This window comes from Triticum urartu, chromosome 6A (genome assembly GCF_056163025.1).
Source record: "Triticum urartu cultivar PI428250 chromosome 6A, HENAU_Tu73, whole genome shotgun sequence".
Taxonomy (NCBI): domain Eukaryota; kingdom Viridiplantae; phylum Streptophyta; class Magnoliopsida; order Poales; family Poaceae; genus Triticum; species Triticum urartu.
In genome coordinates, this window is record NC_141878.1 from 119999425 (window position 1) to 120576140 (window position 576716).

Here is a 576716-nt window from a genome sequence, read left to right on the forward strand (position 1 = left end):
AGAGGGACGACATGGCTAGCGGTGGCACCACAGCCGGACACGGGAGGCAGGAGCAGGCGGCACGCCCGACGCTTGTTTGGGCGGCTGGAGCAAGAAGACCAGAGGTTGAAGAAGAACTACGGCCATTGGATGGACATCGTACGGTCACTTGCGCTAGAACCGTTCATATTGACTAAGTTGACAAAGCCCTCCGTCCCCGTCAACTTAGTAGGCCCACAAGTCAGCCTCCCACTATGCTGGGTCCCAGCTAGCATGGGGAGTATTCATTTTTTTGTGCGTAATAAGGAGGCACTTCCTTGCGTGCGAAGATATAGCTGGTGGGTACGACCTATCAGTGGGAGGATTTTTTTTCCGCGAAATACAGAGGCCCTTCCGGTGGGTCCCAGATGTCAGGTGGAGGAATCATTATTTTGCGCGTAATAAGGAGGCATTTCCTTGTGTGCGGACGTGGACCCAGCTGTTAGCCTCTCCACGTACAGTTCATGTCCGATGGATGTCGTTCATTGACCACGCCACGCCGAGAGCACCAGGGTGGTGGATGACGGCGAGGCCTAGGAAGGGGACGATGCAGAGCCGGGGAAGACGCGGCAGTGGATGCCCACATGGGGAGGAGTATGAGGGTTCACTAGTTTGGCTGCGGTGTGAGGCTGCCGTCGCCGCAGAATAACAATGGGTGGGGATGAGTAGAGGGATGGCCTGGCTAGCAGTGGGAGTAGTAGGGGGCGGAGAGGCCTCTATGGCAGCACGGCCGACCACGAGAGGCAGGAGCAGGCGGCACAACCGGTGCTGCTTTGGGCGGCTGGAGCAAGAAGACCATAGGTTGAAGAAGCACGACGGCCGTTGGATGGACATCGTATGGTCACTGCAGCTAGAATCGTTTATAATGACTAAGTTGACAAAACCCTTGGTACGCGTCAACTTAGTAGGCCCACAGGCCAGCCTCCGAAATGGTGCGCCCCAGATGTCAGGGGGAGGAATCATTTTTTGGGCGGCTGAAGCTAGAATATCCGAGATTGAAGTAGAAGCACGACATCCGTTGGATGGACATCCAACGGCCACTGCTGCTAGAACCGTGTGTTGATTATAAGTTAACAAAGCCTTGCATACGTGTCAACTTTCTTTTTTAGGGGACGCATCAACTTAGTAGGCCCACAATTGTGTGGCGGAGAACTTATAGCCCATTTTCGATTTGTAAGAATGTACAATCCATTTTTGAATTCTAATGGAATTTACTACAGCCCATTTACAATATGTTAAAAGTACAACCCATTTTCTAGCAAGGACAATGATTAATAATTTCAACCAACAGTTCAAAACAGAATTCAAAAAAAAATTCCCACATTTTGTTGGGATCCGAAATATTTTTATCTCGAAATTTTCTAGTCAGATTAAATAAAATTTCAATATAAATTTGTATTACGTAAAAATTCAACGAAACATTGCGCACGCAACAATTAATGAAATTAAAATTTTCAAAATCCAAAAATAATATTTTATAAACTAATTACGTGTTTGGTGCAATTTTTATAGTTACTGCCCAGTTTTTATAATTACATCCTATTTAATATTTATTAAAGCCCATTTTCCTGTTAAGCCTAATGCATCCCTCTTAGGAAAGATTTGTAGCCCAGCGGGGCGGAGAATAACAAGTTGACCTTGCCTGGATATTCTTCAAAAAAACGTATAGCTAGGCTAGCCATTTTCATCTTGTAAAAAATTAATATCTGGGCTGGATATCTGGCCTGGGCTAGACGGGCCACAACCCGCCCAGTTAATACCCTGCTCTCCTCTGAACAACAATGAAAATATCGCTCAAGAAAAACTCTGCAGTGCTCACACCTCAAAAACACAAATACTGCTCGAACTGCTTGGTCCTAGCTGTCGGCTGCTCCTTGTGCAATTCTCTCGTTTATTGACTACATAGGTTGATAATGGTGTGGGACCGTGATGTCAGGAAACCAGGAGGAAGCAAAAAAAAAATAGTTGTACATAATAAGGAGGCACTTGCGTACGTACGGCTATGGCCCTAGTGGGTCCCTACTGTCATCCAGTCAAAATAAAGTCATCTCCTGAACCCTCATGTTCGTTGACCATGTTGACAATGCTTGGCGCCACGGCGAGCGCAACAACTCGAAGGACAACGGAGAGGGCCTCGCGGGCCCTACGGATGGTCTGATACAGCGTCCGCTGCTCATTCAGGAAGCCAGGATCATCGGACACCTATGAGCACCTTTGAGAGACCGAGACGGCATGAAACTGTAAGGCCGCGTTTGGGAGCTCTGGTTTATTTCACACCTGTATTAAGATATAAGTGTAATTTACTCATCATCGGAAACAACGCGTAAAATACAGGCGTAATGAAACCGAGGGCCCGAGGTCTTTAAGTAAAACCGGTGGGTTACACGTGTAATTTGAGAGACCAGTGTATATTTTACTAGTCGAAATCGACCAACCAAGTGCTTCACCCGAGACCATCTACTTTTATTTACAAGCGTCAGTTTTGCACGCGGTTTTGGTTGGAAAACGACGATCCAATCACGGCCTAAGATGATTAGTTGGTCAGAAGATCATATGGTTTCACCTCTAACCTACCCGAGTTGCCGTATAGGCTATGAATGAAATATAAGACAATGAACTTCTTAAGCACAGAAACAACAGAAGAGGATGATCTTCTTAACATGAAAATCACGGGCATTAGATCAACATGCAAAACAATATGAAGCATTATTCTCAGGAGGCATGGTGAACAGCTCGTGATGCCGCATGCCACAACATTCCAAGCTCAACTTTGCAATCAAACTCACAAGGCCTGGCATTACATAGAAAACATTCAGAACAAACTCTTAAAATACCTTACATAAGTCAACATTCATGTGACTATGCTTCTCAGTAGAGTAAATATTTACTTCTGAACTGAAGACAGGAATATGAAAAACCGATCGACGTTGCTCACAGCAAAGGGCGTCCCACTCAAAAATATCAAATGCATGTCTTCTGGCTAACATCAATGAGAAAAAATTGACAAGGTTTTCCAATTCCAATATATTAAACTAATGTCTTCTTGCTAACACCAATGATTAAACTTTGACGAGCTTTTCCCATTCAAAATATGTAATGCCTATGATTGTGGAACGGGCAAGGTTTGTCATCAGTTTGTCATCTGATAGTGAGGTGGCTCAAGGTGACGACAAATGATTAGAGAACCATTCAATGTATTGTGCATGATGAAGTATTATGGAGGACACGAACCATATGAACACTTCCGGACACACCATATCAAGTAAAGTACGATTACGACGTTCGGACACACCATTACGCTGTGGTTTTCCGGGTGGCGTGAGTTGCGAAACTATTCCGCATTGTTTCAAATGTAGACCAAACTCGTAACTCAAATATTCTCCTCCACGATCAGATCGTAGAAACTTTATTTTCTTGTTACGATGATTTTCAACTTCACTCTGAAATTCTTTGAACTTTTCAAATATTTTAGACTTATGTTTCATTAAGTAGATATACCCATATCTGCTTAAATCATCTGTGAAGGTGAGAAAATAACGATATCCGCCACGAGCTTCAACATTCATTGGACCACATACATCTGTATGTATGATTTCCAACAAATCTGTTGCTCTCTCCATAGTACCGGAGAACGGTGTTTTAGTCATCTTTCCCATGAGGCACGGTTCGCAAGTACCAAGTGATTCATAATCAAGTGATTCCAAAAGTCCATCAGTATGGAGTTTGTTCATGCGTTTTATACCGATATGACCTAAACGGCAGTGCCACAAATAAGTTGCACTATCATTATCAACTCTACATCTTTTGGTTTCAACATTATGAATATGTGTATCACTACTATCAAGATTCATCAAAAATAGACCATTCTTCAAGGGTACATGACCATAAAAGATATTACTCATATAAATAGAACAACCATTGTTCTCTGATTTAAATGAATAACCGTCTCGCATTAAACCAGATCCAGATATAATGTTCATGCTCAACGCTGGCACCAAAAAATTATTATTTAGGTCTAATACTAATCCCGATGGTAGATGTAGAGGTAGCGTGCCGACCGCGATCACATCGACTTTGGAACCATTTCCCACGCGCATTGTCACCTCGTGCTTCGCCAATGTTCGCTTAATCCGTAGTCCCTGTTTCGAGTTGCAAATATTAGCAACAGAACCAGTATCAAATACCTAGGTGCTACTGCGAGCTCTAGTAAGGTACACATCAATAACATGTATATCACATATACCTTTGTTCACCTTGACATCCTTTTTATCCGCCAAATACTTCGGGTAGTTCCGCTTCCAGTGACCAGTCTGCTTGCAGTAGAAGCACTCAGTTTCAGGCTTAGGTCCAGATTTGGGTTTCTTCTCTTGAGCAGCAACTTGCTTGCTGTTCTTCTTGAAGTTCCCCTTCTTCTTCCCTTTGCCCTTTTTCTTGAAACTAGTGGTTTTGTTAACCATCAACACTTGATGCTCCTTCTTGATTTCTACCTCCGCAGCTTTCAGCATTGCGAAGAGCTCGGGAATAGTCTTATTCATCCCTTGCATATTATAGTTCATCACGAAGCTCTTGTAGCTAGGTGGCAGTGATTGGAGAATTCTGTCAATGACGCAATCATCTGGAAGATTAACTCCCAATTGAATCAAGTGATTATTATACCCAGACATTTTGAGTATATGCTCACTGACAGAACTGTTCTCCTCCATCTTGCAGCTATAGAACTTATTGGAGACTTCATATCTCTCAATCCGGGCATTTGCTTGAAATATTAACTTCAACTCCTGGAACATCTCATATGCTCCATGACGTTCAAAACGTCGTTGAAGTCCCGATTCTAAGCCGTAAAGCATGGCACACTGAACTATCGAGTAGTCATCAGCTTTGCTCTGCCAGACGTTCATAACATCTGGTGTTGCTCCAGCAGCAGGCCTGGCACCTAGCGGTGCTTCCAGGACATAATTATTTTGTGCAGCAATGAGGATAATCCTCAAGTTACGGACCTAGTCCGTGTAATTGCTACCATCATCTTTCAACTTTGCTTTCTCAAGGAACGCATTAAAATTCAACGGAACAACAACACGGGCCATCTATCTACAATCAAACATAAACAAGCAAGATACTATCAGGTACTAAGTTCATGATAAATTTAAGTTCAATTAATCATATTACTAAAGAACTCCCACTTAGATAGACATCCCTCTAATCCTCTAAGTGATTACGTGATCCAAATCAACTAAACCATGTCCGATCATCACGTGAGATGGAGTAGTTTCATTGGTGAACATCACTATGTTGATCATATCTACTATATGATTCACGCTTGACCTTTCGGTCTCCGTGTTCCGAGGCCATGTCTGTATATGCTTGGCTCGTCAAGTATAACCTGAGTATTCCGCGTGTGCAACTGTTTTGCACCCGTTGTATTTGAACGTAGAGCCTATCACACCCGATCATCACGTGGTGTCTCAGCACGAAGAACTTTTGCAATGGTGCATACTCAGGGAGAACACTTCTTGATAATTAGTGAGAGATCATCTTAAAATGCTACCGTCAAACAAAGAAAGATAAGATGCATAAAAGATAAGCATCACATGCAATCAATATAAGTGATATGATATGGCCATCATCATCTTGTGCTTGTGATCTCCATCTTTGAAGCACCTTCATGATCACCATCGTCACCGGCGCGACACCTTGATCACCATCGTAGCATCGTTGTCGTCTCGCCAATCTTATGCTTCCACGACTATCACTACCGCTTAGTGATAAAGTAAAGCATTACAGCGCAATTGCATTGCATACAATAAAGCGACAACCATATGGCTCCTGCCAGTTGCCGATAACTTGGTTACAAAACATGATCATCTCATACAATAAAATTTAGCATCATGTATTGACCATATCACATCACAACATGCCCTGCAAAAACAAGTTAGACGTCCTCTACTTTGTTGTTGCAGGTTTTACGTGGCTGCTACGGGCTTAAGTAAGAACCAATCTTACCTACGCATCAAAACCACAACGATAGTTTGTCAAGTTGGTGCTGTTTTAACCTTCGCAAGGACCGGGCGTAGCCACACTCGGTTCAACTAAATTGGAGAAACTGATACCCGCTAGCCACCTTTGTGCAAAGCACGTCGGGAGAACCGGTCTCGCGTAAGCGTACGCGTAATGTCGGTCCGGGCCGCTTCATCAAACAATACCGCCGAACCAAAGTATGACATGCTGGTAAGCAGTATGACTTATATCGCCCACAACTCACTTGTGTTCTACTCGTGCATATAACATCAACACATAAAACCTAGGCTCGGATGCCACTGTTGGGGAATGTAGTAATTTCAAAAAAATTCCTACGCACACGCAAGATCATGGTGATGCATAGCAACGAGAGGGGAGAGTGTGATCTACGTACCCTTGTAGACCGACAGCGGAAGCGTTAGCACAACGCGGTTGATGTAGTCGTACGTCTTCACGGCCCGACCGATCAAGCACCGAAACTACGGCACCTCCGAGTTTTAGCACACGTTCAGCTTGATGACGATCCCCGGACTCCGATCCAGCAAAGTTTCGGGGAAGAGTTCCGTCAGCACGACGGCGTGGTGACGATCTTGATGTTCTACCGTCGCAGGGCTTCGCCTAAGCACCGCTACAATTTTATCGAGGATTATGGTGGAAGGGGGCACCGCACACGGCTAAGAAAACGATCACATGGATCAACTTGTGTGTCTAGGGGTGCCCCCTGCCCCCGTATTTAAAGGAGCAAGGGGAGGAGGCCGGCCGGCCCTAGGGCGCGCCAAGGAGGAGGAGTCCTCCTCCTAGTAGGAGTAGGACTCCCCTCTTTCCTACTCCTACTAGGAGGGGGTAAGGAAGGGGGAGAGGGAGAAGGAAAGGGGGGCGCCACCCCCTCTCCTAGTCCAATTCGGACCAGAGGGGGAGGGGGCATGCGGCCCACCCTGGCCGTCCCTCTCTCTGTCCACTAGGGCCCATGAGGCCCATTACTTCTCCCGGGGGCGTTCCGGTAACCCTCCGGCACTCCGGTTTTCTCCGAAATCATCTGGAACACTTCCGGTATCCGAATATAGCCGTCCAATATATCAATCTTTATGCCTCGACCATTTCGAGACTCCTCGTCATGTCCGTTATCACATCCGGGACTCTGAACTAACTTTGGTACATCAAAACTCATAAACTCATAATATAACTGTCATCGAAACCTTAAGCGTGCGGACCCTACGGGTTCGAGAACAATGTAGACATGACCGAGACATGTCTCCGGTCAATAACCAATAGCGGAACCAGGATGCTCATATTGGCTCCCACATATTCTACAATGATCTTTATCGGTCAGACCGCATAACAACATACGTTGTTCCCCTTGTGATCGGTATGTTACTTGCCCGAGATTCGATCGTCGGTATCTCAATACCTAGTTCAATCTCGTTACCGGCAAGTCCCTTTACTCGTTTCTTAATACATCATCTCGCAACTAACTCATTAGTTGCAATGCTTGCAAGGCTTATGTGATGTGCATTACCGAGAGGGCCCAGAGATACCTTCCGACAATCGGAGTGACAAAACCTAATCTCGAAATACGCCAACCCAACATTTACCTTTGGAGACACCTGTAGAGCTCCTTTATAATCACCCAGTTACGTTGTGACGTTTGGTAGCACACAAAGTGTTCCTCTGGCAAACGGGAGTTGCATAATCTCAAAGTTATAGGAACATGTATAAGTCATGAAGAAAGCAATAGCAACATACTAAACGATCGGGTGCTAAGCTAATGGAATGGGTCATGTCAATCACATCATTCTCCTAATAATGTGATCCCATTAATCAAATGACAACACATGCCAATGGTTAGGAAACATAACCATCTTTGATTAACGAGCTAGTCAAGTAGAGGCATACTAGTGACCTTTAGTTTGTCTATGTATTCACACAAGTATTATGTTTCCGGATAATACAATTCTAGCATGAATAATAAACATTTATCATGATATAAGGAAATAAAATAATAACATTATTATTGCCTCTAGGGCATATTTCCTTCAAAAGGCGGGGCGAACCTCGCGAGGCTCTCGTGACGTGAGCCATGACGATCGACACGAGGCGGGCGCCAGCACCCGCAGCGTCCTTGTTTCCTCTTTGGTGCTAAGGAGGCAACTGTAGGCGTGGAGTATCGAGGCATCAGGCAAAGGTTTCCATATCGGTGCAACAAAACCAAGACCAGAAGGACGACAGGATGGAGGTCACCATGGAGCCCAGGACGGCGTCAGCGCCAGAACCTTTGGCAGGCGAAGACCACCTTTTGTCAGGATAGCTTGTACTAGTTGTCCCCTTTCAAATTGGCCGCCATTGTTGGCTCCCTTCCCGCTCAATGTTTGGGAAGAGGACCAGGGCCTATATAAGTAGGACTAGCCACCACCAAAGAGGAGGGATCTGATCTGATAAAAGGTTAACCCTTAGCCCACCAAGCACAAGAACACCTCAACCTCAGGAGGCTGTTCTTCCCCTTGTACTGTTCATCATCAGCCCAAGAGGCAATCCAACACCACCGCACTAGAGTAGGGTATTACACCACATCGGTGGCCCGAACCAGTATAAACCTTATGTTTTGTGTTGCGAGTGCGTCGAGTTCGTCCGTGAGACCTTAGCGAGCTAGGGCGTAGATCGGAAGGAGGGAAAGAACTTCGCGCGCACCCAGAGTTCGAACCTCAAGGGTTTGCCGGAACCCGTGATCCGACATTTGACGCGTCGGGTAGGGGTGCGCCGAAGCTTCCCTTCCATTGATCGGCGCTCTATCGCTCCATCGCTCCATCATCTCTATGGAGGACGCTCGCCGCGCTCGAGCTGAGTGCCGGGCTGCCCTTACTGCCCGCGTTGCTCAGGCGGATCCCGTCGGCGAGCCACCTCGTTGTTCCCCGTCGCCTGCCGCCAACGCCGCCACCGGCCCGACGGGGAACGAACAGCAAGCGTCCTCGCTGCACCCATCGGTGCGTCAGGATGGCCGCACCGCCACCCCATCGCTGACCCTGGCTGGTTCCTTGTCCCACACACATCGCACTCCCATGGACGCATAGGCCGCGCTCCTCATGGCGAACGAGCTCCTGTGCTACCGCCCGATCGATGAACTCTACAAGGACCAGCTCGGCCGCATCGCCGAGCTCGTCCGCGCCGCAGGGGGCTCCCCGACGCCATCCCCCTCTCTGCCTCGCCCTCCTCCAGTCACATGCGACGTAGCTCGTGGAGCGCCTCCACCACCTCTGACCCAAGACGGTGCCTTGGCGCCAAGGCGCGGGGCCCCACGGCGCGATCCACCACGCCCGGTGCCCGCGCGCGAAGAGAGAAGCTGCCAAGAGATTCCTCGGCTGCGAGAAGCTGCACCTGCGCTCCCTGTGCCGCCTTGCCAAGCCCGCGTGCTACCCGCGGTAGCGGCGTGCAGACCTCATCAAGTCCAAGCTCCACCTCCGAGATGGGCCCCAACGACCATGGCCGGCTGCCGCTCCTTCACCCCGAGCTGCGTAGTATCGCTTGGCCAGGCAAGTTCAAGACGGATCTACCTCCTCGCTACGACGGCACCCCCGACCCCACGGAGTTCCTGCATGTAATGCCCTCGATGTGGCTATATCTCCCACGTGTTGAAGCACGACTTAGAGGCATAACCGCATTGAAAGCAATGTCGCAAGTGAGGTAATCTTCACACAACCCATGTAATATATAAGGGACAGAGATACATAGTTGGCTTACACTCTCCACTTCACACAATTACATGAATAAATCATTACATCATCCAAATACAATCAAGGCCCGACTACGGAGCCAAAATAAAAGAAGACTACCCCAAATACTACACAGATCCCCGATCGACCCCAACTGGGCTCCACTACTGATCAACTAGAACGAAGCAACACAAAGGACAAGATCTTCATCGAGCTCCTCCTTGAGCTTGGTTGCGTCATCTGCACGGTATCATCGGCACCTGCAAACTGGTTTTGGAAGTATCTGTGAGTCACGGGGACTCAGCAATCTCACACCCACGTGATCAATACTATTTAAGCTTATGGGTAAGGTAAAGGTATGAGGTGGAGCTGCAGTAAGCAACTAGCTTATATGGTGGCTAACAAACGCAAATGAGAGCGAGAAGGGAAGGAAAAGCACGGTCGAGAAACTATGATCAAGAAGTGATCCTAGAACGACCTACATCAAGCATAACTCCAACACCGTGTTCACTTCCTGGACTCCGCCGGAAAGTGGCCATCACGGTTACACACGCAGTTGATGCATTTTAATTAAGGTCAACTTCAGGTTTTCAACAACCGGATATTAACAAATTCCCATCTGCCCATAACCGCGGGCACGGCTTTCGAAAGTTCAAATCCCTGCAGGGGTGTCCCAACTTAGCCCATCACAAGCTCTCACGGTCAACGAAGGATATTCCTTCTAGCGGGAAGATCCGATCAGACTCAGAATCCCGGTTACAAGACATTTCGACAATGGTAAAACAAGACCAGCAAAGCCACCTAGATGTGCCGACAAATACCGATAGGAGCTGCACATTTCTCGTTCTCAGGGCACACCGGATGAGCCAGACGTCGGGTAAGCCAGCCCAGAGTTGCCCCTGGTAGCCTCGGACATCGCTCGGTTGGACCAACACTCAGAGGAGCACTGGCCCGGGGGGGTTAAAATAAGATGACCCTTGAGTCTGCAGAACCCAAGGGAAAGAAAAGGCTAGGTGGCGAATGGTAAAACCAATGTTGGGCATTACTGGAGGAGTTTTATTCAAGGCGAACTGTCAAGGGGTTCCCATTATTACCCAACCGCGTAAGGAACGCAAAATCCGGGAACATAACACCGATATGACGGAAACTAGGGCGGCAAGAGTGGAACAAAACACCAGGCATAAGGCCGAGCCTTCCACCCTTTACCAAGTATATATATGCATTAATTAGATAAGAGATATTGTGATATCCCAACAAGTAAACATGTTCCAACAAGGAACAACATCTCCATGTTCCAACAAGGAACAAACTTCAATCTTCACCTGCAACTAACAACGCTATAAGAGGGGCTGAGCAAAGCTGTAACATAGCCAAACAACGGTTTGCTAGGACAAGGTGGGTTAGAGGCTTGGTTCAACAATATGGAAGGCATGATAAGCAAGTGGTGGGTATTGCAGCATAGGCATAGCAAAAGAGTGAGCAACTAGCAAGCAAAGATAGAAGTGATTTCGAGGGTATGGTCATCTTGCCTGAAATCCCGCAAGGAAGAAGAACGAGTCCATGAAGAAGATAAACGGACGTAGACGAACGGGTCCTCACAAATGCGACGTTACCGGAACCAACCCGAAGAAGCAACACCGGAAAAGAAGCACACAACATAGTAAACAACCAACACATGAACATGGTATGATATGCGGGATGCGGTATGCGATGCATATGCATGATTTGCAAAGGAATGATTGAACCTGGCCTCAACATGGAAATCCAAGAGTGCCACTGGAAAGGGGAGATAATTTCGGTTGAAATCGATATAAAGATCACCGGAATCGGATGCACGGTTTGGAAATGGCAAGCAAAACAAATATGGCACCGGTCTGCGATAAGCAGCAAGTAGCCATCTAAATGCATCAAGACAAACATGCTACAGCACTCAAACATGGCAACAAAATACATGGCAGGGATCCATTCATGATTCTTGAAAAAAGATGAAGACTGAGCTACGGCCAATTCATCCATTAACGGGTTCAAACATTCATGGCAAAAGTGCAATTGGTAAACAGGTTTCAGACTTAGTGAAATTAACACTTGTGTGGAATTTCAGATCAGGTAGCACACTTTGGAGCATGAAAACTATATGCTACATGAACTTAAAATGACAAAGAAAGGCATGGCATGGAGATACTCAAAGAGATTAACAAAAGTCCCTTAGTGACCTTGAGCCAAAAGGGATCAGAAAATACAATTGTAAGCATGTGAACATGGCAAAAACATAATCAGATCTCAGACTTTGTGAAAAACTGGAGCATGCAAATCAGATATCAAGTAGGCATGTTTACGAGCTCGATGCACTCACTATAGAGCCAGGCATGACAATCTAAGCATAGACCCGTCAAGAATACAGATTATACAAGCTATACATGGCAAGAACAACAACATAGCATGCACAGATCAACAACAACATCCTCGGCAAAATCGCTAACAAGTAGACAAGCTGCCCAGATTCACAAAATAGCAAAAGTAGAGCTCGATTGACTCAAGCTAGGGTGCTCCATAAATGCAAACAAAGACATGGATGGATAGAGCACCCCAATATTAACAAATCATGCTTACTAATCATCCTCAAAAGAGGCACGGATCACTAGGAAACAACATGAACATATGGCATATTGATAAAAACAGATCAAGGACTTAGTGGAATTGCTAAGTCCCTGAAATCAGCATTAACGAATGCACCACTTTGCAAGCTTGTGCTAGCCACCACACATATCACAAAAATACATGGATGGCACCTCTGTAAAGATGGCAAAGCATATAACAAAACACATGTAGAGCTCAGGGGCATATCATGCACACAATAATCATGGCAAAAATGACAAATAGCTATTTGATGTAGCAGATCTGACAATTAACTCAAATAGCACTCTTCCAACAACATTTCGAGCATCAAGATGAACTCAAAGTAAAATGATGCAATGAGATGAAACATTTTGATATGCTACATGCCCAAAACGGAGCTGCGGATGCAAAGTTACGATGCGATGAAGATGGGCATATGAAACATGGAAATCTCAGGGACTTTGTGAAATTTAAACCTCCGCGAAAAGTCAACGCGGGACGGAGGGATCTGGGACGGAGCGGATCGGGACGCGGCCGCACGTTTGGATCGGGCACCTGGTGGATCTCGTCCACCTCCGACGTGAGCTCACCGGAGCTGGCCAGAGGGACGCCGGAGACGGAGAAGGAGGCACGGGGGCTCGCCGGAGTTGCCCCGGGCGGCGGATCCGGTGACCCCAAGGCGGCGGAGACGGGCGGTGGTGAGGTCGCGTGGTGGAGGCGGCGGCCGGCGAGCGCAGCGGCGAGCAGCGGCGTCGGGCGCGGCCCGACGATGAGGTCCGGTGCGGCCTGGGCGCGCAAGAGCGGCGGCGGGCGCCTCTGGGCCCGGGCGGGCCTGACTCGGGCCCCACGGGACGCGGCTGAGGAGAGAGAGGCGCGGGCGAGGTGGCGGCGTCCGATTGGGTGAGGGCGATGGCGGCGGTGACGTGGCGGCTCACCATTGGTTGAGGCGATGTGGCGGCGGGGCGGCGGACATGTCCGGCGCAGTGGGGTTTTTGTTCTGGCGCGAGAATTTCGGAGGAGACCACATATTTATAGGTGGAGGGAGCTAGGAGAGTCCAAATGAGGTGCAGTTTTCGGCCACGCGATCGTGATCGAACGCTCTAGATGATGGAGGAGGTTTAGGTGGGTTTTGGGCCACTTTGGAGGGGTGTTGGGCTGCAACACACACGAGGCCTTCTCGGTCCCTTGGTTAACCGTTGGAGCATCGAACGAAGTCCAAATGGTACGAAACTTGACAGGCGGTCTACCGGTAGTAAACCAAGGCCGCTTGGCAAGTCTCGGTCCAATCTGGAAATGTTTAATCCCCACACCCGAAAGAAAGGTAGAAATGACCACCGGAGGAGATAGGAGCGTCGGAATGCAAAACGGACAACGGGGAAAATGCTCGGATGCATGAGACGAACATTTATGCAAATGAAATGCACATGATGACATGATATGCAATGCATGACACGCAAGCAAATGACAAGGCAACAACAGCGAATAACTGGAGGACACCTGGCACATCAGTCTCGGGGCGTTACACTGCAGCTCTACGAGCTGAGCATCGAAGCGGCCAACAACGACGAGAAAGTCATGGAGAATTGGTTTCCTATGGCTCTCAAGGATGGTGCCCGCTCCTGGCTCCTAAACCTGTCGCAAGGCTCAATCTCCTCCTGGGACGAGATGCGTGACCGCTTCATCACCAACTTCTAGGGCACTCGCGACCGCCCGCCGGTCGCGGGTGACCTGCGCCGCATCAAGCAACAACTGGGAGAGACCCTCCAGAAGTACATCCAGCGCTTCAACAACACTCGCCTCAAGATCCCAAGGTTACGGACAAGGCCATCATCTCTGCGTTCTCTGACAGCGTCCGCGACATCAAGGTGAGGGAGGAGCTCGCTATTCACGAGGAGTTGTGCACATCTCAGGAGCTGTTCAACCTGGCGACCAAGTGCGCAAGGGCTGAGGAGGAGCGCCTTTCCCTCCTCGAGCTGCCAGCTGCGGGTGCAGAGGAGAAGAAGGCCAAGGCCAAGGACGTGAAGCGCAAGGAAGCAGCCGTGCTCGCAGCGGAGCCGAACACCAAGCGAGGCAGAGACCAGTCCGAGTTGTCCAAGAATAGACGACCATTCTGCGCCTTCCACAACCTGAACACCCACAACACCAGTGACTGTCAAGAACTCAGAGCCATTCACGAAGGACGCTTCGGTCGGCGCCCCGAGCGCAGCGACCGAGGCTACGACCGAGGAGGAGGACGTGGAGGTGGACGCTGGGACGACCGTGGTCCGCGCCAGGAGTGGCGTGACAGGCCTCGTGAGGACCTCTGGCAGGATCATCCTCGCGAGGGTGCCTGGAGGGACCAGCCTCGTGAGGATCGCCCTCAGGGCAACGCCGGTCTTCCCCCGCTGCCGCCACCACCAAGAAGGAATGACAACCACCATCAAGACAAGGGGTTGGGTGCTTCCAGGAGCCGCGCGCAATCGCCTGCATCTTGGGCGGCGCGCAGGCCCTAGCCTCGCAGCGTAGCTTCAAACATTTCGCTCGTGAGGTGAATGCAGTCCTCCCCAAGCTCGAGGCCACGCACCCGCTCAGGTGGTCCCAGTGCGCCATCACCTTCAGCTCGACAGATCAGCTCAAGTGCGCAGCCACCGCTGGCGCCCTCCCGATGCTTTGTTCACCAGTCATCGGCAACGTGCAAGTTACCAAGACCCTCATCGACGGCGATGCATGGCTCAATGTCTTGTCCGTCGACATGTTCGACAACCTCCAAGTGCCATATGAGCAGCTTCAGCCTACCAAGCCTTTCTCGGGAGTGACCGATGGTTCCACCACACCAATAGGGCAGGTCTGCCTCCCTGTCACCTTTGGGGAATGCAAGAACTGCCACACCGAGCTCATCGACTTTGACGTCACGCACATCCGTCTGCCATACAACGCCATCCTCGGATATCCAGCCCTGGCCAAGTTCATGGCGGTGACACACCACAGTTACAATGTCCTGAAGATGCCAGGAAGTGGCGGAATCATCACGGTCCCGTGCTGCCAGGACCCCAATTCCAAGTCACATCGATCTAGCCGGTAACACCTCATATCACTTTGCGGCCTCACGCACGGTATTCCCACGGGTGTCGCCTTACCATGGCCCGGGACCGTTTGCACCTTTTGGCTCACGTATATGATAGTGTCGCTAGCATCCATCTGACAGAGAACCCGGGCCGACATGACTAGTTGTGAACCCAAAGTGGCACTAACTTACGGGAACAGGCATACATGAATCAACATCGAGCATGTTGGTTAGCAGCGTGCGAATCTGGGCTGTAGCACTGGGCTAACAGGACTCCGGGAACCCGGGCTGTAGCAGGCTAGGCAGGACTTTGGATGTCACCGTGTGACATTTCCCCGAAGGGACAGACACAGGAACGAAGTGAATCACATGCCGGCCAGTCAAGTGTTCCGGAGCAGTAGTGCTGGGCTAGCAGGACTCCGGTGAACCGGGCTGTAGCGGACTACTATGGCTCATGGAAGCACAAGACTACATTTCCCCATAAGAGAGGCTACCAAGGATAAACAACTTGGTTGTCGGATCCCACACATACCAAGCATTTCAATCATACACACAATATGCTCAATATGTGCAATACAACATGGCATCACAACAAGACTCTACGACTCAAAGTATTTATTCATTAGGCTCCGAGGAGCGAGATATTACAAACATGGGTATCATGACCCAACATTCAGAGCATACAAGCAACAAGCACATGCGGAAGCTTAACTTGTCTAAGTACAGACAACTACAAATGAAGAAGGCTCAGAAGCCTGACTATCTACAAGACCCTCCCAAGGGTACAAGATCGTAGTTGAGGTAACAAGCTAAACGTCGAAGTCCAAGTGGAACTACTAGCGAGACTAAAGTCTCTCTACAAAACATAAAATAAGCAAACGTGAGTACAAATGTACCCAGCAAGACTTACATCAGAACTATCTACATATGCATCGGTATCAAGAAAGGGGTGGTGGAGTTAACTGCAGCAAGCCAGCTTTGACTCGGTGGCTAACCTGAACTACGACTGCAAGTAACTCTTTTGAGGTGGCGCACACGAGTCCACAAATTCACCATAGCAATACACCACTATGGATCCGCTCCCGTCTCCCTGCGAGAACGCCATCCATAGCACTCACACTTATCTTGCACATTTTAGAGTATCCGCTTTCACTTAACTATGAAATATGCAAGGGGTCCAAGTTTCTATATCTGAGGAATCCGGCTATTCAAATAGATAATGATAACCCTGCAGGGGTGTACTTCTTCACACACGCTCTCGCCACTTACCACCATGTACACGTCATGTATCTCGGCAACCTTCAAGCGGAAGCCTGGCGAGGGAGTCGGCCTCGACCTGACTAACCAACAAGTCTCTAGTCTAGGTTTATCGCTTATTCGGGTTCCATCAGCAAGGAGATCCGTCCAGGGTGTTGCTCACTGTGAGTGCATCTAGTGCCTCATAATGATTTTGGTGTATTGAAGAATTATATGTGAAGGGACTAATGAGTTTGTGAGTGTACACAGGTCTATAAGTCTATGAGGAGTTTGATATTTACAGGAAAAGTCGACCCCTAAAAATGAATATCTTCGACTGAAGATTTTGGTATTTCTGAAGACTTTCATGAAGACTTTGAAAGTGAAGAAATTGGTGTTTCCATGAAGACTTGATATTCATGCGAGGAATATGAAGCTTGAAGACTTTCATTTTCATAGTTTTGTTTTTCTCTTTCTTGAGTCATAGGAAACACCGTACTGTTAAAGGGGGTCGAGGAAATACCAAGGAAAAATTTCCATGTGATGCTCAACTCAAAATCCTACACCTACCAATCCATTCGAGTGAAGCCATTGGAAATCTCATACAGTTCAGTCAATTTCTTCAGTGACAGAGACGAAGTTCTTCTGGTCTCTGAGGAATTTGTCCTGACTGAGGAGTTAGGAATTCGCCAGTGTGGATTGCCTACACAGTGAGGAACATGATAGCCCTGAGGATTTTGCTACTCAAAATTTCGACCGTTGCTGTGCTATGCGCCAACTGTCCCAAAATATCTATCCACCTAACGGTCATATCATTGAAGGGCATTTATGTCTTATCATGTCGGGCTGCTCCCTAGGCTATAAATAGCCGCCCCTACAACCACTAGCTGGTTGGCTGCTCCGAGAGAAACTGACACTTGTCATTTGAGAGCAAGCCATCCTCTGAGGACTTTGAGCGAAAATCATCAAGTGAGGAAAAACCAAAAACCCAAAACCCAAACACCTACAAACCCCAAGTGATTGAGCATCACTGAAGAGATTGATCCTGAGTGGATCCGACGCTTGTTACCTTTGAAGACTGTGCTTCTTCCAGACGGTTAGGCGTCATGGTCTAGAGCATCCAACAGGAATTGTGGATCGCCGTGTGACCAAGTTTGTGAAGGTTTGGAAGTCGCCTGAAGACTTGCCACGAGTGATTGGACGAGGTCTGTGTGACCTTAGTTCAAGGAGAATATGGTGAGGACTGGGCGTCCTGAGCTGCGTGTTCAGGAATGGGTGTCCGGGACTGTGTGTCCTCGAGTTTAAATACTCAGCCGCTCCAACCAGACGTACAACTGAGACAGCAGTTGGAACTGGTCTACCAAATCATTGTCTTCACCAAGCTTACTGGTTCCATTTCCTCAACTCTTTCATTTCCTCATAACTGTGTTGTGTGTTTGTTCATATCTGTGTTTGAAGACTTTGACTGAAGACTTTCTCAATTTTCTCAGTTCAATTTCTTCAGTCTGTTTGTCTTCATCCTGTGTTATCTTGTGATTACGCTTCCTGTACTCTGTGCCTGTCTTCATTTCACCATGATGACTATGCTTGTATTCTGTTATGTTTACTTTTGAGTACTTATTCCGCTGCTAGTAGTTCTTTGCTAAGGAATTTCCTCACCGGCAAATTCCTCAGTGAAGAATTTCATAAAAATCGCATATTCACCCCCTCTAGTCGATATAACGCACTTTCAATTGGTATCAGAGCAAGGTACTCCCTTGTTCTGTGTGATTTTGGTTTAACCGCCTGGAGTTTTAGTTATGTCGACCGCAGGTATGATCAAGGTCTCTGCTGGGTGTCCTACCTTCGATGGGACAGACTACCCCTACTGTAAGAATAAGATGCGAATGCATCTTGAAGCAATTGATAACGATCTCTAGTATGTTGTGGAAAATGGTGTTCCCTCAGTCACACCTTCTCTGAATGCTGCCGATGTGAAGAGATTCAAGAAACTCGACTCTCAAGCGAAGAATATAATATGTGGCCATCTGAGCAAAGGACAGTATGGCAGAGTGAGTGCTTTGGAAACAGCGAAGCTTATCTGGGACAGGTTGTCCAAAGTGAATGAAGGAGTCTCAACTCAGCGTGACTCTCGAGTTGATGTTCTTCGCAATCTCTTCAACCGCTTCAAAAGACTCGACAATGAAAATGTTCAACAAACCTTCGATCGCCTCACTAACATCTCAAATGAGCTTTAAGCACTTGTGCCACTGACATCACCGACCATGAGGTGGTGAAGAAATTGCTGAGATTGCTTGATTCCTCATTTGACACTCTGGCATTGATGATACAAGAACGTGCTAATTACAAGTCACTTGATCCCGCTGATATTCTCGAGAGGCTAAATACTCATGAGTTCCAACTTGCTGAAAAGAGAGATCTCTATGGTTCAAGCTATGGCAGAACACGTGCACTGAAGGCCAAGGCAGTATCTGAGTCCGAAGATGAAGACTCTGGTAGCAGCCTTGGTGATCCTGAAGAACTGAGCCATGATCTGGCTCTGCTCGTGAAGAAGTTCCAAAAGTTCTAAAGACATGGTCGCCTTGGAAGATCCTCAAGGAGCAATGATTCCTCATCCAGTGACTACAAGAAGAGGCTCTGTCACAAATGCAAGAAACCTGGACATTTCATTCAAGATTGACCTCAGTGGGAAAAGGAATCAAAGAAGAAGAAATACAAGGATTACAGTTCTAATGATGCGAAGAAAAAGAAGAAATCCACAAAATCCTCATCATCAAAATCCTCAAAGCCTTCATATCACAAGAAGAGCATCTCCAAGAAGGCCAGGGCATTCATTGGCAAGGAAATGGACTCTGAGGCTGAATTTGAAGAAAATGAGGAAGAGGAGTCATCTGAGGAGTCCGAATCCGGAGTGGCGAGCCTTGCTCTCGCTACTGCATTCGTGAGCAAGTCTATCTTCAACACTGAAGAAAATGACCTCACCAACAAGGCTGATGAAGACGATGATGACTACGCTCCCACCTATTTCTTCATGGCAAAGGGTGCCAAGGTACTCAAATACACCTCCTCTGAATCAAGTGAGAATGAATCTGATGAAAACCTTAAACCCAGCTATTCTAAACTTGCTAATATTGCTATAAAACAACAAAGGGCTTTAGAAAAGGTTCAAAACATGCTAAATAAAAGTTATGATATGTTGGGTGAAGAAATGGATCGCACTGAAACTTTGACTGAAAATCTTCAGAGATTTCAGTCCAAGCTTGACAAACTTCAAAGTCATCATAACACTCTCTTATCGGATCATGAGAAGCTTTCTTATGAATTTCTTCAAAGAAAGCAAGACCTTGAGAAGCTAAGAGTGAGTTATGAAGATCTTCAGAAGGAGCGTGATTCATTACTTGCTCAACAAATCGGCGCTTCTCAGGAAGAATTTGTTCCTCCATGCTTGAAGTGCATTGAACGTGAATCCGCTAATTCTTCACCTGAATGTTCAAATGCTGCTAATGTTTCAAATTCTTCACATGCCTCTGCTATCACTAATTCCTCATCTGAGGACATTGCTAGTATCACTGACGATGCAGGGCTGAAGGAATTGTACACGACAGGCATGTACAAAAGCCTCAAAGGGCATCAGGCTCTTTGTGATGTGCTTAAAAAGCAGATCCTCAACAGGAACCCTAGGAAAGAGGGTATCGCCTTTGAGAGGAAACTCAATGCTGATGGTACATATTGGAAGCCTGAGCAGTACCCCAAAACTACATGGGTTGCTGCAAAGGGACCTCTAGTTGATCCATCTAACTTATCTGGATTTGCATGTGAATCTCCTCATTCCGATGATGAGTCAATTGACTCCAACTATAAGCTATTCAAAAATCAGAATGGTGAAGTATTTGCTAGATATGTTGGCACTAACTGCAGGAACGGCTCCCTATGAAGAAAATCTGGGTTCCCAAAAGATGCCTTGAAAATCTTCAGGTGAATGTCATCATGACGCCACCTGTGAAGAGGAACCCTAGATCAAATTCTTCATATGGACCAAATTCCTCATATGGAGCAGAGTCCTCATATGAACATCATCGTGCTAACCGTCTGTTTCGCAGGGAAGATCTAAGGATTATGGATATGTGCATTATTCTTCAAATCATTATGTCCATAAGTCCTCGAAGAATTTCTCTGCATACTCTTATGCTTACTCTAACCCCTCTTATGTGAGACGAAATGGACTGGCTTCTATGCCATCCTTTTCGTATGGAGTTCGCAGAATGATGAACTCTTTGCCACCCCTTCAGATGTGGGTGGTGAAGAAAAAGAACTAGTCTCTTCTGGAGGGTCAGGTCTCCAGACGCACGTAATCGTCTAAAGAATTTGCTGGAGACCTGAGCATGCCTGATAGGATGCAGGCTAATCATGAAGAAATGAACTTTCATTTCTCACGTCCTCATATTGCTTTATCAGTTCTTTTACTTGATGAAATTGATCTGATGAATTGATGTCATATTCTTCACTGATGAAGTATATGAGTTTGTAAGCTGCACTAATTCATCTGCAGGATGATCAACCCAAAGCCACTGAGTGGGTCCTTGATAGTGGATGTACAAACCACATGACTAGCGACAATAATCTATTGATGGATGCTCCATTATCTCCGTCGCATCTGAAGCATATCATTTTTGCTGACAAAGGCAAAAGTCAGGTATTGGGTCTAGGTAAGGTTGTGATTACAAAGGATCGACACATGGACAAAGTCATGCTTGTTGAGTCCTTAGGATACAACCTTATGTCTGTCTCAATGCTTTGCGATCGTGATATGGTTGTTGTCTTTGGCAAGTACCATTGTGTTGTGGTTATGGAAGCTGACAATTCCAAAGTCTTCGAAGGCTTTAGGAGAGGAGATCTATATATTGTTGATTTCTCTACAGGACCACAACCAGCCGTGTGCTTACTTGCAAAAGCTTCAGAAGGCTGGCTCTGGCATCGACGACTTGGTCATGCAGGCATGAGGAATTTGCACACGCTTGCGAAGAAGAAGCATGTAATTGGCATCGAGAATGTCAAATTCCTCAAGGATCACCTATGCAGAGCCTGTGAAGCTGGTAAGATGACGAAGGCCAAGCATCCAGCAAAGACTATCATGACCACCACTCACCCGTTTGAATTGCTTCACATGGATCTCTTTGGTCCTAATCATTATTCTACTATTTCAAATGAAGCATCTCAATATGGTTTTGTTATTGTTGATGATTATTCTCGCTATACATGGGTACACCTTGTTACTTACAAACATGAAGTGCAGGAAGTCTTCAAACGATTTTCCTCGAGGGCTTCAACCAACTTCGGTGTGAAGATCAAGCACATCAGAAGTGACAATGGCACTGAGTTCAAGAATTCTGGTCTCGATGACCATCTTGATGAACTTGGTATTACTCATGAGTTATCTGCTCCCTACACTCCTCAGCAGAATGGCGTCGTGGAGCGCAAGAACAAGACTCTTGCTGAGATGGCTTGCACTATGCTTGATGAATACAAAACGCCTCGTCGTTTCTGGACTGAGGCAATTGATACTGCGTGCCACATCATCAACAGAGTATATCTTCACAAATTCTTCAAAAAGACTGCCTATGAACTCCTCACTGATAAGAAACCCAATGTAAGTTATTTCAAAGTCTTCGGTGCTAAATGTTGGATTAGAGATCCTCATCACAACTCAAAATTTGCACCGAAAGCACATGAAGGTTTTATGCTTGGTTACGGAAAGGACTCACACACCTACAGAGTCTTCAACAACGTTCTTCACAAAGTTGTTGAAACTGTAGATGTGCGGTTCGATGAAACTAATGGCTCGCAAAGAGAGCACCTACCTACTGTGATAGATGAACCAGCACCTGAGGAAACTATCAAGTTCAAGGCTACTGAGGATGTCATTCCTACTGAAGAATCTGCTGAAGAATTCATTCCAGAACATGAAGAACGTCAAGCTAATGCACTTGAAGAAAATGCTGATGAAAATGGTGCTGAAGAAAACGCTGATCAAACTCTTCAACGACAACCAGCTCATCCTCGCATTGCAAAAGAAGTGCAAGTTGAAAAGATCATCAATGACATCGAAGCGCCAGGTCCTCTCACACGCTCAAAAGCTTCACATTTGTCTAACTTTTGTGGGTTATATGCTTTTGTCTCTATTTCAGAGCCCACTAAGGTAGATGAAGCATTTCTGGAGCCTGAGTGGATTCAGGCCATGCAAGAAGAATTACATCAGTTCGAGCTCAACAATGTCTGGGAACTGGTCAAACGTCCAGATCCTCGCAAGCACAATATCATCGGCACAAAGTGGATCTACCGCAACAAGCAAGATGAAAATGGCCTTGTGGTGAGGAATAAGGCATGACTTGTAGCTCAAGGCTACACACAGGTTGAAGGACTTGATTTCGATGAAACTTTTGCACCTGTTGCTAGAGTTTAGGCTATTCGCATATTACTTGCTTATGCTAACCATCATGATATCACTTTATATCAAATGGATGTGAAAAGTGCATTCCTCAATGGTAAGATTGAGGAAGAAGTATATGTTGCTCAACCCCCAGGTTTTGAAGATCCAAAGAATCCTGACAATGTCTTCAGACTCAACAAGGCCCTCTATGGCCTCAAGCAGGCCCCACGGGCTTGGTATGATACCTTGAAGGAACTCCTCATGAAGAAAGGCTTCAAACCCGGTTCACTCGACCCTACTCTTTTCACTAAATCTTATGATGGTGAATTGTTTGTGTGCCAAATATATGTTGATGATATTATCTTTGGCTGTACTGACCAACGTTATAGTGATGACTTTGCCTATATGATGAGTGAAGAATATCAAATGTCTAGGATGGGAGAGTTGAAATTCTTCTTAGGTCTTCAAATTCGTCAACAACACAATGGCATATTCATCTCTCAGGAGAAATACCTCAAGGATGTACTGAGGAAATTCGGCATGCAAGATTGCAAAGGCATCAAAATTCCTATGCCCACAAATGGCCATCTGTGCATTGATGAAAATGGTATTGACTTCGATCATAAGGTATACCGCTCCATGATAGGTTCCTTATTGTACTTATGTGCATCTAGGCCAGATATAATGCTTAGTGTTTGCATGTGTGCCCGATTTCAAGCTACACCGAAGGAATCACACCATAAGGCTATGAAGCATATTCTTCGATATCTAGATCACACACCAACACTTGGATTATGGTACCCCAAGGGCTCAGTTTTTGATCTTGTTGGATATCCTGACTCTGACTATGCTGGTGATCGTGTGGATCGCAAGTCAACATCTGGTACATGTCATTTCCTCGGACGATCTTTGGTCTGTTGGTCCTCGAAGAAACAAAACTGCGTATCAGTATCTACTGTTGAAGCTGAGTACATTGCTGTTGGTTCTTGCTATGCCCAATTGCTATGGATGAAGCAAACTCTCAAGGACTACGGCGTCAACATGAAGAATGTGCTGTTGGGGAACGTAGTAATTTCAAAAAATTTCCTATGCACACGCAAGATCATGGTGATGCATAGCAACAAGAGGGGAGAGTGTTGTCCACGTACCCTCGTAGACCGAAAGCGGAAGCGTTATAACAACGTGGTTGATGTAGTCATACGTCTTCACGGCCCGACCGATCAAGCACCGAAACTACGGTACCTCCGAGTTCTAGCACACGTTCAGCTCAATGACGATCCCCGGACTCCGATCTAGCAAAGTGTCGGGGAAGAGTTCCGTCAGCACGACGGCGTGGTGACGATCTTGATGTTCTACCGTCGCAGGGCTTCGCCTAAGCACCGCTACAATATTATCGAGGATTATGGTGGAGGGGGGCACCGCACACGGCAAAGAGATCTCAAGGATCAATTGTTGTTCCTAGAGGTGCCCCCCTGCCCCCGTATATAAAGGAGAAAGGGGGAGGGGCGGCCGACCATGATGAGGCGTGCCAGGGAGGAGTCCTACTCCTACCGGGAGCAGGACTCCCTCCTTTTCCTTGTCCAAGTAGGAGAGGGGGAAGGAAGGGAGAGAGGAGATGAAGGAAAGGTGGGCGCCGCCCCTCCCTCCTTGTCCAATTCGGACTAGGGGGAGAGGGGGCGCGCGGCCTGCCCTGGCCGCCCCTCCTCTTCTCCACTTTGGGCCCATGAGGCCCATTAACCCCCCGGGGGGTTCCGATAACCCCCCGGTACTCTGGTTTTATCCGAAACTTCCCCGGAACACTTCCGGTGTCCGAATATAGCTGTCCAATATATCAATCTTTATGTCTCGACCATTTCGAGACTCCTCATTATGTCCGTCATCAAATCCGGGAGTCCGAACTAACTTCGGTATATCAAAACTAATAAACTCATAATATAACTGTCATCGAAACCTTAAGCGTGCGGACCCTACGAAGATCTTTTATCGGTCAGACCGCATAACAACATACGTTGTTCCCTTTGTCATCGGTATGTTACTTGCCCGAGATTCGATTGTCGGTATCTCAATACCTAGTTCAATCTCGTTGCCGGCAAGTCTCTTTACTCGTTTCGTAATACATCATCTCGCAACTAAGTCATTAGTTGCAATGCTTGCAAGGCTTATGTGATGTGCATTACCGAGAGGGCCCAGAGATACCTCTCCGACAATCGGAGTGACAAAACCTAATCTCGAAATACGCCAACCCAACATTTACCTTTGGAGACACCTGTAGAGCACCTTTATAATCACCCAGTTACGTTGTGACATTTGGTAGCACACAAAGTGTTCCTCCGGCAAACGGGAGTTGCATAATCTCATAGTCATAGGAACATGTATAAGTCATGAAGAAAGCAATAGCAACATACTAAACGATCGGGTGCTAAGCTAATGGAATGGGTCATGTCAATCACATCATTCTCCTAATAATGTGATCCCGTTAATCAAATGACAACACATGTCTATGGTTAGGAAACATAACCATCTTTGATTAATGAGCTAGTCAAGTCGAGGCATACTAGTGACGTTTAGTTTGTCTATGTATTCACACAAGTATTATGTTTCCGGATAATACAATTCTAGCATGAATAATAAACATTTATCATGATATAAGGAAATAAAATAATAACATTATTATTGCCTCTAGGGCATATTCCTTCAGTCTCCCACTTGCACTAGAGTCAATAATCTAGATTACATGGTAATGATTCTAACACCCATGGAGCTTTGGTGCTGATCATGTTTTGTTCGTGGAAGAGGTTTAGTCAATGGGTCTACAACATTCAGATCCGTATGTGTCTTGCAAATCTCTATGTCTCCCACCTGGACTAGATCCCGGATGGAATTGAAGCATCTCTTGATGTTCTTGGTTCTCTTGTGAAATCTGGATTCGTTTGCCAAGGCAATTGCAGCAGTATTGTCACAAAAGATTTTCATTGGACCCGATGCACTAGGTATGACACCTAGATCGGATATGAACTCCTTCATCCAGACTCCTTCGTTTGCTGCTTCCGAAGCAGCTATGTACTCTGCTTCACATGTAGATCCCGCCTCAACGCTCTGTTTAGAACTGCACCAACTGATAGCTCCACCGTTTAATGTAAACACGTATCCGGTTTGCGTCCGGATCAGTGTCAAAGCTTGCATCAACGTAACCATTTACGATGAGCTCTTTGTCACCTCCATATATGAGAAACATATCCTTATTCCTTTTCAGGTATTTCAGGATGTTCTTGACTGCTGTCCAGTGATCCACTCCTGGATTACTTTGGTACCTCCCTGCTAGACTTATAGCAAGACACACATCAGGTCTGGTACACAGCATTGCATACATGATAGAGCCTATGGCTGAAGCATAGGGAACATCTTTCATTTTCTCTCTATCTTCTGCATTGGTCGGGCATTGAGTCTTACTCAATTTCACACCTTGTAACACAGGCAAGAATCCTTTCTTTGATTGATCCATTTTGAATTTCTTCAAAATTTTGTCAAGGTATGTGCTTTGTGAAAGTCCAATTAAGCATCTTGATCTATCTCTATAGATCTTAATGCCCAATACGTAAGCAGCTTCACCGAGGTCTTTCATTGAATAACTCTTATTCAAGTATCCCTTTATGCTATCCAGAAATTCTATATCATTTCCGATTAGCAATATGTCATCTACATATAATATCAGAAATGCTACAGAGCTCCCACTCACTTTCTTGTAAATATAGGCTTCTCCAAAAGTCTGTACAAAACCAAATGCTTTGATCACACTATCAAAGTATTTATTCCAACTCCGAGAGGCTTGCACCAGTCCATAAATGGATCGCTAGAGCTTGCACACTTTGTTAGCTCCCTTTGGATCGACAAAACCTTTTGGCTGCGTCATATACAACTCTTCTTCCAGAAATCCATTCAGGAATGCAGTTTTGACATCCATCTGCCAAAATTCATGATCATAAAATGCGGCAATTGCTAACATGATTCGGATAGACTTAAGCATCACTACGGGTGAGAAGGTCTCATCGTAGTCAATCCCTTGAACTTGTCGAAAACGTTTTGCGACAAGTCGAGCTTTGTAGACAGTAACATTACCGTCAGCGTCAATCTTTTTCTTGAAGATCCATTTATTCTCAATTGCTTGCCGATCATTGGACAAGTCAACCAAAGTCCATACTTTGTTCTCATACATGGATCCCATCTCAGATTTCATGGCTTCAAGCCATTTTGCGGAATCTGGGCTCACCATCGCTTCTTCATAGTTCGTAGGTTCATCATGATCTAGTAGCATGACTTCCAGAACAGGATTACCGTACCACTCTGGTGCGGATCTTACTCTGGTTGATCTACGAGGTTCGGTAGTAACTTTTTCTGAAGTTTCATGATCATTATCATTATCTTCCTCACTAATTGGTGTAGGTGTCACAGAAACCGATTTCTGCGATTTACTACTTTCCAATAAGGGAGCATGTACAGTTACCTCATCAAGTTCTACTTTCCTCCCACTCACTTCTTTCGAGAGAAACTCCTTCTCTAGAAAGGATCCATTCTTAGCGACAAATGTCCTGCCTTCGGATCTGTGATAGAAGGTGTACCCAACAGTTTCCTTTGGGTATCCTATGAAGACACATTTCTCCGATTTGGGTTCGAGCTTATCAGGTTGAAGTTTTTTCACATAAGCATCGCAGCCCCAAACTTTCAGAAACGACAACTTTGGTTTCTTGCCAAACCACAGTTCATAAGGTGTCGTCTCGACGGATTTTGATGGTGCCCTATTTAACGTGAATGCGGCCGTCTCTAAAGCATAACCCCAAAACGACAGCGGTAAATCTGTAAGAGACATCATAGATCACACCATATCAAGTAAAGTACGATTACGACGTTCGGACACACCATTACGCTGTGGTTTTCTGGGTGGCGTGAGTTGCGAAACTATTCCGCATTGTTTCAAATGTAGACCAAACTCGTAACTCAAATATTCTCCTCCACGATCAGATCGTAGAAACTTTATTTTCTTGTTACGATGATTTTCAACTTCACTCTGAAATTCTTTGAAATTTTCAAATATTTTAGACTTATGTTTCATTAAGTAGATATACCCATATCTGCTTAAATCATCTGTGAAGGTGAGAAAATAACGATATCCGCCACGAGCTTCAACATTCATTGGACCACATACATCTGTATGTATGATTTCCAACAAATCTGTTGCTCTCTCCATAGTACCGGAGAACGGTGTTTTAGTCATCTTTCCCATGAGGCACGGTTCGCAAGTACCAAGTGATTCATAATCAAGTGATTCCAAAAGTCCATCAGTATGGAGTTTGTTCATGCGTTTTATACCGATATGACCTAAACGGCAGTGCCACAAATAAGTTGCACTATCATTATCAACTCTACATCTTTTGGTTTCAACATTATGAATATGTGTATCACTACTATCAAGATTCATCAAAAATAGACCATTCTTCAAGGGTACATGACCATAAAAGATATTACTCATATAAATAGAACAACCATTGTTCTCTGATTTAAATGAATAACCGTCTCGCATTAAACCAGATCCAGATATAATGTTCATGCTCAACGCTGGCACCAAAAAATTATTATTTAGGTCTAATACTAATCCCGATGGTAGATGTAGAGGTAGCGTGCCGACCGCGATCACATCGACTTTGGAACCATTTCCCACGCGCATTGTCACCTCGTGCTTCGCCAATGTTCGCTTAATCCGTAGTCCCTGTTTCGAGTTGCAAATATTAGCAACAGAACCAGTATCAAATACCTAGGTGCTACTGCGAGCTCTAGTAAGGTACACATCAATAACATGTATATCACATATACCTTTGTTCACCTTGACATCCTTTTTATCCGCCAAATACTTCGGGTAGTTCCGCTTCCAGTGACCAGTCTGCTTGCAGTAGAAGCACTCAGTTTCAGGCTTAGGTCCAGATTTGGGTTTCTTCTCTTGAGCAGCAACTTGCTTGCTGTTCTTCTTGAAGTTCCCCTTCTTCTTCCCTTTGCCCTTTTTCTTGAAACTAGTGGTTTTGTTAACCATCAACACTTGATGCTCCTTCTTGATTTCTACCTCCGCAGCTTTCAGCATTGCGAAGAGCTCGGGAATAGTCTTATTCATCCCTTGCATATTATAGTTCATCACGAAGCTCTTGTAGCTAGGTGGCAGTGATTGGAGAATTCTGTCAATGACGCAATCATCTGGAAGATTAACTCCCAATTGAATCAAGTGATTATTATACCCAGACATTTTGAGTATATGCTCACTGACAGAACTGTTCTCCTCCATCTTGCAGCTATAGAACTTATTGGAGACTTCATATCTCTCAATCCGGGCATTTGCTTGAAATATTAACTTCAACTCCTGGAACATCTCATATGCTCCATGACATTCAAAACGTCGTTGAAGTCCCGATTCTAAGCCATAAAGCATGGCACACTGAACTATCGAGTAGTCATCAGCTTTGCTCTGCCAGACGTTCATAACATCTGGTGTTGCTCTAGCAGTAGGCCTGGCACCCAGCGGTGCTTCCAGGACGTAATTCTTCTGTGCATCAATGAGGATAATCCTCAAGTTACGGACCCAATCCGTGTAATTGCTACCATCATCTTTCAACTTTGCTTTCTCAAGGAACGCATTAAAATTCAACGGAACAACAGCACAGGCCATCTATCTACAATCAAACATAAACAAGCAAGATACTATCAGGTACTAAGTTCATGATAAATTTAAGTTCAACAAATCATATTGCTTAAGAACTCCCACTTAGAAAGACATCCCTCTAATCTTCTAAATGATTACGTGATCCAAATCAACTAAACCATAACCGATCATCACATGAAATGGAGTAGTTTTCAATGGTGAACATTGCTATGTTGATCATATCTACTATATGATTCACGCTCGACCTTTCGGTCTCAGTGTTCCAAGGCCATATCTACATATGCTAGGCTCGTCAAGTTTAACCTGAGTATTCTGCGTGTGAAAAACTGGCTTGCACCCGTTGTAGATGGACATAGAGCTTCTCACACCCGATCATCACGTGGTGTCTGGGCACGACGAACTTTGGCAACGGTGCATACTCAGGGAGAACACTACTTGATAATTAGTGAGAGATCATCTTATAATGCTACCGTCAATCAAAGCAAGATAAGATGCATAAAAGATAAACATCACATGCAATCAATATAAGTGATATGATATGGCCATCATCTTCTTGTACTTGTGTTCTCCATCTCCAAAGTACCGTTATGATCACCATTGTTACTGGCGCGACACCTTGATCACCATCATAGCGTCGTTGTCGTCTCGCCAATCTTATGCTTCCACGACTATCGCTACCACTTAGTGATAAAGTAAAGCATTACAGCGCAGTTGCATTGCATACAATAAAGAGAGAACCATATGGCTCCTGCCAGTTGCCGATAACTCGGTTACAAAACATGATCATCTCATACAATAAAATTTAGCATCATGTCTTGACCATATCACATCACAAACATGCCCTGCAAAAACAAGTTAGACGTCCTCTACTTTGTTGTTGCAAGTTTTACGTGGCTGCTACGGGCTTAAGCAAGAACCAATCTTACCTACGCATCAAAACCACAACGATAGTTTGTCAAGTTGGTGCTGTTTTAACCTTCGCAAGGACCGGGCGTAGCCATACTCAGTTAAACTAAAGTTGGAGAAACTGACACCCGCCAGCCACCTGTGTGCAAAGCACGTCGGTAGAACCAGTCTCGCGTAAGCGTACGCATAATGTCGGTCCGGGCCGCTTCATCCAACAATACCGCCGAACCAAAGTATGACATGCTGGTAAGCAGTATGACTTATATCACCCACAACTCACTTGTGTTCTACTCGTGGATATAACATCAACACATAAAACCTAGGCTCGGATGCCACTGTTGGTGAACGTAGTAATTTCAAAAAAATTCCTACGCACACGCAAGATCATGGTGATGCATAGCAACGAGAGGGGAGAGTGTTGTCCACGTACCCTTGTAGACCGAAAGCGGAAGCATTATAACAACACAGTTGATGTAGTCGAACGTCTTCACGGCCCGACCGATCAAGCACCGAAACTACGGTACCTCCGAGTTCTAGCACACGTTCAGCTCGATGACGATCCCCGGACTCCGATCCATCAAAGTGTCGGGGAAGAGTTCCGTCAGCACGACGGCGTGGTGACGATCTTGATGTTCTACCGTCGCAGGGCTTCGCCTAAGCACCGCTACAATATTATCGAGGATTATGGTGGAGGGGGCACCGCACACGGCTAAGAGATCTCAAGGATCAATTGTTGTTCCTAGAGGTGACCCCTGCCCCCGTATATAAAGTAGCAAGGGGGAGGGGCGGCTGGCCATGATGAGGCGCGCCAGGGAGGAGTCCTACTCCTACTGGGAGAAGGACTCCCTCCTTTTCCTTGTCCAAGTAGGAGAGGGGGAAGGAAGGGAGAGAGGAGATGAAGGAAAGGGGGGCGCGGCCCCTCCCTCCTTGTCCAATTCGGACTAGGGGGAGAGGGGGCGCGCGGCCTGCCCTGGCCGCCCCTCCTCTTCTCCACTTTAGGCCCATGCGGACCATTAACCCCCCGGGGGGTTCCGGTAACCCCCCGGTACTCCGGTTTTATCCGAAACTTCCCCGAAACACTTCCGGTGTCCGAATATAGCCGTCCAATATATCAATCTTTATGTCTCAACCATTTCGAGACTCCTCATTATGTCCGTCATCAAATCCGGGAGTCCGAACTAACTTCGGTACATCAAAACTAATAAACTCATAATATAACTGTCATCGAAACCTTAAGCATGCGGACCCTACGGGTTCGAGAATAATGTAGATATGACCGAGACACATCTCCGGTCAATAACCAATAGCGGAACATGGATGCTCATATTGGCTCCCGCATATTCTACGGAGATCTTTTATCGGTCAGACCGCATAACAACATACGTTGTTCCCTTTTTCATCGGTATGTTACTTGCCCGAGATTCGATCATCGGTATCTCAATACCTAGTTCAATCTCGTTGCCGATAAGTCTCTTTACTCGTTCCGTAATACATCATCTCGCAACTAACTCATTAGTTGCATTGCTTGCAAGGCTTAGGTGATGTGCATTACCGAGAGGGCCCAGAGATACCTCTTCGACAATCGGAGTGACAAATCCTAATCTCGAAATATGCCAACCCAACATGTACCTTTGGAGACACCTGTAGAGCACCTTTATAATCACCCAGTTACGTTGTGACGTTTGGTAGCACACAAAGTGTTCCTCCGGAAAACGGGAGTTGCATAATCTCATAGTCATAGGAACATGTATAAGTTATGAAGAAAGCAATAGCAACATACTAAACGATCGGGTGCTAAGGTAATAGAATGGGTCATGTCAATCACATCATTCTCCTAATAACGTGATCCCGTTAATCAAATGACAACACATGTCTATGGTTAGGAAACATAACCATCTTTGATTAAAGAGCTAGTCAAGTAGAGGCATACTAGTGACGTTTAGTTTGTTTATGTATTCACACAAGTATTATGTTTCCAGATAATACAATTCTAGCATGAATAATAAACATTTATCATGATATAAGGAAATAAAATAATAACATTATTATTGCCTCTAGGGCATATTTCCTTCATGTGCCTCTCTTCTGTGACAATGAGAGTGCCATCAAGATTGCTGACAACCCAGTTCAGCACTCGAAGACAAAGCACATTCAGATTCGTCATCATTTTCTTCATGATCATGTGTTGAAGGGCGACATTTCTATTGAGCATGTGAAGACTAAAGAACAGCTAGCCGATATCTTCACAAAGCCCTTGGATGAGAAGAGATTTAGCAAGTTGCGGTGTGAGCTAAATATCCTAGAATCTTCGAATGTTCTTTGAAAAGGACACTCATCCTAACACTTATGCGAAATTGATGACTTAGATGTGCAACACATGAAGAAACATTTTTCTTCAATCAATGAAGAATAACACTCTTAGTGTGAAGAAATTAACGAAGAATTTGATTCTCAGAACCCTACGATAATTGTACGCGGTGTCTGAAATCATCATTCTTATACGGTGGGTTACGCCACCACCAAAAGTTGAAATTCCTCAATTATTCATATTCTTCAACTTTGCATAGTCTTCACTGGTTCCGTCATTTTTCTTCATTGGCTATTTATATATATGAGTTTATGTCCTCTACATCATTCACTTATTGCTATTTCTTCAAGTTGGTTTTCTGCTAAGTGAATGTGATCGGACCCTTCCCCTCTATGCTTTACTCAACCCAATCTGTTCACAAATTCTTCATGTGCGTTCTATTTGAAACTCATTCAAAATCTTCACTATGTCCTAGTCAGCTGAAGAAATTGCGAATGGAACTTTAAAACCTATCTTATCGAAATTTTCGGCTTTGCCGCTCAAACCGTTCCGCATCCCACGATACACTTATCCACTCACCCAAGATCTAACACGATCTGCACCTCTCACTATGTGGGTGACACATGTCATGCGAATGATAAGGGTCAGGGGCACGTTCGTCCAATTTCTTCGGGCGAGCAGTTTTTCACCATGGCTATAAATACCCCTCCTTCCCTTCCTCACTTCTTTTACTCCGCTCGAACTCTCTCTCCAGCTCGAGCTTCTCAAACCCTAGCGCCGCCGCTACTTCATCGCCGCTGGTGAGGAAGAGCTTCACTGCCCCGACCTCGTCGCTGACGTACTCGCGCCGACCGCGGAAATCTTCACTCCGCCGCCGCCGTAGCCGTCTTCCTCCGCCAAGTTAGGGCGTGGAAGATCTGCACAGACGAACTTCACATCTCCTCACTCCAGTTCGTCATGTTCTTCGTCCAGGGTAATTAAAATTTACTTTTACTACCCTCGTTGATTCGAATGATTATCTACAAAATCTTCAAAAGTGTTTTTCTTCATATCTTCACACACTGAACACCTCACAAGTCATCTGTTCTTGATTCGTTTCTCTAAGCATCATTTTTCTTCAAGATTCCTCAATTGTGTGGATCTTCGATCTATACAACTCTAGAACCTAAGACAAAGAATGCTTAGTGAAAATCTTCAAGACTCATCTGGTCAAATTCCTCAAACTTGTTCTTTTTGAAAAACCTTCTGAGAACGCATATGACCTCTCCAAATTCCTCGCAACTATACTCTGTTCACAGGTACACATGTCAGCTGCTGAATCACTAGGTTCTCATCAACTTAACTCATTTGCAGCGTTCCTGGAAGAAAAGTTGCATACTTCTTCAGAGAATTCGATTGTTCAAATTCCTCAACTGAAGAAAATGGCTGATGGTAAAAGGCCATAGAAGGGAGGAAAGAGGCCTGAGGTAAATACAACGTTTGAAATCCCTGATGACATATATGCTGGGTACTGCACACCTACTGAGGAAACCAAGAATGAGCGCAAAGTGCGCAAACAGAGGATAGAGAGGAGATGGGCAAGAGAATGGAGGGACTACAGATATGTCACTCCTATGTACATGAAGAAATTCTCACTCAATCCTCCATGCCCAAGAGCTCCATTGGCACCTAGCCAAATAGCAGATCCCACCAGCCTCAAGCGCGGTGAGGACTATCCTGATGAATGGGCCAAGCGCCAAACCAAGTTGGCTAAGCAAGCCAGAGAAGCAGTGAGGACATTCAATGAAGACTCTGCCGCTGCTGCTGCCTCTGCTGTCAAGCCAAAGAAGGCTATGTCTAAGAAGCCTGCACGCAGGCCAAGTTCCTCAGCAATGCCCTCACGGCCAGAATCATCAAAGCCCTCACGACCAATTCCTCATGCTGCTCCTGTTCCTCCAAAGTCCTCAGCTCCTCCCCCAAAGCCTTCAGCTATTCTGACCAAATCCTCAGCACCTGTGCATCTCGCTTCGTGCCAAAGGACTGCCGGCATCTCCATTACCTCAGGTGTCTCAGCTAGTTCCTCAGCTGCACCAAGTTCCTCATCTAGTCCCTCACTGCTGAAGACAAAGGCCACTGCTGGACGAGGTCCTCGCCCAAGTCCTCAAAAGAAGCAAGTCGCTTTCCAAGTGCCGTCTGATGAAGACGAAGCTGATGATGATGAACATGCAGAAATCATCAGAGACAGGCAAGTCAGGGCCGCTAGAGCCAAAGGATTAGAAGTGCCACTGCTTTTGGATCCCAAGCTGATACTCGACTACATTAATGATTGGCACAAGGACCCCAACACTCCCTTGCCTGACTTCAAGCTGACTCCTGGCCAGAGTCACATGCTAAGCCACTTCATTCAAGAAGAAAAGTGGAAATTTGAGAAGGCCAGTCAGATCAAGAAAGCACAGTACAAGAAAGAGCGCTATCTGAAGAAAAACATTATCTCTATGACAACTGAAGAACTTGTCACTATTCAGAATGAGATTAAGAAACTCAGTGATAACTTTGACGCATATCGCTCTAATTGGCTTGGAGCCAAGGTTCGTTTTGTGAAACTTGCGAATAACTTCACTTCCAATGTTGCAGCCCCAACGCAACAGGAAATTCCTCAGGCTGAAGCATCTGCTCAGCCTACTGAAGAACATGCCAGCACCGTTGATGATACTTAGGCTGCTGAAGATAATGTGAGTTCTAGGGCTGATGACTGCATTCCAGCCGCTGAAGAAATTGCCAGGGCACCCACTAGTGGTGTGCCTGAAGAAACTGAAGAACTCAGGGCAACTGCATCAGTTGTGCCTGAAGAAAGTCAACCAGATTCCTCAGCTGCTCCTGCACCAACTTCAACTCCAATCCTTCCATCTGCATCAGATGTGAAGAAGACCAAGGCTGCAGAGTGTGCTGCAATGAAGAAAAGGAAAGCATCAGCTGCTTCAGATTCTTCAGCTCCGAAAAAAATGAAGCCTATGACAAGTTCGTTTGCAAATCCGATTGATGCTGTTACCATCTCAACCAGGCCCTCAAAGGACCTTGTTCCTTTTGATGAAGAATATGTGATACCTAGCGGATCGAATGAAGAAACTCCTTCTGCTGCTTCGTCTGAACCGTTGGATGAAGAAATTGAAGTGGATGCAATCCCTTCAACACCTATCATCTCCTCGCCTATGCCTCAGTTCACAGCTGAAGAGGCCGGCATTAAAGAAATGGAAGATGAAGATGTGGACATTGGCTGCTCCACACCCGTAATCAGTGATGAATTCTGGGAAAGTCAGCATCCAAACTCTCCAATGTTCACCCCTCTACAGCAAATTCCTCAGTGCATTTCTGCCGTGTTTCGTGCCAGTCCTCACGTGGATATGGAATCTCTGCCGTGTTTCATGCTAGTCCTCAGTGTTCTTCATGACGCTAGACTTCTCAACTTTTGCTCTGACATCTGCGATTGGATGAAGAACTGATTCTTCAATTCTATGCAACGCTGCACATCACCGGGGATGCTGAAGATGTGAATTCATGGGTGCTGGACTGGATGTCTGAAAACACTCACTACACTGCACTAGCCTCTGAATTGCTTCGTGCTCTACCACTCAGTCCTCCCCTTGAAGAAGCTTACTGCATCTACAGTGAACCTGAGCTCACACATCATTACATGCAGGTGCTGATGAAGCCTTTGAAACCAGGTCAGGCACCACGAACCAAATTCCTCGTGAAGGAATTGCTGTACGTGCCCAGAACTGTCTATCGTATTCTTACGAGGACAATCAGTCCCATCAAAGGCCATGACCCATCTGATGAGGAAATTGTTGGCATCATGAAGAATCTGGTATTCAACATCATTCATGGCATTCCTGTCAATTATCACGATTTCTTCATGAGGACTATGGCCAATGTTGCACTGTCTCCATTTGAGCTGAAGCCTTATGCACCTTGGATTATGAGATTCCTCAGGACAAGGTCTTCACTCAACTACAAAGATGATTTCCAGAATCACCTCAGCTATTTGCCCCCAATTGAAGTCCTCAAGCAGACATATTTCTCAGTTGATGGAAAGGGCAAGGCACCAGCTGTAATTGATGAAGGCATTCATCCATTGGATGGTCAGTTTTGCAAAGCTGCATCTTATTCCACCAATGATGACTCTGCCACACATGACTCCGCCAATGCACCTAAGTCCACTCCTCAAGCCACTGCTTCGCTCGTGATGACTGACCGTGAACTTCTGCCTAGTCTTCACCAGAAGGTGGATCGAAATCACAAATGGGTTAAGCGTCAGTTTGGTTCACTTCTTCACAACATGACTGCCACACACAATGCAGTGAAGAAAAACCACTACTACCTCAATCAAGTCTTCGGTCGCACCTGGGCAATCCTGTCACATCTATATGGTGAAGAAGATCTGAAGAACATGGGTCTCAAAGTAGATTTTGACTGGTCTGCACCTCCACTGAAGAAATTCAAGAAGCTCCAAGTTCCTTCTCTGGTGGCCAGCTCATTTTCTTCATCGCGCGACACTGATGAACAAGAAGATTTGGACGACACTGCGGCAGGCCCTACATCAACAAACGACCCCAACAACGCTGGCGCTCCATCATCAACATGATTATCTTCAGGGGCGTTAGTCCTCATTTTCGATCCTTTTGGTCATTCGATGACAAAGGGGGAGAAATATGAGTTAGTCTTCAAGCGGTCTACTATATGGGCGTTTTTTATTTGCTAAGTTACAACTCACGTTCTTCTGAAACTTTATTGGATCGAGTTGTAATCTTAAACCCGATGGTGCTCTGATACTTTTGATGCACTGTGCTCTGATACTTTTGATGCACTATTCTGCATGCTTATTCCTCGTTAATATTATTGCACGCATACTGAATTTCATCAGGCACGATATTTCATCATGCATTTCAAATTCTTCATATTATATGTTAAATGCGTGTATGAATTACAAGATATAGGGGGAGATCCCCGTGATTCAACTCTTCAAGTGTGCATTGCTTCAAAGGCAAATTCCTCACTATGCACATCTTCAGGGGGAGTTCTTCTATATCTTGCAATCAAATTCCCCAATATTAGTAGTTACACTTCATATGCTTATCCCCGTTGAAAACTTAACTTATATTGTCATCAATCACCAAAAAGGGTGAGATTGTAAGTGCATCTAGTGCCTCTTAGTGATTTTGGTGTATTGAAGACTTATAGGTTAAGGGACTAATGCGTTTGTGAGTGTACACAGGTCTATAAGTCTATGAGGAGTTTGATATTTACAGGAAAAGTCGACCCCTAAAAATGAATATCTTCGACTGAAGATTTTGGTATTTCTGAAGACTTTCATGAAGACTTTGAAAGTGAAGAAATTGGTGTGTCCATGAAGACTTGATATTCATGCGAGGAATATGAAGCTTGAAGACTTTCGTTTTCATAATTTTGTTTTTCTCTTTCTTGAGTCATAGGAAACACCGTACTGTTAAAGGAGGTCCAGGAAATACTAAGGAAAAATTTCCATGTGATGCTCAACTCAAAATCCTACACCTACCAATCCCTTCGAGTGAAGCCATTGGAAATCTCATACAGTTCAATCAATTTCTTCAGTGACAGAGACGAAGTTCTTCTGGTCTCCGAGGAATTTGTCCTGACTGAGGAGTTAGGAATTCGCCAGTGCAGATTGCCTACACAGTGAGGAACATGATAGCCCTGAGGATTTTGCTACTCAAAATTCCGACCGTTGCTGTGCTATGCGCCAGCTGTCCCAAAATATCTATCCACCTAACAGTCATATCATTGAAGGGCATTTATGTCTTATCATGTCGGGCTACTCCCTAGGCTATAAATAGCCGCCCCCTACAACCACTAGCTGGTTGGCTGCTCCGAGAGAAACTGACACTTGTCATTTGAGAGCAACCCATCCTCTGAGGACTTTGAGCGAAAATCATCAAGTGAGGAAAAACCAAAAACCCAAAACCCAAACACCTACAAACCCCAAGTGATTGAGCATCACTGAAGAGGTTGATCCTGAGTGGATCCGACGCTTGTTACCTTTGAAGACTGTGCTTCTTCCAAACGGTTAGGCGTCATGGTCTAGAGCATCCAAGGAATTGTGGATCGCCGTGTGACCAAGTTTGTGAAGGTTTGGAAGTCGCCTGAAGACTTACCACGAGTGATTGGACGAGGTCTGTGTGACCTTAGTTCAAGGAGAATATGGTGAGGACTGGGCGTCCTGAGCTGCGTGTTCAGGAATGGGTGTCCGGGACTGTGTGTCCTCGAGTTTAAATACTCAGCCGCTCCAACCAGACGTACAACTGAGACAGCAGTTGGAACTGGTCTACTAAATCATTGTCTTCACCAAGCTTACGGGTTCCATTTCCTCAACTCTTTCATTTCCTCATAACTGTGTTGTGTGTTTGTTCATATCTGTGTTTGAAGACTTTGACTGAAGACTTTCTCAATTTTCTCAGTTCAATTTCTTCAGTCTATTTGTCTTCATCCTGTGTTATCCTGTGATTACGCTTCCTGTACTCTGTGCCTGTCTTCATTTCACCATGATGACTATGCTTGTATTCTGTTATGTTTAGTTTTGAGTACTTATTCCGCTGCTAGTAGTTCTTCGCTAAGGAATTTCCTCACCGGCAAATTCCTCAGTGAAGAATTTCATAAAAATCGCCTGTTCACCCCCCCTCTAGTCGATATAACGCACTTTCACTCACGGCCCCAAACGATGTGAGCAGGGTTCCCAAGCCCACCATCCGGGTGCCACTTGGTACACTGTGCCATTGTGCCTAGTCTGTCCCAAGCCCACTTGTACCGAGTGCCACTTGGTAGACCACTAACACTACCTACAAACACCAGAAACTAGTTGCAACTCCTGGACAGAGATCGAGTTGATTAATAAGTCGAGAGGGTTCGAGTTATCGGAACCCAATGTGTGGTAGTAACTGTTCATGGATCACAAACACAGAACTCAGTTCCTGAGGACGGCTGCAATGAGACAACCCACCATGTACTCCTACATGGCCTCTCACCGCTACCTTTACCAAATCGTGTTCACACACTTAGCTCACACATAGTAGGACATGTTCATCACCATTCCAATTCAATCCCGATGAATCAGACCTGACTCAACTCTAAGCAGTAGCAGGCATGACAAACAAGCATGAATGAGTAGGCACACCAGGGCTCAAACAACTCCTAGTCATGCTAGTGGGTTTCATCTATTTACTGTGGCAATGACAGGTCATGCAGAGGAAAGGGGTTCAACTACCGCAACATGTAACAGTTGAATCGGTGTTGTCCTAATGCAGTAAAAGAGAGCAGGAGCGAGCGAGTGGGATGGTATCAGAATGAACAAGGGGATTTTGCTTGCCTGGCACTTCTGAAGATGATATAACTCTTCATCGGTGTCATCGAACTCATCGTCGAAACGAACGTCTACCGAGAGGGAACAACCACCGGCAAACACAAAAGGAACCGCAATCAATGCAATGCACATACATATGAATGATATGTCATATTAAGGTACTGAATTGACCTAGTGCAACAGTTAGTCATATTCATTGAAGTGGTTTTCAAACCTATAGCAAACTCCAACTCCAAAACCAATTACCATTTATTCCATAATCATGAATTGTCCTATTCAGTGAGGTTAACTTGTTCAAACATGTATGAAAATACCATATTCAGATTCTTTGGATTTTTCTGATAATTTTTCATATATAAAAATTTTCATTTGGAGTTATGGTTGAATTTCTATGAATTTTAGAAGTTCTCAACATTTCTGGAATTTCCTGGATTTATCTCTAAATAAAAAATCCAGTTAACTGCATTATGGCGTCATCACTTCATCAACATGGCGTCAGCAGGTCAACCGAGTCAAATCTGACGTGCGGGTCCTACATGTTAGCGTAACAGTGGCAAATTGGGCTTAATTATTTCCTAACCAAAACATTAGTGGGACTGGGACCAACTGTCAGTGGCTCAGTGGTGTGGTTAGGGCTAATTAAGCATGCCACGTCGGCATGGCCGGGGTTGACCGCTGGCGACCATTGACCACGGCGGAGGCTTGCCGGAAACACTTCTCCGGCAATATTTCGATGCACCGAGGGCACCAGGAGATGCCCCTTTCTCGCCCCCATCCAACGGACCAAGCTAGAGGGCGTGGGGTGGCCGGAATCTCGCCGGCGTTGAGGTTTGGCGGCGGCAGAGCCACGGGCGTTGATGAGAACGACGCCACAGAGCATGGGAGGAGGAACTGTGGTGGTGTTCGTCTCCTGGGAGGGTGTGGAGCTCGTTGGCGGGCCCAGATGCGGGTTGCAGCAGCTCTAGCTGCGGCGGCGCCATGGCCAGCGGTCGCGAGCTCAGGAGCTTGCGGAAACGGCGACTAGAGGACATGCGAGGCCGGGGTGAGAGAGGGGTTTCGTTCGCGAGCTCACCACGGTTCGGGTGGAGTCGAAGAAGAGGCCGGGGAAGCGCTGTGGCCGGCAAATCAACGACAGCAGGGACGAAGCAGAGGCGGTGATGGGAACGATGGGGGCGACGTTCTGCTGCTCCCTGCCTTGCGTGCGTCGACGAGAGAGGGTAGCGCGGGACGGTGTGGGAAGGCGTGTCTCTTGGGGACAACGGCGGCCACGTGAGCGAAGCACGGCGACGACGGGCTCCTCTCGGTGAGCATAGAAACGAGAGGGGGAGGGGCTAGAGCGAGGGAGAAGTGAGAGGGGGGCTCGGCGTCTCCAGGAACGGGGTCAGGGAGGAGGACGAGCCTCCAGCGCGAAGCAGGAGGTGGCCAGGGCAGCGCCGGCGCTCGCCACACACCTGTTTGTCCTCCTGGCAGAGGAGGAAGAAGACACGCGAGCCCCTGGTGGGTTGGGCCAGCAGTGCCAGGCCAGGTGGCTGCACGGTTGTTGGGCCACAGGTAACACAGGTAGTCTCTCTCTCTCTCTTTTATTTCTGTTTTCTATTTTCTGCTGTTGTTTTTGATTTAGTAAAAATACTAAACCACTTGGTCAATTTCTGAAAATAATTGTGGGCACTTGTGAAATTATTTCCAACAACCCTCATTTAGTTTCAGAATTATTTGAGCATTTAAAATATTTATAGCATTTAAATGATCAAATTCAAATACTTTATGATCTAATTCAAAAATCCAGGAATGACCTATAATTATGTCCATCATTTTTGGTTGAGGTTTTCACCTTTATCATAAATCACGAACATTTCCTAAGGGCATTCTGGGTCATTGAAAAATATTTTATTTGAACCTATTTGAATTTCATTTGGTGCTAGGGTTTACCAATCCCCATTTCAAATTTAATTGAAAATAAACATGATGCATGGATGCTTTAAGGCAACTAATGGCAAGCAAAATCTAGGGCTGTGACAACTCACCCCCACTAAAACAAGAATCTCGTCCCGAGATTCAAGACGTGAGGTAAGAAGACAGAGGGGACACAAAGCTAACACCATCTTCTCGATCCAATTGCTCTTCTCGAAGATGTTGATTCATTGCATCATATTGATCTTGACATCTTTGCTTTGAGAACTTCATCCAACATGGCGACAAGAGAGCAAGACAACCTCACAAGAGTGGATACAAGATCAACTCACGGAATGAGACGTAAGAACACCTCTTGAGTTGAGACACAAAGCACATATCAGAATCAATGAAAAGAAGCAGATGACAAGGGTTCAATTTGGTAGGCAACAATCCCACGATGGAGTAGGATGGTGTATGGTTTCAAGGTAGCGAGGAGATTGATTGCCATGATTCCACAACGGGGCACCTTAGGGGAGGTGACTCGTAAAATTATTACCTTAAGTGGCAAAAAGAATTACTTTTGATACAAAGATCATTGAAACTCTTTATACCAGCCTGAGGTAATCACAATCGATCGTTGGAAGGGGTTCGAAAGAATGGCATACTCCGACTAGGATGGATGATGTGGACTACCTTGTTGAAGACAACGCAATGGATGATTTTTAGCTTATCATCGGAAATGGATGGGATCCGTGGTAGGATGGCACAATAGCGGTGCAAGCTGGGAACAAAATGCAAATGTTGGGAATGATTTTGGTAACTGGGGAAGAACTCAACAGTCAAGAGTGTTTCCAACGTTCCAATGGTTATATTGTCATCGAAGAAACTGAGAGCACAAGGATCCCTAAGGAACAACTCCTAGAATAAATTGCACTAAATCCTCATGGAGAATATGGTCAAATAGCTCAATCAAGTTACTATAATGATAGACCTTCCGGCTAGGTGTGTCGGTGAGAACATCAGCCTTGTCGGGACCTACATCATAGATCTGGGAAAAGTTCCAACCATCATATCTGCCTGAGATTCAGATCTGGTTGGTAACATGATATTCCAGACTCGTCAAGTCTAGAAAGAAAATGAAAATTTGCAACACAAATCGACGAGATGATGTTGCGAGATTCCCGGGAAATGAACTATGGTAGCATGCTCCAAAACATGAGTTGGTTCTGCTAAACACATGTGAACACGCTGTCCCAGACAAGCATGACCACATAGTAGTCTTACAATGAAACACTACCGAGTTCAGGTTGGGAACCATCATCGAGGATAACGAAGTCCTAACATAAGTCATGATTCTTAACAAGGAACTTCTTCTTCTTGAACAAATCAATCAATGGCTTTGTGTGCTAGGGATACATACAGAATGAAGATGATCAGTCTATCAAACCATAGAATACTTCGCACATGCATGACTAACTTGGGATGATTCCAGAGGAAGCAACATTGACTTTCTCGAATTCACGACGGCAACTTGCATCAAATGCTCATGAATTGGAGGAACTCACTTCTTTCATCCAAACATATACTTCATGAGCGGAACACGAAGGCAATGCTTACAAAGTTTCCAACACTAGCTCAATGTTCAACATGAATCATGGAGGATACAAGATGCTACTGATGGTCTCAACAACAACTCATTAGAATTTCCATATTACTGGAATTCTACCATTATGTGAACAATGTGATAGTATTGGTCAGACCAAAAGATTAGATGGTGTATGCTCGAGGGATTAACCACGAGTAAGACAACATTACGATTATCGTTGGTTCTGATTTGATTTGACAACAGCCCATACGCAAATCAGAGTTTGGATAAGACAATGGCACCGATAATTCATCAAGAGGATCAGTCGATGAAGATATCATCTTTCTTTAACAAACACACAAACACAAGGATATCCCTTTGGAGATGAACTAAGCGGAACAAGCTTTCATCTTCCAACTCTCCAAGTTGTTGTCTTGCTCAACCAACTAGCTCAGGGATACCCAACACAGATTCTTGGAGAATGGGTGGTTTGGAGGAAAACCAACATGATCACGAACTCAGCATAGCGGTCAGGTGACAACCTGGTAATACTTCCGAGAAGATATTCAGAACATCACGAACCACCGATATGTTACTAAGCTCGAGAACAATCTTGCTTTCGAGGCAAGATGTTATGATCAAAAGAGCGAGGGATTGACACAATCCTAACTCATTGATCGAAGAGTGCACCAGAAATAAGGACTAGGTAGCACGATCAATCTTAGGGTGATGATTCAACAACCAACACGCTAAGAATGAGATTATTGTCCATTATCTACCAAGCAACAGGGTTGCTAGGAGTATTGATTTCGCACATCACAGTACACTTGTCAGCACTCCGGTTACAATAACACGGAACCGAGGAATGAACAATGATGGCAAGAAGTATTACTGCGTCAAGAATTCACAAGGGGTGGTGCAATTCTCATGACATTCTTGACATAGGACGGTAATACTTCACGGTAGAACAGAATCAAAGGCTGGGTTGGCATTTGATTTGCGGATTACAACTGCTTTGACCCAATCCTGGAGATGGATAAGGTACTGGAGTTTGTTTCTCCTAGTCATTCTGGAATAGAATGGCTTGACGGACCACAAGAATAATAGGCATCGATGAACACAAATGCACACATACTCTTGGCTATCAACAGATAGAAGATGGTCGGGATACAACTGAAGAGGAACAACTCGAGGAACATATAATTTTCTGAGTTGTGGATGCATAGATTAGTATGTCGAGCAAAGCTCAACATTTCTTCCGGACAACCCATGCAGAAAGGTAGGATTGGCAGATTCACAATACAGAATGGAGAACTCATCAAGAGCACTCTGGTTGTGATCTTTTGGTTCAAAGAACTTCTGCCATCAGCGGTTCATAGTGTTTGGAAGAAGGAACTACCACGGACCTCGAGGACTAATGCAAAGGTTACTAATATCCTAAAGGAACTAGCAACACTATCGACATGAGGTAAGTAGGGTGAATCTCGGGTTCAAAACCCAAGAGTAGAATGCCTACTACTAAATGGAATCACGGGATGCTTTCGAGAATGGTGGCCAGAATCATCACACCGGGACACAAAACATGGCTAGATTACTAGGTGACTCCCTAAAACACCTAGGGTCATAATAATAGCTCCAACATATACGCCGAGGCAACGGAGTACCTCACAGACCGTGTAGTGTGCTTAATCTGGCCCAAAAGGACATCGGGAACGGAAAGAAAGGGTTTGCAAATGCATTAGACTATGTAGAGACCTGGGATGACTCGGACATCATAACGGCTGTAAATGCTCGAAAAGATTTGAGACATCCTGCAAAAATGGTGGCATAACCACTCAACATCACAATATCAAGGTTCTGAGGCCAGTTATGAACATATGGAAGTAGTAGGAATTGAACTGAGGCTTGAACTCAACAATCCTAGGCAACTACGGTTTAGTAACACGTCATACTGAGAGATAGAAGAGAAGCCTAGTTCTTAACCCCCTAGAAAACATAAGATGACTCAGATCAGAAGGTTATGAGGATAAGGAGTAAAAAGAGCCTTACGTTCCCATCCACAATCAATTCCCTTATATAACTAAAGCATTTCTAGACACGACTTCGACCAGCTTGGCTTGGTAATCCTACAGGCAGTCAGGCTCTGATACCAAAGGTGTTAGGACCCCGGTTCCAAGTCACATCGATCTAGCCGGTAACACCTCATATCACTTTGCGGCCTCACGCATGGTATTCCCACGAGTGTCGCCTTACCATGGACCGGGACGGTTTGCGCCTTTTGGCTCACGTATATGATAGTGTCGCTAGCATCCATATGACAAAGAACCCGGGCCGACATGACTAGTCGTGAACCCAAAGTGGCACTAACTTACGGGAACAGGCATACATGAATCAACATCGAGCATGTCGGTCAGCAGCGTGTGAATCCGGGATGTAGCACTGGGCTAACAGGACTCCAGGAACCCAGGCTGTAGCAGGCTAGGCAGGACTCCGGATGTCACCGCGTGACATTTCCCCGAAGGGACAGACACATGAACGAAGTGAATCACATGCCGGCCAATCAAGTGTTCCGGAGCAGTAGTGCTGGGCTAGCAGGACTCCGGTGAACCGGGCTGTAGCGGACTACTATGGTTCATGGAAGCACAAGACTACATTTCCCCATAAGAGAGGCTACCAAGGATAAACAACTAGGTTGTCGGATCCCACACATACCAAGCATTTCAATCATACACACAATATGCTCAATATGTGCAATACAACATGGCATCACAACAAGACTCTACGACTCAAAGTATTTATTCATTAGGCTCCGAGGAGCGAGATATTACAAACATGGGTCTCATGACCCAACATTCAGAGCATACAAGCAACAAGCACATGCGGAAGCTTAACTTGTCTAAGTACAGGCAACTACAAATGAAGAAGGCTCAGAAGCCTGACTATCTATAAGACCCTCCCAAGGGTACAAGATCGTAGCTGAGGTAACAAGCTAAACGTCGAAGTCCAAGCGGAACTACTAGCGAGACTGAAGTCTCTCTGCAAAACATAAAATAAGCAAACGTGAGTACAAATGTACCCAGCAAGACTTACATCAGAATTATCTACATATGCATCGGTATCAAGAAAGGGGTGGTGGAGTTAACTGCAGCAAGCTATCTTTGACTCGGTGGCTAACCTGAACTATGACTGCAAGTAAATCTTTTGAGGTGGCGCACACGAGTCCACAAATTCACCATACCAATACACCACTATGGATCCGCTCCCGTCTCCCTGCGAGAACGCCATCCATAGCACTCACACTTATCTTGCACATTTTAGAGTATCCACTTTCACTTGTCTATGAACTATGCAAGGGGTCCAAGTTTCCATATCCAAGGAATCCGGCTATTCAAATAGATAATGATAACCCTGCAGGGGTGTACTTCTTCACACACGCCCTCGCCACTTACGACCATGTACACGTCATGTATCTCGGCAACCTTCATGCGGAAGCCTGGCGAGGGAGTCGGCCACGACCTGACTAACCAACAAGTCTCTAGTCCAGGTTTATCGCCTATTCAGGTTCCATCCGCAAGGAGATCCGGCCGGGGTGTCGCCCACGGCCCCAAACTATAATCATGGCAAAAATGACAAATAGCTATTTGATGTAGCAGATCTGACAATTAACTCAAATAGCACTCTTCCAACAACATTTCGAGCATCAAGATGAACTCAAAGTAAAATGATGCAATGAGATGAAACATTTTGATATGCTACATGCCCAAAATGGAGCTGCGGATGCAAAGTTACGATGCGATGAAGATGGGCATATGAAACATGGAAATCTCGGGGACTTTGTGAAATTTAAACCTCCACGAAAAGTCAACGCGGGACGGAGGGATCTGGGACGGAGCGGATCGGGACGCGGCCGCACGTTTGGATCGGGCACCCGGTGGATCTCGTCCACCCCCGACGTGAACTCACCGGAGCTGGCCGGAGGGACGCCGGAGATGAAGAAGGAGGCGCGGGGGCTCGCTGGAGTTGCCCCGGGCGGCGGATCCGGCGACCCCAAGGCAGCCGAGACGGGCGGTGGTGAGGTCGCGTGGTGGAGGCGGCGGCCGACGGCGAGCGCAGCGGCGAGCAGCGGCGTCGGGCGCGGCCCAGCGATGAGGTCCGGTGCGGCCTGGGCGCGCAAGAGCGGCAGCGGGTGCCTCTGGGCCCGGGCGGGCCTGACTCGGGTCCCACAGGCCGCAGCGGAGGAGAGAGAGGCGCGGGCGAGGTGGCGGCGTCTGATTGGGTGAGGGCGGTGGCGGCGGTGACGTGGCGGCTCACCATTGGTTGAGGCGACGTGGCGGCGGACATGTCCGGCGCAGTGGGGGTTTTGTTCTGGCGCGAGGAGGACGAAGCTACGGTTAGATCTGCGTGAGAATTTCGGAGGAGACCACATATTTATAGGTGGAGGGAGCTAGGAGAGTCCAAATGAGGTGCGGTTTTCGGCCACGCGATCGTGATCGAACGCTCTAGATGATGGAGGAGGTTTAGGTGGGTTTGGGCCACTTTGGAGGGGTGTTGGGCTGCAACACACACGAGGCCTTTTCGGTCCCTCGGTTAACCGTTGGAGCATCGAACGAAGTCCAAATGGTACGAAACTTGACAGGCGGTCTACCGATATTAAACCAAGGCCGCTTGGCAAGTCTCGGTCCAATCTGGAAATGTTTAATCCCACACCCGAAAGAAAGGTAGAAATGACCACCGGAGGAGATAGGAGCGTCGGAATGCAAAACGGACAACAGGGAAAATGCTCGGATGCATGAGACAAACATGTATGCAAATGAAATGCACATGATGACATGATATGCAATGCAAGACACGCAAGCAAATGACAAGGCAACAACATCGAATAACTGGAGGACACCTGGTACATCGGTCTCGGGGTGTTACACTGCAGCTCTATGAGCTGAGCATCGAAGCGGCCAACAACGACGAGAAAGTCATGGAGAACTGGTTTCCTATGGCTCTCAAGGATGGTGCCCGCTCCTGGCTCCTAAACCTGCCGCAAGGCTCAATCTCCTCCTGGGATGAGATGCGCGACCGCTTCATCGCCAACTTCCAGGGCACTCGCGACCGCCCGCCGGCCGTGGGTGACCTGCGCCGCATCAAGCAACAACTGGGAGAGACCCTCCAGAAGTACATCCAGCGCTTCAACAACACTCGCCTCAAGATCCCAAGGTTACGGACAAGGCCATCATCTCTGCGTTCTCTGACGGCGTCCGCGACATCAAGATGAGGGAGGAGCTCGCTATTCACGAGGAGTTGTGCACATCTCAGGAGCTGTTCAACCTGGCGACCAAGTGCGCAAGGGCTGAGGAGGGGCGCCTTTACCTCCTCGAGCTGCCAGGTGCGGGTGCAGAGGAGAAGAAGGCCAAGGCCAAGGACATGAAGTGCAAGGAAGCAGCCATTCTCGCAGCGGAGCCGGACACCAAGCGAGGCAGAGACCAGTCCGAGTTGTCCAAGAACAGCCGACCATTCTGCGCCTTCCACAACCTGAACACCCACAACACCAGTGACTGTCAAGAACTCAGAGCCATTCACGAAGGACGCTTCGGTCGGCGCCCCGAGCGCAGCGACCGAGGCTACGACCGAGGAGGAGGACGTGGAGGTGGACGCTGGGATGACCATGGTCCGCGCCAGGAGTGGCGCGACAGGCCTCGTGAGGACCTCTGGCAGGATCATCCTCGCGAGGGTGCCTGGAGGGACCAGCCTCGTGAGGATCGCCCTCAGGGCAACGCTGGTCTTCCTCCGCTGCCGCCACCACCATGAAGGAATGACGACCACCATCAAGACAAGGGGCTGGGTGCTTCCAGGAGCCGCGCGCAATCGCCTGCATCTTGGGCGGCGCGCAGGCCCCAGCCTCGCAGCATAGCTTCAAACATTTCGCTCGTGAGGTGAATGCAGTCCTCCCCAAGCTCGAGGCCACGCGCCCGCTCAGGTGGTCCCAGTGCGCCATCACCTTCAGCTCGGCAGATCAGCTCAAGTGCGCAGCCACCGCTGGCGCCCTCTCGATGCTTTGTTCACCAGTCATCAGCAACGTGCAAGTTACCAAGACCCTCATCGACGGCGATGCATGGCTCAATGTCTTGTCCGTCGACATGTTCGACATCCTCCAAGTGCCATATGAGCAGCTTCAGCCTACCAAGCCTTTCTCGGGAGTGACCGATGGTTCCACCACACCGATAGGGCAGGTCCGCCTCCCTGTCACCTTTGGGGAACGCAAGAACTACCACACCGAGCTCATCGACTTTGACATCGCGCACATCCGTCTGCCATACAACGCCATCCTCGGATATCCAGCCCTGGCCAAGTTCATGGCGGTGACACACCACAGTTACAATGTCCTGAAGATGCCAGGAAGTGGCGGAATCATCACGGTCCCGTGCTGCCAGGACCCCAATTCCAAGTCACATCGATCTAGCCGGTAACACCTCATATCACTTTGCGGCCTCACGCACGGTATTCCCACGGGTGTCGCCTTACCATGGCCCGGGACCGTTTGCACCTTTTGGCTCACGTATATGATAGTGTCGCTAGCATCCATCTGACAGAGAACCCGGGCCGACATGACTAGTCGTGAACCCAAAGTGGCACTAACTTACGGGAACATGCATACATGAATCAACATCGAGCATGTTGGTTAGCAGCGTGCGAATCCGGGCTGTAGCACTGGGCTAACAGGACTCCGGGAACCCGGGCTGTAGCAGGCTAGGCAGGACTCCGGATGTCACCGCATGACATTTCCCCGAAGGGACAGACACAGGAACGAAGTGAATCACATGCCGGCCAGTCAAGTGTTCCGGAGCAGTAGTGCTGGGCTAGCAGGACTCTGGTGAACCGGGCTGTAGCGGACTACTATGGCTCATGGAAGCACAAGGCTACATTTCCCCATAAGAGAGGCTACCAAGGCTAAACAACTAGGTTGTCGGATCCCACACATACCAAGCATTTCAATCATACACACAATATGCTCAATATGTGCAATACAACATGGCATCACAACAAGACTCTACGACTCAAAGTATTTATTCATTAGGTTCCGAGGAGCGAGATATTACAAACATGGGTCTCATGACCCAACATTCAAAGCATACAAGCAACAAGCACATGCAGAAGCTTAACTTGTCTGAGTACAGACAACTACAAATGAAGAAGGCTCAGAAGCCTGACTATCTACAAGACCCTCCCAAGGGTACAACCTCGTAGCTGAGGTAACAAGCTAAACATCGAAGTCCAAGCAGAACTACTAGCGAGACTGAAGTCTCTCTGCAAAACATAAAATAAGCAAACGTGAGTACAAATGTACCCAAAAAGACTTACATCAGAACTATCTACATATGTATCGGTATCAACAAAGGGGTGGTGGAGTTAACTGCAGCAAGCCAGCTTTGACTCGGTGGCTAACCTGAACTACGACTGCAAGTAACTCTTTTGAGGTGGCGCACATGAGTCCACAAATTCACCATACCAATACACCACTATGGATCCGCTCCCGTCTCCCTGCGAGAACGCCATCCATAGCACTCACACTTATCTTGTGCATTTTAGAGTATCCACTTTCACTTGTCTATGAACTATGCAAGGGGTCCAAGTTTCCATATCCGAGGAATCCGGCTATTCGAATAGATAATGATAACCCTACAGGGGTGTACTTCTTCACACACGCTCTCGCCACTTACCACCATGTACACGTCGTGTATCGACAACCTTCAAGCGGAAGCCTGGCGAGGGAGTCGGCCATGACCTAACTAACCAACAAGTCTCTAGTCCAGGTTTATCGCCTATTCAGGTTCCATCCACAAGGAGATCCGGCAGGGTTCCCAAGCCCACCATCCGGGTGCCATTTGGTACACCGTGCCACTGTGCCTAGTCTGTCCCAAGCCCACTTGTACCGAGTGCCACTTGGTAGACTACTAACACTACCTACAAACACCAGAAACTAGTTGCAACTCCTGGACAGAGATCGAGTTGATTAATAAGTCGAGGGGGGTCGAGTTACCGGAACCCAATGTGTGGTAGTAACTGGTCATGGATCACAAACACAGAACTCAGTTCCTGAAGACAGCTGCAATGAGACAACCCACCATGTACTCCTACATGGCCTCTCACCGCTACCTTTACCAAATCATGTTCACACAGTTAGCTCACACATAGTAGGACATGTTCATCACCATTCCAATTCAATCCCGATGAATCAGACCTGACTCAACTCTAAGCAATAGCAGGCATGACAAACAAGCATGAATGAGTAGGCACACCAGGGCTCAAACAACTCCTACTCATGCTAGTGTGTTTCATCTATTTACTGTGGCAATGACATGTCATGCAGAGGAAAGGGGTTCAACTACCGCAACATGTAACAGTTGAATCGGTGTTGTCCTAATGTAGTAAAGAGAGTAGGAGCGAGCGAGTGGGATTGTATCAGAATGAACAAGGGGGTTTTGCTTGCCTGGCACTTCTGAAGATGATATAACTCTTCATCGGTGTCATCGAACTCATCGTCGAAACGAATGTCTACCGAGAGGGAACAACAATCGGCAAACACAAAAGGAACCGCAATCAATGCAATGCACATACATATGAATGATATGTCATATTAAGGTACTGAATTGACCTAGTGCAATAGTTAGTCATATTCATTGAAGTGGAATTCAAACCTATAGCAAACTCCAACTCCAAAACCAATTACCATTTATTCCATAATCATGAATTGTCCTATTCAGTGAGGTTAACTTGTTCAAACATGTATGAAAATACCATATTCAGATTCTTTGGATTTTTCTGATAATTTTTCATATATAAAACTTTTCATTTGGAGTTACGGTTGAATTTCTATGAATTTTAGAAGTTTTCAACATTTCTGGAATTTCCTTGATTTATCTCTAAATAAAAAATCCAGTTAACTGCATTATGACGTCATCACTGCATCAGCATGGCATCAGCAGGTCAACCGAGTCAAATCTGACATGCGGGTCCTACATGTCAGCGTAACAGTGGCTAATTGGGCTTAATTATTTCCTAACCAAAACATTAGTGGGACTAGGACCCACTGTCAGTGGCTCAGTGGTGCGGTTAGGGCTAATTAAGCATGCCACGTTGGCACGGCCGGGGTTGACCGCCGGCGACCATTGACCACGGCGGAGGCTCGCCGGAAACACTGCTCCGGCAATATTTCGATGCACCGAGGGCACCAGGAGATGCCCCTTTCTCGCCCCCATCCAACGGACCAAGCTAGAGGGCGCGGGGTGGCCGGAATCTCGCCGACGTTGAGGTTTGGCGGCGGCAGAGCCACAGGCGTTGATGAGAACGACGCCACAGAGCATGGGAGGAGGAACTGTGGTGGTGTTCGTCTCCTGGGAGGGTGCGGAGCTCGTTGGCGGGCCCGGACACGGGTTGCAGCAGCTCTAGCCGCGGCGGCGCCATGGCCAGCGGTGGCGAGCTCGGGAGCTTGTGGAAATGGTGACTAGAGGACGTGTGAGGCCGGGGTGAGAGAGGGGTTTCGTTCGCGAGCTCACCACGGTTCAAGTGGAGTCGAAGAAGAGGCCGGGGAAGCGCTGTGGTCGGCAAATCGACGACGGAGGGGACGAAGCAGAGGCGGCGATGGGAATGATGGGGGCGACGTTCTGCTGCTCCCTGCATTGCTTGCGTTGGCGAGAGAGGGTAGCGCGGGACGGTGTGGGAAGGCAGTGGCTCTTGGGGACGACGGCGGCCACGTGAGCGAAGCAAGGCGGCGACGGGCTCCTCTCGGTGAGCACGAAAACGAGAGGGGGAGTGGCTAGAGCGAGGGAGAAGTGAGAGGGGGGCTTGGGCGTCTCCAGGCACGGGGTCAGGGAGGAGGACGAGCCTCCAGCACGAAGCAGTAGGTGGCCAGGGCAGCGTCGGCGCTCGCCACGCACCTGTTTGTCCTCCTGGCAGAGGAGGACGAAGACACGCGAGCCCCTGGTGGCCTGGGCCAGCAGTGCCAGGCCAGGTGGCTGCACGGTTGTTGGGCCGTAGGTAACACAGGTAGTCTCTCTCTCTCTCTCTCTTATTTCTGTTTTCTATTTTCTGCTGTTGTTTTTGATTTAGTAAAAATACTAAACCACTTGGTAAATTTCTGAAAATAATTGTGGGCACTTGTGAAATTATTTCCAACAGCCCTCATTTAGTTTCAGAATTATTTGAGCATTTAAAATATTTATAGCATTTAAATGCTCAAATTCAAATACTTTATGATTTAATTCAAAAATCCAAGAATGACCTATAATTATGTTCATCATTTTTGGCAGAGGTTTTCACCTTTATCATAAATCGCGAACATTTCCAAAGGGCATTCTGGGTCATTGAAAAATATTTTATTTGAACCTATTTGAATTTCATTTGGTGCTAGGGTTTACCAATCCCCATTTCAAATTTAATTGAAAATAAACATGATGCATGGATGCTTTAAGGCAACTAATGGAAAGCAAAATCTAGGGCTGTGACATGTGCGAAGAGAGGGATGTGGTGTGCTCCCTCGAGCGCGCCTTCCAAGCTGCCGCAATCGACGACCCTGACAACAAGAGCGAGGATCCTCCCGAGGCCATCCCCAAGAAGAAGAAGCAGCTGCGCCGTACCAGACCTCAGGAGGGTGTCGTCGTGGCTGGAACCTCGTCAGGATCAGCGCCCGCTCCAGGGGCGCCTCCCTCTGTCGCATGGGAAGACGCGCCCAGCGCCCTCCTTGGGCAGGGCTCGGGGGCTGTCTTCTGGAGGTCCTCAGACCTTGCCAACATCATGAGGGAGGCGCTCAAGCACCACTTGGAGGCATGCTTCGCGGCACGTTTCCCTCAGGAGAACACAGGGCAAGGAGCGCCCACCGCTCAGGAGTTCATCACCAAGACCACTCAGGAACTGCAAGACGCAAGGGCCATGTGCGGCGACCGACGCTCACGAGGTGCAGCTCCCCATCCAGGCAAGGATGTCGGGCTGCGCATCTGCGTCGACGTACCAGGGCTCAACAGGGCTGCATGTCAGGAGTTTTTTTGGCTTTCGCGCGTGGGCCTTTGCGAGGGTCCACCACACAGCTATGTTCGCATGCCCTTCGGCTTGTCGAGCATGTCGTCAGCCTATCAGCGCAACCTGCAGCGTGTCCTGGCGGCTCAGGAGGCCAGGCACCATGTCGTCCTGACATGGATGGAGCCGGTCCTCAGGGAACCACCTGAGCCCCCAGAGCCTCCCGAGGCTCAGGGCCCCGGTGGCTCGTGAGGAACGACCCCTTCGCCGCGTGCCTTCAGCTGCACCAACTCTCCTTCGTCGACAGAACCAGGTGACATTTTCCAAGTTCGTTTAGCTGGGAGCGCCCCTCGGGCTGCATTATTCCTAGGCCGCGTGGGTCTGTCCCTGTGGCATGTATCTCTTTTGCTTATGTCTTTAGTTTACCCTGTTGGGGGCGCCCCTCGGGCTGCATCATCCCCAATCCGCTCGGGCCTGACCCGGTGGCTTGTATCTTTCTGCATTTACCCAAGCTGATTTGCCTTCCATGCTTAACCTACCTATGGCTATCACTTATTGTTTCCCACTATGGGGGCCGCGCGCCGGCACCCTTCTTCAGGGCCCCTTTTGCATTGTCTGACCATCTCGCAGGACCAAGGCAATAAACAAGGGCCGAGACCAGGCGCAACCCGCCTTGAGGCAGGCCTTGTGAGCCCCGTGCTGGCTCACGAGTTCCCAGGCACACCTCGCTAAACCCTACCATGCCAGCCACGTGTCAAGGTGGGGCTGTACACGCCCCGGGGGCTCTCCGCAGTAGGGAGTCCCCTCGCCCGCTCCAGAAGCAAACCAGTGGTCCGGCCCCCTTATTCGCGTCAACTTGCAGGGGCTCCCTGAGGATCATGGGGGGCGGTACCACAGACTATCCTTCTTCTCTCATGTGATTCGCTTGCGCGTTAAAAGGGGGGCTCCTGAGCATAGCGTCTTAGGAGCTCTTATTGGCTCTCCAGCCCTCACCCCCTGGCCTTGACCACGGCATCGCAACCTGGCATACCAGCGGCGGTTGAGCTCGCTCGAGGGCCGGGACCTGAGGACACAAAGCACCAAGAAGAGCATGGAGGGGAGGGGGAAACCCGCACGGGCCTGGCATGGCTACGCTACAGCGACCAATGCGCGAGCCCGGGCGTGCATCGAGGAGTAGACTCTAGACAAACCAGATAAGTTCACACACAGAACCCACCTATCGCCACAACACGAGACCTTCGTAGCGGCTCCGTTGCGGCAACGTCACCTCCCTTTCTTGCCTCTTCACGGTTGCTTGGGCGCTAATGGGGACCTCCTGAGCATCGCGCCTCGGGAGCTCTTATCGGACTTCAGGCCGCTCACCTCCTGGCCTTGACCACGACATCATGACCTGGCATACCAACGACGGCTGCAGCCAGCCTGGGGACCGGGACCTGTCAGCGTAGAGCACCAAGCCATCACGAGGATAGAAAGGGGAGACCGAGCCGAAGCGGGCCTTACTCCTTCCACTGCCCTGCTGTGGCGATACTCTCTTCCTTTCCCATTCTAAGGCAGCCGCTTGAGCGCTAAAGGGGACCTGCTGAGCATCGCGCCTCAGGAGCTCTTAATGGACCTCGGGCCGCTCACCTCCTGGCCTTGACCACGGCATCGCGACCTGGCATACCAGCGACGGCTGCAGCCTGCCTAGGGACCGGGACCTGTTAGCGTAGAGCATCAAGCCGCCGCAGGATTGGAAAGGGGAGGTCGAGCCTCGACAGGATATGCGCCCACGCAATTCCATAACAAGGACCATATATACGCAAAAGACATTACAGACCCTTTACACGCCCCCACGGGGTACTTCATGATTCTTCGGAGGGAACCAGAACGAGAACTAAGAGGAATCCTATCTACACCCTCCCGTGGCGGATGCCATCATCAATAGTGGGCCACGGGAGGCCGGCGCCGACCCCATCCAGATCAGCGGCAGCTGGACGCCGCGGCCCTGCTCCGAGCTCGGCGGGATCTTGGCGGCATGTAGCTGTCGTCGCTCGTCTTTGGAGACTTCAAGGGCTCAGGAGAGTCACCGGACCACCACGAGTCGCCGCTGTCGCTGGAGGAGCTGCAGGCAAGACCAGTGGAGGGCCCCGCGCCCGCCGCAACGTCGTCCTAGTGACCTCCTTCAGGGCAGCACTCTAGGCAGCGGCCTTCCTCATCGAAGACCTTGAAGAACAACACGGAGGCGCCGTCGTACTCGAAGTGGATCACGAGGGCGCCCTCCACACGGCAGACCCGGGCAATCTCACCCCAGCCTCGGGTCATGAAGATCTTCCCGGAGGCGACGGGTCCAATCCCCGCTCCGGTTGCTAGGGCGTTGCAGTCAGCATGCTGCAGCCAAAGTTCGCTAACACCCCTCGGCGGCACCTCGGCAGCGAAGAATGGTGGGAGGCGCATCCAGGTGCTTGGTGGCATCGCCGCCCACAGCACGAATTCACGCGACGAGTCCACAACATGGACCCTTGGGGCGACGGCATGTGTCCCCGTGGCGAGGTGACCATGGCCGTGGCGCGGGCGGCACCGCTCATCGCTCCGCCCTCCCGATCCCTCGGCTCGGGTGTACAAGGGTAGTGGATACCCTGGAGGAGGCCGCTCGCACCAGGGCCTCGTCACCACCTGCATCGCTGCTTCGTCGCGATGGTGAACCGACCTCTACTTAGACGAAAGCAGCTCTGGATCATTGCGGGGGGCCTTTACTTTCTCTTCGGCGGAGAACCTTCGGATGGGTGCCATTGCTGCAAGCGATGGAGCAAGGAGGAAGAAGCAAGTGAACCAAGAAGAGATGGGCAATGGGGGCTCCGCCCCCTCCCCATTTATAGCGGAAGAAGGCCAACCGACGCCTCCCACGATCACATGTAATGATGATTTTCCTAGCATGTCGTAGGGACTTGTCAAATCGAGCAATTGCCGAGGCAGCGTGGGGAAGCGGAGATGCCCACGACCAATCAACTACCACGCGGCAACCGAGGCCGCATGCTTTTGGGGCCCCTGGTGCTCCGCGCTTGATTATTTGGCCTGGCCTCGAAGCCAATCCCGAGCGCGTCTTGGGCCCGGGGGCTACTGTCGGCGTTCTGGGAATGGGGGTCCCCAGACTTGCCTGCCTATGGCCCATGGCGTGGCTGTGCTGGCAGGTCTGTACGGCCCATCATCATCAACAAGGCATTCAAGACCCTTGTGAGGGGCCAAGCCTCGCGAGGCGGATGATAACCCACAAGTATAGGGGAGCGCAACAGTTTTCGAGGGTAGAGTATTCAACCCAAATTTATTGATTCGACACAAGGGGAGCCAATGAATATTCAAGTATTAGCAGTCGAGTTGTCAATTCAACCACACCTGGAAACTTAATATCTGCAACAAAGTATTTAGTAGCAAAGTAATATGATAGTAGTGGTAACGGTAGCAAAAGGGTAAGTGTAGCAAAAGTAATGTTTTTGGTATTTTGTAGTGATTGTAACAATAGCAACGGAAAAGTAAATAAGCGAAGAACAATATATGGAAAGCTTGCAGGCAATGGATCGGTGATAGAGAATTATGCCGGATGTGGTTCATCATGTAACAGTCATAACCTAGGGTGACACAGAACTAGCTCCAATTCATCAATGTAATGTAGGCATGTATTCCAAATATAGTCATACGTGCTTATGGAAAAGAACTTGCATGACATCTTTTGTCCTACCCTCCCGTGGCAGCGGGGTCCTAGCGGAAACTAAGGGATATTAAGTCCTCCTTTTAATAGAGTACCGAACCAAAGCATTAACACATAGTGAATACATGAACTCCTCAAACTACGGTCATCACCGGAAGTGGTCCAGATTATTGTCACTTTGGGGTTGCCGGATCATAACACATAGTAGGTGACTATAGACTTGCAAGATAGGATCAAGAACTCTCATATATTCATGAAAACATAATAGGTTCAGATCTGAAATCATGGCACTTGGGCCCTAGTGACAAGCATTAAGCATAGCAAAGTCATAGCAACATCAATCTCAGAACATAGTGGATACTAGGGATCAAACCCTAAAAAACTAACTCGATTACATGATAAATCTCATCCAACCCATCACCGTCCATCAAGCCTACGATGGAATGACTCACGCACGGTGGTGAGCATCATGAAATTGGTGATGGAGGATGGTTGATGATGACGATGGTGACGGATTCCCCTCTCCGGAGCCCCGAACGGACTCCAGGTCAGCCCTCCCGAGAGAGTTTAGGGCTTGGCGGCGGCTCCGTATCATAAAACATGATGAATCTTTCTCTCTGATTTTTCTCTCTCTGAACACGAATATATAGAGTTGGAGTTGAGGTCGGAGGAGCTCCAGGAGCCCACGAGGTAGGGGGCGTGCCCAGGGTGGCAGGCGCGCCCCCCACGCTTGTGGCTAGGGTGTGGGCCCTCTGGTCTTGATCTGTTGCCAGTATTTTTTATTATTTCCAAAAATAGTCTCTGTGAAGTTTCAGGTCATTCCGAGAACTTCTGTTTCTACACATAAATAACACCATGGCAATTCTGCTGAAAATAACGTCAGTCCGGGTTAGTTCCATTCAAATCATGCAAGTTAGAGTCCAAAACAAGGGCAAAAGTGCTTGGAAAAGTAGATACGACAAAGACGTATCAACTCCCCCAAGCTTAAACGTTTGCTTGTCCTCAAGCAATTCAGTTGACAAACTGAAAGTGCTAAATAAAAACTTTTACAAACTCTGTTTGCTCTTGTTGTTGTAAATATGTAAAGCCAGCATTCAAGTTTTCAGCAAAGATTATGAACAAACCATATTCACAATAACTCTTAGGTCTCATGTTTACTCATATCAATGGCATAATCAACTAGTGAGCAATAATAATAAATCTCGAATGACAACACTTTCTCAAAACAATCATAATATGACATAACAAGATGGTATCTCGCTAGCCCTTTCTGAGACCGCAAAACATAAATGCAGAGCACCTTTAAAGATCAAGGACTGACTATACATTGTAATTCATGGTAAAAGACATCCAGTCAAGTCATACTCAATGTAAACTAACAGTAATGAATGCAAATGACATAGGTGCTCCCCAACTAGTGCTTTTTAATAAGAGGATGACGACTCAACATAAAAGTAAATAGATAGGCCCTTCGCAGAGGGAAGCAGGGATTTGTAGAGGTGCCAGAGCTTGGTTTTGAAATAGAAATGAATAATACTTTGAGCGGTATACTTTCATTGTCAACATAACAACCAAGAGATGGCGATATCTTCCATCCTACACACATTATAGGCGGTTCCCAAACAGAATGGTAAAGTTTATACTCCCCTCCACCAACAAGCATCAATCCATGGCTTGCTTGAAACAACGAGTGCCTCCAACTAAAAAGAGTCCCAGGGGGAGTTTTGTTTGCAATTATTTTGATTTGATTTGCATAAAGCATGGGACTGGGCATCCCGGTTACCAACCACTTTCTCACGAGTGAGGAGCGGAGTCCACTCCTCTTGAAAATAACCTGCCTAACATGGAAGATACAGACAGCCCTAGTTGATACATGAGCTATTCGAGCATACAAAACATGATATTTATTTGAAGGTTTAGAGTTTGGCACATACAAATTTACTTGGAAAGGTAGGTAGATACCGCATATAGGAAGGTATAGTGGACTCATATGGCATAACTTTGGGGTTTATGGAGTTGGATGCACAAGCAGTATTCCCGCTTAGTACAAGTGAAGGCTAGAAAAAGACTGGGAAGTGACCAGCTAGAGAGCGACAACAGTCATGAACATGCATTAAAATTAATCACCACCGAATGCAAGCATGAGTAGGATATAATGCACCATGAACATAAATATCGTAGAGGCTATGTTGATTTTGTTTCAACTACATGTGTGAATATGTGCCAAGTCAAGCCACTCGAATCGTTCAAAAGAGGATACCACCCTATCATACCACATCACAACCATTTTAATAGCATGTTGGCACACAAGGTAAACCATTATAAGCTCCTAGCTAATTAAGCATGGCATAAGCAACTATAATCTCTAATTGTCATTGCAAACATGTTTATTCATAATAGGCTGAATCAGGAATGATGAACTAATCATATTTACAAAAACAAGAGAGGTTGAGTTCATACCAGCTTTTCTCATCACAATAAGTTAATCATATAATCATCATTATTGCCTTTCACTTGCATGACCGAACGATGTGGATAATAATAATAGTGCACGTGCATTGGACTAGGATGGAATCTGCAAGCATTCAATAAACAAGAGAAGACAAGGCAATATGGGCTCTTTTGTCAGATCAACAATAATGCATATAAGAGCCACTTCAACAATTTAATCATGATCTTCTCCTATCGACCCCCAAAGAAAAGAAAAGAAATAAAACTATATACACGGGAAAGCTCCCAACAAGCAAAAGAAGAACAAGAGATCTTTTTGGGTTTTCTTTTTAATTACTACTACAAGCATGGAAAGTAAACTAATTAAAAGCTACAACTATTTTTTTGTTTTTCTTAAGGTTTATCAAACACACAAGAAGAAAGCATAAAAAGAGAAAATAAACTAACATGGATGATACAATGAAAAAGTATGAGCACCGACAACTAGCAATGAGTGTGTGAACATGAATGTAATGTCGGTGGGAAATACGTACTCCCCCAAGCTTAGGCTTTTGGCCTAAGTTGGTATAATGCCATGGATGGCCTGGCGGATATCCAAAGTTGTAGTTGGGGTCATACTGAGATGCAACAGTCATTGCATCATGGGCTGCAGCTTGGACGCGAGCTATCTCAGCCATCCTCTTATACTCTTCTACCTCCTCTCTGGTTGTAAAATATATCCCTTTTGCCTGAAAATCAAAGAAAGTAGAAGTAGGGAGAGCGACGTGATAGGTGCGTCGTCTGTCAAAGATTAGTCGGTACTAGAGGAACTGATCGTTCCTCTCAACAAACTGATGACGAACCATAGCCTCATAATCCAAATAAGCAGGAGGCAACTCAATATCATCCTCACATATCGTTATACCAAGAAAATTAGCTATGCGGGTTGCATAAATTCCACCAAAGAAATCTCCATTAAATCTATTAAGATGCAACCTATGTGCAACAATGGCTCCCAAATTATAAGATTTATCTCCTAACATAGCACTCCTAAGAATACTGAGGTCAGGGACACACATGTGACATGCTTCATCTTTACCGTTAATACATCTACCTATGAAGAGAGCAAAATAATGTATAGCAGGAAAGTGAATGCTCCCTATGGTAGCTTGTGCTATATCTCTAGATTCCCCCACAATTATACTAGCAAGAAAATCTCTAAATTCAGATTTGCGAGGTTCACTAGCACCACCCCATTGTGGAAGTTTGCAAGCAGTGGTAAAGTCCTCTAAGTCCATAGTGTAAGAATTTTCATAAAGATCAAACAAGACAGTTTGAGAATTATGTGAAGATGAAAATTCAAACCTCCTCACAAAGGAACTAGTGAGATAATGGTACTGACGGCATTTTTCTGCCTCGAAGCTCACAAGATCAGCATTACGCAAATATGCGTTAAATTTTCCTTAATTCCTGCTCGATCCATGAAGTCCTCTGAAGGCCATTCACAAGGCCGCACTGGAGCGTCCCTTGGTGGCTCATCATCAGCATTACGCATTGCAAGCCTGGGTCCTTGTTTCCTTGAAGAACCACCTTGGTACATTTTCTTAAACATATTTCTTCCGTTGAAAAAATTCTGAAATTTTTAGTAACTTCAAATAAAAGTGAACCAAACTCAACAAAATTGATAGCAACTACTCCTACAAGTGCCTAGAGCCTATATCATGCATCAAAACTACTTGGAACCACATAAATTTGACATGAAAGCTCAAGAATAGGGTCACCTAAGCAGCAAAAATATGCACTGAATAAATCACTAGAACAAAAACTAATTGGACCATTGGAGGAGTCACATACCAAGGAACAATCCCCCAAAGCAGTTTTGTGAGAGGTGCTTTGAGCAAGGAGATCGAAAATCGCAGCAAAATGAGCTAGAACTCGTGCTTGAGCTGGATAATGGTGTTTTTGGGAGGAAGAAGGAGTGTGTGGGTGCAGGAATAAGTGGAGGAGGGCCACCGTGGGCCCACGAGGCAGGGGGCGTGCCCAGGGGGGTAGGGCGTGCCCTCCACCCTCGTGGCTAGGTGGATGCCCCCTACTGTGTTCTCAGTGCCAAATATTCTCAAATATTCCAGAAAAATCATATTTAAATTTCAGGGCATTTGGAGAACTTTTATTTTCGGGGTATTTTTATATTGCACGGACAATTCAGATAACAGACAGAAAATACTATTTTTACTTTATTTAATATAAATAACAGAAAGTAAAAGGAGGGTACAGAGAGTTGTGTTTTCTAAATTCATCCATCTCATGATCATCAAAAGGAATCCAATAACAAGGTTGATCAAGTCTTGTTAACAAACTCATTCCGAATAACATGGAACCGGAGAATTCTCGAATAACACTAGGTTACCTCAACGGGAATATGCACATCCCCAACAATAAGAATATCATATTTCTTCTTGACAGTAGGAAGAGGAAATTCAAAACCTCCAAAAATAATCGATGGAATTTTTCCAATAGAGTTGATACTATGAACTGGAGGCTGTTTCCTCGGAAAGTGTACTGTGTGCCCATTACCATTAACATGAAAAGTGACATTGCCTTTAGTGCAATCAATAATAACCCCTGCAGTATTCAAAAAGGGTCTTCCAAGAATAATAGACATACCATCGTCCTCGGGAATATCAAGAATAACAAAGTTCGTTAAAACAGTAACGTTTGCAACTACAACAGACACATCCTCACAAATACCGACAGGTATAGCAGTTGATTTATCAGCCATTTGCAAAGATATTTCAGTAGGTGTCAACTTATTCAAATCAAGTCTACGATATAAAGAGAGAGACATAACACTAACACCGGCTCCAAGATCACATAAAGCAGTTTTAACATAGTTTCTTTTAATGGAGCATTGTATAGTAGGTACTCCTGGATCTCCAAGTTTCTTAGGTATTCCACCCTTAAAAGTATAATTAGCAAGCATGGTGGAAATTTCAGCTTCCGGTATCTTTCTTTTATTTGTAACAATATCTTTCATATACTTAGCATAAGGATTCATTTTGAGCATATCAGTTAATCGCATACATAGAAAGATAGGTCTAATCATTTCAGCAAAGCGCTCAAAATCCTCATCATCCTTTTTCTTGGATGGTTTGGGAGGAAAAGGCATGGGTTTTGAACCCATGGTTCTCTTTCTTTACCGTGTTTCCTAGCAACAAAGTCTCTCTTATCGTAACGTTGATTCTTTGATTGTGGGTTATCAAGATCAATAGCAGGTTCAATTTCTATATCATTATCATTGCTAGGTTGAGCATCATCATGAACATTATCATTAACATTAGTTTCACGTTCATTACCAGATTGTGTTTCAGCATCAGAAATAGAAATATCATTTGGATTCTCAGGTGTTTCAGCAATAGGTTCACTAGAAGCATGCAAAGTCCTATCATTTTTCTTTTTCTTCCTTTTAGAAGGACTAGGTGCATCTATATTATTTCTCTGAGAGTCTTGCTCAATTCTCTTAGGGTGGCCTTCAGGATACAAAGGTTCCCGAGTCATTTTACCTGTTCTAGTAGCCATTCTAACAACATAGTCCTTATTCTTACTATTCAATTCATTGAGCAAATCATTTTGAGCTTTAAGTACTTGTTCTACTTGAGTGATAACCATAGAAGCATGTTTACTTATAAGTTTAAGTTCACCTTTGACATTGGCCATATAAGAAAAAAGTCCATTTTACTACCCTAAAGAAAATGACTGGTTCACATAACCCCCTGATCATTTTTTTCTGCTCTTTTAACCCCCTAATCTATCCAATACCGTTCAGAAATCATCCTGGGTGGGTTTGCTCGGGTGGTTTGCTGACGTGGATGTGGTCAAAGCGGTATTTGACCTCTGGTGGGTCCTCTTGTTAGGTGAGATGTGTCATTGACGGGTGGGACCCACAAGGGTCGTTTGAATTGGCGTTTTCATGCTATAAGGAGGGAGAGGGCGGCGGCGGCGCTCGCCGATGAGGCGATGAGCTTCAGAGCTTGGCAGTGCTATGTGGCTCAATGAAGTCGGCGGGGATGCTAGGATGCTTGGGAGGGCTCGTTGACCGGGGTGCTGCTGCACACGGATTAAGGTGGGGTCGTTGGCAATGACAGCCTCATCTCCGACGACGGCGGCTGCGGGACGAGCTCGTTCTCCTCTGTGTGGGCCTGCAACTTGCGCAAACGGCCATGCAATCAGCCGGAGAATACCGAGTGCAAGCCAGGTATGTGAGGAATCGAAGCTTGGTTCACCACACACTTCGGCAGGCTCAGTGCGACGGCGGTAGAGTACTGGGTCGATGCAGGGGAAGGATACCTTCCGGCTCGATTCCTCGCATGGTGACTCAATTAGAGTGGAGGTGAGAGGGATAGAAGGCTTAGAAGGGAAGGGTTTGGGGCGGCGCGGCTAGCTTGGTGGGCGGCGTTGCAGGTCCGAGAACACAGGGAATAACAGGCGGAGGGATGAGACGACGAAGCTGGCTGCTAGCACGGGCAACTTGTTCGAGGCCACTTGCAGGCTGTGGGACGACGCGGGAGCGCGGAACCCACCCGTGCGAGAGAAAGATCGACGACCAGAGCGCACCGCCGCTGGCGACCTTTGTCGTCTGCGCGGCCGGGGGCCACACCGAGATTTGAGGCCTTATCCATGAGTTTCTATACATTCAAATATGTCTTTCCGCTGAACTAAGTGGACATGTATGGCTCGGATCAACCACTCCCGAGTCTTCTTCCCTGCCGTCGGTGCCCGACCGACGCGCTGTGATCTCCTCGTATGGCGAGTCTCAGGCTTCTTCCTTGGCCTCCTAGCATCCCTATGGTACTACTGAAGATGCACACGTCCTCCTCATCGAGCCTTGTGACCCCGAGCAACCATCCTCGCAAGCTCCGGACTCCGTCGCCGTTGCCCTCGTCCATGGTGTCGCAGCCGAGCCTCTTTGGCCTCACTGACCTCTCTATTGAGCTTTTGCCGAGCCTCTGGTGCTGCAACACCTATTTCCCCTCTCCCTCGTGTTCTCCATCCTTCCCGCAGCCAGCGCCGCCGCTGTGCTCCGACGCAAGCTCTCTCCAGCACCAACTCCCACGGGTTAAATACCGCTTTGACCAAGTCCAGCTCAGCAAACCACTTGAGTAAACCTGCCAAGGATGATTACTGAACGGTATTGCATAGATGAGGGGGGTTAAAGGATCAGAAAAAATAATCAGGGGGTTATGTGAACCAGCCATTTTCTTCAGGGTAGTAAAATGGACTTTTTTCGCCATATAATCACCGAAGTGTTCAAGCATATCAGCACTGCGTTTTAATTCTCTACCAAAATAAGCATTGAAGTCTTCTTGCTTAACCATAAATTTATCAAACTCATCTAAGCATGGGCTAGCAAACTTAGTAAGTGGGATTTCAGCTTTATCATATCTATACAGAGAATTTACCTTTACTACCTGTGTCGGGTTATCAAGACCATGTGTTTCTTCAATAGGTGATGGATCAAAACCATATATTTCTTCAACATGCGGTAAATTAAGACCATGTATTTCTTCAATAGGAGGTAAATTCTTAACATCTTCAGCTTTAATACCCTTTTCTTTCATGGATTTCTTTGCCTCTTGCATATCTTCAGGACTGAGAAATAGAACACCCCTTTCTTCGGAGTTGGTTTAGGAATAGGCTCAGGAGTTGGCTCAGGAAGTGTCCAATTATTTTCATTTGTCAACATATTATTAAATAGAATTTCAGCTTCATCCGGTGTTCTTTCCCTAAAAACAGAACCATCACAACTATCCAGGTAATCTCTGGAAGCATCGGTTAGTCCATTATAAAAGATATCAAGTATTTCATTTTTCTTAAGAGGGTGATCAGACAAAGCATTAAGTAATTGGAGAAGCCTCCCCCAAGCTTGTGGAGACTCTCTTCTTCAATTTGCAAAAAATTATATATATCCCTTAAGGCAGCTTGTTTCTTATGAGCAGGGAAATATTTAGCAGAGAAGTAATAAATCATATCCTGGGGACTATGCACACAACCAGGATCAAGAGAATTAAACCATATATTAGGATCACCCTTTAATGAGAACGGAAATATTTTAAGAATATAAAAGTAGCGAGTTCTCTCATCATTAGTGAACATGGTGGCTATATCATTTAATTTAGTAAGATGTGCCACAACAGTTTCAGATTCATACCCATAAAAAGGATCATATTCAAGGAAAGTAATTATATCAGGATCAATAGAGAATTCATAATCCTTATCAGTAACAAAGATAGGTGAAGTAGCATAATCATGATCATATTTCATTCTAGCATTCAGAGTTTTTTGTTTAAGCTTAGCTAATAATTTCTTAAGATCACTTCTATCATTGCAAGCAAGAAAGTCTCTTTTAGTTTCTTCATCCATAACATATCCCTCAGGCACGACAGGTAATTCATATTTATTAGGAGAGCCTTCATAATCACTTTCATCAGTATTATCAATTTCAATAATTTCATTCTCTCTAGCCCTAGCAAGTTGTTCATCAAGAAATTCACCAAGTGGCACAGTTGTATCAAGCATAGAAGTAGTTTCATCATAAGTATCATGCAGAGCAGAAGTGGCATCATCAATAATATGTGACATATCAGAATCAATAGCAGAAGCAGGTTTAGGTGTCGCAAGCTTGCTCAAAATAGAAGGTGAATCAAGTGCAGAGCTAGATGGCAGTTCCTTACCTCCCCTCGTAGTTGAGGGATAAATCTTGGTTTTTGGATCTCTCAAGTTCTTCATAATGATAAGTAGATATTAATCCCAAGTGACTCAAAGAATAGAGCTATGCTCCACGGCAACGGCGCCAGAAAATAGTCTTGATAACCCACAAGTATAGGGGATCGCAACAGTTTTCGAGGGTAGAGTATTCAACCCAAATTTATTGATTTGACACAAGGGGAGCCAAAGAATATTCTCAAGTATTAGCAGCTGAGTTGTCAATTCAACCACACCTGGAAACTTAATATCCACGGCAAAGTATTTAGTAGCAAAGTAATATGATAGTAGTGGTAACGGTAGCAAAAGGGTAAGTGTAGCAAAAGGAATGTTTTTGGTATTTTGTAGTGATTGTAACAATAGCAACGGAAAAGTAAATAAGCGAAGAACAATATATGGTAAGCTCGTAGACAATCGATCGGTGATAGAGAATTATGCCGGATGTGGTTCATCATGTAACAGTCATAACCTAGGGTGACACAGAACTAGCTCCAATTCATCAATGTAATGTAGGCATGTATTCCGAATATAATCATACGTGCTTATGGAAAAGAACATGCATTACATCTTTTGTCCTACCCTCCCATGGCAGCAGGGTCCTAGCGGAAACTAAGGGATATTAAGGCCTCCTTTTAATAGAGTACCAGACCAAAGCGTTAACACATAGTGAATACATGAACTCCTCAAACTACGGTCATCACTGGAAGTGGTCCCGATTATTGTCACTTTGGGGTTGCCGGATCATAACACATAGTAGGTGACTATAGACTTGCAAGATAGGATCAAGAACTCTTATATATTCATGAAAACATAATAGGTTCAGATCTGAAATCATGGCACTCGGGCCCTAGTGACAAGCATTAAGCATAGCAAAGTCATAGCAACATCAATCTCAGAACATAGTGGATACTAGGGATCAAACCCTAACAAAACTAACTCGACTACATGCTAAATCTCATCCAACCCATCACCGTCTAGCAAGCCTACGATGGAATTACTCACGCACGGCGGTGAGCATCATGAAATTGGTGATGGAGGATGGTTGATGATGACGATGGCGACGGATTCCCCTCTTCGGAGCCCCGAACGGACTCCAGATCAGCCCTTCCGAGAGAGTTTAGGGCATGGTGGCGGCTCCGTATCGTAAAACGCGATGAATCTTTCTCTCTGATTTTTTCTCTCCGAACACGAATATATAGAGTTAGAGTTGGGGTCGGACGAGCTCTAGGGGGGCACGAGGTAGGGGGGCGCGCCCAGGGGGGCAGGCGCCCCCCCCCCCATGCTCGTGGCTAGGGTGTGGGCCCCCTGGTCTTGATCTTTTGCCAGTATTTTTTATTATTTCCAAAAATACTCTCCGTGAAGTTTCAGGTCATTCCGAGAACTTTTGTTTCTGCACATAAATAACACCATGGCAATTCTGCTAAAAACAGACTACTAGGAAAACGACTATAGATGAAATGGTCACTAATGGCGCACCACATGTGTGGTGCGCCATTAGAATATAGCAATGGCGCACCACATACAGGTACGCCATTAGTAATATATTACTAATGGCGCACCTGGTGTGCGGTGCGCCATTAGAAGTTTTGAAAAAAACAAAATTTGTTACTAATGGCGCACGGTGGGTGTGGTGCGCCATTAATAGTTTTTAACTAGTAATGGCGCAGTGTCCACTGGTGCTTGTGAAGAGAGCAACCCAAGCAAGCAGGCTTGTAGCTTAGGCTCCTGCTAGTGTATATATAGTGGTTTCCTTTTTCTCCCCATTTCAACCATTTTATATTGCGTACGTGTCATTGAAGAGTGAAATGATGGTTGCTTCTTCCGACTAACTTACTGTGTGATTTGACTGCTCCTTAGTGGCCCCTACACGTACTCCCCCTACGTGTATGACCATTCCTGAGTCTCACTTGTACTTATCTCTATTTTCTTGCATGACACGTAGACAGGATGCGCATAGAGGAATTTTACTGCATGTTGTTACGTAGTACTGTACTACTAGTACCTACTCCCTCCTTCTGGTTCACTACTGGTACTCCCTCCTTTTGGTTCACTACTGGTACTCCCTCCGTCCTGGCTTATTGGTCCCCTTTGTACTCAATTAATGGGCTCGTTTTCCTCAAGAAATTGTCTTTACCAACGTATTAATATTAGGAATGCATGCGTGAACAACGAATGATTAAACCTTGCATGCAACGTTTTGACAAAGCATTGACTTATGAACATGTGAATGTGAGGGACTACAACCTCGTGCATGCATGCAATAGTCACACGTACACATGGACGCAAAAACGCGCGCGACGCCCTAATGCATGCATGTCCGAGCACACGACGGAACACACACGGTCACGCTCAAGTGCTCAACCTACACGTGCATGCACCCACATACTCAGCCAGAGTGAGCTAGTGACCGTATAAACATCAGAATATATAGAGAGCGCAATGAGCGTATTATGAAGTCCAATAATCGTATTTTTACAAATATACAGTGACAAATAGTGTATTTATCTCCTTTGAAATTAAGCCATATTAACCGGAAAGGAGGCAGTATGGACTAGCATTACTTTGCTGTGTCCCGTCAACTTACCGAACAAGGAGGAGCTTGTAGGACGGGAGAAGCTTGCGCGCGGTGGCTCGCAGGACAAGGAGAAACTTTTGACTAATGCAAGCTCTTCCTCGCTCAGGTGGTGGATGTGCAACAGTTAATTCAGTGTCAGATTGCCAGAAGCATACACTATACTAGTACTATTATTTTTCGACTTCCCGAAGAGGCGAACAGCCAAGAGCAAAGTTTACTAGTACTAGTACTACTACTATAGAGGTATGTACTATACTACTAGGAACCGGATGGAGGAGCGTCTGCACCCTTATTATATTTTAAAAATGTGATAAAGCAATCTTCAACACATTTGGTTCTCTTTGAGGGTTCTCGCATGTGATAATGGAAGTTGATTGCATGGAACACTCGCCACAATTCTCGCTTAATTCTGGCTCATATCCTATTACAAATAGGAGCGCTCGGTAATATTTCCTCTCTTTTTGTTATTCAGCATGTAAACAGGCCAGCAAACCTTGCGGCACATCTTTGTGCGAACCGTGCTTGGTGCACTTTGAATGTGGCCGAGAGCTGCCTTGATGAAACACCTCACTTCCTTCTTTTTTGTGGGGTACCTCACTTCCTAGTGACCATTCTCTTGGCTGATCGTCTAAGAATGCTTATATATGAATAAAGCTCTCCCATTTACCCGCAAAATAGATTAAGCCATATTAACCGGAAAGGAGGGAGTATGGACTATCACTACTTTTTGGTGTGTCCCGTCAACTCGCAGAACGAGGAGAAGCTTGCAGGACAAGGTGAAGCTCGCATATGCCTTTTGACTAATGCAACCTACCCTCGCCCAGGTGGTGGACATGCATTAGTTCATTCGGTGTTAGATTGCTAGAGGCATACACTATAGTACCCAACATGCGGAGTAACATCATTGTTCGACTTCATGAAGAGGCGAAGAGCCAAGCGCAAGGTTTAGTAGTACGAGTAGTAGTACTACTAGAACCACATGCTGGAGCGTCTGTACTCTTATTTTATTTTAATCTCTGATAAAGTACACATTTATTCGGGATAAGGGCGGAAAACGGCAGGCCAATAGTATAGTATTCAAAAACATCAAACATGTAATGATGATATCGATCAACCATGCTTGAATATATCTTGGCCTCCATGCGAGCCCGTCTGTGTGTTCTCGATCCTCGTCTCTCTCAAGGAACGACGGGTAGACCATTTTGCCGTCAATTGAGATCGATTTTCTCACACTCCGGTCCCACATGTCAGTGATATGCCACGAGGAGGTGCGTTGACCGACTGGCCATACGCGTACTTGGTTTTGCACCTTCATACTACTCCTCCCCCCGTCACAGTTTACAGGGCACGCTTCATTCTGATGCATTTCTCTCAATGCATTTCCACCACCAGAGAGACTTTAGACGCGTTTAGTTTAATGCTCAATTAATTAGGGGTGTGATAACCGCAATCAAGGCCGCAATTTTCTCTCGACGTACTACTGAGTGGAGTAAGTGCATGCATGTGTGTACCCGGGGTGGAAGCACTGCATGCATGTGTGTACGCATTATTTCCTCTAGTAATATACGCCGTGCTATAACTACCAATGCTATTTTTAGGCCGATCGCTAGTCTCCTTGGTCCGAGAGATTTTTTTATTTTTTGAAGCACGCTCTATAAATAGTGACGGAAGGAGTAGTATGAGCGGATTGAAAGAAGAGCGTATTGATGGTTGCTTCTTCCGAGCAACTTACAGTGGGAAAGGTGGGGCTTATGATTTGACTGCTCATTACTCACTATTAATGCGGCGCAACGACCGGGCTGAGTCGCCCATGCGGTTGTGCACTACTCCCTCGGTTCTTAAATATACTCCGGAGTATTTGTCTTTCTAGAGATTTCAACGAGTGACTACATACGAAGCAAAATGAGTGAATCTGCACTCTAAAATATGCCCATTTGAAATTTGTAAAAAGACAAATATTTAGGAATGGAGGAGTATAATTTATGCATGGCACATGGACCCGGATGCTGAAGAGGCTTCTGGCAATGCTATCAAGCTTCCAGCATTTTGTTTACATAATTGACGTACTATACAAATAATTTTCCAGCGACATGAAATTGTATAATGCTCTGAGCTTTTAGCTTTTGTTTCGTGTGTCTTGCCATCGATGCTCTTTCGGAAACAATAAAAAACTAACTTCCTTGCTAATGCATCTCAATGATTAGCAGATCAGAGCTAATATTTACATCACAATCGAAGACAAAGTTGTGAGAAGGTGTTAAATTAAAATTGATCCATGCTTTCATTGGCAGCAACGTCCCCCCCAGCTCTGTCTAAATCAACAAGGCATGTTGGGAAAAAAGCAGCTGTCTGGAGCATGCAACATTCCGATCATTTTGTGCAGTTCCACTAAAATAGAGTTGAGCGTCCCTATTCCAAAGATATTAAGTGTGATTACGATAATAGAGGACTGCTGATGAAACAATAAACACACAAATAGAAGCCGGTCACCTTTGCATTCTATCTTAAGACTAACTAGTTGGAGAAGATTAAGCAAATAGTTGGAGAAGATTAGGATCGGAGTTGGATGAGGAGGATAGAGAAAAACCAATCTCCCTTTGTGCAGTCGCACTGAAATGTAGAGACGTTGCCCGTGTGACATTTTAGTACAACTGCACAAAACACTCTTAAGAAAAAAGTGATTTGTGCAGTTCACCAAAAGGTCGCAATAGCAACGAGGTGAAATGGATAACCCTATTTGCAAAAAGATGTAGAAAGGAAACAATTACTGGCCAATAACAGTTGATGACACATACGACGACAAAAAAGAAGCACATTCCTTGTCCTAAGGGAAGATAAAAACACGATTGTGTTTGTCTAGAACGGTGTGAGGACGATATTGCAATATGGAAAGTATGCCGAACGAGCTACGTTTTGGGCAAAGAACTATGGAAGATCCACATGCAGCGACGTGGGAAGACGGGTAGTGGATCAAGGCCAGAGGGGATACTCGGGGGTGGTCGGGATGTAGCTAGGTGAGCGGTAGCAGGCGGGGTCTGCCCATACTGCGGCAGCGAGTAGGTGGCGTAGGCCCTATCGTGCCGGAGCTTGGTCAGAGAGAACGGCGGGTACCGCAGATCGGGACGTGCTGCCTCGGCGCCGTCGAACGAAGAAACGATGCACATCCTCGCTTTCCACCAGCGGACATGATGCGGCCGGATCAGTGAACAACAATGGGAGAGAGAGAGGCCACTGCCTCCTTGTGTGAGATACTCTGAAGAGAGACAAGCCCAGGCACGCAGGCTCCATTGTATGGTGTGGAGTGGACTACCTTTTTCTCCATAAAAATTGTTTTATATTCCGTGTACGTGCCATTGAGCGATATAACTTTATTTAAAAATAACGCGCCAATGCATCAAGTCAAACTTTGTTTAGTGCACGCGTGGTACACGGCCTCCGTAGGTAAACAACTGCTACACGCGTTCAAATTAGCATGTGGGCTGCCATTTTTGTACATAAATGAGCTCCACCGTGTACCCGCGCGGGTGTGGCTGGGCACAAAGCGTGAGTACGTGCACCTATTCTCTTCGTGTACGTAGAACACCTATGTGGGGTTGTGTGAGAGAGATACAAACGTAGAGAGATATAGTGTGTGGGTTCGTGAGTGTTTTTTTGGGGGGGGAGGGTCAATCAAAAAATGTAAGATATGCAATGTGTGTGAAATAGTCCTGGATATATCATATATATAGAGGGGGTGATCCATGAGAAGAGAGTGGAGGTATCATCGGCTTGAGGTATCCATAGAATCAAAGAGAGGGATGATGTGCGTGTGTGCGTGCGCGATCGATAAAGAGTGCCATCGAATTTGTGTGTGCCCACGTCAAAAATATAGAGTGACTGGCCTACTGGAACGTGAGAGGGGACATGTGCAGTTTATCTCTGTGGCATGGATACCTACCTACAGCGCTCGACTATCGGTGTGTGGTGGTGGTGGTGGGGGGGGGGGAGGCCTAATTAATTATAGAGGTACAATGGCTGGTATATGTGTGGAGGAGGAGAGAGGCCTACCTTATGTATTAAGGGAGATCGATCGGCATCCATGCATATGTGTAGGAGAGGAATAAGGTTGGGAGAGAGACAGAGCTAGAGTGTTGGAGGGGGTGGTAGTGGAGTTGCTTCTAACAAATGGTGGGAGTTTGGGAGAGGCTTGCTAGACAAACGGAGGGCACGCCTGCAATATCAATAAGACAGGGGATGGCTGCCCTGTCTGTGCACGTGCGTGCGAGAGACGGGTCAGGAGGCATGCACGAATGATGAGGGGGGACGATATGGCTGTGGTAAGAAGACATAACTACATAGGAATATCAATCGTCCTTTGTCAGAGAAAGGAGAGACATAACTTGTGAGGTACGTCGATCGATAGGTGGGGGGAAAATAGTTAAAGTCGACCTAGGTATATGTAGGGAGATCGATCGGTATACATGCATGTATGTGTTAGAAGCAAATAAGGCCCGGGGAGAAGGATAGAGAGAGAGAGGGATGCATCTAGGAGGTGGTGCAAGAGGCATACTATATCAAGGGGGAAGGAGTGTGCGAGTACGAGATCGATGAAAAGAGTGGTGGGAGTGAGGCATGGACAGTGAGAAGAGAAGAGGGGAAGCTTGTGTTTGTGGTAGGCACACCAGGCTAGAGAGGCATATCGATCGATGTGTGCTGTAAAGAAGGAGCTGGGGGGCCAACACACACCGTGGGCCAACACACACAAGTGAAAAGACAAATTTGTGCGATGGAGCTAGAGAATGCTGAGGGAGGGTGAGAGGGATGCGAGCGTGTGCATGCACGAGAGAAAGTTAGTGCTAGCTACAAAGATAAGAGGATTGTGTGGGTGTAAAAGACGAATAGAGATCATGATTCATTATAAAAAGTGAATTCAGATATTTGAAGTATTTATCATAGTGTTTTAAACCGACGCATGCGTGAATATATATAACGGTGATACATAAGGTGTGGTTATGAACATGTTATACTACATATAATATATTTTATCTCTACTCTTATAAAAATAGAGTTGTTGATGATGGTGTGCCCGCCATCCTGCAATATAGGCCGTCCAATTTATATCTGATGGATAGGAAGGGAACTATGGCAATTTTGAAAAAAGATACCCACACTGTCGTGGGTTTGTCACGGTAGATGTCCTCGTGAAAGGACTTAGTCGTGGATCCATCGCTACGGGTTAGCTTAAAAGGGTTAAACCGGACAAGGGGACACGAGGAGTTTTATATTAGTTCGGCCCCTTCGATGAAGGTAAAAGCGTACGTCTAGTTGTGATTGGTATTGCTAGGGTTTCGATGACCAGGGAGCGAATCCGCTTTTTCTGGCTCTCGAGTTGTTGTCTGTTGTCCTCAAACCGCGGCCGGGTCGTCCGTTTATATACATAGGTTGACACCCGCCGGTTTGCAGAGTCCCGAGGCCGGATCATAGATGTGTCTGGCTCGGTCTCTATTCCTCTAACTTACAATACAAGTTACATGACAAAGTCGATTTACATCTACAGGCTTTAACCCGCCTTTGGGCCTTGGGCCTTCGTAAAGCGCCACCATCTTCACATCTTCATGGAGCTAACCCAACCACTCCTAGCCTGTTTACCTCTAGTAATCATATCCCCAACATTAGGCCCCAGATTGATTTGAACTTGTTCATGTCAATCTTCAATACTTAGAAAAATTGTTGCCCTGTCACCTTTATATAAATCTGGTAAACAGCCGTGACGTCTGAAGGAAATATGCCCTAGAGGCAATAATGAAGTTATTATTTATTTCCTTATTTCATGATAAATGTTTATTATTCATGGTAGAATTGTATTAACCGGAAACATAATACATGTGTGAATACATAGACGAACAGAGTGTCACTAGTATGCCTCTACTTGACTAGCTCATTGATCAAAGATGGTTAAGTTTCCTAACCATATACATGAGTTGTCATTTGATTAACGGGATCACATCATTAGGAGAATGATGTGATTGACTTGACCCATTCCGTTAGCTTAGCACTTGATCATTTAGTTTGTTGCTATTGCTTTCTTCATGACTTATACATGTTCCTATGACTATGAGATTATGCAACTCCCGTTTACCGGAGGAACACTTTGTGGGTCACCAAACGTCACAACGTAACTAGGTGATTATAAAGGTGCTCTACAGGTGTCTCCAAAGGTACTTCTTGGGTTGGCGTATTTCAAGATTAGGATTTGTCACTCCGATTGTCGGAGAGGTATCTCTGGGCCCACTTGGTAATGCACATCACTATAAGCCTTGCAAGCATTGCAACTAATGAGTTAGTTGCGGGATGATGTATTACGGAACGAGTAAAGAGACTTGCCGGTAACGAGATTGAACTAGGTATTGAGATACCGACGATCGAATCTCGGGCAAGTAACATACCGATGACAAAGGGAACAACGTATGTTGTTATGCGGTCTGACCGATAAAGATCTTCGTAGAATATGTAGGAGCCAATATGGGCATCCAGGTCCCGCTATTGGTTATTGACCAGAGAGGTGTCTCGGTCATGTCTACATAGTTCTCGAACCCGTAAGGTTCGCATGCTTAACGTTCATTGACGATATAGTACTATATGAGTTATGTATGTTGATGACCGAATGTTGTTCGGAGTCCGAGATGAGATCACGGACATGACGAGGAACTCCGGAATGGTCCGGAGATAAAGTTTGATATATGGGATAGTAGTGTTTGATCTCCGGAAGGGTTCCGGAATTCACCGGAAGGGGTTCCGGATGTTTCCCGAAATGTTTGGGCATGAGAACACTTTATCTGGGCCAAAGGGGAAAGCCCACGAGGCTTTTGGAAAGTGCAAAAGGAAGTTTTGCGGAGGCCAAAGGCTAGACGCCAGGAACCCTGGCGTCTAGGGGGTAGACGCCGGGAACCCTGGCGTCTAGCCCTGGAGTCCGAGAAGGACTCTTGCCTTTCGGGTGAAACCGACTTTGAGGAGGCTTTTACTCCAAGTTTTGACCCCAGGGCTCAACACATAAATAGAGGGGTGGGGCTAGCACCAAGGACACATCAAGAAACACCAAGCCGTGTGCCGACAACCCCGTCCCCTCTAGTTTATCCTCCGTCATAGTTTTCGTAGTGCTTAGGCGAAGCCCTGCGGAGATTGTTCTTCACCAACACCGTCACCACGCCGTCGTGCTGCTGGAACTCATCTACTACTTCGCCCCTCTTGCTAGATCGAGAAGGCGAGGACGTCACCGAGCCGAACGTGTGCAGAACTCGGAGGTGCCGTGCTTTCGGTACTTGGATCGGTCGGACGTGAAGATTTACGACTACATCAACCGCGTTGATATAACGCTTCCGCAAATGGTCTACGAGGGTACGTAGACAACACTCTCCCCTCTCGTTGCTATGCATCACCATGATCTTGCGTGTGCGTAGGATTTTTTTTGAAATTACTACGTTCCCCAACAGTGGCATCCGAGCCTAGGTTTTATGCGTTGATGTTGTGGACGAGTAGAACACAAGGGAGTTGCGGGCGATATAAGTCATACTGCTTACCAGCATGTCATACTTTGGTTCGGTGATATAGTTAGATGAAGCGGCCCGAACCGACATTATGCGTATGCTTATGCGAGACTGGTTCTACCGACGTGCTTTGCACACAGGTGGCTGGCGGGTGTCAGTTTCTCCAACTTTAGTTGAACCTAGTGTGGCTACGCCCGGTCCTTGCGAAGGTTAAAACAGCACCAACTTGACAAACTATCATTGTGGTTTTGATGCGTAGGTAAGAACGGTTCTTACTTAAGCCCGTAGCAGCCACGTAAAACTTGCAACAACAAAGTAGAGGACGTCTAACTTGTTTTTGCAGGGCATGTTGTGATGTGATATGGTCAAGACATTATGCTAAATTTTATTGTATGAGATGATCATGTTTTGTAACCGAGTTATCGGCAACTGGCAGGAGCCATATGGTTGTCGCTTTATTGTATGCAATGCAATTGCGCTGTGATGCTTTACTTTATCACTAAGCGGTAGCGATAGTCGTGGAAGAATAATATTGGCGAGACAACAGCGCTGCTATGATGGAGATCAATGTGTCGCGCCGGTGACGATGGTGATCATGACGGTGCTTCGGAGATGGAGATCACAAGCACAAGATGATGATGGCCATATCATATCACTTATATTGATTACATGTGATGTTTATCATTTATGCATCTTATCTTGCTTTGATTGACGGTAGCATTATAAGATGATCTCTCACTAAATTTCAAGATAAAAGTGTTCTCCCTAAGTATGCACCGTTGCCAAAGTTCGTCGTGCCCAGACATCACGTGATGATCGGGTGTGATAAGCTCTACGTCCATCTACAACGGGTGCAAGCCAGTTTTTGCACACGCAAAATACTCAGGTTAAACTTGACGAGCCTAGCATATGCAGATATGGCCTCGGAACACTGAGACTGAAAGGTCGAGCGTGAATCATATAGTAGATATGATCAACATATTGATGTTCACCATTGAAAGCTACTCCATTTCACGTGATGATCGGTTATGGTTTAGTTGATTTGGATCATGTGATCACTTAGAAGATTAGTGGGATGTCTTTCTAAGTGGGAGTTCTTAAGTAATATGATTAATTGAACTTAAATTTACCATGGACTTAGTACCTGATAGTATTTTGCTTGTCTATGTTGATTGTAGATAGATGGCCCGTGTTGTTGTTTCGTTGAATTTTAATGCGTTCCTTGCGAAAGCAAAGTTGAAAGATGATGGTAGCAATTGCACGGACTAGGTCAGTAACTTGAGGATTATCCTCATTGCTGCACAGAAGAATTACGTCCTGGAAGCACCGCTAAGTGCCAAGCCTGCTGCAGGAGCAACACCAGATGTTATGAACGTCTGGCAGAGCAAAGCTGATGACTACTCGATAGTTCAGTGTGCCATGCTTTACGGCTTAGAACCGGGTCTTCAACGACGTTTTGAACGTCATGGAGCATATGAAATGTTTCAGGAGTTGAAGTTAATATTTCAAGCAAATGCCCGGATTGAGAGACATGAAGTCTCCAATAAGTTCTATAGCTGCAAGATGGAGGAGAATAGTTCTGTCAGTGAACATATACTCAAAATGTCTGGGTATCATAATCACTTGACTCAACTGGGAGTTAATCTTCCTGTTGATAGTGTCATTGATAGAGTTCTTCAATCACTGCCACCAAGCTACAAGAGCTTCGTGATGAACTATAACATGCAAGGGATGGATAAGACGATTCCCGAGCTCTTCGCAATGCTAAAGGCTGCGGAGGTAGAAATCAAGAAGGAGCATCAAGTGGTGATGGTCAATAAGACCGCCAGTTTCAAGAAAAAGGGCAAAGGGAAGAAGAAGGGGAACTTCAAGAAGAACAGCAAACAAGTTGCTGCTCAGGAGAAGAAACCCAAATCTGGACCTAAGCCTGAAACTGAGTGCTTCTACTGCAAGCAGACTGGACACTGGAAGCGGAACTGCCCCAAGTATTTGGCGGATAAGAAGGATGGCAAGGAGAACAAAGGTATATATGATATACATGTTATTGATGTGTACCTTACTAGAGCTCGCAGTAGCACCTGGGTATTTGATACTGGTTCTGTTGCCAATATTTGCAACTCGAAACAGGGACTACGGATTAAGCGAACACTGGCAAAGGACAAGGTGACGATGCGCGTGGGAAATCGTTCCAAAGTCGATGTGACCGCGGTCGGCACGCTACCTCTACATCTACCTTCGGGATTAGTTTTAGACCTAAATAATTGTTATTTGGTGCCAGCGTTGAGCATGAACATTATATCTGGATCTTGTTTGATGCGAGACGGTTATTCATTTAAATCAGAGAATAATGGTTGTTCTATTTATATGAGTAATATATTTCATGGTCATGCACCCTTGAAGAGTGGTCTATTTTTGATGAATCTCGATAGTAGTGATACACATATTCAAAATGTTGAAGCCAAAAGATACAGAGTTGATAATGATAGTGCAACTTATTTGTGGCACTGCCGTTTAGGTCATATCGGTGTAAAGCGCATGAAGAAACTCCATACTGATGGACTTTTGGAATCACTTGATTATGAATCACTTCGTACTTGCGAACCATGCCTCATGGGCAAGATGACCAAAACGCCGTTCTCCGGTACTATGGAGAGAGCAACAGATTTGTTGGAAATCAAACATACAGATGTATGTGGTCCGATGAATGTTGAGGCTCATGGCGGATATTGTTATTTTCTCACCTTCACAGATGATTTAAGCAGATATGGGTATATCTACTTAATGGAACATAAATCTGAAACATTTGAAAAGTTCAAAAAATTTCAGAGTGAAATTGAAAATCATCGTAACAAGAAAATAAAATTTCTACGATCTGATCATGGAGGAGAATATTTGAGTTACGAGTATGGTATACATTTGAAACAAAGCGGAATAGTTTCGCAACTCACGCCACCCGGAACACCACAGCGTAATGGTGTGTCCGAACATCGTAATCATACCTTACTAGATATGGTGCGATCTATGATGTCTCTTACTGATTTACCGCTATCGTTTTGGGGTTATGCTTTAGAGACGGCCGCATTCACGTTAAATAGGGCACCATCGAAATCCATTGAGACGACGCCTTATGAAATGTGGTTTGGCAAGAAACCAAAGTTGTCATTTCTTAAAGTTTGGGGCTGTGATGCTTATGTGAAAAAGCTTCAACCTGATAAGCTCGAACCCAAATCGGAGAAATGTGTCTTCATAGGATACCCAAAGGAGACTGTTGGGTACACCTTCTATCATAGATCCGAAGGAAAGACATTCGTTGCCAAGAATGGATCCTTTCTAGAGAAGGTGTTTCTCTCGAAAGAAGTGAGTGGGAGGAAAGTAGAACTTGATGAGGTAACTGTACCTGCTCCCTTATTGGAAAGTAGTTCATCACAGAAACCGGTTTCTGTGACACCTACACCAATTAGTGAGGAAGTTAATGATGATGATCATGGAACTTTAGATCAAGTTATTACTGAACCTTGTAGATCAACCAGAGTAAGATCCGCACCAGAGTGGTACGGTAATCCTGTTTTGGAAGTCATGCTACTAGATCATGATGAACCTACGAACTATGAAGAAGCGATGGTGAGCCCAGATTCCGCAAAATGGCTAGAAGCCATGAAATCTGAGATGGGATCCATGTATGAGAACAAAGTGTGGACTTTGGTTGACTTGCCCGTTGATCGGCAAGCAATTGAGAATAAATGGATCTTCAAGAAGAAGACCGACGCTGATGGTAATGTTACTGTCTACAAAGCTCGACTTGTTGCAAAAGGTTTTCGACAAGTTCAAGGGATTGACTACGATGAGATCTTCTCACCCGTAGCGATGCTTAAGTCTGTTCGAATCATGTTAGTGATTGCCGCATTTCATGATTATGAAATTTGGCAGATGGATGTCAAAACTGCATTCCTGAATGGATTTCTGGAAGAAGAGTTGTATATGATGCAACCAGAAGGTTTTGTCGATCCAAAGGGAGCTAACAAAGTGTGCAAGCTCCAGCGATCCATTTATGGACTGGTGCAAGCCTCTTGGAGTTGGAATAAATGCTTTGATAGTGTGATCAAAGCATTTGGTTTTGTACAGACTTTTGGAGAAGCCTGTATTTACAAGAAAGTGAGTGGGAGCTCTGTAGCATTTCTGATATTATATGTGGATGACATATTACTAATTGGAAATGATATAGAATTTCTGGATAGCATAAAGGGATACTTGAATAAAAGTTTTTCTATGAAAGACCTCGGTGAAGTTGCTTACATATTGGGCATCAAGATCTATAGAGATAGATCAAGACGCTTATTGGACTTTCACAAAGCACATACCTTGACAAAGTTTTGAAAAGGTTCAAAATGGATCAAGCAAAGAAAGTGTTCTTGCCTGTGTTACAAGGTGTGAAGTTGAGTAAGACTCAATGCCCGACCACTGCAGAAGATAGAGAGAAGATGAAAGATGTTCCCTATGCTTCAGCCATAGGCTCTATCTGTTGGGGAATGTAGCAATAATTCAAAATTTTCCTACGTGTCACCAAGATCAATCTATGAAGTCATCTAGCAACGAGGGAGGAGTGGATCTACATACCCTTGTAGATCGCGTGCGGAAGCGTTCAAGAGAACGGGGTTGATGGAGTCGTACTCGTCGTGATTCAAATCACCGATGATCCTAGCGTCGAACGGACGGCACCTCCGCGTTCAACACACATATGGAACGGAGACGTCTCCCACGCCTTGATCCAGCAAGGAGGAGGGAGAGGTTGATGGAGATCCAGCAGCACGACGGCGTGGTGGAAGTAGCGGGATTCCAACAGGGCTTCGCTAAGCGCTGCGGGAGGAGGGAGATGTGTCACGGGAGGGAGAGGGAGGCGCCAGGCCTTAGGTATGGTTGCTCCTCCTTTTCCCCACTATATATAGGGCAAAGGGAGAGGGGGGAGGCGCAGCCCTTGCCCCTTCCTCCAAGGAAGGGTGCGGCCAAGGGGGGGAGGAGTCCATCCTCCCCAAGGCACCTTGGAGGTGCCTTCCCCCTTTAGGACTCTCCCTTTTTTTCTCTTCTCTTGGCGCATTGGCCTCTTGGGGCTGGTGCCCTTGGCCCATATAGGCCAAGGTGCACCCCCTTCAGCCCATGTGACCCCTCGGGGCAGGTGGCCCCACCCGGTGGACCCCCAGGACCCTTCCGGTGGTCCCGGTACAATACCGGTGACCCCGAAACTTGTCCTGATGGCCGAAATAGCACTTCCTATATATAATTATTTACCTCCGGACCATTCCGGAACTCCTCGTGACGTCCGGGATCTCATCCGGGACTCCGAACAACTTTTGGGTTACCGCATACTAATATCTCTATAACCCTAGCGTCACCGAACCTTAAGTGTGTAGACCCTACGGGTTCGGGAGACATGCAGACATGACCGAGATGACTCTCCGGTCAATAACCAACAGCGGGATCTGGATACCCATGTTGGCTCCCACATGTTCCACGATGATCTCATCGGATGAACCACGATGTCAAGGACTTAATCAATCCCGTATACAATTCCCTTTGTCTAGCGGTACGATACTTGCCCGAGATTCGATCGTCGGTATCCCGATACCTTGTTCAATCTCATTACCGGCAAGTCTCTTTACTCGTTTCGTAACACATCATCCCGCGATCAACTCCTTGATCACATTGTGCACATTATGATGATGTCCTACCGAGTGGGCCTAGAGATACCTCTCCGTTTACACGGAGTGACAAATCCCAGTCTCGATTCGTGCCAACCCAACAGACACTTTCGGAGATACTGTAATGTACCTTTATAGCCACCCAGTTACGTTGTGACGTTTGGTACACCCAAAGAATTCCTACAGTATCCGGGAGTTGCACAATCTCATGGTCTAAGGAAATGATACTTGACATTAGAAAAGCTTTAGCATACGAACTACACGATCTAGTGCTATGCTTAGGATTGGGTCTTGTCCATCACATCATTCTCCTAATGATGTGATCCCGTTATCAATGACATCCAATGTCCATGGTTAGGAAACCGTAACCATCTATTGATCAACAAGCTAGTCAACTAGAGGCTTACTAGGGACATGGTGTTGTCTATGTATCCACACATGTATTTGAGTTTCCTATCAATACAATTCTAGCATGGATAATAAACGATTATCATGAACAAGGAAATATAATAATAATCAATTTATTATTGCCTCTAGGGCATATTTCCAACAGTCTCCCACTTGCACTAGAGTCAATAATCTAGTTCACATCGCCATGTGATTAACACTCACAGGTCACGTCGCCATGTAACCAACATCCAAAGAGTTTATAGAGTCAATAATCTAGTTCACATCACTATGTGATTAACACTCAATGAGTTCTGGGTTTGATCATGTTGCTTGTGAGAGAGGTTTTAGTCAACGGGCCTGAACCTTTCAGATCCGTGTGTGCTTTACAAATCTTTATTTCATCTCCTAGATGCAGCTACCACGCTCTATTTGGAGCCATTTCAAATAACTGTTCTACTTGGAGTTATTCTAAATTGTTGCTCCATTATACGTATCCGGTATCTCTACTCAGAGCTATCCGGATAGGTGTTAAGCTTGCATCGTCGTAACTCTTTACGTCGAACTCTTCATCACCTCCATAACCGAGAAAATTCCTTAGTCCACTAGTTACTAAGGATAACTTTGACCGCTGTACTGTGATCCATTCTTGGATCACTCTTGTACCCCTTGACTGACTCATGGCAAGGCACACTTCAGGTGCGGTACACAGCATAGCATACTGTAGAGCCTATGTCTTAAGCATAGGGGACGACCTTCGTCCTTTCTCTCTATTCTGCCGGGGTCGAGCTTTAAGTCTTAACTTCATACCTTACAACTCAGCCAAGAACTCCTTCTTTGACTGATCCATCTTAAACACCTTCAAGATCATGTCAAGGTATGTGCTCATTTGAAAGTACCATTAAGCGTTTTGATCTATCCTTATAGTTCTTGATGCTCAATGTTCAAGTAGCTTAATCCAGGCTTTCCATTGAAAAACACTTTCCAAATAACCCTATATGCTTTCCAGAAATTCTACGTCATTTCTGATCAACAATATGTCAACAACATATATTTATCAGAAATTCTATAGTGCTCCCACTCACTTCTTTGGAAATACAAGTTTCTCACAAACTTTGTATACACCCAAAATCTTTGATCATCTCATCAAAGCATACATTCCAACTCCGATATGCTTACTCCAGTCCTTAGAAGGATTGCTGCAGCTTTGCATACTTATTAGCATCTTTCAGGATTGACAAAACCTTCCGGTTGTATCACATACAACCTTTCCTCAAGAAAATCGTCGAGGAAACAATGGTTTTTGACATCCTATCTGCAAGATTTCATAAATAATGCAGTAATCGCTAATATAATTCCAACAGACTCTTAGCATCGCTACGAGTGAGAAAGTCTCATCATAGTCAACTCCTTGAACTTGTCGAAAACCACCTTAATGACAAGTCGAGCTTTCTTAATGGTGACACTTACCATCATTGTCTGTCTTCCTTTTAAAATCCATATGTACCTAACAGCCTTACGACCATCAAGTGGTTCTTCCAAAGTCTACACTTTGTTTTCATACATGGATCCTCTCTCGGATTTTATGGCCTCGAGCCATTCATCGGAATCCGGGCCCACCATCGCTTCTCCATAGCTCGTAGGTTCATTGTTGTCTAGCAACATGACTTCCAAGACAGGATTACGTACCACTCTGAAGTAGTACGCATCCTTGTCATCCCACGAGGTTTGGTAGTGACTTGATTTGAAGTTTCATGATCACTATCATAAGCTTCCACTTCAATTGGTGTAGGTGCCACAGGAACAACTTCCTGTGTCCTGCCACACACTAGTCGAAGAGACGGTTCAATAACCTTATCAAGTCTCCACCATCCTCCCACTCAATTCTTTTGAGAGAAACTTTTCCTCGAGAAAGGACCCGATTCTAGAAACAATCCTTTATTGCTTTCGAATCTGAGACAGGAGGTATACCCAACTGTTTTGGGTGTCCTATGAAGATGCATTTATCCGCTTTGGGTTCGAGCTTATCAGCCTGAAACTTTTTCACATAAGCATCGCAGCCCCAAACTTTAAGAAATGACAGCTTAGGTTTCTCTAAACCATAGTTCATACGGTGTCATCTCATTGGAATTACGTGGTGCCCTATTTAAAGTGAATGTGGTTGTCTCTAATGCCTAACCCATAAACTATCATGGTAATTCGATAAGAGACATCATGGTATGCATCATATCCAATAGGGTGCAGTTATGATGTTCGGACACACCATCACACTATGGTGTTCCAGGCTGTATTTTGTGAAACAATTTCCACAATGTCTTAATTCTGTGCCAAACTCGTAATTCAGATATTCATCTCTATGATCATATCATAGATATTCTATCCTCTTGTCACGACGATCTTTCAACTTCACCCTGAAATTACTTGAACCTTTCAATAATTCAGACTCGTGATTCATCAAGTAAATATACTCAACATCTACTCAAATCATCTGTGAAGTAAGAACATAACGATATCCACTACATGCCTCAGCACTCATTGGACTGCACACATCAAAATGTATTACTTCCAACAAGTTGCTTTCTAGTTCCATTTTACTGAAAACGAGGCTTTCAGTCATCTTGCCCATGTGGTATGATTTGCATGTCTCAAGTGATTCAAAATCAAGTGAGTCCAAACGGTCCATTTGCATGGCGTTTCTTCATGCATATACACCAATAGACATGGTTCGCATGCCTCAAACTTTTCAAAAACGAGTGAGCCCAAAGATCCATCAACATGGAGCTTCTTCATGCGTTTTATACCGATATGACTTAAGTGGCAGTGCCACAAGTAGGTGGTACTATCATTACTATCTTTTGGCATGAACATGTGTATCACTACGATCGAGATTCAATAAACCATTCATTACAGGTGTAAGACCATTGAAGGTATTATTCAAATAAACAGAGTAACCATTATTCTCCTTAAATGAATAACCGTATTGCGATAGACATAATCCAATCATGTCTATGCTCAACGCAAACACCAAATAACAATTATTTAGGTTTAACACCAATCTCGATGGTAGAGGGAGCGTGCGATGCTTGATCATATCAACATTGGAAATACTTCCAACACATATCGTCAGCTCACCTTTAGCTAGTCTCCGTTTATTCCGTAGCCTTTTGTTTCGAGTTACTAACACTTAGCAACCGAACCGGTATCTAATACCGTGGTGCTACTAGGAGTACTAGTAAAGTACACATCAACACAATGTATATCCAATATACTTCTATCGACCTTGCCAGCCTTCTCATCTACCAAGCATCTAGGGTAATCCCGCTCGAGTGGCTGTTCCCCTTATTACAGAAGCACTTAGTCTTGGGTTTGGGTTCAACCTTGGGTTTCTTCACTAGAGCAGCAACTGAATTGCCGTTTCATGAAGTATCCCTTTGTTCCCTTGCCCTTCTTGAAACTAGTGGTTTCACCAACCATCAACAATTGATGCTCCTTCTTGATTTCTACTTTCGTGGTGTCAAACATCGCGAATATCTCAAGGATCATCATATATGTCCCTGATATATTATAGTTCATCACGAAGCTCAAGCAGCTTGGTGGTAATGACTTCGAAGAACCATCACTATTTCATCTGGAAGATCAACTCCCACTCGATTCAAGCGATTGTTGTACTCAGATAATCTGAGCACAAGTTCAACTATTGAGCTTTTCTCCCTTAGTTTGCAGGCTAAGAAAATCGTCGGAGGTCTTATACCTCTTGATGTGGGCACGAGCCTGAAATCCCAATTTCAGCCCTCAAAACATCTCATATGTTTCGCGACGTTTCAAAAACATCTTTGGTGCCTCAATTCTAAACCATTTAGCATTACGCACTGAACTATCATGTAGTCATCAAAACGTGTATGTCAAATGTTCGCAACATCCACAGACGAGGTTCGAGGTTTAGCACACTGAGCGGTGCATTAAGGACATAAGCCTTCTATGAAGAAATGAGGACAATCCTCAGTTTACGGACCTAGTCCGCATAATTGCTACTATCAACTTTCAACTAAATTTTCTCTAGGAACATATCTAAACAGTAGAACTGAAGCGCGAGCTACGACATAATTTGCAAAACCTTTTGACTATGTTCAGGATAAACAAGTTCATCTTATGAACTCCCACTCAGATAGACATCCCTCTAGTCATCTAAGTGATTACATGATCCGAGTCAACTAGGCCGTGTCCGATCATCACGTGAGACGGACTAGTCAACATCGGTGAACATCTTCATGTTGATCGTATCTACCATACGACTCATGCTCGTCCTTTCGGTCTTCTGTGTTCCGAGGCCATGTCTGTACACATGCTAGGCTCGTCAAGTCAACCTAAGTGTTTGCATGTGTAAATCTGTCTTACACCCGTTGTATGTGAACGTTGGAATCAAACACCCGATCATCACGTGGTGCTTTGAAACAACGAACTATCACAATGGTGCACAGTTAGGGGGAACACCTTCTTGAAATTTTAATGAGGGATCATCTTATTTACTACCGTTGTTCTAAGCAAACAAGATGTATAAACATGATAAACATCACATGCAATCAAATAGTGACATGATATGGCCAATATCATATTGCTCCTTTTGATCTCCATCTTCGGGGCTCCATGATCATCATCGTCACCGGCATGACACCATGATCTCCATCATCATGATCTCCATCATCGTGTCTTCTTGAAGTTGTCACGTCATCTATTACTTCTACTACTACAGCTAACGGTTAGCAATAAAGTAAAGTAATTACATGACGTTTATGTTGACACGCAGGTCATAAATAAATAAAGACAACTCCTATGGCTCCTGCCGGTTGTCATACTCATCGACATGCAAGTCGTGATTCCTATTACAAGAACATGATCAATCTCATACATCACATCCTTTGGCCATATCACATCACATAGCATACCCTGCAAAAACAATTTAGACGTCCTCTAATTGTTGTTTGCATGTTTTACGTGGCTGCTATGGGTTTCTAGCAAGAACGTTTCTTACCTACGCAAAACCACAACGTGATATGCCAATTGCTATTTACCCTTCATAAGGACCCTTTTCATCGAATCCGATCCGACTAAAGTGGGAGAGACAGACACCCGCTAGCCACCTTATGCAACTAGTGCATGTCAGTCGGTGGAACCTGTCTCACGTAAGAGTACGTGTAAGGTCGGTCCGGACCGCTTCATCCCACGATGCCGCCGAATCAAGATAAGACTAGTAACGGCAAGCATATTGAACAAAATCAACGCCCACAACTACTTTGCGTTCTACTCGTGCATAGAAACTACGCATAGACCTAGCTCATGATGCCACTGTTGGGGAACGTAGCAATAATTCAAAATTTTCCTACGTGTCACCAAGATCAATCTATGAAGTCATCTAGCAATGAGGGAGGAGTGGATCTACATACCCTTGTAGATCGCGCGCGGAAGCGTTCAAGAGAACGGGGTTGATGGAGTCGTACTCGTCGTGATTCAAATCACCGATGATCCTAGCGCCGAACGGACGGCACCTCCGCGTTCAACACACGTACGGAACGGAGACGTCTCCCACGACTTGATCCAGCAAGGAGGAGGGAGAGGTTGATGGAGATCCAGCAGCACGACGGCGTGGTGGAAGTAGCGGGATTCCAACAGGGCTTCGCTAAGCGCTGCGGGAGGAGGGAGATGTGTCACGGGAGGGATAGGGAGGCGCCAGGCCTTAGGTATGGTTGCTCCTCCTTTTCCCCACTATATATAGGGCCAAGGGAGAGGGGGGATGCGCAGCCCTTGCCCCTTCCTCCAAGGAAGGGTGCGGCCAAGGGGGGGAGGAGTCCATCCTCCACCTCGGAGGTGCCTTCCCCCTTTAGGACTCTCCCTTTTTTTCTCTTCTCTTGGCGCATGGGCCTCTTGGGGCTGGTGCCCTTGGCCCATATAGGCCAAGGCGCACCCCCTTCAGCCCATGTGACCCCCCGGGGCAGGTGGCCCCACCCGGTGGACCCCCGGGACCCTTCCGGTGGTCCCGGTACAATACCGGTGACCCCAAAACTTGTCCCGATGGCCGAAATAGCACTTCCTATATATAATTCTTTACCTCCGGACCATTCCGGAACTCCTCGTGACGTCCGGGATCTCATCCGGGACTCCGAACAACTTTCTGGTTACCGCATACTAATATCTCTATAACCCTAGCGTCACCGAACCTTAAGTGTGTAGACCCTACGGGTTCGGGAGACATGCAGACATGACCAAGATGACTCTCCGGTCAATAACCAACAGCGGGATCTGGATACCCATGTTGGCTCCCACATGTTCCACGATGATCTCATCGGATGAACCACAATGTCAAGGACTTAATCAATCCCGTATACAATTCCCTTTGTCTAGCGGTACGATACTTGCCCGAGATTCGATCGTCGGTATCCCGATACCTTGTTCAATCTCGTTACCGGCAAGTCTCTTTACTCATTTTGTAACACATCATCCCACGATCAACTCCTTGATCACATTGTGCACATTATGATGATGTCCTACCGAGTGGGCCCAGAGATACCTCTCCGTTTACACGGAGTGACAAATCCCAGTCTCGATTCGTGCCAACCCAACAGACACTTTCGGAGATACTGTAATGTACCTTTATAGCCACCCAGTTACGTTGTGACGTTTGGTACACCCAAAGCATTCCTACGGTATCTGGGAGTTGCACAATCTCATGGTCTAAGGAAATGATACTTGACATTAGAAAAGCTTTAGCATACGAACTACACGATCTAGTGCTATGCTTAGGATTGGGTCTTGTCCATCACATCATTCTCCTAATGATGTGATCCCGTTATCAATGACATCCAATGTCCATGGTTAGGAAACCGTAACCATCTATTGATCAACGAGGTAGTCAACTAGAGGCTTACTAGGGACATGGTGTTGTCTATGTATCCACACATGTATCTGAGTTTCCTATCAATACAATTCTAGCATGGATAATAAACGATTATCATGAATAAGGAAATATAATAATAATCAATTTATTATTGCCTCTAGGGCATATTTCCAACACAATCATGTATGCAATGCTGTGTACCAGACCTGATGTATGCCTTGCTATAAGTCTAGCAGGGAGGTACCAAATTAATCCAGGAGTGGATCACTGGACAGCGGTCAAGAACATCCTGAAATACCTAAAAAGGACTAAGGATATGTTTCTCGTTTATGGAGGTGACAAAGAGCTCATCGTAAATGGTTACGTTGACGCAAGCTTTGACACTGATCCGGACGATTCTAAATCACAAACCGGATACGTGTTTATATTAAACGGTGGAGCTGTCAGTTGGTGCAGTTCTAAACAAAGCGTCGTGGAGGGATCTACGTGTGAAGCGGAGTACATAGCTGCTTCGGAAGCAGCAAATGAAGGAGTCTGGATGAAGGAGTTCATATCCGATCTAGGTGTCATACCTAGTGCATCGGGTCCAATGAAAATCTTTTGTGACAATACTGGAGCAATTGCCTTGGCAAAGGAATCCAGATTTCACAAGAGAACCAAGCACATCAAGAGACGCTTCAATTCCATCTGGAATTTAGTCCAGGTGGGAGACATAGAAATTTGCAAGATACATACGGATCTAAATGTTGCAGACCCGTTGACTAAGCCTCTTCCACGAGCAAAACATGATCAGCACCAAGGCTCCATGGGTGTTAGAATCATTACTGTGTAATCTAGATTATTGAATCTAGTGTAAGTGGGACACTGAAGGAAATATGCCCTAGAGGCAATAATAAAGTTATTATTTATTTCCTTATTTCAAGATAAATGTTTATTATTCATGCTAGAATTGTATTAACCGAAAACGTAATACATGTGTGAATACATAGACAAACAGAGTGTCACTAGTATGCATCTACTTGACTAGCTCGTTGATCAAAGATGGTTAAGTTTCCTAACCATATACATGTGTTGTCATTTGATTAACGAGATCACATCATTAGGAGAATGATGTGATTGACTTGACCCATTCCATTAGCTTAGCACTTGATCGTTTAGTTTGTTGCTATTGCTTTCTTCATGACTTATACATGTTCCTATGACTATGAGATTATGCAACTCCTGTTTACCGGAGGAACACTTTGTGTGTCACCAAACGTCACAACATAACTGGGTGATTATAAAGGTGCTCTACAGGTTTCTCCAAAGGTACTTCTTGGGTTGGCGTATTTCGAGATTAGGATTTGTCACTCCGATTGTCAGAGAGGTATTTCTGGGCCCACTCGGTAATGCACATCACTATAAGCCTTGCAAGCATTGCAACTAATGAGTTAGTTGCGGGATGATGTATTACGAAATGAGTAAAGAGACTTGCCGGTAACGAGATTGAACTAGGTATTGAGATACCGACGATCGAATCTCGGGCAAGTAACATACCGATGACAAAGGGAACAACGTATGTTGTTATGCGGTCTGACCGATAAAGATCTTCGTAGAATATGTAAGAGCCAATATGGGCATCCAGGTCCCGCTATTGGTTATTGACCAGAGAGGTGTCTCGGTCATGTTTACATAGTTCTCGAACCCGTAGGGTCCGCACGCTTAACGTTCGTTGACGATATAGTACTATATGAGTTATGTATGTTGATGACCGAATGTTGTTCGGAGTCCGAGATGAGATCACGGACATGACGAGGAACTCCGGAATGGTCCGGAGATAAAGTTTGATATATGGGATAGTAGTGTTTGATCTCCGGAAGAGTTCCGGAATTCACCGGAAGGGGTTCCGGATGTTTCCCGAAATGTTTGGGCATGAGAACACTTTATCTGGGCCAAAGGGGAAAGCCCACGAGGCTTTTGGAAAGTGCAAAAGGAAGTTTTGTGGAGACCAGAGGCTAGACGCCAGGAACCCTGGCGTCTAGGGGGTAGACGCCGGGAACCCTAGCGTCTAGCCCTGGAGTCTGAGAAGGAGTCTTGCCTTTCGGGTGAAACCGACTTTGAGGAGGCTTTTACTCCAAGTTTCGACCCCAGGGCTCAACATATAAATATAGGGGTAGGGCTAGCACCAAGGACACATCAAGAAACACCAAGCCGTGTGCCGGCAACCCCGTCCCCTCTAGTTTATCCTCCGTCGTAGTTTTCGTAGTGCTTAGGCGAAGCCCTGCGGAGATTGTTCTTCACCAACACCGTCACCATGCCGTCGTGCTGCCGGAACTCATATACTACTTCACCCCTCTTGCTGGATCGAGAAGGCAAGGACGTCACCGAGCCGAACGTGTGCAGAACTCGGAGGTGCCGTGCTTTCGGTACTTGGATCGGTCGGATGTGAAGACGTACGACCACATCAACCGCGTTGATATGACGCTTCCGGGAACGGTCTATGAGGGTACGTAGACAACACTCTCCCCTCTCGTTGCTATGCATCACCATGATCTTGCGTGTGCGTAGGAATTTTTTTGAAATTACTACGTTCCCCAACAATGTCATCCTTTAGATCCGTAGTAAACCGCCCTGATGTCATCTATTCGTTGAAGCCGAAGATTCACTTCATTAATGAATATCCAACTACCGAGGCGACATCCTGATTAACTATCCATTTTTGAGCTCCTCGATTCCCGCACTTGTCGTCTATCACTTTGCCTTATAAATAGGACCACGAGCCCTTCTCCTTTTCCCCTTCGCCTCCTTCACTTCTTCTTCCTCCTTGCGACATCTCTGCCCTGAGCGCCGCCACCGTCACTGAGCTTCGCCTCTGTCTCTCCGCCGGCCACTGCATCAACCTGGTTGCATCAGAGAACCGCGGCATACCTCCACTGCCTCGACAGCCACTGTATGTCCCTTCCTTTCTCCGCTGTAGATCTATCTAGGGTTTCCTTGTTCATCGAAGTTCTTCGAGACTCCGGCATTGTTCTTCCCCTGTTTCTTCTTAGTCCATGGATAAAACTTCAAACCTGATGTACTCCACGTAACGGCTTATCTTCTGTTACCAAAACAAACCTTTATGCGTATAAAACACTGATCCGGTCCCTTGTAAACTGCGTCGAGATCAACCTTTTAGGTCTAAATCCTTTTATTTTCCTGTCTTACGGTAGATCCAAAATTTCACTACAACCTTATGAAATCTGTTTTTACCTTACTTAGTCATTCTTGCCTTAGATCTGTACCCTTTTTTACCACATAGGCGGTTTACCTTTGCAAAAGCAATCTATCATATACCATTAGCCCTCTGGTGAACCGGACAAGACTTTTACCTCCGTCATTGTACTCCAGTTTAACAGTATGTGCATTCCTTTGTTTTGATATTGCCTTGTCCCTCATTATAGTACCGGCCTCCGGTTTACACAATTTACATACTTGTATGTCTTTGTTCCATCGTATCATATGTATCACCATGAATGATTTGTAAACCGGAATTTCCTTTCAGCTTTTCGTTTGCAATGGCCAAACAGTTTTATGCTTGCAACTGGGCTCCTTCCCGGGTTACCGAAGAACAACTTAACGGAATGGTCATGATTTGTACCTTGCCCAAAAAGAATGAGATCCGGTGGCGAGTTCCAGGAACAGAGAATCCCCTACCCCTAAGCAGGGTGAGGTAGTGGTATTTGTTGACCATATAGGCCGTGGTTTCAAACCGCCTGGGTCAAAGTTTTTCCGGGATGTGCTTTCTAGTTTCCAGCTCCATCCTCAAGACATTGGACCCAACTCGGTGTCTAATATATGCAATTTCCAAGTCTTTTGTGAGGTGTATTTACAAGAAGAACCAACTGCTGAGTTATTCCAGGATTTTTTCCATCTGAACCGGTGCACTGAATTTGTAGACGGGCCCAATACTGAACTTGGTGGCATCTCTATTCAAAAAAGGAAAGAGGTTGAATTCCCTCATGCCAAGCTGCACAGTCACCCCAAATATTGGAACCAAACATGGTTCTATTGTAAAGATACTTCCCCTGAAGACAAGAATCCTCTACCGGGTTTCCGTGCCCACCGGCTTTCCAACACTCATCCACTACCGCAACATTTAAGTGCTACGGAACAGGCCTCATATGCCCCTCAACTCGCCAAGCTCCGAGATTTTATGGCCAATGGTTTATCAGGCGTCGACTTTGTGCGTTGCTGGATATCCTCGAGCATCTTGCTTTAATGTGTGAGTATACTGGTGAATTAGAAGACCCCCAACGCCACATCAGCATTGAATTAACCGATGAAGAAGCCACTGAAGGTGTCAAGAAGATTTTGAATGAATCAGAATATGTCTGCTGCCAAACCGGCTTGAACCCCTTCTACACAAAAAACAAACCACCTGCTGTAAGTACTGTCCTTCCTTTTTATCTTCGATATCTTTTTAAACTGTTCAACCTGTGAATATCCTTCTGCTTGTTTGTAAACAGGTTGATGATCCATTCTGGAAGAAGAAACCTGTAGAGAAACGGCAAAGCCATCCCGTCCCAAAACAAAAGCCGTCAAGAGAACCTCAAAGCGGAAGGCAGCTGAACGCATCAGCATGGAACTTGATGAAGACGCAGTTGAACCGGAAGCTGAGGTAGAACTTGATTCACTTGGCTCCCTTTTCATGCATCTCATTAACAATGATACTCATCAGGAGGACATGGAGGGCAGCCAGGCTGATGATGTAGAGGTAATTACCCTTTCCTCTGGTTCAGACTCTATGCCAACACAAAAATCCCGTCAAACGGTCCGGAAAGTAAGCTTTTCTCATCCTCTTGCTTACTTGGATCCAACATTTATTTTGAAGACGCAGCAGCACGAGGCTCGCCGGACAACCCGACACAGCGGCCAACAGGTTACTTCAGCCGGTTTAACTGACACCCCGGTTCGGAAGCGCCGATCTAAGGTCTCCCCCACTTCTGACAATTCTTATCCCAAGGCAGGTTATTTCTGACAATCTCTTAATCCGTCCGATTCAAATTATCAGGTGACACCTCCCTCATCCTCTGGCGAGTCAACAGCGACCCAACTTCCTCCTCTCAAAACCGTAGCTGGGTAAGTACTTGAACTCCTTCTTTTGATGTTGTTCATACCTTGTAGTGTGCTTTAACTTTCACATCTATTGCTAATTTAGGGCCAAAGCTAGACCCAACAAAAAGGCTCGGGTGAACAATCCGCCCGAAGACCAGGTGGGTCATGAACCAGAGCAAACAGCTAAACCGGAACAGACAGCTGAACCAGAGGGTCCAAATCCAGAAGTCATGTTTGACGAACCACCCCCTCAAAATTTGAATATTGATAATCAACCAGAAGCTGACACCGTTGTACCTGACAGTGAACCGGTAGATCCAATCCGGGCTGATGACAGGTCTTCCAGTCCGGTGAGAGCCACTGACACTCCACCATCACCCGTACAAACTACTGGAGGCCAAGGAGATGATGTTATCATTACCGGTATGGGCCACAGCTCTCCTGGCCATCCTGTAGTCTTGGCCAAACATAGATCCAAGGAAGAGCGTGCTTCCATGGAGAAGGGTAAATGGAGCACTGATTTGTCAAGCTATGCCCATCTCAGCGTTGAAGAACTCCACTCCGGTTTTTTAAACCATCTACACTCAAACCGTGATTATGAAGCCGGTTTGGTGAACCTGATGAAGGAACGCTACACTACAAAAAAATACACTTCCGTGATGATACATGTTTGTCACAGTAGGTCTCTTTTTTTGTCATGCATGTACATCCATGACAAATTTATGACAGAATCAAGATAGTCATACCTGTGCTGTCGTAGAAGTATTCCATGACATTACCAAAATTATCATCACGGAAGTGTCCACTTCCATGACGATAAATTGCGCGTCACAGAAGTGCTTTCGTCAAGGGTGACCGACACGTGGCATCCACCGTAACGGAACGCAATTAAGCTATCGGGTCGGGTTTTGGATCCGATAACCCGTTAACAGCCCCGACCAATGGGGATTTTCCACGTGTAAAATCATCATTGGCTAGAGGAAACACGTGTCGGCTCATCGTCGGGACAGATGTCATCCACTCACTGGATAGAAGGCGCCTATGATACGTCGACACTGGCACGGCCCAACAAGTTTAAATGGGCCGACCCAACTAAAGGCCCATGAGATTTTGCGGACCATAATGGGCCGGCCTAGCTAAAGGCCCATGAGATTTTGCGGACCATAATGGGCTGGCCCAGCTAATGGCCCACAAGATTTTGCGGGCCATAATGGGCCGGCCTAGGTAAAGGCCCACAAGATTTTTCTGTGCCATAATGGGCCGTCCCAGGTAAAGGCCTACATGATTCTTGCGGGTCATAATAGGCCGGCCTAGCTAAAGGCCCACGAGATTTCGCCGACATTAATGGGCCGGCCCAGCTGTAGGCCCACAAGATTTTGAGGACCCTAGTAGGCCGGCCCATTAACTGGTTGCCGTGTTTTGGGCCAAATGCCGGCCCATATTTGATCCGGTCCATTAATGGCCTGCCACGCTCCGGGCCTAATAGTGGCCCATATGAGATCCGGCCCATTAAAAGCCTACCATGTTCTGGGCCAAATTACGGCCCAGATCAGGTCCGGCCCTTTAAGAGGCTTTGGGCTCAATTATGGCCCATATCAGATTCGGCCCATCAACTGGACACTATGCTTTTGGGCCCACTTGCTAAAGGCCAGCTTAGTAATTCGGCCGGATATTAGTTTTGGCCTGTTAAGGGCCCGTTTAACATTTTGGCCCTATATTAATTTCGGCCTGTTAAAATCCCGTCATATAGTTGGGCCTAACTACGGCCCGGTTTGCATCCGGCCTGCTCGCAGCCGGTATCTGATTGGGCCAAACAAGGACCCAGACAATTTTGGCCTGTTAAAAGCCCGTGATTTGATTCACACAATCATGGGCCGGGGTTCATTTCGGGCTGCTGCATAACTAGTAGGAATTAAGAACAAACCTACTCTATACAATAAAGAAATTACAGCATAGTAACTAAGAATAAACCTACACTACACAATAAAGGATTTAAGGTATATTACATCCACTAGGCATCAAAGTTCGCCACCAGTGATCATAAAGCGCAACGAAGAAGCAGATTACAAAAACTGGGCACCATTGCAGCGTAACAAAATAATACTGAACCGAGACCACTTCCAAGACAGTTCAAGAAAGGTTAGCCTTGCGGGGGAACTACTGCGCAAGCTGCTGAGCAAGGCTGTGAGACCGGCCTAGCATGTCAGTCATAGCTTCTAGGTGTAGCTGTTTAGCGATGAGGTTCTCATTGGTGTTCTCCGCAATCTTTCTTAGAGATAGGACTTCAAGTCGAAGTTGAGTTGCAGAATGCCTTTCTGCTAGAACTTGGGACTGAGGAAGTTGAACTGATTCAGACAACGAATTTGGTGAGCTTGTCTGACTGTTAGTCTCAAAACTTGAACACTGCATCAAGACAAGACTTTGGGGTTGTCTCGCTATCTTCAAGATGTTTTGCCTTCTTTGCTGCAATATATGTTGGGTTTGTCTCACAACCTTCAGCAGACTTGTGCATGCCATCAGTGTAACGCCTTCGATGCGACTATATCTCCCACGTGTCGAAGCACGACTTAGAGGCATAACCGCATTGGAAGCAATGTCGTAAGTGAGGTAATCTTCACACAACCCATGTAATACATAAGGGAAAGGATACATAGTTGGCTTACAATCGCCACTTCACACAATACATGAATAAAGCATTACATCATCCAAATACAATCAAGGTCCGACTACGGAACCAAAATAAAAGAAGAACCCCAAATGCGACACGGTCCCTGATCGACCCCAACTGGGCTCCACTACTGATCAACTAGAACGAAACAACACAAAGGACAAGATCTTCATCGAGCTCCTCCTGAGCTTGGTTGCGTCATCTGCATGGACTCATCGGCACCTGCAAGCTGGATTTGGAAGTATCTGTGAGCCACGGGGACTCAGCAATCTCGCACGCTCGCGATCAAGACTATTTAAGCTTATGGGTAAGGTAAAAGGTATAAGGTGGAGCTGTAGCAAGCGACTAGCATATATGGTGACTAACATACGCAAAAGAGAGCGAGAAGAGAAGGCAAAAGCACGATCGAGAAACTATAATCAAGAAGCGATCCTAGAACAACCTACGTCAAGCATAACTCCATCACCGTGTTCACTTCCTGGACTCCGCCGAGAAGAGACCATCACGGTTACACACGCGGTTGATGCATTTTAATTAAGGTCAACTACAGGTTTTCTACAACCGGACGTTAACAAATTCCCATCTACCCATAACCGCGTGCACGGCTTTCGAAAGTTCAAATCCCTGCAGGGGAGTCCCAACTTAGCCCATGACAAGCTCTCACGGTCAACGAAGGATATACCTTCTCCCAAGACATTCCGATCAGACTCGGTATCCCGGTTCTACAAGACATTTCGACAAGTTAAAACAAATCCAGCAACACCGCCCGAATGTGCCGAAAAATCCCAATAGGAGCTGCACATATCTCGTTCTCAGGGCACACTCAGATGAGACTAGCTATGAGTAAAACCAAACCTCAAGTTGCCCTGAGGTGGCCCCGCAGGCAGCTCATTTCGGACCAACACTTAGAGAAGCACTGGCCCGGGGGGGGGGTGTTAAAATAAAGATGACCCTTGAGTCTACAGAACCCAAGGGAAGGTGGTAGGTTGTTAGTGCAAATGGTAAAACCAAGGTTGGGCATTGCTGGAGGAGTTTTATTCAAGGCGAACTGTCAAGGGGTTCCCATTATTACCCAACCGCGTAAGGAACGCAAAATCTGGGAACATAACACCGATATGGCGGAAACTAGGGCGGCAAGAGTGGAACAAAACACCAGGCATAAGGCCGAGCCTTCCACCCTTTACCAAGTATATAGATGCATTAATTAAATAAGATATATTGTGATATCCCAACAAGTAAACATGTTCCAACAAGGAACAACATCTCCATGTTCCAACAAGGAACAAACTTCAATCTTCACCTGCAACTAACAACGCTATAAGAGGGGCTGAGCAAAGCGGTAACATAGCAAAACAACGGTTTGCTAGGACAAGGTGGGTTAGAGGCTTGGTTCAACAATATGGGAGGCATGATAAGCAAGTGTTAGGTATCGCAGCATAGGCATAGCAAAAGAGCGAGCATCTAGCAAGCAAAGATAGAAGTGATTTCGAGGGTATGGTCATCTTGCCTGAGATCTCGCAAGGAAGAAGAACGAGTCCATGAAGGAGACAAACGGACGTAGACGAACGGGTCCTCACAAACGCGATGTTATCGGAACCAACCCGAAGAAGCAAACACCGGAAAGAAGCACACAACATAGTAAACAACCAACACATGAACATGGTATGATATGCGGGATGCGGTATGTGATGCATATGCATGATTTGACAAGGAATGATTGAACCTGGCCTCAACTTGGAAATCCAAGAATGCCACTTGAAAAGTGATATGATTTTGGTTGAAATCGATATAAAGATCGCCGGAATCGGATGCACGGTTTGGAAATGGCAAGCAAAACAAATATGGCACCGGTCTGCGATAAACAGCAAATAGCCACCTAAATGCATCAAGATAATTATGCTACAGCACTCAAACATGGCAACAAAATGCATGGCAGGGATCCATTCATGGGGCTTAACAAAATATGAACATTGAGCTACGGCCAATTCATCCATTAATAGGTTCAAACAAGCATGGCAAAAGTGCAAACGGTAAACAGATTTCAGACTTAGTGAAATTAACACTAGTCTGCAATTTCAGATCAGGTAGCACACTTTGGAGCATGAAAACTATATGCTACAGGGCCTGAACCTGGCAAAGCAAAGCATCGCATGGGGCTACTCAAAGAGCTTAACAAAAGTCCCTTAGTGACCTTGAGCCAAAAGGGATCAGAAAATACAATTACAAGCATGTGAACATGGCAAAAACATAATCAGATCACGGACTTAGTGAAAAACTGGAGCATGCAAAATCAGATATCAAGTAGGCATGTTTACGAGCTCGGTGCACTCACTACAGAGCAAGTCATGACAATATAAGCATACACCCATCAACAATACACATTATATAAGCTAGACATGGCAAGAGCAATAACATAGCATGCACGGATCAACAACAACATCCTCGACAAAATCGCTAACAAGTAGACAATCTGCCAGGATTCATGAAATAGCAAAAGTAGAGCTTGATTGCCTCAAGCTAGGGTGCTCCATAAATGCAAACAAAGACATGGATGGATAGAGAACCACAATATTAACAAATCATCCTTACTGATCATCCTCAAAAGAGCCACGGATCATTAGGAAACAACAAGAACATATGGCATATTGATAAAAACAGATCAAGGACTTGGTGGAATTGCTAAGTCCCTGAAATCAGCATTAACGAATGCACTATTTACAAGCTTGTGCTAGTCACGACACACATCACAAAAATACATGGTTGACACCTCTGGAAAGATGGCAAAGCATATAACAAAACACATGTAGAGCTCAAGAGCATATCATGCACACAATAATCATGGCAAAAATGACAAATAGCTATTTGGTGCAGCAGATCTGACAATTAACTCAAATAGCTCTCTTCCAACAGCACTTCGGGCATCAAGATGAGCTCAAAAGGAAATGATGCAATGAGATGGAATGATGCACTCTCTGAGACGAACATTTTGATATGCTACACGTATGAATCGGAACTACAGATGCAAAGTTACAACATGATGAACATGGGCATTTGAAACATGGAAATCTCGGGGACTTGGTGAAATATAGACCTCTCCCAGATCTAGGGTTGGCACGGAATCCGAGGCGCGGACGGAGTTCGCCGAAGCACGACCGGAGACAGCGACGACGGTGGCCGAAAGACGCGAGATCTCGCCAGAGATGGCGGAACCGGGCCGGATCTCGCCGGATCCGGCCGGATCCCGGCGCGGGGCGGCGGCCTGGGAACGCGGGAGGCGGTCGGCGGGGTCGGTGAGCGGCGCGGCGCCCGTCGCCGGTGATGGCCGGAGTTGGATGGCGGCGGTGGCGCGCTCCGGCCGGGCAGCACGGCGACCGGTTGACGACGACGGGGCTGCGGGGATCGAGTGCGGCACGGGGAGGCGAGAGCCTCGGGTGGCGGCGGCGCGTCAGGCTGGGGGGGCCAGACCTGGGCCTCCCGGGCCCGCGCGGGAGAGGTAGCGCGTCAGGCCAGGTGGCGGCGCGGGGTTGGATGAGGGAGCCGCGGCGAGCCCCCATTGTACGGAGGGACGTGGCGGCGGCGGTGGCGGGTTTGTTCGGCCGGGTCCGGACATGTCCGGCGCGGCGCGAGGGAAATAGAATTAGGGTTTGACGATGAATTTCGGAGGGGATCACATATATATAGGTAGAGGGAGCTAGGAGAATCCAAATGAGGTGCGGTTTTCGGCCGCGCGATCGTGATCGAACGACCGAGATGATGGAACAGGTTTAGGTGGGTTTTGGGCCAAATTGGAGGGGTGTTGGGCTGCAACACACACGAGGTCTTCTCGGTCCCTCGGTTAACCGTTGGAGCATCAAACGAAGTCCAAATGGTATGAAACTTGACTGGCGGTCTACCGGTAGTAAACCAAGGCCGCTACCGGAAATGTTCAACCCCCACACACGAAAGAAAGGTAGAAATGACCACCGGAGGAGATAGGAGCGCCGGAATGCAAAACGGACAATGGGAAAAATGCTCAGATGCATGAGATGAACATGTATGCAAAAGAAATGCACATGATGACATGATATGCAATGCATGACACGCAAGAAATGACAAGGCAACAACAACGAATAACTGGAAGACACCTGGCACATCGGTCTCGAGGCGTTACAATCAGGCATGTCACCCTGAAACAAAGTAGAGAGATGACATGTTTTGCACGTGTATAAACAAAGATGATAACTGTTCTGTCAATTCTATCCAATTTCAAATTAGAAAATAAAGAGTATGTTCAAAATATCAATAGCATAATTTGGCATTGTTCATAATGCGGGGAGCTTCACCACACTACTGGATTACCATGTCAACATAACAAGCATAGATGAAGGGCAAAGAAAATCATTGTATCTATTTTGGATAATGTGCATGGCATGTTGTTCATATCATCAGCCACATCAGTAAGATAAAATAGGAGATGACAAGGTGCAAATGTGGGTTGCTTCACCACACACTGGTTTATAGATCCACAAAAACAAGCATACATATAGGGAGTATTAAGTAATGTGCATGGTATGAATAAGGAATTTGGTTTTACAAGTAAAACTGATAACTTACGGTTCTTACGAACATGCATTTTGGTAGAAATAGCAAACTAAGCAGCAGTAAACGATAGGGAGTATGAGAAAATTAAACAGCAGTTGAGGATAAAGGCTTTAGAAGGACTGACTTACATTAACAGTTAACACTGGCTATATAATGCCCTTCTCCATGGCAAGAGAAGGATAACTCAAGAATTTCAGCACAGAATCTTCTTCATAAGCATTGCCTGTACTCTACATTTTGTAGAGAGTAATTATAGATATGATAATACTGGAAGGGATAGAGGATAATGAAGATAAGATGCAGATTGATGCTACATAATCAACTACCAATCCCTGGAAGTACAAGCGTTACAGGACAAAATGTACTGACAAGAGCAATGGGCTACACTTCTGCACTGGCATTGTCTGTGTATTCTACTTGTTGGTAAGATTAAATATAGATTTGATCTTTTTTAGTAAATGGTGGGCGAGGGAGATAAGATGCAGAATGCTACAAAATGAACCAATCCCTCTTCCCATAATACAAGAGTGTTTTGAACACTAGTGTACTGTACAAAATGTTCTTATATTATGGGACGGAGGGAGTAGCTGTTAATGTAAGTACAGTGATAGACCACGTCCAGTCCTTACAAGAGGACTGCAGAGCTAAACCTCTTCAAAAGCATTGGGTTGATTCTAAATTTATGTAAGAGTCCATACGGATCTTATAATGTCCACCAAATGGACGATTACGAGGCTAACATGTGCAGTGATGCTACATAATCAAACAGCTATGAAAGTAAGTATGGTCATACAGGGCAAGAGGTACTCACAAGAGCAAAGCAGTGTGCTGTATAGTTGCGATATTCTGTGGTCCCTTGAGAACGAATGTTCTTCTGCTAACCGTTTTCGTACAAGTGAGACATTAAGGAAAATGCAGAAATGTAGTTCAAATTGTGATGTGATATCATAGACAGTACCTTACGCTGCAGCCGAGACCAATGTGTAACAAGATTATTCCAGTCACCATCGGATAAATGTAGCACCGGAGACTTTACAGAAATTTCATTCAGAGGCTTGCCATCGAAGTGCGCTTGCCTCAGGTAGGAACGATACTTCATCAACGAGTGTTTGAAAAGCGCAACCAACCCTTGCTCGTCATCACAATCCAGTTTGCGCCTCGCCTATTTAAAAGAATGAAATCTTGTGTCTTCTGTCAGCAGAAACATATGCAGTAATGACCATGAATAACATTAGTGCATTACTTACGCGTAAGTTGCGGAGGAAGACTGGAAATTGTTCTGTGTCTGCGGTATAATCTTTCCATGAAGGAAAGATGCGCACAAAGTTCCTGACAACAACATAAGCTTCATCTTCTAAACTGGGAAGAAATGGAACATGGGTCATATTTGCTGCAATTGGGGCTCTCTCTGGTTCGAAAAGGGATTTGGCAACTGGATTTGGTGTACTCTTTGCTGGAATGGGGGTTTTGCGTCGTACAGCTGGTGCTATGTCAACTGGCATAATCATACTGTTTGCTGCAGTTGGGGTCTGCTGAGTTGGCGCATCAGAAATGACCAGTGTAGTAGGGCTAGAGTCTGCTAGAGTTGGGGTATTTTGTAGGTCAGGTGATATTGCAACTACACCTAATGGGCTATTTGATTTATCAGGTACCACTACCTTTTCAAAATACTTTGCTTGTGCTCCTCCATGATCAGCAATCGCCCTCTTCCTTTTGAACGTCTGATACACAAGAACAGCATTTGAATGGATAAATATGGTATGATGACAGATGGAATATGTACTGAAAATGGATAGGCAGGGCGTATTCACATACACGATGTGTAAACTAAGCTAATGGCAGTTCAACAAAGTAGAAGCAATGCAAAGCATCAGTTGCAAGATATGTGCGAGCAATGTAACCTTGGAAAGTTAGATCAAGTACCTTGATGGGTGAATAAGATAGGGCATCTTCCTCTGACTCCTCCACTAGGGAGCTATATTGACTTAGGTCTCCCTCAAGCTAAGAATCACTGTTAGGATCATATTCCGAGCATGAATCTGTAGGTGGAGAGTGTTTGCATTGCATTGCATCCAGACTTGATTTCAGTCCCTTAATGCCAAGTTTGACAGCCATGGCATTGTTCTGCTTTATTATTTTCATGCGCGCAAGCTCATAATCATTATGATGCTATTCAGAATCTGAGATTCATGAAAACATAAAAAGTAGTCAGATTATCTATGGAATGCACTGCGGTTTCAACTCGGAGAGTGTCTCCCTATGAACCCCTGCATATGCAAAGGTCACCTCCCCAACCGTGCTGACCAGACCACACACAGAGATACACACCCGAGCGGCGAACATGCATTTTCGAAACTAATTTAGGAACATTTAGCTGACCAATTAAACAACTCTGTTTTAATAATATCAGATTCGTATTTGAACAACTAATCTTGTTTAGCTTGATGGGTGGAGCAGTGTTATTATGACACGCATGTATTCTGATCGTATAGTGATCATAAAAGGGGAAACTCTAAGCATATATTTTTTAGCAAAAGAGGGTTTTCCCTCTGATTTCTATTAAAGAAACCACCACGGAACCAACATGATCAATTAAACCGTATTATGGCTGTGCCATGGTAGATTTGAAGCTGCAAACCAGAGAAATGATATTTAGCATCCATTGTTTGCTTCGAACTAAGAACTAAATTCTGAGAGCTGAAAAGAAAGTAGAGTAACCAAGTTAAGATCTATTTTCTGGTTGATATCAAAAAGTTGAGGAGATATGAAGTACCACCTCTCTTGCGGCGCCGTGTAGGCATCGGGGGTGCGATGGCTGTCGGTGGCGTTGAAGTAGATCTGCGACGGTAGACGGGTGCATCGGGGGATAAGTCCCGTTACCGTGGAAGAGAAGGTCGTGTGAGCGGCCCCGGCAAAGAGGACGACGGCACCGATGAAGCGAGAGGACGCGATGCAAGGCTATTGGTCCATCGCCGTGGATGAGAAACGTCCATCTCTAGCAGTGGACGACGCAGTCTTGCTAGGTGCTCCGGCATGGTGGTGGACGGTGGCGATGGATGTGGTGGAGGACGGCGGCGATGGATGGGGTGGCGGACGGAGGCTAGTGTGGGAATGGGGTGTTCTAGCACGGACGGTGTATGAATAGGAAAATGGAGGGAGAGGTACGGGGAACCATGTTTTTGGGACGCGCCTGTCTGAATATGGGAAAGTTACGAACTTATCCCCCATTTCAAATTTGGACGTCTCGTCGGTTGGGGATAGGACGGTAATCTCGCATCTCCCAAATATTTGCCGGTAACTATTTCGGGCAAGGAGAGGGTGTTTTGCTGCCCACGGTTGGCGCCGCCGGTGTATGAACGGGGCTGACAGGTAGGGCGGTTGTGTCACGTCTGATGGAAGTTACACATCTGCCCCTATTAAAAATATTAGCCTACATCTATTTCGGAAGAGGAGAGGGTGTTTTACCGCCCACCGTGTATGAATGGGGAATGGAGGGAGAAACAGAGGTCTTTTGGACGAGCTTGAATCAAATGAGTTTTGCCGCCCATGTTTGACGCCCACTGTGTCGGAATGGGCTCAGAGGCGGTCGCGTCACGTCTAATTGAAGTTACTAACCTACCCCTATTTAGAGCAGTGGAAATCGGGCCGATGGATTGTCCATGTAATGGGTAGACAGTAATTTCCATCTCCCAAACACTTGGCTTCGGGCAGCCGATATGGGAGTGGACATTTTGCTGTTTCTTTCGAATTTTGGGACAATAAGCATGCATGTTTACCCTGGCAACAAAATTCGAATCCATTTTGTATTCCTATATGAATCTTTATAAATCATTCTATGTGTTTTTATATATCTTCAAAAGGACAACAAAGATGTATTCCACTGTCATATATGAATATGGTTTACAAATGCCGATACTCAAATTCAGAAACTAGAATCCAGTTTAAGGTGAATTCGAATATTTGGAACACTTCATGTCCAACTCAAATGTCACACGCAGTATAATGTGTACTCCCATTTAGATATGTACACAAGCGATGTATGAAGATTCAAATACCGAGTCAATCAACCAAGAATGTACGAAACTAACAGACATATAAACACTTATAGAGTATATGGATCAATAATATCAACTAACATACATAAGCCAGGCCGCTGTACTTTTTTTTGGCTACAACAGCATCCTTTTTTAGCCAGCATCTTGTCCCTTTCCGATGCGTGCCACTTATGGTCCATCTATACTACTATTGTTGAATGCACATTCAGCCCGATCGGCATATTTGTAGGTCTGGCACATCAATCCAAATGAAATGTCTCCGAGTCTTATCAATTAATACAGACTTGTGCTCAAATAAAATTACAAAAAAAACAATTATTACATGATCTCTAAAAGAAATGGTTTCATTGATTACATGAACAGACAACAGAAAGGTTATTCAACTATGGAAAGAACATTTCACCTATGATTTACCAAGTAGGAATTTAATTTCCTTTTTCCTTCAGGACCTTAACAATCTGGTCAGTCTCAGCTTGCTTCGTTTTCAAATCCACCAAATATTTAATGGTTGTCTTGAGTACTGCTTGTGATTGTGCTGTTTGCTTCCTCAACATGTCAACTTCATCTCTAAGTGCAGAAGCAGAATCTCTTTCTAGCACTAGTTTAGCCTCTAGAGCATCATCAGTTGGCAATTCATAATGCACGATTGGGCCGGTGCCACTGCTGTGGGATGATGCAACGTCCATGGGGACCTCGCTCTTTGATCTTTGGCTAACCTATTTTGCCATTAAAGTTCCGATTGGATTCAGAAAAGTTGAAGTTAGCAAAACATCTCAACTGGGATTTATAATAGCAAACCAGTTAAACAAACAAGGAATCAAAGAGTTTCAATTGGATACTGAAAAGTAGTTATTAACATCATTGTAACCCACTGTTGCAGCAGCAAAGCAGTTAAACAAACAAGTAGATATTTAAGTTAAGGCAAACAGGTAATTCTTAACAGTAAGTATCAAACACATAGATAGGCGCAGCCTACAATATGATTAACAGGTTGTGCCATTATGTAATCAGTAGCAAACTAAATTAAGCCAAGCAACATAATTGAATTTTTTTGCAATAAGTGGCTAACTAAAATTCCGAGAAGTAGGTAACTGAACTTACGCTAGTTCTTTGTACAGGCACACTGCAACTTCTTTTTCGCTTACAAGGTTGTACGAAGGAGTCCATGGCATCAATTGCTTGGATACGCAGTCCCAATACTTCTTTCTTCCCACACTACATGGGTAAGTCGAATGGTTAATCTGGTAAGATGGTGCGTCCTTGATATGTTATATGAGGACGTGTAGTCAGACTAGTTGTAGCCAAACACATCACACTAGCTTTTACTGTATATTTCATGCGATTACTTTTGGCATATCGAGATATAAGCAATCTACAATAGGATGAAAAGACTGGCATCCTTCACATTATTGGCGAACTCAGTTCATAGAAACAAGCAATTCAACCATTATGTGGGTAAATCAAAAGCGCCACTAGAATATTTTTCACTATCCAATCATACACGCAAAAAGGGGTGACACCACCATAGGGGCTGGTATGGGCGGCCACCTCAGGTGGCTGGAAAGTGTGCACCTAGTTTGAGTTGTCCAGGTTGGCCCATGCTAGTTTTGTTCGTCCCAACGCATGAGCAGGCAATGTAAAAAATGAAGAAAAATGTTTCAATTTGGATGGGCCAATAACATAAGTGCAAGGCAGACCCTATAGCAGGCTCGCGGCCCAAACGAGCGCCTCCCATATCGATCGACAGCAGGAAAAATCCCAATTCATTCGCTCCAGCCTCCAGTCTGGTTCGCTCCTAACCTAGCCGCCGCTGGACAGACCGACCCAGCACTTCCTCGTGCCCTTGTTGGAGGGCGGTCACCGGGCTTCAAGCGAACAGAAGGATAAGAAGATGAAGGTCCAACCCTGGGTGTAGCCTGCGTGGGAGGCAGCGGCGGCATCACGGGCATGGCATCGAGCTTGCGCAAATGGACAGTCGCAGCTTGCAAGAGTAGCATGTGTAACGAGAAGGTACATCACATCCCTGATTATATCTAATTCAACTCTTCAATTTCTGGCCAATAGTTAAACCTGACGGTGTTGTAAAACTGCTTGTATGTAGGGAATCTATGAGAAAATGAAACCAGTTTCTACTTATTTTATAACTCCCCCAATCAATACTGAACTAACTGAATCTGATGTATCTAATCAAGTTTCCGGTGCAAACATACAAGCTCATGTTGTTCTTGAGCCTGAAGTGCCTAATGAATAGACAGCTAATGAAGGATTTGATGCAAACATTTTACATGCTCCTGGTGATGAACATATAATGTCTAATGAGGGATCTAATGCAAGCATTTTGCAAGCTCACTGAAGGATTTAGTGTCTAATGATGATCTACTATCTTGAGAGGGATAGAGATTTGCAGGCATTGATGACAAGGAAATTATAGTGCATTTTCATAGCTTGAGGAAACGTCGAGGCCATCTACCAGAAATTCCCCGTATCATGAAAACATAGCATAAATACTTTTCTAATCTGTTGTTTGAAACTATTGGCATACTTGTGCAGGATAGATATATTGATATGCAGTTTGCGCACTGGTTATACATGCAATTACACTTCGATATTTTCAGCCAGAGAACGAATAATTCAAGCAGGTACAGACCATGTTTGTAGTCCTTGTACACCATGTTGCATTTTGTGTTTTTTGGTGCTTGCATCATTTAATGTTTATAATCTGAACTACTTTGGATTATTAGCTGGTTTTCAAAGTGCATGTAGCTTCACATTTCTCAAGTTATGTTGATTTCCGGAGTGCAAGTGCCTTCGTATTTTTTAAGTTAAATGTTCTCCCCTGGTAACTTCAATTCATGGATCAGCCACTACACACAAATCATACATGAATGCCAGTATGAATTAAATGAAATGCGGGGACTTACGCTAGCTCATTGTATAGGCTCACTGTAGCTCTGCTTGCGCTTGGGATGTTCCATGTACAAGTCCATGTTACCACTTGCTTGGATGTGCAGGCCTTGTGCTCCTTGCATCCCCCTCTGCATTTTTGACACGACGAATGGTTGATCAAATAAGAGGAATCGACCTTGATGTTGTACCGGAGGACAGATACTTACAAGGTTATACGGGTGTGCAGGATGTGTACCAGATCCTGTAGAGCCATCATGCTTCGCTAAAATATGGATTTGCTTGTTTTGGATGATATCTCCAGAAGAAATAAGAGTTAAGGTCAGAGTTGCATAGGCGTGTAAGCTAAGAGAGCAGTGAAAGGATATCCAAACATCGTCGGAACAGTGCACAAGGGAGTGATGTGTGGATACCTAGTTCGGGCCGGTGTTTGGGCATGCTCGCTAGCTAGAGTGCGGGTCACTTCAAAGCCGTTGAGGGTGATGCGCTTGCGTTGGCTGGCCGCGCACGGATGCAGATCTTGAGTGGCAGCGGAGCGCTATGATGCGGTGGACGAGACTGTTGGTGAATACCCAACGGCCTCGGGGGGCGGAGGTGCGACGATGTGCTCGGTGAAGTAGCCCCGGTGAGTTGGGAGACGGCGTCAGTGAAGCGCACCTGATGCGGTGGAACTCGGTGTCTATGAGGCACGTCGGTTGTGGCGGCCGACGTTGTCGGTGGACCACCCAGTGTGGTGGATGAGGGCGTAGATGAGGTAGCTCCAGTGCGGTGGTGAAGCATGACCGTCGTCTTCGTCGTCGTCCGGCACAGAGGTGGGAACGGTGGGGAAAGAGACGAGACGAGGGGCGATTCGAGGGTTGGCGGCGAATTAGGGATTTGAGCAATCTGGGCGCGGAAGGGGACGGTGGAGAAGAGAAATTTTGCAGGGCTGGAATTGGGGCCGCTAGATATTTCAATCCGAAACGTGGAAGCGCGAACCTATATTGTCATCGTCCTTTTTTTGGGGGGGGGGGGTGGGGTGGGTGGCTGGGTGCTACGCGTCCGTCCGACACAGCGACCACCCCGACAGGACTATGCTTCGGTGCCTTAAGGCATCTGCCTTTGTGTCCATGACATATGGGCCCAACAGGTGGCTGGCCCACATGTCAGTGACCCAAAGGCAGTTGCCTTTAAGGCACCGAAGCAGCGTCCACCCCGACACGACCCTGGTTTGCCTAGTGCACCTACATTTGAGAATGCAAACGAATCTTCTTTCATTTGCAAATGAATCTGTATGTATTACCATGCCCGTGTTTTCCTTGCAATAATTAGTCATTCCAAATGAGATACTCCATCCGTTCACTTTTGTTAGTCGTTTCAGACAACTTACAATGAACTGTTTTGCACATTGTCTGAAATGTCTTCAAGGTCTTATAAAAGTGAACAGAGGGAGTACTATAAATTAATTAATGAGGAGTTATTTGAAAAAAAATCGAAACGGTACCCACGCTAACGTGGATTAGAGTGTGTGTCACATAATTAGTTATTTGAATTAGAGTATGTGTCACGTAGTTAGTTATTTGAATTAGAGTGTGTGTCACGTAGCGATCTCCAATTCTAACGTGGATTTCGCATTTCACCGTATCCACGGTACTTTTTTAATACAAATTCATATGTATATGATGAACACCATGGTAGTGAGAAAACTTTTGGATGGATTCAAACAAATAACCTACAAAATAGCACAACAAACTGAGTCAATGTCAACTTTTCGAAACTTAGTATGGCACGAATTCGAAATAATTACCCGTATGCCTAGTCCTCAGTTCAAATCTTACAATGTACACCGAATTGAAACATCAATATTAAGTCTCGTACTATGTAGATTCAAATGTTCTTTTTAGCCCCCCCCCCCCGCACGAACGCTACATACTTCCTGTATCGGACAATCTTCCTCTCCTAACCACCTTAGGAAGTTATCGGTTTCCAACACACATTCATTCTTTCTCTCCATGTTTCGATCTCTAAGTCTCTCAACTACACAACCCCTTTTTCCACTCTATTACCAAATGTATTTACCTCACACACCCGCCATTGCACCCCATGCTGAGCTCTCTCTCCCCTCTCCCTCTCACCCTCTCGCGCTAAATACATGCATTGCCTATCTAGCCCCCAAGCTCTCGTGCATGCGCATGCATGCACGCTGTATATCTAGGTCACTCCCTCCAGACTGTCTCACTCTTTCTTCTGCACGGCAGGCCACACTCGCTCAATCTCGCTCTCTTTATCTGAGTCTCATTTAACCTCGTTTTCTTTCACACACAAATGATATATCTCCCTGTTTGGGCCTCGATCGACACACTCTATACTCTCTCATGCAGATTGTCTATCTAGGTCAGTCCATCCAAGCCGCCACCACTCTTTTGACCTCATGGTGGGCCACGCTCACTCAATCTCTCTCTCTCTCTTCGTATGTCTCGATTGACCTCGCTCTTTCTCAGACAAAAACGATATATCACCATGTTGAGCCCAATTCGACCTATTCACATTATATACTCTCTCATGCACATCATCTATCTAGGTCACTCTCTCCAACCCGTCTCACTCTTTCGATCGCACGAAGACCCTATGTGATCGGTTGACCTTGCTTCCTCCCACGCACAAAATATATATACACGTCTGTGACTGGATCATCTCTCAAGCTCTATCTTACAGCCCTCACCCTTGCCAAAAAGCTCAATCGAACAATATCTCTCCAGAGCATATATATTTGTTTAATGAATGTCGGACCACAGTCACTTTGTCTCTCTATCTATTTGTCTCTTGATTGACCTCACTTTCTCACACCGTATATTCCACGCATTGAAGCTACTACCTCTCCATCCCTCGCAAAGCCGGAGCTATTTACATTGCGAGGGGCACTCCAACCTTGGATTAATTTGTGTAGTCATTTATTCCGGTCGGTTTAGATTATATTTTCGTAGCATTCGGCCCACAACTACTCCAATCACCGTAGCGGGTAATTAAGCTACGGGGAGCACCTAATATGAGCACCAGGGAGCGATTGGATCGAAGATGCAGCGGCACACACGAGGCCTGAATGTTTTATTTGCAAAAAACCTTTGGAGAGTTTGGAAATTGTGCATAATTACAAAGACTACTCCCAAGCCATTGGATCTCACTTCCAACGGTGTAAAAACTCGTATCACCATAGTATCTAAGCTACGGGGTGGATGTGATATTCTATGTCGCTGTCATTTTTGTTCGTAAACTTGCAAAATACGTGTAACTCGTGCCGTTACTTGTCTAACCGCGCTAAGTGTTTGTTCAAATAAACCATCCTACACTGAAATATCGGAACAACACACGGGGGTCCCACTTGTCATTAATAAAATTTGGACCTAAAACTAACAAATCTGAAAGACGAGATTCAAACTAGCAACCTGGACTACGAAGCGTAAGTCGATAGCCTGAAAAACCAAATAGTTGTTGGCTTTGTCCCATAACTTGATTTTATACAGTACTTGCGTTGAGTAGAGTAGAGGGAGTGCTTCGTCAACACGTGCATGCCCGTTATCTCACTTACTGGTGGGTCCCAGGTCTGCGATCTCAATCTCTCTTCTCTCCATCGTCTAACCATTGCACGGGCACACACGAAGAGCGGCGCTAGCTTGCCGTGGTGTTATTAGAACTAAAAAAAACTTGGAAAATAGAATAATCTCCTAGAACAAGAGACGTTGTGGCTGGTCGAGACGGAGCTAACCACATCTATCCTCCGTGCCACGTTTGCATGATGAAGCTGTGTGGCTAGTGGGGTGTTTTCAACCGACTGGCTGGGTCCCGAGGTCGAACCATAGGTACTATGTCTAATACAGTATATTTTTACACGCACATTTTTCCTCCATGCCGAGACGTGGCACACCCTACCGCACAGTTTCGGAGTCCTCCCGGGTGGTGCACGCATATATTCTTCCTAACGTGGGACGCCCTACCAAGCGTTTTTTGGGTCCTCCCCGGTCGTAGCGCCGAAGCAAGTAAATGAGTCATCAAATCACGAAAGACCACCTTTCCCGCCGAGTACATCAGTGAAGCACGGTGGCTAGCTAGTTGGGCTAGTTCGACCGATTAGCTAGGCCGACCCCACATTTGTTTTTTCACCCCTTTTTTATATACTTGCTCGCAGGTAAATTTAAATATCCACCGTGGCGTTGCTCTGGTGTTTGGGTGCAGCAGGATTTTTAATTTTTTGATTGACAGTGTAAGTGCATCTAGTGCCACCCCTAGTTGGTTTTGGAGTATTGACGACAAACCTAGTTGAGGGACTAATGTGTTTGTGAGAATTGCAGGATAACACAGGTAGAAGTCCCTCATTGATTTGGTTTTACAACCAGAGATGACCCCTAAAACTTTATGAAGACATTGAAGTCAAAGGTGGTATATGAAGATATTCACATTGAAGACTATGACAAGAGAAGACACGATATGAAGCCTATGGAGCTCGAAGACTTAGATCTTTCGTAGTTCTTTTTATTTTGTGTTGAGTCATAGGAACCACCGTACTGTTTAGTGGGGTCCAAGAGAACCAGTCAGAATGACTGAAGTGATGCCTAAACCAAAAACCTATGTCTTCGAGTGAAGACTATGAGAGCGAATCTTGTCCAGAGTCGGACAAGTCAGCTTTGCTTGTAGCCCAAGTAAAGTTGCCATGTGAGTTTGAAATCTGACCGTTGAGACACGTGTCAGTTCCTTAGTGACCCAGGGTCATTTCGGACAAATCAGGTCGGGTTGCCAAGTGGCTATAAATAGCCCACCCCCTACAACCATAAACGGTTGGCTGCTCAGATTGAAAGTAAGGCTTTTGTCGTTTGAGAGCAACCCACCTCGAAGCCTTTGAGAGAGAATTCCCTGCGAGGATAAAGCCCTAACCACCAGAGCCAGAGAAAATTGGGCATCACTTAAGTCTTCTTGTCTGTGTGATCTAAAGACTTATTACACTTGAGGACTGTGCATCCTCCAGCCGGTTAGGCGCCGCGTTCTGAGGATCCAAGAGACATTGTGGATTGCCGGTGAACGAAGTCTGTGATGGTTTGGGAGTCTACCTTGAAGACTTACCAGAGTGATTGGGCAAAGTTTGTGTGACCTTAGCTCAAGGAGAATACGGTGAGGACTGGGTGTCCTGAGCTGCGTGTTCAGGAATGGGTGTCCGGGACTGTGTGTCCTAAGGTTTAAATACCTAGCCGCTCCAACCAGACGTACAGTTGTCACAGCAACTGGAACTAGTCCAACAAATCATTGTCTTCAACGAGTCACTGGTTTCATCTTCACTTCACTTTACTTACTGTTACTCCTTGTGAAGTCATTGTATGTTTGCTCTATCATTTGTCTTCACTGAGTGACTGCGTGTTCTGTTTGGCTTCACAATATCTTCCTACCTGATCCTTACTACCTAGCTGCTATTAGTCTTTGTGCTTTCACTTCATTGAATACTTGACTATGGTTTGCCTAGTGTAGCCTAGCTTCCGCTGCATGGTAATAGGTTTAATTTTATTGTTTTTCTTCAAAACTTCCATGTTCTGAAGAATTTCAAAAAATCGCCTATTCACCCCCCCTCTAGTCGATATAACGCACTTTCAATTGGTATCAGAGCAAGGTGCTCCCTTGTTCTATGTGATTCGGTTTAACCACCTGGAGTTTTAGCTATGTCGACTGCAGGGATAATTAAAGTCTCCGCTACGTGCCCCGTCTTCGATGGAACTGAATATCCCTACTGGAAGAATAAGATGCGTATGCATCTTGAAGCCATTGACGTCGACCTATGGTATGTTGTCGAGAACGGCGTTCCCAAGGCTGGAGAAGGTGTCACTGCTGCTGATGTCAAGAAATTCGTTCAACTGGACTCTATTGCCAAGAATATCATCTGTGGTCATCTGACCAAAGGACAGTATGGCCGTGTGAGTGCTTTGAAGACATCCAAGCTGGTCTGGGACTGGCTTTCCAAGGTCAATGAAGGCATCTCAACCCAGAGAGATCAGAGAATCAGTGTCCTTCGCAACCTCTTCAACCACTTCAAGCGAAATGACAATGAGAATGTCTAGCACACATTTGACCGACTCACTGACATCACAAATGAGCTTCAAGCCCTCGGCGCCACTGAGATTACCAAACACGAAGTCGTCAAGACGCTGCTGAGATCACTTGATAGTTCATTTGACATCCTGGCCCTGATGATTCAAGAACGTCCTGATTTCAAGACACTCGATCCGTATGACATACTTGAGAGGCTCAACACACATGAGTTTCAGCTTTCGGAGAAAAGAGAGATCTACGGTCCAAACTATGGGCGAACTCGTGCCTTGAAGGCAAAAGCTGTCTCCTCATCTGAAGAAGAATCTGAAAGCAGTTCTGATGACCCTGAAGACATTGGAAGGGAACTTGCTATGCTTGTCAAGAAGTTCCAAAAATTCACCAAGAAGAAAGGCTTCAGAAAGTCTTCCCGATCAAGTTCAAGGAATGATGAAGCTCCTGCTCATGACTACAAGAAGAAAACATGTCACAAGTGCAAGAAACTTGGCCACTTCATCTCTGAGTGTCCACAGTGGGACAATGAGAACAAAAAGAAGAAGAAGAGCAAGGAATATGACTCTGACGACAAGAAGAAGAAGAAGAAATACTCAAAGTCTTCTTCCAAGTCTTCTTCAAAGTCTTCATCACACAAGAAGAGCTCATCTGGCAAGGCACGTGCGTTTGTTGGCAAGGAAATGGATTCAGAGGAGGAGTCTGCTTCTGAGGAGGTGGAGGTGGAGTCTGAGGAGGAATCCGACTCAGGCGTCGCAAGTCTGGCTACAGCATACGTTGCCAAGTCCATCTTCAACACTGAAGACAATGACTTCATCACCGACACCGATGCAAATGACAAGGACTACTCCGCTTCTACCTACTGCTTCATGGCACGCGGTGCCAAGGTAAACACACGCACTACTCACTATCAAACATCTAGTGACGATGACTCTGATTGTGGTTCAAAACCTAGCTACAAAACACTTGCTAAAATTGCAACTGAACAACAGAAAGCTATGGAACATATTCAAAAACTGTTAGACAGAAGCGATGATCTGTTAGGTGCTGAAATGACTCGATCTGAATCCTTAATTGAAGACATAAAAAATCTTCACGTTAAGTATCAGGAACTTGAAAGTCGTCATGAAACTCTCTCAACAACTCATGAAAAGCTTTCCTATGATTATCTTCAAAGGAAGCAAGGTCTTGAGAAATTGAGAGCGGTTCATGAAGATCTTCAAATGGAAAACGAGTCACTTCGCGCCAAACAGATCAGTCCCGCTCAGGAAGGATTTGAACCACCATGTCTTAAATGCATTGAGCGTGATGATGCTACTTCTGTTGCTGAATGCTCTACTGCTACTGCTGTTGCAATATCTTCAACTGTTCATGCGGTAACTAACCCCTCTGCTGAGGATACCACCGCTATTGCTGATGAGAATGCTAGGTTAAAGACACTGCTTGAAACAGGGATGTACAAAAGTCTTAAATGGCATCAGACGCTATGTGATGTCCTGAAAAAGCAGATTCTGAACCGAAACCCTAGGAAAGAGGGTGTAGGGTTCATAAGGAAAATGAATGCAGATGGCTCTTACTGGAAACCTGAGTAGTACCCCAAAACCATGTGGGTTGCTGCAAAGGAACCTTCAGCAGATCCATCCAATCTATCTGGCTTCACTTGTGCTAACCCCATTATCATTGATGAATCCTTTGATGCAAACTATATACTGTTTAAGAATCAGAATAGTGAAGTGTTTGCCAGGTACATTGGTACTAACTACAGGAATGGACCGCCTATGAAGAAGATCTGGGTTCCGAAAAGGTGTCTAGAGAGTCTTCCTGTGAATGTCATCATGACACCTCACGTGAAGAAGATAAACCTCAGACCAAAGGCTTCATACGGTCCAAAGGCTTCATACAGACAGAGGACTCACCTGAGTCGCACTAACACAAATGTTTTGCAGGAAAATCATACTCAGGCATATGAATATGAGAGCGGTTCATCAAACCACCATGTTCATAAGACTAAGAACTATTCTGCTTATTCTTATGAGTACTATTGTCCACCTGCAAGACTGTTTGCTAAGGCTTCAAAGCCAAAATTCTCAGATGCTGCACTTAGACTTATTGCTTCTAAGCCACCCTTGAAGATGTGGGTGGTTAAGAAGGCTTAACTCTCTTTTGCAGGGAAAGGTCTCCAGCAGAAAACCAAAATCGTCTGACGCTATTGCTGGGGACCTTAAACATCTTGTAGGGCGCAAGATCAAATGCCCAAATGGTCTTACTATGTACTTCGTACCTGAATCGCCTGCTACTCTCCCTATTAGTCCTAACCTGGATCTAAGCTTTCATAACCCACTGGTTCGTCAAATGTTTTTGCTTCACAATGCTCTTGGTGAAGCCTATCCCCCTAACTGCACTGTAGGGTACGACACCAGTGTCTTCAGAATGGATTATTGACAATGGGTGTACAAATCACATGACTGGCAAAAGAAGTCTTCTTATGGACTCAACCTTACGTCCATCCGACAAGAGCCACATCACATTTGCTGACACTGGTAAAAGTAAGGTATTGGGTCTAGGTAGAGTTGCAATCTCAAGGGATCAACACATGGATAAAGTCATGCTTGTTGAATCCCTTGGCTTCAACTTAATGTCTGTCTCAATGCTTTGTGATTTGAACATGATCGTAATATTTGGAAAATATCGTTGCCTTGTACTAATGGAATCTGACAAGTCTATAGTGTTTGAAGGGTATCAAAAAGATGATTTGTACGTGGTAGATTTCTCGGCAGGGCCACAGCTTGCAGTATGTCTTCTAGCAAAGGCTTCAGAATGCTGGCTCTGGCATCGGAGGCTTGGACATGCTGGCATGAGGAACCTCCACACCTTTGCGAAGAAGAAGCATGTCATAGGCATCGAGGGCATCAAGTTCAAGAAAGACCACTTATGCGGTGCCTGTGAAGCAGGGAAGATGACGAGGGCCAAACATCCCTCGAAGACAATCATGACTACCACTCAACCTTTCGAACTACTTCACATGGATCTTTTCGGTCCCACTCATTACTCAACTCTAACTACTACTTCTTGCCTCTATGGCTTCGTTATTGTTGATGATTATTCTAGATATACTTGGGTGCACATAATCCTTTACAAGACTGAAGTGCAGGATGTCTTCAGACGCTTCGCCAATCGAGCTATGAACAATTTTGGCGCCAAGATAAAGCACATCAGAAGTGATAATGGCACTGAATTCAAGAACACTGGCCTTGATACATATCTTGATACCTTGGGCATCACACATGAATTCTCAGCCCCGTACACGCCACAGCAGAATGGCGTCGTCGAACGCAAGAACAGGACACTAATTGAGATGGCCAGAACGATGCTAGATGAATACAAGACCCCAAGAAAATTCTGGCCCGATGCCATTGATACTGCATGCCATACAATCAATCGTGTTTATCTTCACAAGCTACTGAACAAGACATCTTATGAGCTCCTTACTGGCAAAAAGCCAAATGTCAGTTACTTCAGAGTATTTGGCGCAAGGTGCTGGATCAAGGACCCACATCACACCTCAAAATTTGCACCAAAAGAACATGAGGGTTTTATGCTTGGATATGGAAAGGATTCGCACTCCTACAGAGTCTTCAATCTCTTTCATTACAAAGTGGTTGAAACAGTGGATGTGCGGTTCGATGAGACCAACGGTTCACAAAGAGAGCAGCTGCCAAGTGTACTAGATGAAGTTCCATCCAGTGAATCAATCAAGCTAATGGGAACTGGAGAAATTATACCTTCTGAAGCTCATCCTGAAGAAGAACTTATCATTTCAGCACCTGATCAACATGAAGACAATGCTCAGCCTGAAGACATTCCTTCCAACAACGACAATGAACAGCAAGAGCAAAGTCTTCGCCCCATACATCCTCGCGTTGCCAATGAAGTGCAAATTGAAAGAATAATTGATAGCATCAACGCACCTGGTCCACTCACTCGTTCAAGGGCAACTTAGCTAGCAAATTTCAATGGGCACTTCGCATTCATCTCAATATCAGAACCCAAGAAAGTTGAAGAAGCCTTCATGGAACCTGAATGGATTCAAGCTATGCAAGAAGAGCTTCAACAGTTTGAGCTGAATAGTGTATGGGAACTGGTTAAGCGTCCTGATCCACGGAAGCACAATATAATAGGCACCAAATGGATATACCGCAACAAGCAAGATGAGCATGGTCAAGTTGTCAGAAACAAAGCTCGTCTCATTGCTCAAGGATATACTCAAGTGGAAGGCATTGACTTCGATGAAACATTTGCTCCTGTGGCTAGACTTGAAGCCATACGCATACTGCTGGCCTATGCAAATCATCATAACATACTTCTATATCAAATGGATGTGAAGAGTGCCTTTCTCAATGGCAAGATTGAAGAAGAAGTGTATGTTGCACAACCGCCTGGCTTTGAAAATCCAAAACATCCTGACATGGTATACAAGCTCAACAAGGCACTGTATGGCCTCAAACAAGCCCCTAGGGCCTGGTATGACACACTCAAATACTTCCTGAAGAGCAAAGGCTTCATACCTGGTTCCCTGGATCCCACTCTTTTCACGAAGACATATGATGGTGAACTGTTTGTGTGCCAAATATATGTGGATGACATTATCTTCGGCTGCACCAATCAGAAGTACAGTGAAGAGTTTGGATATATGATGCAAGAGCAATATCAGATGTCCATGATGGGGGAGCTGAAGTTCTTCCTTGGTCTTCAAATACAACAACAACGCAATGGCATCTTCATATCTCAAGAGAAGTATCTCAAAGATTGCCTGAAGAAGTTCGGTATGCAAGACTGCAAAGGCTTCACAACACCAATGCCAGCCAAACATCATCTGGGTCCTGACGACAATGGTAAAGAGTTCGATCAAAAGGTATACCGCTCCATGATTGGTTCTTTACTTTATCTATGTGCATCTAGGCCAGATATTATGCTTAGTGTTTGCATGTGTGCTCGATTTCAAGCGGCACCAAAGGAGTCGCATCACTTAGCTGTGAAGCGAATTCTTCGATATTTGGCTCACACCCCAACTCTAGGATTATGGTATCCAAAGGGCTCAGAGTTTGATCTGGTTGGATTCTCGGATGCTGATTATGCTGGTGACAAAGTTGATCGCAAGTCTACATCAGGCACATGTCACTTTCTGGGATGATCACTTGTATGTTGGTCTTCAAAGAAGCAAAACTGTGTATCTCTCTCCACTTCTGAATCTGAATACATTGCTGCTGGATCTTGCTGCGCTCAGCTTCTGTGGACGAAGCAAACACTCAAGGACTATAGCATTCATCTGAAGCAAGTGCCACTTTACTGCGGCAACGAAAGCGCCATCAAGATTGCTAACAACCCAGTTCAGCACTCGAAGACAAAGCACATTGAAATTCGTCATCACTTTCTCAGAGATCATGTTGTGAAGGAAGACATTGATATCATACACGTCAACACTGAAGAGCTATTGGCAGATATCTTCACCAAGCCCTTGGATGAGAAGAGGTTTTGCAAGTTACGGTGTGAGCTAAATATCCTGGAATCCTCAAATGTCCTATGATCAGGCACACATCCTAACCCTTATGCATATTGATGACTTAGATGTGCAACACACGAAGTAAAGTATATCTTCAATCAATGAAGACATACATTCTAAGTGTGAATACATTAATGTGGAATTTGACTTCGGAGCACCACGATAATTGTGCGCCGTGTCTGGGTCTAATACTTCCTATACGGTAGGTAACGCCACCACCAAACGTTCTATTTTGAAGTGTTTCACTCATGGCATTACCATTGCAATGTCTTCACATTTGGTTTGGCTTTGAACTCAACATATTTTCATGATTATCTTCACTATGTTGATTATAGATACATATATATATATATATATATATATATATGCTAGTGTTCTGTCCTCTACAGCATTCACTTATAGCTATGTCTTCGTGTTGAATCTTTTGAACTAAGTGAATGTGATCGGACCCCAACTTCTCTATGCTTTCTATCTCGAACTCTATCTCTCCAAGTCATATGCATTCTATTGAAACTGTCGAATGTCTTCTCTACGTCCTTGTCAACAGAAGATACAGAGACAACCATTAAGTCCGTTTTCAATGCTCATTCCTCCACATGAAATCCGGAGAAGTAGGAACGACCGCCCGACAATCCAGGCGTGCGTGGGACGTGAAACAAACCCCAAAATTCAGCATACTGGCCACGTGTTCCTCAGATGCGAATCGCCAGGGGCACCTGTGTAATAGCACAGTGCCGCCCCTGTGCCTATAAGTACACACTCACAGCGGTCATTATCTCTTCTTCCACCCTCGCACGAACCCTAGCACCACCGCTAGCTCTCGATGACGCCGGCGACGAAGCGCTTCGCTGCCGCAACCTCTCCGACGCCGTCTTCACGCCGACCGCGGACATCATCCTCTCCACCGTCGCCGTAGGTCTCCTCCGTCGCCAAGTTAGGGCACGGAAGAGTGAACTGCTCGGCCTCATCTCCCACTCCGTCTAGCAGTTCTCAGTGTGGTAAATAAAACTCCCTTTTTACAGCACCGTTGATCCTATTGATCTGTCACTTTCTACCACAAGCAGTTTCTATTCACACAAGCTAGATCTCTCTCATACTGCATCTCATAACATGCCTAGTATATTCACTTGTGCTTCACAAAGTAGTTAGATTCCTCACTTGTACTGATCTGTGGATTCGTACAAATCTGGAACCAACTTCTTATCTATGAGTGAATGTCTTCGCACGATGAGGTCAATGTCTTCTAAACTGATTTATCTTCAAAATCTTCTGAGAATGCATATGACCTCTTCCCCTTCCCTCGCACCTTAATGCTGTGACAGGTACATGTCCGTGGGAGAATCCTTTGGTTCTCATAGTCTGCATTCATTTGCAGAATTCTTACAGCATCACATCAATTCTCCCGAAGCCAGTTCCTGTTGGTCCAGCAAGAGAAAGCCTTTGAAGCCGTTGAACGTCTTGAAGCCTTTCAAGTTAAAGTTTATGGCTTCAGAGAAAGCAGCAAGGAAGGGGGGCAGACAACGTCGTGGCGGAACATCCAGAGATCTGCCTGATGAACTCGCAGAAATGTATAAGACAGGTCCTGAAGAGGATTATAGTCAGCGCAAGACCCGAATCCAATGGATTCGACGCTATTGGGCAGAACAATGGTTCAAATACCGCTTCACAACCCAAGAGTATGCTGAGAAAAGTGCCATCAAAAGACCGTGGGGAGACATCTTATACAAGAATCTTCTACCCAGGTCCAGAGATGAAGCTATTGCCCAAAGCTTCTATCCATGCAAGGTTCGTGGGCCACAGCCTGATGATGCACATCCGTCGTCACTACTCTAGTGTCGTGACGACAATCTGTTCAAGCGCAACTTCCAGTTTGCCCAAAACTCAGCAAAGCAGAACAAGAAGAAATTTGGGTTAGACTTCAACCCTGGTCCCTCAGCACCAAGGGCAGATGGCACACGAGAAGCAAAACCCAATGTCATCGGTCCTTATGCCAACCTTGAAGGCCTCATCACCCGCATCTTAGTTCAAGGGACCGCAGTGAATGAGCCTCCAGCTGACTCTGAATCAGAAGAAGCTCCTGCAGTGCTGAAGCCAAAGAAGATGAAGAAGTCTAAAGCTTCAAAGCCTGCCTCTTCACCGAAAATCTCAATGGCGAAGCCACTTGCAACTGCACCTCCTGAAGACAGTGTGCAGTCTGAAGATTTATCACGCGTCTCCAAGCCCCAGAAGGCCAAGATGCCTCTGTCTCACACTGGCAAAGAGCTAACAGCTGCTGCCATTCTGCGCAACGACGACGTTGATCTGTCAAGTGATGAAGATCTTGCAGATGACGCTCTTGAGAAACTCATCAAGAGCAAAGAAGAAGCAGAAATCTTCAATGATCTGCCTCTCTTTGATGTCACCATCATCCACAACTTCATTGACGAGTGGTTTGACATGCCAAACATCAGCTTTGAAGATCTGCAGCTACCCATTGGCCTCAGTGTCGCCTTCCAAGGCGCCATTGCTTCAGAACTTGCTATTGCCCAGCGCATTGTTGAACTGAAGCAGAAGATTGACTATGAAAAGGCTCAGTTCAAGAAGCATATGGCCAAGCTCAGCGTGCAAGAAGTGAAGAACTTCAAGACAATGATGCACGAGCTCAAGGAAGCCTTTGTGAAGAAGCATGCAGAAGCTCAGGGTTCGCGTGAGCGCATGAAGACTCTGGCTGACAGATGTGTGCAAGCCTATAATGAGGCTGAGAAGCGCAAAGCACTTGGGCGTCCTGGAATTGACCCCAGGATGGCCGCAAAGAAGAAGAAGAAGCCTGCTACGGCTGAATCTGATGCACCAAGGCAAGAAGCAGTTCCGATTGTCTTCCCAATAAGAATGACTGGCTCGAAGCCAAAGAGCCGATCAACAGCTTCAGAGCTCAAGAAGACAAGAACTGTTGAGGCTGAAGCCAGGAAGAGGAAACACTCTAAAGACTCTCCTACTGCCCCCACCAAGAAAAAGCGAAAAACCAAGAAAGCTCGGGCTGCTCCCACAGAGCCCTTGAGAGTTGAACCCATTTCTATGGTTCACCCTGATGCAGAACGTCAACTGACGGTTCATGAGCCTGCTTCCACAGAGGCTCCTGAAGCTGAAGACATTCCAGCAGCTGATCCCATCGCTGCTGAAGACATTGGTCATCATGACAATGTAGAAGATGATGCAGCCCTTCCTCAGTTAGAAAACAGCGAACTCATCAGCATTGGTCGTCCACTGACGCCAATTGCACAGGATGCTTCATGGGCGGATCGCCCTCAAGAGGAAGAAGACTATGAGGCCCAGCCCACTCCAACTCCACAGGCATCGTCTGCATTCCGCAGGCTTCGCAAAGGTCCAAGGCCTCAAGTCTATGCTGAAGACATTCCGGCTGCATCAGCCGCAGAAGAAGAAGTACCACAAGATCCCATTCCCTTGCTCCACCAAGAAGCAGTTCTCCAGGAGAACGTGCCTGTGACCGACCCTCCAGCTAGTCAAGTGGAGGATGAAAATCTTGAGGCTGCCACAACAAACACCGAAGCTAATGTGGAGCCCTCCCCAGCAAAAGCTTCAGAAGATAGCAAAGCCACTAATCCCGCCACTTCTGTTCCTGAGTCTGCTGCCGGTCCCCAACTCAACTATCATGTTGAGCACAGGCCTCAGGTCCAGAAGCCAATCCCAAGACTGCCAAGGTTTCCAGGTCCTGCATCAGCACCTGGCTCCTTCAACATCAATGGCTTCAGGGCAGACAACACGTTCTTCAATAGCTCCAGGAACCCCTACTCAAGGGAACGAATATCATCTGATCGGTTCTGGAGCTATCCTCAGCGAAGCTATTACTCTTGCATTCTTTACAACCAAGGTCGCATCTTCCCACACAAGCGCCTTGACATTGAAGCTATAGCTGGTCTGCCCTGTCTAGAAGAAGCGTTGGATTGCTTCAAGCAAGTGGGTCTGCTGCAATTTGTAACTGCTGAAGAGCATTGGAATGAAGAGCTGCTGCTACAATTCTATGCCACACTTCACATCAAAGGATACAACAGAGATCCGAAGACTTGGGTCTTGGAGTGGATGACTGGCAACGTTCATCATGAAGCCAATGCATTTGACATCATTGAGCTCACTGGCTTGCCCACTCCTGGCGATCTCTTCGAGCAAGGCTGTCAGCTGCATGCTGAAGCTATTGAGAGCATCTTTCAGCGGCCAAAACCTAATATGAGTCCAATGTTCAGCATGATGAAGCCATTGCCTCAAGATGCTGCGTGTCCCACAGAGTTCTTCGTTGAAGACCTAGAGTACGTGCCCAGAACCATCTATCACATCATTAGGCGAACTCTCTGGTCTATCAAAGGGCACTCTCCAAATGCCAAGCTTCAGGGTGCAATGAAGACTTTGGTCTTCTATATACTTAATGGCAAATGCTTCAATGCACAGGACTTCTTCATACGCCAACTTGCTGCATCAGGCATTGATCTGTTTGGTTTGAAATTCTACGCCCCTTGGGTCATGCGGCTGATCAAGCTACACTCCGCCATCTCGTATCAGCCCTCAGCCCGCAACCATCGGATCTTCTTGCCTGACGTGGACATGTCTACTGAAGCCATATATTCTGAGCCTGCCAAGCAACCTCTAAGTCTTCAGAATGCAGAACATCAGAGTTATACACAGAACGTTGAAGGCGTTGAAGCAGTTTCTCGGGTGTATCCTTTGGCTGGCACTACACGTGCACCACACCCTGCTTCAACTTAAGCCACTGACAGTGCCACTGCTTCAAGACCCAAGAAGCGCACTCGTGTTCTCAACGACCGAGAGCTTCTTGTGGCCCTACATCAGAAACAAGATAGGCATCATGACTGGCTGAAGCGTTAGATGAAAAGGCTCTTGGTGGATGTTAATCGCACTCGAAATCTTGCCACCAAGAATGCTTTCGTTACCCATGAAACCTGTCGCCGCACATGGAAAGGGCTAACGATGATGCTTTCTGAAGCGGATCTTCAAGAGGATGGCTTCACTGAGAGATTCAAGTTTGACTCCACACCTCCTCGAAGGGCTGTGCTGCTAGGAACTCCATCCCTTGAAGACTCTGAGTTCTCTTCCTCTGCTGCCACAGTGACTGCCAGAATTATTGAGGAAGAAGACGATGCTACTTCACCGCCATATCCTTCAGCACCTCCAAGCTCTTCTGCACCGCCAAACAACACCAACAACCCTGCTACTTCACCTGCTCCTCAAGGGAACGAGTAGAGGCTCTATGTCTTCAAACCTTTTTGGTCATTACTGACAAAAGGGGGAGAAGCATATGAGATTGATAGTCTTCAAGCGGGTTCATATGGGCAGGTGCCTTATATTTTTCTTCGTGCGTACAACTCTCGTTTTTTGCTACATTTGGTTCTTATGAGTTGTAACACTTAAACTAGATGGTCGTCTGGTACTTATTTGCCACCTTGTTTTGCAAAGATAAATTCCGCATGTGCGACGATAAATTCCGCACTTAGCTCATTCTATAGACGTCCATTTTCCATTATGCATATCATTATCTTCATATACTTTCACATGCATAGTGGATTGTCATCATAAGTTGAAGTGGATCTCCACAAGTACAACCTGCCATGTGCATTTGCATTCCAAAAGCAAATTAACTTATATGCACATCTTCAGGGGGAGCCCTTGCAACTTATGAAGACAATTCCTTATTCTTTACAATTTCACAGATTATATTCCCCGTTGAAAACTTCAACTAGTTTGTCATCAATCACCAAAAAGGGGGAGATTGTAAGTGCATCTAGTGTCACCCCTAGTTGGTTTTGGAGTATTGACGACAAACCTAGTTGAGGGACTAATGTGTTTGTGAGAATTGCAGGATAACACAGGTAGAAGTCCCTCATTAATTCGGTTTTACTACCAGAGATGACCCCTAAAACTTTATGAAGACATTGAAGTTAAAGATGGTATATGAAGATATTCACATTGAAGACTATGACAAGAGACGATATGAAGCCTATGGAGCTTGAAGACTTAGATCTTTCGTAGTTCTTTTTATTTTGTGTTGAGTCATAGGAACCACCGTACTATTTAGTGGGGTCCAAGAGAACCAGTCAAAATGACTGAAGTGATGCCTAAACCAAAAACCTATGTCTTCGAGTGAAGACTATGAGAGCGAATCTTGTCCAGAGTCGGACAGGTCAGCTTTGCTTGTAGCCCAAGTAAAGTTGCCGTGTGAGTTTGAAATCTGACCGTTGGGACACGTGTCAGTTCCTTAGTGACCCAGGGTCATTTCGGACAAATCAGGTCGGGTTGCCAAGTGGCTATAAATAGCCCACCCCCTACAACCATAAACGGTTGGCTGCTCAGATTGAAAGTACGGCTTTTGTCATTTGAGAGCAACCCACCTCGAAGCCTTTGAGAGAGAATTCCCTGCGAGGATAAAGCCCTAACCACCAGAGCCAGAGAAAATTGGCCATCACATAAGTCTTCTTGTCTGTGTGATCTGAAGACTTATTACACTTGAGGACTGTGCATCCTCCAGCCGGTTAGGCGTCGCGTTCTGAGGATCCAAGAGACATTGTGGATTGCCGCACGAAGTCTGTGAAGGTTTGGGAGTCTACCTTGAAGACTTACCAGAGTGATTGGGCGAGGTCTATGTGACCTTAGCTCAAGGAGAACACGGTGAGGACTGGGTGTCCTGAGCTGCGTGTTCAAGACTGGGTGTCCGGGACTGTGTGTCCTAAGGTTTAAATACCTAGCTGCTCCAACCAGACGTACAGTTGTCACAGCAACTGGAACTGGTCCAACAAATCATTGTCTTCAACGAGTCACTGGTTTCATCTTCACTTCACTTTACTTACTATTACTCCTTGTGAAGTCATTGTATGTTTGCTCTATCATTTGTCTTCACTGAGTGACTGCGTGTTCTGTTTTGCTTCACAATATCTTCCTACCTGATCCTTACTACCTAGCTGCTATTAGTCTTTGTGCTTTCACTTCATTGAATACTTGACTATGGTTTGCCTAGTGTAGCCTAGCTTCCGCTGCATGGTAATAGGTTTAATTTTATCGTTTGTCTTCAAAACTTCCATGTTCTGAAGACTTTCAAAAAATCGCCTATTCACCCCCCCTCTAGTCGATATAACGCACTTTCAAACAGGAGGAGGCGCCACAGGATTTTTAATTTTTTGATTGATGGGAGCAGGCGCGGCAGCAATTAGTCACGATGACTCCGCCTGTACCCACTGCTCCCTGATGTGAGAAGTCGTCAACTAGTGTTTTACCGTGGTGAAAACGAAAAGATTCCCTGCTCCTTCGGCCTTCCCGTAGATTGCATTGCCTTTCAACCGTTTCGCCCCCTTTGCTTCCTCTCCCCATTGCTTCTACCTAGTGCCATGGCGGCGCAGCAGATCACGGAGTCCGAGGTGAGGCTCCTGACACAGGAGATCCATGCCAAGGATGCGGAGCTCAGGGCCAAGGACGTGGAGCTCCATGAGCTCAAGGAGGAGAGGAGTGCCATGCTCCTTTGTTATGTGCGGTAGTTCACGGAGCTTCAAAAGCGGCAGGTGTCCACCACAAAGATGCTCGAGGCGTCGGCGGCGTTGCTGCAGAAAGCGGGAGATACGATAGGCCGTCAGGGGAGCCGGTTGGAGCGTGAGCGGGCCGATCGTGATGAGGTCCAGGATCGCCTCAGCCACTTGGTGAACCAAGTTGCCACACACGTGTTGCGGCTGCACGATGCCTACCGTCGTGCCAGCGCGACGATGCCGGCCATCGGGATAAACCCGTTCGACCACCCGGTCGACTTCAACAAGCTGCGGCTTCCTGACCTGGTCTCCTTCTTCACCTATATCTCCGAGGAGCTGAGCCGTCTCCGCATGATGGTGGGGGCTGAGCTGGACAAGGAGGGGTTGCGGGCTGCCATCACCGTTGCCGGGCGAATCCTTTCAGGGCTCCGTCACCGGAATCCATTCGTGCCATTGGACGCCGTCTTTGACGAGCTGGCTCCCGTCGACCGGGAGCGGGCTCTGCGGGCGGTTGCACCCTGCATCACCAATGTCGTGCGCCTCGAGAAGCAGAGGGGCTTCGGTGGTGTTTAGGCGCCCTCTGCATGGGCATGTCTATGTCTCGGCGCAACATGACCGTTGGATCAAACTCAGACGGTGCAGATCAGTCACTGTAGCACAAAGCGTGTGGGTGTGTTTGGTTGCATTCTCATCTCAATATAGTTGTTTCCTCTTCGTGTATTTTTGTCAACCTACTAGTGTGGACTCATGCACCCTTCATGCACTCTGCCAAACACCTAAAAGTGGGTCGGGAAGGGAACTTTTGCCCCCATCCCGTGCACCCTTCATAAACCCTGCCTAACACTACTCATGCTTCATATGGTTCATGTTTCGTGGAGTACTGTAGCACCGTACTCTCCGTGCGCTGTGGACCTAGTTCTGTTAACATTGATCTCACCGTCCATTCTCGACCGGACAGTCGAAAAAGCGGTACTATGTTACATATAGGAGTAGTTGACATGCGCACAACATCATTTGTTATCATCATATCTTACTACACTAGCAACAAGATTGTGTAGTACTGACGTATGAACCACTGCACATGCCTAGTAGTAGGAGCACTGTGTATGTTCAAGTGGCTATCGTGTTTCGCACTCCTCCGTCGTAAGAGTGGAAACGCTTGCTGTAATCATTTTTTTCTTCTGAAAAACAGTGGACACGCTCTACCGTGCGGATCCTCCTCCAGCCATGCACTAAATTACTCACTTTCGCCGACGCGTGGGACAACCAACATCGGGGTCCACCAGCCATGCAATAAATTACGCCGTAGTAGAGTGACAGTAGACTACCCCGATCGAAGCGCCGCAGTAATGCCCAATGAGCCATCAAATCACAAAACCCCCTCCTTTCCAGCAGTAAGTTGGACGGACGAAGCAACCATCATTTCACTCTTCTCTCTCAGCTTCCTCTCTACCCAACCCTCGCTTCTGCCTCATCTTGTTCCTCATTTCTTCAAGAAAAGCCCGACCTGCTTCTGCCATTGTTCTTCTCTCCCAAAGAAGGAAAGGTGAGCGCATCAATGGTGTTGATTCTGGCCAAGGCCCGGTCTTGCAACCCCGAGACTGATCCTATAACTCCCTCTCTTTTCTTCTTTTGGGTTTGTGATTATGGTTTCTTTTCTTTTATTTCTATTTGACGGTTTCTTGATGGACACTAGAGCACCGGCCGAAGTGATGTCTATGGCTCCGGCCAGAACCATCGAGGCTCATGGTACGAAGAAGCGCAAGCACCCCACCGAGACTACCGCAGACAAGCTCAAAGCCATCGCCCTGTCCAAGCCCCCCTCTCCGAGATCCCTCATTAAGCAAGTCTAGGTAATATCTCTTCTTGACGATCTTTTTCTCGATCTTGATCGTGTTTTTTCATCTAACACACGGTACTAGTACTAGTAGTACAACTTTCTGGGTGATCTTGCATGTGATTTTTGTGTGCCAAATGACGGTTCTAAATTCCTCTTTTGACCAAAACATGCGAGAGGTTGACACTGATTTCTTATAGATTACTTTCAACTACTCCCTCTGTCCCAAATTTCTTGTCTTAGATTTGTCTAGATACGGATGTATATAATACTAAAATGTGACTTGATACATCTGTATCTAGACAAATCTAAGACAAGAATTTTGGAACGGAGGGAGTACTTTATGAAGATCAATGCTACCTTTTAAGAGGGTATATTTGCCTCAGTAACTTGTGTTATGGATATTGCATGTAATCCTTCTGCTCTCATGCCTTTGTAGACATGTTCTAGTGTCTTTGTTCACTCATTTCTGTGCGTATATGTAGTCATATATGGAGTATAATATCGAAAATCATCTTATATTTCTGAACGGAGGTAGTAATAAAATATGGTTTCTGTTTGAATTAGAACTAGGTCTGCGGTGGAGATGAAGTTCTCAAAGTCATGCCGTGTGAACTGGAAGGCCTGATGATGAGTTCTACTGCTGAACTATCCAGCTGTTGTGTCCTTCTCGCCACGTGTCCTGAACTAGTGTTTTACTGTAGCATTGTTGTCAGGTGTGTTCTCGAGGCTGTACTTGACCACAACAATTTCCTGGCTGTGCCTTCGATTATGAAGGGTGTGGTTCTTGTAAAGCTTCCCAACAAATGTGATGCGGCCTGTCTTCATCATCATGTTTATGAGTGGAAAGACCACTCTGTTAGGTTCTCCAAGGTTGACAAGATGGTGATGGTGCATGTAGACATCTCACATGAAGGCCATGGCCTAGTCAGTTATGCGGGGTTCATCCCGTAGGTCGGTGGCAAAAAATAGTCTGCAGAGTTTAGTTAGTGCAACTTTGCTTGACTGTAGTAAGTACTATTGTTCAGTACTTGATTTGTGTTTGTGAACCCTGTATTGTTTATTAGTACTGCCGCTTTTGGTGTGTGGTCAGTCTTGAGAACGGTCTATGTTAATGTCTGTCCACTCAATTCAGTCTGTATATTTTGAAGTATCCATATCATATTTTTTGTGAGGACGGTCTATCAATTATGGTAACACTCCAATATTTGTATGCATTGCAGGGTTTATCGCATCCACCAGGATTTCCAGCCCCATGGATGTTCAGTCCATACGATTTGTCACGACCTTTGGACTGTCCTGCTTGTGGGAGTAGGTGGGGCCCCTGCATGCCACGCGTAGTTGGACGATCAATCTTCTGTTTAGTACTTCAACATAGTGATTTCCTGGTAAGGATTCACTCGTGTCACATCAAGTAAATCTTATTTATTTACTGTCTAAATCTTATTGATTTAATGTCATGTTTTCTTTCTTTTCCTACAATTTTACGATGCAGGTTTTGCCATGTGACGTTCATCACAGAATAAACCATTTGGTTTGCTCTACGATGGCTATTTTTGCAGGTTTCACTTCTTATGTCGTGTCAGTAACGAAGGCACTGTCCATCACTTATATTACTAGAACAAATTGGATCAGTCTGTTGTCTGAGTACAAGCTGAATCCCTATGATGAACTGCAGTTTGGTTTAACAAAAACGCCACAATTAGTCCTTCTCGCGTTTAAAAGAAATGAAGAAAAAAACTGGATCACGGTCACGGATCCTAGTCAAGTTAGAAAGCTAATCATAGCAGACTAGACACGGTCGTCGTTGTCTCGCATAGATCGAGCACCGACAGTTGCTCTAGCACTGACAGCGGCAGCAGCTCAGTCTGATCCAGCTGAGGATTGGGCACCAACCGCGTCAGCGGATCAGTCTGATCTACCGGAGGATCGGGCATCGACACCGGCACCTGCTCCGACACCGGCACTAGCTCTACAAGGAGCACCATCTCCGGCAGCAGCAGCGGCCTCGGCACCTGCACCAACACTTGCACTTGCATCTGCTTCGGCCCATGCAGTTGCACCGGCAACAGACTGGGCTGCAGTTCGCACTTCATATACCAAAGTCCTTACAAAAACCGACATGTCCACCTTCTTGGTAAGCATTGGCCGCCCAAGTGCTTCGTTCTTTTTTCTTTCCATGTTGTTTCACATGATTCACTGTGTTGATCTAACTGTTTGGGTATGTCTTCTTGTTTGCAAACAGAGAATTCCTAGAGCAACGAGGGAGTCGTTCAACAATCCGGGCGACCGCGGCCAAGTTTCTCTTACCATGCGCAACCTTGGTGTGAATGAACCTGCTCAATATATCATAAGTACAAAGGATGGTCGCATGATGATTGATGCTAAAGGATGGTCAAGGTTCAAATCTAAATCATATCTTGCGGTAGGGGATGATGTCAAAATCGAACTTTCTCGGCAAGCAGAGCTGGTCCAAATCAACTTTGAAATTCTTCAATAGCAGCACGCAACTGCCTAACTGATCTATCCTCCGAGAGATTTTGATGTAATAATCTGGCATGGTGAAACAAGTGTCCTATGTGTATAAGTAGTACGATAGTATTATTTATCACATGGTATATCATTGATAGAATTGCAACTCTGATTGCTGGTTAGGAACTATCGTTTGATTTCATTCCAACAGCCGCCGTGCTTTATTCAATTTTGTGTATTCTCCTTGCGACAGCATCTAAAACCAGCACCGTACCGATCGCTTGCAATATGAAAAGCGCTGAGGTAGAACACATGGGCCCCCAAACATGCAGGGTCGGCCTGCGTCCCAAAGTCCAGAACCTGGTTTCGAGAAGCACTAGCTCAGTGCAGAAGTGGCGTCCTCCTCCTGATGTGGGCTGGGCGAAGATGAATGTTGATGTTGCGTTATCTCGCAATGGTGAAAGGGGATCCTTGGTAGTTGTGAGCAGGGATCATACATGCTTCTTCCTTGGAGCATCGGCACTGGTGTGCGAAAGTGTTACTGATCCAGAGATCCTAGAGGCAATGGCATGTTGCGAGGGGCTATCTCTGGCTCTTGACTTAAACCTGCAACAAGTTCAGATTCGCACCGATTTTTCAGCAACAGTCAAGCATATCGGAGAGGCATACTTGGGGCCCAGCAAAGTTATTATGGACGAGATCAAGACGAAGAAGAATATGTTCCAAACCATGGAGATCATACATGAAAAACGTGAGTGTAATGTTGAAGCGCATGTGCTCGCAAAAGCTGCTACTTCTTTGCCCCGTGGACGCCATCTTTGGCTCACAGGAACCCCCGAAATTATTTGTATACCTATGACTATTAATCTTCAATAAAGCAGCTTTTATCCCTCAAGAAAAATCTGAGTATTATGTTCTCAGCTGAACCCCCATAATGCCCGTGTGTTGCAGAGGGAGTATATTTCTCGGCAAGGTGAGCCTGTGATATAAAAGATTTGTATATTTCTTTACAGAGGGAGTATCCCTCTGTCAAAATATATATTTATGTGTAACTAGTTACTCCTGTCTTTCTACTTCCTTTCGCTGATATGTGGGGCAACCGACAACGGGGTCCACGTGCCATATGCAAAAATTAGAGTGCACAACTTCACGGTAGACACACCCCGGTCGTAGCGCCGCAGTAATGCCCAATGAGCCGTCAAATCACAAACCCCCCTTTCCAGCCTTAGTAGTAAGCTGGACGGATGAAGTGGCAATATTTCACTGGGCCTGAATCCCCTTCTCCCTCGTCTGCTTGTTTAGAGAAAACCCCCTCTCGGCGATTGCATAGGGTTATCTCATCGAGAACCAGGTACGAATTCTTCATCCATCCCCGATAAACCCAAGTCCCTTGGTCGCAGGTAATCCTAGGATGGCAGCCGCCGCTGTTGAAGCATTTTTGTTCCTACTGAATCTAGTGTGTTTCATTTGAAGTGTCCAAAGTGCGAGTACCCTACAGGTTTCTACGCCCTCGGCGAGACGCCACACTTGTTCCTTCTCATCCTAACACAGCATTTTGAAACGCGCACAGTATGTTCCTAGAATCCTCTTTTCTATCTGGGAGGGTGGTGTTTTTTTGAACATGATGTGTTCTCATATTATTTTTCCTGCAGTGTATTATTTGCTCTGCCAAAACACATGTACTCAAGATGCTCGGCCTTGCCATAACTGTATACACTAGTTTAATGGTCACAGTGAAGACAAGCCATGGATATAAGTTCCGAGTTGGGTTCATGAACCAAGAACATCGCTGGTTTTTTTATGGCCGAACTTGGATAAACTTTCTCAAGTGTTACGGACTGAAAGTTGGCGCACGAATGTTGATGGAAATAGCAGAACCTGGTCTCATCTTCACTGCGATCTTCCACCCCGACGTCGTTCCAATTGTTCATCCATGTTAGTTTTGTATCTGGTTGTTGCTTGTTGCCTCGATTACTTCTTAATCCTCCTATTTTGTCTAACTAATCACAATTTAACTTTAGAAGTAGCAACGAATCTCTCACGAAGATGCTACTTCTAACTAATATTTTCTTATAGTTGGTGGCACGTGTAGGTTTTTTCAGAGTTAAGCAGTCTGCTCATTTGTTACTCTGTAATAACTCGGCTATTACTAATGGCACTGAAGTTGACTGGATCGACATCCACAAGTTCCTACACTTTATTGATCGTCTTGAGGTCCTTGTGGGGCGTTTCAATGGTGGAAGGCCATGTGGGATATGTGTGCCACTGCTGCACTCGTTGAACAGGTCCAACTGTGTCAAGAAACTTATGGTACGAGCTGTTTTCTGTTATATATGTTGTTCATAAATTATTGCTTATACACAGTTTTACAGCTGTGATCTTCTTGAAACAGGAACTGCCGAGTTCTATTGTTCCTATACAGATGCCTGACCATGGTCGGGTCAGACTTGCGCTTGGTCACAACATGATGTTTATGTCGACCTACTCAATTCCCCTTGGAGGTGAAAAGATACTTATTCATGGGTGGTCTCAAATAATGAAGGCCCGTCCATCTTGGAGAATAGGACAGAAGATTATGTTCATGCTTTTCCATGGCTCTAAAGCGAATATCCTGTTTATTGACCACATCGCGAGATGAAGCCGCTTTCAGAAGGTTGTGGATGCGAGGGGTGGCGCCTGGGCCTTGTCCTGGGGCTTGGTGGCCTCACCCTTGGTTAACTGTAGGCAAAGTAGCACTGTTCAAGGCATGCTTTGTATGGTTGAACCTATATAAGTACTCATACTGCTTTCAGCTTTGGTTGTTAAGTGCCCCTGTTGGTTTCAGTTAAGGTTGTTAAGTACTCCTGCTGCTTTTACGGTCTGTCGTGTTTCTTCAGTTCTGTCTTCCTCTAGCCGCCAAAACCAAACCAGCGCCGGCGGGGCCGCCTGCTTCCGCCTCCCACGGCTGGCTGCGCCTCAGCGCACGCATCGCCACCCCACCGTCTCCTAAATCGTTAACGCCGACGTCCTCCGCGCGCTTTGGTGCGCTCGCCGCGGCACCGCCCTCTCGCGTTGTCAACATGGTCAACAACCAACAGGAATCGGCAGAAGTACGTGGAGAGGATGACAGTAAGGGCCCACCATGTCAGCATATGGAAAAATAAAATGCTTTCTCCTAGTGTTTTCCTGACATTTGGGACCCACGACATTGTGAGCGTATATAGTCAATTGACAAGAGAAGAGCACATGATCGGCTGACACCTGGGACGTAGCTACTCGAGCAGTATTTTTTTATTTGGTATTGTTGAGACGGAGCAGGGTTTGAACTGGGCTGTGGCCCATCTAGCCCAGGCTTATATTTTATGTTCACCATGTGACCAGCCCAGCTATTTTTTCTTTGTGAAAATGAGCCCAGTTTATTTTTTCTGAAGAATACCCAATCCAGGCGTACTTATTTTTCTACGCCCTGATGGGCTGCAACTCTTTCAAGATGCCTTCAAATCTTGAAAGTAATATGAAATGGGTTGTAAATATAAAAACAGATGACAAATTGGCAAATACCTTATAATTTCTGAATTTTATTACATTTTAGATTCCTATTTCACTGGGCATTAACCTAATTTAAATATATCTTCAAAGTACTTTAAATCTAGCTGGACATTTTGGTATTAAAAATAGTTTGGAACCCACAGAAATATGTGAAATTGGCCCTGGCCAACCAAAAAAACGTCTGCAATAAATTGCATAAGAAGTTGCCATGAGCTATATATAAATTATTAAAAAAAGAGGGAGTGGTCTGACTTGTGGGCCTGTTTAGTTGACGCATATGCAAGATTTTTTTAGTTATTATATACGTCAACAAATGATTCTAGCAGACGTAACCGTTGAATGTCAATCCAACGGCCGTTGTGTTTCTTCAATCTCTGATCTTTTTGCTCCAGCTGCCAAAGCAGCGCCGGTGGGACCGCCTACTCCCGCCTCCCGTGGCCGGCTGTGCTGCCGCGCAGGCCTCAGCGCCCCCTACTACTCCCACCGCTGGCCAGGGCATCCCTCTATTCACCCGCACCCCCTGTTATTCTACGGCGACGGCAGCCTCACACAGCAGCCGAACCGGTGAACGCTCGTACTCTTCTCCGTGTGGGCCTCCACTGCCGCGTCTTCCCCGGCTCCGCGTCGTCCCCTTCCTAGGCCTCGCCGTCGTCCACCGCCGTGGTGCTCTCGGCGCGGCATGGTCAATGTGGTCAACGACCAACTTCCATCGGAAGAGTACTGTGTGTGGAGACGCTGACAGCTGGGTCCACGGCCGCAGCAAGGAAGTGCCTCCTTATTACGCGCAAAATAATTATTCCTCCACCTGACAGCAGGGAGCCACCGGACGGGCCACCAGTATTTTGCGAAAAAAATCGTTTCCCCCAGACTGTTGGGACCCACCGGACGAGCCACCGTATTTCGCGAGAAAACGTTCCCCCCGCTGTCAGCTCGGACCCACCGGAAGTGCCTCCTTATTACGCACAAAAAAATGAATACTCCCCCGGCTAGCTGGGACCCACCTTGGTGGGAGGCTGACTTGTGGGCCTACTAAGTTGACGGGGACGAAGGGCTTTGTTAACTTAGTCAATATGAACGATTCTAGGTCCAGTGACCGTACGATGTCCATCCAACGGCCGTAGTGCTTCTTCAACCTCTGGTCTTCTTGCTCCAGCTGCCCAAAGCAGCGCCGGTCGTGCCGCATGCTCCTGCCTCCCGTGGCCGGCTGTGCTGCCGCGGAGGACTCACCGCCCCCTACTATTCCCACTGCTGGCCAGGCCCTGCGGTGACGACAGCCTCACACCGCAGCCGAACCAGTGAACCCACGTACTCCTCTCCGCGCGGGCTTCCACTGCCACGTCTTCCCCAGCTCCGCGTCGTCCCCTTCCTAGGCCTCAACGCCGTCCACCGCCGTGGTGCTCTCGGCGCGGCGTGGTCAATGTGGTCAACGACCGACTTCCATCGGAAGAGTACTGTGCGTGGAGATGCTGACAGCTGGGTCCACGGCCGCAGCAAGGAAGTGCCTCCTTATTACGCGCAAAATAATTATTCCTCCACCTGACAGCGGGGACCCACCGGACGGGCCACCAGTATTTTGCGAATAAATCATTTCCCCCTGACTGTTGGGACCCACCGGACGGGCTACCGTATTTTGCGAAAAAAACGTTCCCCCCGCTGTCAGCTCGGACCCACCGGAAGTGCCTCCTTATTACGCACAAAAAAATGAATTCTCCCCGGGCTAGCTAGGACCCACCTTGGTGGGAGGCTGACTTGTGGGCCTACTAAGTTGACGGGGACGAAGGGCTTTGTCAACTTAGTCAATATGAACGATTCTAGCTCGAGTGAACGTACGATGTCCATCCAACGGCCATAGTGCTTCTTCAACCTCTGGTCTTCTTGCTCCAGCCGCCCAAAGCAGCGCCGGTCGTGCCGCATGCTCCTGCCTCCTGTGGCCGGCTGTGCTGCCACGGAGGCCTCACCGTCCCCTACTATTCCCACCGCTAGCCAGGCCCTGCGGCGACGGTAGCCTCACACCGCACTCGAACCGGTGAACCCTCGTACTCCTCTCCGCGCGGGCTTCCACTGCCGCGTCTTCCCCGGCTCCGCGTCGTCCCCTTCCAAGGCCTTGCCGTTGTCCACCGCCGTGGTGCTCTCGGCGCGGCGTGGTCAATGTGGTCAACGATCGACTTCCATCGGAAGAGTACTGTGCGTGGAGATGCTGACAGCTGGGTCCATGGCCGCAGCAAGGAAGTGCCTCCTTATTACGCGCAAAATTATTATTCCTCCACCTGACAGCGGGGACCCACCGGACGGGCCACCATATTTTGTGAGAAAACGTTTGCCCCTGACTGCTGGGACCCACCATCTACATCTTCGCACGCAAGGAAGTGCCTGACAGTCGGGACCCACCTGATCAAAGCATACGTAGCATTGTCATTCTGGTCGTGAACGTGTACGTACATATATACTGGTTGATGTAGAGGTGCGCACGTGTCGTAATAGAGGCGCGCACGTAGCATGTACACGTACGTACAGCGGCCAGGGTGCAAGAAAGAAAATACGGCCACGTATGTGTACACATGGGCAGGGTCTTGAACGCCTACTCACGCATACGTACGGCCAGGGCTCGTATACATGGCTGGGTCGGAACGGAGAAACAGCGTCGTCGTCGTGTTCATGGGGAGGCAACAGAATGCGTCGTGTTCATGGGGAGGCAACGGAATGCGTTGTGTTCATCGGGAGGGCTTGGACGGAACATGCGATGGAAACGAGGCCTGGCGTACTGCAAAACGGAGGAAACGACCTTGTGTTCGACCGGCCACGTTCGAAGCGGGATCCTGTTGATCGGGAGGGGTCTGGCGTACTGCAAACGGAGGAAACGGACCTGCTACGGTCGAAACGGGGGTCCTGTTCATCTGGAGGGGTGTGGCGTACCGCAAAACTGACGAAACGGACCTCCTACGGTCGAAACGGGGGTCCTGTTCATTGGGAGGGGTGTGGCGTACCGCAAAACGGGACTCCACGGGATACTGTTCATCTCCACCGTCTACCCCCTCCAGCCTCCACGAGCTACTGTTCATCCACCGTCGACCTCCTCCAGCCTGCACCTGCGACTGTTCATCCACGGGCTCCTGTTCGTCCAGCCTCCACCGACCGCTACTCGACCGGCTACTGTTCAACCACCCCTCCACGGGCTACTGTTCATCCTGCCCTCCAGCCCCAACCGGCTCGATCTATCGGGGTCCTGTTCATCCAGAAGCAACACCACGGGGTCCTGTTCATCCACCCCCACCAGGAACTGTTCATCCAGAGGTAGCATCGATCGACTTCAGTTAGCAGTAGTAGCGAAGGAATCGCTCGATCGGTTTCAGTTAACAGCCATCAATCGATCGCTCGGGTTTAGTAACGCGCAGCCTGCAGTGCAATCGCTCGGGTTCAGTTAGACCCCAACGCCTCGCTCGGGTTCAGTTAGAGCCAACGCCTCGCACACACGCGCGTACATGTACGAGAGAAACGCGCATCGCTCGGCCCCCGACCTCCCACCGTAAGCGGGAGCTCCCCGAAATTTTCCTCGCCCTCGCTTCTACCACGGTTTTTTCCGCCATAGACGGCCCAAAGAATGTCATGCAACTGCGTCTCTGGCCCGCCCAGGACAAAAAGCCCATTTTCTGTCATGATTTTTTGTCATAGAAGTAGGAGCCCACCACATCTATGATGATACCGGGTTTTTTCACAATTATCATCATAGAAGTGTCATATGTTTGATAGAAATTTTTTTCGTTCGGCCCAAAATGTCACGGATGTGTCTTTTTTTTATAGTGCTATGAGGTATTTTCATCACCTTTTATTTCTTGATTCCAAAGTCTAAACATCAGCCCAAGTAGCCCCCAAGGGCCGGTTTATGATGTCAATCATAAACTGGGACTTTGTAATATCTTAAACCTTGCATGCTGATCTTTAATGTGTCAAGTCCTTAGTAAAAACAAAACCGATACTTCATCATTGTATTCATGCAGTTTTCATCGGTGTAGCCCCCAAGGGCCGGTTTAGCTTTGCGAGGTAAACCGGGTCTTGAATCAATGCGCCAGTTTTGAACAGATGTACATTAGCCCCCAAGTGTTAAGGATAATGCTTGCATTGTACTTGAGACTTGTGAAAGATTTGTTGATAACAGAGCAAATAGGCATTAGCCCCCAAGTACAAAGTGCATAACTTGTTATACGCTTGGTACATAGAAAATACATATCCGTTGTTGATATATCTTCGCTGTTGCAGGTCGAGCTGAGTAAGAGGGATGCTCAAACCGCTGATCTTCAAGAGAACGTAAAGTATCAACAAGCAGAAGCTTCCAAAGCCAAAGAGGAGATGACCAATGCCCTAGAAACTATGGAGAAGTTGAAAGAAACCTTCAACAAGGAGCATGCTGACTGGGAAACAGAAAAGGCTGGTTTGACCAGGAAAGCCGAGGACACAGAAGCAGCCTTGAAGCTAGTGGTAGACGGCCTAACCGGCTTGAAGCGGCAGATTGATGCCATGACGTCCGCTGTGTTTGGTAAGTACCTCCTTATGCCGTTTGTCTAATTCATAAGATCTTATTATTGACCGGTTTACTAATACTAAACCGTGACAGGCACCCGCATTGCTCATCTGGGCTCTGACATGCGGATGAAGCTTAAAGCGGCGTACACCGTAATGGAACAAATATATTCTGGATCCCAGCGTGCTATTTGCACTGCATCATATAACAAGCTGGCGCCATCATTGATAAAGGAAACACTTGAGAAGCTGGCCATGCTACCTGCCCGGATCACCAAACCGAAGAGAGCAGCCGCAAGATCAGGAGCGCTGACCGCGCTAATCCGGGCCAGGGCATGGATTCCGAATCTTGAACCGGTAGACATCATCAAAGGATATCCTAGCGTGAAGGAAGACGGCTCAGACTTCAATAATGACAATCTGTGAAGGTTGACAAAGGAGATGCAGCCAATAGCAAGCAAACTGGCGGAGGACACAAATTTATCTCACTTCCAACCAGTTTACGATGCTGAGGGAAAGAGACAGCCCGCTGTGATACATGAAGTTGAAGAGCTTGTGCCTCCAATGCGTAAGCATACTTACGCTCTTGACATTGACCCCTCCAGCCTTATCCATGAAGAGGCCGTGTTTCAAGCTTTAACCAGAATCGATTGGTCAACGGTTGATTTCCAGCGTCTGGGAAGGGATGAAGAAGAGGTGACTGCACAAGATGACCCTCAATCGTCAAGCCGTCCTGATGAAGCATCCTAAACCAGCGACCGGTTTATCAGCTACAGTCTGCCACTACTTGAAACAATTACTCAATTTGGGCCGTTTTGAAGCTCCTTGTAATACGATAGCAAAAACACCTTTATCTGCCCTACCATCGAGCATGCTTGTGTTGCTTGATATTTTGAAAACTTGTTCCACTTTTGGGATCTATTTATGCATAGTCCATTATACTTTGTGTTCCTGCATATAAGAACTTGAAAGTGTCCTAGTGGTTTACCACTAGACGGGTCATGATGCCCAAAAGATATACATAACTTGGATGAATAACCAAGATTTATATTAACCAGATAAAATAATATTTGTGACATACCTCATTGGCTGACCAACTGCTTGTATGATAAAGGTCAAAAAACACCAATCCGGAGTGTTGTCAACTCCTTGCCCTCTTGCCGGTTCATATAGAAACCATATTGGGCTATAATAGCCGCATAATGCTGGTGACATCTAGTCAAAAACCAGACCGGAAGAATATACTAATGATTTAAAACTAATCATGGACTGACAACTAAGCGTTGAAAGTCATGCCGGGTTGTAAGGAACACCGGTTTATCAGAAAATATTCATAAATCCCTTATCATAAAAAACAGCAAAGACAAGAAATATGCAAAGCTTTTCATGGGCTGCCAGGCCCTAAATCGAGGCTTTTCATGGGCTGCCAGGCCGCTGAGTTAAACCATTTTGAAAAGCCTTTTAAGATGGACCTCAATCTTTAACCAATCACCATTTTAACTTTGACAAGTTTAGGGTCCATGGGATTAACTTGCCAAACGTTCGATGGGTCATACCAGGTTTACCTGGACGGAGTGGCTTACTTAAAGAGGTAGGATAACCCGGGGTTTTAGGTGAATACACCTAGCTTCCAGGCCTGGCTTGATAGCCTATTACAAGGGTGCAAGCTCGTTGTTCTTTGAGAAGCAAGGAGCCCCCTGGTAATATTTGAGATGTGCTCAGTGGTTACCTATGCTTGAGCTGTGCTTAATGCAACAGACTCTCTTTGGCTCCACATAATTTCCTTTTGGCTTAAAGCCTATCAAGAGGTGTAGCTATGGTGTGAAGACAACCAAGCCCCCTAGTGATATCCCTTTTTGGTTTTAAACCGATCAAGAGGTGTAGCTATGGTTCGGATACGACCAAGCCCCCTAGTGATTTTCTTTATATCCGCGTGGCCATAGGGGCCGGTTTAACAAAAACTCCGCTTTGTCAGTAGAATCTCCTGTCGGCTCACACATGATGTAAAAAGAATAGAGACCCCGCTTTATCCGAGGCTCCGGTTTATTATGTAATATATACATTGTCATAAATATGTACATAAGAAGAGCATGTAGCTCAAGTATAGTAAGGCCGAAGAAGAGCTATATTCCACGGCCGCTTGGTCTCCTCCTCCGATTTACGTGAGTCCTTGTGCTCTCGAACATCAATGAGGTAGTATGACCCGTTGTGCAGATTCTTGCTGACCACAAAAGGTCCTTCCCAAGGTGGGGATAACTTGTGCATATTAGTCTAATCCTGGATGAGCCGGAGCACCAGATCGCCCTCTTGAAAAGTTCTGGTCTTAACCCGATGGCTGTGATAACGTCGGAGATCTTGTTGATAAATCACCGATCGTGCTGCTGCGAGATCACGCTCCTCAACTAACAGGTCCAATGAGTCCTGACGTGCCTTCTCATTATCAGCTTCGACATAAGCTTCCACACGGGGCGAGTCGTGACGGATGTCACTAGGAATAACCACCTCTGCTCCATAAACCATGAAGAAAGGCATGTAACCCGTAGATCTATTAGGTGTGGTATTGATGCTCCATATTTGCAACTAAGGCATCCCCTTGATCATGTTGATGTTCCATGGAAAGCATGGGCATCTTCCTAGTACTACATATAATATATAGAACATTGATTATAATTTGGGCTAATGTGTGGCTTTTGCAGCTCAGGGCTAAATACTTGTCATAATGTAGGGGGCGGGGCACTATACCTAGTGTGATAAACACGGTGTACGTATGGAACATGGTTTAGATTATGACTATATAGTTAGTAAATCAAATGTACTATTATTTGGAATCAACATCAAGTGTATTCAAAAAATTGAATTCGAGTTCATATAGTACACATATTTCATATCTATCTCTATAGTAATCATGTGGTGTGTTGTTAATGTAATACACGAATGATGGTTGAAGTTGGTAACAATCTTGATTGTAGATTCTTATTGAAATGGAGAAATGAATTCAAATTCAGTTCGAATTGCAGTGGTAGTATAAACATTTGGAATGCACTAAAATGTTGGTATGAGTAGGTTACATGCATCATACAGCCAGCGAAAAATTTTAATTGGACATAACATGGATTCATACTCCCTACTTCCATCTATATAGGGCCTAATGCATTTTTAAGAACGCCTTTGACTATTGACAAGATTAATAGTACATGATATGCACAATGTGAAAATTATATCATTGAAAGCCCCTTTCACACACGAATTTAACAGTGCGCTTTGTGTAAGTTGCATGTCATATATTATTGCCCTAATATTTCGTCAAAGTTAGCCTCAAAAAACGCATTAGACCCTATATAGATGGAAGGAGGGAGTAGCTTTGAATAGCATTTGTATAGTAAAACGGGACAAGACTCTCTCTTTGTGTGGTTTGAATAGTTTTTATTTTTTCGTTTTTTTCGTTGACGGAAATGTGAATTAATTTGGTACGTCCAAGTACAATATTACACGTTAGGCTTGTCCCTAAAATTCAACCCGCGCCTTGTTATATCCCGAAAATTCAGATATCATGCTCCCAAAACTAGCGCCTTCACAACCCGCGCCTTGCTATCCCGAAATTACAACGCACGCGAAAACTCCCTCCAGCTGCCAAATCCCGACACGCGAAATCCCCCTTCTAACCCTGAGCCGGAAGGGCTGCTAGTTCAAATTGGTGGGGGTACTTTTGTAACACACCATACGTTTTGGACAAGCGAGTCCCTAAGTCATGGTCCCCCTCCCATCGCCTCCTTTTCGCCATTCGAAATCCCAGGACGCCATAACCTCTCCGCTCCAGCCGCGAAACCCTACCCACCTCCGTCCGCCACCTCACCGTTGCCTTGCCGGAGCCTCTTCCACGACGATATCGTCCACCGCAATAGCTCGACGTCCCTCGTCCACCTCCCCATATGAGGATCCGTCATCCATCCCATCATCCCGCCGGTTGAGCCGGCCCGCCCTCCACCTCCAAGGATTTGCTCCGACGATTTCCTCGTCTATTGCAGCTGCTCCATCCCCACAACACCGCCTTAACCTGCTTCACCACAACTGCAGCATCCTCACCGACTCCTCGGACGAAGCTGAGGCCTACTCAGCGCCACCAAAGATGTTGTACACTCATCACATCACACCTTCTCCTTAACCCGACCTCCCGGCGCCGACGGTGCTCCTTCCCACACCCCCATAGAGCGGTTACCTCGAAGCCAGCACCGTGGGCGACATCTCCATGGCGGCTCTCCCCCAGTGCGAGGCCCCTTCGGCGGCGGCGTCCATACCAGCCGGATCTGTTGCTGCTGCTCCGGCTCTCGCTCGCTCGCTCACGCTACTGCTGCTGCTCCAGCCCTCTCTCGCTCTCTCACCCAACTGCTGCTGCTTCGGCTCTCACTCGCTCGCTCACGCTGCTGCTGCTCCGGTTCTCCCTCGCTTGTGCTGCTGCTACTCCGGCTCTCGCTCGCTCGCTCGTGCTGCTGCTGCTCCGGCTCTCGCTCGCTCGCTCGTGCTGCCGCTGCTCTCCCCCTCGCTCGTGCTGCTCCTCTGCTCCTATTTAGCTACACTTCAGTCGACTGAATCGACTTTTGGGTCAGTCGATTTTCAGGGGGTGGGGGGGGGGAGGGGGGAGGGGCTCGCTAGAGTTAAGGAAGAACCACCCACAACGGGGAGGGGGGCTCGCCGGAGAGGTATGCCACTATCTATCTTAGGGTTCTGGGTGGGGTGCTGCTCGCCGGCGGTGGGGGGGCGTGGTGGTGGGGCGGTGGCATGGGGATCACCCGAGAAAAAGCTTGGCGCAGGGCGGGGGCTAGAGGGCTGGCCGGGGCGGCGGCGGACCGGCGGTGGGGAGTTGTTTCAGGGTGGTGAGGCGGCGGCGGACCAGTGGTGGGGAGTTGTTTTAGGGCGGCGGCGGAGAGGCGGTGGGAAGTTTTTTCGGGGCGGCACGGCGGTTCGGTCTGTGGTGGCCGGCGGCTCAAGGGGGTGCAGGTTGAAGATGAACTGCGTGCTCTCACTAAACTACATGTTGTGATAGCCTGGCTTATTAGGGATGATAGACTACTCATATCAATAATGAATTCCTTCTTTTCCGAGAGCCCATTCAGACAGAACTCCAAAGTTAATCGTGCTCAACTTGGAGTAGTTTCAGGATGGGTGACCGACCGGGAAGTTGCTCCCGGGTACGCACGAGTGAGGACAAAGTGCGTAGAAAAGATTAGTATTGATTTGTGGGGCCAGTCTAGATCCCGCTAGGAGTAACGACCACCGGCGGGTGTGTCCGAGGCGTTACACATGTCAAGTGGCTCTCTGCTACCATTGCGTTCATTTTCGACAGTAACATTCAGATTCCATAGTAAATTTCAGTTTCGATAGTTAAGTTTAGAGTCAATAGTTTTTACCTCATCTGTTGTAGTCAGGTGGTTTTTGGTGATGTAAATTTTACATCTATTTTACATCATCTATTGGAGATGCTATTAGAATCTCACTTGAGATTAACGATGTCTGTCTTATGCTGCTTCAGCCTTGACGTCTTACGGCTCACGGGAGCTACCCCAACGACAGAACGATCCATCACAACAGAGCAGTGCCCTGGATGCCGTCTACAAATTCCTCAGATCTTCCTCCACACCTCTGACAACCACCTCTGTCTCAATTTCTTCAGCGACCAACCCAATGATGCTGAGGTCGACACGGCTACGGCAAATAGGTTGTACACTTGTCTCCTCACTTATTACTCTACATTCATGTCGATCCATTAGGGCTATTGTGGTTCAACGGAAAAACATAGCAATATGAAATTTTCCTATGGAGCTATACTATTCAATTATTCATGCATTTTGTTGAAAGGAATGGAGCAAAACATCCAACTGGAGCAAAACGGCGTGATGACGGTGATGATGGTGCACCACCTATGGTATGACCGAGGTGCATTATGGTGGAGGAGGGCACCGCACACGGCTAAAAGATCAATTGATCAACTTGTGTGTTCTAGGGTGCCCCCTCCCCACGTGTATAAAGGAGGGAGGGGAGGCCCGCCGGCCTTTCTAGGCGCACGAAAGGGGGGAGGCTCCTCCTAGTAGGAGTAGGATTCCTCCTTTCCTATTCCTACTAGGAGGGGGAAGGAAGGAGAAGGGGAGGAGAAGGAAAGAGGGGGCGCAGCCCCTCCCCTAGTCCAATTTGGACTAGGCCCATGCGGGGCGCACAGCCAGCCCTCATGGCTTCTCCTCTTTTTCCCTTAAAGCCCATTAAGGCCCATATGTACTCCCGTATTGCCGTAACTCCCCCGGTACTCCGAAAAATACCCAAATCACTCAGAACCTTTCCGATGTTCGAATATAGCCTTCCAATATATCGATCTTTATGGCTCGATCATTTCGAGACTCCTCGTCATGTTCGTGATCTCATCCGGGACTCCGAACAACCTTCGGTACATCAAATCACATAAACTCATAATACCAATCCTCACTGAACGTTAAGCGTGCGGACCCTACGGGTTCGAGATCTATGTAGACATGACCGAGACATGTCTCCGGTCAATAACCAATAGCGGAACCTGAATGCTCATATTGGCTCCTACATATTCTATGAAGATCTTTATTGGTCAAACCGCATAACAACATACGTTGTTCCCTTTGTCATCGGTATGTTACTTGCCCGAGATTCGATCGTCGGTATCCTCATACCTAGTTCAATCTCATTACCAGCAAGTCTCTTTACTCATTCCGTAATGCATCATCCCGCAACTAACTCCTTAGTCACAATGCTTGCAAGGCTTATAGTGATGTGCATTACCGAGAGGGCCCAGAGATACCTCTCCGACAATCGGAGTGACAAATCCTAATCTCGATCTATACCAACTCAACAAGCACCATCGGAGACACCTATAGAGCACCTTTATAATCACCCAGTTACGTTGTGACATTTGGTAGCACACAAAGTGTTCCTACGGTATTCGGGAGTTGCATAATCTCATAGTCATAGGAACATATATAAGTCATGAAGAAAGCAATAGCAACAAACTAAACGATCATCGTGCTAAGCTAATGGATGGGTCTTGTCCATCACATCATTCTCTAATGATGTGATACCGTTCATCAAATGACAACACATGTCCATGGCTAGGAAACTTGACCATCTTTGGTTAACGAGCTAGTCAAGTAGAGGCATACTAGGGACACTCTGTTTGTCTATGTATTCACACATGTACTAAGTTTCCGGTTAAGACAATTCTAGCATGAATAAGAAACATTTATCATGATATAAGTAAATATAGATAAGAACTTTATTATTGCCTCTAGGGCATATTTCCTTCAGTTTCGCATTTGCACTAGAGTCAATAATCTAGTTCACATCATCATGTGATTTAACACCAATAGTTCACATCTTTATGTGATTAGTTCACATCTCCATGTGACTAACACCCAAAGGGTTTACTAGAGTCAATAATCTAGTTCACATTGCTATGTTTAACACCCAAGGAGTGATCATGTTTTGCTTATAAGAGAAATTTAGTCAACGGGTCTGCCACATTCAGAGCCGTATGTATTTTGCAAATTTTATATGTCTATAATGCTTTGCACGGAGCTACTCTAGCTAATTGCTCCCACTTTTAATATGTATCTAGATCGAGACTTAGAGTCATCCAGATCGGTGTCAAAGCTTGCATCGACGTAACTCTTTACGACGAACTCTTTGTCACCTCCATAACAGAGAAACATTTCCTTATTCCACTAAGGATATTTTTGACCGATGTCCAGTGATCCACTCCTGGATCACTATTGTACCCTCTTGCCAATCTTATGGTGAGGTACACAATAGGTCTGGTACACAGCATAGCATATTTTATAGAACCTATGACTGAGGCATAGGGAATGACTTTTCATTCTCTTTCTATTTTCTGCCGTGGTCGGGTTTTGAGTCTTTACTCAATTTCACACCTTGCAACACAGGCAAGAACTCCTTCTTTGCCTGTTCTATTTTGAACTATTTCAAAATCTTGTCAAGGTATGTACTGATTGAAAATATATCAAGTGTCTTGATATATCTCTATAGATCTTGATGCTCAATATGTAAGTAGCTTCACCGAGATATTTCTTTGAAAAACTCTTTTCAAACACTCCTTTATGCTTTCTAGGAAATTCTACATTATTTCCGATCAACAATATGTCATTCACATATACTTATCAGAAATGCTGTAGTGCTCCCACTCACTTTCTTGTAAATACAGGCTTCACCGCAAGTCTGTATAAAACCATATGCTTTGATCACTTTATCAAAGCATATATTCCAACTCCGGGATGCTTGCACTAGTCCATAGATGGATCGCTGGAGCTTGCTCACTTTGTTAGCACCTTTAGGATCGACAAAACCTTTTGGTTGCATCATATACAACTCTTCCTTTAAGAAATCCATGAAGGAATAGAGTTTTGACATCCATTTGCCAGATTTCATAAAATGCGGCAACTGCTAACATGATTCGGACAGACTTTTAAGCATCGATACAAGTGAGAAAATCTCATCGTAGTCAACACCTTGAACTTGTCGAAAACATTTTGTGACGATTCGAGCTTTGTAGACAGTAGCACTACTATCAGCATCCGTCTTCCTCTTGAAGATCCATTTATTCTTAATAACTCACTGATCATTAGGCAAGTCAATCAAAGTCCATACTTTGTTCTCATACATGGATCCCATCTCAGATTTCATGGCCTCAAGCCATTTCATGGAATATGGGCTCATCATCACTTCCTCATAGTTCGTAGGTTCGTCATGGTCAAGTAACATGACATCCAGAACAGGATTACCGTACTACTCTGGTGCGGATCTCACTCTGGTTGACCTACGAGGTTCGGTAGTAACTTGATCTGAAGTTACATGATCATCATCATTAGCTTCCTCACCAATTGGTGTAGGAGTCACAAGAACAGATTTCTGTTATGAACTACTTTCCAATAAGGGAGCAGGTACAGTTACCTCATCAAGTTCTACTTTCCTCCCACTCACTTCTTTTGAGAGAAACTCCTTCTCTAGAAAGGATCCATTCTTAGCAACGAATGTCTTGCCTTCGTGTTGGGGATATTACTACTGGACGTAAACCGGCCAGGAGTAGCCGGATTAGCTTTATGAAGATTAAGAAGCCCATGAAGATGTAAGAATGATGGCGCTTTACGAAGGCCCAAGGCCCAGAAGCGAGTCAAGGCCTGTAGATGTAAACCGACTTAATTATGTAACTTGCTTTGTAAGATAGGAAGTGTAGAGACCGAACCGGACACGTTTATGATCCGGCTTAGGGACTCTGTAAACCGGCGGGCGTCGACCTATGTATATAAAGGGATGACCCAACAACGGTTGAGGGACAGACAACAACTCGAGAGCCAGACAAAGCAGATTCGCTCCCTGGCCTTCAAAACCCTAGCAATACCAATCACAACTAGACATAAGCTTCTACCTTCATCGAAGGGGCCGAACTAGTATAAACTCCCATGTCCCCTTATCCGGTTTAACCCCTTTAAGCTAACCCGTTGCGATGGCTCCACGACTAAGTCCTTTCACAAGGACATCTGCCGTGACAAACCCACGACAGTTGGCGCCCACCGTGGGGCTATCGCACGATGGTTTCGAGTTCCTGAAGGGCAGCTTTGATGGACTCAAGGGATAAGCTGTGGGCGGAATGACGAAGAGTCGTCGCGGCAAACTCTACATCGACAACGCAGGATGGGGTCCCGAGGCCGATTCAATTGAATATGGATGTCCGGTCCCCTTTGGTGGGATTCACGTCTTCATCGGCAAGATTGGTGAACCGGCCCCTGAGCCGGACATCTGCACCCACATCATTGAGATGGCTCAGCGTGCAAGCCCTTCGCTGGTTCAGCCCGTGGCAAAGCATGTTTTCGTAGGCGTCATCCATGGAGCAGGTTACAAGGACAGACCGGCATCCGATGGAGAAACCGTTGTCTGTTCTGACGACGAGTCTTCTGGAGAGACCGAATTCCTCTATCAGTTGCAGGACGGTCGGGTTAGTGGAGGATCCGAGGGCAACAGTATTCCGGATTCCCCTGATCTGCCAAACCGGGCCGCTATCTTCATGGCCGGTACACAGTCGGCGCCTCATTCATCAGCTGCCGCAGCAATACTCTCCGGTTCAACAACGGCCACGCTAGCGGGGGCAGGAAGCTCTGCGCCGCCTCCGGCTCAAGTCCTGTCTGACTTATTCGACGCTTTGGCAACGTTGATGGCCGTGGAGGTGGATGTAGCAGCCCGGGATCAGCACAACGTGGAGATTGCAAAGGTAAAGGATCAGATAGCCCAGGCTAAAGCGGACCTAGCAGCAGAGAACGCTAGGATGGCTATAGAACGGGCCGAGTTGGAAGCTCGGGCCTACCAGATTAGGCTGGATCAGAATGCTTCTGAAGAAGTCATGAGAAGAAGGTACCGATCGCATCTCCCATCGGGTTATGAGCTACGAAATCTCTTCAATACACCAGGAGCAGGAACTAGTAACCAGCCAATATTAAACCAGACGGAGGCACCAGGAACAGGAGCGCCGGTTCAGCCGCGCACGATGGACCTGCCTCATCAGAATAACATCGTGCCACAATATGTTCCAACACCTCCCAGGCATTAATCCAACCCGTTGGACAACATTGTGGCCGCTGCTTCACGATTAGCAGCCCTCCCAACCGACGGCGAGTCACCAGTTACGGTTGAAGCACGACGGGCCAGAGATCTCCTTCAAACGGCTCTAAATCAGCAGCAGGCATATTCGCACAATCGTGAGAAGATTCATTCCACCCCACGTCCAAGCCGGACCTACAGCAGGCATGTCGAGGATGAACCGGCCGTGTCAAGCAGTGCACGCCGCCGTAACTCGCCGCGAGGACACAACCCGGCAGGGGGCGGTGCCAATGCATAGGATGTGGTGGATCATGGTCGCGCACGTCGGGAGGCCGAGTTAGTGGCCCTGCACGGAGCCCGTCAACCTACTCCGGTTCACCCCACCGCTTCAGTCGAACCAGGGGTAGTATTCAGTTCCTTAGGGGTGCCATGCCTTACCCCCGCTTTGCGTAATGTGAGACTGCCAAAGGATTTTAAAGGACCTCGTAAGGTACCCAATTATACCGCCGATCTGCAACCAGAGGCGTGGGTTGAAAGTTACGAGATGGCAATGGCGATGTTGGATGTGGATGAAGCAGTATGTGCTAAATACTTCACCATGATGTTGGAAGGAACAGCTCGTACTTGGTTGAAGAGCTTACCGACTAACTCTGTCGGATCATGGGCCGAATTTAAGCGCCGGTTTATCCAGAACTTCAAAGATACTTGTAAGCAGCCCATGTCAATTGTGGATCTGGTCGCTTGCGTCCAAGAGGAGGGGGAGTCCATGACACATTGAGTAAAGCGGGTCTCAGCCATTCTGCATTCATCGGATCATATCAATGCAGATACCGCAGTACTAACTCTGGAGGGTAATTGCCGGTTTTTGCCGTTGAAACAGAAGTTAGGAAGGCCCAAATGTCACTACAATGATATGTTGACGCTTATGGCCGCTTTCGTTAAATACGCCGATTCGGATACTACCAAAGACCCTGACTTAGAGGAGGACAAACCGGGGAAAGGGAAAAAGAACGGCAAGACAAAGGGGCAGCAGCACAATCCGGCAGGCCATGGCAACAATGGTAAGCGCAAGGCCGACAACAGTTTGGACTTTGTGGCTAACACCAACGCTCAGGAGAATGGTCAGCGCCTTAAGGGTAAGCAGCCCTAGAGAGGCGGCAGTTCAGGCCCCAATTTAGAGCGCCTGTTAAATCAATCCTGTCCAAAGCATGGATCCAAGGAGAAGCCAGCATCACATCTTTGGAAGGACTGTTATATCATGCGATATTTCAAAAACTCCAATATGTTTCTGTATGATAATGGCCCGCCCGGTGGTTTAAGAGGATTTTTCCATGGGCCGGGTTACGGAGGTGGAAATTCCGGTTCAGGATTTCAGGGCAATCAAACCGGATACAACAATCAAGGGAATCAGGGCAACCAGGTAGGTTACAACCATCAAGGCAACTAGGGAGGTTACAACCATCAGGGGAGCCAGCAGCAGCAGCAGCAGTCGGGTTATCAGAGCAATCCTAAGCAGCTAAGCAGTGGGCAATATCATGTCTTCACCACTAGCTTGTGTAAGCTTGATCAGAAGCTTCACAAGAGGGCAGTAAACTCTGTTGAACCGGCGGTGCCTCAGTATTTGCGCTGGTCAGAAGAACCCATTCTGTGGAGTAGAGAGGATCACCCTCCCCGGGTTGACAATCCGGGTCATCTGGCTTTAGTGGTGGCCCCTCAAGTTGGGGGATACAAGTTCACTAAGGTACTCATGGACGGGGGAAGTAGTATCAACATTCTATATTATGATACCTTCCGCTGTATGGGGTTGACAGATAAGAATCTTACACCGTCGAATACTGCTTTTCATGGTGTGGTGCCTGGTAAGTCTGCACATCCAGTGGAAAAATAGCCTTAGAGGTGGCTTTTGGAGATGATCATGATTCACGATCAGAAACGTTGACCTTTGAGGTGGTGAAAATCAAAAGTCTGTATCACGCTTTGTTCAGGCAGCCGGCTTACGCTAAGTTCATGGCAAGGCCGTGTTATGTTTATCTGCAGCTTAAAATGCCAAGTCATAAGGGGACTATCACAGTACATGGGAGGAGGAAGATCGCTTTGGAATGTGAGGAAGGTGATGCGGCTTATGCTGAGTCGGTTTGTGCCACTGAGGAGCTGAAGTTTTATAAAGACCAAGTTGATCCGGCAGACATGACTTCTTTGAAAAAGCCAACTTCGGAACACGATCCGGCGTTGAAGTTCAAATCAGCCACAGATACTAAGATGGTTGATTTTGTTCTTGGCGATTCATCCAAACAGTTCAGTATCAGCGCTAACCTAGATCCCAAATAGGAAAGCGCGCTCATCGAGTTCATCCGTGAGAACCGGGACATCTTTGCATGGAAACCTTCTGACATGCCAGGTGTACCGAGGGAACTCGCTGAGCACACACTTAACATTGATCCTAAGTTTAAACCGGTCCGGCAGTTTCTCTGCCGCTTCAATGAAGAAAGGCGCAAGGCTATCGGTGAAGAGGTGGCTCGGTTGTTAGCCGCAGGGTTTATCGTGGAAGTCTTTAACCCGGAGTGGTTGGCTAATCCGGTGCTAGTTCTTAAGAAAAATGGCACTTGGCGTATGTGTGTAGATTACACAGACTTGAACAAAGCTTGCCCTGTAGACCACTTTGCCCTCCCTCGTATTGATCAGATCATTGATGCTACGGCGGGTTGTGATCGTTTGTGTTTTCGGGATGCTTACTCTGGTTATCATCAGATTAAAATGGCAGTTAAGGACCAAGAGAAGACAACTTTCATCACTCCCTTTGGACCCTTCTGCTATGTCTCCATGCCCTTTGGGCTTAAGAGTGCCCAGGCAACTTATCAACACTGTGTTCAGAATTGTCTTCATAAGCAAATCGAGCGTAATGTTCATGCATATGTGGATGATATTGTGATCAAATCTAGAAAGGAGGAAACATTGATAGATGATTTCAGAGAAACCTTTGACAACCTCCGGGTTTACAAGATGATGCTCAATCTGGAAAAGTGTGTTTTTGGTGTCCCGGCAGGCAAACTCTTTAGATTTTTGGTATCGAACAGAGGTATTGAGGCTAATCCAGAAAAAATCTCGGCAATCACATCTTTGGCTAAACCTACGTGTATCAATGACGCTCAACGATTGGCTGCCCGGATTGCAGCTTTGAGCCCGTTTATCAGTCGTCTTGGGAAGAAAGCTATTCCTTTATATCAGATGCTGAAGAAAACAGATGATTTTGTCTGGAGTGAGGTAGCTGATAAAGCGTTTGAGGATCTGAAGAGGCAGTTAGTTGAACCGCCTGTGCTTGCAGCCCCGATCGATAAAGAGCCGTTATTGCTATATGTGGCTGCTAATGCTCGAGCTGTTAGCATGGCTATTGTGGTGGAGCGCAAGGAAGTTGGAAAGGAGTATCTGGTTCAACAGCCGGTTTATTATATCAGTGAGGTGCTCATTGCATCAAAACAAAGGTATCCACATTGGCAGAAGCTGGTATATGGAGTGTTTATGGCAAGCCGGAAGCTTAAACATTATTTCCAGGGCCATCCTATCACACTAGTCAGTTCAGCCCCTCTAGGAGATATTATTCAAAACAGAGAAGCAACTGGCCAGATTGCCAAGTGGGCTATTGAGCTTGGACCTCAGGGGCTCAAATATATGCCTCACACAGCGATCAAATCCCAAGCACTCGTGGACTTCATCAATGATTGGACAGAGTTACAGGCACCCGAGGAAAAGCCTGATAATACGTACTGGACTATTCACTTTGATGGATCTAGACAGTTGGAGGGCTCGGGGGCTGGAGTCATACCAACTTCCCCAAGAGGTGACAAGTTTTGTTATGTCCTCCGTTTGATGTTCCCTTGTACTAACAATGCAGCTGAGTATGAGGCTTTGCTCCACGGTCTTCGGATGGCTAAGGAGATGACCTTAAGCCGGGTCAAGTGCTTTGGGGATTCAAATCTGGTGGCTCAACAGGTGTCTGGCACTTGGGATTCTAAAGACCCCCTCATGGCTGCATATCAGCAAGAGGTGGACACAGTGGCTGGTCACTTCAAGGGTTATCAGGTGGACCATATAGACCGGCGCAAGAACGAGGCGGCGAACGCTTTAAGTCGCCTTGGTTCTCAGCGTAAACCAGTTCCACCCAATGTCTTTCTTGATGTGTTGCATAATCCATTGGTCAAGGTACCAACAGAGGAAGAGTTGGCTATTCCTGATCTGGAGGCTCAATTGGTGGCAGCTTTGCATGTCATACCAGATTGGACAATCCCATATCTGGCTTACATGAACCGGGGCGAATTACCGGAGGATGAAACCTCGGCCCAACAGATAATCCGGCATTCCATGTCCATGACCATAATCAATGGGGAGTTACATCGTTACAGCATCTCAGGAGCAATTCAACGTTGTGTTTCTCCTCAAGAGGGTTGTGAGATTTTGCGAGAAATCCATGAAGGGGATTGTGGTCACCACGTCGGCTCAAAGCCTTTGGTTGCTAAAGCTTTTCGCCACGGTTTTTACTGGTTAACAGTGCATGCTGATGCGGAGGATTTAGTCAAGAGATGTGATGGTTGTCAAAAATTTGCACGCCGTGCTCACATTCCGGCTCAGGAGTTGAGGATGATTCCAATAACTTGGCCATTTGTGACTTGGGGGCTTGTTATGGTCGGACCCTTGAAGCGATCCCAGGACAAAAAGACTCACTTGTTAGTGGCAGTTGATAAATTCACCAAATGGGTGGAAGCAGAGGCAGTCAGTAAGTGTGATGCGGCCACGGCGGTTCAATTCATCAAAAAAGTGATATTCCGGTTTGGATTTCCACACAGTATTATAACTGATAATGGTACTAATCTATCAAAGGGAGAGATGGAGGAATTTTGCCAACGTGAGCACATCAGGCTTGATATAGCATCGGTGGCTCACCCCCAGTCTAATGGTCAAGCGGAGAGGGCAAATCAAGAAATTTTACGAGGTATCAAACCCCGGCTTATGGTTCCTTTGAAACGGACACCAGCTTGTTGGCTTGAGGAGTTACCTTCTGTGTTATGGAGCATCAACACCACACCCAATAGGTCTATGGGTTTACACACCTTTCTTCATGGTTTATGGAGCGGAAGCAGTTCTTCCTAGTGACATCCGTCACGACTCACCCCGTGTGACAGCTTATGTTGAAACTGATAATGAGAAGGCACATCAGGATTCCCTGGACCTGTTAGATGAAGAGCGTGATCTTGCAGCCGCACGTTCGACGATTTATCAACAAGATCTCCGACGTTATCACAGCCGCCGGGTTAAGACCAGAACCTTTCAAGAGGGCGATTTGGTACTCCGACTCATCCAGGATCAGACTGATATGCATAAGTTATCCCCACCTTGGGAAGGACCATTTGTGGTCAGCAAGAATCTGCACAATGGGTCATACTACCTCCTTGATGTTCGAGAGCACAAAGACTCACGTAAATCGGAGGAGGAGACCAAGCGGCCATGGAATATAGCTCTTCTTCGGCCTTACTATACTTGAGCCACAGGCTCTTCATATGTACATATTTGTGACAATGTATATATTATATAATAAACCGGAGCCTCGAATAAAGCGGGGTCTCTGTTCTTTTTACATCATGTGTGTGCTTACATCGGAGTTTTGACTAAACCGGTCTCTGCAGCCGCACAAAATCACTAGGGGGCTTGGTCATATCTGAACCATAGCTAGACCTCTTGATTGGTTTAAACACCACAAAGGAATTTCACTAGGGGGCTTAGTTGTTATCACACCATAGCTACACCTCTTGATGGGCTTTAAAGCCACAAGGGAAATTATGTGGAGCCAAAGAGAGTGTTGCACAAACTCAAACATGGGCACACACTGAGCACAACTGACAAAGTTACTTGGGGGCTCTTTGTGTAAAGCAACAAAGAGTTTGAAAGGACCCTTGTAATTGGCTATCAAGCCACGGCTTGGAAGCCTGGTGTATTCACCTAAAACCCTGGGTTAACCTGCCTTCATCAAGTAAGCCCCTCCTGTCCAAGTAATCCTGGTATGACCCGCCGAACAGTCGACAAGTCAATCTTCTACAGACCTTGAACTTGTCAAAGTTAAAACGACGATTAGTCAATTGGAGGCCCATCTTAAAAGGCTTTGTTAAACGGTTTAACTCAGAGGCCTGGCAGCCCATGAAAAGCCTCGATTTGGAGCCTAGCAGCTCGTAAAAAGCCTCGCATATTTCTTTTTTGAGTCTTATTTGCTAAGTCTTTCGCCTTTATTGAGGTTCATAGTATGTTCTGATAAACTGGTGTCCTTGGCCCGGCTTGACTTTCAATTACAAGATGTGAGTACATGTCAGTTACAAACCGGCGTACCTTACCCCGGTCTGGTTTGACTAAATCGCCAGTGCTATAAAGAAACCCGGTGGTTATTATATCCTGGTACGGTTTATTATCATAAACCAGCAAAATAAGGACAGCGTTATCAACGCTCCGGATTGGTATAGACACCTTTACCATACAAGCAGTTGGTCAACCAACGAGGTATGTTGCACATATTACTTTTTATACAGAACTTTGATTATTCATCTAAATGTTGTATATTTGTTGGGCATCATGACCCGTCCAGTGGGAAACCGCTAGGATACTTTCAAGTTCTTGTATCCAGAAACACAACTCATCATGGGCTATGCATAATAGATCCCAAAAGTGGAACAAGTTTTCACGAAGTATCACAAAAACATGCTCGATGGCATGACAGATAAAGGAGTTTTTGCTATCATATTACAAGAAGCTTCAAAGTGGCTTCAAGAGCATAATTGTTTTTTGGCATTGACGTACAATAATCGGTAAAACAGCTGCCGGTTTAAGATGCTTTGTCTGGACGGTTTGACGGTTGAGGGTCAGTTGGTGCGATCACTTCTTCTTCATCCCCCCCCCCCGGACGCTGGAAATCAACCGTCGACCAATCGATTCCAGTTAAAGCTTGAAACACGGCCTCTTCATGGATAAGGCTGGAGGGGTTAATATCAGGAGCGTAGGTATGCTTACAGATTGGAGGCACAAGTTCTTCGACTTCATAGATTTCGGCAGGCTGTCTCTTCCCTTCAGCATCATAAGCCGGTTGGAAATGAGACATATCTGTATCCTTTGCCAGTTTGCTGGCTATTGGCCGCATTTCTTTGGTCAGCCTTCGGAGGTCATCATTGTCGAAGTTTGAACCGTCCTCCTTTACACCTGGATATCCTTTGATGTTGTCCTCCGCTTCAAGATCTGGAATCCATGCCTTGGCTCGGATCAGTGCGGTTAATGCTCCTGCTCTTGTAGCTGCTCTCTTCAGTTCGGCAATCCGGGCTGATAACATAGCCAGCTTCTCAAGAGTTTCCTTTATCAGTGATGGCGCCGGTTTATTGTAAGCCGCAGTGCAAATAGCCCCCTGAGAGCCAGAGTACAACTGTTCAATCAAGGTATACGCCGCTTTAAGCTTCATCCGCATATCGGTGCCGAGATGAGCAATATGAGTGACTGTCATGGTTTCAAATCAGCATTCTGGTCAATGATAAGATTCCATGAATTGGACAAACTATATAAGGAGATACTTACCAAAGACAGCGGAAGTCATGGCGTTGATTTGCCGTTTCAAACCAGCTAGTTCTTCTACAACTGGTTTCAGGGCTGCTTCGACATCTTCAGCTCTTTTGATTAAACCGGTTTTTTCGGTTTCCCAGTCAGCATGATCTTTGTTAAAAGACTCTTTCAGTTTTTCCATTGCGGCCAGGGCTTTGGTCAGCTCCTCTTTGGCTTTCGCAACTTCAGTTTGTTGGGACTTCACGTTTTCTTGCAAATCAGCAGTTCGGGCATCTCTATTGCTAAGTTCGGCCTACAACAGTGAAGAAATGTCAAAACAACAGGATGTATATATTTTCTAAGTACAAAGCATATAACAAGTTATGCACTTCGTACTTGGGGGCTAATGCCTATTTGCGCTGATTCACTACATCTTTTATAAAGTCCCCAGAACAATGCAAGCATTATCCTTGACACTTGGGGGCTAATGTACATCTGTTCAAATCGGACGCATGGATTAAACCCGGATTACCTTGCAAAGCTAAACCGGCCTTTGGGGGCTACGCTGCAGAAAGCTATATAATTACATTGATAAAGGATAGATCTTGGTTTTTACTAAAGGACCTGACATTTTGAGGTTCAGTAAAAGAGAAACTTAAAGTGTTGTAAAGACCCGGTTTATGATTAACATCATAAAACGGCCCTTGGGGGCTACTTGGGCTAGCATTTCAACTTTGGAATCAAGAAGTAGAGGGATATGAAAATACCTCATAGCGTTCCTTCATCAAATTCACCAAACCGGCTTCATAGTCACGGTTTGAGTGCGGACGATTTAAGAAACCAGAGTGAAGCTCTTCAGCGTTGAGATGGGCATAACTTGATAAGTCAGTACTCCATTTGCCCTTTTCCCTAGCAGCACGCTCTTCTTTGGCACTGTGTTGAGCCAAGATTACGGGATGGCCAGGAGACCTGTGGCCCATGCCAGTAATGATAACATCATCTCCTTGGCCTTCAGTGGTCTTTACGGGTGATGACGGAGTTTCAGCATTTCTTATCGAACTAGCCCGGTTTGGAGCTGCCGGTTCAGTGTCAGGCACGGCAGGATCAGCTTCTGGTGGATCGTCAGTATTCTGATCTTGAAGAGGCGGTTCATCAGAGGCAGCTTCAGGATGAGGACCATCCGGTTCACGAGTTTGGTCCAGTTCACCTCTTTGTTCTTCTTCAAAAACTACCTGGTCTTCTGGCGGATTGTTGACCCAAGCTTTCTTGCTGGGTCTGGCTTTGGCTCTGCAAATAAATTAAAAGAAGGTTAGCATCTTATTTAAGATTTGTAACGCATTGGAAGAAAGGGTTTGAAAAAACTTACCCAGCCACAGTTTTTAGAGGAGGGAGTTGGGTTGCTGTCGACTTGCCAAAGGATGAGGGAGGTGTCACCTGATAATTTGAATCGGATGGATTAAGAGGTTGTCTGAAATAACCTACCTTGGGATAAGAATTGTCAGAAGTGGGAGAGACCTCAGATCGGCGCTTTCGAACTGGGGTATCAGGTAAACCGACCGAAGTGACCTGTTGGCCACTGTGTCGGGTTGTCCGGTGAGCTTCATGCTGTTGTGTCTTCAAAATAAATGTTGGATCCAAGTAAGCAAGAGGATGAGAAAAGCTTACTTTCCGGACTGCTCGACGGGTTTTTTGTGTTGGCAAAGAGTCCGAACCAGAGGAAAAGGTAATTACCTCTACATCATCAGCTTGGCTGCCTTCTACGTCCTCCTGGTAAAGATCATTGTTAATGAGGTGCATGAAAAGGGAGCCAAGTGAGTCAAGTTCTACCTCAACTTCTGGATCATCAGCATCATCATCAAGTTCCATGCTGATCCGGTCAGCCGTTTTCCGCTTTGAGGTCTGCTTGGCGGCTTTGGTTTTGGGACGGGATGGTTTGACCTCTTTATCCCCGGTTGGCTTTACCACTTTATCTACGGATTTCTGTTTCCAAAAGGGATCATCACCCTATTCATACATAAACAGAAGAAGGATTACAAGTTGAACAAATTGAAGATATCAAGGATGAAGAGGAAGTATAGTGCTTACAGCCGGCGGTTGGTTCATAGTATAGAAGGGGTTCAATCCGGATTGACGACACACTAATTCCGATTCATTCAAAATTTTCTTAACGCCTTCAGTGACCTCTTCATCGGTCAACTGAATGTTGACATGGCGTTGGGGGTCTTCAACATCACCAGTGTACTCACACATTAAACCGAGGCGGCGGCTTAGCGGCAAGACTCTCCAAGATATCCAACAGCGCACGAAATCAACGCCTGTTAAACTGTTGGCCATAAAAGCCCGGAGCTTGGTGATTTGAGGGGCATATTTGGCCCGTTCTGCAGAACTTAAGCATTGCGGCATTGGATGGGTGTTGGAAAGTCGGTGATCATGATAGCCTGGAAGGGGATTCTCATCTTTAGGAGAAGTATCTCTGCAATAAAACCAAGTCTAGTTCCACTCCTTAGGATGTCTGTGCAGTTTAGCATGAGGGAATTCAACTTCCTTCTACTTTTGAATCGAGACACCACCAAGTTTAGTATTGGGGTCATTTACAAACTCTGTATGCCAGTTCAGATGAAAAAAGTCCCAGAACAACTCAGAAGTGGGCTCTTCTTGCAAGTACGCTTCACAGAAAACTTGGAAGTTGCATATGTTGGACACCGAGTTGGGACAATATCTTGAGAATGGAGTTGGAAACTGGCAAGAACATCCCGGAAAAACTTTGACCCTGGTGGTTTGAAGTCACTACCTCACCCTGCCTCGGGGTAGGAGAATTTTCTGTTCCTGGAACTCGCCACCAGATCTCCGTCTTCTTTGGCAAGGTGTCGATACTAACCATTTCATTCAGGTGATCTTCGGTGATCCGGGAGGGAGCCCAGTTGCAAGCGGCAAACTGTTTGGCCATTGTGAAACGAAAGCTGGAAAGAAAATGCCAGTTTACGAGTCATTCTTGGAGGAGCGCAAGATGCAATGGAATAAACATATATCGGTATGTGAAATTGCGTAAACCGGTGATTAATATAACAGGGAATGACAAGGTCATATAAAGGGCATACATATGTTCTTAAACTGGACAATTATTATCAACATGCAGAAGGTTTGCCGGTTTACTAGGGGACTAATGGCATGTGATAGATTGTTTTTACAAAGGTAAACCGCCTAGATGGTAAAGAGGATACAGATCTAAAGCAAAGAGGGTTAAGTAAAGTAAAAACAGGTTTCACAGGATCACAGGGGCATTTTGGATCTACCACAAGTCAGGAAAAGAAAAACATTTAAACCTAAAAGGAAAAAGATTGGTCCCAAAACAGTTCATAAAGGACTAGATCACTTTTTTGCGCATACGGATTTGTGGTGGCTATGGCACGGGATATGTCAAGTGTGAAGTGTCCATCTATATACTAAGGACGAACAGGGAGGAACAACGCCGAAGCCCCGATGAACTTCAAAGAACTGCGAAGAACAAGGAAACCCTAATGGATCTAGAAAGGAAGGAGGAGACGACTTACTGCGACCGCGGAAACAGTGGAGGTGTGCTGCGGAGCTTTGGCACAAACAGGTTGATGCAGCGGCCAACGGTGAGGCAGAGGCGAAGCTTGACGATGGCGGCGGCACTCAGGGGCGGAGATGTCCCGAGGAAGAAGGGATGAAGGGGTAACGGAAAGAAAGGAAAGGTGTCCTTTGCCCCTATTTATAAGGTGAAACGATAAAACGGCAAGTGCGGGAATCGAGGAGCTCAAAAATGGATAATTAATAATGGTGTCGCCTCGGTGACTGGATATGCATTAATGAAGGTAATCTTCAGCTTCAATGAATAGATGACGTCAGGGCGGTTTGTTATGGTCCTGGAACATGACGTCACGGCGGTTTGCAAGATCAAAGTGAATGTGCAAAGGAAGAATTTTTCTAAGTAATGAAGATTGACATGAACCAGTTCAAACCAATCCGGGGCCTAATGTTGGGGATATTACTACTGGACGTAAACCGGCCAGGAGTAGCTGGATTAGCTTTATGAAGATTAAGAAGCCCATGAAGATGTAAGAATGATGGCGCTTTACGAAGGCCCAAGGCCCAGAAGCGAGTCAAGGCCTGTAGATGTAAACCGACTTAATTATGTAACTTGTTTTGTAAGATAGGAAGTGTGGAGACCGAACCAGACACGTTTATGATCCAGCTTCGGGACTCTGTAAACCGGCGGGCATCGACCTGTGTATATAAAGGGATGACCCGGCAACGGTTGAGGGACAGACAACAACTCGAGAGCCAAACAAAGCGGATTCGCTCCCTGGCCTTCGAAACCCTAGCAATACCAATCACAACTAGACATAGGCTTTTACCTTCATTGAAGGGGCCAAACTAGTATAAACTCCCGTGTCCCCTTGTCCGGTTTAACCCCTTTAAGCTAACCCGTTGCAATGGCTCCACGACTAAGTCCTTTCACAAGGACATCTGCCGTGACAAACCCACGACACTTCGAATCTGTGATAGAAGGTGTACCCAACTGTCTCCTTTGGGTATCCTATGAAGACACATTTCTCTGATTTTGGTTTGAGCTTATCAGGATGAAACTTTTTCACATAAGCATCGCAACCCCAAACTTTAAGAAACGACAACTTTGGTTTCTTGCCAAACCATAGTTCATATGGCGTCGTCTCAATGGATTTAGATGGTGCCCTATTTAACGTGAATGCAGTTGTCTCTAATGCATAACCCCAAAATGATAGTGGTAAATCGGTAAGAAACATCATAGATTGCACCATATCTAATAAAGTACGGTTACGATGTTCGGACACACCATTACGCTGTGGTGTTCGAGGTGGCGTGAGTTGCGAAACTATTCCACATTGTTTCAAATGAATACCAAACTCGTAACTCAAATATTATCCTCCGCGATCAGATCATAGAAACTTTATTTTCTTGTTACGATGATTTTCCACTTCACTCTGAAATTATTTGAACTTTTTAAATGTTTCAGACTTATGTTTCATCAACTAGATATAGCCATATATGCTCAAATCATCTGTGAAGATCAGAAAATAACGATACCCGCCACGAGCCTCAACACTCATTGGACCTCACACATCAGTACGTATTATTTCCAACAAGTTTGTTTGATCGCTCCATTGTTTCGAAAATGAAGTCTTAGTCATCTTGCCCATGAGGCATGGTTCACAAGCATCAAGTGATTCATAATCAAGTGATTCCAAAAGTCCATCAGCATGGAGTTTCTTCATGCGCTTTACACCAATATGACCTAAACAGCAGTACCACATATAAGTTGCACTATCATTATTAACTTTGCATCTTTTGGCTTCAATATTATGAATATGTGTATTACTATGATCGAGATTCAATAAACCATTCACCTTGGGTGTATGACCATTGAAGGTTTTATTCATGTAAACAGAACAACAATTATTCTCTGACTTTAAATGAATAACCGTATTGCAATAAACATGATCAAATCATATTCATGCTTAACACAAACACCAGATAACATTTATTTAGGTTCAACACTAATCCCGAAAGTATAGGGAGTGTGTGATGATGATCATATCAATCTTGAACCACTTCCAACACACATCGTCACTTCACCCTTAACTAGTCTCTGTTTATTCTGCAACACCTGTTTCGAGTTACTAATCTCAACAACTAAACTAGTATCAAATACTGAGGGGTTGCTATAAACACTAGTAAAGTACACATCAATAACATGTATATCAAATATACCTTTGTTCACTTTGCCATCCTTCTTATCCACCAAATACTTGGGGCAGTTCTGCTTCCAGTGACCAGTCCCTTTGAAGTAGAAGCACTTAGTCTCGGGCTTAGGTCTAGACTTAGGCTTCTTCACTTAAGCAACAACTTGCTTGTTGTTCTTCTTAAAGTTCCCCTTCATCCGTTTGCCCTTTTCTTGAAACTAGTGGTCTTGTCAACCATCAACACTTGATGCTTTTCTTGATTTCTACCTTCGTCAATTTTAGCATCACGAAGAGCTTGGGAATCGTTTCCATTATCCATTGCATATTATAGTTCATCACAAAGTTCCAGTAACTTGGTGATAGTGACTAGAGAACTCTGTCAATCACTATCTTATCTGGAAGATTAACTCCCACTTGATTCAAGTGATTGTAGTACTCAGACATTCTGAGCATATGCTCACTAGCTGAGCTATTCTCCTCCATCTTGTAGGCAAAGTGCTTGCAAAGGTCTCATACCTTTCGACATGGGCATGGGTCTGAAATACTAATTTCAACTCTTCGAACATCTGATATGCTCCGTGGCGTTCAAAACGTCTTTGAAGGCCCGATTCTAAGCCGTAAAGCATGGTGCACTGAACTATCAAGTAGTCATCATATCGAGCTCGCCAAACGTTCATAACTTCTGCATCTGCTCCTGCAATCGGTCTATCACCCAGCGGTGCATCAAGGACATAATTCTTCTATGCAGCAATGAGGATAATCCTTAGATCAGGATCCAATCCGCATCATTGCTACTAACATCTTTCAACTTAGTTTTTCTCTAGGAACTCATACGTCTACGTCGTATCTACTTTTCCAAACACTTTTTCCCTTGTTTTGGACTCTAACTTACATGATTTGAATGGAACTAACCCAGACTAACGTTGTTTTCAGCAGAATTGCCATGGTGTTATATTTGTGTAGAAATAAGAGTTCTCGGAATGACCTAAAAATCAATGGAGAATTATTTTGGAATATATAAAAAATACTAGAAGAAGAATCCACGTCAGGGGGGCTCCACCTGTCCACGAGGGTGGGGGACGCGCCCCCTGCCTCGTGGGCCCCCTGACGCTCCACCGACCTCAACCTTGACTCCATATATTCAGTTTAGGGGAGAAAAAAATCAGGAAGAAGGATTCATCACGTTTTACGATACAGAGCCGCCGCCAAGCCCTAAACTCTCTTGGGAGGGCTGATCTGGAGTTCGTTCGGGGCTTCGGAGAGGGGAATCCGATGCCATCGTCATCATCAACCTTCCTCCATCACCAATTTCATGATGCTCACCACTGTGTGTGAGTAATTCCATCATAGGCTTGCTGTACGGTGATGGGTTGGATGAGATTTATCATGTAATCGAGTTATTTTTGTTAGGGTTTGATCCCTAGTGTCCACTATGTTTTGAGATTGATGTTGCGATGACTTTGCTATTCTTAATGCTTTTCACTAGGGCCCGAGTGCCATGATTTCAGATCTGAACCTATTATGTTTTCATCAATATATGAGAGTTCTTGATCCTATCTTGCAAGTCTATAGTCATCTACTATGTGTTATGATCCGGCAACCCCAAAGTGGCAATAATCGGGACCACTCCCGGTGATGACCGTAGTTTGAGGAGTTCATGTATTCACTATGTGTTAATGCTTTGGTCCGGTAGTCTATAAAAAGGAGGCCTTAATATCCCTTAGTTTCCAATAGGACCCCGCTGCCACGGGAGGGTAGGACAAAAGATGTCATGCAAGTTCTTTTCCATAAGCACGTATGACTATATGCGGAATACATGCCTACATTACATTGATGAACTGGAGCTAGTTCTGTGTCACCCTAGGTTATGAATGTTACATGATCGATCGCATCCGGCATAATTCTCTATCTCCGAACCATTGCCTACGAGCTTTCCATATATTGTTCTTCGCTTATTTACTTTTCCATTGCTATTGTTACAATCACTATAAAACCCCGAAAATATTACTTTTGCTCCCGTTACCACTACTATCATATTACTTTGCTACTAAATACCTTGCTGCAGATATTAAGTTTCCAGGTGTGGTTGAATTGACAACTCAGCTGCTAATACTTGAGAATATTCTTTGGCTCCCCTTGTGTCGAATCAATAAATTTGGGCTGAATACTCTACCCTCAAAAACTGTTGCGATCCCCTATACTTGTGGGTTATCAAGAACATTTTCTGGCGCCATTGCTGGGGAGCATAGCTCTATTCCTTGAGTCACTTGGGATTTATATCTGCTTATCATTATGAAGAACTTGAAAGATCAAAGAACCAAGATTTTTCCCTCAACTACGAGGGGAGGTAAGGAACTGCCATCTAGCTCTGCACTTGATTCACCTTCTGTTTTGGTTAAGCTTGTGACACCTAAACCTGCTTCTGCTATTAATTCTGATATGTCGCATGTTATTGATGATGCCACTTCTGCTATGCATGATACTTATGATGAAACTACTTCTATGCTTGATACTACTATGCCACTTGGTGAATTTCTTGATGAACGACTTGCTAGGGCTAGAGAGAATGAAATTATTGAAACTGATAATATTGATGAAAGTGATGATGAAGATTCTCCCCCTAGATATGAATTGCTTGTTGTTCCTGAGGGTTATGTTATGGATGAAGAAACTGCTAGTGACTTTCTTGCTTGCAATGATAGAAGTGATCTTAAGAAATTATTAGCTAAGCTGAAAGAAAAATCTCTGAATGCTAGAATGAAATATGATCTTGCTTATGCTACTTCACCTATCTTTTTACTGATAAGGATTATGATTTCTCGATCGATCCTGATATAATTACTTTGGTTGAATCTGATCCTTTCTATGGCTATGAATCTGAAACTGTTGTGGCACATCTTTTTAACATCCCAAATTTTCAATTTGGAATGTTATACATTAGATCATCTATGCATATCATATTTTATTTTGTATTTTGGTTGATCCTAGAAATTGCTACGCAACTCAAGGACCCACGGAGAGAGTTGGGGATTTTGTTATTTTCATATTTGAGTTTTCTCAAATTTTGAGAATAGGATCATTTGATTTTTGTTATTTTATCGTCAATTATTTCTATTACAAAAATATGAGAGAGGGAATAAAATGACTTTCCCAAAATAAAGAAATATTGAGGATTTAATAATAAAATCAAATAAGATTTTATTTCGGAGTTTTTCGTTATTTTATTTGAATTTAGGAAAAATGTGCATTTTTCAAAATTGCATTTAGGCCCCAAATAAATGTTCACCTTGTGTGGCTTGATTTTAGAAGCCCGGGAAAATTTATTTCGGGATTTTTGGAGTCCGTTTAATATTTCTTTTTATTTTTCTTGTGCGCGTAATTATTTAAAAAAAACGAACCGACCTAGGGGCCGTGTCCGACCCGGACTCCCTGCCCGCTAGGCTTTATAAGCCGGGGGGGAGGCCCAGCTGAGCCAAACCCTAGACCGAGCCGCCCCAGCCCCAGCCCCAGCGCCGCCGCCGCTGCCGCCGCCGCCGCACGCCGCCCGAGGTTGCCTCGATTTCCGCGCCAGTTTTTTTTCGAAAAACCGTCGTTTTTCGTCCGTTGTTTTAGATTCAGTTTTTTTAAATAGATCGATTTTTTACGATTTATTTAATTAGCGAGCGTTCGCCCGTTCGTTCGTTCTAACAAACGCTCGTCGTTTTTCTTTTTCTCGGATTAAATCCGCGATTTTTCTGATCGCGATTTCTGATCCGATTTTCGTTTTAGTATAACTTTTCGCTTGTTTATTGGAATCAGGCGATTCAAGTGCCTGGAGTTTCGTCTCGAAACCCTCTATCCGTTTAACCAACTTAAACAAGTTTTTGATACTGTAAAGTTTGACTTAGATCCAGATTAGTAGAACGAAGTTGTTTTCTTTCGCCGTTTGACTTTCCTTGCTTCGTTTGATTTAATTCTTTTTGCCAACCAGAGTTCTTAAGTTGAACCTTCTGGTTAGATCTCTCATTTGACTTTTACCTATGCATTAGATGAGTACTTATTGTATGCTTGTTTGTTTGTCTGCGGTAGAATACCCGGAGTGCGCCGCCTGTTACTTTGAATCTCTAGGTTTCTCGGATCATCAGCAAGGCAAGTAACACTTTGATCATACCTTTTCTACTACCCAGTTTGATTGCATTAGATCAATCCTCAAACATTGCATGATTAGGATCTAATTAAATTGTGGGATGGGAAGTAGTTGAGGTAGTACCTATCACCTGTTATACATCAACCTTTGGGAGTTACTTCTACGTTTGCTTATTGTGCCATGCTATGCTAGTAGACATGGATTGGGTCAGTGATATCCATGACAGATGTGAGTATTGTTAATTAATGGTTTATCTAAGGTGGCAACTTAAACACACATCTGGGTGGATTGAGGCACCTGGGTAGTCCAGGACTTGCCTATTTTCTTTTGGACCGCCACCCAGGCTCAAAGGGATCATGAGATTATTCATACTAGAAACTTCCATGTGCAGCCACAAGCCATTATGGGCTCTGACATGGTTGAATAAGTCGTGCGAACTCTTACAGGGTAGACTAGCAGATGTAGGGGAAAGTAGGTGTAACGGTCTATCCATCGTAAGGTGCTAGCGCTTCTGAAAGACTATGTGTCGGTCATCCGTCTTCTCAAACACCGTGTAGTGCGAGAAACCAAACGGAGGTGATCGAGTCTTGTGGGGAAAAGTGCGCAAACCTCTGCAAAGTGTAATAAACTAATCATGGTTAGCCGTGTCCCCGGTTATGGACCTCTTGAGTATCTAGTACCTGGATTATCATGTGAATCTCAACATGTTACTCTAAATTAATTATGTTTGGTTTTGTTAATGATATTTTTAATTGGGATTGAGGATGCTGTCAACCATTCTCAATGTTTAACAACTACCATGATAGTTAAATAAATTTATTCCTTTGCAGTAGGGAAAAATTGGCTTTACGCAAAACTGTAACCATAGAGCTTTCCACCAGCTAAATATGCATATAGTATAGCTGTTTCATTCCATTACTCTCTATGTGTTACATTGCCAGCATATTCCATGTGCTGACCCGTTTCAGGCTGCAATGTTAATGTTGCAGACTTTTCAGATGACGATTAAGGAGTTTTTTAGGTCGTGGTTCTATACTCAGTGATGCCGTTGGAGTTGATGGACTCACTTATCTTGCAAGCCTTCCGCTATTATCGTTATTAGATGGCCTTAAGCCATATTTATTGTAATAAGTTCTCTATGGAGACCCTCGATGTAATAAGTGTGTGATTGCTACTCTGTTATAAATCCTCCGAGTACTGTGTGGTGTCAGCATTACTGATCCAGGGATGACACCGGAGCACAGAGATCAGACTGTTTGAGGTCTGGTCGCTACAGAGATGGTATCAGTGCACACGCTGACTGTAGGACACGACCACTAAGCTAAAAGACCTAGATCACTATCCACTCTCTTCTCATCTGACCTCTCCTCTTTTCTACTCTTTTAGGATGGCGGATGCAAGGAACAAGTTCACGCAACCAGATGAAGATACACCCTTTGGACGTCACTTGAAGGGAGTCACTAGATACCTGAACATAGGACTACCAAGCTTCACCGGAACCTACAACGCCACTTTACCTGAAGAAGAGCGCTGGATGATTCAAGTTCAAGTTCCAGGAAGGACGTTCATGCCAGTCACTGAGCCCATAGAGTTTTCTTTTGATGCACCAACTTGGAGTCTAGGAAAGAGCATGGCAGCTCACATCGCCATGGGACGCATTGGAGAAGTCTACCGCAATGATCTCAAAGATACAATCTACCAGATTTGTGGGCGCCGAGATGAGCACTGGGAGATGATCAGCACCCAGAAGGATAGATCAATTGCAGCTTTTATCCAGGAGTTAAACCAGCACATTCGACGACAGGAGAACCAGATGTGCGCCGACATGATAGATCTGAGGAAGGCAAGGACAAGAATCAAGGAACTGGAGGAAGAACTCAAGGCTACACGTGAAGATTATGAAGAGGAAATTGAAGTATTGGTGGATAAGAATGATGACCTAACTATGAAGCTAGCGATATTTATGGGAGACCCTACACCAGTAGATGAAGACGAAGAACCCAAGGAGATTAGCCCGGAAGACTACATCATCACCAACGACACAGACTCGGACCCTGACGAAAGCGATGATGACTATATTGATGAAGCTGGAGCAGATATCATGGAGTCTGCAACCGAAGAATATTTCTAGTAGACCACCTCATCAGTAGTAGTAGTCCACCATGTAAATATAGTAGTCCGAGCACTTTGGCGATAGTTAGATCGATTGGATGCCCTTGTTTGATTGAATGAAGTGAATTGTTTGCTTTTGCCTCATGTGCATATGGGTAGTGTTTTCTCTTTAGACCCCCTCTATTCTTACATCTCATCTTTTCTAAACCCTCAGATGCCTCCGAGACGTGACCCCGGATTTACCTTCCCACCGGAGCTCACCCAGTTGATCCAGCAGCAAAACACATTGATGCAGTTGCTAGTCCAGAATCAGAACCAGGGGAACAACAACAACAACCCACCACCACCACCACCTGTTCATCACTTAGCCCGATTTCTTAGGCTGAATCCGCCGGTGTTTTCCAGTAGCACCGAGCCGATAGTAGCAGATGATTGGCTCCGCAAGACAGCTAGAGAGTTGACCACAGCAGGATGCACGAATGCGGAGAAGGTGAAGTTTGCCGCACAACGGCTTGAAGGACCTGCAGCATCATGGTGGGAGAATTTCACAGCCACTTTCCCTGTCGACACTGTCACATGGGACCAGTTTCAGCAGGCCTTTCGTATTGCCCATGTTTCAGCAGGAGCTATGGCCATGAAGAAGCGTGAGTTTCGCAACTTGCGCCAAGGAGGACGGACAGTAGGCCAGTATGTGGAGGACTTTAGTAAGTTAGCACGTTATGCCCAGATGACGTTGCTACGGATGCGGTGTGATAGCCTGGCTTATTAGGGATGATAGACTACTCATATCAATAAGGAATTCCTTCTTTTCCGGGAGCCCATTCGGACAAAACCCCAAAGTTAAGCGTGCTTAGCTTGGAGTAGTGTCAGGATGGGTGACCGACCGGGAAGTTGCTCCCGGGTGCGCACGAGTGAGGACAAAGTGCGCAGAAAAGACTAGTATTGATCTATGGGGCCAGTCTAGATCCCGCCAGGAGTAACGACCACCGGCGGGTGTGTCCGAGGCGTTACAAGTTGGTATCAGAGTCGACCCTCGCGGTTACACGGATGGTTGCAGACAGGTGTGTGGTCATGTTGTTCATGACGTTTGTGACCCGTCGTGGCACCCGGCATGGCACATGTACCGGACTGGAAGCACAAACGTTTGTGCCAAGAGGGAACGTTCCTGTGGCCTAACGAGGACGTCGGTTCCTCTGAGTGGGGGTGTATGTGATAGCTTGGCTTATTAGGGATGATAGACTACTCATATCAATAAGGAATTCCTTCTTTTCCGGGAGCCCATTCGGACAAAACTCCAAAGTTAAGCATGCTCAGCTTGGAGTAGTGTGAGGATGGGTGACCGACCGGGAAGTTGCTCCCGGGTGTGCACGAGTGAGGACAAAGTGCGGAGAAAAGACTAGTATTGATCTGTGGGGCCAGTCTAGATCCCGCCAGGAGTAACGACCACCGGTGGGTGTGTCCGGGGCATTACATGCGGCTAAGCAGGAGAAGTTTCTGGAAGGACTGAATGATGAGTTGAGCATGCAGTTGATGGTAGCAACCTTCAACAACTACCAGGAGTTGGTAGACCGTGCTCTTATGATTGAAGGCAAGCAGCAGCAAATTGAGAATCACAAGAGGAAGTATGGACAAGGGAAGTACAATTCGGGAGCTCAGTAGAAGCCACGTTTTGCCCCTAGACCGGGAGGACATTTTCAGCATACCCATGGAGGAGGTAGCTCGCACAATCACAATCGCACCAGGAATGGTAATGGGAATGGAGGAAGCAATGGCCAGAATCGCACCAACCCATCAACCCCAGCCAAGAAGGGCCTGAGCCAAGTTACTTGCTTTAAGTGTTCGAAGATAGGACATTATGCAAATGAATGTCCTGAATTGCAAAATGGAAATAGCAATGGAAGCTCTGGGAAGAAGCCGAACCCTTTCAACAGGGGACAGGTGAACCACGTAAACGCGGAGGAGGTTGAAGAGCAGCCAGATGCCGTCATCGGTAAGTTTTTGGTTAAGTCATTTACTGCACTCGTTCTTTTTGACACTGGTGCATCGCATTCATACATATCAAGGGGATTTGTGGATAAGTATAACCTGCCCACTAAGGTTCTTAGAACACCTATGCTAGTAAGCTCACCAGGAGCGGAGTATATGGCCAGTCAAGGAAGTTTTCAAGTGCCATTGAGTATAGGTAGGCATGTGTTTCCCTCGGATTTAATCATTTTGGAATCACAAGGATTGGATGTAATTCTGGGTATGGATTGGCTGTCGATGTACGGAGGAAACATCGATTGTGCCAGTAAGACAATTTTGCTTACCACCCCAGAAGGGAGAAGGATCAAGTATGTATCCCGGCATGTGCCCAAGAGGACTCTAGTAAATTGTTTAACAGGAGTAGTGCAGGAGGAAGTACCAGTGGTAAGGGACTTCCCTGAAGTATTTCTAGAAGAGTTGCCAGGCATGCCACCGGATAGAGATATTGAGTTTTTGATTGAGCTATTGCCAGGCACCGGGCCAATATCGAAGAGACCATATAGAATGCCAGCAAAGGATTTGGTGGAAATTAAGAAGCAGATTAAGGAGTTATTGGATAAAGGATATATTCGCCCAAGTTCTTCGCCTTGGGGATCGCCAGTACTTCTAGTGGAAAAGAAGGATGGATCGTTAAGGATGGTTGTTGATTATCGAGGATTGAATGAAGTAACGATCAAGAACAAGTACCCACTACCAATGATAAATGATCTGTTTGATCGATTGCAAGGAGCTAAGGTATTTTCCAAGATCGATCTGCGATCAGGATACCACCGGTTGAAGATTCGGGAACATGATATACCCAAGACGACTTTTACCACCAGGTATGGGCTGTACGAGTATACCGTTATGTCATTTGGTCTGACTAACGCACCTGCCTATTTTATGAACATGATGAACAAAGTGTTTATGGAGTTCTTGGATAAGTTCGTCGTGGTGTTCATTGATGATATCCTGGTTTACTCGAAGAATGAAGAAGAGCATAAGGAACATTTGCGATTGGTACTTGAAAAGCTCAGAGAACATCAATTGTATGCCAAGTTCAGCAAATGTGAGTTTTGGCTGAAGGAAGTAGGATTTCTCGGACACGTTATATCCGGAGAAGGAATATCAGTTGATCCCACAAAATTTGATACCGTGACCAAGTGGGAAGCACCAACCACGGTTGGAGAGATCCGGAGTTTTCTTGGACTCGCAGGATACTACCGGAGATTCATTGAGAATTTCTCAAAGATTGCGAAGCCTATGACGGAGTTATTAAAGAAGGATACCAAGTTCAAATGGACTGAGGAATGTGAGGCTAGTTTCCAGGAGTTGAAGAAACGCTTGGTTACTTCACCAGTGTTGATTTTGCCAGATCAGACCAACGACTATGAGGTGTATTGCGACGCTTCATGTCGAGGACTTGGAGCAGTGCTTATGCAGGAAGGGAGAGTTGTTTCATATGCCTCAAGACAGCTTAAGCCTCATGAGTTGAATTATGCTATGCATGATTTGGAATTAGCAGCCGTAGTGCATGCACTGAAGACTTGGAGACATTTTCTGATTGGAAATCATTGTGAGGTGTACACAGATCATAAGAGTTTGAAGTACATTTTCACGCAGAAGGAGTTAAACCTCTGACAAAGGAGATGGTTGGAGCTCATCAAGGATTATGATATGAGATTGCATTACCATCCCAGAAAGGCTAATGTAGTAGCTAACGCATTGAGCCGTAAGAGCCACGTCAATACATTAATGACGGGAGAAATACCAAAGGAGTTAGCACAAAATCTTCGTGAACTATGTTTGGAAATAGTTCCGAGAGGCTATGTAGCAGCATTGGAGATTCAGTCAACTTTGATGGATAGAATCAGAGAAGCTCAGAAGACTGATAAGGAGATTGCTTCTATTAAGGAGAAACTTAGCAAAGGAAAGGCTAAGGGATTTCGTGAGGATGAGCACGACACCCTATGGTTTGAAGACCGTGTTTACGTGCCCAATGACCCAGAGATCAGGAAGTTGATACTGCAAGAGGCACACGATTCGCCATATTCGATTCACCCAGGAAATACCAAGATGTATTTGGATTTGAAGGATATTTTCTGGTGGACCAGAATGAAGAAGGATATTGCGGAGTACGTAGCAGTTTGTGATGTATGTCAGAGAGTAAAGGGAGAGCATCAGAAGCCAGCAGGATTGTTACAACCATTGCCGATACCCGAATGGAAGTGGGATAAGTTAGGCATGGATTTTATCACGGGATTACCCAGGACTCGTTCAGGCTATGACTCAATTTGGGTTGTAGTCGATTGATTGACGAAGGTAGCTCATTTCATCCCGGTTAAGACCACTCACACCAGTGCTAAGTTGGCAAAGATATACATGACAAGGATCGTATGTTTGCATGGAGTTCCGAGGAGTATCGTATCAGATAGAGGAACCCAGTTTACCTCAAAGTTCTGGAAGCAGTTGCATGAAACTTTGGGTACCAGGCTAGAATTCAGTACAACTTTTCATCCACAGACAGATGGACAGACCGAGAGAGTCAATCAGATTTTGGAGGATATGCTGAGAGCTTGTGCGCTAGATTATGGATCTAGTTGGGACGACAATTTTCCATATGCAGAGTTCTCTTACAACAACAGTTACCAAACCAGTTTAAAGATGGCCCCTTTCGAAGCCTTATATGGAAGGAGGTGCAGGAAACCATTGTCATGGGACGAAGTTGGAGACCGCCAGTTGTTTGGACCTGACTTGATTAAAGAGTCTGAACAGAAGGTGAAATTGATTCTCAATAGGCTCAAGGTAGCCCAGTCCAGATAGAAGAGTTATGTAGATTCTAAACGCAAGGAGACTGTTTACGAAGTTGGAGATAGAGCTTATCTTCGAGTGTCTCCACTTCAGGGAACAAAGCGTTTTGGAGTTAAAGAAAAATTAGCGCCATGATTTGTAGGACCATATCGAGTTTTGGAGCGTATGGGAGAAGTGGCCTACAAGTTGAAATTGCCCAAAGGATTGTCAGGAGTTCATGATGTGTTCCACGTTTCTCAATTGAAGAAGTGCCACGCGGAGATGGCTGACATACCTTTGAGAGACACAATGCCATTGGAAACAATTCAATTGGATAACGATTTGACCTATGAGGAGAAACCAGTTAAGATTCTCGAGTTTGCCAGTCGAGTCACTCGCAGCAAGGTTATCAAGTTTTGCAAGGTTCAATGGAGCCACCACACAGAGGATGAAGCCACCTGGGAACGAGAGGAAGATTTACTCAAGGACCACCCTCACCTATTTTCTAGCCAACCCGAATCTCGAGGGCGAGATTCATCTTAAGGGTGGTAGGTTTGTAACATCCCAAATTTTCAATTTGGAATGTTATACATTAGATATCTATGCATATCATATTTTATTTTGCATTTTGGTTGATCCTAGAAATTTCTACGCAACTCAAGGACCCACAGAGAGAGTTGGGGATTTCATTATTTTCATATTTGAGTTTTCTCAAATTTTGAGAATAGGATCATTTGATTTTTGTTATTTTATCGTCAATTATTTCTATTACAAAAATATGAGAGAGGGACTAAAATGACTTTCCCAAAATAAAGAAATATTGAGGATTTAATAATAAAATCAAATAAGATTTTATTTCGGAGTTTTTTGTTATTTTATTTGAATTTAGGAAAAATGTGCGTTTTTGAAAATTGCATTTAGGCCCCAAATAAATTTTCACCTTGTGCGGCTTGATTTTAGAAGCCCGGAAAAATTTATTTCGGGATTTTTGGAGTCCGTTTAGTATTTCTTTTTATTTTTCTTCTGCGTGTAATTATTAAAAAAACGAACCGACCTAGGGGTCGTGTCCGACCCAGACTCCCGGCCCGCTAGGCTTTATAAGCCGGCGGGAGGCCCAGCTGAGCCAAACCCTAGCCCGAGCCGCCCCAGCCCCAGCACCGCTGCCGCCACCGCCGCCTCGCCGCCGCACGCCGCCCGAGCTTGCCTCGATTTCCGCGCCTTTTTTTTCTTCGAAAAACCGTCGGTTTTTCATCGGTTTTTTTAGATTCGGTTTTTTAAATAGATCGGTTTTTTCCGATTTATTTAATTAGCGAGCGTTCGTCCGTTCGTTCGTTCTAACGAACATTCATCGTTTTTCTTTTTCTCGGATTAAATCTGCGATTTTTCTGATCGCGATTTCTGATCCGATTTTCGTTTTAGTATAACTTTTCGCTCGTTTATTGGAATTAGGCGATTCAAGTGCCTGGAGTTTCGTCTTGAAACCCTCTATCCGTTTAACCAACTTAAACAAGTTTTTTCTACTGTAAATTTGACTTAGATCCAGATTAGTAGAACGAAGTTGTTTCTTTCGCCGTTTGACTTTCGTTGCTTCGTTTGATTTAATTCTTTTTGCCAACCGGAGTTCTTAAGTTGAACCTTTTGGTTAGATCTCTTATTTGAATTTTACCTATGCATTAGATGAGTACTTATTGTATGCTTGTTTGTTTGTCTGCAATAGAAAACCCGGAGTGCGCCGCCTGTTACTTCGAATCTCTAGGTTTCTCGGATCATCAGCAAGGCAAGTAACACTTTGATCATACCTTTTCTACTACCCAGTTTTATTGCATTAGATCAATCCTCAAACATTGCATGATTAGGATCTAATTAAATTGTGTGATGGGAAGTAGTTGAGGTAGTACCTATCACCTATTATACATCAACCTTTGGGAGTTACTTCTACGTTTGCTTATTGTGCCATGCTATGCTAGTAGACGTGGATTGGGTGGGTGATATCCATAACAGATGTGAGTATTGTTAATTAATGGTTTATCTAAGGTGGCAACTTAAACACACATCTGGGTGGATTGAGGCACCTAGGTAGTCCAGGACTTACCTGTTTTCTTTTGGACCGCCACCCAGGCTCAAAGGGATCATGAGATTATTCATACTAGAAACTTCCGTGTGCAGCCACAAGCCATTATGGGCTCTGGCATGGTTGAATAAGTCGTGCGAACTCTTATAGGGTAGACTAGCAGATGTAGGGGAAAGTAGCTGTAACGGTCTATCCATTGTAAGGTGCTAGCGCTTCTGAAAGACTATGTCTCGGTCATCCGTCTTCTCAAACACCGTGTAGTGCGAGAAACCAAACGGAGGTGATCGAGTCTTGTGGGGAAAAGTCTTGAGTATCTAGTACCTGGATTATCATGTGAATCTCAACATGTTACTCTAAATTAATTATGTTGGGTTTTGTTAATGATATTTTTAATTGGGATTGAGGATGCTGTCAACCATTCTCAATGTTTAACAACTACCATGATAGTTAAATAAATTTATTCCTTTGCAGTAGGGAAAAATTGGCTTTATGCAAAACTGTAACCATAGAGCTTTTCACCAGCCAAATATGCATATAGTATAACTGTTTCATTCCATTACTCTCTATGTGTTACATTGCCAGCATATTCCATGTGCTGACCCATTTCGGGCTGCAACGTTAATGTTGCAGACTTTTCAGACGACGATTAAGGAATTTTTTAGGTTGTGGTTCTATACTCAGTGATGCCGTTGGAGTTGATGGACTCACTTATCTTCCAAGCCTTCCGCTGTTATCGTTATTAGATGGCCTTAAGCCATATTTATTGTAATAAGTTCTCTATGGAGACCCTCCATGTAACAAGTGTGTGATTGCTACTCTGTTATAAATCCTCCGAGTACTGTGTGGTGTCACCATTACTTATCCAGGGATGACACCGGAGCACAGAGATCAGACTGTTTGAGGTCTGGTCGCTACAATCTTACTAAATTAAATGATGTAGCTACCCTGTTCACTAATGATGAGAAAACTCGCTATTATTATATCCTTAAATTATTTCCGTTCTCATTAAAGGGTGATGATAACATATGGTTTAATTTTCTTGATCCTGGTTGTGTGCATAGTCCCCAGGATATGATTTACTACTTCTCTAGTAAATATTTCCCCGCTCATAAGAAACAAGCTGCTTTAAGGGAAATATATAATTTTGTGCAAATTGCAGAAGAGAGCCTCCCACAATCTTGGGGGAGGCTTCTCCGATTACTTAATGCTTTGCCTGATCATCCTCTCAAGAAAAATGAAATACACGATATCTTTTATAATGGACTAACCGATGCTTCTAGAGATTACCTGGATAGTTGTGCTGGTTGTGTTTTTAGGGACAGAACAGTTGATCAAGCTGAAATTCTATTGAATAATATGTTGACTAATGAAAATAATTGGACACTTTCTGAACCAACTCCTAAGCCAACTCCAAAGAAAAGGGGTATTCTATTTCTCAGTCCTGAAGATATGCAAGAGGCAAAGAAATCTACGAAAGAAAAAGGTATAAAAGCTGAAGATGTTAAGAATTTACCACCTATTGAAGAAATACATGGTCTTAATTTGCTGCCTGTTGAAGAAACACATGGTCTTGATAACCCGACACGGGTAGTAAAGGTAAATTCTCTCTACAGATAAGATAAAGATGAAATCCCTCCTGCTAAGTTTGCTAGCCAATGTTTGGATGAATTTGATAACTTTATGGTTAAGCAAGAAGATTTTAATGCTTATGTTGGTAGACAATTGAAACATAGTGCTTATATGATTGAACACTTAAGTGATTATATGGCTAATGTTAAAGGTGAACTTAAACTTATTAGTAAACATGCTTCTGTGGTTACCACTCAAGTAGAACAAGTACGTAAAGCTCAGAATGATTTGCTCAATGAATCGAATAGTAAAAATAATGACTTTGCTGTTAGAGTTGCAACTAGAGGAGGTAAAGTGACTTAGGAACCTTTGTATCCTGAGGGCCATCCTAAGAGAATTGAGCAAGATTCTCAGAGAATTAATATTGATGCATCTAGTCCTTCCAAAAGGAAGAAAAAGAAAAATGATAGGACTTTGCATGCTTCTAGTGAACCTGTTGTTGACACACCTAAGAATCCCAATGATATTTCTATTTCTGATGCTGAAACACAACCTGGTATCGAACATGAAGCTAGTGATAATGTTAATGATGATGTTCATGTTGATGCTCAACCTAGCAATGATAGCAATGTAGAGATTGAACCTGCTGTTGATCTTGATAACCCACAATCAAAGAATCAACGTTATGATAAAAGAGACTTTGCTGCTCGGAAGCACGATAAAGAAAGAGAACCATGGGTTTAGAAACCCATGCCTTTTCCTCCTAAACCATCCAGTAAAAAGGATGATGAGGATTTTGAGCGCTTTGCTGAAATGATTAGACCTATCTTTTTGCGTATGCGTTTGACTGATATGATTAAAATGAATCCTTATGTTAAATATATGAAGGAAATTATTACTAATAAGAGAAAGATACCAGAAGCTGAAATTTCCACCATGCATTCTAATTATAATTTTAAGGGTGGAATACTAAAGAAACTTGGAGATCCAGGAGTACCAACTGTACCATGCTCCATTAAAAGTAACTATGTTAAAACTGCTTTATGTGATCTTGGAGCCGGTGTTAGTGTTATGCCTCTCTCTTTATATCGTAGACTTGATTTGAATAAGTTGACACCTACTAAAATATCTTTGCAAATGGCTGATAAATCAACTGCTATACATGTCGGTATTTGTGAGGATGTGCCTGTTGTGGTTGCAAACGTTACTATTTTAACGGACTTTGTTATTCTTGATATTCCCGAGGACGATACTATGTCTATTATTCTTGGAAGACACTTTTTGAATACTGCAGGGGCTGTTATTGATTGCACCAAAGACAATGCCACTTTTCATGTTAATGGAAATGAGCATACGGTACACTTTCCGAGGAAACAACCTCCAGTTCATAGTATAAACTCTATTGGAAGAATTCCATCGATTATTTTTGGAGGTTTTGAATTTCCTCTACCTACTTTCAAGAAGAAATATGATATTCTTATTGTTGGGGACATGCATATCCCCATTGAGGTAACATAGTGTTATTCGAAATTTCTCCAGTTCCAAGTTATTCGAAATGAGTTTGTTAACAAAACCTGATCAACCTTGTTAGTGGATTCCTTTTGATGAGCATAAGATGGATGAATTTAGAAAACACAACTCTCGGTACCCTCTTTTTACTTTCTGTTATTTATAATAAATAAAGCAAAAATAGTATTTTTCTGTCCGTTTTCTGAATTATCAATGCAATAAAAAATACCCGAAAATAAAAGATCTCCAAATGCCCTGAAAATTAAATATGATTTTTCTAGAATATTTGAGAATATCTGGCCCTGAGAATACATCAGGGGGAGCAAGCACCTGGCCACGAGGGTCCAGGGCACGCCCACCCCCTGGGCACCCCTACCTCGTGGGCCCATGGTGGCTCCCCTCCACTTATTCTAGCTACCACACACTCCTTCCTCCCACAAAAATCACTAACCAGCTCAAACCCGAGTTCTAGCTCATCTTGCTGCCATTTTCGATCTCCTTGCTCAAAGCTCCATTAACAAAACTGCTTTGGGGGATTGTTCTTTGGTATGTGACTCCTCCAATGGTCCAATTAGTTTTTGTTCTAGTGCTTTATTCATTGTAAATTTTTGCTGCTTAGGTGACCATGTTCTTGAGCTTGCATGTCAAATTTATATGGTCAAAAGTAGTTTTAATGCATGATATAGCCTCTAGGCACTTGTAGGAGTAGTTGCTATCAATTTTGTTGAGCTTGGTTCACTTTTATTTTGAAGTTACTAAAAAATTCAGAAATCTTCAAAAAAAGATGAAGAGATTTTTGAGGGGCTCATCGAGCCGAAGCTCGAAGGATAAACAAAGTGAATAGAACAAGAAGCCCAAGTATAATCTCCCTCACACCGCGAAGGTTCGGCCGTGTGATGATTTCTTGAGAGCAGCCGGGATTTATGATGATTTCTATGAATTGGCTGAGAATGCAGGCCTCACCGCCTTCCTCCACGACCAACACGAACAGTATCGCTTACTCACCAATATCTTTGTGAAAAACTTTCATTTCCATGCTAGGAGCTCACCACATACGATGGAATTTTATTTATATGATGAGCATAAGGAGATGTCACTTCGTGACTTTTGTCAGATTTGTTTGATACCTTTTGAGGGCAGCGTAGAGGAACCACAGCGTGACGATATGGAAGGGTTTATTGATACAATTGCTGTAGGGGAAATGAGGAAAGTTTCCGATGCAAGAAACACTAGCATACAATTTTCCTGTTTTACGTTAATTTGCAATATTTGCTAGTAGATGCTTAATTGGTCGCGGAAACTATGGCAACCTTAGTGCCCCTGATATTGTTATTTTGTGGCATGCTTTGTTCCGTGATGACACATTTAGTATGGGTGCTATTGTTGCAAAGCAGTTGAACCTTAACCGTACTTAGGGCCCCGTCCTTGGAGGCATCTTCGCCTCGCGCCTCGCTGCACACTTTAACATACCTATTAGGCATTATGAGAAGGAAGAGAAGTTGCTGCCTCCTATTTTTCTAGACTATAAGAGTATGGTAGCACGTGATTTTATCATTAAGAATAAGGAAAATATGCTTAAGTACAAGCTGATATTTGATAAAAATCACCCTGAGACTATTACTTTGCTTGCTCCTTCCTTGTTTGACTTATCTGCAAGCAAGTACCTTGTTCCGCCAGAGGCCATTCACGCCTACCGAAACCCCACACCAGCTACAAAGCCAGAGTCGGAACCACAATTTGATCCTCACCGGCAGTCTGTTTATCAGTGGAATCCGGAAGAGATCGCCAACCAGTGGCACCAGGGAGATCCTTCTCAGTATGACCCCAGCTACAACTTTGGATATCTGCCAGGCCAACCGTGGCCATAGACCAACTTAGGCTAAAAGCCTAAGCTTGGGGGAGTACGTATCTCTCACCAACATTACATTCATGTTCACACACTCACGCTAGTTGTCAGTGCTCATACTTTTTCATTGTAATATCCATGCTAGTTTATTTTCCTTTTATGCCTTCTTCTTGTGTGTTTGACAAACCTCAAGAAAAAAATTAGCTGTAGCTTTTTAGCTAGTTTACTTTCCATGCCTGTAGTAGTAGTAATTAAAAAGAAAACCAAAAAAGATTTCTTGTTCTTCTTTTGCTTGTTGGGAGTTTTCCCGTGTAAATAGTTTTATTTCTTTTCTTGTTCTTTGGGGGTCGAGAGGAGAAGATCATAATGAAAATGTTGAGTGGCTCTTATATGCATTATTGTTAATCTAACAAAGAGCCCATATTACCTTGTCTTCTCTCTTGAATTGAATGCCTGCAGATTCCAGCTTAGTCCAATGAACGTGCACTATTATTATTATCCACACTATTCAGTCGATCAAGTGAAACGAAATAATGATGATTATATGATGAACTTATTGAGATGAGAAAAGCTGGTATGAACTCGACCTCTCTTGTTTTTGTAAATATGATTAGTTCATCATTCCTGATTCAGCCTATTATGAATAAACATGTTTGCAATGACAATTAGAGATTGTAGTTGCTTATGCCATGCTTAATTAGCTAGCAGCTTATAATGGTTTACCTTGCATGCCAACATGCTATTAAAATGGCTGTGATGTGGTATGATAGGGTGGTATCCTCTTTTGAATGATTCGAGTGGCTTGACTTGGCACATGTTCACGCATGTAGTTGAAACAAAATCAACATAGCCTCTATGATATTTATGTTCATGGTGCATTATTGTAACGCCCTCGATGCGGCAATATCTCCCACGTGTCGAAGCACGACTTAGAGGCATAACTGCATTGAAAGCAATGTCGCAAGTGAGGTAATCTTCACACAACCCATGTAATACATAAGGGAAAAGATACATAGTTGGCTTACAATCGCCACTTCACACAATTACAGGAATAAAGCATTACATCACCCAGATACAATCAAGGTCCGACAACAGAACCAAAATAAAAGAAGAACCCCAAATGCGACAAGGTCCCCGATCGACCCCAACTGGGCTCCACTACTGATCAACTAGAACGAAACAACACCAAGGACAAGATCTTCATTGAGCTCGTCCTGAGCTTGGTTGCGCCATTTGCACGGTCTCATCGGCACCTGCAAGCGGGTTTAGGAAGTATTTGTGAGCCACGGGGACTCAGCAATCTCGCACCCTCGCGATCAAGACTATTTAAGCTTATGGGTAAGGTAAAGGTATGAGGTGGAGCTGCAGCAAGCGACTAGCATATATGGTGGCTAACATACGCAAATGAGAGCGAGAAGAGAAAGCAAAACCACGGTCGAACAACTATGACCAAGAAGTGATCCTAGAACAACCTACGTCAAGCATAACTCCAACACCGTGTTCACTTCCCTGACTCCACCGGAAAGAGACCATCACGGTAACACACGCTGTTGATTCATTTTAATTAAGTTAAGGTTCAAGTTATCTACAACCAGACATTAACAAATTCCCATCTGCCCATAACCGCGGGCACGGCTTCCGAAAGTTCAAATCCCTGCAGGGGAGTCCCAACTTAGCCCACGACAAGCTCTCACGGTCAACGAAGGAATAGACCTCCTCCCGAGACGTTTCGATCAGACTCGGTATCCCGGTTCTTCAAGACATTTCGACAGGTTAAAACAAATCCAGCTACAACGCCCGAATGTGCCAACAAATCCCGATAGGAGCTGCACATATCTCTTTCTCAGGGCACACTCAGATGAGCTCTCCATACAACTAAAACCAAACCTCGAGTTTCCCCGAGGGGGCGCTGCACAGGACTCTAGTTCGGACCAACACTCAGAGGAGCACTGGCCCGGGGGGGTTAGAATTAAGATGACCCTTGAGTCTGCAGAACCCAAGGGAAGGTGGTAGGTTGTTAGTGCAAATGGTAAAACCAAGGTTGGGCATTGCTGGAGGAGTTTTATTCAAGGCAAACTGTCAAGGGGTTCCCATTATTACCCAACTGCGTAAGGAACGCAAAATCCGGGAACATAACACCGATATGACAGAAACTATGGCAGCAAGAGTGGAACAAAACACCAGGCATAAGGCCGAGCCTTCCACCCTTTACCAAGTATATAGATGCATTAATTAAGTAAGATATATTGTGATATCCCAACAAGTAACCAATGTTCCAACAAGGAACAACATCTCCATGTTCCAACAAGGAACAAACTTCAATCTTCACCTGCAACTAACAACGCTATAAGAGGGGCTGAGCAAAGCGGTAACATAGCCAAACAACGGTTTGCTAGGACAAGGTGGGTTAGAGGCTTGGTTCAACAATATAGGAGGCATGATAAGTAAGTGGTAGGTATCGCAGCATAGGCATAGCAAAAGAGCGAGCAACTAGCAAGCAAAGATAGAAGTGATTTCGAGGGTATGATCATTTTTCCTGAGATCTCGTTTATGTACCCAACAATATTAAATGTTGTTAAACATGGCAAGAGGGTGAAGCAAATGAAAACTACCCATCTAGTCAAGTTTAAATGAGGCCGGGAACAACAAACAACAATTCTGGTAAGTCCCCATGTGCATATATTAGGTTTGGTACTGTTCTGCCCTAAGCACAATTTTAGAGTTGTTAAACATGCAAAGAGATGCAAACAACATTTTAAGCATTTTAAACATGGAATAAAGTGACATATTATTAAAGTACACAAAATTCTAAGCAAGATTCATATAGTAAGTTTTTACATGTGATGCTTAGTTAATAAGTTATTATATGCATGAGCTATGAGGGGTTTTTTGTAAATCTGCAGACTCCTGGATAAATAGATAAATCGCAGATCCTAAAAAAAACTATACGGACCGAAACAAAGGCCGGCCCACATTGCATAGGGGCTCGTGTGCTGCTCACCATGGGCCAAAGGCCCAGATCTGGAGTGGTTCGGCTTGACTGGCCGGCCGGGACGAACTGGGCCTGGCCGAGGCGGTTGCTGGGCGCACGCGGTCAACACGCGGCTGGACCGAGCGATGCAGGCGCTCGTTCTGAAGCAGAGGAGACGATGTGCCGGCATGATGCAGAGGAGGCAGCAGCCGGCGGGACGCGGGGAGATCGGCCGAATCCTTCGAGGGAGAGGGACCGGACTGGCCTGAACGGGTTGGGGAAGAGCCGTACTTGGCAGATCTCGCGAGGGTTGGAGCAAGGCGTGACTGCAGGGGGGCGATGAAGACCTTGGTGCACCATGGCTCGATGAAGGTCTCACGACATTGATCTCCGGTGAAAATCGGGGTAACAGGGTGAGGGCGGATGTTGGGGGCGCGGCTGGGTCAACTCCAGCGCTCGGGCAAGTCCCGTAGGCAGCAGAGCGAGCGAGCGCGGGATGAGCGGGCTCCTGCTCGTTGTAGAGGAACTTGCAGCAGTGTCCGCCGTGAACGAAGAAGACGGCCGGCAACACTGCAGAACCAGGCGGGGATGGGAACGAAGGTAACGATAGCAACGTGGTCGTCGAGCAGGAGAGGCCATGACATGGTGCTTGCCTCCTGCAACTTCCTGGAGAGGAAAGAGCGCAAGTGAGAGAGGAAACAGAGGAAAGGGAGATACAGGGGAGGAGAGGAGCTGGACGAGGCCGGTCCTGGTCGTCGGTGCTGCGGCCGTGAGCTGGTGGAGGCCCTCAGATACTGCTGTGACTGAACGGGGAGGCAAGGGGGTCGGGCGCGGCTGCGCTGGTCTCCGGCAAGGCCGGTCGAAGCCGATGCACGGAGCTTGGTGTCGAGGACGATGCAGGGGGTGCGCGCGAGGTGCTCGTGTTCCATTCGGGATCGTGCCGAGGAGGGAGAGGAGGCACGGAGGCAGATCGGGAGGAGGGAGTGGCTGGTTGGTGGGTGGAGGAAAAACAAGGAGGGTAATCCCGAGGTGAATCTGGTCTGGCGGCGGGGTGGAGGGATTTTAGGGAGTTGGTCTAGGGTTAGGCTAATATATATAGCGAGTAGAATAGGTTAGGGGCTATCTCGTCCCTCCGATCGTAATCGGACGAACGAAAAAATATGTTAGGAAGTCCAATTAACAAAACGGAGACGTTTTGTAGATGTTTGGGGTTGATCCGGACACAGCGGTAACGACTGTCCGGGTCGGGTCCGGGACAGATTTCGGACGCGCGCGAGGGGGGTTGCGGGCTGGCGAGAGAGGTTAGGTTGGACCTGGTGGTAGGTAGTGGGCTGTGTAGACGGTCTCGAGCTGAGAGAAGAGAAGAGAGGGAGGCCCGACGACTGTTTCCAGAGACCGAAAACGTCCGACGAAGAGACCGGCTATACTGCCGCTATAGTTAATCATTGGGGCGTCAAACGAACTCCAAATGCGATGAAACTTGAGAGGCGATCTATCTACACTATAATAAGACCATACGTCAACTCTCATCCCATTCCGAGAACATTTCCGGCCACTTATAAAATACTATTTCGGACATGCGGCGGGCGCGTGCAAGTGTGTATGGCTCAGAACGGACAACAGAAGGAACTGGGAGAACCCGGGAGAATGCAAGTTTCGAAAACATGATGATGCAATGCACATGATGACATGATAAGATGCAACACGCAAGCAAAAGACCTGACAACGACAGCGAATAACTCACGGACACCTGGCGCAACGGTCTCGGGGTGTTACAACACTCCACCACTATGAGAGGATCTCGTCCTGAGATCTAGAATGGCACCGGAGGGAAAACGAAAGAGAAAAGAAGAGTTAAAACTAAGTTGCTTCTTTGACAAACGAGTGAAACCAAAGAACCTTGAAAAGGTTGAACAAATTGAAAAGAATAATACAACGGAGATGAACAAAGCGGAAAACACTCTGTTAGACAAGGAGTCAGAAATACGACGAAAAAGACGAGCTTAAGTGACAAGATAGACATTGAAGCCACTCCGGTCAAAACAAAATAGAGAGGGAATAAGAATGATATAATTTGGACAGCACTCTGACTGAAAATGGAAGGAATTAACTAGAACTTTACAAGAAAAGAGGATACTTGATGAAATCAACAACACACTGCCTCCAGAACTAATGAAAGAATGGCACAATGGGTAAAAAGATTTCGGACAGCACTCCGGTTTAAAAGAGATGAAAAACTTGATAAAATGAAAGAGCTTGAGCAAAGGGACACAACACTCCGGTTAAATGGATAAACCAAGAAAAGAACACGATCCTAACAAAACAAGAAGATGGGTTGAAGAGAGCAACATCTCAACGCCTCCGGAAGGAAGAAATAGAACATAGATAATTGAAATAAAAGAATGTTGAAGGAAATGCCAACTTCTGCAAAAGAGTTTGAAAAAGGCATCTTATGGAGAAGGGTCGAACGGAGTTATTGGAAAGCCAACAACGAAAGAATAAACTTGATATGGTCTTATGGAGTACATCTCAAATTATGAGGTGACAACCTGCCACTCACGGGAAAAGAATTGATTGGATTTATATGAACAAGGAGACGAGAAACTTATTTCACCGGGAGGATAAAAGAAGAACTTGGGTCATTTATAAGCACCATAATAGCAACAAACCTTAGGGAAAGCTTTAGGTGAAATATAACCCAAGATAACTCCAACGAAGAGGTTGATGGATTTAAAATAACTCATTCTTAACAATATGTGAATCATGAAGTATGAACTCAAATTATCAAGAATGACATAATACCACCTCCAAAGATATGGTAGAAAGAAATCGCACTCTGGATTGCAAGATGACGAATGCTTGAGCTCCTCTGAAAAGAATGTTGATGAACACTTCGAGAAGGAAATAAATCCTTGATGAAACCATCATGTAGAACCTTCATGAGAACTTCGGAAATAAAAGAAATGATCAATCGAAATGGAGGATGAAAAGAATAAGGTTGAAGCCTTGCAATGATTTAAATGAATCTCCGTGGTGATGTAATTGCGAGAGCTAGGAACTCCGGGAAAAAAAGATGAAACAACTGAAATCAAGAATTTTGATGAACCTCCGGAATAAGGAATTAAATCACTTGGATGAAACAATAATAAGAATTACATTATGCTTATCCTTCACCAATTCAAATTGATGACAAGCAATGGATTTTGGCATACTACTTATTCTCATAGAAAGGATTAAGATAGATATAGCACAAACTTGGGAAGATCTTCAACAAACCACCGGTATGAATTGAAAATGAAAGTAGCAAAGGCACCAATCACCGGGTAGAATTGGAAAACGAATGTAGATACTTGAGACTATTTAGATACAAGTGAACGAAGAGATCATGAGCCGGTTAGAGAATACTTGAATGATGCACCGGTAAGGTTTGAGAATGATAACTGACAGCTGAGAATGAATAAACCTGAATTGATGGACTCCGGATAACAAACTGAGAAGACTCTTGAATTGCTCTGGATGGATAAAGAATTCTCACAATCAAACAATTATGAGGGGATGGCCTCGAATTAGAACCACGACTCTCTGAGAGAACGGATAAGATATGGAGGAAAATTCTTCTTCGGTCTTCAAAATCTGAGAATGACGACGAGAAACACCACCAAGAATTGTTGAGATACTCTGGGATGAAAATTATAAAGGTTGAACCAATGATGAAAAGAATTTGAAAGATCTTGGAGAAGGCAATTGACTGATGATAAATCATTCTTACGTCAATCTTTGAAACGAATTTGAAAAACTCCGGGAAAATAAGAAGAGTCAGGTAAGATCCTGGGAAAAGACCTGTGGGTTAGGGCTCACCGAAAAGAAACACCGTTGAACGATTACTTGAAAAGAGAGATTGCACCGGTTGAATTAAATGGCTTGAATGAGATAACATCCTTGAAAGAGCTTGAATGAAAGCAGAGTGGAAAAACACGAATCATTGAGATATCTTGAGCACTCCGGAACAATAGAATAACGAGCGTGGAATAACTGAATATAAGGTGCACCGGCATGAGAAAACATTTGACACGAGGAAAAAGGATATGATCAACACCAAATCTTAATTTGAATCCACCGGAGAAGAAAACGAGTGATGAGAGACGAACTTGAAGCTCCGTTAGAATCTTCATGAGAATCACCGAATAAGAATATTGATAGAAAAGAATGGAGAGACTTCACATCAATAAGATGGATACTAGAGTAAGAGATCTGAATCCTCGGAGAAAAACAAAGGGAGGGAGGGTGGGAAAAAACAAAGACAATTTGGAATGGGTGAAACGGACACCGTTGAGAAGAACTGATACTTGATCTTGCGGTTGTAGAAATGATCGGATCCATTTGAAGAGAAACATGCCGGTGAAAAGAAATTGAAATGACAAACTCGATGATCGAAAAGGATTAGTATTCACATAGGAATATGAGAACAACACTTGGAAAAGGTATGGAATCAACATTTGACTTCGAAGCAACTCGAATACCATAAATCAAACAAAACAAAGGATTGGCTTGCAAAATAAGCCGGAACAAACATATGATAGAGATTTCGTCCAAAGTTTTCGTGGTGGGACCTACACGGGCTCGATCGTACAGCACCATCATGTACAAGGCAGTGCACATGACATACGAAGCGTCCCCGAGTCGGCATAGCCAAGGACTCTTTAAGACACAACGAGACCACTGTAAAACCGACCGTGAATAGGCGGACCACTAGACGTCGAACCCCAATTTCATATCATACACCTGTCGGAAAGATATCCTAAGAGCTACTTGAATTCCCACCTATGAAACTCCCGAACCTTTCCGGTTATGCAATCAGGTGTTGGGATACAGGGGAAGCATAATATCTCACCCAAAACTAACAAATCCTACATCCAGCTATATCCATCCTTCAACACATAACCAAGAAACCTTCGGAAATCGTCTACCTCAACCTTCAAAAAGCATCCGTTATACGAGTTATGGCAATACTCCCAAACTCCCGCCCCAGTACTGGGTGGCGTCGAGGTTATCTCACCAACAACTGCATAAAAGAGATTTTCGATGTCGGCGAAACTAAACTCGGGTATTCCAGAACTGCAGCGATAAAATTGTGACGACAACACCTCGGAGCTCAACTCCCCGGGACACTGCCACAAAACCCCTGATAGGAGGCACCAAGACAATGTTGTCGTCACAAAACCATCGGAACGATTCCAAGATACCCGCGTGATCCTAAAAAAAATTAGTGAAATTTGAGAAGAGAAGAGTCAAAACTCTATGTCAGGATGCCTCACCAGAGCGACGAAGGGACTGGGGAGTAAAAAGAATTCCTAAACTCTCCGATATATAATTCCTAAATGACTCAAAATATTTTACTAGACTCAACAACGGCTGCTAAAAACGATCAATCAGTGGGGGCTCCTAAGGTCGGGGAAGGCTCTGATACCAACTTGTAACGCCCTCGATGCGGCTATATCTCCCACGTGTCGAAGCACGACTTAGAGGCATAACCGCATTGAAAGCAATGTCGCAAGTGAGGTAATCTTCACACAACCCATGTAATACATAAGGGAAAAGATACATAGTTGGCTTACAATCGCCACTTCACACAATTACAGGAACAAGGCATTACATCACCCAGATACAATCAAGGTCCGACTACGGAACCAAAATAAAAGAAGAACCCCAAATGCGACAAGGTCCCCGATCGACCCCAACTGGGCTCCACTACTGATCAACTAGAACGAAACAACACCAAGGACAAGATCTTCATTGAGCTCCTCCTGAGCTTGGTTGCGTCATCTACACGGTCTCATCGGCACCTGCAAGCTGGTTTAGGAAGTATTTGTGAGCCACGGGGACTCAGCAATCTCGCACCCTCGCGATCAAGACTATTTAAGCTTATGGGTAAGGTAAAGGTATGAGGTGGAGCTGCAGCAAGCGACTAGCATATATGGTGGCTAACATACGCAAATGAGAGCGAGAAGAGAAAGCAAAAGCACGGTCGAACAACTATGACCAAGAAGTGATCCTAGAACAACCTACGTCAAGCATAACTCCAACACCGTGTTCACTTCCCTGACTCCACCGGAAAGAGACCATCACGGTAACACACGCTGTTGATTCATTTTAATTAAGTTAAGGTTCAAGTTATCTACAACCGGACATTAACAAATTCCCATCTGCCCATAACCGCGGGCACGGCTTTCGAAAGTTCAAATCCCTGCAGGGGAGTCCCAACTTAGCCCATGACAAGCTCTCACGGTCAACGAAGGAATAGACCTCCTCCCGAGACGTTCCGATCAGACTCGGTATCCCGGTTCTTCAAGACATTTCGACAGGTTAAGACAAATCCAGCAACACCGCCCGAATGTGCCAACAAATCCCAATAGGAGCTGCACATATCTCTTTCTCAGGGCACACTCAGATGAGCTCTCAATACAACTAAAACCAAACCTCGAGTTTCCCCGAGGGGGCGCTGCACAGGACTCTAGTTCGGACCAACACTCAGAGGAGCACTAGCCCGGGGGGGGGGGGGTTAGAATAAAGATGACCCTTGAGTCTGCAGAACCCAAGGGAAGGTGGTAGGTTGTTAGTGCAAATGGTAAAACCAAGGTTGGGCATTGCTGGAGGAGTTTTATTCAAGGCGAACTGTCAAGGGGTTCCCATTATTACCCAACCGCGTAAGGAACGCAAAATCCGGGAATATAACACTGATATAACGGAAACTAGGGCAGCAAGAGTGGAACAAAACACCAGGCATAAAGCCGAGCCTTCCACCCTTTACCAAGTATATAGATGCATTAATTAAATAAGATATATTGTGATATCCCAACAAGTAACCAATGTTCCAACAAGGAACAACATCTCCATGTTCCAACAAGGAACAAACTTCAATCTTCACCTGCAACTAACAACGCTATAAGAGGGGCTGAGCAAAGCGGTAACATAGCCAAACAACGGTTTGCTAGGACAAGGTGGGTTAGAGGTTTGGTTCAAAAATATAGGAGGCATGATAAGCAAGTGGTAGGTATCGCAGCATAGGCATAGCAAAAGAGCGAGCAACTAGCAAGCAAAGATAGAAGTGATTTCAAGGGTATGATCATCTTGCCTGAGATCCCGCAAGGAAGAAGAACGAGTCCATGAAGAAGACAAACAGACGTAGACGAACGGGTCCTCACAAACGCGACATTACCGGAACCAACCCGAAGAAGCAAACACCAAAAAAGAAGCACACAACATAGTAAACAACCACCACATAACATGGCATCATGCACAATCAAGTATGATGCATGTCCGGTTTAACGAAGCATCGCATGACAAAGTGCACAAACAATCCTACAAATTAAGTGGAGCTCAATATGCAACGAGTTGCATATTGACGGAGCACCACATCAATTATTTAGTTCGATCTCGTTTATGTACCCAACAATATTAAATGTTGTTAAACATGGCAAGAGGGTGAAGCAAATGAAAACTACCCATCTAGTCAAGTTTAAATGAGGCCGGGAACAACAAACAACAATTCCGGTAAGTCCCCATGTGCATATATTAGGTTTGGTACTGTTCTGCCCTAAACACAATTTTAGAGTTGCTAAACATGCAAAGAGATGCCACCATGTTAAACTAGGAAAAATTCTACCCCATTTACATATAAAGTTTATTAAATTCTTAGTTACGGTTATATATTTATGAAGTAAAGCTTTTTTAACATGGCATAGGGGAAAATATATGCAAACAGCATTTTAAACATTTTAAACATGGAATAAAGTGACATATTATTAAAGTACACAAAATTCTAAGCAAGATTCATATAGTAAGTTTTTACATGTGATGCTTAGTTAATAAGTTATTATATGCATGAACTATGAGGGGTTTTCTGTAAATCTGTAGACTCCTGGATAAATAGATAAATCGCAGATCCTAAAAAAATCTATACGGGCCGAAACAAAGGCCGGCCCACATTGCATAGGGGCTTGTGTGCTGCTCACCATGGGCCAAAGGCCCAGATCTGGAGTGGTTCGGCTTGATTGGCCAGCCGGGACGAACTGGGCCTAGCCGAGGCGGTTGCTGGGCGCACGCGGTCAACGTGCGGCTGGACCGAGCGATGCAGGCGCTCGTTCTGAAGCAGAGGAGATGACGCGCCGGCGTGATGCAGAGGAGGCAGCAGCCGGCAGGACGTGGGGAGATCGGCCCGATCCTTCGAGCAAGAGGGCCCGGACTGGCCTGAACGGGTTGGGGAAGAGCCGTACTTGCCAGATCTCGCGAGGGTTGGAGCAAGGCGCGACTGCAGGGGGGCGACGAATACCTTGGTACACCATGGCTTGATGAAGGTCTCACAGCATTGATCTCTGGCGAAAATCGGGGTAACGGGGCGATGGCGGATGTTGGGGGCGTGGCTGGGTCAACTCCAGCGCTCGGGCAAGTCCCGCAGGCAGCAGAGCGAGCGAGCGCGGGATGAGTGGGCTCCTGCTCGTTGTGGAGGAACTTGCAGCAGTGTCCGCCGTGAGCAAAGAAGACGGCCGACAACACTGCAGAACCAGGCGGGGATGGGAACGAAGGTAACGATAGCAACGTGGTCATCGAGCAGGAGAGGCCATGGCATGGTGCTTGCCTCTTGCAACTTCCTGGAGAGGAAAGAGCGCAAGTGAGAGAGGAAACAGAGGAAAGGGAGATACAGGGGAGGAGAGGAGCTGGACGAGGCCGGTCCTAGTCGTCGGCGCTGCGGCCGTGAGCTGGTGGAGACCCTCAGATACTGCTGCGACTGAACGGGGAGGCAAGGGGGTCGGGCGCCGCTGCACTGGTCTCCGGCGAGGCCGGTCGAAGCCGATGCACGGAGCTTGGTGTCGAGGACCATGCAGGGGTGCGCGCGAGGTGCTCGTGTTCCATTCGGGATCGTGCCGAGGAGGGAGAGGAGGCACGGAGGCAGATCGGGAGGAGGGAGTGGCTGGTTGGTGGGTGGAGGAAAAACAAGGAGGGGAATCCCGAGGTGGATCTGGTCTGGCGGCGGGGTGGAGGGATTTTAGGTAGCTGGTCCAGGGTTAGGCTAATATATATAGCAAGTAGAATAGGTTAGGGGCTATCTCGTCCCTCCGATCGTAATCGGACGAACGAAAAAAATATGTTAGGAAGTCCAATTAACAAAACAGAGACATTTTGTAGATGTTTGGGGTTGATCCGGACACAGCGGTAACGACTGTCCGGGTCGGGTCCGGGACAGATTTCGGACGCGCGCGAGGGGGGCTGCGGGCTGACAAGAGAGGTTAGGTTGGACCTGGTGGTAGGTAGTGGGCTGTGTAGACGGTCTCAACTTCGGTATCCACCAGGCCATCCTTGCGCATAGACCAACTTAGGCCAAAAGCCTAAGCTTGGGGGAGCATGTATTTCTCACCGACATTACATTCATGGTCACACACTCATGCTGGTTGTCGGTGCTCATATTTTTTCAATGTATCATCCATGCTAGTTTATTTCATTTTTAGCTTTCTTCTTGTGTGCCTTAATAAACCCTAAGAAAAACCAAAAAATTAGTTGTAGCTTTTAGTTAGTTTACTTTCCATGCCTGTAGTAGTAGTAATTAAAAAGAAAAACCAAAAAAGATTTCTCGTTCTTCTTTTGCTTGTTGGGAGCTTTCCCGTGTAAATAGTTTTGTTTCTATTCTTTCCTTTGGGGGTCGAGAGGAGAAGACCAAGATTAAAATGTTGAGTGGCTCTCATATGCATTATTGTTGATCTAACAAAGAGCCCATATTACATTGACTTCGCTCTTGAATTGAATGTTTGCAGATTCCAGCTTAGTCCAATGCATGTGCACTATTATTATTATCCACATCGTTCGGTCGTGCAAGTGAAAGGCAATAATGTTGATTATATGATGAACTTATTGAGATGAGGAAAGCTGGTATGAACTCGACCTCTCTTGTTTTTCTAAATATGATTAGTTCATCGTTCCTGATTCAGCCTATTATGAAAGAAACATATTTGCAATGACAATTATAGATTATAGTTGCTTATGCCATGCTTAATTAGCTAGGAGCTTATAATGGTTTACCTTGTGTGCCAACATGCTATTAAAATGGTTGTGATGTGGTACGATAGGGTGGCATCCTCCTTTGATCGATTCGAGTGGCCTGACTTGGCACATGTGCACGCATGTAGTTGAAACAAAATCAACATAGCCTCCATGATATTTATGTTCATGGTGCATTATATCCTACTCATGCTTGCATTCGGTGTTGATTAATTTTAATGCATGTTCATGACTGTTGTCGCTCTCTAGCTGGTCGCTTCCCAGTATTTTGCTAGCCTCCACTTATACTAAGCGGGAATACTACTTGTGCATCCAATTCCATAAACCCCAAAGTTATTCCATATGAGTCCACCATACCTACCTATATACGATATCTACTTGTCGTTCCAAGTAAATTTGTATGTGCCAAACTCTAAACCTTCAAATAAAAATTCTGTTTTGTATGCTTGAATAGCTCATGTATCAACCAGGGATGTCTGTATCTTCCATGCTAGGAGGGTTATTCTCAAGAGGAGTGGACTCCGCTCCTCACTCTTGAGAAAATGGCTGGTCACCGGGATGCCCACTCCCATGCTTTATGCAAATCAAATCAAAATAACTGCAAACAAAACTCCCCCGGGACTCTTGTTAGTTGGAGGCACTCGTTGTTTCGAGCAAGCCATGGATTGATGCTTGTTGGTGGAGGGGGAGTATAAACTTTACCATTCTATTTGGGAACCGCCTATAATGTGTGTAGCATGGAAGATATCGAGATCTCTCGGTTGTTATGTTGACAATGAAACTATACCGCTCAAAATATTATTCATATCTATTTCAAAACCGAGCTCTGGCACCTCTACAAATCCCTGCTTCCCTCTGCGAAGGGCCTATCTATTTACTTTTATGTTGAGCCATCATCCTCTTATTAAAAAGCACCAGTTGGAGAGCATCGCTGTCATTTGCATCCATTACTGTTAGTTTACATTGAGTATGACTTGACTGGATCTCTTTTACCATGAATTACAATGTCTAGTCAGCCCTTGATCTTTAAAGGTGCTCTGCATTTATGTTTTGCGGTCTCAGAAAGGGCTAGCGAGATACCATCTTGTTATATCATATCATGATTATTTTGAGAAAGTGTTGTCATCCGAGATTTATTATTATTGCTCGCTAGTTGATTATGCCATTGATATGAGTAAACATGAGACCTAAATGTTATTGTGCATATGGTTAGTTCATAATCTTTGTTGAAAACTTGAATGCTGGCTTTGCATATTTACAACTACAAGAGCAAGCAGAGTTTGTAAAAGTTTTTCATTATCACTTTTAGTTTATCAACTGAATTGCTTGAGGACAAGCAAAGGTTTAAGCTTGGGCGAGTTGATACGTCACTACTAGGGAAAACCTTATACACAGAATCTCACCAGTAGCGCGTGTTAAAATGAGGCGCTACTGCTACTTAGTAGTAACGCGTGGTCAGAAAGGGCACTACTGCTATCCACTTAGTAGTAGCACGGCAGGAATAAAACGCGCTACTACTATAATTGCCACACCATTGCCGGCATGCTCGGTATAGTAGTAGCGCCCTTCTACAAACCGCGCTACTGCTATCAAATTAGGAGTAGCGCGCTTTTAGGGTAGGGCACTACTGCTAAGTTTGAACTTGTCCACATGACGAGCCTACCTTAGCAATAGCGAGTTTGTGAGAAGCACGCTACTGCTACGTATTTTAGCAGCAACGCGTTTTATTTTCCCACGCTACTACTAAAACTATATTGACATAACCCCCCATGCGGGCTTCCCTCCTTTGCATCCTCCTCCAATTCCCCACTCCCTCTTCTCCCCCTCGTCGCCTCCGCCGGAGCGCTTTGCCCTCGCCCTCGCCGGAGCCCCTGCCCTCGCTCTCCGTTGGAGTATGCCCTCGATGCCGGTGCCTCCTCCTCCTCGACTTCAACCTCGCTGCAGCCCCTACCCTCGCTCTCCGTCGTCGTCTTCCTCGTCCCCGCCTCGCCACCGTCTCCCCCGACCCCGCCTCGCTGCCGTCTTCCCCGACCCCGCCTCGCCACGCCTCGGTGTCGCGGTCTCCCCCGACCCCATCTCTCTCTCCGCTCTCTGTAAGCACTCTCCCCTCCCCTCTTCTCTGCTCTCTCTCTTTGTTAGTATGAGCCTAGCTATTTAGTGCCAGTTATTATGAACCCTAGGCTATTTTTAGTGCTAGTTAGTTAATTACAATTAGTATGAACTCTATTCAATTAGGTAGTATGAACCCTAGTTAAAAAAACCTAGGACAGATTAGTGGCTATTTTTTAGTGGTAGTTAGTATGAAACCTAGGTTTCAAACTATTGCTATTTTTTAGTTAAAGCAATTGTTCCTATTTAAAAGAACTTCTTGCATTTTTCTTCAAGTTCTATATTTTTCTTCCTGTTATATGCAAATTTGAAGTGGACATGTGATATGTGGACATGTGATTTGGAGATGTCATATTTGGAATTTGGACATGTGATGTTTTGGACATGTTATATTTGGAAAATGATGATTATGTGCAGGGTAAATGATCCGAGCTGTTCTCGGGCGCCAGCCATAAATGGTTCAAAAGCAGACAAGAAGCAGAAGCTAGTTACTTGAGGTTCACGCTAACGCGAGAGAGGACTCATAACCGCCGCCTCAAGTACTCCATAGTTCCGCTCTCACCCATATAGTGATAGCTCTTCTTGTCTATATCATTGTTTAGATGGATGACGATGTAGTTGCAAGTATTCTAGACATCTCATAACTTGTATCGCTATTTTGATATGATGACGAGAGACATCATTTTGTGTTGGATGATGATTATGGTGATGACATGACCAATTTGATGAGACTATTTGTATCTGTATGATATGATCAGATTTGTATGTGTATGATATGCTAGAGACTATTGTATAAAACACTAAGCAAAATTCAGCAGCAAAAAAAATCAAAAACTAATAACAATAGCGTGGGGTATGGGTTTAGTAGCAGCGAGGTCTTAGCAGTAGCACCTTTTATACTAGGGCGCTATAGATATTAGTAGCAGCGCGTTTTTGCGATGACCGCTACTGCTATCCCTAGATAGCGGTAGCGCGGGTCAACACGCGCTACTGCTAAGCGTTAGCTATAGCGCCGTATCAGTAGCGCGGCTGCCCGCGCTACTGATAAGCATTTTACCCGCGTTACTGCTAGGCTTTTCCCTAGTAGTGCGTCTCCGTCGTATCTACTTTTCCAAACACTTTTTCCCTTGTTTTGGACTCTAACTTGCATGATTTGAACGGAACTAACCCGAATTGATGCCGTTTTCAACAGAATTGCCATGGTGTTATTTTTCTGCGGAAATAAAAGTTCTCGAAATGACCTAAAAATCAACGGAGAATTATTCTGGAATATATAAAAAATACTAGAAGAAGAATCCATGTCAGGGGGGCCTCCACCTGTCCACGAGGGTGGGGGGCGCGCCTCCCTGCCTCGTGGGCCCCCTAACGCTCCACCAACCTCAACCTTGGCTCCATATATGCACTTTCGGGGAGAAAAAACCAGGGAGAAGGATTCATCGCGTTTTACGATACGGAGCCGCTGCCAAGCCCTAAACTCTCTCGGGAGGGCTGATCCGTAGTCCGTTCGGGGCTCTGGAGAGGGGAATCCATCGCCATCGTCATCATCAACCTCCCTCCATCACCAATTTCATGATGCTCACCGCCGTGTGTGAGTAATTTGATCATATGCTTGCTGGACGGTGATGGGTTGGATGAGATTTATCATGTAATCGAGTTAGTTTTGTTAGGGTTTGATCCCTAGTGTCCACTATGTTCTGAGATTGATGTTGCTATGACTTTGCTATGCTTAATGCTTGTCACTAGGGCCCGAGTGCCATGATTTCAGATCTGAACCTATTATGTTTTCATCAATATATGAGAGTTCTTGATCCTATGTTGCAAGTCTATAGTCACCTACTATGTGTTATGATCCGGCAACCCCGAAGTGAAAATAATCGGGACCACTCCCGGTGATGACCGTAGTTTGAGGAGTTCATGTATTCACTATGTGTTAATGCTTTGGTCTGGTACTCTATTAAAAGGATGCCTTAATATCCCTTAGTTTCCAATAGGACCCCACTGCCACGGGAGGGTAGGACAAAAGATGCCATGCAAGTTCTTTTCCATAAGCACGTATGACTATATTCAAAATACATGCCTACATTACATTGATGAACTGGAGCTAGTTCTGTGTCACCCTAGGTTATGACTGTTACATTATCGATCGCATCCGGCATAATTCTCTATCGCCGATCCATTACCTACGAGCTTTCCATATATTGTTCTTCGCTTATTTACTTTTCCATTGCTATTGTTACAATCACTATAAACCCCAAAAATATTACTTTTGCTACCTTCTACTACCGCTAACACTACTATCATATTACTTTGCTACTAAATACCTTGCTGCAGATATTAAGTTTCCAGGTGTGGTCGAATTGAAAACTCAGCTGCTAATACTTGAGAATATTCTTTGGCTCCCCTGGTGTCGAATCAATAAATTTGGGTTGAATACTCTACCCTCAAAAAATGTTGTGATCCCCTATAGTTGTGGGTTATCAGGAACATATCAAAATAAATGGGGAGCTACATCGTGAGCTATTGATCTACAACATAGTTATGCAAATACTATCAGGACTAAGTTCATGATAAATGGAAGTTCAATTAATCATATTACTTAAGAACTCCCACTTAGATAGACACCCCTCTAGTCATCTAAATGATCACATGATCCAAATCAACTAAACCATGTCCGATCATCACGTGAGATGGAGTAGTTTTCAATGGTGAACATCACTATGTTGATCATATCTAGTATATGATTCACGCTTGACCTTTCGGTCTCCAGTGTTCCGAGGCCATATCTGCATATGCTAGGCTCATCAAGTTTAACCCGAGTATTCCGCGTGTGCAAAACTAGCTTGAACCCATTGTATGTGAACGTAGAGCTTATCACACCCGATCATCACGTGGTGTCTCGGCACGACGAACTGTATATGCAATCAAAATATGTGACATGATATGGCCATGATCATCTTGTGCCTTTGATCTCCATCTCTAAAGTACCATCATGATCTCTATCATCACTAGCATGACACCATGATCTCCATCATCTTGATCTCTATCAACGTGTCGTCACATGGTCGTCTCACCAACTATTGCTTTTGCAACTATTGCTATCGCATAGCGATAAAGTAGAGCAATTATATCGCTTGCATCTTATGCAATGAAGAGACAACCATAAGGCTCCTGCCAGTTGCCGATAACTTCAACAAAACATGATCATCTCATACAACAATTTATATCTCATCACGTCTTGACCATATCACATCAAAACATGCCCTGCAAAAACAAGTTAGACGTCCTCTACTTTGTTGTTGCAAGTTTTACATGGCTGCTACGGGTTGAGCAAGAACCGTTCTTACTTACGCATCAAAAACCACAACGTGGTATAGTGATTGCTTTTTGATCTTCAGAAAGAACCCTGTTCATTGAATCCGATTCAACTAAAGCTGGAGAAACAGAAACCCACTAACCACCTGTGTGGGAAGCACATCGGTAGAACCAGTCTCGCGTAAGCGTACATGTAATGTCGGTCTGGGCCGCTTCATCCAACAATGCCGCTGAATCAAGAATCAACTAGTGACGGCAAGCAATATGTATATACCCACGCCCACAACTCCTTTGTGTTCTACTCGTGCATATGACATCTACGCATAAACCTGGCTCGAATGACACTGTTGGGTAACGCAGTAATTTCAAAAAAATTCCTACGCACACGCAAGATCATGGTGATGCATAGCAACGAGAGGGGAGAGTGTCGTCCACGTACCCTCATAGATCGTAAGCGGAAGCATTATGAGTACGCGGTTGATGTAGCCGTACGTCTTCATGATCCGACCGATCCAAGTACCGAACGTACGGCACCTCTGAGTTCAGCACATGTTCAGCTCGGTGACGTCCAACGAATTCCGATCCAGCAGAGCTTCGAGGGAGAGTTCCGTCAGCACCATGTCGTGATGATGGTGATGATGATGCTACCGATGGAGGGCTTCTCCTAAGCACCCCTACGGTATGACCGAGGTGGATTATGGTGGAGGGGGGCACCGCACACGGCTAAAAGATCAACTGACCAACTTGTGTGTTCTAGGGTGCCCCCTCCCCACGTATATAAAGGAGGGAGGCGAGGCCGGCCGGACTCTCTAGGCGCACTAAAGGGGGGAGGAATCCTCCTGCTAGTAGGAGTAGGATTCTTCCTTTCGTAGTCCTACTAGGAGGGGGAAGGAAGGAGAAGGGGAGGAGAAGGAAAGAGGGGACGTAGCCCCTCCCCTAGTCCAATTCGGACTAGGCCCATGGGGGGCGCACGGCCAGCCCTCGTGGCTTCTCCTCTTTTTCCCTTAAAGCCCACTAAGGCCCATATGTACTCCTGTATTCCCGTAACTCCCCGGTACTCCGAGAAATACCCGGATCACTCGGAACCTTTCCGATGTCCGAATATATCCTTCCAATATATCGATCTTTACGGCTCGATCATTTTGATACTGCTTGTCATGTCCGTGATCTCATCCGGGACCCCGAACAACCTTCGGTACATCAAATCGCATAAACTCATAATACCAATCGTCACCGAACGTTAGGCATGCGGACCCTACGGGTTCGAGAACTATGTAGACATGACAGAGACATGTCTCCGGTCAATAACCAATAGCGGAACCTACATGCTTATATTGGCTCCTACATATTCTACGAAGATCTTTATCGATCAAACCGCATAACAACATACGTTGTTCCCTTTGTCATCGGTATGTTACTTGCCCGAGATTCGATCGTCGGTATCCTCATACCTAGTTCAATCTCGTTACCGGCAAGTCTCTTTACTCATTCCGTAATGCATCATCCCGCAACTAACTCATTAGTCACAATGCTTGCAAGGCTTATAGTGATGTGCATTACCGAGAGGGCCCAGAGATACCTCTCCGACAATCGGAGTGACAAATCCTAATCTCGATCTATGCCAACTCAGCAAGCACCATTGGAGACACCTGTAGAGCACCTTTATAATCACCCACTTACATTTTGACGTTTGGTAGCACACAAAGTGTTCATCCGGTACTCGGGAGTTGCATAATCTCATAGTCATAGGAATATGTATAAGTCATGAAGAAAGCAATAGCAACAAACTAAATGATCATCTTGCTAAGCTAACGGATGGGTCTTGTCCATCACATCATTCTCTAATGATGTGATCCCGTTCATCAAATGACAACACATGTCCATGTCTAGGAAACTTAACCATCTTTGATTAATGAGCTAGTCAAGTAGAGGCATACTAGAGACACTCTGTTTGTCTATGTATTCACACATGTACTAAGTTTCCGGTTAATACAATTCTAGCATGAATAATAACATTTATCATGATATAAGGAAATATAAATAACAACTTTATTATTGCCTCTACGGCATATTTCCTTCAATTTCGTCTTTGAACGAGCTACTAGATCGCATCGCCGCCCTAGGGGTCGCAACAGACTATGATCGGATTGGGTTTAAACCCGATCAGAGGGAAATAAGGTCCCCACCAATCACCCATCTGATATCGGTTGTGGAGGAACAAGCCGAGGATACATCTCCCCCTATGCTGAGAACAAGCTATGTTCGGATTTCCGAGCCTTGCAAGCCGGATACCCATCTTCAGGAAGAGACCTCCTGTCCTCCGAGCATAGTACCAGGCGTTGAGCCTGAAAACTCCCAGGACACTCCAGATCCCGGGCTAGTAACCTCAAAAATTCTTCAATCTCCGGATTCCACAGTGGGTCAGGGTTCGGATTTAAGCCCGCCCACCCACCACAAGCAGTACTCCCCAAGCAATTCCGGTCCTCCGAACATATGCGACCTAATGTACGTACGGCAGCAACCTCAGGAAACAGTCCATCACTTTTGGGCCAGATTCTTCCTTGTTAAAAACAAGATCAAAGATTGCTGCGACGATGACGCCTTTTCAGTATTCCACCGCAACTGTATGGACGAGGGGATCCTCAATGTCCTCAACCGACGCTGCATACTACACTTTGCAGAATTGGCGCACATAGTACAGAAATATTGCGCAATGGAAAGCACCTGGAAAGCCGAAATAGCCCGGTGGGAACCACCCGCCTTTAAGCCACCCACCGGACGGGCAAAGAGGATGCACCCTTGCGGGGCACCTAGTCATCATCCTATGGACAAGAAAATTAAGCCCTTAACGGGGTACATAACTGTCCTTGATGAATGGCTCAACAATCCCTGTCAGATACACACGACGCCGAATTCTGAACCAACGCATAGCCTTTGGTCATGTTGGGTACTCCGGCAAGTGGCTAAGAGCGGTGAGGCTATCCTCACCAATACAACCTCAGAGAAATACTCTTCGGAGGACAACGATCTCAATGTCTTTATGGTCTTTGAGACCTTTTCTTCAAATAATCGGCATAAACGAGCACTGCGCAACCTCGTCGAAATCAACCAAATACCCGGAGTAAATCCTTGGAACGATACGGCGATAACTTTCGCCGCCAACGACGAACCAAGGGCTCGATCAGTCCGTGCACCAGACGCTTTGGTCTTAAATCCAATCGTCGACGGCTTTCGGCTTAATAAAGTGCTCATAATGGCGGCATCGGACTGAACCTCATCTACAAAGACACGCTCGATAAAATGCAAATAGACAAGAGCCGCATCGAGCAAAGCAGTATATCCTTTTGAGGAATTATCCCCAGTCGAGAAGTACGATGCTTGGGGAAAATTAAACTTGATGTGGTATTCGGCACGCCGAAGAAATACAGGTATGGAGAGTTAATCTTCCATGTGGCACCTTTCAACAGCGGATATCACGCCCTGTTGGGGCGAGACACATTCACACACTTTCAAGCCATACCCCATTACGGGTACATGAAGCTCAAAATGCCCGGGCCCAATGGAGTTATCACTATCACCAGTGATCCGGACATAACACTCCGCGCCAAAAACAAAACCGCATCCTTGGCCCTCGAGGCATTATCCGAGGCCCTTGCTGCCAAGGATCTCACCGCTCTGCGTTCCACAGTGGATAGAGACGACGTAATCCTCGATAAAAGGCCTAAGTCCACTTCTTTCAAGCTAGTAGACGAAATAGTCAAATTCCAAGTTCACCCGACAGATTCCAATAAAACATCAGCCATTGGAGCACAGCTGGATCCGACGGTCGATGCCGCTCGAAGAGCTTTCCTGCGTGAGAATTGGGACATCTTTGCCTAGCATCCTTCGGATATGCCAGGAATCCCACACAGACTGGCCGAACACAACCTCAACATAATAAAGGGGTTCAAGCCAGTCAAGCAAACGCTGCAGCGATTTTCCGAACCCAAGCGACAAGCTATGGGGGAGGAGCTAGCCAAACTACTTGAAGCCGGGTTCATTAGAGAGATCAAACACCCGGGTTGGTTAGCAAACCTGGTCATGGTGCCAAAGAAGGACAAATCCTGGCACCTTTGTGTCAATTTCAAAGACCTCAACAAGGCCTGCCCTAAGGACCCCTTCCCACTGCCCCGCATTAACCAGATCATTGATGCAACTGCGGGAAACAATTCACTGTATTTCCTCGACGCATACTCCGGATACCATCAGATTAAGATGAAGGAATCCGATAAGGCCGCAACGGCATTCATTACTCCGTATGGGCCTTTCTGCTTCAACACTATGCTTTTCAGACTTAAAAACGCTGGCGCCACTTATCAACACATGATTGAAACATGCCTGGAAAAACAAATTGGCAAGATGGTGGAGGCATACGTGGACGACGTCGTCATCAAGACTAAGCATGTCGAATCGTTGGTGGACGATCCGTGACTCACATTTGACAACCTCCGGACATACGATATCTGACTCAATCCGGAAAAATGTGTCTTCGATGTCCCAGCTGGAAAACTGCTCGGGTTCATCGTGTGCAACAGCGGAATTGAAGCAAACCCAGCAAAAATATGGGCCGTGTCACAATTGGCAACGCCAATAGACTTAAAACAAGTCCAAAAGCTAGCGGGGTGCGTGCCAGCATTGAGCCGTTTCATCTCTAGACTAGGAGAAAAGGCACTGCCACTTTATCACCTGCTCCGACACACCGACCACTTTGAGTGGACGGATGCGGCAATAGCCGGATTGGAAGAAATAAAAACCTTATTAGCAAACAACCCAATCCTTGCCGCACCAAATGTTGGCGAGCCTATGTTGCTCTATATATCCGCAACTCACCAAGTGGTGAGCGCTGTGCTCATCGTCGAACAGGAGGAAGAGGGACACAAATTCCCACTTAAAAACCCAGTGTATTATGTATCGGCAGTCCTTACACCATGCAAATCCCGATACTCGCACTATCAAAAGGTAGCGTATGCAGTCTTCATGGCATCTCAGAAGCTGTGACACTACTTTCAACAGTGTTCGATCACGATGGCTTCCGAAGTTCCACTCAACGACATCATAAACAACCAAGACGCCACCAACGGCATTGCCAAATGGGCTATCGAACTCTTTCCATTTGAAATAACATACAAGCCACGCCGAGGTATTAAATCTCAGGTGTTCGCTGACTTCGTCGCCGAATGGACAGAAGCCGAACTCCCTAAAGAGTACAATACATATTCTTACAGGGTGATGTACTTTGACGGCTCTAAAATGTTAGACAATTGGGGGCCGGTGTCATCCTAACATCCCCTACAGGGACACAGTCTGTTATGTATTACAAATCATGTATACGGACTCCAATAATGCGACAGAATATGAAGCACTGCTGCATGGACTTCAGATGGCCGTTTCTATGGGCATACAACGCCTTGAGGTGCGTGGGGATTCGAACCTCGTGATATCTCAAACTAATGGAGAATTCGATGCAAAAGATCCGAAGATGGCGGCCTATCACAACGCCGTACTCAAAATATTAGCTCGGTTTGAAGGGCTTGAATTCCACCATGTGGCTGGAGACAACAATTAGGCAGTGGACATCCATGCTCGAATGGGCGCTAAACGTGACCCCGTCCCACCTAACACCTTTGTGGAAAGGTTTTCAAGCCAACCGTGGTATGGCAGGATGAGAGCGGAAATACCAGTTCGGCGCCGATCACACCCGCGGATGACGAAGACGACTCGGATATCACCAGGGGCTCGGGCACCGAGCCAATACTTTCCGCCCATGTAATCATGGCGGTAATTGCTCCATGGACCGAACCCTTCTTAGCCTACCTTAATAGGCAGGAGCACCCCGATGACCAGAACGAGGCCCATCGCATAGTTTGACGCTCTAAAGCCTATAAAGTTCATGAAGGAGAGCTCTATAAGAAGAGCAGTACTGGAGTCCTTCAAAGGTGTATCTCCGAAGAGGAGGGGCGGCAGCTCTTGGCCGAAATACATGCTGGCCTCGGCGGCCATCACGCCGCAGCTCGGGCCCTTGCAAGCAAGGCCTTTCGTACAAGTTTATTCTGGCCCACGGCCCGAGTAGATGCACAGGCCCTTATACATCGTTGTGTCGGGTGCCACCACTTAGCCAATCAAAGCCATATGCACTACAAAAAAGACACATCCGTGACATTTTGGGCCGAACGAATTTTTTTCCTGTCATACTTATGACACTTCTATGACGATAATTATGACAAAACTCGGCATCATCATAGATGTGGTGGGGTCCTACTTCTATGACAAAAAATCATGACACAAAATGGGCTTTTCATCCTGGGCTGGCCGGAGATGTAGCTGCAGGAGATTCTTTGGGCCGTCCATGACGGAAAAAACCATGGTAGAAGCGAGGGCGAGGAAAATATCGGGGAGTTCCCGGTTACGGTGGGTGGTCGGGGGCCGAGCGATGCACGTTTCCCTCGTATGTACGCGTGTGTGTGCGAGGTGTTGGGCTCTAACTGAACCCGAGCGAGGCATTGGGCTATAACTGAACCCGAGCGATTGCACTAGCTACGTTACTTAACCCGAGCGATGGATCCTTTGCTGTTAACTGAACCCGAGTGATTCGTTCACTACTGCTGCTAACTGAAGCCGATCAAACATTGCTGCCTCCTTCCCTTGATGAACAGTGAGCGTTGTTGAGGGGGGTTGGATGAACATTCCCTGGTGGGGGTAGGATGAATAGGACCCCGTGATAGTAGAGGTCGTTCCGCTGGATGAACAGTACCCCGGTCGATCGAGCTGGTGGATGAACAGGACCCCGTGGAGGGCTGGATGAATAGGACCCATGGAGGGCTGGTTGAATAGTAGCCAGTGAAGGGTTGGTTGAACAGTAGCTGGTGGAGGGCTAGATGAATAGTAGCCCGTGGAGGGGTGGTTGAATAGGACCCCGTGGAGAGGGCTGGCTAAAGAGTAACCGGTGGAGGAGCGGTGGAGGCTGGATGAACAGGAGCCCGTGGATGAACAATCGCAAGTGGATGCTGGAGGAGGTCGACGATGGATGAACAGGAGCCCGTGGAGGCAGTCGACAGTGGATGAACAGCAGCCCATGGAGGCAGTCGACGGTGGAGATGAACAGTATCCCGTGGAGTCCCGTTTTGTGGTACACCACACCCCTCCTGATGAGCAGGACCCCTGTTTCGACCGTAGCGCTCCAACACAAGTCCGTTTCCTCTGTTTTGCGGTGCTCCACACCCCTCCCGATCAACAGGACCCCGTTTCGACCGTAGGAGGTCCGTTTCCTCCATTTTGCGGTACGCCAGACCCCTCCCGATGAACATGATCCCGTTTCGACCGTGGCCTGTCGAACACAAAGCTATTTCCTCCGTTCTGCGGTACGCCAGGCCTCGTTTCCATCGCCTGTTCCGTCCAAGCTGGTTGGCTCCCGATGAACACGACGACGCATTTCGTTCCGACCAAGCCGGTTACCTCCCCATGAACATGACGATGACTTAATGTTTGTCTCTGTATCTTCTGCTGACAAGGACGCAGAGAAGACATTCGAAAGTTTCAATAGAATGCATATGACTTGGAGAGATGGAGTTTGAGATAGAGAGCATAGAGAGGTTAGGGTCCGATCACATTCACTTAGTTCAAAAGACTCAACATGAAGACATAGCTATAAGTGAATGCTGTAGAGGAAAGAACACTAGTATATATATATTCAACATAGAGAAGATAATCATGAAGACATGTTGAAATTTAAGCCAAACCAAATGTGAAGACATAGCAAATGTAACACCATGAGTGAAACACTTCGAACAGAACCTTTGGTGGTGGCGTTACCCACCGTATAGGAAGTATTAGACCCAGACACGGCGCACAATTATCATGGCATTCCGAAGTCAAATTCCACATTAATGTATTCACACTTAGAATGTATGTCTTCATTGATTGAAGATATACTTTAATTCGTGTGTTGCACATCTAAGTCATCAATATGCATAAGTGTTAGGATGTGTGCCTGATCACAGGACATTTGAGGATTCCAGGACATTTAGCTCACACCGTAACTTGCAAAATCTCTTCTCATCCAAGGGCTTGGTGAAGATATCTGCCAATTGCTCTTCAGTGTTGACGTGTATGATATCAATATCTTCCTTCACAACATGATCTCTGAGAAAGTGATGACGAATTTCAATGTGCTTTGTCTTCGAGTGCTGAACTGGGTTGTTGGCAATCTTGATGGCGCTTTCCTTGTCGCAGTAGAGTGGCACTTGCTTCAGATGAATGCCATAGTCCTTGAGTGTTTGCTTCATCCACAGAAGCTGAGCACAGCAAGATCCAGCAGCAATGTATTCAGATTCAGAAGTGGAGAGATATACACACTTCTGCTTCTTTGAAGACCAACATACAAGTGATCGTCCCAGAAAGTGACATGTGCCTGATGTAGACTTGCGATCCACTTTGTCACTAGCATAATCAGCATCCGAGAATCCAGCCAGATCAAACTCTGAGCCCTTTGGATACCATAATCCTAGAGTTGGGGTGTGAGCCAAATATCGAAGAATTCGCTTCATAGCTAAGTGATGCGACTCCTTTGGTGCCACTTGGAATCGAGCACACATGCAAACACTAAGCATAATATCTGGCCTAGATGCACATAGATAAAGTAAAGAACCAATCATGGAGTGGTATACCTTTTGATCGAACTCTTTACCATTGTCATCGGGACCCAGATGATGTTTGGCTGGCATTGGCGTCGTGAAGCCTTTGCAGTCTTGCATACCTAACTTCTTCAGGCAATCTTTGAGATACTTCTCTTGAGATATGAAGATGCCGTTGCGTTGCTATCGTATTTGAAGACCGAGGAAGAACTTCAGCTCTCCCATCATGGATATCTGATATTGCTCTTGCATCATATATCCAAACTCTTCACTGTACTTCTGATTGGTGCAGCCAAAGATGATGTCATCCACATATATTTGGCACACAAACAGTTCACCATCATATGTCTTCGTGAAGAGAGTAGGGTCGAGGGAACCAGGTATGAAGCCTTTGCTCTTCAGGAAGTATTTGAGTGTGTCATACCAAGCCCGAGGGGCTTGTTTGAGGCCATACAGTGCCTTGTTGAGCTTGTATACCATGTCAGGATGTTTTGGATCTTCAAAGCCAGGCGGTTGTGCAACATACACTTCTTCTTCGATCTTGCCATTGAGAAAGGCGCTCTTCACATCCATTTGATATAGAAGTATGTTATGATGATTTTCATAGGCTAGCAGTATGCGTATGGCTTCCAGTCTAGCCACAGGAGCAAATGTTTCATCGAAGTCAATGCCTTCCACTTGAGTATATCCTTGAGCAACGAGACGGTCTTTGTTTCTGACAACTTGACCATGCTCATATTGCTTGTTGCGGTATATCCATTTGGTGGCTATTATGTTGTGCTTCCGAGGATCAGGACGCTTAACCAGTTCCCATACATTATTCAGCTCAAACTGTTGAGGCTCTTCTTGCATAGCTTGAATCCATTCAGGTTCCATGAAGGCTTCTTCAACTTTCTTGGGTTCTGTTATTGAGACGAATGCGAAGTGCCCACAGAAATTTGCTAGCTGAGTTGCCCTTGAACGAGTGAGTGGACCAGGGGCATTGATGCTATCAATTATTATCTCAATCTGCACTTCATTGGCAACACGAGGATGTACAGGGCGAAGGTTTTGCTCTTGCTGATCATTGTCATTGTTAGTGGGATTGTCTTCAGGCTGAGCATTGTCTTCAGGTTGATCAGGTGCGGAGATGATAAGTTCCTCTTCAGGTTGAGCTTCAGAGGGTATGATTTCTCCAGTTCCCATTAGCTTGATTGATTCACTGGATGGAACTTCATCTAGCACATTTGGGAGGTGCTCTCTTTGTGAACTGTTAGTCTCATCAAACCGCACATCCACTGTTTCAACCACTTTATAATGAAAGAGATTGAAGACTTTGTAGGAGTGCGAATCCTTTCCATATCCAAGCATAAAACCCTCATGTGCTTTTGGTGCAAAATTTGAAGTGTGATGTGGATCCTTGATCCAGCACCTGGCGCCAAATACTCTGAAGTAACTGACATTTGGCTTCTTGCCAGTAAGGAGCTCATAAGATGTCTTGTTCAGAAGCTTGTGAAGATAAACACGATTGATTGTATGGCATGCAATATCAATGGCTTCAGGCCAGAATTTTCTTGGAGTCTTGTATTCATCTAGCATCGTTCTGGCCATCTCTATGAGTGTTCTGTTCTTGCGTTCGACGACGCCATTCTGCTGTGGCGTGTACGGAGCTGAGAATTCATGTGTGATGCCCAAAGTATCAAGATATGTATCAAGGGTAGTGTTCTTGAATTCAGTGCCATTGTCACTTCTGATGTGCTTTATCTTGGCGCCATAGTTGTTCATTGCTCGATTGGCGAAGCGTCTGAAGACATCTTGCACTTCAGTCTTGTAGAGGATTATGTGCACCCAAGTATATCTAGAATAATCATCAACAATGACAAAGCCATAGAGACAAGCAGTAGTAGTAAGAGTTGAGTAATGAGTGGGACCGAAAAGATCCATGTGGAGCAGTTCGAAGGGTCGAGTGGTTGTCATGATTGTCTTCGAGGGATGTTTGGCCCTCGTCATTTTTCCTGCTTCACAGGCACCGCATAAGTGATCTTTCTTGAACTTGACGCCCTCGATGCCTATGACATGCTTCTTCTTTGCAAGGGTGTGGAGGTTCCTCATGCCAGCATGCCCTAGTCTCCGATGCCAAAGCCAGCATTCTGAAGCTTTTGCTAGAAGACATACGGCAAGCTGTGGTCCTGCTGAGAAATCTACCACGTACAAATCATCTTTCCGATACCCTTCAAACACTAGAGACTTGTCAGATTCCATTAGAACAAGGCAGCGATATTTTCCAAACATTACGATCATGTTCAAATCGTAAAGCATTGAGACAGACATTAAGTTGAAGCCAAGGGATTCAACAAGCATGACTTTATCCATGTGTTGATCCTTTGAGATTGCAACTCTACCTAGACCCAATACCTTACTTTTACCAGTGTCAGCAAATGTGATGTGACTCTTGTTGGATGGACGTAAGGTTGAGTCCATAAGAAGGCTTCTTTTGGCAGTCATGTGATTGGTACACCCACTATCAAGAATCCATTCTGAAGACGCTGGTGTCGTACCCTACAGTGCAGTTAGGGGGATAGGCTTCACGAAGAGAATTGTGAAGCAAAAACATTTGACGAACCAGTGGGTTATGAAAGCTTAGATCCAGATTAGGACTAATAGGGAGAGTAGCAAGTGATTCAGGAACGAAGTACATAGTAAGACCATTCGGGCATTTGATCTTGCGCCCTACAAGATGTTTAAGGTCCCCAGCAATAGCGTCAGACGATTTTCGTTTTCTGCTGGAGACCTTTCCCTGCAAAAGAGAGTTAAGCTTTCTTGGCCACCCACATCTTCAAGGGTGGCTTAGAAGCAATAAGTCTAAGTGTAGCATCTGAGAACTTTGGCTTTGGAGCCCTAGCAAACAGTCTTGCAGGCGGACAATAGTACTCATAAGAATAAGTAGAATAGTTCTTGGTCTTATGAACATGGCGGTTTGATGAACCGCGCTCATATTCATAGGCCTGAGCATGGTTTCCCTGCAAAACATTTGCGTTAGTGTGACTCAGGTGAGTCCTCTGTCTGTATGAAGCCTTTGGACCGTATGAAGCCTGTGGTTTGGGGTTTGTCTTCTTCACATGTGGTGTCATGATGACATTCACAGGAAGATTCTCCAGACACTTTTTCGGAACCCAGATCTTCTTCATAGGCGGTCCATTCCTGCAGTTAGTACCAATGTACCTGGCAAACACTTCACCATTCAGATTCTTAAACAGTTTATAGTTTGCATCAAAGGATTCATCAGTGACAATGGGGTTTGCACAAGTGAAGCCAGATAGAGTGGATGGATCTGCTGAAGATTCCTTTGCAGCAACCCATGTGGTTTTGGGGTACTGCTCAGGTTTCTAGTAAGAGCCATCAGCATTCATTTTCCTTACGAACCCAACACCCTCTTTCCTCGGGTTTCGGTTCAAGATCTTCTTTTTGAGGACATCACATAGTGTCTGATGCCCTTTAAGACTTTTGTACATCCCTGTTTCAAGCAATGTCTTCAACCTAGCATTCTCATCAGCAATAGCAGTGGTATCCTCAACAGAGGGGTTAGTTTCCACATCAACAGTTGAAGATATTGCAACAGTAGCAGCAGTAGAACATTCAGCAACAGAAGTAGTATTATCACGCTCAATGCATTTAAGACATGGTGGTTCAAATCCTTCCTGAGCGGAACTGATCTGTTTGGTGCGAAGTGACTCATTTTCCTTTTGAAGATCTTCATGAGCCGCTCTCAATTTCTCAAGATCTTTCTTCCTTTGAAGATAATCATAGTAAAGCTTTTCATGAGTTGTTGAGAGCGTTTCATGATGACTTTCAAGTTCCTCATACTTAACGTGAAGATTTTTTATGTCTTCAATTAAGGACTCAGATCGAGTCATTTCAGTGCCTAACAGATCATCGCTTTTGTCTAACGGTTTTTGAATATGTTCCATGGCTTTCTGTTGTTCAGTTGCAAATTTAGCAAGTGTTTTGTAGCTGGGTTTTGAACCACAATTGGAGTCATCGTCACTAGATGTTTGATGGTGAGTAGTGCGTGTGTTTACCTTGGCACCGCGTGCCATGAAGCAGTAGGTAGGAGCGGAGTAGTCCTTGTCATTTGCATCGGTGTCGGTGATGAAGTCATTGTCTTGAGTGTTGAAGATGGACTTGGCAACGTATGTTGTAGCCACACTTGCGACGCCAGAATCGGACTCCTCCTCAAACTCCACCTCCGCCTCCTTAGAAGCGGACTCCTCCTCTGAATCCATTTCCTTGCCAACAAACGCACGTGCCTTGCCAGATGAGCTCTTCTTGTGTGATGAAGACTTTGAGGAAGACTTGGAAGAAGACTTTGAGTATTTCTTCTTCTTCTTGTCGTCAGAGTCATATTCCTTGCTCTTCTTCTTCTTTTTGTTCTCATTGTCCCACTGCGGACACTCAGAGATGAAGTGGCCAGGTTTCTTGCACTTGTGACATGTTTTCTTCTTGTAGTCATGAGCAGAAGCTTCATCATTCCTTGAGCTTGATCGTGAAGACTTTCTGAAACCTTTCTTCTTGGGGAATTTTTGGATCTTCTTCACAAGCATAGCAAGTTCCCTTCCAGTGTCTTCAGGATCATCAGAACTGCTGTCAGATTCTTCTTCAGATGAGGAGACAGCTTTTGCCTTCAAGGCACGAGTTCGCCCATAGTTTGGATCGTAGATATCTCTTTTCTCAGAAAGCTGAAACTCATGTGTGTTGAGCCTCTCAAGTATGTCAGACGGATCGAGTGTATTGAAATCAGGACGTTCTTGAATCATCAGGGCTAGGGTGTCAAATGAACTGTCAAGTGATCTTAGTAGTGTCTTGACGACTTCATGCTTGGTGATCTCAGTAGCGCCAAGGGCTTGAAGCTCATTCGTGATGTGAGTGAGTCGATCAAACGTGAGCTGGACATTCTCACTGTCATTTCTCTTGAAGCGGTTGAAGAGGTTGCGAAGGACACTGATTCTCTGATCTCTCTGGGTTGAGCCAGTCCCAGAGTAGCTTAGATGTTTCCAAAGCACTCACGCGACCATACTGTCCTTTGGTCAGATGACCACAGATGATATTCTTGGCAGTAGAGTCCAGTTGAACGAACTTCTTGACGTCAGCAGCAGTGACACCTTCTCCAGCCTTGGGAACGCCGTTCTTGACGACATACCATAGGTCGACGTCAATGGCTTCAAGATGCATGCGCATCTTATTCTTCCAGTAGGGATATTCAGTTCCATCGAAGACGGGGCACGCAGCGGAGACTTTGATTATCCCTGCAGTCGACATAGCTAAAACTCCAGGTGGTTAAACCGAATCACACAGAACAAGGGAGTACCTTGCTCTGATACCAATTGAAAGTGCGTTATATCGACTAGAGGGGGGGTGAATAGGCGATTTTTATGAAAGTCTTCAAAACATGGAAGTTTCGAAGATAAACCTATTACCATGCAGCGGAAGGTAGACTACACTAGGCAAACCATAGTCAAGTATTCAATGAAGTGAAAGCACAGTGACTAATAGCAGCTAGGTAGTAAGGATCAGGTAGGAAGATATTATGAAGCCAAACAGAACACGCAGTCACTCAGTGAAGACAGAAGATAGTTCAATCATACAATGACTTCACAAGGACCAACAGTAAGTAAAGGGAAGGATGAAACCAGTGACTCGTTGAAGACAATGATTTGTTGGACCAGTTCCAGTTGCTGTGACAACTGTACGTTTGGTTAGGGCGGCTAGGTATTTAAACCTGAGGACACACAGTCCCGGACACCCAGTCCTGAACACGCAGCTCAGGACACCCAGTCCTCACCGTATTCCCCTTGATCTAAGGTCACACAGACCTCGCCCAATCACTCTGGTAAGTCTTCAAGGTAGACTCCCAAACCTTCACAGACTTCGTTCACCGGCAATCCACAATGTCTCTTGGATGCTCAGAACGCGACGCCTAACCGGCTGGAGGATTCACAGTCCTCAAGTGTAATAAGTCTTCAGATCACACAGACAAGAAGACTTAAGTGATGCCTAACACTCTTAGGCTCTGGGTGGTTAGGGCTTTATCCTTGCAAGGAATTCTCTCTCAAAGGCTTCAAGGTGGGTTGCTCTCAAACGACAAAAGCCGTACTCTCACTCTGAGCAGCCAACCGTTTATGGTTGTAGGGGGTGGGCTATTTATAGCCACTAGGCAACCCGGCCTGATTTGTCCGAAATGACCCTGGGTCACTAAGGAACTGACACGTGTTCCAACGGTCAGATTTCAAACTCACGCGGCAGCTTTACTTGGGCTACAAGCAAAGCTGACTTGTCCGACTCTAGACAAGTTTCGCTCTCATAGTCTTCACTCGAAGACATAGGTTTTGGTTAAGCATCACTTCAGTCATTCTGACTGGTTCTCTTGGACCCCACTTAACAGTACGGTGGTTCCTATGACTCAACAAAGAAGAAAAAGAACTACGAAAGATCTAAGTCTTCGAGCTCCATAGGCTTCATGCGATGTCTTCTCTTATCATAGTCTTCAATGTGAATATCTTCATATACCACCTTTGACATCAATGTCTTCATACATTTTTAGGGGTCATCTCTTGTAGGAAAACCGAATCAATGAGGGACTTCTACCTGTGTTATCCTGCAATTCTCACAAGCACATCAGTCCCTCAACTAGGTTTGTCGCCAATACTCCAAAACCAACTAGGGGTGGCACTAGATGCACTTACACAACAGTTCAAAACAGAATTCAAAAAAAAATTACCACATTTTGATGGGATCCGAAATATTTTTATCTCGAAATTTCTAGTCAGATTAAATACTATTTCAATATAAATTTGTATTACGTAAAAATCCAGCGAAACATTGCGCGTGCAACAATTAATGAAATTAAAATTTTCAAAATCCAAAAACAATATTTTATAAACTAATTATGTGTTTGGTGCATTTTTTATAGTCACTGCTCAGTTTTTATAATTACATACTATTTAGTATTTATTAAAGCCCATTTTCCTGTTAAGCCTAATGCATCCCTCTTAGCAAAGATTTGCAGCCCAGCGGGGCAGAGAATAACAAGTTGACCTTGCCTGGATATTCCTCAAAAACATATAGCTGGGCTAGCCATTTTCATCTTGAAAAAAATTAATATTTGGGCTGGATATCTGGCTTGGGCTAGACGGGCCACAGCCCGCCCAGTTAATACCCTGCTCTCCTCTGAACAACAATGAAAACATCGCTCAAGAAAAACTCTGAAGTGCTCACACCTCAAAAATACAAATACTGCTCGAGCTGCTTGGTCCTAGCCGTCGGCCGCTCCTTGTGCAATTCTCTCATTTATTGACTACATAGGTTGACAATGGTGTGGGACCGTGATGTCAGGAAACTAGGAGGAAGCAAAAAAATAGTTGTACATAATAAGGAGGCACTTGCGTACGTACGGCTATGGCCCTAGTGGGTCCCTACTGTCATCCAGTCAAAATACAATCATCTCCTGAATCCTCATGTTCGTTGACCATGACAATGCTCGGTGCCACGCTCGAAGGACAGCGGAGAGGGCCTCGCGGGCCCTACGGATGGTCTGAAACAGCGTCCGCTACTCATTCAGGAAGCCAGGATCATCGGACACCTATGAGCACCTTCGAGAGACTGAGACGGCATGAAACGGTAAGGCCGCGTTTGGGAGCTCTAGTTTATTTCACAACTATATTAAAATACAAGTGTAATTTACTCGTCATCGGAAACAACACATAAAATACAGGCGTAGTGAAACCGAGCAACCAAGTAAAACCGGCGGGTTACGCGTGTAATTTGATAGACCAGTGTATATTTTACTAGTCGAAATCGACCAACCAAGTGCTTCACCCGAGACCATCTGCTTTTATTTACAAGCTTCAGTTTTACACGCGGTTTTGGTTGGAAAACGATGATCCAATCACGTCGTACAATGATTAGTTGGTCGGAAGATCATATGGTTTCACCACTAACCTACCCGAGTTGTCGTATAGGCTATGAATGAAATATAAGACAATGAACTTCTTAAGCACAGAAACAACAGAAGAGGATGATCTTCTTAACATGCAAATCACGGGCATTAGATCAACATGCAAAACAATATGAAGCATTATTCTCAGGAGGCACGGTGAAAATCTCATGATGCCGCATGCCACAGCATTCCAAGCTCAACTTTGCAATCAAACTCACAAGGCCTGGCATTACATAGAAAACATTCAGAACAAACTCTTAAAATACCTTACATAATTCAACATTCGTGTGACTATGCTTCTCAGTAGAGTAAATATTTACTTCTGAACTGAAGATAGGAATAGGAAAAAACGATCGACATTGCTCATAGCAAAGGGCGTCCCACTCAAAAATATCAAATGCATGTCTTCTGGCTAACATCAATGAGAAAAAATTGACAAGGTTTTCCAATTCCAATATATTAAACTAATGTCTTCTTGCTAACATCAATGATTATACTTTGACAAGCTTTTCCCATTCAAAATATGTAATGCCTATGATTGTGGAACGGGCAGGGTTTGTCATCAGTTTGTCATCTGATAGTCAGGTGGCTCAAGGTGACGACGAATGATTAGACAACCATTCAATGTATTGTGCATGATGAAGTATTATGGAGGACACGAACGATCTGAACATTTTGTGCAGTTCCACTAAAATCAAGCTAAGCATCCCTGTGGATTTCGTATTTATATGCTACCAGAAAACAAAGACACATCAGCACACACATGAATATTGGCCCAGTGTCAACCCACCAATCGGTGGACTAACAAACTGAAAGTACGGTAAATAGATTACCATACCCACATGCCCCATCATTGTTTCTTAGAGTGACATTGACAGACTTGGAGTCCTATCCTGGCTTCTTGGTACTTGTTTGGGCACTTGTTTGCCAAGTGTTCCTCCAAACCACAAGTAAAGCAGCCATCTCTCTTTTTCTCTTTCTTCTTACCCTTCTTAATGGCAGACGTTGGCAGCTCCATTCAAACATATATTCCGGTGGCTCAAGGTGACGACAAATGATTAGAGAACCATTCGATGTATTGTGCATGATGAAGTATTATGGAGGACACAAACCATCTGAACATTTTGTGCAGTTCCACTAAAATCAAGCTGAGCATCCCTGTGGATTTCGTATTTATATGCTGCAAGAAAACAAAGACACATCAGCACACACATGAATATTGGCCCCAGTGTCAACCCACCAATCGGTGGACTAATAAACTGAAAGTATGATAAATAGATTACCATACCCAGATGCTCCATCATTGTTGCTTAGAATGACATCGACAGATTTGGAGTCCTGTCCTAGCTTTTTTGTACTTGTTTGGGCACTTTTTGCCCGGTGCACTCCACGTGTTGTAGAGTTTCCTAATCTCTCTGCAGACTAGTTATGTCACCAACGTATACTAATACTCTGTAAAGCTTCTCGATCATTCCTTGTGTAATGTAGCGCAAACAGTGACTGCTTCTTTCTGCAAATTGGTAAGACCAAGTGGACCCACTCATGCAGCAGTTTGCCTTAGACACATTGGCTCCTTTTGTGCAGTTCAACTAAAATCAAAATCAGAATAAAACCGAGCTTTAATTTTGATATCCCTGTAAGCAACAATAGGTATAAGGGAAACAATTACTGAGAAATAATGGTTGATGACTTGTACTCCCAGAATAAAAACATGTACTAATCTACCTTATCTTAATGGGAAACAAAGCAGGAGAGTAGGAATTGTCAATAAGTGTGATTCATTCATATTAACCGAGACATTATCTTAACAATGCCTTGTTTCAACATGTATAAAGAACGACAAAGCAGAAAAGTACCATTCCTAAAACAATGGGACTGATTCATTTTAACAGAGACATTATCTTAAAAATACCTTGGTTAAACATGTAGAAAGAACTACAAAGCAGGATATACCATTTGTAAAACACTGTAACTGATATATAATAACATAGACATTATCTGAACAATGCATTTCTTAAACATGTACTCCGGCCGATCCCTAACAGAAATGGTACTCCCGCCGATCCCTAATAAGTGTTGCAGTTTTGAACTAAGATTCAGTAGTTAATTCCGAGGAAAGTCGGTACTGACCTTTCAAGACCAAGATTTGAAACAACTTGTGAGGAAGACCTGACAGAGATCTCAACACATATATGGAAATCTAGTCTCATTTTGTGCAGTTCCACCAAAATTAAGCGAAGCAAAATGTCACAATAGCAATAAGTTGAATAGATATCCCTGTTTTAACAGAGGCAAAAAGGAAGAAATTACTAGCCAATAAAGGAGGATGAAACATGCGGCCATAAAAATGGTAATCCCGCCAAACCCTAACAAGTGTTGCAGTTTTGAACTAAGATTCAGTAGTTAATTCTGAGAGTGGCATTGCTTAATTTTACCAGCGGCATTAGATTAACAAAAAGCATAAACAGTTCCAGGGGAGAGTGGGAGCAACAACAACATGTGCTTCCATCTACTTATAAAGGGGGTGATGCAGAGTTTGTTGCAACAAAGCAGCAAGCATCATGTCTGGGTTGGTACCATTTTTGTTCACTACTTAATGGGAAAAGACAACAATACATTAGCTTCAATTCAACATTTATTTAAAATAGTACCAATACAAGTAGCACAACATCTCAAAGCACACTGCACAATCATGTGGATGAAGGCCTGTACTGACCTTTCATGAGTCGACAAAGATAAAATACGAATCTGCCAACACGAATAGGAAATCCAATCCCATTTTGTGCAGTTGCACTGAAATCAAGCAAAGTCGCCGGTGAGACATTTAAGTTCGTTATAGAAACAAGTTGAATAGATATCCCTGTTCTAACAGAGGCAAAAAAGGAAACAATTACTGGCCAATAAAGGAGGATGAAACATGCGGCCACAAAAAGAAGCATCTACCTTATCTTGATGGAAAACAAAGTATAGGACAGTAGCATTTCTAAAACGGTTGCATTGATTCATATTAACAGAGAAATTCTCTTAAAACAGTTCAGTAGTTCATTCTGAGAGTGGCATTACTTAATTTTACCAGCGACATTAGATTAAGAAAAAGCATAAACATTTCCAGGGAGAGTGGGCACAACAACACCATGTGCTTCCATCTACTTATAAAGGGGTTGATGCAGAGTTTGTTGTAACAAAGCAACAAGCATCATGTCTGGGTTGGTACCATTTTTGTTCACTACTTAATGGGAAAAGAGAGCAATACAATAGCTTCAATTCAACATTTATTTAAAACAATATATTTACAAGTAGCACTGTCGGCGTTCTAGGAACGGGGGTCCCCATACTTGCCTGCCTACGGCCCATGGCGTGGCTGTGCTGGCAGGTCTGTACGACCCATCATCATCAACAAGGCATTCAAGACCCTCACGAGGGGCCAAGCCTCGCGAGGTGGACGACGCAAGACCTCCTCCGGAGCGGTCTCACCAGGATGCCTCGCGGGGAGCGGAGGTATCAAGGCAGGGCAAACCTCGCGAGGCTCTAGTGACGTGAGCCATGACGATCGACACCAGGCGGGCGCCAGGTAGGCGCCAGCGCGCACAGCGTCCTTGTTTACTCTTTGGTGCTAAGGAGGCAATTGTAGGCATGGAGTACCGAGGCATCAGGCAAAGATTTCCATATCGGTGCAACAAGACCAAGACCAGAAGGACGGCAGGACGGAGGTCACCATGGAGCCCAAGACGGCGTCACCACCAGAACCTTTGGCAGGCGAAGACCACCTTTTGTCAGGATAGCTTGTACTAGTTGTCCCCTTTCAAATTGGCCGCCGTTGTTGGCTCCCTTCCCGATCTGATCTGATAAAAGGTCAACCCTTAGCACAGCAAGCACAAGAACACCCCAACCTTCCGTCGATCGGCGCTCCGTCGCTCCATCGCTCCGTCATCTCTATGGCGGACGCTAACCGCGCTCGAGCTGAGCGTCGGGCTTCCCTTACTGCCCGCGTTGCTCGGACGGCTCCCGTCGGCGAGCCACCTCGTCATTCCCCGTCGCCTTCCGCCAACGCCGCCACCGGCCCGACGGGGAACGAACAACAAGCCTCCTCGCTGGACTCATCCGTGCGGCAGGACGGCCGCACCGCAGCCCATCGCTGACCCTGGCCGGTTCCTCGTGTTGGGGAACGTAGCAGAATTTTAAAATTTTCTATGCATCACCAAGATCAATCTATGGAGTCATCTAGCAACGAGGGAGAGAGGAGTGCATCAACATACCTTTGTAGATCACGAGCGGAAGCGTTCAAGAGAACGGGGTTGATGGAGTCGTACTCGACGTGATCCAAATCACCGAAGATCCTAGTGCCGAACGGACGGCACCTCCGCGTTCAACACACATACGGAGCGACGACGTCTCCCGCGCCTTGATCCAGCAAGGAGGAGGGAGAGGTTGAGGAAGAGGGCTCCAACAGCAGCACGACGGTGTGGTGGTGATGAAGCTGCAGTACTCCGGCAGGGCTTCCCCAAGCTCTTATGGAGGAGGAGAGGTGTTGGGGAGGGGAGTGGCTGCGCCTTGGATGTTCTATGCAGCCCTCCCCTCACCCCTCTATTTATAGGGGAAAAAGGAAGGGGGCCGGCCCCCTCTAGATGACATCTAGAGGGGGGGGGGCGGCGGCCAAGGGGAGGGGGGCTTGCCCCCCCAAGCAAGGGGGCGCCCCCCCTTAGCGTTTCCCCCAACCCTAGGCGCATGGGCCCTAGGGGGGTGTGGCGCCCCAGACCACTTGGGCTGGTTCCCTTCTCCATACAGCCCATAAGGCCCTCCGGAAGAGGTGGACCCTCCCGGTGGACCCCCGGAACCCCTCCGGTGGCCCCGGTACAATACCGATATGCCCCCGAAACTTTCCGGCGACCATATGACAACTTCCCATATATAAATCTTTACCTACGGACCATTCCGGAACTCATCGTGACGTCCGGGATCTCATCCGGGACTCCGAACAACATTCGGTAATCACATACAAGTCTTCCTAACAACCCTAGCGTCACCGAACCTTAAGTGTGTAGACCCTACGGGTTCGGGAGACATGCAGACATGACCGAGAAGACTCTCCGGTCAATAACCAACAGCGGGATCTGGATACCCATGTTGGCTCCCACATGCTCCACGATGATCTCATCAGATGAACCACGATGTCGAGGATTCAATCAATCCGTATAGAATTCCCTTTGTCAATCGGTACGTTACTTGTCCGAGACTCGATCGTCGGTATCCCAATACCTTGTTCAGTCTTGATACCGGCAAGTCACTTTACTCGTACCGTAATGCATGATCCCGTGATCAACCACTTGATCACATTGAGCTCATTATGATGATGCATTACCGAGTGGGCCCAGAGATACCTCTCCGTCATACGGAGTGACAAATCCCAGTCTCGATTCGTGCCAACCCAACAGACACTTTCGGAGATACCTGTAATGTACCTTTATAGTCACCCAGTTACGTTGTGACGTTTGGCACACCCAAGGCACTCCTACGGTATCCGGGAGTTGCACAATCTCATGGTCTAAGGAAATGATACTTGACATTCAGAAAAGCTACAACAAATGAACTACACGATCTTTGAGCTAAACTTAGGATTGGGTCTTGTCCATCACATCATTCTCCTAATGATGTGATCCTGTTATCAATGACATCTAATGTCCATAGTCAGGAAACCACGACTATCCTTTGATCAACGAGCTAGTCAACTAGAGGCTCACTAGGGACGTGTTGTGGTCTATGTATTCACACATGTATTACGATTTCTGGATAACACAATTATAGCATGAACAATAGACAATTATCATGAACACATAAATATAATAATAACCATTTTATTATTGCCTCTAGGGCATATTTCCAACACCTCATCCCACGCACATCGCGCTCCCATGGATGCGCAGGCCGCGCTCCTCATGGCGAACGAGCTCCTGCGCTACCGCCCGATCGACGACCTCTACGAGGACTGGCTCGACCGCATCGCCAAGCTCGTCCGCGCCGCAGGGGGCTCCCCGGCGCCATCCCCCTCTATGCCTCTCCCTCCTCCAGCCATAGGCGACGTAGTTCGTGGAGCGCCTCCACCACCTCTACCCCAAGACGGTGCCTTGGCGCCAAGGCGCGCGGCCCCATGGTGCGATCCAACACGCCCGGTGCCCGCGCGCGAAGAGAGAAGCTGCCAAGAGATTCCTCGGCCGCGAGAAGTTGCACCTGCGCTCCCCGCGCCGCCTTGCCAAGCCCGCGCGCTACCCATGGTAGCGGCGCGCGGACATCATCAAGTCCAAGATCCACTTCCGAGACGGGCCCCGGCGACCACGGCCGGCTGCCGCGCCTTCACCCCCGAGTTGCGTAGTGTCACCTGGCTGGGCAAGTTCAAGCCGGATCTGCCTCCTCGCTACGAAGACACCCCCGACCCCGCGGAGTTCCTGCAGCTCTACGAGCTGAGCATCGAAGCGGCCAACGTCGATGAGAAAGTCATGGCGAACTGGTTTCCTATGGCTCTCAAGGATGGTGCCTGCTCCTGGCTCCTGAACCTGCCGCAAGGCTCAATCTCCTCCTGGGACGAGATGCGCGACCGCTTAATCGCCAACTTCTAGGGCACTCGCGACCGGCCGCCGGCCGCGGGTGACCTGCGCCGCATCAAGCAACAACTGGGAGAGACCCTCCAGAAGTACATCCAGCGCTTCAACAACACTCGCCTCAAGATCCCCAAGGTTACTGACGAGGCCATCATCTCCGCGTTCTCTGACGGCGTCCGTGACATCAAGATGAAGGAGGAGCTCACTATTCACGAGGAGCTGTGCATATCTCAGGAGCTGTTCAACCTGGCGACCAAGTGCGCAAGGGCTGAGGAGGGGCGCCTTTCCCTCCTCAAGCTGCCAGCTACGGGTGTAGAGGAGAAGAAGGCCAAGGCCAGGGACGTGAAGCGCAAGGAAGCAGCCATGCTCGCAGCGGAGCCAGACACCAAGCGAGGCAGAGACCAGCTCGAGTCGTCCAAGAACAGCCAACCATTATGCGCCTTCCACAACCTGAACACCCACAACACCAGTGACTGTCAAGAACTCATAGCCATTCGCGAAGGACGCTTCGGCCGACGCCCCGAGCGCAGTGACCAGGGCTACGCTCGAGGTGGAGGACATGGAGGCGGACGCTGGGATGACCGTGGTCCGTGCCAGGAGTGGCGCGACAGGCCTCGTGAGGACCGCTGGCAGGATCATCCTCGCGAGGGCACCTGGAGGGACCAGCCTCGTGAGGATCGCCCTCAGGGCAACACCGGTCTTCCTCCACTGCCGCTACCACCAAGAAGGAATAACGACCACCATCAATACAAGGGGGCTGGGGGCTTCCAGGAGCCGCGCGCAATCGCCTGCATCTTGGGCGGTGCACAGGCCCCAACCTCGCAACGTAGCTTCAAACAGTTCACTCGTGAGGTGAATGCAGTCCTCCCCAAGCTCGAGGCCACGCGCCCGCTCAGGTGGTCCCAGTGCGCCATCACCTTCAGCTCGACAGATCAGCTCAAGTGCGCAGCCACCGCTGGCGCCCTCCCGATGCTTTGTTCACCAGTCATCAGCAACGTGCAAGTTACCAAGCCACTCATCGACGGCGACGCAGGGCTCAACGTCCTGTCCGTCGACACGTTCGACAACCTCCAAGTGCCATATGAGCAGCTTCAGCCTACCAAGCCTTTCTCGGGAGTGACCGATGGTTCCACCACACCGATAGGGAAGGTCCGCCTCCCTGTCACCTTTGGGGAATGCAAGAACTACCACACCGAGCTCATCGACTTTGACGTCGCGCACATCCGTCTGCCATACAACGCCATCCTCGGATATCCAGCCCTGGCCAAGTTCATGGCGGTGACACACCACGGTTACAATGTCTTGAAGATGCCATGAAGCGACGGAATCATCACGGTCCCGTGAGAAGAGAGTGATGTGGTGTGCTCCCTCGAGCGCGCCTTCCAAGCTGCCGCAATCGACAACCCCGACAACAAGAGCGAGGATCCTCCCGAGGCCATCCCCAAGAAGAAGAAGCAGATGCGCCCTGCCAGACCTCAGGAGGGTGTCGTCGCGGCTGGAACCTCGTCAGGATCACCACCCGCTCCAGGGGCGCCTCCCTCTGTCGCATAGGAAGGCGCGCTCGGCGCCCTCCTCGGGTAGGGCTCGGGGGCTCTCTTCTAGAGGGCCTCAGACCTTGCCAACATCACGAGGGAGGCGCTCGGGCACCACTTAGAGGTGTGCTTCACGGCACGTTTCCCTCAGGAGAACACAGGGCAAGGAGCGCCCACCGCTCAGGAGTTCATCACCAAGACCACTCAGGAACTGCAAGTCGCAAGGGCCATGTGCGGCGACCGGCACTCATGAGGCGCAGCTCCCCATCCAGGCGAGGATGTCGGACTGCGAGTCTGCGTCGACGTACCAGGGCTCAACAGGGCCACATCTCAGGAGGTTTTTTGGCCTTCGCGCGTGGGCTGTTGCGAGGGTCCACCACACAGCTACATTCGCATGCCCTTCGGCTTGTCGAGCATGTCGTCATCCTATCAGCGCAACCTGCAGCGTGTCCTGGCGGCTCAGGAGGCCAGGCACGACGTCGTCCTGGTAGAGATGGAGACGGTCCTCATGGAACCACCTGAGCCCCTAGAGCCTCCCGAGGCTCAGGGCCCCGGTGGCTCATGAGGAACGACCCCTTCGCCGCATGCCTTCAACTGCACCAACTCTCCTTCGTCGACAGAACCAGGTGACATTTTCCAAGTTCGTTTAGCTGGGAGCGCCCCTCGGGCTGCATTATTCCCAGGCCGCGTGGGTCCTTCCCTGTGGCATGTATCTCTTTTGCTTATGCCTTTAGTTTACCCTGTCGGGGGCGCCCCTCGGGTTGCATCATCCCCAAGCCGCTTAGGCTTGACCCGGTGGCATGTATCTTTCTACATTTACCCAAGCTGATTTGCCTTCCATGCTTAACCTACCTATGGCTATCACTTTCTTGATTGTTGCCCACTATGGGGGCCGCGTGCTGGCACCCTTCTTCAGGGCCCCTTTTGCGTTGTCTGACCATCTCGCGGGACCAAGACAATAAACAAGGGCCGAGACCAGGCGCAACCCGCCTTGAGGTAGGACCTCGTGAGCCCCGCGCTAGCTCACGAGTTCCCAAGCACACCCCGCTAAATCCTACCATGCCAGCCACGTGTCAGGGTGGGGTTGTACACGCCCCGGGGGCTCTTCGCAGTAGGGAGTCCCCTCGCCCACTCCAGAAGCAAACCAGCGGTCCGGCGCCCTTCTTCGCGTTAACTTGCAAGGGCTCCCTGAGGATCAGGGCGGGCGGTACCACAGACTCTCCTTCTTCTCTCACGTGATTCGCTTGTGCGTTAAAAGGGGGGCTCCTGAGCATCGCGTCTCAGGAGCTCTTATTGGCTCTCCAGCCCTCACCCCTTGGCCTTGACCACGACATCGCGACCTGGCATACCGACGGCGGCTGAGCTCGCTCGAGGGCCGGGACCTGAGGATGCAGAGCACCAAGAAGAGCATGGAGGGGAGGGGGAAACCCGCACGGGCCTGGCATGGCTACGCTACATCGACCAACGCGCTAGCCCGGGCGTGCCACGAGGAGTAGACTCCAGACAGACCAGATAAGTTCACACACAGAACCCACCTATCGCCACGACACGAGACCTTCATAGCGGCTTTGTTGCGGGAATGTCGCCTCCCTTTCTTGCCTCTTCACGGTTGCTTGGGCGCTAAGGGGGACCTCCTGAGCATCGCGCCTCGGGAGCTCTTACCGGACTTCGGGCCGCTCACCTCCTGGCCTTGACCACGGCATCGCGAATTGGCATACCAGCGACGGCTGCAGCCTGCCCGGGGACCGGGACCTGTCAGCGTAGAGCACCAAGCCATCATGAGGGTAGAAAGGGGAGACCGAGCCGAATCGGGCCTTACTCCATCCGTTGCCCTGCTGTGGCGATACTCTCTTCCTTTCCCATTCTAAGGCAGCCGCTTGAGCGCTAAAGGGGACCTGCTGAGCATCGCGCCTCGGGAGCTCTTATTGGACCTCGGGCCGCTCACCTCCTGGCCTTGACCACGGCATCGCGACCTGGCATACCAGCGACGGCTGCAGCCTGCCTGGGGACCGGGACCTATCAGTGTAGAGCATCAAGCCGCCGCAAGATTGGAAAGGGGAGGTCGAGCCTCGACAGGATATGCGCCCACACAATTCCATAACAAGGACCATATATACACAAAAGACATTACAGACCCTTTACACGCCCGCACGGGGTACTTCATTATTCTTCGCAGGGAACCAGAACGAGAACTAAGAGGAATCCTATCTACACCCTCCCGTGGCGGACACCATCATCAACAGTGGGCCACGGGAGGCGGGCGCCGACCCCATCCAGATCAGCGGCGGCTGGACGCCGCGGCCCTGCTCCGAGCTCGGCGGGAGCTTGGCGGCACATAGCCGTCGTCGCTCGCCTCTGGAGACTTCAAGGGCTCAGGAGAGTCGCTGGACCACCATGAGTCACCGCTGTCGCTGGAGGAGCTGCAGGCAAGACCAGTGGAGGGCCCCGCGCCCGCCGCAACGTCGTCCTGGTGACCTCCTTCAGGGAAGCACTCCAGGCGGCGTCCTTCCTCGTCGAAGACCTTGAAGAACAACACGGAGGCGCCGTCGTACTCGAAGTGGATCATGAGGGCGCCCTCCGCACGGCAGACCCGGGCAATCTCACCCCAGCCTCGGGTCATGAAGATCTTCTCGGAGGCGATGGTTCCAATCTCCGCTCCGGTTGCTGGAGCGTTGCAGTCAGCATGCTGCAGCCAAAGTTCGCGAACGCCCCTCGGCGGCACCTCGGCCGTGAAGAACGGTGGGTGGCGCATCCAGGTGCTTGGTGGCATCGCCGCCCACAACACGAACTCACGAGACGAGTCCACGACATGGACCCCTAGGGCGACGGCGTATGTCCCCGCGGCGCGGCGACCACGGCCGCGGCGCGGGCGGCGCCGATCATCGCTCCGCCCTCCTGAGCCCTTGGCTCGGGCGTACAAGGGTAGCGGATACCCTAGAGGAGGCCGCTCGCACTAGGGCCTCGTCACCACCTGAATCGCCGCTTCGTCGCGATGGTGAACCAACCTCTACTTCGACGGAAGCGGCTCTAGATCATCGTGGGGGGCCTTTCCTTTCTCTTCGGCGGAGAACCTTCGGATGGGCGCCATTGCTGCAAGCGGTGGAGCAAGGAGGAAGAAGCAAGTGAACCAAGAAGAGATGGGCAACGGGGGTGACGGAGTCCTGGATTAGGGAGTCTCTAGGCAGCCGGACTATCTTCATTGGCCGGACTGTTAGACTATGAAGATACAAGATTGAAGACTTCGTCTCGTGTCCGGGTGGGACTCTACTTGGAGTGGAAGGCAAGCTAGGAAATACGGATATGGATATCTCCTCCTTTGTAACTGACCTTGTGTAACCCTAACCCTCTCCGGTGTCTATATAAACCGAAGGATTTTAGTCTGTAGGACAACAACAACAACATACAATCATACCATAGGCTAGCTTCTAGGGTTTAGCCTCTCTGATCTCGTGGTAGATCTACTCTTGTACTACCCATATCATCAATATTAATCAAGCAGGACGTAGGGTTTTACCTCCATCAAGAGGGCCCGAACCTGGGTAAAACATTGTGTCCCCTGCCTCCTGTTACCATCCGGCCTAGACGCACAGTTCGGGACCCCCTACCCGAGATCCGCCAGTTTTGACACCGACATTGGTGCTTTCATTAAAAGTTCCTCTGTGTCGTCACCTTTAGGCCCGATGGCTCCTCCGATCATCAACAATGATGCGGTCCAAGGTGAGACCTTTCTCCCCGGACAGATCTTCGTGTTTGGCGGCTTTGCACTGCGGGCTAATTCGCTTGGCCATCTGGAGCAGATTGAAAGCTACGCCCCTGGCCATCAGGTCAGATTTGGAAGTTTGAACTACATGGCCGACATCCGCGGAGACTTGATCTTTGACGGATTCGAGCCAGAGCCGGGCGTGCTGCACTGTCATGATGGGTATGACCTAGCTCTGCCACCGAACAGTACCCCAGAGGCCGCGCCCGCATTAGCTCCACCCTTAGCTCGGAGCCAACTGCACCAATCGAGGACGGGTGGCTAGACACCGCCTCAGGGGCTGCAGTCTCAACGGCGATCGAGCCGAACACCATCCTAATCCTCTGCGAAGCCCGTGACTCCAAGGTGTCGGACTCTTTTCCGGACTCCGATCCGCCCGCGCCCCTGCCAATCGAATTCGATTGGGCGCCGATCATGGAATTCACCGCCGCGGATATCTTTCAGCACTCGCCCTTCGGCGACATTCTGAATTCACTAAAGTCTCTCTCTTTCTCAGGAGAGCCCTCGCCGGACTATGGCCAACAGGATTGGGATGCGGACGACGAAGAAATTCAACACCCACCCACCACCCACTTCGTAGCCACTTTCGATGATTTAACCGACATGCTCGACTTCGACTCCGAAGACATCGACGGTATGGACGACGATGTAGGAGACGAACATGAACCAGTGCCTATAGGGCACTGGAAAGCCACCTCGTCATATGACATATACATGGTGGATACACCCAAAGAAGGCAATGGCGATGAGATAACAGAGGATGGCCCCTCCAAGAAGCAACCCAAGCGCCGACATCAGCGACGCCGCTCTAAGTCCCGCCAAAGCAAAAGTGGTGAAACCGGCACAAGAGATAAGAAAACTCCGGATAGTGCCGAAGACAACAACAATCCCCTGCAGCAAGATTTAGAGCAGGAGGATGGAGGAGCCAGCCCTCCTAAGAGAGCGGCAGACGGAGAGGAGGAGGATGATAATCACATGCCCCCCTCCGAAGATGAGGTAAGCCTCGGCGACGATGAATTCGACGTACCAGAGGATCCTGTCGAACAGGAGCGCTTCAAGTGCCGGCTTATGGCCACGGCAAATAACCTAAAGAAAAAGCAATAGCAGCTTCAAGCTGATCAAGATCTGCTAGCTGACAGATGGACTGAAGTCCTCGCGGCCGAGGAATATAAACTCGAGCGCCCCTCCAAGAATTACCCAAAGTGCGGGATACTACCCAGACTGGAGGAAGAAGCGTATGATACGGCTGATTGTCCACCTCGTGGCCGCGATAGAGAGGCATTCTAGCCAAAAACTCAGCCTCCACCCTGACGCCATTCAAATAAAAAGGCATGGGGAGATACGCCAGACATGCGAGACATATTGGAGGACAAAGCAAAGCATGCAAGATCAATCTACGAATCACGAGGGCACACAACTCTGCGAGACGATAAACGTCACACCGGATACAGTAAAAGCAAATCTGGCCGGGCCGAACACAGCGGGCAAGACCCATTCGAGCTGCGTCACGATATAGCCCAATACAGAGGCGCCGCACACCCCTTATGCTTCACAGAAGAAGTAATGGATCATCAATTCCCAGAAGGTTTCAAACCTGTAAATATTGAATCATACGATGGCACAACAGATCCCACAGTATGGATCGAGGATCTCCTCCTCCACATCCACATGGCCCGCGGTGATGACTTGCACGCCATCAAATACCTCCCACTAAAGCTCAAAGGACCAGCACGGCATTGTCTTAACAGCTTGCCAGCGGACTCCATTAGCTGTTGGGAAGATCTAGAAGCCGCATTCCTCGACAACTTTCAGGGCACTTATGTGCGACCACCAAACGCCGATGACTTTAGCCACATAATTCAGCAGCCAGAAGAGTCGGCCAGGCAATTCTAGACTCGGTTCCTTACAAAGAAAAATCAAATCGTCGACTGTCCGGATGCAGAGGCCTTAGCGGCTTTCAAACACAACATCCGAGACGAGTGGCTAGCCCGGCACCTTGGTCAGGAAAAGCCGAAATCTATAGCAGCTCTCACGACGCCCATGACCCACTTTTGTGCGGGAGAAGACAGCTGGCTGGCTTGCAGTAATAACATATCGAAGAACCATGGTACCTCCGATACCAAGGACGGCAATAGAAGGTCAATCGCAACAAACATAAGTGTCGCATTATCAGCGAAAATACCGAGGATACGGCAGTCAATGCCGGATTCAAAGGCTCTAAACCCGGTCAGTAGAAAAAGCCATTCAAACAAAGTATGCCGGGTCCGTCCAATTTGGACCGTATACTCGATTGCTCGTGTCAAATACACGGCACCCCAGACAAGCCAGCCAATCACACCAACAGGGATTGTTGGGTGTTCAAGCAGGCCGACAAGTTAATTGCCGAAAACAAAGACAAGGGGCCGCATAGAGATGACGAGGAGGAGCCCCGGCAGCCACACACCGGAGGACAGAAGAGGTTTCCCCCGCAAGTGCGGACGGTGAACATGATATACACAACCCACATCCCCAAGAGGGAGCGGAAGTGTGTGCTCAGGGAAGTATATGTGTTGGAGCCAGTCGCCCCAAAGTTCAACCCTTGGTCCTCCTATCCGATCACCTTCGATCGCAGGGACCACCCCACTAGTATCCGTCATGGCGGATTCGCCGCACTGGTCCTAGACCCAATCATTGACGGATTTCACCTCACTCGAGTCCTTATGGATGGCGGCAGCAGCCTGAACCTACTTTATCAGTTCAAAGTGCGCAAAATGGGTATAGACCCCTCAAGGATCAAACCCACAAAAACGACCTTTAAAGGCGTCATTCCAGGTGTAGAGGCCCATTGTACATGCTCAATTACACTGGAAGTGGTCTTCGGATCCCCGGATAACTTCCGAAGTGAAGAGTTAATCTTCGATATAGTCTCGTTCTACAGTGGTTATCACGCGCTGCTCGGGCGAACCGCATTTGCTAGATTCAATGCGGTACCGCATTATGCATACCTCAAGCTCAAGATACCAGGACCTAGCGGGGTTATTACAGTCAATGGAAACACAGAGCGCTCTCTCCGAACAAAGGAGCACACTGCGGCCCTCGCAGCAGAAGCGCAAAACAGCCTCTCAAGGAAATCCACCAGTTCGGCGTTTCAAGACCCGGACACCTTCAAGCGCGCTCGGAGCAATCGGCAAATAGACCGCCTGGCGCGATCTGAGCTCGCGTAGCAATACGGCGGACACCCCCCAATCCGAGCCCAACAGCGAAACTCGTGCCGCGCGTACATAATTACACATTAAAAATACCATGGGCACAAGTGGGGAGGGGGCACAACTGCGGCACGCCCCAAGACGCGGCTTAAACCGCACTAGGGGCTTCCCGTTTGTTTATTTTTTCAGGACATTAATCTCTGGAAACACTGTCCGGCAGCACTATTGCCGAACACATGATGCAGCAACGAAGGAGGCAGACAACTACGTCATACCACGGAATTCTCAGGTGGATTACAGTAACGAGCGAAATATTCGATTTAATATCATTCCTCAGCTTGCCCTTGGAAGGGACATAGTCCTACTCTTTGCTTATCACTCTGCTTTAACGCAATTTCTTGAATAAACAATGCATGACATTATGACTATTATTGCATTCTTGTTATATATATATATATGTTCATTAATGATGCCTTGCAACCGTACACTTTGGTACGGACAATACACCAGGGGCTTACGTACCCCACAATGCGGTGTGAAAAGTCCGAACACTTTCACAAGTGCGGCACCCCGAACTTATAGCATTATATGCATCAGCTCCGAATCATGTCTTTGGTCAAATGTTGGGTTTGCCCGGCTCCTATGTTCTGGTACCTTACGTTCCGCTCTATCGGCTAAGGTAGTGCTAGGAGAACTACTGCGATTGTGCCCCGGTTATGCTGGGTTCAGCACCTCAGTAGAGAAAGCTAAAACTGACTGTCATGATAAGGCAAGAGACTGGTCGCTATTCGGTGAGGTTTTTCAAGTCCCTAAAGACTTATGCCGCTTAGAGCGAGGGGCCGGCCCTGTCCGGCTTAAAGGCGTGTATCGCGCCCCAAATTCGGCCTTCCAAATACCAGGGGCTTCGCCGAAATTTAAAATTATAGAATTCTATGGCTAAGTGAGAGTGATAAAGCATTATTAGTCCGGTTGCCTTGTTCGATGTGCTGAGCACCTCCCTCGCAGGACCCAAACATGGGAACAAGAGTGATCAGGTTTATCCCGAACACCCCAGCACTCGTGGCATGGGGGCAGAAGCCGAGGACTAGCCATCTCTCAGATTGGATAAACAGCCAAACAGAAGGTAATATTTTAAATTCAAACAAGCGTTGCATAGCCCATATGAAACAACTTTTCATAAATACAAGATAAAACGAGCAAGTCTCACTCAAATATTACATCTTTTGAACACTTGTCCGCTATGAGACGGGCACCCGACAGAACACCCTCGTAGTACATCTCGGGGTGGCGGTGCTCCTTGCCCTCCGGTGGCCCCTCCTTGATCAGCTTCACGACGTCTATCTTGACACACTGCAATTTCACACGGGCGAAAGCCCGGCATGCACCTTCGATGTAGACAGATCGCTTGACGACCTCCAGCCGTGGGCAGGCATCCACAAGCCGCCTTACCAGGCCGAGAAGCTATTCGAAAGGGCGTCGCCAAGCCACAGCCGGACTATAAAGCCCTTCATGGCCTGATCAGCCACCTTATGTAGCTCGACCATCTGCTTCAGCTGGTCGCTCATTGGCACCGGGTGTCCGGCCTCAGCATACTAAGACCAGAACAGCTTCTCCGTTGAGCTTCCGTCCTCGGCCTAGTAAAATTGTGCGGCATCGGACACACTGCAAGGCAATTCTGCGAATGCTCCTGGAGAGCTCCGGATTCAGGTAAGTAATCGGTAATTTACTTTTACATGCTTGCTTTGCATATAGAAAGCCTTACCCACCGCTATCTTCTTCATTGCGTCGATCTCCTGGAGGGCCTTTTGGGCTTCGGCCTTGGCACCTTTTGCGCTCTTGTGGGCCGCAGCAAGCTCAGACTCCCGTGTATTCGAGTCAAGCTCCAACGCCTCGTGCTTCGCCATGAGAGCCTGGAGCTCTTGCTGCACCTCGCCCACCCGAGCCTCGTGCTTCTCTCGCTCGGTGCGCTCCTTGGCCGCGTTATCTTCGGCCTTGGTTAGCGCTTGCTTTAGGGTCGCCACCTCGGTTGTGGCCCCTGGCGAATATACGATGATCCTGTCATTTTGCAATCGCGTCTTCTTTTATATATACATATCTATAGACAGGGTATTACTTACCCTTGTTCTCCTCGAGCTGACTCTTGGCAAGGCCGAGCTCTTTCCTGGACCCCTCGAGGTCCTGCTTCAGTACGGCGACCTTCGCAGTCAGTGCAGCGGACGCCAGCAGCGAAGCCTGCATATGCATATTGACATACTTATATTAGACTCCTGCGATATTATTTGATCCTCTGTTCGGCTTTTCTTTGTGAACACCAAACAAAACATCAGGGGCTACTGTCTATGTGGTAATATTTCTACTGCATTTTAAAACACTTACCTCGAAGCCTGTTAGAAGGCTGGCACAGGCTTCAGTCAACCCTCTCTTGGCGGACTGAACCTTCTGGACCACCGCACTCATAACAGTACGGTACCCCTCGTTGATGGAAGCGCTGTGACAGATTGTCCGGTGCCGCTGGATGGACAGAGGTCACCGGCACAGGTGTCTTGCCCCTCTTAGAAGGAGGCCGCCTGCCCGAGCCTGGAACCGCTGGAGGTTCTGGCGCGGTGTTCGGCTGAGGGCCGAACTCGGAGCTCTCAGGGGCCCCGTCCCCTCGGCTCCCGGAGTCCAGAAGGTCGCCTTGAGGCGCCTCCGGGACTGTCTCCCCTCGGTCCGGTGCCTCTTGAGACAGCACCTCGGCGTCGTCGGCAGGATGAGGGGAGGTAGCGGTCGGGACTGGATCACTATCCATGTCCGACGAGCCCAGGGAGCCGTCCGATGATACATTGATACTGGCTCGTGGCGGCCTGCATAATTATGTTCGGCGTTAGGGAAAACAGTGCGACGAAGGAATTCTATGAGTTACTCTAGTATCCGAATACTTATGATCTTCCTGGGGGCTTGGCCCTGGGCAACCACTCGTCTTCGCCTTCGTCGGCGGCGGTGGAACTGTCCGGAAGGAGAGTCCTTCCCTTCTTGGACCCTTCGGAGCCCCCAGTTGGGGCGACCTTCCTTTTCTTGTCTCCCCCAGCCGGTGGGGGAGCATTTTCTTCTTTTTCCTCATCTTCGAGGGAAGCGTGCACCGCATAGTCATCGGACGGTGAGTCCGACGATGCTTGGCGTCAGGAACTCTTTCGGGTTCCCTTGGCCTTCTTGGTCTTCTCCGGCACCGTATAAGGGGCCGGAGTCAGCATCTTCGCTAGAAGAGCGTCTGCGGGGCCTTCGGGCAAAGGAGCCGGACAGTCGATCTGTCCGGCCGTCTCCTGCCAGTCCTGTCAAAGGTACGGGAGTTTAGATCCTGCATGGAGTCAATCTATAAAAAATAAGTATCCCGTGAAAGGTAAAGTAGCTTACCGCACTGGCTTGGTGCTTCCCGCTGAATCCGCGATCCTCGGTAATAGGAGGGGGGACCTCGGCGCTTTTGAACAGCACCCTCCAGGCATCTTCGTGAGTCGTGTCGAAGAGCCTGTTCAGAGTTCAGTGCTACGCCGGGTCGAACTCCCACAAGTTGAACTCCCGTTGTTGGCACAGGAGGATCCGGCGATGGAGCATGACCTGGACCATGTTGACAAGTTTGAGCTTCTTGTTCACCATGTTTTGAATACATGTTTGGAGTCTGGTCAGCTCTCCCAAACTACCCCGGGATATGCCCTTCTCTTTCCAGGAAGTGAGCCGCGTGGGGATGCCAGATCGGAACTCGGGGGCCGCTGCCCATGCAGGGTCGCGCGGCTCGGTGATGTAGAACCACCCCGATTGCCACCCCTTTATGGTTTCCACAAAGGAGCCCTCAAGCCATGTTACGTTGGGCATCTTGCCCACCATGGCGCCTCCGCACTCCGCCTGGCGCCCGCCCACAACCTTCAGCTTGACATTGAAGGTCTTCAACCATAAGCCGAAGTGGGGCTTGATGCGGAGGAAGGCCTCGCACACGACGATAAACGCCGAGATGTTGAGGATGAAGTTCGGGGCCAGATCGTGGAAATCCAGGCCGTAATAGAACATGATCCCCCGGATGAATGGATGGAGAGGGAATCCCAGTCCGCGGAGGAAATGGGTGAGGAACACTACCCTCTCATGGGGCCTAGGGGTGGGGATGAGCTGCCCTTCATCTGGGAGCTGGTGCGCGATGTCGTCGGGCAGGTATCCGGCTCTCCTCAGTTTCTTGATGTCTCCATCCGTGACGGAGGAGACCATCCACCTGCCTCCCGCTCCGGACATGGTTGGAGAAGGTTGAGGTGGGAAGTGCGGACTTGGGCGCTAGAGCTCGAGTGTCCAAAACGGATGAGCAAAGGAGGATGAAGGCGTGGATAGAAAGGTGAATCCTTATCCCTTTATATGGGCGGACGAAGCTAAGCGTCCCCACTTGCCTGGTAAAACTCGCTTATCCCCCAAGCGCCGTAATCGATGGCACGGTTGGGTTACCCAAGCCCGTGTTGATGTGAATCCCGTAATAAGGGGACACGATCTCTGCTTTGACAAGACGTGTCGAAAAACTGCCTCGCGTTATTTGCGGGGCTAGTTAAAGGAAACGGTTCGAATAATCACTGGGCCATTACATAACGTCATACTGTCAAAACAAGTCAGCAAATTAGATTTGCGAAAATATTATTCTCTCTACAGAAGTATGTGGAACTTATGTTGCAGGGTCGGACACTATCCTCGTATTCAAATTCTTCTGTGATGTATTCGGAGAAGGAACCCGCCTTGCAATGCCGAAGACAATACTGCGCGCCGGACTCATCGTCATTGTAGCCTGGTTCAGGGGCTACTGAGGGAGTCCTGGATTAGGGGGTCTCCGGGCAACCGGACTATCTCCATTGGCCGGACTGTTAGACTATGAAGATACATGATTGAAGACTTCGTCTCATGTATGGGTGGGACTCTACTTGGCGTGGAAGGCAAGCTAGGCAATACGGATATGGATATCTCCTCCTTTGTAACCGACCTTGTGTAACCCTAACCCTCTCCGGTGTCTATATAAACCGAAGGGTTTTAGTCCATAGGACAACAACGACAACATACAATCATACTATAGGCTAGCTTCTAGGGTTTAGCCTCTCTGATCTCGTGGTAGATCTACTCTTGTACTACCCATATCATCAATATTAATCAAGCAGGATGTAGGGTTTTACCTCCATCAAGAGGGCCCGAACCTGGGTAAAACATTGTGTCCCCTGCCTCCTGTTACCATCCGGCCTAGACGCACAGTTCGGGACCCCCTACCCGAGATCCGCCGGTTTTGACACCGACAGGGGGCTCCGCCCCTCCCCATTTATAGCGGAAGAAGGCCAACCAACGCCTCCCACGATCACAAGTAATGATGATTTTCCTTGCATGTCGCAGGGACTTGTCAAATCGAGAAGTTGCCGAGGCAGCATGGGGAAGCGGAGACGCCCACAACCAATCAACCGCCACGCGTCAACCGAGGCCACAGGCTTTTGGGGGCCCGTGGTGCTCCGCGCTTGATCATTTGGCTTCGCCTCGAAGCCAAGCCCGAGCACGCCTTGGGCCCGGGGGCTACAGTCAACGTTCTGGGAATGGGTGTCCCCAGACTTGCCTACCTATGGCCCATGGCGTGGCTGTGCTGGCAGGTCTGTACGGCCCATCATCATCAACAAGGCATTCAAGACCCTCGTGAGGGGCCAAGCCTCGCAAGGCGGATGATAACCCACAAGTATAGGGGATCGCAACAGTTTTCGAGGGTAGAGTATTCAACCCAAATTTATTGATTCGACACAAGGGGAGCCAAAGAATATTCTCAAGTATTAGCAGCTGAGTTGTCAATTCAACCACACCTGGAAACTTAATATCTGTAGCAAAGTATTTAATAGCAAAGTAATATGATAGTAGTGGTAACGGTAGCAAAAGGGTAAGTGTAGCAAAAGTAATGTTTTTGGTATTTTGTAGTGATTGTAACAATAGTAACGGAAAAGTAAACAAGTGAAGAACAATATATGGAAAGCTCGTAGGCAATGGATTGGTGATAGAGAATTATGTCGGATGTGGTTCATCATGTAATAGTCATAACCTAGGGTGACACAGAACTAGCTCCAATTCATCAATGTAATGTAGGCATGTATTCCAAATATAGTCATACGTTCTTATGGAAAAGAACTTGCATGACATCTTTTGTCCTACCCTCCCGTGGCAGCGGGGTCCTAGCGGAAACTAAGGGATATTAAGGCCTCCTTTTAATAGAGTACCGAACCAAAGCATTAACACATAGTGAATACATGAACTCCTCAAACTACGGTCATCACCAGAAGTGGTCCCGATTATTATCACTTCGGGGTTGCCGGATCATAACACATAGTAGGTGACTATAGACTTGCAAGATAGGATCAAGAACTCTCATATATTCATGAAAACATAATAGGTTCAGATCTGAAATCATGGCACTCGGTCCCTAGTGACAAGCATTAAGCATAGCAAAGTCATAGCAACATCAATCTCAGAACATAGTGGATACTGGGGATCAAACGCTAACAAAACTAACTCAACTACATGATAAATCTCATCCAACCCATCACCGTCCAGCAAGCCTACGATGGAATTACTCACGCACTGCGGTGAGCATCATGAAATTGGTGATGGAGGATGGTTGATGATGACGATGGCGACGAATTCCCCTCTCCGGAGCCCCAAACGGACTCCAGATCAGCCCTCCTGAGAGAGTTTAGGGCTTGGCTGTGGCTCCATATCGTAAAACGCAAAGAATCTTTCTCTCTGATTTTTTCTCTTCGAACACGAATATATAGAGTTGGAGTTGAGGTCGGAGGAGCTCGAGGGGGCCCACAAGGTAGGGGGCGCGCCCAGGGTGGCAGGCGTGCCCCCACCCTCGTGGCTAGGGTGTGGGCCCCTGGTCTTGATCTTTTGCCAGTATTTTTTATTATTTCCAAAAATAGTCTTCGTGAAGTTTCAGGTCATCCTGAGAACTTTTGTTTCTACACATGAATAACACCATGGCAATTCTGCTGAAAATAACGTTAGTCCGGGTTAGTTCCATTCAAATCATGCAAGTTAGAGTCCAAAAGAAGGGCAAAAGTGTTTGGGAAAGTAGATACGACGGAGACGTATCAACTCCCCAAGCTTAAACCTTTGCTTGTCCTCAAGCAATTCAGTTGACAAACTGAAAGTGATAAAGAAAAACTTCTACAAACTCTGTTTGCTCTTGTTGTTGTAAATATGTAAAGCCAACATTCAAGTTTTCAACAAAGATTATGAACTAACCATATTCACAATTACTCTTAGGTCTCATGTTTACTCATATCAATGGCATAATCAACTAGTGAGCAATAATAATAAATCTCGGATGACAACACTTTCTCAAAACAATCATAATATGATATAACAAGATGGTGTCTCGCTAGCCCTTTCTGAGACCACAAAACATAAATGCAGAGCACCTTTAAAGATCAAGGACTGACTATACATTGTAATTCATGGTAAAAGAGATCCAGTCAAGTCATACTCAATGTAAACTAACCATAATGAATGCAAATGACAGAGGTGGTCTCCAACTGGTGCTTTTTAAAAAGGGGACAATGACTCAACATAAAAGTAAATAGATAGGCCCTTCATAGAGGGAAGCAGGGATTTGTGGAGGTGCCAGAGCTCGATTTTGAAATAGAGATGAATAATATTTTGAGCGGTATACTTTCATTCTCAACATAAGAACCAAGAGATGGCGATATCTTCCCTGCTACACACATTATAGGCGGTTCCCAAATAGAATGGTAAAGTTTATACTCCCCCTCCACCAACAAGCATCAATCCATGGCTTGCTCGAAACAACGAGTGCCTCCAACTAACAAGAGTCCCAGGGGGAGTTTTGTTTGCAATTATTTTGATTTGATTTGCATAAAGCATGGGACTGGGCATCCCGGTGACCAGCCACTCTCTCGTCAGTGAGGAGCGGAGTCCACTCCTCTTGAGAATAACCCGCCAAACATGGAAGATACGGACAGCCCTAGTTGATACATGAGCTATTCGAGCATACAAAACAGGATATTTATTTGAAGGTTTAGAGTTTGGCACATACAAATTTACTTGGAACGGCAGGTAGATACTGCATATAGGAAGGTATAGTGGACTCATATGGCATAAATTTGGGGTTTATGGAGTTGGATGCACAAGCAGTATTCCCGCTTAGTACAAGTGAAGGCTAGAAAAAGATTGGGAAGTGACCAGCTAGAGAGCAACAACAGTCATGAACCTGCATTAAAATTAATCAACACCGAATGCAAGCATGAGTAGGATATAATGCACCATGAACATAAATATCATAGAGGCTATGTTGATTTTGTTTCAACTACATGCGTGAACATGTGCCAAGTCAAGCCACTCGAATCGTTCAAAAGAGGATACCACTGTAACGCCCTCGATGCGGCTATATCTCCCACGTGTCGAAGCACAACTTAGAGGCATAACCGCATTGAAAGCAATGTCGCAAGTGAGGTAATCTTCACAACAACCCATGTAAATAAATAAAGGGGAAAGGTACATAGTTGTGTTACACTCGCCACGTCACACAAATACATAAATAAGTCATTACATTCATCCAATACACTCAGGGTCCGACTACGGAACCAAAATAAAGATCAACCCCCAAATGCGACAAAGTCCCCGATCGCCCCAACTGGGGCAGCAAGAGTGGAACAAAACACAAGGCATAAGGCCAAGCCTTCCACCCTTTACCAAGTATATAGGTGCATTAAGATAAACAAGATAATATTTTGATATCCCAACAATAAACAAGTTCCAAACAAGGAACGATCTCCAAACTTCACCTGCAACTAGCAACGCCATAAGAGGGGCTGAGCAAAGTGGTAACATAGCCAAACAACGGTGTGCTAGGACAAGGTGGGTTAGAGGTTTGACATGGCAATATGGGAGGCATGATAAGCAAGTGGTAGTAATCATAGCATCGGCATAGCAAAAGAGCAAGCATCTAGCAAGCAAAGATAGAAGTGATTTCGAGGGTATGGTCATCTTGCCTGCAAAGTTCTCAGAGTTGCCTCGATCCTCGTAAGCGTACTCAACGGGCTCCTTAATCACGTACTCATCTCCCGGCTCTACTCAATCAAGAACAACAAGCAAAAGGAAAGCAATCAACCACGTGCAATGCTCAAACAACATGATGTAAACATGGTATGATATGCGGGATGCGGTATGTAATGCATATGCATGATTTGGAAAGGAATGATTGAACCTGGCCTCAACTTGGAAATCTAAGAGTGCCACTGGAAAGAGGAGTTGATTTCGGTCGAAATCGATATAAACATCACTGGAATCGGATGCATGGTTTGAAAATGGCAAGCAAAAGAAATATGGCACCGGTCTGCAATAATCAGCAAGTGACCATCTAAATGCATCAAGATAAATATGCTACAGCACCCAAACTTAGAAACAAAATCCATGGCTGGGATCCACTCTAGATGCTTGACAAAAGATGAACACTGAGCTACGGCTAAGTCACTCATTAACAGGTTCAAACAAGCATGGCAAAAGTGCAAAAGATAACAGGTTTCAGACTTAGTGAAATTAACAGCATATCAGGAATTTATCATCAGGAAGCAATGTTTAGAGCATGATAACTACATGCTACATGAACATATCAAGGAAAATCAAGGCATGGCATGAAGCTACTCAAAGCATATAATAAAAGTCCCTTAGTGGCCATAAGCCAAAAGGGATTAGAAAATACAATTGCAAGCATGTGAACATAGCAAAAACATAAACAGATTCAGACTTAGTGAAAAACTGGAGCATGGCAAAACAGTTAACAAGTAGACATGTTCACGAGCTCGATGCACTCACTACGAGGCATTGCATGACAAACTAAGAATACACCCAGCAAGTAGACATGGCATAGAAGCTAGACATGGCAAGAACAACAACATAGCATGCACGGATCAACAACAACAAGCTTGGCAAAATTGCAAAAGATGTTAACAATCTGCCAGGAACATTTTACAGCAAAAGTAGAGCTCGATTGACTCAAGCTAGGGTGCTCAATAATTGCAAACAAAGACATGGATGGGTAGAGCACCACAATATCTACAAAACATCATTACTGATCATGCTCAAAAGAGGGACGGATCACTAGGAAACAACATGAACATATGGCGTAAAAATAATGACAGGGCAAGGACTTAGTGAAATTCTAAGTCACTGAAATCAGCATCATTGAGTAAGCTACTTTGCATGCTTGTGCTAGTTACCACGAAAATCACAAAAATACATGGCACACACCCCTGTAAAGATGGCATGGCATACATCAAAACACATGTAGAGCTCAGGATCATAGCATGCACACATTAATCATGTCAAAAACGACAAAAGTGTATTTGCTGAAAAAGATCTAAAACTATCCTCACATAGCCCTCTTCCAGCAGCTCTTCGGGCATCAAGATGAGCTCACATGAAAATGATGCAATGAGATGAAATGATGTACTCGTCGAGACGAACATTTTGATATGCTACACGCATGAATCAGAGCTACGATGAGGAAGTTATGATGCGTCAAAGATTGCATAAAAACTAGGGTTTCGGGGCAAAAGTCAACCGAGATTTCGGATCTGAGACCCAGATCGCACGTGTCCTGAGGTCACCGGAGCTGTTCACCGGAGAAGAAACCGAGGTCGCCGGAGTAGTGGAAGGAGATCGCCGGCCGGGGATGAGGCCGCCGAGGCCGGAGGAAGGACGGGGCGGCGTCGGCGGTGGTCGGCGCGTTCGCCGGCGCCGGAACACGGAGCGGGGTGGCGGCGCGCCGGCATCGAGGCGGCGGGGCGGAGTAGGCGGCGGCTGGAGAAGGAGAGGCGGTGGCGCAGGGAAGGAGAGGCAGCGGCGCGGGGAAGGCAGCGCCCCTCGGGCGAGGCGGCGGCGCCCTGGGCCACGAGGGCCCCGAACGGGCTCGGCGGGCCTCGCGCGGGAGGCGGCCGCCGTTGCCACGTGGCGGCCGGTGACAGGTGCGAGCGAAGTGTCCGGTGGCGGCAGACGTTGTCCGGCGGCGGTGAGGGGATTTTTTCTAGGGTTGGTGGAAGGAGATCCAGGATTTTCGGGGAGAGGCCTATTTATAGAGGTAGAGGGAGCTAGGAAGCTACAAATGAGGTGCGGTTTGCGGCCACGCGATCATGATCGAACGGCCTAGGTGATGGGACAGGTTTAGGTGGGTTTTGGGCCACTTTGGAGGAGTGTTGGGCTGCAACACACACGAGGCCTTTTCGGTCCCTCGCTTAACTGTTGGAGTATCAAACGAAGTCCAAATGGCACGAAACTTGATAGGCGGTCTACCGGTAGTAAACCAAGGCCGCATGACAAGTCTCGGTCCAATTCGAAAACGTTTAACACCCACACACGAAAAAAGGTATAAAGGGACACCGGAGGACATAGGAGCGCCGGAATGCAAAACGGACAACGGGGAAAATGCTCGGATGCATGAGACGAACACATATGCAAATGCAATGCACATGATGACATGATATGAGATGCATGACAAAGACAAAAACAAACGGAGACAAAAACCCAACAACGAGGAAATAAAATAACTTAGTGCCGGAAACGGCAACAGTTGGGATACATATAAGGTAAATTACATCCGGGGTGTTACAACACTCCACCACTACGAACGGATCTCGTCCCAAGATCTAGGACTGGAAAAACTCCGGGTACTCAGAACGGAGGTGATCCTCGCGTTCCCAGGTGGCTTCACGGTCGCAATGATGTGACCACTTGACTTTGAGGAATTTGATAGACTTGTTGCGAGTCTTGCGCTCAGTTTCTTCAAGAATAGCAACGTGGTGCTCACGATAAGAGAGGTCTTCTTGGAGATCAATGTCTTCGAAGTTGACGGTGCGGTCAGGAGTCTTGAAGCACTTGCGGAGTTGAGACACGTGAAACACATCGTGCACGTTTGAAAAGTTGGAGGGAAGCTCAAGTTGATAGGAGAGATCTCCTCTTTTGCTTAAGATCTTGAAAGGACCCACGTATCTAGGGGCAAGTTTCCCTTTGATACCAAAGCGACGAGTACCTTGCATTGGAGAGACGAGGAGGTAGACATGGTCTTCGATCTTGAAAGCCAAGTCATGATGCTTACTATCATAGTAACTCTTCTGGCGCGATTGCGAGGCTTTGAGATTATCACGAAAGACTTTGCACATCTCTGCTGCCTCTGTGATCAAGTCATTGCCAAGAAGTTGACGTTCACCAGTTTATGACCAGTTAAGAGGAGTATGACACTTCCTGCCATAGAGAATCTCAAATGGGGCCTTGCCCGAACTCGCTTGGAAGATATTGTTGTAGGAGAACTCGGCATATGGAAGACAATCTTCCCACTTCATACCGAAAGAGATGACACAAGCCCTGAGCATATCTTCAAGAATTTGATTTACTCGCTCGACTTGGCCACTAGTTTGAGGATGAAAAGTTGTGCTGAAGCGAATGTTGGTGCCCATGGCCTTCTAAAAAGAATCCCGGAACTTGGAGGTAAAGATGCTGCCACGATTTGACGATGTCAACTGCGGAATGCCGTGCAGAGAGACAATCCGGGAGGTATATAGCTCTGCCAACTGAGCTGCTATGATAGATTCTTTGATTGGAAGGAAATGAGCCACTTTAGTGAGTTTGTCGATGACAACGAAGATAGCATCATTGCCACGCTTGGACTTTGGAAATCCAGTCACGAAGTCCATCTCAATGTGGTCAAACTTCCATTCTGGAATGGCAAGAGGTTGGAGGAGACCAGCTGGTCATTGGTGTTCTGCTTTCACTCTTCTGCAGACATCACATTCGTTCACGAACTGAACAATCTCGCGCTTCATTCGAATCCACCAATACGACTGCTTGAGGTCATGGTACATCTTTGTACTTCCAGGGTGAATAGAGAGGAGTGAATTGTGAGCCTCGTTCATAATGACTTTGCGAAGGTCCCCTTTAGGCACAACAATGCGATCCTCGAAGAATAGAGTATCCTTGTCATCAAGGCGATAGCACTTGTACTTGGGTTGACTCTTGGCAATCCCAATCTTCACCTTCTTCACCATAGCGTCAAGAAGTTGAGCCTCGCGAATCTGATCTTCCAAAGTAGGAGAGACTTGGAGGTTGGCGCGGTAACCTTGAGGGACAACTTGAAGATTAAGTTTGCGGAAATCTTCACAAAGCTCAGGTTGGTAAGGCTTGATAATCAGACTGCTGCAGTAAGCCTTCCTGCTCAATGCGTCAGCAATTACATTGGCCTTGCCTGGAGTATATTCGATACTCGGATTGTACTCTTGAATCATTTTGACCCAACGATTCTACCTGAGGTTGAGATTAGGCTGAGTGAAGAAGTACTTGAGACTCTTATGATCAATGAAGATGTCAACTTTTCGTCCCAATAAGAGATGTCTCCAAGTTAAAAGAGCATGGACAACTGCCGCCAACTCGAGGTCATGAGTGGGGTAGTTCTTTTCGTTGGGCTTCAACTGGCGAGAGGTATAGGCCACAACTTTCTTCTCTTGCATCAACACTCCACCAAGACCTTGAAGGGAAGCATCACAGAAGACCTCAAACGGTTTGGATTCATCAGGAGGAGTCAGAACTGGAGCAGTGACTAACTTCTCTTTCAGGGTGTTGAAAGCGATGTCACATTCAGGTGACCAGACGTACTTCATATGCTTCTGCAGGAGGTTGGAAAGAGACTTCGTGATCTTAGAGAAGTTCTCAACGAACCTTCGACAATAGCTTGCGAGCCCAAGGAAGCTGCGGAGTTGCTTCACATTCTGAGGTGGTTCCCAATTCACAATTGCAGACACCTTCTCAGGATTCACCGCTATGCCCTTGGAGGAAATGATATGCCCAAGGTAAAGAACCTCGTCGAGCCAAAACTTGCACTTTGAAAACTTCGCATAGAACTGATGTTCTATGAGCTTATCCAGCACAAAACGCAAGTGCTTGGCATGATCCTGCTTGTTCTTGGAAAAGACCAAAATGTCATCGAGGTAGACCAAGACAAAGTCATTAGTGTAGGGGTTGAAGATGAAGTTCATCATGCGAGAGAATGTTGGCGGAGCGTTGACGAGGCCGAAAGACATGACAGTGTATTCATATGAACCATAGCTTGTTCTGAATGTTGTCTTAGGGATATCTTCTTCACGAATGCGAATTTGATGATAGCCCATACGGAGATCAAGCTTGTAGAATACTTGAGCCCCTTTGAGTTGTTTGAAAAGCGCATTAATGTTGGGAAGTGGGTACTTGTTCTTTATAGTCTTCTTGTTCAATGGACGGTAGTTGACACAAAGTCGGTCCGTTCCATCCTTCTTTTTCACAAAAAGAACTCCACAACCCCACGGAGAAGAACTAGGTCAGATGAGACCCATACGCTCTTGAATATCGAGTTGTTTCTTCAGCTCCTTCAACTCTTCAGGTCCCAGCTTGTAAGGACGTTTGCAAACATGTTCCATGCCAAGATCAAGATGGATGACGAATTCAACTGGCCGGTGTGGAGGCATTCCTGGAAGCTCTTCTGGAAAGACGTCTTGATATTCACAAACGACTGGAATTTGAGAGATGGCACCCAGCTCACCCTTCTCATTGAGAGAAAATAGTCAAATGGTATCGTCATTAGCGGCAAAGACGATTACATCCTCAGACGAATGAGTCAATTGAATCTGCCTAGCAACACAATCAAGCTGAGCCTTGTGCTTGGAAAGCCAGTCCATTTCGAGAATAAGATCAATATCCGAGTTACCAAGGACCATTGGAGAAGCCAAAAACTTGAAGTCGCCCATCATGATAGAAACATCCGGAACCACCAAACTGGCACTCAAGTGTTTTCCCGGAGAAACGATATCCATTGATTTGCCCAAATGAGAAGAAACAAATTCATTCTTGGCAAAAAATTGCCTTGACATGAAACAATGCGATGCACCAGTATCAAAAATAACTTTTGTAGGAACGTCATTAACAGGAAGGTTACCCATGATGACATCTGACGAGTCCTCTGCCTAAGCTGCATTCATCATGTTGACATTGGCGTGCTTGGGGTTATGCTTGACCACTGCGGTACTGGCAGATCTCACAGGAGGAGGAGGAGGAAGACGCCTCTGATTGAAGCATTTGTTGGCATAGTGACCCTTCTGTTGGCACTTGTTGCACGTGACCTGCGAGAGCGGACGGTGATACGGAGCACTTGATCTTGGAGCTGGAGACGAAGTCTTGTTCTGAAAGCCTGGGTTGGGTGGGTGGGAAGATCCACTGCCACCTTTGCTCTTCTGCTGATAAGGCTGACAGAACGGAGGAGGAGGAAGCCAATACTTTTGCTGCTTAGAAACCACTTGAGTTGAGGAAGAAGGAGTCCCATCTCTGACTCACTTCTTGGAAGCATCGCACTTCAGTTGAGCAGTCTCTTGTTTTAGTGTCAAGTTGTAAAACTCATCGTACTTCTTGGGCTCAAAGAGGACGAGAGCTAGTTGGAGATCTTCTCTGAGACCACCTCTGAACTGATATATCATGCTCTTCTCGTCAGGGACGTCTTTCTTAGCGAAACGGGCGAGCTTCTAAAACATGATGTTGTACTGGTAAACAGACAAAGTGCCTTGCTTCAGGTTGCGGCATTCCTCATGCTTGCTCTCAACAACACTCTGAGGAATGTGGTGAGCTTTGAATTCTTGACGGAATTCATCCCAGGTAATCACACGGCCTCCTCTGGAATCTTTGTATTGCTGAAACCATTCTACAGCTTGGTCTTTGAGTTGGAAGGAGGCAAACTTGACAAAGTCCTCAGGCCTGACGTTGCTGCACTCGAAATGCTTGCAGATATCAACGAGCCAATCATCAGCATCTGTTGCCTCAACACAGTTGCTGAACGTCTTCGGCTAGTTAGCAAGGAACTGGTTGAGTGTAGCAAACTGATTCTGATTGTTGCCATGACCATGATTCCCTTGGTTGCGCTCTTGCAATATTTGCAAAAGCATCTGCGTGTTTGCATTGGTAGCGGCCATCACAGCTTGCCATGCCTCCGGAGGTGGAGGTGGTGGTGGCGGATCAGGATTTGGAGTCGTGCACATTGGAGGAGCCATCCTGAAGAGGGTGACATCCATTAGCATCTTGACAGATAGATAATCAAACTGAATCAAATGGATAGAAATTGCAACATAAAGTCTTCACATCCGAACAACATGAATGAATGAATTCCAATTGAAATGGTCACATTTCCATAAATTGAGAAGCCACTTAGATATAGGAAGAAGAATAAAACAACAAGGTACGGGCGAGAGAAAATACATGGTAAGGATTACCCAATCATAAACCAAATATCCGCGGAAGAAGAACTAGAGCTACATAAATTCCCACCTATGAAACTCCCGAAACTTACCGGTTATGCAATCAGGTGTTGGGGATACAGGGGAAGCATAATATCTCACCCAAAGCTAGCAAATCATACATCCAACTGTATACATCCTTCAACACATAACCAAGAAAACTTCGGAAATCATTTACCTCAACCTTCGAAAAGCATCCGTTATATGAGTTATGGCAATACTCCCGAACTCCCGCCCCAGTACTGGGTGGCGTCGAGGTTATCTCACCAACAACTGCATAAAAGAGATTTTCGATGTCGGTGAAACTCAGATATTCCAGAATCTCAACGATAAAATTGTGACGACAACACCTCGGAGCTCAACTCCCCGGGACACTGCCACAACCCCTAAATGTCAGGAGGCACCAAGAACAATGTTCTCGTCACAAAACCATCGGAATGATTCCAAGATACCCGCGTGATCCTAAAAAATTTTCGTAGTGAAATTTGAGAAGAGAAGAGTCAAAACTCTACGTTAGGATGCCTCACCAGAGCGACGAAGGGACTGAGGAGTAAAAAGAATTCCTAACTCTCCGATATATATAATTCCTAAATGACTCAAAACATATTTCTAGACTCAACAACGCCAACGATTCGATCAAGCAGGGGGCTCCTAAGGTCGGGGAAGGCTCTGATTACCAACTTGTAACACCCTCGATGCGGCTATATCTCCCACGTGTCGAAGCACGACTTAGAGGCATAAGCGCATTGAAAGAAATGTCGCAAGTGAGGTAATCTTCACAACAACCCATGTAAATAAATAAAGGGGAAATGTACATAGTTGGCTTACACTCGCCACGTCACACAAATACATAAATAAGTCATTACATTCATCCAATACACTCAGGGTCCGACTACGGAACCAAAATAAAGATCAACCCCCAAATGCGACGAAGTCCCCGATCGCCCCAACTGGGCACCACTACTGATCATCTGGGAAAGACACGTAGTATCGTCCTGAGTCGTCATTGAACTCCCACTTGAGCTCTGTCGAATCACCTAGAGCGGCCTCAGCGGTCCCTGCATCTGGTTTGGAAGGAATCTGTGAGTCACAGGGACTCAGCAATCTCACACCCTCGCGATCAAGACTATTTAACCTTATAGGAAAGGCAAAGGTATGATGTGGAGCTGCAGCAAGCAACTAGCATATATGGTAGCTAACATACGCAAATGAGAGCGAGAAGAGAAGGCAAAGGCACGGTTGAACAACTATGATCAAGAAGTGATCCTAGAACAACCTACGATCAAGCATTACTCCAACACCGTGTTCACTTCCCGGACTCCGTCGAGAAGAGACGATCACGGTTACACACGCGGTTGATGCATTTTAATTAAGTTACGTTTCAGGTTTTCTACAACCGAACATTAACAAATTCCCATCTGCCCATAACCGCGGGCACGGCTTTCGAAAGTTCAAATCCCTACAGGGGAGTCCCAACTTAGCCCATCACAAGCTCTCATGGTCAATGAAGGATATTCCTTCTCCCAAGACAATCCGATCAGACTCGGCATCCCGGTTACAAGACATCTCGACAATGGTAAAATAAGTCCAGCAACACTGCCCGAATGTGCCGACAAATCCCGATAGGAGCTGCACATATCTCGTTCTCAGGGCACACTCAGATAGATCAAGCTACGATTAAAACCAACCCTCGAGTTGCCCCGAGGTGTCCCCGTAGGCTGCCCAATTCGGACCAACACTCAGAGGAGCACTGGCCCAGGGGGGTTTAAATAAAGATGACCCTGGGGCTTCGGAAACCCAAGGGGAAAAGAGGCTAGGTGGCGAATGGTAAAACCAAGGTTGGGAATTGCTGGAGGAGTTTTATTCAAGGCGAACTGTCAAGGGGTTCCCATTATAACCCAACCGCGTAAGGAACGCAAAATCCTAGAACATAACACCGATATGATGGAAACTAGGGCGGCAAGAGTGGAACAAAACACCAGGCATAAGGCCAAGCCTTCCACCCTTTACCAAGTATATAGGCACATTAAGATAAACAAGATAATATTGTGATATCCCAACAATAAACAAGTTCCAAACAAAGAACAATCTCCAAACTTCACCTGCAACTAGCAACTCTATAAGAGGGGCTGAGCAAAGCGGTAACATAGCCAAACAACGGTGTGCTAGGACAAGGTGGGTTAGAGGTAAACTCCTATATGGGAGGCATGGTAATCAAGTTGTAGTAATCATAGCATCGGCATAGCAAAAGAGCAAGCATCTAGCAAGCAAAGATAGAAGTGATTTCGAGGGTATGGTCATTTTGCCTGCAAAGTTCTCAGAGTTGCCTTGATCCTCGTAAGCGTACTCAATGGGCTCCTCAATCACGTACTCATCTCCCGGCTCTACCCAATCAAGAACAACAAGAAAAAGGAACACAATCAACCACGTGCAATGCTCAAACAACATGATGCAAACATGGTATGATATGCGGGATGCGGTATGTAATGCATATGCATGATTTGGAAAGGAATGATTGAACCTGGCCTCAACTTGGAAATCTAAGAGTGCCACTGGAAAGAGGAGTTGATTTCGGTCGAAATCGATATAAACATCACCAGAATCGGATGCACGGTTTGAAAATGCCAAGCAAAAGAAATATGGCACCGGTCTGCAATAATCAGCAAGTGACCATCTAAATGCATCAAGATAAATATGCTACAGCACCCAAACTTAGAAACAAAATACATGGCTGGGATCCACTCAAGATGCTTGACAAAATATGAACACTGAGCTATGGCTAATTCACTCATTAACAGGTTCAAACAAGCATGGAAAAAGTGCAAAAGATAACAGGTTTCAGACTTAGTGAAATTAATAGCATATCAGGAATTTATCATCAGGAAGCAATGTTTAGAGCATGATAACTACATGCTACATGAACATATCAAGGAAAATCAAGGCATGGCATGAAGCTACTCAAAGCATATAATAAAAGTCCCTTAGTGGCCATAAGCCAAAAGGGATTAGAAAATACAATTGCAAGCATGTGAACATAGCAAAAACATAAACAGATTCAGACTTAGTGAAAAACTGGAGCATGGCAAAACAGTTAACAAGTAGACATGTTCACGAGCTCGATGCACTCACTACGAGGCATTGCATGACAAACTAAGCATACACCCAACAAGTAGACATGGCATAGAAGCTAGACATGGCAAGAACAACAACATAGCATGCACGGATCAACAACAACAAGCTTGGCAAAATTGCAAAAGATGTTAACAATCTGCTAGGAACATTTTATAGCAAAAGTAGAGCTCGATTGACTCAAGCTAGGGTGCTCCATAATTGCAAACAAAGATATGGATGGGTAGAGCACCACAATAACTACAAAACACCCTTACTGATCATGCTCAAAAGAGGCACGGATCACTAGGAAACAACATGAACATATGGCGTAAAAATAATGACAGGGCAAGGACTTAGTGAAATTCTAAGTCACTGAAATCAGCATCATTGAGTAAGCTACTTTGCATGCTTGTGCTAGTTACCACGAAGATCACAAAAATACATGGCATACACCCCTGTAAAGATGGCATGGCATACATCAAAACACATGTATAGCTCACGATCATAGCATGTAGATATTAATCATGGCAAAATTGACAAAAGTGCATTTGCTAAAATAGATCTGAAACTATCCTCACATAGCCCTCTTCCAGCAGCTTTTTGGGGATCAAGCTAAGCTCAAATGAAAATGATTCAATGAGATGAAATGATGTACTCGTCGAGACGAACATTTTGATATGCTACACGCATGAATCGGAGCTACGATGAGGAAGTTATGATGCGTCAAAGATTGCATAAAAATTAGGGTTTCAGGGAAAATGTCAACCGAGGTTTTGGATCTGAGATCCAGATTGCACGCGTCCCGAGGTTGCCAGAGCTATTCACCAGAGAAGAAGCCGAGGTCGCTAGAGTAGTGGAAGGAGCTCGCCGGCCGGGGATGAGGTCACCGGGGCCGGAGGAAGGACGGGGCGGTGTCGGCAGTGCTCGGCGCGGTCGCCGGCGCCGGAACACGGAGCGAGGCGGCGCCGGTGCGGGGCGGCGGCGCGCCAGCATCGAGGCGGCGAGGCGGAGCAGGCGGCGGCCGGAGAAGGAGAGGCGGCGGCACGGGGAAGGAGAGGCGGCGGCGCGGGGAAGGCAGCGCCCCTCAGGCGAGGCGGCGGCGCCCTGGGCCGCGGGGGCCCCGAACGGGCTCGGCGGGCCTCGCGCGGGAGGCGGCCGGCGTTGCCACGTGGCGGCCGGTGACAGGTGGGGGCGAAGTGTCCGGTGGCGGCGGACATTGTCCGACGGCGGAGAGGGGATTTTTTCTAGGGTTAGGGTGGAAGGAGATCCAGGATTTTCGGGGAGAGGCCTATTTATAGAGGTAGAGGGAGCTAGGAAGCTCTAAATGAGGTGCGGTTTGCGGCCACGCGATCGCGATCGAACGGCCTAGGTGATGGGAGAGGTTTAGGTGGGTTTTGGGCCACTTTGGAAGGGTGTTGGGCTGCAACACACACGAGGCCTTTTCGGTCCCTCGATTAACCGTTGGAGTATCAAACGAAGTCCAAATAGCACGAAACTTGACAAGCGGTCTACCGGTAGTAAACCAAGGCCGCATGACAAGTCTCGGTCCAATCTGAAAACGTTTAACACCCACACACGAAAAAAGGAAGAAAGGGACACCGGGGGATATTGAAGGAAATATGCCCTAGAGGCAATAATAAAGTTATTATTTATTTCCTTATTTCATGATAAATTTTTATTATTCATGCTAGAATTGTATTAACCGGAAACATAATACATGTGTGAATACATAGACAAACAGAGTGTCACTAGTATGCCTCTACTTGACTAGCTCGTTGATCAAAGATGGTTATGTTTCCTAACCATAGACATGAGTTGTCATTTGATTAACGGGGTCACATCATTAGGAGAATGATCTGATTGACTAGACCCATTTCGTTAGCATAGCACTTGATCGTTTAGTTTGTTGCTATTGCTTTCTTCATGACTTATACATGTTCCTATGACTATGAGATTATGCAAGTCCCGTTTACCGGAGGAACACTTTGTCTGCTACCAAACGTCACAACGTAACTGGGTGATTAGAAAGGTGCTCTACAGGTGTCTCCAAAGGTACTTTTTGGGTTGGCGTATTTCGAGATTAGGATTTGTCACTCCGATTGTCGGAGAGGTATCTCTGGGCCCACTCGGTAATGCACATCACTATAAGCCTTGCAAGCATTGCAACTAATGAGTTAGTTGTGGGATGATGTGTTACGGAACGAGTAAAGAGACTTGCCGGTAACGAGATTGAACTAGGTATTGAGATACCAATGATCGAATCTCGGGCAAGTAACATACCGATGACAAAGGGAACAACGTATGTTGTTATGCGGTCTGACCGATAAAGATCTTCGTAGAATATGTAGGAGCCAATATGGGCATCCAGGTCCCGCTATTGGTTATTGACAAGAGAGGTGTCTCGGTCATGTCTACATAGTTCTCGAACCCGTAGGGTCCGCACGCTTAACGTTCGTTGACGATATAGTACTATGAGTTATGTATGTTGGTGACCGAATGTTGTTCGGAGTTTTGGATGAGATCACAGATATGACGAGGAACTCCGGAATGGTCCGAAACTAAAGATTGATATGTGGATAGTAGTGTTTGATCTCCGGAAGGGGTTTCGGATGTTTCCCGAAATGTTTGGGCACGAGAACACTTTATCTGGGCCAAAGGGGAAAGCCCACGAGGCTTTTGGAAAGTGCAAAAGGAAGTTTTGCGGAGACCGGAGGCTAGACGCCAGGAACCCTGGCGTCTACGGGGTAGACGCCGGGAACCCTGGCATGTAGCCCTGGAGTCCGAGAAGAACTCTTGCCTTTTGGGTGAAACCAACTTTCAGGAGGCTTTTACTCCAAGTTTCGACCCCAGGGCTCAATATATAAATAGAGGGGTAGGGCTAGCACCAAAGATACATCAAAAAACACCAAGCGGTGTGCTGGCAACCCCGTCTCCTCTAGTTTATCCTCCGTCATAGTTTTCGTAGTGCTTAGGCGAAGCCCTGCGGAGATTGTTCTTCACCAACACCGTCACCACGCCGTCGTGTTGCCGGAACTCATCTACTACTTCGCCCCTCTTGGTGGAACGAGAAGGCGAGGACATCACCGAGCCGAACGTGTGCAGAACTCGGAGGTGCCGTGCTTTCGGTACTTGGATCGGTCGGACATGAAGACGTACGACTACATCAACCGTGTTGTTATAATGCTTCCGCGAACGGTCTACGAGGGTACGTAGACAACACTCTCCCCTCTTGTTGCTATGCATCACCATGATCTTGCGTGTGCATAGGAATATTTTTGAAATTACTACGTTCCCCAACAGTGGCATCCGAGCCTAGGTTTTATGCGTTGATGTTGTGCACGAGTAGAACACAAGTGAGTTGTGGGCGATATAAGTCATACTGCTTACCAGCATGTCATACTTTGGTTCAGCGCTATTGTTGGATGAAGCGGCCCGGACCGACATTACGCGTACGCTTACGCGAGACTGGTTCTATTGACGTGCTTTGCACACAGGTGGCTGGCGGGTGTCAGTTTCTCCAACTTTAGTTGAACCGAGTGTGGCTACGCCCGGTCCTTGCGAAGGTTAAAACAACACCAACTTGACAAACTATCATTGTGGTTTTGATGGGTAGGTAAGGACGGTTCTTGCTAAGCTCGTAGCAGCCACATAAAACTTGCAACAACAAAGTAGAGGACGTCTAACTTGTTTTTGCAGGGCATGTTGTGATGTGATATGGTCAAGACATGCTGCTAAATTTTATTGTATGAGATGATCATGTTTTGTAACCGAGTTATCGGCAACTGGCAGGAGCCATATGGTTGTCGCTTTATTGTATGCAATGCAGTTGCGCTGTAATGCTTTACTTTATCACTAAGCAGTAGTGATAGTCGTGGAAGCATAAGATTGGCGAGACAACAACGATGCTACGATGGAGATCAATGTGTCACGCCAGTGATGATGGTGATCATGACGGTGCTTCGGAGATGGAGATCACAAGCACAATATGATGATGGCCATATCATATCACTTATATTGATTGCATGTGATGTTTATCTTTTATGCATCTTATCTTGCTTTGTTTGATGATAGCATTATAAGATGATCTCTCACTAAATTTCAAGATAAAAGTGTTCTCCCTGAGTATGCATCGTTGCCAAAGTTCGTCGTGCCCACACACCACGTGATGATCGGGTGTGATAAGCTCTACGTCCATCTACAACGGGTGCAAGCCAGTTTTTGCACACACAGAATACTCAGGTTAAACTTGACGAGCCTAGCATATGCAGATATGGCCTCGGAACACTAAGACCGAAAGGTCGAGCATGAATCATATAGTAGATATGATCAACATATTGATGTTCACCATTGAAAGCTACTCCATTTCACGTGATGATCGGTTATGGTTTAGTTGATTTGGATCACGTGATCACTTAGAAGATTAGAGGGATGTCTTTCTAAGTGGGAGTTCTTAAGTAATATGATTAATTGAACTTTAATTATCATGAACTTAGTCCTGGTAGTATTAGCATATCTATGTTTTAGATCAATAGCTAGCGTTTAGCTCCCCTGTTTTATTTTTGATATGTTCCTAGAGAAAACTAAGTTGAAAGATGTTAGTAGCAATGATGCGGATTGGATCCGTGATCTGAGGTTTATCCTCATTGCTGCACAGAAGAATTATGTCCTTAATGCACCGCTAAGTGATAGACCTATTGCAGGAGCAGATGCAGACGTCATGAACGTTCGGCTAGCTCAATATGATGACTACTTGATAGTTTAGTGCACCATGCTTAACAGCTTAGAATCGGGACTTCGAAGACGTTTTGAACGTCATGGATCATATGGATGTTCCAGGAGTTGAAGTTAATATTTCAAGAAAATACCCGAGTTGAGAGATATGAAGTCTCCAACAAGTTCTATAGCTAAAAGATGGAGGAGAATAGCTCAAGAAGTGAGCATGTGCTCAGATTGTCTGGGTACTACAATCGCTTGAATCAAGTGGGAGTTAATCTTCCAGATAAAATAGTGATTGATAGAATTCTCTAGTCACCATCACCAAGTTAGTAGAACTTCGTGATGAACCAAATATGCAAGGGATAATGGAAACGATTCCCAAGCTCTTCGCGATGTTGAAATCGACGAAGGTAGAAATCAAGAAAAGCATCAAGTGTTGATGGTAAACAAAACCACTAGTTTCAAGCAAAGGGACAAAGGGAAGAAAGGGGAACTTCAAGAAGAATGGCAAGCAAGTTGCTGCTCAAGTGAAAAACCCAAGTCTGGACCTAAGTCTGAAACTGAGTGCTTCTACTTCAAAGGGACTGGTCATTAGAAGCGGAACTACCCCAAGTATTTGGCGGATAAGAAGGATGGCAAAGTGAACAAAGGTATATTTGATATACAGATTATTGATGTGTATTTTACTAGTGTTCGTAGCAACCCCTCGGTATTTGATAGTAGTTCAATTGCTAAGGGTAGTAACTCAAAATGGGAGTTGCAGAATGAACAAAGACTAGTTAAGGGTGAAGTGACGATGTGTGTTGGAAGTGGTTCCAAGATTAATATGATCATCATCGCACACTCCCTATACTTTCGGGATTAGTGTTGAACCTAAATAAGTGTTATTTGGTGTTTGCGTTGAGCATGAATATGATTTGATCATGTTTATTGCAATACGGTTATTCATTTAAGTAAGAGAATAAATTGTTGTTCTGTTTACATGAATAAAACCTTATATGGTTACACACCCAATGAAAATGGTTCATTGGATCTCGATCGTAGTGATACACATATTCGTAATATTAAAACCAAAAGATGCTAAGTTAATAATGATAGTGCAACTTATTTGTGGCACTGCCGTTTAAGTCATATTGGTGTAAAGCGCATGAAGAAAATCCATGCTGATGGGCTTTTGGAATCACTTGATTATGAATCAGTTGATGCTTGCGAACCATGCCTCATGGGCAAGATGACTAAAACTCTGTTCTCCAGAACAATGGAGCGAGCAATAGATTTGTTGGAAATCATACATACTGATGTATGTGGTCCGATGAATATTGAGGCTCGTGACAGGTATCATTATTTTCTGATCTTCACAGATGATTTGAGGAGATATGAGTATATCTACTTGATGAAACACAAGTCTGAAATATTTGAAAAGTTCAAAGAATTTCAGAGTGAAGTAGAGAATCATCGTAACAAAAATAAAAGTTTCTACGATATGATCGTAGAAGTAAAATATTTGAGTTACGAGTTTGGCCTTCAGTTAAAACAATGTGAAATAGTTTCATGACTCACGCCACCGGGAACACCACAACGTAATGGTGTGTCCGAACATCATAACCGTAGTTTATTTGATTTAGTGCAATCTATGATGTCTCTTACCGATTTACCACTATCGTTTTGGGGTTATGCATTAGAGACAGCTGCATTCACATTAAAAAGGGCACCATCTAAATCCGTTGAGACGACACCGTATGAACTATGGTTTAGCAAGAAATCTAAGCTGTCGTTTCTTAAAATTTGGGACTGCGATGCTTATGTGAAAAGGTTTCAACATGATAAGCTCGAACCCAAATCAGAGAAGTGCGTCTTCATAGGATACCCAAAAGAAAATATTGGGTACACCTTCTATCACAGATCCGAAGGCAAGATATTCATTGCTAAGAATGGATCCTTTCTAGAGAAGGAGTTTCTCTTGAAAGAAGTGAGTGGGAGGAAAGTAGAACTTGATGAGGTAACTGTACCTGCTCCCTTATTGGAAAGTAGTTCATCACAAAAATCTGTTCCTGTGACTACTACACCAATTAGTGAGGAAGCTAATGATGATGATCATGTAAATTCAAATCAAGTTACTGCTGAACCTCGTAGGTAAACCAGAGTGAGATCCACACCAGAGTGGTACGGTAATCCTGTTCTGGAGGTCATGTTACTTGACCATGACGAACCTACGAACTATGAGGAAGCGATGATGAGCCCAGATTCCGCGAAATGGCTTGAGGCCATGAAATCTGAGATGAGATCCATGTATGAAAACAAAGTATGGACTTTGATTGACTTGCCCAATGATCGACGAGCCATTGAGATTAAATGGATCTTCAAGAGGAAGACGGAAGCTGATAGTAGTGTTACTATCTACAATGCTAGAATTGTCGCAAAAAGGTTTTCGACAAGTTCAAGGTGTTCACTACGATGAGAGTTTCTCACTCGTATCTATGCTTAAGTCTGTCCGAATCATGTGAGCAATTGCCGCATTTTATGAAATCTGGCAAATGGATAAACAAAACTACATTACTTAATGGATTTATTAAAGAAGAACTGTATATGATGCAACCAGAAGGTTTTGTCAATCCTAAAGGTACTAACAAAATATGCAAGCTCCAGCGATCCATCTATGGACTGGTGCAAGCATCTCGGAGTTGGAATATACGCTTTGATAAGTTGATCAAAGCATATAGTTTTATACAGACTTGTGGTGAAGCCTGTATTTACAAGAAAATGAGTGGGAGCACTACAGCATTTCTGATAAGTATATGTGAATGACATATTGTTGATCGGAGATAATGTAGAATTATTCTGCAAAGCATAAAGGAATGTTTGAAAGGAGTTTTTCAAAGAAAGACCTCGGTGAAGCTGCTTACATATTGAGCATCAAGATCTATAGAGATAGATCAAGACGCTTGATAAGTTTTTCAATGATTACATACCTTGACAAGATTTTGAAGTAGTTCAAAATGGAACAGTCAAAGAAGGAGTTCTTGCCTGTGTTACAAAGGTGTGAAGTTGAGTAAGACTCAAAACCCGACCACGGCAGAAGATAGAGAGAGAATGAAAGTCATTCTCTATGCCTCAACCACAGGTTCTATAAAGTATGCCATGCTATGTACCAGACCTATTGTATACCCTGCCTTGAGTTTGGCAAGGGAGTACAATAGTGATCTAGGAGTAGATCACTGGACATTGGTGAAAATTATCCTTAGTGGAATAAGGATATGTTTCTCGATTATGGAGGTGACAAAAGGTTCGTCGTAAAGAGTTATGTCGATTCAAGCTTTGACACCGATCTGGATGACTCTAAGTCTCGATCTAGATAAATATTGAAAGTGGGAGCAATTAGCTAGAGTAGCTCCATGCAGAGCATTGTTGACATAGAAATTTGCAAGATACATACGGATCTGAATGTTGCAGACCCGTTGACTAAATTTCTCTCACAAGCAAAACATGATCACACCTTAGTACTATTTGGGTGTTAATCACATAGCGATGTGAACTAGATTATTGACTCTAGTAAACCCTTTAGGTGTTAGTCACATGACAATGTGAACTATTGATGTTAAATCACATGGCGATGTGATCTAGATTATTGACTCTAGTGCAAGTGGGAGACTGAAGGAAATATGCCCTAGAGGCAATAATAAAGTTATTATTTATTTCCTTATTTCATGATAAATGTTTATTATTCATGCTAGAATTGTATTAACCAGAAACATAATACATGTGTGAATACATAGACAAATAGAGTGTCACTAGTATGCCTCTACTTGACTAGCTCGTTGATCAAAGATGGTTATATTTCCTAACCATAGACATGAGTTGTCATTTGATTAATGAGGTCACATCATTAGGAGAATGATGTGATTGACTTGACCCATTTCGTTAGCATAGCACTTGATCGTTTAGTTTGTTGCTATTGCTTTCTTCATGACTTATACATGTTCCTATGACTATGAGATTATGCAACTCCCGTTTACTGGAGGAACACTTTGTGTGCTACCAAACGTCACAACGTAACTGGGTGATTATAAAGGTGCTCTACAGGTGTCTCTGAAGGTACTTGTTGGGTTGGCGTATTTCGAGATTAGGATTTGTCACTCCGATTGTCGGAGAGGTATCTCTGGGCCCACTCGGTAATGCACATCACTATAAGCCTTGCAAGCATTGCAACTAATGAGTTAGTTGCGGGATGATGTGTTATGGAACGAGTTAAGAGACTTGCCGGTAACGAGATTGAACTAGGTATTGAGATACCAACGATCGAATCTTGGGCAAGTAACATACCGATGACAAAGGGAACAACGTATGTTGTTATAGGGTCTAACCGATAAAGATCTTCGTAGAATATGTAGGAGCCAATATGGGCATCCAGGTCCTGCTATTGGTTATTGACAAGAGAGGTGTCTCGGTCATGTCTACATAGTTCTCGAACCCGTAGGGTCCGCACGCTTAACGTTCGTTGACGATATAATACTATGAGTTATGTATGTTGGTGACCGAATGTTGTTCGGAGTTTTGGATGAGATCACAGATATGAGGAGGAACTCCGGAATGGTCTGGAAGTAAAGATTGATATGTGGATAGTAGTGTTTGATCTCTGGAAGGGTTCCGGAATTCACCGGAAGGGGTTCCGGATGTTTCCCGAAATGTTTGGGCACGAGAACACTTTATCTGGGCCAAAGGGGAAAGCCCACGAGGCTTTTGGAAAGTGCAAAAGGAAGTTTTGCGGAGACCAGAGGCTAGACGCTAGGAACCCTTGCGTCTAGGGGGTAGACGCCGGGAACCCTGGAGTCTAGCCCTGGAGTCCGAGAAGGACTCTTGCCTTTCGGGTGAAACTGACTTTGAGGAGGCTTTTACTCCAAGTTTCGACCCCCGGGCTCAACATATAAATAGAGGGGTAGGGCTAGCACCAAAGATACATCAAGGAACACCAAGCCGTGTGCCGGCAACCCCGTCTCCTCTAGTTTATCCTCCGTCATAGTTTTTGTAGTTCTTAGGCGAAGCCCTGCGGAGATTGTTCTTCACCAACACCGTCACCACGCCGTCGTGCTGCCTAAACTCATCTACTACTTCGCCCCTCTTGCTGGATCGAGAAGGCGAGGACGTCACCGAGCCGAACGTGTGCAGAACTCAGAGGTCTCGTGCTTTCGGTACTTGGATCGGTCGGACATGAAGACGTATGACTACATCATCCGCGTTGATATAACGCTTCCGCGAATGGTGTACGAGGGTACAGAGACAACACTCTCCCCTCTCGTTGCTATGCATCACCATGATCTTGCGTGTGCGTAGGAAATTTTTTGAAATTACTACGTTCCCCAACAGACATAGGAGCACCGGAATGCAAAACGGACAACGGGGAAAATGCTCGGATGCATGAGACGAACATGTATGCAAATGCAATGCACATGATGACATGATATGAGATGCATGACAAAGACAAAAACACACGGAGACAAAAACCCGACAATGAGGAAATAAAATAACTTAGTGCCGGAAACAGAAAGAGTTGGGATACATATAAGGTAAATTACATCCGGGGTGTTACAACCACCCTATCATACCACATCACAACCATTTTAATAGCATGTTGGAACGCAAGGTAAACCATTATAAGCTCCTAGCTAATTTAGCATGGCATGAGCAACTATAATCTCTAATTGTCATTGCAAACATGTTTATTCATAATAGGCTGAATCAGGAATGATGAACTAATCATATTTACAAAAAAAGAGGTTGAGGTCATACCATCTTTTCTCATCTCAATAAGTTCATCATATAATCATCATTATTGCCTTTCACTTGCACGACCGAATGATGTGGATAATAATAATAGTGCACGTGCATTGGACTAAGCTGGAATCTGCAAGCATTCAATAAATAGGAGAACACAAGGCAATATGGGCTCTTTTGTCAGATCAACAATAATGCATATAAGAGCCACTTCAACAATTTAATCATGATCTTATCCTATCGACCCCCAAAGAAATCAAAAGAAATAAAACTATATAAACGGGAAAGCTCCCAACAAGCAAAATAAGAACAAGAAATCTTTTTGGGTTTTCTTGTTAATTACTACTACAAGCATGGAAAGTAAACTAATTAAAAGCTACAACTAATTTTTTTGTTTTTCTTAAGGTTTATCAAACACACAAGAAGAAAGCATAAAAAGAGAAAAATAAACTAAAATGGATGATACAATGAAAAAGTATGAGCACCGACAACTAGCAATGAGTGTGTGAACATGAATGTAATGTCGGTGGGAAATACGCACTCCCCCAAGCTTAGGCTTTTGGCCTAAGTTGGTCTAATGCCATGGATGGCCTGGCGGATATCCCAATTTGTAGTTGGGGTCGTACTGAGATGCATCAGTCATTGCATCATGGGCTGCAGCTTGGAGGCGAGCTATCTCAGCCCTCCTCTTATACTCTTCCGCCTCCTCTCTGGTTATAAAATATCTCCCTTTTGCCTGAAAATCAAAGAAAGTAGGAGCAGGGAGAGCGACGTGATAGGTGCGTCGTCTGTCAAAGATTAGTTGGTACTGGATAAACTGATCATTCCTCTCAACAAACTGATGACGAACCATAGCCTCATAATCCAAATAAGTAGGAGGCAACTCAATATCATCCTCACGTATGGTTATACCAAGAAAATTAGCTATGCGGGTTGCATAAATTCCACCAAAGAAATCTCCATTAAATCTATTAAGATGCAAACTACGTGCAACAATGGCTCCCAAATTATAAGATTTATCTCCTAACACAGCACTCCTAAGAATACTGAGGTCAGGGACACACATGTGACATGCTTCATCTTTACCATTAATACATCTACCTATGAAGAGAGCAAAATAATGTATAGCAGGAAAGTGAATGCTCCCTATGGTAGCTTGTGCTATATCTCTAGATTCCCCCACAATTATACTAGCAAGAAAATCTCTAAATTCAGATTTGCGAGGTTCACTAGCACTACCCCGTTGTGGAAGTTTGCAAGCAGTGGTAAAGTCCTCTAAGTCCATAGTGTAAGAATTTTCATAAAGATCAAACAGGACAGTTTGAGAATTATGTGAAGATGAAAATTCAAACCTCCTCACAAAGGAACTAGTGAGATAATGGTACTGGCGGCATTTTTCTGCCTCGAAGCTCACAAGATCGGCGTTACACAAATATGCGTTAAATTCTTCTTTAATTCCTGCTCGATCCATGAAGTCCTCTGAAGGCCATTCACAAGGTCGCACTGGAGCGTCCCTTGGTGGCTCATCATCAGCATCACGCATTGCAAGCCTGGGTCCTGGTTTCCTTGAAGAACCACCTTGGTACATTTTCCTAAACATATTTCTTCCTCTGAAAAAATTCTGAAATTTTTAGTAACTTCAAATAAAAGTGAACCGAACTCAACAAAAATTGATAGCAACTACTCCTACAAGTGCCTAGAGCCTATATCATGCATCAAAACTACTTGGAACCACATAAATTTGACATGCAAGCTCAAGAACAGGGTCACCTAAGCAGCAAAAATATGCAATGAATAAAGCATTAGAAGAAAAACTAATTGGACCATTGGAGGAGTCACATACCAAGGACCAATCCCCCAAAGTAGTTTTGTGAGAGGTGCTTTGATCAAGGAGATCGAAAATCGCAGCAAAATGAGCTAGAACTCGTGCTTGAGCTGGATAATGGTGTTTTTGGGAGGAAGAAGGAGTGTGTGGGTGCAGGAATAAGTGGAGGAGGGCCACCGTGGGCCCATGAGGCAGGGGGCGCTAGGGCGTGCCCTCCACCCTCATGGCCAGGTGGATGCCCCCCTGCTGTGTTCTTAGTGCCAAATATTCTCAAATATTCCACAAAAAATCATATTTAAATTTCAGGGCATTTGGAGAACTTTTATTTTCGGGGTATTTTTATATTGCACGGATAATTCAGATAACAGACAGAAAATACTATTTTTACTTTATTTAATATAAATAACAGAAAGTAAAAGGAGGGTATAGAGAGTTGTGTTTTCTAAATTCATCCATCTCATGATCATCAAAAGGAATCCATTAACAAGGTTGATCAAGTCTTGTTAACAAATTCATTCTGAATAACATGGAACCGGAGAATTTTCGAATAACACTAGGTTACCTCAACGGGGATATGCACATCCCCAACAATAAGAATATCATATTTCTTCTTGACAGTAGGAAGAGGAAATTCAAAACCTCCAAAAAAATCGATGGAATTTTTCCAATAGAATTTATACTATGAACTTGAGGTTGTTTCCTCGGAAAGTGTACCGTATGCTCATTACCATTAACATGAAAAGTGACATTGCCTTTGGTGCAATCAATAACAGCCCCTGCAATATTCAAAAAGGGTCTTCCAAGAATAATAGATATACTATCGTCCTTGGGAATATCAAAAATAACAAAGTCCGTTAAAATAGTAACGTTTACAACTATAACAGGCACATCCTCACAAATACCGACAGGTATAGTAGTTGATTTATCAGCCATTTAAAAAGATATTTCAGTAGGTGTCAACTTATTCTAATGAAGTCTACAATATAAAGAGAGAGGCATAACACTAACACCGGCTCCAAGATCACATACAGCAGTTTTAACATAGTTTCTTTTAATGGAGCATGGTATAGTTGGTACTCCGGGATCTCCTAGTTTCTTAGGTATTCCACCTTTAAAAGTGTGATTAGCAAGCATGGTGGAAATTTCAGCTTACGGTATCTTTCTTTTATTAGTAACAATTTCTTTCATGTACTTAGCGTAATGATTCATTTTGAGCATATTAGTTAATCGCATACGTAAAAAGATAGGTCTAATCATTTCAGCAAAGCGCTCAAAATCCTCATCATCCTTTTTCTTGGATGGTTTGGGAGGAAAAGGCATGGGTTTTTGAACCCATGGTTCTCTTTCTTTACCATGTTTCCTAGCAACAAAGTCTCTCTTATCATAACGTTGATTCTTTGATTGTGGGTTATCAAGATCAACAGCAGGTTCAATTTCTATATCATTATCATTGCTAGGTTGAGCATCATCATGAACATTATCATTAACATTAGTTTCAGGTTCATTACCAGATTGTGTTTCAGCATCAGAAATAGAAATATCATTTGGATTCTCAGGTGTTTCAGCAAAAGGTTCACTAGAAGCATGCAAAGTCCTATCATTTTTCTTTTCCTTCCTTTTAGAAGGACTAGGTGCATCTATATTATTTCTCTGAGAGTCTTGCTCAATTCTCTTAGGGTGGCCTTTAGGATACAAAGGTTCCTGAGACATTTTACCAGTTCTAGTAGCCACTCTAACAGCATAGTCCTTATTCTTACTATTCAATTCACTAAGCAAATCATTTTGAGCTTTAAGTACTTGTTCTACTTGAGTGGTAACCATAGAAGCATGTTTACTAATAAGTTTAAGTTCACCTTTGACATTGGCCATATAATCACCCAAGTGTTCAAGCATATTAGCACTGTGTTTTACTTCTCTACCAAAATAAGCATTGAAGTCTTCTTTCTTAACCATAAATTTATCAAACTCATCTAAGCATGGGCTAGCAAACTTAGTAAATGGGATTTCAGCTTTATCATATATATAGAGAGAATTTACCTTTACTACCTGTGTCGGGTTATCAAGACCATGTGTTTCTTCCATAGGTGATGGATCAAAACCATATATTTCTTCAACATGCGGTAAATTAAGACCATGTATTTCTTCAATAGGAGGTAAATTCTTAACATCTTCAGCTTTAATACCCTTTTCTTTCATGGATTTATTTGCCTCTTGCATATCTTCAGGACTGAGAAATAGAACACCCCTTTTCTTCGAAGTTGGTTTAGGAATAGGCTCAGGAGTTGGCTCAGGAAGTGTCCAATTTTTTTCATTTGTCAACATATTATTCAATAGAATTTCAGCTTCATCCGGTGTTCTTTCCCTAAAAACAGAACCATCACAACTATCCAGGTAATCTTTGGAAGCATCGGTTAGTCCATTATAAAAGATATCAAGGATTTCATTTTTCTTAAGAGGGTGATCAGGAAAAGCATTAAGTAATTGGAGAAGCCTCCCCCAAGCTTGTTGGAGACTCTCTTCTTCAATTTGCACAAAACTATATATATCCCTTAAGACAGCTTGTTTCTTATGAGCAGGGAAATATTTAGCAGAGAAGTAATAAATCATATCCTGGGGACTACGCACACAACCAGGATCAAGAGAATTAAACCATATCTTAGCATCACCCTTTAATGAGAATGGAAATATTTTAAGAATATAAAAGTAGTGAGTTCTCTCATCATTAGTGAACAGGGTGGCTATATCATTTAATTTAGTAAGATGTGCCACAACAGTTTCATATTCATAGCCATAAAAAGGATCAGGTTCAACCAAAGTAATTATATCAGGATAAATAGAGAATTCATAATCCTTATCAGTAACAAAGATAGGTGAAGTAGCATAAGCAGGATCATATTTCATTCTAGCATTCAGAGTTTTTTGTTTAAGCTTAGCTAATAATTTCTTAAGATCACTTCTATCATTGCAAGCAAGAAAGTCTCTTTTAGTTTCTTCATCCATAACATAGCCCTCAGGCATGACAGGTAATTCATATTTATTAGGAGAGCCTTCATAATCACTTTCATCAGTATTATCAGTTTCAATAATTTCATTCTCTCTAGCCCTAGAAAGTTGTTCATCAAGAAATTCACCAAGTGGCATAGTTGTATCAAGCATAGAACTAGTTTCATCATAAGTATCATGCATAGCACAAGTGGCATCATCAATAATATGCGACATATCAGAATCAATAGCAGAAGCAGGTTTAGGTGTCGCAAGCTTGCACAAAACAGAAGGTGAATCAAGTGCAGAGCTAGATGGCAGTTCTTTACCTCCCCTCGTAGTTGAGGGATAAATCTTGGTTTTTGGATCTGTCAAGTTCTTCATAATGATAAGATATAAATCCCAAGTGACTCAAAGAATAGAGCTATGCTCCCCAGCAATGGCGCCAGAAAATAGTCTTGATAACCCACAAGTATAGGGGATCGCAACAGTTTTCGAGGGTAGAGTATTCAACCCAAATTTATTGATTCGACACAAGGGGAGCCAAAGAATATTCTCAAGTATTAGCAGCTGAGTTGTCAATTCAACTACACCTGGAAACTTAATATCTGCATCAAAGTATTTAGTAGCAAAGTAATATGATAGTAGTGGTAACGATAGCAAAAGGGTAAGTGTAGCAAAAGTAATGTTTTTGGTATTTTGTAGTGATTGTAACAATAGCAATGGAAAAGTAAATAAGCGAAGAACAATATATGGAAAGCTCGTAGGCAATGGATCAGTGATAGAGAATTATGCCGGATGTGGTTCATCATGTAACAGTCATAACCTAGGGTGACACAGAACTAGCTCCAATTCACCAATGTAATGTAGGCATGTATTCCGAATATAGTCATACGTGCTTATGGAAAAGAACTTGCATGACATCTTTTGTCCTACCCTCCCGTGGCAGCAGGGTCCTAGCGGAAACTAAGGGATATTAAGGCCTCCTTTTAATAGAGTACCGGACCAAAGCATTAACACATAGTGAATACATGAACTCCTCAAACTACGGTCATCACCGGAAGTGGTCCCGATTATTGTCACTTTGGGGTTGCCGGATCATAACACATAGTAGGTGACTATAGACTTGCAAGATAGGATCAAGAACTCTCATATATTCATGAAAACATAATAGGTTCAGATCTGAAATGATGGCACTCGGGCCATAGTGACAAGCATTAAGCATAGCAAAGTCATAGCAACATCAATCTCCGAACATAGTGGATACTAGGGATCAAACCCTAACAAAACTAACTCGATTACATGATAAATCTCATCCAACCCATCACCGTCCAGCAAGCCTACGATGGAATTACTCACACACGGCGGTGAGCATCATGAAATTGGTGATGGAGGATGGTTGATGATGATGATGGCGACGGATTCCCCTCTCTGGAGCCCCGAACGGACTCCAGATCAGCCCTCCCGAGAGAGTTTTGGGCATGGCGGCGGCTCCGTATCGTAAAACGCAATGAATATTTCTCTCTGATTTTTTCTCTCCGAACACGAATATATAGAGATGGAGTTGAGGTCGGACGAGCTCTAGGGGGCCCACGAGGTAGGGCGCGCCCAGGGGGGCAGGCGCGCCCCCCACGCTTGTGGCTAGGGTGTGGGCCCTCTGGTCTTGATCTTTTGCCAGTATTTTTTATTATTTCCAAAAATAGTCTCTGTGAAGTTTCAGGTCATTCCGAGAACTTTTGTTTCTGCACATAAATAACACCATGGCAATTCTGCTAAAAACAGCGTCAGTCCGGGTTAGTTCCATTCAAATCATGCAAGTTAGAGTCCAAAACAAGGGCAGAAGTGTTTGGAAAAGTAGATACGACGGAGACGTATTAGCGGACGATGCAAGACCTCCTTAGGAGCGGCCTCACCAGGCTGCCTCGTGAGGAGCGGAGATATCAAGGTAGGGCGAATCTCGCGAGGCTCTCGTGACGTGAGCCATGATGATCGACACCAGGCGGGCGCCAGGCGGGCGCCAGCGCGCGCAGCATCCTTGTTTCCTCTTTGGTGCTAAGGAGGCAAGTGCAGGTGTGGAGTACCGAGGCCTCAGGCAAAGGTTTCCATATCGGTGCAACAAGACCAAGACCAGAAGGACGACAGGACGGAGGTCACCGTGGAGCCCAGGACGGCGTCACCACCAGAACCTTTGGCAGGCGAAGACAACCTTTTCTCACGATAGCTTGTACTAGCTGCCCCCTTTCAAATTGGCCGCCGTTGTTAGCTCCCTTCCCGCTCAATATTTGGGAAGTGGACCAGGGCCTATATAAGTAGGACTAGCCACCACCAAAGAGGAGGGATCCGATCTGATAGTCAACCCTTAGCACACCAAGCACAAGAACACCTCAACCTCAGGAGGTTGTTCTTCCCCTTGTACTGTTCATCATCAGCCCAAGAGGCAATCCACCACCACCGCACTGGAGTAGGGTATTATACCACATCGGTGGCCCGAACCAGTATAAACCTTGTGTCTTTGTGTTGCGAGTGCGTCGAGTTCGTCCGCGAGACCTTAGCGAGCTAGGGTGTAGATCGGAAGGAGGGAAAGAACTTCGCGCGCACCCCAGAGTTCGAACCTCAAGGGTTTGCCAGAACCCGTGATCCGACAAGCACAGCATCTCAAAACACACTGCACGATCATGTGGATGAAGGCAAGTACCAACCTGTCATGACGCACAGAAGATCACGTGCGAATTTGCCAACACGAATAGGAAATCCAATCTCATTTTGTGCAGTTGCACTGAAATCAAGCAAAGTCGCTGGTGTGACGTTTAAGTTTGCTATAGCAACAAGTTGAATAGATATCCCTATTTTAACAGAGGCAAAAAAGGAAACAATTACTGGACAATAAAGGAGGATGAAACAAACGGCGACAAAAAGAAGCATCTAACTTATCTTGATGGAAAACAAAGTAGGACATTAGCATTTCTAAAACGGTTGCATTGATTCATATTAACAGAGACATTCTCTTAAAACAACATTCGGTAAGAATGTAATTTACTTTTAACAGTGGCATTGCTTCAATTTTCCGGCATCATTCTTAGATTAACAACAGCAAAATAGTTGTATGGGACATGGGACATGCCAGCACCATGTGCGTCCACACGTATAAATGGGTGCTGCAGAGTATGTAGCCAAGCAGCATATCTGCATTGGTCCCATATTTGTTCTCTTTGAACCTTTTTCCTATGTGAGGGCAGCAAATCTAGTCCTGCACAAACTACCCAACCCCCTAGTTTCTTTCCCTTTTCAACAAAGAGATCGGTTCCTTATAGATGTGTGTACTGGGTTACCCCCTTTTTCCCTTTTCGAACAACAAAGCGTCTGGATAGCCAGTCGATACTACTTTCCCTCCCTCCTTTCCTCATTGAACCACATCCTAGATCCATGCTCCACCCCACCAAACCCTTCTTTCCTCTTTGAACCAAGACCTAGATTCGATTACAGAATCGAAAAAGATCCGCATGCAGCTAGAGCAATGACGGTTTCGAAGAAACTTATACCTTAGGGTCTTCGGGATGTGGCAAGGCGTGCGGCAGGAGGCCGGATATGCCCACACTACGTACAACAGCGAGGAAGAAGGGGTCAGTGGCCCTCCCGCACAGGCGCTGGGTGAAAGAGAACAATGCAGCCGGTAGTGGATTGCCTCCCTCGCCGAAGGCGATAGACTGAACGCTGCACCTCCTCCCCTTCCCGGTGCGACGGGATCCGGACGCCTCCTTCACCAGCTATGAGGGGGGAGAGAGAGACAGATGCCACAACGCAGTCTTGTTTAGATTTGGTGAAGAGGTTGAGAGACTGTGAATACAACAAACCCTAGCAAAGGAACGCCGAGCCTCCAGCATGTATATATATATATATATGTAGTGCGGCGAGAGTGTGGAGAGTGCAAACCCTAGTGAACAAGCGCCGAGGCTCCAGCTTATATAGTGTACTATATATATACTGTATTACGGACTGAGCTCCGGTGCCTTAACTGCACCTGCATTTGGCTATATGACAGGTAGGCCAGCTACATTTTGGGCCCACCTGTCATACACCCAAAGGCAGGTGCACTAAGTCAATGAAGCTACGTCCATATAGTACTCGCGTATACTATTAATATATAGCAAAGTGGTTTTATTATTCTCTCCATAACAATCATTTTAAATTGTGTAAGTACGGAATGAAACTCTTTATTTAACGTACCAGTGAATAAAACTACTACTCCTACTTCCGATGAACTAACGATCCCGTGTCCTGGTCGCACTTCTTGTCCTTCACGTGCGGTACACTACCCTCCCTTAAGTGTACAACCACACATGCGCCAAATTATCGAAAACGTGCGAGAGTGTCTACAAATAAAGAATTTTAATTTCAATTATCGGAAAGGTTTCAGAGTATGTACAGTTTGCCCTCTCTCAATAATTATGGCTTGTTGTGTTCGGCCTAAACTTGGTCAAACTATAGAAAGCTTGACTTCAGTCAAATCTAATATGCGGAGTAAATAAAAATGGAGGGCTATTACGTCCATCCGGGTTTTTAGTCCACACCATTTTTTAATCAAAGTTAATAGCTGGACAAATAAAATTACAGGGGAGTTGAAGACAAAGTTGTGAGAAGGCTTAGAAATCAATACAAAACTTATGCTCTTAGTACCAACGTCGATCCTTCTTCGAGGAAACATTTGGTTCATAGCCAATTGTGTGATAAAATTCCACCAACATGAAATACGACTGTGTCTCCAACGCAACCAAGCAAAGAGCACTGATGGAAGACAGCTTATTTTTTGTCGAATATCGATCAGCTTCACTAGCCGATGCAACCATGAGCCGCAACCATGAGCATCGATTGGTCATCGTGGTGATGCATCATCCATTTAGCATCAAGTTTGGGTGAGGCACCTATGAAGTTCGACAAATCCTCACTATGGTCTGTTTCTTATCATTAATCAAGCTCGAGGAAGGAAGAACCACGTGGTAGAGGACAGTGAGGCGGAACAACAATGGCCATCCAATTTTGTGCAGTTCCACTAAATTTAGGAAGACATGCCTGGGTATGGAGATACGCATCGCTGTTTGCAAAAATATAAAAAAGGGATATAGTGTTGTTACTTTGTTTTGGTAGTGGTACAAGATTAACAACGACATATAAATTGTCAATAAGAATTAACGAAAAGTACACCAACAAACAGAAGCATCATGATTATCTTGATGGGAACTAAACCAGGATACCCGAGAAAAAAATCATTTCTTCATTTAACCAGCGATAGTATTAGATTAGCAGCAGCAATAGGAGCATATGGAAAATGACCACACAACCACCATGTACTTTTTGTCGAAACAACATGTATACCTCCACCGAGGAATAAATCAGGACAACTTTTCGAGTGGCATTTCCTCTATAAAAGTAGGTGATGTTGGACCAGCCGACAAACCCTAGCTACTATACATGGGGAGCTTGGGAGTAGTCGCATAGAAGAAAACCCACATGTAGCGACCTGGGGAGCTGGACCAGTACAAGAAGTTATACCTCAGGTGGGCGAGATATTGCTTAGGCGGGTGGGAGGGATCTGCCCACACGACGGCAGTGAACAAGGGCGCGGAGGACCTTTATCCGCGCCAGCGCCGGCTCCGAGAGAACAGTGCGCATCGGCTCCCTCCATCACCGACGGCGACAATGTCAACGCTGCACCTCCTCACCTCCCACAGTGGACGGGGCCGGATCTGTGAGGAGAGAGATAGAGTGGACAGTGTCATCTTATTTTGATATGGAGAGGGTGAGAGAGCGAGATGCGAGAAACCCTATCGAACAAGAGGCTATATATACAATGGAGTAAAAAAATCTCTCCATAGCAGTGGTTTTAAATAGAATACGCGCATTCCCAGAAAAAAGAAACGAAAACTGACCAAGAAAGAAAACTCGATCAAAAACACGCCCCCGCTTCCAGGTCGCGAGTGTCGTCGCGCACACACGCATAGACATAGACATGCATATCCGTGTTTACGTAAAATTCCATCTCCATCTCCATCTCTAGTCATATTTGTCCAACTGGCACATTATTTATGTTGTTAATTATATACGCAGCAATATTAACGTACAACATCTCCTGTTTGTGGGTGTCCGGACCACTGCCACGCCCGCTCCTAACCAACCCGAACCCTCTTCATCACCCGCGCGTGCTTCCCGCCCGAAAGGTCTGTGCCACATTCATGCCCGCCCAGAGCGGACGCGACCTCTCACTAGCACCGGCATTGAAGCGGCACGCCAGCCGAGAGAGCGTCGCCCGCGCCGCTTCCCGGTGCACGCGACTGCTCCGCGTTCAAAGGTCGCAATAGCCGTTCACAACATGTATGTAAAAAGTTCTTGGGAGTCCGTGCTACAGCTAGCTGTCCTCCCCAACTCATCAATCTCTTCCAGTAGTGCTAGTACTCCATGGCGTGATAAATTGACAAGCAGGCGAGAAAGTTATCGTATACTCGGTTTGCGATGAGTGGCATGCCGAGCGACTGTGTGGGGTGGAGCCGTGGAGGAGGGTGAGACACGAACGCGACAGACGTGATTTAAATGTTGGTTTTTCTCGATGGCGTGATCCAACGAAACGAAACATTGGTTTCTCTCCATTTCCATTTTTTCTCCGGAAAAACAGAAACTTTCCACTCCATTTTCATTCCTACTCCAAGGTTGCCCCATTACAACATTCCATCAAATACAAAGGAAAACTAACACGCATGCTGATGCATCTCAATGATTCACAGATCGTAACCAATTTTTACTTCACAATTAAAGACAAAAGTTGTCAGAGCATGTACAAAAGAAAAACTACTGATGGGGTCACTACGACTTAAACCCTAAACCCTAAATAGGATTTAATTTCCTAGCTAGGTAGAACCTGTCGAAGGAAAGACGGCTGGCACCCTCGGATCATACGATGCTTTTATGTAGTTCCACTAAAATCGAGCTGAGCATCCCTGATGGCAAAGATATTGAAGAAGTGTGATTAGAATAATATTACTGGCACTAGTTCATGAGACATAAACTCATCACAAATAGAAGCCGGTAGAAGTAGAGAAAGATCAACATGGAGATGGAGCTACGTGGGGAGTTGCGACAGTGGAGCAAGCCGGCTCCAAAAGGAAGCTGTACTACTACCTGGGACGTCGGGCTGTAGCTAGAAGGGCGGTTGGGACGCACCGACTGTGGGTTTTCTCCCTCGCCGATGTCGACCGCATCTATGCGGAACATTGTTCCCTTCCCCAAGCGGCGGGATTAGGCCGGATATGTGACCAGCGGTTTGGCCACCATCATTCTATGCTTGTGAAGAGAGCAACCCAAGCAAGAAGGCTTGTAGCTTAGGCTCCTGCTAGTGTATATATACTGGTCTTCTTTTTCTCTCCATTTCAACCATTTTATATTGCGTACGTGTCATTGAAGAGTGAAATGATGGTTGCTTCTTCCGACTAACTTACTGTGTGATTTGACTACTCCTTAGTGGCCCCTACACGTACTCCCCCTACGTGTATGACCATTCCCGAGTCTCACTTGTACTTATCTCTATTTTCTTGCATGACATGTAGACAGGATGCGCATAGAGGAATTTTACTGCATGTTGTTACGTAGTACTATCCTACTAGTACCTACTCCCTCCTTCTGGTTCACTACTGGTACTCCCTCCGTCCTGGCTTATTGGTCCCATTTGTACTCAATTCATGGGCTCATTTTCCTCAGGAAATTGTCTTTACCAATGTATTAATCTCATGAATGCATGCGTGAACAACGAATGATTAAACCTTGCATGCAACGTTTTGACAAAACATTGACTTATGAACATGTGAATGTGAGGGACTACAACCTCGTGCATGCATGCAATAGTCACACGTACACATGGACGCAAAAACGTGGTGACGCCCTAATGCATGCATGTCCGAGCACACGACGGAACACACACGGTCACGCTCAAGTGCTCAACCTACACATGCATGCACCCACATACTCATCCAGGGTGAGCTAGTGACCGTATAAACACCAGAATATATATATATATATAGCGCAATGAGCGTATTATGAAGTCCACTAACCATATTTTTACAAATATACAGTGACAGATAGTGTATTTATCTCGTTTGAAATTAAGCCATATTAACCGGAAAGGAGGCCGTATGGACTAGCAGTACTTTGTTGTGTCCCGTCAACTTACCGAACAAGGAGGAGCTTGCAGGACGGGAGAAGCTTGCGCGCGATGGCTCACAGGACAAGGAGAAACTTTTGACTAATGCAAGCTCTTCCTCGCTCAGGCGGTGGATGTGCAACATTTAATTCGGTCTCATATTGCCAGAAGCATACACTATACTAGTACTATTATTTTTCGACTTCCCGAAGAGGCGAACAGCCGAGCGCAAAGTTTACTAGTACTAGTACTACTACTATAGAGGTATGTACTATACTACTAGGAACCGGATGGAGTGGCGTCTGCACTCTTATTATATTTTAAAAATTTGATAAAGCAATCTTCAACACATTTGGTTCTCTTTGAGGGTTCTCGCATGTGATAATGAAAGTTGATTGCATGGAACACTCGCCATAATTATCGCTTAATTTTGGCTCATATCCTATTACAAATAGGAGCGCTCGGTAATATTTCCTCTTTTTTTGTTATTCAGCATGTAAACAGGTCAGCAAACCTTGCGGCACATCTTTGTGCGAACCGTGCTTGCTGCACTTTGAATGTGCCCAAGAGCTAGCTTGATGAAACACCTCGCTTCCTTCTTTTTTTGCAGGGTACCTCACTTCCTAGTGACCATTCTCTTGGCTGATTGTCTAAGAATGCTTATATATGAATAAAGCTCTCTCATTTACCCGCAAAATAGATTAAGCCATATTAACCGGAAAGGAGGGAGTATGGACTAGCACTAGTTTTTGGTGTGTCCCGTCAACTCGCAGAACGAGGAGAAGCTTGCAGGACAAGGTGAAGCTCACATACGCCTTTTGACTAATGCAACCTACCCTCGCCCAGGCGGTGGACATGCATTAGTTCATTCGGTGTTAGATTGCCAGAGGCATACAGTGTAGTACCCAACATGCAGAGTGCTATTATTGTCCGACTTCACGAAGAGGCAAAGAGGCAAGCGCAAGGTTTAGTAGTACGAGTCGTACTACTACTAGAACCGCATGCTGGAGCGTCTGTACTCTTATTTTATTTTAATCTCTGATAAAGTACACATTTATTCGGGAGAAGGGCGGAAAACGGCAGCCCAATAGTTTAGTATTCAAAAACATCGAACATGTCATGATGATATTGATCAACCATGCTCGAATATATCTTGGCCTCCATGCGAGCCCGTCTATGTGTTCTCGATCCTCATCTCTCTCAAGGAACGACGGGTAGACCATTTTGCCATCAATTGAGATCGGTTTTCTCACACTCCGGTCCCACATGTCAGTGATATGCCATGAGGAGGTGCGTTGACCGACTGGACATACGCGTACTTGGTTTTGCACCTTCATACTACTCCTCCCTCTGTCATAGTTTACAGGGCACACTTCATTCTGATGCATTTCTCTCAATGCATTTCCACCACCAGAGAGACTTTAGACGCGTTTAGTTTAATGCTCAATTAATTAGGGGTGTGATAACCGCAATCAAGGCCGTAATTTTCTCTCGATGTACTGCGGAGTCGAGTAAGTGCATGCATGTGTGTACCAGGGGTGGAAGCACTGCATGCATGTGTGTACGCATTATTTCCTCTAGTAATAGACGACGTGCTATAACTATCAATGCTATTTTTTAGGCCGGTCGCTAGTCTCCTTGGTCCGACAGATTTTATTTTTATTTTTTGAAGCACGCTCTATAAACAGTGACGGATGGAGTAGTATGAGCGGATTCAAAGAAGAGCGTATTGATGGTTGCTTCTTCCGAGCAACTTACAGTGGAAAAGGTGGGGCTTATGATTTGACTGCTCATTACTCACTATTAATGCGGCGCAACGACTGGGCTGAGTCTCCCATGCGGTTGTGCACTACTCCCTCGGTTCTTAAATATACTCCGGATTATTTGTCTTTCTAGAGATTTCAATGAGTGACTACATACGAAGCAAAATGAGTGAATCTTCACTCTAAAATGTGCCCATTTGAAATTTGTAAAAAGACAAATATTTAGGAACGGAGGAGTATAATTTTGTGCATGGCACATGGACCCGGATGCTGAAGAGGCTTCTGGCAATGCTATCAAGCTTCTAGCATTTTTTTTTACATAATTGACGTACTATACAAATAATTTTCCAGCGACATGACATTGTACAATGCTTTGAGCTTTTAGCTTTTGTTTCGTGTGTCTTGCCATCGATGCTCTTTTGGAAACAATAAAAAACTAACTTCCTTGCTAATGCATCTCAATGATTAGCAGATCAGAGCTAATATTTACATCACAACTGAAGACAAAGTTGTGAGAAGGTGTTAAATTAAAATTGATCCATGCTTTCATTGGCAGCAACGTCCCCCCAGCTCTGTCTAAATCAACAAGGCATGTTGGGGAAAAAGCAGCTGTCTGGAGCATGCAACATTCCGATCATTTTGTGCAGTTCTACTAAAATAGAGTTGAGCGTCCCCGTTCCAAAGATATTAAGTGTGATTACGATAATAGAGGACTGTTGATGAAACAATAAACACATAAATAGAAGCCGGTCACCTTTGCAGTCTATCTTAAGACTAAATAGTTGGAGAAGATTAAGCAAATAGTTGGAGAAGATTAGGCTCGGAGTTGGATGAGGAGGATAGAGAAAAACCAATCTCCCTTTGTGCAGTCGCACTGAAATGTAGAGACATTGCCCGTGTGACATTTTAGTACAACTTCACAAAACACTCTTAAGAAAAAAGTGATTTGTGCAGTTCACCAAAAGGTCACAATAGCAACGAGGTGAAATGGATAGCCCTATTTGCAAAAAAGATGTAGAAAGGAAACAATTACTGGCCAATAACAGTTGATGACACATACGATGACAAAAAAGAAGCATATTCCTTGTCCTAAGGGAAGATAACAACACAGTTGTGTTTGTCTAGAATGGTGTGAGGACGATATTGCAATATGGAAAGTATGCCGGACGAGCTACGTTTTGGGCAAAGAACTATGGAAGATCCACATGCAAGATTTTCCACATATAGCGACGTGGGAAGACGGGCAGTGGAGCAAGGCCGGAGGGGATACCAGGGGGGTCATCGGGATGTAACTAGGTGAGCGGCGGCGGGCGGGGTCTGCCCATACTACGGCTGCGAGCAGGTGGCGTAGGCCCTCCCGCGCCGGAGCTTGGTCAGAGAGAACAGCAGGTATCGCAGATCGGGATGTGTTGCCTCGGTGTCGTCGAACGGAGAAATGATGCACATCCTCCCTTTCCGCTGGCAGACGGGATGCGGCCGGATCAATGACCAACGGTGGGAGAGAGAGAGGCCACCGTCGCCTTGTGTGAGATACTCTGAAGAGAGACAAGCCCAGGCAGGCAGGCTCCATTGTATATAGTGGAGTGGACTACCCTTTTCTCCATAAAAATCGTTTTATATTCCGTGTACGTGCCATTCAGCGATATAACTTTATTTAAAAATAATGCACCAACGCATCAAGTCAAACTTTGTTTCGTGCACGCGTGGTACACGACCTCCGTAGGTAAACAACCGCTACACACGTTCAAATTAGCACGTGGGCTGCCATTTTCGTAGATAAATGAGCTCCACCGTGTACCCGCGCGGGTGTGGCTGGGCACGAAGCGTGAGTACATGTGCCTATTCTCTTCGTGTACGTACACCACCTATGTGGGGTTGTGTGAGAGAGATACAAACGTAGAGAGATATAGTGTGTGGGTTCGTGAGTGTTTTTTTGCGGGGGGGGGGTCAATCAAAAAATGTAACATATGCAATGTGTGTGAAATAGAGTCCTAGATGTATCATATAATAGAGGGGGAGATCCATGAGAAGAGAGTGGAGGTATCATCGGCTTGAGGTATCCATAGAATCGAAGAGAGGGATTATGTGCGTGTGTGCGTGCGCGATCGATAAAGAGTGCCATCGAATTTGTGTGTGCCCACATCAAAGATATAGAGTGACTGGCCTACTGGAACGTGAGAGGGGACATGTGCACTTTATCTCTGTGGCATGGATACCTACCTACAACGCTCGACTATCGGTGTGTGTGCTGGTGGTGGTGGGGGGAGGCCTAATTAATTATAGAGGTACAATGGCTGGTATATGTGTGGAGGAGGAGAGAGAGGCCTACCTCATGTATTAAGGGGGATCGATCGGCATCCATGCATATGTGTAGGAGAGGAATAAAGTTGGGAGAGAGACAGAGCTAGAGTGTTGGAGGGGGTGGTAGTGGAGTTGCTTCTAACAAATGGTGGGAGTCTGGGTGTCACATCCCTGCTTTTAGTCATGCATTAGGATTGGATGAACATGTGCATCATGTTTAAATTTCTTTTAAACTTGAAATGGGGCCTAATCAACCCCAACACCCCCCCTGAAAATGCTAATTTCCAACAATTGGAATTTCAATGAACCCAAAATGCCCTTCATAAAAGCCCACCATTTTTGGTCTTGACTAAAACCTCTCCCAAAAATGGTCTTGCAATTTATGGAGCCATTCTGGATTTTCGAACAAGCCATATGTATTTGAATTTTGGCATTTTGAATGCTATAAATATTTTAAAGTGCTCAAATAATCTTGGAAGCATTTTTAGGCAGTTGAGAATATTCCCAAATGTGCCTCTGAATATTTCCAGAGTTTTTGGAAATGAAATAGTATTTATTCTATTTCAATACACATAGCAGGAAATAAATAAAGCAAAACAGAAAAGAGAGAGAGAGTTAGAGCTTACCTGGCGCCCAACCAGCAGGCCCACCTGCCGGCCCAGCCCAGCCAATGCTCCAGCGAGCTGCTTGGCTTGGCCAGGAAGGCAGGCAGCTGCTCGACGCCGGCACCAGCGTGTGCCACGCAGCTGCCCGCCGCCCTACTTCCTCCCCTCGCTGCTCTGCTGGCCTGGACGACCTCCACGTCGCGCACGGAACCCCCTGGACACGCCCATTCCCCCCCGCGTGTCTCCCTCGCTCCCCTCCGCCATGGCCGACGCAGCCACCGCCGTTCCGCCGCCGTAACCGTGCCCACCTTCGTCAACGCACCGCTCCACCGTGTCCTGAAGCTCCGCCACTCCTCCTCGACTGTCCCACCGAGCCACGCCCCGCCGGAGGCCCCCGAGCGTCTTCACCGAGCTCGTCTTCAACCTCGGTCCGCCGAGATCGCCGGCGACCGTACACCGCCCCTGATGCCTCCCTGAGCTCACTGAGGCCACCGCTACACTCCCCGTGAGCTCCTTCTCCGTTCCCCTCTCTTTCCTTGCCGTTTTCTCCCTCTAACCGCGGGCTCCGTTGAGCCTGAGAGCTCGGCTCCGCCGGCCATGTCGCCACCGTAGCCACAGGCGTGTAAGCTCGATTCCGAGCGCGTCACCACACTCACCACATTTCCAGGAGCCTAACGCACCACTCCTCGCGCCTCGCCGTGCCCCGTAGCTTCGGGTTTATCCTCACCCGAACTCCGGCGACCGCCAAGGTCGTCGCCGGCGTCATTTCCGGCCTCCCCGAGCTCCACTTCCACCACCAAACGCCGCAGCTTGCCCCAGCTACGCATAGGACCAAACCGCAGTCGATTTGGTCGACTGTGGGCAAAAACCCAAGCCCCTCCGCCGCGTCTGTCGTCGCTGGCGTCAAGCCGCCGGCGAGTTAACCATGTTTTGACCCGTGGACTAACGTGTGGGCCCAAGTTGACTTCCCCCCTCAGCCTATGACAGGTGGGGCCGACCTGTTAATTAGTTTAGGATTAGTGCTAACTAATTTTAGTTAGATTAGGTCACTGACATGTGGGCCCAGGCCCCACTGATAGTTAGTTAGTGTTAACTTAATCCTGTTAGTTAGCTGAGACACTGACAGACAGGGCCCACCAGTCAGGTTTGACTGGCGCTGGCGCCTTTGACTCGCTGACGTCACAGTGACGCAGTGCTGACGCAATTATTCATTTTTTGGATTTATTTTTATAAAGGAAATTCTAGAAAATATCCAAAACTTCTAAAAATCATAGAAATTAATCTGTAACTCCAAGTGAAAAGATTTATATATGAATTTTGATCAGAAAAATTCAATCTATCCATTGGTAATGGTTTGATGCATGACAAAACAAAATAACCTTGCTGTTTAAGCAAAATAAGATAATGCACTAATATGGCTATGTTAAGTGAACTAACATTTGAATCTTTGATTCAAATGAGTTCATTCCTTTCTGTTTTAGCTTGCATTAGGCCAAGACACATTGATATTGACATGTCATAGCATGCATCATATTGTTGCATATCGTCATGTATTGATTATGTTCGGTGTGTCTTTCGTGGTAGGTTCTGCCTTCGAGGATAACCCCGAATATCCATCTGAAGGGCAGTACCCTACTACCACTACATCAGGCAAGCAACCCATTGATCATTCCGATACAAACCCATGTTCTCGCTTCTGCTCTTGTTTACTGCATTAAGACAATGCGATTCAAACTGTTGTGTGCTACGGTAGTTGAACCCTTATCCTCTGCATGACCTGTCATTGCCACAGTAACTAGATGAAACCCACTAGCATGTGTAGGAGTTGATTGAGCCATGTATGTGATTCCTACCTTGCTATGCCTGCTATGCTTAGAGTTGTGTCAGGTCTGGTTCATCTGGGTGATGGGCTAGAGTGAAATGAATATGTCGGTAATGTGAGGGATGTGTTGAACATGTTTTGGTAAAGGTATCGATGAGAGGCCATGTAGGAGTACATGGTGGGTTGTTTCATTGAGGCCGTCCATAAGAACTGAGATCTGTATGCGTGATTTAAGATTCAGCTACTACCACACATTGGGCCCTGAAATATGACCCCGCTCGACTTACTGACCCCTCTCGTCCTCTGTCTAGGAGGTGCAACTAGTTTCTGCTGTTTGTAGGTTATGTGTTGGTGGCCGTGCGTAGCGCTGACCCTAGGGGTGGGCTATGATGCGGTAGATACACCGTGGCACGGTGTACCAAGTCGCCCGTTTGGTTTCTTGGGAACCCTGCACACATTGTTTGGGGCCGTTGAGGACACCCTGGCCGGATTTCCTTGCAGATGGAACCTGAATAAGCGGTAAACCTGGACTAGAGACTTGTGCGGTTAGTCAGGTCGTGGTCTACACCCACGTCGGTTTTTGCTTGAAGTTTGCCGAGCACATGTCGTGTGCAGACGCTAAGTGGTGGAAACATGTGTGATGAAGTACACCCCTGCAGGGTATAAAACTATTCGAATAGCCGCGTCCGCGGTAAAGGACTACTTGGTTGCCTATACAGTTCATAGACAAGTTAATGGATACTACTAAAAGACTCAAGATAAGTGTGAGTACCGAGGATGGCCCTCTCATAGGATGACGAGGGAGGATCCCCGGTGGAGTATTGTGTTGGTGAGTAGTGGACTCGTGTGCAAAAACTATTTTACTAGTGGAGTCTCGTAGGATAGCTTAGCCAAGAGTCAAAGCTGGCTTGCTGCAATAACTCCACCACCTTCTTGAGAATGAGCATGCATAGTAGGTTCCGATGTAAGACTTGCTGAGTACCTTTGTACTCGTGTTTGTTTAATTACTGTTTTCAGACGACAACACCACCCCCTCCGATGGGTTTTATGTAGATCTCGACGTCGATGAGTGACTTGCCACCCAGGTGGTGATCCTGGCCATGGAGGGCCCTATGTAGATAGACAGGCTTCGAGAAGCCTTCTTTCTTTCTAGTGTCTGTACTCAGACTATTTGCTTCTGGATGTGCTTGTATGCTTGTATGACTTGAGTGTCGGGTCATGTGACCCCTACCTGTATGAACATGTTATGTATGGCTCTCTGGAGCCTTTAAATAAAGTACTTGAGTTGTAGAGTTTTGTTGTGATGCCATGTTGTATTTGCACATATCGAGCATATTGTGTGTATGATTGAAATGCTTGGTATGTGTGGGATCCGACAATCTAGTTGTTTATCCTTGGCAGCCTTTCTTATGGGGAAATGTAGTCTAGTGTTCCTCGAGCCATAGTAGTCCGCTACAGCCCGGTTCACCGGAGTCCTGCTAGCCCAGCACTACTGCTCAGGACACTTGACTGGCCGGCATGTGTTTCACTTCGTTCCTATGTCTGTCCCTTCGGGGAAATGTCACGCGGTGACATCCGGAGTCCTGCCTAGCCTGCTACAGCTCGGGTTCCCCGGAGTCTTGTTAGCCCAGTGCTACAGCCCGGATTCACTCACTGATGACCGACATGCTCGATGTGATTCATGTATGCCTGTCTCCATAGGTCTGTGCCGCTTTGGGTTCACGACTAGCCATGTCGGCCCAGGTTCTCCGTCATATGGATGCTAGCGACACTATCATATACGTGAGCCAAAAGGCGCAAATGGCCCCGGGCCATGGTAATGCGACACCCGTGGGGATACCATGCGTGAGGCCGCAATGTGATATGAGGTGTTACCGGCTAGATCGATGTGACATGGAATCGGGGTCCTGACACTAGGAGAGGCTTTCTAGACAAACGGAGGGCACGCCTGCAATATCAATAAGAGAGGGGATGGCTGCCCTGTCTGTGCACGTGCGTGCGAGAGACAGGTCAGGAGGCATGCACGAATGATGAGGGGGGACGATATGGTTGTGGTAAGAAGACATAACTACATAGGAAGATCAATCATGCTTTGTTAGAGAAAGGAGAGACTTAATTTGTGAGGTACGTTGATCGATGGGTGGGGGGAAAATAGTTAAAGTCGACCTAGGTATATGTAGGGAGATCGATCGGTATACATGCATGTATGTGTCAGAAGAAAATAAGGCCCGAGGAGAAGGATAGAGAGAGAGAGGGATGCATCTGGGAGGTGGTGCGAGAGGCATACAATATCGAGGGGGAAGGAGTGTGCGAGTACGAGATCGATGAAAAGAGTGGTGGGAGTGAGGCATGGACGGTGAGAAGAGAAGAGGGGAAGCTTGTGGTTGTGGTAGGCACACCGGGATAGAGAGGCATATGGATCGATGTGTGCTGTAAATAAGGAGCTGGGGGGCCAACACACACCGTGGGCCAACACACACAAGTGAAAAGACGAATTTGCGCGATGGAGCTAGAGAATGCTGAGGGAGGGTGAGAGGGATGCGAGCGTGTGCATGCACCAGAGAAAGTTAGCGCTAGCTACAAAGATAAGAGGATTGTGTGGGTGTAAAAGATGAATAGAGATCATGATTCATTATAAAAAGCGAATTCGGATATTTGAAGAATTTATCATAGTGTTTTAAACCGATGCATGCGTAAATATATATAACGGTGATACACATGGTGTGGTTATGAACATGTTATACTACATATAATATATTTTATCTCTACTCTTATAAAAACAGAGTTGTTGATGATGGTGTGCCTGCCATCCTGCAATATAGGCCGTCCGATTTATATCTGATGGATATGATGGAAACTATGGAAATTTTGAAAAAAGATACCCACACTGTCGTAGGTTTGTCACGACAGATGTCCTCGTGAAAGGACTTAGTCGTGGAGCCATCGCTACGGGTTAGCTTAAAAGGGTTAAACCGGACAAGGGGACATGAGGGGTTTTATACTAGTTCGGCCCCTTCGATGAAGGTAAAAGCCTACGTCTAGTTGTGATTGGTATTGCTAGGGTTTCGATGACCAGGGAGCGAATCCGCTTTTCCTGGCTCTCGAATTGTTGTCTGTTGTCCTCAAACCGCGGCCGGGTCGTCCCTTTATATACATAGGTTGACACCCGCCGGTTATAGAGTCCCGAGGCCAGATCATAGATGTGTCTGGCTCGGTCTCTATTCCTCTAACTTACAATACAAGTTACATGACAAAGTCGGTTTACATCTATAGGCTTTAACCCGCCTTTGGGCCTTGGGCCTTCGTAAAGCGCCACCATCTTCATGTCTTCATGGGCTTCTATATTCATGGAGCTAACCCGGACACTCCTAGCTGGTTTACCTCCAGTAATCATATCCCCAACATTAGGCCCCAGATTGATTTGAACTTGTTCATGTCAACCTTCAATACTTAGAAAAATTCTTGCCCTGTCACCTTTATATAAATCTGGTAAACCGCCATGACATCATCCTTTAGATCCGTAGTAAACCGCCCTGACGTCATCTATTCGTTGAAGCTGAAGATTCGCTTCATTAATGAATATCCAACCATCGAGGCGACATCCTGATTAACTATCCATTTTTGAGCTCCTCGATTCCCGCACTTGTCGTCTATCACTTTGCCTTATAAATCGGACCACGGGCCCTTCTCCTTTTTCCCCTTCACCTCCTTCACTTCTTCTTCCTCCTTGTGACATCTCTGCCCCTGAGCACCGCCGCTGTCACCGAGCTTCGCCTCTGTCTCTCCGCCGACCGCTGCATCAACCTGGTTGCACCAGAGAACCGCGTCATACCTTCGCTGCCTCGACAGCCACTGTAAGTCCCTTCCTTTCTCCGTTGTAGATCTATCTAGAGTTTCCTCGTTCATCGAAGTTCTTCGGGACTCTAGCGCTGTTCTCCCCCTGTTTCTTCTTAGTCCATGGATAAAACTTCAAACCTGATGTACTCCACGTAACGTCTTATCTTCTGTTGCCAAAACAAACCTTTATGCGTATAAAACACTAATCTGTTCCCTTGTAAACTACTTCGAGATCAACCTTTTAGGTCTAAATCCTTTTATTTTCCTGTCTTACGGTAGATCCAAAATTTCACTACAACCTTATGAAATCTGTTTTTACCTTACTTAGTCATTCTTGCCTTAGATCTGTTCCCTTTTTACCACATAGGCGGTTTACCTTTGAAAAAGCAATCTATCATATACCATTAGCCGTCTGGTGAAACGGACAAGACTTTTACCTCCGTCATTGTACTCTGGTTTAACAGTATGTGCTTCCTTTGTTCTGATATTGCCTTGTCCCTCATTATAGTACCGGCCTCCGGTTTACACAATTTACATACTTATATGTCTTTGTTCCATCGTATCATATGTATCACCATGAATGATTTGAAAACTAGAATTTCCTTTCAGCTTTTCGTTTGCAATGGCCAAACAGTTTTATGCTTGCAACTGGGATCCTTCCCGGGTTACCGAAGAATAGCTTAATGGAATGGTCAGGATTGGTACCTTGCCCAAAAAGAATGAGATCCGGTGGCGAGGTCCAGGAATAGAGAATCCCCCTACCCCTAAGCAGGGTGAGGTAGTGGTATTTGTTGACCATATAGGCCGTGGTTTCAAACCGCCTGGGTTAAAGTTTTTCCGAGATGTGCTTGCTAGTTTCCAGCTCCATCCTCAAGACATTGGACCCAACTCGGTCTCTAATATATGCAATTTCCAAGTCTTCTGTGAGGTGTATTTACAAGAAGAACCAACTGCTGAGCTATTCCGGGATTTTTTCCATCTGAACCGGCGCACTGAATTTGTAGACGGGCCCAATACTGAACTTAGTGGCATCTCTATTCAGAAAAGGAAAGAGGTTGAATTCCCTCATGCCAAGCTGCACAGTCACCCCAAAGATTGGAACCAAACATGGTTCTACTGTAAATATACTTCCCTTGAAGACGAGAATCCTCTGCCGGGTTTCCGTGCCCACCGGCTTTCCAACACTCATCCACTACCGCAACGTTCAAGTGCTACGGAACGGGCCTCATATGCCCCTCAACTCGCCAAGCTCCGAGCCTTTATAGCCAATGGTTTATCAGGCTTCAACTTTGTGCGTTGCTGGATATCCTGGAGCATCTTGCCATTAAGCCGCCGCTCTGGTTTAATTAATGTGTGAGTATATTGGTGAATTATAAGACTCCCAACGCCACATCAACATTCAATTAACCAATGAAGAAGTCACTTAAGGTGTCAGGAAGATTTTGAATGAATCGGATTCTGTCTGCCGCCAAACTAGCTTGAACCCCTTCTACACAAAAAACAAACCGCCTGCTGTAAGTACTGTCCTTCCTTTTTATCTTCGATATCTTTTTAAACTGTTCAACCTATGAATATCCTTCTGCTTGTTTGTAAATAGGGTGATGATCCATTCTGGAAGAAGAAACCTGCAGAGAAAGCAGCAAAGCCATCCCGTCCCAGAACAAAAGTCGTCAAGAGAACCTCAAAGCGGAAGGCAGCTGAACGCATCAGCATGGAACTTGATGAAGACGCAGATGAACCGGAAGCTGAGATAGAACTTGATTCACTTGTCTCCCTTTTCATGCATCTGATTAACAATGATACTCATCAGGAGGACGTGGAGGACAGCCAGGCTGATGATGTAGAGGTAATTACCCTTTCCTCCAGTTCAGAATCTATGCCAACACAAAAAAACCGTCAAGCGGTCTGGAAAGTAAGCTTTTCTCATCCTCTTTCTTACTTGGATCCAACATTTATTTTGAATACGCAGCACCACGAGGCTCGCCGGACAACCCAACACAGCGGCCAACAGGTTACTTCAGCAGGTTTACCTGACACCCCGGTTCGGAAGCGCCGATCTGAGGTCTCCCCCACTTCTGACAATTCTTATCCCAAGGTAGGTTATTTCTGACAACCTCTTAATCCGTCCGATTCAAATTATCAGGTGACACCTCCCTCATCCTCTGGCGAGTCAACAGCAACCCAACTTCCTCCTCTCAAAACCATAGCTGGGTAAGTACTTGAACTCCTTCTTTTGATGTTGTTCATACCTCGTAGTGTGCTTTAACTTTCACATCTGTTGCTAATTTAGGGCCAAAGCTAGACCCAGCAAAAAGGCTCGGGTGAACAATCTGCCCGAAGACCAGGTGGGTCGTGAACCAGAGCAAACGGCTAAACCGGAACAGACAGCTAAACTGGAGGGTCCAAATCCAGAAGTCACGTTTGACGAACCACCCCCTCAAAATCTGAATATTGATAATCAACCAGAAGCTGACACCGTTGTACCTGATAGTGAACCGGCAGATCCTATCCGGGCTGACAACAGGTCTTCCAGTCCGGTGAGAGCCACTGACACTCCACCATCACCCGTACAAACTACTGGAGGCCATGGAGATGATGTTATCATTACCGGTATGGGCCACAGCTCTCCTGGCCATCCTGTAGTCTTGGCCAAACATAGTGCCAAGGAAGAGCGTGCTGCCATGGAGAAGGGTAAATGGAGCACTGCTTTGTCAAGCTACGCCCATCTTAGCGCTGAAGAACTCCACTCCGGTTTTTTAAACCGTCTACACTCAAACCGTGATTATGAAGCCGGTTTGGTGAACCTGATGAAGGAATGCTATGAGGTATTTTCATCACCTTTTATTTCTTGATTCCAAAGTCTAAACATCAGCCCAAGTAGTCCCCAAGGGCCAGTTTATGATGTCAATCATAAACCGGGACTTTGTAATATCTTAAACCTTGCATGCTGATCTTTAATGTGTCAAGTCCTCAGTAAAAACAAAACCTATACTTCATCATTGTATTCATGTAGTTTTCATCGGTGTAGCCCCCAAGGACCGCTTTAGCTTTGCGAGGTAAATCGGGTCTTGGATCAATGCGTCAGTTTTGAACAGCTGTACATTAGCCCCCAAGTGTTAAGGATAATGCTTGCATTGTACTTGAGACTTGTGAAAGATTTGTTGATAACATAGCAAATAGGCATTAGCCCCCAAGTACAAAGTGCATAACTTGTTATACGCTTGGTACTTAGAAAATACAGAAAATACATATCGCGTTGTTGATATATCTTCGCTGTTGCAGGCCGAGCTGAGTAAGAGGGATGCTCAAACCGCTGATCTTCAAGAGAATGTAAAGTCTCAACAAGCAGAAGCTTCCAAAGCCAAAGAGGAGCTGACCAATGCCCTGGCAACTATGGAGAAGTTGAAAGAAACCTTCAACAAGGAGCGTGCTGACTGGGAAACAGAAAAGGTCGGTTTGACCAGGAAAGCCGAGGACGCAGAAGCAGCCCTGAAGCCAGTGGTAGATGACCTGACCGGCTTGAAGCGGCAGATTGATGCCATGACGCCCGCTGTGTTTGGTAAGTACCTCCTTATGCCATTTGTCTAATTCATAAGATCTTATTATTGACCGGTTTACTAATACTAAACCATGACAGGCACCCGCATTGCTCATCTGGGCTCTGACATGCGGATGAAGCTTAAAGCGGCGTACACCTTAATGGAACAGCTATATTCTGGATCCCGGCGTGCTATTTGCACTGCATCATATAACAAGCCGGCGCCATCATTGATAAAGGAAATACTTAAGAAGCTGGCCATGCTACCTGCCCAGATCACCGAACTGAAGAGAGCAGCCACAAGATCAGGAGCGCTGACTGCGCTAATCTGGGCCAAGGCATGGATTCCGGATCTTGAACCGGCAGACATCATCAAAGGATATCCTGGCATGAAGGAAGACGGCTCAGACTTCAATAATGACGATCTACGAAGGTTGACAAAGGAGATGCAGCCAATAACAAGCAAACTGGCGGAGGACACAGATTTATCTCACTTCCAACCGGTTTAGGATGCTGACGGAAAGAGACAACCCGCTGTGAGACATGAAGTTGAAGAGCTTGTGCCTCCAATCCGTAAGCATACTTACGCTCCTGACATTGACCCCTCCAGTCTTATCCATGAAGAGGCCGTGTTTCAAGCTTTAACCGGAATCGATTGGTCAACGGTTGATTTCCAGCATCTGGGAGGGATGAAGAAGAGGTGACTGCACAAGATGACCCTCAATCGTCAAGCCGTCCTGATGAATCATCCTAAACCGGCGACCGGTTTATCAGCTACAGTCTGCCCCTACTTGAAACAATTATTCAATTTGGGCCATTTTGAAGCTCCTTGTAATAGGATAGCAAAAACACCTTTATCTTCCCTACCATCGAGCATGCTTGTGTTGCTTGATATTTTGAAAACTTGTTCCACTTTTGGGATCTATTTATGCATAGTCCATTATACTTTGTGTTCCTGCATATAAGAACTTGAAAGGGTCCTAATGGTTTACCACTAGACGGGTCATGATGCCCAAAAGATATACATAACTTGGATGAATAACCAAGATTTATATTAACCAGATAAAATAATATCTGTGACATACCTCGTTGGCTGACCAACTGCTTGTATGGTAAAGGTGAAAAAACACCAATCCGGAGTGTTGTCAACTCCTTGCCCTCTTGCCGGTTCATATAGAAACCATATTGGGCTATAATAGCCGCATAATGCTGGTGACATCTAGTCAAAAACTAGACCAGAAGAATATACTACCGATTTAAAACTGATCCTGGACTGACAACTAAGCATTGAAAGTCATGCCGGGTTGTAAGGAACACCGGTTTGTCAGAAAATATTCATAAATCCCTTATCATAAAAAATAGCAAAGACAAGAAATATGCAAAGCTTTTCATGGGCTGCCAGGCCCTAAATCCAGGCTTTTCATGGGCTGCCAGGTCGTTGAGTTAAACCATTTTGCAAAGCCTTTTAAGATGGACCTCAATCTTTAACCAATCACCGTTTTAACTTTGACAAGTTCAGGGTCCATGGGATTAACTTGTCAAACGTTCGATGGGTCATACCAGGTTTACCTGGACGGAGTGGCTTACTTAAAGAGGCAGGATATCCTGGGGTTTTAGGTGAATACACCTGGCTTCCAAGCCTGGCTTGATAGCCTATTACAAGGGTGCAAGCTCGTTGTTCCTTGAGAAGCAAGGAGCCCCCAGGTAATATTTGAGCTGTGCTAAGTGGTTACCTATGTTTGAGCTGTGCTTAATGTAACAGACTCTCTTTGGCTCCACATAATTTCCTTTTGGCTTAAAGCCTATTAAGAGGATTAGCTATGGTGTGAAGACAACCAAGCCCCCTAGTGATATCCCTTTTTGGTTTTAAACCGATCAAGAGGTGTAGCTATGGTTCGGATACAACCAAGCCCCCTAGTGATTTTATTTATATCCATGTGGCCATAGGGGCCGGTTTAACAAAAACTCCGCTTTGTCAGTAGAAGCTCCTGTAGGCTCACACATGATGTAAAAAGAATAGAGACCCCGCTTTAGCCAAGGCTCTGCTTTATTATATAATATATACATTGCCATAAATATGTACATAAGAAGAGCCTGTGGCTCAAGTATAGTAAGGCCGAAGAAGAGCTATATTCCACGGCCGCTTGGTCTCCTCCTCTGATTTACGCGAGTCCTTGTGCTCTCGAACATCAATGAGGTAGTATGACCCGTTGTGCATATTCTTGCTGACCACAAAAGGTCCTTGTCGGTGTCAAAACCGGCGGATCTCGGGTAGGGGGTCCCGAACTGTGCGTCTAGGTCAGATGGTAACAGGAGGCAGGGGACACAATGTTTTACCCAGGTTCGGGCCCTCTTGATGGAGGTAAAACCCTACGTCCTACTTGATTAATATTGATGATACGGGGAGTACAAGAGTTGATCTACCACGAGATCAGAGAGGCTAAACCCTAAAAGCTAGCCTATGGTATGATTGTTGTTCGTCCTACGGACTAAAACTCTCTGGTTTATATAGACACCGGAGAGGGCTAGTGACGGTGTCCTGGACTAGGGGGTACTCACCACGTCATCTCCCGATCTATTAGATTGGGCCGAGGACCCCCATGGCCATATACTCATGGGCCAGTTCGGATAGCTGCCGCATACAAGGAATATTCCACAAGACTTGGCGATCAAGACAAGGACTCTTCCCCACCGGCGTATTCGGCTAGGACTCTTGTTATCCTAGGCCTCTGGTGCATTATATAAACCGAGGCCAGGCTAGTCGATAGATTATAGACAACAATCATACCATAGGCTAGCTTCTAGGGTTTAGCCTCCTTGATCTCGTGGCAGATCTACTCTTGTACTACCCATATCATCAATATTAATCAAGTAGGACGTAGGGTTTTACCTCCATCAAGAGGGCCCGAACCTGGATAAAATATCGTGTCCCCTGCCTCCTGTTACCATCCACCTTAGACGCACAGTTCGGGATCACCTACCCGAGATCCGCCGGTTTTGACACCGACATTGGTGCTTTCATTGAGAGTTTCGCTGTGTGATCGACAAAAGGATCGATGGCTCGCCTACAGATCAACTGCGACTTCGGCATCTTCGTCACTAGCTCGACTGGTCACCTTGGTTCGACCAAGAATTGCGCCCCATGTTCGGATCACCATGTTCGGACGAGGGCCTTCATCAAACATCAACTCCGATCTCTATCAAGATCACGGAGGAATCATCTATGGAGCTCGGGGGCTCAACGTCAACATTGCCCTCAAGCGACCGTGCTGTTTTTCCAAACAGCGAACGCGTATCCGCCGCGACTGCCTGCTCGAGCATCGCTTTAACGATCGCTTCGGTGGAATTGTGTGGAATCGAGTCTACAACAACCCTGGAAAATTTCGTCGAGTTCCGATGGAGGAATCTCTGGCAATCTATGATATACCGGAGCCTTGTCAAATCTGGACGGGAATCTGGACGAGTTTAGGGCGTGGTGTCCAGCTTCTAACTCGGACATCCTATGAAAGATCCAACCGTTGATCGGCTGCGGAATTCCTATATCTACCACCTCTCAAAATTTCAGCTCGATCCGACCGTCCAAACTCCGGGAACCTTCCGATTAGTGCATCATTTTTCGGATATGTTTTCTGCGCGAAAACGAATCCAACCCAAGTTCGTCTTTTTTATGAACAGGATTTCGGACATCCCTTTTGAAGGAAGTTTTGTATGGGTTATTGTGTTTCGTTCCGAACACATCCCACTAACTTTAAGATCTTTTAAACATGATCTTCAACATCATGCTGGTGTCAAACCAGTCTGGCAATGTTACTCCACGGCTGCCGACCTGCGCTAGACACATCGTCACTTTAGCCGAGCTCAACTTCTTCGGATCATCATCTCGGCAAGCCGAACAAGAGTCCGGCATCGCGAAGGATAAATCATCATCAACATCGCCGCCCCACGGGTTACACGGAGCGGGCATACCGGCATCGCCGCACGGTCGCTTCATCAAGCCGGCATTGACCACGTCATGACCTGCATCGACAGGGCCGCACTATTGCTTCTTCAAGCTGGTGTCCGTCATGCCGACCTGCTTCGACTCATCGGCTGACGTCGAGGCTTCGACATCTCAGCTGGACTGGGGGCTTCGCCATCTCTTCATCAACCTACTCCGGACACTTCGGCGTCACTAGCCGACCAGCTCCATCACGTTAGCTGGGCCGAGGGCTTTGCCTCGGCGAGTCAACCTTTACCAGTATTGCCATGCCGTCGTTCTATCGCCCATCAGGCAATGGGTGTGCGAAGCGAGTCCCAATTTTGGGAATCACCTTCCTTCGGATTGCTACAACAAATAAACCAGGTGCTATTAATCCCAGTATTTTTTGCTTGTTTGGGTTCATTTTTCCCAAGGAATTATTACTCTGGTTTGTCCATGATATGTACACAGGTCTATCAAATGGTGACCGCATTAATGACGGTCGCGTGGTGGTTCGATCAGTTTCCGTACATAGTCCGGCAAACGCCGCATCCAAAGCTCGGACCGACCTGTGAATTCAGGCTTTGCCACGCCTTTACTACATCACGCCGACGCCCTGCATCGACATTGACTTCGGCGCCAGGACATATTTCTTCTATTCCTCACTTTGCATAAATTATTTATTATGCAACACATTTTTTTAATTATCATTATTACTATTATCTCCGGTTTGCACTATTTTTTGTGCATAGGAAAATGATCCGGGGACTTCGGCGTCACTCTGCCGGTCTGCATTGACCGTGCTATGTCACCACTTCGGCGTGTCGAGCTCTCCGCTCCGCCACCTTAGGACCAGCTTGGGGGATGGAACCTTGCCCCGCATCAAGCTCGGACCGCGTCATCAATACCGAACACATTAACCAGCTAAGTCGCTTTCATGCTCAAAGCTTTAATTTCTAATTTGTGTTCGGGTCGACCAAGCATTATACTTTTTTTGGAAAAAAGTTGCTTGTAAAAAATTTCCTTGTCCAAACTTTGTTTGTGACACACAAATTCAAGGACCCAATTCACTTGGGGGCTTCATTTATGAAGCTTTTCCTCTTGCATATGATTATACTTGTACGGCTTCGTTCCTTGTTCGTGTATTATGCCACAATATGCACCATATTGACTTAAGCGATTTGCAAGCTAGGTTGCCTCGCTCCTGTGTTTACCCCTACGTTCCTAATTGTTCGGCTAGGGAGTAAAGGGAGCACCTCTGCGATTGTCACGATCGGGTCAACCGAGCCGGACCTCAGACTGGGTGAAGCCGAAAGCTAGCGCTCTTATAGTTTTCAATGATGGTCGGCACACAACGGAACTCATGAGTACAAAAAATCTATTGCACAAGTCTCATAATAACAATGAGCACCGAAGAAAGGTATCGGTGGGGGTACTATTTTCTTCGAAGATGCTTCTTACACTTCACGGTAATATAGCATAAGTTCCCTAAGCGCGCTTTGTCTGTTACAGCCTTATGGCCTGATTGCCTGGTTATTGGAAACACCGTCGATATTCTCGACCGATGGAGTACATAACACTTTTTGGTCCTTGACCGAAGAGGGAGAAGTTGACGGTCGGTTAAGACACGTTTAAAGTTCGGTTGAACATAGATATGATATAAGTACTTCGGTACATGCAATCATTCTTCTACCCAAGTCACTTGGGGGCTCTTAAGTTTATTTGAGCCGTTTTATAATAAGTGTTATTCTTCTTAGTCGTTGCAAAGTTTTATTATTATTTATCACTCCTTTTTCGACACGAGTGTACGGTCACTAGCCGGGGAGCCTAATTTCTCTCTCAAAGCCGCTAGAGTTTAGTTTGCTAAACTGGCCTGATGAGAAGTACTCCGCCCTCGGGATAGGAGGTTGAAGCCGTAGGCTGACCCGCTCGAAGTCTTGAGATAGGATGTATCATGTTAAAGCACGACAGAAGCACTTCTTTTTTCTCAGACCAACTTTTGGATTGGCACCGAACACTTGATATTGTTCGGACGTCATGTTTTTACTGACGTTTCTTGGTTTTCCAAGCTTTTTGGCACTTTTAAAACTATTTCTGCTTCTCCAGCATTAGTCTCGTAGTGCAACGCCGGACACCTTTAGGGATTTGGCAAAAACATTCTCAGATATTGCTATATATGCATCGGTTTCAAATTGTGTCTTCGGTCAATAGTTGGGTTGCCCGGCTCCTGCACTTGCTTCCTACGTTCCGTTTTGTTCGGCTAGGCGTGCAAAGGGAGAACCACTGCGATTGTGCTTCCAGCTCACATGGTTAAGCACCTTAGTGGAGAAAGCCGAAAACTGACTTTCACAATAAGTGTAAACTGGTCAGCGATCCGATGACTATGTTAAATGATGGGCCGTTCATAACATTGGCCGAAGTGTTTACGGCTTGACCCCGACTGTCGCCGAACACTACCGGGGGCTATTAACTGGCCTCCCAAACTAAATCCTCAATATTTTGCTCTTACATTAGAGCTGAGGTTTAATGATCATGCTTAGCATGACAACCCAAACAAAGGAACCGATAGCGGGACTATTTTCTTTGGAAGACATTTCTTCTGTTAAATAGTGATATAACTCTCTGCGTACCTTTGTTTATAAAAACCGTATGGCCAGATTTCCTTGTTTGTTGTGAATCTTTGCCCTCATAAAGGCTTTATAAAGTAGGACAAACACTCCTCGGCTACTGGCTGAGGAGGTGGAAGCCGATGGTCGGTCAAACAAAGTTTTGTACAATGCGGATCCGAGCATTAATGACGTAAAGTACTTGGATACATAGAGTCATTACACATAATTTGTGATTTTACTATGGATATTGATCCTCAATTCGGCCACCCGTGCCCGCATTAAGGCTCGGGGGCTACTGGCTTCGGGCTTATTATTTACAAATATTAAAGGGGCACATCGATCCCCTGATCTGGTGTTGCCACCCGACCAGTGTCTCGGGGGCTACTGCATTGCTTGTCCAATGCAGAAAATTTTATGTGCAATATAGTTTCCGAGGAGATTTTGATCCTCAGGTTGGTCGGCCGCACCCAACCTGAGTCTCGAGGACTGAGCACACCGCTTTTAGTGTCCCGAAGTATTACGCCGAGTTTGGACTTGATCCTCAGGCCGATTTTGCAAATCAACCTGAGTCTCAGCGGCTACTAGGATCAGCGGTCTTATGTCATCCTTCAGGTGCATCTCGGGTTTTAGACCGATACACACCTTGAGGGCCACTGGCTATATATCTTGGCAGAGAATAAATTGCACCAATAAAAAATATTCAGAAAAATCGGCCCACATTCGGGGTGGTGCACCACCTCGGAAGCAGTCCAGCATAAAGCTCGGGCGCTAGTGGCTGGCTCCATAGAGGGCATTTCCGGCATTAAGCTCGGCTAAACTCCTTCAAAAAATTTTGAACCAAGGTGATATGGCACCTCGGATATAGTCCGGCGTTGGAGCTCAGATACATAGTCCGACGTTGGAGCTCGGATACACTCCGGCGTTAGAGCTGGGAAGCGGTCCGGCGTTGGTGCTCGGCTGCAAAAGATACCTCGAATGCAGTCCGGTGTTGGAGCTCGGACGCAAGAGGACGCTGCCGCCCGGGAACAACTTCAAACCCGAGGTGTGGCATAAAAATAACAAGGCATTGATAAAGGCCAGAAACTTAAAGGGGCTCCTCGGATACCCGATGTGTAAACTCGCCGAATGCATTTCGGCGATCCTCAAGATCGAAGATGAGAAGATTTGTTGAACCAGTTTTCAAGACCGTCAACCGAAGATGAAGAATAGTTCAGAAGAATCGAGGAGCATCCCTAACTTGAAGACCGGTTCAGGGGGCTACTGACGGTGTCCTGGACTAGGGGGTACTCACCACGTCATCTCCCGATCTATTAGATTGGGCCGAGGACCCCCATGGACGTATACTCATGGGCCAGTTCGGACAGCTGCCGCATACAAGGAATATTCCACAAGACTTGGCGATCAAGACAAGGACTCCTCCCCACCGGCGTATTCGGCTAGGACTCTTGTTATCCTAGGCCTCTGGTGCATTATATAAACCGAGGCCAGGCTAGTTGATAGATTATAGACAACAATCATACCATAGGCTAGCTTCTAGGGTTTAGCCTCCTTGATCTCGTGGCAGATCTACTCTTGTACTATCCATATCATCAATATTAATCAAGCAGGACGTAGGGTTTTACCTCCATCAAGAGGGCCCGAACCTGGGTAAAATATCGTGTCCCCTGCCTCCTGTTACCATCCACCTTAGACGCACAGTTCGGGACCCCCTACCCGAGATCCGCCGGTTTTGACACCGACAGCTAGGGTTACACAGAGTCGGTTACAATGGTAGGAGATCTACATATCCGTATCACCAATGCTTGCCTTCCACGCCAAGGAAAGTCCCTTCCGGACACGGGACGAAGTCTTCAATCTTGTATCTTCATAGTCCAGGAGTCCGGCCGAAGGTATAGTCTGGCTATCCGGACACCCCCTAATCCAGGACTCCCTCAGTAGCCCCTGAACCAGGATTCAATGAGGACGAGTCCGGCGCGCAGATTGTCTTCGGCATTGCGAGGTGGGTTCCTCCTCCAAGTACTTCATAGAAGATTTTGAACACAAAGATAGTGTCCGGCTCTGCAAAATAAGTTTCCATATATTGCCATAGAGAGAATAATATTTACACAAATCTAATCTACTGACGTATTCCGTGGCATGACATCACACCACAGCCAAGTCTTTATTTGAATCGTTTTATCGTCCCACCTTAGCACGTTTAGCGAGGCGGTTTCCTTGGCACGTCTTGTTAAAGCAGAGATCGTGTCCCCTTATTCTGGGATTCTCATCAACACGGGCATGGGTAACCCAACCGTACCTGTTGGTATATTCTCTCGATCAAAGGCGAGTCCCAAACGGTCACGGGGAAGGCCCTTGGTATTCAACCTCTTATAAAGAGACCAAGGCCTTGCTCCTTTCTTTCAATCCCAAACGAGTTCGCCCTTCGCCTCGAGTTCCAACACCCAAGGCTCCAGATTTCAGGCGCTTCAGACCATCGACAATGTCCAGTTCCGACCTTCAAGGCCGATGGATGCCTTCCTCCATCACGGAGGAGGACGTGCTGAAGTTGAGAGAGGCCAGGTTCTTGACCGACGAAATCTCGCATAGGCTGCCTGCTCAAGGGTAGGTCATTCCCACTCCCAAGCCCGGTGATAGTGTGGTGTTCATGTCTCACATCCTTCGGGGGCTAGGCTTCCCGACGAATCCCTTCGTGAGGGGGCTCATGTATTATTATGGGCTGGAATTTCATGACTTAGCCCCGGAGTCCATCCTCCATGTTTCCTCATTCATCGTCATGTGTGAAGCCTTCCTCCGTATCACTCCTCACTTCGGACTATGGCTCAAGACCTTCAAAGTAGAGCCGAAGATGATCGAGGGACGGCATGCGGAGTGCGGAGGTGCTTTTATAAGCAAGAATGCTGGTACTCCATGGCCCGAGGGCTCTTTTCAAGAGGAGTCCAGCTTATGGCAGTGAGAGTGGTTTTATATTACCGCTCCCAGGGCCCCTAAGTGGGTGGCGCCACCTGCCTTTCGCTCGGGTCCCCCGCCATGACTGTCGTCATGGGTCAATACGGGCCTGGAGTGGGGGCCGGCAAAGGACGTGCCCCAGTTGCAGGGCCACATCCGAGATCTCCTAGAAAGAGATATCAGTCTGGTGATGGTGACACAGGTTATGTTAATTCGCCGAGTTCTGACCTGCAAACGTCGCCCCCTCCGCCTATGGGAGTTTAACCCGGAGGGACCACGAGTTCTCCAACATTTTCTAGGCGTGACGCCCGTGGAGATGTACAAATTGTTCTTCGGTCCACAAGTAGTGTGTCCGGATTCTACGGAGGACGCAGGTCTGAGCTGCAATCGTCCGGATACTCAAGTAAGTAGCCTTGTGCCCGGACTCGCTATCCGTATATTTATCATAAAATTGCCCCTAAAAGAGATGTCCTTTAAACAGGAGTGGATAGCGAAAGCAAAGCTAATCAGGTGTCCGCCCCCCCTCCCCGAGACAACGCCGGGTCCCGTGCTAGTCAGGATGTTGGAGGTTGTGCCTTCAAAGGGAAGCGAGGGAGGGGACAAGGGAGCTACAGCCTCCTCAAAGGAGGTTGTACGGAAGGGAGGAGTCGAAAATTCCTCTCCGCAGGGGAAGAAGAGGACCGCCTCTGAAGATCCGGAGACCATGGCCTTAAAGCAGGGGAAGAAATCTTCGCCAGAGGGTCCTGTGCTGGGGAATACTTCGGCCGAATTATGCCCTTAAGGGGATCAACCCTCCACCGAGCCGTAAGTAGAGAGGAGTTTTCTTTTTCAGAAACGAGAGAAATCCCCACTTTATATCTGAGAAAAATAATCGAAAATTTACCTTGTAGCTCGGACATTAGCCCTTCTCAGTAGAGCTCATCTTCGGGGGATCTTATTCCGGAGATGATGGAGAGTGGAATGCCTCCCCCTGCCGTACCGCCTTGCGAGGCGGGCGACCCTGAGGTATCATCGCGGAGGGTTTCTCCAAATCCGGCGGGGACGGAAGGTAGTCATATGGGCCCCCAAAGCCCTCCGCGTCCGGCCTTCGAAAAGGGCCATCGGACGAGTCCAGCACCGTCTGGTGCGCGGTCGGAGGAGCTGAAGGATCTGCTAGGGCGAGCACCTATCTCAGAGGAGCACCATGCATTGATGGGTACGATGATTGAGAGGATTTCATCCGCGGAGAGCGGATTGCACGAGGCCGTCGGGAGTTTACTGACAGGTTTTGAGGTACGCGAAATTATGTACCCTTTTTGGACAGTTGCGCATAAATAAGATGCGCCCTGTGTAGATAGTAGCCCCTGAGACTCTGTGTGTTGTCAAAAGTGACGACACACAGAGGATCATAATCCCAGGTCTAATATGCCGCCTTTATACGTAGGTGGCTAAGTGTCCGGTGGCCAGCCGGACTAATGGATTTGCCGAGCTAAAGCGGCAACTTGACGTGGCAGATGCCGACATCGCGCTTGTCAACAAGCGGCTTGATGAGGCACAAGGTATGTAACTCCTTTGGCGGCGCCTGGTAAGAGGAGCTTTATGCCAGTATCTTACAATGTGTGCGCTTGATGCAGATGGTGCTGCTGCCATGGAGAATCTTCGGGCGGAACTTGCCCGAGCCAAGGAGCAAGCCAGGAAAAGTGATGCAGCTGCCGGAAAGGCAGTTGAAGAGATGAAAGCCGAATAGGTTGCTCACTGCCGAAGCAAGAAGGAAATGTCCGAGATGGCCGTGAAGCTGAAGAACGCTTCTGACCATTGCAAGCTTCTTGAAAAAGAAGATCGGGCGGAACAGACGGACCTAAAGAAGGCTGTTGCCGATGCCAAGGATGCTCGCTCTGCGATGAGAGCTGTGAAGGAGGAGCTGCGTCAGGCCGGGGAAATCGCGGCTGGAAAGCCCTTTATGCCGCGGAGGAAGTTCTGTGATCCTAAACATGCTCCGTTACACCAGATGAGGAGTACGGCGGACACCTATCTGGATTTAGCAGCGAGTGCCGCAGATGCGGCCGAGCACTTCCGAGATCAAGAAGATCGCGAACTGGAAAAGCTCTTCTGGTCGCAGTTCCACAATCCAGAGCATCCACTGTCATTAGCCGATTGTTTGGCCGAATGGGCCGAGCTAAATAGGTTGTCCGGACTCGCCGTGAAGTATGTCGTGAGTCATCTATGGCCAGAGAGACCAGAGCCGAAAAGTTATTTCAACTTGGTGCAGTAGTTCCTTGGTGCGGCGCCGCATATCAATGCGATGAAGAGGTCAGTGTGCATAGAGGGTGCGTGGATGCCTCTTGCCCGTGTCAAGACATACCGGGCGGAAATGGAGGCCACTTCTGTTGCATCCCCAGACTCGGATGGAAGCCGAGTACCTGCCGAGTGCTATTTTCAGGAAGTTCTGCAAGGCGCTCGTTTAATAGAGACACAGTGCTCGAAGGATACTATATTCGAATATCATGTATTATTGTAAGACAATATTTTGATAAATTGTAGAAGCTTTTTATACTTGTGCCTGCAAGTATTATGATACCTCCTGTGCGGCCGTTTAACATATGTGTATATATAATCTGAAAGATGGCAGTCATCGGCTTCAGCCCCCACGCACATAATACGGGGGTGTTCGCAGAAGGCGCATTTTCACACTTGATCCAACGTCTTGGTCCTACAAAGGAGGTGATAGCGCAGCGAACTATGCAATCGGACTATGATGCTTTATCACTTTCACTTAGCCATAGGAGATTGACATTAGGGCTACTTATATAGCCCCTGGTGGCGCCTGCGCTCACCCGAACTCGGGGCGCGTATGTGCCTGGCCGGGAAACGGCCCTTTGTTAATGCGGAGGAATCCTAAAGATTCCGGTATGTCATCAAGTGGTTGACCAGTCTCACGCTATATCATGAAAGTCAGTTTTTTGCTTTCTCTACTGAGGTGCTCGCCTGGCCGAACCGGGGCACAATCGCAGTAGTTCTCCTGGTGCCGCCTTAGCCGATAGAGCGGAACATAAGGCAGCAAAACACAGGAGCCGGGAAAACCCAACATTTGACCAAAGACATGATTCAGAGCTGATGCATATAAGGCCAAACTCAAGACGCCAAACACTCCCTAGGGTATTCGGTCTTTATGAGGGCGGGCGGGATAACGCCCTTAGTAATAAGCCCCTGGTGTCCAGGTACGCGCAAAACTCTGACGTGGCCACATGCCAAGACACCAGCCACCTCCTTGGTTATACCAAGAAACCAGGGGATGTGTATCAACAAGAGACAGTAAAAAAGATTTACGCAGGGTCTTAATCTGAAAAGAATCCTTGGAACGGGTCCCTGCTGCACGTCTGCGCCCGTGTCTCTGTTGTGCCGTATCCTGGACGGGCGTAGCACGGTGTTAATCTGTAAAAGAGAGGAACTTTGTTAAAGAAAGATCGTGCCGAACATGAGTTATACTAAATAAACAAAGTATAAATTGAAATGGGTAAATTTGAGCTTTATTGTCTCTTGTTTTATATGCGCGGAGCCCCTAGTACAGGGGTATACGGCTATTAAGCCTTTATCAATTGTATGTTTATGCCGAACTCGTCTAGCCGTGTCCGTGGTCTTGACGACCTGTTTAGATGCTTTGGCTGGTGAAGCCTCTTTATTGTGGGGCTGTCAAGGGAGCCACACTGTTTTTCGAGCGGGAGGAACACTCAATGTTTTCCCTTTAATGAGATGATGCCTCGTGGACTAGGCATCTTAAGCGTAAGAGATGCATAATGCGTTATTGCGTTAAAGCGGGCGAAAGCTTCGCGTCCCAGCAGTGCTTGATAGCTACTTGAGAATGGGGCGATGTGGAAAGTGAGCTGTTCGCAACGGAAGTTATCGGGGGAGCCAAACATAACTTCTAGCCGGAGAGAACCCATGCAACGGGCATCCGGGCCTGGCGTTACCCCTTGAAAGGAGGTTTTGCTATGGCGAATTTTTGTTGGGTCTTTCCCCATGTTGCGGATTGTTTCCTGGTATAACAGGTTTAGACCATTGCCGCCGTCCATCGGGACATTTGTAAAATGGACTCCGCCGATTATTGGATCTAATACCAAGGCAGTCCAGCCTGCGTTCCGGATACTTCTAGAGTAATCCTGATGGTCGAAGGTGATTGGTTTTAACAACCATTGGTGAGACTCCTTTGGAATAGGCCGTATGGCGCGTATCTCTTGTGGCGCCGTTCTGTTCGTCACGTGAAGTAAGTTTACTGTTTTGACTTCTTGTGGCAAATCCTTTTGTTTCCTGGTGCTCTTCTTGTGGGGTTCGTCGTCATCCTCACTTGGTGTGTCGAGCCCCTTGTGTTCGGCGTTGAGCTTGCCGGCTTGCTTGAAAACCCAACAATCTCTGTGGGTATGGTTCGCAGGCTTCCCGGGAGAACTGCGTATTTGACATACCTTGTCCAAGATTTTGTTTAAGTTGGATAGCTCATCCCTGTTATCCTTGAGGGGCGGCTTTCTCTGATTCTGCCGCGAGCTTTTGAATCCGGCGTTGACCGCCGTGCTCTTCAAGTTGTTTCCCTTATTCCGGCACTGGTCCTTGCCGCGTCGGGGTTTTCCGTTTCTATCCCTAACGTCGGATGTACTTGGGTCGCTAGTGCTGCATCTTGCCAACCAGCTGTCCTCTCCTGCGCAAAAGCGGGTCATGAGGCTTGTCAATGCGGCCATTTTTCCTGGCTTTTCTTGGCCGAGGTGTCTGGCGAGCCATTCGTCTCGAACGTTGTGCTTAAAAGCTGCTACGGCTTCGGCGTCCGGACAGGCGACTATCTGATTCTTTTTTAGTAAGAAATCTGTTCTGTTCTAGAATTTCCGGGCTGACTCTCCGGGCTATTGAGCTATGTGACTGAGATCGTCTGCATCCGGAGGGCGGACATAGGTCCCTTGAAAATTTGCCTGGAAAGCATCCTTAAGATCTTCCCAACTTCCAATGGTGTTTTTGGGAAGGCTTTTGAGCCAATGCCTGGCTGGCCCTTTAAGCTTGAGGGGTAAGTATTTTATGGCGCGGAGGTCATCTCCTCTGTCCATCTGTATGTGGAGGATATAATCCTCGATCCAGACCGCAGGGTCTATTGTTCCATCGTATGCCTCGATGTTTACGGGCTTGAATCCCGCTGGAAATTCATGGTCCAGCACCTCGTCGGTGAAACATAGGAGGTGTGCGGCACCCCTGTATTTGGGTGTGCCACTATGTTCGGATATTTGTTGTGTTGCATTGGTTACTAGAGCTTGCTTTCTTGGCCCATATATAGATCTGGCTGGGCCATCTTTTTGATGCGGATCCTTTGGTGGATCGCGTGCCGGCTTGTGTGCGGCGCCGCTTGCCGCTCCATGCTGGCCATGCGGTCGTCCGTTTGACCGGATGGCTTTCCTATTTTTTGACTCCGGGGGCTCTAAGGCCTCCTCGTCAAATTCAGGCAGTAGCTTTCGCTTTGGATAGCTTTTTGTGCGGCTACTGCCGGCATATTTGTCTGCGGTGTTGCATACTTTGCTCCATATGATTCTGAGTGCATCTTCCGCAGTTTTGAGCTTCCACTTCTGCTTTTTCAGGCTATGCGCAGTGGCGACGAGCCTTTTGTGGAGGTTCTTCTGCTCCATGAGTTTATCCGGCATAAGGTTGTCCGGACTGTTGTTTTCGCCGGGGACGGGGTGTTCGATTTGTTTATCCAAGTTTCCCTGTTCGGACGCTTGCTCGAAGGCATGTTCGTCGTCCGCCGGCTCGTCCTGCTCTATGGCTGGGTCTGTATGACTGCTGTCTCTGTCGAGGCGGGGCTTGGAGCGGCACTTACGTCGCCGCTTTGATTGCTTTTCGAGTGAACGATCCCTCGTTGCATCCCTGTGTTCCTCGTCGTCGCTTCCTTTGGGTGTGTCCACCATGTATACATCATGAGATGAGGTGGCTGTCCAGTGCCTTATAGGCGTTGGTTCATGTTCAGCTCCTACATCGTCGTCCATACCGTCGATGTCTTCAGAGTCGAAGTCGAGCACGTCGTTTAAATTATCGACAGTGGCTACGAAGTGGGTCGTGGGTGGGCTTTAAATTTCTTCATCATCCGCATCCCAACCTTGTTGACCATAGTCCGGCTAGGGCTCTCCTAATAAAGAGAGAGACTTTAGTGAATTCAGAATATCGCCGAAGGGCGAGTGCTGAAAGATGTCCGCGGTGGTGAACTCCATGATCGGCGCCCAATTGGGTTCGATCGGTCGGGGCGCGGAGGGCTCGGAGTCTGGAGAGGAGTCCGGCTCCTTGGAGTCACGGGCTTTGCAGAGAATAGGGTAGGTGTTCGGCTCGATCGCTGTAGAGATTGCAGCCCCCGAGGCGGGTGTCTAACCACCTATCCTCGATTGGTGTGATCGGCTCCGAGCTAGGGGTCGGAACGGACATAGGTGCGGCCTCCAGGGCATTGTTCGGCGGCAGAGCTAAATCATGCCCATCATGACAGAGCGGCGCGCTCGGCTGTGGCTCGAATCCGTCGAAGATTGAGTCTCCGCGGATGTCGGCCATGTAGTTCAAATTTCCAAATCTGACCTGATGTCCAGGGGCGTAGCTTTCGATCTGCTCCAGATGGCCAAGAGAATTGGCCCGTAGTGCAAAGCCGCCGAATACGAAGGTCTGCCCGGGGAGAAAAGTCTCACCCTGGATCGCATCGCTGTTGATGATTGGAGAAGCGATCGGGCCTAAAAGTGACGACACAGAGGAACTCTCAATGAAAGCACCAATGTCGGTGTCAAAACCGGCGGATCTCGGGTAGGGGGTCCCGAACTGTGCGTCTAGGTCGGATCGTAACAGGAGGCAGGGGACACGATGTTTTACCCAGGTTCGGGCCCTCTTGATGGAGGTAAAACCCTATGTCCTGCTTGATTAATATTGATGATATGGGTAGTACAAGAGTAGATCTACCACGAGATTAGAGAGGCTAAACCCTAGAAGCTAGCCTATGGTATGATTGTTGTTCGTCCTACGGACTGAAACTCTCCGGTCTATATAGACACCAGAGAGGGCTAGGGTTACACAGAGTCGGTTACAATGGTAGGAGATCTACATATCCGTATTGCCAATGCTTGCCTTCCATGCCAAGGAAAGTCCCTTCCAGACACGGGACGAAGTCTTCAATCTTGTATCTTCATAGTCCAGGAGTCCGGCCGAAGGTATAGTCCGGCTATCCGGACACCCCCTAATCCAGGACTCCCTCAGTCCTTCCCAAGGTGGGGATAACTTGTGCATATCAGTCTGATCCTGAATGAGCCGGAGCACCAGATCGCCCTCTTGAAAAGTTCTGGTCTTAACCCGGCGGCTGTGATAACATCAGAGATCTTGTTGATAAATCGCTAATCGTGCCGCTGAGAGATCACGCTCCTCATCTAACATGTCCAATGAGTCATGACGTGCCTTCTCATTATCAGCTTCAACATGAGCTGCCACACGGGGCGAGTCGCGACGGATGTCACTAGGAAGAACCGCCTCTGCTCCATAAACCATGAAGAAAGGCGTGTAACCCGTAGATCTGTTAGGTGTGGTGTTGATGCTCCATATTTGCAAATAAGGCATCCCCTTGATCATGTTGATGTTCCATGGAAAGCATGGCATCTTGCTAGTACTACATATAATATATAGAACATAGATTATAATTTGGGCTAACGTGTGGCTTTTGTAGCTCAAGGCTAAATACTTGTCATAATGTAGGGGGCGGGGCACTATACCTTGTGTGATAAACATGGTGTACATATGGAACATGGTTTAGATTATGAATATATAGTTAGTACATCAAATGTACTATTATTTGGAATCAACATCAAGTGTATTCAAAAATTTGAATTCAAGTTCATATAGTACACATATTTCATATCTATCTCTATAGTAATCATGTGGTGTGTTGTTAATGTAATACACGAATGATGGTTGAAGTTGGTAACAATCATGATTGTAGATTCTTATTGAAATAGAGAAACGAATTCAAATTCAGTTCGAATTGCAGCGGTAGTATAAGCATTTGGAATGCACTAAAATGTTGGTATGAGTAGGTTACATGCATCATACAGCCATCGAAAAAATTTAATTGGACATAACATGGATTCATACTCCCTCCTTCCATCTATATAGGGCCTAATGCGTTTTTAAGACCGCCTTTGACTATTGACAAGATTAATAGTACATGGTATGCACAATGTGAAAATTATATCATTGAAAGCTCCTTTCACACACAAATTTAACGGTGCGCTTTGTGTAAGTTACATGTCATATATTATTGCTCTAATATTTCGTCAAAGTTAGCCTCGAAAAACGCATTAGACCCTATATAGATGGAAGGAGGGAGTAGCTTTGAAAAGCATTTGTATGGTAAACGGGACAAGACTCTCTCTTTGTGTGGTTTGAATAGTTTTTATTTTTTCATTTTTTTTTCGTTGACGGAAATGTGAATTAATTTGGTACGTCCAAGTACAATATTACACGTTAGGCTTGTCCCTAAAATTCAACCCGCGCCTTGTTATATCCCGAAAATGCAGATATCGTGCTCCCAAAACTGGCGCCTTCACAACCCGCGCCTTGCTATCCCGAAATTACAACGCGCGCGAAAACTCCCTCCAGCTGCCAAATCCCGACACGCGAAATCCCCCTTCTAACCCTGAGGGAGAAGGGCTACTAGTTCAAATTAGTGGGGGTACTTTTGTAACACACCCTACATTTTGGACAAGCGCATCCCTAAGTCATGGTCCCCCCTCCCATCGCCTCCTTTTCGCCATTTGAAATCCCAGGACGCCATAACCTCTCTGCTCCAGCCGTGAAACCCCACCCACCTCCGTCCGCCACCTCACAGCTGCCTAGCCGGAGTCTCTTCCCCGACGACATCGTCCACCGCACTAGCTCGACGTCCCTCATCCACCTCCCCATAAGAGGATCCGTCGTCCATCCCATCGTCTCGCCGGCTCAGCCGCCCCGCCCTCCACCTCCAAGGAGCTGCTCCGACGATCGCCTCGTCTATCGCAGCTGCTCCATCCCCACAACACCGCCTTAACTTGCTTCACCGGAACTGCAGCATCCTCACCGACTCCTCGGACGAAGCCGAGGCCTACTCGGCGCCACCAAAGAGGTTGTACACGCATCGCATCGCACCTTCTCCTTAACTCGACCTCCCGGCGCCAACAGTCCTCCATCCCGCACCCCCATGGAGCGGCTTCCTCGAAGCCAGCGCCGTTGGTGACATCTCCACGACGTCTTCGTTGGTGCGAGGCCCCTTCGGCGGCGGCGTCCATACTAGCCGGATCTGTTGCTGCTTCTCCGGCTCTCTCTTGCTCGCTCACGCTACTGCTGCTGCTCCGGCTCTCGCTCGCTTGCAGCCCAACTGCTGCTGCTCCAGTTCTCGCTCGCTCGCTCACGCTGCTGCTGCTCCGGTTCTCCCTCGCTTGCGCTGCTGCTGCTCCGGCTCTCGCTCGCTCGCGCTGCTGCTGCTGCTCTTCCCCTCGCTCGTGCTACTGCTCTCCTCCTATTTAGCTACACTTCAGTTGACTGAATCAACTTTTGGGTCAGTCGATTTTCAGGGGGTGGGGGGGAGGGGGGCTCACCGGAGTTATGGAAGAACCACCCGCAACGGGGAGGGGGGCTCGCCGGAGAGGTACCCCACTATCTATCTTAGGGTTCTGGGTGGGGTGCTGCTCGCCGGCGGTGGGGGGCGTGGTGGTGGGGCGGTGGCGTGGGGATCAGCAGAGAAAAAGCTTGGCACAGGGAGGGGGCTAGAGGGCTGGCCGTGGCGGCGGCGGACCGGCGGTGGGGAGTTGTTTCGGGGTGGTGAGGCGGCGGCGGACCAGCGGTGTGGAGTTGTTTCGGGGCGGCGGCAGACAGGCGGTGGGGAGTTTTTTCGAGGCGGCGAGGCGGCGAGGCCGGTGGTGGCCGGCGGCTCAGGGCGGTGCAGGTTGAAGATGAACTGCATGCCCTCACTAAACTACATGTTGTGATAGCCTGGCTTGTTAGGGATGATAGACTACTCATATCAATAAGGAATTCCTTCTTTTCCGAGAGCCCATTCAGACAGAACTCCAAAGTTAAGCGTGCTCAACTTGGAGTAGTTTCAGGATGGCTGACCGACCGGGAAGTTGCTCCCGGGTGCGCATGAGTGAGGACAAAGTACGCAGAAAAGATTAGTATTGATTTGTGGGGCCAGTCTAGATCCTACGAGGAGTAACGACCATCGGCGGGTGTGTCCGGGGCGTTACACATGCCAAGTGCCTCTCTGCTACCATTGCATTCATTTTCAACAATAACATTCAGAATCGAGAGTAAATTTCTGTTTCGACAGTTAAGTTCAGAGTCAACAGTTTTTACCTCATCTGTTGTAGTCACGTGGTTTTTGGTTGTAACATCCCAAATTTTCAATTTGGAATGTTATACATTAGAAAATCACTGCATATCATATTTTATTTGCTTTTGGTTTGATCCTAGAAATTCTGCGCAACTCAAGGACCCTCGGAGAGAGTTGGGGATTTCATTATTTTCATATTTGAGTTTTCATAAATTTTGAAAATAGGATCAGTTTATTTTATTTATTTTATCTTCAAATATTTCTATTATAAAAATATGAGAGAGGGAATAAAATGACTTTCCCAAAATAAAGAAATATTTAGGATTTAATAATAAAATCAAATAAGATTTTATTTAGGATTTATTGCTATTTTATTTGAATTTAGGAAAAATGCGCATTTTTAAAAATTGCATTTGGGCCCCAAATAAATGTTCATCTAGACCAGCTGGATTTTAGAAGTAGGGGAAAATTTATTTCGGGATTTTTGGAGTCCGTTTAGTATTTCCTTTATTTGTTTTTCTGCGTGTAATTATTTAAAAAAACGCGAAACCGACTTTGGGCCGTGTTCGGCCAGGACTCCGTCAGGCCGGCCTTTATAAGCTGGGGAGCCCAGCCCGAGCCGCCCCAAATCCTAGCGCCCTGACCCCGCCGCCCCTGACGCCACGCCGCCGCACCGCCGCCGCATCGCCCCGCTGGCCAACGCCGCCGCCGCCCGGAGCCGCCCCGCCGCCAACCCCGCCGCCCCGGAGCCATCCCGCCGGCGCTGAGGTTGACCACCGCCGCCGCCGCCGGTTTCCTCGAGAAAACCGCCCAGTTTTCTGTTCGGTTTTTTTAGATCCGTTTTTTATTTTTTAGATCGGTTTATTTCTGATTTAGTTTATTTGGCGAGCGTTCGCTCGTTCGTTCGTTTTAATGAACGCGTTCACCGTTTAGTTCCAGAAAACGAACGTTCGTCCACAATTATTTCTGATCGCAATTTCTGATCCGATTTTCGTTTGAGTATAACTTTTCGCTCATTTACCGGAATCAGGCGATTCAAGCGCTTGGAGTTTCGTCTCGAAACTCTCTTTCCGTTTAACCAACTCAAACAAGTTTTTGCTTCTGTAAAATTTGACCTAGATCTAGATTATTAAATGAAGTTTGTTTCTTTCGCCGTTTGACTTTCGTTGCTTCGTTCGATTTGATTCTTTTTGCAAACCAGAGTTCTTAAGTTGAACTTTCTGGTTAGTTCTCTTATTTGAGTTTTAGCTATGCATTAGATGAGTACTTATTGTATGCTTGTTTGTTTGCGATAGAGTACCCGGAGTGCGCCGCTTGCTATTTCGAATCTCTAGGTTTCGCGGATCATCAGTAAGGCAAGTAACACTTTGATCATACCTCTTTCATACCCAGTTTTATTGCATTAGATCAATCCTCAAGCATTGCATGATTAGGATCTAATTAAATTGTGGGTTTTGGGAAGTAGATGAGGTAGTACCTATTTCCTGTTTTATTATCAAACCTTTGGGAGTTACTTCTACGTTTGCTTATAATGCCCTGCTATGGTAGTAGACGTGGATTGGGTGAGTGTATCAATGACAGATGTGAGATTGTTAAATTAATGGTTTATTTAAGGTGGCAACTTGAACACACATCTGGGTGGATTGAGGCACCTGGGTATTCCAGTGATTGCCTGTTTTTCTTTATGGACCGCCACCCAGGCTCAAAGGGATCCTAAGATTATTCGTACTAGAAACTTCCGTGTACAGCCACAAGCTACTATGGGCTATAGCATAGTTCACTAAGTCGTGTGAACTCTTACAGTGGTAGACTAGCAGATGTAGGAGATGTAGGTTGGTACGGTCTACCCGTTCGTAAGGTGCTAGCGCTTCTGAAAGACTATGTCTCGGTCATCCGTTTCTCAAACATCATGTAGTGCGAGAATCCCAACGGAGGAGATCGAGTCTTGTGGGGAAAAGTGCGCAAACCTCTAAAGAGTGTATAAACTAATCATGGTTAGCCGTGTCCCCGGTCATGGACGTCTTGAGTATCTAGTACTTGGATAATCATGTGAATCTCATCATGTTACTCTAATTAATATTGTTGGGTTTTAAAGATGATGCTTAATTGGGATTGAGAGGATGTCTATCTTCTCAATGTTTAACAACTACCATGATAGTTAAATAAAATTTATTCCTTTGCAGTAGGGAAAATTGGCTTTACGCAAAACTGTAACCATAGAGCTTTCCACCAGCCATATATGCATGTAGTATAGCCTTATTCTTTCATTACTCTCTATGTGTTACTTTGCCAGCATATTCCATGTGCTGACCCGTTTTCGGGCTGCAACGTTCATGTTGCAGACTTTTCAGACGACGAGTAAGGTGCCTTTATGTCGTGGTTCTATACTCAGTGATGCTGTTGGAGTTGATGGACTCACTTATCTTCCAAGCCTTCCGTTGTTATCGTTATTAGATGGCCTTAAGCCATATTTATTATAATAAGTTCTCTTTTGAGACATTGGATGTAATAAGTGTGTGATTGCTACTCTGTTATAAATCCTTCAAGTACTGTGCGTGTCAGCATTACTGATCCAGGGATGACTCTGAAGCACAGAGATCAGACCGTTTGAGGTCTGGTCGCTACAAGATGGTAACAGAGCACACGCTGACTGTAGGACACGACCACTAAGCTAAAGCCCTAGATCACTATTCACTCTTCTCATTTCCGACTCCTCATCTATTCTACTCTTTTAGAATGGCGGATGCAAGGAACAAGTTTACACAACCGGATGAAGATACACCCTTTGGACGTCACATGAAGGAAGTCACTAGATACCTGAATATCGGAGTACCAAGCTTCATCGGAACCTACAATGCCACCTTACCGGAAGAGGAGTGCTGGATGATTCAAGTTCAAGTTCCAGGAAGGACGTTCATGCCCGTCACTGAGCCCATAGAGTTTTCCTTTGATGCACCAACCTGGAGTCTAGGAAAGAGCATGGCAGCTCACATCGCCATGAGACGTATTGGAGAAGTTTACCAAAATGATCTCAAGGATACTACCTAACAGATTTGTGGGCGCCGAGATGAGCACTGGGAGATGATCAGCACCAATAAGGATAGATCAATCACAGCTTTTATCTAGGAGTTAAACCAGCACATTCGACGTCAGGAGAACCAGATGTGCGCAGACATGGTAGATCTAAAGAACGCGAGGAAAAGAATCACGGAATTGGAGGAAGAACTAAAGGCTACACGTGAAGATTATATGGAGCAAATCGAAGTATTAGTGGAGAAGAATGACGACCTGATCAAGAAGATCAGAATATTCATGGGAGACCCTACACCCGTAGAAGAAGACGAAGAACCCAAGGAGATTCACCCGGAAGACTACATCATCATCGACGACACCGACTCGGACCCAAACGATAGCGATGATGACTATGTTGATGAAGCTGGAGCAGATATCATGGAGCCTGCAACCGAAGAATATTTCTAGTAGACCACCCCATCACTAGTAGTATTCCCCCATGTAAATAGAGTAGTCCGAGCACTTTGCGATAGTTAGACCGATTGTATGCCCTTGTTTGATTGAATGAAGTGATTTTGTTTGCTTTTGCCTCATGTGCATATGGGTAGTGTTTTCTCTCTAGACCTCTCTCTATTCTTAAATCTCATCTTTTCTAAACCCATCAGATGCCTCCGAGACATGACAATGGATTTGCATTTCCACCAGAGCTCACTCAGTTGATCCAGCAGCAGAATACGTTGATGCAGTTGCTAGTCCAGAATCAGAATCAGGGGAACAACAACAACAACAACAACCTGCCACCACCACCACCACCACCACCTGTTGATCACTTAACCCGTTTCTTAGGCTGAATCCACCGGCGTTCTCTAGTAGCAAAGAGCCTATAGTAGCAGATGATTGGCTCCGCAAGATTGGAAGGGAGTTAACCACTACAGGATGTACTGATGCTCAGAAGGTGCGCTTTGCCGCACATCAGTTGGATGGACCAGCAGCATCATGGTGGGAGAATTACACTGTCACCTACCCTATAGCCACGGTGACATGGGATCAGTTTCAGCAGGCTTTCCGTACTGCCCATGTTTCAGTAGGAGCTATGGCCAGGAAGAAGCGTGAGTTTCGCAACTTGCGCCAAGGAGGACGGAGAGTTGGCCAGTATGTGGATGACTTTAGTAAGCTAGCACGTTATGCCCCAGACGACGTTGCTACCGATGCAGCTAAGCAGGAGAAGTTTCTAGAAGGACTAAATGATGAGTTGAGCATGCAGTTGATGGTAGCAAGCTACAACAACTACCAGGAGTTGGTAGATCGTGCTCTTATGATTAAAGGGAAGCAACAGCAGATTGAGAACCGCAAGAGGAAGTATGGACAAGGGAAGTACAATTCTGGAGCTTAGTAGAAGCCGCGTTTTACCCCTAAACCGGGAGGACCTTTTCAGCATACCCATGGGGGAGGAAATTCGCATAATCATAATGGCGCCAAGAATGGTAACGGGAATGGAGGAAGCAACGGCCAGAACAGTACCAACCCATCAACACCCGCCAAGAGAGACCTGAGCCAAGTCACTTGCTTTAAGTGCCAGAAGACCGGACATTATGCCAATGAACGTCCTGAATCCCAGAATGGAAATGGCAATGGAAGCTCTGGGAAGAAGCCGAACCCTTTCAATAGGGGACAGGTGAACCACGTTAATGTGGAGGAGGTTGAAGCTCAGCCAGATGCAGTAATAGGTAAGTTTTTGGTTAAGTCATTTACTGCACTCGTTCTTTTTGATACTGGTGCATCGCATTCATACATCTCAAGGGGATTTGTGGATAAGTATAAACTGCCAACCCAAGCCCTTAGGTCACCCATATTAGTAACCTCGCCTGGAGCAGAGTATATGGCTAGTCTATGGTGTGATTACCATTAAGGATTGGTAACTATGTATTTCCCTCGGACCTAATAGTATTGGAATCTCAAGGATTGTATGTGATATTAGGCATGGATTGGTTATCGAAGTATGAAGGGAACATTGAATGCGCCAGTAAGTTAATTTTGCTTACAACGCCAGAAGGAAGAAGGATCAAGTATGTATCCCGGCATGTGCCTAAGAGGACTCAAGTAAATTCCCTAACAGGAGTTGTACAGGAGGAAGTACCGGTGGTAAAGAATTTTCCGGATGTATTTCCAGAAGAGTTACCAGGCATGCCACCGGATAGATACATAGAGTTTTTGATTGTGCTTTTGCCAGGCACAGGGCCAATATCTAAGAGACCATACAGGATGCCCGCAAAAGATTTGGAGGAGATTAAGAAGCAGATTAAAGAGTTACTGGATAAAGGTTATATTCGCCCAAGTTCGTCACCTTGGGGATCGCCATTACTTCTAGTAGAGAAAAAGAATGGATCTTTAAGGATGGTTGTTGACTATCGAGGATTAAATGAAGTAACAATCAAGAACAAGTACCCACTACCGATGATCAATGATCCGTTTGATCGATTGCAAGGAGCTAAGATATTTTCCAAGATCGATCTGCCATCAGGATACCATCAATTGAAGATTTGAGAACAGGATACACCTAAGACGGCTTTTACCACCAGGTATGGGCTGTACGAGTATACCGTTATGTCATTTGGTCTGACTAACGCACCTGCCTATTTTATGAACATGATGAACAAAGTGTTTATGGAGTTTTTGGATAAGTTCGTCATAGTGTTCATTGATGATATTCTGGTTTACTCGAAGAATGAAGAGGAGCATAAGGAGCATTTGCGTTTGGTACTTGAGAAGCTCAGAGAGCATCAGTTATATGCCAAGTTTAGCAAATGTGAGTTTTGGTTGAAGGAAGTTGGATTCCTCAGACACGTTATATCTGGAGAAGGTATAGCAGTAGATCCCACCAAGGTTGTCACTGTGACAAATTGGGAAGCCCCAACAATAGTTGGAGAGATCCAGAGTTTTCTTGGACTCGCAGGATACTACCAAAGATTTATTGAAAATTTCTCGAAGATTGCGAAGCCTATGATGGAGTTGTTGAAGAAGGATACCAAGTTCAAATGGACTGAGGAATGTGAGGCCAGTTTCCAGGAGTTGAAGAAGCATTTGGTTACATCCCTAGTGTTGATTTTGCTGGATCAGAACAAAGATTATGAGGTGTATTGCGACGCTTCACGTCGAGGACTTGGAGCAGTGCTTATGCAGGAGCGAAGAGTTGTTTCATATGCCTCATGACAGCTTAAGCCTCATGAGTTGAATTATGCCACGCATGATTTGGAGTTAGCAGCTGTAGTGCACGCCTTGAAGACTAGGAGACATTTTCTCCTTCGAAACCATTATGAGGTGTACACGGATCACAAGAGTTTGAAGTACATTTTCACACAGAAGGAGCTAAATCTCAGGCAAAGGAGATGGTTGGAGCTCATCAAGGACTACGATATGAGATTGCATTATCATCCCGGAAAGGCTAACATAGTAGCCGATGTGCTGAGCCGTAAAAGCCATGTCAACACACTAATGACGGGAGATTTACCGAAGGAGTTAGCCGAGGACCTTCGTGAGCTATGTTTGGAGATAGTTCCGAGAGGCTATGTAGAAGCATTAGAGATTCAGTCTACTTTGATGGATAAGATCAGAGAAGCTCAGAAGACTGACAAGGAGGTTGCCTCTATAAAGGAGAAGATGAGCAAAGGAAAAGTTAAAGGATTTCGTGAGGATGAGCACGATATCCTATGGTTTGAAGACCGTGTTTATGTGCCCAATGACCCGGAGATCAGGAAGTTAATTCTGCAGGAAGCCCATGATTCACCATATTCGATTCACCCAGGAAATACCAAGATGTATTTGGATTTGAAGGATACTTTCTGGTGGACCAGAATGAAAAAGGATATTGCGGAGTATGTAGCAGTCTGTGATGTATGTCAGAGAGTAAAGGCAGAGCATCAAAAGCCAGCAGGATTGCTACAGCCATTTCCAATACCCGAATGGAAGTGGGATAAGCTAGGCATGGATTTTATTATGGGATTGCCCAGAACTCATTCAGGCTATGACTCAATTTGGGTAGTAGTCGATCGTTTGACAAAGGTAGCTCATTCCATCCCAGTGAAGACTACTTACACCAGTGCTAAGTTGGCAAAGATATACATGACCAGGATCGTATGTCTGCATGGAGTTCCAAGGAGCATTGTATCAGAGAGAGGAACCCAGTTTACCTCAAAGTTCTGGAATTAGTTGCACGAAACTTTGGGTACCAGGCTAGAGTTCAGCACAGCTTTTCATCCATAGACAGATGGACAAACCGAGAGAGTCAATTAGATTTTGGAGGATATGCTAAGAGCTTGCGCGCTAGATTACGGATCTAGTTGGGACGACAATTTGCCATATGCAGAGTTCCCTTACAACAACAGTTATCAATCCAGCTTGAAGATGTCCCCTTTCAAAGCCTTGTACGGAAGGAGGTGCAGGACCCCATTGTCGTAGGATGAAGTTGGAGACCGCTAGTTGTTTGGACCGGATCTGATTAAGGAGTCTGAACAGAAGGTGAAGTTGATTCACGATAGGCTCAAGGTAGCCCAGTCCAGACAGAAGAGTTACGCGGATTCTAAACGCAAGGAGACAGTTTACGAAGTGGGAGACCGAGTTTATCTTTGAGTATCTCCACTTCGAGGAGTTAAGCGCTTTGGAGTTAAAGGAAAGTTTTGTAGGACCATACAAGGTTTTGGAGCGTATGGGAGAAGTAGCCTACAAATTGGAATTGCCCGAAGGATTTTTAAGAGTTCACGATGTATTCCATGTTTCCCAGTTGAAGAACTGCCACGCAGAGGTGGCTGATATACTGCTGAGAGATACAGTGCCGCTGGAAGCGATTCAGTTGGACAGTGATTTGACCTATGAGGAGAAACCAGTCAAGATTCTTGAGTATGCCAGCCGAGTCACCCGCAGCAAGGTTATCAAGTTTTGCAAAGTTTAGTGGAGCCACCACACCGAGGATGAAGCCACCTGGGAGCGAGAGGAAGATCTGCTGAAGGACCACCCTCACCTATTTTCTAGCCAACCCGAATCTCGAGGGCGAGATTCATCTTAAGGGGGGTAGGTTTGTAACATCCCAAATTTTCAATTTGGAATGTTATACATTAGATCATCACTGCATATCATATTTTATTTGCTTTTGGTTTGATCCTAGAAATTCTACGCAACTCAAGGACCCTCGGAGAGAGTTGGGGATTTCGTTATTTTCATATTTGAGTTTTCTCAAATTTTGAAAATAGGATCAGTTGATTTTATTTATTTTATCTTCAAATATTTCTATTATAAAAATATGAGAGAGGGAATAAAATGACTTTCCCAAAATAAGGAAATATTGATGATTTAATAATTAAATCAAATAAGATTTTATTTTGGATTGATTGCTATTTTATTTGAATTTAGGAAAAACACGCGTTTTTAAAAATTGCATTTAGGCCCCAAATAAATGTTTATCTAGACCGGCTTGATTTTAGAAGTCGGGGAAAATTTATTTCGGGATTTTTGGAGTCCATTTAGTATTTCTTTTATTTGTTTTTCTGCACGTAATTATTTTAAAAAAACGCGAAACCGACTTTGGGCCGTGTTCGGCCAGGATTCCGTCCGGCCGGCCTTTATAAACCGGGGAGCCCAGCCCGAGCTGCCCCAAACCCTAGCGCCCCAACCCCGCCGCCCCTGCTGCCGCGCCACCGCATCGCCCCGCCGCCCAACAGCGCCGCCGCCCGATGCCGCCGCTAGGAGCCGCCCCGCCGCCACCGAGGTTGACCACCGCCGCCGTCGGTTTCCTCGAGAAAACCGCCCGGTTTTCCGTTCAGTTTTTTTAGATTTGTTTTTTATTTTTTTAGATCGGTTTATTCCGGTTTAGTTTATTTAGCGATCGTTCGCTCGTTCGTTCGTTTTAACTAACGCGTTTACCGTTTAGTTCTAGAAAACGAACGTTTGTTCGTTAATCTGTTCGTTGTTTTTCTTTTTCTTGGATTTTCTGCAATTATTTCTGATCGCGATTTCTGATCCGATTTTCGTTCGAGTATAACTTTTCGCTCGTTTACCGGAATCAGGCGATTCAAGCGCCTCGAGTTTCGTCTCGAAACCCTCTTTCCGTTTAACCAACTCAAACAAGTTTTCACTTCTGTAAAATTTGACCTAGATCCATATTAGTAAATGAAGTTTGTTTCTTTCGCCGTTTGACTTCCATTGCTTTGTTCGATTTGATTCTTTTTGCAAACCGGAGTTCTTAAGTTGAACTTGCTAGTTAGTTCTCTTATTTGAGTTTTACCTGTGCATTAGATGAGTACTTATTGTATGCTTGTTTGTTTGCGATAGAGTACCCGGAGTGCGCCGCTTGCTATTTCGAATCTCTAGGTTTCGCGGATCATCAGCAAGGCAAGTAACACTTTGATCATACATCTTTCATACCCAGTTTTATTGCATTAGATCAATCCTCAAGCATTGCATGATTAGGATATAATTAAGTTGTGGGTTTTGGGAAGTAGATGAGGTAGTACCTATTTCCTGTTTTATTATTAAACCTTTGGGAGTTACTTCTACATTTGCTTATAATGCCCTGCTATGCTAGTAGACGTGGATTGGGTGAGTGTATCCATGACAGATGTGAGATTGTTAAATTAATGGTTTATTTAAGGTGGCAACTTAAACACACATCTGGGTGGATTGAGGCACCTAAGTATTCCAGCGATTGCCTGTGTTTCTTTATGGACCGCCACCCAGGCTCAAAGGGATCATGAGATTATTCATACTAGAAACTTCCGTGTGCAGCCACAAGCTACTATGGGCTCTAGCATAGTTTACTAAGTCGTGCGAACTCTTACAGTGGTAGACTAGCAGATGTAGGGGATGTAGGTTGGTACGGTCTACCCATTCGTAAGGTGCTAGCGCTTCTGAAAGACTATGTCTCGGTCATCCATTTCTCAAACATCATGTAGTGCGAGAATCCCAACGGAGGAGATCGAGTCTTGTGGGGAAAAGTGCACAAACCTCTGAAGAGTGTATAAACTAATCATGGTTAGCCGTGTCGCCGGTCATGGACTTCTTGAGTATCTAGTACTTGGATTATCATGTGAATCTCATCATGTTACTCTAATTAATATTGTTGGGTTTTAAAGATGATGCTTAATTGGGATTGAGAGGATGTCTATCTACTCAATGTTTAACAACTACCATGATAGTTAAATAAAATTTATTCCTTTGTAGTAGGGAAAAATTGGCTTTACGCAAAATTGTAACCATAGAGCTTTCCACCAGCCATATATGCATGTAGTATAGCCTTATTCTTTCATTACTCTCTATGTGTTACTTTGCTAGCATATTCCATGTGCTGACCCGTTTTCGGCTGCAACGTTCATGTTGCAGACTTTTCAGACGATGAGTAAGGTGCCTTTAGGTCGTGGTTGTATACTCAGTGATGTCGCTGGAGTTGATGGACTCACTTATCTTCCAAGCCTTCCTCTGTTATCATTATTAGATGACTTTAAGCCATATTTATTGTAATAAGTTCTCTTTTGAGACATTTGATGTAATAAGTGTGTGATTGCTACTCTGTCATAAATCCTTCAAGTATTGTGTGTGTCAGCATTACTGATCCAGGGATGACACTGAAGCACAGAGATCATACCGTCTGAGGTCTGGTCGCTACATTAGTGATGTAAATTTTACATCAATTTTACATCCTCTATTGGAGATGCTATTAGAATCCCACTTGAGATTAACGATGTCTGTCTTATGCTGCTTCAGCCTTGACGTCTTGCGGCTCACGGGAGCTGCTCCAACGATAGAACGATCCATCACAGCAGAGCAGTGCCCTGGACGCCGTCTACAAATTCCTCAGATCTTCCTCCACACCTCCGACAGCCACCTCTGTCTCAACTTCTTCAGCGACCAACCCAATGACGCTGAGGTCGACACTGCTACGGCAAAGAGGTTGTACAATTGTCTCATCACGTATTACTCTACATTCATGTCGATCCATTAGGGCTATTGTGGTTCAACGGAAAAACATAGCAATATGAAATTTTCCTATGGAACTCTACTATTCAATTATTCATGCATTTTTTTGAAAGGAATGGAGCAAAACATCCACCTAGACCTACTTTTCAAAATCCTATGCATGAAAATAAGACCAAGTGCATTAGTGACAAAATAACATTCTAACTGTACACCCTTTCATATGGTTTCACTTTATTGATGTTCAAACTTGAGTTCTAAATTAGTTGTGGGGCACATATCGAGGCAGCAATGAATAGTATCTCTGTCTAATATCTGGTTCACGTAGGGTATGCCTATGTTGTTCATCTTGGGTGGGAAACAATTAGTAAAGCAATCATCATCTGTCTTTTTACTAAATTAAAGCAATCATCAGCCTGCTATCATTATTTTTGGATCCATCCACTGGTTGTTACCATCACTCTAGATTTCTGCATGCTCTCCTTACATAATCTCTCCATTTTTTGGTATGCATGTCAGATATTGTACACAGTCATGCTGAACATGTAGAGAAAAAGAGAAGAGTTTTCCTTGGCAATACAATGTCATGCAGACCCCCCATGGTGGGTTCAATGGCAAACCCCCCCTCTCCAGATTGTAATCCAAAGGAAGATATATGTTCTGAGGTGGATTTAGACGCAGCTGACCACTCCTATTTACCCCCAAGGTGTTTGCTCTACCTTGGTATGATGATGTTAGTCATATCATGCATATGTTGCCTTGTAGAGCCTACTTTTGACATCATGTATGCCATATGCTTAGTTTAGACATGTTCTATAATGCAACCTATTTAGTTTCTATATCATATATGGTAATTATGCAGTCTCATGTATTTTAGCCAGCCATAATATATGTGAAATGTGCAATGCCATCCTGTTTAACTAGGCATCATATATTTGAATGATATCTTGCCCATCCTTTTCTTCATTACATTTCCATTTGTCGACAATGTTTGTACATTAAACTACTCTTCCCGTGAATCATCCATTTGGATTGGAGATGGAAAAATCTGGAGTGAAAACAAGGCCTTCAGAGCACACAATGCTACCTGTCGAAGCAGATCTCTTGTTGGGTCCTGATAGCTCCAGAGATGGATTCAGAGACAGATGATCAGTCCTATTCCCCCACCGAGGTGTATGCTCTAACTTCGCATGGTTATACTGCTCATATCATGCATATGGTGTCTTGCATTTGCATAGTTTAGACTTCATATACACAATATTCAACACCATGTTATTAGTTCAGACATCATATCAAATGCCCTCTATTCAACATATAAATCACATATGTGAATTAAATCATGCAATCCTGATTACTTAGATAACATGTATGTGAATTATGTCATGCGAACCTATTTTGTTATTCATCATATCTTTGAATTATGTTATGCTATGCTATCCAATTTAGATAGACATCATATATGTGAAATTATGTCATGCTATCCGTTTTAGTTAAACAATATACATGTCAACTATTTCATGCCCTCTTTTTTCCACACTGTCTATTGCATCTGTCTCTCATTCAATGTCTATACATTCAATTATGTTTCCTGTTTACCAGCCATTTGAATTGGAGCGGGTGATGGCAGTATCTAGTGGAGTAAAAACACGATCTTCAAATAAAACAGTGCTACCTATTGGTGGAGATAGTACCCCGGTTGTACATGCACGAGAACCAGCCTTACCACACATAACCCAGACTCTCGCAGATTGTACCCCTACTGCGATGGTTAGAGAACCCGCTTCACTTAGTCTAACCCCAACCCCAGTAGATAGTAACCCAGTTCCTATTGACACATCACCATCTCCACCATAGAGCTCCCAAACAAGAGCAGTTAGTAAGGCAGCTCTAGTGCCCAAAGGGCCATTACTACAACGATGAACCTCAACTCCACCAGTTAGTACGCCTATTCCTATGGAGGAAGCACAACTAGCCAATCGTAGTTTAGCATCTATCGTATTTGATGTTGTTAAATCCTATGTGCGTATCTTCCCATCTTGGAAATATTATACTGAACATGAAGGAAAATGCTAGTTGCAGGTGTTTGTCTAGGAGTTATGTGTAAGTAATGTTATTCATGGCAATTACTTTGCTTTGTCCCATACATTCTACCTCCATGATGGTTATAATACAGCCAATTTTCCCATTTTTCACTATATTGAAGGACCGATTTCGAAACTTAGGATGAGGTAGCCTATGCTATCTTCAAGAATGCTTGGTGGCAGTATCGGAATTACCTGAAGAAAAAGTACTTCACTGGCAAAGAAACTCATCAAATTCCCTTACGTTCTCCTGAGACACATTTACTGGACGATGACTAGGAACGCCTTGTTCTGTACTGGTACCGAACCAAGAATGAGGTAAGGTCTATGAGCTCATTTTTTAAGTATTGTATTCTTGTGTCTTACTATACTTTATTCATGTAGAACAAGTGCTTAAACCTGAAGAACAACTGTTCTAATTTAAGATTCCATTTGCTCTTGCATCACTGTATTTACTCATACAAACTTATTTTAAAATTGAAGGATCCAATCGAAACTCCAATGGCACAGCAGGTATGTTCACGCATGTTTCTTTAACAGGTTTGCTCTTATCAATAGCTCTGTTGATTTCAATTTCAATTGTGTATACAGTTGACTTGTCATATCATGCACATTACTAGCATCACAACGGAGCCAATAGTGTTGTTGTACATGTAGACCCGCCGTACCCATCTGAAATCTTGTTGTGTTGTGTAGTTTCCCATGCTTTGTATTATTTCACTGCTGCTTTGTCTTGAACTGATATGATTTAAACCGTGTCTCTATTTTGATTTGGCAAGACAATGCAATGACCATAGGACATAGATATATGTTCGTTTGATGCTTTTATTATGTACTAGTACTTGGCAATAGAAGAATTAGTAGTTTAATCCTGTCCACCTTACCAATGAACTGGTTCACCGAAATGAGTTTCATATACTAGTACATGCTAAACCTGTTATGTGTCTTGTCGTGGAATTGTCACAGCAGATGTCCTAGTGAAAGGACTTAGTCGTGGAGCCATCACAACTAGGAAGCTTAAAGGGGTTAATCGGGACAAAGGACACAAGAGGTTTATACTGGTTCGGCCCCTTGCGTTGAAGGTAAAGCCTAGTCCAGTTGATGTGGTATTGCTAGGTTTTGATGACCAAGGAGCGAAATACGCTAGCCTGGCTCTCGATCGGTTGTTTTTCTGCCCTAAGCCGCCGCCGGGTCGTCCCCTTATATACACGGGTTGACGCCTTGCGGCCTACAGAGTCCCGGCCGGCTCATACAACGTGTCCATCTCGGTGACATCTTTTTCATGCCTTACTTTACAAGTCTTAGTCATACGTGGCGGTTTACACTTACGGGCCTTGAGCCGCCTCTGGGCTTGGGCCTACTACAAGCCCTATCATAAACCGTCATATTTTATACTCTTCGGGCTTCCTTTAAGTAACCCGCCATTGTGATTGACCCGGCCCCTCCTGGGCGGGTCATACCTGGTAGTCATATCCCCAACATTAGGCCCCAGTTTGATTTGAACTTTGTTCTTGTCAATCTCCAACACTTAGAAAAAATCCATCTATTACTGTTGCGAAAGCCTTGTAACCCGCCATGACGTCATCTCTGGATTTTTTGGCAACTCGCCACCACGTCATCTTTTAATGGATCTTTATCTTTAATGCCTTTTCGAAAATCGAGGCACCTGGGTAGCTGGATAACCATGTTTCGATCTCCTCGTTTTTTGCGCTCACTTATCAATCCTTCCTTATAAATAGCCGCGACCGGTCTTCTTCTCATTCTCCCCCTTTTCCATCGTCTTCTTCCTCTCGCAACTTCCAATGCTCGAACTCCACCGCCGCCGCCGCGCTCACCGTCATCCTCAACTTTGGCCGCTGCATCAACCTGAGTCTGTCCAGAGAATGGTGGTGATCCTCCGCAGTAGATCTGCGTCCGTAAGTTCTTGCTTTCCCACACCTTAGATCTGCATTAGGGTTCGCGAGTTCTTTCTGTGTTCTTTGCTGTTCATTGCGGATTCCTTGTAGTTTCTCCATCGCATCCTCCTTTGATCTAAAATAAGTATGGAACTCATGCGGTAGTTGTTTTGCATCCATTTTAGATGCTAGCAGACCCCTCTTTCTTGTACAAAGGCCTCCTTAGAACTAATGAACTGCTCTGTGCTGGTTTTTTAGGTCTAGATTTATTTTTCTTTTTTGAACCATCTTCATCTAAAATAATAGCAACAACTTGTGAAACTTGTTTATCTTAGTACTTAGCCAATTCTGTCTCAAGCAACCTTCGAATATCTTTAGTCTTGGCGGCTTATCATGCCGGCTCATTTTTCCTTTATATATCATTAGCCCTTACTTAAGCCACCATCACTCATCTGTACTATAATCATTAACTTGTAACTCCACCAATTAATTTGAACTGGCAAATTGCTTTCTTTTCAGCTTGTCCTTTTTCATTATGCTGTCAAAGATGCCAACAGTCTGCAACTGGGTCCCTTCCACAGTCACTGATGACACTTTGAAGGATTTTGTCACCATCAGATATTTTCCAGAGAAAAACATTATGTCCTATCGTGCCCCTCACCCGGACGAAGAACGACCTCAGCCCAAAGATGGTGAAGTCATTATCTTTACTGATCATATGAACCGGGGTTTTTCACCACTCGGCTCAAAATTCTTCAGAGATGTTCTACATTTTTTCAAGCTTCATCCTCAAGATCTTGGACCCATCTCCATATCCAACATCTGCAATTTTCAAGTTCTCTGTGAGGTTTATCTTCAAGAAAAACCTACCGTTGAACTCTTCAGGGAGTATTTCTATCTGAACCGCCTGAATGAATGCACCAACGGCCCTAGCTTGGAACTTGGTGGAATTTCGATTCAGCGCCATGCTGCCTTTCCCTTAGTAGTCTTACCAAGCCATCCCAAGGATTGGAACCAAACTTGGTTTTATTACAAAGACATGTCACCAGCTGATGAAAAACCAATGTCGGGTTATTGCGTGGACCGTCTTCACTCTAAGTTTGTGCTCCCTGACAAGCTGACTGCCGCTGAACGTAAGAAGCTCATTCCATCCATCAAAAGGATTCAAGCCTTGTTGGGAAACAGCCTAACTGGAGTTGACTTGATCCATTGTTGGATTGCATGGTGGGTCATCCCTCTGATACGCCGATACAACTTGATGTATAAATATGGTGGAGGCCCAGATGACCCTCTACGTCATAGTTCTGTACAACTGACTGAAGAGGCCATTGTTGAAATGTCAACCACCCTCGTAAACAGTAAATACGAGGACTGCAGTAAAGTTGGATTAAATCCGTTTTGCAAGCTTAACCCGGCAGTAGAGGTAAGTCCCCTTGACTCCCTTTTTTCTTTAGTAGTAAAGTACTTGTCAGACTTTAACCTGTTATCTGCCTACAGGCCAAATCTGACTTTTGGAAGGCCAAATATGATCATGAAGCTGCCAAGAAGGCTAAAGCCGCCGCCATAGCTGCCAAGAAGACAACCCGAAAATCCAAGAAGAAAAGAATTGCTTCTGATATGTTCAAGATGGATGATGTTTCTGAGTCAGAGGTAGCCCTTGACTCTCTTGGCCTGCTTTTTAACAACCTTATTGACACTGACTATTGCCAGGATGACACGAGGGCCAGCCAGGCAGTAGAAGAAGAGGTAACTATTTCCTCTAACTCAGCCCCTTTGCCAAGACAGAAACCTCGACTGGTAACCCGGAAAGTAAGGTTTTCACACCCTTTGGCTTATTTGGATGCTCATTTTCTTTTGAAAAAACAGCAACATGAGAGCCGCCGTCAGGCCCGGACCAGTGACGACAATGAACTACCCTCCAGCTTACCAAAAACTCCTTGAAAACGCCAGAATGAGGTTTCTTTCACCTTTGTCTCTTGCTTTTATCAATGAATCTATTTCCTTACTCTCTTAACTATAATTTTACTATTGCAGGAGGTTTCTCGCTCTTCTGGCGATTCTTCACAAACTCAATTTCCGGCTTTCAAGACTGCCCCTGGGTAAAGAAAATTATCTTTCTTTTGAATCTTTAAGTCTGCATCATTATACTAACACATGAAATCCTTCTTAGCGGTCAACAAAGCCTAAGAAAGCCAGGGTGGCTAATCCGGCGGAAGACCCAAAAGACCCTGCTCCTGAACCGGCAATACCAACTCCTGCTCCTGAACAATCTGAAGCACCAGAAGACCCTGCTGTCAACATTCAATCCGACCTTCCTGAGCCATCAGCTAATGAGACCATTCTCAATCCATCCACCGTCGGGACATCCAGCTCAGCTAACCCGCCGGTGCCTTATGACAATGACGTCCTAATCACTGGTAGTAGATTCGTTGAGCCAGGCAATCCAACTATACTGGCCAGGCACTCTGCCAAACAATAGGCTTTGGAAAGGCATAAAGTGTGGTTTGACGTCTCTCACTATGCTCACCTGAATGTTAATGACGTGCTGTCTGGATACCTTAGTCATGTGCATTCCAGCCGTGACTCTGAAATTGAGATGGTCAAGCAGCTGCAACTGAAATATGAGGCATGTTCTCCGGCTGTCACTAGTTTACATATGCTCTGCCAACCCCCAAGTCTCCGGATTATGATGATCCTGAATGATCTGTAGACTTGTGATATAGGTTGATGCCTTGTCTTAGATTTTCCCTATGTCCAGTGGATTAGCATAAATTTCACTTGTAGTCCCCAAGGGCCGGCTTAATTTATCATGAATGAGCCGGTACTTGACTTCATAACTATCTTGAATCGGTCCAAACAAATAGTGTGATCCGGCTCAAGATGAAAAAACTTTCTTAATATCATGCATTAGCCCCCCAAGTGCCAAGCATTGTTACATGTAAATAACTTGGGACTTTAATCATAGAAGAGCCATTTTGCATTTAAAAAATTGCTTTGGCAGACATTAGCCCCCAAGTGTCGAGTGGTGTTGCGTTGCAAAGCACTTGGGAATTTAATCATTATGACCTTTATTGAAATAAATTTTTAACACACCTATGCATGTCTGTAGACCGCCATAACTGAGTTGGGTTCTCAACTGACTAATGCAAAGACCCTGCTGGCGAATCAAGAGACTGAGATAAAGAATGCTGACTCCAAACTCCAGTTGAGCCTCTCTGAAGCTGAAAAACTGACGACCAGTTTTGATTCGGAGAAAAAATCTTGGGCCGATGAGAAAACCTTGATGATACAGAGTGTTGAGATAGCAGAGGCAGCTCTCAAGGAGGTTACCACGGAGCTCACCGGCTTAAAAAACTGTGTGTCTCAGATGGTCTCCGCAATCCTTGGTGAGTCATTTGTATTATTTACTTAAACTCTATTTTTGCCACAAATATAAGCCGCCTGCTTAACCTTTTTAAAATACTCATAGGTCCACGGAGCAGCAATCTGAGCCAAAAGAGCGTGACAAAACTCAAGGCGGTTTACACCCTGGTGGAGTAGCTGTATACTGGGGCTCAACGGGCGCCTGCTATTATCTCCCCAGCCAACCAAGGACCAAACCTCTTGAGTGATGTTTTGAAGAAGTTATCTATCTTACCCGCCAGATTCCAAGAGGTCAAGCGGTCTTGTGCAAGAGCCGGAGCCCTAACTGCTCTAAGCCGCTCCAAAGCCTGGGTGCCGGAACTAGACCCGGTGGACGTAGCCAAGGGGTATCCCCCCTTGAAGGAAGACGGGACTCCATTCGATCAAGATGATTTTGTTGCTTGTGTGAGGGGAGTTCGTCCTCAGGCTGCCATTCTTGGCGACGAGACCAACATTGATAAGTATCAGCCGAGTTTTGACGTTGATAATAAAAAGATGGCGACTCCTTTGTATAAAGTGACAAATCTCATCCCGTCGGTTCGCCAACACACCTTTGCCCCAGAAATTGACCCGGCTGGTCTAATTGATGATGAATCTAAGTTCGTTGCTCTTCATGGTTTTGACTGGTCCAAGCCTAGCTTCCAACCAGTGGAGGGAGATGATCCGGGGAGGGAGGAGTCATAACCGTCCAAATAATCAGGCCAAGACTTAATGAACCAGCCTTAGCTTAACATCTTCTTAAGAGAAAAACAATTTTAACCTTTTGGGCTCCCAACGCCTTGTAATAGGCTAGCTTGAAACTGCATGCTCTGCCTATGCCGTTGTGCATATCATACTGTGTACGACTATTTCTATCCATCATGTCAATATATGCTTCATATCCTTTATCACATCTGTAGTGTTTGAATCTGTTCTTGTATGTAAAAGATGAAAAATTGTCCTGGCGGTTTGTCGCTGGACGGGTCAAAACTCCCAATGCATAACTATGAAATTACCATAACGGAATAATCAAGGCTAGATGTAAAGATAAATAAGGTTGGAAAGCCTTTGATTAAAGAAAACACAGATAATTCTGTTTATGAATGACAATATCGTACCTGTGTTCTTTGATTCTGGACTGCCGGTTTATGTGACCCGGACAGTAAGGGTGACAACTCAATCTTTTTAGAAGTCAATACCTCCATATGCCTGATGAATTTTATACCTTGGCAACTCATTGTCAAATAACCGAGCTGGTTTAAATTGAAACCATATTTACAGTTAGATTCCAAACAACAAAAACCAGTACAACAAAAGAGCCTCTTTCAAACAATGTAAATCAACCATCAAGAAAAATTTGGAGGCTTCTGATTCGAATACGATCAGTAAACCGGACCAAAGGGGTTAAGCTAGGATTCGAATACGATCATGTAGCCCCCGGTGGCTTTGGCGTTGCGCCGATCAAGAGGGTACCGACAGCTATGTTCTCTTTGGTTCGAATACGACCTATGTTTGAACAGGAAGCCCCCAAATGACCTTGAGAGGTTTTTAACGACCCTGGTTCGAATACGATCCAAGTCGGACCCAAAAGGGGTTAAGCTATGATTCGGATACGATCAAGAAGCCCCCTACTGAGTTTGGCTTTGTGCCGATCAAGAGGGTTACGACAGCTATGTTCTCTTTGGTTCGAATACGACCTATGTTTGAATAGGAAGCCCATGGTGACCATAAGGTTTTAACGGCTAGATTCGAATACGACCATGAGCCGGACCGAGAGGGTTAAGCTAGATTCGAATACGATCAGCCGCCAACTGGTCGTTTAATAATTAAAATAATAAAGATATGTGATCATTGAAGATGAAAAGCACAGAGATCCTGCTTTATTACTTATCATAATATATACAACGTCAAAGCATGTACATTATGAGAGTCGGTGGCTCAAGTGTAGTAAGGCCGAAGATGAGAAATATTCCACGGCCAGCGGGTCTCCTCTTGCGATTTATGTGAGTCTTTGTGCTCTCAAACATCGATAAGGTAATATGACCCGTTGTTTAAGTTCTTGCTGACCACAAAGGGTCCTTCCCAAGGTGGGGATAGCTTGTCCGCATCAGACTGATCCTGGATGAGCCGGAGCACCAGGTCACCTTCTTGAAAGGTTCTGGACTTAACCTGGCGGCTGTGATAATGGCGTAGGTCCTATTGGTAAATTTCTTATCGGGTCGCTGCCAAGTCTCGCTCCTCATCTAATAAGTCAAGTGCATCCTGTCGGGCTTGCTCGTTATCAGCTTCAACATGAGCCGCCACGGGGGGTGAATCATGACAGATGTCACTAGGTAGGACTGCTTCTGCTCCATAAACCATGAAGAAAGGTGTATAACCTGTAGACCTGTTAGGGGTAGTGTTGATGCTCCATAGCACTGAGGGTAACTCCTCCACCCAACAACCTGGCGTCCGTTGTAAAGGAACCATAAGCCGGGTCTTGAGACCTTTTAAGATTTCCTGATTTGCTGTCTCAGCTTGACCATTAGATTGGGGGTAAGCCACTGACGAAACATCAAGCCGGATATGCTCACGTTGACAAAATTTCTCCATGGCACCTTTGAACAGATTAGTACCATTGTCAGTTATAATGCTGTGTGGAAAGCCAAAACGAAATATCACCTTTTTCACGAACTGAACCGCTATGGCTGCATCACATTTACTAACCGGCTCTACCTCAACCCATTTTGTGAATTTGTCAACGGCCACCAAAAGATGTGTCTTTTTATCTTTGGATCTTTTGAAAGGTCCAACCATATCGAGCCCCCAAACTACAAACGGCTAAGTGATTGGAATCATCCGCAATTCTTGAGCCAGCACGTGCGCTCGTCGTGCAAATTTTTGACACCCATCGCACCTACTGACTGGATCCTCCGCATCGGCGTGAGCCGTTAGCCAGTAAAAACCATGACGAAAAGATTTGGCCACAAGAGACTTTGACCGGCATGATGGCCACAATCCCTTTCATGGATCTCACGAAGAATTTCTTGACCTTCTTCATGAGAGACACAATGTTGAAACACTCTGGTGACACTGTGATGATACAACTCACCATTGGAAATTGTCATTGACTTAGACCGCCGGGTTATCTGTCTAGCAAGGGTCTCATCCTCCGGCAACTCACCCTGGGTCATATAAGCCAAATATGGCACTGTCCAATCTGGAATGACATGAAGAGCCGCCACCAATTGTGCTTCTAGGTCTGGAACAGCCAAGTCCTCCTCTGTAGGCAACTTGACAGAAGGGTTATGCAGAACGTCTCAAAAAGTGTTAGGCGGCACCGGCTTACGCTGAGATCCCAACCGGCTTAAAGCATCAGCCACTTCATTCTTTCTGCGGTTAATGTGCTCCACCTGATAACCCTTGAAGTGTCCAGCAATAGCGTCAACCTCACGGAGATAAGCCGCCATGAGAGGGTCCTTGGAATCCCACTTGCCTGATACTTGCTGTGCCACCAAATCTGAATCACCAAGGCACCGTACCTGACTTAAACTCATTTCTCTAGCCATTCGAAGACCATGGAGTAAGGCCTCATACTCAGCTGCGTTGTTAGTACAAGGAAACATCAATCGCGACACATAACAAAAAATTTCACCTCGAGGAGAAGTTAAAACAACTCCAGCCCCCGAGCCTTCCAATTGTCTGGACCCATCAAAATGAATCGTCCAATATGTGTTGTCTGGCTTCTCTTCAGGTATCTGCAACTCCGTCCAATCGTTAATGAAATCCACCAGTGCTTGAGATTTGATGGCAGTACGTGGCACATACTTTAAACCATGAGACCCAAGTTCAATGGCCCACTTGGCGACTCGTCCTGTGGCTTCTTTATTTTGAATAATATCTCCTAAAGGAGCAGAGCTAACCACAGTGATAGGATGACCTTGAAAGTAATGCTTAAGCTTCCGGCTTGCCATGAACACCCCATAACAAGCTTCTGCCAATGTGGATATCTCTGTTTGGACTCAATGAGTACCTCACTGACATAATAAACCGGCCGTTGAACCGAATGTTCCTTGCCAGCGTCCTTGCACTTGACAACAATGGCCACACTGACAGCACGTGTCTTAGCAGCCACGTATAACAACAGTGGCTCCTTCTCAACAGGAGCAGCAAGAACCGGCGGCTCGACGAGCTGTTTTTTCAGATCTTCAAAGGCAGAGTTAGTAGCATCACTCCAGACAAAATTATCCGTCTTCTTCATCATTTGATACAACGGCATAGCCTTCTCACCTAACCGGCTTATGAACCGGCTTAAAGCTGCGACACGACCCGCCAGTCGTTGAACGTCATTGATGCACGCCGGCTTAGCCAAAGACGTATTCTCCTTAATTTTCTCTAGATTAGCCTCAATGCCTCTGTTAGACACCAAAAAACCCAAAAGCTTGCCAGCTAGGACTCCAAAAATGCACTTGGCCTGGTTAAGCATCATTTTGTAGACCCAGAGATTATCAAAGGTTTCCTTCAGATCATCTACCAGAGTTTCCTTTTCTCTGGATTTCACCAGTATATCATCCACATAAGCATGAACGTTATGCCCAATATGATTATGAAGACAGTTCTGCACACACCACTGATAAGTCGCCTGGGCACTCTTAAGCCCAAAAGGCATAAGCACATAGCAGAAGGCTCCAAACGGAGTAATGAAAGCCATCTTCTCTTGGTCCTTCACTGCCATCTTGATCTAATGATAGCCAGAATAAGCATCCAGAAAACTCAAACGCTCACAACCCGCCGTAGCATCAATGATTTGATCAACGAGGGAGAGCAAAAGGATCAGCCGGACAAGCCTTGTTTAAATCTGTGTAATCCACACACATACGCCAAGTGCCGTTATTTTTTAGCACAAGCACCAGGTTAGCCAACCACTCTGGGTGAAAAAATTCAAGCAATAAACCCAGCTGCCAAGAGCCGAGCCACCTCTTCTCCAATAGCCTTGCGCCTTTCCTCGTTGAACCATCGAAGAAACTGCCTGACCGGCTTAAACTTGGGATCGATATTGAGAGTGTGCTTAGTGAGTTCTCTCGGTACACCCAGCATGTCAGAAGGCTTCCATGCAAAGATGTCCCGGTTCTCATGGATGAACTTGATGAGCGTGCTTTCCTATTTGGGATCCAAGTTAGCACTGATAATGAATTCTTTGGATGAGTCGCCAGGCACAAAATCAACCATCTTGGTATCGTCAGCTGACTTAAACTTCAATGCCGGCTCATTCTCCGTGGTTGGCTTTTTCAAAGATGTCATGTCCGCCGGGTCGACATTATCCTTGTAAAACTTTAACTCCCTATCACACAAACAGATTCGGCATAAGCAGCATCACCTTCTTCACATTCGAAAGCTATCTTCCGACTTCCATGCACTATGATAGTGCCCTTATAACCCGGCATCTTGAGCTGCAGATAAACATAACACGGTCGTGCCATGAATTTTGCATAAGCCGGCCATCCAAACATGGCGTGATATGGGCTTTTGATTTTGACCACTTCAAAAGTTAACTTCTCCGCCCTAGAATCATGCTCATCTCCAAAGGCTACTTCCAGCTCAATCTTACCAACTGGATATGCCGACTTGCCAGGCAGTACTCCATGGAAAATGGTGTTGGATGTCTTAAGACTTTTGTCAGTCAACCCCATGCGATAGAACGTCTCATAATAGAGGATGTTGATGCTACTGCCTCTGTCCATGAGTACTTTAGTGAATTTATATCCACCAACCTGAGGGGCCACGACCAAGGCCAGGTGACCTGGATTATCAACCCGGGGAGGGTGATCTTCCCTACTCCACAAAATAGGCTGCTCAGACCATCTCAAATAACGTGGAACCGCCGGCTCAATAGTGTTCATAGCTCTCTTATGAAGTTTCTGGTCCCTTTTGCATAAACTGGTGGTGAATACGTGATACTGCCCACTGCTTAGCTGCTTTGGGTTACTCTGATACCCGGATTGCTGCTGCTGACTACCTTGGCCAGATTGCTGATTATAGCCGCCTTGATTGCCTTGAGGGCCCTGGCCATGAAAACCGCCACCGCCACCGCCTGAGCCGCCGCCCGGGCCATGAAAGCTGCCACCGCCTGAGCCGTTTCCAGGTCCATGATTATCGTCGAACATGTTAGAATTCTTGAAAGCCTTCATGATCGTACAATCTTTCCATAGATGGGTGGTCGGCTTCTCCCGGGTGTCGTGTCTTGGACAGGGTTCATTTAGCAACTACTCGAGGGTGGGACCTGACCTTCCTGAATGAGGAGGTGGCCTCCCCTTACGCCGTTGATTGTTGCCCTGTATGTTGGTGTTAGCCAAAAACTCCAGACTACCATCAGCCTTACGTTTATTATTACCTCCTTGATTTACCGGGTTATGTTGATGAGCTTTGCTATTGCCGTTCTTCTTTCCCTTCCTTGTCTTCTCTTCGTCAGATGCGGGATCCTTGGTACTATCAGAATCGGCATATTTGACCAGAGCCGCCATCAGCTAGCCCATGTCATTGCAATCACGCTTGAGCCGCCCCAACTTCTGTTTCAGAGGTTCAAAACGGCAATTTTTCTCCAACATTAAGACCGCGGAGCCGACATCCATCTTATCAGATGAATGTATTATTTCCTTCACCCGGCGCACCCAATGGGTCATGGATTCACCTTCCTCTTGCTTGCAATTAGTCAAGTTCGCAATCGACATGGGTTGCTTGCATGTATCTTTGAAGTTCTGAATAAACCGGGCTTTTAACTCTGCCCATCAGCTGATGGAATTGGGTGGCAACCCCTTCAACCAAGTGCGAGCTATTCCATCCAACATCATGGTGAAGTACTTGTCCATCGCTGCGTCACTGACCTCCAATAACTCCATGGCCATCTTGTAACTTTCAATCCATGCCCCGGGTTGTAGGTCAGCTGTGTAATTAGGCACCTTACGAGGCCCCTTAAAATCCTTTGGCAAGCGCATGCTCATTACGCAGAGCCATCACCAAGCAAGGGACACCTCCAGTCCTCGTGGTCACACCTGCTTCAATAGAGGTCGTTAGATAAACTGGAAAAGCTTGGTGAGCTACCTTCTCAGCTGCCTGTTGAACCGCCTGCTCGGCCTCTTGGCGAATCCTCTCCTGGTCAGCCAAGTTAAGAGCTCCATCACGCGCTGGGTCATGCCTGCGCGGCTGGTTACGGCGCTGGGCATTGCTTGACACGGCCGCTGAATCCATATTCCTGCTATAGCTTGGGCTCCGGCTAGGGCGAGGGGTTGAATGAATTCTATCTCGACTATAAGAATATGACTCCTGCTGTGCCAGAACCGTCTGAAGAAGTTCTCTTACCCTTCGCGTTTCGACCGCCGTTGGAGAGTCGCCTTCGATGGGGAGAGCCACCAAACGTGCCGATGCAGTGATCAGATTCTCCATAGGGCTAGGAAAATGACCCGGTGGTGTCAGTGTATAACGAGGCTGAGCAGTATTCACACGAGGGGGTTCCATAGCCCGCGGCTGACCCGGCGCCCCAGCCCCGAGTGTTGTAATCCGGTTTGCCTCCGGTGGGTTACTGTGACCGACTCTGTGTGTGTGGAAGAGGTTCCTAGGATCGTAAGTCAGGGGCAGACGTGATTGAGTCTTCTGGTGCCTTCTCCTCATGACCTCGTTTGATGCATTCAGATTCATCGAGAGCTGAAAAGCCTCTGATTGAAGCTGCTAAGCCCGAGCGTCCAAAGCCGCCCACTCTACAGCCATCCTGACGTCCTCCGCTGCCAAGTTTTCCTTGTCTTGAGCTACCTCCCCACGTAACCATGCCACCTCTCATCATGTTGAGCCTTATCTTCTGGTTCAACCACGGCGGTCAACAGGGCCGTCATCCTATCCATGAGATCCATCAGCACCTGAGCCGGCGGGCACGCGGGGTCTCCTGACCCTACCGCTGCCGTCCCAGTGGTTATTGCTGCCGCAGCCATAGAGTTTTGAGCGGGCTGCGTACCAGTCATGAAGATCCTCGCTCTGTTCGGCGGCTCAAAGCGGTCCGGAATACTGCTGCCATTGGAACAGCCCCCAAGCCCGCCATCTTGTAGTTGATACAATGAATCCATCTCGCTTGTGGACGAATCACCATCAGAATAGATGGCCATCTCAACGCCATCCACAGATCCTTCAGAGAACTCCCCTCCATGGATGCAACCCACGAAGGCACGGCTCACAGCGGGCTGAGTCCGGGCGGGTCTCGCACGCTAAGCCGTCTCGATGAGGTCGGTGCAGATGTCCGGCTCAGGGCCCGGCTCGCCGATCCGGCCGATGAAGACGTGGATTCCGCTGAAGGGACCCAGTACCCGTACTCAATTGAGCCGGTGTCGGGGCCCCAGCCTTCATAGACGATGTAGATCTTTCCGCGACGACTATTGGTCATCCGGCTCACAACGTATCCCTTGAGCCCTTCGAAGTTTCCCTTCAAGAACTTCAGAGGGATGACCCGCCATCCAATCCAACAACGGATCAAGTCAACTCTAGTTAGGCCGTTTCCCAACAAGGCTTGAATCCTTTTGATGGATGGAATGAGCTTCTTACGTTAAGCGTCAGTCAGCTTGTCAGGGAGCACAAACTTAGAGTGAAGTCGGTCCACGCGATAACTCGGCATTGGTTTTTCATGAGCTGGCGACGTGTCTTTGCAATAGAACCAAGTTTGGTTCCAATCCTTGGGATGGCTTGGTAAGACTACTAAGGGAAAGACAACACCCTATCGGCGCTGAATCAAAATTCCACCAAGTTCCAAGCTAGGGCCGTTGGTGCATTCATTCTGGCGGTTCAGATAGAAATACTCTCTGAAGAGTTCAACGGTGGTTCTTCTTGAAGACATACCTCACAGAGAACTTGAAAATTGCAGATGTTGGATATGGAGTTGGATCTAAGATCTTGAGGATGAAGCTTCAAAAAATGTAGAACATCTCTGAAGAATTTTGAGCCGGGTGGTGAAAACCCCCGGTTCATATGATTAGTAAAGATAATGACTTCACCATATTTGGGCTGAGGTCGTTCTTCGTCCAGGTCAGGGGCACGATAGGACATAATGTTTTTCTCTGGCAAATATCCAATGGTGACAAAATCCTTCAACGTGTCATTAGTGACTGTGGAAGGGACCCAGTTGCAGACTGTTGGCGTCTTTGACGGCATAATCAAAAAGGAAAAGATGAAAAGAAAGCAATTTGCCAGTTCAAATTAATTGGTGGAGTTATAGGTTAATGATTATAGTACAGATGAGTAATGGCGGCTTAAGTATGGGCTAATGATATATAAAGGAAAAATGAGTCGGCATGATAAGCCGCCAAGACTAAAGATATTCGAAGGTTGCCCGAGACAGAATTGGCTAAGTACTGAGATAAACAATTTTCACAAGTTGTTGCTATTATTTTGGATCAAGATGGTTCAAAAAAGAAAAATAAATCTAGACCTAAAAAACCAGCACAGAGGAGTTCATTAGTTCTGAGGAGGCCTTTGTACAAGAAAGAGGGATCTGCTAGCATCTGAAATGGATGCAAAACAACTACCGCATGAGTTCCATACTTATTTTAGATCAAAGGAGGATGCGATGGAGAAACTACAAGGAATCCACAATGAACAGCGAAGAACACAGAAAGAACTCGCAAACCCTAATGCAGATCTAAGGTGTACTGCGGACGCAGATCTACTGCGGAGGATCACCGCCGTTCTCTGGACAGACTCAGGTTGATGCAACGGCCAAAGTTGAGGACGACGGTGAGCGCTGCGGTGGCGGCGGAGTTCGAGCGTTGGAAGTTGCAAGAGGAAGAAGACGATGGAAAAGGGGGAGAATGAGAAGAAGACCGGCTGTGGCTATTTATAAGGAAGGACTGATAAGTGAGCGCGAAAAACGAGGAGACCGAAACATGGTTATCCAGCTACCCAGGTGCCTTGATTTTTGGGAAGGCATTAAAGATAAAGATCTGCTAAAAGATGACATGGTGGCGGGTTAACGAAAAATCTAGAGATGACGTCATGGCGGGTTACAAGGCTTTCGCAGCAGTAATAGATGGAGTTTTTCTAAGGGTTGGAGATTGACAAGAACAAAGTTCAAATCAACCTGGGGCCTAATGTTGGGGATATGACTTCCAGGTATGACCTGCCCAGGAGGGGCCGGGTCAATCACAATGGCGGGTTACTTAAAGGAAGCCCGAAGAGTATACAAGATGACGGTTTATGATAAGGCTTGTAGTAGGCCCAAGCCCAGAGGCGGCTTAAGGCCCGTAAGTGTAAACCGCCATGTATGACTAAGACTTGTAAAGTAAGGCATGAAAAAGATGTCACTGAGCCGGACACATTGTATGAGCCGGCCGGGACTCTATAGGTCGTAGGGCGTCAACTCGTGTGTATAAGGGGACGACCCAGTGGCGTCTTAGGGCAGAAAAACAAATGATCGAGAGCCAGGCTAGTGTATTTTGCTCCTTGGTCATTGTTGGGGATATAACTATTTGAGTAAGCCGGCCAGGAGGGGCCGGGTTATGCAAATAGGACTCATCGTAAAGGAAGCCCAAGACCCAGTGTGAGGATGGCGGTTCATAGAGCTTAAGGCCCATAGAGACAAACCACCGTAATGGCATGACTTGTAACATAAGGTAGAGGTAACTAGTCACCGAGCCGGACACTGTGTATGAGCCGGCCGGGACTCTGTAGGCCGGAGGGCGTCAACCCGTGTATATAAGGGAACGACCCGCCAGCGGCTTAGGGCAAGAGACAACAAATCGAGAACCGTGCATAGCGTATCTCGCTCCCTGGTCATCGAAACCTCAAGCAATACCAACCCAACTAGACGTAGGCCTTCCTTCACCGCAAGGAGCTGAACTAGTATAAACCTCGCGTGTCCTTTGTCCCGATTAGCCCCTTTAAGTTTCCTAGTTGCGATGGCTCTATGATTAAGTCCTTGCAAGAGGACATCTGCCGTGAAAATTCCACGACAGTTGGCGCCCACCGTGGGGCCAGCGCACGGTGGATTTGAGTTCTTGAAGGGTAGCTTCGAAGGGCTCAGGGGATACACAGTCGGCCGGATGACCAAGAGTCGTCTCGGCAAGATCTACATCGACGACGAAGGCTGGGGCCCCGACGTCGGCTCAATTGAATACGGGCACCGGGTCCCCTTTGGCGGAATTCACGTCTTCATCGGCCGGATTGGTGAGCCGGGCCCTGAGCCGGACAGCTGCACCGACCTCGTCAAGACAGCTCAGCGTGCGAAACCCGCCCGAGCTCAACCCGTCTTGAAGCATGCCTTTGTGGGTTGCATCCACGGAGGTGAACTTTCTGAAGGATCTGAAGATGATGGTGAGCCGGCCGTCCTCTCTGACGGTGATTGGTCCGCCGGCTCAACAGATTCGCTGTATCAAGTTCAAGATGATGTGCTTGGGGGCTGTTCCAATGGCAGCACTATTTTGGACCCCTCAGAGTCGCCAAACTGGGCAGGAGTCTTCATGGCTGGTACTCAACCCGACCAAAATTCTACGGCTTCAGCAGTAATAACGTCCGGGTTAGGAGCAGCCGGGGCAGGAGGCCCTGTGCGCTCACCGGCTCAGGTACTGATGGATCTCATGGATAAACTTACGGCCTTGGTAACTGCTACAGTCGTCCCTGCGAACCAATCTGAGCATGAGGCGGAGGTGGCACAGGTTCGTGATGAGATCACCCAGGCCAAGGAAACCTTAGCAGCTGAAGATACTAGATTAGCCACAGAGCGGGCGGCTTTGGACGCACGGGCGCAGCAACTTCAGGCAGAGGCCTTTTAGCTCACGTTGAGCTTAAACGCATCTAATGAGGTAATGAGGAGGAGACATCAGAAAACTCAGTCCCGTTTACCTCAGATTGATGATCCTCGGAATCTCTTTGCTACACCCGGGGCCGGCCCAAGTAACCCTCCAGGTGCAAATCAGTTTATGGCATTCGGAGCGGGAGGCCCAGTCCAGGCTCCGGTGACGGCGCCTCTTCACGGCAATATGGCACCGCCCCATCACGTACCGATACCACAGGGTCACTTCTCCAACCCCATGGAGAACTTAATCGCAGCATCAGCATGTTTGGCGGCTCTCCCAGTAGATGGTGATGATCTGACAGCGGTGGAAACCCGTAGGATCAGGGAACTTGTCCAAACAGCCCTGGCTCAGCAAGAGACCTACTCCTACAGCCGAGACAGGATTCATTCAACTCCTCCGCCTTGGTTAGCTCCGCCTCGTCAAAACCGGAGCCCGACTTACAGTAGACACATGGAGTCAGAGGCCTTGTCAAGTAGCGCTCAGCGCCGGAACCAGCCCGGCGGGTATAACCCGGTTCAGGATCGGATAGGTCAGGAGGACGAGCGGGTAGGTCAGCTAGCGGCTCAGCTAGCAGCCCAACAGAACTCACCGGCTTATCCGACGACTTCTGTTGAGGCGGGTGTTGCTACTAGAACTGGAGGAGTTCCTTGTCTGGTACCGGCTCTACATAATGTACGTCTGCCCAAGGATTTTAAGGGACCTCGAAAGGTGCCGAATTATATGACCGATTTACAGCCTGGGGCATGGATTGAAAGTTACGAGATGGCCATGGAGCTGCTGGAGGTTAGCGATGAAGCGATGGCTAAATACTTCACCGTGATGTTGGACGGAACGGCTCGTTCTTGGTTAAAGGGTTTGCCACCCAATTCCATTAGTTCAGGGGCGGAGCTAAAGGCCCGTTTTATCCAGAACTTCAAGGACACTTGCAAGCAGTCTATGTCAATTGTGGACATGACAAATTGTAAGCAGGAGGAAGGTGAATCTACGACTCATTGGGTGCGCCCGGTCAAAGATATAATAAATTTGTCTGACAAGATGGATGCCGGTTCAGAAGTTCTCATGCTAGAGAAGAATTGCCGCTTTGAGCCTCTAAGACAGAAACTGGGGCGCCTGAAGCGTGATTGCAACGATATGGGGATGCTGATGGCGGCTTTAGTCAAGTATGCCGATTCTGATAGTACCAAGGATCCCGCGTCCGATGAGGAAAAGACAGGGAGGGGAAAGAAGAACGGTAATGGAAAGGGTCAGGGGCATAACCCGGCGAGTCAAGGAGGCAATAAGAGTAAAGCGGACGGTAACCCGGAATTTGTGGCCAATGCACAAGGTAACAATCAGAAGCGCAAAGGAAAGCCACCCCCTCGGTTTGGCAGGTTAGGTCCGTCTCTTGAGCAACTACTCAATGAGCCCTGCCCGAAACACGGCACCCGGGAACGACCAGCGACTCATTTATGGAAGGATTGCGCAATCATGAAGGCTTTCAAGAATTCTAATACGTTCGATGGAAATCAAGGCCCAGGCGGCGGCTTAGGAGCTGGCGGCTTTCATGGCCCGGGTGGCGGTTCAGGATCCGGTTTTCAGGGAAGCCAGGGTGTTTATAATCAACAACAGTCTGGTCAAGGAGGTCAGCAGCAGCAGCAGTCGGCTTATCAGAGCCATCCAAAACAGCTAAACAGTGGGCAGTATCACGTGTTCACCACAAGTTTTTGTAAACGTGATCAGAAAGTTCATAGGAGGGCGGTGAATTCTGTTGAGCCGGCAGTCCCTCATTACTTGAGGTGGTCGGAACAGCCTATTGTCTGGAGCAGGGAGGATCACCCTCCCCGGGTTGATAATCCGGGTCAACTGGCCCTGGTAGTGGCACCACAGGTTGGTGGTTATAAATTTACTAAGGTGCTCATGGATGGAGGTAGCAGCATCAACATCCTCTATTACGAGACCTTTCGGCGCATGGGCTTAACTGACAAGAATTTAAAGACTTACAAGACCGTCATCCATGGAGTGGTGCCTGGTAAGTCGGCGTATCCTGTGGGTAAAATCGAGCTAGAGGTGGCCTTTGGAGACGAGCATGATTCTAGGGCGGAGAAGTTAACTTTTGAAGTGGTCAAAATCAAGAGTCCATATCACGCTTTGTTCGGGCGGCCGGCTTATGCCAAGTTCATGGCGCGGCCATGTTATGTTTATTTATAGCTCAAGATGCCGGGTTACAAGGGTACCATCACTGTGCATGGAAGCCGAAAGGTGGCCCTGGAATGCGAGGAAGGCGATGCGGCTTATGCCAAGTCTGTCTGTGTAGCAGAGGAGCTCAAATTTTATCAAGATAACGTTGACCCGGCAGATATGATCTCCCTCAAGAAGCCAACTACGGAGCATGACCCGGCCATGAAGTTTAAATCGGCTGCAGAGACTAAGCTTGTTGATTTTACTCCGGGCGATTCATCTAAGCAATTCAGCATCAGCTCCAACTTGGATCGTAAATAGGAAAGCACGCTCATCGAGTTCATTCGTGAGAACCGGGACATCTTTGCATGGAAGCCTTCTGACATGTCGGGTGTACCGAGAGGACTCACTGAGCACACTCTTAATATTCATCCGAAGTATAAGCCGGTCAGGCAGTTTCTGCGACGATTCAATGAGGAACGACGAAAAGCTATAGGAGAAGAGGTCGCCCGGCTCTTGGCGGCTGGGTTCATTGTCGAAGTTTTTCACCCGGAGTGGTTGTCTAACCCGGTGCCCGTGCTCAAGAAAAACGGCACCTGGCAGATGTGTGTGGATTACACGGACTTAAATAAAGCTTGTCCGGCTGATCCTTTCGCTCTCCCCCGGATTGATCAAATCATTGATGCTATGGCGGGTTGTGCGCGTTTGAGCTTTTTGGATGCTTACTCTGGTTATCATCAGATCAAGATGGCAGTTAAGGACTAGGAGAAGACGGCTTTAATCACTCCGTTTGGAGCCTTCTGCTATGTGTCTATGCCTTTTGGGCTCAAGAGTGCCCAGGCGACTTATCAACGGTGTGTACAGAATTGTCTTCACAATCAGATTGGGCGCAATGTTCATGCTTATGTGGATGACATAGTGGTGAAATCCAGAGAGGCGGAAACCTTGATATCTGATCTCAGAGAAACCTTTCAGAATCTCTGGGTTTACAAAATGATGCTTAACCCGGAGAAGTGTGTATTTGGTGTGCCTGCAGGCAAGCTTTTGGGATTCTTGGTCTCAAATAGGGGCATCGAGGCTAATCCGGAGAAGATTAAGGCAATCACTTCTTTGGCTAAACCGGCATGTATCAATGATGTTCAGCGATTGGCGGGCCGTGTTGCCGCCTTAAGCCGGTTCATAAGCCGGTTAGGTGAGAAGGCCCTACTGCTGTACCAGCTGATGAAGAAGGCATACACCTTTGTCTAGAGTAATGCTGCTAATACTGCTTTTGAGGATTTGAAGAGGCAGTTATCCGAGCCACCAGTTCTTGCAGCTCCCATTGACAAAGAGCCTTTGCTGTTATATGTGGCTGCTAATTCACGAGCCGTCAGTGTGGCAACTGTGGTAGAGCGCAAGGAGGCTGGTAAGGAACATCCGGTTCAACGGCTGGTTTATTATGTCAGTGAGGTACTCATCGAGTCAAAACAAAGATATCCTCATTGGCAGAAACTTGTTTACGGGGTGTTCATGGCAAGCCGGAAGCTGAAGCAATACTTCCAAGGTCACCCTATCACTGTAGTGAGTTCTGCCCCCTTGGGAGACATTATTCAGAACAGAGAGGCTACAGGACGAGTCGCCAAGTGGGCCATCGAGCTCGGGCCTCATGGTCTGAAGTACGTACCACGCACTGCCATTAAGTCTCAAGCTTTGGTGGATTTCATCAATGACTGGACAGAGCTACAGGCACCTGAGGAGAAGCCCGATAGCACTTATTGGACTATTCACTTTGATGGGTCCAGACAGTTGGAAGGCTCGGGGGCTGGAGTCGTGTTAACTTCCCCTCGAGGTGAAAAATATTGTTATATGCTCCGGCTTATGTTTCCTTGTACTAACAATGCAGCTGAGTACGAGGCCCTACTCCATGGTCTCCGGATGGCCAAAGAGATGAACTTGTGCCGGGTAAGATGCTTGGGAGACTCAGACCTTGTGGCTCAACATGTGTCAGGCAAGTGGGACTCTAAAGATCCCCTTATGGTGGCTTACCATCGTGAAGTCGATGCTGTGGCTGGGCATTTCAAGGGTTATGCGGTGGAACACATTGATCGAAGGAAGAATGAGGCGGCTGATGCCTTAAGCCGGCTGGGGTCTCAGCGTAAGCCGGTGCCGCCTAACACCTTTCTTGATGTTTTGCATAATCCTTCTGTTAAGTTACCTACAGAGGAAGATCTGGCAATACCAGACCTGGAGGCACAGCTGGTGGTGGCTCTCCATGTTATCCCGGATTGGACAGTGCCTTATTTGGTTTACATGACCCGAGGAGAGTTGCCTGAAGATGAGACCTTGGCAAGACAAATCACCCAGCGGTCCAAGTCCATGACAATTGTCAATGGCGAGTTACATCACTGCAGCGTCACTGGAGCATTTCAACGTTGCTTGTCACCTGTAGAGGGTCAGGAGATCCTTCGTGAGATTCATGAAGGCGATTGTGGTCATCACGCCGGCTCAAAATCTCTTGTGGCCAAAGCTTTCCGTCATGGGTTTTATTGGCTGACGGCTCATGCGGATGTAGAAGACCTTGTCAGTAAATGTGACGGATGTCAAAAATTCTCACGACGAGCCCATGTTTGGCTCAAGAATTAAGGATGATTCCAATTACTTGGTCATTTGCAGTCTGGGGGCTTGATATGGTCGGGCCTTTCAAAAGGTCTAAGGATAAAAAGACGCACCTCTTGGTAGCTGTTGACAAGTTCACAAAGTGGGTGGAGGCGGAGCCAGTCAGTAAGTGTGATGCAGCCACGGCGGTCTAGTTTATGAAAAAAGTGATTTTTCGCTTTGGTTTTCCACACAGCATTATAACTGATAATGGCACTAACCTCTCCAAAGGAGCTATGGAAGAGTTCTGTCAACGAGAGCATATCCGGCTTGACGTTTCAGCTGTGGCTCACCCTCAATCCAATGGTCAAGTAGAACGAGCTAATCAAGAAATCTTGAGGGGTATCAAGCCCCGGCTCTTGGTCCCCTTGCAGCGGACGCCGGGTTGTTGGGTGGAGGAGTTACCTTCTGTACTTTGGAGCATCAATACTACACCTAACAGATCTACGGGTTACACGCCTTTATTTATGGTGTATGGAGCAGAGGCGGTCCTGCCAAGTGACATCCGTCATGACTCACCCCATGTGGCGGCTTATGTTGAAGAAGACAATGAAAAATCTCGGCAAGACGCACTTGACCTGGTAGATGAAGAGCGAGACTTGGCAATAGCCCGCTCGGCGATTTACCAGCAAGACCTGCGCCGCTACCACAACCGCCGGGTTAGGTCCAGAACCTTTTAGGAAGGCGACTTAGTGCTCTGACTCATCCAGGATCAATCTGACATGCACAAGCTATCCCCTCCTTGGGAAGGACCCTTTGTGGTCAGCAAGAATCTGAACAACGAATCATACTACCTTATCGACGTTCAGGAGCACAAAGACTCATGTAAGTCGGAGGAGGAGACCCGTCGGCCGTGGAATATCGCTCATCTTCAGCCTTATTATACTTGAGCCATCGGCTCTAATGTGTATATACTTATACTATGTATATTACAATAAAGCAGGACCTCTGTCCTTTTTTCCACTCCCAAAAAAAAGGTTTATGTGTTTTCTTTGTCAGGTGGTGGAGATAACCAAGGAGAAGCGGATCATATCTGAATCCGGCTTTCCTTTGGTCCGGCTTATGATCATATCTGAATCTAGCCGTGATCACTTGGGGGCTTCCTGTTCAAACATAGGTTGTATTCGAACCAAAGAGAACATAGCTGTCGATACCCACTTGATCGGCATACTGCCAAACCCGCTTGGGGGCTTCTTGATCATATTTGAATCATAGCTTAACCCCTTTGGGTCTGACATGGATCGTATTCGAATCAGCGTCATTAAACAACTCTTATGGTCACTTGGGGGCTTCCTGTTCAAACATAGGTCGTATTCGAACCAAAGAGAACATAGCTGTCGATACCCACTTGATCAGCATCGCCACAGCCACTGGGGGCTAACAGATCATATCCGAATCTTAGCTCAACCCCTTTGGAACGGTTCACTGATCGTATTCGAATCAGAAACCCTTGAATTTTGTTCATCATATTTTACAAGTATCAACATTGGATATCTTGCGACCCTCTTGAAAATACAATGGAACACATTGCAATCCTCCAGGATTAATATTGGTTACATGAGGTTGTTAAGTACCAGGTGAACTTTTATGTGCCAATTTTCAGGAGTTAAACTTACCCTCAGGGGTTGGCTTATGTAAGCCGGAAAAGCAGCTGTAAGCATGACAGGGCAATGCAAGACATTTCGGCAAAGGACATAACAGATTCATATAAACTACAAAGTGCATAGTAACGGTGGCTTATGCAAGTATTAAGGGCCATAAGCGTGCGCAAAGGCATAGCAAAACTCAAAGTATTTTCTACTCTATTACAAGACTCCCCGAGTCTGAATGATGCGGCATTGTTTTTCTACAATGACATAAGCAGGTGGCGCCTGGCAATCTACTCTTGGGGTTGACTTGAAGCCTCCGGGTTATCCTTCTCCGCCTCTCCACCGGCTGCTTTGTCCTGGAAGGATGATGAGGCCTAGTCAATGCCACTCAAAGCCTCAAACTCAACTTCATCATCTATTAAACCGGTTGGGTCGACTTCAGGGGCAAAGGTGTGCTTATGGATTGGAGGAATCAAGCTGACATTATCATAATGCGGCATGGGGATTCTTCAATTCTCCTTGTCATAACCCGGCTGACACTTGGTGAGGTCAGTGTCATTTCCAATTTGAGTGGCCACAGGGCGTATATCCCTCACGCAGGTGGTGAAATCCTTTTCCTCAAATGGAGTGCCATCCTCCTTTAAACTTGGATACCCAAGAGCGATGTCGGCCGGGTCTAGCTCTGGTAACCAGGCCTTGGCCCGACTCAAAGCGGCTATTGCTCCGGCTCTTGCAGATGCTCGTCTTAACTCTTGGATTCGCTGAGGTAGCACAGCAAGACGCTTCAGCACATCTTGCAGGAGATAGGGAACATAATTTGATAAATCCACAACGGCCAGAGCACGTTGTGGCCCGGTGTAGAGCTGTTCCACCAGAGTATAAACCGCCTTCAGCTTGATCACCATGTTCTGTTGGAGATTTGTGCTCCTGGGGCCTGCGTTATTAACCATAAGGTGAGCCGGTGGAAACAACTGAAATGGTCATTAAAGGAGTTTTGCGGTGTTTAAGGTTTAAGTAAGTCACTCACCAAAGATTGATGAGATCATTCGAGATATCTGGCGCTTTAAGCCGGATAGTTCGGCTGTTGCTTCCACAAGCGATGCCTCTGCTGTCTCGGCCCATGTCACCAGTGCAGCCTTTTCATCAGCACAGGTTTTCTTCTCCGACTCAAAGTTCTTCTTCAACTTCTCTTGTTCAGAGACGCTGAACTCAAACTTGGAGTTGGATTTCTGGATTTCAAGCTCTTGAGCTGCCGGGCGATTCTTCAGTTCAGTAATCTCTGACTCAAAATGATTTATGGTGGCCTGCATTGATGCCGGGTTATAATCAGAATTACTTTAAGATCATATTAAGACCCAAGCACTTTGCAAGCAAAGGTACTTGACACTTGGGGGCTAATGTATACTGAAGAACTCTCAATTACTACTCCGGTTCATGGAAATTAAGTCCCAAGCACTTTGCAAGCAAAGATGTTTGGCACTTGGGGGCTAATGTGTATCGCAAGTGCTACAACCAGGTTAAATATATTTTTTCCTAAGCCGGATAAGCAGTGCTAGGCAGTTTTCTAAAGTCTACATCATATTTACTTATAAGCAATAGACTTGGGGGCTGGTATAGTAAGTATGGTTAAAGAAAGCTAGCATAAGTCATACCTCAGATTTTTGCTGTATCTGCTTCACCATGTCAATTTCCAGGTCACGACTGCTATGTACTTGATTGATATAGCCGGAGACGATCTCTCCAATACTCAAATGAGTGTAGTCAGTGACGTCCAACTTGGCCTTTCAGCGTTCTAACAATTCCTCTTTAGCAAAACACTTGGCAAGTACAGTTGGCTGTGCCGGCTCAACAAACTGAGTCTTGAGAATCTCAACTTCCGGATCATCTGCCTTGGCGGGGCTAGGAGCCTCCGGGTTATCAGAATCATTGAGGGTTTGCTCAGCAGAAGGGTCAGAGGAAGATACAGGAACTTCATGAGATGGTTGAGGCAGCGGCTTGTGAGCAGAGGCGTCAGGAGCAGCTGTGCCCAGCTCCGATTCAGTCACAACCGGCTCTTGGGACGGCTTATTATTTTTTGCCTTTTTGCTGGGTTTTACTTGCACACTGTGGGAAAGGTAGATAGGTTAAATACAAAAATATGAGTAAAATAAAGCATAAGGTACAACAAGTTTATATTACCCGGGAGCAGTTTTGAAGGCCGGCATGTTGGATTGCATAGACTCACCGGAGGAAGGTGAAGTATCCTGATAGTTGGAGTCAGAGGAATTGAGAAGCTGACGAATGAAACCCGCCAAAGGAAAAAGAAGGTGTAAATCGGAGACAACCTCAGCCTGGCGTTTCCTGGACACATCAAGTAAGCCGGAGGAGAGTTCCGCGTCTTTGCTGGTCCGGGTCTGCCTCCGGCTCTCATAAATCTGTCGCTTCAAAAGAAATTGAGGGTCTTGGTAAGCTAAAGGATGTGAAAATCTTACTTTCCGGGTTACTCTTCGGATTTTCAACCTCGGCAAAGGCTCTGAGTTGGAGGAGATTATAGTTACCTCTTCTTCAACGGCTTGGTTGTTGCCTGTATCCTCCTGAGAGGAATTAATGTCAATAACATGATGATAAAAGAGTCAGGGGAATTAGGAGTTACCTCTTCTTCATCATGATCAGTATCATCCAGTTTCATCATATCTGAGGCACTGGGTTTCCTCTTTCTTGAAGTTCCAGTCTTAGCAGTTCGTCTTTCGGCTCTTTTTGCTGCTCTGGCTTGTTTGGCAGCCTCATGGTCATACTTGACCTTCCAAAAGCCGCTATTTTCCTATGAATAAGGATAAAGGGTTATGAGGAAAGGTAAGGTATAACATAATAAAGATAATTGTGGAGTATAATAACTTACTGGAGGGGCCGGGTTCTTCTGGCAAAAAGGTAGTAAGCCGAAAGCGTTACTATTCACTGTGCCCTCTTTCAACAAAGACTGAGTTGTAGCTTCCACTACGTCATCTGGTAAGTCATCAGGACTATCACGCTGAGGGTCATCTTTCTCGCCTGAATAATTACACATTAAGCCGGGGCGGCGGCTTAACGGCATTATTCTCCAAGCAACCCAGACTTCGACCAGGTCAATGCCATCTAAGCCGTTCCCTAAAAGAGCTTTAATCTTCTTGATCTTGGGGGTGAGTGGCAGACGCTCAATAGCAGTCAACTTATCTGGCAGCGGGTGAGTAGGTTCAAGGCGCAATGCACGGAAGCCGGGCAGCGGGTTTTCACCAGCCGGAGAAGTATCCTGGCAGTAGACCCATGTCTGGTTCCAGTCCTTTGGATGACTCGGCAATTCAGCATAAGGGAACAGGCAGTCTCTCCGCCTTTGGATCGATGTGCCACCAAGCTCCAGACTGGGCCCGTTGGCCCGCTCATTCTGCCGGTTCAAATAGAACAATTCCCTGAACAAAAGTAGGTTGGGTTCTTCTCCAAGGTAGACCTCACAAAAAACTTGGAAATTGCAGATATTTGACACGGAATTGGGCCCGATGTCTTGAGGTCTTAATTCAAAGAAGTGTAGAACGTCTCTAAAGAATTTTGAACCGGGAGGAGCAAATCCCCGGCTCATGTGATGGGTAAAAATGATCACCTCCCCTCCCTTGGGTTGAGGTTTCTCTTCAGACGGTTCAGGAGCACGATAAGACATGACATCCTTCTTGGGCAGATGGCCAGACTTTACAAACTTGGACAGTTTGCTCTCTGTAACAATGGATGGGACCCAGTTGCAGGTAACCAGAGGTTTAATAGCTTTGGGTGCCATTGGGTAAATTGAAGCCTACAACAAGATAAAGGAAATTTTTCCGGTTTATTATAACCCGGAGAATAAACATTATTGGGTTATTTAAGATGGCGGCTTAAGAAGGGGCCTAAGGACATACAGGTAACTGTGTGATAATGTTTAACAGCTGCAGGTATTAAAGATGATTAAGGTTTTCTTAAGTCGCCAGAGGCAAGCGGTGCTGACAGCCGGTACTATCTTAAATCGGCTACACGGACTACTATGGCTGAAACAGAGTCAACAGACGCAGTTTTTTGGCTAAGTGTGGAACAAACAGGTTTCACAAGTTGCAATCATTATTTTGGATCAAACAGTTGCTCTAAAAAGAAAAATTTCTAGACCTAAAACAGGGCAGAGAAGTTCATGCAATTGAAGATGGTTTCCAGACAGGGGAAATGAGATCTGTTTCTATACAAAATAAGCGCAAATAAGTACCGCAGCAGTTCTATGTTGTTTTTACGATCTAAAAAGTGCGTTGGAAGTGGAAACTAGCAAAGACTCGCATCGAGCGGCGAAGAACGCCGACGAACTCAAGACAGTTCGAATGCAGATCTAAGGAAACGAAGAAAAGGAACTCACCAATGCGGATGAGCTACGGAGGGTCGTCGTTGTTTTTTGGTCAAGAGTCAGGTTGATGCAGCGGCCTAAGTCGTTGAAGACGAAGGAGTTCGACGGCGGCGGCGGCGGAGCTCAAGCAGTAGAGAAGGGAGTGCGAGGAGGAAGACAACTGAGGAAAATGGGAAAGACCTAGGTCGCATCCATTTATAAGGAGGGGCCGACCAAGACGGCACGAAAAACGAGGAGACAGAGTATCATTATCCAGCGACCCCGATGCCTCGATTTTCGGGATGGTCAGTAAAGGCAAAGATCCGTTGGAGGATAGGACGGAATAAAATATGAGTTTTATTGAATATGACGTCACGGAGATTTAACCCGGACCAGATGATGACGTCACGGAGGGTTACAGTTTCCGCACAAAACAGAAGACTGAAGGCCAGTTCATAAGGTTTTTAAAGATTGACATGAACCGGTCCAAATCAATCTGGGGCCTAATGTTGGGGATATAACTATTTGAGTAAGTCGGCCAGGAGGGGCCGGGTTAAGAAAATAGGACTCATCGTAAAGGAAGCCCAAGACCCAGTGTGAGGATGGCGGTTCATAGAGCTTAAGGCCCATAGAGACAAACCGCCGTAATGGCATGACTTGTAACATAAGGTAGAGGTAACTAGTCACCGAGCCGGACACTGTTTATGAGCCGGCCGGGACTCTGTAGGCCGGAGGGCGTCAACCCGTGTATATAAGGGAACGACCCGCCGGCGGCTTAGGGCAAGAGACAACAAATCGAGAACCGGGCATAACGTATCTCGCTCCCTGGTCATTGAAACCTCAAGCAATACCAACCCAACTAGACATAGGCCTTCCTTCACCGCAAGGGGCTGAACTAGTATAAACCTCGCGTGTCCTTTGTCCCGATTAACCCCTTTAAGCTTCCTAGTTGCGATGGCTCTACGATTAAGTCATTGCAAGAGGATATCTGCCGTGACAATTCAACGACAGTCATCGAAACCTAGCAATACCACATCAACTGGACTAGGCTTTACCTTCAGCATAATGGGCCAAACCAGTATAAACCTCCTGTGTCCTTTGTCCCGATTAACCCCTTTAAGCTTCCTAGTTGCGATGGCTCCACGACTAAGTCCTTTCACTAGGACATTTGTCGTGACAATTCCACGACAAGACACATAATAGGTTTAGCATGTACTAGTATATGAAACTCATTTCGGTGAACTAGTTCATTGGTAAGGTGGACAGGATTAAACTACTAAGTGTTCTATTGCCAAGTACTAGTACATAATAAAAGCATCAAACAAACATATATCTGTGTCCTATGGTCACTGCATTGTCTTGCAAAATCAAAATAGAGACACGGTTTAAATCATATCAGTTCAAGACAAAGCAGCAGTGAAAGAATACAAAGCGTGAGAACTACACAGCACAACAAGATCTCAGATGGGTACGGCGGGTCTACATGTACAACAACACTATTGGCTCTGTTGTGATGCTAGTAATGTGCATGATATGAGAAGTCAACTGTATACACAATTGAAATTGAAATCAACAGAGCTATTGATAAGAGCAAACATGTTAAAGAAACATGCGTGAACATACCTGTTGTGCCATTGTAGTTTCGATTGGATCCTTCAATTTATAAATAAGTTTGTATGAGTAAATATAGTGATACAAGAGCAAAGCAGTATGCACGATAGCAATGGAATCCTAAATTAGAACAGTTGTTCTTCAGGTTTAAGCACTAGTTCTACATGAATAGAGTATAGTAAGACACACGAATACAATACTTAAAAAATGAGCTCATAGACCTTACCACATTCTTGGTTCGGGACCAGTACAGAACAAGGCATTCCTAGTCATCGCCCAGTAAATGTGTCTTAGGAGAACGTAAGGGAATTTGATGAGTTTCTTTGACAGTGAAGTACTTTTTCTTTAGGTAATTCCGATACTGCCAACAAGCATTCTTGAAGATAGCAGAGGTATTAGCATAGGTTACCTCATCCAGAGTTTCAAAGTCGGTCCTTCTCTATAGAGAAAAATGGGAAAATTGGCTGTATTATAACCATCATGGAGGTAGAATGTATGGGACAAAGCAAAGTAATTGCCATGAATAACTTTACTTACACATAACTCCTGGACAAACACCTGCAACTGGCATTTTCCTTCATGTTCAGTATAATATTTCCAAGATGGGAAGATACGCACATAGGATTTAACAACATCAAATGCGATAGATGCTAAACTACGACTGGCTAGTTGTGCTTCCTCCATAGGAATAGGCGTACTAACTGGTGGAGTTGGGGTTCGCCATGGTAGTACTGGCCCTTTGGGCACTTGAGATGCCTTACTAACTGCTCTTGTTTGGGAGCTCTATGGTGGAGATGGTGCTGTGTCAATAGGAACTGGGTTACTATCTGATGGGGTTGGGGTTAGACTGGGTGAAGCTGGTTCTCTGACCATCGCAGTTGGGGTACAATCTGCGAGAGTCTGGGTTATGTGTGGTAGGGCTGGTTCTCGTGCATGTACAACCGGGGTGCTATCTCCACCAAGAGGTAGCATTGTTTTATTTGAAGATCGTGTTTTTACTCCGCTAGATACTGCCATCACCCGCTCCAATTCAAATGGCTGATAAACAGGAAACATAATTGAATGTACAGACATTGTATGAGAGACATATGTAATAGATAGTGTGGAAAAAAGAGGGCATGAAATAGTTGACATGTATATTGTTTAACTAAAACGGATAGCATGACATAATTTCACATATATGATGTCTATCTAAATTGTATAGCATAGCATAACATAATTCAAAGATATGATGAATAACTAAACAGGATCGCATGACATAATTCACATACATGTTATCTAAGTAATCAGGATCGCATGATTTAATTCACATATGTGATTTCTATGCTAAACAGAGGGCATTCGATGTGATGTCTGAACTAAGAACATGGTGTTGAATATTGTGTATATGATGTCTAAACTATGCAATGCAAGACACCATATGCATGATATGAGCAGTATAACCATGCGAAGTTAGAGCATACACCTCGGTGGGGGAATAGGACTGATCATCTGTCTCTGAATCCATCTCTGGAGCTATCGGGACCCAACAAGAGATCTACTTCGACAGGTAGCACCGTCTGCTCTGAAGGCCTTGTTTTGAACCCAGATGTTTCCATCTCCCATCCAAATGGATGATTCACGGGAAGAGTAGTTTAATGTATAAACATTGTCGACAAATGGAAATGTAATGAAGAAAAGGATGGGCAAGATATCATTCAAATATATGATGCCTGGTTAAACAGGATGGCATTGCACATTTCACATATATTATGGCTGGATAAAAGACATGAGACTACATAATTCCCATATATGATATAGAAACTAAACATGTGGCATTATAGAACATGTCTAAACTAAGCATATGACATATATGATGTCAAAAGTAGGCACTTCAAGGCAACATATGCATGATATGACTAACATCATCATGCCAAGGTAGAGCAAACACCTTGGGGGTAAATAGGAGTGGTCATCTGCGTCTGAATCCACCTCAGAACATATATCTTCCTTTGGATTACAATCTGGAGAGGGGGGAGGGTTTGCCATTGAACCCACCATGGAGCGATGTCTGTATGACATTGTATTGCCGTGCAAAACTCTTCTCCTTTTCTCTACATGTTCAGCATGACTGTGTACAATATCTGACATGCATACCAAAAAAATATGGTGAGATTATGTAACATCACTACTCTTCCCGTCATTTGCAGAAATCTAGAGTGATGGTAACAACTAGTGGATGGATCCAAAAATAATGATAGCAGGCTGATGATTGCTTTAATTTAATAAAAAGACAGATGATGATTGCTTTACTATTTGTTTCCCACCCAAGATGAACAACATAGGCATACCCTACGTGAACCAGATATTAGACAGAGATACTATTCATTGCTGCCTCGATATGTGCCCCACAACTAATTTAGAACTCAAGTTTGAACATCAATAAAGTGAAACCATATGAAAGCGTGTACAGTTAGAATGTTATTCTTCCACTAATGCACTTGGTCTTGTTTTCATGCATAGGATTTTGAAAAGTAGGTCCAGGTGGATGTTTTGCTCCATTCCTTTCAAAAAAATGCATGAATAATTGAATAGTAGAGTGCCATAGGAAAATTTCATATTGCTATGTTTTTCGGTTGAACCACATAGCCCTAATGGATCGACATGAATGCAGAGTAATAAGTGATGCGAAACTGAAATTTACTATGGAATCTGAATGTTACTGTTGAAAATGAACGCAATGGTAGCAGAGAGGCACTTGACATGTGTAACGCCCCGGACACACCCGCCAGTGGTTGTTACTCCTAGCGGGATCTAGACTGGCCCCACAGATCAATACTAATCTTTTCTGCGCACTTTGTCCTCACTCATGCGCACCCGGGAGCAACTTCCTGGTCGGTCACCCATCCTGAAACTACTCCAAACTAAGCACGCTTAACTTTGGAGTTCTGTCCGAATTCAAGGGATGTCAGCCAAGCGCCCACCGTGCCGGGTATGGATAGCAGGTAGCGTGTCGGGATGCAGAGGCGTTTAACGGGGCCCGGCTGGTGAGAGGAGATGATGGTTCTGAGGAGATCAAATTCAGGAAGGGCAGATATCTAACGACAGTCGAGATCGAGGGGCGCGGTGCGCCATAGAGGGCGCCACCGAGTTGAGAGGACTTGTGTGCGACAGCAATCCTTGGTGGGGAGAAGCGGGATGATCTCCTCAAGGATGACGTCCGGGAGATCCCTGATGCGGTCCACCAGAGATTCTACCGATTCCTTAGATCCGGGTGGGGGGGCTCGCTGCTTCTCCCCGCGATGTCGGGTGCGGGATCTACAACCCGTGTCGCCGCTGGCGGGAGCCTCATCTTCTTGGTGTTGGGGCCAGATGACTCCATTTTCCTTGTGGGCGTCACGCCGAGCTAAAGGATTTGAGCAAAGTAGCCAGAGACGAGCCTAGTGGTAGTGCGAGTGGGGAAGAAGGAGGGCTGGGTTTTCTGTAGGAGTGGAAGAAGAGGAGCAGACGTTTTCTATATGAGTGAGGAAGAAGGTGAGCGGGGATTTTTTGGAAGAGTGAGGAAGATGGGGAGCGGGGGGAATTGGGGCGAGACGGAACTGGAAGTGGAAGCGAGGAGGAAGGAGGGTTTTCCTGGGATCCCCCCTCTTCGAGAAATATGGGCTTCTCCTCACAAAAAAACAAATGTGCTTTAAGATGGATAGGCTTTTGTATCGGCCCAGTCGGCTGCCCGTGTTTCGTACTGGAGGGCCTTGTGCTAGAGGAAGCCCAAGACACTCTCTAGCTTATTGCCCATTCAAACGAAAAAGAGATGCCTCCAGCTTATGGCTACTCATCGGTAACCTTTTTCAAGTTGACATCCACGAAATTAGAGGATGCGGTACTGGATGCAGACACTCACACTGGTTGTGTAGCGCGGCAAAGTGTGGTGTCAAATAACATTCCTACAATATACTTACTAGATTGTGAAGGTTCACAGGCTAGTCAACATTTACATTAAACTAAGCTTAAGAAGATACTGTATGCATACTAACATTCATAAGAACAAAAGTTCAGCATGTTTATGCATCTCGATGATTCACCATACTATAACCAATACAAAGATGTGAGAAGGTGTGGAAATAAAGAAAATCGTTCGATGCTTCTTTGAGCAAAGGGCCTCCCTGCGCATGCATTAATTTCCTGGGGATGCTTGTTTCTTCTCAATGTTGCGAGCACTTTCAGCATGTTGGCAACTCCACAGCTAGCTAGCTGCCTCATCTTGCAATTGATGCTGACACATTTGCAGCAAACACATGAGGCAATGGAGATGACTCAACATGAGTCCATATTGTGCAGTTCCCCTGAAATCATCTTCATTGTCCTGAATCTGAAAAGTTAGGAAAACAATAGCTATACTTAAACGGTGTTGCAAAACAGTAGCACATATCAAATAGCTCGGCATGACAAAACATGATCATCTGGACAAAGGGGATACTGACCTGCCTGAGGAAGATTATATATAATTTCATAAGTCCTTGGTTGATTTCCACCTTCGGTTGCACTGCTTGCTTGCTACTCCACACATGACAGGATCGTTCCGCACTACAATCAGCAAGTCAACGTACGAATAAGCTTATTTCATCTTGCGGTGGTTATTGTACCTACTTATGATTGTAGGAATACCTGGAGCACCATGAGATTAGCTCACAGCAGGTACATGCAGCCATAAGTGTTGTTTTGGGGCTGATTGGGCTGGAAGTTCTTCTCGTGTACCATGTGGGCACTAGAAGCTCCCTAAGCCACCCAAGCACGTGTGTCTTTTGCTCTCGCCTTCTCTTCAAAATGAAGAGTGCTAATGAGATCCGAAACGGAGAACTCATTTCTCTTGTTTTTCAGAGAAGTAGCAAATTCATTCCACGAAGGTGGAAGCTTGACAATGATGGTCCCAGCAACAAATTTGTCCGGCAACACACACTTGAAGTACTCAAGTTCCTTAGCGAATGACTGTATCTCATGAGTCTGCTGAACAACAGAGCGCTCATCAGTCATCTTGTAGTCACAGAATTGCTCCATGACGTACAACTCGTTGCCAACGCCCGAGGCCCCAAACGTGGCCTCGAGCGCAGCCCACATGTCTTTGACTCTGTGAAACGACATATATCAATCCACAATGGAATCGTCAAGAACACTCAGCAGGGCGTCTTTGAAGAGGGTATCCATGTTCTCAAAAGCTTCATGCTGTGTAGGATTAAGATCGCCCTCAGGCTTACCCTTAGTGGCGTCATAGCAGAACATGATCTGAAACCAATATACTGCTCTTGTGCGCCACCTTTTATATTGCACCCCCTTAAAAGTAGGCGGCTTCAAAAGCGCAGCAAAACCACTCGGAGTAAATTGCCTATAATCAGGTTTTTGGATTGGATTGTTGAATATATGAGCAATTTACTATGAGATGTAATCCGAATCAATAGTAAATAGATCATGACGACAATTGCAAAGATCAAAGTAATGATGCGGACTAAACTAGGAGGACATAATCACATACTGTACAGTGGGAGCAGAACCGCTGTGGTTGATGTTGTCACTCATGTCGTTGATGAAGAGGTTATCGAGGTCGGGGAAGAAGGCTATCGTTGAGGAAGTCGTCGCTGGCAGAAGTCACAGGAGTGTGCTCCCCAAAAACCTGATCGCCCCTCTCCTGTACAGGATCACGAAAGGCGGGGCTCGGAGGACTACCGTCCCTTCTCGCAGTGCACGCTGGAAGGAGGGATGGAGAAGAATTGTGTGATGGCACTAAGATCTGGAATGGTGCGAAACCATGTGATACAGCTGCAGCTAGGGTAGAGCCTGTCAGGTCGGTCGTGCGAGTAAGACCAAGTAGTATAATAGTAGGCCTTTGTCCCAAACCCCATGTCCAAGTCAATAATAGCCCCACTATCCAAAAGAATCAGAAACCGCTGAGTTATTAAGGCGTTTGTTAATTATTAATTAATGACTTAGTAAATTTTCTGACTCACACCACACTTAGAGCATGGTTAATAGTATAGCCAACATCCAGCTATATGAAGTTGACACATCATCTAGAACCAACCTAATACGGAGCTTGTTTACAATAGTTAGTCCCTTTAGTATAATACTATATCATTAATAATGGCCCCACCTTTTGTCTCACAAAGTACGTGTAGTCTGAAATGCCGGGCGTGCAGCGGGCGATGCCCTCGGTCGGCGCGCTGCTTCAACGGTGGAAGCAGTGAGAGGTCGCATCGCCCTGACTTGCATCAATGTGGAGCGGCGGGCTCAACTGGCGCTGGGCGGGAAGGGTTGGATTTTTGATTCAGTTGCTATGCTGCTACCGTCCAATATTCGCGTGTGGTTGTTTCTAGAATAAAAAAGGAGGTAATCCTACTTATGTTACTCCCACTATGGCTAGCCTTGCGCTTGGCTCTTTGCCTCTTCCGGAAGTCGAGCAATAATGGTTGTACTACAGTAGTACTTCTGGCAATCTGACACTAAATGAACTGCTGCACGTCCACCACTTGTAAGCAAAAATTTCTCCTCATGCTGAGAGCCACCGCGCACGCGTTGGCGAGGGCGAAGGCATAGTAGCAAGCTTCTCGTCATTCTACGAGTTGACGGGACACATCAAAGTTATTTAGTACGTACTCTCTCCAAAAAAGGGCTGACCATGTCATGGCTACCATCCCATGCTCCGTCGTTGAGTATGTGCACTATTCACGTGCCATCAAGGAGAAAAAAAATTGCGTATAGGAGTAGGTGCCATCGAAGTGCCCGACTCACTTACGCACTGCTTATCTGATTATCTCCATTTTCTTGCATGACACGTGCACCTTGATGCTAGATGTCTCGCATGTTGGCAAAAGGATGAACAAAGCTCACGTAAAAAAAGAGTGGAAGAACATAGATTCCCGACGACCGAGAAGGAGCAAGGAAACTCACGGTGGAGCGTCTTGAAGGAACCTTGCGCGTTTTCCCCTATTTTTTGCCGCCTGCCCGCCTATAAACAAATAAAAGAACATGAACTCTTCACTAACCACTAGAGACAATACATCAGGATGCTAAGTTGAAGATATTTTATTAATTTATATTGAGAACCACGCAAGAAGCCACACATGTACAAGACGCATGCAGCCACACATGTACACACGCCAACGCACTAACTCATGCCGATCCAACTTATGCACAAACGCGCACACCATGGAGTACACAATGCACGTACACAACACATGCATGCACACACACTCGGCTGCAGAATGCGCGTGAATAACACATGCATGCGCACACACTCGGCTGCATGGAGGCGTGCGCCATCTGCGGTGACGTACGGTTCATCGTGCTACGGCGAAGCTCACACACAACGGCGCCTATGCATCTCTTGCAGCACCTCTTTGCCATCGTTTCTCAACGACTAGCCGGAGACGAAGACGACCGCAACTTCCGCCTTAGAGCTACTCCCTAGCACCGATGGAAAAGCACGCACACTGCACGCACACGAGCACGTATGGAGTGCTCACGACGTGGTGCGTCCCGAGTCGCCTCTACTCCTTCTACGCACGTTGTCTATGAAGGCGGCTGCATGCCTAATGATGATGTGGGTGAGATCTCCTAGGACTCAGATGATGACGAGGAGGGTGTCTCCAACAGCGTTCCTCGGCTCGCACCTCTTGCATCATGGTGGTCGAGCTTAGAGTCATTCATCTGGTGCACGTGGCATCTCAGATCTGGCCACAAGGTGACATGCACCGTCAAGGGGGTCAGGGCGGACGCGACCTCTCACTACATCCACCATTTGAAGCGGCACGCTGGCCCAGGGCACCGCCTGCTGCACTCCCAGCTGTGCCCGCCTCCTCGCCGCATTCAAAAACCTACATTTACTAGTATGTATACACGTGCAAGGCACGTCTTAATATAACTGTTCCGTGCAACGCACAGACACCTTACTGTAGATTAGTACAACCAAAAATTGAACTAACATTATATATAGTACGATAAATTCTGATGCATGTCAGCTAAAATTCTATCATTGAAAACTATGTTCAAATACTAATCCAACGATATAGTTTTTGTTGCCATGCACTAACATTTTGTCAGTTAAATCTTCAGTCAAATTCAATGGGGGACTAATAAACCACGACCGATGTAGTACCAGTGTAGAAGGCGGCGCTGCACGTGAGTCTCGCGGCAGTAAACCCGTCATATCACAAAACCCAACCACTAATAAGTGGCCTGGTAAAATAAACGGACAAGCAACCATCACATCCCTCCGTCTTGATTGTTCTAGAACACAAGTGAGGTAGTAGCAGTGTACTGTTCATGTGAATCCTACTGATATTGGCTGTTGGATTTAGAAGATCAACGGTTATGATTGATGTTCTTAATCCTACTTAAAATTGGTACACTATATAGTAGTATAGATATAGATATAGAAACCCACGTGGAATGCGAGAAACCAACTCCGGCCACACACGTCCGTTCAGGAGCAGGACGCCAGCCAAGCTCCTCCTTCCACCATTTGGTGCACTCTTTTGGCGGCATCCGACGAGCGGGAAGAGCAGTTCTCCGGCATAAAAGCCATCTGGGTGGCCCGCCTAGCCTGACAGCTCGCTTCTCCACCTACCTAGCCTAGCCCGTTGGAGGTAGTTGCCGCACTAAGCCAGCGCGCGGTTCCGTAGCTGGCCTCTCCAATACAGCTCGAGGAAGAGTGCCTACTTGCTCCACGCCGGCTTGTCGGGGAGCACGGCGGCACGGGCATCGTCACTGCCCTCGATGCCGCCGCATCGTACAACGCCTCCAGTGTCTGTGACTGCGCCATCCGCCGTCGACGCGCGCGTAGCTGCGACATGTAGGCAGAGAAAGAATCGGGCACGGATGTCGATGGGGTGATGTGGCTACGCGGATGTGGATGAGGTAATGGGCAGCACGTCCCCGCCCGCCCCCATCATTGAGGAAAAGTAGAACACGGGAGGCCGCCGCCGAATGTAGCCCATGAAGGCCACCGCCGAGGCGACGCCGGTGAATACAGCCGGTGTTTTGCTCGATTCTTCTTCTGCCGGATGCTGGAGGAGGACAAAGAGATCGGGCAGCGACCATTTAGATTAGGTATTTAGTTCTACTAGGTTGGTTGTAATGGGAGTATTATAGGTAGTATCATGCATGCCAACTACTCCCTCCGTTCCTAAATATAGGAGTATTATAAGAGCATGGTTAATAGTATAACCAGCTGATTGCTACATGACACTGCCACGTCATCTATAGCCAACCTTGTAGCCTTCAAGTATAATACTCCCTCCGTCTAGGTGTCATCTTATGAAAACCAAATAATCCCAAAATACTTAGGCGCGGTGCATTAACATCTACCTCGTTTCTTGTTTCTTGACATATCAACCAAAGAGATATGGGTGTGCATGCTTTTAATGACTTGAGACTAGCAAACACAACATGCAATGGTTAGTTCATTGCATGCAATGCTATTAATTAGCAAATAAACATTAAGTTCTCTCATCTCTTCCAAAAGTCGAACAATGATGATGGTACTACAGTCGATAGTGTACGTACTAGTAAGCAAAGCTTCTCCTCGTTTGCGAGTAGATCGGATGCATCAAAAGTAGTGCATTAGTCTCCAAAAAGGGTTGACCATGTCCATGGCTATCATTCCGTGCTCCGGCATTCAGTGTGTGCTTCTCGTTGTTCTGTGAGTTGACGGGACACATCAAATTTAATATGTATTCAGTACTCTCTCCAAAAAGGGCTGACCATGTCCATCAGTCCGTGGCAACCATCCCGTGCTCCGTCATTGAGTATGTGTAGTATTCACGTGCCATCGAGGAGGAAAAATATTATGTAGTACTAGGTGCCATTGTAGTGCACGACTCACTTACGCACTGCTTATCTCAATTTTCTTGCATGACACGTGCACCTTAATGCTAGATGTCCCGCGTGTTGGCAAAAGGATGAACAAAGCTCACGTCAAAAAAAGAGTGGAAGAACATAGATTCCCGACGACTGAGAATGAGTAAGGAACCTCGTGGTGGAGCGTCTGCACTCATAGTATTTTATATCATTTAGCGATATAAAATCAACCAATCATCTCCACAGTAGACCGAAAGAGTACGGAAGACGGTAGCCCAGTGTAGTTACATCATACTGTACGTGGCCAACCCACGCTATCACCATATTTCTTGGCCTCCGTGTGTCACCTAGCTCTAGTAATCCACCAGCCCGTATCGCTTCTCGCTCCTCGTCTCTCTCAAAGTGCGGCGGGCTGGCGTTTTTGCCATCTATCACTACTAGGGAAAACCTTATACACAGAATCTTAGCAGCAGTGCGGCATAAAAACAGGTGCAGCTGCTAAGTAGTAGCAGCGCGGCTACGAAAAGCTCGCTACTGGTGCAAACTTAGCAGTAGCGCGTGACGCTTAAACCGCGCTGCTACAAAAATCCACCGACAGTACACAACGACATAAGTTTACCAGTAGCGCGGCGCTAGGGAGCCCGCTGCTGTTAATGCCATAGTAGCAGCGCGCTTTTTTGTCACCTCGCTGCTGCTAATTTTGAAATTGTGCACAGGGTTGGCCAGTTTAGCAGTAGCGCGTGACATGAAAGCGCGTTGTTGCTACGCTCTTAGCAGCAGTGCGCTTTCTCTCCCGCGCTACTGCTAAGATGCAGCACCCACCACCTTTTCCACCTCCCCCTCCCCATCTCCTCTCCTCCCTTTCCCCTACCTCCCACATCCTCCCTCTCTCACTCTTCTTCTTCCTCAATACTTCTCCCCCCATTACTCTCCCTCTTCTACCTACCTTTCTCTCTCTTCATTACTCCTAGCTATAATTACACCACCTCCATTAATTCATCTCCTTTCTCTTTTTCCTCCCCCTCCACTAGTTGAAGTTGTCTCCTCCCAAATTAGCTAGCTAGGTAGATGTAGCATTTAGTTAAGTGACCTATTTGCCCCCTAACTAGATCTTTCTTTGTCAAGAAGAGCTTTGTGCACTTTTGACCTCCCTACATCATCATCTCCACCGTGTGCTCGATCTCGAGATAGAGGTGTGATTAATATTTCATGCTTTTGCCAAATGGAAATATGTTTATGCATGTGTGTGTGATATTTTTATGGAAATTATCTGTGTGGCATGAGTTGACGCCAAATTGTGCATTTGAGTTGCCTATGTTTTTCCGAAATGTCGATTTATTTCCGTTTCGGCGAATTCCGGGCAAACTCTAGATCTATATATGTCCTATTTTTAAGGAAGGTCATGCCGAATTTTTGTATGACTGTGATGAATGCACGCATTTCTATAATCAATTTGTTTATTATTACCGTGCAGAGTTGACGATGGTCGGTGGAACAATCGTGGATAGGTGGTTGCGGTCGACGGTGTAGGACATGAAGGAAAATAACCTGACAGAGGTTTTATGTCCGTGTCGAAAATGCAAAGGAATAGTTTGGCTTGACCCCCATTACGATGGTCGTGTCGAAGCGCACCTGCTCATGACTGGTTTCATGGATGGTTATACTCGGTGGATAACTGAAGATGAGGATGATGATGTTGAGGATGCCGACGGGGCAGGCAATGATGACACGGGGCAAGACGAAGAGATGATCAATAATGGAGGCGGGGAAGAGGCCGGACATGGCGGCGGAGAAGGGGCCGGACATGGCGGCAGAGAGAATGACATGGACTCCACGCAACAGAGTTCGTCGGTACTAAGTTCAATCGTGCGGGACCCTCATGTTCAAGCATTGCTTCGCAAGGAGACGAGTACTGAGAGAGCTGCTTCTAGAGAGGAGGCTAAGCTGGAGCAACTGGTGGTAGACTCGAACACTCCATTGTATGATGGTTGCAATCCTGAGGTGACCCGCTTGAGTTTCACGCTCCAAGTGCTGAAGACGAAGGCTAAAAACAAATGGACCGACACTAGCCTCGATGAGAATCTCAAGTACCTAAAGGATGTTCTTCCCGAGGGTAATCTATGTCCTAGTAGTGTTGATTAGGGCAAGAAGATCGTGTGCCCTCTTGATCTGCCACACGTTAGATACCATGCATGCATCAACGATTGCATAATTTATCGGAAGGAGCACGCGGAAAAAACAAGTTGTCCGGTGTGCAATGCTTCTCGATACAAGAAGGCCGGGAAGAAATGTCCCCAGAAAGAATAATCAATACTACATTACCAAAGAAAAATCGTACTCCATGGAAAAGGCAAAGTCACAATGAGGGGCTCAATTATTCTTCGACGAACAAGAAGGGAAAGAAGCTGACTCAAAAACGAAAACGTCAGCGCTGAGGAATCGGTCAAATGATGTAATATATATATGTTCCTATTTTGTATACACACTTAATTAGCCATTATTATGCATGGGTCCAATGATGTAATATATATATGTTCCTATTTTGTATACACACTTAGCCATTATTATTCAAGGGTCCAATGATGTAATATATATGTTCCTATTATGCTGAGGAAAAGAAAAAAGGGAAACTGGTTATAGCAGTAGCGCTTTAGTGAAAAAGAGCTACAGCTAGTCAAGGTAGCAGTAGCGGTTTCTGCAGAAAATCGCTATAGCTGCTCGTAATAGTAGTAGCGCGTTTCATGAAAACGCGCTACTGCTACGTCCACTTAACCCAAAATTCTCCATCTCCCTGCTTCATCCCGCCTCTTTTCCCCCAAATCCCCACTCTCTCTTCCCCGGCCCCGTCGCACCGCCACGCCCGCCCCCGACCTCGGCGCGCTCGCCCCCGACCCCGGCACGCTCGCCCCCGACCCCGCCACGCCCGACCCCAGCTCGCTCGCCCCCGACTCCGCCGCCCCCGACCCAGGCGCGCTCGCCCCCGGCGCCGGCGCTCGCCCCCGACCCGCCGGCCCTCGCCTTCCTCCTCTGCTTCCTCGCCTCCCAACCTCGGCCGTCGTCGGGCCTGCCTCCTCACCCTGCACCCTTTGTAAACCACCCCCCTCTCTCTATCTCTCTGCTAGCTAGGGTTAATTTACTTAGGTTTTAGTTATGTTAATTAGGTTATCTATTTAGTTATGAATTTAGATAGGTTTCAAAATTTGCTGAATTTATATGCAAATTTGAACTGGACATGTGATATGTGGATATGTCATGTTTTGGACATGCCATGTTTTGGTAAATGATCCGAGTTGCCTATGTTACGCCGGAATGTTGATTCATTTCCCTTACGGTGAATTTCAGGCGCTCGATATGTCCATTTTTTAGCAAAGGTCATGCCGAAATTGTCCTCGTGCCTTATCATCCAAAGTAAGTTAGTTTTGAACAACCCTTTCATACATTTCAATCATTCCTTCTCTCTCTATGGGGAATAATTTGAGGTGTCTTTTCCCCGCAGCAACGGGCGCGCCGTCCTTATCGTTCTTTATCCGCAAGTCTACCACGCCGTGTATTTTGACCCTTCCAGAGACTATGAGAAAAAAGACTACACCCACATAATGAATATTCTAGATGATGCTCTCCAAGGCTTCAGCTTTAGAGGTGGCCACATGCAGATCAGGAAACAAAGGAACAAGAAGATGGGTTTCGCGCATAAAACTAACTTCTCCTGCATCCAAGTCCCAAAACCAAGCAAGAAGGATGGATTCTACATCCTCCATCTCATGATTCAGTTCAACACGGATCACCAAAAGCTTCGCATGAGAAGCAGAAATGATGATCATATCCACAAGTGGCTAGAATCTCATGGAGAAGCGGATTATAAACTTAGAGATGACTTCTTTCGCATCCAAAGCGACATTGCAAGGATCATCATGAAAGAAGTCGTCGATGAGAAGGGGATGTTCCACCATGGCCCTATATCGTGAGCTGACGTCCGAACTCGCATAGGCATGCAACGTCTAGACCTCACGCCGTTCAAGAAGCTAGGGTCCATCCTCGATGATATGGAAGGATGGAACTTCTAGTGATTTATGATGCCGATGATGATGATATGTGTCGGTTGAACTTGTATACTATTTGTAGCTATGCAACTTTGTGATGTCCACGATCCCTAGTTGCATCTAGTTGCTAACCCTTTCTTTTTCGGTGTTCTCTAGTATATTTTGTTGCATATATATGATTGTACATCCTCTTCATGAACATGCATCTCTAACAGGTACCTAGTTTCTTGATGGCGAGATGGAACTGCTATGTCGTGTACAAAGGGAAGGTTCCGGGGGTGTACAACGAGTGGCATGAGTGTCAGGCGCAAGTGAATGGGTCTCGGACGCCAGCCATAAAGGCTTCAAAAGAAGACAAGAAGGAGAAGCTAGTTACTTGAGGTTCACGCTAGCGCGAGAGAGGACTCGTAACCGCCATCTGATGTACTGCATAGTTCCGCTCTCACTCATAGTGATAGCTGTTCTCGCGTATACCTTTGTTTAGATGGATGACGTTGTAGTTGCAAGTATTCGAGACTTGATGTATTGCTATTTTCGAGATGATGACAAGATACCACTTTGTGTTGGATGATGACTATGAAGAGACTATTTGTATGTATATGCTATGATTACATTTGTGGTCTCGCAGGCATTTGTATGTGTATCATGATGACATTTGTATGTGCTAAAGATTCTTCTATAAAGCCTATTCAAATACAAAACAAATATGCCGAAAAAACAAAAAACTACTAAAATTAGCAGTAGCGAGTGGAGAAAAGTTAGCAGCAGCGCACCTAAGTATTTTGGTATTATTTGGTTTTTGTAAGCTGACTTATACACCTAGACGGAGGGAGTAGGGCCTAATGTATTCTTCGAGCATGCCTTTGACTATTGATAATATTTTATATAATTTGAAAATTATAACATTCGAAGATCCTTTCATGTATGAATTTGACTGTATGCTTTGAGCAACTTGCATGTCCTATACTGCTCCTGTTTGGATACTCTAACTTAACTAGAGGTTAGACTAACTCATAACTAACCCTGAACTAACTGTAACCAAAGAGGTGTTTCGGTGACAGAGTTAGATTGACAATAAATGCACTTGATGGAGAGAGGAAAGTGATTTTTAGTGGGCCCAAGAAGGTACTTACTGAGGAAAAGGTGAAGTGATGGTTGCTTCGCCCGAGCAACTTATTACTCTAGGAATATGGGAGTACCAGCGGATTCAAAGGAATAGAGAAATGATGGTTGCTTCATCTGAGCAACTTACTGTGGAGAAGGTGGGGCTCTGTGATTTCACTGCTCACTAGTCATTACTAATGCGGCACAACGACCAGGGTGGATCTTTCCCTGCAGTTGTGCACTTAATATTGCTACACGGCAGGTGGAGCCGGATGAAGGATGTCCCACATGTCGGCGAAACGAAGTTGAATTGTTTCTGGCATTGCTATCAATCCTTCAGGATTTGTTTATATGTACGCATAATTTTAATGAAATTGTACTGTGATGATATGAAGGTTTCAACTTTGGTTCCCGCAGAAAAAAAGGTTTCAACTTAGGATTCATGTGTCCTCTTGCCTCAAGATTATCTCGTCACAACATTCCATCAAATACAAATGAAACTACCATGGCTGCTAATGCATCTCAATGGTTCGCAGATCAGCGCCAATATTCACATCACAACTGAAGAAAAAGTCGTGAGAAGGTGTACAAATAAAGAAAAATATATAATTGATCGATGTTGTTCATAGGCATGGGCCCATTTCCCGGGCACAGTGTTCATTGCTTGGCAGCTAGTTTCACCCAGCGATGTAGCCAAAAAGGGGGTGTACGGAGGACACCACAATCCGATCATTTTGTGCAGCTCCACTAAAATCGAGTTGACCATCCCTGTCTTCAAAGATATCCAGTCAGTGTGATTACAATAATAGTGGAACTAGATGGTGAAACATAACACACACAAATAGAAGCCGATCACCTCTGCAATCTCTCTTTAGGACTAACTACTTGTTGGAGAAGATTAGGCAAGAGTTGGATGAGGAGGGTAGCAAAACCAATCTCCCTTTCTGCAGTCCCACAGAAATGTAAAAACATTGCCCGTGTGACATTTTGGCAGAACTACACAAAACACTCTTAAGAAAAAAGTGATTTGTGCAATTCACCAAAAGGTCACAATAGCAACAAGGTGACATGGCTAGCCCTGTTTGCAAAAAGAGGTAGAAAGGAAACAATTACTGGCGAATAACACGAGTTGAAGACACATACACCGACAAAAAAGAAGCATATTCCATGTAATAAGGGAAAGATAGCAGCATGGTGGTTTATCAAAAATGGTTTGAGGACGAGATTGCAAGACGGAAAGTACGCCGGTCGAGATACGTTTTAAGCATACAACTAAAGAAGATCCACATGCATCAATGTGGGAAGATGGGCAATGGAGCAAGGCTGGAGAAAGCTGGACCTGAGGGTCATCGGGGTGTTACTAGGAGGGCACCGGCTGCCGGGATCTGCCCATGCTGCGGCAGCGAGCAAGTGGCGAAGGCCCTACCGCGCTGGAGCTTGGTCAAAGAGAACGGCGGGTATCGCAGATCGGGACGTGCTTCCAAAACACTGTCCAATGGAGAAACGATGCACATCCTCCCTTTTCGTTGGCAGACGGGATGCGGCCGGATCACTGACCAACGGTGAGAGAGAGAGGCCACCGCCGCCTTGTGTGAGATGGTGTGACGAGAGACAAACCCCGGCAGGCAGGCTCCATTGTATATAGTGGAGCGAATTTTTCCATTTTCCCCATGACAATCGTTTTATATTCTGTACTACGCGCCATTGAGAATGATTATATAACTTTATTATATACAAACACGTCAAGTCAAACTTTGTTTCATCTTGGTGCGGTACACGACCCTCCTTCGAGTAAACAACTGCTACACGTGTCAAATTATCACATGGGCTGCCTTTTCGTACAGAAATGAACTCCACCATGTACCCGCGCGGGTGTGGCAAGGAACGAGACATGAGTACGTGCGTCCTGCGTGCACCTCTTCTTTAGGTGCAGGTACATACGTGGGTGGGTGTGAGAGAGATGGTTTGTGCAAAACCGAGGCAATGTGTCGATGATATCTCAAACAAAAAACGTAACATATGCAATGTGTGTGAAACAGAGTCATGGATATATCATATATAGAGGGAGCGATCCACGAGAAGAGAGTGGAGAGATTATCGGCACGAGATATCAATAGAATCAAAAACAAGGATGAAGTGTGTGGCTGCACGATCGATAAAGAGTGACATCGAATTTGTGTTTGCCCATGTCAAAGATACAGGGCGGCTGGCCTACTGGAATTTGAGAGGGCAGATGTATGTGTGGAGAAGTAAAGAGACCTAGCTATGTATAGAGGGAGATAGATCGACATCCATGGATATGTGTAGCAGAGGAATAAGGTTGGGAGAAAGACAAAGGTAGAGTGTTGGAGGGTTGGTGGTGGAGTTGCGTCTCACAAATGGTGGGAGAGGCATGCTAGACAAACGGAGGGTACGAGTGCAATATCAATAAGAGAGGGCGGGGATGTCTGTCTGTTTATGCACGTGCGTGTGAGAGACGGGTCGGGAGGTATGCAAGGATTATGAGGGGAGATGATATGGTTTTGGCAAGCATACGTAACTACATAGGAAGATCATCTATCGTGTGTCCGAGAAAGGGAGAGACATAACTAGTGAGGTAAGTCTATCGGTGCATGGGGAAAAGAATTATAGTCGACCTAGCTATATGTAGGGAGATCAGTACATATACATGCATGCATGTGTTAGAAGCAAATAAGGTCCGGAGAGACAGACATGGGGAGAGGGGTGCGGCTAGGAGGTGGTGCGAGAGGCCTACTATGTCGAGGGGGGAGGAGTGTGAGACTATGAGATTGATGAAAAGAGGGGCGGGAGTGTGCACCTACGTGGAACCGTATTGGACATAGGGGGCATGGACTGTGAGAAGAGAAGAGGGGAAGCATGTGTTTGTGGTAGGCACACATGGCTACAGAGGTATATCGACCGGTATGTGCCGGAAAGAAGGAGTCGGGGGCCTACACACAAAGTGGGTGAACAACCTAAAGCGAAATAACGAACGTGCGTGATGGAGCGGACGCTGAGGGAGGGTGAGAGGGGGCAGGCGTGTGCATGCATGATAGAAAATTAGCGCTAGCTAGATACAACGAGAAGAAGATCGTGAAGGTGTTAAAGACGAACATAGATCATAATTCATTATAAAAAAGTGGATATGGATACTTGAAGAAGATATCATAATGTAGAACATTGATTATAATTTGGGCTAATGTGTGGCTCTTGCAGCTCAGGGCTAAATGCTTGTCATAATGTAGGGGGCGGGGCACTATACTTTGTGTGATAAACACGATGTACATATGGAACATGGTTTAGATTACGAATATATAGTTAGTACATCAAATGTACTATTATTTGGAATTAACATCAAGTGTATTCAAAAGATTTAATTCGAGTTCATATAGTACACATAGTTCATATCTATCTCTATAGTAATCATGTGGTGTGTTGTTAAGGTAATACACGAATGATGGTTGAAGTTGGCAACAATCATGATTGTAGATTCTTATTGAAATCGAGAAACGAATTCAAATTCAGTTCAAATTGCAGCGGTAGTATAAACATTTGGAATGCACTAAAATGTTGGTATGAGTAGGTTACATGCATTATACAGCCAACGAAAAATTTTAATTGGACATAACATGGATTTATACTCTCTCTTTGTGTAGCTTTGAATAGCATTTGGATAGTAAAACGGGACAAGACTCTCTCTTTGTGTGGTTTGAATAGTTTTATTTTTTTCATTGAGGGAAGTGCAAATTGATTTGGTACGTACAAGTACAATATTACACGTTAGGCTTGTCCCTAAAATCCAACCCGCGCCTTGTTATATCCCGAAAATTCTGATATCGTGCTCCCAAAACTGGTGCCTTCACAACCCGCGCCTTTAGATCCCGAAATTACAACGCACGCGAAAATTCCCTCCAGCTGCCAAATCCCGACACGCGAAATCCCCCTTCTAACCCTGAGTCAAATGGGCCGCTAGCTCAAATCGATGGGGGTACTTTTGTAACACACCCTACATTTTGGACAAGCGTGTCCCTAAGTCATGGTTCCCCCTCCCATCGCCTCCTTTTCGCCATTCAAAATCCCAGGCCGCCATAACCTCTATGATCCAGCTGCGAAACCACACCCTCCTCCGTCCGCCACCTCACCGCTGCCTAGCCGGAGCCTCTTCCCCAACGACTTCCTCCACCGCAACAGCTCGACGTCCCTCATCCTCCTCCCCGGCTGAGGATCCGTCGTCCATCGCGTTGTCCCGCCAGTTCAATCGCCCCGTCCTCCACCTCCAAGGAGCTGCTCCGACGATGGCCTCATCTATCGCGGCTGCTCCATCCCCATAGCGCCGCCTTAACCTGCTCCACCGGAACCACAACATCCTCACCGTCTCCTTGGACGAAGCCGAGGCCTACTTGGCGCCACCAAAGAGGTTGTACACTCATCGCATCGCACCTTCTCCTTAACTCGACCTCCCGGCACCGACGGTCCTCCATCCCGCACCCCCATGGAGCGGCTACCTCGAAGTCGGCGCCACGGGCGACATCTCGACGGCGAATCTCCCCAGTGCATGGCACCTTCAGCGGTGGCGTCCATACCAGTCGGATCTACTGGTGCTGCTCCGGCTGTCGCTCGGTTGCTCGCGCTGCTGCTCCAGCTCTCGATTGATCGCTCGCTCACCCAGCTGCTGCTGCTCCTACTCTCGCTTGCTCACTCGCGCTGCTGCTACCCGGGCTCTCGCTCGCTCACGTTGCTGCTCCGGCTCTCGCTCGCTCGCGCTGCTGATCTCCCCCTCGCTTGTGCTGCTGCTCTGCTCTGATTTAGCTACACTTCAGTCGACTGAATTGACTTTTGGGTCAGTCAATTTTCAGGGGGTGGTGGGTCTCGTCAGAGTTAAAGAAGAACCACCCGCACCGGGGAGGGGGGCTCGCCGGAGAGGTATCCCACTATCTATCTTAGGGTTCTGGGTGGGGTGCTGCTCGCCGGCGATGGGGGGGCACAGTGGTGGGGCGGTGGCGTGGGGATCGCCAGAGAAAAAGCTTGGCGCACGGGGGGGGGGGGGGGGGCTAGAGAGCTGGCCGGGGCGGTGGCAGACCGACAGTGGGGAGTTGTTTCGGGGTGGCGAGGCGGCGGCGGACCGGCAATGGGAGTTGTTTCGGGGCGGCGAGGCGGCGGCGGACCGGCAGTGGGGAGTTGTTTCGGGGTGGTGAGGCGGCGGCGGACCGGTGGTGGGGAGCTGTTTTGGGGCAGCGAGGCAGCGGTGGGGAGTTGTTTCGGGGCGGCAAGGCGGCGCGGGGTTCGGCCGGTGGTGGCTAGCAACTCAGCAGGGTGCAAGTTGAAGATGAACTGCAGGCCCTCCTTAAACTATCCCATGTGAAGTGCCTCTCTGCTACCATTGCGTTCAGTTTCGACAGTAACATTCAGATTCCAAAGTAAATTTTAGTTTCGATAGTTAAGTTCAGAGTCAACAATTTTTACCTCATCTGTTTTAGTCAGGTGGTTTTTGGTCATGTAAATTTTACATCTATCACTTTTTGGTAATCCATTTTACATCATCTATTGGAGATGCTATTAGAATCCCACTTGAGATTAACGATGTCTGTCTTGTGCTGCTTCAGCCTTGACGTCTTACGGCTCACGGGAGCTGCTCCAACGACGGAACGATCCATCACAACAGAGCAGTGCCCTGGACGCCATCTACAGATTCCTCAGATCTTCCTCCACACCTCCGACAGCCACCTCTGCCTCAACTTCTTCAGTGACCAACCCAGTGATGTTGAGGTTGACATGGCTACGGCAAAGAGGTTGTACACTTGTCGCATCACTTATTACTCTGCATTCATGTCGATCCATTAGGGCTATCATGGTTCAACGGAAAAACATAGCAATAGGAAATTTTCCTATGGCACTCTACTATTCAATTATTCATGCATTTTGTTGAAAGGAATGGAGCAAAACATCCACCTGGACCTACTTTTCAAAATACTATGCATGAAAACAAGACCAAGTGCATTACTGGCAGAATAACATTCTAACTATACACGCATTCATATGGTTTCACATTATTTTGGCCATGTTTCTTTCCATTCCTCTGCTCCTCCTTTTCCTGTGAACCAAACACCCAAGTTGACAGAAATCCTGTGTTCACAAATGCTATGTTTCCCATGTGCATTCCTATCCTATTCCGGTGTTTTTCCTCCTATCCCTGTGTTTTTAGAATCATGCAAGCCAAATGAGCCCTTATAGAATTACTTCAGTTAGAGGTAAGTGTCGAAGAAAAATTTGTGTGGTTTGTCCTGCTCCTGCCGCGACTTTGTCCACCTCACCTGAGCTGCTCCATCGACAGAAGCATCCATCAAACCAGGCATCATGACTCCTGACCGTCTTTCGCCACCTCAGCTCTCCTTCCCTGCCGCTGGCACCCACCGCAACGGCATCACCAACATCGACTCATCGGATGAACCTTAGGAGTACACGGGTCCACAACAGAGAACATACTCTTTTGTTTCTTCTTATGTTATGCATTGCTTAATATTACCTGCTACTTTATTGTCCTGTTCACCTCTTAGACTCCAAGTCAGTCCCAAACAGATGTTCAAACTTGAGTTCTAAATTAGTTGTGGGGCACATATCGAGGCAACAATGAATATTATCTCTGTCTAATATCTAGTTAACCTAGGGTATGCCTATGTTGTTCATCTTGGGTGGGAAACATGATAGTAAAGCAATCATCATCTATTTTTTTATTAAACTAAAGCAATCATCAGCCTGCTATCATTATTTTTGGATCCATCCACTGGTTGTTACCATTACTCTAGATTTCTGCATGCTCTCCTTACATAATCTCACTATATTTTTTTGTATGCATGTCAGATATTGTACACAATCATGCTGAACATGTAGAGAAAAAGAGAAGAGTTTTGCGCGGCAATACAATGTCATGCAGACATCGCTCCATGGTAGGTTCAATGGCAAACCCTCCCCTCTCCAGATTATAATCCAGAGGAAGATATTTGTTCTGAGGCGGATTCAGACGCAGCTAACCACTCCTATTTACCACCAAGGTGTTTGCTCTAACTTGGCATGATGATGTTAGTCATATCATGCATATGTTGCCTTGCAGTGCCTACTTTCGACATCATATATGTCATCTGCTTAATTTAGACATGTTCTGTAATGCCACCTGTTTAGTTTCAATATCATATATGGGAATTATGCAATGCCATCCTGTTTAACCAGGCATCATATATTTGAATGATATCTAGCCCATCCTTTTCTTCATTAAATTTCCATTTGTCGACAATGTTTGTACATTAAACTACTCTTCCTATGAATCAGCCATTTCAGTGGGTGATGGAAAAATTTGGAGTGAAAACAAGGCCTTCAGAGCAGACGGTGCTACCCATCGAAGCAGATCTCTTGCTGGGTCCCGATAGCTCCTCGGAGATGGATTCAGAGACAGATGACCTGTCTTATTCCCCCACCGAGGTGTATGCTCTAACTTGGCACGGCTCTACTACTCATCTCATGCATATGGTGTCTTGGATTGCATAGTTTAGACATCATATACACAATATTCAACACCATGTTCTTAGTTCATACATCATATATGTGAATGCCCTCTGCTTAGCATATAAAATCACATATGTGAATTAAATCATGTGATCCTGGTTACTTAGATAGCATGTATGTGAATTATGTCATGCGATCCTGTTTAGTTAGTCATCATATCTTTGAATTATGTTATGCTATGCTATCCAGTTTAGATAGACATCATATATGTGAAATTATGTCATGCTATCCGTTTTAGTTAAACAATATACATGTCAATTATTTAATGCCCTCTTTTTTCCACACTATCTATTGAATCTGTCTCTCATACAATGTCTGTACATTCAATTATGTTTCCTGTTTATCAGCCATTTGAATTGGAGCGGGTGATGGCATTATCTAGCGGAGTAAAAACATGATCTTCAAATAAAATAGTGCTACCTCTTGGTGGAGATAACACCCCAGTTATACATGCACGAGAACCAGCCCTACCACACATAACCCAGACTCTCGCAGATTTTACCTCTACTGCGATGGACAGAGAACCAGCTTCACCCACTCTAACCCCAACCCCAGCAGATAGTAACCCAGTTCCTGTTGACACAACACCATCTCCACCACAGAGCTCCCAAACAAGAGCAGTTAGTAAGGCAGCTCCAGTGCCCAAAGCGCCAGTACTACCACGGCGAACCCCAACTCCACCAGTTAGTACACATATTCCTGTGGAGGAAGCACAACCAGCCATTCATAGTTTTGCATCTATCGCATTTGATGTTGTTAAATCCTCTGTGTGTATCTTCCAACCGTGGAAATATTATACGGAAGATGAAGGAAAATGTCAATTACAGGTGTTTGTCCAGGAGTTATGTGTAAGTAATGTTATTCATGGCAATTACTTTGCTTTGTCCCATACATTCTACCTCCATGATGGTTATAATATAGCCAATTTTCCCTTTTTCTCTATAGAGAAGGACCAATTTGGAAACTTAGGATGAGGTAACCTGTGCTAATACCTCTGCTATCTTCAAGAATGCTTGGTGGCATTATCGGAATTACCTGAAGAAAACGTACTTCACTAGCAAAGAAACTCACCAAATTCCCTTACGTTCTCTTGAGACACAATTACTGGACGATGATTGGGAACACCTTGTTCTTTACTAATCCCGAACCAAGAATGTGGTAAGGTCTATGAGCTCATTTTATTTTAAGTATTATATGCTTGTGTCTTACTGTACTCTGTTCATGTAAAACAAGTGCTTAAGCCTGAAGAACAACTATTCTCATTTTAGATTCCATTGCTATCATGCATACTGCTTTGCTCCTGTATCACTGTATTTACTCATACAAACTTATTTTTAAATTGAACTATCCAATGGAAACTCCAATGGCACAACATGTATGTTTACACATGTTTCTTTAACAGGTTTGCTCATATAAATAGCTCTGTTGATTTCAATTTCAATTGTGTATACAATTGACTTCTCATATCATGCAAATTACTAGCATCATAACATGGCCAATAGTGTTGTTGTACATGTAGACCCGTGGTGCCCATCTGAAATCTTGTTGTGCCATTTAGTTTCCCACACTTTGTATTCGTTCAGTGCTACTTTCTCTTGAACTAATATGATTTGAACCGTGTGTCTATTTTGATTTGGCAAGACAATGCAGTGACCATAGGACATAGATATATGTTTGTTTGATGCTTTTATAATGTACTACTTGGCAATAGAAGACTTGGTAGTTTAATCTTGTCCACCTTACTAATGAACTGGCTCACCGAAATGAGTTTCATATACTAGTACATGCTAAACCTGTTATGTGTCTGCTTGTTTCTTCTTTTAGAATGCTGACAAAATATTGGGAAAGAGTGCCTTAGTAAGCAATGATAAAGGAAGTAATGCAGATAAGGTTCAGGATCGTGAGACATCCTTGCTGGTCTCCAACAAAGTTGATAAAACAGCTTGACAGCCAAGTTTCAAGTTTGTATTGTACATAGAGAAACAAGTTTAGAGCAAAAAAATAGCACTATACATCAGTTCAATACAAAGAGAACAATATGGTACATTAACAACCGAGGATTTTTTTAGTGTGTACACCATGACAGCAAGGTAGACAGATAGCATCCACATAGTTGTCACATAATTCCTATACTTATAGTGATAAAATTGGTAAAGACTAAAAACTTCCACGTGGATTACTGAAACCTTTTTATGTGCATTTTGTAGAGAACTACAACTGAATCAACTACAGATTCGATGTCAACGGGAAAAAGCAATTAGGAAGAAAGGATTGTCAATGTACTTTGGATAAGTCAGCCAGCGAACCATATTTGTCTAAAAAAGCATGGGCAGAAATGTAACAGGACCTAGCAAAATATTGAGGTTACTTGAGTATAAAAAGACTGGGTCATAAATTTGGACAGCAACCTATCCCAGGAGCATTCTAACAAGTTATACCACCACGTACGGATTCTAATAAAACTATTTAACTTGTTCAAATTGCAAAAATCATATGATGTTAACTTTGTACACTTTGCTAAAAAAATCATTTCCTTTAAGGAAACACACTTGGCATATCTATTACTTGGTATATCCAGAAGAATGCCTACATCTTATTTTTCTCAATTTTTATTTGTTTTGGTGCATTATGTTTAAATTTTCTTGCTGCTATGTGCGTGGATGAATACTTACCTATTTTTTTGTCCCACGTTCTGTAATACTATAGAAGTAAGTCTCACATGCGTCCATCCCTAATTTCATCTTCCCTTACAGGTTCTGAAATTGACCTTGCTTCAGCCAACATGCGTGTGTTTGTTCTATCTCTTAACAGGTAAACTGATCCATAATCTTGAATTTGATATATTTCATTAGGCTCCATCATATGTATAATTATATAAACTATAATCCAGAATGTTATCGAAAATCTTAGTTTGGGAACATTTCTTGCATTCATGTATTATCCAAGATAACTCATTGCATAATGAGTAGAATGTTGTGAGTATTCTAACATGTGTTTACATGAATCACAAGTAAATAAGTTGCATTGCTGAACCTCTCCTCCCACGTCTTTTTTTACTTAACTCACCCTCACTTCATTTTATTGCGAGTAGCAAATCGATTTCGTTTTATTTTTCTATAAACATCCCGAATCCAACTGTTTCTAGAAATAGAACTCCCTATTTTTTTCCTAGAGAAGCCCAAACAAACATGTGCCCTTTCAGGGGCCGAGGCCACGGCTGGGTCTCATCACATCTGAATCTCCGCTTATGGTATATGTCCCCATCTCTGCTCGGGGTGGCGCTACAAGATCAAATGGAAATCGGAATGCACATGGCAGCTCAGTCTAGTATGCACATCTTTCCCAACTGCTAATTAATTATTCTGTGATGTCCTCTTGTTTACTAATCAGGGCATGCTCTTGTCTGTACTAATTAGATCATGCATTACTTCAAGGTCAATTCAGGGCCTAGGTTGGTGTGATGATGAGCACACGTGGATTGGATAGTTTTCCTTCCACCCCCTTCTGTTCCTTGGTTCATTATGCATTCTATGATGAGTTGACAACTCCAATTGTTTTTCGTGTTGTTGCTTCTGCAGATTTTGAAAATTCATTGATGGGAAATTCTAATGTGTGACTTTGTTGTTCTCATGTAACTACAAAGGCCTCTTTGATGTAGACTATTTAAAGTTTTTGTAGCTGTTGGCACTGATATTTTTCTCCTAATACAAGTTATACAACATATAAAGCATGACTAATACATCATACTAAGCATGAGAAGTACATGATTAATGGAGATGCATGACTAACTAATGTAGAGACCTCTAGAAAATATAAATCTTCAATTATGTATAGTTGGCATTGTTGGTTACCTACTTATCATTTAGTTTGAAGCTGATGCAAGATGCCAAATTTATTTAGTACATGGTTATAGGTTGCATAATCTGCAATATTGCTTAATAAATTCATGTTGAAAGCGTTCTTGTCTTTAGATTATTAATTAGCCCCACACCTATATCTATATCAAAGTCTTCTTAAATCACATCTGTGAGCATTTATCAAACTACCTAATTTAGGTACATCCAAATTTAGCATGGTGTGAATTATTTTCTTTGAACGTAAAGTATTTTTGAATTGTGGAAACTTTGCATCTATTTGTATTTTCTGGAAAACTGCAGTTCCTTCTTTGAAAACAAAGGATATGTGGTATGTCAGTAGATGTTTTTCTCCAAAGGAGGTACCTCATTTCATACATATTATGTTCATTTTAAGGTTTAATTCACTCAATTGGCATACATCAGATTTGTTCATAAGAAAACAGTGATCAAAAGTTTTTTGTCAGAAGTAGGTTGTTACTCTACGTACAAAACCTACTAATGTCATGGCCTTGAACCTTTGTATGGTGCTCCTCTACATTTTGTTGCTCTATTAACCCGATTTTCTCTACCGTGAGTTACTTATGTCATTTTTCGTTTCTGTAGATTGCAAGATAAATGGACTATGCATGGCTCAGATGTTGATTGCAAGTCTGAGGATGGGGTTACTATTAGATAATTAGAATGTCATTTTCATGATCAATGTTTCAAACATTATAGTAGATTTCAAGGTCGAGCATTTGGATACAACTAGATAGTTTCACATCTTGTAATCTTTGGATCATGTTCTTTGTAACGCAACACGGTCGATTTAATATATGCGAAAGGTTTATTATATTGTGGTTCCTACACACTATGGATGTTGACCAAAAAAATTTGGATGGCAACATATAAAAATATCATCAATCATTAATGCTATTTAGCAAAGCCTCTAATAGTTGCAATGATATAACATATGATTGTGCAGGGCGTCACCAATTCATTTGAAGTGCTGTTGGGCTTCAACTCTATATGTTGCTACCTTACAACGCTTCTACATGTAGTTTACCAATGCATGTGTATATGTTGTTGTAGAACCTAGCAACGCCACCAACGACAACAACGCTACGATGAAGATCAAGGTGTCAAGACGGTGACGATGGAGATCATGACGGTGCTTTGGAGATGGAGATCAAAGGCACAAGATCATGATGGCCATATCATGTCACATATTTTGATTGCATGTGATGTTTATCTTTTATGCATCTTATTTTTCTTAGTACAACAGTAGCATTATAAGATCCCTCACTAAATTTCAAGGTACAAGTGTTCTCCCAGAGTATGCACCATTGCTACAGTTCATCGTGCTGAGACACCACGTGATGATCGAGTGTGATAAGTTCTACGTTCACATACAATGGGTGCAAGCTAGTTTTGCACGTGCAGAATACTCGGGTTAAACTTGATGAGCCTAGCATATGCAGATATGACCTCAGAACACTGAGACCGAAAGGTCGAACGTGAATCATATAGTAGATATGATCAACATGGAGATGTTCACCCTTCAAAACTACTCCATCTCACGTGATGATCGGACATGGTTTAGTTGATATGGATCACATGATCATTTAGATGACTAGAGGGATTTCTATCTAAGTGGGAGTTCTTAAGTCATATGATTAACTAAACTTCAATTTATCATGAACTTAGTCCTGATAGTTTTTTGCATATTGATGACCCACAAGTATAGGGAATCAACCGTAGCTCTTTTCGATAAGTAAGAGTGTCGAACCCAATGAGGAGCAGAAGGAAATGACAAGTAGTTTTCAGTATGGTAATGTCTGCAAGTGCTGAAATTGTAAGTAGCAGAGTAGTTTGATAGCAAAAAAATTTGTAAAGAGCAAGTAACGATAGTAGTAACAAAAGTGCAGGAAGGTAGCCCAATCCTTTTGAGGCAAAGGACATGCCAAAACGGTCTCTTATGATAAGCAAAGCGTTCTTGAGGGTACACGGGAATTTCATCTAGTCACTTTCATCATGTTGGTTTAATTCGTGTTCGCTACTTTGATAATTTGATATGTGGGTGGACCGGTGCTTAGGTGTTGTTCTTACTTGAAAAAACCTCCTACTTATGATTAACCCTCCCGCAAGCATCCGCAACTACGAGAGAAGTATTAAGAATAAATTCTAACCATAGCATTAAACTTTTGGATCCAATCGGCCCCTTACGGAATAGCGCATAAACTGGAGTTTAAACTTCTATCACTCTCGCAACCCATCATCTAATTGCTACACCACAATGCATTCCCTTAGGCCCAAATGTGGTGAAGTGTCATGTAGTCGACGTTCACATGACACCACCAAGGGAATCACGACATACATACTATCAAAATATAGAACACATATCAAATTCACATGATTACTTGCAACATGATTTCTCCCATGACCTCAAGAACAAAGGTAACTACTCACAAATGATAAACATGCTGATGATCGTAGGAGTATTAAATAGCATATTGGATTTGAACATATAATCTTCCACAAAATAAACCATATAGTAATCAACTACAAGATGTAATCAACACTACTAGTCACCCACAAGTACCAATCTATAGTTTTGGTAACAAGATTGAACACAAGAGATGAACTAGGATTTGAGAGGAGATAGTGCTGTTGAATATGTTGATGGAGATTGCCCTCCCCAAGATGGGAGAGTAGTTGGTGATGATGATGACGATGATTTCCCCCTCCGAGAGGGAAGTTCCCCAGGCGGAATCTCTCTGCCGAAGGGCAAAAGTGCTCCTGCCCAAGTTCCACCTCGAGGCGGCGGCGCTTCGTCCCGAAATTCCTCCTCCTACTTTTCTAGTTCAAAATGACTTATGTACCAAAAGATGGGCCCCGGAGGTGGGCCGAGGAGGGCACAACCCACCAGGGCACGCCTGGGCTCCCTCGCGTGCCCAGGTGGGTTATGCCCACCTGGTGGGCCCCCTCTGGTAGTTATTTTCTCCAATAATTCTTAAATAATCCATAAAAAATCTCCGTGAAGTTTCAGCTTGTTTGGAGTTGTGCAGAATAGGTGGCCTGACGTAGCTTTTATAGGTCCAGATTTCCAGCTTCCGGAATTCTCCCGCTTTGTGTGTACCTTGCAAATTATGAGAGAAAAGGCATTAGCATTACTCCAAAAAGCATTATTATGGATAAAAACATTGTAAATAATAGTAATAAAACATGATGCAAAATGGACGTATCAACTCCCCCAAGCTTAGACCTCGCTTGTCCTCAAACGAAAACCGAAATCGAAAAACATGTCCACATGTTTTGAGAGAGAGGTGTCGATAAAAACAAAATACGGACATAGAAGCATTATGTTGAGTATGATAAAAACAACAAAATTAAACATAGGACTTTTATCATAGAACTTTTATCATATACTTCTCATTAATTAGTAATAGTTCATCACACAATCGAAGTATAAAGCAAAAACTCTATTAAAAACCAACAAACTATGTTCTCAGTCAACTTTGCAACTACAATTCATCATCTTTTCAGGAAGGGTCACGTGTCAGAGCCTTTAGGCAAGTCCACATACTCAACCATCATATAGCCTTCTATGATTGCTAACACTCACCGTGTACACATGAGCAAAACGTTTCAACCGGACACATAGAAAGATAGGGACTTATGGTTTCGCCTCCCAACGTACTCACCTCAAGGGTGATGTCAACGATAATAACTCATGCCACCCATATTCAACTAGACATATGTGCCTAGATCTTTCCTCACCATATGATGCTTGCCAAAGGAGAAAAATAAAAGGAATAGAGAGAAAAACTTTGACTCTTGCATAAAAGTAAAAGATAGGCCCTTCGCAGAGGGAAGCAGAGGTTGCCATGTGCTTATTTGTTTGTATTCTCAATCCCTTAGTGCAAAAGAACGTGACGTTACATTGCCCCTTGTGATAGCAACCTTTATTATGCAGTCTGTCGCTTTTCTTCTTCACCATCACAAGTTCGTGCAACACTCAATTTTCTCTTACACTAAATGATCTCACACTTTTAGAAGCAATTTTTATTGCCATTTTGCATCGATGAAAACTTGAGGGATCTTGCCCAATCCCTAGGTAGGTATGGTGGACACTTGAAAATAAGATTTGGGTTTAATGGTTTTTGGATGCACAAGTAGTATCTCTACTTAGTGCGGAATTTTTGGCTAGCAAAGTTAGGGGGAAAGCACCACATGTTAAAGGATCCATGACAATATGAATTCTATGTGAATATGAACAAACATAAATCATTAAGTTGTCTTCATTGTCCAACGTTAGCAATTTTGGCATATAATATTTTGATGAGGGCTCACAACCACAAAAGATTTCTAGGATAGTATATTTATATGTGAATCTTCTCTTCCCTTATTAATCCTTTCATGAGTTGCATCATTGACTAATGCTATGTTTGTCAATCTCTAATAAAAATTTGAACTTGTACTTTTCCTTATGTGGTGCCATCACCTACCATAGGATTAGTATATAATTTTATTGATTTATTTCTTTCCTTTATTTTATTTATTTCCTTTCTCTTTTTTCTTTCTTATTCATTTTATTTATTTGCAACATGAGAGTAAAGAAAGCAAAAACTCACACTAAACTTTATTATATAACTTGCACACGATTATAAGGATAGATCACTAAGCAAACTCTCAAAGAAGAAATGATCTAACTAAACTTTTATTCATCTAAAGCAAAAGATTGAACTAAAATAAGTAAAAGCAAAAAGATAGTGGGATCATACGATACCGGGGCACCTCCCCCAAGCTTGGCGAAAGCCAAGGGGAGTGCCCATACCCAATACTCAGTTCTCTTTTGGTGGTGAGGAAGGTGATGTTGGTGATGAAGAAGAGATCTTGTCCTCGGATTTCCATGACAGTGGTCCACCATCATAAGAGGAGGAGTGAGTCTCAGGAGTCCTGCAGCTACCAGCCAAACTCATACCTTTAAACCTCGCCTCATATTCAAAGACTTGGTTTTGAAGATCATAGATCTGGCTTTGGAGAAAGTTGATTGTTGATTTGCTCGTTGAGGGTGAAGATGATGTCCTTCATGGGCTTGACATCCACCTTGAGATCACGAGAAAGGTCCGTGATCATGAGGTGATTGGCATTGAGCCCATGCTCCACCATCCCCTTGCACCAGAAGACGTCTTGCTCCACAACTTCAAGCCTGCCTCCACGATTCTCGTCCCCTTGGGACATGGCACATCATGGAGGTGAAGCACCCCCTCATGCATCTTGATGACCTGAGGGTGCTGCACCACTTCACGCAGATATGGGTTGATGACGCTCTTGAAGAACTTGTCCTTCGAGGAGCTTGAAGATGCCATAATAGATGGGATCTGACAGAAAATAGTAAGGAATAAGAGAACAGAGGATTTCTCCGTGATACGGTGATCAACAGGTTCGGGAAGTATATATAGATTTTTTTATCTTGGGGGATAAGCAAACTGTAGAAAAAAGAGTACGGAAGGTGTCCCAGGTGGGCACAACCCACCTGGGCACGCCAGGCAAGCCTGGCATGCCCTAGTGTCTTGTGCCCACCAGGGGACGCTTCCTGGAAGTTTCTTTATTTCCAATTTTTTTAATATTCCAAAACTAATAAAAAATATTTTATGAATTTTTCGGAGTCCGTTTACTTACCGTATCACGTACCTCCTTATTTTCATGTTTCTGGAGTGTTTCGAAAGGACTCTTTTATGTGTTCTTCCGGTGTCCAAGTTTGGATAATATTACTTCCAACATTAATAGGCGTACTTGAGATATAATGCTTTATTCGTTGCCCATTGACAACCTTCGGGTTAGTACCTTTGGAATTATTTATTTTGATGGCTCCAGACCGATAAACCTCCTCAATGACATATGGGCCTTCCCATTTTGAGAGGAGTTTTCCTGCAAAAAGAATCTGAAATGAGAGTTGTACAAAAGAACATATTCTCTGACTTTAAACTCACGCTTTTGGATTCTGTCGGCGTTCTAGGAACGTGGGTCCCCAGACTTGCCTGCCTGCGGCCCAGGGCGTGGCTCATCCCTCGGCCTGGTACGACCCATCTTCACCAGCGAACAGTCGAGACCCTCGCGAGGGGCCATGCCTCGCGAGGTGGACGACACAAGACCTCCTCAGGGGCGGCCTCCCTAGGCTGGCTCGCGAGGAGCGGAGAGATCAAGGTGAGGGGCACCTCGTCAGGTTTCCGTGACGTGAGCCATGACGACCAAGGCCAGGCGGGCGCCAGCACGCGCAGAGTACCGGTTGCCTCTTTGGTGCTAAAGAGGCAGGCGCAGGCGAGGAGTCCCGAGGCGTCAGGAAAAGGTTTCCATATCGGTGCAACGAGACCAAGAATGGCAGGACGGTAGGACGGAGGTCACCATGGAGCCCACGACGGCGTCACCACCAGAGCCTTTGGCAGGCGAAGACCACCTTTTGTCAGGATAACTTGTACTAGTTGTCTCCCTTCAAACTGGCCGTTGTGGGATCCCTTCCTGCCTAATATTTTGGAAGAGGACCTGGGCCTCTATATATAGGACTAGCGACCACCATAGAGGGGGACAGATCTTGGATGGATCATTCAGACCACCCACACACTCACCAGCTCATCAAGCTCAAGAAAACCTCTCCTCAGAAGGCTATTCTTCCCTTATACTTGTTCATCCCCAACCTACAAGGCAATCCACCACACCACACTAGAGTAGGGTATTACACTGCAACGGTGGTCCGAACAGTATAAACTCTTGTGTCCCTTGTTCCGTGGTTCGGCGAGCTAGGCATTGAGATCATGGTGAGAGTGTGAGCTCGGGGGAGAGAGATCTTCGTGCGCACCCCAGAGTTCGAACCTCAAGGGTTTTGCGGGAACCCGAAATCCGACATTTGGCGCGCTAGGTAGGGGTGCGCTAAAGCTTTTCTTCCATCGATCCACGCTCCGCTGCTCCACCACGTCCATGGCAGACGCACGCTGAGCCCGCGCCGGGTGTTGGGCCGCTCTCACACCCGTGTCGCTCAAACAACTCCTATCGGCGGGCCTCCCCATCGTTCTCCATCACCCGCCGCCAACGCCGCCACCGGCCTGACGGGAAACGAGCAGCAAGCATCATCGCTGCACCCCTCTGTGCGGCGGGACGGTCGCACCGCCACCCCGTCGCTGACTCCGGCCGGTTCACCGTCCCACACTGGTCGTGCGCCCATAGACGCGTAGGCCGCGCTGCTCATGGCACGCGATCTCATGCGCTTCCGCCCAGTCGACGACCTCTACGAGGCCTGCCTGGACCGCATCGCCGAGCTCGTCATCGCCGCTGGGAGCTCCCCCGCACCATCTCTCTCGCTGCCTCGCCCTCCCCCAGCTGCGGGCGATGTAGCTCATGGAGCGCCTCCACCACCTCCGCACCAAGATGGCGTCCTGGCGCCAAGACACGCGGCCCCTTGCCGCGACCCGCCGCGCCGGGTGCCCGCACGCGAAGAAGGAAGCTGCCAAGAAGTTCCCCGACTGCGAGAAGACGCTCCTGCACTCCCGATGCCACCATGACAAGAACGCGTGCCGCCTGCGGCAGCGGTGCGTAGGAATCAAGATCAAGCTCCGCCCCTGCGACGGGCCCCGGTGTCTATATGTAGGCTGCCATTGAGGGAGTCCTGGACTAAGGGGTCCTCGGGCGTCCGGCCTGTTAGCCATGGGCCGGACTGATGGGCTGTGAAGATACGAAGACCGAAGACTGCAACCGTATCCGGATGGGACTCTCCTTGGCGTGGAAGGAAAGCTTGGCGACTGGATATGTAGATTACCTTCTTTGTAACTGACATTGTGTAACCCTAGATCCTCCCGGTGTCTATATATACCAGAGGACTTAGTACGGATAGGAGACTCATTATCATAGCCATACAAGCTAGACCTCTAGGGTTTAGCCATTACGATCTCGAGGTAGATCAACTCTTTTAATACTCATATTCATCAATATCAATCAAGCAGGACGTATTGTATTACCTCCATAGAGAGGGCCCGAACCTGGGTAAACATCATGTCCCTTGTCTCCTGTTACCATCGACCTTAGACGCACAGTTCGAGACCCCCTACCGAGATCCGCCGGTTTTGACACCGACATTGGTGCTTTCATTGAGAGTTCCACTGTGCCATCGACAACAAGATCGATGTCTCACCTTTTTCTCAAGTATAATATCACCACCGGAGGAACCTTGGCTCCAGGCCAAACCCTCCGGCTGGGCGGCTTTACCATGACCGCCCGTTCGGTCATTAAGCCGACGATGACCTCTCGGGTCATCGAAAACCCCCTTCGTATCAACTCCGAACACTCCAAGAAGATGGATCCAGCATAACTTTCGTCTTTAAACGAGCTCCTAGATCGCATCGCCGCCCTGGGGGTCGCTACAGACTATGATCGGATTGGGTTTAAACCCGATCAGAGAGAAATCAAACCTCCGCCGATCGCCCACCAGATAGCGGTAGTTGAGGAGCGAGTTGATAACTCTTCCTCCATATTGAGGATGGACTATGTCTAGATCTCCGGTCTCGAAGAGCCGGACACCTACCCGCGAGGTGAAGCATCCTGCCCTCCGAACATAGAATCGGACGATGGGCCTAAGAAATTAGTGGACATCCCGGAGCCCGATCTGTTAAGTTCGGAAGACCTTCAGACTCCGGATCCAAAACCGGGGCAGGGTTTAGATTTAAATCCACCCACCCACCCGAATACAAGCACTCTCATGAGCATAAAACATCAGTCTCAGGAAGTAGTCCACCACTTCTAGGCCAGATTCCTTCTTGTCAAAAACAAGATTAAAGATTGCCGCGACGAGGAAGTGATCTTAGTGTTACGCAACAATTGCAGGGAATCCTCAACGCCATCAATCGCCGTCGCATCCTACACTTCCCTGACTTGGCAACCATCGTACAGAAGTACAGTGCAATGGAAAGCGCGTGGAAAACTCAAGCAGCTCGTTGGGAATCATCGGTCCCCACTCAACCCTACATTCAGGCGAAAAGGGCGCACCCCTGCAACATGCCCGGTTCAATAGTAAAGAAATACAAGTCCAGTATGGGGCACAGAACCATTCTGGAAGGATGGCTCGATGGGCCATGCAAAATACATGCAACACCGGATAATATACCAACACATAGCCTTAGTGCATGTTAGATACTCCGGCAAGTGGCCAAGAGCGGCGAGGATATCCTCACCAAGAATAACCCAGAACAACACCCCAGAGGATGACGGTCTTCGATACATTCGCCTCCAACAATAGGCGCAAAAGAGCACTACGCGGACTCGCCGAAGTGTGTCAAATAGAAGAAATAAAGCCTTGGAACGACATGACTATAACTTTTAATGCTGGCGACGAACCAAAATACAGGACAGTCCGAGCACCAGCTGCCTTGGTCATCAGTCCAATTGTGGATGGCTTTCGGCTTACCAAGGTCCTTATGGACGGTGGTAGTGGACTAAACCTCATCTACGAAGATAGACTCCACAAAATGGAAATAGACAGGAGCCGCATTGAGCAAAGCAGCACAACCTTCCGAGGAATTATCTCTAGTCGGGAGGCGCAGTGTGCGGGAAAAATAACACTCGACGTGGTATTCGGCACGCCGGAGAATTATCGGTCCGAAGAAATAACCTTCCAAGTGGCCCCTTTCAACAGCGAGTATCACGCCCTCTTAGGGCGAGATGCATTTATGCGCTTCCAGGCGGTACCCCATTATGGAGACATGAAGCTTAAGATGCCTGGGCCCAATGGTATAATCACTCTTGCTAGTGATCCGGGCATAGCACTTCGCGCCAAGAATAAAACCACATCCTTGGCCCTCGAAGCTTTATCTGAAGCCCTCGCGGCCGAAGAATTAGCCGCGCTACGCTCTACGGTGGATAGGGATGATGTCGTCCTAGACAAACGCCCAAATCCACCTCCTTCAAACCAGAAGAAGAAATAATCAAATTCCAAGTCCATCCAACGGAACCCAAGAAGACAACATCCATCAGAACACAATTAGATCCAATGGTTGACGCCGTGCTACGAGAGTTCCTACGTGAAAATTGGGATATATTCGCCTGGCACCCTTCTGATATGCCTGGAATCCCACGCGAGCTGGCCGAACACAGCCTCAATATATTAAAAGGTTATAAACCGGTCAAGCAAACATCGCGGCGCTTTTCCGAACCCAAACGTCAAGCTATGGGGGAGGAGCTAGCCAAGTTAATTGAGGATAGATTCATCAGAGAAATAAAACATCCGGACTGGCTGGCAAACCTGGTGATGGTACCAAAGAAGGACAAATCCTGGCGGTTGTGCGTCGATTTTAAAGACCTCAATAAGGCTTGCCCTAAGGATCCCTTCCCCCTCCCCCGCATTGATCAAATCATTGATGCCACCGCAGGACACGACTCACTTTGTTTCCTGGATGCATATTCCGGATACCATCAAATCAAAATGAAGGAGTCCGATCAAGCTGCAACAACATTCATTACCCCATATGGGCCATTCTGCTTCAACACCATGCCCTTCGGGCTCAAGAACGCCGGCGCCACATACCAACGCATGATTCAAACGTGCCTGGAGAAGCAGATCAGCAAGACAGTTGAAGCTTACGTGGACGACATCATCATCAAAACCAGGCGCATCAAAACATTAATAGACGATTTACGTCTCACATTCGATAACCTCCGCGCGTATGACATCAAGCTCAAACCGGAAAAGTGCGTTTTCGGCGTCCCCACCGGAAAACTGCTGGGCTTCATCATTTCCAACAGAGGAATTGAAGCAAATCCAGCCAAAATCCGAGCTCTGTCACAATTGGCTACGCCGACGGACCTTAAACAAGTCCAAAAGCTCGCGGGTTGCTTGGCAGCTCTAAGCCGCTTTATCTCCAGATTGGGACAAAAGGCACTGCCACTCTATCGTCTTCTACGGCGAACCAATCACTTCGAGTGGACAGACACAGCAACAGCCGGACTGGAGGAAATAAAAACCCTTCTTGCGAGCAACCCAATCCTGGCCGCGCCAAACGTCGGCGAACCGATGTTGTTATACATACCGGCAACACATCAGGTGGTGAGTGCCGTGCTCGTCGTCGAACGAGAACAGGACAGACACAAATTCCCGCTTCAGAAGCCAGTATACTACGTATCCACTGTCCTTACACCATGCAAATCCCAGTACCCCCATTATCAAAAGATAGCATACGCGGTCTTCATGGCATCCTGAAAGCTCTGTCACTACTTCCAGGAGTGTTCGATCATGGTGGATTCTGAAGTACCACTCAATGAGATTATAAACAACCGTGATGCCACGGGCCGGATTGCCAAATGGGCCATTGAGCTCCTTCCATTTGATATTACATATAAACCACGTCGAGCTATTAAATCCCAAGTACTGGCTAACTTCGTCGCCGAATGGACAGAGGCCAAACTCCCTAAAGAGTGCGGCACATATTCCAATTGGGTTATGTATTTCGATGGCTCCAAAATGCCAGCAGGGCTAGGAGCAGGCATCGGCTTTACGTCCCCTACTGGAGACGTCATTCAGTACATACTCCAAATACTATACGCAGACTCCAATAACGCAGCCGAATACGAGGCCTTATTGCATGGTCTCCGGACGGGTGTCTCCATGGGCATACAACGCCTAGAAGTGCGCAGGACTCAAACCTCGCAATATCTCAAATAAATGGAGACTTTGACGCCAAAGATCCGAAGATGGCAGCTTATCGTAACACAGTCATAAAAATGTTGGCCCGGTTCGGGGGGCTTGAGTTCCATCATGTGGCTTGAGAAAGTAATCAAGCGGCGGACGTTCTTGCTCGTATCGGCGCTAAGAGCAACCTCGTCCCACCTAATATCTTTTTGGAAAGGCTTTTTAAGCCATCCGTGGTGTGTAAGGGGGAAAACGACAACACTAGTCTCGATCCGAACATAACCCCAGATTCCGAAAACACCGACATCATCGGAGGCCCAGCCACCGAAATAACACCGTCGACGCATCTTATCATGGCAGTTATTGCCCCATGGACCAAACCCTTCCTGGCCTACCTTAACAGGAAGGAGCTTCCTGAGGACCAGAATGAGGCCCGCTGCATTGTTCGGCGTTCGAAGGCCTACAAGGTTCATGACAGAGAGCTCTATAAGAAAAGTGCTACCGGAGTTCTTCAAAGATGTATCTCCGAGGAAGAGGGGCGGAAGCTCTTGGCGGAGATTCACGCTAAGCTCGGCGGTCACCACGCCGCAGCTTGGGCCCTTGTTAGCAAGGCCTTCCGTACAGGGTTTTATTGGCCGACGGCCCGAGCAGATGCACAGGACCTTGTCCAACATTGCGTCGGATGCCAACTCTTCGCCAACCAAAGCCATATGCCCCCACTACCTTACAAACAATCCCCATCACTTGGCCTTCTGCGGTCTGGGGACTCGATATGGTTGGACCCCTTAAAGGAGGAAGCCATAAGAGAAAGTACCTGCTGGTCATGGTGGATAAATTCACTAAGTGGATAGAGGCCAAACCAGTCAAAACGGCCGAAGCGGGGCCGGTAATAGATTTCATATCCGGCATGGTACACCGCTATGGTATCCCACACAGCATAATAACCAATAATGGCTCTAATTTCACAGCCGATGAAGTGAAAACTTGGTGTGCTAATCTAGGTATTAAACTCGATTACGCCTTGGTCTATCACCCATAGACAAACGGTCAAGTCGAACGGGCTAATGGTCTTATTATGAGCGGCATCAAACCTAGACTAGTGCGGTGTTTGAAAGAATCAGGCAAGCACTGGGTGGAGGAACTTGACTTCGTACTCTGGGGGCTGCAGACCACGCCCAACCGCACTACTGGATATATACCATTCTTCATGGTGTACGGTGCAGAAGCAGTGTTACCCTGCGATATTATTCATGACTCACCTCGAGTGCGCATGTATGAAGAGAGAGAAGCCGAGCTTGATTGGCAAGACAGACTAGATGCCTTAGAGGAGGAGCGCGACGTCGCAAAAGCCTGTTCCGCATTTTATCAACAACAGGCTCGCAGGTATCAAAGCAGAGAAGTGCGGGCCAAGACTTATAATGTTGGTGAACTCATTCTACGCCTGCCAGAGAAGAAAAAGGACAAACTCAAGCCCAAGTGGGAGGGTCCCTTCATCATTGACAAAGCTCTCACCGGAGGAGCGTGCCGCCTGTGTGATGCGTCAGACAATCACCTGGAGCCAAACCCCTGGAATGCGGCCAGACTACGACAATTTTATGCCTAGATCCGAACTCTATGTTTGTCTCCTCCCTCCTCTTATTAACGTTACTTTTTCTCTCTTTTCGTTTTTTATCCTTTTCTTTCGTTTTGCTCTTTAGCCTTACAGTTTCAGTACGGCTAGAACGTCCTTACCTGATGCGTACATCTCTGCATATGTACGTTCATTATACCTGGGGGCTTCTCGTACAGAAGCTTGCTATTATCCTTTGAGCATCAAGCTCACCAAATATGCGTTTTTCCATACATACCATTTCCTTTCCATTATATGCATCGATATGACTTAAGTTTTGGCCAAGCTGGGTTGCCTGGCTCCTGTGCTTATGCCCTACGTTCCCGTTAGTTCGGCTAGGGAATAAAGGGAGCACCTCTGCGATTGTTACTGCCGGGTCATCCGGATGTGTACCTCAGACTGGGTGAAGCCGAAAGCTAGCATTCTTAAGGGAATATTCGGTCGGCTAATTAAAGATGTCCCCGCATTCATTCCATTATGAAACCCCAGAAGTTACTTACTCTGCGATATTTTCAATCACAGTTCGGACATGCACATCAAACGCATGCACACCCAGGGAAAGGAACCCTTAACAGAACTATTCTCTCTGGAAGATGTTTCTTACATAATGTAATATAACATAACTAGCCGGATACACATTGTCTGTTCAAGCAACTATGACCCCTACGCTTGGTTCCCATGCATGCCCCGATATATTCTACCGTTAGGGTATTTGGAAACACTCCGCACCTTTGGGTCTAGAGGTCGAAGCGAAAAGTTCGGCCGTGACAATTGTTTTTATTATCCAGCTAGAAGGAAAGTACATAGTCACTTAGGACTCAAAAACTTCCTCCTCTATACCGTCCAATAGGTGGTCTAACTTACAATCCTGTTGTGATTATCTAGAAGCCACCTCAACTTGGCCATATACTAAACTAACGGGAATTTCTTCCCCATTTGACCCTAGTGGTCCGACCCGGGCCATGTGATTCGGATCCAGCTTGGTATACCGTGTTTTTATCATGGCCCAAGCTTCTCGCGCACCCTCTCGGCAGGCCGATATCTTCCACAGTTGGATACGCTGTCGCGCTCCCCTGAACATCTCTACAAGCTTCTCCATACTCCCTGGAGGGGAGTCGGATGGCCATAAGGCCTTGGCTACACTCCGCATTGCCTGCTGAGCTTGCTCGTGCAACTGCAACAGCTCTTACAGAAGATCACTTGATGTTCTGGACACCTCCTCTTTAGGGCGGCCCGTCAATACACCGACAATCACAGCTATATCAGCTACAGTTACTTCCAAACTGTTATAAGATAAATGCGGCCACATACTGAATATGCCGCCTCGCAGTTTTTTATTCTCCTTCACGGAGTCAGCTAGCTGAGCTCGCACGTCTTTCAGTTCTTTGCCCAGTTTGGTGTTGGAATCCTGGAGCTTCTTTTTCTCCTGAATGACTTTTGTTAACACATGCTCGCCCGCAGCTAGCAGTTTTTTGGCACCGTGTTCTTCGCCTCGAGCGGTGTCCTGCTGCTCCCGCAGTTGGTCTAACAATCCAATACAACAGTAAGCAACCAGATTAGCATTGTTAGTGTACAATTATGATTTCTAAATGGAGGGAAACATTACCGGGGGATGCCTTCTTGGATTTCTCTAGTTTGGCATTGGCAGCAGACAGCTGGCGCTGACACTTTTCTAGTTCCTGAGTTAACATGGTGTTCTTCTCCGTGAGCACCTAGTTGTAGATTGATCCTTAAATCAATTGTTTCAACTACATTAAGTCTCATGGGCTACTGGCATCTCCGAAGAGAGCGTCCCCCATACCAGGCAAGTCTTCTAAGAGGAAGGCAAACAAAGATACGGCCGAGCCTTCATCAAAGCACAGGACAGTGCGGTGGGTAAGGAGGAATGAGAAAACTCTTTTGGATAAGGTGTCTTCGGATTACTTACAGGTGAAGCAGGAAGGAGGCTGGGGTAATCAGCGATAATGGGTACATATGTACCGCCGTAACTCATCTGATAGAATATTCCCTCCTCAAGCTCCACAAATATGTCCGGATCTTCCTCATATCCGGGGTCGAGATCACGGTTGCGATTCTCCGGCTGAGGGGCAAGGTCATAGATCCCCTCGATAGCCTTTCGCCATTCCTGTTATGAGCAAGATAAGATGCTGCTTGTCAAGAATGATTCAAGGACAAGAATAAAATAGCGGAGCTGAGCCTTACCCAGCTGGGAGGATTAGACATGGAAAACCTGTATCGAATTTGGAGACGGGTGAACTCCTCCTTCTCCCCTTTATACAGCTCGACGAGTATTTTGGCTAGGGCGGCAGGAGTCTTCGGTCCCTTTCGGCCATAGCGTGAGGCATCATCTTCTCCGTTATAATGCCACATGGGCAGCCCTCTGTATTGAAGTGGCTGGACCCCCCGCGTTATCGAAATCTCCATCACCTCGGCTATTGACAATCCGGACTGGGCAAGCGTCTTAATCTTGCCCAGCAGCAGGCTGATCTCTGCACTATCCTCTTCCTCGAGGCTCCGAGGACGCCAGCTATGGCGTTTCTTCAGTGGGGCATTTGAAAACTAGGGGGGCTCATGCGGACGGGGTCGGGTAGAGCGACATCGTCGATGTAGAACCATTCGGAAGGCCACTCTTCGTGAGCTTTCTTAAGCATGCTGGACAGGTATCCAGTCTCGGTGATGCGCCACACTTCGGCTCCTCCCACTTCAAAAATTGACCCACCTTGATTGCGAGGGACGAGGCAGAACAGTCTTCTCCACAAATCAAAATGGGCCTCGCAACCCAGGAATAGTTCGCATAAAGCGACATAACCCGCGATGTGCAGGACGGAGGCCGGGGTAAAATTATGCAGCTGGAGGCCGTAGTACTCCAGAAGCCCTCGGAGGAATGGGTGAATTGGAAATCGCACACCCCTCAGCAGATAGGGGACAAAGCACACTCGTTCTCCCGCAGACGGATTGGGGAAATCCTTCGCCTGGGTTTTGCCGTTGAAGGAGGACAGTCCTGCTCGAACAGGGACCAGATCTGCAGGAGGGAGAAATCCCTGCGTTTGCAGCTTCACCAATTGGCTGTTTGGCGCAGAGCACCTCTTCCACTTGCCTCTCTCTAGGTTGGAATGGGAAGAGGAGCTGGGAATGTTGGCCATGTTGGAATGGTTTCGCCTGGTAGTATCTGAGGATTTTCTCCGTGTGATGCCGAAAGGATCTGAGATCCAATCTCTTTAAATAGACATTCTTTCTTGCAGGGCTAGGGTGTTATTTGCAAAAAATACCCTGACCACCCACATTCGCCCAACACGTGGAGGATGAAGTCATAAATGCAAAGAAGCCGAGGGGTGCGACATTGAATTGAAAGCCGAACACATTACTTGTAAGACGTTGGAGGAGGAACCCGCCTTGCAATGCCGAAGATAGTCTGCGTGCCGAACACCTTGTCATTGAAGCCTGGTTCAGGGGCTACTGAGGGAATCCTGGACTAAGGGGTCCTCGGGTGTCCGGCCTGTTTTTCTTTTTGACTGAACACTGTGAGGCAATAGCCCCACAGCCTTTTATTAAAACTTGGCCAAACAAAACAAATACAAGGAGTTTAAAAGGTAAGGCTAACTAGGAGACAGGGGAACCTACCTATATCTGTACAAATATACAAATATACAATAGCATATGCCACAAGATTAAGGCAAAGCATGAATCCAGTCTAGGAGAGGTTGCTTGATAGAGGCCTTCATCCTATAGGAGTGCAGAGTAATGTCATGGATGAATTTGGCTTTCCATCTGCCAAAGCTTGGCCTAATATGCCTGAAGATCCTGTCATTCCTTGTGGTCCAAATGCTCCAGGCAGCAAGGTAGACTACTTCAAAAAAGAAAGGATGGTTGAAACTTCTCTTGGCAGCCAGAATGCATTCACGAGGAGTTAGCCCAGCATACCAGTTAATTTGCAGATAATTCCAAACCCTGGTGCTGAAAGAGCAGTGGAAAAAAAGATGATTTCTGTCTTCATGCAAGTGGGCTATGCACAGTGGGCATGAGTTATCATCCTCCTGTGATCTCCAATGTCTTCGTAGCAACATATCCCTCGTATTGAGTCTATCATTCAGCATGAGCCAGGCAAAAACTTTTATTTTCATAACACACTTACTCTTCCATATCCATTTACAGGGATCATCATCAGGTAAGTGAGCATGGGCCATAATGTAAAAACTCTTGGCCAGACTGATGGGCTGCGAAGATACAAAGACCGAAGACTACAACTGTGTCTGGATGGGACTCTCCTTGGCGTGGAAGGCAAATTGGCGACTGGATATGTAGTTTCCCTTCTTTGTAACCGGCCTTGTGTAACCCTAGATCCTCCCGGTGTCTATATAAACCGGAGGACCTAGTCCGGATAGGAGACTCATTATCATAGCCATACAAGCTAGACCTCTAGGGTTTAGCCATTACGATCTCGAGGTAGATCAACTCCTGCAATACTCATATTCATCAATATCAATCAAGCAGGACGTAGGGTATTACCTCCATAGAGAGGGCCCGAACCTGGGTAAACACCGTGTCCCTTGTCTCCTATTACCATCGACCTTAGACGCACAGTTTGGGACCCCCTACCCGAGATTTGCCAGTTTTGACACCGACAGCCATGCCTTCACTCCAGAGCTGCATAGCGTAGTCTGGCCAGGCAAGTTCAAGCCAGATCTACCCCCGCGCTATGATGGCACCACCGACCCTGTGGAGTTCTTGTAGTGCTACGAACTGAGCATCGAGGTGGCCAATGGCGACGAGAAAGTCATGGCGAACTGGTTTCCCATGGCTCTCAAGGATGGTCACTACTAGGGAAAAGCCTATACACAGAATTTTACTAGTAGCGCTGTACAAAATCAAGCGCTGCTGCTACTTAGTAGCAGCGCGCGTAAATAAACCGCGCTACTGCTATGACTTTAGCAGTAGCGCGTACTAGCGAAAAGCGCTGCTGCTACGTTTGAACTGGGCGCACATGGCTAGCCCAACCTAGCAGTAGCGCGTATAATGGCCCAGCGCTAATGCTAATCTCCTTAGCTACAGTGCGCTTACGTGTAAAGCATTGCTGCTAACGGAAATAAAATAAAGTGAAAAACAAGTAGAAAAGTAAATGAAAATGAAAGAAATAGAAAGAGGAGAAAGGGAAAAAATAAAATGTAAAGAAAAATAAAAGAAAAAAGGGGGAAAAGGACAAAGGAATAGCAATAGCGGGTTTCAGTAAACGCGCTATAGCTAACTTAGCTATAGCGCGTTTCCAGAAATTTGCTACCGTTACGTTTCACTTAAACAACGGTTTCCCCCCACCCCACCCCCCAGCCACCAATTCTTCCCCAAATCGTCCCTTGGCCTCGCCGCCGTCTCCTCACCGCCGCCGCCCGAGGCCGCCCTCAGCCTCACCGCCGCCGCCCCTCGGCTATCGCGCGCTCTCCCCACGCTGCCCCCGACCCCAGATTCAACGCCGGCCCCGCCCCGACCTCAACGCCGGCCGGGACGCCGCCCCCGACCCCGACCTTAACGCCGCCCCCGCCCCCCGACCTCAACGCCGCCCCGGAGCCCCGACCATGACCTCGACGCCGCCTGCCCCTCCCTCGTCACAGGCACCTGAGGTGAGCATGCCTGCTCCTCCCTCTCCCCTACCTCTGCCTAGGGTTTCTACCTCCATCAAATTAGTTAGGGTGGAAACGAATCGGATGCGGATGCGGCTCAATTGAGTTAGGGTTCATGTAAGGGTGGAAACGAATCAAATTTCTAAGGTGAATCATAAAACGAGTAAAATTTGACCACTTATTTCACTTTATAGTTGGATAATTGGAATATCCGCTACCACTTTCCACCCCTATAGGTTCATCAAATTAGATGGTAATTAGGGCAGTAGTTCTTAGGTACTAATTAGTTAGTAAGAACTAGGTACTAATTAGGTACTAGAATATTTTTATTTATAGTAAGTTTATTTTTAGTAAGAACTAGTTGAATTAATAGAACTAGTTAGTAAGAATTGGTTGCTATTTTTTTAGTTAAAGCAATTTTCCCACAACGATGTGGACGATGCCTATCCCGCATCCTCGTCGTCGAGTCGGCGGAGGACGACACCTGCTTGACCAGATGGGCCATGTCCGCGACTGGGCTCCGCCGGGGCGGTACTGGGAGGCGCTACCTACCGGGGGGCACAGGTTGGTGAGGAACCAGCATGTCGTTGACCCGAACCTTCTTTGGTGGCGGTCGCGTGGGCCAGTGACGGTCCAGAGGCTCGAGGACTCCGCGGAGGTGGTGCGTCACCGTGTTAGTGAGGAGGACGCGCACATCCGTCGCTACTTGTTTGCATTGGAGCATAGGTTCTCCAATACCTGGCAGGTTCTCCAGGGATCTCACTGGAGCTATGATCCCGTGATGGTTCCTTCTCTGTGGGTGTCCACCGCCCGCGCCGATACCCGTTGTGTGCTAGGGTTTTAGTTGTACTAGTGATGTTATATGTATGACACTATTCGGGATGTATTAGTGATAATATTCGACGATGTACGGACGCATGAGATGATTTACTTTTGCTTATTGAATGCATGCTAATTTGAGTCTTATAAGATATTTTGAAATGTATATCTTGTGTTGCTCAATATCCAAGTGGCCGGTCTTGTTTGTAGGTTACACCTTCGAGTGGCCTATGTTTTGCCGGAGTGTTGATTCATTTCCGTTCCGGCAAATTTCAGGCGCTCGATATATCCTATTTTAGCAAAGGTCATGCCGGATTTTTTCGTGAATTTTGGCATGACTTTTGCCAGAATATGTAGGAAATATCGAGTGCCCCGGATTTGTGTGTTGAGTATCCTGGTAGTTGTCTTCTATTGATTTTCAATTAATTTTTAACTATGAACATAGGAAATGTCTGACGACAAAAAGGATTTCGGTATTTGCAAATACTGCGAAGACGAGCGCGACCTGTGCGACGGAATCTTCCTAGATGATGATAGGCGCTTCAGCATCAAGCTGGACGAGAACTTCGAAGTGGATACAGTAAGTCACAATGACAAGTCTTTTTTCGTAATTAAGCATGACATCTGCTTCATTTGCTTGAACTTATATTTTTTTTACTATTCTACTAGCGTATCCCCTGCCATGCAAGAGTTTTTGTATTGGATAAGATAGGTTTCAGTCATACTATGGAGGTAAAGAAAGTTTATTTGAAGACCGAGCATGGTTATATTTTCCATGCAAAATTATACAATTCAGACGACTACACCTATTTTGGATGCAAAACATGGCGAGCACTATGCAAGACTTATGCATTTCAGCCTGATATGGTTATCACCTTTGATATTCGTCCGGAAGATGATATTGAAGGTAATACCGACATCTGGGTCGATGTGCAGACGCCTCCAGTTACACCAAAATGTAAGTTTCTCAACCATATTTATGTCTTTGATATTGTTTATTCAAAAATAGTTGACAACTAATTTGTATTGTCAGCTTATTTCGGTGCAAGCAAACATGTCCAGTGCTTGGTAGACAGGACCTACTACTGTCCCGAGGCTGAACTAAACTGCGAGGAGCTAAGTCATTATGTTTCATGGCTTGAGGATCTTGATACTGTCGAGACAAATTTTCTTCCTGGACTTAGAAATCTTAGTACTGAAAACGTGCGACCAATAGTGTTCGTCATGAACTACGGTCACATCTATTTAGGAAGGATGGTAAGATTTTTACTATTTGTCCTCAGTACATCTTTTCCATACATTATTTGTGAAGCTAAACTTCATTGCTTAGTATGTGACCATACGATGTTCTTCAATAGGGACTCCCGATGAATGTTGTGCCTTATGGGATCGAGACTAAAGGTACCATGAGTATTATTAGCTTACGACCAAGATATCCTACATGTTACTTTAGTGCATTCAAGATCAGCGATGAATGCTTAATAGTGCAAGACTGGACCAGATATGTGATGGGGGAGCGCAGACAAGTACTAGGGGGCAGCAAACAGATGTGCTACCCAAAATTAGGAGACAGGTTCATCTGCATGCTCCAACTTGATCAAGGAGGAGAGCTACACATGTTTTATGTTGTTTTACCTAAGAGAGAGCAGCAGGAGTGATTAGCTAGAAATGAGTTTGTGGATGATGATGTGCTACACTATTACTATGATGATAAAATAGCTAGTGTTGGTGGTAATGACTGATGATTATTATTAGCTAGTGTTAGTGGTGATTAAATAAATATTGTTGGTGCTAATTATTATGATGATGATTAAATAGCTTGTGCTGGCGGATTAGATTCAAGTGGAGGCAACATGTGGTGCACATCGAAAGTACTACTAGTCCAAACTAGATCAAGTTTGGATTAGTAGTATACTTTTGACATACACCACATATTGCCTCCACTTGAACCTAATCCACCTTCATTTGACACACTATTATGGACATAATGATGTAAACCTCATAACTGGTATTGTACCAATATTTGTACGATGGCGCATAAATACACTAAAAATAAAAAAATAAAAAAAACAATACTAGTAGTGATGGAAAGAAAACTGTAACGCCCGGGTAATTAAGCTACAGTGAACCTCTGCTAATGATGCCACGTCACCTCGATTACTATTCCTAATCTCGTGCTAGTTCGAAACTGATTCAAATTCAAATTCAAAATCAACCAAAGGATAAAAACTTTTCAAAATTTAAAACAAAAATGTTTGGGGTGTGCAAATAAATGCCTAGGAATTTATGGTGTGGGATCCATGCCTTTATAAAAGACCTAAATACTTAAAATGAATTAAAACAGAAAAGAAAATAAATAAAGAAAAGAAAATACAAAAACAGAAAACAAACAAATAAAAAAATAAAAGGACCCCCCCCCCACACTGGGCCAGACGGCCCAGCCGGCCAGGCCACCAACTGGCCCAACTGGGCAAAGGCCCAGCCGGCCACCCCCCTTTCCCCTTATCCCCTCGCGACCCAAACCCTAACCCCCACGACCGCCCCCACTCGCCCCCTCCCCCAGTCGCTCTCCCCCCTCCTCCCCGATCCAGATCGGATCGAGGGGACGAGCCCGCTCCCCCCACCTCGCGACGCCGCCGCCCCGGATCTCCGTCGCCTAACCGCCTCCCCAGCGCCACCCCGCCGCCGCTGCCGTCCTCTTCATCACCGCACCCCGCCACCGCCCGTCGCCTCGTCCTCCTCGTCTCTTCCTCGTCGGACACCGTGGACGCGCGCCGTCCCGCCGCTGCCGAACGCCTCCTCGTCCTCCTCCCCGCCGGTCTTCCCCGACCACCCCCGAGCCCATTGCCCCGTTGCCCTACTCCCCCCCCCGTGAGCTCCCCCCCTTCGCCCTCCTCTCCCCCTAGGTCGCCTCGGCCGTCGCCGCTCGACGCGCTCCGGCGCCACCGTCGCCCGCGCCGGGCCGTCCCGCCCCCGGCCCCTCCCCGCTTCCCCGTCTGGCTCCCCTGCCGCGGCCGTCGCGCCCTTCCCCCCCTGGTCGCCTCGGCCACGTGCACGGGCACCACCGGCCGCGCCATCGCCCCGCCTCGCCTCGCGCCACAGCCGCTCGCCGTCCCTCGCCCGCTTCTTGCCCTGGCCGCGCCGGCTTCGCCCGACCGCGCTCGCGCTAGGCCGGCCCCGGCGCCGCCTCGTCGTGGCCTCGCCGCCCTGCCTTCCCCTGCGCCGCGCGCCCGCGGACCGCCCCCTGCTGCCGCGCCGCTCGCCGGCGACACCCCGCCGTGCCCTGGTTGCCTCGCCCCCCCGGACGGGCTCGACCCCGCACGGGGCGCCCGTAACCGCACGCCCGCTATGGCCCTAGGCCACTGACCGAACGGGCCCAGCCCCCCCCAAAAAAAATTAATTAAAAAAAATTAAAATAAAATAAATATAATTAATAAAAATAAAAATGATTTAATAAAATTAATTATTAATTAATTGAGAAATTAATTAAGTTAATTAATCCGGTTTAATTAATTTAATTAACTAGTTAAGTTTAATTAAACTGTAATTAGATTAACCTAAACCCTAATTAATCTAATTAGAGGATGACAGGTGGGTCCCCCCTGGACCCACATGTCAGGTTGACCAAGTCAACTCTGTTGACTGCTGATGTCAGCATGACATCATGCTGATGTCATTAAATCATTTTCGAATTAATTAAATAATTAATTAAATCTCAGAAATTAATAAAATCTTTAGAAAATCATATCTTTTAATCCGTAACTCGGATGAAAAAGTTTTATACATGAAAGTTGCTCAGAACGACGAGACGAATACGGATACGCAGCCCGTTCGTCCGCCACGTGTCCCTAGCATAGTGAACCTGCAACATTTCACCTCCGGTTCATCTGTCCGAAAACGCGAAACACCGAGGATACTTTCCCGGATGTTATTCCCCTTCACCGGTATCACCTAATACCGCGTTAGGGCACCCCTAGCGCCGTTACTTGCCGTGTCATGCATCATTATGCATCTGTTTGCATTATATTTATTGTTTCTTCCCCCCTCTTCTCTCGCTAGACACCGGGACCGACGCCGCTGCTACCCAGTACGACTACGGTGTTGACGACCCCTCTCACTTGCCGGAGCAACCAGGCAAGCCCCCCCCCTTTTGATCACCAGATATCGCCTACTCTTTTCTCTACTGCTTGCATTAGAGTAGTGTAGCATGTTACTGCTTTCCGTTAATCCTATTCTGATGCATAGCCTGTCCTTGCTACTACTGTTGTTACCTTTACCTGCAATCCTAATGCTTAGTATAGGATGCTAGATTATCATCAGTGGCCATACATTCTTGTCCGTCTGCCATGCTATATTATCGGGCCGTGATCACTCGGGAGGTGATCACGGGTATATAATATATACTTTATACATGATACATGTGGTGACTAAAGTCGGGTCGGCTTGTGGAGCACCCGCGAGTGATTCACGGATTGGGGGCTGAAAGGACCTTTGTCCCAACGGCCCTCTGTGTGGATCTTTGTGGCGGAGCGACAGGGCAGGTTCCGACCACCTAGGAGAGAGGTGGGCCTGGCCCTGGTCGGCATTCGCGGATACTTAACACGCTTAACGAGATCTGGGTATTTGATCTGAGTTTGACCATTTGGTCTATACGCACTAACCATCTACGCGGGAGTAGTTATGGGTATCCCGGCGTCGTGGTATCAGCCGAAGCCTTCTTGACGTCAGCGACGGAGCGGCGCGCGCTGGATTGGACTGGAACGCCACTAGGCTAGGTTTGCTTCCGGCCGCCCACGCAACGTGCAGGTGTGCTAAGGGCGATGGGCCCAGACCCCTGGGCGCTTAGGTTTAGACCGGCGTGCTGACCTCTCTATTGGTCTAGGTGGGGCTGCGACGTGTTGATCTTCCGAGGCCGGGCATGACCTAGGAAAGTGTGTCCGGCCAAATGGGATCGAGCGTGTTGGGGTATGTGGTGCACCCCTGCAGGGAAGTTAATCTATTAGAATAGCCGTGATCTTTGGTAACAGGACGACTTGGAGTTGTACCTTAACCTTATGACAACTAGAACCGGATACTTAATAAAACAAACCCTTCCAAGTGCCAGATACAACCGGTGGTCGCTCTCTCTCAGGGATATGAGGAGGGGATCGCCGGGTAGGATTATTGCTATGCGATGATACTTGGAGGACTTCAGTCTACTCCCTTCTACATGCTGCAAGACGGAGGCTGCCAGAAGCGTAGTCTTCGAAAGGATTAGCTATCCCCCTCTTATTCTGGCTTTCTGCAGTTCAGTCCACCGATATGGCCCTTTACACAGTTACCCATGCATATGTAGTGTAGCTTCTTGCTTGCGAGTACTTTGGATGAGTACTCACGGTTGCTTTCTCCTTCTTTCCTCTATCCCTTCTACCTGGTTGTCGCAACCAGATGTTGGAGCCCAGGAGCCAGACGCCACCGTCGACAACGACCCCTACTACACCGGAGGTGCCTACTACTACGTGATGCCCGCTGACGACGACCAGGAGTAGTTAGGAGGATCCCAGGCAGGAGGCCTGCGCCTCTTTCGATCTGTATCCCAGTTTGTGCTAGCATTCTTAAGGCATACTTGTTTAACTTATGTCTGTACTCAGATATTGTTGCTTCCGCTGACTCGTCTATAATCGAGCTCTTGTATTCGAGCCTTCGAGGCCCCTGGCTTGTAATATGATGCTTGTATGACTTATTTTATTTGTAGAGTTGTGTTGTGATATCTTCCCGTGAGTCCCTGATCTTGATCGTACACGTTTGCGTGTATGATTAGTGTACGATTGAATCGGGGGCGTCACAAGTTGGTATCAGAGCCGACTGCCTGTAGGAACTCCCCTTCCACACTCCTTGGCCGAAGTCGAGTCTAGACATTGCAAAAACTTTTACTAACTTGGCTGTGTGCCTTATGGGCCCACGTCACCATCGGGTGGTACTAGGATCTTTTACTCCTCGACCTTTACTCTGGGACTCTGAACTCTCTTCTACTCGGATTAAACGAATTTACTAACTCTGACACTAGGATCCCGTTACGACATTCACCCCAAAGTTGGATAAGCCCTAGTTATTCTTTAGAAATGTATTTGAACATTATCCACATTGTCATTTGACTCCAGTGAAAACATCTGTGTTTTCAGATGGAACCTACGAGGCAGGTCGTGCGCCACACGACGGCCATTGGTGCCTCAGGATCACCTGTTGTGTTGGCTGAGATGATGACCTATCTGGGTTATCGCTGGCACCCTGAGTACACCGTCTATGAGGAGTATCAGGACTTCAACCAGGAGCAGTACCGTGCCATCGTCCACCTCTACTCTCGAGAGTATGACTCCACTACCGTGCTGCACACTGCTCATGGTGTTGGAGTGACTATCGATATGGCGGTCCACGATGCTGCTTATGCTGCTCTGACACGTCTCCGTGGCGAGTATCAGGAGTTGGACACCTCCCCCTTCAGGCACATTGCTATCGCATCTGATGTTGGTGCGGAGGGATACTACACTGCTGCCTACTCCACTGTCACCCGAGAGCCATTCTACCATCAGAACCTGGTTCTGCATGCTGATGGGCTGGATAGAGCTAACCGAGCTCTTCGCCACGAGTTGTACACCACCCGTCAACACCTGTATCGTGCTCTGACGCTGTTGCACCCCTCTGTCCGCTCTGGTGACCTGTCGCGTTCTACGATCTACCCTGCCCGGACCGTGATGCCCCAGGGCGTCGGCTGGCCAGATGTGGGAGGCTACTCTCCTGCATTGGGCCCTCTCCTGCCACCTGTGCATCGGGTTCCGCACCAGAGTATCCGCGGACCCCAGGCTACTCGCGTGGAGGTCTTCCCTTCGCGTCACTACCAGCTATCGGGCTACACCTACCTCTGCAGTACCGCATGGGACTGACGTAGACTTGCTTATTAGTGTTAGATGCATTCGCCGCGAGCATGTGTGCCGCCTATGATGTCTTAGTCTATGTACTGAACACTGTGTAACGAACTCTATGCATGATCTCTTTTGTAAGATATGCCGACTACTATGTGGTATCTATCGTGCTGCTTTCGTTGTGCATGTTTCATCATGAATGATTCTTGTTTTTACAATTCCTCAATGCTGAACTACCCCTGTTAAATATTAGCAGGATGGTTAGACCAGGTGGTCGTGGTCGTGGTGGCAACGCCCCACCACCGCCTGAGTACATGGCTGGTATGATCCAACAGCTGGAGATGAATCGCCAGTTCATGGAGAATATGATGGCTCAGTTTCCTCGCCCCAATATGAACCAGCAGCCAACCCCAGTAACTCTGCAGGATTTCATGCGCCTGAACCCAACAGTGTACCGCAGCTCAACTCAGCCTCTGGATGCTGATGACTGGCTCCGTGACATCACCTATGAGATGGAGTCTGCTGATGTAGCCCCTGCCAGCTATGTCACCTTTGCTTCCTTCTTCCTGAAGGGACCCGCAGCTCAATGGTGGGACAGCCACAGGCGTACACTGCCAGCTGGAACAATCATCACCTGGCCAGACTTCCAAGCTGCCTTCCGTGCTCGCTTCATTCCTCAGGGAGTTATGGACCGGAAGAAGCGTGAGTTCCGCAACCTCACCCAAGGCAACAAAACTGTGGAAGCTTATCAGCGGGAGTTTCTGGACTTGTCCCGCTATGCTGAAGAGGACATTGCAACTGATGCACGCAGACAGGAGAAGTTCCGGGATGGCCTTCAAGCTGACATCAAACTCGCACTTCTAGTGCATGATTTTGCTGATTTCGCCACTCTGGTGAACAAAGCCATCAATGTCGAAACTGGTCTGCAGGAATACCAGAGCTCTCACAGGCGCAACCGTGACACGGGCTCATCTTCGGGCCCGTCCTTGCAGAAGCGCAAGATATGGATTCCCAATAGCTTGTACCAGCCGGATGCACCTACCCCAAGGCAGACCTATGCTGCACCTCGTCTGCCTACTCCTCCGACTAGGCGGCCAAGACTCCCAGCTCCACCACCACAAGCTCCTGTTCCCACTCCCAATAATGGATTGTGCTTCAGGTGTGGACAACCAGGGCATCGTGCTAGGGAATGCAACCAGAACCCGAATCAACTGGCCCTTCCAGCAACTGGCCGTGGAAGCAACCAGCCCCGCAGCAACAATGCCAAGTCTTATGGTCGTGTTCATGCCAACCACGTTGATCTGAGCGAAGCTCAAGACCAGCCTGCTACTGTGATGGGTACTCTCCTCGTAAATTCAGTACCAGCATTCGTTTTATTTGATACAGGTGCATCGCATTCATTCATGTCAGAAGGTTTTGCATGCTTGCACGACATTAAATGTGAGAACATGGATGCTTCACTATTAGTACACACCCCTGCGGGCCAATGTCGAACCTCCATGATTTGCAACGACGTCCCTGTAGAAATCGAAGGACTGGAATTCCTTGTCTCTCCCATCGTACTGAAGTCCTGTAGCATTGATCTCATTCTGGGAATGAATTGGTTAAAAGCGCATACTGCTTCTATAGTTTGCGCCACTAAGGTCGTCCATCTGCTACACCCTTCTGATGAAATAATAGCTTATCAAGCTCATCTAGTTCAGAACGCCGAGGCACGACTCTATGCCTTGAATGCGTTGAATGCTGCACCACTCAAGGGCATTGAAAACGTTCCCGTCGTTCATGAATTCCAAGATGTATTCCCAGAAGAACTTCCAGGGATTCCCCCTGCTAGAGCTGTCGAATTCATCATCGACTTGAAACCCGGCACTACCCCTATAGCTAAACGACCCTACAAGATGCCGCCGCATGAACTCCTTGAGCTTAAGGAGGAAATCGACAAATCTCTTGTCAAAGGTTTCATTCGCCCAAGTTGCTCTCCTTGGGGAGCACCTTCTCTCTTTGTTAGGAAGAAGGATGGGACAAACCGATTGGTCCAAGACTACCGTCCTATAAACCAAGCTACCATTCAGAATAAATACCCTCTTCCTCGGATCAATGATCTTTATGATCAACTGGCTGGTTCATCAGTGTTCTCCAAACTCGACTTGAGGTTGGGTTACCACCAGATCCGTGTTCGTGAAGAGGACATCCCAAAAACCGCCTTCGTGACTCGGTATGGATCATATGAGTACACCGTCATGTCATTCGGCTTAACGAATGCTCCCGCCACCTTCTCTCGTCTGATGAATTATATATTCATGGATTACCTCGACAAGTTCGTCGTGGTTTATCTGGACGATATCCTTGTATTTTCCAAGAACGAGGAAGAACATGCTGGACATCTGCGTCTTGTGCTAGAGAAGCTTCGAGAACATCAGCTGTATGCTAAGTATTCCAAGTGTGAATTCTGGCTTCCCGAAGTAACCTATCTTGGGCATGTCATCTCCAAAGATGGTATTGCCGTCAACCCTGAACGAGTTCAGGCTATTCTCGATTGGACTCCTCCGAAGAATGTGAAGCAAGTCCGAAGTTTTCTCGGTCTCGCCAGCTATTGCCGTCGATTCGTCGAGAACTTCTCCAAGATTGCCAGGCCTCTGACTAATTTGTTGCATAAGGGTGTCAAGTTCGACTGGACAGACAAGTGTCAGGAAAGTTTCCAGGCGCTCAAAGACAAGTTGACTTCTGCCCCCGTGCTTGCACCACCTGATACTAAGAAGGACTTCGTCATTTACTGCGACGCTTCCCGCCAAGGATTAGGCTGTGTCCTAATGCAGGAGCGCAGAGTGGTTGCTTATGCCTCTCGTCAATTGCGCCCTCACAAAGAAAACTACCCGGTTCACGACCTCGAGCTTGCTGCTGTCATTCATGCACTGAAGCAGTGGCGACATTACCTTCTCGGTAATCGTTGCAAGATCTTCACCGACCATCAAAGTCTGAAGTATCTGTTTACTCAGCCAGATTTGAACCTACGCCAGCAAAGATGGATGGAGACTGTTGCAGACTTTGACGTGGATATATCATATACCCCCGGCAAGGCTAATGTAATGGCTGATGCCCTGAGCCGCAAGTCTTACTGCAACCACCTCCAGGTCCACAAAGTTCAGCCCTCGCTTACCGAAGAATTTAGAAGGCTGAACCTCCATATTGTTCCTCCGGGATCACTCGCTCCCCCTCCCGAAGGTTTCCCCAAACGGAACCTCCATGTTGTTTCCAAGGGTTCTCTCAATACCCTGGTTGCGAAACCAGATCTTGTGGACACCATCAAATGGATACAGAAATGTGACGATGAAGTCCTCAAGATTAAGCGCGACCTCAAAAAGGGAAAGCCCTCATTCTTCACGATCGCCGACGATGGCGCCTTGTATTTCAAAGGGCGCCTAGTGGTACCATGTTCGAAGAAAAATCTGGATAAGACTAAAAGGGTTATGCAAGAAGCCCATGATACGCCTCTGTCCATCCATCCTGGTAGTACAAAGATGTACCAGGATATTCGTCAAAGATTCTGGTGGTCTAATATGAAGCAGGACATTGCTCGTTATGTTGCTGAGTGTGACGTTTGTCGCCGAATCAAAGCAGAGCATCAAAGGCCTGCTGGAACTCTGCAACCTATCTCTATTCCTGAATGGAAATGGGACCATGTTGAGATGGACTTCGTCACTGGTTTTCCCAAATCGCAGAAAGGTAATGATGCTATTCTTGTCGTCATTGACCGGCTTTCCAAAGTTGCCCATTTTCTGGCGGTCAAAGAGACAATCACGGCTAGTCAGCTTGCTACTCTCTACATGGCCAGAATTGTTTCACTTCACGGTATCCCACTGGTTATCAGTTCAGACCGTGGCAGCTTATTCAGTTCAAGGTTTTGGGCGAGTTTCCAAGAAGCTATGGGGACTCATCTGTCGTTCAGTACTGCGTTCCATCCTCAGTCGCAAGGGCAAGTTGAACGTGTCAACCAAGTTCTCGAAGACATGCTTCGAGCTTGTGTAATCTCATTCGGCAAGAAATGGGAGGAATCTCTTCCATATGCCGAGTTCTCTTATAATAATAGCTATCAAGCTAGTCTGAAGATGTCCCCCTTCGAAGTGCTATATGGACGAAAGTGTCGAACCCCTCTGAACTGGTCAGAAACTGGGGAGCGTCCACTCTTTGGTCCGGATATTATCCAACAGGCCGAAAAACAAGTTCGCATTATTCGCGAGAATCTCAAGACAGCTCAGTCACGTCAGAAAAGTCAGTATGACCGTCATCACCAAGACATGGTCTATCAACCTGGCGAAAAGGCTTATCTTCGAGTTACACCAATGAAGGGTACACACCGCTTCGGGATCAAAGGAAAGTTAGCTCCCCGCTATATTGGTCCTTTCACTATTCTCGAAAGGCGTGGAAAAGTGGCATATCAGCTGGAGCTTCCGCCGAACCTTTCTCAGGTTCACGATGTGTTCCACGTGTCACAACTCCGACGCTGCTTCAAGGACCCAATCCGAGCAGTGGACCATGAAGTGCTCGAATTGCAACAGGACCTCTCCTATAAAGAGCATCCGGTCCGCATTCTCGACCAAGCTGAACGCCGCACCCGTCAGAAGGCGATCAAGTTCCTCAAGGTCCAGTGGTCGAATCACTCTGAAGACGAAGCCACCTGGGAACGCGAGGATCGTCTTCGCGATGAATACCCTGCACTGTTTCCTTTTACCTCCTAAATCTCGGGACGAGATTTCTTGTAGTGGAGGAGTTTTGTAACGCCCGGGTAATTAAGCGACAGTGAACCTCTGCTAATGATGCCACGTCACCTCGATTACTATTCCTAATCTCGTGCTAGTTCGAAACTGATTCAAATTCAAATTCAAAATCAACCAAAGGATAAAAACTTTTCAAAATTTAAAACAAAAATGTTCGGGGTGTGCAAATAAATGCCTAGGAATTTATGGTGTGGGATCCATGCCTTTATAAAAGACCTAAATACTTAAAATGAATTAAAACAGAAAAGAAAATAAATAAAGAAAAGAAAATACAAAAACAGAAAACAAACAAATAAAAAAATAAAAGGACCCCCCCACACACACTGGGCCAGACGGCCCAGCCGGCCAGGCCACCACCGGCCCAACTGGGCAAAGGCCCAGCCGGCCACCCCCCTTTCCCCTTATCCCCTCGTGACCCAAACCCTAACCCCCACGACCGCCCCCACTCGCCCCCTCCCCCAGTCGCTCTCCCCCCCTCCTCCCCGATCCAGATCGGATCGAGGGGACGAGCCCGCTCCCCCCCACCTCGCGACGCCGCCGCCCCGGATCTCCGTCGCCTAACCGCCTCCCCAGCGCCACCCCGCCGCCGCTGCCGTCCTCTTCATCACCGCACCCCGCCACCGCCCGTCGCCTCGTCCTCCTCATCTCTTCCTCGCCGGACGCCGTGGACGCGCGCCGTCCCGCCGCTGCCGAACGCCTCCTCGTCCTCCTCCCCGCCGGTCTTCCCCGACCACCCCCGAGCCCATTGCCCCGTTGCCCTACTCCCCCCCCCCCCCCCCGTGAGCTCCCCCCCTTCGCCCTCCTCTCCCCCTAGGTCGCCTCGGCCGTCGCCGCTCGACGCGCTCCGGCGCCACCGTCGCCCGCGACGGGCCGTCCCGCCCCCGGCCCCTCCCCGCTTCCCCGTGCGGCTCCCCTGCCGCGGCCGCCGCGCCCTTCCCCCCCTGGTCGCCTCGGCCACGTGCACGGGCACCACCGGCCGCGCCATCGCCCCGCCTCGCCTCGCACCACAGCCGCTCGCCGTCCCTCGCCCGCTTCCTGCACTGGCCGCGCCGGCTTCGCCCGACCGCGCTCGCGCTAGGCCGGCCCCGGCGCCGCCTCGTCGTGGCCTCGCCGCCCTGCCTTCCCCTGCGCCGCGCGCCCGCGGACCGCCCCCTGCTGCCGCGCCGCTCGCCGGCGACACCCCGCCGTGCCCTGGTTGCCTCGCCCCCCCCCCGGACGGGCTCGACCCCGCACGGGGCGCCCGTAACCGCACACCCGCTATGGCCCTAGGCCACTGACCGAACGGGCCCAGCCCCCCCAAAAAAAAATTAATTAAAAAAAATTAAAATAAAATAAATATAATTAATAAAAATAAAAATGATTTAATAAAATTAATTATTAATTAATTGAGAAATTAATTAAGTTAATTAATCCGGTTTAATTAATTTAATTAACTAGTTAAGTTTAATTAAATTGTAATTAGATTAACCTAAACCCTAATTAATCTAATTAGAGGATGACAGGTGGGTCCCCCCTGGACCCACATGTCAGGTTGACCAAGTCAACTCTGTTGACTGCTGATGTCAGCATGACATCATGCTGATGTCATTAAATCATTTTCGAATTAATTAAATCTCAGAAATTAATAAAATCTTTAGAAAATCATATATTTTAATCCGTAACTCGGATGAAAAAGTTTTATACATGCAAGTTGCTCAGAACGACGAGACGAATACGGATACGTAGCCCGTTCGTCCGCCACGTGTCCCTAGCATAGTGAACCTGCAACATTTCACCTCCGGTTCATCTGTCCGAAAACGCGAAACACCGGGGATACTTTCCCGGATGTTATTCCCCTTCACCGGTATCACCTAATACCGCGTTAGGGCACCCCTAGCGCCGTTACTTGCCGTGTCATGCATCGTTATGCATCTTTTTGCATTATATTTATTGTTTCTTCCCCCCTCTTCTCTCGCTAGACACCGGGACCGACGCCGCTGCTACCCAGTACGACTACGGTGTTGACGACCCCTCTCACTTGCCGGAGCAACCAGGCAAGCCCCCCCCCCTTTTGATCACCAGATATCGCCTACTCTTTTCTCTACTGCTTGCATTAGAGTAGTGTAGCATGTTACTGCTTTCCGTTAATCCTATTCTGATGCATAGCCTGTCCTTGCTACTACTGTTGTTACCTTTACCTGCAATCCTAATGCTTAGTATAGGATGCTAGATTATCATCAGTGGCCATACATTCTTGTCCGTCTGCCATGCTATATTATCGGGCCGTGATCACTCGGGAGGTGATCACGGGTATATACTATATACTTTATACATGATACATGTGGTGACTAAAGTCGGGTCGGCTTGTGGAGCACCCGCGAGTGATTCACGGATTGGGGGCTGAAAGGACCTTTGTCCCAACGGCCCTCTGTGTGGATCTTTGTGGCGGAGCGACAGGGCAGGTTCCGACCACCTAGGAGAGAGGTGGGCCTGGCCCTGGTCGGCATTCGCGGATACTTAACACGCTTAACGAGATCTGGGTATTTGATCTGAGTTTGGCCATTTGGTCTATACGCACTAACCATCTACGCGGGAGTAGTTATGGGTATCCCGGCGTCGTGGTATCAGCCGAAGCCTTCTTGACGTCAGCGACGGAGCGGCGCGCGCTGGATTGGACTGGAACGCCACTAGGCTAGGTCTGCTTCCGGCCGCCCACGCAACGTGCAGGTGTGCTAAGGGCGATGGGCCCAGACCCCTGGGCGCTTAGGTTTAGACCGGCGTGCTGACCTCTCTGTTGGTCTAGGTGGGGCTGCGACGTGTTGATCTTCCGAGGCCGGGCATGACCCAGGAAAGTGTGTCCGGCCAAATGGGATCGAGCGTGTTGGGGTATGTGGTGCACCCCTGCAGGGAAGTTAATCTATTCGAATAGCCGTGATCTTCGGTAACAGGACGACTTGGAGTTGTACCTTGACCTTATGACAACTAGAACCGGATATTAATAAAACACACCCTTCCAAGTGCCAGATACAACCGGTGGTCGCTCTCTCTCAGGGATATGAGGAGGGGATCGCCGGGTAGGATTATTGCTATGCGATGATACTTGGAGGACTTCAGTCTACTCCCTTCTACATGCTGCAAGACGGAGGCTGCCAGAAGCGTAGTCTTCGAAAGGATTAGCTATCCCCCTCTTATTCTGGCTTTCTGCAGTTCAGTCCACCGATATGGCCCTTTACACAGTTACCCATGCATATGTAGTGTAGCTTCTTGCTTGCGAGTACTTTGGATGAGTACTCACGGTTGCTTTCTCCTTCTTTCCCTCTATCCCTTCTACCTGGTTGTCGCAACCAGATGTTGGAGCCCAGGAGCCAGACGCCACCGTCGACGACGACTCCTACTACACCGGAGGTGCCTACTACTACGTGATGCCCGCTGACGACGACCAGGAGTAGTTAGGAGGATCCCAGGCAGGAGGCCTGCGCCTCTTTCGATCTGTATCCCAGTTTGTGCTAGCATTCTTAAGGCATACTTGTTTAACTTATGTCTATACTCAGATATTGTTGCTTCCGCTGACTCGTCTATAATCGAGCTCTTGTATTCGAGCCTTCGAGGCCCCTGGCTTGTAATATGATGCTTGTATGACTTATTTTATTTGTAGAGTTGTGTTGTGATATCTTCCCGTGAGTCCCTGATCTTGATCGTACACGTTTGCGTGTATGATTAGTGTACGATTGAATCGGGGGCGTCACAAAAACACGCTGCCAGTAGTTACATTAGCAGCAGCGTGGGAGAGAACAAGCGTTGCAGCTATTTGTCCTAGCAGTAGCGCATGCGGCACGCGTTACTGCTAAGCAATAGCTATAGCGCCTTATTAGTAGTGCGCCTACCCGCGCTACTAGTGAGCACAAAACCAGCGCTATTGCTGGGGTTTTCCCTAGTAGTGGGTGCTCGCTCGTGGCTCCTGAACCTGCCTCGGGGTCAATCTCCTCCTGGGGTGAGATGCGCGACCGCTTCGTCGCCAACTTCCAGGGCACTCGTGACCAACCACCGGCCGCGGGTGACCTGCGCCGCATCAAGTAGCAGCTTGGAAAGACCCTACAGAAGTACATCCAGCGCTTCAACAGCGTTTGCCTCAAGATTCCCAAGGTGGCGGATGAGGCCATCATCTCAGCATTCTCTAATGGCGTCGGCGATGCCAAGATGAAGGAGGAGCTCGCCATCCACGAGGAGCTATGCACGGCACTGGAAATGTTCAACATGGCGACCAAGTGCGGAAGAGCTGACGAGGGGCGCCTCTCCCTCCTCGAGCTCCCTGCTGGCGACCCAGAAGAGAAGAAAGCCAAGGCCAAGGACGTGAAGCGCAAGGGAGTAGCCGTGCTCGCGGCGGAGCCGAACATGAAGCGCGGCCGCGACCACCCCGAGTCGTCCAAGGCCAACCGCCCGTTCTGCTCCTTCCACAACGTATACAACCACAACACCAATGACTACCAAGAGCTCAGGGCCATTCGCGATGGACGCTTCGGTCGATGCCCCGAGCGCAACGACCGGGGCTACGGCCGAGGAGGAGGATGAAGTGGGGGACGCTGGGACGACCGCGACCCCTGTCAGGAGTGGCACGATCAGCCTTGTGAGTACCACTGGACGGAACAACCTCGCGAGGGCACCTCGAGGGAGCAGCCTTGTGAGGACCGCCCTCAGGGCAATGGTGGCCTCCCTCCGCTGCCGCCACCACCAAGGAGGAACGACGACCACCATTAGGATGAGGGGGATGGGGGCTTCTAGGAGCCACGCGCTATCTCCTGCATTTTGGGCGGAGCTCAGGCCCCAGCTTCCCAGTGCATCTTCAAGCAGTTTGCTCGTGAAGTGAACGCGGCCCTTCCCAGGCTTGAGGCCACGCGCCCGCTCAGGTGGTCCAAGTGCGCCATCACGTTCAGCTTGGTGGACCAGCTCATGTGCACGGCGACCGTCGGCATCCTTCTGATGCTTTGTTCACCCGTCATAAGCAACACCCAAGTCACCAAGACCCTCATCGATAGCGGCGCAGGGCTCAATGTCATGTCCGCCGAGACGCTCGACAGCCTCCAAGTGCCATACGATCAGCTACATCCTACCAAGCCTTTCTCAGGAGTGACCGACAGCTCCACCACCCCGATAGGGCAGGTCCACCTCCCTGTCACCTTCGGCCAGCACAACAACTAACACACCGAGCTCGTCAACTTCGACATCGCCCACATCCGTCTGCCGCACAACGCTATCCTTGGGTATCCAGCATTGGCTAAGTTCATGGCAGTGACCCACCATGGCTACAACGTCCTCAAGATGCTAGGGAGTAGTGGCGGAGTCATCACGGTCCCTTGCGAAGAAAGAGATGTGGTGTGCTCCCTTGAGCGCGCCTTCCAAGCCGCTGCGATCGAAGACCCCGACAACGAATGCACCACGTACCCTCCTGAGACCATCCCTAAGAAGAAGAAGCAGCTACTCCACGTAGGGCCTCAGGAGAGCGGCGTCTCCAGCGGCACCACCTCAGGATCCGCGCCTGCAGCTGGGGCGCCTCCCTGCCTCGCATAGGAAGGCGCACTCGGCGTCCTCCTCGGGCAAGGCTCGGGGGCTCTCTTCTGAAGGGCCTCAGACCTAGCCAATTGTCGGACTCATGGGCCACGGGTAGGCTAACCCGACGCCCATAACCTTTCAAGACATCGGGGTTGACCGCGCCCCTCAGGATGCTAAGGTAAAGAGCCACCTTCTGGAAGCCGGCTGGAGAAATAGTCGGCTGCCCGTAGATGGCCGAGTCCAGAAGGGGAGGTCAAGACAAGCCGACTCCTGCCAGGAGGCTTCCAGAGAAGCCGGCTCCGAGGAGTCGGCCTGCGGCCCCTTCAAAAGCCCGTACCCACACCGAGGGGGACGGGATAGGGGATGGCTACAGTGCAGCCCATCCCCTCCCCTTCCTAGGGGCTGGCACGGCCATAGTACGCTGTGCTGATGAGGAGCCTCGCCCGGCGCGGCACTGTTGCCATGCCAGCCCTGACATCATCACAGGCAGGCGGAGTCCTGCTCCCACGACGGCCTGTCTGTATGGCCCAAGGAAGACGGGCCCCACCAGTCAGCGAGAGTCCAGAAGACGGCGGAGAGCCCTACCAATCGGACCCGATGGGAGTTGGCCCTTAGGAGTCGGCCTGCTCATCCCACGGCCCCCACGCGCCCTTAACCAGACATGACGGGGAGTGGCTATAGTAATCGCCCGCCATGACGGCGGTGCTGTAGCCACGATCCTTCAACCAAGCCCGCATCATTAGAAGCGCGGCTACAGTGATCAGCAGCTGGCAAGACCCCCAAGCAGCGGGTACGACCTGTCGGCTCCGTACCAGACCAGTCGGCGGGGACCCTCAATCGGCGGGCCCCAACAGTCGGCGGAGAAGTCGGCGGCCGAAGAGACTGACGGCTGGGCCTGCGCCCAATCATATTACCCTTGTACCCCTGGGGGGTAGGCCTATATAAACCCCCAGGGCACCCATGCAAAGGGTTCGGACCCATTAGAACTGGACCAGAGATATAGGAAGGAGAAAGCTAGCCTTGCCTTCTCCTACCTCCAGCATACAGCTCGAGGAGCACCCTTGTACTCAATTTGCCTTAGTGATCATGCGGAGACCCCGCAGAGCAGGACTAGGGGTGTTATCTCCTAGGAGAGCCCCGAACCTGGGTAAAGTACGCCGGCATTCGTGTCTACACCTAATCCCGCTTCCGGGCACCGGTGACATTCTACTCGCTCCCACCATGATAAGCCATCCTTTGGCACATGTCGCACCCAACCCCCGACATTTGGCGCCCACCGTGGGGCCAGGTGCACCGTCGTCCGAAGACCTGTTCTTGACGGGAACCCTTTTTCTCCCTGGCGAGCGCAGCCAGCCCGGCACGCCAGACGGAGTCTGCGCCGACACGCTGCTTGACGCGGAAAGCGCCTGCGCGGCCAGTTGCCTCGCCGATCTTGTCGGCGAGGTCCGCCTCTCCAACAAGCCCGCATCCAACACGGGCAGAGGCGGCCCCGAGAGCCTCCTCGCAGGCCTCCTCGACCAAGTCCACGTCGCCAGCGAGCCTGCTGTGGACTTCGAGTCCGTAGGCTCCACCGACCCGATGCTGGTCGACTCTGACAGCGAGCCGCTCCCTCACGCGGAGAGCGGCGGAAGCACCGTCACGGAGGTACTTGTCATTGGTCAAGGCGAGCACTCCGACGGAGGTGCTCGCGACCCGCATGATGCCGCACTACAAGACCTGACCGCGCCCATTCCCGAAGACGCCGACGCCGAGACGCTGGAGGCGCGCCGCCTTCAGCTTGTCGAAGGTGCCAAGAAGCTGGCCAACATGAGACGCCTGTCGGAGGCCTATCAGTGCGAGATGGACCGCGCTGTGGGCGGCACGCCAGCTCCCGCCGGGCCCAGCCGCCTTGGCATAATCTAGCAGCGCGGCATGGCCATCGCCAACCTATTCGGGGCAGATCGCCCCATCTACACCATGCCGGCGGAAAACATCCGAGCTTCCCAAGCGGTAGCTGGCGAGCTGGACAATTTCGAGGGCGAGGAGCGTCGCCTGATGGCGGAGCGCATTCAGCGGCTCCTCTATGCGGCTGCCGAGCAGAACAAGGCCGACTGCCGCACCGACACGCTGCATCGGCAGAATGATGACCTGCATCCCTGCCGAGACCAAGGCACGACATCTTGGACGCCGACCGGTGGCGTCCGTGGAAGAAAAGACAGGGAGCCGGCTGCTAGCCGCAGTCGGACTCGTATCACCATAGAGCACGACCGAGACGGCCGCCCAAGAGCAGTGGAATGACGGGACGACTGTCCGCCTCCTCCCCCTCGCAAGGAAAGGCGAGTCTCCCCGCCGCCTGTTGAGCACCCGTCACTCGACGACCGTCTTGGTCGCCGAGAGGGAGTCAGAGAGAATGATGCCTGCCACCGGATCGACCGTCTCCACCGATCCCTGGCGCTTAAAGAAGAAGATGAGTTGGGTCCGCCGTGTTTCGGCCCCCACATTCGAGACGAGCCTTTCCCTAGAGGGTTCACACTCCCAAGAGACACAGCCAAATACACCGGCTCTGTGAAGCCGGAAGATTGGCTGGTTGACTACTCCACAGCAGTCAGCATAGCAAACTGCAACAAGCGTGTTGCCGTGAAGTATGTTCCGCTCATGCTCTAGGGCACGGCCCGGACTTGGCTGAACAGCTTGAAGCCCCGTAGCATCAACAGTTGGGTCGACTTCACCGATGCCTTCGTCTGCAACTTCACCAGGACGTACAAGCGGCCTCCCAAACCTTGCCAGCTTTCCTTGTGCGTGCAAGGCCCCAACGAGTCAACTCGCGACTACCTCACGCGTTGGGCCGAGTCCCGTAACTCCTGCGAGGGCGTGCACGAGGTGCAAGCCATCGAATACTTCACCGCCGGGTGCCGAGAGGGCAGCCTCCTCAAGCACAAGCTCCTCTGCGATGAGCCAGAGACCCTCGACGAGCTGCTGATCATAGCAGACAAATATGCCACGGCCGACTCCTCCATGAAGGCGGAAATCCAAGTTAGTGCGACTGGCAAGGTGGCTCCTCAGGCTCCTCGAACCCCGGCTGGAGACGCCAGTCGGCGTCAACAACAGAATGACCACAAGCGCAAGGCCACGCAGCCGTCTTCCACCAGCCGGCAGGTGGCAACAGTCGAAGACCAGCAGCCGGAAGGGCCGCCCCCGCCCAAACGACAGAAGGGCGGCAAGCCCAACTGGTTGTCGGCTTTCTCATATGAGCATACTTTGGATTCTCCCTGCAAATTCCATAGTGGTGCGAAGCCGTCCAACAACATCACTCGGAAGTGCCACTGGCTCACCAGGATCGTCAAGGGAGACAGCCTCATGCCTCCCCCGCCTGCTGGGCAGCCGCCTCCTCCCCCGCGCCAGCAGCCGGCGGTCAGACCAGTCGGCGCAATACAAGACGAATACCTAGAAGAGCATGGAGCCTATGTCATCTTCACCGGTGTGGCCGATGATCGACGCAGCAGGCAGCTGCAACAACAAGAAGTAAATGCGGTAGCATCAGAGACCCCAGAGTTCATGCATTGGTCTGAAATGCCCATCAGCTGGAGTAGAGCTGACCACCCGGAGGTGATGCCTAAGCCCGGCTCCTATGCCCTGATTTTGGACGCCACCTTTGCCACGGACAAGCGAGCATTAACATCCTATACAAGGATACCATGGAGAAATTAGGAATCAGACAGAGGCAGCTTCAGCCCAGGCGGACAGTATTCCATGCCATAGTTCCTGGCCTTTCCTGCTCACCAATCAGCAAGATTCTGATAGACGTCCTCTTTGGAGACAAAGATCATTTCCGCCGAGAGTCAGTATGGTTTGAAGTGGTGGACCTTGAGAGCCCACACCATGCATTACTTGGCCGACCTGCCCTGGCCAAGTTCATGGCTGTCCCCCACTATGCCTACTTCAAGATGAAGATGCCGAGTTCCAAGGGGATTCTGACCATAGCTGGCGACTACAAGAAGTCGTCCGCCTGCGAAGCAGAGAGCAGTCGATTGGCCGAGTCCCTCGTGATCGCAGCTGAGAAGCGACTCCTTGACCATGTTGTGGCGATGGCAAGCAAGCAGCCAGAGATGTCACCCGATCCCAAGGAGTCAGAAGCTGAGGGCTCGTTCAAGCCGGCCAAAGAAACAAAGAAGATGCCCTTGGACCCAAAGCACCCGGAGAGGTACGCTGTCATAGGTACAAACCTCGACAGCAAATAGGAAGGCAAGCTCGTCGATTTCCTCCATGAGAATCGGGACATCTTCGCCTGGTCCCCCAAAGACATGCCAGGTGTCCCGACGGATTTTGCCGAGCACAAATTACATGTCCGGTCTGATGCCAAGCCAGTCAGGCAGCCCTTGCGCCGCCTGTCAGAAGAGAAGAGAAGAGTCGTCCGAGAAGAAATTGTCGGCTACTGGCAGCCGGCTTCATCATGGAGGTGTTCTTTCTAGAGTGGTTGGCCAACCCGGTCCTCGTGCTGAAGAAGAACAAGCAGTGGCATATGTGTATTGATTACACCAGCCTCAACAAAGCATGCCCCGAGGACCCGTTTGCTTTACCAAGAATCGACCAAGTAATAGACTCCACAGCCGGATGCGAGCGGTTGAGTTTTTTGGATGCATATTCAGGATACCAACAGATCAAGTTGAACCCGGCTGACAGACTGAAGACCGCCTTCATCACACCATTTGGAGCCTTCTGCTACTTGACTATGACGTTCGGCTTGAGGAATGCCGGCGCCACCTTTCAACGTTGCATGCAGAAGTGCCTCCTCAAGCAACTCGGCAGAAACGCCCACGTTTACGTGGACGATGTGGTGGTGAAGACGGAGAAGCGTGGAATGCTGCTAGAAGACCTCAAGGAGACCTTTGAGAACTTGCGCCGATTTCAAATCAAGCTCAACCCAGAGAAATGCATCTTCGGAGTACCAGCCGGCCAGCTTCTTGGCTTCCTGGTCTCCGAACGCGGCATAGAATGCAACCCTGTGAAGATCAAGGCCATTGAGAGGATGGAAGTACCCAGCCGACTACTGGACGTACAGAAGTTCACCGGCTGTTTGGCATCCATCAGCCGATTCATCAGTCGGCTGGGCGAGAAGGCTCTCCCCCTATACCAACTCATGAAGAAGACCACTTTTTTCGAGTGGAACCAAAAGGCTGACAAAGATTTTCTCCAGTTGAAGAAGATGTTGACTACACCACCTATCCTGGTAGCTCCGACTCCTAAGGAGCCCATGCTCCTATACATCGCCGCCACCAGCCGAGTGGTCAGCACAGTCATCATGGTAGAGCGCAAGGAGGAAGGCAAAGCCCTACCAGTCCAGAGACCGGTATATTATTTGAGTGAAGTACTGTCGACCTCCAAGAAAAACTACCCCCAATACCAGAAGATGTGCTACGGCATGCACTTTGCCGCCAAAAAATTGAAAACGTACTTTGAAGAGCATCCAATCACTTTGGTCTACACAGCTCCACTGGCCGAGATCATTGGAAGCCGAGATGCTTCGGGCCGAGTGGCCAAATGGGCCATAGATCTGGACCCCTACACCATCTACTACCAGCCTCGCACCGCCATCAAATCACAAGCGCTGGCCGACATCCTCGTCGTCTGGGCCGAGACCCAGTACTTGCCGCCAGCGCCCGACTCCACCCATTGGCGGATGCATTTTGACGGCTCCAAAACACGCAACGGCTTGGGAGCCGGCATCGTCCACACCTCTCCCAAAGGTGACAAGCTCAAATATGTGCTGCAAATCCACTTTGTCGCCTCCAACAACGTCGCCGAATACGAGGCACTCATTCACGGGCTCCGGCTTGCCAAAGAGCTCGGCATTCGCCGGATCCTGTGGTATGGGGACTCCGACTTGGTGGTCCAGCAGTCGTCAGGCGACTGGGACACCAAAGATGCAAACATGGCGAGCTACCGATTCCTCATACAGCAACTCAGTGGATATTTTGAGGGATGCAAGTTTCTCCATGTGCCAAGAAACGACAACGACCAAGCAGATGCCCTGGCACGAATCGGCTCCACCCGTCAAGCAATACCAACCGGCGTCGCCCTTCAGCGCCTTCTCAAACCGTCTATCAAGCCATCACCAGAGTCAGATTCTATCTTCGTGCCGGCTCCTCCTGAAGCAGTCGGATCCGACTTGAGAGCTCAACCAGCCAGCACGGGATTTCTGACGGACGGCCCGGGGGTCACAGTAGTCGCACCCGGCCCGGGGACTTCAGAACCCGGCCCGAGGACTGCAGCGACTAGCCCGGGGACTTCAGAACTCGGCCCGAGGACTGCACCAATCATCCCGGGGACTTCATCGACACAGCAAGCGGCTGCCGACTCCAACCCGCCACCTCCCGGCCCAGCCGCCCTTGTCCAAGTTGCAGTGCTGACAGTTGCAGAAGTCGCAGCACCTTCATGGGCCCAGCCCATCCTCAATTTTTTGGTGAACAAAGAGCTACCAACTGATGAGATCTCGGCCCGGCAAGTGCAACGTCGGGCAGCAGCCTACACCATTGTCAAGAGAGAGCTCATGAGGCGCAGTGTCACTGGTGTCTACCAGCACTGCGTGGAGCCGGAGCAAGGCCAAGCGATTCTCAAATACATCCATCAAGGCGAGTGTGGCCACCACGCGGCTTCAAGAGCACTCATCGCCAAAGCCTTCCGCCATGGTTTCTTTTGGCCGACTGCTCTTCAAGACGCCAAGGAATTGGTCCAAAAATGCAAAGGGTTCCAGAAGTTTCGTTCCAAGCCACATCAGCCGGCTTTGGCGCTCAAGACTATTCCCATTGCCTGGCCCTTTGCTGTCTTGGGCCTGGACATGGTGGGACCACTCAAAGCAGCGCGAGGCGGCATGACCCATCTGCTTGTCGCGGTAGACAAGTTCACCAAGTGGATAGACGCCAAACCAATCAAGAAGCTGAACGGTCCGACTGCTGTGACTTTCATCTCTGACATCAGCATCAGATACGACATACCGCACAGTATCATCACCGACAACGGCACAAACTTTGCCAAAGGCGCCTTGGCTCGTTTCTGCGCGACGCAGGGCATTAGACTGGATAGCGTCCATTGCCCATCCGCAGTCAAACGGACAAGCAGAGCGAGCAAACGTCCTCATCTTGTCCAGCATCAAGCCTCGACCGGTCGAGCCTCTGGAGCGTTTAGCCGGTTGTTGGCTCGACGAGCTGCCAGCCGTCCTCTGGAGCCTGCGCACAACTCCAAACAAGTCAACCGGCTTCGCGCCCTTCTTCCTTGTTTACGGTGCCGAAGCCGTTATCCCAACGGACATAGAGTTCAACTCCCCTCGAGTCACCATGTACACCAAAGAGGAGCAGAAGAAGCACGTCAAGATGGCATCGATCTGCTGGAAGAGGGCCGGCTGTTGGCACTTAGTCGGTCCAGCATCTACCAGCAGAGCCTGCGCTGATATTATAATCGGAAGGTCAAGCCGAGATCTTTCCAAGAGGGAGGCCTTGTGCTCCGGCTGATCTAGCGAACAGCTGGTCAGCACAAGCTCTCAGCGCCTTGGGAAGGCCCCTTCGTCATCAGCAAAGTGCTAGGCAACGGCTCCTACTAGCTACCTGATCGATGCTTAGAAGCCTCGAGCACGCAAGAGGGACGACTCCGGCAAGGAGACGGAACGGCCGTGGAACGCAAACCTCCTCTGAAGATTTTACAGTTAAAGCAGTATGTACCATGCTACCTTTTGTATTAAGTACGAAGACTCCGGGTCCCCCGAGATGAGCTCGGGGACTGCCCTCTTTTATCTATATGATAAGAATTATGCCCATAAGTATGTTATTTTTTATGCCGCTTGGCATCGGTTCTGACTAATCGGCTCAGGGACTTGCCGCCTTGCACTACGAAATGCTTCCTGCAGCCGGACAAGTAATGTGTGGCACCTAAGCCGTCTCCTGCCAGAAGCCACAGCTCATAGAGCGACTGAACGGTGGGAAGGAGTAAGGTAGAAAGGGTGCCCATATGAAAAATGGCTAAGGACACAAGCATGGGCATAGTCTAAGCCGGAACGTGGCTAGCTGGGCTAGACTCAGCCCAGGATACCACGCCTTGACGAACTCTAAGTCCCGGCGTGCTCCAGCCCGGGTCGAAGAGCCCTTCCAGGCCTCAAGACGGCCAGCCACTACCTCCAGCCAGTCGGCAGTCTGACTTGGGGTGCGCGGTGCCTGAATGTCCGACCACAGGGCGGCGATCGCCTGGGTGCCGACACGTTGAAGCCAGCGCAGCATCCGGTGAGCTGGCCGAAGACGAGCCTCAATGCTCATGATCCGCTCGTTAAGGGTTCAGGGGGCGTCTACGGCAATCTTCGTGCCATCCACCCTCCGCCCTTCATGTTCAGCCTCGAAGGCCTGTTGGCGGCGTCTGAGTGGCCAGGGAAGAAGTTTGCCAGGACAGGAAGGCAAAGAGCCAAATTAAAGATTAGAAGCCGGCTCGACCAACAGCCGGCAGCTCAAAGAAGAAAAGTGAGGAGAGGCTCACCGTCGACGAGATCCTCGATCTCATGGAAGTCGGAGGCCAGCATTGCCTCCTTGTTGGTCCAGGAGGAGCGCTCGGACGCGAATTCGGCAAGGATGGCGGTCTCCTTGTCCTCCGCCTCTTTTTGGGCCTCCTTGAGCAGCTCCTTCTGTTCAGCCAGCTGCGTGGCCAGCCGGTCGCGCTCCTCAGCCAGCTGGCCACACCCTCCTCCTTGGTGCGCAGAGCAGTGTTGGCCTCGCCCAGCTACTGCTGTAGGGCGGCGTTGGCCTCTATTGAAGAAAGAGGAGAACAAGGTGTTAGTTACCAATAAGGAAGAAAAGTCGCCAAGGACATCCGGCCCGATTTCCCAGCAGTCGGCCCGAATCGCGAAGACTACAGCCCACGGGCGCGCCAGCGTGCCCCAGCGAAGAAAGAGTCACCAACAGACAAAAGAATAGTTACCGGGGAGATCCGGCCCGACTGCTTGGCAGTCGGCCCGAATCTCGGGGACTACAACCCGCGGGTGCGCTAGCGCGCCCCCGCAGAGAAGGAAGAGGACTCACTCCGGCTTTCCGACAAATCGGCGGTCCGCTTGGCCAGCTCCTCGACGTTGGCGTTGAAGGTGGTCACGCGAAGATTGTGGTAGTCCCGTGACAAAATTTCAGACAAGTGTTAGTACATGGAACTCGCCGATCAGAGTTCCGAGCCGCCTGCTCAGCAGCCGGCCCGAAACTCGGGGACTACACCCAGTGGGTGCGCTGGCGCGCCCCCACCGAGAAGAACAAAAAACGGAGACAAAGAAGAAGGGAACGTACCCGGATGGCTTCTCGCGATGCCAGATATGCCTTGGTGTAGTTCTTGATGGCATCGCCCTCGGCTTGGATCTTGGCTTGGATGTCCAGAAGCGCCTGGTTCAGTGGGCCCATCATGCCTCCCCGCACCCACCCAGTGGGCGCGGCGCTCGTCGCTTCGGTGTCCGGGATCATGGAGCTCGCGGCGCCGGTCTCTAGAGGGCGCGGCGCCGAAGCCGCCTTCGCAAGATGGCGACGCGTCGGCGTGCCGACCTGGAGAACTAGGCCCGCCACCACCTCGTCTTCAGTCGGCGGCACCGGCGGGTCCGTCGGCTGCTCGCCTTGCGTGCTCCCAGATGGCGGCGGTGGCGGCACGATCACGTCCGGCATGGCGGTGTCGCTGGCATCCCTCTCCATGACCGGGTTCTCGCCGCCGGCCTCCCCAGTCTGCGCCGTGAACTTCGGGGGTGACGGCGCGGAGTTCAGAGGAATAACAAAAACCACCGACTGGCGGTGCGCGGCTTCTTCAGCTCGCTTCTTCACTGCATCGGCGGCCTCGGCCTTCGCCAGTCTCTTCTTGGCGGCGGCCTCCGCCTTCTTCAGGCAGGCGGCTTCCTGCTCTTCACGCACCTCTCGTGCGTTCCACTCTGTCGCCTCCCGGAGGTCGGCGGTAGGGTCAATCCGCCGAGTGGTGGCGGAACTCTCCGCTGCCCCCACAATGGAGGCGGCAGCGACCTTGTCAAGAGAGAGGGGAGCCCTGGACCCAAGGGCGACAAGCAAGCAAAATCAGACAAGATCAACGAAAGAAAAAATGAAAGCGCAAGAAAGGTATCACTTACGCGGAGACCAGCAACGGCTTCTTCACTTCCTTGCGGAAGCGGTGGGCCTTTGCGGCCTCCTCGTCCCGCTTGGTCGTCGCGGCCGAGCCCTTGGGCTTCTTCGGCCGGCTGCCGAACATGCTCGGCGCGGCCCTGCGCTTCTTCGCGCCGCCTTGGGTGTCCGGCGCGGCAGTAGAGCTCGCGCCGGGCTGGCCGGTTCCTGGCTCGTGGCGTGGGGCGACCTCCTCCGCATCATCGTCAGGCCAGCCCTCGAAACTGGCCCCGAGCCTCGGGCCGCCCACTTCGCCGCTTCCTCCCTCGGCGTCGTCCTCCAAGGCCGCCGCCCCCAAGTCGGGGTCGTCGACGTCGCTCTCCGCCCGGTCAGGGAGGAATTCGCGGGCTGGCCCCACGGTGTCGGCTGCCGGATGGAGGAGGGGATTCTGACCAAAGCCGATTGGTCAGATTGGACAAGACGGACTCGGCGGCAAAGGAGTCAAAGAAAAAGGATAAGAAACAACTCACCATGGGCGGAGGGTTGGTGCGTGAATACGGCTCCTTGCCGAACTGCCACTCTCCCCTGAGCTCGCAGTTCGCAAGGTAGTTCACCATGTGGGCTACCTCCGCGTGAGGCATCTCCTTGGTGCACAGACGACTCGGGTCCCGATGCCCGCACATCTGGCAAATCATGTGGGGGCGACTTTGGAGTGGGAGCACTCGGCGCGCCACGAAGGCGGCCAGCAAATCCGGCCCGGTCAGGCCCTCCGACTGCGTCAGCACTCGGAGTCGCGCAATGGCGCCAGCTCCTGCGGGCGTCAGTGTCCTGGCCTGATACGACTAGTTGGCTGCCTCCCAGCCAGCGGGCCGGCCATGTAGGCTGGCAGATTAACCCAGTCGCCCTCCGCGAAGATGCTCTTCACGTAGAAGTATGACCGCTGCCACATCTTCACTGACTTTATCAGCCGGATGGGGGGAAACGGGTTGTCGGCCCCGGACCTCCGCACGGGGATGAACGCGCCGCACTGAGCCGGCACGCCTACGGCTTGGGTGCCGAGCTTGGAGTAGAAGAACTCCCCCCAGAGCTCTATGGTGGGGAGAATGCCGAGGAAGCCTTCGCACAAGGCGACGAAGGCGGACAGCAGCACCACCGTGTTGGGGGTGAGGTGGTGCGGCTGGAGACCGTAGAATTCGAGAAAGCCACAGAAGAAGCCGCTCGCCGGAAGGCCAAGGCCGCATAAGCAGTGCGAGCGGAAGATGACCCGCTCACCCTCCTCCGGCACCGACGAGATTTCCTTCTTCGGCGCGAGGCGGACCCTCACGAAGTCCTTGCCAGGCAGCCGACGTGTCATGCGGAGGAAATCTATGTGATCATCGTGGACCTCCGAACCATCCCAGGTGCCGGAGTGCACCGTGGGGGGCGTGGCGGCGGAAGAAGAGCTCATCGGGAACGGATCACCGCAGCGCTCGGCGTGGCTTGGGGCGCGGCGGCGAGAGGAAGAAGAGGAGGAAGCAGTGAGGAGGAGAGCGCGCATGCTCTGCCGCTCCCCCTCCCCCCCTACTTATAAACCAGTGGGCTGCGAAGCCGAGGGGGCGGGTGTGGGATTTACTGCGCCCACTACCCCACGCCCCCACGTTTATCACGCAAGGTTACTGCACGTAGTAACTCCGCGGGAATCTCAACCGTCCACCCCGGCCGTAGCGGATCCGCTCATGTGCGTGGCGTGGGAGTGGTGGGCCCCGCCTGTAGGCGTGTCCCGTCACACGCGTGGGTGGGCAGGCTGGCCCGGCCGCTTGTTGCCACGTGACAGGCCCGAAATGGGCGGCGGCCCGGAAGGTTAGCTAGCATGCCACTTGGATCCCGCCGAGGCGTTCGAAAATTTTGGACAAGTGAGATTGGGCAAGTCCGACTCCTGCCAGTCGGCCGGGCAGAAGTCGAACGAAGCTTCGCCTCAAGCACTCGGAGAAAGGAAACTGCTGAGGCTCCTCGACTAGTCGCCCGCGGCGCCTCACCAGCTTCGGGGACAACTATCGGAGTGTTGGGCCATGGGTAGGCTAACACGACGCCCATAACCTTTCAAGACATCGGGGCTGACCGCGCCCCTCAGGATGCCAAGCTAAAGAGCCGCCTTCTGGAAGCCGGCTGGAGAAATAGCCGGCTGCCCGTAGACGGCCGAGTCCAGAAGGCAAGGTCAAGACAAGCCGACTCCTGCCAGGTGGCTTCCAGAGAAGCCAGCTCCGAGGAGTCGGCCCGCGGCCCCTTCGAAAGCCCATACCCACACCGAGGGGGACGGGACAAGGGATGGCTATAGTGCAGCCCATCCCGTCCCCTTCCTAGGGGCTGGCGCAGCCACAATGCGCTGTGCCGACGAGGAGCCCCGCCCAGCACGGCACTGTTGCCATGCCAGCCCTGACATCATCACAGGCAGGCGAAGTCCTGCTCCCACGACGGCCTGTCTTTACGGCCCAAGGACGACAGGCCCCACCTGTCAGCGAGAGTCCAGAAGACGGCGAAGAGCCCTACCAATCGGACCCGATGGGAGTCGGCCCCTAGGAGTCGGCCTGCTCATCCCACAGGCCCCACGCGCCCTCAACCAGACACGACGGGGAATTGCTACAGTAATCGCGCGCCATGACGGCGATGCTGTAGCCACGATCCTTCGACCAAGCCTGCGTCATTAGAAGCGCGGCTACAGTGATCAGCAGCCGGCAAGACCCCCAAGTGGCGGGTACGGCCTGTCGGCTCCGTACCAGACCAGTCGATGGGGCCCCCCAATCGGCGGGCCCCAGCAGTCGGCGGAGAAGCCGGCGGCTGAGCAGACTGACGGCTAGGCCTGCACCCAGTCATATTACCCTTGTACCCCTGGGGGGTAGGCCTATATAAACCCCCTAGGGCACCCATGCAAAGGGTTCGGACCCATTAGAACTGGACCAGAGATATAGGAAGGAGAAAGCTAGCCTTGCCTTCTCCTACCTCCAGCATACAGCTCGAGGAGCACCCTTGTACTCACTTTGCCTTAGTGATCATGCGGAGACCCCGCAGACCAGGACTAGGGGTGTTATCTCCTAGGAGAGCCCCAAACCTGGGTAAAGTACGCCGGTGAAAGTGCAACTATCCCTAGGTGGTTTGGGTAATTCAAAAAAACATATAGCTCATTGAGCTAATGCTATTCCAAGATGATTATTTCAGGAAAGCTCAATGATTGGCATGGCATGGATATGAAAGTGGAACCCTCAAAATGCTAAGGATAAAGGATTGGCTCAAGCTCAAAAGCTCAAGACTCTTCATTTTATATTTTAGTGATCCAAGATCACATTGAGTCCATAGGAAAAGCCAATACTATCAAGGAGGGATGAGGTGTTGCTTAATGAGCCTCTTGCTTCATGTGCTTAATGATATGCTCCGTAACCCTCAACTACTTTCCCATATCCACATATGACCTAAACTCTAAGCCAATACCTGTCCTACCGATTCTTCCTATCCGGCGCCACCGAGTTTCAAATGTCATTAGCCACTGCCAAACCCTAGCAATTCGGTCCTACCGATAAGGATCTCGGTCCCACCGAGATGGGGTTGCAAACTCTCTGTTTCCCTTTCGTAACTTTTCGGTCCCACCGAAAGAGCGAATCGGTCCCACCGAGATTGCAATGTAAACTCAGTGTTTCCCCTTTGTAACTTTTCGGTCTCACCGAGTTCCACTCGGTCTCACCGAAAGAGCAAATCGGTCCCACCGAGTTTGCCTGACCAACTCTCTGGTTAGCTAATTACCAATCTCGGTCCCACCGAATTTGTGTAATCGGTCTCACCGAGATTACGTTATGCCCAAACCCTAACCGAATCGGTCCTACCGAGTTGCATGTCAGTCCCACCGAAATTCCTAACGGTCACTAGGTTTACTACTTCGGTCAGACCGAGTTTATTTATTCGGTCCCACCGAGATTGGAAATCTGTGTAACGGTTGGATTTTGAGTGGAGGATATATATACCCCTCCACCTCCTTCTCATTCGATGTGAGAGCCACCAGAACACACACATCATTCCTACTCATATGTTCTGAGAGAAAACCACCTACTCATGTGTTGAGATCAAGACATTCCATTCCTACCATATGAATCTTGATTTCTAGCCTTCCCAAGTTGCTTTCCACTCAAATCTTCTTTCACCAAATCCAAATCCTATGAGAGAGAGTTGAGTGTTGGGGAGACTATCATTTGAAGCACAAGAGCAAGGAGTTCATTACCTACACACCATTTGTTACTTCTTGGAGAGTGGTGTCTCCTAGATTGGCTAGGTGTCACTTGGGAGCCTCCGACAAGATTGTGGAGTTGAACCAAGGAGTTTGTAAGGGCAAGGAGATCGCCTACTTCGTGAAGATCTACCGCTAGTGAGGCAAGTCCTTCGTGGGCGTTGGCCATGGTGGGATAGACAAGGTTGCTTCTTCGTGGACCCTTTGTGGGTGGTTGCTTCTTCGTGGACCCTTCGTGGGTGGAGCCCTCCGTGGACTCGCGCAACCGTTGCCCTTGGGTGGAGCCCTGTGTGGACTCACGCAACCGTTACCCTTCGTGGGTTGAAGTCTCCATCAACGTGGATGTAGGATAGCACCACCTATCCGAACCACGGGAAAAACATCCGTGTCTCCAATAGCGTTTGAATTCTCCAAACCCTTCCCTTTATATTCTTGCAAGTTGCATGCTTTACTTTCCGCTGCCAATATACTCTTTGCATGCTTGCTTGAATTATGTGATGATTGCTTGACTTGTCCTAAAATAGCTAAAATCTGCCAAGAACTAAAATTGGGAAAAGGTTAAGTTTTTATTTGGTCAAGTAGTCTAATCACCCCCCCTCTAGACATACTTTCGATCCTACAAGTGGTATCAGAGCTTTGGTCTCCATTTGCTTGATCTCCATAGCTTTTGGTGGTCATAGCCTTGGTTTCACAACCTAGGAGATTATGGCGTCTAGCGAGGGAAATTATCACCGTAGAGGTCCTTACTTTGATGGTACTAATTTTGCTAGTTGGAAGCATAAAATGAAAATGCATATTCTTGGACATAACCCCGCCGTTTGGGCTATTGTGTGTGTTGGTTTGCAAGGTGACTTCTTTGATGGGAAAGAACCAAACCGTGAAGCTACCGCGGATGAGTTGAAGATGTTGCAATACAATGCTCAAGCTTGTGATATTCTCTTCAACGGATTGTGCCCCGAAGAATTCAACAAAATCAGCTGCCTTGAGAATGCAAAGGAAATTTGGGACACTTTGATTGATATGCACGAAGGTACCGACTCCGTCAAGGAATCCAAGTTGGATGTGCTTCAAAGCCAACTTGACAAGTTCAAGATGAAGGATGGTGAAGGTGTCGCCGAAATGTACTCTAGGCTTGCTCTCATCACAAATGAGATTGCCGGCTTAGGAAGTGAAGAGATGACCGATAAATTCATCATCAAGAAGATCCTAAGAGCCTTGGATGGAAAATATGATACCGTGTGCACATTGATCCAAATGATGCCAAATTACAAAGATCTCAAGCCAACGGAGGTGATTGGAAGGATTGTTGCTCATGAGATGTCACTTAAGGATAAAGAGGAACTTCACAACAAATCAAGTGGTGCCTATAAAGCCTCATGTGAAGCCCCTACATCATCAAGTGAGAAACAAGACTTCAATGAAGAATTGAGCTTAATGGTGAAGAACTTCAACAAGTTCTACAAGAGTAGAAGCAAAGATAGAAGCTCCAAATCAAGGTCCTACAATGACAAAAGATCTTCTAGTCGAGAGCGAAACTGCTACAATTGTGGAAGACCCGGACACTATTCCAATGAGTGTACGGCTCCCTACAAGAGAAGAGAAGATTCTCCAAAAAGAAGAAGCAAAGGATCACCACCAAGAGAGAGAAGGAGTAGAGATGATCGTTATGAACGAAGATACTCACGGAGAAGCAAGGACTCGGAAAGGAAGGAAAAATCATCAAGGAGCTACACAAAACGAAGACATCAAGCTCATGTTGGTGAATGGGTATCCGGCTCCGACTCCGACAGCCACTCCGAGAGAAGTTATCACTCCGACTCCGAAGATACTCAAGATAAAGGTGTTGCCGGTCTAGCACTTGTGTCATCCAACTCCTACGACATATTTGAATCACCAAATGAAGGAATTGGAAGATGCTTCATGGCCAAAGGTCCTAAGGTAACACACCCCGAGTATGTTGATTTCAATAGTGATGAAGATGACTTGTTAGGTGATGATTTGATTGGTGACAACTCTAGTGATGAATACTATTATGAAAGACCAATTAATCATGCTAATCAAGATAAAATGAATGACAATGATAAGGAGAAGATTGAGGCTCTAAGTAAAGAACTAAAAACTCTTAAGTTAGCTCATGACACTATCTTCGAAGATCATCGAGAACTTTTAAGGGCTCATGAGAAGCTACGCTTTGAAAAGCTCAATCTTGAGCAAGAGCATGAGTTCTTAAAGGCAATCAATGATGATCTCCGCAAGAAAAGTTCTTCTTACATTGCCAAGCATTTACTCTTATCCACTTACATGCCTCAAGTCAAATCTAACAAGAAAGATTCTTCCTCTAGTAGTAACAATGATCATGCTAAATCCAATATTGTTGCTTCTAGTAGTTCTCTTGATTCCACTAATGATTCTCTTAGCCAAGTTACACTTGAGCAAGAAAATAGCTTATTGAAGGGAATTATAGAGAAAGGAGTGTACAAGAGCCTTGCCGGGAGTAAGCAATTCGAGGAAATTGTGCGCAAGCAAGGAATGCACCGGAAGAATCAAGGTGTTGGTTTTGAACGAAAGTTCAATGCCAATGGAGTTGAATGGGAAGAAGATCAATACCCCAAGACGAAGTTTGTCCCTCAACAAGAGAAGCATACCTCTTTCAAGGGGACACAAGCTCAAGATGATCTTCCACCACAAGACTACGATCAAAAAGGCAAGGACAAGCTTCAAGAGGAAATTGATGCATTTGAAGAAGCTCCAAAGACCTTATTCTAGTGGATTCCCAAGACTACTTCAAGTTCCACTTCATCAAGTACGACTACAACTCCAAGGATTCCCATCAAGATGATGTGGATCCAAAAGAAGAAGAACTAGAGAGTTTTCGAGGGTGACTCCGCCAACATACTTCACTCTTATCATTTTGGCAAGAACAAGTGCAATCAACTTCCACATCTTGCACTAGTTCAAGGAGTCACAAACCCTCTTGTTGGTAAGACAAGGGACAAGGTAACCTAAAGTTTTCATGGACATCATCTTTTGTGTGCATCACTCTATGTCTATGGATATCCTTGTTTGTTCCTTGTGGGACTAACCCATGTAGGTATTGAAAGTGCAATTCACTCAAACGGATAGCTCCAAGAGATCTACATCAACATTGAGCATCCACATCTTCAATATATACATGAAGTCATCATCGACAAAACCCAAGGTTAGTTCATCCCTCTTAGGGGGGATATCACATCTAGGGGGAGCTTTACTCTAAGACTTGAGCTAAAGCAACTCTAAAGATGTGAACAAAACAATGCTTTATGTAAAAGTGGTAACCCCACTTGAGCTTAAACAATGAGTATGACCTACGATCAAGTGTTCTCACTTGACTCCTAAGTCAATATACTCATATATAGATGACCTAGTCATCGCAAATTGCTTGATAGATGCTAGAATTGGTTGTGCATGCTTTGCCACATATTTCATTTGCTATCTTATTGTGTGAGCATGTTGGTTGCATATTTTACTCATTCAAGGACATCCATTTGTTGTTTTGATTGTTTGGCTTTCTTCTTTTGCCAAGTGGATGGACAAGAATGCCTAAGAACCTCCTCTAGCTATCTATGCTTTTCTCGTCTCAAACTCTATTCATGCTGCATCACAAAATTTGATCAAGTCAGATTCGAACCACTCTGTGTGAGGAGCGCTCGGAGTCCCCGATTCGTCATAGACTTAAACTTCCAAAACCTCTTTATGAATCTCGGTCCGACTGATACTCCATTTTCGGACCTACCGAGTTCATTAAGTTGATCTAGGTTTTTGATCTCGGTGCAACCGATTTGAACTTTTCGGTCACACCGAGTTGCAATAACTGCACACAGTTTTGCATCTCGGTGCCACCGAGTTGTTCCACTCGGTCACACCGACAGGGTCGGGCTATATATAGTGACGGGCAGAATTTTGGAAATTTCTCCGAAACCTCCTCGCCCGCGCGATAGCCTGCTCTGCCCTCGAGGTCTCCGGATCATCTCCTCGCCGCCAGCAGCCTCCTATCGCTGGTCTTCGCCGCCGTCAACGGATTTCTGCCCCGCCGTTGCCGCCGTAGCAAGTCCACGCCGAGCTAGGTTATGGACTTGATCATTGTGCTATTCCTCAATCTGATTCCTAGCACATTGTGATTATCATGTATCTTGCCACGATTGATAAACTTCTATCCAGTCAAAACGCTCGTAGATTAGGTTTAATTCGAAAATTTTAGGGTTAGGTTTCCGCCGAAACCATCTCGGACCCACCGAGTTGAAAAACTCGGTCCCACCGATCTGGCTTTTTCCATTGCACAAGTTAAACTCGGTCTGACCGAGAATAACTTATCGGTGCGACCGATTTTGGAATTCTGTGAAACCCTAGCAGTCTCGGTGCCACCGAACTGTGACTCGGTCTGACCGAGTCCACCAGTTCTGGTGCCAAAACTGCTTCGGTGTCACCGAGTTTGAAAATCGGTAGATCCGAGATGCTTTCTATGGAAAACTAAAACTAAGTTTTTGAATTAATCTTTTGCAAAACTCTCTGTTTTCTTGTGATGCTTATCCACTCTATCTCTTCTATAATCTATTCACAGGGTCAGCAGTCAGCTTGCAGCATGTCTGATCAAAGTGACAGCCAAAATCTCTCAGAGCAGCAAGTTGTGATGAGTGAGGGCACTAGCCCCTCAAGTTCTTCTGATGATGGCAGCAGGAGCACACCCAGCAATCTGCCTAAGGCTGCCACATGTCAAAGGAAGAAGAGAACGTCTGATTCTGAGGATGAAGACTATGTGGCAGAGGAAGAGGCCACTTCCAAGAGGGTTGAGCCATCTCAAGGCTCAAAGCCAGGCCTGAAAATCAAGAGGCCAGTAGGCAGGCAGCCCATGTCTAAGGCTAGAGCATCAACTAAGAAGCCTGCACCTGCTCCCATTGAGCCCATTGCTGCTGAGGGTAAGAAGAGGAAAGAGAGGGTAAAGAAGACTGTAGCCAAAGTGCTTGGGAGAGCCTCCATCATGGTAGAAGAGGAGGAGGAAGAAGAGGATGCTGCACCAGCACCCAAGTCAGCCAAACTTATGGGAGATGCCATAAGGTCAGGGAAAGCTGCATCCAAGCCCAAGGAAGCTCCTAAGGCTGCACCTAAGCCTAAGACAGCTCCAAAGAGAAACACAAGGAGTATACCTGCTGCAGAAAAGAACAAGGCCCCAGTGCCTGAAGCTATTGAAGAAGAGGAATAGAGTGTCCTTTGGAAGCTCAAGCCCAAGATCCCAGACCACAACGATGCTCATCCTGTGGCTGAGGACATGAAGCTCAGGAGAGACTCAGGGCTCAGGAAATGGAGGGAAGCAGATCCATATGCTTCTAGGAGAAGGACTGCCGTGGACTACAGATTTCACACAAAGGAGCAACAAGATTTTTATGAGACTGTTTTGCTTGACAAGAAGCCAATCGTTTGTGACATGAGATGGGTCGACTGGACCTATATCAAGGAGAATGAAGAGCACTATCCAGGAGTTCAGGACAGCTTCAGAGCGTGTGGAGTAGAGGACTTTGTTGGGCAGAAGCTCACAAAATGGAACGAGGAACTCATCATGCAGTTCTACTCCACAGCTCACTTTTATCCGGATGGAAGGATTACATGGATGTCAGAGGGTACAAGGTACCAATATACAGTGGTTGAGTGGGCACAGATCATCAATGCCCCAGAAGAGCAAGATGAGGACTTGGACATCTATGCCAAGAAGAAAATGGACCATAACTCCATGTCCAATATGTACAAGGAAATTCCCGATGAAGCTCTTGACTCATTCAAGTTTGGCTCAGTGCACTATCTGCTTTCAGGATTGCCTACTATCAATTGGATACTAAGGCACACTCTGCTGCCTAAGTCTGGAGATCACAAGATGATCAGAGGTCACGCGATCAACCTGCTTCATGTCTTTGACGTGCCTCAGAAATTCAAGGTCATGAGTCTCATTGTGGAAACCATTAAGAGGACAGCTGCAGATCAGAAGAGGAGCTGTGGATATGCCCCTCGGATTCAGGAGCTCATCAACTCCAAGATGGGCACGGGCATATATCTTTTGGATAAGGAACACCTGCCCATCCGTCCAGATTTTGAGAACAATGAAGTTGTAATGACAGAAAATGAGCCATCATCTGCACAAGCATTTGCAAAGAAGGAGAAGGCGAAGAAGGAGAAAGCTGCCAGGATGCCTACTCAAGAGGAGGCATCTGAGTACTTCTTGAAGACGAAACAAGAGCAGCTCAGTTACTTGATTGCATCCTCACTGAGAATTGAGCAAAGTATAGCCAACCTCACCAAAAATCAGCAGAGCCTAGAGAGGATCATGGAACAGAAGTTCTATGACTTGGATGTCAAGGTAACAGAAGTCCAGTCTGTAGTGGAGCAGCTCCAGGGGGACATGAATGAGAGGAGAGGCAGGACCACAACTCATGCTTTTTCTAGAGTGCCACGAGGCCCGAGGTCGTCTGCACTGCCAGTTGCTGACACCAGAGCTACAACGTCTGCACCAGCCACAGCCTCAGCTCCAGCATCTACCTCAGCTCCAACTCCAGCGACTACTTCAGCATCTACAGAAGCCTTCGTCCTTGGAGTGATCCGGACTCCACCACCACCTGAAGATCAAGCCTGAGCGACGACTTAGCACTATGCATTTTCTAGGAACTTTTTGGTAACTTGTTGCCAAAGGGGGAGAAGATGTATAGATCATAGGCTTCGAGAGAGAGAGTGTTGCTTTTCTCTCTTGCTTTATTTGGTGGTCTTTTTGAACTTTTTCTGCTTTTGAGTGCTTGATACTATGTCATTATGTGTGAGACATCGATGATCATGTGTTTGATCATAAGCTACACTTAATGTTTGCTTAATGCTTTCTTAAATATTATCATGCTATCTATCGTTTGTGATCATTCACTATTCTTGGTGATGAGTGCATGTATTTCATTCATATCATTTTGAGCGCTCCACCAAGATGTATGTGACATGGAAGAGTAACCCATGACTTTAACTCTTTGTGCATTTGCAGTCCAAAGCAAATTTTAAATATGCACAAATTTAGGGGGAGCTCTTACTTATCACATACTTCTCAAAGCAACGATATACTTCATACTTATTATCATTTGTCGAAGCTTTGATCTATATGTTGTCATCAATTACCAAAAAGGGGGAGATTGAAAGTGCAACTATCCCTAGGTGGTTTTGGTAATTCATAACAACATATAGCTCATTGAGCTAATGCTATTCCAAGATGATTATTTCAGGAAAGCTCAATGATTGGCATGGCATGGATATGAAAAGTGGAACCCTCAAAATGCTAAGGACAAAGGATTGGCTCAAGCTCAAAAGCTCAAGACTCTTCATTTTATATTTTAGTGATCCAAGATCACATTGAGTCCGTAGGAAAAGCCAATACTATCAAGGAGGGATGAGGTGTTGCTTAATGAGCCTCTTGCTTCATGTGCTTAATGATATGCTCCATAACCCTCAACTACTTTCCCATATCCACATATGACCTAAACTCTAAGCCAAACTCGGTCCTACCGATTCTTCCTATCCGGCGCCACCGAGTTTCAAATGTCATTAGCCACTGCCAAACCCTAGCAATTCGGTCCTACCGATAAGGATATCGGTCTCACCGAGATGGGGTTGCAAACTCTCTGTTTCCCTTTCGTAACTTTTCGGTCCCACCGAAAGAGCGAATTGGTCCCACCGAGATTGCAATGTAAACTCAGTGTTTCCCCTTTGTAACTTTTCGGTCTCACCGAGTTCCACTCGGTCTCACCGAAAGAGCAAATCGGTCCCACCGAGTTTGCCTGACCAACTCTCTGGTTAGCTAATTACCAATCTCGGTCCCACCGAGTTTGTGTAATCGGTCTCACCGAGATTACGTTATGCCCAAACCCTAACCGAATCGGTCCTACCGAGTTGCATGTCAGTCCCACCGAAATTCCTAACGGTCACTAGGTTTACTACTTCGGTCAGACCGAGTTTATTTATTCGGTCCCACCGAGATTGGAAATCTGTGTAATGGTTGGATTTTGAGTGGAGGATATATATACCCCTCCACCTCCTTCTCATTCGATGTGAGAGCCACCAGAACACACACATCATTCCTACTCATATGTTCTGAGAGAAAACCACCTACTCATGTGTTGAGATCAAGACATTCCATTCCTACCATATGAATCTTGATTACTAGCCTTCCCAAGTTGCTTTCCACTCAAATCTTCTTTCCACCAAATCCAAATCCTATGAGAGAGAGTTGAGTGTTGGGGAGACTATCATTTGAAGCACAAGAGCAAGGAGTTCATTACCTACACACCATTTGTTACTTCTTGGAGAGTGGTGTCTCCTAGATTGGCTAGGTGTCACTTGGGAGCCTCCGACAAGATTGTGGAGTTGAACCAAGGAGTTTGTAAGGGCAAGGAGATCACCTACTTCGTGAAGATCTACCGCTAGTGAGGCAAGTCCTTCGTGGGCGTTGGCCATGGTGGGATAGACAAGGTTGCTTCTTCGTGGACCCTTTGTGGGTGGTTGCTTCTTCGTGGACCCTTCGTGGGTGGAGCCCTCCGTGGACTCGCGCAACCGTTGCCCTTGGGTGGAGCCCTGTGTGGACTCGCGCAACCGTTACCCTTCGTGGGTTGAAGTCTCCATCAATGTGGATGTAGGATAGCACCACCTATCCGAACCACGGGAAAAACATCCGTGTCTCCAATAGCGTTTGAATTCTCCAAACCCTTCCCTTTATATTCTTGCAAGTTGCATGCTTTACTTTCCGCTGCCAATATACTCTTTGCATGCTTGCTTGAATTATGTGATGATTGCTTGACTTGTCCTAAAATAGCTAAAATCTGCTAAGAACTAAAATTGGGAAAAGGTTAAGTTTTTATTTGGTCAAGTAGTCTAATCACCCCCCCCCCTCTAGACATACTTTCGATCCTACAGCCGGTGTTCGTATCAACGCCTAATCCCGCTTTCGGGCACCGGCGACGTTCTACTCACTCCCACCATGATAAGCCATCCTTTGGCATATGTCGCACCCAACCCCCGACACCAACCTCACGAGGGAGGCGCTCGGGCACCGTGTGAAGGCGTGCTTCGCCGCACGTTTCCCTCAGGAGGGCGCTGGGGGAGGACCGCCCGGTGACCCGGAGTTCAACGTCAAGGCGACCCAGGAGCTTCAAGAGGCAAGGGCCATACATGGCGACCGCCGCCCACCACCCGATGTAGCTCCACATCCTGGCGAGGATGGCGGGCTACGCGCCTGCGTCGACATTCTAGGGCTCAACAGGGCTGCATCTCAAGAGCACTTCTGGCCTTCGCGCGTTGGTTGGTAAGAGGGTCCACCTCACAGCTACGCTCGCATGCCATTTGGCTTGCCAAACGCGGCCATCACCTTCCAGCGCCACCTACGGAGCATCCTGGTGGCTCAGGAGGCCAGACATCATGCTGTCCTGGAGGAGATCACGACGGTCCTCAAGGAACCACATGAGCCCCCAGAGCCTCCTGAGGCTCAGGGCCCTTGCGGCTCATGAGGAACGACTCCTTCAGCGTGCACCTTCAGCTACTCCAACACCACTCTGGCTATGTTATCAGGTGACTCTTTCCAGTTCATTCAGTTGGGGGCGCCCCTCGGGCTGCATTATCCCCAAGTCGCATGGGTCTGTCCCTGCGATGTGTATCTTTTTGCATCTTTAGCTTACCCTACTGGGGGGGCCCTCGGGCTGCATCATCCCCAGGCCGCATGGCTCTGTCCTAGTGGCATGTTTCATTCTTGCATCTATCTAAGCTAACCTGCCTCTCTGCTTGAGTCATTTCATGATTATCACCTGCTTGTCTATTATCCATTGCGGCCACCCGCATTGCCCATCGGCCCCCTACTCATCCCGCAATGGGTGCTACTCATGCTGGCACGATCCTTGTGCTCGGGTCCGTCCCTACAATGCTGAAAAATCTGAGTGGTCGATCTCTGGCTCGTGGCATGCCCCGCACACGTCACCTCACTAGGCCCTCAGTGCCTTCATCTTATTGCGGAACGACCAGTGGCAGACCAACATGAATGGTTGCAGCCTGTATTCCTCCCTCGCGCTGACCTGCAGGAACCTCTGGAGGCTGATGGTGGGCGACACCGCGGGCTCCTTCTTTTTTCACACAATTCGCTTGCACGTTAAAGGGGGCTCCTGAGCATCGCGACACAGGAACTCTTACTGGCTCTCTAGCCCTCACCCCTTCGCCTTGATCATGGCATCGCGACCTGGCATACCAGCGGCCAGGACCCGAGGACGTAGAGCACATAGAAGGACGTGAAAAGAAGGGGAGGAATACATTCCCTCACCACCTGGTGGGCCCCCTATGGTAGTTATTTTCTCCAATAATTCTTAAATAATCCATAAAAAATCTCCGTGAAGTTTCAGCTTGTTTGGGGTTGTGCAGAATAGGTGACCTGACATAGCTTTTCTAGGTCCAGATTTCCAACTGCTGAAATTCTCCCTCTTGGTGTGTACCTTGCAAATTATGACATAAAAGGCATTAGAATTACTCTGAAAAGCATTATTATGGACAAAAACGTTGTAAATAATAGTAAGAAAACATGATGCAAAATGGACATATCAAATATCTATGTTGTTGTAGATCAATGGCCCGTGCAACCGTTCCCTTGAATTTTAATGCGTTCCTAGAGAAAGCTAAGTTGAAAGATGATGGTAGTAACTACACGGATTGGGTGCATAACTTGAGGATTATCCTCATTGCTGCACATAAGAATTATGTCCTGGAAGCACCGCTAGGTGCTAGACCCGCTGCAGGAGCAACTCCAAACATTATGAACGTCTGGCGGAGCAAAGCTGATGACTACTCCATAGTTTAGTGTGCCATGCTTTACGGCTTAGAATCAGGACTTCAAAGATGTTTTGAACATCATGGAGCATATGAGATGTTCCAGGAGTTGAAGTTAATATTTCAAGGAAATGTCCGAGTTGAGATATATGAAGTCTCCAACAAGTTCCATGCCTGCAAAATGGAGGAGAATAGTTCTATCAGTGAACACGTACTCAAAATGTCTGGGTACCATAACCACTTGACTTGGCTGGGAGTTAATCTTCCTGATGATAGTGTCATTGACAGAGTTCTTCAATCACTGCCACCAAGCTATAAAGGCTTCGTGATGAATTATAATATGCAAGGGATGGAAAAGACTATTCCTGAGCTCTTCGCGATGCTAAAGGCTGCGGAGGTAGAAATCAAGAAGGAGCATCAAGTGTTGATGGTTAACAAAACCACTAGTTTCAAGAAAAAGGGCAAAGGGAAGAAGGGGAACTTCAAGAAGAATAGCAAGCAAGTTGCTACACCTGGGAAGAAGCCCAAGTCTGGACCTAAGCCTAAAACTGAGTGCGTCTACTGCAAAGGGACTAGTCACTGGAAGCGGAACTTCCCCAAGTATTTGGGGGATAAGAAGGATGTCAAAGTGAAAGGTATATTTGATATACATGCTATTTATGTGTATCTTACTAATGCTCTTAGTAGCGCTTGGGTATTTGATACTTGTTCTGTTGCTCATATTTGCAACTCGAAACAGGGGCTACGGATTAAACGAAGATTGGCTAAGGACAAGGTGATGAAGCGCGTCGGAAATGGTTCCAAGGTTGATGTGATCACCTTCGGCACGCTACCTCTACATATACCGTTGGGATTAGTTTTAGACATGAATAATTGTTATTTGGTGCCAGCGTTGAGCATGAACATTGTATCTAGATCTTATTTGATCCGAGACGGTTATTCATTTAAATTAGAGAATAATGGTTGTTCTATTTATATGAGTAATATCTTTTATGGTCATGCACCCTTGATGAGTGGTCTATTTTTGTTGAATCTCGATCTTAGTGATACACATATCCATAATATTGAAACCAAAACATGCAAAGTTAATAATGATAGTGCAACTTATTTGTGGCACTGCTGTTTAGGTCATATTGGTGTAAAGTGCATGGAGAAACTCCATGCTGATGGGCTTTTGGAATCACTTGATACTTGTGAACCATGCCTCACGGGCAAGATGACTAAGACTCCGTTCTCCGGAACAATGGAGCGAGCCACTGACTTATTGGAAATAATACATACTGATGTATGCGGTTCGATGAGTGTTGAGGCTCGCGGCGGGTATCGTTATTTTATAACCTTCACAGATGATTTGAGCATATATGGGTATATCTACTTAATGAAACATAAGTCTGAAATATTTGAAAAGTTCAAAGAATTTCAGAGTGAAGTGGAAGATCATCGTAACAAGAAAATAAAGTTTCTACTATCTGATCGTGGAGGTGAATATTTGAGTTATGAGTTTGAACTTCATTTGAAACAATGTGGAATAGTTTTGCAACCCACGCCACCTGGAACACCACAGCGGAATGGTGTGTCTGAACGTCGTAACATACTTTATTAGATATGGGGCGATCTATGATGTCTCTTACCGATTTACCATTATCATGTTGGGGTTATGCTTTAGAGACGGTTGCATTCATGTTAAATAGGGCACCACCTAAATCCGTTGAGACGACTCCATATGAACTGTGATTTGGCAAGAAACCTAAGCTATCGTTTATTAAAGTTTGGGGCTGCGATGCTTATATGAAAAAGCTTCAACCTGATAAGCTCGAACCTAAATCGGAGAAACGCGTCTTCATAGGATACCCAAAGGAAACTATTGGGTACACCTTATATCACAGATCCGAAGACAAGATATTCGTTGCTAAGAATTGATCCTTTCTATAGAAGGAGTTTCTCTCGAAAGAAGTGAGTGGGAGGAAGGTAGAACTTGATGAGGTAATTGTACCTTCTCCCAAATTGGAAAGTAGTTCATCATAGAAATCAGTTCCAATGATTCCTACACCTATTAGTGAGGAAGCTAATGATGATGTTCATGAAACTTCAGATCAAGTTACTACCAAACCTCGTAGGTCAACCAGAGTATGGTCCGCACCAGAGTAGTACGGTAATCCTGTTCTAGAGGTCATGTTACTTGACCATGACGAACCTACGAAATATGAGGATGCGATGATGAGCCCAGATTCCGTGAAATGGCTTGAGGCCATGAAATCTGAGATGGGATCCATGTATGAGAACAAAGTGTGGACTTTGCTTGACTTGCCCAATGATTGGCAAGCCATAGAGAATAAATGGATCTTCAAGAAGAAGACGGACGCTGAGGTAATGTTACTGTCTACAAAGATCAACTTGTTGCGAAAGGTTTTCGACAAGTTCAAGGAGTTGACTATGATGAGACCTTCTCTCCCGTAGTGATGCTTAAGTCTGTCCGAATCATGTTAGCAATTGCCGCATTTTATGATTATGAAATTTGGCAAATGGATGTAAAAAATGCATTCCTTAATGGATTTATTAAATAAGAGTTGTATATGACGCAACCAAAAGGTTTTGTCGATCCTAAAGGTGCTAACAAAGTGTCAAGCTCCAGCGATCCATTTATGGACTGGTGCAAGCATCTCGGAGTTGGAATATACGCTTCGATAGTTTGATCAAAGCATATGGTTTTATACAGACTTTTGGAGAAGCATGTATTTACAAGAAACTGAGTGGGAGCTCTGTAGCATTTCTAATATTATATGTGGATGCCATATTGTTTATTAGAAATAATACCAAATTTCTAGATAGCATAAAAGGATACTTGAATAAGAATTTTTCAATGAAAGACCTCGGTGAAGCTACTTATATATTGGGCATCAAGATCTATAGAGATAGATCAAGACGCTTAATTGGACTTGCACAAAGCACATACCTTGATAAAGTTTTGAAGAAGTTCAAAATGGACTAGTCAAAGAAAGGGTTCTTTCCTGTGTTAGAAGGTGTGAAGTTGAGCCAGACTTAATGCCCGACCACTACAGAAGATAGAGAGAAAATGAAAGTCATTCCCTATGCCTCAGCCATAGGTTCTATCATGTATTTAATGTTGTGTACCAGACCTGATGTTGCCTTGCTATAAGTTTAGCAGGGAGGTACCAAAGTAATCCAGGAGTGGATCACTGGACAACGGTCAAGAACATCCTGAAATACCTGAAAAGGACTAAGGATATGTTTCTCGTTTATGGAGGTGACAAAGAGCTTCTCGTAAATGGTTACATCGATACAAGCTTTGACACTAATCCGAATGACTCAAAGTCGCAAACCAGATACATATTTATATTAAATGGTGGAGGTGTCAATTGCTGCAGTTCCAAGCAGAGCGTCGTGGCGGGATCTATGTGTGAACCGGACTACATAGCTGCTTTGGAATACATAGAGCAATTGCCTTGGCGAAGGAATCCAGATTTCACAAGAGAACCAAACACATCAAGAGACGCTTCAATTCCATCCGTGATCAAGTCAAGGAGGGAGACATAGAGATTTGAAAAATACATACGGATCTGAATGTTGCAGACCTGTTGACTAAGTCTCTTCCACGAGCAAAACATGATCAGCACCAAGACTCCATGGGTGTTAGAATCATTACTATGTAATCTACATTATTGACACTAGTGCAAGTTGGAGACTGAAGGAAATATGCCCTAGAGGCAATAATAAAGTTGTTATTTATATTTCCTTATATCAGGATAAATGTTTATTATTGATGCTAGAATTGTATTAACCAGAAACTTAGTACATGTGTCAATACATAGACAAAACAGAGTGTCCCTAGTATGCCTCTACTTGACTATCTCGTTAATCAAAGATGGTTAAGCTTCCTGACCATAGACATGTGTTGTCACTTGATGAACGGGATCACATCATTAGAGAATGATGTGATGGACAAGACCCATCTGTTAGCTTAGCATAATGATCGTTAATTTTTATCGTTATTGCTTTCTTCATGACTTATACATATTCCTCTAACTATGAGATTATGCAACTCCCGAATACCAGAGGAACATCTTTTGTGATATCAAACTTCACAACGTAACTGGGTGATTATAAAGATGCTCTACAGGTGTCTTCGAAGGTGTTTGTTGGGTTGGCATAGATCAAGATTAGGATTTGTCACTCCGAGTATCTAGGGATGGAAGTTTTGCCCATGGGTATGGGTATCCGCGGGTACCCTACCAGAAAACATCCGGCATGGTTAAGATGTGGCAAGATTTGGTACCCATGGGTAATGGGTATCCATACCCGCAAAATATATGGGTAGGGCATGGGTATGAGACTGCGCCCACGGGTAACCCAATGGATACCCAGAAAAATAATTAGTGAAAATAACTCCTATGACATGTGGGGTCAAGATCCAACTCTTATGGCCCAACTCTCAATCCGTTATTTCCTAACCAACCACAGTTCATAGGCTTGCAACAACCAGCTCGCTCTCCTCTTATGTCCTATATGACTCCTTCTAGCAATGAAATCTTGGCTCATCACCAAAACACTCTTGTCCAACTCTTGAACCAGCGATTACCTATTCCCACCGCCACCTCCCACTATGTCGGGCTTCCACCAACTTCTTATTGTACTCCCTTGTCGCCAGTAATTGGCCACCCACCGGAGGAGGTTGCGTCGGTACTAGACAGATAGCCCATAATCACATGAATTTTACACTTATTTCTCTACTTCTTTAAAATTTAAATGCTATATCTTGTATCCATTGGATACCCATTGGGTATAGGATACCCGATGGGTATGTGCATGTGTGTCAATTTATGCCCATGGGTATTGAAATGGGTGGGTATAGAAAGTTTCTATGGGTATGAGTTTGGGCAGAAGGATGGTGTACCCACCCATACCCTACCCACTCCCATCCCTACGAGTATCGGAGAGGTATCTCTGGGCCCTCTCGGTAATGCACATCACTATAAGCCTTGCAAGCAATGTGACTAATGAGTTAGTTACGGGATGATGCATTACGGAATGAGTAAAGAGACTAGCCGGTAACGAGATTGAACTAGGTATGATGATATCGACGATCGAATCTCGAGCAAGTAACATACCGATGACAAAGGTAGTAACGTACGATGTTATTGCGGTTTGACCGATAAAGATCTTTGTAGAATATGTAGGAACCAATATCAGCATCTAGGTTCCGCTATTGGTTATTAACCAGAGATGTGTCTCGGTCATGTCTACATAGTTCTCGATGAAGGAAATATGCCCTAGAGGCAATAATAAAGTTGTTATTTTATATTTCCTTATATCATGATCAATTTTTATTATTCATGCTAGAATTGTATTAACTAGAAACTTGGTACATGTGTGGATACATAGACAACACACAGTATCCCTAGTAAGCCTCTACTAGACTAGCTCGTTGATCAAAGATGGTTAAGTTTCCTAACCATAGACATGTGTTGTATTTTGATGAACAGGATCACATCATTAGGAGAATGATGTGATGTACAAGACCCATATGTTAGCTTAGCATAATGATCGTTAAGTTTTATTGCAATTGCTTTCTTCATGACTTATACATATTCCTTTGATTATGAGATTATGCAACTCCCGGATACCAGAGGAATACCTTGTGTGCTATCAAACGTCACAACGTAACTGGGTGATTATAAAGATGCTCTACACATATCTCCGAAGGTGTTTGTTGGGTTGGCATAGATCCAAATTAGGATTTGTCACTCCGCGTATCAGAGAGGTATCTCTGGGCCCTCTCGGTAATGCTCATCACTATAAGCCTTGCAAGCAATGAGTAAAGAGACTTGCTGGTAACGAGATTGAACTAGGTATGATGATACTGACGATCGAATCTCGGGCAAGTAACACACTGATGACAAAGGGAATTACGTATGTTGTCATAAGGTTCGACCGATAAAGATCTTCATAGAATATGTAGGAGCCAATATGGGCATCCAGGTTCCGCTATTGGTTATTGACCAGAGAGGTGTCTCGATCATGTTTACATATTTCTAGAACCCGTAGGGTCCGCATGCTTAACGTTCATTGAGATATAGTATTATATGAGTTATGTATGTTGGTAACTGAATGTTGTTCGAAGTCCCTGATGAGATCATGGACATGACGAGGAGCTCCAGAATGGTCCGGAGGTAAAGTTTAATATATGGGATAGTAGTGTTTGATCTCCGGAAGGGTTCCGGAATTCACCGGAAGAGGTTCCGGATGTCTCCCAAAATGTTTGGGTACGAGAACACTTTATTTGGGCCAAAGGGGAAAGCCCATGAGGCTTTTTGAAAGTGCAAAAGGCAGTTTTGCGGAGACCAGAGGCTATACGCCAGGAACCCTGGCGTCTAGGGGGTAGACGCCGGGAACCCTGGCGTCTAGCCCTGGAGTCCGAGTAGGACTCTTGCCTTTTAGGCAAAACCGACTTTGAGGAGGCTTTTACTCCAAGTTTCGACCCCAGGGCTCAACATATAAATAGAGGGGCATGGTTAGCACCCAGAACACATCAAGAAACACCAAGCCGTGTGCCGGCAACCCCGTCCCTCTAGTTTATCCTTCGTCATAGTTCCTATTATGCTGGACGAAGCCCTGCGGAGATTGTTCTTCACCAAAACCGTCACCATGCCGTCGTGCTACCAAAACTCATCTACTACTTCGCCCCTCTTGCTGGATCAAGAAGGCGAGGACGTCATCGAGCTGAACGTGTGTTGAACACGGAGGTGCCGTACGTTCGGTACTTGATCGGGACAGATCAGGAAGGTGTATGACTACATCAACCGCGTTGATAAACGCTTCCGCTTTCGGTCTACGAGGGTACATAGACACACTCTCCCGTCTCGTTGCTATGCATCTCCTAGATAGATCTTGCATGATCGTAGGTAAAATTTTGAAATACTACGTTCCCCAACAGTGGCATCCGAGCCAGGTCTATGCGTAGATGTTATATGCACGAGTGGAACACAGAGAGTTGTGGGCGATAATAGTCATACTGCTTACCAGCAATGTCTTACTTTGATTTGGCGGTATTGTTGGATGAAGCGGCCCGGACTGACATTACATGACCGCGTTCATGAGACTGGTTCTACCGACGTGCTTTGCACACAGGTGGCTGGCGGGTGTCTGTTTCTCCAACTTTAGTTGAATCGAGTTTGACTACGCCCGGTCCTTGTTGAAGGTTAAAACATCACACTTGACGAAATATCGTTGTGATTTTGATGCGTAGGTAAGAACGAGTCTTGGTAGAAGCCCATAGCAACCACGTAAAACTTGCAACAACAAAGTAGAGGACGTCTAACTTCTTTTTGTAGGGCATGTTGTGATGTGATATGCTCAAGACGTGATGAGATATAAATTGCCGTATGAGATGATCATGTTTTGTAAAAGTTATCGGCAACTGGCAGGAGCCTTATGGTTGTCTCTTTATTGTATGAAATGCAATCGCCATGTAATTGCTTTACTTTATCACTAAGCGGTAGTGATATTCGTAGAAGCAATAGTTGGCAAGACGACAATGATGCTATGTTGGAGATCAAGGTGTCAAGCCGGTGACGATGGAGATCATGACGGTGCTTTGGAGATGGAGATCAAAGGCACAAGATGATGATGGCCATATCATGTCACATATTTTGATTGCATATGATGTTTATCTTTTATGCATCTTATTTTTCTTAGAACAGTGGTAGCATTATAAGATAATCCCTCACTAAATTTCAAGGTATAAGTGTTCTCCTTGAGTATGCACCGTTGCTACAGTTCTTCGTGCCGAGACACCACGTGATGATTGGGTGTGATAAGCTCTACATTCACATACAACGGGTGCAAGCCAGTTTTGCACACACGGAATACTCGGGTTAAACTTGACAAGCCTAGCATATGCAGATATGGCCTCGGAACACTGAGAGCGAAAGGTTGAACGTGAATCATATAGTAGATATGATCAACATAGAGATGTTCACCATTGAAAACTACTCCATCTCACGTGATGATCGGACATGGTTTAGTTGATATGGATCACGTGATCATTTAGATGACTAGAGGGATGTCTATCTAAGTGGGAGTTCTTAAGTAATATGATTAATTGAACTTTAATTTATCATGAACTTGGTCCTGATAGTATTTGCAAATTATGTTTTAGATCAATAGCTCGCGTTATAGCTGCCCGTTTATTTTTGATATGTTCATAGAGAAAAATAAGTTGAAAGATGATAGTAGCAATGATGCGGACTGGATCCGTAACTTGAGGATTATCCTCATTGCTGCACAGAAGAATTATGTCCTTGATGCACCGCTAGGTGAAGGACCTTTTGTAGGAGCAGATGCAGACGTTATGAACGTTTGGCAAGCTCGGTATGATGACTACTTGATAGTTTAGTGTGCCATGCTTTACGGCTTAGAACCAGGACTTCAAAAATGTTTTGAACACCACAGAGCATATAAGAGGTTCCAAGAGCTGAAATTGGTATTTCAGACTCATGCCCGAGTCGAGAGATATGAGACCTCTGACAAGTATTTTGCCTACAAGATGGAGGAGAATAGCTCAACCAGTGAGCATGTGCTCAGAATGTCTGAGTACTACAAATCGCTTGAATCAAGTGGGAGTTAATCTTCTAGATAAGATTGTGATTGACACAGTTCTCTAGTCACTATTACCAAGTTATAGGAACTTCGTGATGAATGATAATATGAAAGGGATGATGAAAACAATTCCTGAGCTCTTCACGATGCTGAAATCGGCAAAGGTAGAAATCAAGAAAAGCATCAAGTGTTGATGGTTGATAAATACCACTAGTTTCAAGTAAAAGGACAAGGGAAAGAAAGGGAACTTCAAGAAAAATGGCAAGCAAGTTGCCACTCCCATGAAGAAGCCCAAAGCTAGACCCAAGCCTGAAACCGAGTGCTTCTACAGCAAAGGAAATGGTCACTGGAAGTGAAACTGCCCCCAAATACTTAGCAGATAAGAAGGATGGCAAAGTGAACAAAAGTATATATGATATACATGTTATTGATGTGTACTTTACTAGTGTTCATAAGTAGCCCCTGGGTATTTGATACCGGTTCAGTTGCTATGATTAGTAACTCGAAACAGGAGTTACAAAAATGTGCATAGACTTGTTGAGGGCGAGGTGACGATGTGTGTTGGAAATGATTCCAAGGTTGATAAGATCACCATCGCATACTCCCTCTACCTTCGGGATTAGTATTGGAACTAAATAAATGTTATTTGGCGTTTGCGTTGAGCATGAATATGATTGGATCATGTTTATTGTGATACAGTTATTCATTTAAATCAGAGAATAATTGTTGTTCTGTTTACATGAATAAAACCTTCTATGGTCTTACATCCAATGTAAATGGTTTACTGAATCTCGATCGCAGTGATACACATAATATTGATGCCAAAAGATGCAAAGTTGATAATGATAGTGCAACATACTAGTAGCACTGCCATTTAGGTTATATTGGTGTAAAGCGCATGAAGAAACCCCATGTGGATGGACTTTTGGAATCACTTGATTATGAATCATTTGATGCTTATGAATCATGCCTCATGGGCAAGATGACTAAGACTCCGTTCTCTGGAACAATGGAGCGAGCCACTGACTTATTGGAAATAATACATTCCGATGTATGCAGTCCGATGAGTGTTGAGGCTCACGGCGGGTATCGTTATTTTTTGACTTTCATAGATGATTTAAGAAGATATGGGTATATCTTCTTAATGAAACATAAGTCTAAAGCATTTGAAAAGTTCAAACAATTTCAGAGTGAAGTGGAAAATCATCGTAACAAGAAAATAAAGTTTCTATGATCTGATCGAGGAGGCGAATATTTGAGTTACGAGTTTGGTCTTCATTTAAAACAACATGGGATAGTTTCACAACTCACGCCACCTAGAACACCACATCGTAATGGTGTGTCCGAACATCATAACCATACTTTGTTAGATATGGTGCGGTCTATGATGTCTCTTACTATCGTGGATTTGTCACGGAAGATGTCCTAGTGTGAGGACTTAGGCATGAGGCCAACGCATCTATGTGGTAGCTTGAGAGAGGTCGAGAGACGCAACACATAAAACAAGGATTTAGACAGCTTCGAGCCCCGGGAAACATCATCCGGTAATAGACCTACATGATGTTTGTGGCTAGGTCTCATTATGCTCATGAGGGAGACTCCGTAAATCTGGATCTTCTCTCTTCGTGTCCAGCCTTAATGATTCTTTTCTTACTCTCCCCTCTTGGGGTGTCCCGCCCCTCCTTATATAAGATGAAGGGGTGGGTTACATGTAGAGTCAAACTCGGATTAGGACTTAACCTATTTTGACATGTTACCATGGGCTTCTCACCATGGGCTTCTTAACGTCTTGGGCTTCTTAACGTCAGCCGGTTTACAATCTGGCTTACAATCTAACTTACAATCTGGCTTAACTATCTGGCTTACATGACTGTGTGTACCAGCTTACAATGCTTGACTGTGTCTGCCGGCTTACATGACTGTGTTTGCCGGCTTACAATGCTTAGTTGTGTTCGCCGGCTTAACCTGCTTGATTGTTCCCGTCGGCTTAACCTGCTTAACTGTTCCCACCGGCTTATAGTCTGCCGAGTCACCAATGAAACATCAAGTCCCAGCCGGGTTATATCTTCGGCCGGGTCACACCGTGGGGTATATCCCCGACATTAGCCCCCAATTTAATTCGGATTCATCCATGTTAAGCTGATCCTGTAAAACAAACACAAGAACAATTTTGACAGATTATGCTCTAGGCTAAGAACTCTTATAAGCCGGCACCTGATCATCCTTAAGTCCTTGTCATTTCCTTCTTGTGGGAAGTCCGGGTCAATATACCAGCTTCATAATCAATTTGCTGACATTGGTTTCTCACACAAAAAATATTGTGAAGAATATTGGCCTTGAAATACTCATCTGATTTTCAGCCGGCTTGAAGATGTAGATCTCCAGTATATTCATATCACTTGTAGCCCCCAAGGACCGGGTCATTATGCAATAATGAGCAGGGACTTTGTAAATATGATCATGTAGACTTGAGCAGCAACGTGTAGCCCCCAAGGTCCGGCTCAGTAAGAAAATACTGAGCTGGGACTTTGTATATAATTCATTGATAATAACATCATATGATGTAATCTCCACCATGAGGCTTGAACCCACGTCCATAAGGTTAAGAGCTTTGTACTCTACCAACTGAGTAGTGGATCTTTCAATATAATGGACTGAGGCTTGTGTACTTTGAATTTTTGACAGGAGCAATTGGTAGCCCCCAAGGGCCGGCTCATTACAATGGGATGAGTCGGGTCTCCAATAAGTTGATCAAAAAATGACTTTACATTAGCCCCCAAGTGCCATGGTGCATGCTGGCAGTGACATGGGACTTGCATATTTGATGTAATCTCAATTTGAATAATGTAGCCCCCAAGTGCCCGGTCCTAAGCCTGCAGCGACTCGGGACTATTCCTTCCATTGTAAAAATAAATCATGTCCATTAATAAAATAATAACCATTGCGCTGAAGCGACTTTGAAGACCTCCATCATAATATTGGCTATTGATAACCATAATAAAAATCAAGCCATGTTGGCTATTAAAGATTTGAATAATATAATCCGGTTTGGAAAACCGGTTCCTGTGATATTGAATCGTACTGCCGGTTTAGGATACCTGTGCAGTAAGGGTGATAACCCAATCTTTAGAAGCCAAAACTTCCAAATGTTTATGATTGTCATATATGGTGACTTATCATCCAAAGTCAAGCCGGGTTAATCGAAACCACATATATGCTTCTGATATGAACAAAAAGGTCTCAAGACAAAACCAAAGACTGTTTTCAAAAAACTTAAGCCAAACAGAGAAAAAATGAGGCTTCTGATTCGAATATGATTAGTAAACCAGACCAAAATGGGTTAAGCTAGGATTCGAATACGATCATGAAGCCCCTAGTGGTTTTGGCGTTGGGCTGATCAAGAGGGTACCGACAGCTATGTGCTCTTTGGTTCGAATACGACCTATGTTTGAACAAGAAGCTTGTGACGCCCTCGATTTGACCGTACACTAATCATACACGCAAATGTGTACGACCAAGATCAAGGACTCACAGAAAGATATCACAACACAACTCTAGACAGAAATTAAAATAATACAAGCTTTATATTACAAGCCAAGGGCCTCGAGGGCTCGAATACATAAGCTCAAAAATAGAAGAGTCAGCGGAAGCAAAAATATCTGAGTACAGATATAAGGTTAAACAAGTTTGCCTTAAGAAGGCTAGCACAAAAGTAGCAACAATCGAAAAGGCAAGGTCTCCTGCCTGGGACCTCCTAACTACTCCTCGAAGTCGAACTCCACATAGAAACATCCTCGGGATCCTCTGGCTCCTGGACTCCATCATCTGGTTGCGGCAATCGGGTATAGAAAGGGGAAAAGGGGGAAGCAAAGAAACCATGAGTACTCATCCAAAGTACTCGCAAGCAAGGAGCAACACTACATATGCATTGGTATCAAATGAAAGGGGTTGTATATGTGGACTGAACTGCAGAATGCCAGAATAAGAGGGGGATAGCTAGTCCCGTTGAAGACTATGCTTCTAGCAACCTCCATCTTGCAGCATGTAGAAGAGAGTAGATGGTAAGTTCACGAAGTATCATCGCATAGCATAATCCTACCCGGTGATCCTCCCCTCGTCGCCCTGTGAGAGAGCGATCACCAGTTGTATCTGCCACTTGGAAGGGTGTGTTTTATTAAGTATCCGGTTCTAGTTTTCATAAGGTCAAGGTACAACTCCAGGTCGTCCTTTTACCGAGGGACACGACTATTTGAATAGATCAACTTCCCTGTAGGGGTGCACCACATTTCCCAACACGCTCGATCCCCTTTGTTCAGACACACTTTTCTGGGTCATGCCCGGCCTCGGAAGATCAACACGTCACAACCCTACCTAGGCACAATAGAGAGGTCAGCACGCCAGTCTAAATCCTATGGCGCAGGGGTCTGGGCCCATCGCCCATTGCACACCTGCACATTGCGTACGCGGCCGGCGAGCAGACCTAGCCTCCCTTATACAAGAGCAGGCGTTCCAGTCCAACCCGGCGCGCGCTGCTCAGTCACTGACGTCACGAAGGCTTCGGTTGATACCACAACATCGAGTGCCCATAACTGTTCACGCGTAGTTGGTTAGTGCGTATAGGCCAGTGGCCATACTCAGATCAAATACCCAGATCTCGTTAAGCGTGTTATTTTGAAATAACCACGGATGCCGACCAGGGCCAGGCCCACCTCTCTCCTAGGTGGTCTCAACCTACCCTGTCGCTCCTTCACAAAGACCCACTCAGAGGGCCATCGGGAGAAACGTCCTTTCGGACCCAATCCGTGAATCATTCGCGGGTACTCTACGAGCCGACCCGACTTTAGTCATCACAGGTATCATATAATATGTATATAAGTATTCATCCGTCATCACCTCCCGAGTGATCACAGCCTGATTGTATAGCATGGCAGACGGACAAGAATTTAGGGCCACTGATGATAAACTAGCATCCTATACTAGGCATTTAGGATTGCAGGTAAGGTATCAATAATTGTAGAAACAATGACAGGCTATGCATCAGGATAGGATTAACAGAAAGCAGTAACATGCTACACTACTCTAATGCAAGCAGTATGGAGAAGAGTAGGCAATATCTGGTGATCAGGGGGGCTTGCCTGGTTGCTCTGGCAAGGAAGGGTCATCAACACCGTAGTCGAACTGGGGTCGCCAGCAGTCTCGGGGTCTACCGGAAAGAAGTAACGGAGGGGGAATACAATAAATAAGAGAGCAATCAAAGCATTAAAAAGCATAACAAGGCAATACGCGGTGCCAGGGGTGATCTAACGCAGGGATAGGTGATACCGGCAAAGGGGGGAACATCCGGGAAAGTATCCCCGGTGTTTCGCATTTTCGGGCAGATGAACTGGAGGGGGAAAATTGCGTGTTTGCTATGCTAGGGATGTGTGGCGGACGAATGGGCTACCTATCCGGATTTGTCTCGTCGTTCTAAGCAACTTTCATGTAGAAAACATTTTCATCCAAGCTACGGTTAATTTTCTATGCTTTTCTAAAGTTTTAATCATTTTCTAGAATTAATATTATTGCAAAATAAAAGAATAAAATGCTATGGGTACACAGAGAGTGTACCTAGAGAGATGCATATGTGGCTGACAGCGGGACCAGTTGACTGGGTCAACTGCCCAGTCAGCTGAGGCTGACTTGTGGGCCAGTCAAAGTCAACAGCCCAGTCAACATTGACCATTGACCTGGTCAACCTGACAAGTGGGTCCCACATGTCATAGGACGGAAATTTAATTAACTGTCTAAAAGTTGATTAGCAGGTTAATTAAGTTTAATTAAGCTAGATTAATTAAGTTAATTAAGTTAATTTATTATTTATTTATTTATTTTAAACAATCTTTTCTCTGGGGGGGTGGGCCCATTCGTCAGTGGCTCTGGGGAGCCTAGTGGGCACAGGGCTAAGCAGCTACGGGCATGCGCCCGTCAGGGCGAACCCGGGTGAGCGGGCGATGGCCGCCGAGGCACGGCGGGGCACCGGAGTTGGGCGCGGCCACGGCGAGGCGCCGGCGGCCATCGCAGCAAACGGTCGCAGGCGCCGGGGAAGGGGAGCAACGGGGGGAGGCCACTGCAGGCCGACGCAACAGCGGGGGCGGAGGCAGGTGATGGCGGGCAGTGGGGAGGCGCGAGCGAGCAAACAACGACGCGGGGACAAGGGGCGGGGCACGTCCGAGCGGTGAGGGCACGCGCGCGGGCCGTTGCCGGTGGAGAAGCAGCCGCGGGGTGCCGGAGCGGGGCTGCGGGCGCTGGCGACGGAGCAAGGCGGCTGCGGGGCTGGCGGGCGAGGGCGCGGGGCGGACGACAGCGGCGAGCAGGGGAGGAGGCTAGCGCGGTGAGGGGGGTCGTGGCGCAGCAGCGGCGCGGCCACGCGCGCGAGCAGGGGGCGACGCAGGGCGCGGCCGGCGCGAACACGCACGGTGGCACGGGACGCGGCCGGCGCATGGCTGGATGGCGCGGGTCACCCACGCAGGGGCGCACGGGAGCGCGTGGGCGCGCGTTGGGTCGAGCAGGGACGGACGGGGTGCGGTCACGAGTGGCTGCAGGGCGCGCGAGGGAGACAGAGAGGAGGGAGTGGAGATCGTGGCCTCAGCGGGGTCGTAGGGTCAGGGGCAACGGGGGCGAGGAGGAGGGCGGAGACAGCGTGACGCAGGGGATGCAGTCTGGCGGGGAAGTGCTCCGGCGACGGCGGAGCGGTCCGGCAAGTCGAGGAGGCCCTCGAGTGGCAGCGGACGGGGCGCGGTCATCGGGGTCGGGGCGCAGCGAGCGCAGGGGCGCTGCCCCCAATCCAGGACGTGGGGGGGAGTGCGGGGGATGCGGTTAGGGTTTGGGTCGTGGGGGGGTTATTTGTAGGCAGGTGGGCCGGCCTAGGTGGTGCCCTGGTGGGCCGAGGCCCATGGGAGGGGGGGCTTTTGTCTTCCTTTTTTCGTTTGTTTTTCTTTTATCTATTTCTTTTTGCTGTTTTATTTTATTTTCTAATTACTAAAGTTTTATAAAACATATAATTTGTTCCTAAAATAGTGTTACAACTTATGCTAATGCCACAATAACTTGGGCTCCCAAATAAATTAGTTTAATATTTTATATATTACAAAAAGCATTTGATTATTGGTTATAGCTACTAATTTAATTAGTTTAGTGCATTTAAACATTTTATAAAAACTTGTTTTCTCCACCAATATATCTTGTGAATTATTTGTCAGAATAAGAACATTTTAGTTTTGACCTTTTGGAAACTTTTGTTGTTTGCCATATTTTTAAATTTGAATTTGAATCGGTCTTTTGAACTAACACGAGATTAGCAACTGAATCGAGGTGACGTGGCATCATTAGCAGAGGTTCACTCTAGCTTAAATATCCGGGCGTCACAATTCTCCACCACTACAAGAAATCTCGTCCCGAGATTTAAGAGGTAGAGTAAGGGGGGAAAGGTCTGGTTACGATATCCTAACGGATCTTCTCGACGAAGTTAATCCCTTTCATTGGTGTCTTCATTTCTCCGCTTTCGTTCATCATGATGTAGCCGACATCCTTTGTTCGGGATCTCCATCGTACTTATGTACAAGATAAGGCAGAAGACTCAGGAAGGACGGAGCTCAACACATGTTAGGTACAGGGGGCTATCGCAGTCAACGAGGTATAGAGGCATCTCTCGAGTTGAAATTCCAGAAAGTCATCGAGAGCAAGGTAAGAAGGTGCAATAAGAAATTTCAAGCGGATATGCAACCGTTCATTGCGTGTAACGGAGTGTGAAAGGGTTCAAAGCGATGGGAATAAGTATTGTGCCTGATACCAGAATAGACCATCTCTAGAAGGGTGGCTCATGAATTGCGTACGAGGCCACGCGTGAGGAATAACTTTGGAAATAGTGGGTGTACCAGAGAGTCAGGTTTCAATCATGGGACCTGTGGGTTATGGGCCCACCATGTGAGTTAATGGTAGGAAGGGCGATCACGTCTTGTATGACCATGTAGGCAAGACATGTCAACGGACAGCCTGTCGGTTATGTCAGCAACAACGTCGGTACCAAGGGCGAGGAACGAAGAGAACCATCTTCCTGCTCGTTGAACGAGGTGGACCAATAGGTAAAGTTCTTGTCCATCGGCGGTTACCGGAAAGTCATCAACAGTAGAAACAGGGTCTCACTGACATAGTTGTACACCGATATGTTTGCACAAGCAGGGACTTATTACTGCTTATATCATATAGATCATATAAAGGGTTTAAACAAACCAATGGAAAGGGAAAAGTGTCTATCAGATTTAATTAGAACAATTTAAAGAAAAATGGGTTTAATCACATATTTCAGGGATAAATCCTTCCCATGGACAAGTAGAGCATGATAACCATGACAGGATATTAAGTAGAAAACCCTTTAGGTAAGGGGAGAGAAATTTCATGACATTACCCATACAATGGTGTTTGGATAATTGATAAAGAAATGTTAGCATTGTGCTTCAAATGTTCTTATTGAAAACCGGAGTACCATAGACATGCTTCGAGGTAGCATTTACATGGTCTTCAAGCAAAGGTCGGACTTCGGATACTCAAAGAATTCGTCAGGAACAACTTATAGAATAAGTCTTACAATTCCCTCGTGGAAGAATGATTAACCTTGCTAAAAAAGGAAACTATTACAATAGGGCCTCCGGCCAGGTGTGCTAGGCATGGAATCACCTTAACGGGTCACATGAAGACGAATGTTATAACTCTTGGAAAATGTTCCAATCATCATATCTGACCGAGATTCGGATCTGGTAGGTGTGAGGATACCTCAGACTCAGGATGCCTGAGAAGAAAAGGTGCAACCCAAATTAAACGAGATGATATTGTAAGATTCTCGGGAGACGAACTATGGAAGCGAGTTCCGGAGCAAGAGTTCATCATTAAACCAAGGAGAGGATGAGGAGGTGGCTGATAGACTCAGCGACAATCCATCAAGATTTCCAGAAAGATGGATTTCCACAATCATGTGAACAAGATGATAACATTAGTCATATCAAATGATATAATGAGGTATGCTCGAGAAAAACATACTCGATTAAACATTGGTTGACAGGTGCGCCCGAAATATGGGCATAGGTAGCCTGATCAATTGTTAGAATGGTGATTCAATAACCGATAGGCTAAGAAAGAACTGCCGATCATTAACTTGAAAGCAATAGGGGTGCTAGAAGTGTAGAATCCAAACAACACCTTTCACTTGTTGGTATCCCAGTTAGATTCAATATGGGGACCAAGAAAGAATGGTGATGGTGAGAAGTATCACTATACCAAGAATTCTGAAGGGGTGGAGCAATCCTCACAACATTCTTGATATAGAAGACAATAATACTACAAGGTAGAACATAACATAAGTTTGATAGCAAGGAACTCAAGGTACAACACAAAACAAGAACAAGTTTTGAGTTGGAGGGAATGCAATAATGTTGTCGATGATAACCCAAATCACCAAGGGCAAAGGATGGTATTTCTCATCAAGAATTCGATAGATATCTTGGAAGACCTCAGAATGTTGATGATGATCCCAACACATTTGTCGAGAGGTTTCGAGAAGATGTAACTGATCGGCGATGACATCAAGTCAACGGAATGATGAAGCAAAAAGGTTATTGGAATCATGGGTATGACACAAACTCGAAATCAAGCTTGCTGTTCAAGGACAAATGATATAACGAGGAAGATCGATTGTAAGATTAGCTCACCATCGAAATTTGTGCTCCAGGAAGAAGGACCCGGTAGCACAGTTAAAATTTTGCACGATAATGGTATAGCCGATTAGGCTAGGAATGACTTGAAGGATTATTAAACTCGTAAGCAACGAGAATTACTTAGAGTTATTGAATCGTAGTGCGGAATCAATTCACTTATCGGTGTTCTTGAGTGACTAATAACTCAAAACCCAGGGAAAATCTGAAAATGGTGAGAAGCAATACTAGATTAAGACTCATAGGAAGCAACACAGTTCTTTGATATTCTCGAGATACCAGGGGGTAATAATCGACGATGGATCAAAGTAGAGGTTGGACTAGGGTATTGCTCTGTAGAAGACAAGTGCTCAAACTTGCACGAGAAATGGAATCAAGGAGAAACATGGTCGGAACCACGTCCACAGATACAAGATGAACTTATAACAAGGGGATAATTATTTTAAGAGAAGCTTCCATGATAAGGTATACATCGGGTCCATGGGCATGAACACAGGGTTCAAGGTCGACTCCCACTTGTTCAATGCATAACCTTTCAATCACCTCCCGTATTTCAAAAATGACATTAGTTGTTGAAATTTTTACCTGGTGCAATCCAGATAAGTATGACCCGTGAAATCTTTCTGGTTCACACAGATTAGGGGAGGCGTAGGTTCAACCCATCAAAGCATCTTAGGAACATATAGCACAAACTTTGGAGTAAATAATACAAGCTCGAAAGTAGAGCATGGTTCACAAAGCAGAGGATACAATTTACCAAAGGCATTATATACCCATGGAAAGGCTCACAAGGTTATTCAATATGAAGGACACGGTCAGATAAAATCCGACAAAGGGTTTGGTGGTCCACAAGGGATTTGATGTGAGTATCGGTACTCAACCAGAAGAAGAAAGAATGCAAGGAGATCAGATTATAGAAACAACTGACTAACTCAAAGCTCAAATGCAAAGGAATTATGAATTTCAAGAAAAGGGATCAGAAGCAATGCTCTGATTAGGGATGGATAAGTCGAATAGCCTTAGGGGTACAATCGATGGCAATTTTATTGGTCGAGATCCAGCTCATGTTTAAAATGATGTCTGAGCCGGAAGGATAATCCTAGGATTCGACTGATGATTGTGAACATTTGCAACTTATTGAATCAATGGACTCAAAGATGATAGTAACCAAGGATGCCACTAAGATTAGTATACTTATGGGATTAACCATAATGCAAGCAAGGAAGAATTTCAAGAGCAATAAGCTGCTGAGGATTTTCAGAAGATCACATAGTATTTCGAAGACTTTGGTGAAACACATGAACAACTGGGGAGAAACAAATCCTCGGTGTGTGTGAGGATTAATTTGTAGGTGTATTCAGGTGACAAGGAACTGCCAGGCAGTAGGTCCAAGGATTCTCGGAACAACAACGAGTATTTTGAGGTATTTCATAATAAAAAGAGCAACTGGGGACTAATGTAACAATGGCAAGTGCATGTAGTTATCTATAGGATTGACGGTGGAAGGGAATTGCAAACGCAATGAGCACAAGTTCTCGGGATAATATCAGAGAGTATCTTCGGAATCCTTCGGTGCACCAAGCAATCATCTAGGGTGAGGGGCTCTCCAGGAGAAAGTAATTACGAGAACCTAGAGTCAGATTTAGTAAAATCATTTAACCCGAATAGAAGAGAGATCAGAGTCGCGGAGTATAGGTCGAGGAATAAAAGATCCTAATACCACCCAAATGGCGGCGTGGGCCCGTAAGACACACAACCATGTGAGTAAAAAGTTTTGTAATGTATAGACTCGACTTCGGCCAAGGAGTGTGGAAGGGGGATTCCTACAGGCAGCCGGCTCTAATACCAACTTGTGATGCCCCCGATTTGACCGTACACTAATCATACACGCAAATGTGTACGGCCAAGGTCAAGGACTCACGGGAAGATATCACAACACAACTCTAGACACAAATTAAATAAAACAAGCTTTATATTACAAGCCAGGGGCCTCGAGGGCTCGAATACATAAGCTCGAAAATACAAGAGTCAGCAGAAGCAAAAATACCTGAGTACAGACATAAGGTTAAACAAGTTTTCCTTAAGAAGGCTAGCACAAAAGTAGCAACGATCGAAAAGGCAAGGCCTCCTGCCTGGGACCTCCTAACTCCTCGAAGTCGAACTCCACGTAGAAACATCCTCGGGATCCTCTGGCTCCTGGACTCCATCATCTGGTTGCGGCAATCGGGTATAGATAGCGGAAAAGGGGAAGCAAAGCAACCATGAGTACTCATCCAAAGTACTCGCAAAGCAAGGAGCTACACTACATATGCATTGGTATCAAATGAAAGGGGGTAGTATATGTGGACTGAACTGCAGAATGCCAGAATAAGAGGGGGATAGCTAGTCCTGTCGAAGACTAAGCTTCTAGCAACCTCCATCTTGCAGCACGTAGAAGAGAGTAGATGGTAAGTTCACCAAGTATCATCGCATAGCATAATCCTACCCGGTCATCCTCCCCTCGTAGCCCTGTGAGAGAGCGATCACCGGTTGTATCTGGCACTTGGAAGGGTGTGTTTTTATTAAGTATCCGGTTCTAGTTGTCATAAGGTCAAGGTACAACTCCGGGTCGTCCTTTTACCGAGGGACAGGACTATTCGAATAGATCAACTTCCCTGTAGGGGTGCACCACATTTCCCAACACGCTCGATCCCCTTTGTTCGGACACACTTTTCTAGGTCATGCCCGGCCTCGGAAGATCAACACATCGCAGCCCTACCTAGGCACAACAGAGAGGTCAGCACGCCGGTCTAAATCCTATGGTAGGGGTCTGGGCCCATCGCCCATTACACACCTGCACGTTGCGTACGCGGCCGACGAGCAGACCTAGCCTCCCTTATACAAGAGCAGGCGTTCCAGTCCAACCCGGCGTGCGCCGCTCAGTCGCTGACGTCACGAAGGCTTCGGCTAATACCACGACGTCGAGTGCCCATAACTGTTCCCGCGTAGTTGGTTAGTGCATATAGGCCACTGGCCAGACTCAGATCGAATACACAGATCTCGTTAAGCGTGTTATTTTGAAATAACCACGGACGCCGACCAGGGCCAGGCCCACCTCTCTCCTAGGTGGTCTCAACCTACCCGGTCGCTCCGCCACAAAGACCCACTTAGAGGGCTGTCGGGACAAACGTCCTTTCGGACCCAATCCACGAATCACTCGCGGTTACTCTACGAGTCAACCCAACTTTAGTCATCACAGGTATTATATAATATGTATATAAGTATTCATCCATGATCACCTCCCGAGTGATCATGGCCCGATAGTATAGCATGGCAGACATACAAGAATGTAGGGCCCCTGATGATAAACTAACATCCTATACTAGGCATTTAGGATTGCAGGTAAGGTATCAATAATTGTAGCAACAATGACAGGCTATGCATCAGGATAGGATTAACGGAAAGCAGTAAAATGCTACACTACTCTAATGCAAGCAGTATAGAGAAGAGTAGGCGATATCTGGTGATCAAGGGGGGGGCTTGCCTGGTTGCTCTGGCAAAGAAGGGTCGTCAACACCGTAGTTGAACTGGGGTCGCCGGAAGTCTCGGGGTCTACCGGAAAGAAGTAATGAAGGGGGGAATACAATAAATAATAGAGCAATCAAAGCATTACAAAGCATAACAAGGCAATACGCGATGCTATGGGTGATCTAACACAGGGATAGGTGATACCGGCAAAGGGGGGAAACATCCGGGAAAGTATCCCCAGTGTTTCGCGTTTCGGACAGATGAACCGGAGGGGGAAAGATGAGTGTTCGCTATGCTAGGTATGTGTGGCGGACGAACAGGCTACGTATCCGGATTCGTCTCGTCGTTCTATGCAACTTTCATGTAGAAAACATTTTCATCCAAGCTACGGTTAATTTTCTATGCTTTTCTAAAGTTTTAATCATTTTCTAGAATTAATATTGTTTCAAAAGAAAAGAATAAAATGCTATGAGTACACAGAGAGTGTAACCACAGAGGTGCATATGTGGCTGACAGCGGGACCAGTTGACTGGGTCAACTGCTCAGTCAACAGAGGCTGACTGGTGGGCCAGTCAAAGTCAATAGCCCAGCCAGCGTTGACCGTTGACCTGGTCAAGCTGATGAGTGGGTCCCACATGTCATAGGCCGGAAATTTAATTAACCATCTAACAGTTGATTAGCAGGTTAATTAAGTTTAATTAACCTAGATTAATTAAGTTAATTAATTAGTTTATTGTTTTTTTTAAAACCTTCTTGCGGGCAGGGGTTGGGCCCGTTCGTCAGTGGCTCTGGGGAGCCTAGCGGGCACGGGGCTAAGCAGCTACGGGCACGCGCCCGTCAGGGCGAACCCGGGTGAGCAGGCGACGACCGCCAAGGCACGGCGGGGCGCCGGAGTTGGGCGCGACAGCGACGAGGCACCGGCGGCCACCGCAGCAAGCGACCATAGCCACCGGGGAAGGGGAGCAGCGGCAGGAGGTGGGGGAAGGCCACTGCAGGCCGACGCGGCAGCGGGGGTGGAGGCGGGCAGTGGGGAGGCGCGGGCGAGCACGCGATGACGCGGGGACAAGGGGCGGGGCGCGAGCGCACGCGGGCCGTGGCCGGTGGAGAAGCGGCCGCGGGGTGCCGGAGCGGGGCTGCGGGCGCGTGCGGCGGAGCAAGGCGGTTGCGGGGCTGGCGGGCGAGGGCGCGGGGTGGACGGCAGTGGCGAGCAGGGGAGGAGGCTAGCGCGGTGCAGGGGGGTCATGGCGCAGCAGCGGGGCGGCCACGCGCGCGAGCAGGGGCGACACGGGGCGCGGCCGGCGCGAACGCGCACGGTGGCGCGCGCTGGGTCAAGCAGGGACGAACGGGGTGCGGTCACGGTGCCTGCAGGGCGCACGAGGGAGACAGAGAGGAGGGAGTGGAGGCCGTGGCCTCACCGGGGTCGTAGGGTCAGGGGCAACGGGGGGGGGGGGGGGGGGCGAGGAGGAGGGCGGAGACGGCGTGACGCAGGGGATGAAGTCCGGCGGGGAAGTGCTCCGGCGACGGCGGAGCGGTCCGGCGAGTCGAGTCGGCCCTCGAGTGGGAGCAGACGGGGCGCGGTCGTCGGAGTCGGGGCGCAACGAGCGCAGGGGCGCCGCTCCCGATCCAGGACGTGGGGGGGGGGGGAGGGAGTGCGGGGGGATGCGGTTAAGGTTTGAGTTGTGGGGGAGGGGGGGGTTAGTTGTAGGCGGGTGGGCCGGCCTAGGTGGTGCCTTAGTGGGCCGAGGCCCATTGGAGGGGGGGGGGCTTTTGTCTTCCTTTTTTTGGTTTGTTTTTATTTTATCTATTTCTTTTTACTATTTTATTTTAGTTTCTAATTACTAAAGTTTTATAAAACATATAATTTGTTCGTAAAATAGTGTTACAACTTATGCTAATGCCACAATAACTTGGGCTCCCAAATATATTAGTTTAATATTTTATATATTACAAAAAGCATTTGATTATTGGTTATAGCTACTAATTTAATTAGTTTAGTGCATTTAAACATTTTTTTAAAACTTGTTCTCCACCAATATATCTTGTGAATTATTTTTTAGAATAAGAACATTTTACTGTAGACCTTTTAGAAACTTTTGTTGTTTGCCATATTTTTAAATTTGAATTTGAATCGGTTTTTTGAACTAACACGAGATTAGCAACTGAATCAAGGTGATGTGGCATCATTAGCAGAGGTTCACTGTAGCTTAAATATCCGGGCGTCACAAAGGCCCCAAATGACCTTGAGAGTTTTTTAACGACTCTGATTCGAATACGATCAAGGTCGGACCCAAAAGGGATTAAGCTATGATTCGAATATGATCAAGAAGCCCCCATGTGGGTTTGGAATTGCGCCGATCAGGAGGGTACCCACAGCTATGTTCTCTTTGGTTCGAATACGACCTATGTTTGAACAGGATGCCCCCAAATGACCTTGAGACTTTTTTGATCAAAGTCGGACCCAAAAGGGGTTAAGCTAGATTCAAATACAATCAGCCCACAATTGTTTTTTGAAGCAGGGTACCTATGTTTGAGTTGTTCTTACAACAGAGTCTGTTTGGTCCCTTTAATTTTCCCTGAGAACTCGAGCTTCGCGAGAGATAAATTCTTCTTGAACCGGAATTTTTTCCGGACGACCTTTAAACTGGCAACATTTATTGAGCTATGTCCATGTAGCCCTCGAGTCTCAAGGCGACTTGAGGAGTTGGCTTGAGATTCTCCATAATTAACCATGATATAGACCGGTTTGAATTCTGCATGGGACAATTTGCAAACCAAAGTAATTGCTCTTTTGAAGAAAATAATATGTAATAGAAAATATACTGAATGGATTTCACCTGATATGTTAGGCCAGTGATTATCCACAGTGGAGTTGATGATCATCATGGTGAAGCTGAAATCAAGCACGGCCGAGTTGGCCATGAGAGCGGATATATGAACCGGTTGCGGCATTATAAGTTGGTGCAGATGTTTGAGTCAATCGCAAGTGCGGTCCTAGCAAGTTGATGTGGATCAAGCTGCACGGGCGGCGGCTTGCACACACCCGATCAACAACAAGAGGGCGTGGACGCCGGTGTATGATGATGCTAACATACACTCCATAGGAACAGTATAGCATCACCTTTATAATGAATCTTTGTCCTGCACACATAAAAAATATACAAACCAAAGTATTTGTTCTCTGATGAAAATAATTCGTGTTAATAAAATGAATTCAGATAGATATCACCTGATTTGTTCATACCCTAGATGATCCGCCTGTAGCATCCGTACATATCCTGGTGATGTATGGCCCATCCGGTGCAAACAGAGAAATATGACGATCAGCCACTGTTTGTTTTTATCTTGTGAGCTCTATAAGGTCCCCTCCTTTTCTTTTCTTTTTTTAAACACCTGAACACTTTGACTTTTCAGGAACTAGTGGTACAGGGAAGCAGCAGAGCCACCTCGAGGCGAGGCCTCAGTGATGGAGGAGAGGCCAGCGCGACGGTGGCTCGCAGTAAAGGCCGACGACTGAGCCGACGGAGGCGACTTGAAGGGGCGCACGGAGGCAAGGCCGCGCTGGCAAGGGTGACTCGCGGTGGGGGCGCGACCGCTCGGTAGCCTCAGCAAAGGCGGAGATCCAGGTGGCAGCTTGTGGTGATGTGAGGTGGCGGCTTACCGATTTGGAGCGGAGGCACGGCGGCTCAGAGCAGACGAGTCAGCGAGCGGCTCAACACCAGAGGTGAGTCACAGGCAGCGGCGGGCCCTAGCAGGGATAGTAGCGGAGGAGAAGCGCCTGCGGGCTCAGCGTGCCACATGAGACGGGGGTGACTCGGCGACTTGACGTGGAGAGCCGACTCACAAGTGGAGGTGGAACCAGACTCGGACGCAGAAAACGGCGATTCGCTGCGAGGCCGAGGGGACGGCGCGAGGTGGTCCGTTACAGCGGAGGCGACAACTGCTGCGGAGGCCCTCCTGGTGACTCGGTGCGGGGCTGAAGCAGTGACGGCGCAGGCCGGCTCGAAAGTAAGGCGGCAAAGCAGCTTCAGGAAGTGCGGCCGCGACGGAAAAGACCGGCGGTTTGACGAGCGGCGTGAGGCAACCTGGATGCGGCTCGCTCGGCGATGGATCAGACGAGAACCAGCGGCGACTTGGAGGCTGCAGCGTCGGTCGATGTGGGTCGGACAACTACGGGTCGGCGAAGCAACAGGCCGGCTCAGCCAGGGCCAAGGTAACAGCGGGTCAGCGAGGCACCAGGGAAGCAGTGACTAAGTGAGGCGGAGCGGAGGCGACAGCTGTGGCACAGCGAGAAAGCGGAGCCAAGCTTGACGCAGAAACCAGGCCGACTTGGCGCGACTGTCAGTGGCAGTCCAGAGGCAAGGCGGAGGCGAGTGATTCTGCCGTCTTATGGCGCGGAGGTGGAGCTGCACCAGCAAGACGAGTCGGCGTCGAGCGGCTTTTAGCATGAGGCCACAGGTGTGGCCACAGTGACGATGAATCTAGGCCAACCGTGCGACGCGGAGGCTGGTATGCACGGCGGCTCGGCGAAACGTGCTGCGCGCGGTCATATGCCAGGTCACAAAGACAGAGGCCGGTGAGGTGAATCTCGGTGGCGGCTTAAAAACCAAGCAGTGGAGGAGTTCCATGAGGCAAAGCGGAAGCGAGCCCGGCCCGGAACGAGCGGTCCATAGTAGTAGAGGCGGGAAGCTCGGTACAGCCATAGCCGCAATGGTGGCGGCGCATCAGCAGAGGTTGTGTCCCCGTTCGTTTTCCGGGTCGTGGAATGTTTTCTTCCTTCAGGCACCCGGCCGCATCAGTTTGAGGAAACAGGCAGAACACAGGGTCGGGGATGCCTGCGGCAAGGCGGTCTCATCACGGCGTGAGGCGGTAGTGGTTGAAAAGGCCCTCGGCGAGGTGGTGTCCGGTGGGTCACGGCAGCAGCGGCTCAGCGCGTGTCGGCGGTGCCGGCTTACAACGACGGATTAGAGGGCCTTGGTGAAACGGGGCGAGCCGGACGTCTGTACGTACACGCGCGCGTAGAGCAAAGCAAAGGGGAGCTCTCTTCATATGTTGAACGGGCCATAGCGGCGGGTTGAAGCGAAGCGACAGCCACTTGGTGGTGTCCTGCAGGCGTTTGAGGTGGAGCAGCTGAGGTGGCCGGCGGATTGAATCGAAACAAAGTCGGAGACATGTAGCTAGTACTCTATATCTGCTTCCGGGTCGTAGTTGACTTTGGTGAAAAACTTAAGGCGCCGTCATGATCTTCCCTCCTTTTTGGCGAACGGAGTACTAATTGGAGTAGCACTTGTTGACATCGATGGATTGACTTGTAGCAGACTTTGGTCTTCATCCCCGAAAGTAACAGGTAGACTTCTATTTCTCCATGCGACTTGATCCTCTCGTGAAAAAAAACTGACGTGGATGTGAAGTATAACAGGAATCAGATCCAGTTGTTAAATCCCAACATCTGACGTACCCTGCAGTACATCTACGACATCGAAAAAACTAATATCGATCTCGGCGGTTTATAGTGGCGCCCAGGCACAACCCTGACTTCTCTTGATCCTTAAATCTCACAGATCTTAAGTCTGGACTGATGAACTTTGACACTGATGCAAATCTTTTCAAACAAGCTCTTCTTCATCCGAAAAAATTATGAGCCCCTCGAATCCTAAAAAAAATCCCTTTAAGAACTCAACACCACCGTGCGCGAGCCCCACGGTGGGCGCCAACTGTCGGGGATTTGTTACGGCCGATGTCCTAATGTGAAGACTTAGTCGTGAGGCTAACGCATCTATGTGGTAGCTTGAGAGGGGTTGATCGGGATGAGAGACACAACACATAAGACAAGGATTTAGACAGCTTCGGGCCCCGGGAAACATCATCAGGTAATAGCCCTACATGCTGTTTGTGGCTAGGTCTCATTATGTTCATGAGGGAGACACCGTAAATCCGTCTCTCCTCTCTTTGTGTCTAGCCTTAATGATTCTTTTCTTGCTCTCCCCTCTTGGGGTGCCCCACCCCTCCTTATATAAGATGAAGGGGCGGGTTACATGTAGAGTCAAACTCGGATTAGGACTTAACTTATTTTGACGTCTTACCATGGGCTTTTTAACGTCTTGGGCTTCTTAACGTAAGCCGGTTTACAATATGGCTTACAATCTGACTTACAATCTGGCTTAACTGTCTGGCTTATATGACCGTGTCTGCCGGCTTACAATGCTTGACTGTGTCTGTCGGCTTACATGACTATGTCTGCCGGCTTACAATGCTTAACTGTGTCCGCCGACTTAACCTGCTTAACTGTTCCCGCCGGCTTAACCTGCTTAACTGTTCCCACCAGCTTATAGTCTGCTGGGTCACCAATGGAACATCAGGTCCCAGCCGGGTTATATCTCCGGTCGGGTCACACCGTGGGGTATATCCCCGACACTTACCGATTTACCAATATCATTTTGGGGTTATACATTAGAGACAGTTGCATTCACGTTAAATAGGGCACCATCTAAATCTGTTGATACGACACCATATGAACTGTGGTTTAGCAAGAAACCTAAGCTGTCGTTTCTTATAGTTTGGGGTTACGATACTTATGTGAAAAAGTTTCAAACTGATAAGCTCGAACTCAAATCGGAGAAGTGCGTCTTCATAGGATACCCAAAAAAACTGTTGGGTACACCTTATATCACAGATCCGAAGGCAAGATATTTGTTGCTAAGAATGGATCCTTTCTAGAGAAGGAGTTTCTCTCAAAAGAAGTGAGTGGGAGGAAAGTAGAACTTGATGAGGTAACTGTACCTTCTCCCGAATTAGAAAGTAGTTCATCACATAAATCAGTTCCACTGATTCGTACACCAATTAGTGAGGAAGCTAATGATGATGATCATGAAACTTCAGATCAAGTTACTACCGAACCTCGTAGGTCAACCAGAGTACGGTCCGCACCAGAGTGGTACGGTAATCCTGTTCTAGAAGTCATGTTACTCGACCATGAAGAACCTACGAACTATGAGGAAGCGATGATGAGCCCAGATTCCGTGAAATGGCTTGAGGCCATGAAATCTGAGATGGGATCGATGTATGAGAACAAAGTATGGACTTCGATTAACTTTCCCGATGATCGGCGAGCCATTGAGAATAAATGGATTTTCAAGAGGAAGATGGACGTTGATAGTAGTGTTACTATCTACAAAGCTCGAATTGTCGCAAAAGGTTTTCGACAAAGTTCAAGGTGTTGACTACGATGAGATTTTCTCACTCGTATCGATGCTTAAAGTCTGTCTGAATCATGTTAGCAATTGCCGCATTATATGAAATCTGGCAAATGGATGTAAAAACTGTATTCCTTAATGGATTTATTAAAGAAGAGTTGTATATGATGCAACCAGAAGGTTTTTCTCAATCCTAAAGGTGCTAACAAAGTGTGCAAGCTCCAGCGATCCATCTATGGACTGGTGCAAGCATCTCGGAGTTGGAATATACGCTTTCATGAGTTGATCAAAGCATATAGTTTTATACAGACTTGCTGTGAAGCCTATATTTACAAGAAAGTGAGTGGGAGCACTACAACATTTCTGATAGGTATATGTGAATGACATATTGTTGATCGGAAATGATGTAGAATTTTCTGGAAAGCATAAAGGAGTGTTTGAAACGAGTTTTTTCAAACAAAGACCTCGGTGAAGCTACTTACATATTGGGCATCAAGATTTATAAATATAGATCAAGACTCTTGATATGACTTTCGATGGGTACATACCTTGATAAGATTTTGAAGGAGTTCAAAATGGATCAGTTAAAGAAGGTGTTCTTGCCTGAGTTGTAAGGTATGAAGTTGAGTAAGACTCAAAACCCGACCACGGCAGAAGATAGAGAGAGAATGAAAGTCATTCCCTATGACTCAGCCATAGGTTCTATAAAGTATGCCATGTTGTATACCAGACCTATTGTATACTGAAGGAAATATGCCCTAGAGGCAATAATAAAGTTATTATTTTTTTCCTTATATCATGATAAATTTTTTATTATTCATGCTAGAATTGGATTAACCGGAAACTTGGTACATGTGTGAATACATAGACAAACAGAGTGTCACTAGTATGCATCTACTTGACTAGCTCGTTGAATCAAAGATGGTTAAGTTTCCTAGCCATAGACATGAGTTGTTATTTGATTAATGGGATCACATCATTAGAGAATGATGTGATTGGCTTGACCCATTCCGTTAGCTTAGCACGATGATCGTTTAGTTTGTTGCTATTGCTTTCTTAATGACTTATACATGTTCCTATGACTAAGAGATTATGCAACTCCATAATATCGGAGGAACACTTTGTGTGCTACCAAACGTCACAACGTAACTGGGTCATTATAAAGGTGCTCTACAGGTGTCTCCGATGGTACTTGTTGAGTTGGCATAGATCGATATTGGGATTTGTCACTCAGATTGTCGGAGAGGTATCTCTGGGCCCTCTCGGTAATGCACATCACTATAAGCTTTGCAAGCAATGTGACTAATGAGTTAGTCGCGGGATGATGCATTACAGAACGAGTAAAGAGACTTGCTGGTAACGAGATTGAACCATGTATTGAGATACCGATGATCGAATCTCGGGCAAGTAACATACCGATGACAAAGGGAATAACGTATGTTGTTGTGCGGTTTGACCGATAAAGATCTTCATAAAATATGTGGGAGCCAATATGAGCATCCGGGTTCCGTTGTTGGTTATTGACCAGAGATGAGTCTTGGTCATGTCTACATTGTTCTCGAACCCGTAGGGTCCGCACGCTTAACGTTCGGTGACGATCGGTATTATGAGTTTATGTGTTTTGATGTACCGAAGGTTGTTCGGAGTCCCGGATGAGATCAGGGACATGACGAGGAGTCTCGAAATGTTCAAGACGTAAAGATCGATATATCGGAAGGCTATATTCGGACATCGGAAAGGTTCTGAGTGGTTCGGGTATTTATCGGAGTACCAGAGAGTTACGGGGATTCACCGGGGAGTATATGGGGCCTTATTGGGATTTAGGGGAGAGAGAGAGGGGCTGCCTAGGGCAGGCCGCACGACCCCCAAGGCCTAGTACGAATTGCACTCGGGGGAGGGCGGCGCCCCCTCCTTCCTTCTCTTCTCTCTTGCCCTTCCTTCTCTCCTACTCCTACTACTTGGAAGGGGGGGGGAATCCTACTCCCGATGGGAGTAGGACTCCCCAGGGCGTGCCATAGTAGAGGGCGGGCCCTCCCCCACCTCCACTCCTTTATATACGGGGGAAGGGGGCACCCCATGGACACACAAGTTGATCATTGATCTTTTAGCCGTGTGCGGTGCCCCACTCCACCATAATCCACCTCGGTCATATCGTAGCGGTGCTTAGGCGCAGGCCTGTGTCGGTAGCTTCATCAACACTCTCATCACGCTGTCGTGCTGGCGGAACTCTCCCTCGAAGCTCCACTGGATCGTGAGTTCGTGGGACGTCACCGAGCTGAATGTGTGCAGATCGCGGAGGTGTCGTACATTCAGTACTAGGATCGGTCGATCGTGAAGGCGTACGACTACATCAACCACGTTGACGATACTCTCCCCTCTCGTTGCTATGAATCACCATGATCTTGCGTGTGCATAGGAATTTTTTTGAAATTGCTGCGTTACTCAATAGTGGCATCCGAGCCAGGTCTATGTGTAGATGTTACATGCACGAGTAGAACAAAAAGGAGTTGTGGGCATGGGTATATACATATTGTTTGCCGTTAGTAGTTGATTCTTGATTCAGCAGCATTGTTGGATGAAGCGGCCCAGACCGACATTATGTGTACGCTTACGTGAGACTGGTTCTACCGACGTGCTTCGCACACAGGTGGCTAGTGGGTGTCTGTTTCTCTAGCTTTAGTTGAATCGGATTCAATGAACAGGGTTCTTCCTGAAGATCAAAAAGCAACCGCTATACCGCGTTGTGGTTTTTGATGCGTAGGTAAGAATGGTTCTTGCAAAGCCTGTAGTAGTCATGTAAAACTTGCAACAACAAAGTAGAGGACGTCTAACTTGATTTTGCAGGGCTTGTTGTGATATGATATGGTCAAGACATGGTGAGATATAAGTTGTTGTATGAGATGATCATGTTTTTTTGAAGTTATCGGCAACAGGCAGAAGCCTTATGGTTGTCTCTTTATTGCATAAGATGCAAGCACCAAATAATTGCTTTACTTTATCGCTATGCGATAGAAATAGTTGCAAGAGCAATACTTGGTGAGACGACCATGTGAGGACACGTTGATAGAGATCAAGATGATGGAGATCATGGTATCATGCCAGTGACGATAGAGATCATGACAGTACTTTGGAGATGGAGATCAAAGGCGCAAGATGATCATGGCCATATCATGTCACATATTTTGATTGCATGTGATGTTTATCTTTTATGCATCTTATTTTGCTTAGTTCGGCGGTAGCATTATAAGATGATCTCTCACTAAATTTCAAGGTATAAGTGTTCTCCCTGAGTATGCACCATTGCTACAGTTCGTCGTGCCGAGACACCACGTGATGATCGGGTGTGATAAGCTTTACGTTCACATACAATGGGTGCAAGCCAGTTTTGCACACACAAAAATACTTGGGTTAAACATGACGAGCCTAGCATATGCAAATATGGCCTCGGAACACTGGAGACTGAAAGGTCGAGCGTGAATCATATAGTAGATATGATCAACATAGAGATGTTCACCATTGAAAACTACTCCATCTCATGTGATGATCGGACACGGTTTAGTTGATTTGGATCACATCATCATTTAGATGACTAGAGGGATGTCTATCTAAGCGGGAGTTCTTAAGTAATATGATTAAATTGAACTTTAATTTATCATGAACTTAGTCCTGATAGTATTTTCATAACTATGTTGTAGATCAATAGCTCGCGATGTTGCTCCCCATTTATTTTGATATGTTCCTAGATAAAAACTATGTTGAAAGATGTTAGTAGCAATGATACAGACTTGGTCCGTGATCTAAGGACTTTCCTCATTGCTGCACAGAAGAATTATGTCCTTGATGCACCGCTAGGTGGCAGAACTATTGCAGGAGCAGATGCAGACGTTATGAACGGTTTGACAAGCTCGGTATGATGACTACTTGATAGTTTAGTGCACCATGCTTTACGGCTTAGAACCGGGACTTCAAAAATGTTTTGAACGCCATGGAACATATAAGATGTTCTAAGAGTTGAAATTGGTATTTCATGCTCATGCCCGTGTCAAGAGGTATGAGACCTCTGACGGTACTTTCTCTACAAGATGGAGGAGAATAGCTCAACGATTGAGCATGTGCTCAGAATGCCTGAGTACTACAATCACTTGAATCAAGTGGGAGTTAATCTTCCCGATAAGATAATGATTGACAGAGTTCTCTAGTCACTATCACCAAGTTACTAGAACTTCGTGATGAACTATAATATGCAAGGGATAACGGAAACAATTCCCAAAGCTCTATGCGATGCTGAAATCGGCAAAGGTAGAAATCAAGAAAAAGCATCAAGTGTTGATGGTTGACAAGACCACTAGTTTCAAGTAAAATGGCAAGGGAAAGAAAGGGAACTTCAAGAAGAATGGCAAGCAAGTTGCCACTCTCCTGAAGAAGCCCAAAGCTAGACCCAAGCCTGAAAGTGAGTGCTTCTACTACAAAGGAAATGGTCATTGGAAGTGGAACTACCCTAGATACTTGGCGGATAAGAAGGATGGCAAAGTGAACAAAGGTATATTTGATATACATGTCATTGATGTGTACTTTACTAGTGTTTATAGCAAACCCCTCGGTATTTGATACTAGTTCAGTTGCTAAGAGTAGTAACTCGAAACAGGAGTTGCAAAATAAACAAAGACTAGTTGAGGACGAGGTGACGATGTGTGTTGGAAATGATTCTAAGGTTGACAAGATCACCATCGCACACTCCCTTTACCTTCGAGATTAGTGTTGAACCTAAAATAAATGTTATTTGGCGTTTGCGTTGAGCATAATATGATTGGATCATGTTTATTGCAATACGGATATTCATTTAAGTCAAAGAATAATTGTTATTCTGTTTACATGAATAAAACCTTCTGTGGTCATACACCCACAGTGAATGGTTTATTGAATCTCGATCGTAGTGATACACATATTCATAAAATTGAAGCCAAAAGTTGCAAAGTTAATAATGATAGTGCAACCTATTTGTGGCACTGCTGTTTAGGTCATATTGGTGTAAAAGCGCATGAAGAAACTCCATGCTGATGGACTTTTGGAATCACATGATTATGAATCACTTGATGCTTGCGAACCATGGCTCATGGGCAAGATGACTAAGACTCCGTTCTCCGGAACAATGGAGCAACTAACTTATTGGAAATAACACATACTGATGTATGTGATCCGATAAGTGTTGAGGCTCGCGGCGGGTATCGTTATTTTCTGACCTTCATAGATGATTTGAGCAGATATGGGTATATCTACTTAATGAAACATATGTCTGCAACATTTGAAAAGTTCAAAGAATTTCAGAGTGAAGTGGAAAATCATCCTAACAAGAAAATAAAGTTTCTACGATATGATCACGAAGGCGAATATTTGAGTTACGAGTTTGGTCTTCATTTGAAACAATGTGGAATAGTTTCCCAGGTCACGCCACCTGGAACACCATAGCATAATGGTGTGTCCACACGTTGTAATTGTACTTTATTGGATATGGTGCGATCTATGATGTCTCTTACCGATTTACCACTATCGTTTTGGGGTTATGCATTAGAGACAGTTGCATTCACGTTAAATAGTGCACCGTCTAATTCGTTGAGACGACACAGTATGAACTATGGTTTGGCTAGAAACCTAAGCTGCCGTTTCTTAAAGTTTGGGGTTGTGATGCTTATGTGAAAAAGTTTCAGCCTGATAAGCACAAACCTAAATCAGAAAAATGCGTCTTCATAGGATACCCAAAAAGAAACTGTTGGGTACACCTTCTATCACAGATCTGAAAGGAAATATCTTTGTTGCTAATAGTTGATCCTTTCTAGAGAAGTTTCTCTCGAAAGAAGTGAGTGGGAGGAATGTAGAACTTGATGAGGTAATTGTACCTTCTCCCGAATTGGAAAGTAGTTCATCACAGAAATCAGTTCTAGTGATCTCTACACCAATTAGTGAGGAAGATAATGATGATGATCATGAAACTTCAGATCAAGTTACTACCGAACCTCGTAGGACAACCACAGTATGGTCCGGACCAGAGTGGTACGGTAATCCTTTCTGGAAGTCATGTTACTAGATCATGACGAACCTACGAACTATGAGGAAGCGATGATGAGCCCAGATTCCACAAAATGGCTTGAGGCCATGAAATCTGAGATGGGATCCATGTATGAGAACAAAGTATGGACTTTGATTGACTTGCCCGATGACGGTGAGTCATTAAGAATAAATGGATCTTCAAGAGTAAGACGGATAATGATAGTAGTGTTACTATCTGCAAAGCTCGAATTGTCACAAAATGTTTTCGACAAGTTCAAGGTGTTGACTACGATGAGATTTTTTCACTCGTATCGATGCTTAAAAGTATGTCCGAATCATGTTAGTAGTTGCCGCATTTTATGAAATCTGGCAAATGGATGTCAAAACTGTATTCCTTAATGGATTTCTAAAAGAAGAGTTGTATATGATGCAACCAGAAGGTTTTGTCGATCCTAAAGGTGCTAACAAAGTGAGCAGGCTTGAGTGATGCATCTATGGACTGGTGCAAGCATCTCGGAGTTGGAATATATGCTTTGATAAAGTGATCAAGGCATATGGTTTTATATAGACTTGCAGTGAAGCCTATATTTACAAGAAAGTGAGTGGGAGCACTACAACATTTCTGATAAGTATATGTGAATGACATATTGTTGATCGGAAATAATGTAGAATTTTCTGGAAAGCATAAAGGAGTGTTTGAAAAGAGTTTTTCAAAGAAAGACCATGATGAAGCTGCTTACACATTGAGCATCAAGATCTATAGAGATAGATCAAGACGCTTGATAAGTTTTTTTCAATGAGTACATACCTTGACAAGATTTTAAAGTAGTTCAAAATGGAACAGTCAAAGAAGGAGTTCTTTCCTGTGTTGCAAGGTGTGAAGTTGAGTAAAGACTCAAAACCTAACCACAACGGAAAATAGAAAGAGAATGAAAATTCATTCCCTATGCCTCAGTCATAGGTTCTATAAAGTATGCTATGGTGTTTACCGTCCTATTGTATACCTTAGCATGATTCTGGCAAGGGAGTACAATAGTGATCTAGGAGTAGATCACTGGACAGCGGTCAAAATTATCCTTAGAGGACTAAGGAAATACTTCTCGATTATGGAGGTGATAAAAGAGTTCGTCGTAAAGAGTTACATCGATGCAAGCTTTTTACATCGATCTAGATGACTCTAAGTCTCGATCTGGATACATATTGAAAGTGGGAGCAATTAGCTAGAGTATCTCCGTGCAGAGCATTATAGACATAGAAATTTGCGAAATACATACAGATCTGAATGTTGCAGACTCGTAGAATAAACTTCTCTCACAAGCAAAACATGATCACTCTTTGGGTGTTAATCACATAGCGATGTGAACTAGATTATTGACTCTAATAAACCCTTTGGGTATTAGTCACATGGAGATGTGAACTAATCACATAAAGATGTGAACTAGATTATTGACTCTAGTGCAAGTGGGAGACTGAAGGAAATATGCCCTAGAGGTAATAATAAAGTTATTATTTATTTCCTTATATCATGATAAATGTTTATTATTCATGCTAGAATTGTATTAACCGGAAACTTAGTACATGTGTGAATACATAGACAAACAGAGTGTCACTAGTATGCCTCTACTTGACTAGCTCGTTGAATCAAAGATGGTTAAGTTTCCTAGCCATAGACATGAGTTGTCATTTGATTAACGGGATCACATCATTAGATAATGATGTGATTGACCTGACCCATTCCGTTAGCTTAGCATGATGATCGTTTAGTTTGTTGCTATTGCTTTCTTCATGAATTATACATGTTCCTATAACTATGAGTGGGCCCGTACAACACATCTTCACCAACAAGCACTCAAGACCCTCGCGAGGGGCGAAGCCTCGCGAGGCGTACGACACAAGACCTCCTCATGAGTGCCCTCACCAGGCCGTCTTGCGAGGGGCGGAGAGTTCAAGGCAAGGCAAACCTCGCGAGGTTCCAGTGACGTGAGCCATGACGACCAAGATCAGGCAGGCGCCAGGCCGGTGCCAGGGCGCACAGTGTCCTTGTTTCCTCTTTGGTGCTAAGGAATAAAGCGCAGGCGCGGAGTACCGAGGCATCAAGCAAAGGTTTCCATATCAGTGCAACGAGACCAAGACCAGCAGGACGGCAAGACGGAGGTTACCATGGAGCCCAAGGCGGCGTCACCACCAGAGCCTTTTGCTGGCGAAGACTGATTTTGTCAGGATAAGCTGTAATAGTTGTCCCCTTTCAAATTGGCCATTGTTGGCTCCCTCCCTGCTCAATATTTGAGGAGAGGACCAGGGCCTCTATAAATAGGACTAGCCACCACCATATAAAGGGATCGACTCATCTAGAGGGGGGAGAGAAGAGATCCAAACAACCACAAGTTCACCAAGCACAAGAACACCTCTCCTCAGGAGGCTGTTCTTCCCCTTGTACTGTTCATCCACGGCCAAGAGGCAATCCACCACACCACACTGGAGTAAGGTATTACACCACAACGGTGGCCCGAACCAGTATAAATCTTGTGTCCTTTGTGTTGCGAGTTCGTCGAGTAAGCCCTTGAGATCTTAGCGAAGCTAGGACGTGGATCGGTAGGGGGAGATCTTCGCGCACACCCTAGTGTTCGAACCTTGAGGGTTTTGCCGAAACCCGAGATTCGACATTTGGCGCACTAGGTAGGTGTGCGCCGAAGCTTCCCTTCCATCGCTCCGCGTCCAGTTGCTCCATCGTATCCATGGCGGACGCTCGCCGCGCTCGTGCTGAGCGCCGGGCTGCCCTCGCCGCCCGCATTGCTCAAACAGCTCCTGTAGGCGGGCCACCCCGTCGTTCTCCGTCTCCTGCCGCCAACGCCGCCACTGGCCTAGCGGGGAACGAGCAGCAAGCATCCTTGCTACACCCCTCGGTGCGACAGGACGGCCGCACCGCCACTCCATCGCTGACCCCAGCCAATTTGTCATCCCACGCTCGTCACGCACCGGTGGACGTGCAAGCCGCTCTATGCATGGCACGCGAGCTCCTGCGCTACCACCCCGTCGACAACCTCTACGAGGACTAGCTCGACCGCATCGCTGAGCTTGTCAGCGCCGCAGGGGCTCCCTTGCGCCATCCCTCTCGCTGCCTCGCCCTCCGCCAGCCATGGGCGGCGTGCCCCATGGAGCGCCTCCACCACCTCTACCCCAAGACGGAGTCTTGGCGCCCAGGCGCGGCCCCACGACGTGACCTGCCGTGTCCGGCGCCCGCGCAAGAAGAAAGAAGCTGCCAAGAAGTCCCTCAGCCGCGAGAAAACGCCCCTGTGTTCCCTACGCCACCATGGCAATACCGCGTGCCGCCTGCGGCGGCGATGCGTGGACCCCATCAAGGACAAGTTCTCCACCAGCGCAGAGTCCCGGTGACCATGGCAGGATGCCGCGCCTTCGCCCCTGAGCTGCATAGCATCGCTTGGCCGGGCAAGTTCAAGTCAGATCTTCCTCCTCGCTATGACGGCACCCCCGACCCCGCGGAGTTCCTACAGCTCTACGAGCTGAGCATTGAGGCGGCCAACGGCGACGAGAAAGTCATGGCGAACTGGTTCCCCATGGCTCTCAAGGATGGTGCCCGCTCCTGGCTCCTGAACCTGCCTCCAGGCTCGATCTCCTCCTGGAGCGAGATGTGTGACCGTTTCATTGCCAACTTCCAGGGCACTCGCGACCACCCACTGGCTGCGGGTGACCTACGCCGCCTCAAGCAACAACCAGGATAGACCCTCTAGAAGTACATCCAGCGCTTCAACAACGTTCGCCTCAAGATCCCCAAGGTGGCGGACGAGGCCATCATCTCCGCGTTCTCCGATGGTGTCCACGACGTCAAGATGAAGGAGGATCTCGCCAACCACGAGGAGTTGTGCACGTCTCTGGAGCTGTTCAACCTGGTGACCAAGTGCGCAAGAGCTGAGGAGGGGCGCCTCTCCCTCCTCGAGCTCCCGGCTACGGACCCGGAGGAGAAGAAAGCCAAGGCCAAAGACGTGAAGCGCAAGGGAGCATCCATGCTCGCGGCAGAGCCGGACACAAAGCGTGCCAGGAACCTGCCTGAGTCATCCAAGAGCAGCCGACCGTTCTGCAACTTCCATAACCTGCACAGCCACAACACCAGTGACTGTCAAGAGCTTAGAGCCATTCGAGAAGAACGCTTCAGTCGACGCCCTGAGCGCAACGACCGGGGCTACGGCCGAGGAGGTGGACGTGGTGGCGGGCGCTAGGATGATCGTGGCCCACGCCAGGAGTGGCGTGACCGGCCTCGTGAGGACCGCTGACAGGATCAGTCTCGCGAGGGCACCTGGAGGGATCAGCCTCGTGAGGATCGTCCTCAGGGCAACGCCCGTCACCCTCCACTACCGCCACCACCAAAAAGGAATGACGACCACCATTAGGACGAGGGGGCTGGGGGCTTCCAGGAGCCGCGTGCCATCGCCTGCATCTTGGGTGGAGCTCAAACCCCAGCCTCACAGCGTATCTTCAAACAGCTCGCTCGTGAAGTGAATGCAATCCTCCCCAAGCTCGAGGCCACGCGCCCGCTCAGATGGTCCAAGTGCGCCATCACGTTCAGCTCGGCAAATCAACTCAAGTGCGCGGCTACCGCCGGCGCCCTCCCAATGCTCTGTTCACCAGTCATAAGCAACATGCAAGTTACCAAGACTCTCATCGATGGCGGCGCAGGGCTCAATGTCCTCTCCGTCGACACGTTCGACAACCTCCAAGTGTCGTATGATCAGCTTCAGCCCACCAATCCTTTCTCAGGAGTGACCGAGGGCTTTGATAACCCACAAGTATAGGGGATCGCAACAGTTTTCGGGGGTAGAGTATTCAACCCAAATTTATTGATTCGACACAAGGGGAGCCAAAGAATATTCTCAAGTATTAGCAGCTGAGTTGTCAATTCAACCACACCTGGAAACTTAGTATCTGCAGCAAAGTATTTAGTAGCAAAGTAATATGATAGTAGTGGTAACGGTAGCAAAAGGTAATGATAGCAAAAGTAATTTTTTGGTGTTTTGTAGTTATGATAACAATAGCAACGGAAACGTAAATAAGCGAAGAACAATATATGGAAAGCTCGTAGGCAATGGATCAGTGATGGAGAATTATGCCGGATGTGGTTCATCATGTAACGGTCATAACATAGGGTGACACAGAACTAGCTCCAATTCATCAATGTAATGTAGGCATGTATTCCGAATATAGTCATACATGCTTATGGAAAAGAACTTGCATGACATCTTTTGTCCTACCCTCCCGTGGCAGCGGGGTCCTAGTGGAAACTAAGGGATATTAATGCCTCCTTTTAATAGAGTACCGGACCAAAGCATTAACACATAGTGAATACATGAACTCCTCAAACTACGGTCATCACCGGGGGTGGTCCTGATTATTGTCACTTCGGGGTTGCCGGATCATAACACATAGTACATGACTATAGACTTGCAAGATAGGATCAAGAACTCACATATATTTATGAAAACATAATAGGTTCAGATCCGAAATCATGGCACTCGGGCCCTAGTGACAAGCATTAAGCATAGCAAAGTCATAGCAACATCAATCTCAGAACATAGTGGATACTAGGGATCAAACCCTAACAAAAATAACTCGATTACATGATAAATCTCATCCAACCCATAACCGTCCAGCAAGCCTACGATGGAATTGCTCACACACGGCGGTGAGCATCATGAAATTGGTGATGGAGGATGGTTAATGATGATGACGGCGACAGATTCCCCTCTCCGGAGCCCCGAACGGACTCCATATCAGCCCTCCCGAGATAGTTTAGGGCTTGTCAGCGGCTCCGTATCGTAAAACGTGATTAATCCTTCTTCTCTATTTTTTCTCCCCGAATACGAATATATGGAGTTGGAGTTGAGGTTGGTGGAGCTCCAGGGGGCCTCGAGGCAGGGGGCGCGCCCAGGGGGGCAGGCGCGCCCCCACCCTCGTGGCTAGGGTGTGGGCCCCCTGGCATTGATTCTTTGCCAGTATTTTTTTATTATTTCCAAAAATAATCTCCGTGGAGTTTCAGGTCATTCCGAGAACTTTTGTTTCTGCACATAAATAACACCATGGCAATTCTGCTGAAAACATGGTCAATCCGGGTTAGTTCCATTCAAATCATGCATGTTAGAGTCCAAAACAAGGGCAAAAATGTTAGAGTCCATTCAAAAACCTTTGCTTGTCCTCAAGCAATTCAGTTGACAAACTGAAAGTGATAAAGAAAAACTTTTACAAACTCTATTTGCTTTTGTTGTTGTAAATATGTAAAGCCAGCATTCAATTTTTCAGCAAAGATTATGAAATAACCATATTCACACTTACTCTTAGGTCTCATGTTTACTCATATCAATGGTATAATCAACTAGCGAGCAATAATAATAAATCTCGGATGACAACACTTTCTCAAAACAATCATAATATGATATAACAAGATGGTATCTCGCTAGCCCTTTCTAAGACCGCAAAACATAAATGCAGAGCATCTTTAAAGATCAAGGACTGACTAGACATTGTAATTCATGGTAAAAGAGATCCAGTCAAGTCATACTCAATGTAAACTAACAGTAATGAATGCAAATGATAGCGATGCTCTCCAACTGGTGCTTTTTAATAAGAGGATGATGATTCAACATAAAAGTAAATAGATAGGCCCTTCGCAGAGGGAAGCAGGGTTTTGTAGAGGTTCCAGAGCTCGGTTTTGAAATAGAGGTGAATAATATTTTGATCGGTATACTTTCATTGTCAACATAACAACCAAGAGATGGTGATATCTTCCATGCTACACACATTATAGGCGGTTCCCAAACAGAATGGTAAAGTTTATACTCCCCCTCCACCAACAAGCATCAATCCATGGCTTGCTCGAAACAACGAGTGCCTCCAACAAACAACAGTCCCAGGGGGGAGTTTTGTTTGCAATTATTTGATATGATTTGCATAAAGATTGGGACTGGGCATCCCGGTGACCAGCCATTTTCTCGTGAGTGAGGAGCAGAGTCCACTCCTCTTCAAAATAACCCGCCTAACATGGAAGATACGGACAACCCTAGTTGATACATGAGCTATTCGAGCATACAAAACAGAATGTTTATTTGAAGGTTTAGAGTTTGGCACGTACAAATTTACTTGGAACGACAGGTAGATACCGTATATAGGTAGGTATGATAGACTCATATGGGACAACTTTGGGGTTTATGGGATTGGATGCACAAGCAGTATTCCTGCTTAGTACAGGTGAAGGCTAGAAAAAGACTGGGAAGCGACCAGCTAGAGAGCGACAACAGTCATGAACATGCATTAAAATTAATCAACTCCGAATGCAAGCATGAGTAGGATATAATGCACCATGAACATAAATATCATAGAGGCTATGTTGATTTTGTTTCAACTACATGCGTGAACATGTGCCAAGTCAAGCCACTCGAATTGTTCAAAAGAGGATACCACCCTATCATACCACATCACAACCATTTTGATAGCATGTTGGCACGAAAGGTAAACCATTATAAACTCCTAGCTAATTAAGCATGGCATAAGCAACTATAATCTCTAATTGTCATTGCAAACATGTTTATTCATAATAGGCTGAATCAGGAACGATGAACTAATCATATTTACAAAAACAAGAGAGGTCGAGTTCATACCAGCTTTTCTCATCTCAATAAGTTCATCTTATATCGTCATAATTGCCTTTCACTTGCATGACCGAATGATGTGAATAAATATAACAGTGCACGTGCACTGGACTAAGCTGGAATCTGCAAGCATTCAATAAGCAGGATAAGACAAGGCAATATGGACTCTTGGTTAAATCAACAATAATGCATATAGGAGTCACTTCAACAATTTAATTATGGTCTTCTCCTATCGACCCCCAAAGAAAAGAAAATGAATAAAACTATTTACACGGGAAAGCTCCCAACAAGTAAAAGAAGAACAAGAAATCTTTTTGAGTTTCCTTTTTAATTACTACTACAAGCATGGAAATTAAAGCTAGCTATACAACTATTTTTTTTGTTTTTCTTAAGGTTTATCAAACAAACAAGAAGAAAGCATAAAAAGGAAATAAACTAGCATGGATATTACAATGAAAAAGTATGAGCACCGACATCTAGCAATGAGTGTGTGAACATGAATGTAATGTCGGTGGGAAATACGTACTCCCCCAAGCATAGGCTTTTGGCCTAAGTTGGTATATGGCCACGGCTGGCCTGGCGGATATCGAAAGTAATAGTTGGGGTTGTACTGCGATGAAGCCTTGGATTGCCACTGGTTGGCAATCACCTCCGGGTCCCACTGATAATCAGACTTTCGTGGAGGATCAAATTATGATTCCGGCTCTGGCTCTGTGGCTGCTGTAGGGTTCCGGTAGGCATGAATGGACTCCAATGGAACAAGGTACTTGCCTGCAGATAAATCAAACAAGGAAGGAGCAGGCAAGGTAATAATATCAGGATGATTTTTACCAAATATTAATTTGTTCTTAAGAGCCTTTTCCCCATTTTTAACAATAAAATCATGTGCTACCATACTGTTATAATCTAAATAGACAGGAGGCAGCAATTTTTCTTCCTTCTCATAATGCCTAATAGGTATGTTAAAATGTGCAGCTAGGCGTGAGGCGAAGATGCCTCCAAAGACGGGGCCCTTAGTACGGTTAAGATTTAACCGCTTTGAAATAATAGCACCCATGCTGAATGTATCATCACGAAATAAGGCATGGCACAAAATAACAATATCAGGGGGACTCAGGTTTCCACAGTTTCCGCGCCCAATTAAGCATCTACTAGCAAATATAGCAAAGTAACATAGAACAGGAAAGTGTATGCTAGTAGTTCATGCGTCGGAAACCTTCCTCGTTTCCCCTACAGTGATGGTATCAATAAACCCATCCACATCGTCATGATGTGGTTCCTCTATGATGCCCTCGAAAGGGATCAAACAAACCCGACAAAAATCATGAAGTGACATCTCCTTATGCTCATCATATAAATAAAACTCCACCGTAGGTGGTGAGCTCCTAGCATGGAAATGAAAGTTTTGCACAAAGATATTGGTGAGTAAGAGATATTGTTCGCGTTGGTCGTGGAGGAAGGCGGTGAGGCCTACATTCTCAGCCAATTCATAGAAATCATCATAAATCCCGGCTGCTCTCAACAAATCATCACAAGGCCATTCACACGGCCGGACCTCCGCAGTGTGGGGGAGATTATACTTGGGTCTCTTATCCTCCTCACTTTGCTTATCCTTCGAGCTTCAGCTCGACGAGCCCCTCAAAAATCTCTTCATTATTTTCTGAAAAATTCTGAAATTTTTAGTAACTTCAAAATAAAAGTGAACCAAACTCAACAAAATTGATAGCAAATACTGCTACAAGTGCCTAGGACCTATATCATGCATTAGAACTACTTGGAACCATATAAATTTGACATACAAGCTCAAGAACATGGTCACCTAGGCAGCACAAATTTGCAATGAATAAAGCACTAGAACAAAAACTAATTGGACCAATGAAGGAGTCACATACCAAGGAACAATCCCCCAAAGCAGTTTTGTGACAGGTGCTTTGAGCAAGGAGATCGAAAATCGCAGCAAAATGAGCTAGAACTCGTGCTTGAGCTAGATGGTGATTTGTTTGGGAGGAAGAAGAAGTGTGTGGGTGCAGGAATAAGTGGAGGGGAGCCATCGTGGGCCCATGAGGCAGGGGGCGCGCCCAGGGGGGGTGGGCGCGCCGTGGACCCTCATGGCCAGGTGCTTGCTCCCCCTGCTGTGTTCTCAGTGCCAGATATTCTCAAATATTCCAGAAAAAATCATATTTAAATTTTAGGGCATTTGGAGAACTTTTATTTTCGGGGTATTTTTATATTGCACGGATAATCAGAAAACTGACAGAAATTACTATTTTTGCTTTATTTAATATAAATAACAGAAAGTAAAAATAGGGTACATAAGATTGTGCTTTCTAACTTCATCCATCTCATGCTCATTGATCAAGTCTTGTTAACAAACTCATTTTGAGTAACATGAAACCGGAGAAATTTCGAATAACACTAGCTTACCTCAACGGGGATATGGACATCCCCAACAATAAGAATATCATATTTCTTCTTGACAGTAGGAAGAGGAAATTCAAAACCTCCAAAAATAATCTATGAAATTTTTCCAATAGAATTGATACTATGGACTTGAGGTTGTTTCCTTGGAAAGTGTACCGTGTGCTTATTACCATTAACATGAAAAGTGACATTGCCCTTGTTGCAATCAATAACAGCCCCTGCAGTATTCAAAAAGGGTCTTCCAAGAATAATAGACATACTATCGTCCTCGGGAAAATCAAGAATAACAAAGTCTGTTAAAATAGTAACGTTTGCAACCACAACAGGCACGTCCTCACAAATACCGACAGGTATAGCAGTTGATTTATCAGCCATTTGCAAAGATATTTCAGTAGGTCTCAACTTATTCAAATCAAGTCTACGATATAAAGAGAGAGGCATAACACTAACACCGGCTCGAAGATCACATAAAGCAGTTTTAACATAGTTTCTTTTAATGGAGCATGGTATAGTTGGTACTCCGGGATCTCCAAGTTTCTTTGGTATTCCTCCCTTAAAAGTATAATTAGCAAGCATGGTGGAGATTTCAGCTTCCGGTATCTTTCTTTTATTAGCAACAATATCTTCCATGTACTTAGCATAAGGATTCATCTTAAGCATATCAGTCAAACGCATACGCAAAAAGATAGGTCTAATCATTTCAGCAAAGCGCTCAAAATCCTCATCATCCTTTTTCTTGGATGGCTTAGGAGGAAAAGGCATGGGTTTCTGAACCCAAGGATCTCTTTCCTTACCGTGTTTCCTAGCAACAAAGTCTCTTTTATCATAACGTTGATTCCTTGATTGTGGGTTATCAAGATCAACAGCAGGTTCAACTTCTATATCATTATCATTGCTAGGTTGAGCATCGGCATGAACATTATCGTTAACATTATCACTAGTTTCATGTTCATTACCAGATTGTGTTTCAACATCAGAAATAGAGATATCATTGGGATTCTCTGGTGTGTCAATAACAGGTTCACTAGAAGCATGCAAAGTCCTCTCATTTTTCTTTTTCTTCCTTTTGGAAGAACTAGGTGCATCTATATTATTTCTCTGAGAATCTTGCTCAATTCTCTTAAGGTGTCCTTCATGATACAAAGGTTCCTGAGTCATTTTACCAGTTCTACTAGCCACTCTAACAACATAGTCATTATTCTTACTATTCAATTCATTGAGCAACTCATTTTGAGCTTTAAGTACTTGTTCTACATGAGTAGTAACCATAGAAGCATGTTTACTAATGAGTTTAAGTTCACCTTTAACTCTAGACATATAATCACCCAAGTGTTCAATCATATAAGCATTTTGTTTCAATTGTCTACCAAAGTAAGCATTGAAGTCTTCTTGCTTAACCATAAAGTTATCAGACTCATCCAAGCATTGGCTAGCAAACTTAGTAGGAGGGATTTCAGCTTTATCATATCTACAGAGAGAATTTACCTTTACTACTTGTGTCGGGTTATCAAGACCATGTGTTTCTTCAATAGGCGGTAAATTAAGACCATGTATTTCTTCATTAAGAGGTAAATTCTTAACATCTTCAGCTTTAATACCCTTTTCTTTCATAGATTTCTTTGCCTCTTGCATATCTTCAGGACTGAGAAATAGAACACCTCTTTTCTTCGGAGTTGGTTTAGGAATAGGCTTAGGAGTTGGCTCAGGAGCTGGCTCAGAAAGTGTCCAATTATTTTCATTTGTCAACATATTATTTAATAGAATTTCAGCTTCATCCGGTGTTCTTTCCCTGAAAATAGAACCAACACAACTATCCAGGTAATCTCTGGAAGCGTCGGTTAGTCCATTGTAAAAGATATCAAGTATTTCATTTTCTTAGGATGATCAGGCAAAGCTTTAAGTAATTGGAGAAGCCTCCCCCAAGCTTGTAGGAGACTCTCTTCTTCAATTTGCACAAAATTATATATATCCCTTAAGGCAGCTTGTTTCTTATGAGCAGGGAAATATTTAGCAGAGAAGTAATAAATCATATCCTAGGGACTACGCACACAACCAAGATCAAGAGAATTAAACCATATCTTAGCATCACCCTTTAATGAGAACAGAAATATTTTAAGGATATAAAAGTAGCGAGTTCTCTCATCATTAGTGAACAGGGTGGCTATATCATTTAATTTAGTAAGATGTGCCACAACAGTTTCAGATTCATAGCCATAAAAAGGATCAGATTCAACCAAAGTAATTATATCAGGATCAATAGAGAATTCACAATCCTTATCAGTAACAAAGATAGGTGAAGTAGCATAAGCAGGATCATATTTCATTCTAGCATTCAGAGTTTTTGTTTAAGCTTAGCTAATAATTTCTTAAGATCACTTCTATCATTGCATGCAAGAAAGTCTCTTTTAGTTTCTTCATCCATAACATAGCCCTCAGGCACAACAGATAATTCATATTTATTAGGAGAGCCTTCATCATCACTTTCATCAATATTATCAGTTTCAATAATTTCATTCTCTCTAGCCCTAGCAAGTTGTTCATCAAGAAATTCACCATGTGGCACAGTAGTATCAAGCATAGAAGTAGTATCATCATAAGTATCATGCATAGCAGAAGTGGCATCATCAATAATATGCGACATATCAGAATTAATAGCAGAAGCAGGTTCAGGTGTCGCAAGCTTACTCAAAACAGAAGGTGAATCAAGTGCAGAGCTAGATGGCAGTTCCTTACCTCCCCTCGTAGTTGAGGGATAAATCTTGGTTTTTGGATCTCTCAAGTTCTTCATAATGATAAGCAGATATAAATCCCAAGTGACTCAAAGAATAGAGCTATGCTCCCTGGCAACAGCGCCAGAAAATAGCCTTGATAACCCATAAGTATAGGGGATCGCAACAGTTTTCGAGGGTAGAGTATTCAACCCAAATTTATTGATTCGACACAAGGGGAGCCAAAGAATATTCTCAAGTATTAGCAGCTGAGTTGTCAATTCAACCACACCTGGAAACTTAGTATCTGCAGCAAAGTGTTTAGTAGCAAAGTAATATGATAGTAGTGGTAACGGTAGCAAAAGGTAACGATAGCAGAAGTAATATTTTTGGTGTTTTGTAGTTATGATAACAATAGCAATGGAAAAGTAAATAAGCGAAGAACAATATATGCAAAGCTCGTAGGCAATGTATTAGTGATGGAGAATTATGCCGGATGCGGCTCAACATGTAACATTCATAACATAGCGTGACACAGAACTAGCTCCAATTCATCAATCTAATGTAGGCATGTATTCCGAATATAGTCATACGTGCTTATGGAAAAGAACTTGCATGACATGTTTTGTCCTACCCTCCCGTGGCAGCAGGGTCCTAGTGGAAACTAAGGGATATTAAGGCCTCCTTTTAATAGAGTACCGGACCAAAGCATTAACACATAGTGAATACATAAACTCCTCAAACTACGGTCATCACCGGGGGTGGTCCTGATTATTGTCACTTCGGGGTTGCCGGATCATAACACATAGTACATGACTATAGACTTGCAAGATAGGATCAAGAACTCACATATATTTATGAAAACATAATAGGTTCAGATCCGAAATCATGGCACTCGGGCCCTAGTGACAAGCATTAAGCATAGCAAAGTCATAGCAACATCAATCTCAGAACATAGTGGATACTAGGGATCAAACCCTAACAAAAATAACTCGATTACATGATAAATCTCATCCAACCCATAACCGTCCAGCAAGCCTACGATGGAATTGCTCACACACGGCGGTGAGCATCATGAAATTGGTGATGGAGGATGGTTAATGATGATGACGGCGACAGATTCCCCTCTCCGGAGCCCCGAACGGACTCCATATCAGCCCTCCCAAGAGAGTTTAGGGCTTGGCGGCGGCTCCGTATCGTAAAACGCGATGAATCCTTCTTCTCTATTTTTTTCTCCCTGAATATGAATATATGGAGTTGGAGTTGAGGTCGGTGGAGCTCCAGGGGGCCCACGAGGCAGGGGGCGCGCCCCCCACCCATGTGGCTAGGGTGTGGGCTAGACCTGGCCATCCTCCGGGCCGGGCTTCGGGCCAGGCCTGACCAAGCCCGAGGTAGAAAACTCAGGCCTGAGCCCGGCCCGGCCCGGCCGTCGGGCCTAGTTTTCAGGCCCGAGCCCGGCCCATCACAACAAAAAAACACATCGGGCCTCGGGCCTCGGCCTGGGCCTCTTCAGTAAATGGCATAAACAGTGGGCCCAGGCCCGGCCCGACCTAGTCTTCAGGCTCAAAACCTAGGCACAGGCCTGGCCCAGGAGCAGCGTCGAGCCGGGCTGTTCGGGCCGGGAAGCCCATGGCCAGGACTAGTGTGGGCCCCCTGGCCTTGATTCTTTGCCAGTATTTTTTTATTTCCAAAAATAATCTCCGTGGAGTTTCAGGTCATTCCGAGAACTTTTGTTTCTGCACATAAATAACACCATGGCAATTCTGCTAAAAACAGCGTCAGTCCGGGTTAGTTCCATTCAAATCATGCATGTTAGAGTCCAAAACAAGGGCAAAAGTGTTTGGAAAAGTAGATACGACGGAGACGTATCAGGCTCCACCACCCCGATCGGGCAGGTCCGCGTCCCCATCACCTTCGGACAGCGCGACAACTACCGCACCGAGCTCATCGATTTCGATGTCACCCACATCCGTCTTCCATACAATGCTATCCTCGGGTATCCGGCCCTGGCCAAGTTCATGGCCGTGACGCACCATGGCTACAATGTCCTCAAGATGCCAGGAAGCGGCAGGATCGTCACAGTCCCTGTCGGTGTCAAAACTGGCGGATCTCGGGTAGGGGGTCTCGAACTATGCGTCTAAGGCGGATGGTAACAGGAGGCGGGGGACACGATGTTTACCCAGGTTCGGGCCCTCTTGATGGAGGTAATACCCTATGTCCTGCTTGATTGATCTTGATGATATGAGTATTACAAGACTTGATCTACCATGAGATCGTAGAGGCTAAACCCTAGAAGCTAGCCTATGGTATGATTGTTGTTGTCCTACGGACTAAACCCTCCGGTTTATATAGACACCGGAGGGGGCTAGGGTTACACAGAGTCGGTTACAAGGGAGGAGATCTACATATCCGTATTGCCAAGCTTGCCTTCCATGCCAAGGACAGTCCCATCCAGACGCGGGACGAAGTCGTCAATCTTGTATCTTCATAGTCCAATAGTCTGGCCAAAGAATATAGCACGGCTGTCCGGACACCCCCTAATCTAGGACTCCCTCAGTCCCATGCGAACAAAGAGATGTGGTGTTCTCCCTCGAGCGCGCCTTCCAAGAAGCGTGAATCGAAGACCCCGGCGACAATACAGCTCGGTACCCTCCTGAGGTCGTCCCCAAGAAGAAGAAGCAGCTACTCCGTGCCGGACCTCAGGAGGGCAGTGCCGCAAGTGGCACCTCATTAGGATCAGCGCCCGCACCTAGCGCGCCTCCCTCTATCGCATAGGAAGGCGCATCCGGTGCCCTCCTCGGGCAGGGCTCGGGGGCTCTCTTCTGGTGGGCCTCAGACCTTACCGACGTCACGAGGGAGGCGCTCGGGCACCACTTGGAGGCGTGTTTCGCGGCACGTCTCCCTCGTGAGGACATTGGGCAAGGAGCGCCCCGTGCTCAGGAGTTCATCACCAAGGTATCTCAGGAGCTTCAGGAAGCAAGAGGAATACGCGGCGACCGCCGCCCACCTGGCGTTGCTCCAAACCCAGACGAGGGTGGTGAGCTGCGCGTCTGCATCGACATACCAGGGCTCAACCGAGCCGCATCTCGGGAGCGCTTCTGGCCTTCGCATGTCGGGCGCTGCGAAGGTCCACCTCACAGCTACGTTCGTATGTCATTCGGCCTGCCAAGCGTGGCTGCTACCTTCCAGCACAACCTACCCAGCGTCATGGCGGGTCAGGAGGCCAGGCACCACGCAGCCCTGGCGAAGATGGTGACGGTCCTCAAGGAACCACCTGGACCCCCAGAGCCTCCCGAGGCTCAGGGCCCCAGTGGTCGTGAGGGTCAACCCCTTCTCCGCGTACCTTCAGCTGTCTCAACACCCCTTCATCAACGGAACCAGGTGACACCTTCCAAGTTTGTTTAGCTAGGAGCGCCCCCAGGGATGCATCATTCCCAGGCCGTGTGGGTCCATCCCTGTGGCATGTATCCTTTCTTGTTTATGTCTTTAGCTTACCTTGCTAGGGGCGCCGCTCGGGCTGCATCATCCCCAAGCCGCTCGGGTCTGGCCCAGTGGCACGTATCGTTCATGCATTTACCTTAGCTAGGTTGCCTTTCATGCTTAATCTATCTATGACTATCACCTGCTTGATTGTCGCCCATCGCGGGAGCCGCGCGCCGGTCGTCTTTCTTCAGGACCCTTCGCGTGAGAGGGTTAGGCACGGTGTTTGTCCTCGGGCCCGTCCCTGCAGCGTCGATAAATCCAATGGCCGAGCTCTGTCTGGCGGGCCGGCCCCGTTCACGTCACCTCCTGGGGCCATTGGTGCTTGGCTTTCTCACGCGATAACCTCAGGAGATTCGTTCGGTGTAGGTTGTCTGACCACCTCGCAGGACCAACACAACAAACAAGAATCAAAACCAGGCGCCTCGTGAGTCCCGAACTAGCTCACGAGTGCCTAGACACACCTCGTCTAGACCTACCGTGCAAGCCACGTGTCAGGGCGGGGCTGTACACGCCCCGGGGGCTCTCCGCAGTAGGGAGTCCCCTCCCACGTACCAGTGGAAGCACCATGCTCCGCGCTGGCAGTCGACACTGCCAAGGAGCGGCTATGCCCGTGCAAGTGCGGAAGCGCCATGGTCCGTCCTGGTGATAAACAACTGAGGGCGGCCTCACGGCCGTATCAACCTCAGGGAGCCTCCGGGCTCGGTGTCTAGCCTCATCACGATGCCTCCCCTCGAGAGAGTCGCGCGAGGGGGCTAGGCACGGGGGCTGCGCTCGGGTCACGCCCAAGCGTACGCCACCCCGCCAGGTCCCTCGGACCTGGTCATCGCGCGCCCCTCCGGAGCCGAGCCTCGGCGAGGACAAAGGTATGAATGTTGTTTGAACGCCAAGGGGACTCCTGAGCATCGCGACTCAGGAGCCTAACTGACCACGTAGCCCCTCACTCCTTGGTCCGTCCTGGTCTCCGGTCGGCCCAACGGCGGTTGAGGTATGCGCGGGGTCGGGCCCTGCTGACGTAGAACACAAGACCAACCATTGCATCTCCTTTCCACAAGCTGTTTGCACATCAAGGGGGACTCCTGAGCATCACGACTCTGGAGCCTAACTGTTCACGTAGCCCCTCACTCCTTGGGTCCGTCCTGGTCTCCGGTTGGTCCAACGGCGGGTGAGGTATGCGCGGGGCTAGGCTCTGCCGACGTAGAACATAAAGCAAATAGGAAGAAAATCGCAAAATCTCAAAGCAAATCTTACAAGACATATTGTTCTCCAAATACTAAACACAAGTTTAAACGCCTCCACGAGGCATGCTACATGCTGCAGGAGTTTCAACAGGAAAGAAGCCGCAAGCCAGGTATCCCTCTATACCGCCGGCACCAGCAAGAGCTGCCCCCTCCTGGGTGGCGTTGCCTTCACCTGCACCACCGGCCTCACAACCATCTCGCGGCTATGAGACCTCCTCTTCTTCGGCGAGAGCAGCTCGGGCTCGTTGAGGGGAGCCTTTCCCTTCTCTGCGGCCGAGAACCTCCGAATCGGCGCCATGACCGCACCAACAAGGAGTGGAGCAAGGAAGGAGGAGAAGCAGGAGAGGCAGAGGAGAGACGGGTGATGGGGCTCGCCCCCACCTCCCATTTATAGCCAAGGGGAGGACAACCGCCAGCCTCCACAATATAAGGTAATAATGATGGTTTTTCCTTGCATGCAGCAAGGACTCGTCAAGTCGGGCAGTTGCCAAGGCAGCGTGGGGAAGCGGAGACGCCCACGTCCAATCAATCGCCACACGTCGACCAAGGCCGCAAGCTATTGGGGCCTGCGGCACTCCGCACTTGCCCTTTGGCTTCGCCTCGAAGCCAAGCCTAAGCATGCCTTGGGCCTAGGGGCTACTGTCGGCGTTCTGGGAACGGGGGTCCCCAGACTTGCCTGCTTGCGGCCCACGGCATGGCTCTGCGAGCGGGCCCGTATGGCCCATCTTCACCAACAAGCACTCAAGACCCTCGCGAGGGGCCAAGCCTCGCGAGGCGGACAACACAAGACCTCCTCGGGAGTGCCCTCACTAGGCCAGCTCGTGAGGGGCAGAGAGTTCAAGGCAAGGCAAACCTCGCGAGGTTCCAGTGACATGAGCCATGACGATCAAGATCGGGCAGGCGCCAGGCGGGCGCCAGTGCGCATAGTGTCCTTGTTTCCTCTTTGGTGCTAAGGAAGTAAGTGCATGCGCGGAGTACCGAGGCGTCAAGCAAAGGTTTCCATATCAGTGCAACGAGACCAAGACCAGCAGGACGGCAAGACAGAGGTCACCATGAAGCCCAAGGAGGCGTCACCACCAAAGCCTTTTGCAGGCGAAGACTGCTTTTGTCAGGATAAGCTGTACTAGTTGTCCCCTTTCAAATTGGCCATTGTTGGCTCCCTCCCCGCTCAATATTTGGGGAGAGGACTAGGGCCTCTATAAATAGGACTAGCCACCACCATAGAAAGGGATCGACTCATCTAGAGGGGGGAGAGAAGAGATCCGAACAACCACAAGTTCACCAAGCACAAGAACACCTCTCCTCAGGAGTTTGTTCTTCACCTTGTACTGTTCATCCTCAGCCCAAGAGGCAATCCACCACACCACACTGGAGTAGGGTATTACACCACAATGGTGGCCCGAACCAGTATAAATCTTGTGTCCTTTGTGTTGCGAGTTCGTCGAGATAGCCCTTGAGATCTTAGCGAAGCTAGGACGTGGATCGGTAGGGGGAGATCTTCGCGCGCACCCCAGTATTCGAACCTTGAGGGTTTTGTCGGAACCCGAGATCCGACACCAGAGAGTTATGGGAATTCGCCGGGGAGTATATGGGCCTTATTGGGCTATAGGGGAGAGAGAGAGAGGGGCTGCCTCGAGCAGGCAGCGCTCCCCCAAGGCCTAGTCCGAATTGGACTAGGGGGAGGGGCGGCGCCCCTCCTTCCTTCTCTTCTCTCTTCCCCTTCCTTCTCTCCTACTCCTACTACTTGGAAGGGGGGAATCCTACTCCCGGTGGGAGTAGGACTCCCCAGGGCACGCCATAGTAGAGGGTCGGCCCTCCCCCTCCTCCACTCCTTTATATACGGGGGAAGGGGGCACCCCATGGACACACAAGTTGATCATTGATCTTTTAGCCATGTGCGGTGCCCCCCTCCACCATAATCCACCTCGATCATATCGTAGCAGTGCTTAGGAAAAGTCCTGCATCGGTATCTTCATTAACACTGTCATCACGCCGTCGTGCTGACGGAACTCTCCCTCGAAGCTCTACGGGATCGTGAGTTCGTGGGACGTCACCGAGCTGAATGTGTGCAGATCGCGGAGGTGCCATATGTTCGATACTAGGATCGGTCGATCCTGAAGACGTACGACTACATCAACTGCGTTGTCATAACGCTTCCGCTTATGGTCTACGAGGGTACGCAGATGATACTCTCCCCTCTCGTTGCTATGCATCACCATGATCTTGCGTGTGTGTAGGATTTTTTTTGAAATTACTGCGTTACCCAACAGATACCTTGCCATGAGTTTGGCAAAGGGGTAAAATAGTGATCCAGGAGTAGATCACTAGACAGCGGTCAAAATTATCCTTAGAGGACTAAGGAAATATTTCCCGGTTATGAAGGTGATAAAGAGTTCATCGTAAAGAGTTACGTTGATGCAAGCTTTAACACCGATCTCGATGACTCTGATTCTTAATCTGGATACATATTAAAAGTGGGAGAAATTAGCTAGAGGAGCTCCATGCAGAGCATTGTATACATAGAAATTTGCAAAATACATACGGATCTGAATGTGGCAGACCCGTTGACTAAACTTCTCTCACAAGCAAAAACATGATCACACCTTAGTGCTCTTTGGGTGTTAATCACATAGTGATGTGAACTAGATTATTGACTCTAGTAAACCCTTTGGGTGTTGGTCACATGGCAATGTGAACTATGGGTGTTAATCACATAAAGATGTGAACTATTGGTGTTAAATCACATGGCGATGTGAACTAGATAATTGACTCTAGTTCAAGTGGGAGACTGAAGGAAATATGCCCTAGAGGCAATAATAAAGTTGTTATTTTATATTTCCTTATATCATGATAAATGTTTATTATTCATTCTAGAATTGTATTAACCAGAAACTTGATACATGTGTGGATACATAGACAAAACACATTGTCCCTAGTAAGCCTCTACTAGACTAGCTCGTTGATCAAAGATGGTTAAGTTTCCCAACCATAGACATGTGTTGTCATTTGATGAACGGGATCACATGATTAGGAGAATGATGTGATGGACAAGACCCATCTATTAGGTTAGCATAATGTTCATTAATTTTTATTGCTATTGCTTTCTTCTTGACTTATACATATTCCTTTGACTATGAGATTATGCAACTCCCGGATACCGGAGGAATACCTTGTGTGCTATCAAATGTCAGAACGTAACTGGGTGATTATAAAGATGCTCTACACGTATCTTCGAAGGTGTTTGTTGGGTTGGCATAGATCGAGATTAGGATTTGTCAATCCATGTGTCGGCGTTCTGGGAACGGGGGTCCCCAGACTTGCCGGCCTGCGGCCCGTGGCGGGGCTGAGCCAGCAGGCCGTACGACCCTTCTTCACCAACAAAGCATCGAAGACCCTCGCAAGGCGGATGACGCAAGACCTCCCCTGGAGTGGCCTAGCTAGGCAGGCTCACGAGGAGCGGAGATATGAAGGCAAGGCAAACCTCACGAGGCTCTCATGACATAAGCCATGACGATCGGCACCAGGCGGGTGCCAGCGCGCGCAGCATCCTTGTTTCCTCTTTGGTGCAAAGGGGGCAAGCGCAGCCGCGGAGTACCGATGCATCAGGAAAAGGTTGCCATTCCGGTGCAACAAGACCAAGACCACGGACTGCAAGACGGAGGTCATCATGGAGCCCAAAGCAGCGTCACCACCAGAGCTTTGTGCAGGCGAAGACTACTTTTGTCAGGATAGCTTGTAGTAGCTGTCCCCCTTCAAATTAGCCCGCCATTGTTGGCTCCCTTCCCGCTCGATATTTGGGAAGAGGACCAGGGCCTCTATAAATAGGACTAGCCACCACAGTGGATGAGGGACGATCTTAGCTAGAGGAGATCATCAGAGATCGAGAGACACACCACAAGCTCTCACGTGCAAGAACACCTCAACCTCAGGAGGTTGTTCTCCCCTTGTATTGTTCATCATCAGCCCAAGAGGCAATCCACCACCACACTAGAGTAGGGTATTGCACCACAACGGTGCCCGAACAAGTATAAACCCTGTGTCTTTTCTGTGTTGTGAGTTCGTCGAGTTCGTCCGCAAGATCTTAGTGAGCTAGAGCGTAGATCGGTAGGAGGGGAAGACTTCGCGCGCACCCCAGTGTTCGAACCTTAAGGGTTTGCCGGAGCCCCACATCCGACATTTGGCGTGCCAGGTAGGGGTGCGCCGGGGCTTCTCTCCACCAACCAGCGCCCTGTACCGCCGCACTACGCTTCCATGGTAGGTGCCCCGCCACCAACCTCTGCGGCCAACACTAGCAATAGGGAGTCTGGGTACCGAGCCCTGGCACCCACTCTGCGGAAAGTGCAGTGGCCGGCCGAGTTCAGGCCGGAGATGTCGCCGCGTTACAATGGCACGGCAGACTCGACGCTGTTCTTGCTAGCATACGAGGGGGCCGTCCTCGAAGCCGGAGGCGACGACAAGATCATGGCAAACTTGTTCCCCCTGGCGCTCGTCGGCGAGCCGCGCGCCTGGCTGCTCAACCTCCTGGGATCCACGGTGACATCCTGGAGGGAACTCTGCGACCTCTTCACTGCGTGTTATGCGGCATCGGCACACCACGCAGTCGCGGCACTGCTGGGTGGCTCCCAAGCACCACCTTTAGATCGCCACGTCAAGCCTTTCTTCCGTCAGACTGGGGCAACCTGCAAGCGCCCGAGGGCTCCACCGGGCTGGGCTGCGCCGGAGGCCGACCTCACCTTCAACTTGGAAGACCACCCCGACTCCCCCGCTGGCTCCGGGATGCTCCCGATGCTCTGCATGCCCACCATTTGCAACATGGCCGTCACCAAGACCCTCATCGACGGTGGCGCCGGCCTCAACTTGCTCTCCGTGGAAGCCTTCAGCCTTCTCCATGTGCCGCTCGAACGGCTCAGCCTCAGCAAGCCCTTCACAGGAGTGGGTGGTGGAGCTGCTCACCCTCTGGGGTAGATCCGCCTCCCTGTCACCTTTGGCACGCGAGACAACTATTGCACCGAGCTGGTAGACTTTGACATCGCCCGCATCGGTCTCCCGTACAACGCCATCCTCGGGTACCCGGCTCTCGCTCAGTTCATGGCGGCGACTCACCCGGCCTACAACCTCATGAAGATGCCGGGGGAGCAAGGGCGTCCTCAATGTAAGTGCATCTAGTGCCACCCCTAGTTAGTTTTGGAGTATTGACGACAAACCTAGTTGAGGGACTAATGTGTTTGTGAGAATTGCAGGATACACACAGGTAGAAGTCCCTCATTGATTCGGTTTTCCTACCAGAGATGACCCCTAAAAATGTATGAAGACATTGAAGTCAAAGGTGGTATGTGAAGACATTCACATTGAAGACTATGACAAGAGAAGACATCGCGTGAAGACTATGGAGCGCGAAGACTTAGCAGTTTCGTTGTTCTGTGTTTTTCTTTGTTGAGTCATAGGAACCACCGTACTGTTAAGTGGGGTCCAAGAGAACCAGTCAGAATGACTAAAGTGATGCATAACCAAAATCCTATGTCTTCGAGTGAAGACTGTGAGAGCAAATCTTGTCCAGAGTTGGATAAGTCAGCTTTGCTTGTAGCCCAAGTAAAGTTGCCGTGTGTGTTTGAAATCTGACCGTTGGAATACGTGTTAGTTCCTTAGTGACCCAGGGTCATTTCGGACAAATCAGGTCGGGTTGCCTAGTGGCTATAAATAGCCCACCCCCTACAACCATAAACGGTTGGCTACTCAGAGTTAGAGTATGAGTTTTGTCGTTTGAGAGCAACCCACCTCGAAGCCTTTGAGAGAGAATTCCTTGCGAGGATAAAGCCCTAAACACCTAGAGCCAAAGAGTGTTAGGCATCACTTAAGTCTTCCTGTCTATGTGATCTGAAGACTTATTACACTTGAGGACTGTGAATCCTCCAGCCAGTTAGGCGTCGCGTTCTGAGCATCCAAGAGTCATTGTGGATCGCCGGTGAACGAAGTCTGTGAAGGTTTGGAAGTTTACCTTGAAGACTTACCAGAGTGATTGGGCGAGGACTGGGTGTCCTTAGCTCAAGGGGAATAAGGTGAAGACAAGGTCTTCTGAGTTGAATCTCCGCCTCCCTAACCAGACGTACAGTTGTCACAGCAACTGGAACTAGTCCAACAAATCATTGTCTTCGACGAGTCACTGGTTTCATCCTTCCCTACCCTTTATTTACTGTTGGTGCTTGTGAAGTCATTGTATGATTGCATTATCTTCTATCTTCACTGAGTGACTGCTTGTTCTGATTGGCTTCACAATATCTTCCTACCTAATCCTTACTGCCTAACTGCTATTAGTCATTGTGCTTTCACTTCATTGAATACTTGACTATGGCTTGCCTAGTGTAGTCTACCTTCCGTTGCATGGTAATAGGTTTATTTCTATCGGTTGTCTTCGAAACTTCCATGTTTTGAAGACTTCCATAAAAATCGCCTATTCACCCCCCCTCTAGTCGATCACTAGCACTTTCAATTGGTATCAGAGCAAGGTACTCCCTTGTTCTGTGTGATTCGATTTAACCACCTGGAGTTTTAGCTATGTCGACTGCAGGGATAATTAAGGTCTCCGCTGCTTTCCCCGTCTTCGATGGAACTGAATATCCCTACTGGAAGAATAAGATGCGCATGCATCTTGAAGCCATTGATGTCAACCTATGGTATGTCATCAAGAATGGCGTTCCCAAGGCTGGTGAAGGTGTCACCACTGCTGATGTCAAGAAGTTCGTTCAACTGGACTCCACTGCCAAGAACATCATCTGTGGTCATCTGACCAAAGGACAGTATGGCCGCGTGAGTGCTTTGGAAACATCTAAGCTAGTCTGGGACTGGCTCTCCAAGGTCAATGAAGGCGTCTCAACCCAGAGAGATCAGAAAATCAGTGTCCTTCGCAACCTCTTCAACCGCTTCAAGAGAAATGACAATGAGAACGTCCAGCTCACATTTGATCGACTCACTGACATCACTAATGAGCTTCAAGCTCTCGGCACCACTGAGATCACCAAGCATGAAGTCGTCAAGACACTCCTGAGATCACTTGACAGCTCATTTGACACCCTAGCCCTGATGATTCAAGAACGTCTTGATTTCAAGACACTCGATCCGTCTGACATACTTGAGAGGCTCAACACACATGAGTTTCAGCTTTCTGAGAAAAGAGACATCTACGGTCCCAACTATGGGCGAACTCGTGCCTTGAAGGCAAAAGCTGTCTCCTCATCTGAAGAAGAATCTGACAGCAGTTCTGATGATCCTGAAGACATTGGAGAGGAGCTTGCTATGCTTGTGAAGAAGTTCCAAAAATTCACCAAGAAAAAAGGCTTCAGAAAGTCTTCACGATCAAGCTCAAGAAATTATGAAGCTTCTGCTCATGACTACAAGAAGAGAACATGCCACAAGTGCAAGAAACCTGGCCACTACATCTCTGAGTGTCCGTAGTGGGACAATGAGAACAACAAGAAGAAGAAGAGCAAGGAATATGACTCTGACGACAAGAAGAAGAAGAAATACTCAAAGTCTTCTTCCAAGTCTTCCTCAAAGTCTTCATCACACAAGAAGAGCTCATTTGGCAAGGCACGTGCGTTTGTTGGCAAGGAAATGGATTCAGAGGAGGAGTCCGCTTCTGAGGAGGCGGAGGTGGAGTCTGAGGAGGAGTCTGATTCTGGCGTTGCGAGTCTGGCTACAGCATACGTTGCCAAGTCCATCTTCAACACTGAAGACAATGACTTCATCACCGACACCGATGCAAATGACAAGGACTACTCCGCTCCTACCTACTGCTTCATGGCACGCGGTGCTAAGGTAAACACACGCACTGCTCACTATCAAACTTCTAGTGAAGATGACTCTGATTGTGATTCCAAACCCAGCTACAAAACACTTGCTAAAATTGCAACTGAACAACAGAAAGCTATGGAACATATTCAAAAACTGTTAGACAAAAGCGATGATCTATTAAACGCTGAAATGACTCGATCTCAGTCCTTAATTGAAGACATAAAAAATCTTCATGTTAAGTATGAGGAACTTGAAAGTCGTCATGAAACGCTCTCAACAACTCATGAAAAGCTTTCCTATGATTATCTTCAAAGGAAGAAAGATCTTGAGAAATTGAGAGCGGCTCATGAAGATCTTCAAAAGGAAAACGAGTCACTTTGCGCCGAACAGATCAGTTCCGCTCAGGAAGGATTTGAACCACCATGTCTTAAATGCATTGAGCGTGACAACGCTACTTCTGTTGCTAAGTGTTCTACTGCTGCTACTGTTGCAATATCTTCAACTGTTGATGTGGTAACTAACCCCTCTGCTGAGGATACCACTGCTATTGCTGATGAGAATGCTAGGTTGAAGACATTGCTTGAAATGGGGATGTACAAAAGTCTCAAAGGGCATAAGACACTATGTGATGTCCTCAAAAGGTAGATCCTAAACCGAAATCCTAGGAAAGAGGGTGTTGGGTTCGAAAGGAAAATGAATGCTGATGGCTCTTACTGGAAACCTGAGCAGTACCCCAAAACCACATGGGTTGCTACAAAGGAACCTTCAGTGGATCCATCCACCCTATCTGGCTTCACTTGTGCTAATCCCATTGTTGTTGATGAATCCTTTGATGCAAACTATAAACTGTTTAAGAATCAGAATGGTGAAGTGTTTGTTAGGTATATTGGTACTAACTGCAGGAATGGACCGCCTATGAAGAAGATCTGGGTGCCGAAAAGATGTTTGGAGAATCTTCCTATGAATGTCATCATGACACCACAGGTGAAGAAGACAAACCCCAGACCACAGGCTTCATACGGTCCAAAGGCTTCATACAGACAGAGGACTCACCTGAGTCACACTAACGCAAATGTTTTGCAGGGAAACCATACTCAGGCCTATGAATATGAGCGCGTTTCATCAAACCGCCATGTTCATAAGACCAAGAACTATTCTGCTTATTCTTATGAGTACTATTGTCCACCTGCAAGACTTTTTGCTAGGGCTCCAAAGCCAAAGTTCTCAGATGCTGCACTTAGACTCATTGCTTCGAAGCCACCCTTGATGATGTGGGTGGCTAAGAAAGCTTAACTCTCTTTTGCAGGGAAAGGTCTCCAGCCGAAAACCAAAATCATCTGACGCTATTGCTGGGGACCTTAAACATCTTGTAGTGCGCAAGATCAAATGCCCAAATGGTCTTATTATGTACTTTGTTCCTGAATCCCTTGCTACTCGCCCTATGAGTCCAAATCTTGATCTAAGCTTTCATAATCCACTGGTTCGTCAAATGTTTTTGCTTCACAATTCTCTTCATGAAGCCTATCCCCCTAACTGCACTGTAGGGTACGACACCAGCTGCTTCAGAATGGATTATTGATAGTGGGTGTACCAATCACATGACTGGCAAGCGAAGCCTTCTTATGGACTCAACACTACGTCCATCTGACAAAAGTCACATCACATTTGCTGACACTGGTAAAAGCAAGGTATTGGGTCTAGGTAGAGTTGCAATCTCAAAGGATCAACACATGGATAAAGTCATGCTTGTTGAATCCCTTGGTTTCAACTTAATGTCTATTTCAATGCTTTGCGATTTAAACATGATTGTGATGTTTGGAAAATATCGTTGCCTTGTACTAATGGAATCTGACAAGTCTCTAGTGTTTGAAGGGTATCGGAAAGATGATTTGTACATGGTAGATTTCTCAGCAGGACCACAACTTGCCATATGTCTTCTAGCAAAAGCTTCTAAATGCTGGCTCTGGCATCGGAGGCTAGGACATGCTGGCATGAGGAACCTCCACACCCTTGCAAGGAAGAAGCATGTCATTGGCATCGAGGGCATCAAGTTCAAGAAGGATCACTTATGCGGTGCCTGTGAAGCGGGGAAGATGATGAGGGCCAAGCATCCCTCGAAGACAATCATGACAACGACTCAATCCTTTGAACTGCTCCACATGGATCTTTTCGGTCCCACTCATTACTCAACTCTTACTACTACTGCCTATCTCTATGGATTTGTCATTGTTGATGATTATTCAAGATATAATTGGGTGCATATAATCCTCTACAAGACTGAAGTGCAGGATGTCTTCAGACGCTTCGCTAATCGAGCCATGAACAAATATGGCGTCAAGATCAAGCACATCAGAAGTGATAACGGCACTGAATTCAAGAACACTGGTCTAGACACTTATCTTGATACTTTGGGCATTACACATGAATTCTCAGCTCCGTACACACCACAGCAGAATGGCATCGTGGAACGCAAGAACAGAACACTTATTGAGATGGCCCGGACGATGCTTGATGAATACCAGACTCCAAGAAAGTTCTGGCCTGAAGCCATTGATACTACATGCCATATCATCAACCGTGTTTATCTTCACAAGCTTCTGAACAAGACATCCTATGATCTCCTTACTGGCAAGAAGCCAAATGTCAGTTACTTCAGAGTGTTTGGTGCCAGGTGCTGGATCAAGGATCCACATCACACTTCAAAATTTGCACCAAAAGCACATGAAGGTTTTATGCTTGGATATGGAAAGGATTCGCACTCCTACATAGTCTTCAACCTCTTTCATTATAAAGTGGTTGAAACAGTGGATGTGCGGTTTGATGAGACTAACGGCTCACAAAGAGAGCACCTGCCAAATGTGCTAGATGAAGTTCCATCCAGTGAATCAATCAAACTTATGGGAACTGGAGAAAACATACCTTCTGAAGCTCAGCCTGAAGAGGAACTTATCATCTCCGCACCTGATCAACCTGAAGACAATGATCAACCTGAAGACAATGCTCAGCCTGAAGACAATCCTTCTAACGATGACAATGATCAGCAAGAGCAAAATCTTCATCCTGTACATCCTCGTGTCGCAAATGAAGTACAGATTGAGAGAATAATTGGTAGCATCAATGCACCAGGTCCACTCACTCGTTCAAGGGCAACACAGCTAGCAAATTTCTGTGGGCACTTCGCATTTGTCTCAATATCTGAACACAAGAAAGTTGAAGAAGCCTTCTTGGAACCTGAATGGATTCAAGCTATGCAAGAAGAGCTTCAACAGTTTGAGCTGAATAATGTATGGGAACTGGTTAAGCGTCCTGATCCTCGCAAGCACAATATAATAGGCACCAAATGGATATATCGCAACAAGCAGGATGAGAATGGTCAAGTTGTCAGAAACAAAGCTCGTCTCGTTGCTCAAGGGTGCACTCAAGTTGAAGGGATTAACTTTGATGAAACATTTGCTCCTGTGGCTAGACTTGAAGCCATACGCATACTGCTGGCCTATGCAAATCATCATAACATTCTTCTGTATCAAATGGATGTGAAGAGCGCCTTTCTCAATGGCAAGATTGAAGAAGAAGTGTATGTTGCACAACCGCCTGGCTTTGAAGATCCAAAACATCCTGACATGGTGTACAAGCTCAACAAGGCACTGTACGGACGCAAACAAGCCCCTCGGGCTTGGTATGACACACTCAAATACTTCCTAAAGAGCAAAGGCTTCAAACATGGTTCCCTCGACCCCACTCTCTTCATGAAGACATATGATGGTAAACTGTTTGTGTGCCAATTATATGTGGATGACATTATCTTCGGCTGCACCAATCAGAAATACACTGACGATTTTGGATATATGATGCAAGAGCAATATCAGATGTCCATGATGGGTGAGCTGAAGTTATTCCTTGGTCTTCAAATACGTCAGCAACGCAACGGCATCTTCATATGTCAAGAGAAGTATCTCAAAGATTGCCTGAAGAAATTTGGGATGCAAGACTGCAAAGGCTTCACGACTCCAATGCCAGCAAAATATCATCTGGGTCCCGACGACAATGGTAAAGAGTTTGATCAAAAGGTATACCGCTCCATGATTGGTTCTTTACTTTATCTATGTGCATCTAGGCTAGATATTATGCTTAGTGTGCATGTGTGCTCGATTCCAAGCGGCACCAAAGGAATCGCATCACTTAGCTGTGAAGCGAATTCTTCGATATTTGGCTCACACCCCAACATTAGGATTATGGTATCCAAAGGGCTCAGAGTTTGATCTGGTTGGATTCTCGGATGCTGATTATGCTGGTGACAAGGTGGATCACAAGTCTACATCAGGCACATGTCATTTTCTAGGACGATCACTTGTATGTTGGTCTTCAAAGAAGCAGAACTGTGTATATCTCTCCACTGCTGAATCTGAATACATTGTCGCTGGATCTTGTTGCGCTCAGCTTCTATGGATGAAGCAAACACTCAAAGATTATGGCATTCATCTGAAGCAAGTGCCACTCTATTGCGACAACAAAAGCGCCATCAAGATTGCCAACAACCCAGTTCAGCACTCGAAGACAAAGCACATTGAAATTTGTCATCACTTTCTCAGAGATCATGTTGTGAAGGAAGATATTGATATCATACACGTCAACACTGAAGAGCAATTGGCAGATATCTTCACCAAGCCCTTGGATGAGAAGAGGTTTTGCAAGTTACGGTGTGAGCTAAATATCTTGGAATCCTCAAATGTCCTGTGATCAGGCACACATCCTAACACTTATGCATATTGATGACTTAGATGTGCAACACACGAAGTAAAGTATATCTTCAATCAATGAAGACTTACATTCTAAGTGTGAATACATTAGTGTGGAATTTGACTTCGGAGCACCATGATAATTGTGCGCCGTGTCTAGGTCTAATACTTCCTATACGGTGGGTAACGCCACCACCAAATTTTTATGTTTGAAGTGTTTCACTCATGGCGTTACGTTTGGTATCTCTTCACTTTTGGTTATCTCAACCTGTCTTCATGATTATCTTCACTATGTTGATTATATATATATACTAGTGTTCTGTCCTCTATAGCATTCACTTACAGCTATGTCTTCTTTCTGAATCTTTTGAACTAAGTGAATGTGATCGGACCCTAACCTCTCTATGCTTTCTATCTCAAACTCTATCTCTCCAAATCATATGCATTCTATTGAAACTGTCGAATATCCTCTCTGCGTCCTTGTCAGCAGAAGATACAGAGACAAACATTAAGTCCATTTTCAATGCTAATTCCTTCACCTGAAACCCGGAGAAGTGGGAACGATCACCCGACAATCTAGGTGTGCATGGGAACGTGGGACAACTCCAAGTATGTTGCATGTTTGCCATGTGTTCCTCATATGTGAACCGCCAGGGGCACCTGCGTAATTGCGCTGTGCTGCACACTTCCTTATAAATACATGTCCCCTGCGGTCAAGAAAACCTTCTTCCACCTCTCCACCTCGTCAAACCCTAGAGGCCCCGCTAGCTCTCGACGACACCGGCGACGAAGCGCTTAGCCGCCGCGACTTCTCCGACACCGTCCTCACGCCGGCCACGGACATCGTCTTCTCCGCTGCCGCCGTAGGTGTTCTCCGTCACCAAGATAGGGCACAGTGGATTGAACTGCTCGGTCTCCTACTCTTCCCATCTAGCAGTTCTTCGTGTGGTAAATATAACTCTATTTTTACCATCTTTTTGATCCTCAAAGATTCATCCTGTTTGCCAAAATAAGTCTCTGCCTATACAATGTTAGATCCATCCTGTCTGCATCTCATACTGCCTAGAATATTCACTTAAGCTTCGCATCTAGTTAGATTCCTCACTTGTACTTATTCGTGGATTCGTACAAATCTGGAACCAACTCTCAACATATAAGTGAATGTCTTTGCACGATGAGGTCAATGTCTCCTAAACTGATTTATCTTCAAAATCTTCTGAGAATGCATATGACCTCTTCCCCTTCCCTCACATCTCTAATGCTGTCACAGGTACATGTCCGTGGGAGAATCCCTTGGTTCTCATAGTCTGCATTCGTTTGCAGAATTCTTACAGCATCACATTAACTCTCCCGAAGCCAGTTCCTGTTTGTCTAGCAAGCGAATGCCTTTGAAGCCTTTGAACATGGTGAAGCCATTCAGTTTGAAGTTCATGGCTACAGAGAAATCAGTAAGGAAGGGTGGCAGACAGCGTCGTGGGGGAACGTCAAGAGATTTGCCTGATGACCTCTTAGAGCTTTACAAGATAGATCCTGAAGAGGATTACAATCAGTGCAAGACCCGAATCCAATGGATTCAAAGATATTGGGCAGAACAATGGTTCAAGTACAGGTTTGTGACCCAGGAATATGCCGAGAAAAATGCCATCAAACGACCATGGGGAGACATCCTATACAGAAATCTTCAACCCAGGTCCAGAGATGAAGCCATTGAACAAGGCTTCTATCCCTGCATGGTCCGTGGACCACAGCCTACGGATGCACACCCATTGTCATTGCTATGGTGTCGTGACGACAATCTGTTCAAGCGCAACTTCGAGTTTGCCAAGAATTCGGCCAAGCAAAATAAGAAGTCATGGGGACTTGACTTCAACCCTGGCCCTTCTGCCCCCCGTGCCGATGGCACCCGCGAAGCTGAACCCAATCTTGTTGGGCCCTTCTACAACCTGGAAGGTCTCATTACTCATATCAAGGTTCAAGGAACAACCGTGGATGAGCCTGCAGATGACGCTGAATCTGATGAAGCGCCTGCACCGCCGAAGGCAAAGAAACTGAAGAAGCCTAAAGCTTCAAAGCCTGCCTCAGCACCAAAAATCTCACGAGCGAAGCCACTGGCTACTGCACCTCCTGAAGACAGTGTGCAGTCTGAAGATTTGTCACGCATCTCCAAGCCCTCGAAAGTAAAGATGCCTTTGCAACACACCAGCCAAGAAATGACTGTTGCTGCTATTCTGCGCAACGATGCCATTGATCTGTCCAGCGATGAAGATCTTGCAGATGACGCTCTTGAGAAACTGATCAAGAGCAAAGAAGAAGCATAAATCTTCAATGATTTGCCTCTCTTTGATGTGGCAATCACCCATAACTTCATTGATGAGTGGTTTGACACGCCCAACCTCAGCTTTGAAGATCTGCAACTTCCAATTGGCCTCAGTGTCGCCTTCACTGGCGCCATTGCTTCTGAGCTAACTCTAGCTCAGCGCATCGTTGAACTGAAGCAAAAGATAGACTATGAGAAAGCTCAGTTCAAGAAGCACATGGCCAAGCTCAGCGTGCAAGATGTCAAAAACTTCCAGATCATGCTGCACGAGCTCAAGGAAGCCTTTCTTAAGAAGCGTGAAGAAGCTAAAGGCTCTCATGAGTGCATGAAGAGCCTGGAAGACAAGTGTGTGCAAGCCTACAATGAGGCTGAGAAGCGCAAGGCTCTTGGTCGTCCTGGCATCGATCCCAGGATGGCTGCAAAGAAGAAGAAGAAGCCAGCTGTGGCCTAACCCGAAGCACCAAGGCAGGAAGCACATCCCATTGTCTTCCCAGCCAGCATGACTGGCTCGAAGCCAAAGGTCAGGTCAACCGCTTCAGAATTGAAGAAGACGAGGACTGCTGAGGCTGAAGCCAGAAAGAGGAAACATCCTGAAGCCTCTGATGCTGCTCCCTCCAAGAAGAAGCGCAAAACCAAGAAGGATCGGGCTGCTCCCACAGAGCCCTTAGTTGTTGAACCTATCTCAACGGTTTGCCCTGCATCTGCACACCAAGAGCGCCAACTGATTGTCCATGAGCCTGCTTCCACAGAGGCTCATGAAGCTGAAGACATTCCAGCAGTTGATCCCACCGCTGCTGAAGACATTGGTCACCATGACAATGTTGAAGATGATGTAGTTCTTCCTTAGATTGAGCACAACTTGGTATCATTGCCTGTTCTCACGAACAGTGAACTCATCAGCATTGGTCGTCCTCTGACGCCAATTGCTCGGGATGCATCGTGGGCTGATCACCCACAACAACAAGACACTCCGAGTACTCAACAACAACAAGTCACACCATCCGACAAGAAGAAGAAGATGACTTTGAGGCCCAGCAAACTCCATCTCCAAAGGCGTCGCCAGCGCTGCGCAGGCTTCACAAAGGACCATGGCCTCAAGTCCCTCTATCGAGCGTTCCAGAAGGAGAAGTGCACCACCAATCTGTTGCACGTCAAGTATTTCCAGATGCCACTCCTACTATGGCTGAATCCGAAGCCAAACTGGCTGAAGATGTTCCGGCTGCATCAGCCGATGAAGAAGAAGCCCCAAGAGTTGCTACACCCCCGTCTCACCAAGATGTTGTTCTCAAGGAGAACGTGACCGACCCTCCAGCTTCTGAAGTGGAGGTTGAGAATCCTGAGGCTGCCACCACCAACACCAATGAAGCTAATGACGTCGTCATGGCTGAAGCAAATGTGGAGCCTGCACCTGAAGTCAATGTGGCCCCTGAAGCCCATGAAGACAATGCCAATGCACCTGTTCCCCCTCCAAGACCTCACACAATGGAGCTGGCATTTGATCGTGGTCAGCCGGTTATGGTTCGATGGCCCATTCTGACTCCTCCGCCTACTGCTGGTCCACAATTTGAGTACCACGTCGAGCACAGGCCTCATGTCCAAAAGCCCAAGCCAAGACTTCCACGATTCCCAGGCACTGCCACTTCACCTGGGGTCTTCAATGCGAATGGCTTCGTGGAACATAATACCTTCTTTAATAGCTCCAAGAACCCTTATACCAAACCGCGCATTTCTTTAGATCGGTTCTGGAGCTATCAGCAGCGCAACACTATTCCTGTGTCCTATACAATCAAGGGCGCATATTTCCACATATGCGCCTCGACTCTGAAGCTATGGCTGGTCTGCCCTGCCTCGAAGAAGCATTGGACTGTTTCAGAGATGCTGGTCTGCTGCAGTTCATCACCGACAAGGAGCACTGGAATGAAGAGTTGTTGCTTCAATTCTATGCCACTCTTCATATTCAAGGCTACAACAGGGATCCGAAGACTTGGGTCCTTGAGTGGATGACAGGCAATGTCCATCATGAAGCTAAAGCTCTTGATATCATTGAGCTCACAGGCCTGCACACTCCTAGTGAATACTATGAACCAGGTTGTCAACAACATCAAAATGCCTTGGAAAGCATCTTTCAGAAGCCAGAACCCAACATGAGTCAAATGCTGAGCATGATGAAGCCTTTGCCTCCAGATGCTGAATATCCTAAGGAGTTCTTTGTTGAAGACCTAGAGTACCTGCCTCGCACCATCTACCACATCATCGGGAAGACTCTATGGCCTGTCAAAGGACACTCATCTGCAGCAAAGCTTGAAGGAGCAATGAAGACTTTGGTTTTCTATATCTTCAATGGCATCAGCTTATGCTCAAAACTTCTTTATCAGGCAGTTGGCTGCGTCTGGCTCCGACATCTTTGGGTTGAAATTTTATGCTCCATGGGTCATGCGTCTGATCAAGCGTCACTCAGCCTTCAACTATCAGCTGTCTGCGCGCAATCATCTTATATTCTTGCCCAAGGTTGATCTGTCAGTTGAAGCCATTTACCCAGAGCCTGCTAAGGATCGCATTTATCTTCATAATGCTGATCACCAAAGCTTCACCCAGCCCATTGAAGGAATTTCAGCAGTGTCTCGTGTTTATCCCCTTGCTGGAAACACACGTGCCCCGCGTGCTCAAATTGACGCCACTGGTAGCACTATTGCGCAAAGGCCTCAAAGATGATCTCGTGTCCTCAATGATCGAGAGCTTCTCGTCGCGCTGCATCAGAAACAGGATAAGCATCATGACTGGCTTAAGCGTCAGATGCAAAGCCTCTTGGTGGATGTCAACCGCATTCGCAATCTTGCCACCAAGAATGCCTTTGTTGCCCATGAAACCTGTCGGCGTACATGGAAAGGGCTGACGCTTATGTGTTCTGAAGATGATCTTCAAGAGGATGGCTTCTCTGAATGCTTCAAGTTTGACTCCACACCTCCAAGAAGGACTGTGCTGCGACAAACTCTGTCTCTTGAAGACTCTGAGTTCTCTTCCTCCGCGGCAACTGTGAATGTCAGAGTGATCGATGACGAAGATGATGCTACTTCACCGCCCCCTACTTCTGCACGCATCGACACTGCCCCGAGTTCGTCTGCACCGCCTAACAACACCGACGACCTTGCTGCTTCACCTACTCCACATGGGAACGATTAGACGCTCTATGTCTTCAAACCTTTTTGGTCCTTACTAACAAAAGGGGGAGAAGCATATGAGTTTGATAGTCTTCAAGCGTGTCCATATGGGCGGTTGCTTTATATTTTGCCTAGTGTTTACAACTCTCGTTTTGATACATTTGGTTCTTTGAGTTGTAACACTTAAAACTCGATGGTCGTCTGCTACTTATTTGCTATTCTGCGATGCGATGATATATTCCGCATGTGCGACGATAAATTCCGCACTTAGATCATTTTGCAGACGTCCATTTTTTATTATGCATGTCATTATCTTCACATAATTTTTCATGCATGATGAATTGTCATCATAAGTTGAAGAGGATCTCCACAAGTACAACCTGCCATGTGCATTTGCATACCAAAAGCAAATTACTTATATGCACATCTTCAGGGGGTGCCTTTGCCACTTATGAAGACAATAACCTATCCTTTACAATTTCACATATTTTATTCCCTGTTGAAAACTTCAACCAGTTTGTCATCGATCACCAAAAAGGGGGAGATTGTAAGTGCATCTACTGCCACCCCTAGTTGGTTTTGGAGTATTGACGATTAACCTAGTTGAGGGACTAATGTGTTTGTGAGATTGCAGGATAACATAGGTAGAAGTCCCTCATTGATTCGGTTTTCCTACCAGAGATGACCCCTAAAAATGTATGAAGACATTGAAGTCAAAGGTGGTATGTGAAGACATTCACATTGAAGACTATGACAAGAGAAGACATCGCGTGAAGACTATGGAGCGCGAGGACTTAGCAGTTTCGTCGTTCTGTGTTTTTCTTTGTTGAGTCATAGGAACCACCGTACTGTTAAGTGGGGTCCAAGAGAACTAGTCAGAATGACTGAAGTGATGCTTAACCAAAATCCTATGTCTTTGAGTGAAGACTATGAGAGCAAATCTTGTCCAGAGTTGGATAAGTCAGCTTTGCTTGTAGCCCAAGTAAAGTTGCCGTGTGTGTTTGAAATCTGACCGTTGGAACACGTGTCAGTTCCTTAGTGACCCAGGGTCATTTCGGACAAATCAGGTCGGGTTGCCTAGTGGCTATAAATAGCCCACCCCCTACAACCAGAAACGGTTGGCTGCTCAGAGTTAGAGTATGGCTTTTGTCGTTTGAGAGCAACCCACCTCGAAGCCTTTGAGAGAGAATTCCTTGCGAGGACAAAGCCCTAAACACCCAAAGCCAAAGAGTGTTAGGCATCACTTAAGTCTTCCTGTCTGTGTGATCTGAAGACTTATTACACTTGAGGACTGTGAATCCTCCAGCCGGTTAGGCGCCGCGTTCTGAGCATCCAAGAGTCATTGTGGATCGCCGGTGAAAGAAGTCTATGAAGGTTTGGAAGTCTACCTTGAAGACTTACCAGAGTGATTGGGCGAGGACTGGGTGTCCTTAGCTCAAGGGGAATAAGGTGAAGACGAGGTCTTCTGAGTTGAATCTCAGCCTCCCTAACCAGACGTACAGTTGTCACAGCAACTGGAACTGGTCCAACAAATCATTGTCTTCGACGAGTCACTAGTTTCATCCTTCCCTACTCTTTATTTACTATTGTTCCTTGTGAAGTCATTGTATGATTGCATTATCTTCTGTCTTCACTGAGTGACTGCTTGTTCTGATTGGCTTCACAATATCTTCCTACCTGATCCTTACTGCCTAGCTGCTATTAGTCATTGCGCTTTCACTTCATTGAATACTTGACTATGGCTTGCCTAGTGTAGTCTACCTTCCGTTGCATGGTAATAGGTTTATTTCTATCGGTTGTCTTCGAAACTTCCATGTTTTGAAGACTTTCATAAAAATCGCCTATTCACCCCCCTTCTAGTCGATCACTAGCACTTTATCTCACCATCAAGGGGGACACTAAGGAGGCTATGACGGTGCTCAGGCTCGCCTTCAAGACCGCGGCGGCGGCATAGCCAGCCGGCGCTGATGCGCCTGAGGCCAAGGAGACCACACTCACCAAGAAGAGGCAGTTGTTCACCCAAGACAAGGCGGAGACCATGCAGGTGCCGGTCAACGAGGACGGGTCTTCAGGAGCCACCTTCACCATAGGGACCGGCCTTGGCCCAAGGAAAGAAGAAGCTTTGGTGAGGTTTTTGTGCGCGAACAAGGAGATATTCGCGTGGGAGCCCAATCAGCTTGTAGGGGTCCCGAGAGAGGTAATCCAGCATCATCTAAGGGTATGCCCCAACGTACGCCCCGTGAAGCAGCGAGCAAGATGGCAGTCCACTGAGAAGCAGGCCTTCATCGTCCAAGAGACATGCAAGTTGGAGGCGGCAGGCACCATCCGAGAAGTTCGATACCCCGAATGGCTGGCGAATCCCGTCGTAGTACCGAAGAAAGGTGGGAAGGAACGGATGTGTGTCGACTTCACCAACCTCAACAAAGCCTGCCCCCAAGATCCGTTTCCCCTTCCGCGTATCGATCAAATCGTCGACTCCACAGACGAGTGCGATTTGTTATGTTTCCTAGATGCGTTCTCTGGATACCATCAGATCAAGATGGCGGTGGAGGATGTGGAGAAGACAGCCTTCTTGACACCATGTGGGGTGTACTGCTACACCTGCATGCCTTTCGTCCTACGCAATGCGGACGCAACCTTCCAGCGGCTGATGCACATCGCCTTGGGGCGACAGCTTGGCAGAAACACAGAGGCCTACGTTGATGACATAGTGGTCAAATCTCGCGAGGCGAGGACATTGATTCAAGACTTGGAGGAGACATTTGAGAGTTTGCGCCGAGTTAACTTGAGGCTTAACCCAGAGAAGTGTGTGTTTGGCGTCCCCTCTGGCAAGCTGCTGGGATTTCTCGTATCCCATAGAGGGATCGAGGCAAACCCGGAGAAGATAAAGGCCATTGAAGACATGAGCCCACCACAAAACCTCAAGGAGATGCAAAAACTGACAGGACGGGTGACCGTGTTAGGGCGCTTCATCTCCAAGCTAGGTGAGCGCGCCTTACCCTTCTTCAAGCTCATGAAGAAGAAGGGCCCCTTCGAGTGGACCCCGGAGGCCGATCAGGCCTTCCAAGACCTCAAGAAATACCTCACTAGCCCCCCGGTGATGGTGGCGCCACGGCCTCTCGAGCCTCTGGTACTATACCTCCCCGCCACCCTAGACTCCGCCAGTGCGGCGCTGGTGGCGGTTCGGGAGGAGCAGAGAGACAAAGGTGTGCCACGCCAAGACAGAGCTGACGCGGCACAGGGTCAGGAAGGCACACCAGAGCCATCAGCAGCGGAAGATCAAGCTCGGCAGGGCAGCATCGTAGATACTCCTGAGGATGGCCAAGTCTCAAGAAATCCTCCACCTCAGCACACGCCACATTCTCCGCAAGACCCGAGCCTCAACAGTGTGCCAGCCCTCGTCGAGCACTCAGTATACTTCGTCAGCACCGTACTACGAGACACCAGGGCACGCTACCCCATGCCGCAAAAGCTCCTGCTCGCACTCTTGGTGGCCTCACGCAAGCTGCGACACTACTTCCAGGGGCACCCCATCAACTTCGTCTCATCTTACCCATTGGAGAGGGTACTCAGGAGCCCAAATTCAGCCGGAAGGGTCGCTGAATGGAACATCGAGCTGCAAGCGTTCCAACTGGAGTTCAGCACCACCAGGGTCATCAAGGGAGCCGCGCTCGCCGATTTTGTGGCGGAATGGACAGATGCCCCGGCTCTTGAGGAAGGAGAAGACCGGTCCACCTCCCTAGGAAGTGAGGCACCGGACGGCTGGGTCATGTATTTTGATGGCGCCTTTGCGCACCAGGGCCCGGGGGCTAGAGCAGTGCTCATCTCGCCCACTCAGGACAAGCTTTACTACGCTGTGCAACTCTGCTTCCAGCACGGTGAGAAGGTCTCCAACAATATCGCAGAATATGAAGCCTCATAGCCGGCCTGAAGGTTGCGGCAGCTCTGGGAGTAAGGCGCCTTACCATCAAGGGCGACTCGCAGCTCCTCGTCAACTTCTCCAACAAAGTGTACAAGCCAAAGCACGAGCACATGGAGGCCTACCTTGCGGAGGTGCGCAAGATGGAAAAGCAGTTCTTAGGCTTGGAGCTGCAGCACGTGCCCCGGGGCACCAATAAGGAAGCCGACGACATCGCCAACAGAGCATCCAAGAGGCAACCGCAAGAGCCCAATGTCTTCGAAGAACGGCTCTTCAAGCCGTCAGCTACGCCACCTCTTTCAAGCGTGAATCAGCCTCGGGAGGAGCTCCCACTACCCCCGGCCATAGGAGCACCAGCTTGCGGCCCAACCTCAGGAGCTCGGCTACTCTTGGTGCTCGAGCCTCAGGAGGAGTGCTGGACCAAGGAGTTTAAGGAGTACCTGAAGCACAGGACACTGCCGGAGAAGGAAGAGGACGCAGAGCGTATGGCCCGACAGGCCACGACATACTGCATTCAAGACGACGAGTTGTACAGGAAACGGCTGAATGATGTCACGCTGCGCTGCATCTCCAGCGATCAAGGAAGGGAGCAGCTGACTGACATACACGGCGGGGACTGTGGACATCACTCATCATCACGGACCTTCGTCGGCAAAGCCTTCCGCAGTGGATTCTATTGGCCCACAGCACTCAACGACGTAGCCGAGCTGGTGAAATCCTGCGAAGCTTGCCAATTCCACGCCAAGCAAATCCATCAGCCTGCTCAGGGCCTCCAGACCATCCCGCTCATGTGGCCATTCGCGGTCTGGGGGCTAGACATCCTAGGCCCGTTCCCATGAGCGCCAGGGGGCTACCGTTATCTCTATGTTGCCGTCGACAAGTTCACCAAGGGGGCGGAAGTGGAAGTTGTACGTACCATTTCAGCCGGCTCAGCTGTCAAGTTCATCAAGGGCCTCGTGAGCCGCTTCAGGGTCCCCAACCGCATCTTCATAGATAACGACTCGTAGTTTACTAGTAACCTCTTTAAGACCTACTGTGCTAACCTTGGAACGCAGATCTGCTACGCTTCGGTGGCCCACCCCAGGAGCAATGGTCAGTCTGAGCATGCCAATGCTGAGGTCCTGAGGGGCCTCAAGACCAGGACCTTCAAGAAGAAGCTGGAGGCCTGCGGCAGGGGCTAGCACGACGAGCTCCAGTCTGTGATGTGGTCCATCCGCACCACCGCTACCAAGCCAACGGGCGAGACTCCGTTCTTCCTCGTCTACAGAGCTGAAGCAGTCCTCCCTCATGAGGTCAAGCATCACTCCGCATGGGTTCTGGCGTTCGACGAAATGAAGCAGGACGCCATGCGGGGGATGGACCTCGTGCTGCGGGAGGAACGCCGTTGCGAAATTGCATTAAGGGCGGCAAGGTACCAGCAAGCGGTGCAGTGTTACCACTGCCGCAACATCCGCTCCAGGACGCTTGAGATGGGTGACCTGGTCCTGAGGCGGGTCCTCTCCAGGGAACGGTTGCACAAGCTTTCACCCATGTGGGAGGGCCCGTTTAGGGTCGTCCACATCTCCAGGACTGGCGCCGTGCGCCTAGAGACGCAAGAAGGGACACCTATCCAAAACGCCTGGAACATCCAGCACCTTCGGAAGTTCTACCCATGAAGCAAGGCCCAGTGCCTGTGAAGCAAGGCCTAGTGTGTGTGAAGCAAGGCCCAGAGCCTGTGAAGCAAGGCCCAGTGCCTGTGAAGCAAGGCCTAGTGCCTGTGAAGCAAGGCCCAGAGCCTGTGAAGCAAGGCCCAGTGCCATTAAAGCAAGGCCCAAAGCCTGTGAAGCAAGGCCCAGTGCCTGTGAAGAATCGCCGCCCGTCACACTCTCACGTAATAATGAGTTGGGGCTATACACGCCCGGAGTCTCAGGAGCTGTAACACCCCGGATATGACTTTCCCAATTTCTACTCCAACTCTTGCCGTTTCCGGCGTTAAGTTATTTTATTTTCTTGGGTTTGGGTCTTTGTCTCCGTGTGTTGTTATCGTTGTCATGCATCTCATATCATGTCATCATGTGCATTGCATTTGCATACGTGTTCATCTCATGCATTCGAGCATTTTCCCCGTTGTCCGTTTTGCATTCCGGCGCTTCGTTCTCCTCCGGTGGTCATTTCTAGCTTTCTTTCGTGTGTGGGGATTAACATTTTCGGATTGGACCGAGACTTGCCAAGCGGCCTTGGTTTACTACCCGTAGACCGCCTGTCAAGTTTCGTGCCATTTGGACTTCATTTGATACTCCAACGGTTAACCGAGGGACCGAAAAGGCCTCGTGTGTGTTGCAGCCCAACACCCCTCCAATTTGGCCCAAAACACACCTAAACCTGCTCCATCATCTAGAGCGTTCGATCAAGATCGCGTGGCCGAAAACCGCACCTCATTTGGACTCTCCTAGCTCCCTCTATGCCTATAAATAGATCCCCTCTCGAAAATCCGGATCCTCCCCTGTCCTAACCCTAAAATTTCGGATCTCCACCGCCGCCGGACACGTCCGGACGGAGCCGGATGCGTCCGCCCGCCGCCGCCACCAGCCAACCGCCGCCACGTGTCCCCGCGGGACCGCTTCGCCGCCGCCGCCTCTGAGGCCCGCCGAGCCCAGCGCGGGCCCTCGGGGCCCATCGCGCCGCGCCCCGCCGCCCGACTCCATCCGCCGCCCGAGCCGCCGCCCGCCGCCGTCGCCAGCCTCGCCGGCCGCTGCGCCGCCGCACCGGACCGGCCACCGACCGCGCCGGCGAGCACCACCGTCCCCGGCCCCTCCCTCCTCCGCCTCGCCGCTCCCTCCTCCACCTCGGCGTCCGTGCCGCCGCCGCCGTCTTCCCTCGCCGCCATGAGCTCCGGCCGGCCTCCCCCTTCCTCCGGCCACCGCGGCCCCAAACTCCGGCGAGCCCCGGTGACGAACCTCGGTTCCCGTGCAGATCTCAGATCCGGAGTGATTTGGGTTGACTTTTGCCCGAAACCCTAATCCATGTGCCCATCTTCATCATGCTATATCTCCGCATCCGTAGCTCCGTTTTTGGTATATAGCATACCAAAATGTTCATCTCAGAGAATGCTGTTAGAAGAGGGCTACTTGAGTTAATTGTCAGATCTGCTAATCCATTTAGCTTTTTGTCATTTTTGCCATGATTATTGTGTGCATGATATGCCCTGATGCTCTACATATGTTTTGTTAAGGGTTTTGTCATCTTTCCAGAGGTGCAACCCATGTATTTTTGTGATGTGTGTGGTGACTAGCACAAGCTTGCGAAGTGAGGCACTTGGTAGTGCTGATTTCAGGGACTTAGCATTTCCACTAAGTCCTTGAGCTGTTTATTTCATATGGCCATATGTTCTTGTTGTTTCCGAGTGATCCGTTCCTCTTTTGAGGATGATCAGTAAGGATGTTTTGTTAATCTTGTAGTGCTCTATCCATCCATGTCTTTGTTTGCAATTATGGAGCACCCTAGCTTGAGTCAATCGAGCTCTACTTTTGCTACTTTGTGAATCTGGGCAGATTGTCAACTTGTTTGCAATTTTGCCGATGATGTTGTAGTTGATCCGTGCATGCTATGCTATTGTTCTTGCCATTTCTAGCTTGTATTTTGTGTATTCTTGATGGGTGTATGCTTAGTTTGTCATGACTTGCTCCGTAGTGAGTGCATTGAGCTCGTAAACATGCCTACTTGATATCTGTTTTCAGCATGCTCCAGTTTTCACTAAGTCTGAGAACTGATTATGTTTTTGCCATGTTCACATGCTTGCAATTGTATTTTATGATCCCTTTTGACTCAAGGTCACTAAGGGACTTTTGTTAAGCTCTTTGAGTAGCTCCATGCCATGCTTTTATTTTCCATGTTCAGGTCCTGTAGCATGTAGTTTTGTTGCTCCGAAGAGGGCTACCTGATCTGAAATTCCAGACAATTGTTAATTTCACTAAGTCTGAGATCTGTTTACCATATGCATTTTTTCCATGCTTGTTTGAACCTGTTAATGGATGAATTGCCCGTAGCTCAGTGCCAGACTTTTGTTAAGAATCTTGAGTAAATCCCTGCCATGTATTTTGTTGTCATGTTTGGATGCTGTAGCATGTTCATCTCGTTGCATTTAGATGGCTACTTGCTGTAAATCGCAGACCGGTGTCATATTTGTTTTGCTTGCCATTTCCAAACCGTAACTCCGATTCCGGCGTTCTTTTTATTGTTTTCAAGCGATTTCATCTCATCTTTCCAGTGGCACACTTGGATTTCCAAGTTGAGGCCAGGTTCATGCATTCCTTGTCACATCTTGCATATGCATCCCGCATCGCATCCCGCATAGCATGTCATCATTGCACCATTTTGTTTGATCCTTGCACGTGGTTGATTGTGTCCTTGTTGCTTGTTTGTCTTGTTTGGGTAGAGCCGGGAGACAAGTTCGCTAACGAGGAGCCCGTTGAGTTTGCTTTCGAGGATCCAGTCAACTCTGACAACTTTGCAGGCAAGATGATCATACCCTCGAAATCACTACTATCTTTGCTATGCTAGTTTGCTCGCTCTTTTGCTATGCCAATGCTACGATGACTACCATTTGCTTTCAAGCCTCCTAAATTTCCATGTCAAACCTCTAACCCACCATGTCCTAGAAAACCATTGATTGGCTATGTTACCGCTTTGCTCAGCCCCTCTTATAGCGTTGCTAGTTGCAGGTGAAGATTGGAGACCGTTCCTTGTTGGAACATTTATTTACTTGTTGGGATATCATTATATTGCTATGTTATCTTAATGCATCTATATACATGGTAAAGGGTGGAAGGCTCGGCCTCTCGCCTAGTGTTTTGTTCCACTCTTACCGCCCTAGTTTCCGTCATATCGGTGTTATGTTCCCGGATTTTGCGTTCCTTACGCGGTTGGGTTATAATGGGAACCCCTTGATAGTTTGCCTTGATTAAATATTTTCCAGCAATGCCCAACCTTGGTTTTACCATTTTCCACCTAGCCTCTTTTCCCTTGGGTTTCCGGAGCCCGAGGGTCATCTTATTTAAACCCCCCCGGGCCAGTGCTCCTCTGAGTGTTGGTCCGAACCGGGCAGCCTGCGGGACCACCTCGGGGAAACTCGAGGGTTGGTTTTACTCGTAGCTTGACCTATCTGAGTGTGCCCTGAGAAAGAGATATGTGCAGCTCCTATCGGGATTTGTCGGCACATTCGGGCGGTGTTGCTGGTCTTGCTTTAACCTGTCGAAGTGTCTTGAAGAACCGAGATACCGAGTCTAATCGGAACGTCTTGGGAGGAGGTCTATTCCTTCGCTGACCATGAGAGCTTGTCATGGGCTAAGTTGGGACTCCCCTGCAGGGATTTGAACTTCCGAAAGCCGTGCCCGCGGTTATGGGCAGATGGGAATTTGTTAATGTTCGGTTGTAGATAACTTGAACCTTAACTTAATTAAAATGAAACAACTGTGTGAGTTACCATGATGGCCTCTTCTCGGCGGAGTCCGGGAAGTGGACACGGTGTTGGAGTAATGCTTGCGCAAGTTGTTCTCTAGTTTCTCGCTCGCGCTTTGCCTCCTCTTCTCGCTCTCTTTTGCGAATAAGTTAGCCACCATATATGCTAGTCGCTTGCTGCAGCTCCACATATATTTTTACCTTGCCTTACCAAAAAGCTCAAATAGTCTTGATCGCGTGGGTGCGAGATTGCTGAGTCCCTGTGGCTCACAGTTTACTATTACACCAGATGCATGGCCTGATGATTCCGCTCCAGGTGACGCGCTCGAGCTCAAGTGGGAGTTCGACGAGGACTCTCAACGTTATTATGTTTCCTTTCCTGATGATCAGTAGTGGTGCCCAGTTGGGGGTGATCGGGACCGTGTCGCATGTTGGGTTATCTTTTACTTTGGCGCCGTAGTCGGGCCATGAGTGTTTGGTTGATGTAATGTTATTTATGTACTTGATTGACGTGGCGAGTGTAAGCCAACTATGTTATCTCGCCTTTATTATTATATTACATGGGTTGTTGTAAAGATTACCTTACTTGCGACATATGCCTTCAATGCGATTATGTCTCTAAGTCGTGCCTCGACACGTGGGAGCTATAGTCGCATCGAGGGTGTTACAAGTTGGTAATCAGAGCCTTCCCCGACCTTAGGAGCCCCATTGCTTGATCGTTTTTAGCAGCCAAGTTGTGTCTAGAAAAATGTTTTGAGTCATTTAGGAATTATATATCGGAGAGTTAGGAATTCTTTTACTTCCCAGTCTCCTCATCGCTCTGGTAAGGCATCCTGACGTAGAGTTTTGACTCTTCTCTTCTCAAATTTCACTAAATTTTTTTTAGGATCACGCAGGTATCTTGGAATCGTTCCGATGGTTTTATGATGAGAACATTGTCTTGGTGCCTCCTGTCAGGGGTTTTCTGGAAGTGTCCCGGGGAGTTGAGCTCTGAGGTGTTGTCATCATAATTTTATCGTTGCAGTTCTGGAATACCTGAGTTTAGTACGCCGACATCGAAAATCTCTTTTATGCAGTTCGTTGGTGAGATAACCTCGACGCCACCCGGTACTGGGGCGGGAGTTCGGGAGTATCGCCATAACTTGTATAACGGATGCTTTTCGAAGGTTGAGGTAGATGGTTTCCGAAGGTTTCTTGGTTATGTGTTGAAGGATGGATACAGCTGGATGTAGGATTTGCTAGAATTGGGTGAGATATTATGCTTCCCCTGTATCCCCAACACCTGATTGCATAACCGGAAAGGTTCGGGAGTTTCATAGGTGGGAATTCTTGTAGCTCTAGTTCTTCTTCCACGGATATTGGTTTGAGATTGGGATTTCTTACCGATTATTCGTTCTTGATCCGTACCTTGTTGATTTATTTCTCTACCTGAATTTCTACATGGCTTCTCAATTTATGGATATGTGACCATTTCAAGAGGAATGCATTCGTTCATTTTGTTCGGATGTGAAGACTATATGTTGCAATTTTCATTCCATTGGATTCAGCTTCAATATTTGTCTATCAATGTGCTAATGCTGGTCAACCTCTTCAGGATGGCTCCTCCAACGCGCACGACTCCGAATCCTGATCCGCCACCACCTCCCCCTCCTCCGGAGGCATGGCAAGCTGTGATGGCCGCAACCAATGCAAACACACAGTTGATCATGCAAATTCTTCAAGAGCGCAACCAAGGGAACCAAGGCAACAATCAGAATCACTCTGCTACACTCAACCAGTTCCTTGCTAACGGGCCAAAGACTTTCAGCAATTGTGTTGAGGCAACCGATGCCGACGATTGGCTTGTGGATCTGTGCAAGAATTTCGAGTGCAGTAACGTCAGGCCTGAGGACTTTATGAAGTTCGCTTCCTTCCAATTCAAAGATCAAGCTGCAGAATGGTTCCAGCAGTACAAGGACTCCAGAGGTGGACGTGTTATTACTTGGGATGAATTTCGTCAAGATTTTAGAGCTCACCATATCCCTCAGAGCATGGTTGAAAGCAAGCGTGAGGAATTCCGCAACCTGAAGCAAGGCTCTTTGTCTGTCTATGACTACAACAAGTTGTTCCAGAAGCTCGCCCGCTTTGCCAAGCAGGACATCCCTGATGAGAAGAGCATGATATACCAGTTCAGGGGTGGTCTCAGAGAAGAAATCCAGCTAGCTCTTGTTCTCTTTGAGCCCTTGAGGCACGATGAGTTCTACAACATGGCACTGAAGCAAGAGGCTGCTCAATTGAGGTGTGATGCTTCCAAGAAGCGAGTCAGAGATGTTACTCCTTCTTCCTCTACTCAAGTGGCCAAGCAGCAGAAGTATTGGCTTCCTCCTCCTCCGTTCCGTCAGCCGTATCAGCAGAAGAGCAAAGGTGGCAGTGGATCTTCCCACCCACCCAACACTGGCTTTCAGAACAAGACTTCGTCTCAAGCTCCAAGATCAAGCGCTCCGTACCACCGTCCGCTTTCAGAGGTCACGTGCAACAAGTGCCAACAGAAGGGTCACTATGCCAACAAATGCTTCAATCAGAGGCGTCTTCCTCCTCCTCCTCCTGTCAGATCGGCAAGTACAGCTGTGGTCAAGCATAACCCCAAGCATGCTAAGGTCAACTTGCTGAATGCAGCTCAGGCAGAGGACTTATCAGATGTGATCATGGGTAACCTTCTTGTTAATGACATTCCCGCAAGAGTTCTTTTTGACACTGGTGCATCGCATTGTTTCATGTCAAAGCCATTTTTTACCAAGCATGAGATCGTTTCTTCTCATTTGGGCAAACAAATGGATATCGTTTCTCCTGGCAAACGTTTGAGTGCAAGTCTGGAAGTGCCAGATGTTACTATCACGTTGGGCGACTACAAGTTCCTTTCTTCCCCAATGGTTCTTGGTAACTCGGATATTGATCTTATTCTCGGAATGGATTGGCTTTCTAAGCACAAGGCTCAGCTTGATTGTGCTGCCAGGCAGATTCAATTGACTCATTCGTCTGAGGATGTAATTGTCTTTGCTGCTTGGGATAATACTATCTGTCTGTTTTCTCTCAATGAGAAGGGTGAACTGGATGCTATCTCACAGATTCCAGTCGTTTGCGAATATCAAGACGTCTTTCTAGAAGAGCTTCTAGGAATGCCTCCGCACCGGCCAGTTGAATTCGTTATTGATCTTGAGCCCGGCACGGAACCTGTTTGCAAGCGTCCTTACAAGCTCGGACCTGAAGAGTTGAAGGAGCTGAAGAAGCAACTCGATATTCAAGAGAGAATGGGTCTCATCCGGCCTAGTTCTTCTCCGTGGGGTTGTGGTGTTCTTTTTGTGAAGAAGAAGGATGGAACGGACCGGCTTTGTGTTGATTACCGTCCATTGAACAAGAAGACTATCAAGAACAAATACCCACTTCCCAACATCAACGAGCTGTTCAAACAACTCAAAGGTGCCCAAGTATTCTCCAAGCTTGATCTCCGTATGGGTTATCATCAGATTCAAATCCGTGAGCAAGATATTCCCAAGACGGCTTTCAGGACAAGCTATGGTTCATACGAATACACTGTCATGTCTTTTGGCCTCGTCAACACTCCTCCAACGTTCTCTCGCATGATGAACTTCATCTTCAATGCCTACACCAATGACTTCGTTTTGGTCTATCTCGACGACATTCTGGTTTTCTCGAAGAACAAGGAAGATCATGCCAAACACTTGCGTTTGGTGCTTGATAAGCTCAGAGAACATCAGTTCTATGCCAAGTTCTCCAAGTGTGAATTTTGGCTCGATGAGGTTCTTTATCTTGGTCATATCATCTCTGCCAAGGGCATTGCGGTGAATCCTGAGAAGGTGTCTGCAATTGTGAATTGGGAACCTCCTCAGAACATGAAGCAACTCTGTAGCTTCCTCGGTCTCGCAAGCTACTGTCGAAGATTCATTGAAAACTTTTCTAAGATCGCGAAGCCTCTCTCTAATCTTCTCCAGAAGCACGTCAAGTACGTTTGGTCTCCGGAGTGTGACATTTCTTTCAACACTTTGAAAGAGAAATTGATCACTGCTCCAATTCTGACTCCGCCTGATGAATCCAAGCCGTACGAGGTCTTTTGTGATGCCTCTCTCCAAGGTCTTGGCGCAATATTGATGCAAGAGAAGAAAGTTGTTGCTTATACATCTCGCCAGTTGAAGCCCAATGAGAAGAACTACCCCACTCATGATCTCGAGTTGGCGGCAGTTGTGCATGCTCTTTTGACTTGGAGACATCTTCTATTGGGAAGAAAAGTGGACATTTTCACTGATCACAAGAGTCTCAAGTACATCTTCACTCAGCCTAATCTCAACCTCAGGCAAACTCGATGGGTCGAAATGATTCAAGAGTATAATCCGAGTATCGAGTATACTCTAGGCAAGGCCAATGTTATTGCTGACGCATTGAGCAGGAAGGCTTACTGCAACAGTCTGATTCTCAAGCCTTATCAACCCGAGCTTTGTGAAGCTTTCCGCAAACTTAATCTGCAAGTTCTTCCTCAAGGTTTCCTCGCCAACCTTCAAGTCTCTCCTACCTTGGAAGACCAGATTCGCCAAGCCCAGCTTCTTGATGCTATGGTGAAAAAGGTGAAGATTGGGATTGCCAAGAGTCAACCCAAGTACAAGTGCTACCGCCTTGATGACAAGGACACTCTCTTCTTCGAGGATCGTATTGTTGTACCCAAAGGTGACCTCCGTAAAGTGATCATGAACGAGGCTCACAATTCTCTCCTCTCCATCCACCCTGGGAGTACGAAGATGTATCAGGACCTCAAGCAGGCTTATTGGTGGACTCGAATGAAGCAAGAGATTGCTCAATTCGTGAATGAGTGTGATGTCTGCAGAAGAGTGAAGGCAAAACACCAAAGGCCAGCTGGTCTCCTCCAACCTCTTGCCATTCCAGAATGGAAGTTTGACCACATTGAGATGGACTTCGTGACTGGGTTTCCAAAGTACAAGCGTGGCAATGATGCTATATTCGTTGTCATCGACAAACTCACAAAAGTAGCTCACTTTGTGCCTATCAAAGAGTCGATCACTTCAGCTCAATTGGCGGAACTCTATACCTCTCAATTGTCTCTTTGCACGGTATTCCACAGGCGATCTCTTCAGACCGTGGCATCATCTTTACCTCCAAGTTTTGGGATTCTTTTCAGAAGGCCATGGGCACCAACATCCACTTCAGCCAGCTTTCCATCCTCAAACTAGCGGTCAAGTCGAGCGTGTCAACCAGATTCTTGAAGATATGCTCAGGGCTTGTGTGATCTCTTTCGGTATGAAGTGGGAGGATTGTCTTCCTTATGCTGAATTCTCCTACAACAACAGTTTTCAAGCAAGTTCGGGCAAGGCCCCTTTTGAAATTCTGTATGGCAGGAAGTGCCGTACCCCTCTCAACTGGTCTGAAACCGGTGAACGTCAGCTTTTGGGTAATGACTTAATGACAGAAGCAGAGGAAATGTGCAAAGTCATTCGAGATAACCTCAAAGCAGCCCAATCCCGTTAGAAGAGCTACTATGATAGTAAGCACCATGATTTAGCTTTCAAGATCGGAGATCATGTTTACCTCCGCGTCTCTCCTATGAAAGGTACTCATCGCTTCGGTATCAAAGGGAAGCTTGCCCCCAGATACGTGGGACCTTTCAAGATTGTCAGCAAGAGAGGCGATCTCGCCTATCAACTCGAGCTTCCTTCAAACTTTGCAAATGTTCATGATGTGTTCCATGTCTCTCAGCTCCGAAAGTGCTTCAAGACTCCTGACCGCACCGTTAACTTCGAGGACATTGAGCTCCAAGAAGATCTCTCCTATCGTGAGCACCCAGTTGCTATTCTTGAAGAGACTGAGCGCAAGACTCGCAGTAAGTCAATCAAATTCCTCAAAGTCAAGTGGTCACACCATTCCGACCGTGAAGCTACCTGGGAACATGAGGATCACCTCCGTTCTGAGTACCCGGTGTTCTTTCAGTCCTAGATCTCAGTACGAGATCCTTTCGTAGTGGTGGAGTGTTGTAACACCCCGGATATGACTTTCCCAATTTGTACTCCAACTCTTGCCGTTTCTGGCGTTAATTATTTTATTTTCTTGGGTTCGGGTTTTTGTCTCCGTGTGTTGTTATCGTTCTCATGCATCTCATATCATGTCATAATGTGCATTGCATTTGCATACGTGTTCATCTCATGCATTCAAGCATTTTCCCCGTTGTCCGTTTTGCATTCCGGCGCTTCGTTCTCCTCCGGTGGTCATTTCTAGCTTTCTTTCGTGTGTGTGGATTAAACATTTCCGGATTGGACCGAGACTTGCCAAGCGGCCTTGGTTTACTACAGGTAGACCGCCTGTCAAGTTTCGTGCCATTTGGACTTCGTTTGATACTCCAATGGTTAACCGAGGGACCGAAAAGGCCTCGTGTGTGTTGCAGCCCAACACCCCTCCAATTCGGCCCAAAACCCACCTAAACCTAATCCATCATCTAGAGCGTTCGATCACGATCGCGTGGCCGAAAACCGCTCCTCATTTGGACTCTCCTAGCTCCCTCTATGCCTATAAATAGATCCCCTCTCGAAAATCCGGATCCTCCCCCGTCCTAACCCTAAAATTTCGGATTTCCGCCGCCGCCGGACACGTTCGGAGGGAGCCGGACGCGTCCGCCCGCCGCCGCCACCAGCCAGCCGACGCCACGTGTCCCCGTGGGACCGCTTCGCCGCCGCCACCTCTGAGGCCCGCCGAGCCCAGCGCGGGCCCTCGGGGCCCATCGCACCGCGCCTCGCCGCCCGGCTACATTCGCCGCCTGAGCCGCCGCCCGCCGCCGTCGCCAGCCTCGCCGGCTGCCGCGCCGCCGCACCGGACCGGCCACCCGACCGCGCCGGCGAGTGCCACCGTCCCTGGCCTCTCCCTCCTCCGCCTCGCCGCTTCCTCCTCCACCTCGGCGTCCGTGCCGCCGCCGCCGTCTTCCCTCGCCGCCACGAGCTCCCGCCGGCCCCCCCCTTCCTCCGGCCACCGCGGCCCCAAACTCTGGCGAGCCCCGGCGACGAACCTCGGTTCCCGTGCAGATCTCAGATCCGGAGTGATTTGGGTTGACTTTTGCCCGAAACCCTAATCCATGTGCCCATCTTCATCATGCTATATCTCCGCATCCGTAGCTCCGTTTTTGGCATATAGCATATCAAAATGTTCATCTCAGAGAATACATCATTTCATTCCATTGCATCATTTTCATTTGAGTTCATCTTGATGCCCGAAATGCTGTTAGAAGAGGGCTACTTGAGTTAATTGTCAGATCTGCTAATCCATTTAGCTTTTTGTTATTTTTGCCATGATTATTGTGTGCATGATATGCCCTGATGCTCTACATATGTTTTGTTAAGGGTTTTGTCATCTTTCCAGAGGTGCAACCCATGTATTTTTGTGATGTGTGTGGTGACTAGCACAAGCTTGCGAAGTGAGGCACTTGGTAGTGCTGATTTCAGGGACTTAGCATTTCCACTAAGTCCTTGAGCTGTTTATTTCATATGGCCATATATTCTTGTTGTTTCCGAGTGATCCGTGCCTCTTTTAAGGATGATCAGTAAGGATGTTTTGTTAATCTTGTAGTGCTCTATCCATCCATGTCTTTGTTTGCAATTATGGAGCACCCTAGCTTGAGTCAATCGAGCTGTACTTTTGCTACTTTGTGAATCTGGGCAGATTGTCAACTTGTTTGCAATTTTGCCGATGATGTTGTAGTTGATCCGTGCATGCTATGCTATTGTTCTTGCCATGTATAGCTTGTATTTTGTGTATTCTTGATGGGTGTATGCTTAGTTTGTCATGACTTGCTCCGTAGTGAGTGCATCGAGCTCGTAAACATGCCTACTTGATATCTGTTTTCAGCATGCTCCAGTTTTCACTAAGTCTGAGAACTGATTATGTTTTTGACATGTTCACATGCTTGCAATTGTATTTTCTGATCCCTTTTGACTCAATATCACTAAGGGACTTTTGTTAAGCTCTTTGAGTAGCTCCATGCCATGCTTTTCTTTTCCATGTTCAGGTCCTGTAGCATGTAGTTTTGTTGCTCCGAAGAGGGCTACCAGATCTGAAATTCCAGACAAGTGTTAATTTCACTAAGTCTGAGATCTGTTTACCATATGCATTTTTGCCAAGCTTGTTTGAACCTGTTAATGGATGAATTGGCCGTAGCTCAGTGCTAGACTTTTGTTAATCATCTTGAGTACATCTCTGCCATGTATTTTGTTGTCATGTTTGGATGCTGTAGCATGTTCATCTCGTTGCATTTAGATGGCTACTTGCTGTAAATCGCAGACCGGTATCATTTGTTTTGCTTGCCATTTCCAAACCGTAACTCTGATTCCGGCGTTCTTTTTATCGTTTTCAAGCGATTTCATCTCATCTTTCCAGTGGCACACTTGGATTTCCATGTTGAGGCCAGGTTCATGCATTCCTTGTCACATCTTGCATATGCATCCCGCATAGCATATCATCATTGCACCATTTTGTTTGATCCTTGCACGTGGTTGATTGTGTCCTTGTTGCTTGTTTGTCTTGTTTGGGTAGAGCCGGGAGACGAGTTCGCTAATGAGGAGCCCGTTGAGTTTGCTTTCGAGGATCCAGTCAACTCTGACAACTTTGCAGGCAAGATGATCATACCCTCGAAATCACTACTATCTTTGCTATGCTAGTTTGCTCGCTCTTTTGCTATGCCAATGCTACGATGCCTACCATTTGCTTTCAAGCCTCCTAAATTTCCATGTCAAACCTCTAACCCACCATGTCCTAGCAAACCGTTGATTGGCTATGTTACCGCTTTGCTCAGCCCCTCTTATAGGGTTGCTAGTTGCAGGTGAAGATTGGAGACCGTTCCTTGTTGGAACATTTATTTACTTGTTGGGATATCATTATATTGCTATGTTATCTTAATGCATCTATATACTTGGTAAAGGGTGGAAGGCTCGGCCTCTCGCCTAGTGTTTTGTTCCACTCTTGCCGCCCTAGTTTCCGTCATATCGGTGTTATGTTCCCGGATTTTGCGTTCCTTACGCGGTTGGGTTATAATGGGAACCCCTTGATAGTTCGCCTTGATTAAATCTTTTCCAGCAATGCCCAACCTTGGTTTTACCATTTTCCACCTAGCCTCTTTTCCCTTGGGTTTCCGGAGCCCGAGGGTCATCTTATTTAAACCCCCCCGGGCCAGTGCTCCTCTGAGTGTTGGTCCGAACCAGGCAGCCTGCGGGACCACCTCGGGGAAACTCGAGGGTTGGTTTTACTCGTAGCTTGACCTATCTGAGTGTGCCCTGAGAAAGAGATATGTGCAGCTCCTATCGGGATTTGTCGGCACATTCGGGCGGTGTTGCTGGTCTTGCTTTAACCTGTTGAAGTGTCTTGAAGAACCGAGATACCGAGTCTGATCGGAACGTCTTGGGAGGAGGTCTATTCCTTCGCTGACCGTGAGAGCTTGTCATGGGCTAAGTTGGGACTCCCCTGCAGGGATTTGAACTTCCGAAAGCCATGCCCGCGGGTATGGGAAGATGGGAATTTGTTAATGTCCGGTTGTAGATAACTTGAACCTTAACTTAATTAAAATGAAACAACCGTGTGAGTTACCGTGATGGCCTCTTCTCGGCGGAGTCCGGGAAGTGGACACGGTGTTGGAGTAATGCTTGCGCAGGTTGTTCTCTAGTTTCTCGCTCGCGCTTTGCCTCCTCTTCTCGCTCTCTTTTGCGAATAAGTTAGCCACCATATATGCTAGTCGCTTGCTGCAGCTCCACATATATTTTTACCTTGCCTTAACAAAAAGCTCAAATAGTCTTGATCGCGAGGGTGCGAGATTGCTGAGTCCCTGTGGATCACAGTTTACTATTACACCAGATGCAGGGCCTGATGATTCCGCTCCAGGTGACGTGCTCGAGCTCAAGTGGGAGTTCGACGAGGACTCTCAACGTTATTATGTTTCCTTTCCTGATGATCAGTAGTGATGCCTAGTTGGGGGTGATCGGGACCATGTCGCATGTTGGGTTATATTTTACTTTGGCGCCATAGTCGGGCCATGATTGTTTGGTTGATGTAATGTTATTTATGTACTTGATTGACGTGGCGAGTGTAAGCCAACTATGTTATCTCCCCTTTATTATTATATTACATGGGTTTTTGTAAAGATTACCTTACTTGCGACATATGCCTTCAATGCGATTATGTCTCTAAGTCGTGCCTCGACACGTGGGAGCTATAATCGCATCGAGGGTGTTACATGAGCGCCGGCCTTAGGCCCTGGGGCTCCCTCCCACGCCTAGTGGACAACACTTAGCTCCACGCCGGTGAGAAGACTTGAAGACTAGATTAGGTGCCAGACGCGGCTTTTCATTTGCATTCCATAGTTGGCTTGCTTCTCCTAAATCGAGTTTGCCTTTGGCGTTCCTTGCTGATTTGGTTCCTTCACCTTTTACCGCGTTTTTCGGCTCTAGTTTCCTCGTGATATCTCTATCTCTCTCTCGCATACCTCGTGAGGGGGCTAGGCAGGTGCCCTCGCGAGCATTTTTCTTCTCTCTGCCTTCTCGCGAGTCACCCTCGTTCGAGCCTGGAAGATGGCGCATCTCTCCTAATCCGTGCCCCTCGCATACCGCGATGCAAAGCGCCAAGTCAAGGTGAACGACAAATCCTCTAGCACACCCCCTAACAATTTTTTTGCAGTTCCTGAGCAAACACACACGTCTCGTGAAGGGAAGGGCGTCCCAAACGTGCCAGGTTAGGTTATCTTTGCGCAAAATAACAACACGGCATGGGAATAACACACGCGTTGCATTAACCAAGAACCATAGTTCGATACACGCCCCTCTAGGCCCATACTAGTTTCATTTTCTAATGCAGGAAAGGGGAAAAGCTAAACAAAGCGGTGTTTCAGCAATCTGTGGGGGTGGGCCCTTAGCAGCGCCTGAGACTAGCCAGACCCCTCCTCGCGCGGACGAGATGACCCGCTACCTCCTTCGAAGTTGGTGCGGCAGCTGGTCGTAGCCGTTGCCACTGGAGCTGTTACTGGAGGAAGAGCCGCCGTAGCTGGAAGATATGCGGTCGCCGCCGAGGGAAGCCTCGCCCTCACCCTCGTCGCGACCATCACCAAGGCCGAGCACCTCCTCACCGTCGTTCGTCTCGGGGCAGTTCTCGGCGCGGCGACCATCTTCCCCGAACACCCTCACGTAGAGGGTCGACGCACTGTCATACTTGAAGTGGAGTGTGCACCGCCTGCCCAGGCCGCGCGCGGGCGAATGTCTGCCAGCCGCGGGCCAGGGCTATGTTGCCCGCGGCGGAAGTCTCGACCGCGACCCTGGAGGCCTTGCTGCAGCAACCATCCACTTGCAACCAGAGCCCTCCTGGACCAGGGGCCGGCAGTTCATTGACAAAGAAACACGGAAGCTGGAGCCAGTTGCTGGCCGAGTTCTCCGACCAGACAATGAACTCCGGCGACGCCTCCGCTGAATGGAAGCACGGGCGGGGAGGCCTCTCCACCATCGCGCGCCTCCCCACATCAGCTGGATTGCCATGGTCGGGAAGGTCCCCTCCGCGTGCTGCGGCGCCGCCTCAACGGTGGGCCACGGCGGGGGTCGCAGCGTGCTTGCGCGGACGGCCGCGGCCACGCCTGGGCGCCGGGGAACCGGGGCCCTCATGAGGGGCCTTCCCCTTCTCGGCGGGAGATAACTTCCTACGTGGCGCCATCAGAAGCACTGCAAGCAATGAAGAAGCGAGCAAGCGATGAAGAGATGGGCAACGGGGGCTCCGCCCCCCTCCCCATTTATAGCAAGAGAAGGCCAACCGGCGTCTCCCACTATCGCAGGTAATGATGGTTTCCCTTGCATGTTGCAGGGACTTGTCAAGTCATGCAGTCGTCGGGGTAGCGTCGGGAAGCGGAGACGCCCACGTCCAATCAACCGCCACGCGTCAACCGAGGCCGCAGGCTTTTGGGGCCGCGGCGCTTTGAGCTTGACCCTTGGCTTCACCATGAAGCCAAGCCCGCACGCACCTTGGGCCCGGGGGCTACTGTCGGTGTTCTGGGAATGGGGGTCCCCAGACTTGCTTGCCTGCGGCCCGCGGCTGAGCCAGCAGGCCGTACGGCCCGTCTTCATGAACAAAGCATCCAAGACCCTCACGAGGGGCCAAGCCTCGTGAGGCGAACGACAAGACCTCCTCTGGAGTGGCCTAGCTAGGCAGGCTCACGAGGAGCGGAGATATCAAGGCAAGGCAAACCTCACGAGGCTCTTGTGACGTGAGCCACGACGATCGGCACCAGGTGGGCACCAGGCGGCGCCAGCGCGCATCATCCTTGTTTCCTCTTTGGTGCAAAGGGGGCAAGCGCAGCCGCGGAGTACCGATGCATCAGGCAAAGGTTGCCATTCCGGTGCAACAAGACCAAGACCACGGACTGCAAGACGGAGGTCATCCTGGAGCCCAAAGCAGCGTCACCACCAGAGCTTTGTGCAGGCGAAGACTACTTTTGTCAGGATAGCTTGTACTAGCTGCCCCCTTCAAATTAGCCCGCCATTGTTGGTCCCCTTCCCGCTTGATATTTGGGAAGAGGACCAGGGCCTCTATAAATAGGACTAGCCACCACATTGGATGAGGGACGCTCTTAGCTAGAGGAGATCATTAGAGATCGAGAGACGCACCACAAGCTCTCACGCGCAAGAACACCTCAACCTCAGGAGGTTGTTCTCCCCTTGTATTGTTCATCATCAGCCCAAGAGGCAATCCACCACCACACTGGAGTAGGGTATTAGACCACAACGGTGGCCCGAACCAGTATAAACCCCATGTCTTTCTGTGTTGTGAGTTCGTCGAGTTCGTCCGCAAGATCTTAGTGAGCTAGAGCGTAGATCGGTAGGAGGGGAAGACTTCACGCGCACCCTAGTGTTCGAACCTTAAGGGTTTGCCGGAGCCCCACATCCGACACCATGTATCGGAGAGGTATCTTTGGGCCCTCTCGGTAATGCTCATCACTATAAGCCTTGCAAGCAATGTGACTAATGAGTTAGTTGCGGGATGATGCATTACTGAACGAGTAAAGAGACTTGCCAAAAAAGAGATTGAACTACTTATGATGATACCGACGATCGAATCTCGGGCAAGTAACATACCGATGACAAAGGCAATTACGTATTTTGTCATAAGGTTCGACCAATAAAGATCTTCGTAGAATATGTAGGAGCCAATATGGGCATCCAGGTTCCGCTATTGGTTATTGACCAGAGAGGTGTCTCGGTCAGGTCTACATAGTTCTTGAACCCGTAGGGTCCGCACGCTTAACGTTCGTTGACGATATAGTATTATATGAGTTATGTATGTTGGTAACCGAATGTTGTTTGGAGTCCTAGATGAGATCATGGACATAACGAGGAGCTTCGGAATGGCCCAGAGGTAAAGTTTAATATATAGGATAGTAGTGTTTGATCTCTGGAAGGGTTTCGGAATTCACCGGAAGAGGTTTCGGATGTCTCCCGAAATGTTTGGGTACGAGAACACTTTATTTGGGCCAGAGGGGAAAGCCCACGAGGCTTTTGGAAAGTGCAAAAGGCAGTTTTGCGGAGACCAGAGGATAGACGCCAGGAACCTTGGTGTCTAGGGGGTAGGTGTCGGGAACCCTGGCGTCTAGCCCTGGAGTCTGAGTAGGACTCTTGCCTTTCGAGCAAAACCGACTTCGAGGAGGCTTTTACTCCAAGTTTTGACCCCAGGGCTCAACATATAAATAGAGCAGCAGGGCTAGCACCCAGAACACATCAAGAAACACCAAGCCGTGTGTCAGCAACCCCGTCCCTCTAGTTTATCCTCCGTCATAGTTTCTGTTGTGCTTGGCGAAACCCTGCGGAGATTGTTCTTGACCAACACCGTCACCATGTTGTCGTGCTGCCGGAACTCATCTACTACTTCGCCCCTCTTGCTAGATCAAGAAGGCGAGGACATCATCGAGCTGAACATGTGCTGAACACGGAGGTGTCATACGATCGGTACTTTATCAGGACGGATCATGAAGGTGTATGACTACATCAACCGCGTTGATAAATGCTTCTGCTTTCGGTCTACGAGGGTACGTAGACACACTCTCCCGTCTCGTTGCTATGCATCTCCTAGGTAGATGTTGCGTGATCGTAGGTAAATTTTTTGAAATACTGCGTTCCCCAACACTCGAACCCGTAGGGTCCGCACGGTTAACGTTCGATGACGATTTGTATTATGAGTTATGTGTTTGTGTTACCAAAGTTTATTCAGAGTCCCGGATGAGATCACGAACATGACGAGCAGTCTTGAAATGGTCGAGAGGTGAAGATTCATATATTGGAAGGTAGTATTCGGGCATTAGAATGGTTCCTAGTGATTTGGGTATTTTTCCGGACTACCAAGGGGTTACCGGACCCCCCAGGGAAGTGTTGTGCCTACATGGGCCTAAGGGAGAGAGAGGGAAGCCGGCGGGGTGGATGGCACGCGCCCCCTCCTAGAGAATCCAAATAGGACAAGGAGGAGGGGGAGCGACGCCCCTTTCCCTTTCCCTCTGCCTCTCCTTCCTTTTCCCTCCGGTGGAAGAAAGGAAAAGGGGGCCGAATCCTACTAGGAGTGGAGTCCTAGTAGGACTCCCCCCCCATGGCACGCCCCTCCTGGCCGTCGGCCTCCTCCTCCCATCCTTTATATACGGGGGCGGGGGGCACCCCAAAGGCACATCAATTGTTCTCTTAGTCGTGTGCGGTGCCCCCCCTCCACAGTTTACTCCACTGGTCATAGCGTCGTAGTGCTTAGGCGAAGCCCTGCGCAGATCACATCACCATCACCATCACCACGCTGTCGTGCTGACGGAATTCTCCCTTGACCCTCTGCTGGATCAAGAGTTCGAGGGATGTCATCGAGCTGAACTTGTGCTAAACACGGAGGTGTCGTATGTTCGGTACTTGATCGGTTGGATCACGAAGATGTTCGACTACATCAACCACATTAACATAACGCTTCCGCTTTCGGTCTATGAGGGTACGTGGACACACTGTCCCCCTCGCGTTGCTATGCATCTCCTAGATAGATTTTGCATGATCGTTGGATTTTTTTTGAAATTGCTTGCTACGTTCCCCAACAGTGGCATCCGAGCCAGGTCTATGAGTAGATGATATGCACGAGTAGAACACAAAGAGTTGTGGGCGATGTCGATGTCAAAACCAGCGGATCTTGGGTAGGGGGTCCCGAACTATGCGTCTAAGGTTGATGGTAACAGGAGACAGGGACACGATGTTTACCCAGGTTCGGGCCCTCTCTATGGAGGTAATACCCTACTTCCTGCTTGATTGATCTTGATGAATTTGAGTATTACAAGAGTTGATCTACCATGAGATCGTAATGGCTAAACCCTAGAGGTCTAGCCTGTATGACTAAGGTATTGAGTATATCCTATCTGGACTAAGTCCTCCGGTTTATATAGACACCGGGAGGATCTAGGGTTACACAAGGTCGGTTACAAAGAAGGGAATTTACATATTCCGTCACCAAGCTTGCCTTCAACACCAAGGAGAGTCCCATCCAGACATGGGTGTAGTCTTCGGTCTTCGTATCTTCACAGCCCATCAGTCCGGCCCACGGATAACAGGCCGGACGCCCGAGGACCCCTTAGTCCAGGACTCCCTCGGGAGCCCCTGAACCTGGCTTCAATGACAAGGTATCCGGCGCATAGTGCTGTCTTCGGCATTGCAAGGGGGGTTCCTCCTTCTGAACTCCCGAATAGTCTCCAGACGAATTGATCGTGTCCGGTCCTGTAACACACACTGCACAAAACCGCAGAAAGAATATACTAACACATGAGTCCAATCTGCTGATAACTTTAGTAACGTGACGTCACACATGCCTGGTCATAATTTTGAACCGTTTTTCGCCCCACGTTTCGATACGCAGGTGTCATTGGCACGTCTTGTCAAAGTAGAGATCGTGTCCCCTTATTACGGGATTTTCATCAATACGAGCGTGGGTAACCCAACCGTCCTGCGAGAAAGATTCCTTAGGAATAGGCAGGTTCTGAGGTTTAGGAGGAGACGTTCAATACCAGAGGTGTATATAAAGGAACCAAGGGCCGTCCCTTTATGCAAAACCTCTCCTAAGCCTCCCTGTCGGTGTCAAAACCGGCGGATCTCGGGTAGGGGGTCCCGAACTGTGCGTCTAGGCCGGATGGTAACAGGAGGCAAGGGACACGAAGTTTTACCCAGGTTCGGGCCCTCTCGATGGAGGTAAAACCCTACGTCCTGCTTGATTAATATTGATGATATGGGTAGTACAAGAGTAGATGTACCACGAGATCGGAGAGGCTAAACCCTAGAAGCTAGCCTATGGTATGATTGTTGTTGTGTATGTTGTCCTATGGACTAAAACCCTTCGGTTTATATAGACAACGGAGAGGGTTAGGGTTACACAAAGTCGGTTACAATGGTAGGAGATCTGCATATTCGTATCGCCAAGCTTGCCTTCCACGCCAAGGAAAGTCCCTTCCGGACACGGGACGGGGTCTTCAATCTTGTATCTTCATAGTCCAGGAGTCTGGCTGAAGGTATAGTCCGGCCATCCGGACACCCCCCTAATCCAGGACTCCCTCAGTAGCCCCCAAACCAGGCTTCAATGATGATGAGTCCGGCGCGCAGATTGTGTTCGGCATTGCAAGGCGGGTTCTCCTCCAAATTCCGTGTACATGTTGAATAAAGTCCGGTTTCTTGTAGATGTTGCGCTCCTTGGCTTCTATGCCCAATAATGGCCGCTTCCCACATGTCAAACGAATATGAAAAGTCTGAGTGTTTTTACATTCACACCCCTAGCCGCGTAAATGAGCTGACCTATTTAAGGGGACGAGGATTTAGATCCAAACCACATCTTCCCCCCTTCGCGAGTGTTCATCAGAGCGCATCCAACAAAGGTCCATTCCACCATGGCCAGCCGTCGCGACTCCTCCTCTCGCCCTTCCAGCCCTCAGCCTGGATATTGGGAGAGATGCTCCATCCCGCATAGCGAGCTAGTGACGCTCCAGACCAAGGGATTTCTCCCCCCGGCCTATATGGTCCCGGTTCGAGTCGGCCTTGCCATCTATAATGGCGGAGAGCAAGCGGAGAGTGCCCCTAATCCCTCCAAAGGAGAGCGGGTGTGCCTCGTCCCTTATTTAATAAGGGGGCTCGGATTTCCAATCCTTCCATTTCTCTGGGGCCTCCTGGAGTTCTATGGCCTCCAGCTACACAATCTCACGCCTACCTCCGTATTGCATATCGCGGGCTTCGTAGCCCTCTGCGAGCTGTTTTTGGGTATCGAGGCTCATTTCGGGCTATGGAAAAGGTTATTCTGCCTTGTGCCCCGCTCTAAGGAGGGGTCAATGTATCAAGTGGGCGGAGCCGAAGTGTGGCGCATCGCCGGGACCGGATATCTGTCCAGAACCCCAAAGAAGGTGTCCGAAGACTGGCCCTCAGAATAGTTTTATATAGAAGACGTCCCGCTGCCGGATCCTGTCCGGATCGGGCCTCCCTGAATTCGACAGTGCTCCCTTAAAGAAGCGCCTAAGCTGGCGTCCACGGAGCCCTCAGAGGGAAAGTGACAGGGACATCATTTACCTGATGGTCCAAATAAGATTATTAGCCCATTCCGGACTAACCATGATCGGGGTTATGGCCGAATGCATCATGCGGGGGGTGCAACTGCTTCAGTATAGAAGCCACCCCATGTGGGACTTCAACAGGGAGGACGATGCCACCCGTTACGGCCGTAAGGGGCCAGATTTAGCTGCCGCTCTACTAAAGATCTTGTCCACTTTGTATAAGGGAGAAGAGGAGGAATTTCTCCATGTCAATCCACAGGGTGGATTCTCTATGCACAATCCCCCAAGCTGGGTAAGCGGTCATATTTACTTGGCCATCTGTTTTGTATTCCCATTGTTAAATATTCAGTCTGATGACTTCAACGCAGGAACTACGCCGGGCTGTTAAGGAAATAAGTAGCCCTCCTCCACAATCTGAGGACCTAGGACGGTCCCTCGACCCGGCCTCTCAAGAGGATCCGGAAATATCTGTGGAGCTGATTGATGGAGTGTGCCATCAATTGAGCAAGGACAACGCCTTGGTGGCCATTACGGCCGATTACCCAGGGCTAATCCCGGCCTCCCAGGTAACTAAGATCGAAGTCCTAGTACCCCGAATAGATGTCCGCCCTCTCGTGTTTTCAGTTTCCTGATTACAACCGAACTTTGCAGGGGAGGTTTTTAAGGCGGAAGGCCGAACCTGCAGCGACAAGCCAACGAGGGGCCGCAGGGCCCCGTGGGCGGAAAAGAAGTGCAGTCCGGACCGAGGCGTCAGCGCAAAGTTATGGCGTGCCCCCTTATCCCAGGTGTTATACCTTCGAGGCACATTGACACTCGTGCTCTCTTCAGGACAAAGAGACCTCGCCAGACTATATCCGGAGAGGCTGCCAATCGCGCCTCCACCAGCCAGGCTCCAAAGCCTGGTCCGAAGGCGGAGGCGAACGCAAGGCGCGCGCCAGAGGCTCCTCCGACGGAGGATGTGGATGGGTTGTCTGTCACCAACTCTAAGGTGGAGAGTGCCATGAACCACAGGCGTCGCCGGACAATTCTTCACGGCGCTTGTTTCTCCCAAGGGGCGTTAGATGCCTTCAACTCGGGAGATGCATACCTCCGTGCCGCTCAAAATTGTCTAGCCAGAGCCATGGAGCAATATGTAAAAGACATACGGGTAAGAAAATTTTGGTAATTATATATATATATACCAGTAGCCCCCGAGACTTGAAATAGTTAGAATAACTGATTTAAGGATCATTTGTTATGCATGTTCTTACAGAAAAGAATTCCCTACTATCCAAGGAGCTGGAGGAGTGCAAAGCCCAACTTGAGGCCGCACTAGCCGCGGCAGGGGAGCCCAAGGAGACCCCCTCTGGTAATATACACTTCGAAAGATAAGTATTTTGTGAAGCACGGCATGGGTGCAAATCTGACAAATGAAATTGCAGATGGCGCCGGATTGAATCCGGAAAGGCAACACCTCCTACGCCAGCTAAAGGCTGGTGAGAAGGTGCTGACAAAGGTGAGGCGGAAGAAGAACGATCTCCAAGATGCCAACACCAAGCTAGGCGTCGAGCTGAAAGATGTTCGTGCCCAGCGGTCAGACTCCGTGAAGGAGAATCAGTGGCTTCGGCACGGCATATTTAGTAAGTGCTTGAACGAACCTTTGAAAGAAAGTTCGGCGGGGAAGTCGGCTAACAGAGCAATGTTCGTAGGTGTGCTAATAGGTCGTCCTGCAGAGGAGATGCCCGGTTCTACGGGTGACCTTCTTTCAGAGCTCTTGTAACTGCTCGATCGAGTTCGGCAGGCGATGCAAGGCATCGCCCAGGCCCTGTGGCCATCCGTCTCCATGCCCGAAGGTCTTGGAGAGCTTGCGGAGAAGCTAAAGGGAGCACGGCGGCGCTTCTGATTGTGGAAGATATCGGCCTGCTGTCAAGGCGCTAGGGAGGCCTGGGCCATGGTGAAGACATGGTACGCAAAGGCTGACCCCAACCACATGGCCGAGGTCGGTCCTGTAGGGCCCGATGGGAAGGAGATCCCTGTAAGCTTAGTATACGGCCAAGTAGAGTTGGCCGCAAACTATTCCCAGCAGGACTATAAATTAGACAGCCTGTTAGATGGTATTGAACAGGAATACAATCAGTCAAAATGTCTATGTAATTTAATTGACATTTATAATGCCTTCTAGCCGGATTGTAGATCATTTGTCATGGCCGACCTTTTTGCTTCAGCCTCGGGACCTGATGGTCCGGAGTGTGTCCGAATTCCCATGCGGTTATATAGGAACCAGGGAATGCATGGAGACCAGGCGTAGGGGTCATTAGTGCGTGACCAGACAAGTGCCCGACTAGTTATGTTATATTACATGGTTAGTAAGAAACATCTTCCAGGGAGAATAGTTCCGTTAGGGGTTCCTTTCCCTGGGAGGCATGCCCTAAGGTGCATGTCCATGCTGCGACAAGAAATGCAGGAAAAACATCTGGGGGCGTATAGATAAAAATAAAAAAGATCATCTTTAGTTCAGCGACCGAATATTCCCTTAAGAACGCTAGCTTTCGGCTTCACCCAGTCTGAGGTACACGTCCGGCTGACCTGGCAGTAACAATCGCAGAGGTGCTCCCTTTACCACCTAGCCGAACAATCGGGAATGTAGGGGTAAGCACAGGAGCCAGGCAACCCAGCTTGGCCAAAACTTAAGTCATATCGATGCATATAATGGTGAATAAAGGGTACATGTGGAAGTGTGACACATGTGTTGGGCATGAAGCCCGTATGGATAAGCTTCTGTTTAAAGAAGCCCCCAAGTTTAATGAGCGCGGATAGCGCGTCACTTTATGGGCTTTTAAAGGCTATAAGAGAGAGAGAGAGAGAGGAAGAGAAATGTAAGACAAAAATATATAAAAAATGGACAGAGGAAGGAGACGAACACAGAGTCCGGCGCTAGGCATAGAATCTTCAGAGACGGGCTGCGTTCCATGGGTTCGGCTCGAGTCGGTTATTCGATGCATCCCGCAGGCGGTACGCTCCACCAGTCAGGACTTGGTCAATTATGAAGGGACCTTCCCACTTGGGCTTGAGTTTGTCCTTTTTCTTGTCCGGTAGTCGTAGAACTAATTCGCCAACGTTGTAATTTATGGCCCATACTTCTCTGCTTTGGTATATTCGAGCCTGCTGTTGATAGAATGCAGAATGGGTTTTTGCCACGTCACGCTCCTCCTCCAATGCGTCCAAGATGTCCTGCCGATCGAGCTCGGCTTCTCTTTCTTCGTACATGCGCACTCGAGGTGTCATGAATTATGTCGCAAGGCAAAACTGCCTCTGCGCCGTACACCATAAAGAATGGTGTGTATCCGGTGGTGCGATTCGGCGTGGTCCGCAGCCCCTAGAGTACGGAGTCGAGCTCCTCTACCCAGTGCGTGTTAGATTCCTTGAGGGACTGCACTAATCTGGGTTTGATGCCGCTAGTTTGTGGGTGATAGACGGAAGCATAATCGAGCTTGATGCCATGTTTTTGCACCAGAGTTTTACCTCGTCGGCTGTGAAGTTCGTGCCATTATCAGTGATGATGCTGTGGGGGATGCCGTAAAGGTGTACAACCCCGGATATAAAGTCTATCACCGGTCCGGATTCGGCCATCTTAACAGGCTTGGCTTCCATCCATTTGGTGAACTTATCCACCATGACCAGTAAGTATTTTTGCTTGTGGGTTCTTCCTTTAAGGGGTCCAACCATGTCAAGCCCCCAGACCGCGAAGGGCCAAGTAATGGGGATAGTTTGGAGGGCGGTGGGTCGCATATGGCTTTGGTTTGCAAAGAGCTGGCAACCGGTGCATCGTTGGACTAAGTCCTGAGCGTCTGCCCGGGCCGTCGGCCAATAAAATCCCGTACGGAAGGCCTTGCTTACAAGGGACCGAGCTGCAGCGTGATGACCGCCGAGTCCGGCATGAATTTCAGCCAGGAGGTTCCGCCCCTCCTCTTCAGAGATGCACCTTTGAAGGACTCCGATAGTGCTTTTCTTATAAAGCTCTCCCTCGTGGACTCTGTAGGCTTTGGATCGCCGCACTATGCAGCGTGCCTCATTTTGGTCCTCGGGGAGTTCCTACCTAGTAAGGTAGGCGAGGAATGGTTCTGTCCACGGGGCGATGACAGCCATTATTATGTGGGCTGAAGGTGTTATTTCATTGGCAGAGCCTCCGATTGTGTCAGGATGTTTGGTGTTGGGAAGTGTGGTTGGGTCCGGGTTGTTATTGTTCGGCTCCCCTTCCCATACTATGGATGGCTTGAACAGCCTTTCCAAGAAGATGTTGGGGGGGGGGGACTACATCGCGTTTTGCGCTGATGCATGCCAGGACATCTGTCGCCTGATTATTTTCCCGGGCTATATGATGAAATTCAAGCCCCTCGAACCGAGCTGACATTTTTAGGACGGCGTTGCGGTAAGCTGCCATTTTTGGATCCTTGGCATCGAAGTCTCCATTTATTTGGGATATTGCGAGGTTCGAGTCCCCGCGCACCTCTAGGCGTTGAATGCCCATGGATACTGCCATCCGGAGACCATGTAAAAGGGCCTCATATTCGGCTGCATTGTTGGAGTCCGTGTACATAATCTAGAGTACGTATTGAACTATGTCTCCTGTGGGGGACGTCAAAACGACGCCGGCCCCCAGTCCGGCCAACATCTTGGAGCCGTCGAAATGCATGATCCAATTTGAATATGTGCCGTACTCTTTAGGGAGTTCGGCCTCCGTCCATTCTGCGACGAAGTCGGACAAGACTTGTGACTTGATGGCTTATCGTGGCTTATAAGTTATGTCGAACTGGAGGAGCTCAATGGCCCATTTTGCAATCCGGCCCGTTGCGTCACGGTTGTTTATAATATCGTTAAGTGGTACTTCCGAGGCTACTGTTATTGAACACTCTTGAAAGTAATGTCGTAGTTTCCGGGATGCCATGAATACCGCGTACGCAATCTTTTGATAATGCGGGTACCATGATTTGCAGGGAGTGAGGACAGTGGACACATAATAGACCGGCTTTTGAAGGGGGAATTTGTGTCCGTCCGCTTTTCGTTCGACGACGAGCACTGCGCTTACAACCTGATGTGTTGCTGCAATGTATAATAGCATTGGTTCGCCAATGTTTGGTGCGGCTAGGACTGGGTTTGTTGCCAGTATGGCTTTTATTTCGTCGAGTCCAGCCGTGGCTGCATCCGTCCATTTGAAGTGTTCGGCCGATGGAGGCGGTAAAGGGGTAGGGCTTTTTCTCCCAAGCGGGAGATAAAGCGGCTTAGAGCCACCACGCATCCGGTTAACTTTTGTATTTGTTTGAGGTCCTTTGGGATATCCAGTTGCGACAGAGCTCGGATCTTGGCTGGGTTTGCTTCAATTCCTCTACTGGATACAATGAAGCCCAAGAGCTTTCCGGCTGGAACGCCGAAAATGCATTTTTCCGGGTTGAGCTTGATGTTGTATGTTCGGAGGTTATCAAATGTGAGCCTCAAGTCGTCTACTAGAGATTCAACATGTCTTGTTTTGACGACCTCATCATCTACATATGCCTCCACTGTTTTGCCGATCTGGCTTGCCAGACATGTCTGAATCATGCGCTGATATGTTGCGCCGGTGTTTTTGAGCCCGAAGGGCATCGTGTTGAAGCAGAATGGGCCGTATGGTGTGATAAATGCCGTTGCGGCTTGGTCTGGTTCTGCCATCTTGATTTGATGGTAGCCGGAATATGCATCGAGGAAACACAACGAATCGTGTCCTGCGGTAGCATCGATAATTTGATCGATGCGGGGGAGGGGGAAGGGATCCTTTGGGCAAGCCTTGTTAAGGTCTTTAAAATCAACACACAGGCGCCAGGATTTGTCCTTCTTTGGTACCATTACCAGGTTTGCTAGCCAGTCCGGATGTTTTATATCTCTGATGAATCCGGCCTCCAATAGCTTTGCTAGCTCCTCTCCCATGGCCTGTCTCTTAGGTTTGGAAAAATGCCGAAGAGCCTGTTTGACAGGTTTGAATCCTGTTTGGATATTTAAGCTGTGCTCGGCCAGCCTGCGTGGGATTCCTGGCATGTCTGAAGGGTGCCAGGCAAAAATGTCCCAGTTCTCTCATAGGAACTCTCGCAGTGCGGCGTCTACATCCGGGTTTAACTGTGCCCCGATGGAAGCTGTTTTATTGGGGTCCGTTGGATGGACTTGGAATTTCACTATTTTGTTCGCTGGTTTAAAGGAGGTGGACTTGGATCTTTTGTCGAGTACCACATCATCCCTATTCACCGTAGAGCGCAGCGCGGTCAGTTCCTCAGCCGCTAGGGCTTCGGATAGTGCCTCGAGGGCCAGTGCGGCTGTCTTGTTTTCGGCGCGGAGTGCTATGTCTAGATCACTAGGGAGAGTGATGATCCCGTTAGGCCCGGGCATCTTGAGCTTCATGTACCCATAATGGGGTATTGCTTGGAAGATTGTAAACGCCTCCCGCCCTAGCAGAGCGTGATAACCGCTGCTGAACGGAGCCACATGGAACGTGATCTCTTCGGACCTGTAATTATCCGGCATGCCGAACAGTACATCTAGTGTGATTTTTCCTGTACAACGCGCTTCCCGACTGGGGATTATTCCTCTAAAGGTTGTGCTGCTTCGCTCAATGCGGTTCCAGTCTATTTCCATTTTTTGAAGGGTTTCCTCATAAATGAGGTTCAATCCGTTGCCGCCGTCCATGAGTACCTTGGTAAGACGAAAGCCATCCACTATTGGACTGAGGACCAATGCGGCTGGTTCTCGGGCTATTCGGAATTTAGGTTCATCACTGGCGTTAAAGGTAATAGCCGTGTCACTCCATGGGTTTATTGGTGCTACTTGGTAGACTTCGGCAAGGCTCCGGAGTGTCCTTTTTCGCATATTATTTGATGCGAAAGTCTCGAAGACTGTTAATACCGTATTGGTGTCTCTGGGTGGCTTTCTGTGGCCTCCGGAATTAGGAGATTTTCGCCAATTTTGGCCACCTGCCGGAGTATCCAACATGCTCTAAGGCTGTGAGTTGGTGTGGTGTTGTCTGTACTGTGAATTTTACAGGGTCCATTAAGCCATCCTTCCAGTACAGTTCAATGCCCTGTAGAGGGTTTTTGCTTTTTGGTGTGTGACCCGGGTGTCTGGCGATGATGCACCCTTTTATTTCGGACTGGGTTTGTATTCAGGGCTAGATCGTCCCAAAATTTTATTTCGGTTTTCCTGGCGCTTTTCATCGCACAGTATTTTCGTACGATGGACGCCAAGTCAGCGAAGCGTGTAATATCACGGCAACTTATGGCGTTGAGGATTCCCTTGTCCGTGCAATTATTGCAAAAGATTGAGATTGCGTCTTCCTCGTGGCAGTCCTTTATCCTGTTCTTAACCAGGAGGAATCTGGCCCAGTAATGATGTACTGTTTAATTGGGCTCTTGCCTAATTTGGGATAGATCGCTTATGTTCGGGTGGGTGGGAGGAACTAAATCCGAAGCCTCACCCCATCTGAGGCTCAGAGGCCGAGGAATTTCCGAACTCAAAAATTTGGATTCCTGGATGCTGTCCAATGAATCCAGCCCGTCGCCTGACTCTAAGTTCAGGTCTTGAGTGATATCCTCCCCTCCGCGGGTATCCGGCTTGGAGGGATCGGGAATCCGGACGTAGCTAGTCCTTAAGAAAGATGAAGGGTCGCCGCACTGTCACTCTACCACGGCAACGTGATGGGTGACTTGGGGAGAGTTAATCTCTCTCAGATCGGCTTTAGGCCCAATCTGGTCGTAATCCGTAGCGACTCCCAGGGCGGCGATGCGATCCAAGAGCTCGTTTATTGAGGAGAGCTCCATTGGATCTAACTGCTCTGCGAGTTCTGAGCTGACATGAAGATTGTTTTCTATGGCTCGAGAGGTCATCGTCGGCGCAGAAGCCGAACAGGCGGTCATAAGAAAACCACCTTGCCCGAGGGTTTGGCCGACAACCAAAGCTCCCTTAGCAACGGTGCCGTCTTTAAAGATGGGGCGAGGCATCCTTCCTGATGGCGACGACACAGAGGAACTCTCAACGAAAGCACCAATGTCGGTGTCAAAACTGGCGGATCTCGGGTAGGGGGTCCCGAACTATGCGTCTAGGCCGGATGGTAACAGGAGGCAAGGGACATGAAGTTTTACCCAGGTTCGGGCCCTCTCGATGTAGGTAAAACCATACGTCCTGCTTGATTAATATTGATGATATGGGTAGTACAAGAGTAGTTCTACCACGAGATCGGAGAGGCTAAACCCTAGAAGCTAGCCTATGGTATGATTGTTGTTGTGTATGTTGTCCTACGGACTAAAACCCTCCGGTTTATATAGACACCGGAGAGGGTTAGGGTTACACAAAGTCGGTTACAATGGTAGGAGACCTACATATCAGTATCGCCAAGCTTGCCTTCCACGCCAAGGAAAGTCCCTTCCGGACACGGGACGGAGTCTTCAATCTTGTATCTTCATAGTCCAGGAGTCCGGCTGAAGGTATAGTCCGGCCATCTGGACACCTCCCTAATCTAGGACTCCCTCACTCCCCAACCCCGAGTTCCAGCACCCAAGGTTCGACTCCATTGCTTTCAGCCTTCCCATCATGTCCGGATCCTGCTCCGAAGGCCGATGGGTGGCTTCCTACGTTACAGAGGAGGATATCACAAAGCTTCGGGCAGCCAGATATCTGACCGCGGAGATACACCACCGGCTTCCTGCTCAAGGACAAGTTATCCCGACCCCCAAATCCAGTGAGAGGGTGGTATTCTTCTCCCACTTCCTCTAGGGATTAGGGTTTTCTCTTCACCCCTTTGTCCGAGGGCTAATGTTTTATTACGGACTAGATTTTCACGATCTTGCCCCGGACTCTATCCTCCATGTCTCGGTGTTTATCATTACATGCGAGGCCTTCCTTTGAATCCCCCCACACTTCGTCTTATGGCTCAAAACCTTTAGTGTAAAGCCAAAGGTAGTCGGCGGGGAACAGGCAGAGTGTGGCGGTACTACAACCAGCCAACTCGCCAACACTCCCTGGCCAAAAGGTTCTTTTTCAGAGGCTTCCAATTACTGGCAGTGGGAGTGGTTTTATATTACGGAGCCCCGCAGTACTAAATGGGTAGCTGCCCCCACCTTTCGTCCCGGCCCACCGTTACGGCTAGCGTCATGGGTCAACAAGGGGCTAGACTGGGGATTAGTGGATGAAGTGCGGACCTTACAATGCCGCATCCAAACCCTCCTCGAGAGGGATATCTATCTCGCCAGTGTGATCCAAGGGATGTTAGTTCGCTGAATCCTGCCCTGCCAGCGCAGGCCTCGCCGCATATGGGATTTTAATCCAGAAGGACCACAAACCCTCCAACACTTCTTCGGCGCCACACACGAAGGGATGTGGAAGTTATTTTTCAGGAAGCAGAAACATTGGCCGGATACTGCTGAGGACGCTGGCCTTAACTGTAATCGTTCGGATACCCTGATAAGCACTTGGCTTTCGAATACTTTGTGATCATGCAGACAACAATATGTTACTGAACAAGCTATCTTTTTTTAGGGCTGGATAAAGAAGGCGGAACTGATTATGTGTTCGGCCCCTCTGCCCGAGGGTCCAGCGAATCCTGTCCTAACAAGGATGCTGGCCCTAGCACCATACCAGGTGCCGGAGAAGGAGGACGAGGCGGAGGGCAAGAGGACCAAGGATGGCCTCTATTCCCAGGGAACCTCGGACTTTGCGTTTGGAGGAATAAAAATCCCCTCATCTAAAGACAAAAGTGAAGGGGGGCCACTATCTCCTTCCCTCCCAGGAAGAAGAGGGCCGCCTCAGAAGATTGGGAGAAGCAGACTCCTAAGCGAGGCAAGACGCCTCTGGGGGGCGGCCCGGGCCTGGAGGACATCGAAGCACAGTCTCATGATGAGGAAAAGCCTCCGGACAAATCGTAAGCGAACAAGGCCGTTTTAAACCTATCCCTTTCTTTTCTTATGATGCCTGGAATATATATATTTTGCAGCTCAGCGCCCAGCCCCCTTCAACAATCCTCTTACTCGGGGGACCTTCTCCCGAAGATGATGGAAAGCGAGACGCCCCCACCGGCTTCTCCGTCCAATAGGACAGACGACCTTGAGGTGTCGTCGCGGAGGGTCTCCCCCGACCAACAAGTGGTGCCAGGGATGACAAAGACGCTACACGAAGGTGATACTTCGGCGGCCCAGGGTCCGGGGAAGAATAATGAAGACCCCGAACAATCCAGAATGCAACCGGATACAAATAAACGGATCCCTTTAAAGGGTGACCGTACTCCTGCGACTACCTCCGGAGACCCAGAGGCGCCGGATATCTTGACGAACATGCTGAGGCAGGCGTCCATTTCATAGGAATATCGTACCTTGATGGGTACGGTGGTAAAAAAAGGTCCTATCCGCAAAGAGCGGATTGAATGAGGCCTTTGCAAGTCTGCTGAGAGGCTTCGAGGTTTGTACTGTAATATGTGCAATTGTGTTTTATTAAGAAAATACACCTATGTATAGACAGTAGCCCCTGAGACTCAGGTTGGCTTCCCATAGGAAGCGAACGGAGGATCAAAAGAAATATCCGAGGACTAATCTGATTAACTTTGAACACATGCTGCTTCCCCCCTGGCTACTTCCCAGACTGCGAATAATGCCGAGCTGCAACGGAAGCTTGATGTAGCCGGGGATGACATTCCGCTAATCAATATGCATCTTGACGAGTCGCAAGGTATGTATTCGGAGCAGTTCCTGCGCATACATTTTTGTGATATAAGCATGTTGCTGAAAGTTGTGCCTAGCTGCAGATGGGGCTGCCACTGTTGAAATTCTTCGGGCGGAGCTAGCCTAGGCCAAGGAGCAGGCCCGGTGTAGTAATGCGGCTGCCGAGAAGGCATCAGCTGAGTTAAAAGCCGAACGAGCTGCTCGGTGTCAAGACAAGGAGAAGATATCCACGATGGCACTCAAGCTAAAAAGTGCTACTAGCCGGTGTGAACTCCTTGAGAAGGAGAATGAAGCCAAAACAACTAAAATTGACAAGGCCCTGCGAGAGGCGATAGAGGCGCGGTCTAAATCCAGAGCAGCCCATGAGGAGAGCCGGCAAGCTGGGGAGATTGTAGCTAGTTAGCCATTTTTGCTACAGGCTAAGTTCGGCGATCCAAACTATGCTCAGCTTCACCAATTGTGGAGTTCTCCGGACGAGTTTTTAGACTTGCTGAAGAGTTCTTCTGATGTGGCGCAGTATTATCAGGCGCGAGACGGGTATGCAATGGAGAAGCTTTTCTGGTCATAATTCGGCGCCTCAAAGCGCCCCTGTTGCTGAATGAGCAGATGTCCCAGTGGGCCGAGCTTCATAGGATATCCGGTGCTTCCATAAAGAACGTCATAATCCACTTTTGGCCAACCGAGCATGTTCCAAACAGTTATTCGGCTTGGTGCAACGGCTTGTTGACGCAGTGCCGCGTATCAACGCTGTGAAGCGATCGGTGTGTATCGAAGGTGCACGGATGGCTTTTGCCCGAGTCAAGACGTTCTGGGGGAATATGAAGGCCATCGATGTTGCGATGAAGAGTCCAACCAAGGGCAAGGACCTCTACGAAACGGCGAATTATTGTGAAGACGTCCTTGTAGCCGCCCGCTTGATAGAGGGTCAATGCTCGAAAGACATAATGTTCGAGTGAAGTGTATGAGAATTGTACGAGACAATTTTATAGTAAATCTATTTATATATTTTGCTCGAAAGCTTGTGTTCCACCTGTGCGGCCGTTTTAATATAATCTGAAAGTTTTCCAGTCGTCGGCTTCGGCCCCCTTGTAGGATGTATAGGGGTGTTCGAAAAAACATATGATCACTCTTGACCCAACATCTTGGTCCGTGAAGGAGGTGTCAATGCGGCGAACCAGGCAACCAGACTATAGGGCGTTAACACTTTCACTTTGCCATAGGAGTTTTACGGTGGGTCTACGACATAGCCCCTAGTATGTATGCGACTTACTCATATTATGCGTTTAAATAATTGACCGGAAAAGAGGTCCTTCATGTGACACGGAGGAATCGCTAGAGATTCCGATAAGTCATTGAGTGGTCGACCAGCTCTCGCCGGATCATGACAGTCAGTTTTCGGCTTTCTCTACTGAGGTGCGTCACCGGGTGAACCGGTAGCACAATTGTAGTAGTTCTCCCTTTACTACCCTAGCCGATAGAGCGGAACATAGGGTAGCAAGCACAGGAGCTGGGCAACCCAACTATTGACCCAAGACATGATTCGAAGCTGATGCATATAAGGCCAAACTCGTGACGTCGAAGTACGCTGTAAAAGCTGTTCGGACTTTGTTGGCAACCCATTTGTTCCCGTACCGAGCCCCTGGCAAGTTAAGCCGGGGTATATCTAAGAAACGACCATAGGAGGCGTATTCATTTTGCGACAAGACGCGAGTGATTAATTCGGATAATCTGAACTGGGACCTGAGTGATATGCCAATGGTTACTTGATATACATAAGGGCCACGACCCCGGCAATTTGATATGTGCTGGGAAGAAGGCAGAGGAAAAAAGGCATGTTACAGGCTCAAAAAAAGAGTGCAGTCTACAAAAAGTTATTTTGGACCTCCTGTCGCACGTCTGCGCCGCCTGTCCTTAGTGAGGGGAATCCTTGAAGGGGGTAGCCCCGTAGGTGAGTGTACGGATCCGAACTCCTATGGGGTCAGTCGTAGGTGTTTCCCCTTTACGCCACCTGCTTTTAAGAGATAATGAAACAAAAGAAAATAGGAGAGCGGTAAAAGAATGTTACCGGAGTGCCTGCAGACTTGTCCATATTATACTTCCGTCAACGCCCATGGTATCTTGAGTGCGTAATTATGTATGCGCGGTATAGTTTTCACGGGTATACGAGATGGGCAATGGAAGCCGAACTGCTATTTATGTTCCGGATTTGATCGATCTTCAGGGGGAAATTGCTTCCGCCCTCCGGCATTTAGCTGGTGAGCCGCTCTGTTGTCCCTATTTCCTGGTGGCCCATTTCCATTGTGTCCGGCGTTGAGCCTGCCGGCCTGCTTGAGGAACCAACAACTTCTGTTGGTGTTATTAGCTGGCTCATTGGGGTGGCCATGAATCTGGTAGGGCCGGTCCAATATCCTGTCTAGTTTGGATGGTCCGTCTCTGTTTGCCTTGAATGGCTTTTTCTGTTGGCCGGGCTTGGGATTGCTAAATCCGGCGTTGACCGCTGTGTCACGTGATCTTTCATTATCATTGCGACTGTTGTGTATGCTTTGTCGTGGCTTGCCATTGCCGTCTCGTATTTCGGAAGTGCCGGAGTCGCTGGCATTGTTGCGTCTACAAGCTAGCCAGCTGTCTTCTCCTGTGCAAAAGCGGGTCATTAGAGTGGTAAGGGCTGTCATGGATCTAGGTCCTTCTTGACCGAGGTGGCGTGCAAGACATTCATTTTGGACGCTATGTTTAAAGGCCGCAAGGGCCTCCGCGTCCGGACAGTCGATGATTTGGTTCTTTTTAACTAGGAACCTGGTCCAGAGCTTCCTGGCTGACTCTCCGGGCTGCTAGACAATGTTAGTGAAGTCATCGGCGTCTGGTGGCCGGACATATGTTCCTTGGAAGTTGTTGCGAAAGGCGTCCTCCAAATCCTCCTAGTTGCCGATAGAATTTTTTGGAAGACTGTTTAACCAGTACCGAGCTGGTCCTTTGAGTTTTAGTGGTAGGTATTTGATGGCATGAAGGTCTTCTGCGCGAGCCATGTGGATATGGATGAGGAAGTCCTTGATCCATACCGTGGGATCCGTTGTTCCATCATATGATTCGATATTCATGGGTTTGAACCCGTCTGGGAATTCATGCTCCATTACTTCATTTGTGAAGCAAAGAGGGTGTGTGGTGCCTCTATGTTGGGCCACACTGCGGCGTATCTCTGACAGAATCCATTTGCGGTTTTCAGCCCGGGTGTGGCTAGGTTTGTCATGTCCGAATAGGTGGCTGTCGTCATATGTCGAGGTATGTCCTTGTGATCTGTAGATCGCTCTTGAGTGTCCTTCTTTGCTACCCAAGTCTTGTTGACGGTCGTATGTGTAATCCCGAGCTGTTTTGTTCTTGCTTTTACTGTGAGGTGGGGCGGTCTGGTGTTCGGCTTGAGTTGCCGCTTTACCTGGGCCCAGTTGTGGTTGACTTACCGCATTGTGCGATGATGGTACGGGCTCCAGCGCCTCATTGTCACCCTGGGGTAGCAATCTATGCTTCGGGTAGCTTTTGGCTAGTCCACTAAGGCCGTATTCTTTGGTGTCTAGGACTTCGGTCCATTTATCATTGAGTTGATCTTGGTCAGCTTGAAGCTGTTGTTGCTTCTTTTTCAGGCTCCTTGTTGTGGCTATTAGTTGGCGCTTGAAGCGCTCCTGCTCACGAGGTTCCTCGGGCATGATGAAATCCTCAGTGCCGAGGCCCACCTCATGCTTAGAGAGCGGAAGGTAATTGTCGTCCTTCGAATCTTCATGTGTGGCCTGTTTAGCAGGGCTAACCTACCTATCTTCCCGTTCATCTTGTTCGTTAGTTGTATCCACGGGGTCTTTGTTGTCATCGGCATCATTGTCCATGTCGTCGATATTCTCGGAGTCGTAATCAAGTGTATCGGTTGCATCCTCGATTGTGGCTATGAAGTGGGTGGTGGGTGGGTGAGGGAGTCCTAGATTAGGGGGTATCCGGACAGCCGGACTATATCCTTTGGCCGGACTGTTGGACTATGAAGATACAAGATTGAAGAGTTCGTCATGTGTCCGGATGGGACTCTCCTTGGCGTGGAAGGCAAGCTTGGCAATACGGATATGTAGATCTCCTACCTTGTAACCGACTCTGTGTAACCCTAGCCTCCTCCGGTGTCTATATAAACCGGAGGGTTTAGCCCGTAGGACCAAGAACAACAATCATACCATAGGCTAGCTTCTAGGGTTTAGCCTCTTCAATCTCGTGGTAGATCAACTCTTGTAATACTCATATCATCAAGATCAATCAAGCAGGAGTAGGGTTTTACCTCCATCGAGAGGGCTCGAACCTGGGTAAAAACATCGTGTCCCCCGTCTCATGTTACCATCCGCCTAGACGCACAGTTCGGGACCCCCTACCCGAGATTCGCCGGTTTTGACACCGACATTGGTGCTTTCATTGAGAGTTCCTCTGTGTCGTCATCGTCAGGCTTGATGGCTCCTTCGAACATCGATAGCAATGCAGTCCAGGGTGAGACTTTTCTCCCCGGACAGATCTTCGTATTCGGCGGCTTCGCACTGCGGGCCAACTCGCTTGGCCATCTGGAGCAGATCGAGAGTTATGCCCCTGGCCACTAGGTCAGGTTTGGAAGCTTAAACTACACGGTCGACATCCGCGGAGACTTGATCTTCGACGGATTCGAGCCCCTGCCGAGTGCGCCGCACGGTCACGATGAACATGATTTAGCTCTACCATCGGACAGTGTTCAGGAGACTGCACCGGCAACCGCTCCGACCCTCAATTCGGAGCCAATTGCGCCATCCATGGACGGGTGGATAGACCCGGCCACGGAGGCCGCATTCTCAGCGGCGATCGAGCCAAGTATCGACCTTACCCTTCACGAGAGTCGTGACGCCAAACTGTCGGATTCTTCCACGGCCACGGACTCCGAACCGCCTGCGCCCGTGCCTATCGAATCCGACTGGGCGCCGATCATGGAGTTCACCTCCGCAGATATCTTTCAGCACTCACCCTTTGGGGACATACTGAACTCATTAAGGTCTCTCTCAGGAGAGTCTTGGCCGAACTATGTCCTGCAGGACTGGGATGCGGATGACGAAGAAATTCGCCACCCACCCACCACCCACTTAGTAGCCACAATTTGACTGACATGCTCGACTTCGACTCCGAAGACATCGACGGTATGGATGATGATGCAGGAGACGAACAAGAACCACTGCCCACAGGGCACTGGACAGCCACCTCATCATATGATATATATATATATATGGTGGCACATCCAAAGAAGGCAATGGCGACGGGACAGCGAAGGATGACCCCTCCAAGAAGCAACCCAGGCGCCGACGTCAGCGGCGCCGCTCTAAGTCTCACCAAGGCAAAAGCAGTGATACCGGCATAGGAGATAATAGCACTCCGGACAGTGCTGAAGATGACGACAATCCCCTCCAGCAAGATTTAGAGCAGGAGGATGGAGAAGCCAGCCCTCCCGAGAGAGCGGCAGATGGAGAGGCGGAGGATGATAATTACATGCCTCCCTCCGAAGACGAGGCAAGCCTCGACGATGACAAATTTGTTATGCCCGAGGATCCCGTCGAGCAAGAGCGCTTCAAGCGCCGGCTTATAGCCACGGCAAATAACCTTAAGAAAAAGCAACAACAGCTTCGAGCTGATCAAGATTTGCTAGCTGACAGATGGACTGAAGTCCTTGTAACCGAGGAATATGAATTCGAACGCCCCTCCAAGAGGTACCCAAAGCGCAGGTTGCTACCCCGACTGAAGGAGGAAGCATTAAAACCTACATCTCCAGCGTATGACGCGGCTGATCGGCCACCTCGTGGCCGCGACAGAGAGGCATTTCAGCCAAAAGCTCAGCCCGCACCCCGACGCCACTCAAATAAAAATGTCAAGGCACGGGGAAACATGCTAGACCTGCGAGACGTATTGGAGGACAAAGCAAAAAACGCAAGATCAATCTATGGATAACGAGGGCGCGCCACTATGCGAGACGATAACCGTCATGCCGGATACAGTAAAAGTAAATCCGGCCAGGCCGAACACAGCGGACAAGACTCATTTGAGTTGCGTCGCGATATAGCCCAGTACAGAGGCCCCGCACACCCCCTATGCTTCACAGACGAAGTAATGGATCACCAAATCCCAGAGGGTTTAAAACCCGTAAATATCGAATCATACGACGGTACAACAGATCCTGCGGTATGGATCGAGGACTTCCTCCTGCACATCCACATGGCCCGCGGTGACGATCTACACGCCATCAAATACCTCCCACTCAAACTCAAAGGACCAGCTCGGCATTGGCTCAATAGCCTGCCAGTCGAATCCATTGGCTGTTGGGAAGATCTGGAAGCCGCATTCCTAGACAACTTCCAGGGCACTTATGTGTGACCACCAGATGTCGATGACTTGAGACACATAATTCAACAGCCAGAGGAATCGGCCAGGCAATTCTGGACACGGTTCCTGGCAAAGAAAAATCAAATCGTCGGCTGTCCGGATGCAGAGGCCCTAGCAGCTTTTAATCACAACATCCGCGACGAGTGGCTCGCCCGGCACCTTGGCCAGGAAAAGCCGAAATCTATGGCAGCCCTCATGACACTCATGACCCGCTTTTGCGCGGGAGAGGACAGCTGGCTGGATCGAAGCAATAAAATATCAAAGAACCATGGCACTTTGGATACCAAGGATAGCAATGGCAGGTCACGTCGCAACAAACACAAGCGCCGCATCAACAGCGACAATACCGAGGATACGACAGTCAATGCCGGATTCAGAGGCTCTAAACCTGGTCAGCGGAAAAAGCCATTCAAAAGAAGCACTCCGGGCCCGTCCAGTTTGGACCATATACTCGATCGCTCGTGTCAAATACACGGCACCCCCGACAAGCCAGCCAACCACACCAACAGGGAATGTTGGGTGTTCAAGCAGGCCGGCAAGTTAAATGCCGAAAACAAAGATAAGGGGTTACATAGAGATGACGAGGAGGAGCCCCGGCCGCGGAACACCGGAGGACAGAAGAGGTTCCCCCACAAGTGCGGACGGTGAACATGATATACACAACCCACATCGCCAAGAGGGAGCGGAAGCGTGCGCTAAGGGATGTATATGCGTTGGAGCCAGTCGCCCCAAAGTTCAACCCATGGTCCTCCTATCCGATCACCTTCGATCGCAGGGACCACCCCACTAGTATCTGTCATGGTGGATTCGCCGCACTGGTCCTATACCCAATCATCGACAGATTTCACCTCACTCGAGTGCTTATGGACGGCGGCAGCAGCCTGAAAATGCTTTATCAGTTCAAAGTGCGCAAAATGGGTATAGACCCCTCAAGGATCAAACCCACAAAAACGACCTTCAAAGGCGTCATACCAGGTGTAGAGGCCCATTGCACAGGCTCAGTCACACTGGAAGTGGTCTTCGGATCCTCGGATAACTTCCGAAGCGAGGAGTTAATCTTCGATTTAGTCCCGTTCCGCAGTGGCTATCATGCATTGCTCGGGCGAATCGCATTTGCGAGATTCAATGCGGTACCGCATTATGCATACCTCAAGCTCAAGATGCCAGGACCTCGGGGGGTCATCACAGTCAACGGAAACACAGAGCGCTCTCTCCACACGGAGGAGCACACTGCGGCCCTCACAGCAGAAGCACAAAGCAGCCTCTTCAGGCAATCCACCAGTTCGGTGATTAAACACCCGGACACCGTCAAGCGCGCCCGGAGTAATATGCAACAAGACTGCCTTGCACGTTCCAAGCTCGCATAGCAATGCGGCCCCCACCCCAGTCCTAGCCAAACGGTGAAATCCGTGCCACGCGTACATAATTATGCATTGAAAATACCATGGGCATAGGTGGGGGGCACGACTACGGCACGCCCCAAAACGCGGCTCAACCGCACTAGGGGCTTCCTGCTTTGTTATTTTTTCTCTCTTTCAGGACTTTACTCTCTGGAAACCCCGTCCGGCAGTACGATTGCCGGACACACGATACAACAACCAAGCAGGCAGAAAGCTACGTCGCACCATGGAACTCCCAGGAGGTCTCTGATAACGAGTGAAATACCTGCTTTAAATACCATTCCTCAGCTTGCCCTTGGAGGGCACATGTCAAATAGTCCAACTTTTTGCTTCGATGGACCTTTTTTAAACAATGCATAGCACTAGACTATTACCGCATTCTCTATTCTTATATATATATATGTTCATTCATGACATTCAGCACCCGTACACTATGGTACGGCCAATACGCCAAGGGCTTAAGCGTACCCCATAATACGGCGTGAGAAGTCCGAACACTTTCGACAGTGCGGCACCCCAAACTTATAGCATTATATGCATCAGCTCCGAATCATGTCTTGGGTCAATAGTTGGGTTTGCCCGGCTCCCGTGTTTTGGTACCTTACGTTCCGCTATATCGGCTAAGGTAGCACTGGGAGAACTACTGCGATTGTGCCCCGTTTCATCTGGGCAAGCACCTCAGTAGAGAAAGCTAAAACTGACTGTCATGATAAGGCGAGAGCTGGTCGCTGTTGGAGAGGTCTCGAGTCCCTAAAGACTTATGCCGCTTAGGGCGAGGTGTCGGCTTTGGCCGGTTAGGCGTGTATAGCGCCCCGAATTCGGCCTTCGGAATACTAGAGGCTTCGCCAAAATTTAAAATTGTAGACTTCTATGGCTAAGTGAGAGTGATAAAGCATTATAGTCCGATTGCCTTGTTCGTTGTGCTGAGCACCTCCCTCGAAGGACCCAACAATGGGAAAAAGAGTGCTCAGATTTACCCCGAACACCCCAGCACTCGTGGCATGGGAGTAGAAGCCGACGACTGGCCATCGCTCAAATTTGATAAACAGCCACACAGAAGGTAATATTTTAAATTCAAACAAGCGTTGCATAGCGCACATGAACAAGTTTTCATAATACAGGATCAAACGAGCAAGTTCATTCAAAAATTACAACCTTCGCACACTCATCCGCCACAAGACGGGCACCTTTCAGGACACCCTCATAATACATTTCAGGGTGGCGATGCTCCTTGCCCTGCGGCAGCCCCTCCTTCACCAGCTTCTCGGCGTCCATCTTGGCCCAGTGCACCTTCGCACGGGCAAAAGCCCGGCGTGCACCTTTGATGCAGACGGACAGCTTTATGACTTCCAGCCATGGGCAGGCATCCACAAGCCGCCTCACCAGGCCAAAGTAGCAGTTGGGAAGGGAGTCGCCAGGCCACATCCGGACTATAAGGCCCCTCATGGCCTGTTCGGCCACCTTGTGCAGCTCGACCAGTTGCTTCAGCTGGTCGCTCACAGGCATCGGGTGTTTGGTCCCAGTATACTGAGACCAGAACAACTTCTCCGTCGATCTTCCCTCCTCGGCCTGGTAGTACTTTGCGGCATCCAACACGCTGTGGGGAAATCTGCGAGTGCTCCCGGAGAGCTCCGGACTAGGGTAAGTAACAAGTAATTTACTTTCACATGCTTGCTTTGCATAATGAATGCCTTACCCGCCGCTATCTTCCTCATCGCCTCAATTTCCTGCACGGCCTTTTGGGCTTCAGCCTTGGCATGCTTTGTGCTCTCGAGGGTCGCGGCAAGCTCGGACTCTCGCGTCTTCGAGTCAAGCTCCAAAGTCTCGTGCTTCTTCATGAGAGCCTGGAGCTCTTGCTGCACCTCGCCCAACCGTGCCTCTTGTTTCTCCCGCTCGGTGCGCTCCTCAGCCGCTTTGTTTTCGGCCTCGAACAACGCTCGCTTCAGGGTCGCCACTTCGGTCGTGGCAGCTGGCACATCCATGATGATCCTATCATTTTGCAACCATATCTTATATATATATATATAGACAAGGTATTACTTACCTTTGTTCTCCTCGAGCTGCCTCTTGGCAAGGCCGAGTTCTTTCTCGGACCGCTCGAGGTTCTGCTTCAGTGCGGCGACCTCCGCAGTCAGTGCGGCAGAGGTCAACAGCGAAGCCTGCATACGCATATAGACATACTTGTATTAGACTCCTGCAGATATTATTTGATCCTCTATTTGGCTTTTCTTTGTGAACACCAAACAGAGCATCAGGGGCTACTGTCTATGCGGTAATATTTTCCTATATTTTAAATACTTACCTCAAAGCCTGTTAGAAGGCTGGCATAGGCTTCAGTCAGTCCTCTCTTGGCGGACTAAACCTTCTTGATCACCACACTCATAATAGTGCGGTGCTCTTCGTCGATGGAAGCGCCGCGAAGCGCTCCCAGCAAGTTGTCCGGTGCCTCTGGATAGATAGAGGTCACCGGCACGGGAGGCTTGCCCCTCTTGGCAGGGGGCAGCCTGCCGGAGTCCGGAACCACTGGAGGTTCCGGCGCGGTGTTCGGCTGAGGGCTGAACTTGGAGCCCTTGGGAGTCTTGCTCCCTTTGCGCCTGGAGTCCGGAAGGTCGCCTTGAGGCGCCTCCAGGACTACCTCCCCTCGGTTCGGTGCCCCTTGAGACAATACCTCGACATTATCCATAGGGCGAGGAGAGGAGGTGGTTGGAAGTGACTCGCTATTCATATCCGACGAGTCCAAGGAACCGTCCGATGAGGATACGTCGATGCGGGCTCGGGGCAGACTGCATGATCATATTCGATGTTAGGAGAAGCAGTGCAATAAAAGTATGCTATGAGTTACTCTGGTATCCGAATACTTACGACTTCGCCAGGGGCTTGGCCCTGAGTAACCACTCGTCTTCGCTGTCGGCGGCGGTGGTGGAACAGTCCGGAAGGAGAGTCCTTCCCTTCTTGGACCCTCCGGCCTCCCCGGTTGGGGCGGCCTTCCTTTTCTTGTCTCCCCCGGCTGGAGGGGGAGAACCGTCATCTTCCTCCTCCTTGTTTTCATGGGAGGAGTGCGTCTCGGAGTTATCGGACGATGAGTCTGATACCACCTGGCGTCGGGAACTCTTTCGGGTTCCCGTGGCCTTCTTCTTGATCTTCTTATCCGGCACCTCATAAGGAGCAGGAGTCCGCATCTCCGTCAGGAGAGCATCTGCAGGGTCTTCGGGCAGAGGGGTCGGATAGTCAATCTGCTCCGATGTCTCCACCCAGTCCTGTCAAAGGCATGGGAGCTCAAACCCCGCACATGGTTAAACTATGGAAAATAAATACCCTATGAGGTGTACAGAACTTACCAGATTCGCAGGGCGCGTCGCGCTTAGCCCACGGTCCTCGGTAAGGGGAGGGGGGACATCGGCGCCCTTGAACAGCACCTTCCAAACGTCCTTATGCCTCGTGTCGAAGAGCTCGCATAGAGTCTGGTGCTGGGCCGGTTTGAACTCCCATAAGTTGAAAGCCCGTCGTTCACACAGGACGATCCGGCGGAAGAGCATGACCTGGACTATGTTGACAAGATTGAGTTTCTTGCCTATCATGTTCTGGATACACTTCTGGATTCCGTCCAGCTCCACCGATGAGCCCCAGGACAGGCCCTTCTCCTTCCAGGAAGTGAGCCGCGTGGGGATTCCGGATCGAAACTCGGGGGACGCCACCCAGTTGGTGTCGCACGGCTCGGTGATGTAGAACCACCCCGATTGCCACCCCTTTATGGTCTCCACGTAGGATCCCTCGAGCCATGTAACGTTGGGCATTTTGCCCACCATGGCTCCGCCGCATTCCGCTTGTTGGCCGCCTACTACCTTCGGTTTGACATTGAAGGTCTTCAGCCACAGGCTGAAGTGGGGCCGGACGCGGAGGAAAGCCTCGCACACGATGATGAACGCCGAGATGTTGAGGATGAAATTCAGAGCTAGATCATGGACGTCCAGCCCATAATAGAACATAAGGCCGCGGACAAATGGATGGAGGGGAAACCCCAGTCCGTGGACAAAGTGGGTGAGGAAAACCACCCTTTCCTAAGGTTCTGGGGTAGGGACGATCTGCCCCGCGGCTGGTAGCCGGTGCGCAATATCCGCGGCTAAGTATCCGGCCCCACGCAGCTTTTTGATGTCTCCCTCCGTAACGGAGGAGACCATCCACTTGCCTCCCGCTCCGGACACGTTTGGAGAGGGTTGAGGAGAAGGATGTGGACTTGGGCGCTGGAGCTCGAGTGCGCGAGAATGGATGAGCAAGGAGGAAGATGGCGTGGGTAGAAAAAGGTGAACCCTTATCCCTTTATAAGGGCGGACGAAACTATGCGCCCCCACCAGCCTGGTAAAACTCGCTTATCCCCCAAGCGCCATAATTGATGGCGCGGTTGGGTTACCCACGTCCGTATTGATGGGAATCCCGTAATAAGGGGACACGATCTCTGCTTCGACAAGACGTCCCAAGGAAACCGCCTCGCGAAACAGGCTGAGATTGGTTATGAAAAACAATTCGAATAAAGACCTAGCTGTGGTGTGATGTCACACTACGGGGTACGTCAGCAGATTAGATTTATGGAAATATTATTCTCTTTACGGTGGTATGTGGAACTTGTTTTGCAGAGCCGGACACGATCCTCGTGTTCAAAATCTTCTATGAAGTATTCAGAGGAGGAACCCGCCTTGCAATGTCGATCATCGTCATTGAAGCCTGGTTTAGGGGCTACTGAGGGAGTCCTGGATTAGGGGGTATCCGGACAACCGTACTATATCCTTTGGCTGGACTGTTGGACTATGAAGATACAAGATTGAAGACTTCATCCCGTGTCTGGATGGGACTCTCCTTGGCGTGGAAGGCAAGCTTGGCAATACGGATATGTAGATCTCCTTCCTTGTAACCGACTCTGTGTAACCCTAGCCCCCTTTGGTGTCTATATAAACCGGAGGGTTTAGCTCGTAGGACCAACAACAACAATCATACCATAGGCTAGCTTCTAGGGTTTAGCCTCTTCGATCTCGTGGTAGATCAACTCTTGTAATACTCATATCATGATGATCAATCAAGTATGAGTAGGGTTTTACCTCCATCAAGACGGCCCGAACCTGGGTAAAAACATCGTGTCCCCCGTCTCCTGTTACCATCCGCCTAGACGCACAGTTCGGGACCCCCTACCCGAGATCCGCCAGTTTTGACACCGACAGTGGGGAGCACAATTCTCCACCGTTAGCCCCTAGTTCGAGCCGGATATAGTTCGGCTGAGGGTACTCCGCCAAGGACAGGTTTTTTAATGAGTTTAGCACATCGCCCAAAGGCGAGTGTTGGAAGATGTTTGCGGCGCTGAATTTGAAGATCGTTAAACGATCAAGCTCGGCGTCCACAGGCTCACGCGGTTCGGAACCGACGGTCGGGGACGATTCTGGCGTTCCAGTGGCATAGGCATCGTGTGAGACCAGGTCCATATGCGGCTCCAACGTCGTGGAGTCTGCGGCCTTCGAGGTGGGGTTAGTCCTCCCGTCTTTGGATGGCGCGGCCTGCTCCAGCTCTAGGGCCAGAGAGGTTACAGGAGCGATCTCCTAGATGCGGCCCGATGACAGATTTAGGTCATGATCATCGGGATGACCGGGAGTGGCCACCGCGGTAACGAATCCGGCGAAGATCAAGTCTCCACGGATGTCCGCAACGTAGCTCAAGCTCCCGAATCTGACCTGATGGCCAGGGGCATAGCTTTCGATCTGCTCCAGATGGCCAAATGAGTTGGCCCGCAGTGCGAAGCCTCCGAACACGAAGATCTACCTGGGGGGAAAGTTTCTCTAGAGACAGTGTCATTATTGACGATTGAAGGGGCCATCAAACCTTTCAGCGACAACACAGAGGAACTCTCAATGAAAGCACCAATGTCGGTGTCAAAACTGGCGGATCTCGGGTAGGGGGTCCCGAACTGTGCGTCTAAGGTTAATGGTAATAGGAGACAGGGGACACAATGTTTACCCAGGTTCGGGCCCTCTCTATGGAGGTAATACCCTACTTCCTGCTTGATTGATCTTGATGAATAAGAGTTTTACAAGAGTTGATCTACCACGAGATCGTAATGGCTAAACCCTAGAAGTCTAGCCCGTATGACTAAGGTATTGAGTATATCCTATCCGGACTAAGTCCTCCAGTTTATATAGACACCGGGAGGATCTAGGGTTACACAAGGTCGGTTACAAAGAAGGGAATTTACATATTCCATCGCCAAGCTTGCCTTCGACGCCAAGGAGAGTCCCATCCGGACATGGGTGTAGTCTTCGGTCTTCGTATCTTCACAACACATCAGTCCGGCCAACAGATAATAGGCCGGACGCCCGAGGACCCCTTAGTCCAGGACTCCCTTAGGAGATAATAGTCATACTGCTTACCACCAACGTCTTATTTTGATTCAGCGGTATTGTTGGATGAAGCGGCCTAGACCAACATTACATGACCACATTCATGAGACCGGTTCTACCGATGTGCTTTGCACACAGGTGGCTGGCGGGTGCACTAGAACACAAACCCCTCTATACAAATGCATATCTACCAACGATACGATAAGATGTGTTGTTTGTTTCCACCACCCACGCCCACCTCACCTGCTTAGCGCTAACATCCTGCTCGTTCTCCGTAGAAAACAACTAACCTCCCCAGTGTACCCACCTCCTCCTAGTTTTTTATATCCCCATCCCCCTCTCTCCCACTTAGCCCAGATTACCCTTTCAACCGAGCCCCATGACCACAACACTGCCTCGGAACCACTGATTCCAGTTAGCTCCGGCGCTCTTCCGCGATGTTGCTCACCAGCCCGTCTGTCCCTGGGTGCTCTCCATCGACCCCCGCCGCCGCAACGTCTTCCGCCCCCCTGCCACAACCATACTGGTCGCTGCGGGTCGTAGGCGCGGCTGGGACGCCTCCTCTGGTTTCTGGCCCGGGCTCGACAGTGTTGCTCTTCCACGGCTACCTCACCTCCAACATTTATGGTTTAGTAAGGCATTCCTCTCCGTTGCTCGTATCCTCTCTCTGGGGTGTTGTGAGGAAATGTCCATCGTGATAGATTCTCTGGATCGGTGTAGGCCAGTGATTCCGGTGAACCTACCTTCTCCTTTGGCTGACGAGCTTGAGCCAGAGGCCGTCGTGGTGCTGTGGCGCATGATGATGGCGGAATGTGGGTGAGGTGGCGCGCGGCGGAGCCTCCCGTCGGCCTAGCACAACCCTAGATCGCATTGGTGTGTTGGTGGTGTTGTGGTGCATGGTCAACTTCGTGATGTGTGCCCCGGCACCCCACCTATTTATATTGCACCGGCGATAGGGGCCCACCAACCATGGTTTAGTTGGGCGCCCCAAATCAGGGCACGATGCAAGGGCTCGTTCGACCCGTTGATCTCAAATGGGAGAGAGATCAACCTAACATTCTTGTTGTGGAACATAGTATTTCAAAAATTTGCCTACAATCACGCAAGATCTATCTAGGAGAAGCATATCAACGAACAGGGAGAGTGTGTCCACATACCCTCGTAGACTGAAAGCGGAAGCGTTAAGTAACGCGGTTGATGTACTCAAACGTCTTCGCGATCCAACTGATCAAGTACCGAACGCACGACACCTCCGCGATCTGCACACGTTCAGCTCGGTGACGTCCCTCGAACTCTAGATCCAACTAAGGCCGAGGGAGAGTTTCGTCAACACGACGGCGTGTTGACGGTGATGATGAAGTTACCGATGCAGGGCTTCGCCTAAGCACTACGACAATATGACCAAGGTGGAAAATTGTGGAGGGGGCACCGCACATGGCTAAGAAATCAACTTGTGTGTCTATGGGGTGCCCCCTCCCCCGTATATAAAGGAGTGTAGGAGGGGGTCGGCCGGGCTCATGGGGTCCGCCCCAAGGGAGGGCAATCCTACTCCTACTAGGAGTAGGTTCCCCCCTTTCCTAGTCCAACTAGGAGGGGAAGGAAAGGGAAGAGGGAGAGAAGGAAAGGGGGGCGCCCCCCCTAATTCAGATTGGGCTTGGGGAGCCACGCCCCTCCACTTGGCTGCCTCCTCCTCTCTTCCACTAAAGCACATGAAGGCCCGTTAACCCCCTGGGGGGTTCCGGTAACTCCTCGGTACTATGAAAAATGCCCGAACCTATCCAAAACCTTTCCAGTGTCCAAACATAACCTTCCAATATATCAATATTCATGTCTTCACCATTTCGAGACTCCTCGTCATGTCTGTGATCACATCCGGGACTCCAAACAACCTTCAGTACATCAAATCACATAACTCACAATACATATCGTCATTGAACGTTAAGCGTGCGGACCCTACGAGTTGGAGAACTATGTATACATGAAAGAGACTCATCTCCGGTCAATAACCAATAGTTGAACCTGGATGCTCATATTGGTTCCTACATATTCTACGAAGATCTTTATCGGTCAAACCGCATAACAACATACGGTGTTCCCTTTGTCATGGGTATGTTACTTGCCCGAGATTCGATCATCGGTATCATCATACCTAGTTCAATCTCGTTACTGGCAAGTCTCTTTACTCGTTCCGTACTGCAACATGTCGCAACTAACTCATTAGTCACATTGCTTGCAAGGCTTATAGTGATGTGCATTATCGAGAGGGCCCAGAGATACCTCTCTGACAATTGGAGTGACAAATCCTAATCTCGATGTATGCCAACTCATCAAACACCATCGGAGACACCTGTAGAGGATCTTTATTATCACCCAGTTACGTTGTGATGTTTGATAGCACACTAAGTGTTCCTATGGTATTCGGGAGTTGCATAATCTCATAGTCAGAGGAACATGTATAAGTTATGAAGAAAGCAATAGCAATAAACTAGACGATCAAAGTGCTAAGCTAACGGATGGGTCATTTCAATCACATCATTCTCTAATGATGTTATCCCGTTTATCAAATGACAACTCATGTCGATGGTTAGGAAACTTAACCATCTTTGATTAACGAGCTAGTCAAGTAGAGGCATACTAGTGACACTCTAATTGTCTATGTATTCACACATGTACTAAGTTTGTGATTAATACAATTCTAGCATGAATAATAAACATTTATCATGATATAAGGAAATATTAATAACAACTTTATTATTGCCTCTAGGGAATATTTCCTTCAATTCTCCCCCTTGATCTCAAATTTACTTTTAACCTTATACTTTCTAGTTTATTTGTTTCATCACATATTGGTACATAGAGCATGTTTCATTGTCAGAGCTTAAATGCCGATAGAATCATACAGCTACAACATACGTTTTGTTCAGAAACAAATTACGTTCCTTTTGGGCCTATCCAGGAATCATAAGGCCTTCCCTTAAACCCATGTCGGCTAAGTGTTCCTTGAACACATTGGGTGGTAAGCCTTTCGTTTTGCGGATCCACAAGCATATCGTTTGTCCTTATATGCTCGAGAGTTATAGTTTGATCTTGGATTTTATCTTTCAAAACATAATACCTTATCTCTATTGTTTTGGTAGCATTACTCGACTTGTTGTTGTGAGCGTAAAATACTGCAGGTTGGTTGTCACAGTACATCTTTAGTAGTTTGTGAATACAATCTACCACTTTCGAATCGGGTACAAATTTCATTAGCCATATCACCTGCCTCGTGTCCTCGAAGCATGCTATAAATTTTGCATACATTTTGGATGATGCAACTATCGACTATTTGGAGCTTTTCCACGAAATAGCTCCCCCAGCGAGGGTGAATACGTATCCTGACATGGATTTTCTATCATCTCTGTCCCCCGCAAAATTTGCGTCTGAATACCCTTTTATCTCTAGGGAATCACTTCTCCTGTATATTATCATGTAGTCCTTCGTGCCTTGCGCATAACGCAATGCTTTCTTTACCATCTTCCAGTGCTCTATGCTGGATTTTCTTGATATCTACCGAGTACCCCGGTGATAAAAGGTAAGTCAGGGCGAGTGCACACTTGTGGATACTATAAGCTGCCAATAGCTGAAGCATATGGTACTGCTTTCATTTGATCGATCTCGTATTGGTTCTTGGGACATTGGAATTTCCAAAACTATCGCCCTTGACTATAGGAGCAGGTGTGGCTTTACTCGCATGCATATTATACTTTTTAAGAACCTTTTCTAATATGCTTTCTGCGATAGTCCTAAGACTCCATTGTTCCTATCTTGGTGAATTTATATGCCCAAAACATATGACGCTTAACCAAGATCTATTATGTCAAAATTTGAGGATAAGAACTTCTTTGTTACTTGTAGTAGACTAACATCATTGCTAGCAAGCAGGATATCATCCACATACAAGATTAGGAAAATATATTTCCCATTTTTAAACTTTGCAAAAATGTTGTTATCCTCAATATTTTACTTAAATCCAAAACTTATAATGGTTTGATTAAACTTTAGATACCACTAGAGGCTTGCTTTAATCCATAAATGGATTTCTTCAGACGGCATCCCATATTTTCCTTACCTTCCATGATAAAACCCTTGGGTTGTTTCATGTAGACATTTTCTTTCAAATCCCCGTTGATAATGCCGTCTTTACATCCATTTGATGTAACTCCAAATCAAAATGGGAATGTAATGCCATTATGATTCTGAAGGAATCCTTACATGAGACTGGAGAAAATGTCTCATCCTAATCTATCCCTTCTCTTTGTGTAAATCCTTTTGCCACGAGTCGAGCTTTATACTTTTCTATATTCCCTTTAGAGTCATACTTAATTTTGTAGACCCATTTGCCGCCTATTGTTTTGGCTCCTTTAGGAATTTCCTCGAAGTCCCAAACAGCTTTGGAACTCATCGATTTCATCTCGTCTTCCATTGCCTTCATCCACTTTGATCAATGAGGGCTTCTCATGGCTTCTTCATATGACGCGGGATATTTTTCTGTATGAACTATTTCTGTGTTATAAGCTTTATAATCAGTAGAAATAGCTGACTTTTTGTATCTTGTAGACTGTAACGCCCTCGATGCGGCTATATCTCCCACGTGTCGAAGCACGACTTAGAGGCATAACCGCATTGAAAGCAATGTCGCAAGTGAGGTTATCTTCACACAACCCATGTAATACATAAGGGAAAGAGATACATAGTTGGCTTACAATCGCCACTTCACACAATTACATGAATAAAGCATTACATCAACCAGAGACAATCAAGGTCCGACTACGGAACCAAAATAAAAGAAGACTACCCCAAAAGCTACACAGATCCCCGATCATCCCGACTGGGCTCCACTACTGATCAACTAGAACGAAACAACACAAAGGACAAGATCTTCATCGAGCTCCTCCTTGAGCTTGGTTGCGTCACCTGCTCGGTAACATCGACACCTGCAAACTGGTTTTGGAAGTATCTGTGAGTCACGGCGACTCAGCAATCTCACACCCTCGCGATCAAGACTATTTAAGCTTATGGGTAAGGTAAAGGTATGAGGTGGAGCTGCGGCAAGCGACTAGCATATATGGTGGCTAACATACTCAAATGAGAGAGAGAAGAGAAGGCAAAGCACGTTCGAGAAATCTATGATCAAGAAGTGATCCTAAAACAACCTATGTCAAACATAACTCCAACGTCGTGTTCACTTCCCGGACTCTGCCGAGAAGAGACCATCACGGCTACACATGCGGTTGATGTATTTTAATTAAGGTCACCTTCAGGTTTTCTACAACCGGACATTAACAAATTCCCATCTGCCCATAACCGCGGGCACGGCTTTCAAAAGTTCAAATCCCTGCAGGGGTGTCCTAACTTAGCCCATCACAAGCTCTCATGGTCAATGAAGGATATTCCTTCTAGCGGGAAGACCCGATCAGGCTCGGAATCCCGGTTACAAGACATTTCAACAATGGTAAAACAAGTCCAGCAAAGCCGCCCGATGCGCCGACAAATCCCGATAGGAGCTGCACATATCTCGTTCTTAGGGCACACCGGATAGGTCAAGCTACGAGTAAAACCAACCCTCGAGTTGCCCCGAGGTGGCCCCGCAGGCTGCCCGTTTCGGACCAACACTCAGAGGAGCACTGGCCCGGGGGGGTTTAAAATAAAGATGACCCTCGGGCTCGCGAAAACCCAAGGGAAGGTTATAGGTTGTTAGTGCAAATGGTAAAACCAAGGTTGGGCCTTGCTGGAGGAGTTTTATTCAAGGCGAACTGTCAAGGGGTTCCCATTATAACCCAATCGCGTAAGGAACGCAAAATCTGGGAACATAACACCGATATGACGGAAACTATGGCGGCAAGAGTGGAACAAAACACCAGGCATAAGGACGAGCCTTCCAACCTTTACCAAGTATATAGATGCATTAATTAAATAAGATATATTGTGATATCCCAACAAAATATCCATGTTCCAACATTGAACAAACTCCAATCTTTACCTGCAACTAACAACGCTATAAGAGGGGCTGGGCAGAGTGGTAACATAGCCAAACAACGGTTTGCTAGGACAAGGTGGGTTAGAGTCTTGGCTCAACAATATGGGTGGCATGATAAGCAAGTGGTAGGAATCGCAGCATAGGCATAGCAAAAGAGCGAGCAACTAAGCAAGCAAAGATAGAAGTGATTTCGAGGGTATGGTCATCTTGCCTGAAATCCTGCAAGGAAGAAGAACGAGTCCATGAAGAAGACAAACGGACGAAGTCGAACGAATCCTCACAAACGCTACGTTATCGGAACCAACCCAAAGAAGCAACACCAGAAAGAAGCAAACGGCATAGTAAACAACCACCACATGAACATAGCATGATGCACAACCAAGTATGATGCATGTCCGGTTTAAGGAGGCATGGCTTTGTAAAGTGCACAAGCAATTCTACAAATTAAGTGGAGATCAATATGGAACGAGTTGCCTATTGACGAAACACCAAAACAAGTTATTTAGTTCGATCTCGTTTGTGTACCCAACAATATTAAATGTTGATTAACATGGCAAGAGGTGGAGCATAGTAGAACTACTTAACTAGGCAAGTTTGAATGAAGCCGGAAACAACAAGCAACAAGTCCGGAAACTCCTCATGTGCAAATTTTAAGGTTTGGTACTGTTCTGCCCTGAACCATATTTTATAGTTGTTAAACATGAAAAGTGATGCCACCATGTTAAACTAGGCATTTTCCACCCCATTTACATATAAAGTTTATTAAATTCAGAGTTACGGTTATTTAGTTATGAAATAAAGCATTTTAGCATGCATATGGACAAGAATTACACAAACAACATTTTGAACATTTTAAACATGGATGAAAGTTGGATATAGTGAAACTAGATGAAATTCTAGTCAAGTTACATATATAATTTATTTAGATCCGATGCACGGTTGTGAAGTTATTAAATGCATGGAGTTTAGGGGCCATCCTGCAAAACTGACACTCGCTGGAAAAATTAGACAAATACACAGCCAGGAAAAAATGCACCGGGCTGAATCTGCTGCATCGCTGGGCTGAACAGGAGGGCTGTGGGGAGCTCACCCATGGGCCAAGCCCAGCTGGAGAGGAGGCCTAATCGGCATAGATCTGGGCCTTGTGCGTGCTTGCGGCCTAGGAGACTAGAGAGGAGGCCGGCCCACGCGCAACCGATGACGCGGAGGCGACCTTCTTCACGCGTTTGGCCACGACAGGAAGCAGGACAATGGCGGATGGCTCTCCGGCGACGGCGAGGACCGAAAACAACGGGAAGGCTGGGGAACGGACGGATCTGGATGGAAACTTGCCGGATCCGACGAATTCGAGCGACGTCGGAAGCTGAGCGGCGACGAGGAGCTCCGGGCAGCTGCGCTATCCATGGCTAGAGAGAGAGCTGTAAGAGAAGGAGGAAGGGAAACGGAGGAAGGGAGGAGAGGGCGACCGGGACGCGACCTGGGCGGCGTCGCGGAGCAGGGGTCGCCGGCGATAAGGTGTGCTCTGGTGGCCGGCGGGTCCTGCAGGAGCATCGAGCGGCGGGCTCCCTCCTGATCCGGATCAGATCGAGGAGGTGCAGCGAGAGCGAGCAGGCGACGGCACGTTTCGGGCGCAGATGGGATTCCAGGGCCCCGATCTGGGTTCCGCGGGCCCTGCGCGAGGTGGGAGGCAGGCAGGGGCGCGTGGCGCGAGGGGAGTGGAGGAGGCTGGTTGGCATTGACGGCGTAGCCAATGACTGCGCGCCAAGTGGCAAGGTGGAGGTGGAGGGCGCCGGAAAACGAGGAGGAGGTGGATGGATCTGGCTGGTGGTGCGGTTTTCGAGGGGGATGCGGCGGCTGAGGGTTGGGGAAGGCTAGGGGCACCCGAAAATGGCAAGGGGGGCTTCTTAAATAGGCAGGGGTCTAGGATTAGGGGTTTTCATCCGTTTCCGGACCCTCGGATCATGATCGGACGGCTCCAGGCACGAGGAGGAGTAGACTGGGCCTAGGTGGGCTGTGTAGATGGGCTAGAGAGGAAAGAGAGGGAAAGCCTGGCAACAGTTTTCGGAGACCGAAAACGTCCGACGTTAGACCGGCTATACTGTCGCTATAGTTATCTGTTGGGGTGTCAAACGGACTCCGAACGCGATGAAACTTGGCAGACAGCCTACCTACAACATAAAAGCACCGCATGCCAACTTTAATCCCATTCCGAGAACATTTTCCGGCCACTTATAAAATAATAGTTCGGACATGCTGCGGGCGCGTGCAAGTGTGTCTGGGCTCAGAACGGACAACGGAGAGAACGAGGAGACCGGGACGGATGCAAGTGTCGAAAACATGATGATGCAATGCACATGATGACATGACAAGATGCAACACGCAAGCAAATGACATGGCAACGACGGCGAATAACTGGGAGACACCTGGCACATCGGCCTCGGGGCATTACAACACTCCACCACTACGTGAGGATCTCGTCCCGAGATCTAGAATGGCACCAGAGGGAAAACGGAAGAGAAAGAGAAGAGGTAAAACTAAGTTGCTCCTTTGACCAATGAGTGAAAACAAAGAACCTTGAAAAGGTTAAGCCATTTCGAGAAAAGAATACAACAGAGATGACGAAGCTGAAAACACTCCGTTGGAAAAGAGGAACAAGGGAGAACAACTTCGGGCAGCACTCCGATTGAAAAGAAAAGGAATTGAATAAGAACTTGGTAAGATGAGGAGATACTTGATGAAATCACAACATACTGCCTCCGGAACAAAAGAATAGACGATAAATAATTGAAATAGGAGAATGGAGAAGAAAATGCCAACTTCTGCCACAAGAGAGCTTGAAAAGGCATCCTTAGGGAAGGGTCGAACGGAATTGTTGGAAAACCAACAACGAAAAGAATAAGCTTGATATGGTCTTATGGAATGCATCTCAAATTATGAGGTGACCACCTGCCACTCACGGGAAAAAGAATTGGATTGATATGAACAAGGAGACGAGAAACTTATTTCACTGGGAGGGTAGATGAAGAACTTGGATCATATATGAGCACCATAAATAGCAATGATCCTTAGGGAAGCTTTTAGGTGAAATATAACCCAAGATAACTCCAATGACGAGATTGATGGATTTAAAATAACTCTTTCTTGATAACTTGTGAAACATGAAACATGAACTCTAATTATCAAGAATGACATAATACCACCTCCAATGATATGGAAGAAAGAATTGCACTCCGGATTGCAAGATGAAGAAACTTAAGCTCCTTACGAAGGAATGTATATGAACACTTCGAGAAGGATTTAAATCCTTGATGAACCATCATGTAGAACCTTCATGAAGAACTCCGGTAACCAAAAGAATGATCAAACAAAAAGAAAGAGAAGTTGAAAACTCAAGGTGAAACCTTGTACCAATTTAGATGAATCTCCATGGTGAAAAATTTGAAAAAGGCTGGAACTCCGGGAAAAAGAGAAGATGAAACAATTGAAATCAGGAATTTGATGAGCCTCCGGAATAAGGAATTGAGTTTACTCGATGAAACAAGAGTAAGAATTATGTTATGCCTATCCTTCACCAATTCAAATTGATGACAAGCAATGGATTTGGCTTACTACTTATTCTCATAGAAAAGATGAAGAGAGATATAACATAAATTTGAGAAGGTCTTCAAGAAACCAGCGGTAGGATTGGAAAGAACGAGTGACTTGATACGGTAACGAAGGAAGAGATCTCTTGAACGAACCATCGTAAGGATTGAAAATGAATGAATAAAAGATAACGAAACACCGGGAAGAATTTGCAAATGAACGAAGATGCTTGAGAGAATTTAGATACAAGTGAATCGAAGAGATCCCGAGCTGATTAGAGATCACTTGAATGATGCACCAGTAAGATTGGAATGATAACTGACAGCTGAGAATGAATAAACCTGAATTGATGGGCTCCGGATAACAAACTGAGAAGACTCTTGAATTGCTCCAGATAGGTGAAAAGAATTCCCACAATCGAAAATAATTATGAGAGGATGGCAACAAGCTAGAATCACGAATCTTGAAGAGAATGGAGCAAGATTAAAGATAAACTCTTCTTCGGTCTTCAAAATCCGAGAATGACGACGAGAAACACCACCATGAATTATTGAGGCACTCCAGAATGAAGAATGGAAAAGGTTGAGCCAACGATGAAAAAAAATTGACAGATCTTGGAGAAAAACATATGACTGATGAAAATTCATTCTTACGTCAAACTTTGAAATAAATTTTAGAATAGCTCTGGTAAAATTAGAAGAGTCAGGTAAGATCTTGGGAAAAGACCTGTGGGTTAGGGCCCACTGAAAAGAAACACCATTGAAGGATTTAAAAGAGAGAATGCACCAGTTGAATTAAAAGACTTGAATGAGATAACATCCTCGAAAGAGCTTGAAAGAATGTAGGGTGGAGACACGAATCTTCGAGATGTCTTGAGCACTCCGGAACAATAGAATATCGAGCGTGGAATGATTATGAGGTGCACCGTCATGAGAGGGCATTTGAAACAAGGAAAAGATATGATCAACCAAGCTTGAATTGGTTCCACCGGAGAATAATGAGAGCGAAGAATGATGAACGAGTAGAGCATCTTCAAGAGAACCACCGGGTATGAACATGAAAGAATGGAGAGACTTCCACCAATAAAATGGATAGTGATAAAGAACTCTGAGTCCTTGAAGAAAAATGGGGTGGGTGGGCGGGAAAAACAAAGGCAACTTGGAGACGGATGAAACAAACACCGTTGAGAAGACTTGAGTTGATCTTGCGGATGTTGAAATGATCGGATCCACTTGAAGAGAAACACGCCGGTTGAAAAGGATTGACATGACAATCTCGATTATCATGAGGGATTAGTATTCACATAGGAATATGAGAACACCGCTTAGGAAAGGTATGGAATCAATATTTGACTTCGAAGCAACTCGAATACCACAACTAAAAACAAAACAAAGGATTGGCTTGCAGAATAAGCCAGAACAAACATATGATAGAGATTTCGTCCGAAGTTTTCGTGGTGGGGCCTACACGGGCTCGATCGTACAGCACCATCATGTAAAAGGCAATGCACATGACATACGAAGCGTCCCCGAGTTGGCATAGCCAAGGACTCTTTAAGACACAACGAGACCACTGTAAAACCAACCGTGAATAGGCGGATCACTAGACGTCGAACCCCAATTTCAAATCATACATTTGTCGGAAAGAAATCCTAGGAGCTACTTGAATTCCCACTTATAAACTCCCAAAATTTTCTAGTTATGCAATCAGGTGTTGGCGATACAGGGGAAGCATAATATCTCACCCAAACTAACAAATCCTACATCCAGCTGTATCCATCCTTCAACACATAACCAAGAAACCTTCGGAAATCGTTTACCTCAACCTTCGAAAAGCATCCGTTATATGAGTTATGGCAATACTCCCGAACTCCTGCCCCAGTACTGGGTGGCGTCGAGGTTATCTCACCACCAACTGCATAAAAGAGATTTTCATGTCGGCGAACTCAGGTATTCCAGAACTGTAACGATAAAATTGTGACGACAACACCTCGGAGCTCAACTCCCTGGGACACTGCCACAACCCCTAAATGTTAGGAGGCACCAAGAACAATGTTCTCGTCACAAATCGATTAGAACGATTCCAGGATACCCGCGTGATCCTAAATTTTTTTTAGTGAAATTTGAGAAGAGAAGAGTCAAAACTCTACGTCAGGAGGCCTCACCAGAGCGACGAAAGGACTAAGGAGTAAAAAGAATTCCTAACTCTCCGATATATATAATCCTAAATGACTCAAAACATTTTTCTAGACTCAACAACGCCAGCGATTCGATCAAGCAGGGAGCTCCTAAGGTCGGGGAAGGCTCTAATTACCAACTTGTAACGCCCTCGATGTAGCTATATCTCCCACGTGTCGAAGCATGACTTAGAGGCATAACCGCATTGAAAGAAATGTCACAAGTGAGGTTATCTTCACACAACCCATGTAATACATAAGGGAAAGAGATACATAGTTGGCTTACAATCGCCACTTCACACAATTACATGAATAAAGCATTACATCAACCAGATACAATCAAGGTCCGACTACGGAACCAAAATAAAAGAAGACTACCCCAAAAGCTACACAGATCCCCGATCGTCCCGACTGGGCTCCACTACTGATCAACTAGAACGAAACAACACAAAGGACAAGATCTTCATCGAGCTCCTCCTTGAGCTTCGTTGCGTCACCTGCTCGGTAACATCGGCACCTGCAAACTGGTTTTGGAAGTATCTGTGAGTCACGGTGACTCAGCAATCTCACACCCTCGCGATCAAGACTATTTAAGCTTATGGGTAAGGTAAAGGTATGGGGTGGAGCTGCGGCAAGCGACTAGCATATATGGTGGCTAACAAACGCAAATGAGAGCGAGAAGAGAAGGCAAAGCACGTTCGAGAAATCTATGATCAAGAAGTGATCCTAAAACAACCTACGTCAAACATAACTCCAACGCCGTGTTCACTTCCCGGACTCCGCCGAGAAGAGACCATCACGGCTACACACGCGGTTGATGTATTTTAATTAAGGTCATCTTCAGGTTTTCTACAACTCGACATTAACAAATTCCCATCTGCCCATAACCGTGGGCACGGCTTTCGAAAGTTCAAATCCCTGCAGGGGTGTCCCAACTTAGCCCATCACAAGCTCTCACGGTCAACGAAGGATATTCCTTCTAGCGGGAAGACCCGATCAGGCTCGGAATCCCGGTTACAAGACATTTCGACAATGGTAAAACAAGTCCAGCAAAGCCGCCTGATGCGCCAACAAATCCCAATAGGAGCTGCACATATCTCGTTCTCAGGGCACACCGGATAGGTCAAGCTACAAGTAAAACTAACCCTCGAGTTGCCCCGAGGTGGCCCCGCAGGTTGCCCGTTTCGGACCAACACTCAGAGGAGCACTGGCCCGGGGGGGTTTAAAATAAAGATGACCCTCGGGCTCGCGAAAACCCAAGGGAAGGTTATAGGTTGTTAGTGCAAATGGTAAAACCAAGGTTGG